At 37.5% G+C, this 576716-nt stretch overlaps 2 protein-coding genes and 1 pseudogene across 2 annotated transcripts; 1 reads left to right on the top strand and 2 right to left on the bottom strand.

The window, feature by feature from the left end:
* The first annotated feature begins 1181 nt into the window (after nt 1-1181).
* Nucleotides 1182-28227, top strand: LOC113897547 (peptidyl-prolyl cis-trans isomerase FKBP2-like). Its single transcript, XM_027550321.1, has 4 exons — nt 1182-1331; nt 15513-15595; nt 15655-15762; nt 27740-28227. The coding sequence occupies exons 1-4, from the start codon at nt 1182-1184 to the stop codon at nt 28158-28160; spliced, it is 762 nt and encodes a 253-aa protein (XP_027406122.1). The 3' UTR covers nt 28161-28227.
* A 45245-nt stretch (nt 28228-73472) lies between these two features.
* GBE1 (1,4-alpha-glucan branching enzyme 1) lies at nt 73473-394928 on the bottom strand. Its single transcript, XM_027551221.1, has 16 exons — nt 394416-394928; nt 328528-328697; nt 285590-285705; nt 242498-242623; nt 241289-241424; nt 239100-239190; nt 234387-234596; nt 187586-187701; nt 183169-183296; nt 178810-178908; nt 171018-171128; nt 165344-165515; nt 115764-115948; nt 113999-114129; nt 83538-83655; nt 73473-75349 (listed from the first exon to the last, which is right to left on the bottom strand). The coding sequence occupies exons 1-16, from the start codon at nt 394565-394567 to the stop codon at nt 75293-75295; spliced, it is 2118 nt and encodes a 705-aa protein (XP_027407022.1). The 5' UTR covers nt 394568-394928; the 3' UTR covers nt 73473-75292.
* On the bottom strand, nt 198176-200371 carry LOC113898298 (annotated as a pseudogene).
* Nucleotides 394929-576716: the final 181788 nt, after the last annotated feature.

Raw genomic sequence — 576716 nt, forward strand, 5'->3', positions numbered from 1 at the left:
AGGAGAGAGCCCCTTTTGTCTACCAAAAGACTACCTTCTAATTGTAATCTAAAGCACTGGGCAACAAGCTATTTTAAAGAACCCAAACAGCTCATTTCCTCCTCCTGCTGGGTATACTTCTAACAAGTTGGCATTAGCACACACCTTCCTCTGAATGGACGGGAACAAAGAGAAAGAACAAACGGGATATAAAACAGAAAACAAAAATGCCCTAGGGTTGTTCTGAACTCCAGCAGCTCAGGCTAGGTGAATGGTTCTTCATCAGCACAGTGGGAACTTCCCAAGCAGGCAGGTCCCAGGCCCTAGAAAATACCTCTGATGTGGATCTCTAATCAAACTAAACAAAGAATTTTAAAGAGAGGATAAAAAAAAAAGGTGGCATATTTTTACGGGAAGAATATTATACTGCCTCACCTTCTCTGGAATAGGTACTCCGGCACTACATAACTGTCTGTAGTGTTCCCTCACAGCAAAACAAGGCTCAAATTATTTATGTTTTCATTGTGTCACATTACAGGAGGCTACAATGCAAAATAATCAACAAAAAGAAGCCTCAGGTGACACAGATGGTAGGACCAATTGTTTAAGGAAAGAAAAAAACCTGATCACAAGCTATGCATTAAAACTGCTTTGACAAATGAAATCATCATAAGAAGAAAATAGCACTTTGATTGAATAATAATTCTGAGTAAATGTCAACTTCCCCCATATCCATTTGGCATTAGAGATGGCTTCAGAATAAAATGAGAAGGACACCGTTTCTTGTTTCACATGAATAGAGATTAAGTAGTGTAAGATCTTTTGAGAAGTAAGGAGAATTCCCACAAGGTTTGGATGGGCTCAGACTTTAAAAAACAAGGGTACATGTGTGTGCAGCTTATAAACACACCATCAAATCCTTCACATATGCGTTGTTCTAAAGTGTTTAGTCTCTAAGATGTGTGAGAATACATAACAGAGAAAGGATGATACTAACCAAAGCTGAACTACATTTTCTTGCATTTTATTGTCTACATAGAAGTGTCAGTGTATATAAAAATAAGATACATAGAGCATTTAGATAACCTTTTATGAAATGTTTATGGTTGTGATCTCATGTTGAGAGTGTTATGAGTATAGCCTTAATATTTAAGATATCTCTGCAGCTGTTCGCTTTTTTTTTTTTTTTTTTGATGGCCCATATGGGGATGGAACCTGTGGCCTTTGGCATCCTGCAACTCCTGAGCGTATTGCCCATTATATTCAACAATGTTACAGATGACAGTGGGAGTATCAAATACAAATTTGAAATGTCACCCAGGATCCCTGTACACCCTTGGGTTCAAGTGGCGGTAAACCCGGCATTTCCAGCCACCTGCACTCGGGAAGGTCTTACCTCTGGGTTGGATACTGCCTTTGCACACCCAGTGTAGCCTCTCCATTCTTCTTTCTGTCTGCTTCCAGAGAGCTAAGCCAAAGATTTCTCTTTCGTGAGTCTTTTTAGGTTTTGCCGCCTGCCGTTCTCAGTCAGCCCCCTTTCTCATGCTATCCATAAGCTATTTTGGCATCTTGCTGTCTTCCCTCCCTTGTGCGTGACTTGCCTTGTGAAGCTCACTTACAGCTGTACACTTTCCATGCTGGTTGGCAGGCTGAGCTGTAGGATTTCATTTTTAGTGATTGTTGTGGTACTTGATGTCCCTTCTGATGTAAATAGAGCTCCACTGTTTCCAGGAAGGAGAAAAAAAAAATATAGCATTCTATGTAAAGCCTTGTGCGTAATGGTAGAAAGCTGAAAGGAGATTAATGAATTAATCCCACCCTGGATGTCTCCCCCAAGTGTACCCAGAGTGAAACTTTGGCACCCATGACCTGCTCTCTTGCCTCATTTTTCACCATGCTGAAAGGTGGTCTTGGAAAAGGGGATAATGCCAATAACCCCCCATGGATTGCCAAACCGTTTTAGTGCCCCAGACACAGGCTGGGTCTCTTTTCTCACCTATTGCTCTTAACAGTCATTTGTCAGAAAGCTTACAAGCCAGCAGCATGTACCGAAAGCTTTCATTTCTGCATCTCCAAGGACTATCCTTAGCTTTATAAATGGTCATCACAGGCATAAGTTGATATAGCTATTTTGGTCTCATTCCAAACAAAGATATTCTCCTAAGAATCTCTGTTGTGTGTAGCCAGCTGCATATTTCCAGCAGATTGTCGTGTGTGCAGAATGGTTTCTGAATGTTGTCAAGATGTCCATAATTTTTTGAGCTGAAGGAGCTTTCCCAGAGGTCAAATTTATATTTTGAAAACATAATCCTCATTTCTCATCTCCCTATGCAGTTCTTCAGAAAAAGACGACCATGAAGCCAAATCTACAAATGACTTATACTTCTACACCATCAGTAATGGGAAATGACTCTAACACAGCCCCTCAATTGTCATCCACAAGTCCATGTTCTCATGTACTAGCTTTGCATCATAATTCTACTCACATCCACTTCAGTTTAGAAGTACCTCAATTCCAGTCTGCTAATAATGGAAAATGTCTCTACAAAATTCTGAGAGAGATATCCAGACTATTCATGTAGTTTCTTATATTCCTCTCCTATCAAGAGAAAATTGTTTTTACGCAGGCAGAAGCCACCAGTAACTTGGGAACACCTCTTTAGCACTGCACAGTAGCTGATTGAATGCAGCTCATTCAGGGATTGTACCAGCGCTAGAGAGAGACGACAAGTTCCAACAATTACAGCATTTTGACTCTCTTCTTTACAGATGGTGTGACAGGCATCCTGCATCCTGAGACACATTACCAGTGCTTTATGGGGAGAATCCTTAAAGATATCTGAGGAGCCTCTTCTTATTTAGAAGAACTTGGCAAAGTCCAAGGACTTTATTTATCTGCCTGCCCCATCAAATTCTGGCAAAGCTGAATATTGTCCTTAGTACCTTCTTGAGTTTTCTGTATAACAGAAAACCTTATGCATAAAGGTAGGAGGCATTAAGGACACTGATAAATTATTACTCCCAAGGATTCCTTCTCCAAAGGCCCTCAGAGTGAAAAGTAACCCATACATTTGCTGTCACTTGATCCATAAGACACTCCATAGTACCAACAAATGGGAAGCCAAAAGTGGTGTATGAACCGCTAGGCAAAAGCCAGAAATGACACAAAGGTTCTGAAGTTAGTCCAGGCTACTTTAATAATCCTTGAAGGTCTATCCAGATAACACACCCTTGGGAACTGTTTTCTGAATAGCTTTAAAATTAAGTGAACTTGGGCATGAAGAGTCTCAACACGAATATTTGGGGGTTTTGTTATTAGCTTCCTTATGAATTGGCTTTATCTTCTAGGATCCTACTTTTCTACATTTTATTAGGATGTCTCATGTGAGTGTCTCAGAAAATCTGCCATTTCCCCTTTTATAGTTGCCTAAATGTGGCTTACAATTTAGAACTCTTCTTACCTCTGAATTCATAAGAGTCATGTTGTTAAGCAAAATGATAAAACATCAAAATTTTACAATTCTTCACAGAATCATAATCATGGCTAAAAGGAACACAGCATAACACTGATCAAGGGAAAGAACAATGAAAAAGTTCATTAGACAAGGTTATATTTGCACATAGGAACATCTCTTGACCACTTATTCCATGTGAGGCATAGTTCTTTACAAGCATTTTACATGTTGTTGCTGTTCAGTTGCTAAGTCATGTCCAACTTTTGTGACCCAATGAACTGCAGCACACCGGGCCTTCCAGTCCTTCACCATCTCCTAGAGTTTGCTCAAACTCCTGTCCCTTGAGTAGGTGATGCCACCTAATCATCTCATCCTTATCCAACCTTTTCTCCCTGACCTCAATCTTTCCTAGCATCAGGGACTTTTCCAGTGAGTCAGCAGTTTGCATCAGGTGGCCAAAGTAATGGAGCTTCAGCTTCAGCATCAGTGCTTCTAATGACTATTCAGGGTTGACTTCCTTTAGGACTGACTGCTTTGATCTCCTTGCTGTCCAAGGGACTCTCAAAAGTCTTACCCAGCACCGCAATTTGAAAAAGTCAGCTCTTTGGTGCTCAGCCTTCTTTGTGGTCCAACTCTCGCATCCATACATGACTACTGGAAAAACCATAGCTTTGACTTTATGGAACTCTCTGGGCAAAGTGATGTCTCTGCTTTTAAATATCATGTATTAATAACATGTACTACATGTTTAATACTCAAAACTTAGGCAGTATATACTATTATTTTCCACATTTTATAGATGAGAAAACTGAAGCATGACATGAATCAGTAATTTGATCAATGTAAAATTACTGGTAAGTGGCAAAGATGAAGTTAAAAGCCAAGCAGTCTGGCTTTGCAGCATGCTATTTTAACCATCAGTCCACACTGCCTACAGTCAACATTAATCATTGTTTTACTCTTATCAGGGCAACAGCTGGATTAAGATCATTAATGATCATGGATGTATCAGACCTGTATTGTGAAAATGCTGCATAACAAACCACTCAAAATTTCATTGACCATTTATTTACCATTCATTGGGATTCAGCTAATCCAGGCTAGGCTTTGCTGGGCTTGGCTGGGCTCATTCATTTTTCTGCGGAGTAGTTCTACTTCACATGCCTCTCCACTAGTCTCTGCTTGTATCTTGTTTATCAACATTCCATTGGCCCAATGCAGAGTTCAAGAGTCCAAGTGCAAGGGCCCTACCAAAAGTATATGGCAATGGATATGGACATAGGGAGAAGTAAAGAATTGGGTCATTGTGTCAGCCTAGTATAATTAGAAACAAGGAAAATAAATGGGGTTGGAAGTCAAATTTTACTATATTAATTCATTGCTTTATCCAGCCATTCAGTACACTCCCTTGATTTTCGTATACAAGCACTTTTCTTACATCTTAGTCATTTCAAGATAAAAATTCAGAATTGCTCCTTCAAAAAGACTTGTCATGTCATGGATGAGACAGACAATCAACAGTTCCAGCACATCATGGTACTGTCAAGAATGTTCTGAGAGCAAGGACTAGAGCTCCAAAGGAGGGTTGTATTCAGTCAGGAGAAAGGAGAAAGGGGAGGAGTGACTAAGATAATGTTCAGGCTAAAATTTAATGTGTAGGTAATTCAAATAATAGCAAATGTGCCTGCATTAATGCAGCAGGACATCAAGAGATGAAAATGGAAGTGAGATCATGAAGGAGCGTGCATGTCACCCTAAGTAGCCCAAATTTTATCCTGAAGGTGATAGAAGGCTATGAAAGATTTGAGGAAATGGTCAAACTTCATAAAAATGTACCTACAATGCCTGACAATTTTCTGATGGATAATTTATATTATCCATTGTAATGATATATAGGTGAAGTGTAAAAGTCACTCAGTTGTGTCCAACTCTTTGCGACCCCATGGACAACACAGTCCGTAAAATTTTCCAGTCCAGAATACTGGAGTGCGTAACATTTCTCTTCTCCAGGGGATCTTCCCAACCCAAGAATCAAACCCAGGTTTTCCACACTGCAGGCGGATTCTTTACCAGCTAGGCAAGTGGTATGATATCAGCTTTCCTGGTGACTCAGATGGTAAAGAATCTGCCTGCAATGTGGGAAATCCAGGTTTGATCCCTGGGTCAGGAAGATACCCTGGAGAAGGGAATAGCAACCCACTCTCGTATTCTTGTCTGGAGAATCCCATGGACAGAGGAGCCTGGGGAGACAGTCCATAGGGTCACAAAGAATTAGACACAACTGAGCAACCAAAACTTTAACTTCAAGTGGTATTATACAGAATTAATCCTTCTATAATGTTCCTTTATTTTGAAGTTCCCAAAGATGCTTTCATATTGGCTTTTCCACAGTGTGACCAGGCCTTCAGTGACTGGTTCACACCTAGTAAATATCAAAGAATCAATTTATTCATATGCTCTGAGAAATAAAACTTTTACACAAACTATAAATTTTACACAAAGTATTCAAGTCAGCAGGGTTGGCACATTGCCTCCCCAGGCCAAACTATGTGGTTATGCAATAAACATAACCAACGCCTGTTGTAATTATTTACTACGAAATATTATATTGACAAGGACCATAAAACAAAGAGAGGCAGACATGAGAGTCAGATTTCTTGGTGAGCATGGAATCAAAATAATGGGAGTTAGATGAATTGAATGTTTAATGGCAACAGGTGTGAATACCTGTTGGTCCATCTCACAATAGAGCTGGACTTTCAATTGAGATCAAAAATACTTGAGAGAGATCCCATGGCTCCAAATCTAAGGGCCAGCCTTGCCAGTGGGACATAAATAACTTGATGTCCAGCAACTAGGGTCCCCTCTTCCTTTCATGATCATTAACTTTTGCCCAAAGTCTTGGCTTCTTTTCCTGCATTTCTACAGTTGACTGATGCCCCTTCTGTGTGGCATCTTTTTTTCTTTAAATATGTTAATACTTCAATCAGAAGCCATCTGGTCTGTCATAAATCTGCTGATCTATAATCTAATATTGATTTTATCATTTATCTCCCAGAGAGTCAATTATTTCCTTCATTATCAACATTCCAAGTAGACTTCTTATTGTAGCCTCTTAATACTTAAAAAAAAAAAGGACACACTAGAATGTGTAGTTAATAATTATTATATAAACCCATGCAGTCAAGTTTATAAAAAAAAAAGACATTTTTAGTTATTTAATGATGTAGTTCCAGTGGCGAGTTTTGACCTGCAATAAAAGCATATGAGTTTCCTTAAGTTATTTAGATCAATATATTCATGGAAACATGTTTTTTATTCACTTGAAATTTTAACTTCAAGTAATGCATCTTTGTAATTATATAGTAAAGGGCAACAGATACCTCCAGGTAATCTTTGAAATAGAAGAAACAATTTGTTTGTTCTCTGATTTTCCATTCTCCTTCTTGTGCTCTTTGTTACCATGAGCAAAACATTTGAATGAAACAGAATTTTTGTTTATAGATGACTATCTTCTGTTAATGTTGAAAAGCCCTCCTGACTTCTAAATAATAGTTTGATTATATTATGTATATTTCTTTGACAAATGAGCGAGGAAAATGGAAATAAAGTAAGTGATCTCCAAATTTCTCACTGGTATCAGGCATTTGTGGCTTATCTCATATGTTGTTATGAGATAAGCAATTAAAATAAGGTATTGCATGCATCCATAATATACAAATCATGCAGGAAAGCCAGAAAAATATGTTTATACCTCTATAAAAATACTGTTGCTTATGTGTATATGCTTCTTTATATTTATTAATCTTTTACATATGATTTAGGAATTGGAGAATGGAGGATTACTACATTTATCAAAATGCTATTGTTTGCAGGTAGTAGAAAACACAACTCAGGGTTAATTAATAAAGGTGATTTACTGCTTTGGTAGCTGAAAAGTCTTTCAAGTAGTGCTTGAACCACAGCTCAAAAGGTATTACCCAGGACTTTTACTCTTTTTGCATGTTTCAACCCCTCTTTCAGGCATTTCCCTCATTCATTAGCGGCTTCTCTCCTTATACTACAAGATAAATGGCAGTGGTTTCCAAGCAATTATACTTCTGCATTCTTATCCAGCAGAGGAAAGCGTGTCTGCCACAATATCCAAATAAAGGCCCGGAAACTCCTTCTGATCAGACAAGTTAAACCACAAGCCCACTTTTGAACAAATCACCATGGCCATGGAGCCACCTCTGTACCCGGCAATAAAGTCAGCTTCCTGCACCACATGCCCTCCTGAGTTAAGGAGGAGAGGTGTATTAAAATCAAGGCAGTGCACCAAGAGAGAGGAAATAAACTTAGGAGTCACGATAAATAAACTTAGGAATCACGTAAATGACTTTACACTCTGGCTTTAACATCAAATGAAACACACTAAAAACTATTCCTGTTTGCAGTAAAATAAGTGGTCGATATGAACAAGGCACATAGAAAATAATTTAAATGAAGAAAAACAATCTACTATGAAAAGGATTAATGTGGATAAAGACAGAATTTCACTGAACAAGATGGGGATAACTGATATTTCCTTCCCCCACAACAGATCTGTAACCATTTCCATTTGTCTTTTAGATCTACCAAAGTACCAGTGCTGATCAAAAGCTGTTGTAAGCTGCTAAGTTCTGCTTCCCCTCTTCCATGTTCCAAGCAGCCACAAAACCCACCGTCCAGTGTTGCTTATTATCTTCTGTCACCATCCTTCTCCACACCAGTAAAATGATAAATAATAAAAAGTCAGGAGGAGCACTAACACACCCCAACAAGGAACATCTAGCTAACTGAATTCCAGGGTGCTGAGTTGATCCAGTGAGATTTGATCATTCAGAAATTAGAGAGAAACTATCACAAGCAAATTGAGACATACATTGCTACATTGCAATGCTCTGCCTATTAGGTGTTTTCTCTATATTTTACCTTGCTTTAAAATTGTTTTTATTGAGAGATTTAAACCTTAATTTTTTTTCTCAAAAAGCTACTAATTATCCATAGGTAGTGAGTTAACCAAAGTCTTTCCCATCTTCAGAGCTATTTAAACCTGCTCTATTTTTTCTATTTGCCAAAGAGCACCTATTCTGTTTCAAGTGGCACAGGACGCTTACTGGCTCCTGCAAAAGTAAATTCTTTTGCATGCAATCGAAAAGTAAGGCAAAGTGACGTGACAGGCTTCCCCTTTACCCCCTTTCAAGATGGATTACCGTTTTCCAGATACCATCAGCCCTTAACAGTGGGAAAACTCCAAGACGTCCACTGTTTTGTGCATTAAATAAAGTGTGCATTGGTAATGAACATTTTTCCAGTCAAGGTTGATGTTACACGGATTTAAGATGCAGAAGCTCAGCAATAAAGTGTATATATAACCAACAGTCTTGGAAAAAAATTGATTGAATGTGGGTTTAAAATCAAGTTTTACCCAATCATATGAGTGCTTTAATGAATTATTAGGTATTTTATTCCAACGCAAACTTGACTTCTATGCTAATCATCTGAGCAAAGGTGTATTTGTTTTAGATTAATACTTCTATGTAATAGAACTTAATTTACTTTCAAGAGCTCCTCACTTAATTATTTACAGCTTGTACATAATAAAGGGAAAAAACATATTGTGTGTTACTGTTAACTATTTAAACTAGCAGGATATTCTACTGCTTAATCGCAACATAAAAATCCTTACCCATAAGCATTTGTTATAATCACAGTTGGCTTCAGGAGAGTTATTGATATTAAAGAATATTTATTTACTTGATATATTAGATCAGTGTTCCCCAAACATTTTGGCACCAAGGACCGGTTTCATGGAAGAAAATTTCTGCCTGGATGGGGTGGGGGTGGGGATGTTTTCTGGATGATTCTCATCAGGAGTGTGCAACCTAGATCCCTCATATGCACAATTTAAAGCAGCATTCGCACTCCTATGAGTGAGTGTCTAGCACTGTTGCTGATCTGACAGGAGGTGGCACTCAGGTGGTAATGTGAGCAATGGGGAGTGGCTGTACACACAGATGAAGCTTCACTCACTCTCCCACCACTCGCCTCCTGATAGCTTAGTTCCCAATGGAACATGGACTGTTCTTGGAGGTTGGAGACCCCTGTACTAAATAAACATTTGAGATACAAGAAAATGCAATAAATGAAAACCGGTGCTTCATAGTATATTTTCATAATTCAAATGCTTTAATTTGCCCTCTGTTTCCTTCCTACTAAGGCTGGCTTCAATATTCCCAACTCAGAAAAGAAGATCAGACCCACAGCCTGATCTTTCTGACTTTACCCACTGATGATGCAGTGTCCCACATATCTCCCTACAGGACTGAGACACTCATTTCCAACTGCTGAGAGTCTAGACTGCTGGCAATTTTCAACTGAGTCTCTCTCTAAAATTTCGGGAAGCCAGATGTTCTCAGACTTTAAGTTGCATTAGAATCCATGGGAAAGCTTAGAGCACAGATATGCTCTAAGATGTCTGTGCACTCAGACTTCTGATTTAGTAAGGGGTCCAATATTCTACCTTTCTAACAAGCACCAGGATGAGACTAACTCTGCTGTTTTGAGAACCACCACCTTAGGCTGAAAAGAGGTGCCTCACCCAAGGTCACATCTCACTCTCTAGAAGCAGCCCAGATACATTGGGAGTGTATAGGATTCCTTGCTTCCAAGGGACAAAGCTAAAGGGTTACTTTAGTTTCAGACATGCTGGTGAATTTGGCCGAGGCATTTATCACTGCATAGTGTTTCAGTAATTTCGTCTGTCCAATCCTATGTTCATTTTCGTTCTAAAGCTATTGATCCTACGTGTACTATAAGACCCAAATTCATCCACTTAAAACTCCTATGAAACATATTAATGACTCTTCAGTTTCCCAAGAATGCAATCCAAGCTTGTGTCTATTTTTTGTATTCTTCCCAATTTTGGATTACTATGGGAAATAATCATCTATGGAAAGATTCCCTGGAGAAGGAAATGGTAACCCACTCCAGTATTCTTGCCAGGGAAATCCCATGACAGAGGAGGCTGGCAGGCTACAGTCCATGGGGTCACAAAAGAGTCAGACATGACTTAGGGACTAACAACTGGCTACTGAATGCTTACTGGATAACAAGTGTACAGATTCATAATGTCCTACCTTAAATCATCCCTCCACACTGCCTGATAGTACTAGAATGTGTGTAGGTAGTTTTTTCTCCCTGTTTCCACATTAACTATCTATTTTTCATTTTCTTCCCACCTCCCATTCCATCATTTCCTAGTATACTCTCAGATGGACTTTTCATAACCTTACCAAACTGCACAAGCCAGATGCCAAAGTTATCCTCCACACACCCTTTCTGTTATTCCCAATATCTCATCCAATATCAGGTCATGATGATTCTATCTATAAAATATTGCTCCAAGTGTCTGCTTCTCTCCAACTATCCATTTATGCCCCAGTGTAGACAAGTATAAATTCTCATTCTGAAAACATTAAACCCTTGCTGACTAGACTAGGATTTTGTTACCTCCAATCTGTTCTCTACCTTTGCAGTAATTCTAAAACAAAAAGTTGATTTCACTTTTCCCTTTAATGTGTTCTTTCTACATTTTCTACCACAAACATGCTGATGACCACCTCTCTTCATTCCACATATACACATAACCATCTCAGAATAAAGTTTGACTGTTAAAGTCAAGACTGTTCATGATCCAACCCCTGCTTATATCTCTTGCCTTATTCTGTATCCCTACATATAATAAAATATGCTCCAGTTATACTAAACAAGCCTTGCATAAGCCACTCATCTAGTAAAAGACCATCTTACCTGTCTCCTGAGAAACCTGTATGCAGGTCAAGAAGCAACAGTCTGAATCCTGTAGGGAACAACTGATTGGTTCAAGATTGAGAAAGGAGTAAGACAAGGCTGTCTGCTGTCACCCTGTTTGTTTAAACTATATGCTGAGCACATCGTGAGACATACTGAGCTGGATGAGTTAAAAGCTGGAATCAAGATAGGTGGGAAAACCATCAGTAACCTCAGATATGCAAGTGATACCAATCTAATGGCAGAAAGTGAAGAGGAACTAAAGAGCCTCTTGATGGAGGTGAAGGAGGAGAATGAAAGAGGCAGTTTAAAACTAAATATTAAAAAAAACTAAGATCATGGCAACCTGTCCCATTACTTCATGGCAAATAGAGGGGGCAAAAATGGAAGTAGTGACAGATTTTCTCTTCTTAGGCTCTAAAATCACTGGAGATGGTGACTGCAGCCATGAAATCAGAAGACGTTTGCTTGTTGGCAGGAAGGCTATGACAAACCGAGACAGTGTTGAAAAGCAGAGACATTACTCTGCCAACAAAGTTCTGTATAGTCTAGGTTACAGTCTTCCCAGTGTTAATGGACAGTTGTGAGAGCTGAACCATAAAGAAGGCAGAGCACTGAAGAATCGATGCCTTCGAACTACAGGGCTGGAGAAACTCCTGAGTGTCCCTTGGACAGCAAGGAGATCAAACCACTCAATCTTAAGGGAAATCAACCCTGAATACTCATTGGAAGGACCAATGCTGAAGCTGAAACTCCAATATATTGGTTATCTGATGCCAACAGCTGACTCATTAGAAAAGTCCCTGATGCTGGGAAAGATTGAGGGCAGAAGGAGAAAAGAGTATCAAAGGATAAGATGGCTGGATGGCATCACCGATGCAATGGATATGAACTTGGGCAAACTTTGGGAGATAGTGAGGGACAGAGAGGCCAGGCATGCTGCAGTCCTTGGGGTCACAAAGAGTTGGACATGACTGGGTGACTGAACGACAACAACAACAATCAGTAAAATGGATCTGAGCCCCCAGGGATAAGAACACACATACAAAAATTATGGCAACAAACTTTAAAGATTTCCAATCCTTTAAATATACCCTCAGATGCTTAGAAGTTGGTCATGAAATTCCAGGTTGAGCAGCAATGTTATTAATGCAACCCTCTAATACAAAAGCAAGAGAATTGTAGAATTTTAGGGTTGGAATGGACAGTAAACAAAAGCAAGTCCAACTCTCTTCAGTTCAGTTCAGTTGCTCAGTCGTGTCCGACTCTTTGCGACCCCATGAATTGCAGCACGCCAGGCCTCCCTGTCCGTCACCAACTCCTGGAGTTCACTTAAACTCACGTCCATCAAGTCGGTGATGCCATCCAGCCATCTCATCCTCTGTCGTCCCCTTCTCCTCCTGCCCCCAATCCCTCCCAGCATCAGAGTCTTTTCCAGTGAGTCAACTCTTCGCATGAGGTGGCCGAAGTACTGGAGTTTCAGCTTTAGCATCATTCCTTCCAAAGAACACCCAGGACTGATCTCCTTTAGGATGGACTGGTTGGATCTCCTTGCAGTCCAAGGGACTCTCAAGAGTCTTCTCCAACACCATAGTTCAAAAGCATCAATTCTTCGGCGCTCAGCTTTCTTCGCAGGCCAACTCTCACATCCATAAATGACCACTGGAAAAACCATAGCCTTTTTCCAAATAATGAAAATGATGCTAAGAGAATTTAAATCATGTCAAGTGGCTATTGAAGGAGGAGTCAGAATAAACTGAAAAGGAAGTGAGAAAAGTTGAAGAAAACCTATAAAATACCAAAGAAAATGTTTTATGAGGTTATGGGGTGTCACCATCAATTCTGAAATCCAGATAAACCTAATGTGTGCATGAGGGACAGGGGACAGACTGGAAGGTCAAATCCTGTACTGCTCTCTAAGACAGACATGGTCCTTTTCAGAAGGCCATATTGCCAGTGCCTCTTTGTTGAAGTCAATGGAGACTTAGAACCAGAAGATGTTCTTAAACCTTCATCCCCTTGAACATACTGGGTATAATTCTAATAGCTAATACCTCAGGAAGAAATGCATTTTATATTAACTGATATATGGACAGGAAGCAAATATACTTATGCACATAAGTAAATAATAATTTTTTTTCACAAGGCAAACTCTGAAGTTTTTTTTTATTTTATTTTATTTTAAATCATTAAGGGCTAACTGTGACCTGCTTGATTGTCATCACAGTCTGTTAATGGGTTGTAACCCACAGTTTGAAAAATAATGTGGCCATGGTTTCTTATTATTTAGTCTGAATTTGAGCTCTTCTTTATGTCCTCTTATCCATAGTAGCAATAATACTTCATAATATCCCTAGTATATTTTGCCTTCTTGGTAAATTGCATTTAATCTCCTGCAATCTTTATTAAGATTAAGCCATGCAGTAGGCATAAGAAGGATATGTATTTTAGTCAGCTCAGGCTGCTACAACAAAATACTACAGATCGGGTGGCTTAAACAACAGAAATTTATTTTCTCACAATTCTACAGGCTAGAAGTCTGAGATCAAGGTGCCAGCATGATCAGATGCTGGTGAGAGCTTTCTTGCTGACATTTAGACAGCCACTTTCTTGATGTGTCCCCTGACGGTAAAGAGAAATAAAGAAAGCTTCCTGGGTTTCTTCTTACAAAGACACTAATCCCACCATGAAAGCTCCACAATTATGGTCTCATCTAAACACAGTCACCTCTCAAAGGCTCATCTCCAAACACCATCCCAACCATACTGGAGATACACCTTCAACAGAGAATTTTGGGAGGACTTAATTCAATACAAAGATCAATGTAACACAAAGCTCTTTTTAAAAAAAAAATGTGTCTTCCCATTCTGGTGGAAAGGAAAACATGGGGAAAGTGAAATTGAATGGTGAGGAAAAAAAGTCCTATGTACCTTTGGAACCAAAACTTTAAACTGCTACAAACATCCATATTAATAGAGGAAGGCTTATTCTTTGTTTTAAACTTGTAAATTTTCAAATATCAAAAACCCTTTGGAGAAGCAACCTAACAACACAAGGTGATGATGGCATGACACAGGCAGAGAACAGATCATGGAATGGTAACCTCTTCATTCTCTGGGAAAAGTATGAAAGAAATCCAGAAGTTTTCCCATAACAGAGTGAGTGGTACATAGCCCAAAGTCAGAGAATTTTACATCATAACGTCAGAAATCTTTGCTAGGATTTCCTTAAGGATTAACTGAGGTGTGCATCCTGGGTAGGTAATGGCCAACCTCTCAGGAATTGTCTTGATCAGAAAGAGATGACACTAAGACACTTTGAGAAAGATACAAGGAATGAATCCAAGGCCTGAAACCAGGCAAGGTGATCTACGTCTTGACTGAAGATACTCAGAAGCCAACCAGACAAAAATAACATAACAGTATATACATGGTCCACATGCCTAAAACCAAACAGAGTAGGAGAGGCAGGATGGAGACAAAGAGTGCAAGTCTGGATATGGACCTCAGTGATACAGAGAAAAGCAGAAAGAAATGGCTGTTAAACTAGAACAGCATGTGATATATTTAATTGCTAAGTTTGTGACTTAAACTGTGACACTATTACACTTCACTTTTATGTTCTCTCTCCATTAACATATTCTGACTTGTCATTTTAACTTAAGAAAAGTATAAGGTTATTTCTAAAAATATAACACAGGTTATTATAAGAAGCTTGGGTCAAAAACAATGTTAATATTTTTGGAACCAAGTAGTTAACGCCTCACTATCATTTGCTTCAAAAAAAATGATAATAGATTGATTTATGCCACACATTAATATCAGGAGTGCCACACAAATTTGCACAAAGTTCTCATTTATAAAACTGGAGTTCTTTGTACCGCTTTACATTAAAAACTATTCTTAGGAGTCCTCCAAACTATATGAAAAGAAAAATGTAAAGCAAAGTTTCAACCCAAGGTGAATAGCACACCATTTCTGGCTAAATTTGTATCTGAGAATAGAATGAACTCCACTGGCCAGGGCACATCACTATACTGTAGCCACTGGTGCTAAATTTCGCTATTTCTGAGTGACCACTGACCTTTATTGTACGCTTGCTGTGTACTTACCACTGTGGTATGTAGGCACTGAAGACGCAAACTGAATAGGGCAGAATTCCAGTCCTATGAGCGCTGATCAGAGAAAAGTTAAGCAGTTACAAAATATTAATACTATCATCTGTGACATGGTTAATGTGTTACAGGAGCAGAGACCAGGTAGGAGGATCTTCTTGCTGTGCAATGGGGCTGTGTCAGGGAAACTTGTGAGGGACGGATTCACAGAGAGGTAACAACTGGACTGAACATGTCATGGGGGAAAATGTTTTGTTTTGTTTTTTTAAATAGCAGAAATAGAGACACCTACTTAGAGAATGGCTGTGTGGACACGGAGAAGGGGCTCGTGGTGGGGGATGATTCGGGAGCTTGGGATGGACGTATGCGCACTGCCCGTAGGTAAAACAGATAGCTAGTGGGAACCGTCTGTATACTGCAGGGAGCTCAGCTCAGTGCTCTGTGGTGACCTGGATGGGTGGGATGGGATGGAGTGTGGGAGAGAGGTTCAAGACAGAGGGGATATATGTTTACATTTGGCTGATTCAACTTGCTGTACAACAGAAAGTAATACATTGTAAACAACTACATCTCAATTAAAAATATCTTAAAATGATTTATTTTTAATATTAATAGACCCAAATGAATCTAGTAAAAATAGTAGAATGGAGTATGTTGGGGCCACAAAAAATTTGGAGATTAAACTTTGAGGGTTTACCTCATGATGTTATGGACTGGATTCTATGACAAATAAGCCATTTGAGGATAATTTTTAAAATACATGCAACAGTTACTTATTTTGAGGAGACTGCAAAATACATTTGTAAAACTGAATACCAGTGGTTCTAATATTAACAGAATGACTACTTGTGGCTAGGAATAAAATATCTAGCAACAACCTCATGTGCCAATTCAAATATTTTTGTACTTCAAAATATTTAGATGGATAAAGATGAAGTAACTTGAAAAACTCCTTGGTGATTAAAAAATGGCTTAAGTGGTGGTGATGAAATAAGATTATAAATGCATATTTTGATCCAAGTTAGGTCAACTTCACTTTCTCAAGAATTTTAAAAATTGGAACAGATTCCAATGGGCTTTGGGTGCTGAGCCATGCAAAACATGGCAAGTTAGAACTGAAACAGGCATGCTTGCCCACCAGCCTCGTTGGGCGAGCAGAAAGGCCAATTGCAGAAGAGTGGAGAACAGAGGGAAATGTATTTGAACCTGGTCTCTGAAGTCTCCTGCACTGGCAAGCAGGTTCTTTACCCCAGCACCACCTGGGAATCCTAATTAAAGGCCATGTGAACACAAACGGAGGAAGGAGGAAACAAGAGCAAGTTGTCATCTTGGTTTCTGGGTCGTCTGGATTGCTCTGCTTTGAGTGCTCTTCGTTTTAGTTCCATGCAAACCTGGCTGAATTTCTTATCCTAGGATTTCCTGAAACATGCCAATACTGTTACAGGTTTTGCCTAGATAATTATGAGTGTATTTTGTTATATCTAAGCCAATAATTAACATACTTGTGCCTTTCAAAAGACATGAAAAGGTAGCCTAAGACAAAGAAGAAAAGACAACAAGCTATTTAAAGCATAGTATACAACATCTCCATCACTTTTACCATTGACTCCACTGAATGAAAAGTAATAGAACATAAATAAATTCAGGTATTTCCTTTTTATTCCTCTGGGGTACATAGTAGAACTAAAATTATATGTAATTTTAGCTGAATGAGATGACTTCATAACTTTATCCATAATATTCAGTTTACAGAAGAAATGTATTCATTTTGCCATTTCCATCTTTATTGTTTTGTTAAGTAGATTAAACTAAAATGCTCACGGTGATCCTGGAATTTCATTTAGGATTATGATTCTTTCCATCTGGAAAGAAGGTTAAAAGAAGAGTGGTTGATTAGCTATTTATTTCCAAATACCCGAATATATTGAGAGTCTAATTGAATTTTTTAATTATCCAGATGTTGGGCATATGTAAACTTTAAAAATAGAAAAAGGAACTGCCGCTTAATAAGTCATAGGTTAGGGCAGCATTAGGAATAGAAAAAGCTTTAAAGAGATGAATGTGGCCTTAATGACATTAACTTTACATTTTCCTATTGAGTGACTACTCTCATCATCCTATTCTGTATTCAGTTACTTTGTAGAGACTCTCCTTACTACCGGCCCCCTCTAAATCTCTTTTCTTATTAACTCTTCAGAAATTCATTCACACAAAAAGGATTGATAGTTGCTCAGTGTAAGCCTTCCCAGGAGAACTGTCATTTTAAGCCTTTAATTAAGCAGAATAATCTTTTAGTACAGAATTTTAAAAAATGTAGTCAAAAGAAATGGGAGTATTTGAGGAACAAGAAAGTTTGATGCCTCTTATCATACCAGGTAGGTAACCACTCCCCCTCTCTCCTTAACAAATTGGGTTTTGTTTAGCAAAAAGTATTAAGCAGAAGTAATTATCACACTAATTCTGTCTTATCATTGTAACTGTTATCACTGCTATTCTCATTCATGAGTGATCTTTTTCTAACTTGAAAGTTTATATGTTCTCCCCAAAAGAGAAAAAGGAAAAAAAAAAGGAAAATTAGCTCAGTGAAGGGTTATATAGATGATATCGAGGAGACATGGCACCAATAGCAATTTTTATAAACATATATAAAATAAAACTATTATATAAACTATAACAAAAATAAAAGAGATAACATTCAATCTGATTTCCTGCCTGTTGATCTCTTACAAAGTTCCACAAAAATTTGCAATACAAGTCCTTAAAGCAAATAATGCTGGTAGAGTTCCTAGTTGGTCAATAGGTCACCTAACGACCATATCATATTTGTATAGCAATAGGGATGGACTCCATTTCATTATTAAGTCAAGCAAGGAGCCCACATCCCCTGAAACAAGACACCTCAAGTGGCAGATCATATCATTGGCCAATACACCAAGTAGCTGCAACCACAACTGGGCCCCTGATCACGACAGGGAAAAAGTTGGTGCTTCATAATCATACAATGAAAAAAACCCCACCTCTTAAGTCCTAAGGTCTGTCTCTCTCCTAGGTCTGATATCTGTTTCATCCTAAGTGCTATGGATTACATTAAACTCCACATCGGCAACACCTATTATTCTATGATTATTTTAAATAAGTAATTCTCCAGTAGAACAGGTATGTGGGAGGTCTGTCTGTTTGCCTTTGCTTTTATAAAAATATAAAATACAATATAGAGATTTAATAGATGGATATCTATATTGATTCATCAAGTACTTGCTCTTCACTCATCTTCCAACAAATAATTTTAAGGGACTGCTGTGCCAGACCCTGTGTTACAAACAATACATACACGGACTTGGGACCTAGGATGAAGTACAGGAATGGGCTTTAGAATTAGGATGACTGGGTTAGAATGCCCATGCTGCTAGTGACCAGCTATGTGACTTGAGCAAGCTACACATACTCTCTAAGCCACAATTTTTTGTTCCTTAAGATAGATACATTTGCAAGGTGGTCATGGGGATTAATGAAAACATACGGCTAGACCTAACATTGCTATAGTATTCCATCTTGGTCAATTTATTTATATCACTTTGCTTTTAAAAAAATCTGATAAACAGGCAATGTAAATAGATTCTTAATTTCAAAAGCTTAAATGATAAGGCAACAAAGTATAAGAATATTAGTGTGAAATTAAAAAGGAAAAGCTCTTTAGTAAAACACAGAGGGTGCCTTTTGTTGAAATAGTGTATTAGAGGGCATGGATGCATTAAAACGAAGAGAATATTTGTAAATAGCTTCTTCCAGAATTCACACTGATAATCATTAGTTGTTAGGCCATTTTTCAGTGGGAAATATATCAGTTCTCAGTGATTTAAAGAAAAAAAAAAGGGCTTCTCAAAAAGTCTCCTCACATACAATTTCATAGAACACATCTAAATAAGTCAGTAGTGTGGGTGGGTTGCTAAGGAATGCTGTAGCTTAAAGCACTTATGTTATAGCTTTGAAAACATGGGTCCATGTAGAAATGAAATTACAAAAATTAAATGGTCAAATCTATCCACAAGCCCATGTTTCAAAGATATTGTGTACCTGTACATTGTACAAGATCTTCTATTTGTAAACTGTGATCCCCAGGGGACTTCTGCTGGAGAGATGCCCATGATAGAGGTGAGAAGATGTTCACCACAGGGACAGGAATAGTCTTCCCCATACCTTCCTGTAGTTGCAGCTTGAAGATCCTGAAATTTAACACACAAACCAAACACTTCCAGTCCAGCATTCTGAATACAGTATTGCTCCAGGAGTGTTAAGTAAGAAATGCACTGAGCTGACTTATTCTGAAGGAATTTACTATCTAAAAGTATTCCCATTCCTATTTCTTCTTGAAGAATTTACTTCCCAAAAGGACTGTTGTTGTTCAGTCATTAAGTTGTGTCCAGCTCTTTGCGACCCCACAAACAGCAGCACACCAGACTTGCCTGTCCTTCACTATCTCCCTGAGTTTGCTCACGCTCATGTACATTGAGTCAGTGATGCCATCCAACCATCTCATCCTCTGTCATCCCCTTCTCATCCTGCCCTCAATCTTTCCCAGCATGAGGGTCCTTTCTGATGAGTTGGCTCTTCGCATCAGGTAGCCAAAGTATTGCAGCTTCAGCTTCAGCATGGACAAGCATAAAGGCAAATGTATTTTTTTTTTAATAAATTGCCCTGGTCAGCTGTTTTTGTAAGTCAAACTTACTCTTGAACCAGGATATTTCTAGCATCCAATGGGTATACAGTCAGAAGTTCCAATACAATTCAGTCTAATATTAAAAGTTCAGTATATATAGGTGCTCTGGGGAAAACTAATAATTTAAATAAAACTAATAATTTAAATAAATGGGACACATCATCCTCAACTAAGTCAACCTTCTGCATCAACAGGATGTGGGACCTGCAGATACCAAGGAATGATTTGCACTGTTTCATTTTACATAAGGGACTTGAGCAGCTGTGGATTTTGGTATCAAGTATGGGGTCCTGGAACCAATACCCTGTGAATACTGAGGGATGACTGCACCAAGTTTAAAAGCATCAATCAATCCCCAGCAACTGATGCTTTAAATGTATGATCCTTTCTCATCTCCCCTTGAATTCTATTTTGCAGATGAAGAAACTGATACACAATGACTCTTAATTACCCCAGGAAGCAGTGCCAGGAGGCCAGCATTCTAGTAGAGCTATATTTTCGATTCAATCTTAGGTGGAAATCAAAGGACAACTGATGAGATACATAAAATAATCTAATCACAAAATCTAATCACAGAGAAGAAAAGATTACCCAAACATTAGTCCATTACTAAGACAGAATACAGAAAAATAATCTAATAAGTAGCTTCTAAATCTGCTAGTGGAAAACAAAATAGAAATGAAGTAGTTGAAGTTCTCTATGAAGGTACATACATAGGCTGAATGTGTAAAGGGGTTATTATTATATTCATATACAAATTTTACCTTGAGACATTGTCATCTTTGCTGCTTCCTCACTTAAATGAAGATAGTTAAATTATTTAATTTCCCCTAAATTGAAATGAAGTTCATAGAAGGAATACATTTTTGAAATTAAAATCTACGATAAAGAAGAAATTTTATAGAGCTTCCATATATTTGCCATCATTTTAGATTACAAAACTGAATTGGCTGAAGACTTGGAAAAAATACACTCCAGGGAGCCACTCAGTATTGGTAAAAGAAACATACTCTGTTTAATGTTTGTTGTTGTCAATTTCGTCACTTGTTTCTAAAACACTATGATCAAGCTCTTGGAAATCTAGGCTCCTCGATTTCTTTCATGGATTCTATGGGACTACAGAATAATTTAAAGTTTTCATCTGAGTTAAGGATCTTTACTTCTGTAGTTCATCAACCTCATCTGTCACGTACATGTCACTGAAATGAGAAAAACCTTAGAAGGCAGGAAAAAATTAAAAACAAATTAATGTGGGAAGATGATATAAATCAAGTGGTGAAGCCAAGAGTGAATTATCAAAAGATCTTTCATCAGGAGTGAATACATTTTCCTTTCTCAAGAGGAACCCATTATGTGTTTTTGTTTGCACTATTATACATCAAGGGGCATATTAAAGAAATAGATTTATTAGGATTTAGAATGTGTTTTACTCTGATAGGAAAGAATAGCAGTCCTTCAAATTTAATTTGAAAAGGCTTAAACCATGAAAGTCTACATAGGCCTGGTAAGTAATGAATGCTATGAAAAACAAATACTATTTTTAACTTTTAAAACACATAACAAATCCTCTCCCATGAGAAAAAAAAAAATACCAAAACAATACCAAGTTAGAATAAGCATTATTTATTCTATCTAAAATCCTCAGAATTTATTCAGTCAACTATGACAGTTTGAGGTTTTTATGGCAAATCATGTTCTGTTTACTCAGAAGGAAAAGAAACAATTAAATCAAGGACTGCTCATGTTTTCTAAGCTTGTTTTTCTTCTGAGTTAAATTGATTGGCTTTACCAATCGGTTTTAAAAGACATCTATATAAAACAAGAGATTTCAATAAGGAGTTTGAGATTGCCAAGCAATTTGAGAGAACATCAAAGGTAGGCAGAAATTCAGAGATAAAGAAAAATTAGCTTTTCTATGGTTAACCTACCTATAACTTGCCCAATCATCACACTTGTTAATTAAAGAAACATAAATAGCCATATTGGAATCTGTGTATGTGTGTATGTAAGAGAGAGAGACAGACCCAAAGAGATTAGTAGTGAGAAGAAATATCAAAGCATTGAATTTGGCCTAAGAACAGATTGGAGGGAGTGACTATTGCAGTTGGAGAGGTGAACTATTATTGCAACACAGAGAATGCTCTGGACAAGAGATCTGCTACTGTCTCAACAGTTAAGCAGGAAAAGGCTTTTCTTTTCTAGGGAGAAGTCAACAAGGCTAGAGAGAACCAGGTATGGGAAAGTAGGATGAAGGATGACCTGATGAGACAACAGATCAAAGAGTGGTTTACTGTGAAGCCCCCTACTCTTGACAGGGGCTCTTTAGGAGAGTTAGGATTCTGGCTTAGGATGAAGGAGGTCAAAATTCAGGGACCTGGGGAAAGGAGAGAAAATTAAGTTTGAGTGTTCTGATTGATTAGCAGGAATAGGCAGTTCAGCAAATCACTTATGAGGCAAAGAATGGACATTTGGAGAGTCTATGTCTGACTTGTCATAGGTATATAAGGACACATCTGTGAGTTGTATCTAAATCATATGGGGTAGGGTGGCTTCTGCAGTATGCTGTTTGCTGGAACACAAGAGTAGGGGGATTTCTTTAACCTTTGCTATTTCCTAGGATCAAATGTATGTAAAGTGCATTTGTGCTCAGTCATGTCCAACTCTGTGACCCCAGGAACTGTAGCTCCTCTGTCCGTGGGATTATCCAGGCTACAATACTGGAGTAGTTTGCCATTTCCTACTCCAGGGGAATTTTCTCGACCCAGGGATAGAACCTGTGTCTCTTGTGTCTCCTGGATTGTCAGGTAGATTCTTTATCATTGTGCCATCTAAAGGGCCAGGGCAAAAGTCAACAGTCTTACTGTTTTAATGTGACTCCCAGCTCTGAGCCTTTCTTCTTCCTTTTGACCGAAAAAAAATGTCGTCCCTTATCCTCTCCTGCTACAAAGATCCTGGAAGAACCAGTTTGCTGTCTCACATGCTAGGGCAGGAGAGGGGAAGGAAGAATGATGTTGGAAAATCTTTAAAGAAGCTCTTGGACAATAACATGTGAGCTGAGGATGGCCTCCTAAAATGATCACGGTCCTTTCAACAAGATAAAAAGCACCTAGAAGGGACATGGTATTTCATCAAATCCCTTCAGTGACCTGGGAGAGTCTTGACTGGAGTGTGCAGTTTGTTACCAGAGCTCTGAGCATGGGAAGTACTATGTGTAGTCTCTGGGCAGATGCAGCCTGCAGAACTGCAGCATACAAGGAGTTAAGAGAGTTTAAAGCTTTCAATAAGTCATCAGGCACATATTGGCGACTGGGTCTAGCTTGAACAAGAACAAAAAGGTCACCTCTGACAGAAGATCTCATCAGGGTGAAAGTATAGACCAGTGACTTTATTATGCCCCAGAGGCTCAGAGTCAGGAGGTGTGTGAAATAAAGCAGGTGGAGATTTTTTTCCATCCTGGGAAATAGATGCTGCATAAACTTGAATAAAGTTCATAAACCTTTGAATTCCTGAGTCTTATTTTCTTAATCAAGAATACTACTTACCACTTTGATGACTTTTAAGTTTATCTCAAGAATTCATAGGCTGATAAGAGCTTGAGAAAAAAGTATTGTTTTTATACATATACAGTATGCATTGTTTTATACATTCTACCACTATTAAAAGCAATGAAATGCACCATAAATTATGTCATTAATTCCATAAGGCTGAAAGGAAATTAGTTCTGCTCATAAGTAACAAAATGCTGATAGTTCTTATTTGATTTCACCATTTTGGAGCATTTAGAACTTTTATCACTATTGTGATAAATTAAAAGTGGGAATGTAGTCTGTGTTTTCTCTAATTTTGGTAATAATGCCATTTCTGACAAACTTTGTCTCTGTCATCAAAGTAATATGATTTGCTTCTTAATTACATTTCTGGATGAAGGTAAAATAACAAAGAACCACACCAATGAATTCATCTCCTTTTAATATATCTTACAGTGAGCTTTAGTTAATGTTGAAGAGATGGAAAGAGGTGCAGGAAACCAGATTAGATTCTCCCTTTCTTTGACCTGTCCTAGTTTACAGAATGTTATTATTCTGCATTCCATATATTAAATATAATTACATTTTAGTGTCATCTCTATTTCTCACAATGTTGAAGTGTTCATTGTAGCTTACCAAAAAGCCTTAAATACGGGTGTATGAGAAGCCAAAATGAACAAAATGATTCCAATCCTGTTTTCTGTATCTCATTATCAAGGCTTTATTTAACCACTCTCCTAGAAGAGGGGCAGCTGCACTTAAATTATACCATCACCTAATGGAGACCACCTAGAGAGACTCCAAAAGTCGTTTGCACAATAATTTTTAGAGGCTTTTCATCACCCTTTATTCAGCAACATCCACAATACCTATCTTAGCATTTGGTGGATGATTCTGAATCTGAAGCACCGTTTTCTCTCCTAATCATCACACTCCATGGTTCACGTAAGCTCTGTCAGCCTCGTTTCTGTGGTCTCTGAAAGCAATCCCCTCTTTGTACTACTTCCAGCATAGATTCAAGCCACGAGTAACAGTGGCTAGAAAAAGCCCTTCTTCTTCCTCCTCACCCACAACAAGGAAGAACCAGCTGAGGACAATATTGTAGAGCAGGCTGACCTCAGCTGACACTCCAAAAACGTTTACTTAGCACTGCCCTAAATGTGAGTAGAAATAAAGGTAAATAAATACAGGGCCGAAGCCCTGCAGAATCTGGCAGGGTATTCATGCACCCGGGAAGATTCTGAGAAGTTTATTCACACTGAACTGTTATTAGCTGACAAGTGTTAGTTCCATCAGGTGCTATTGCATCAGGTTCCTTAGCAACCCGGTTCCTCCTTCCTTGGTTGGGTGGTAACAGCGGGAGAGGCTGGTGACTCGGGATTGTTGTGTGGGAACAGCTTCTCAGGGAATCTGTCAGAGAATTATAAAGTTGCTCAACAGAGGCTCCAGAGAACAGGCTGTCATCCTATTTCATCCTGGACCTTTTACAGAATGGGCTCCCTGAAATGTCCCTGAACAGATTCTCTGCCAAGCAAGAGGGCAAGTGTGCGGAGCTGACCTTGGAGCCAGAAGTCTCAAGAGACTCATTTTCTCATTAAGGATTTTATTCCCTTTAAAAGCACCATAATGTAGCTTGAAAAACTACTTTCCTTTAAGAGCTTGTCTCACAGCCTGATGTACTTTACGGGGTAATGGCCACAGAATTTAGGTTCAACTGGCAGTAATCCTAAAGGGCACCATATCAAGTGTTCAGAACATCAGGAATTTTAGGCTAGGAATAAAGTGGCCTCCTGAGTGAATTTCACATTTCACTGAGTGGATAGAGGAGATGTATACTGAAAAAAAAGGTTTTGGAAAGGAAAAAGTCTAGACAGACTTTTAATAGAAGATAACTGTATTTCTATCTATGGATAGATAGAAATATATATATAAATACATAGATATAAGATAAAACAATAGATAAGATAGGATATATAATCTATATAGATATTAAATATCTATATATAAAATACATAGATATATTTTTATTATCTATATGTCCTATAATACCATCTGTATGTATATATAAGTGTACATACATAATTTCTTGTATTCAATCTGTGGTTATTTAACAGTAAAAAATGAAAACCAGGGGCCAACCTACTTACAGAAAAATTCATAGAATATTCCTTTAGTTTGGTCTATAATCATAAAATAGTAACCTTTTTAAAAAATGAAAACTAAAGTCCAGACTATTTATAGAAATTTAGCTGAAAAAAATTCTGATGACCTCTTTTATCACTTATGCAGGTCACTGAATATGCTTAGGTTTAAATCTATGAGGACTGTCCTACAGGTTAAGACCTTGGCCAGTTAGCTTGGAACAAGGCTTCTTTCATCTGTGAACAGACCGATTCAATAAACTGTTGTTAGCAGTGAATGATGCCATATGTTCCTTTACCCTAGTCCCAAGGTGTCATTTATATAAGTAAGGAAGAAAACAGGAGCATGTGGTTTTCTATAGTTTGTATATTTTGTAATTTGTCATGAAATTTTTCACATACTTGCTACCATGTAATATCCAATAGAAGACAGAAGATGCCCACCTCTCAGTGGCTTAAATAGAAGACAAAGCGTTACAACTGGCTGTTGACATAGCCTGTCATCTCAAATATAAGAGTGAGATAGACCATCTCAGGAGCAGAGACCAGATGTGCTGGAGGAACTTGAGGAAGGATGAACCACTCTGTCTTGAAGAGGGCTAGAATGGGATTGCACTTCCCTCATAGCTCAGATGGTAAAGAATCTGCCTGCAATGCAGAAGGTCCAAATTCTATCCCTGGGTAGGGAAGATCAGCTGGAGAAGGGAGTGGCAACCCACTCCAGTATTCTTGCCTGGAGAAGCCCACAGACTGAGGAGCCTGGCAGGCTACGGTCCATGGGGTTGCAAAGAGGTGGACAGAATGGAGCAACTAACACTTACACTTTCTTTCATGATGGGATTAGCAGCCATTTCCAGTTCTGCCAGGAGCCATTACCACCTCAGGATTAGAATCTAATGTACCACATGGTGACTATAGTTGGTGACACTGTATTGTATAATTAAAACTTGCTAAGAAAGTAGAACTTAAACGTTTTCATAAAAAAGTAAATATGTGAGGTGATGAATATGCTAATTTGGTGGGAATATGCTAATTTAATACTTCTGTATACATATATCAAATCATCACATTGTATACTTTGTATATGTATTACAATTTTGTCAATTACACAACAAAAATTAAAAAAAATAAACCAATGAGGTCCATATCTGATTATTAAATTTATCTGGAGGAGAAAATTTTTTCAATTTTGTTAGAAAAAAATCTTTTGGCATCTCTCTCCTAAAGTTCCAAAGCGTTCACTCAATCTTTTTTAAAAAAAAAAAAGTATTAACTAATTAAACAGTCTGATGAAAAGGAAAGGGATCTGACCTCAATCAAGTAGCTCATTATGACATATGACAATAACGTGTCAGAATAAACAGCATGTGGTAGACACTCAATAAATGTTTTGACTGAGTAATAATATTAGTAATTGTAAAAAGTAGATAATGTCTGAGGAGCTTACTATGTACAAAGTGAAATTGTTAGTCACTCAGTCATGTCTGACTGTGACCCCATGGACTGTAGCCTGCCAAGCTTCTCTGTCCATGGGGATTCCTCAGGCAAGAATACTGGAGTGGGTAGCCATTTCCTTCTCCAGGGGATCTTCCTGATCAGGGACTGAACTCGGGTCTCCTGCATTGCAGGCAGATTCTTCACTATCTGAACCACTAGGGAAGTTCCTGTTATGTACTAAACACCAAGCTAAACACTATATTCAGGCAATTCCAGCTGAAACACATTTTTCACAACTCATTTGACAGCAATACCTGACCTAACTTAAAGTCATTTGATGGCAAAACTTCATCTGAACAACTATGTGACTATTTCTAGTCTTTTTTAATTCAATTTAGTGTGAGTATGTGTGTACTTTCCTGTAGAATAATTAATATGTTTGACTCTACTGCTCAAACTCTGTCATGGGGTATTATGTGATACATAGACTCTATTTAACCTTTCTTTAAAAAATAAAAATGGGGGGGCGTGGTGAGGAGAGAGAGCTGGGTCTTGACAGTACTGTCCATCTGCCTGAGTGCCCTGGTCATGGCCACAGGGGCTGAGGGCAAACGGAAGCTGCAGATTGGAGTCAAGAAATGGGTAGACCACTGTCCCATCAAATCGCAGAAAGGGGACGTCCTGCAGCTGCACTACACGGGGAAGCTAGAAGATGGAACAGAGTTTGACAGCAGCCTGCCCCAGAACCAGCCCTTTGTCTTCTCCTTGGGCACAGGCCAGGTCACCGAGGGCTGGGACCAGGGGCTGCTAGAGATGTGTGAGGGGGAAAAGCAGAAGCTGGTGATTCCATCAGAGCTAGGGTATGGAGAGCAGGGAGCTTCCCCAAAGATTCCAGGTGGTGCAACCTTGGTGTTCGAGGTGGAGCTGCTCAAAATCAAGCGACATTCAGAACTGTAGCCAAACTGGAGAGGGGTGGTGGAGAGGCCCCCATCAGGGACCAGACTGTCTAAAGAAAGAAAAAAAACCCTTAAACTTCCCCTCCCCCAAAAAAAAGAAAAAAAAGAAAAGAAAAATCTCTTAATTCTAGGGTACTTCCTGTCTTGTGGATTTTAGACAAGGGTTGTAGACACTAAGTCCTTCCAATAACATTTGACTGAGTGTTACTATTTCATCTATTCTATGATTGGGAAACCAAAGCACAGAGAGATTAAGTAGCTTTTCTAAGGTCACACAGCTGGTGATGACTGGAGTTAGGACCTGAATTTAGGCAGTTTGTCATCAAGACCTATGATATCTACCCACTGTTTTGTGCTACTTCTTATATGGATAATGACACATAATAGAGAATCAAGTTTCATGGTAGGATAATGGAATGCCTATGCATAACCTATAAGAAACTATTTTATAAACAAGCAGAAATGCTTTGTGTTTCATTTTGGACAACTAGTCTAATGCATTCACCAAGAGCTACAGGTACAAGAAGCAATATTGCATAGAAGAGGAACAGGACAAGGTCACTTTATCAGCAGCAGGTCCTGGGAAACCCAGGACATCAAAGAAGAAGCAATCATCAGAGGAAGATCTTAGGAATCTTTGTGTTAGATGTCTGGAAGAACCCCAAGGCAGCACCGGAAAACAGGGACCAAAGAAATCAGGAGAACTACACACCCACAGAGATCCAAGAGGTGATTGAAGATCTCTGCTTCCCTTTTTCATTGACCTGGATGTCCCACTGGGATTACAAGGGTCGCAACCAGTTTGCTTCTAGAAGCCCTTCCTCTTATTTCCCTCTGCCAAGTGAACAATCTGTGAAGGCCAGTGTAGTGGTTATACCAGGGGAAAAAGGGAAAGAAACAGCTTGCATGATGCTGATTATTCTTCTCAATAGAGTCTCTTGGGAAAATGATCTTCTAGTTGTTTTTTCATATTTAGAAATATACTTAATTTTAAAAAAAGGAGTAGAGAGATAGAAATTGATGTTTTCAACAACAAAGGGGAGGGAAAGGGGCCCTTTGTAAAACAATTGGCTACCATGAAAGGGGCCAGAAGGACTGCAAACAGATGCTGAGGGCAAGCAAGGAGGAGGTCGAAAAAACAGATGCTAATGGCCATAAGAGAAATGAGTTTTCCAGAGAGTTCTGTTACATTATGATGTGTTCTGGAGCTAGAAGGTGCTAAGGTGAAATAACTCTACAAATAAGGATAGGATAATTAAGTTTGCTGGTCTCTGAGCTAAATGCTGGCCAAGTAGAATGGATTGCTTAACGCACCATCTGGAGTGGGGTCCAATTTACCCAGGGACTCTCAGGCCTTGACTATGAAATTAGAAAGGTGAGTTTTTAATACTAAACAGAGATGTTTATTGAGGGCATGATGATTCATTTTCTAGCATGTTTTTATTAAGCAATAATATTTGAAGAAAACCCTTAAAGTATTCTGAGGACAGTGACTTATGGTTGTAGCTACATGGATTCACAGAAACATAAATCCATTTTGTCCAGAGATCAAAAGTGATGGTAAAACAAGTTTGTTTAACCCTGAGGTAATGCTGGAGTTAATGCACATGTAGACTTTGGGTAATTTGCATCAGAGACTAAAAAATTATTCAAAAAGATTTAAACTCTCCTCCCCTTTTATCCATATAATATGGCCCTTTGCCAAAGCACTTGGATGAGTATCTAACAGAAAGTTCTTACAAGGCTGACAAATCAACTAAATGGACCTTTTTAATCACTATAAAAATGAAGCATACTTGCAGAGATCAGAATGCCAATTTTTTATCTGAAATTTCTTTCAGAGAAATTACATTTTAAACTATTGAAAACCAGCCTAGAACTGCTTATAGCACAGCAATGCATTCATGCCACTATCAGTGGCCAGGAAATGCTACTGAAAAGTCAAAAAATACACATTGTGTTAAACCATACGTATCAGAAGTTTTGACATAAAATAACTTCAGTGTTTTAAAATAAATTTGGGGGGTTCATTTTACATTCAAGATCTCTTGAGTTACGTGGCAAGAAGAAACTGGGTGTCTTCATGTCCTGGGACAGAAGGTAAAGAGTAGAAGGAAAAATTATGAAATGAAATTTCTTTTAAAAATAATTACTGCAACATAGTCATCTAATTTAGGGCTTCCCTGGTGGCTCAGAGGGTAAAGCATCTGCCTGCAAAGCAGGAGACCTGGGTTCGATCCTTGGATCAGGAAGATCCTCTGGAGAAGGAAATGGCAACCCACTCCAGTACTCTTGCCTGGAAAATCCCGTGGACAGAAAAGCCTGGGAGACAGCAGTCCATGGGATCGCAAAGAGTCGGACATGACTGAGCAACTTCACTTTCACTTTCAGTCATCTAATTTAACTCTGGTATCATGAACTATAGAAATAGTCTCTTGTTTTTGTCTGTTCAGCCTGCATTTTCCCCCTTTTTTGTGGCAATTATGACTTCTATTTTTGCTTGCAAAGTAATTCAGGTAAGTCTGGCCTCATTTCACCCTGCTCTGAGGGATGATAAGTAGACACATCCAGTCAAACACGTTTACAATGAACAGCTCAAGGACAGTTATAAGATCCTAGTTGAGCGAGGGAGTTAAGCCCAAGACTCTTTCAGAAATCACTGGAAAGAGAAGCTAAGTTGATAAACCAAGAGCCACCAACTGCCTCTATATAGTGAAAGTTTGCCTGAGATTGAAACTAACACAGAAAATAAAAGAGTGAAGAGACAGCTAGAACTGATGGTGAGAGGGGTTGGGGAGAGGAGAAAGACCAAGACAGCAGTTATGACACTCTTCCTAAAGCTGACTCTCTTACTTCTGGATTTTTCTGTTATATAAACTAATATTTCCTATTTATTGTTATTTTAAGCAAGTTTATAATTAAGATCTATCACAAAGTTTAAAGATTCACATTTTCAGGAGTTGATACTTGCAGGAAACCAGAGATCAAATTGCCAACATCCATTGGATCATCCAAAAAGCAAGAGAGTTCCAGAAAAACATCTACTTTTGCTTTATTTACTACACCAAAGCCTTTGGCTATGTGAATCACAACAAACTGTGGAAAATTCTTAAAGAGTTGGGAATAGCAGACCACCTGACCTGTCCCCTGAGAAATCTGCATGCAGGTCAAGAAGCAACGGCTAGAACTGGACATGGAATAACAGACTGGTTCCAAATCAGGAAAGGAATATGGCAAGGTTGTATATTGTCATCCTGCTTACTTAACTTATATGCAGAATACATCATGAGAAATGTGGGCTGGATGAAGCACAAGTTGGAATCAAGAGATTGCCAGGAAAAATATCAATAACCTCAGATACACAGATGACACCACCCTTATGGCAGAAAGCGAAGAAGAACTAAAGAGCCTCTTGATGAAAGTGAAAGAGGAGAGTGAAAAAGTTGGCTTAAAGCTCAACATTCAGAAAACTAAGATCATGGCATCCGGTCCCATCACTTCATGGCAAATAGATGGGGAAACAATGGAAACAGTGACAGACTTTAATTTTTGGGGCTCCAAAATCACTGCAGATGGTGACTGCAGCCATGACATTATAAGACACTTGCTCCTTGAAAGAAAAGCTATGACCAACCTAGACAGCATATTAAAAAGCAGAGACATTACTTTGCCAACAAAGGTCCGTCTAGTCAAAGCTATGATTTTTCTAGTAGTCATGTATGGATGTGAGAGTTGGACTATAAGGAAAGCTGATCGCTGAAGAATAGATGGTTTTGAGCTGTGGTGGTGGTGAAGACCCTTGAGAGTACCTTGGACTGCAAGGAGATCCAACCAGTCATTCCTAAAGGAAATCAGTCCTGAATATTCATTGGAAGGACTGATACTGAAGCTGAAACTCCAATACTTTGGCCACCTGATGTGAAGAACTGAGTCATTAGAAAAGACTCCAATGCTGGGAAAGATTGAAGGCAGGAGGAGAAGGGGACAGCAGAGAATGAGATGGTTGGATGGCATCACTAACACAATGGATATTAGTTTGAATAGGCTCTGGGAGCTGGTGATGGAAATAAATCCTGGTGTGCTGCAGTCTATGGGGTCGCAAAGAGTCGGACCCGACTGAGCAACTGAACTGAACTGAACTCAAGTGGGTTAAAGTGTAAACTGAATAAATCAAAGTGGAATATGAAAAAGTTTGAAACTCTCTACCTCAGAAGATCTTTGATTTTACCTATTATGCAATAATGAAGTAAATGGTCAAATTATCTCTTGCTATATAGTTTAGAAGCCTGGTTATATGCCCAATGTAGCTGGAAGTTTAAGTTGTTGTTTTGTCATTGAGTCATGTCCAATATTTTTGTGACCTCTGGACTGTAGCCCACCAGGATCCTCAGTCCATGGGATTTTCCTGACAAGAATACTGGAGTGGGCTGCCATTTCCTCCTCCAGGGGATCTTCCTGACCCGGGATTGAAGTCACCATCTCCAAGTCTCCTGCATTGCAAGCAGATTCTTTTCCACTGAACTATCCAGGAAGCCCAACCTAACTACAGTTGGAATATTAGGTTACTAGATATGAAATGTCATGACAGCTAATTTTTTTTTCCTATGTCCTTAAAGAAAGATAAAGCATATAGCCAAAGGTGGCACACCAGAAAGCAGAAATAAGGGCAAAAATAGTGTTTCTTATTTGTTTGTTGGGTGCTATGAATCTACAGTAGTCAAAACAAGGATATGTTGGTAGGACTACAGGCAAATAGATTAGTGGAGGTGAAAAGAAAATGCAGAAAGAGACTGATTTTCCATAACACCCAGCCAAGCAATTTAATAGGGGAAATTCTTATCAGCAAGTGATCTGGAAAAAATGGAATAAAAGTATGAGAAAATATTAACTTTAATACTCATTATCTCATAATAATAAAAAAATTAATTTGAGATATTCACAGACCTAAAACATTAGTCCAAATCTATAACATTTCTAGAAATAAACATAGACAAATATTTCTGGGAATCTTGGATAAATTATGAGAAAGGCAAAATGAGCATTAACAAGAAAAAGTACAATACATTGGACTTTAAGTTAAAAACATCTGTTCATCAAAACACACCATAAGAAAATGAAAAGGCTGGAACAATACGCAACAGATGATTTGAGTCCAGGATATTTGAGCTCCTACAATTCAGTAACAGAAAAACAAAATATTAAACTAGTAAAATATTGAAAGATACTTCACAGAAGAACAAATTCAAGTGGAATAAGCACACAGAAAGAGCCTCGCTATCATCAGTCATCAGAAAAATGCAAACTTAAATTACAGTGAGACACCACATCAACATCAATTAGAAACGACTGAAGGAATTATCAGCCCAAATGTTAGCAAGGATGTAAAGCAGCTAGAACACTCATATTGCTGATGAGAGGGTAAAATAGTAGAACTACCTAGGAAATATGTTCGGCATTTCCTATAAAGCTAAACATTAAGTTACTTTGTCAAAGCAATTCCTTCTGTAGATATTTACCAAAAAGAAAACTTTAAAGTATTTTTATACACAAAAACTCATACATGAAGGTTTATAGCCATTTTAGTCAATTGCATCCCCAAACTGGAAACTGTTTAAGTGCTTCTCAGCAGGAATACATAAAAGAGTGTGTGGTTTGGTCATGTATTCAATAACAATAATAATATGAAAAGTAATCTGATACATGTGACACAATGAATGAATCTCTTAGAAACACTATGTTGAGCAAAGAAACCGAGGCACAAAGATTACATGTCATATTTCCATTTCTATGAAGGTCGGGAGCAGATTGTTGCTCTGAATCGCACCCATCATAGCACTTAGCTTAACCCCAGCCCTATTCCAAATAATATTGCTTGCATTCCAGGCTCAACTATATCCAAGGGCTTTCTTTTGTCTTACCAAATTAAAATATCTTCCTGCATCAAGTAACTTATTTTCCCAGATTGATATACTATTTTGATTAGGATTTTACAAGATGGGTAGCAATGAAGAGCCATCATTTTGTGCTGAGTAGACACAGTGGCAGCAGCCATAAATATTTACACTTTTATCATTTCTGACCCAGATAAACTAGCAGGAGAAGAAGACCATGAAAGTACTAACTTGTGATGGTAAAATCAGAGCAGTGGTTGCTTATGTGATGCATGCATGCATCCTTAGTCGCTCAGTCATGTCTAACTCTTTGCAACCCTGTGGGCTGTAGCCACCAAGTTCCTCTGTCCGTGGGATTCTCCAAGCAAGAATACCGGAGTGGGTTGCCATTTCCTACTCCCAGAAATGTTCCTGACCCACGGATGGAACGTGCTTCTCTTGTGTCTCCTGAATTGGCAGGCAGATTTTTTTACCACTGTGTCACCTGAGAACACATGTTTATGTTTCAAAATAAAGATATTTAATCTGAGATACTGTTGTTCAGTCCTAGTATTTTTGTTGTTCTTTGCTTAAGCTTAACTTCTGGCTAATTGTGTTGTTTTGTGGGGAAAAATAGAGTGAGTCTTCTTACATAGTCTTATAGTCTTCTTACAAACTGTATCTGTGCTTAACCAGCTCTGCATTTACTTATTTTTTGTAGACACAAAAATAAATAGATGAAAGACAGGTGGAGAGAGACATACATACATAGGTACATCAAAAAAAATAGATACAAATATATATTTATATAGAGCAATAAACATATATATTTCTTATGTATGAAATATTACTTGTAAAATTGAGATAATGTTACTTTATAGAGTGCTGTGAGGATTTATCGAAATGATTTATATAAAGAATAGTGCCTGTCAAATAATATGCTCAATAAACATTGTTTATTATTTTCAGAATAATATATAAAAATTGTTCTCTAATCCCTTAGCACAGTCAAAAATATGGATACATTCCAGTTATTTTAAAAGTTGAGAGCACAATATTGAGGTTTAAGAAATTTGATTTTTAACCTTGGCTTCTACCTTTGTGACTTTTACCAAAATGTTCTACTTCTAGGTGCCCAACTTTCTTCATCTATAAAATTAAAGATTTGTTACATTCTTTCTCTTTGAAGTCCACCTCAGCCTTATATTCAGACAAAAAGTTAAAGAGAAGCATCTTCTACAGTCAATCATCCCATAAACATGCACAGACAAGTTAAGCAAGCAGCAGCTGAAACTGTTACTTGTAACAAGTACTTAACTGAACATTTCCTATGAATATGAGTCTTTATGATGCACTGGGCTTAAGGCAATGGCACCCCACTCCAGTACTTTTGCCTGGAAAATCCCATGGATGGAGGAGCCTGGTAGGCTGCAGTCCATTGGGTCACTAGAGTCGGACACGACTGAGTGACTTCACTTTCACTTTTCACTTTCATGCACTGGAGAAGGAAATGGCAACCCACTCCAGTGTTCTTGCCTGGAGAATCCCAGGGACAGGGAAGTCTGGTGGGCTGCCATCTATGGGGTCGCACAGAGTCGGACATGACTGAAGCGACTTAGCAGCAGCAGCAGGGCTTAAGGCTGGAACCCAAAGGGATTTCTGCAAATTTGGGGACCATATCACAAATAAAATTCTGTATTTATTGAAAACCTATCCTTTCAGTTACAGCACTTTCTCTGTATAGCTGTAACACTTTCTTTGTATAGCTCTATCACCTATGACTTAGACAGTTAAAGGACTTAAATGCTAAATTCTAGAATGTGCTTTTCTCCCTTATGTCAGTTAGATCCAAGTTCATCGATGATCAACTACAGAAGCTGAAAAACCACTTTGGGAACACTGCCAGCTCCTGTTTCTAGGCTGATTTCTAACAGATGTCTTACCCTTGTTTGCTCCCCCTTTTTATTTCAGCTGCTATCCCTTTGCGCTTGCAAAAGGAATCTTCAGCCATTTTATACACCTGTAGGAAGCTACACAGCCCAGTATAAGAGGGCACATCTAGATTAAAATTGCCTTTTCCCCCTGACATACAAACACAAAGTACCTCATTGCAGCTTGCATGCTCTGTTCCAAAGTTGCTTGCAAGGGACCTGGCAATTTGATAGATTTAATACAAAGACATTCTGATCACAGAACCACTGGACTGACATTAAGGCATTAGGATGGATGAAAGCTGTCATCCTTAAACACTTCACAACCGACTGTGCAAAAATTTGACCTGGTATAAAGTGCAAAACATTCAGGAGTAAACCACATTTGCTCCCTTTGGAATAATACTATACCTGTAAGCAGGATTTAATTAGTACTGACATCAGATTCCCATTTTTAGGAATGTCTCATTAACATCATCAACTGTGGCCAAAAAGGTAAAAGAACATATGTTTATTTCATAAGGCAAATAATTTCATCTGGCAAACTCTGTATTCTCACACAGCTTCACAATAAGTACAAAGCTAAATAAAAATGGAAATTATTTTGCAAGCTCTCTTACAACTTAAAAAAAAATGAAAGAAAGATACCTTGGGACTTATTTTCGAGATATACAGATTCTTGAAATTCTTTATTCTTTTATCAGCTCTGTTGCTCAAGGGGAAATCTGTACAACAGGCATCATATGTCTTTAATAATGAAGCAAAGTACTGTAGCTCAAATCTTTCGAGCAGCTAAGAAACCCAATTGTGTGTAGGAAATGTGAGAAGAGTTTGTTTTACTAGAGCTATAAATTCAGCAGCATCCAAGGGTTAGGCTTATTTCAATTGAAGGCAGAAAGGCAAACTGACGATAACATTTTAAAGGATAATCCATATGGACTGAGTCTGAGGGAAATTTTCCACGAAGCAAATACCTTCCTTATAAACCAGAGAGCTCTAGAATCCTCCCCTTCCTTTTTGTGTTTAGAGGCTCAAACTCTGTAAGACTTCGCAAAACAGTTTCATCCTTCTTGAAAAAGGACAATTGAGACATTTATTTTAAGAGCTTCTGGTTTAATTTTTCTAAGTGAAATGTTTATGATCCTATTTACAAGTATGCATTTCTGGTTAAAAATCGCAAAATTGGAGTTAGCAAATTAAGATAGCAAAGATTTTGCTTGTAATGACACTGTTACACCAAACAGTACATTATGTGCTTTAGCTGATGGATGAACAATGACTAAAAGCTGCTATTAAGCAAAGTAGATACATTAAAGATAACGATAAAAATAATTGTATTTAAGGCATCAAGAAAACATTTTAGGTATCAGTTCCATATGGGTTTCCTGGTGCTTCAAACTGATGTCATAATAAATACTATCCATTGAGACTCAAGATAAACTCAATCCAAAGATGTCAATTCAAGGCACTGCAGATTTTTAAAAACACATTTAGTCAATAGTTCATTTTTCTTTCAAAAACCCATTCAGCTGAAAAATGTATAATTTTAGTGACAGGAAAGGAGCACATTTTCTTGGATGTTTTCATTTAGAAAACCCTGGCACTATGAAAACAGTACTGATAACAGACCAGCTCCATTCTTAGCTGAGACCAGCTAAGGAACACCACCGAAACTTCAGTGAATTGAAGGATCTTTTCATCTTGACTAATGAGCTTTTTAGCTGAAGACTCATCACAGATCTAACATCTACATGTCACTTGGCAACAAGCTTACTTCAGGGCAAAATTCAAATTAACTCAATATAAATATTGTTCAAAACAATCCCATTAATTTTAAGATATATAACAGAAAAATTCCTTCCACACACAAATGATCTCTTTATTCTGTAATTAGAAAATGGTGTGATAGTTTTTCCTGACTCTATCTTAGGTATTTGTACAGTCCAAACAAAAGAACTCAATGTTCTGTTCCAGAACTTGTTATGTTAGACAAATTTCTTAGTAAAAACTCTTGACTGCTTCTTCAAACACAGTTCTAAAAAGTGTGCCTATTTGACTTTTTAATCTAAAACAGGTTAGATGCAGAAAATCAGAAGGGGCCATGACTATATTGGCAGGCCATCAACAATCAGCAAGAAATGAAAGTTGACAGGCAGATGGAGAGGGACAAGTTAGAGGAACCGTAAAATACACAAAGTAATTATAAAAAGTAAACACATCAAACTGACCCAAGATTTTAAAAGGGAATGCATCTTGAAGCAAATATCTCTTCAAATAATTACTTGACTATACATGATAAAATTGATATGTACAATGACGGCCCAGAGTCACACAAGAAAACATTCAATCATATGCCCTGCTCCAATAAGACAGCATGTATTTAACACATCATACAAATATTTCCATAAAAACATTTAGCTTATTTTTTAAAAATTAAAGCATGAGCATTTCTAGGTAGACCCTTTGTGGAATATCTCATCCCAATGATGTCAGACCTCGGAAGCCTGACTATGCTCGTGTCAGAATATAGGAAACATAATATGACTGCCAGATGCTGACTGGTAAGGCACAACTTATCAACTAAATTACAACAAAAAGTTCAGGTAATACAATATAAACAAACTATATTTTAATTTTTAAATAACCTATTGGTATATAGACATGACTCAATGGACAAGAGTTTCAGCAAGCTCCAGGAGATGGTGAGGGACAAAGAAGCCTGGCGTGCTGCGGTACATGGGGTCTCAAAGAGTCAGACAGAACTGAGCGACTGAACAACAACAACAATTGCTATATACTCTTCATGATAATAACACTTACTGTCTCCAAAATATTTCTTCGAGTAGATATTTTAAATCTTATTCCCCACTTCTCTTTGGTTGACCATTTATATTGTTTGTAACAACACTGTAATGAAAGCTTCAGGTCTAGGGATGTTTTGGAATACAAATAATGAAAGAAAGGTCACAAATAACAAATCTAAACAAATCCAAATAACAAATCTACACATATTTGTGTAGATAGCTGAATACCCAGTGGCAAGACAAACTCCGGTTCTCTTAATACAGTGGCCCCGGTTTCATTCCAGCTGTGTCCTTCTCAGGATGTGGACTTGGCCATAAGACCAGCTTCCCTTATGGTTGCACAATGCCACTAGCAGCACCAGGCTTCACATATGGACACATCAAGATATCTGGCAGAGCAGAGAACAACTTTTCCCCCTGATTTCTCTCTCATAAAAACTCAGATGACTTCTTTCCTGTCATCCCAGAAAAACTCTCCAATTACCCCCTCGTGAATTCCTGAGGTTCATGGTGGTTCCTGAGCCCTGTGGCCGGCACAGGCCATGCACTGATTGACTTAGGCCTGGGTCACTAATCACTGTGGGATTTCCCTGAGACAATCAAGCACAGGCCTTGAGCTTGAAGTAGATCTCACTTTGACTGTGGAGGAGTCAACACCTGTCTGAAGTTTGGGTGACTATGAGGATGAGGGAAAAATGGAGTGCTAGGTGATAATAAACAGTGATTGTTACATTAAAATGGATGTTGTATGTATAAAAACTTTCTCTTTTATTTAGCTTCCTTCTTTAGTATACTTTGTCATACATACTACAAATATTTTCATTTCATAATTTAAAGTTCTTTAACTACAATGACTAAAACGCATTTGAATTTTTTCAAGCAAAGGAGGAAATATTATTTTTGCTGTTGTTACTGTTGTTCAGCCATTAAATTGTGTCCAATTCTTTGTGACCCTGTGGACTCCAATACACCAGGCTCCCCTGTCCTTCACTATCTCCTGGAGTTTGCTCAAATGTATGTTCATTGAGTAGGTGATGCTATCTAACCATCTCATCCTCTGTCACCCCCTTTTCCTTTTGCCTTCCATTTTTCCCAGCATCAGGGTCTTTCCCAATGATTTGGCTCTTCACATCAGGTGGTCAAAGTATTAGAGCTTCTGCTTCAGCATCAGTCTTTCCAATGAAAATTCATGGTTGATTTCCTTTAGGATTGACTGGTTTGATTTCCTTGCTGTCCAAGGGATTCTCAAGAGTCTTCTCCAGCATCACGGTTCAAAAGCATCAACTCTTCAGCACTCAGTACATATTTATTGTCTTGTCTTTCCAAGACAGTGCCATTCCCCAGGACTGGGGAAAGGGTTTTGAAGTGAGCAGGCTTATTTGTTGTTTACATTCTTGTACTTTCTTAGCAACAATGATGGGTGGAAGGATGAGCATCTGATCCAAGCACAGCCTATCCCAGCTCTCTGTACCCCTGTTCAATTGTGATTCACCCAGGGCATAGAGACATGGTCCAAGCCAGATTAGTCTACTTTCCAAATAGCTTTATAAGTAGGAATCGTGGGAGTTGGGAAGGGTTGTTGAAAACTGGTTTTGTTTCATCTTGAAAAACTATACCCAGAGCTGCTGGTGACTACAGTTGCAGCCTTGTGGAGAAAGCAGGTTTCTGAGATGCCAGGATACAAAGAACAGAAAGAAAAGGTGGAACAAAATGTCCCAAAGACATTGACAAAGGATCTCTCCTTGACCAAACTCTGCTTCAGCTACCCTGAACTTTCCCAACTAGGCCTTCAATCTTATAGACTTCCCTGTTCGTCTATATATTGTCCATATTAACAAGAATCCTGGTAAGCTGGCTTAGTTAGAATTTCTCATCCTCCGTTTCTGATTACAATTTGATAGCTCATTGGGTTCCACATCTTCCATCATCCCTCAGTTGATGCTGGATCACCCAGCCCTTCCTTCAGCAAGACTTCTGATAGGATGTATTAGGCAGAATCTCCCTTTACCACTGTTGCTTCCATGCAGTTTTCAATATAATGACCCACATCCTGCTCTTGGTTGCAAATTCCCACTTACCCAGGCTATATCTGGTGTGTGTGTGTGCATGCTAAGATGCTTCAGTCGTGTCTGACTCTTTGCAACCCCATGGATTGTAGGCCACCAGGCTCCCCTTTCCATGGAATTCTCCAGGAGAGAATACTGAAGTGGGTTGCCATGCCCTCCTCCAGGGGATCTTTCTGACTGAGGTATAGAACCTGCTTCTCTTATGTCACCTTCGTTGTCAGGAGGGTTTTTTATCACAAATAACACCTTGGAAGGCTGGCTCTTTCTGGAGTTGAGCCCAATCTCTCTCTCCCACTGCAAGACCCTAGAATCACAGTTCCTGTTTCTATCACAATGGCATCGCTTGCAAAACATCTTGTTTGCCATCATTTACAAGTGTCATTGAATATATATATTTTTTTTTTCTTTAACTGCATCCAACCACCTGGTTCTAGCTGTGTCCAGCAACATTCAGGCCCTTCCCAGGTATTGGGGTAGGAAGTTTCCAGAAAGTTTGTCCCCAGTAACTTCCGTAAGTATCTGCTGCTTATTATCAATTTGATTTCCCCAAATGTTATCCTACTTAGTCTATAATGCATTAATCATAAATCAGTTTGTATTTGCTATTTAATAAGTCATAGACTGGATATTTTCAAAATCGCCTATAGTCTCACAGAAAAATATCAGAAGTAGGAGGAAATCTATGGAAGAAATTCAGTCTTCAGAGTTCGGCAAGCCTAAATTCAAAACTGTGCTTTTCCTGTTCACTAACCACATAATTTTTGGACAGTTACCTGAGCTTTAGTCACTTCAGTTACAAAAATGGGCATATTAATGCCTAGCTAGTATCATATTAAAAAGCTAGCATCTAATAAATATCTTTTTTTACTGGAAGAAAAAGATGTCTTCTATTCTTATTTTAAATACAAATTGCTTGATCTAGGGAACTCATATAACCCACATCTCTGTACATCATTATTTTAATTTTTAACTAAGGAGTTCAAAAATCTCTTTAAAATCTAATTTTTAGAATCAATTTAGTATCTACAGATTCATAAATGTTGTTATATCTTAAATTAAATATGAATAATTTATATCTATGCAAAAAGAAGAGTCTTTTATACGGGAAAAGTATTAGTTAGGGAATAAATATATAGTAAGTATCGTCATGGAATTTCTAACTTCTTGACACTTTTCAATTACATTTTGAACCATTGATGAGGCTGACTTCTTTTGGCTGGAGTCATTAAGCTAAATGAAAGGTAACAAAACTGCATGAAACTTAAGTATTTCTGAGTAAGCCATTTCTAATGTTTATATTCTCTGCTTCCTTTGGTAACAATTGTTTCAATAAATGTATGTCTTGGGGAATTTAAGGGTAAATTTAGAACAATGAAAAATCTATCTGTGTGAAATCATTGGCTTTGTGAGGTTCCTAATTATATACTCAAAATATATACAATCATGTATATTTCAAGTGTTAATCAACTTTTTAGAGTAAAAGCATGAAGCTGCATGCCTTATCAGTATAAGCTATATTGATAGCTATTTCTTTGTAGACTTTTCCAAATTAATTTGCAAGCTATGTAGGAAATATTCATTAATATATATTCTTGAAGTTTGAATTATTTTTAAGGATTTAATGAATCATGTCAGCAAGTCAGTTTAATTCAAAGAGAATGCTTTATTGCTTAGCCTTAAATTTTAAATTTATATGTATGCTCACTTCAGGAAACACCTTAATTATTTAAAGCTTTCCTTAACATATGCAGATGTAAAACAATAGTTTTTTGAAGACGGAAATATTTTTACATCAGAAGAGATCAGAAAAAAATGGATAAGAGTAGAAACACTGCTGTTTTTCATTTCCTTACAAGCATTTGTCAGCTAAAGGTTACTTTTCAGGTCAAGAAAACTTGTATGCTAATCCCTTCTGATGAGAGATTCAAGGAACCATGTTGGGAGTTTGGTTTTCTTAAGTAAAAGAATATTGTAATTCTCAGAATGGCAGAAGCATGTGTAAATATGATGTTACATTTAAGATGCCTTCCTTATCTCTGAATTTTGGTTGGGTACAATGTTCAATTCACAAATATTAAATATACACACATGTAGAACTTAATGCTTATCGTTACTTTTTTCATTTACTTAAAATTTTGCTAAACAGCAAAGTTTTCAAGTCCTAAATTCCATTGTAATGCTTGCACCACAGCACATAATTTGGAAAATCTTGAGACATTTTTATTGTCTCAAGATTTAAAGGAAAATATATTGCATAAAACTAGAGATTCATGGGGCAGAAACTTAAGTAAAAGCTGTTAGAGAAAATGGCGGGGTGCGGGGAGTCAGAGAGTGAGGATTGGTTTACAGTAAAATAAGCAAATTGATTTTTCTTTCATTTAATCTGTGTTGTTCTCTGGAAAGAAACACACACTCGTGTATACACATGAGCAGGCACACACACAGGGTCCACTGTAATTAGAGAAACAACCATTCGTAGTTTCCCAGTTTTTTTTTTTTCCCCAGATAGTGGGAGAGATACCAAGAATAGAAAATATTCGTCTTTATTTTCTTCTCTACATGTATTCTTGGAAATATAAAGATTCCACTGTGGAATGGAAAGATGATGCCTGTTTCTTTTTTCTCATATACATCTTTTAATAACAGTAAATGAAGGTAACATTTAACAGTAAGTTCCATGGTGAGAGTCCCTTTACATTCAGAGATCTTCGAACTCAGAAACACCTCTGACTAAAATACATGATGCTAAGCATACAAATTAATGACCATTTATTTCCAAAGGTAGCTGCAGAAACCATTTTGGCAGAGTCAACAGGTTACAAAACACAGAAAATATTACAAAATGTCCCAAGACGTTAGCAAAGAGGCAGGGGCACAGAGCACCAAGAATCCACTTGGCAAAAATACTTTTCTGCAGCCGTTAAGGGGAGTCACAAAGACTGGTTCTACAGGGAGCCGCTGTGGGAGAGGCTGACAGGGAGGGGGCCTGCCCAGGGCCTGGCAAGCCCACCCTGGGAATGAGCAAGAATTGAGGCGGGGATGCAGGCAACGACAGAGGCAGTGCCAATCTCCCCCGGAAAAAAAAAAAAAGACAAGTCATACTATCTTATTCCCTCTACCAAGATAACACCAATCGAACGAAATGAAGCATTCTTTCAACTATAATACAAAACTGACATTGAAAAAAGTTTCCACAACAGCTTGGCTTGAAACAACTCTTGGGCTTCATCCCACGAGTAGCAAACCAGTGCACCAAAACGTCACGAGGTCAACAACAAAGGGCTTGCTCTGTACACAGAGGAGGAAGGCTCGCTCCCCCTCCTGGACTCTCCCCACCTCCAGAGTGCAGGGGAGGGTGCAGTGAGAATGCCCCTTCCCCTAGGACACCCTCCCTCTGTCTGCCCCCAATTTACAAAAACCAGCACTTGTCTAGCAGTGCCACACCTGCCCTCCCTTTCCTCTGGCCTACCTCCCATCTCCCCTTCAGATGATTCGGCGTCCATGTCTATAAATTTTAGGATGTCTTTCTGGCCGAGGGAAGGGGAGAAGAGGTCTTCCAGCAGCCCCACTGCACCAGAGGGAGGGCGAGCTGGAACCACCGTGCTGACAGCTCATTCTCTGTGCACAGCTGTGTCCGCTCCGCAAAAAAAGTATCAACAAGCACCAACTGCAAACCCTGACAGAGGCTGCCGTGGAAGGGATGATCTGAGAGCTGGCCTTGAGGTACCTGGTGGGAAAGAGCCCGGTCGCCCCACACATCCCAACCACCCTACAGGCAGCCTCTGGGAATGCTGAGAAGTCCCAGGAGAAAGAGAGAAGGATGACTTGGGGAGACTGAATCTGTGGCTTCCTCCCAAGCTGACAGCAAAACATACCATTGGACCTCCGGGAACAAGATGGGCCAGATCATCTCTTTTTTTTGTCTTTATATCTTTTCTTTAAATTTATTTTTAAGTGGAGGATAATTGCTTTACAATGTTGTGTCGGTTACCCTACAACAATGTGAATCAGCCATAAGTATATGTATATCCCCCCCTCTTAAGCCTCCCTTCCACCCCAACTCCATCCCAACCCTCTAGGTATTCACAGAGCACCCACCTGAACTCCCTGTGCTATATAGCAACTCGGCCAGATCAAGTTTGCTGTAGGGAACCGAATATGGGGTGGGGGTGAGATGGGAGACTACAAGCAGGCATGACCATCTCTGTTATCCTGAGTTGATGCCACAAGTCAGGAAGCTGAATACACTCTTCTTATTGGCCCGGATCCTTAGTCACGCCCATTTGGAGGGAGGGAACACTCCTTTCCCTATCCAAGGCTGTTCTAAAAGAAACCATCCATGTCTACACACACTCTCCCAGACGCACATGGAGCTTCTTGCACGCTGACAAATGGCATGTGGAAACCTGGCCAGGCTGGTTGGGGAAGCTCTGGCACAGACAGGAAAGCCCTGGAAGCCAGGACCCACTGCTGAGGGGGACACCCTCCAAGATAGGCAGCCATGAGTCTGGTCAGGTTACCTCTCCACATGGACCTGGCTCAAGGGAAGTCATGTACAGATCAGTTCAGACACCTGCTGCTCCCCAACACCTAAACACAGGCCATGCCTCCCCATGGAGCCTGTGCTTGGGCTCACAAGCTGTTCCTTCTCCCACACATTTCTGAGCCAACCTGGCCCCCAGAATCCCACATCTCCCCTTCACCACCCCCTTTCCCAGGACAGGTGCTTCTGTCTTGGGCTGGCCAAGCTGGGCACATGGCCTTTATTTAACCTCTTCCCTTCCAAGTGGCAGAAGAGTGCCAGACAGCATGGGGTGCTGAGCTGAGGTGAGGGCAAAAGCAACCTTTCAGATACACCAACACGAGAGAAGCTGGGCTGACTGGTCTCTGCGCCAGGCCATGGACACAGGGAGGAAGAGAACCCTCAGAGCGGCACTGGAACCGAGCCCTTGGGGTCAAGCATCTGTCCCACCCAGGCTGCCGGCCCCCAGCGGAGGGTGTTTTGGCTGGAGCAGGCCAGGTACCCAGGGGCTCCTTGCATAACCTCCTCCCACTGTTTCCTCTATTAAAGAGGCCTGGGGGCACTGAGGCCTCGCACACTTCCCCATCAGCCACACCTATACGCAGCCGGTGGGCAGGTGAGCCCAGCGACTCCGGAGGAGCAGTCTATTCCCAAGGGCAAACCACAAAGATGGCAGAAAATGAAGGTTAGGCTTCATGGGTTGTTCACGCAACCCCATGCCCTGGGGATGGATACCTCAACACCAGCAGCCTCTGCAGAAGGGCAGGTCCTGCCACAGTTGCTTCCCTGGGCCTTGCCATCCTCGGAGTGAACCTTCTCTACTCTGCTGCCTTCTGTAAGTCCACTGGCTAAAATCAGGACCATTGAGTCTCAATCTAGGTCCCATAGAAAGTGAAGTCACTCAGTTGTGTCCGACTCTTTGCAACACCATGGACTGTAGCCTACCAGGCTCCTCTGTCCATGAGATTTTCCAGGCAATAGTACTGGAGTGGATTGCCATTTCCTTCTCCAGGGGATCTTCCCGACCCAGGGATCGAACCCGGTCTCCCACATTGTAGACAGGCACTTTACCATCTGAGCCACCAGGGAAGTCCCATGGAGTAACACCTGAAATACTGAAGGGGCCCAGGGCGACTGTGTTGCCTGGAGCGGAAAGGGGAGGGAGGCCCATCAGAGGATGTCAGGGAACTAGCTTTGCTTTTTCTTTCTTTCTTTTTTCCATTTTTATCGGCAAAATCCAACACCCATTTAGGATTAAAAAAAAAAAAAAAGTCTCCAGAAAATGGGCATAGAGAGAACCTACTTCAATATGAAAGAAAGTGAAAGTGAGTCACTCTGTCCTGTCAGACTCTTTGTGACCCCATGGACTGTGTAGTGCACCAGGCTCCTCTGTCCATGGAATGCTACAGGCAAGAATACTGGAGTGGGTAGCCATTCCCTTCCCCAGGGGATTTGCCTGACCCAGGGATCAAACCCAAGTCTCCTGTTTTACAGGCATATTCTTTAACATCTGAACCACCAGGGAAGCCCTATTTCAACATAATAAAGGCCATATAGGACAAACCCACGTAAAACATGGTCTAGCTTTTCTGTTCTTGAGAAATCTGTCTTAGTAAGAACCTATAAGAGCATGGCTATTCTTATACTGTATCTCAAATAAGGAGGGTTGGTAGATTATGGCATAAACTCAGGATTGGAGTTTTACTTTGCAGTATCATGGGAGGTTTGCAAGGGAGTTAAGGTCATGTTGTTATATATTTCTGGTGAAAACAAAGGCAGCTGGTGATCATTGAGAAATTATTGGTATTAGGAATGCAGGTATGAAAGTGACTGAAAGAAAGACTGTGGTCATACAAAGGCTGGATTTCAAAATTTTAGAGAAGCAGCAGACCCTCATGTCAGATCTTAGAGTGTAGAGGCAGCAATGACTAAGGTATCGATGTTTTCACATTTTTCTAGAGTAATAGATAATTGGAAAATGACATCTATGGAATGGAAGGACAGAGTGTGGCATGAAGCTCAAAGAACAGGTTTCCCATAAGGATGAAAAAATCAGCACTGGGAAACTGCAGTGTTTTATGTCATAAATGAAAAACATTTGGTCCCTGTTGAACAGTCATGAAGGACATTCTGTAAAACATAATGGGTACACATTCCCTCGGCTGAGAGCAGCACCAGGTGAGGCCACTTTGCTGTTTGCTAGCCTCCTACACACTGGCTTGACATTGATACATTACCTTTTAGTGAATAAATTCATTGAACAGTCAAGGTGGCAGAGCTAAGTAAACACACTGAACGTTTTTATTACTCATTAGAGATATTTGGTCATTTGTAAGGTTGGCATATTGCTGACTGTGTTTTCACTTCCATTTTCTTCAGCTAAGTCCTAGCACTCAATTGTTTCTTCCTTAAAATGTCTTTTATATTTATACCTTCTCCTCCATTGCCTTTTTCTCTGCAGTAGTTCTGAGTTGGAAATCTCTATTTTTCTCTAACCCTTGCCTCTCTCTTTCAATCATCCTAATGCATCAATCTGATTAATCTTTGGAGAAGAATGATGTCAGTCTCTGATTCCACTGTTCAAGAACATGCACTGTATTGATTCTTCATTGGACACACTATTCAGTTGTGTTAAGTCCTCCGTAAATCTGTGTCTTCGGCCTTGTTCCCCACCATGCCCCACTAAAAATGGTCTATTGTCTTCTCACTGTTGCCCTCTTATGTGCTCTGACACATAATACTCACATTCACGCTTTTGTCTTCACTCGTGTCATTTCTTCTGCTTCACCTGACTGTGCTTTTTCCATCAATCAGTCTAAATTCTTCCCTGCATCGTGGCCAAATTATAATCCATTTTCAAAAAAAAAATCCTTTTAAATATTTCATCTTACCACAACTTCTCCCTTATCTCAGTTTTAAACATATAACCATTCTCTTGTTTGGTCTTTCCAAATAGACTTGACGCTCTTTGAGGGAAAACGTCGTATTATATATTTCTTGTGCACCTCCACAGTGCTCAGACACACAATATTGGAAATCTATAGTGAGTCACACACAGTTGTCCTTGTGCTCTCTGTGCACCATTAGAACACAGTATGTTTCCTGATGATTGCCTTGACATTTTAAAAAGAATGTCATCAAATGTTGACTACTGAGTATGCTATTTTTTACGTAGCTCAGTTCTTTTTCGCATCAGAATTTGCCCAAAGTACTGTCAAAAATACTGCTAGAATCAGCTTGTAATAAAGTCATCACTAAAATTATCAAGGCCAGAGCACAAATGGACTTTGATTATAGGTGGATGTTAACTTTCAAAGAGTAAGCTGTGACTATTCAATTCATAAGTCTCCATTAAAAGACTCTCCGTGACCTTAGCCTTAAGCCCCAAGAGAACCAGTTCAATTTGTACTTCATAACCTAGGAAGGCCAGATGCTAGGCTACGCAGTTTTGTGGCAGAAAGATATTTAGAAGCATCTGAAGGTCAATCATGAGGAAAAACTCAAGCTCAATAAAAGAAATAAAAAATGAATAATTTAAAGTGATGCATAACACACCATTTTGTTTCAGTTAATTCTATTTTCCAGCTCTTTACTGTAAGGCAGACCAAACTTAAAAAGTCTAATTCTTTTCATAACCCAGAAAACATTTTTATGAAGAAATAAGTGTGAAAGTGACTTAGGTTCAAAAGTAATGAAATTATTCCTATGCCTCAAATTTAAATTGTAGAAAATTCAGACAAACTAAATTTCTGCAATCAGGGGTGGGAAAGTCAGACAACAATATATTTGGGGATAGATGACAAGCCTGCATGTTATGTGGCTTTCTCCTGGTTGTTGCTACATTTTCCTCTGTTGTCTTTAGGAAGTTAGAGTTATCTGAGTAAACATTCTTGTCTTCTCACATGCAAAATATAATGGCTAAATCTTATCAGCCCTTCCATTTTGAAACACTGCATAATGAAAATTAGATTATCAACTCAGTATATGGAAGTTGGTGAGCTGTATTGCATGAGCCCTTTGTAGGCAAAATATCAAAGGGATAAATGTTACGTTTAGGTGAAAATTCTCTCTTCTATGACAGAAACTATTTGTTCACACAAAAATTAATTGCGCATATTCTCTGTGTCACTGTACTAAACACTGCATTGTAAATTTAAAAACAGAAAGCCATAGAATACAAGGAATTGAGCTTCAAGTTTGTATAATAATAGGGTTAGGGAGACAAAACACACATATATGAAATGTTCATAGCAATGAAATGTAACACCTAAAAAAGATGTCACTGGGAAAGATTAAAAGCTATAAGTTAAGAAAAAGGGGAAATCAGAGTCAAGAAATAAAGTTCATTACAACTGTAGTATTTGAAAGCCTACGCGCTAGATGCTTTTCTTAAATTGTCTCCTTTGGGGAAATTCAAAGTGAGTTCTGAACCGACAGACTTTGGATACAAAAGGAGGGATGGGAATCAAAAGCCTGAAGGTGGGCGGCTGAAACATGAGCAGGCCAGCAGGAGCAAGCAGAAGTTTGGAAATCAGGCAGATGGGGGACCAATCTGGGAGTGTACACAGAGATTTAAATACTCCCAACCCCTCAGTGCTGCGAAGTATTGTCCTCCAGCGACCCTTTCCCCAGCTCATCAGCCTTGCTGTTTAAAGACACCTTTTTGGATTACAGAAACATCTTAGAAGGAGGGCTGCTTCTGTGTGGCTTGATTCAGTACACAACCAGCAACTGTGATGTCAGAAGCACTTTTGAACCAAACTTTTGACTGAGTGTGAATTGTTGTGCTTCCCAGGGGTGAACTCAGGAGAAGTTTAGAGCCTGTACTTAAACAGATATGTTGCTTATTCATATGTAGATTCTTGTAGTAGCCATAGCTTATTTACACCAAGATCTCTCAGCAGGCTACATGGCTTTTCTTCTCCACTACCCACTCATAGTGCTGTGGACAGATTGCTTCATCTCCTAGGCCAAAAGTCAGATTGGTAAGCAGAGTCATTGAATTGAAAAAATGACTGTTATAACAACCTCAGCAGTTATACAGTCTTTTGATTGTGACTATATTTATATCTTTTTTGAGCATATCAAAGTTCTAGTCCTTGATTTTAACATTTAATTCTGATATGTTAAGGAAAACCCTTTGACCAATCTCCAGTTTAGGAGGTGATTCTATCTGTAAAAGAATTAATTTCTCTTTATGCACATTAGGTCAAAACAATGCCCATTAAGTTTCCCCTTTTGACCAAATATTTTCTTTTCCCAGGTGGTTCCAAAGCACTTGGTAGAACTGATGCGTGTATTCAGTTCAGTTCAGTTGTTCAGTTGTGTCCGACTCTCTGCGACCCCATGAATTGCAGCACGCCAGGCCCACACCCACACCAAACTCACCACATGAACAGATAGCGCTCATCCACAGTTCACTGTTTATGAAACACCATACCCCAGTGGAAACAATTATATAGAAGAAAAGATATTTGTAACCTGCTTCTTCCAGCTCATTCCCCCAAAGACACAGAACTATTAGGTTTTATTGCTTTAAAAAATGGGTGGGGGAGTGTGGTCAGAATCTCCCATTCACACGGTAAGGTTTTTAAAGCTGTGGGAAAATCTATGTTATAAAAGAAACACAAATGAATTATACTGAATAATGTCAGAAATAAATCCCATAGAAAAAAGCTTTCTGATAAAAAAAAAAGCCAGAGATCCAACAGTCTGACATAATTCTCTGAAAAAGAGATAAACACATGGAGGGCTTGAAGAGGCACCCTAGAGTTGTTTGAATATAATTATGTATTTGAATTTGAAGATAAACTATTTGACATTGGTGAACATTCACTGAACACCTGTAAAGACAATTCTTTTTTAAGAATTGCTTGCCATTCCTTAATAAACTTGAACTTCTCAATCATCCTGTCCTCTAACCTCTATATATTCATGTTTTTTTTCAACCTGGTTTTACTCTCCTCATTCAGACTTGCTTTTTATTTATTTATTTTCTATGCGTTCAGCTATTAACTGAGCACTTATTATGGGTGAGGACGGGTGGGTAACTGTTAAGTCATGTTCAACTCTTTGTGACCTCATGGACTGTAGCCTACCAGTCTCTTCTGCCCTGAGATTTTCCAGACAAGAATACTAGAGTGGGCTACCATTTTCTTCTCCAGTGGATCTTCCTGACCCAGGGATTGAACTGGGGTCTCCTGCATTGCCAGGAGGATTTTTACCCTTGAGCCACATGGGAAACCCCAGGCTTATTTTTTAGCAATGCTTATCTGACACTCAAAGAACACTTTCTTGCTTAATATTCTGCTATGTCACACCCAAAAAAGATGTCCTTTTCAGTATAGGGGACTGGAATGCAAAAGTAGGAATTCAAGAAATACCTGTATGCAAGACAGCAAAAGAGACACAGATATATAGAACGGTCTTATGGACTTTGTGGGAGAGGGTGAGGGTGGGATGATTTGGAGAATGGCATTGAAACATGTATGCAAAATGAATCTCCATTCCAGGTTCAATGCATGATACAGGAGGCTCAGGGCTGGTGCACTGGGATGACCCAGAGGGATGATATGGGGAGGGAGGTGGGAGGGGGGTTCAAGATGGGGAACACATGTACACCCGTGGTGGATTCATGTCAATGTATGGCAAAACCAATACAATACTGTAAAGTAATTAGCCTCCAATTAAAATAAATAAATTAAAAAAAAAAAGAAATACCTGGAGTAACAGGCAAATTTGGCCTTGGACTACAGAATGAAGCAGGGCAAGGGCTAATAGAGTTTTGCCAAGAGAATGCTTTGGTCATAGAAAGCACCCTCTTTTAACAATGTAAGAGAAGACACTACACGTGGACATCACCAGATGGTCAATACCAAAATCAGATTGACTATATTCTTTGCAGCCAAAGATGGAGAAGCTCTATACAGTCAACAAAAACAAGACCAGGAGCTGACTGTGGCTCAGATCGTGAATTCCTTACTGCCAAATTCAGATTTAAATTGAAGAAAGTGGGGGAAACCACTAGACCATTCAAGTATGACCCAAATCAAATCCCTTACAATTATACAGTGGAAGTGAGAAATAGATTCAAGGGATCAGATCTGATAGACAGAGTGCCTGAAGAACAATGGATGGGGATTCGTGACATTGTACAAGAGGCAGTATTCAAGACCATCCCCAAGAAAAAGAAATGCAAAAAGGCAAAATGGTTGTCTGAGGAGGCCTTAGAAATAGCTGTGAAAAGAAAAGATGCGAAAGGCAAGGGAGAAAAGGAAAGATATACTCATCTGAATGCAGAGTTCCAAAGAGTAGCATTACTTTACTAGCGTGTGAGATGAGTCCAGTTATGCAGTAGTTCAAGTATTCTTTGGACTGCCTTTCTTTGGGATTGGAATGAAAATTGACCTTTCCAGTCCTGTGGCCACTGCTGAGTTTTCCAGATTTGCCGGCATACTGAGTGCAGTACTTTCACAACATCATCTTTTAGGATTTGAAATACCTCAACTGGAATTGTATCACCTCCACTAGCTCTGTTCATAGTGATGCTTCCTAAGGCCTACTTGATTTTGTATTCCAGGATGTCTGGATCTAGGTGAGTGATCACACCGTTGTGATTATTTGGGTCGTGAAGATCTTTTTTGTATAGTTCGTCTGTGTATTCTTGCAACCTTTTCTTAACATCTTCTGCTTCTGTTAGGTCCATACTTTCTGTCCTTTGTTGTGCCCATCTTTGCACGAAATCTTCCCTTGGTATTTCTGATTCTCTTGAAGAGATCTCTAGTCTTTCTCATTCAATACAATAGTTTTCCTCTATTTCTTTGAATTGACAATTTGATAAGTAATGCTCAAAATTCTCCAAGCTAGGCTTCAACAGCATGAGAACCATGAACTTCCAGATGTTCAAGCTGGATTTAGAAAAGGCAGGGGAACCAAAGATCAAATTGCCAACATCCACCGGATCATAGAAACAGCAAGAGAGTTTCAGAAAACATTTCATTTCAGTTCAATTCAGTCACTCAGTCATGTCCGTCTCTTTGTGACCCCATGAATCACAGCACGCCAGGCTTCCTTGTCCATCACCAACTCCCAGAGTCCACCTAAACCCATGTCCATTGAGTCGGTGATGCCAGCCAACCATCATATCTTCTGTCATCCCCTTCTCTTCCTGCCCTCAATCTTTCCCAGCATCAGGGTTTTTTCCAATGAGTCAACTCTTCGCATCAGGTGGCCAAAGTATTGGAGTTTCAGCTTCAACATCAGTAATTCCAATGAACACCCAGGACTGATCTCCTTTAGGATGGACTGGTTGGATCTCCTTGCAGTCCAAGGGACTCTCAAGAGTCTTCTCCAACACCACAGTTCAAAAGCATCAATTCCTCTGTGCTCAGCTTTGTTTTTAGGGCAACTCTCACATCCATGCATGACCACTGGAAAAACCATAGCCTTGACCAGACAGACCTTTGTTGGCAAAGTAATGTCTTTGCTTTTTAATATACTGTCTAGGTTGGTCATAACTTTCCTTCCAAAGAGTAACTGTCTTTTAATTTCATGGTTGCAATCACCATCTGCAGTGATTTTGGAGCCCCAAAAAATGAAGTCAGCCACTGTTTCCACTGTTTCCCCATCTATTTGACATGAAGTGATGGGACCAGATGCCATGATCTTCATTTTCTGAATGTTGAGCTTTAAGCCAACTTTTTCAGTCTCCTCTTTCACTTTCATCAAGAGGCTCTTTAGTTCTTCATTTTCTCCCATAAGGGTGGTGTCATCTGCATATCTGAGGTTACTGATATTTTTCCCGGCAATCTTGATTCCAGCCTGTGCTTCCTCCAGCACAGCTTTTCTCATGATGTACTCTGCATGTAAGTTAAATAAGTAGGGTGATAATATACAGCCTTGATGTACTCCTTTTCCTATTTGAAACCAATCTGTTGTTCCACGTCCAGTTCTAACTGTTGCTTCCTGACCTGAATACAGATTTCTCAAGAGGCAGGTCAGGTGGTCTGGTATGCCCATTTCTTTCAGAATTTTCCACAGTTTATTGTGATCCACACAGTCAAAGGCTTTGGCATAGTCAATAAAGCAGAAATAGATGTTTTTCTGGAACTCTCTTGCTTTTTCCATGATCCAGTGGATGTTGGCAATTTGATCTCCGGTTCCTCTGCCTTTTCTAAAACCACTGAACATCTGGAAGTTCATGGTTCGCGTATTGCTGAAGCCTGGCTTGGAGATGGCACACAAGCATGGCCAGAGGAGCTACCCCATTGTCCGAGGTCAGGGGTGGTGGCCGGGAGGAGCCACCCCAAGCCCGAGGTCAGGGGTGGTGGCCAGGAGGAGCTACACCATGTCTGAAGTAAGGACCAGCGCCTACGCTTTGCTGGAGCAGCCATGAAGAGATACCCCACATCCAAGGTAAGAGAAAACAAGTATGAGGGTAGGCACTGAGAGAGGGCATCAGAGGGCAGACAGACTGAAACCACAATCGCAGACAACTAGCCAGTCTGATCACATGGACCACAGCCTTGTCTAACTCAATGAAACTAAGCCATGCCGTGTGGGGCCACCCAAGACAGAGGTTTATGGTGGAGAGGTCTGACAGAATGTGGTCCACTGGAAAAGGGAATGGCATACCACTTCAGTATTCTTGCCTTGAGAACCCCATGAACAGTATGAAAAGAAAACATCTTCTGTTTTACTGACTATGCCAAAGACTTTGACTATGTGGATCACAACAAACTGTGGAAAATTCTGAAAGAGATGGGAATCACAGACCACCTGACATGCCTCTTGAGAAACCTATATGCAGATTAGGAAGCAACAGTTAGAACTGGACATGGAACAACAGACTGGTTCCAAATAGGAAAAGGAGTACGTCAAGGCTGTATATTGGCACCCTGCTTATTTAACTTACATGCAGAGTACATCATGAGAAATGCTGGGCTGGATGAGGCACAAGCTGGAATCAATTTTGGCAGATAGAAATATCAATAACCTCAGATATACAGATGACACCACCCTTATGGCAGAAAGTGAAGAGGAACTAAAGAGCCTCTTGATGAAAGTGAAAGAGGAGAGTGAAAAAGTTGGCTTAAAACTCAACATTCAGAAAATGAAGATTGTGGCATCTGGTCCCATCACTTCATGGCAAATAGATGGAGAAACAATAGAAACAGTGACAGACTTTATTTTGGAGGCCCAAAATCACTGCAGATGGTGACTGCAGCCATGAAATTAAAAGATGCTTGCTCCTTAGAAGAAAAGCTGTGATCAATCTATACAGCATATTAAAAAGCAGAGACATGACCTTGCCAACAAAGGTCCATCTAATCAAAGCTATGGTTTTTCCAGTAGTCATGTTTGGATACGAAAGTTGGACTCTAAAGAAAGCTGAGTGCTGAAGAATTGATGTTTTTGAACTGTGTTGTTGGAGAAGACTCTTGAGAATCCCTTGAACTACAAGGAGATCCAACCAGTCCATCCTAAAGGAAGTTAGTCCTGAATATTCATTGGAAGGACTGATGCTAAAGCTGAAATTCCAATATTTTGGCCCCCTGATGCGAAGAACTGACTTATTTGATAAGACCCTGATGCTGAGAAAGATTGAAGGCAGGAGGAGAAGGGGATGGCAGAGGATGAGATGGTTGGATGACATCACCATCTCAATGGACAAGAGTTTGAGTAGGCTCCGGGAGTTAGCAATGGACAGGGAGGCCTGGGGTGCAGCAGTCCATGGGGTCATTAAGAGTCAGACACAACTGAGTGACTGAACCAAACTGAACTGAACTTTCCAATGTTACCAAAGCAGGTTCATTTGCCAGCCTCACAGGAGGCCAAATGCTGAGATGCAGAGGTTTGCAGCAGAGAAAGTGTTTCTTCCTGAGGCAGCCAAGCAAGGAGATCAGAGATCAATTCTCAGATCTGCCCCACCACAGGCAAGAAGTTTAGGATATTTATGGGACAGAGAAGTAGGGTGGTCCGAGACTTGAAGGAAGATGCCCGTGGAGGCAAGGAAAAGAAGTAGTCATCAGTGTTCTGAGCAGGCATATCTGAGTTACATGCTTCTTCATGGGATGTATGTTCGGAAAATTGTGGCCTTAGTATGATCTAGGGGTTTCCCTGGTGGCTCAGATAGTAAAGACTCCCACCTGCAATGTAGGAGACCTGGATCAATCCCTGTGTTGGGTATATCCCATGGAGAAGTGAATGGCTACCCATTTCAGTATCTTGCCTGGAAAATCCCATGGACAGAGAAGCCTGGTGGCCTACAGCCCATGGGGTCATGAAGAGTCAGACATGACTGAGTGACATTCAAAACTACTAAAAAATGTGATCTAAGGGTGAAGATTTTGACCCTCTGAAGTCAAAAGTTCAGCCATTGGATACTCATGCAAACCCAGTTGAATGATCAGTGGTCTCTAATGGTTTGAACTGAGCAAGACTAGCTCCAAAAAAACTACTTAAGCAACTGTTACTGTAGTGAGTCATACATCAGATTGTTATCTAAGTGGGCAGTTAAAGGAGTCCTGTGTTTTATTATCTAAGCTCTTTGATGTTTGAAGTGTATTTAGTTTGCAAGAAGAATTAAAGCAAACTTACTGAAGACAGCTTACAGGATATTATTTATTAATCAAGTTATCATTTAGGGGATCTAAGTGATGACTGCCCTTGGTCTCAATGAGGAAAGAGATTATGCTTTTTATGTCTAGATGTATTAACACGCTTTTCTTTCTTTCTTGAACAAACCTACATTTGCCAGTAATCAGCTGGCTATGGCTCACTCATCAAATCTTCCCAGTTTCCTTCTCCTGTTACTTCCCAGCATTTTGTTGAGTTTTTTCTTAAAGAATCACCATTGACAATCTAAATGGGAGATCATATCCTGGCTTTTCACTTACAGACTTGTCTTACTCCTCAGCAATTACCTAATTTTTGTCATTGTTGCTGTTACTTTTGTTCCAAAATCTTACTTCCTTTTGTCACATAACTTTGCATTTTCTGGATTCTTGTATGCCCCCCTTCTCTCTGTCATTCTTTTGTTTTGTGAACTTCCATACACTAAATATGTTGAGTTCTGGGGAAAGTCTGACTTCAGCAGTTTCAGCATCTAACTTTACTTATCACCTCGTTGTGGGTGGCATCAAATGTATATCTCTGGTTCCTAAATCTCCTGTGGCATAGATTGAAATTTTAACTACCTGCTAGACATTACCATGTGTATTAGCTTCAGCACCTAAAACATAAGAGGTTCAAAATCAATATCCTCATTTTCCCTCCAACTTCTCTATTGTTTCCATGTCACTTATTCATGTTACCACTTTTCCTCTTTAAATTTTTAAAGTTATCATCAATTTTCTATTTTTTTTTCAAAAATTCTTGCTTCCCACACCATCATAAGTCTCCAACTGGTCACCAAGCCAAACAGTCCTTCCTTTGCAAGATTCTAATATACAAGAATTTTAGTCACTATACTTTAGTTAAATAATAGCACATCCAAACAACGCAGTTCAAATACCACGATGTATTAACCAAGTAATTGCAAAAGGCATGCTTTTTTGACAGCTTTTCAATCTATAAAGAAAGAAAGAAAATAGAGAGAGAAATTGAAGTTGCTCAGTCGTGTTCGACTCTTTGAGACTCCTTGGACTGTAGCCTACTGGATTCCTCTGTCCATGTAATTTTCCAGGCAAGAGTACTGGAGTGGGTTGCCACTTCCTTCTCCAGGGTTCGATCTATAAATTGTTATGTAAATAATGGCTGTGATACATGCTCACTGGTCAATAATCTTCCAGAGTATATTAGGAAGGTGGTGTTAGTGGCAAAGAACCTGCCTACCAATGCAGGAGACATAAGAGCCTCGGGTTCAATGCCAGGGTCAGGAAAATCCCCTGGAGGAGGGCATGGCAACCTGCTCCAATATTCTTGCCTGAAGAATCCCCATGGACAGAGGAGCCTGGTCAGCTACAGCCCACGGGGTCACAAATTTGGACACAACTGAAGTGACTAAGGACATACACAGAGTATGTTAATGAGTGCTCAGTTTTTGCACAAATTTAATTGCATTGACTCCTTGTCTCCCATGATAAACCCATGTGCCATTGTTACAAAAATGGATAATTGGAAAAGGAAATTGGCCAACAAAGATGAAAGTGAGCAAAGAAATGATAAGTGATAAAGTTTCAAGGGAAATTGTAATCAAATGTAAATGACGTCTTAAAAACTATGACTGACTGTGGAGAATCTTGATACCTCAAGCATTCAAGAGACTCTAGATATTCAGCTACATAGTCACTACTTCACTGGAGATGAACTTATTGACATGAATGAGGAAATTGGTTGTGACAGAAAGGATACAGTTTTCCTAAAAGAAGTGATGCTGGCAAAAACTACATTAAAGGAATTCTCAGAGATATTTCATGGACCTGAAAGTTCAAACTATAAGATGTTGGAAGCTGAGCTAAACTTTTAGAAAGGAGTATACAATTCACTGAGGCATAGAAAAGATGTTTCCTTTCATATAGGAAGTTATATGACAAAAAGGCAAGCATTAGTCAAACTATTCTTGACATGTTTTCTACAAAGAAACCAAACACATTGTTTGCATTTAATTATTTTAAGTTACTGTGCACTAAATATTAGTTTTGCTACTGTTTAAATTTTCCTTTATGTTTTTAGTCTACAGTAAGAGATTTTAATGCTTTGACAAACATTTTTAAAGGTTGTGAAACAATCGTAATTTTCTTTTTGATTACTAAGTTTCTTTTCTGTGGTTTTGTTGCAGGAAGGCGGACCCCTTCCAGCGCCCGAAACTGGGCTTTTGTCTAACACTCGGAAATGAATTGTCCGAGGAGACACGTGTGCTGACAAAGCAAAAGATTTTATTGGAAAGGGCACCCGGGTGGGGCAGTAGGGTAAGGGAACCCAGGAGAACTGCTCTGCTGCGTGGCTCAAAGTCTCAGGTTTTATGGTGATGGGATTAGTTTCTGGGTGGTCTTTGGCCAGTTATTCTAATTCAGAGTCTTTCCTGGTGGCGCACGCATCGCTCAGCCAAGATGGATGCTAGCAAGAGGAATTCTGGGAAGTGGACGGACAGGCAGTGTCTCCTTTAGACCTTTTGCGAACTCTTCCGGTGGGTGGTGGCTTATTAGTTCCTTATTCCTTATCAGGATCTCCTGCCATAAAGCAACTCATGCAAATGGTTACTATGGTGCCTGGCCAGGGTGGGCGGTTTCAATCAGTGTGCTTCCCCTAACAGTTTCAGCTTTCACATTCATTTTTTATGATTCCTCATCATTGTGTAAAACAAGTACTAGGTGTATTATTGACTCAATTTCAGCATCTCCCATGTGTTCAGGATGCATTTTGAGTGTTCTTGCTTAGGACCTTCCTTCTTCTTGGAGGAAGACCATCAGCAGATGGCAGAGCAAAACTTTGCTAGTAGCTTCTAGGCATTCTCCTGAGAATTGTCCACTTTGGTGCCATTGGAACCTCTGATAATCAAGAACAGCTTTTAGCAGTATCTGGGAAGTATGGTCCTGAGAAATCACTAGCTTTGGTGTACAGAGAACTGAGTTTATTAGTGGTGGCTTTTGTAAGTCTTGTACTTCTGGATCTTCTGAAAGTCAGAAATAAGCTTCCTCACCTTTGCGTTACTGCCCATTCCATGTCCCTGATAGTAAATTACTTTGTAATATTTGCAGTGATGTCTGTTTTCCTGCTTACCTTTGACAGACACAATATTTAGCATCAGAAGAATTTCCTGTGTAAGAGCTATCCAAAGACGACTCTTTGCTTTGGTTATCTCACCTACTGAGATCTGAAGACAGTAGTGATTTTATCATTAGTGGAAAATGAGATGGTAGTCTATTAGGTATGGTGGAAAAGAATATAAGTCAGGATACAAGTGGAAAAAAGAAACCATTATGTGTATTTAAAACACAGGGACTTATGAGCAGGAATTTGGTTACACTGTTTATGAAAAAGGCTTAGAATGCATTTGGGGGTGATTGATACATCTCCTTACCTGTGTAGCTCTGTTGAAACTACCCTGGCTTTGGGCCAATCCTATCTCTGGAGTAGAAATTGCACTCGGCTTTACAACTGGTCTCCCAGCTGTTGACATTTATCCCCTACAAAGTACATTTTAGAGCATCTTCCTGAGTTACAGCTCTTATGTGCACCATAACATAATGGGGAAAATTGGTTAATGTTCTGTAGACTCGTGGTCAAGTCCTAACCTGCAGTGAGATCCTGGGCAAAACGCTCCTCAGAGTCAAAATTTTCCACCAAATACAATGAAAGAATTGGTGTAATTTGGAAGATTTCACATTTTGTTAGCTTTAGAATGTTTTTCAAAGAAGTGCTATGTGCAATTATAAACAGATAAAAATAGAGAGTGCTTTGAGTGAGGAATTGTGGTGCTGTGTAGACTTACCCAGTCATCTGCCTCAAATTCTTTGCCCCAGTCCCCTACCCACCAAGTAGTTCTCACGGGGATCCCCCACATAGCACATTATGAAAACCATTAAAGGAGTGGATTTTAGGGTCCATTAAGCTCTAAATATTATTATTTTTCTCCTACTTTGCAAATAATTCTTAACAATTATATAATCAGTACAATATAACCCAATCTTCCTAGCTTAAATATTGAAGGTTATGTATAAACTGGTTCTAACATCACTGCATTATCATTTGTCATTTCCCTCATAGAGCCTGACTCTGAACTACTAACTCATGTTGAATGAATTAATGTGTTCAGAGAACATTCAGTGTTAATTTCATACTTCTAATATAACACATGTGCCTTCTCTCTGTTTATATATGACTTCATTCACCTTCTTAATCTTATATATGCAAAGCCTAGTTCTTGATTTTTTTCATCAGTTAGACCACTTGGTTTCATTGATAAGTAAATCATTTAGGATTGGATTGGCTGCACTAACAGAAAATCTTAAGTATATTAGTAAATTTATAAGGACTTTTTTTTACATAAAATAAATTCAGAGTAAACACTGGCCATTGTTGTATGATTGATCCATAAACGTCGGGAATGTAGAACCTCGCATCTTTCTCACCTGCCATCAAGCTTGTACAGTTTCTCATAATCGAAGATGGAGGCTGACCTCTAGCCATTTTATTCACATGCCAACCGGCTAAAGGAGGAGGGGAAGTCTATTGTTAGTAAATGCCCTAATTTTCTATTTTCCCTTTTAAGAAGTCTTCCTGAGAGTTTTACCTAACTTCTTTCTTTGCTTGGAATTTAGTCACATAGATGGAAAAAATGATGTCTTTTGGCATCTGAATAATGGTTCTATTCTTGTAGAAGACAGAAGAATGGACACTGAGTAGGAAACTGGCACACTTTGCCACAACAAATCTATTTGCTCCTTTGAGACTACAGTCAGCATACTAAATTGTGAAATTCTATTACGTATTTATCTTTACATTTCTAGAACCTGGCACAGTATCTCAATACATGAATGAATAATAATGAATGAATAACAACCTTATCTTTTCTAAAACTGACACTTGGCTAGGCTTTTCTGAATATCAAGAAGGGGCCCACATCATACTTGTACTAGGAATGTGGAAAGTACTAGAAACAACAAGCCAGGGAGGACAGGGAGCATTTGTATTTGGGAATTCTCCTTCAAGAGAAGAAACGAAGTGAATATTACTGACCTTGTTTCTGTAACTGCCTGTCTATATATATAAAACCCAAGTTAAGTTTTTAGTCTTTTCCAATATTTAGTTTCCCTTAAATTTTTATACTACCTTCAGATTTCTGACATAACAAATCTTTATGATATACACTTATAAAGGAATATAAATATGCTAAAAGATGTAAGAATTTACTGTTTGGTCATACACAAAAATGTTTCACATATTACAGTGAGATTTAACATCCTGGTGTCACAATATTGGAAAGAAATCTTCATGACTCTAGAAAAATCCAAATTTTAGACTAATAAAATATCAAGGGAATCTCCTGTACTTCTTATTAGCTCTAAGTGGTTCCTCAGCAACCAATCACAAACTGTGGGAACACATAGCTATAGACTATGACATCCTGACAACCAAAGCTATAGTTTTAAATTTTACCTGCCTGAAATCAATCTATCTAATCTACGTAATCTATAATCTATCATTCTTACACCTTCTGCCTTACTCCAAAAATGATTCAGATACATTAAAAGTAAGGGATGTAAAAATAAAATTTAAATGTAAAAGGAAGAACAGTGAGAGCAAAGGAAGATTAGAATAACGGCAACAACAACCACAAACAGGTCAACCCAAGAATTGGGTAGTTGTATGAAATACACAACCCTAAATTATACTCATTTTCTAGAAGCTGGACTTTAATCTGGTTCTAAGATTTCTCATAACCTGGGGAAACTTATTCCAAAGAACTTTAAGGTTCGTATTTCATGTGTGCATGCTAAGTCGCTTCAGTGGTTTCCAATTCTTTGCGGCCCTGTGGACTGTAGCCCTCCAGGCTCCTTTATCCATGGGATTCTACAGACAAGAATACTGGAGTGGCTTGCCTTTTCCTCCTCCAGGGGATCTTCCGGACCCAGGGATCGAACCTGTGTCTCTTATGCCTCCTGCACTGGCAGACAGGTTTTTTTTTTTTTTTTTTTTTACCACTAGCGCCACCTGGGATGCAGTTAAACACCTGGCAGGAGAGTTCTGAACCTGGGGAATGTAAAATGCCCACTGACAGTTAAATTATGAGACTACAAAGTGATTTTAATGAAAATATTGACTCCTAGATAAGCTAACATTGAAGGAAAGTGAAATGAACACACACACACACACACACACACAGAGAATAGTTTGAAAGAGGAGTTATTAGTCATGGAAGCATGGACTGTAGCACACCAGACTCCTCTGTCCATGGGATTTTCCAGGCAAGAGTATTGGAGTGGGTTGCCATTTCCTCTTCCAGGGGATCTTCCCAACCCAGGGATTGAGCCTCCTGCATTGGCAGGCAGATTCTTTACCATCTGAGACACTAGGGAAGCCCATAGAAAAAGAAGAGCAATGTGTTTTCAAGTAAGTGTATACTGTGTTTAAGCATACATTATGGGTTTCTTTCCCCCCATGATGCATATCGATGTTCTTTGTGGATGAGAACTGAGTTAAATAATGTTAAATATGTTCTGGAAACACTAAATTAAACATTATTAGATCAATCTCCTTAATATCAGAAATCTCAGGGTCTTTAATATGTAATTTGCATTATGAGTCTGTGGGGGGAATAAAGCATGTAAGATTTCTCAAACTCAGTTGACAATTACAGCAATGTTCTGCTATGCTTTTATTGCAGTGTTTCACCTTCCTGCACAAAGAAAGATCCAGCCTCCCAGGCCACTAGGTCAGAACAGTGTGAATGAATTCTGGCTAAGAAAGCGAAACAGGAGGGGTATAAACCACTTCCAGCCTGGACTTATTCTTGTAATTCTGCAGCGTTCTCTTCTTGGATTGTGACTTTGGAGGTAACATATTCCGGTCGGCATAACTACAAGATGGAGAGGTGTCACCTGTTCTGCACAGAAATGTGAGCGAAAGGAAAATACTCTTGTTTCATCCACTCGTTAAGATTTTAGGGTTCACTTGTAATTTCAGTCTCACTTTGCGAAGCCTAAGGATTGTAGGCAAGTTCCTAATTTGGGGAGAACATTTACAAATATCATTTCTTAGCATGAAATGTTGTACAGAAGTAAATGGTTGAAAAATAAACACTGGAGTATCTGAATGAATGATTTTGCCATAGGATTACTGCAAGTTTACCAAAAACCCCTGAGTCTTGGTTTCCGAATGTTTTGTTTGCTTGCTTGGAGGCCACTACTCAAATAATTAAGTATACTATCTCCGAAAAAGTAATTCAGTGGGGACCAACAAGACATATGTTTTAGACATTCGCTTTCACGTACTCATGATTTTAGAGCTTTCCTTTGTCTGTTGGTCAGGGAAGGGGACAGGGAAAGGATGATTGGTCATCATTATTTCTGCCACTTTAGAAAATTGCGGTCAGGCTCTTAACCTGCAAAGCTCAGTGTCTTTTCAGTTTTCGTTTGTCTGCCTGGTACAATGAGTGTGATTTGTTGTAACACTGCATTTCTTCTGTAAAGGAGAGTTGTCTGTTCAGGCATCTCCTTTTACACAATTTTAAAAAATAGTAACTGAGGTCTACATTTTATTTGAACTCTACCAGTTTTTCTCGAATGCTTCTTTTCTGCTTCAGAATCCCATCTTGGACATACCATTCCATTTAGTTGTTGTGTCTCTTTAATCAACTCTGGGCTTTGACAATTTCTTAGACTTACCTTGTCTGGCGTTTCCTGGTCTGGGTAGGTATCTCTATGATGTTTACTCTCATAGGTAAACTTGGCTAGATGACAGCGCCCAGTTATTTCACTATATACTAACCTAATGTTGGGCTTCCCTGGTGGCTCAGTGGTAGAGAATCTGCCTGACAATGCAGGAGACACAGGTTCAGCCCCTGGGTCAGGAAGATCCCCTGGAGAAGTAAATGGCAACTCACTCCAGTATTCTTGACAGGGAAATCCTATGGACAGAGGAACCTGGTGGGATATGGTCCATGGGGTCATAAAAGAATCAGACATGACTGAGAGACTTAACAACAACCTAGGTGTTAGAGTGAAGGTATTTTGTAGATATGGTGGCTAACATCTCCAGATGGTCCTTGATTTAAGATGGTTCAACTTATAATTTTTTTTTTTTTGACTTTACAATGGTGTAAAAGGAATACACATTCAGTAGAAACTGTACTTCAAAATTTGAATTTGATTGTTTCCTGGGCTAGTGATAAATGGGAAGATACCCTCTCAGGATGCTGGACAGTGGCAGCAAGCTCAGTGCCCAGTCAGGAACATGATCAGGAGGGCAACCACTGACATAGTTAGAACCATTCTTTCACTTTAAATACAGAATTCAGTTGATTACTTGAGATAGTCCATACTTGATTATAAAACAGGTTTGGCGTTGGACAATTTTGCCCAACTGTAGTAATAGTAAGTGTTCTGAGCACTTTGAGGTAGGCTGGGCTAAGCTGTAATGTTAAGTTGGTTAGGTGTATTAAACACATTTCAACTTCCAATCTTTTTAACTTAAGATGGTTTTATTGGGATATAACTCTGTTGTAAGTAGAGCAAGATTATTATAATGGTTGATTTTACAGATTACTCTAGATAATGTGAGTGGGGCCTCACCTGATCAGTTGAAATCCTTAGGAGCAAAACCAGGTTTTCCAGAGAAGGAATTTTGCTTCAAGATGGTAATATAAACTCTTATCTGAGCTTCAAGTTTGCTAGCCAGATCTACAGATTTTGGATTTACTACTCCCCATAATCATGTGGGCCAATTCCTTAAAATAAATCTGTTTATATTTGCATTATATATATTATATAAAGAGATAAGCACACATATAAAATCTTATATATACAATGATTTATATGTATAATCTCTTGATATATGATCTCCAGATTATATGTATGTACACAATGCATATGTTTTATATATACACAAAGGATGTGTATATACAACTCTTGATTTGTGTGTGTATCTGTTATTTTATCATGGTTAGACTGGAGTTACAGGTCTGAGGATTGTATTTTTGCAATTCTCATCACTCTCAACATATCATATCAAGAGTGCACACTATCAGTATGACTTAACTGATGATGTAAGCCATGACCACCTGCTGAGGTAATTTCCCAGATTTTTCCATTGCAAAGTCCTTATTCCCTTTTACCTACTCTGCTCTTTAGAAGGTGGTCACAGAGTGCAGCCCACACTCAAGGGAAGGAATCGGGAGTAAAGAGAATTAAGTTCTCTACCTTCTTAAAAGGAAGTGTTTGTGAAAACCTTCAGCATTCTCTTGGACAGGAGATTTGTCTCTTCTTTGCATTTACTTATTTACTCAATCATTTATATCAGTAAGAACTCATGGATATTTATTTTATGCTTTATGCAGGGACACATTATTTTATTGCTCAGATTATTTCAGGTATGGCCTTTGGGTACCTTTCAGTTAACCCCTGTTTCCCTTTGACACACTCCATTCTTTTAATTTGGAGGCAACTCTCTACTCTCTAAACATACCAGAAGCTCTGGACTTACCTTGTATATTCCCTGCCCTAGTCCTAGAATCAGCCATTCCTCCAAGTAGTCCTGGTTCATTCTTTTGGAGAATAACACTAGAAACCAAGATCTATAAGCTGCATTCAAGCTCTTTTAAATTTTTGTTTCTATGTAACACATGACAAAAATAATTCCTGGAACTTGAAAACTATCTTGCCACAAAGATCAGTTCAGTTCAGTTCAGTTGCTCAGTCGTGTCCAACTCTTTGTGACCCCATGGACTGCAGCACGCCAGGCCTCCCTGTCCATCACCAACTCCCAGAGTTTACTCAAACTCATGTCCATTGAGTTGGTGATGCCATCCAACCATCTCATCCTCTGTCATCCCCTTCTCCTCCTGCCTTCAATCTTTCCAAGCATCAGGGTCTTTTCCAGTGAGTCAGTTCTTCACATCAGGTGGCGAAAATATTGGAGTTTCAGCTTCAGCATCAGTCCTTCCAATGAATATTCAGGACTGATTTCCTTTAGGATGGACTGGTTGGATCTCCTTGCAGTCCAAGGGACTCTCAAGAGTCTTCTCCAACAACATAGTTCAAAAACATCAATTCTTCAGCACTCAGCTTTCTTTATAGTCCAACTCTCACATCAATACATGACTACTGGAAAAACCATAGCTTTGACTAGACAGACCTTTGTTGGCAAAGTAATGTCTCTGCTTTTTAGTATGCTGTCTAGGTTGTTCATAGCTTTTCTTCCAAGGAGCAAGCGTCTTTTAATTTCATGGCTGCAGTCACCATCTGCAGTGATTTTGGAGCCCCCCAAAATAAAGTCTTTCACTGTTTCCATTGCTTCCCCATCTATTTGCCATGAAGTGATGGGACCAGATGCCATGATCTTAGTTTTTTGAATGTTGAGTTTTAAACCAACTTTTCACTCTCCTCTTTCCCTTTCATCAAGAGGCTCTTTAGTTCTTCTTTGCCTTCTGCCATAAGGGTGGTGTCATCTGCATATCTGAAGTTATTGATATTTCTCTCACAAAGATAAAAAAAATATTAAAAAACTATATGTCTTAGTTTGGCTTCAAATGCTATGCCCTCCCCCCACAGAAGACATTCAAATCTAACTAAAGACAAACAAACAAGGGAATTCCCTGGTGTTCGAATGGTTAGGACTCTGTACGTCCACTACTTGGGGCCTGGGTTCGATCCCTGGTTCAGGAACTAAGATCCCATAAGAAATGTGGCCAAAAAAAAAAAAAAGAAAGAAAGAAAGAAAGAAAAAGACAAACAAGCAATACAAATGAGACCGCCAATTTTTTACCCTTGATTCAGAGATCATCTATGATCCGTGGTGGAAGTCAGTAGAGTGAATTTAATGAGCATTAGCTTAGACCCAAACAAGGATAAAAATCATCATTTTTCAGAGTTCATGAGACTCAGTGATAATGTGTATGAAGTGTCAGCATAGGGCACAGCAACAAGAAAGCACTCAACACAATGAAGTTGTGAGCCAATGAAGTATGTCTTAAAAAAATACCCAGATAGGTAGATTTATCTAGATAGATATATCTGCTAGAATTAGTAAAATTAGGCATCCTATTGCTGTTTCTATATAGCTAAGTGATGCATACTTACCATAAGAAAGATTAAAGGGGATAGAGTGTGACTGTGTGTGTGTTGGGGGAGGGACCTCTATATCATATGATTGGTTTTAATCAATAGTTGACAACATGACTAGAGGGATCTGTGAAATGAAATTACATGCAGTGTTTTTCATTATTTATATTACTGGAGTGAATGGAAAATGACACTACAAACTCAGTTAAAAAGAATCCCTAGTGGCTATAAATAAAGAAGTAATAAAGATATTTCATTTCTGCCCTCCGCCCCCACCCCTTTCTAGAGGAAAAAGAAATGACTTACAGCCAAATAGGTTGAGGTGAGAAATTCTCTAAAGAGATCAAAACATATATTGCATTTCACTGTAAGATTTGCAAACTTCTTCAAATCCAAATAAAATCACCTGGTCAGATCGATGCTCTTAATATGACCAGAAAAATACTAAAATTGGGTATGAGTATCATACACAGAGATCAAGCGATTCATTAGCTCAAGATAAATTTAAGGATCAGTGAATGCTCTCGAGCTTTCAGCTTACTTACATATTATACAGGTATGTCTGTGCATATCCACACACCCATGGGTATGCTATAAATACATGTATGTCAGAAGAGTTTATTCATATACTTACAGCTGTTTCCTGTTATTAACTTAGACAAGTATGCACAAATAATTCAAACACTTACCTCATTTAATTTATATCATTTTGTGGCAAAGTAGTTTGGCATGATACCTACTTTGTTAGTTTTTTGCTTTGCATTGTCTTATTCTAAGTACCGGACAACTGTGGAAATTGCAGATAGATGGTTGATAACTTCCCCCTTTCTTCAAACAATTACTTTTAAATTGTGCAAATATTTACTGAATGAAGATGTATGTTTCTGATGACAGTACAGCCTTTCAGTCCAAAAAACTGATGGGCCAAACTGTTTTTTAATTATGAACTATCATTTGCAATTCTTTTTTAAAGGATTAATTTAATTGGAGGATAATTCTTTACAAATTGTGATGGTTTTTGCCATACAACAATATGAATCAACTATAGGTATGTATGTGTCCTCTCCATCCTAAACCCCCACCCACCTCCTTCCCCACCATATCCCTCCAGGTTGTCACAGAGCACCAGCTTTGGGTTCCCTGCATCGTACATCAAACTCCCTCTGGCTGTCTGTTTTACATATGGTAATGAACATGTTTCGGTGCTATTCTCCCAAATCATCCACCCTCTCCCTCTCCCAGTGAGTCCAAAAGTCTGTTCTTTACATCTGTGTCTCCTTTGCTGCCCTGCACATAGGATTGTAAGTACCATCATTCTAGATTCCATATATATGTGTTAATATACAGTATTTGTCTTTCTCTTCCTGACTTACTTCACTCTGTATAATAGGCTCTAGGTTCATCCACCTCATTAAAACTGACCCAAATGCATTCCTTTTTATAGTTGAGTAATATTTCATTATGTGTATGTAGTGCAGCTTCCTTACCCATTCATCTGCCAATGGACATCTAGGTTGCTTCCATGTCCTAGATATTGTAAATAGCGCTGCAGTGAACACTGGGGTACACGTGTCTTTTTCAATCCTGGTTTCCTCAGGGTATATGCCCAGTAGTGGGATTGCTAGGTTGTGTGATAGTTTTATTCCTAGTTTTTAAAGGAATTTCCATACTGTTCTCCATAGTGGTTATATCAGTTTGCATTCCTACAAATAGTATAAGAGGGATCCCTTTTCTCCACACTCTTGCCAGCATTCATTGTTTGTAGACTTTTTGATGATGGCTATTCTGACTGGTGTGAGATGATACCTCATTGTCTTTTTGATTTGCATTCCTATAATAATGAGCAATGTTGAGCACTTTTTCATGTGTTTCTTAGCCGTCTATATGTCTTTGGAGAAATGTCTCTTTAGGTCTTCTGCCCACTTTTTGATTGGGTTGTTCATTTTTCTGGTGTTGAGCTGCATAAGCTGCTTGTATAGATTGGAGATTAATTCTTTGTCAATTGTTTCCTTTGCTATTATTTTCTCCCATTCTGAGGGCTGTCTTTTCAACTTGCTTATGGTTTCCTTTGTTGTGCAAAAGCTTTTAAGTTTAATTAGGTCCCATTTATTTAGAGGGCTATCCAGGTGGCTCAGTGGTAAAGAATCCACCTGCCAATGCAGGAGATGCAGGATATATGGGTTTGATCCCTGGGTCAGGAAGATCCCCTGGAGTAGGTAATCACAACCCACTCCAATATTCTTGCCTGGAAAATCCCATGGACAGAGGAGCCTGGTGGGCTACAGTGTATGGGGGTTGCAAAGAGTCAGACATGACTGAGTGACTGAGTCCTACTTCCTGACGAGGTCCCATTTGTTTATTTTTGCTTTTATTTCTGTTACTTTGGGAGGTGGGTCATAGAAGATCTTGCCGTGATTTATCTCCGTGTTCTGCCTATGTTTTCCTCTAAGAGCTTTATAGTTTCTGGTCTTGCATTTAGGTCTGTGATCCATTTTGAATTTATCTTTGCATATGGTGTTAGGGAAAACTTTGGGAGATGGGGAACAGGGAGGCCTGGCGCGCTGCAGTCCATGGGGTCACAAAGAGTTGGACATGACTGAGTGTCTGAACAACAACATGGTGTTAGGAGGTGTTCTGATTTCATTCTTTTACATGTAGTTGCAATTCTTAAGCTTCCTCTGTCGTTTATTTGTCCTGCCAGCAGGGTATGCTGGGCTGTGAGCAGAAGGGGAAGAGGGAAATAAATAGAGACCTTGACACCTGGTTGCTGCGGCTCACTGGAGGCTGTGGCTGTTCCATTTTGTGCTCAGTGTATCCTGACCTACTGTTGCCAGTAAGAGGTCGCTAACTCATTCATTAAGCTGGCTTACCTAGGAGAAGAGTCTGAGCAGCTGACACACTAAGGGCAGTACCTTAACAGCACCAAAAGGAATTCACTGTGACCTCCTAGCGCCTGCAGAGAAAAAGCTAGAATAAGCAAATAAAAGCAGTTGCGGGGGAAGATTGATACTTTGGTCATCTGCAGGAGTGGAGGAAGTGCAAAATCACCCCGTGCCTGGAAGAATGTGGGTAACAGTGTAGAAGGCTTGAAGGACAGATAAGTGGCAGGGGACAGTAGCAGTGTGTTCCCGGTGACCAAAAAACCTGGAAAATGTCTTCAAATGTTGACTCACCATCCGTGCAGTTACTGATCAAACACTAGCTCTTTATAGAACCAATGATGATGTTTTTCCCCTCACTTTTACTTTAATTGTCTTAAGACCCTGGAAAAGTCACTGAGTACTTTCTACAATGAAGCACTAGGAATTAAGAGCTACACCTGGAACTCAGGTCTTCTGAACATTATATCACTTCTTTTAAAGCATTTTTCAGCTTTCTAGGTGAAACAGTCTGTGCAAGCATACATGAGGGTCAAAACCTCTCTCTGATCCAGCAGAAATGACAAGAAAAACTGTTAAGTAATAAGTAAACTTCTGAAATACTTGCCCTTTGGTATAAGTAGAACTATCACAGAATCCTCCTTTGCTCACATAAATAAACAGCACATTTTCTGCACAGTTTTTGCCAAGAGTTAAAATACAGATGTAATGTTTTAAATTATGGAGACAAAAACACTTATAACTACTGTAATCTTAAAGATTCCTCACACTACCAATTAAGAAATTCTGCCCTAAAGTACGAATGTTTCTCTGCAATTCTCTACAAATCACCACTACTAAGATAATAGAGCAGAAAATTAGTAGGGAGTTCATTTGATTTTTTTCCCCCTGAAGGCTGGCTTTAGTGGGAGCATTTATCTACATTTCAATTCTCACGCATTGTGAATGATAAATGAACTCTACTGCATAAAGGACATGACATTGCTGTGCCTTAGATTTCTATTTTCTTTCATCAGAATATCCCACCTAGCAAAATTCATAGCTCAGTGCTTGTCTCTCTATAAGGAATACGTAGATTAATGAAAACTCACCCCTCTAAAGAACCCTAGTTCAGGACATGAGTCAAAACAGGCAAAAAGAAATAGTCTGAGAGGTGTAAGGCCAGGCAGTCAGCTTCTTCCTTGTTTTGCTTTCTATCAGGCATGTCTGCTCTGCTTCATTCTAAACAGGAAGAGCAATAGGAAACCTATTTTATGATGCTTTCATCACCTGATTCAATGGCTGCAGGACCAGAGACAGTGAAGAGATATTTGCCCTGAAGCTGCAAGCAGAGCACCAGAGGAAAACACATTACCCTTCATCGCTTCCCCCAGATCTGTCTGCACTCTCTCCTGTATTATTTGAAGAATAGGTTCCTTATCCAGACAGCCTCCTGTATGATCCCGCATAGCAATGGCTATAACCCTGATGGGTGACAAATGTTGAATTGATATTGCTAAGGGGAGTCTGGAGTCAGAGGAAAAAATACATGCATTCTTTTACAGTTGCTATGAGAAAAGTCAATTTATTGTCATTGGTTATTTTTTGATCTTGAGGAACATGGTGGCTAAATCCCTCATCTTATGTTGGAGATGAATACATCAGCTAAGAACAGGGCAAAGTGAGAAACATCAAAGGTACAGAAAAGAAAATGTGAAATGAGTTGACCCTCAGAGTTCAAATGGTATAAAGGGAGAAACATTCTAGGAAAAATGTTTACAGTTCAAGTTTTGATTATTAAACACGATGACACTTTCTAGTATTAAACATCAAGTATTATTAGCATGATGAGTAAATTCTGTTTTTGATAATAAAGCAATTCCTAACACTTTCTTGCTAATATTAAAAAGTGATGGAAATAAGTCTGTAGTCATCTGTTTTCTAGAACATAAAAAATTTAAACAGCAAAAATACTTACCCTAAAAAAGTCAATGAAGCTAGATCACTCTCACTTTTGATGTTGGTAGCAAACACAACAGAGAAGAAAACATTATTATAGGGCAGACAGAATAAAATTTTGCATCTATCTGTTGTAATTATTGAAAATGTTTAACCAATAAAAAGAAAAAATATTCTCACCGGAAATGATGATGAGAATGTTACTGATATAAAAATGGAGATGTAAAGTGAAGTATACTGCAAATACTAAAATGTTCTGTAAAGGCTGTTTGCTATGACAGATAGAGGAAAAAACTCCAAACACATTCTATTTTGGACTCAATATTTTATTTATTTGCATATATTTTTATTTTCCACACCTAGCAATATCTATTTATCATCCTTCTTGTGGGGAAAAACTTGACAAAGGCAATTAACTTACATTATATCAGGTATAAATTTGAACTTTACACTGTGAATTCTAAAGACCATATTAGTAAGGTCAATCAACATAATGAAAATATAGCATATAACTGCACTGGTCTTTATGATTTTCCACAGAGGTCGAAGGGGGGAAAAAAAAAACAAGTTCTAGGTGTGAAGTAATTCCTTATCATTTTTTAAAGAGCTATGATAGAAAATTAGCATATATCTTTATACATAAGAAATGTAAAGAAAGGTAAGAAATTATAAGCTAGAACACAAAACATCAGGGTTGTACATTATGTTATTATCAGTAACAGGCATGGTACAGGATCGTGGCAGCACTAAGATGTTAATAACATATCTGAAAGGGGAAAAGCATTTACAGGAGGCTTTCGTTCAGTTGTTTTCTAGGGTGTATCACCATCAGCTGGCTTCGCTGTCAGGAAATCAAACTATTACTCTACTTTGAAATTAAAGCAAATTACACATGTCAGCCCTAGATTTAAGGTTTTACTCAAATGATAAAGAAGATGGTTAAGACACAGGTTTAGCTATAAAAGAAGTCTCTTTTGCTAATCTCTTCCATTACTAAACCAGTTTTTAAGAGAAAGACTTTCATGTACTCCTTATTAGTCACTATAATCAGGCTAAAAACAAAGCAGCAGTCAGTATTAACGTAAAGGAAAATATTAAATCTTTAAAAAGGTGACAAATACTTTATGTTTCATGCTGCTGCTGCTGCTAAGTCGCTTCAGTCGTGTCCGACTCTGTGCGACCCCATAGATAGCAGGCCACTAGGCTCCTCTTTCCCCGGGATTCTCCAGGCAAGAATACTGGAGTGGGTTGCCACTTCCTTCTCCAATGCATGAAAGTGAAAAGTGAAAGTGAAGTCGCTCAGTCGTGCCCGACTCCTAGCGACCCCATCATAATTTCTCAGTTACAAATGGATTACATATCAGTGATTACACATTTGTGGCCTGCTATTTCATATACCAAGGGGCAATTTCATGATGGAGTATCTCACTATTAACTGTTGAAGCAGTTAACTCAGCTTCTAAAAGTGTTCAGGTTTAGAGTTGGAGAGGAGCTTAGATATCTGAGTTGGTTGATATAATTTCAAGTTACAAAATAGTACCTAAAGAAAAAAAAAGTATTAACTCCCACACCTAGTCCATCATGCATATGTGCATAAGTGTGAGGAAGGTCTCAGAGCTGAGATAGGCATTTAAATTTCACTCTAAAAAAATTCCATAACATCACAGTAAAATAAACATTAGCAGAGACAACTGTGCAATATTTTTTTTTATTGGTTGAAAGTAAAAGATGTTTTCTGAAATGTTACAATTACCAAGTCAAGCCTTCAGAAATGAAGATACTAGCATCTACCAAGATATTAAATGAAATAGAGACAAGATAAAACTTATGCAAAATAAGGCATGGATGGGTTCATAAGCAACAACTTTTATATTTGACACAATTCTTTGTTTTATATATTACTATATGTTTATTACAGTATTTCTAAACACACTTTGAAAAAGGAAAGTAACAATCTCTAGTGTCTTGTAATTTAGACCAAGAGATAACCAGAACAAATAAAGTCACCAAATATTTGCCTTAGAAAAAAATACTGTATACATTCAACAGAAATAATCAAACATGGATACATGATTCAAATTTGAACTTAAAAGGATTAAATAATTGGGCTGTAAGGCAAAATTCTTTAAAGGCATGATATACAAGACTTAAAGGATCCTAGCTGTTCAGATGGCTGGACAATGTAGTCTAGGATTGCTAAAATTTCAAAAACATGTCCCCTTCTACTCTTTAAAGAATAAAGTTTGACATTCATTTTCATAAACCAATACTGAATTTCAGACATCGGACATTTCGTCTAGACAAATATATTTTGAAAAGCTTACACATTACAAGTTCTGGGACAGTGAGCGTGGGAAAACAAAGCACAGGTCTTCCTCTGCGGGAGCTGAAATCAGATCTCTTCAGTTGGGCAGGTCCACATTGCGAAGGATGAGGGCCACTCGGTTTGGAATGTACACCTATATCAACACAGTCGTGTCAGTGCATTTGAAAGAAACACTGGGCTTGATATCGTATCAAAGCGACTTGATATCATATCAAAGCATGGTATTACAGCTCCCTTTACAATTCTACTGGCTCTGAGGAGGCTCTATTCGACAGTTCTGGCATTAAGACGCCTTTAAAACGATCACCGCTAGAGGGCTCCATACGCTTTACAAAAACCGATGTTCCCCAGACACAAAGGACAGAAACCTCCTTGGCGGCTCTGGTTCCGAACTAGCAGGTGGTGAAGGCAGGCTGCCCTCCAGGTCACAACGTTAGTCTAGTCAGGTAAATAAAAGTAACATACTAAAGACTGGTCAAGTCAGGACACTTATTATCTTTCTGGTTTGTGTTTCTCCTGTCATTTTAGGAACAAAACCTTAACGGTAATAGTATAAGGTTATCTTATGTGTATTTTAATCCCTGCCCCAATTTAAATCAGTCAAGAGGCTTGCCACTGATTGAAGGTGCAATCCACTTCTTTGCATGCCCTGCAGAGTCCTGACTCAGCTCCTTCTTGCATATGTGCAACTCCCCTCTCAGATATGCTCTTCACTTATCCCTTCTCCCTTTACCAGCTCTGGCCACAGAGCCTTGCGGGTCCTTGAACACACCACATCCTTCCCCTCCTTCCTCGCGATCTTGGCCTCTGCCTGGTCCCCTGTTCAGAACACTCTTTCCTGGGCTAGTTCCTTATCTCTTAGATCTTGAAAAACCCCAACTCCATGGAGAGGTGTCCTTTGACAACTCTAGATCTGATAGTGTCTCCATTTCATTTTCTATCACAGCACCACTTTTCTTCTATCTGAACATTTAACACACTTTGTAATTTTTTTTTTCAAGTTTATGATCAACTCTTCCCACTAGACTATTAGGTTTACCAGGGTGGAGGCCATATGTCTTCATATTTCTAACTTTTAGTAGGTGCCAGTGATGACTAAATAAAAGAATGAATAAAGGAATAAGTAATTGTGGGATCAATATGTGTATATTTCACAAGATATTCTTTAATATATTTGCATCTAAAATAATTTTTATAAAACTGAGAAGTGATTTGAACTGCTTGATGCTTAACTGTGTGCTATTTTACACATAAGGGATTAATTACTATTAACAAAGCAGACAGTAAAAGTCATATTACATATTGCTGTCATCATTGTGAGAGTATCTCTCCATTTCTGAATTTGTGAATAAGGTACAATTTTCAGCTACTTTAACTGAAAACTTGACCAATGATTTAAAAGAAAAAAGAGAAAGACTTTTATAGTTTAGAACTAGAATGAAAGATGGGAAAAAAAACCAACAACACAGAGCTTTAGGGAAAAAAAATAAAGAACAGAACAGCTGATTTTCACTGACTGAGACCACTGTATGCCCAGTGTATCTCAAGTCAGCAAATGAACACAACATTTTCCCACAAGGTTGCTGTGATAAAGACATCTTACAACTGTTTTTAAAAAATCAGATACATCAATACAGTTAATTTTGAATATTAATGATTAAAGCAGTTTTTAAATGACAGAATTTTGAAAAATTTATATTATGAATGCAATAACTAGAGAACAGTTTTTCTAATCTTGAATTAAAAGTAACAGTGACTTAGCACTGTCATCTGAGAAAAATGTCACACAAGCTAACAGTTTACTGGGTTCCTCACTGTCTCAGACTGGTATGCAATCCAGTACTTAACGTCCAAAAGATAAATATTATATCCTTGTGTTCATTAAGTGTGGGGAACTGTGTATTTCAATGCCATAATCAGTTTCCCTACAATTTACACATTGTTTTTAATGTCATATAGCTTTTAAACCACATCATGATTTAATGGCTAATATCTCTTCCATTCAATATTTTCTTTTTGACAGTGATAGGTAAGCTGTTATAAGATTGGCTCAACAAAAGAAAGCTGGAGCTACCCATGAACAAAGGCAGGACTATACCCAGGGGTCCAGACAGATCAAGTGCAAACTATGGCCTATTCCCACAATGACGCTACAGTCTAAAGCAACACAGACCAAAGCCAGAGAGGAGAAATCAAAGAAACCAACAGTCAGATTCAGTCAATTCCAAGTCTTCTCAAAACAAGCATGAATCAAGAGAGAGCAGTTCTGGGACTTCCCTGGCATTTCAGTGGTTAAGACTCTGTGCTTCCAATGCATGGGGTGTAGGTTCCATCCCTGGTTGTGTAACTAAGATGCCACATGTCAGAGTCAAAAAATTTAAAAAAAGAGAGAGATACCTGTTCTGCCTTACTCCATCTGTTTAGTTTAGGGAGTCATAGTAACTAGGTGTAAGCAGTCAGTGGGACAGCGGGTTATAATCAGAATGGTTCTGAAGTGTTAAAACCGAACACTGATTTAAATATCTCAGTAGCATGGGAGACTGAAGAAAAGGATTTCAGTTCTGTTTACCTTAAAAGTATTTCTCTGGTATTCTTGACCCTATATGCAGATAAAGAGATTCTGATTGGCCCAAGTCTCCTGAGAAAGAAGCGGTAAAGCACTTGCCGGGCCTAGGACAAGGAGTGGCGGGCCCCTGCTCAGTGTGGCCAGGATAAACCTGGATGCTGCCTCAGTCTCGTTCTGCATCTTACCGTTTCGGTATCCACCCTGATTTTATTACCTCATACTGATTTAATTAATGAAATATGAATAACTATAAGCTGATAATTTAGAAGCAATCTTACTGTCTGTGATCTCTGGTATTTTAGCTAGCCCAAATTTAAGAGTAAAACAACGAGGGTGATGTAAGAATTCAAGGTTTGCAATGAATGCACTGCATTTCCTCTTTTGGCACTTAATTGTTCAAAAATGCGCTAAGAATTCTCTCTAAATGATGATGGCCATTTTATGTAAGGACCTTTATGATTACCAATTCCAGTCACACTTCGAGGCCGCTTAATACTATATGCTCAAAAACCATTGGTTGATAATTGTACAATATCATTAACAGGAATATTGTGTAATTATACTTTTTCACTGCAGTGTTAATTACCAGAATGTGTTCATGTTGCTTCAGAGCCCTTGCAGTATTGGCAATATGAAAAAATTTCCCCAAGCAAGAAATTTTTTTTTAACTATGGCTATTTATGAATTTTGGAGTTTTCTTCTTTATTAGAGTTCTGCATATATAAATCAATGTTCTTAGTAGTTAGGAAATGACTACCAATTATACTAAAAGACTTACGATAATTAGAGCTAATTCTTATGATGAGACAATTACAACATAAACAATTTGGGGCTCTATAATTTAGTGCTAAGTATTGGCTTCTGTAAATCTCAATTTACAATTTTAATTCTATAAATAGTTTTGATTCCGATAGCAAAAGAAATATGAACATATTTTAAGTAGATTTAAATATAACTGCTTATATTTAAATATGAATATCTCATATTTAAGCTTATGTATACAGACACCATTTAGTATACACATCACAGATAGTATATGCTGATAAACATATTCACCATGCCCGTTACTAGTCACTAAGCCATGAACATTTTGGAGCTAGGATCATACAGTAAGAACATATGAGACAGTGTAATGTAAAGTCATGAATTTTATTTTTTCTAGCTGTCTTTGTACTCTGTTCTTCACAAGGAATCAGAATGCCACCGCGTAATCTGGTTCATTTATTAAGAGAGTCAAAATGCATGCCATCTACGCAGTTATTTTGACTACATAATGACTTAATCACTACACCAACTATTACTATGGATTGAAAAAAAAAAAACCAACAGAAACTGATCATACAATGATCTACTATATTATGCCATCTAAGCAAAGTATTATGTTGTTCTTGGGTCAAAATTGATTTACAAATATTAATTACATGGTTTTTGAAAACAGGTTATCAAAAATTTAGAAACAGCAAACTTAAAAATAATTTTCAATAAAAATACTTAAAAGGCAAATTTTAAAATGTTCTTATAAATTGTAAAGTTAGCAGCTGTATAAATCATAGTGAAAACAGCATTTGTTGAAAAGGGCATTAGATCTTAACAATCTATATATATGTTTATCACAAATTATTTTGAAAAATAAAGATGACATAAAATAATTTTAATTTTCACATATATCCTTTAATTTATAAAATATTTTCTAAGGAAAAAACTTATTATAATTCATTATTTTGCATTAGGCTAAGAGAAAAGTGATCTAGTGAATATTTCTGTGTAGAAATACATATTTAGAAATATGAAAAAGAGAAAACTTTATGAATTAAAATTGATTTGTTTTAAAAAAAGCTAAACATTTTCATAATTCTTGGTAGAGCAAAAAACATTTCTCAACTTAATTTATATTTTCAATGCCTACAACTGAGGGGCAATAAAAAAGATACATCTATGTCAAACACCCTATTTAAACTAAAAATCTACCTTTGAATCACCAAATTTAGAATGGAAGTAAACAAATCTATTTCTTAAGATTAAGGAGATTTACTGGCAAAGTAATAGATGCTAAAAGTATTGCTTTATTCACATTTCACCATTAAGACTACTTAAGTTATTGTAAAGCAATCTAATTTATTTCAGGTTCAATCATCTCTGTGCTTTCATTTGTGCCATGGAGTCTGAATTTATGAATCAGAAAAGAAAAAGAAAGCGCCCTCGCCCCTCCTGGTTTACTGATGAAGTTATGGGTTAAACATAAGTTCCTATATCAGAAGCTAAAATGCAGAGAAATCATTATGCTAAAATGGAGTTTCCAAAAACTGCCAGTAAAGCAGAATGGAAAGGTTCTGCCTTATAGCTTCTTGGCATTTGTGAGATACTCCAACCTTAGCATATACATTTCAGCAGCAGTACACATGCAGTTCTCTGGTTTCACAGTTTTAACTGATGGAGCACATCAAGAAGATGCTGGGGTGGTACCTGCTGAAGCTGCAGCATGTATGGCTATTTTAAGATTCCTTTGAGTTCTGTTTGTTGCTATCTTTGAAAACAGATTTGACACTTATTCAGCAGATCCTTTGGATTACTGAGCTTGCAAATTAAGCTTTGGCAAATACAGTGTGCTAGTTGTGATGGACAGAAATTTCCTGGAAAAGTTACATTTTTGTCTCCCCTTCCCTCTTTATTCTAGGCATGTGGGAGGCAGAAGGCAGGTCAAAAGAGACCTAAAACCTGACTGGATCCCAGCACATTATCCATCAGTTCAATAAAGAGTTCTGTTATAATGAGACATTCTTATACTAGATGTATATTTGAATCTTCAAAAGATAACTCAGGTAAGAAGGAATTTGTTTTATTGGATTTTCTGGTCTACTGGGGCCCCCTTATTTTATAAAAAAGAATTATTACATTGCATTAATATAAATTATTCAAAAATCACAATACCATAATGAATACTATGACTATTTTATGTACCCACACCTTGCTTAAGAAATCATCCCTAACCACCAACCCCTTTTTTTTTTAAATTGTAGTGCAGTTAATTTTCCAGGTGCCTTATTTTTTACATTAAAACCCATGATCATTTCATTTGGAATCTAAAGATTTATTTAAAATGAGTTATTCCTAAAGCACCTGTAGTCATCAAAAACAAGATGCTGCTGCTGGGAAGATAGAACTAATATTTACCTCCTGACCCAGCGGGATCAGAATTCTATCACAGGTGGTAGTTAAGCTCTGCTCTATTTCTCATATGCTTGCACGGCTGTATCTCTCTACCTGTTATGGAGACTTATGTGACATTCTCCATTCCATCAGCTCATTTAGAACTGCACAGTCCATATTTGCAAGATCAATTTAATTAGTGCTTGAAAAGTAATCTGTCTGTGGCTGCCACTGGTTACTTGGCTTGTTGTAATTATGACAGAATATCTTTGCCCTTAAAAAATCAAAAGGATGTCAAGATATTTTCTGCCCAGCCTCAAAGATTGCAAGCCCTCGCCTAAGACGATAATTTCTCCAAAGTTGGGAGAATGTCCTCAAAGCATCTAGTGTCTTGGCACGCTTAGAATACCTAAATAAATATTGAACAGCCATGACAATAATAATTTAAAAATATATGTACAGCAGCATTTTGCAGTTTCCCCAAAACTTGGCTGTGTTAATGAATTTATACCTAAGAATCTCTTGCTGTAGGCAGGATACTATTATTAATCCTTAGGCAAACTCAGGCACAAAAAGGTCAAATTACTCAAGTTCTCATAGCTGGTATTCATAAGTGGCGGACTGGCGACTTAACCCCAAAGCCCCTGCCATGACATTTTGTGATCTTTTCCCTGTATTACCAGGCTTCCTTCACCAACATAAACCTCTTTGGCTACATGAACCTTTAGGAAAGTTAGCTATGTAACCTATTTGCTGGCTGAAATTTCAAATTCCTTTCAGTCTATATCAACTGGTTCAAGTTTGGCTTTATCACAGTTGGGTGCTGCTTCTCCATGACCCCTCCTTATGAGCTCGGTCACCTTCCCTAACCCCTCAGGGGCCTCTAACTCTTTAGTTATTTCAGAGCTTTAAAATCATTTTCTAATTCATTTCAGAAACTATTTTTATCAGTCTTATTTTACATGTCAAAACTGAATGTTCTGACAACCACAGCAAGCATTCTGTGAAGAAAGAAACTGCTAGCACCTGTGAGCCCTCCCTCTTGAAAATACATATAAATTTGTGTTTCCATCTAAAGCCACATCAACATCAGCATCAATACCACCACCCTACACACACACCGAGGGTAACACCTAGGTCTCCAAAGGCTATTGGCTTTGCTCAGAGCTGATCATCAACAATTTAATCTTATTCATCTCTGCTCTTTTATTTCATGCTGCTGTCTTTGACATATATAACAGCAGCTTACAAAGTAAGGTGCTGTCACCATCCTGGGAGGTGGGAATATAGTAGCAAAAGGGCGGAGCAAGGGGTATCATACAGATTCTCATGTTTGATATTTACCTAATTTTTTTAATGAAAGAATTAAACAGCAATGATAAAACTATACATTATGGGATACACCTTGGCCTTACATACATGAAACAAATCTTAATCCAAGTCCTCTCCTTGTGAAACAAGCAAAAAAAAAAAAACTGCGCTGAGACAGACAGGTAGAAGAGGGATAGGAAAGAAAGAGAGGGATACTTGACTAGTCACGGAAAGTGAAACATGTATAATACAGATGTGGACTTGGCCATAAATGAAGAATTTCTCCACCTATGCAGAATTTCTAAATTCTACAATTTTTTTTACTGAAATATAGTTTCAGGTATACGGCATGATTCAGATCTTTTTATACATTATACTCCATTCATAGTTCTAAAATATTGGCTATATTTTCTGTGCTGTACAATATATCTGTGCAGCTTATTTACTTCATAAATAGTATTTTGTACCTCTTAATCCCTAACTCTGTCCTGTTGCTACCCCTTCCTTATCCCCACTGGTAACCACTAGTTTATTCTTTATATCTGTGACTCGATTTCTGTTTTGTTATATTCACTTGTTTATTTTTTAGATTCCACATATAAGTGATCACAAATAATATCTGTCTTTCTCTGACTTCTTTCATTAAGCATAATACCCTCCAGATCCATCCATATTGTTGTAAATGGCAAAATTTTAGTCTACATTTTAAAAAGAAATTCAATTTAGTAGTTTAAAGCCGTATCCTGTCATTGTGTCAACCTCACAAAGTAAAATTTAGTTAATATAAAACAACACTCTCCTCAGTAATACAAAGAAACCAGAGAATTCTATAACTAGAGTGAATTCACAGTCTTTAATGACTACATGAAAGAAAAAAAAGGTATATACAGATTCTTTTAAGATGTTTAAAATGAAACTTTATTTGATAGTCCATAATACAGAAAGCTGCAAGAACAGAAGAAAAGCAAATTGTTGTAGAAAAGTTAGAAATATAATAGAAGGAAAGCTAAAACCTGGCTTCCTCTTATGTCTTGAGAAATAATTTTTAATCCTATTAATATTCAAATTTCCCCAACTGTCTGCTAAATATCCTTTACTATTTGTTTTTCCAAAACCCAGTGAGTCCAGCACCACATGTTGCATGTTTCCTTAGTGCGATCAATACCCCTTCCCTACTCCCTGCCTTGTTTCCATGTTGCTTACTTGCTGAAGAGTTGTTTTCTTGGACAAAAAGGCATCACTTTGAAAATACAGAATAAATTTAAATGAAATGAAAATACCTTAAAACCTTACTTACCAAAAGAGAACAGGGACAGTTATTATGTTCAAAAGGTTCAGAGAAGAATTCGGTATTGTGGTCCAGTCTCTTGTGTCCTCCGTATTCTGCTGCATCTGAATCGAGCACAATTTTGTACGTACAGCTCTTAAGGAATTACAACAGTTCAGGAGTTGAATGACACATTATATAATATGTCTGAGACAGGATTTAGTAGCAAGTATTCTGAACATTGTTAAATGATGATTTGTGCAATGTTCTCATTTCTTCTCTACTATTTCAGCTTCTCATGTTTGAAAGGGGCTCTGTAGGCTATCTAGTCCACACACCCACGGGACCTTTGTTATCCTTTTATCACAGCTTGGCACATGATCATCTATACCTATTAGTGAAGAATCTACTTTCTTCTTTCTGCAACCAACCAATTCCATTTTTTAGAAATTCTTCTCCATATTGAGCAGAATTTTGATTTTGTGAAAACTTTTTCCACCCAGAAAAGCCATAAAGAATAAGTTCAAAATACAGTAGCTTTCAAATATTTAATAGCTATGCTATCTCCATTGATCCTCTACATATATTACTAAATACTTGTTAAATAGAATCCGAGAACCTTCGATCATTTCTCACTTGATATGGCTGTTTCTCTTTTCCCGTCTCTGAATTCATTCTAGTTTGCTAGATCCTGGTTGACAAAGTGAGGAACACAGAAGTGAACTAAGGGTGCCCGTGTGTTCTGAAGACCAAGCACCCTTGGTTACAGACACATGCTTCTATTAATGCACAAGATCATGTACACATACTGTCCATTATGCCACAGAATTCATGCTGTAATCATGTTATCTGCTACAATTTAACACCCGATTTTTCACAATGAACTATTTGTATGGGGTTGCTAAGAGTCGGACACAACTGAGTGACTTCCCTTTCACTTTTCACTTTCATGCATTGGAGAAGGAAATGGCAACCCACTCCAGTGTTCTTGCCTGGAGAATCCCAGGGACGGGGGAGCCTGGTGGGCTGCCATCTATGGGGTCGCACAGAGTCGGACACGACTGAAGCGACTTAGCAGCAGCAGCAGCAGTATTGTATTTATTTAACTTATATGTGCTTATTTAACTTATATGCAGAGTACATTATAAGAAACGCTGGGCTGGATGAAGCATAAGCTGGAATCAAGACTGCCGGGAGATACATCAATAACCTCAGATATGCTGATGACACCACCCTTATGGCAGAAAGTAAAGCAGAACTAAAGAGCCTCTTGATGAAAGTGAAAGAGGAGAGTGAAAAATTGGCTTAAAGCTCAACATGCAGAAAACTAAGACCATGGCATCTGGTCCCATCACTTCATGGCAAATAGATGGGGAAACAGTGGCTGACTTTATTTTGGGGGGCTCTAAAATCACTGCAGATGGTGATTGCAGCCATGAAATTAAAAGACACTTGCTCCTTGGAAGAAAAGTTATGACCAACATAGAATATTAAAAAGCCGAGACATTACTTTGCCAACAAAAGTCCATCTAGTCAAGGCTATTGTTTTTCCAGTAGTCATGTATGGATGTGAGAGTTGGACTATAAAGAAAGCTGAGTGCTGGTTTAAAGAATTGATGCTTCTGAACTGTGGTGTTGGAGAAAACTCTTGAGAGTCCCTTGGACTGCAAGGAGATCCAACCAATCTATCCTAAAGGAAATCAGTTCTGAATGTTCATTGGAAGGACTGATGCTGAACTGAAATGCCAATACTTTGGCCCCCTATGCGAAGAGCTGACTCATTTGAAAAGACCCTGATGCTGGGAAAGATTGAAGGCAGGAGCAGAAGGGGACGGCAAAGGATGAGATGGTTGGATGGCATCACCAACTCAATGGACATGAGTTTGAGTAAACTCTGGGAGTTGGTGATGGACAGGGAGGTCTGGCGCACTGCAGTCCATGGGGTCGCAAAGAGTTGGACACAACTGAGCAACTAAACTGAACTGACTGAGTTGACTGAGTATTGTATTTATAACAAAAGAACAGCTATGGTTACTATGTTCAAATTTATATCAGAATGCCTAGAAATACTTGGTTAAAAAATCTACAAGTAAATATACATGGATACTTAGAAATTTAAGTTTCTTCTAGCTTAAGGAGGGAGACAGATGGGTGCCTAGGTGCTTTGCATTTTCCTGGTATTTAATCTCAGAAATGTTTGTATATTTTTATTACAGCAAAAGCTATCACATTTAAAGTACATGGGGATAAGAAGCTATGACTATCATTTTCATTCCTAGACCTTTGTTTAAGAGATGCAGATAGTTGCACCATAGGAATTTTGCTGGGAGTGGTGACTCCATTTCAGTCAATCCAGGTCAGTCTACTCGAATGCAAATCTAGACTAACAATCAGCATGTTAATGAGCTTAAAGCAGAGGGAAAGGGACAAAGACTGAGTTCAAAAGGTGACTACAGGGCCCAAGCACATTCCAAACATACTCACAGGATTTGAGCATGTGATTTATTTACTGGAGAAATAGGGACAGGATAGTGAGAACAAATCATTAGAGACATGGTAAATAAATGAAGCCCGGTGGTATGAAAGGAACTACTAAAAGAGAAGCTTAGCTTTTGTTCTTCATCCTAGTTCATTAAATACTTGCAAGAATCTTCAACAAGCATTAAATAAAAACAAAAAGAGTACAATACAGTTTAGAGAATGAAGACCTAGAATCCATTCTGAAACACCTTCAGAAATACATCCGTTCAGAAATACTTTCTCAATTATTAAGTTATTGGTTAACAACATAGATTATTGGTAGTAGTGACTGAAGAAAGGAAACATATCATGAAAAGCACTGATTCCCGACCTGTGGGTGGATGGTCACTGGCCATTGTGTTATCATAAGAGTCTCACAGAATAAGTAATTACCTTATTATAAGGGCTTGGGATTCTATATATACCTGTGTGAAGACTAAATAATGTGTTCTTATACCCATTTGGTACTATATTTCAAAGAATGTGCACTTTTTTGATTAATATGACATAGAGGCTTTTCAAAAGTCACAGAATTTATAGTAAGTTTTTTGCCTATATATTTTCTCAGTGAAAGATACTGAAAGAGCAATTGTTATATAAGGATCGATATATTTTTGACATTGAAAGGGATTATCACACTGAAAATGGTAAGAATCTACTCACTTAATGTATATAATTTATAGCTTTAAAGGAAAAGCCATAAAGTTTCAAAACATCAGTTTAGACCTATTTCTCTGATCTATAATTTAAAGCAAAAATTCTGCCATGGCTACTTTGGAATTACCCAGTCCTGTGTCTATATTACCCAGGGACTACAATAACTTCCTTTAGAAAACACAACCCTTAATTCCAGAAATTCCAACAATTCAAAACACTAGATTAAAAGTAATGATTGTGACAGAGCTTTATAATTGTAAATTACTATATTGTTTAAGAATCAGGAAACCCCATCTTTTACAAACACTGCTTAGAGTAAACATTTCTAAAACGGTTATCTGGGCATCTGGATTTTTGTTTTTCTCTTCTCATTCAGGCATTCCCTCACTCCCTCTTTCTCATGTACACGCAGACACACACACAGATTACACACATGACGTGGGACCCACATAGCATCAACACCCCTACAGAGCCCTGCCCTGTCTGCCACTAAAGAATATCCCTCTGAAAATATAACTCAGAACTAGTTTACCCTTAAACTGTCTTCTTCATAGGATTTCCAATTCCACAGTAGATAAATTTAGCAGGACATCTCAGCACCTCCACGTCTCTGTTATTCATAGCTGCCTCACTACATCTAGCAGAGTGCCTTCTCATTATGGCTTCTCAGTACATCTCTGAAACTGATATTCAGGATGACAATTCTGATTCATGAAGAAAGGCCAAATTACATGTCTTATATTTTATATTAGAGGAATGTAGAAGAAATTATTTTTCCCATTCACTTAATAAATACACACATGTAGGAGGCTCTGTGCAAGATATTAAAAAAATGACTAAGATGTAGTTTTAGTTTATGTGCAAGTCATAGCCTGTTAAGGGGAGATTAGAAACACATATGAATGTCCATAAATAAAGCAGAAGGCAATATTCAGTGAGAGGTACAGCCAAGGAGAGAAGGCAGGATTTACAGTTTATAAACAAAAAAGCTTTGAAGGATGGCTAGACTGTTCAGATTTATTTTATAATTATTAAGTGTGAGAATGCTTTGTGAGAAAGGTTATGCTAATCAAAAACAACCAACCAAAATTAACCTGAAGGTTGAGGGTAGAATAGAATGAATAAGGGAAACACTAAGTCAGAAAAACCTGCCAGGAATCTAAGAGTGGTGGTTAAACTTGGATAGTACAAAAGGAGAAACATATATAAACCAATGAGGTTTTTTTTGTATGTACAACTGATGGTACTCAAATGGGAATCTGATGCCCAATTTGAGGAAACACTTAGAAGGGGAAGAGTTGTGCCCAAAGGCACACAGTAAGTTTCATGGCAGAGCTGGGATGTAGACACAGGTCAAACATAGACTTAATTACCCTACTCTCCACAAGTGGGTGCCTGTTTTATGCCAAGAATCAGGCAGAGTGTTTTTGTTGGCAGTTTCTTTGTTTAATTCTAATTTTGAGATTCTAAGCATATAGAGGCTGGAATGAATGTGGCATGAATTAAAAAAAAATAAGAAAAAAGGATAAAGTGATATCCTAGTGTTTAATTAAGTTTAAAAGATTGGTGCTAAAGGACTGTAATTCTTAACGTTACTTAAGGAGTCTGAATATCAGGTTTGCATCTGTTCTAGATCAATTTCTTGCTCAGTTGGTTCATTTGATCTGTTGTTTGGGGAATACAGAATGTACTTTGCTCAATTTGGGAAAATAGAGCAGGGAAAGAATGATAAAAATTTTATGGAGATTTTTTAAAAAGGAGATCAAATAGATCCCTATCCATTTGGATATCATTTTAAAATATTTTGATTTCTTCTTATTTTAAATTCAAGAGCTTCCTAAGTATTTGATATATCTATCAACAGGTTGAAGTTGATAAGAAGTTTTAAACATTATTTTATAATCTATGTCCTTAAATTTGAACCAAGAAAGAGCCATGTTCTGAAGACATGTACTAATAAGATTAAAGAACAGTGAAGGCATGAAGACTCTTAAATTCAATGGCTCTTCAAATACTTCAAAAGCTGCTGTGTTTGCTCAGCCACTTGATAAAGTGTCTGTTCAAAGTATAAGGATTTTGATGTAAGAAGTACTATCATTTATACCATTCTGCACTAAACTCACTTCACTCCTGCTGATGAAACTAGGGAAATTTATTGTAAGGTACAAACCCTGAGGTTTCAGACTGAGTGACAATAAAAGAGGTTCTCTAGTGAGTAGATGACCATAAAGATGGCAAAGCTGGTAAGTCACCATATATCTTTAAATCTAAGACACCATCGATTTTAAGATGAATTATTTTATATAACTGCACTAAAAAGAAAAATATCACTACCATGCCAATCACTATAAGACATATCCCAGTTGATGACATGTTAAAAAATGTACACTTAGATCATATGAATTTGGCTGAGGAGCCAAGATGGCGGAGGAGTAGGACGGGGAGAACACTTTCTCCCCCACAAATTCATCAAAAGAGCATTTAAACGTCGAGTAAATTCCACAAAACAACTTCTGAATGCCGGCAGAGGACATCAGGCACCCAGAAAAGCAACCCAACTCTTCGAAAGGAGGTAGGAAAAAATATTAAAAACAAAAAAAAAAGAGACAAAAGAGGGAGGGACGGAGTTCCGTCCCGGGAAGGGAATCTTAAAAAGAGAGAAGTTTCCAAACATCAGGAAACCTTCTCACTGACGAATCTGTGCCGAGCTTTGGAAGCACAGAGGGCAACATAACAGGGAGAAAAATAAATAAACAATTTAAAACTCGCAGATTGCGAGCCCTACGGTAACTCCCCCAGCAGAGAAGCAGCGCAGACGCCTGCATCCGCCATTAGCAAACCGGGGCTGGGCAGGGAGGCGCGGCGTGGGCTGCATCGCTGAGAGTAAGAATCTGGCCTGAATACCCTGAGCGCTATCTGAGCGAAATAATTTGGGCTAGCAAACCAGACTGTGGGATACCTATCACGCGAAAAGCCAGCCCTAACCTAAGACCGCCAGGCCTGCGCACGGAACAAAGGACTGAACAGAGATAGCCGGCTGCAGACCTTCCCCCTCCGGTGACAGGCAGCCAGAGCCGGAAGGGGGCAATCGCAGCCCCAGAGAGACATTATCTATAAAACTGTAAGCAGGCTTCTTTGCTAACTAAAACTTCTTGGGGGTCTGGACGGTCAATATCTGCCTGAGAAGGTGCGCCGGTTTTACATCCAGATAACCGAGTGGCGGGGAGGCGATAAGTCGCAGCATTGGCGCTCGCCTGGGAAGAGCAAATTGGCGCTCGGACCTGGGAAGAGCACAAAACGCAGGCCCAACTGAGTCTGCGCCTCTGAGGTCTACCCGAGTGCCTGAACCTGAGCGGCTTGGACCTGGGAGGTGCATGCAGCCCAGGGCCAGCCTCGGATTGTTCCTGGCGGAACAACCTAGAGTCCGAGCAGTGTGGACAGGGAGGCTACACGCGCCGTGAGCAGGGGCAGACCCAGGGTGGCTGAGGCATTGCGAGCCCACGCCAGTGTTATTTCTTTGCAGCATCCCTCCCTCCCTCCCCACAGCGCGACTGAACAAGCCTAAAAAAAAAAAAAAAAAGTGTCCGCCACCGTGCCCTTTGAGTCAGGGCGGAAACCAGATACCGAAGAGACTAGCAAACAGAAGAAGATATAACAGAGGGAAACGCCTTGGAAGCTACAGGCAATAGATCAAAACCCTGTGGTTACTACGGACTACATAGGAAGGGGCCTATAGATCTTGAGAAATATAAATCTGACCAAGGAACTAGCCAAAAATGAACTGAACCCACAACACCCACAAAAAAAAAAAAAAAAAAAAAAAAGTCCTAGATATATTTTTTATTATTTTTACGATCATTCTTTCTTTTTTTTTTTAATTAAAAAAAAAAAAAATTTTAAGTCCTCTATTGTTCCTTTAATTTTCACTTTTATAACCTATTACTTTGCAAAAAAAAAAAAAAAAGACCCTATTTTTTTTCTTCTTCAGCAAACTTCATATATATATATTTTATAATTTTTTGACCTTGTTTTTTTGTTTGTTTGTTTTTGTTTTTTTCTTCTTTTCTTTAACATTGTATTTTTGAAATTCCAAACTCTACTCTAGATTTTTAATTTTCGCTTTTTGGTATATGTTATCAATTTTGTACCTATAGTTTTTTTTTATATATAATTTCGGTGACTTTTTTTTTTTTTTTTTCTTCTTCTCTGTTTCTTTCTCTTCTTCTTTTATATAACATTGTATATCTGAAATTCCAAACTTTACTCTAGATTTTTAATTTATGCTTTTTGGTATTTGATATCAATTTTGTACCTGTATTTTCCGTATAATTTTTGTGACATTGTTCGTATTTGTTTGTTTGTTTTCTCTCTTTATTTTTCTTCTTCTTTTTTTTTTTTTAACGTTGTATTTTTGAAATTCCAAACTCTACTCTAGATTTTTAATTTTTGCTTTCTGGTATTAGTTATCAATTTTGTACCTGTACTTTCTTTATAATTTTCGCGACCTTCTTTGTTTTTGTTTGTTCGTTTTTTCTCTCTTTCTTTTCCTTCTTCTTTTCTTTAACATCGTATTTTTGAAATTCCAAACTCTACTCTAGATTTTTAATTTTCGCTTTCTGGTATTAGTTATCAATTTTGTACCTGTACTTTCTTTATAATTTTCGCGACCTTCTTTGTTTTTGTTTGTTCGTTCTTTCTCTCTTTCTTTTCCTTCTTCTGTTCTTTAACATCGTATTTTTGAAATTCCAAAATCTACTCTAGATTTTTAATTTTTGCTTTTATGTATTTGTTACCAATTTTGTACCTTTAAGGACCCAATCTTCAGGACCCATTTTTCACTAGGGAGTGAGATTACTGGCTTGACTACTCTCTCTCCCTTTGGACCCTCCTTTTTCTCCACCAGGTCGCCTGTGTCTCCTCCCTAACCCCTCTCTACTCTACCCAACTCTGTGAATTTCTGTGTGTTCCAGACGGTGGAGAACACTTAGGGAACTGATTACTGGCTGGATCTGTCTCCCTCCTTTTCATTCCCCCCCTTTTTATCCTTCTGGCCACCTCTGTTACCTTCCTCCTTCTTCTCTTCTCTGTATAACCCCGTGAACATCTCTGAGTGGTCCAGTTGTGGAGTGCACATAAGGAAGTGACTACTGGCTAGCCCACTCTCTCCACTATTGATTCACCTCATCTCATTTGGGTCACCTCTAACTCCCTCCTCCCTCTTCTCTTCTCCATGTAACCCTGTGAACCTCTCTGAGTGACCCTCACTGTAGAGAAACTTATCATCTTTAATGTAGATGTTTTATCAATGGTGCTGTATAGAAGGAGAAGTTTTGAAACTACTGTAAAAAATAAGACCGATAATCGGAAGCAGGAGACTTAAGTCCAAACCCTGACTCCAGGGAACTCCTGACTCCAAGGAACATTCATTGACAGGAGCTCATCAAATGCCTCCATACCGACACTGAAACCAAGCACCACACAAGGGCCAATAAGTTCCAGGGCAAGACATACCAAGCAAATTCTCCAGCAACAAAGGAACACAGCCCTGAGCTTCAAGATACAGGCTGCCCAAAGTCACCCCAAAACTATAGACATCTCATAACTCATTACTGGACATTTCATTGCACTCCAGAGAGAAGAAATACAGCTCCACCCACCAGAACACCGACACAAGCTTCCCTAACCAGGAAACCTTGACAAGCCACCTGTACAAACTCACACACAGCGAGGAAACACCACAATAAAGAGAACTCCACAAACTGCCAGAATACAGAAAGGACACCCCAAACTCAGCAATTTAAACAAGATGAAGAGACAGAGGAATACTCAGCAGATAAAGGAACAGGATAAATGCCCACCAAACCAAACAAAAGAGGAAGAGATAGGGAATCTACCTGATAAAGAATTCCGAATAATGATAGTGAAATTGATCCAAAATCTTGAAACTAAAATGGAATCACAGATAAATAGCCTGGAGACAAGGATTGAGAAGATGCAAGAAAGGTTTAACAAGGACCTAGAAGAAATAAAAAAGAGTCAATATATAATGAATAATGCAATAAGTGAAATTAAAAACACTCTGGAGGCAACAAATAGTAGAATAACAGAGGCAGAAGACAGGATTAGTGAATTAGAAGATAGAATGGTAGAAATAAATGAATCAGAGAGGATAAAAGAAAAACGAATTAAAAGAAATGAGGACAATCTCAGAGACCTCCAGGACAATATTAAACGCTACAACATTCGAATCATAGGGGTTCCAGAAGAAGAAGACAAAAAGAAAGACCATGAGAAAATACTTGAGGAGATAATAGTGGAAAACTTCCCTAAAATGGGGAAGGAAATAATCACCCAAGTCCAAGAAACCCAGAGAGTACCAAACAGGATAAACCCAAGGAGAAACACCCCAAGACACATATTAATCAAATTAACAAAGATCAAACACAAAGAACAAATATTAAAAGCAGCAAGGGAAAAACAACAAATAACACACAAGGGAATTCCCATAAGGATAACAGCTGATCTTTCAATAGAAACTCTTCAAGCCAGGAGGGAATGGCAAGACATACTTAAAGTGATGAAAGAAAATAACCTACAGCCCAGATTATTGTACCCAGCAAGGATTTCATTCAAGTATGAAGGAGAAATCAAAAGCTTTTCAGACAAGCAAAAGCTGAGAGAATTCTGCACCACCAAACCAGCTCTCCAACAAATACTAAAGGATATTCTCTAGACAGGAAACACAAAAACGGTGTATAAACTCGAACCCAAAACAATAAAGTACATGGCAACGGGAACATACTTATCAGTAATTACCTTAAACGTAAATGGGTTGAATGCCCCAACCAAAAGACAAAGACTGGCTGAATGGATACAAAAACAAGACCCCTACATATGTTGTCTACAAGAGACCCACCTCAAAACAGGGGACACATACAGACTGAAAGTGAAGGGCTGGAAAAAGATTTTCCATGCAAATAGGGACCAAAAGAAAGCAGGAGTAGCAATACTCATATCAGATAAAATAGACTTTAAAACAAAGGCTGTGAAAAGAGACAAAGAAGGTCACTACATAATGATCAAAGGATCAATCCAAGAAGAAGATATAACAATTATAAATATATATGCACCCAACACGGGAGCACCACAGTACGTAAGACAAATGCTAACAAGTTTGAAAGGAGAAATTAACAATAACACAATAATAGTGGGAGACTTTAATACCCCACTTACACCTATGGATAGATCAACTAAACAGAAAATTAACAAGGAAACACAAACTTTAAACGATACAATAGACCAGTTAGACCTAATTGATATCTATAGGTCATTTCATCCCAAAACAATGAATTTCACCTTTTTCTCAAGCGCGCATGGAACCTTCTCCAGGATAGATCACATCCTGGGCCATAAAGCTAGCCTTGGTAAATTCAAAAAGATAGAAATCATTCCAAGCATTTTTTCTGACCACAATGCAGTAAGATTAGATCTCAATTACAGGAGAAAAACTATTAAAAATTCCAACATATGGAGGTTGAACAACACGCTGCTGAATAACCAACAAATCACAGAAGAAATCAAAAAAGAAATCAAAATTTGCATAGAAACGAATGAAAATGAAAACACAACAACCCAAAACCTGTGGGACACGGTAAAAGCAGTCCTAAGGGGAAAGTTCATAGCAATACAGGCACACCTCAAGAAACAAGAAAAAAGTCAAATAAATAACCTAACTCTACACCTAAAGCAACTAGAAAAGGAAGAAATGAAGAACCCCAGGGTTAGTAGAAGGAAAGAAATCTTAAAAATTAGAGCAGAAATAAATGCAAAAGAAACAAAAGAGACCATAGCAAAAATCAACAAAACCAAAAGCTGGTTCTTTGAAAGGATAAATAAAATTGACAAACCATTAGCCAGACTCATCAAGAAACAAAGGGAGAAAAATCAAATCAACAAAATTAGAAACGAAAATGGAGAGATCACAACAGACAACACAGAAATACAAAGGATCATAAGAGACTACTATCAACAATTATATGCCAATAAAATGGACAACGTGGAAGAAATGGACAAATTCTTAGAAAAGTACAACTTTCCAAAACTGGACCAGGAAGAAATAGAAAATCTTAACAGACCCATCACAAGCACGGAAATTGAAACTGTAATCAAAAATCTTCCAGCAAACAAAAGCCCCGGTCCAGACGGCTTCACAGCTGAATTCTACCAAAAATTTAGAGAAGAGCTAACACCTCTCCTGCTCAAACTCTTCCAGAAGATTGCAGAGGAAGGTAAACTTCCAAACTCATTCTATGAGGCCACCATCACCCTAATACCAAAACCTGACAAAGATCCCACAAAAAAAGAAAACTACAGGCCAATATCACTGATGAACATAGATGCAAAAATCCTTAACAAAATTCTAGCAATCAGAATCCAACAACACATTAAAAAGATCATACACCATGATCAAGTGGGCTTTATTCCAGGGATGCAAGGATTCTTCAATATCCGTAAATCAATCAATGTAATACACCACATTAACAAATTGAAAAATAAAAACCATATGATTATCTCAATAGATGCAGAGAAAGCCTTTGACAAAATTCAACATCCATTTATGATAAAAACTCTCCAGAAAGCAGGAATAGAAGGAACATACCTCAACATAATAAAAGCTATATATGACAAACCCACTGCAAACATTATCCTCAATGGTGAAAAATTGAAAGCATTTCCTCTAAAGTCAGGAACAAGACAAGGGTGCCCACTTTCACCATTACTATTCAACATAGTTTTGGAAGTTTTGGCCACAGCAATCAGAGCAGAAAAAGAAATAAAAGGAATCCAAATTGGAAAAGAAGAAGTAAAACTCTCACTATTTGCAGATGACATGATCCTCTACATAGAAAACCCTAAAGAGTCCACCAGAAAATTACTAGAAATAATCAATGACTACAGTAAAGTTGCAGGATATAAAATCAACACACAGAAATCCCTTGCATTCCTATACACTAATAATGAGAAAACAGAGAGAGAAATTAAGGAAACAATTCCATTCACCATTGCAACAGAAAGAATAAAATACTTAGGAATATATCTACCTAAAGAAACTAAAGACCTATATATAGAAAACTATAAAACACTGGTGAAAGAAATCAAAGAGGACACTAATAGATGGAGAAATATACCATGTTCATGGATTGGAAGAATCAATATAGTGAAAATGAGTATACTACCCAAAGCAATTTATAGATTCAATGCAATCCCTATCAAGCTACCAACAGTATTCTTCACAGAGCTAGAAAAAATAATTTCACAATTTGTATGGAAATACAAAAAACCTCGAATAGCCAAAGCGATCTTGAGAAAGAAGAATGGAACTGGAGGAATCAACCTACCTGACTTCAGGCTCTACTACAAAGCCACAGTTATCAAGACAGTATGGTACTGGCACAAAGACAGAAATATTGATCAATGGAATAAAATAGAAAGCCCAGAGATAAATCCACGCACATATGGACACCTTATCTTCGACAAAGGAGGCAAGAATATACAATGGATTAAAGACAATCTCTTTAACAAGTGGTGCTGGGAAATCTGGTCAACCACTTGTAAAAGAATGAAACTGGACCACTTTCTAACACCATACACAAAAATAAACTCAAAATGGATTAAAGATCTAAACGTAAGACCAGAAACTATAAAACTCCTAGAGGAGAACATAGGCAAAACACTCTCCGACATACATCACAGCAGGATCCTCTATGACCCACCTCCCAGAATATTGGAAATAAAAGCAAAAATAAACAAATGGGACCTAATTAACCTTAAAAGCTTCTGCACATCAAAGGAAACTATTAGCAAGGTGAAAAGACAGCCTTCAGAATGGGAGAAAATAATAGCAAATGAAGCAACCGACAAACAACTAATCTCAAAAATATACAAGCAACTCCTACAGCTCAACTCCAGAAAAATAAACGACCCAATCAAAAAATGGGCCAAAGAACTAAATAGACATTTCTCCAAAAAAGACATACAGATGGCTAACAAACACATGAAAAGATGCTCAACATCACTCATTATCAGAGAAATGCAAATCAAAACCACTATGAGGTACCATTTCACACCAGTCAGAATGGCTGCGATCCAAAAGTCTACAAATAATAAATGCTGGAGAGGGTGTGGAGAAAAGGGAACCCTCTTACACTGTTGGTGGGAATGCAAACTAGTCCAGCCACTATGGAGAACAGTGTGGAGATTCCTTAAAAAACTGGAAATAGAACTGCCTTATGATCCAGCAACCCCACTGCTGGGCATACACACTGAGGAAACCAGAAGGGAAAGAGACACGTGTACCCCAATGTTCATCGCAGCACTGTTTATAATAGCCAAGACATGGAAGCAACCTAGATGTCCATCAGCAGATGAATGGATAAGAAAGCTGTGGTACATATACACAATGGAGTATTACTCAGCCATTAAAAAGAATACATTTGAATCAGTTCTAATGAGGTGGATGAAACTGGAGCCTATTATACAGAGTGAAGTAAGCCAGAAGGAAAAACATAAATACAGTATTCTAACGCATATATATGGAATTTAGAAAGATGGTAACAATAACCCTGTGTATGAGACAGCAAAAGAGACACTGATGTATAGAACAGTCTTATGGACTCTGTGGGAGAGGGAGAGGGTGGGAAGATTTGGGAGAATGACATTGTAACATGTAAAATATCATGTAAGAAACGAGTTGCCAGTCCAGGTTCGATGCACGATACTGGATGCTTGGGGCTGGTGCACTGGGACAACCCAGAGGGATGGTATGGGGAGGGAGGAGGGAGGAGGGTTCAGGATGGGGAACACATGTATACCTGTGGTGGATTCATTTTGATGTTTGGCAAAACTAATACAATTATGTAAAGTTTAAAAATAAAATAAAATTAAAACCAAAAAAAAAAAAAAAAAAAAAGATCATATGAATTTGGTATGATATTTTCAGATATGACTCTTAATCAACCCACCCACAGTATTATGATTGCAATAACTTTTGGGAGTTAAGTGACCCTAGGAGAGAGAATGTATTATCAAAGGCAGAAAACATTAGGTACAAAATTCTAAGGAACTGTAAACAAACATCTGGCAATCTAAGAATAGGTGGTAGAAAATAAAAATAATTTCATGTTTTTAACAGTCTAAAGATAACTAGCCAGCACAAGACTTGCCTCAGTGTTCTAACATAATGTTCCTCCTTTTATGCTTCATAAATTGAATTTAATTTATTGCCAACCACAATTCACAAATCTTGTATAGCTTTTTGGCTGTATAGCATCTCAAATAGATCTGCCCCTCTATTTCATAAGTATACTTAAACTATACCTCATTTATTGTCCTGAACCATAGACCAGGTCATAAATGACAACCTTTAGTTTGCTCTCTCTGGTCTCCTTCCAAATACAGAAGTAGCAAAAACTAGTGCTGTGCTGCTGTATATTTTATGGATGTATATGTGTGTTAGAGTGAGGCAGGTGCGTGTGTGTGTCTGATTTAGGCATTTCTGTCTTTAGCTTTGTCAACTAGAATATATAGCGACTTAAAAATTCACCACTGGAAATAAGTTCTGATATTTTCATTATTTGTTTGAAACTATTTTATGGCTGTGGGCATTTATGAGTATATTACTTTCAATAGACAATATCCATTTAGCTTTTTTTCTCTACCTAACTTTAGTTTTAAAAAACTCCTACAATATTATAATATTGCTAAAATAAAAGAGGGTAATATAAAAATAAATAGGAAATTTACTATTGAATATAGTCAAAGTATATTTTAAATTATAATGAAAGGCAAATGGAGCTTCCCTTTAAGGGTACAATATGTTTTTTAAAGTTCTTATTAGTTTACATTAAAATTTTATTGTCTTTGCAAAAAGGATCAAATTCAATATAGCAGCTATATATGAATTCAAGTTTGTGAACACTATCTTCATTACAAGTTTAAATGACAACCACATGTTTTAATTAAATGCAAAACAAAAGTATATTTATAGTATAGTTTAGGATCTGCTTCTTTCATGAACAGGTTTCTGACTGTAGCCTAAAAAATAAACTCTAGTCCATGCAAATTTACTTCCTTAATTATACATTCTTAGAAACTGTACAATGCAGAATAGCAATAAAACAAACTCAAAGGAGGAGGGACTCAAATATAATCTACCACATTAATTAATGGATTGCTATGCTTTTTGAAATGCATTTGCACGCAAATTATTAGTTTATTCTTAGGCATGCTTAATGACACACATCAGTAACAGCAAATCAAATGATAATATAAAATATTGAGCACTACATATTTCTCTATGCAAATAAGAATATTATTCTAAATACTTTACAGGATTCTTTGACTAACCTAATTAGGAACTTTTCTTTGTCCTAGAAGATTATATAATTGAACTAAAAAATGTCATTTTTTTCTCAGTAACTCAAGAAAAGAAAATAACAAAAAAATATGCTTACACTTATAGACTAACTACCCTTTAAAACTGTTGCTCTTTGTCTGTGCCACTAACAATTACCCAAGGGTAGTGGTTTAGTTGCTACATCCTATCCAACTCTTGGGACCCCATGGATGGTAGCTCACCAGGTTACTCTGTCCATGGGGTTTCCCAGGCAAGAATACTGGAGTGGGTTGCCATTCCTTTCTCCAGGGAATCTTCCTGACCCAGGGATTGAAAGCTGGTCTCTTGCACTGCAAGCAGATTCTTTACCAACTGAGGTACCAAGGAAGCCCCAAGGATTATCCAAAGAACTTATAAATTCAATTATTTGATGAAGCAATATTAGCTCGTGAGAACTGCAAAAGAGAAAAACAACAGATTTTTATACATCTTTCAAACACATGCTTTCTCATCAAAATGAATTTTGATCATGCAGATGCAACATTTTTTACAAATATATTGTGGTTTTGAACTCAATTTTAACATAGGCTATAAAGAAACATCTTCACTCAAACTTATGTTAATACAGCCTTTAATTGAGTTCTATGCAATATATATAAAGGGAGAAGATCATTGGAAACTTCAAAATTCCTGAAAAATAATGAGAATTGCAAGCATAAGTAAGCATCATCTAAGCCATTTCATGCAGACAGATAAGAATAGGAGAAAGCTTCCTACAACAGTAAAATACAGTGGGTGCATGGCTTTGGGGCCCAACAATTACATTCTAGTCTGAGTTCTTAATTACCTACCATGTGTCTTCCAGCAAGTTACTGAATTTCCTTAAAGCTAAGTTTCTTATTGTTAAAATCGGGATAATATATCAACGGGTAACTGTGAGGATTCACAGAAACAGTGTACATCAAGTGCTTAACAGAGTCCCTAGAATTGGGAGAAGTGCCCAAGTTATTAATTACTCTTTATATTATTATTATTATTATTGGCCCTGGACCATTTAAACTGCTAGCTTAAGTGATCAAAACTAAAAGTATGTCAACTTATTCTCTTACTTTTTAATCCAACTTGGCCTTTTCTTTCTTTCTGACCTTTATTCCCCTTCCTTTCCCCCATGACTTTATTCTCACTAGAATCTAAACAATTTCCCTGTTATTTAAAAAGATTGAACAATGAAGCTTAACTGGACAGTACCTTGGCCTCTTTGAAGACTACACACTTAAAATTTTTATTTTATTCTTTTTATAATGATCCTCATGCTTTTGAGAAAGACTGAGAAGACTACTCTGAACATCCTAACTGAAAATTAAATACTTCCCTGGTGGCTCAGTTGATAAAGACCCTGCCTGCAATGCAGAAGACCTGGGTTTGATCCTGGGTTGGGAAGATCCCCTGGAGCAGGGCATGGCAACCTACTCCAGGATTCTTGCCTGGAGAATTGCACGGACACAGGAGCCCCCGTCCTGTGCAATCCCACAGTCCATGGGATTGCAAAGATTCAGACACGACTGAGCGACTAAGCACACAACACACCCTCTTGCAATTGCCCCAATTTTTCAACATATATTATCTACTTTTATCATCCTATAAATTTAATTATTATATTTTTTCTCTTTCTTTAATTTAAATAAATCTCTATAAGGGAGTTGTCCTTCCCTACACACCCCTCCTCCCTCTACCTAGGACCTGGATTAATACCTGGCATATTTACTGAGAGGATCTTCTTTGCATTATTTTCCTACTGCAGTGTCCTCCCTGGGTTTTGATCTATGCGTACTTTTGCTAAACTGTACGAAATAATTTAATACTTCTTCAGTCATAAAAAAACAACCTTGAGTTTCTTCCCTTGTTTTATCTGTACAGATCTGTACAACATAACTTCTAACACAATGCCACTTCATTATAAAGTTTTACTCAAGACATTTTAAAAGATTTCTCTTTAGAATAGTCACAACAGTTAAACAAATGCATGTCAGCTTGAAGCAATTAGTTCTCAAGTGAATAACTGATTGGTATGAGCCCTGGAGATAGACATTTTATCTAATTCTTAGTTGAAGTGGGTAAATGATTACATGTTCACTAAAGCTGACACATATTCAAAGACTTGTATTATCAACATTACTGGTGTGCTTTCTTTATACAGATGACTGAACTTAAGCATTGAACATCACAGTAACTTGTGAAAACCATATGCTGCTGCTGCTGCTGCTAAGTCGCTTCAGTCGTGTCCGACTCTGTGCGACCTCATAGACGGCAGCCCACCAGGCTCCCCCGTCCCTGGGATTCTTCAGGCAAGAACACTGGAGTGGGTTGCCATTTCCTTCTCCAATGCATGAAAGTGAAAAGTGAAAGTGAAGTCGTTCAGTCATGTCCGACTCTTAGTGACCCCATGGACTGCAGACTACCAGGCTTCTCTGTCCATGGGATTTTCCAGGCAAGAGTACTGGAGTGGGTGCCATTGCCTTCTCTGGTGAAAACCATATATATACACATATATAAGTACATTATATATATATTATATATATATATATATATAAAATTTGGCAAGGCCAGGATATGCACTTAGGTATAATATTTTCTATCACTCTACCACCATCTGCCAGTTAAAGTCTGCAAAGTAAATGAACATTAAAATACTTAACCATTTGAAAGCTGATTCATTTAGTGTTGGTAGTAGAAACATCCTTTTGATATATTTGAAGTCAGAACTTATTAGCATTAATGAATCATCAATATATTGGTGCACACCAATATTCTTGTGAGGGAAATCCCTTGGACAGAGGAGCCTGTTGAGCTACAGTCCATGGGATCATAAGACACGGACATGTCTTAGTGACTAAGAACCACCGCTACCATAGTCAATATATATGCTTCTTTGTATTTTAATTTTTAAGATCAAATAGAAAATCTAATACCTTAGGGCTAACTCGGTGCTTTAGAAAGGTAAATGAGAAGGGGCTGAGCTAGCTTCCCTTGAGAAAGTGTCAAGCAAAGCCTACTGGAGTTTGTGGATGTGTGTGTATGTGCCCAAACATGCATCATTATGCCCAGTCATTCCTGAGCACTTCTGGGCACACAGCCCATGCCTATCAAAATTTTCCCTAGGTTAAGCATTGTGAGAGGAAAGGTTCAAAGTAAACATTTCTCCATAGGCATCAAAAACATTGAGTGAAAGAGCTGTAAACTCACATTATGTGATTGTTAATATATGTGTTTCCCAGGGGTATAATAAATCTAGTATAGTACTTTACAAGCATCTATAAACCCATCATATTGGTTTAATCTTACTAGGCAGATGTGGAAGAGAATTACACATGGAAAGAGTAAGCTGCTGAGTTGTTTTTGCAAAGTGCATTTTTGTACAATTCAAAACAAAATCATCAAATGTTTTGGCTGTGATAGTTAAACATAAAGATAACTTACACAATTGAATGAGTAAAAACTCTGGCACATTTTGAATCAAATTCTATGTAGACTTAATTATTTATTTTTATAGTTATTTAACAAGTATTGCATTTTAAAGGTCAGTTTTCATTACAGTCCCAAAGAAGGGCAATGCCAAAGATTATTCAAACTACCACACAGTTGTACTCATTTAACATGCTAACAAGGTAATGCTCAAAAATCTGCAAGTGAAGCCTCAAGAGTATATGGACTGAGAACTTCAGATGTACAAGCTGAATTTAGAAACGGCAGAGGAATCAGAGGTCTAATTGCCAACATCCACTGGATGATAGAAAAAGCAAGAGGATTCAAAAAAAAAAAAATCTACTTCTGCTTCATTGACTATGGGAAAGTCTTTGACTATGTGAATCACAACAAACTGCAGAAAATTCTGAAAGAGAATTTTTTCTGAGAAATCTGTATGCAGGTCAAGAAACAACAGCTAGAACTGGACATCAAACAACGGACTGGTTCCAAATTGGGCAAGGAGTACATCAAGGCTGTATACTGTTACCCTGCTTATTTAACTTATATGCAGAGTACATCATGCAAAATGCAGGGCTGGATGAAGCACAAGCTGGAATCAAGATTGCTGGGAGAAATATCAGTAACCTCAGGTATGCAGATGATTCTACCCTTATGGCAGAAAGTGAAGAAGAACTAAAGAGCCTCTTGATGAAAGTGAAAGAGGAGAGTGAAAAAGCTGGCTTCAAACTCAACATCAAATAAATAGGATCATGGCATTTGGTCCCATCACTTCATGCAAATAGACTGGGAAACAATGGAAACAGTGATCGACTTTATTTTCTTGGGCTCCAAAATCACTGCAGATGGGGACTGTAGCCATGAAATTAAAAGACGCTTTATCTTTGGAAGAAAAGTTATGACAAAGCTAGACACTGCATTAAAAAGCAGACACAGTAAAGGTCTGTCTAGTCAAAGCTATGGCTTTTCCACTAGTCATGTATGGATGTGAGAGGTGGACCATAAAGAAGGCTGAGCACCAAAGAATTGATGCTTTTGAACTGCAGTGTTAGAGAAGACTCTTAGAATCCCACTGGAAAGCAAGGAGATCCAACCAGTCAATCCTAAAGGAAATCAATCAGTCCTGAATATTCGCTGGAAGGACTGATGCTGAAGCTCCAATACTTTGACCACCTGATGTGAACAGTGGACTCATTGGAGAAGACCCTAATGCTGGGAAATTTTGAAGTCAGGAAGAGAAGGGGGCAACAGAGGATGAGAGGTTGGATGGCCTCGTCAACTCAATGGACATGAGTTTGAACAAACTCTGGGAGATAGTGAAGGTCAGGGGAGCTTGGAATGCTGGAGTCCATGGGGTTGCAAAGAGTCAGACATGACTGAATGATTGAACAACAAAGTAATAAGAGCATATTTCTCAATGTTTACAAATATGAGACCCAGAAACATCTACTATCATATAAGTTACATGAGCTTTTGTGAGATAAAAATGTTAGGGTAAGAGAATAAACTTAAGAAAAGAATGTTTCAGAATCAGAAAAGAATGCTACCACCATAGAAACTAATTTTCCTTTTGTTTTCCTTAACTGGATAAAAAGGAAGAGGGTTAGAAGCAAAAGTAGCGGAGTGAAAATTGACTCTCCCTAAATTATAAAGAGGATTTCCTTCATGGTACAGTGGTAAAGACTGCCAGAAAATGCAGGAGACCCAAGACGTGGGTTTGATCCCTGGGTCAGGAAGATCTCCTGGAACAGGAAATGACAACCCACTCCAGTATTCTTGCCTGGGAGGAGCCCCGAGGGTGGGCTAAGTCCATAGGGTTGCAAAGAATCAGACATGACTGAAGTGACTAAGCACGCAAAAACAAAAATAATAAAGAGCTTATTAGAAAAATTAAAGTAATGGTTATAATTTTACAGACAGAAAATAATTTTGTTTCAATTAGTGTTCCTATAATAGACATTTATTGTCTGCCAATAAAAGGTAATGGGGCTTGTCTTGTAGCTCAGTGGTAAAGAATCTGCCTGCAATGCAGGAGATGCAGGTTCAATTCCTGGGTCAGGAAGATCCCCTGGAGAAGGAAATGGCAACCTATCCCAGTATTCTTGGCTGGGAAATCCCACAGACAGAGGATCCTGGTGGGCTACAGTCCACGGAGTCGCAGAGTTGGACATGTCTTAGCGACTCAACAACAATGAGAGGTAATATGACCATACTTAAGTTATACATTCATTAATTAAATGATTTTACTTGATAGCATCTAAAAAATGCTTTCCTTATTCAACAGTTCATAACATATAACTACCAAGAATATCAGTAAGTTTCACAGATAAATTTCACAAATAAAATAGGAATTAGGCATTTTTCCATTATTAGGGTAAGAAAGCACATTAATAGAACCAGAAATGATTCTTACATAGGGTTATAACTGAAACCACTGTTTCTGAGAACACACTGTTCATGGCTTTACTTTTTCCACTTTTATCTAGAAAAAGATAACTTTCTTTTGGCTATAGCATCCATATATCCTTAGGAGCCTTTAAATAGTTATAGGGAACCAGTAATTATATCATGGATTAATTTTAAGAAATCTTGTGGAATACTCACAGTACCATTTTCACATTTAAATGAAACACTGAGCCCTCAGTTTGACCCTGTGAGATTCTGAGTTAGAAAAGCTTAATAGAAAATGGTGAAAATAAAAAAATCTTACTTACAGAAGATCTAAGCAGCTTTCTCGTAGGCAGGAGATATTCAGTGGGGGGGAAAAAAAAAAGGCGGGGGGGGGGGTGCTAATTTCTACAGAGAGCCAGAAGTAAAAGGTAAATTAACATTCAGTATTAGAGATTTATTGTAGATAATGAATGCTCTATTTAAAAAATGTCATCAGATATAAAGGTGATAAATATAATTTTTTTTTTCAAAACAGAAGAGAACAATCTGTTCTGGACTGATTAAATAAAAGAGTATTTAAAAAGAAAGCCAAATATGAAACCTTTCAGGCCAATGTTCATTGTGGCTTTCCTTCCATTAGAGTTTGCAATGCTATTCCACAGGAAAGGAAAAAAAATTTACTAAATGAGATAGTAAGTGTAAAGTGCTTATAGCATGCAAAATGTAATAAGTTTGGAATAGATGGTAGATCTTATTATGAAAGTCTGTTCAGCAAGTATTCTGACAGCAGACTCCATAATTTTAAATTCTACAAAATTATGATATATGTTATTTATAATGTTTTATCAACTTTTTCCTTTCTACCATTTAATTAAATATCTGTTCTAAGGGGAAATCAATGAATTATAGAAATCTTTGTTTCTTAATTAACTTTAAACAACTTCAGGGGCTTTTCCACCTTGAGAGAGTCCTATCCTCCATCTATCCATCCATCCATCTGTCCATTCATCCATCTATTCATCATCCACTCATCTGCCCATCTCTCTCTTCATCATCATCTATTCATCTATCCATCCTTCCATCAACAATTTAGTTTTATGTTTACCTCATACATTCCAAGTAAAAATATAATTGCTAATATGTAGGTAAGAGAGACACTCAGTCTTACCAAGTATCTTGGAGTCAATTTCCATATAATAATACTTGAATATCCATTGGAAGGACTGATGCTGAAGCTGAAGCTCCAATATTTTGGTCACCTGATGCAGAGAACTGACTCATTGGAAAAGACCCTGATGCTGGGAAAGATTGAAGACAGGAGGAGAAGGGGACAACAGAGGATGAGACGGTTGGATGGCATCACCGACTCAACGGACATGAGTTTGAGCAAGCTCTGGGAGTTGGTGATGGACAGGGAAGCCTGGTGTGCTGCAGTCCATGGGATCACAAAGACTCAGACATGACAGAGCAACTGAACTGAATACCTCCTTTCACAAACTGGTAAAAATAATTATGCTAGGAATGAATGTTTTCCCCTCATTAGTGATACAACTGGCAGGGGAGAATGTACTGTTTTTATAGGATGATGCAGCAGTATTTCTGATTTCTTTATTCTCCAGAAGGACAAGAAACAGAGAAGAGAAATCTTGACTGAGCTATTGTTAGATGAATTTCTGGAACCAGAGGAGACCATCACTGAGCAATTGAGCTATAAACCAAAAACAGAAATGGTGTTGAATGTCTCAGAAGCGCTGAGACACTGAATAACACTCAGTTACTAAAAAAATCTAAAACATATGTGTGTAGTAAGGGCTCACTCATTATTCATTACTGCCTATAGTCTTATGAATATATATTAAGCCAATCTTTTTTTTTATTAAAGCCAATCTTGAAGTGTTACATCAGTTACAAAATATTTTTCTTACTTTATGATTCATCTCAAATTTCTGAGTAGAGAAATGAAGCTAAATCATAGACTCTTTATTGCCAGTGGAGGTGAGGGTACACATTTGTTATTATCATTAAATCTCAGGGATTTCTGGACAGGGTTTAACAATGAAAAATTACTGGAAGTACCTCTAGGTAATGTTTAGAAGTATCACTATCATCTTGAAACTAAAGGAGGAGAACCAAGGCCATGAGTATACATCCATAGTGAAGCTACTGAAAAAAAGAGGGACTTAAATATAGCACTGTTAGTAGGATTATCTGTCCCTGTTCACATAAAGAGCTTCATCACTATATGGCCACACAGAGTAAAAGCACACACTTTCTCTCTCCTCACATATGCAAATGTGTTCAAAGTCACTATGTAGATCTTCTATCAGAAGCACTTATATTTCTTAAAAAAATTTTTTTAATCAAAACTTGGTAAATGTGGAAAAGTATAATGTTTAAGCTCTACATTTTTAGTCCAGAAATTAACCTTTACATATCAAATCTGAATAGAATGTGGCCATCTAGCCAATCCTATATTAAGTCCTTTGTTTTTATTTGCTGCACAAAGCCCAGATTCTAATAAACACAGAATGTTATATAAGCATGCTTCAAAGGCTCCTGTAAACTAAGCAACTCACAGCCACATCTCTGCCTTCAGTGATCACACTTCAGTGAATCATCCAAGTGACCTTATTTGCTCATAAGAAACGCTGTGTACAGGTTGCAAATGTCAGTGTCTGAATTTATATTTTAAAAAGTACATCTTGCAGCAGTTTAATGAAAATAATGCAAAGATCTTGAGTCAGATCCAACTATTTACTCATCTGTTCCCTTAGTTTTAAATATTTTTGGCCTGGATTCACATAGTCTTCACAAGCCATACTTGATGATTACTCCTCTAAACATTGCAATATTCTAACAGTTTGAAAAGCCATTTGGAAAGGGGGCTGCTAGTACACTATTATTCCCACACCCACCTCAACAGCATGCTGACAAAAGATTTGAAAACATTTGATACTGCTGTTGTTTACACTCTTGGAGTGATAAGAATCTGTATATACCAAGACACACACTTTATAAATGATCTACGAGGGCTTAACACTTACGTGAATATTTCACAGTAAACTTAATTGACGTGATGCACCAGAAGAGTCCCACTTTGAACAAAGAATTATAGCATATTTATATTCTCTTCCATAATGAAGAGAAATCACAGTAATTGACCTGAGTCAATTATTTCATGTTTTATTCTTTAAAAATACTTTATTTTTTCTTTTGGATGATGATGATAGGGGTCATGGGGAAGAATTTGTAGAGGGTGATGGTGAGGTACTGAGGGAAGCTGACGAGAGAAAAGCTCATGCCATGAAATTGTGTATGATTCTCTCATGCTGCCTATTCTCCTAGAAATATAACAAAATCACTTTGAACATTACAGAAATAAATCAGCATTGCTCATGTCACTGTTACTGCCACCACTGGCCACATGTATGCACCCAAGAATGGACAGAAAGAGGAAGAACATGGGCTTTGTAACACCCTGCTCAACCTTCACCAGCTGTGTGCTGGAGGAAGTTAGATAGTTACATAAAGCCCTCATTTCCTGATTGGTCACATGAATCTAACACAACTTAACTTATAGGGCACCTAGAAATACTAAACTAGATTTTTTTTTTAATGCTAGCAAACAGAAGGACCTCAAAAGAGATCCCCTATACCCACACTTCCCCCTACATCCCTCAAAATGAGGCATCATCATTTATGTTACTCAAAATGGATTAGAGAGAGCAGTCTGTCCTTCGGGGTTTAGCAGTCTTCCTTTTGATTCAACACTGATTTGATAATGGTCTAATTGAAGAAATGTGACCATAGAAATAAAATACTGATTCTGATATTATAAAGGGAATTATGTTTCTTTCTAGGTGGCTCAAACGGTAAAGCATCTGCCTACAGTGCGGGAGACCTGGGTTCAATCCCTGGGTCGGGAAGATCTCCTGGAGAAGGAAATGGCAACCCACTCCAGTATTCTTGCCTGGAGAATCCCATGGATGGAGGAGCCTGGTGGGCTACAGTGCATGGGGTCGCAAAGAGTCGGACACAAATGAGTGACTTCACTTTCACTTTCTACCCAGCTAAACAATGTAAAATCATAAACCAATATCCTATATCATACAGCATCTTGTGTTCCTGACCATCACTGTGAATGTACCTCCTTAGCCAGTACATTGGGTCTCAGTTCTGTTTTACTCACGTTACTATCCACTGAACGGAAGAACACTGGTGACTATCACACTGAAGATTAGTGGATAGAAAGACAAATGGGAGACAGTGCACCGGCAAAGTGTTTTTACTGTTGTTATTTGTTGTTTGTTTTCTAGAATAATCCTGCATGTTCCTTTTGCAGAAACGACACTATGTCCTTTAGAAGTCACCATGAAGACTGGGTTCAAAACCTTAGTAATACAAAGCAGACACCCCTTCAACCTTCCAAATTTATCATCTTATTTTGAAGTGACAGCTGAAAGTACTCTTAAAGTGTTGCTTCTATTCTGCCTGGCATTGCCCCCAAAATAGCTCCCCTTACAACAGTTTCTTGGAAAGACAGTCAGCTCATATTCCACACAGATATGAGTGAAAGTTGATGTCTTGCTATTTGATATACAGGATACACTGGTTCAAAAAATGGAACTATTCAAGAATTCAAACATGCTACCTACTGCAGGTTTATATTTCATAGTGACAGAAGAAGTTCAAATGACTTCTTTAGAAACTTTAAATTCATTCTGGTACCAAATCCTGCTTTCCTGGGAATTAAAAATTTGATGAATTTCTTGACTTGATTAACACATCCAATCTTGCCTCTGTGGATCCTTCACAGAGGAAATCTGTATTCAATTCACACTGGCTGGGTAGTTGGAAATACCAATGGCATAGAATACTTTGGTAAAGTCAGAAACTGCAGCATAGAAATACCAATATTTTTGTACTTCCTATTCTAGAAATGATTCTATAATGCTGAACTACAATGGTGTTTAAAGGTATAAGGATAAAGTCAGAAAGATGAAAGACCAAAAAGAAATGAGACTTGTACAATGCTAAGGATAATAAAAAGGACTGTGTAAGCCAAGCAAGGAACAACAAGAAGCTGAAAGAAGAGATCTATCTACTGCTTAGGGAAGGCAGTACAATCCTATCACTAATATTCTAGTACTCTTTTATCTTGTCTATTAACAAGTGAGAGGTAAAAATCACGCTCAATATTAAATTTGGGATTTTAATTAAATTAGCTGAATAAATAAAGAGTAAGGGAGATATGTCATAATACAAGTACACAGAAAAGAAAACTAAAACTTTTTATATGAATGTGATGGTTGCCAGAAAAGCTGGTGTAACTTTAACTCCATTGACGAGAGAGAGCAGTCTCAAGACAAGAGGAGGTAATGGGGCACTCCATGCCATACTTGCCAGACCGTTATCTGGAATATTCTGCTGTTAGTTCCGGAAGCACAACGAAGAGGAAAGTGAACAATACTAGGTACATTTTGATAAGAGAGACATGATGCTAACAGGTCTGGAAAGCATCACAAGAATCTATTAAAGAAACCAGAGGTATTTTTGGTCTGGAAGAGGGAAGACCAGGGAGAGGTGGTATTGTGACGAACATCAAACAACTTTTTGATTTGAATAGCTGTCATGTAGAACAGGCATTGGCCCCAGAGTACAGATATAATACATTGACATGTAAGGCTACATTAAAAACAACAACAACAACAACAACAAACCTTGAATTGTTTATCTTGTGAAAGAGTGAGAGTCATAGGACTGGAAAGTGTCCTAATGACAGCTATGATTTGCAGAGGAATATATAGATGGGATTTCTGCACTGAACTGGGTCATCAGAGTACAAACCATCACAAAATCCAGAAGATTTTATAATTTCAAGCTAAGATTTAAGGCTGACAGTATTAATATGTAGCTAATTAGAAAGTATGGTTTCAGGTATGTTGAAAATGCTCTCCTGCTCTCTTTCCATCCCAAAAAAATACTCATTTTTAAAAAAATATTCTATTAGATATCTAGTTCATTAGGTCCAGCATACTGTTGAGTATTCAAGGAGACTGGTTATTAAAATGCAAATGTCCTCAGAGGAGGCAATAACATACGGGAATTAGTTACAGCTTGTTGACAGAAAGGGAGGAATGAGAAAGCCAGCCAGAGTAAAGAAGGCCCAAGTGGACACAGATCTGTAGGAGACAAAATCCTTGTAATAAAAGAAGCAACAATATTTTCAAGGTTCTCTTAGAGGTGCAACAGATGACTAAGGCTGCAACTGTGACTTCTATGAAGATATGGCCCAATTTTCCAAGATGTGTATATCACTACAACACATAATGTGTACATTTTCTGTGGTCACTAATATGAAGTGTTCAGTGTTTATTAAAATGGAAAACTTCTGTATAAAAGGTGTTTTAAGACATTTAAACAAATTGCTAAGTTTTGAAAGATTCAATTTGTGGCAAGGTGTACCAAAGCCAAACTAGACTTTCACATACAGTGTAACTTTGTATCACAAAATGAAATTAACTTTTGGGTGGGTTTTGTTTAATAAAATATACTATAATATTATACATATTTCATTTAATAATATTTGTTAAATCACACAGACTTCAGACAGGAGTTCAGTGTAGCTTAAGCCAAGTTTTTCTCCTAAACAACATCAGTGAAATTCCATTATTTCCATTTGTTAGTGATCCTAATGAAACTCCAAAAAAAAAAAAAAAACAAAAACCCTAAACTAGTTAAAAGGAATTAAAATCTTCTATTATGTGATCACAATCTATCTTTTCAGTTTAATCTCCAAGTACTTTTTGGGTCATCATTCTCCCAATTAATCTATTGTATTGTCCATTATCTAAGAATAGGCTATGATTTCGAACAGCAGGAATGGCCTTCCTCAATTTTTTTCTACCATTTTTATCCATTTCTCAAAGTCCAGGTTTTAAGGTCTTTTCTTAATCAATTAGTCTACAAATCATCTCTGTCTCCCTCTCTCTGTGATATAGGCTTAAAAATCTCATTAATCAATCAATTACTCAATCTCTGTTTCTCTTTCCACCCCCACCCTCACATTTATTTCTTTTTCTTTTACTTCCCCTCTGTTGTCCCATGGAACACTCCTGCCCCAGCCCCTGTACTGCATCATGCCTTACATCTTAGCTTGGGTTTACAAATCTCTTCTCTCCGACTTAGGGTCAAGGGCAGTGCTTAACTACCAAACATTGCAATAGATCCCAAGTGTTCTGTAAATGCATTTTGGTTTTATAATAATCAAAATTACAATTTGATTATATGCCATCATTAGACACAGCAGGATCTAGTCTAGGATTTAGTACTTGAGCCTTTTGTCACCGAGAAGGCTCATGTATGAGTTGCTACATGTCTAGCAGCTGTTTGTATTTCTTCAAGGAGATGGTAAGAACAGTTGCCTCCTGACCAGTACAGCTCTTCTTCAGGGCAGACAACCCCGTGACACTGATTTCCATGATCTGAGCAGTCTCTGTGTTAACTGGGGCAGCCTAATAGACTTCTCTCCTACATGCTCTGATGTCCTAGGGGATAGGGTGATTGGGGAGGGGTGGAGAGAAGACAGGGAACATCTTTCACCACCTGCAGCATCCCTGAGCAGCACCAGGTGGTGGCAGACGCCACAGGCTACTCACCGGACATCGTGGCCTTTTCCTCCTTACGGCCAGAGAAACATTCTATCTGGACGACCACTTCCCCAAGAAGGTTGCTTCCTGGAGACTCAGCGGGTAATTCCTGATTAAGCTACTCATGAGGAAAGCATTCTCCTCCCTAGACACTTCTCTGTGGATAAGTGAGTGAATTCTGGTCAATGGAATACAAAGGAAATTTGCTAAAGTGACTTAGTTCCTGAAAACCATACAAATCGATTTGCCTTTTGTTGTGTCTGAAGGGGACATTTGGAACCAAGGCTGTTGTCTTGCAACTCTATCAGGTGACACCCTTTGGACGCTGCTGGCACCCTGAGAGTTGGAAGTGGGAAGGCCAGTAGACCAGGGAACCTGATGATACTGTCACAGTGCTGGGGTCACCTGACCTCAGGGCTTCCATTGTTCGGCAAAATGCACTTTTCCTTATTGCCTGAGCCAGTTGAATAGGGGGGTTTCTCTTACTGTAGGCTAGAGACACCCTGGCTCGTAAGAGATCATGCTGGCATCAGGCATCTTCCTCCAGTGGCAGACATTAATCACTATCAGGGCTTCCGGGGAAGAACACATTCTTTCTCCTGCTTGTTTAAAAATCTGCGCTGGGTTGTCATTACTATATCCTGAATCTGTTGCTTTTTTTCCCATGGATTGGGTAAGTCCTAAACTCTTTCAAACACATGCATGCTTCATTTCGTAACAGGGATCACACTTCAAATGATTAATATTTGTCTTCTTCACTAGTTTAAAAGCCCGATGAAGGCCGTGACTATATCTGCCAGGAAAATTCCTGTGTTTCCAGCATTTCACACAGGGCTGACATGCAGGTGTTCAATAAATAGGTACTCATAAAACATCTGTGAAATGAATGAATGGATGAATAAATGAATGTAGATTCTCCCTGATATTTCCTTTGCTTACATCTCTCATGCACTGATTTCTTATCAATTCAGACCCCCCCAAAAAGTGAGCTATGTCTTGTATTTTAGAAGACAGGAAAAAGAAAAGAGAAGGAGGCCATCTTTACAACTACCATTTACTCATGCATTCCATGGAGAAGGGAAAGGAGATGACTCTCAGAGGCAACTTATAAAATATTTTCATAAAAAGAAACAACAATCACCTCCTATACTACACACTGAATTAAAATACTACTTAAGAGAATGTTCATAATCATACTTTTTAGAGCCAGAATGGAGTTCAGGATTACTTTAGTGTAACTGAACTGAGCAAAGATACATTAACTATTTCAAGTCCCTCAGTTTTCAGATGAAGAACCTGAGAGCTACTGTCACCAAGATCAGCATTAGTCTTTCTTACACTCTATGATGTAATAAAAATTGAATGACAGTCATGTTCACTGGCAACAAAAAGGATATTTTCCTGGCAATGTTGTTCCAACTCGGTAATCAGTATAGCTCTTGCTTGGATGAAAGTTGAAGATGAAAAGAAGACTAGCTCTCTCAAAAGCAATGATCTTATTGTCTTCATGCTTTTCACTCACATGGGCCTGCAAGAATTAACACATAGAATATATACAAATAATAGCCAGATGCTGCTATAAGTAAATTCTTTACAAAAAGTTGGTTTTTGTCTTTCTTAACAGCCTTGTTATTAAGCCAAAAATGAAAGTGCTAGCATGTTATACTTTTTGAACTTATTGAAATTTTGCCATATCAAAATTTTGCCATATCAAGGCCAACAGCAGTTTCAAACATTGCTTAAAGAGTACACAAATCTCACCAACCAATTGCCAACCTCAAACAAAACACAGACAGAGGATTAGGTTTTAAGTAAAAACACAGTGCCTGTGCTATACAGAAAGCACTTGTGTGTGTCTGTGTGAGCAAGTACATTAGAACTACTTATAAGTGAATTTTCTTTAAGACTTTTGTTTTAGTCTCTAGACTCATAAGTGAAGGCATATCAAATTATTTTTCAAAATATACTGTAATACTGTTATTATATCCAGATTTCTGAAGTTGAATTTTTCTTAAAAACTTTATAGTATTGCATGGTTTTGTCAGATTCAAAAGCAACCAAAAGGCCTTGACAATCTACATTTTTTTTTTTTTTTTTGGTCTAATGAAAGAGAGTTTCAAAAGCAATTACAACATCTACAAGCTCTCTTATTTTCTACATCACATTTTACAGTAGGCAGTGAGAAGCTTTTGCTTTTTCAGCCCTACCCTCTTCCAGCCCCAGCTCTGAGAGGACTTATTTCCATGCGTGTCAGCAGCACTACTCTTGGTAATTTAGAAATGTGAGCTAAGGCTCTAGAGTAAACAGCATGCCTTTTGGTATTCAACATTGTTCCTATTGAAAAGGAGCATCATTTTGCTCTCTCTTCTGGAAACAGCACTACTAACAAATGCGATTAGGGCATTCGTGTCATGTAGCCAATCTTCCTGAATGTATAAGTACCTTTGTTCAACCATTAAAAAAAAATCAGAGACACCAAAGTAAAAACACATCAACAGTAATTTCAAACGGCACCAGTAAAAAGCAAATGGATTATAAGTAACACATACTATATGCTAATTTTTGCAAAGGGGGAAAAAAAAAAAGCCTGTATAAAATTTTCACTTGTTAATTACATTTTCTAAAACTTATTGAAAAACTGAGACTTTAATTCCAGAGGAGAGTCAGCCTCATGAAAAATACAAAACAGCATGCAGGTATAATGGCATCTATTGAAATGACAAGTTAGAGACCAGTAAAGGAAGGAAAAATAAGAATAAAGAAATCTCCATGTTGTCAAAGTAGTCTCATTATGACAGCATAATTATTTATATAAAGAAAAAACAGTCAAAACAATTAAGATGTTTCCACAGCAATTTCCAAAATGGATTCCATGTGGAGCTTTTGTCATTAGTTTTAACCAATTGAAATAAAAATTACCAAATTTAAACAACAACGACAAGCTACCCAGGAAAGTAAGCAGGGAATTATGCTGAAGATTTTCGTTATCTATTGGGGAGATTTTGGTGACATGTTTTGACAACCTGAAGAATGTCACAGGGCACTGTGCGTGGAATAATAAAGTGCTCTTTAAGAGATCTGCATATAGATTTAGGTCAATTGCCATTCTAAGCATGTACAACACTGGTGACTAAAACATAACATTGAGAGTAAAGAGCTTACCTGTGGAGCTGAAAGCCAACCACATCTTTCTTCCAATTTATTCATATCCCTGTCAAAGTTATTTAGGAACTTATAGCGAAGAAGGTCATCATCAGTTAAATGAAACTGCCTTCGTGCATAATGGTAGCTCTCATTATTTCCTTTTCTTGGGAAGTCTAACCATTCAGGATGCCCAAATTCATTACCTGCATTTGAAAGCAAACATCAACATCATCTGGTTAATATTAGCACTTCTTATTAAGATATCTCAATAATTAAATGTTTAAAAGTCCTTGAAATCAGTTTAGGTTAATTTACTACAGCTATGCCCTGTGAAATACGCACAACCCTAGTTTAGAAACAGCATAGTCAAGCACACAATACTGCCAGCATTTGGACTCAAAAGCCCAGGTCCGGTTTTAGCCTGGCCACACATTCCTTTTTCCACATCTCATTTTTTTTTTTCTCATGTGCAAACTGGAAACAGTATCTCTGTCATCCTTATTTCATCTCTGAAATAATCTCTGAAATCTCTGAATCATTTTTGAAATCTCTTACTTCTATAATCTCTGAAATCTGGACCATGCTTTGCAATTTCCAAAGGTTGTATGTACATTATTTTTTGATCCTCCAAAGACTCCCTATTATATCCATTTCACAGATGAGAAATACAAAGCTCTTGACAGTTAAGGGATTTGCCCAACCTCACACAGATAGTAACTAGAAAAGCAACCATTAAAATCTAGTTCTTCTTATTAAAATCCAAAGTTCTTTCTACCTCATCCCATTAGGCAAGTATGTTTTATACTTCAGGTTTTAAACTTGGGGTGCTACAGAAACCCAAGGCATTAATTTTATTATTCATTTTCCCATTTATTTCTCAGATCTATGTGCCACCATAGACTTATATTTTAATTTAAATGTGGTATGTGTGTGGGTATGTGTGTGTGTGTGTGTGTGTGTGCATGTGTACACCTGGAACACCTTGTTGGGAACCCCTTTAATATTATTTCTCATTGTAATGATGAGAACCAGAGGCTCTAAAATTGAAATAAAACAATAACACATATACATTACACATTCTTCATTCTGAAAATCAAATTTAGATATTAGTAGCCTAATAGAGTGGCTCCTGCTGTTTTCCTCAAGTTAGAGTTTTATTTTATGGCTTCTTTTTTCCCCCTAAATATTAAACACTACTTTCCAAAAGTTGCTTATATTAGTTACTTTAATGCTGCAATTTTCTAAACCACAAATTTCTCCTCTGAGTTAGAAAGCACCATAGCTGACCCAAGTATGTCCTATTGTAATTGAAATAGTTGCTAAGTGAAATAAGTGACAGAATAAAGACAAATATCATAGGATCTAACTGAATTGTGGAGTCTAAAAAAGGTAACAACAACCAAGCAACTGGGAAAAACAAGGTCATGGATAAAAGGAACAAACCTGTAGTTGCCTGAGGGTAAGAGGTGGGCAAAATGGGTGGGGTGTCAAAGGATAGAAATTTCCAGTTATAAAATTAAAAAAAGAGAGATGTAATGCATAGAACAGTGACTATAGTTAATAATACTGCACTGCATATTTGAAAGCTAGGAGAGAGAATCTTCAGAGTTCTTATCAGAAGAAAAAAAGTTTTTGTAACTATGCATGGTGAAGGTGAAAGTGAAAGTCACTCAGTTGTGTCTGACTCTTTGTGACCCCACAGACTATACAGTTCATGGAATTCTCCAGGCCAGAATACTAGAGTAGGTAGCCGTTGATCTTCCTGACACAGGAATCAAACTGGGGTCACCTGCATTGCAGGAGGATTCTTTACCAGCTGAGCCACCAAGGGAAGCTATAGTGACGGACATTAACTGAACTTACTGTGATGATCATTTTACAATATATACAAATACTGAGTTGTGTTGTATATCTGAAACTAACATAATGTTATGTCAGTTATACTTCAATAAAAATAAAGGCAAAAATAAGCTAGTACATTAATATTCTAAAAAATAAAAACTAAAAAGTTATAATGTAATTCACTACGGCTTACTGTAGAGTTGCTTTAAATGGTGAACTCTGCTGAGAAACACTGCAGTTTACATTTAACTGTTCAGAACCATAGTCATCAAAATAAAAATAATATACAAATATGTTTGTAGCAGCTTCATAAAAATTAAACTGTCTGCAAAAATCTTCCTTAATTCTAATTCATTTCAGTTCAGTTCAGTTGCTCGGTTGTGTCTGACTCTTTGCAACCCATGGACTGCAGCACACCAGGCTTCCCTGTTCATCACCAATTCTGAGAGTTTACTAACTCTAATTTGTAAACTAATTAATTAGTAAACCAATTAATTCTAATAATTCAACCTAAATAGTATGTTTTATGATGCTGCCTGTGTGACAGAGGAAGGAATCATATTTCTAAATCTGCAGGCTTTATTTACTTTGGTTTAGTTGCTAAATCATGTCTGATGTTTGTGACCCCATGGACTGCAGACCGCCAGGCCCCTCTCTCAATGGGATCTTCCAGGCAAGAATACTGGAGTGGGTTGACATTTTCTTCTCCTGGGGATCTTCCTGACCTTGGGATCGAACCCTAGTCTCCTGCATTGCAGGCGGATTCTTTTCCAACTGAGCTACCAAGGTAGCCCTATTATTTACTTTATGGTGTCTTAAAATAGTAAAAGAACTTCCCTCTGCTGCACTTAGGAGTCCTGCCTGGATTTGGAGCCTGATTCACATCAGCCCATGCTGCACTCATGTCATAGCTGGTTCCATCATCCATTCAACCAGCAAAATGAGGCGCGTCCAGAACTGTGGTTGAAAGTGAAAGAACATGAAGTCACTCAGTCCTGTTGGACTCTTTGCGACCTCCTGGAGTGTAGTGTACCACGCTCCTCCATCCATGGGATTTTCCAGACAAGAGGACTGGAGTGTGTTGCCATTTCCTTCTCCAGAGGATCTTCCCAACCCAGGGGTCGAACCCAGGTCTCCCACATTGTAGGTAGACACTTTACTGTCTGAGCCACCAGGGAAGTAACCTGGTTAGGTACATTCACTTCTGATAATGAAGGTACTGCCAGTCTGGGGAAAATGATATGTCCCAAGTACTAGTGAGATTTCAACTAGTGAGGAATTTGGGAGAGACTAGAAATGCCATAGGATAGCTTGGATATAATAGCCTACAAACTGTATTGAGGCTCTCTATAGGCAAAATACTTTTACTTTGGTATGACCATGACTTTCTAAGTTGACTCTAATATTAATAAACAATTCCTTTAGCTTTCCTTGGGGGAGATAGTTATATCACTGCCACCAAGAAGCAACAACAAATGCTTAATGCTGGCTTATTAGGTTCCAGGCACTATTCTAAACATTACACATTCTTTCTATTTTCAACAACCCTGAAGTAGGTACTATTATGGTCTCAATTTTATAGGTAACTGAGGCACAGAGAGTTATTAAGTAGTGGGGCCCATGAGTTCAGAATGTCTGATTTTAGCACACTGACTCTTGGTTACCACTCTACTATATTGCTCAGAAGTGGATACCATGGGAAAACAATGCAAAAATTGACCAAACTCTCATACATGGACAGAAATTCCAAGAAAATGGAATGATGTGCACATAGTTGAAGTGAGAAGGTGAGATGTAGACAGGACTTTGGTTTAGCCATAAAATAGGCCTTGTAGTGAGAAGAGGTGAGACAGGAGGGATGAAGTTTAGATTAGGAGAAGTCTCATAATCTCCAGACCTTAAGCTACTTTTGAGTAAGGGGATGCAAAGCTCAGATGTGGTCTTTTATAAAATATCTCTGGTACCATGTGGAAAAGACAATGGATATTGTAAATAGTTGAACGGTACGAAAGCTAGCATGGAATTCAAAGAATAAGATAAGAGATGACCAGATACACTGGGAGTGGAAAAAGAATGGCATGTCTCAGGTGGAAAAAATAGGATTTTATGAGACGCTATTGCATGGGTTTTAATTCCAATAAGAATATTTATGATAAATATGAATTTACGCAGTTGAATCTCTCCAGTACTCAGTTTCCTCATCTGTAAAATAGCATAATAAGTTTCATACAAACTTTTTTAAGATTCAAATGAGGTAAGTAAGGCAGTTGGTACAAGGTCTGGCAGCTGAAGCTTTCAGTATTTGGCAGTTTTTATGTTACACACCCATTACCAATGCTGCTCAGGAAAGAATGACATAAAGAGCAATATGTGAGAGTTACTATAAACCTAAAATTTCTGGTTCCCCTCCTTCTGAGGAGGAAACTGACCAGCCCAACTCTTCAGTAGATATACAAGTAACCAGGATGAATTCAAGGCAGCTACTTGGCTATTCTTCACAAAGTTTCTTGGTACAATATTATCCTTTCCTTTAAAGTGTGGAAATTCAATGTTGATGCATTTATTCATATATGTAATAAAACAAACACGTTTCCCTAAGCCAAGTATCAACATTCTTTGAATTACCTATTTCAGATCTTAAAAAGCAGAATTGAATGTGAAAGTGGTTTTGCTACAAGACACTCAGATTGACGGGGCAAATCTAGTTGATAAGTCAAGAATCTCCTCTCTGCTCTCTTCCTTTATTATTCCTACTACATGTTCATCCTGAAACTGCTAACAAGCTCTCAGGTGTTATTTACAATTATAAACACACACACATGCTATATAATATATACATATATATGCAATACACTATGCATATACTATGCTATATAGTATATATTTTATAGTATATGATGGAATTACAGTTGAGCTATTTCAAATCCTAAAAGCTGATGCTGTGAAAATGCTGCTCTCCATATGTCAGCAAATTTGGAAAACTCAGCAGTGGCCACAGGACTGGAAAAGGTCAGTTTTCATCCCAATCCCAAAGAAAAGCAATGCCAAAGAATGCTCAAACTACCGCACAATTGCACTCATCTCACAGGCTAGTAAAGTAATGCTCAAAATTCTCCAAGCCAGGCTTCAGCAATACCTGAACCACGAACTTCCAGATGTTCAAGCTGGTTTTAGAAAAGGCAGAGGAACCAGAGATCAAATTGTCAACATCAGCTGGATCATCGAAAAAACAAGATAGTTCCAGAAAAACATCTATTTCTGCTTTATTGACTGCCAAAGCCTTTGACTGTGTGGATCACAATAAACTGTAGAAAATTCTGAAAGAGATGGGAATACCAGACCATCTGACCTGCCTCTTGAGAAACTTGCATGCAAGTCAGGGAGTAACAGTTAGAACTGGGCATGGAACAATAGACTGGTTCCAAATAGGAAAAGGAGTACATCAAGGCTGTATATTGTCACCCTGCTTATTTAACTTCTATGCAGAGTACATCATGAGAAACACTGGGCTGGATGAAGCACAAGCCGGAATCAAGATTTCCAGGAGAAATATCAATAACCTCAGATATGCAGATGACACCACCCTTATGGCAAAAAATGAGGAAGAACTAAAGAGCATCTTGATGAAAGTGAAAGAGGAGAGTAAAAAAGTTGGCTTAAAGCTCAACATTCAGAAAACTAAGGAATGGCATCTGGTCCCATCACTTCATGGCAAATAGATGGGGAAACAGTGGAAACAGTGTCAGACTTTATTTTTTGGGGTTCCAAAAATCACCGCAGATGGTGATTGCAGCCATGAAATTAAAAGACGCTTACTCCTTGGAAGGAAAGTTATGACCAACCTAGACAGCACATTAAAAAGCAGAGACATTACTTTGTCAACAAAGGTCCGTCTAGTCAAGGCTATGGTTTTTCCAGTAGTCATGTATGGATGTGAGTGTTGGATTATAAAGAAAGCTGAGAGCTGAAAAATTGATGCTTTTGAATTGTGGTGTTGGAGAAGACTCTTGAGAGTCCCTTGGACTGCAAGGAGATCCAACCAGTCCATCCTAAAGGAAATAAGTCCTGAATATTCATTGGAAGGACTGATGCTGAAGCTGAAATGCCAATACTTTGGCCACCTGATGCGAAGAGCTGACTCACTGGGAAGGACCCTGATGCTGGGAAAGACCCTTATGCTGGGAAAGATTGAGGGCAGGAAGAGAAGGGGATGACAGAGGATGAGATGTTTGGATGGCATCACCAACTCAATGGAGATGAGTCTGAGTAAACTCTGGGAGTTGGTGATGGACAGGGAGGCCTGGCGTGCTGCAGTCCATGGTATCGCAGAGAGTCAAACACAACTGAGCAACTGAACTGAACTGACTTTTGAATTGTGTATGTGTGCTCAGTCACTGAGTCGTATCCATATCTTTGTGACCCCATGGACTGTTGCCCCAAAAATTTTGCACCAAAATGACTGGAAACAGTATGAAACCATGTCATAATCTGATTAAAAGTTAAGAACCTGTTCCCCTAAAACAGACACACATACATACACATGAAGCCTCAAGGGTTAATGGACTCCATTCAAAAACTGATGCAATGTGAAATTACAGAATTATCATTTATTTGAACATTCCAGCAGGAAAATCTACAGCCTTATAATCTATAATATAAATAAGGATTGAAGAGTAGCATGATTAAAAGTAAATGAAGTAACAGATGCAAATTATTTAAAAGGGTACAAGACACAATATGCGACTCAATAAATCTTAGCTACATTTATAGTGCTATGTTTTCTTTTATTATTTTTATTATACAAGTAATATACTAAGTTATTTTTAAAATTCACAATTAAAAACACATACACACATCTAAAATCTTACCACGTAACCACTTGCTATGGTCTGAGTGTTAGTGTTCCCCCAGCCAAATTCATATGTTAGAAATTAATCCTCAATATGATGGTCATGGGACATTTGGAAGATATTTGGGTCATGAGGGTAGAGCCCTTATGGATGGGAACAGTGCTCTTAATAATAAAAGCTGCACTAAGCTTTCTTTCTCCTTCCACCACAAAAGGACATGGCCTATTAAAGGTCCCTCCCTCAACCATGCTGTCACTCTGATTGTAGATCCCCAGCCTCCAGCAACTGTGAGAAATAAATGTTTATTGTTTATAAGCTACCTGGTTTTTGGCATTTCATTATAGCAGCCCAAGCAAAATAATACCACTATTTCCCTCTTGGGAAATATTGTATTTATTTTCATTTATATCTGTAACAATAGCTACACGCATGCATGCTAAGTCACTTCAGTTGTGTCTGACTCTTTGTGATCCTATAGATTGTAGCCCGCGAGGCTCCTCTTCCCATGGGATTTTCCAGGCAAGAATACTGCAGTGGGTTGCCATGCCCTTATCCAGGGGATTTTCCCAACCCAGGTATGGAACCTGCATCTCATGTCTCCTGCATTGGCAGGCAGGTTCTTTACCACCAGCGCCACCTGGGAAACCCCCAAAACCTATATATCTGTACCCATATCTGTATCATACCTATACTAATATACATGGGCTTCCCAGACGGTTCTTAAACATTCATTTATCTTTTCAATAACATCTAAAGTTATTAACTATTGAGAAGAACATTGGAGAAGGCAATGGCACCCCACTCCAGCACTCTTGCCTGGAAAATCCCATGGACGGAGGACCCTGGAAGGCTGCGGTACATGAGGTCGCTAAGAGTCAGACATGACTGAGCGACTTCACTTTCATTTTCTACTTTCATGCATTGGAGAAGGAAATGGCAACCCACTCCAGTATTCTTGCCTGGAGAATCCCAGGGACGGGCGAGCCTGGTGGGCTGCTGTCTATGGGTCACACAGAGTTGGACATGACTGAAGTGACTTAGCAGCAAGAAGAACATTTATTACACAAGGGCAAATTAAGTACTTGGAAAATATTAGAAAGAGATGAAAGTGGTAACAATGTTTGGTATCATAATCCAATTTAGGATTTTGTATGTCACTACTTTAAAGCATATTCCAATAAGCTTACTTAATATGGAATATGAAATTAAACTTCTGAATTAGAAAAAAGAACTGTTAAAAAATATGACATGAAGAAGACCCTATTCTATTAGAGAATAATTCATTAATCTTTATTAGAGACTAATTTAGATTCTCTGAAAAATCACCTGGAGAGGCTTCTTTTTAAACTGAATGATAAGGAAAGTTGCACATAACAAAGAAATAGAAAAATTATATTAGTGATTGTAGACAAAACATTTTAGACTGGCTTTTGAATGTTGTCTCTGTTGTAAATGACCTGACAAGGGGCAAATTAAGTTTAATGTAGACAAACGCAACATTAAATTTCATATTTGGTTCAAAACTGTAAACATGAGCATAAAGTAAATGGAAGCAAATCACAGAAAGACTTTCAAAGTGACCTTGGAATAACAGTGAACCATTCTCAGACTGAACAGAGAAAAGTGGAAAATGCCTGTTAGTATTTTATACTAGCTCACAGCTCACAAACCTAACGAAGAAAAATACCATCATTAAAACAAGTTAAGAATGTTCTTCTCAGCTATGGTCTACAAATTACTTAGGAAATGTAGCAGCACTTGAGAGTACAGTGAAATATGGCCAGCCAAATAAGCTTATAAGTAAGCTCTGCTGTATATAAAGATGGATGGGAAATCTAAATTTATTCAGGTAATGGCAAAGAAGGTAATTGATTTGTTTTAGTACAGATAACTTGATGGAATAGAGAACACAGGATCAGAATCAGAATTTTAATTTAATCAAATTAAAAAATATGTGTATATATATTCCTAAATTATATATAAATATGTTATGTTTACATGCATACATAATATATATATATAGATTTCTCAATGAGAGCAACAGGCATTTATAAACTGGGATTCTTGCTTCCCTACTGATTCCTGATATTTTATGCAAAATGATGTATGTTCATCTGTGCATTTTTCTGAGGAGAGAAGGTTTTCTTCATCTCCTCCAGGCATCTGAGTCTTAAAAAGAGTAAGAACTACTCACTGTATTAGAATGTTAGGAACTAGAATAATGGAACACAAGTAAGGATTTCTAAGAAAAGAAAGTGCAGTCTCTCAATCGTGTCTGACTCTTTGTCTCCCCATGGACTGTAGCCCCCCAGGCTCCTTTCCGTCCATGAGATTTTCCAGGCAAGAATACTGGAGTGGGTTGCCATTTCCTTCTCCAGAGGATCTTCCTGACCCAGGGATAGAACCCGGGTCTCCCTCACTGCAGGCAGACTCTTTACTGTTGAGCCACCAGGGAAGCCCTGGTGGAAGGATTTCTAAGCTACATAAAAAAGGGAAAAAAAAAAAGTAGAAACCTAAATTGAGGAAGGCATTTTAAAAATCTTTGGCTGGGTTATTCAACAGATAAGAGGCTTAGAAAAGTCACATTGAAATGAACTCTAGTTCAGAGAGGCAACGAGTGTGACTTCAGAGAACAAAATTTCCAAGTCCAAAAATACGCGTTACAAGTAACCAGGCACTAACCATCAAAGCATGCTCTTTCTGCTCATTAAATTACGATTATGATCACTAATGTAATACATCGGATGGCACTTGTTTCAAAATGCATGGAGGATGGTAATTTTTTGAGCTGTCACTTGAGACATTTTGTAAGAAAAGTTACACTGCAGGCCATGATTCACTGCATTCAATATAGTAACTGAAGTGGGTGTTTTCAGAAACGAGAAGGCTGAAAGCGTTGGCTGAACACTTTAAAACAAACATGGGGAAGCCAGTGACTAACACTGCTATAGTTAATTAATGATTCTAGAAAATTCCACTAAGTTCTTTCTCTCCCTTTCCATTTCCTCTGTAAACAGCACCATTCATGTCTGGTTAATTTGAAAAACCTCTAAGCACAAAGTTCCTATTGGGATTTCTTTTCCTGTAATTAATTTTTTGCTGTTTGATGTAAAGGTCCAAACTATAAATTGACAAGAAGCCAGCTGGTACAGTGATGAAATTCAAGACAATGCAACTAATGAAAAAAGCCCCTGCTCTGTTAGCTGAACGTTTTGATTAGCCACTTTGTGTGTTTTGTTTCTCTAAACTGTAATGCATACTAATTTTACCTAGGAATTAATTAAAGTCTATCACAGCCTCCATGCTATGGATGTTATATAACTCTTTGTTGATACAAAGTTTATGTATATATGAGAATAAGGTGCAGTTTTAATGAGAATTAAAAAAAAAAAAAACACTTTTGCTCCTACTCCTCTTGATGGTACCAAAAACTAACTCTTTAAAGGAAGTATCTATTTTAAAATCAAATGCTTTGACCTTTCTCAAGGCCATCAAGTCACCAGGAGGTTGTTGTTCAGATGCTAAGTCGTGTCCAACTCTTTGTGACCCATGAACTGCAGTGTGACAGGTTTCCCTGTCCTTCACCATCTCCCTTAGGTTGGTCAAACTCATGTCCATTGAATCAGTGATGCCATCCAACCATCTCATCCTCTGCTGCCCCCTTCTCCTCTTGCCCTCAATCTTTCCCAGAATCAGGGCCTTTGCCAATGAGTCGGCTCTTCACATCAGGTGGCCAAAGTACTGGAGCCTCAGTTTCAGCATCAGTCTTTCCAGTGAATATTTCCTTTAGGACTGACTGGTTTGATCTCCTTGTTGTCCGAGGGACTCTTAAGAGTCTCCTGTGGCATCACAATTCAAAAGTACCAGAAGGTGGGGCACAGTATGTAATTCTTTTTCTATATTAGGGAGTGTGAGCTCCCTTTTCAGAAAAATAAAACTGCTATCCAGTCTTCCTCCCACCTTTGACACTGATCACCAAGGCTCCAGGAAGTGGCTACACCAGTCTCTTCTTCACTTTCCACAGCATGCACTAGACCTACAACAGGGACTTCTATTTGTTAAGGTTGGATGTTTCCCTTTACAGTTGGTGAAAGTCTAACATCGTCTAATTTGAACAGATACAGAATATAACTATCAGACCCAGCAGAGGAGATAGGGGTGGCACGCCAGCTGAGGCACCAGAACAAACTCAGCAGTGCCACTGGGATTTACCCTTAAAGTCTCTCACATCCTGCATCCATCCCCTTAAGATTTTAGGCAATTCTTTGCTGATATTAAGTATATTTATATGTACACATATATTATGTATACCGTTCCTTGATATGATCCAAAGGAAAATATTTTATAAAATCAAGGAAAACTTTAATGCCCATTCCTTTTCATTGTACCAAAGACTACTTTAAAGTCAAATGGTATGGTCTCTGGATTCTCTGGATCTTCCCTTGTACACACTCCTCATGCAAGTCAATGATTATATTCTGAGCCTCATGACTCCCTGTATTGGCCATATGCTCAACTGTAAAAGTAGATCATAATTTTCAAACTACTGAAGTGTATTCTGTGTATTAGATAACATGCACAGTGTACATCAGTATGTCCCTGTCCTCATAGAGCTTACAATCTAATAAGGAGGAAAGACAGAATTAAGCAGCTCTAAAAATACAATTTTCCTTAAAGAGGGGAAGTGGGTGATAAATGACTCATGGGATCATTAAGAGCTAAAATGACAAAAAACTCTTAGGGGAGGAAAGCAGAGAGTGACAGCAAATATCCTCCAGAGGCAAACTGCAAATGTCCTGAGCTGATAGCACAGCAGTTTAGGGAGGACAGGTCGGAAATGATACCAACGTCAGGGAAGGGGCAAGAGCCAGGCTTGGGAACTCAACTGTGGAATTTGAGAATTTCCCTTGCTATTCAAAACCAACCAAACAAAAATCTTTGCAGACTAGTTGCGTATAGTGTTTTTCAAAACCTACAGGGTAACTGATGTCATGGGAGTGGATGAAATTGCCTCGGGAGAATATGCAAGTAAGAGTGGCAGAAAACAGAGTATAATGGGACATGAGACACACTCATATGCCAGTTGGGGCAGAGGAACAGGACCCTGGAAAAGCCTGCAGAGGAAAAGCAAAGTGAGAGGAGGAAAACCGAGCTGGGTGGGAGACTAGAGACTGACCCCTGAGAGGAGTGCTTCCTAGAGGCAACTGCGGTAAACAGAAATAAGTCCTGGAAAGCTGAACTAAAACCTGAAGCCTGGGGACTTCACTGGTTCCAGTGGCTAAGACCCCATGATCCCAATGCAAGGCACCGGGGTTCGATCCCTGGTCAGGGAGCTGGATCTCACATGCTACAACTAAGACCCCACACGCTACAACTAAGACTGGCACAGCGAAATAAATACACATATATTAACATACACATGTAATGAATATACATATATATATATATACACACACACACCCATAACCCTGGGGCCCTATAATAGAGCGAGTAACAAGAGAGGACACTGATGAAAGGAAAGAGAGCGACGGCCATGACGTCTGAGGGTAAAACCAAAGAATCAAAAACTGTGGTGGTTTAGTCACTAGGTTGTGCCCGACTCTTGGCAACCCCATGGACTGAAGCCTGCCAGGCTCCTCTGTCCATGAGATTGTCCAGGCAAGAATGCTGGAGTGGGTTGCCATTTCCTTCTCCAAGGGACCTTCCCCACCCAGAGATTGAACCTGGGTCTCCTGCACTGTAGACAGATTCTTTACCAACTGAGTTACCAGGGAAACACTGTACCGTGAGAAATAAATGCTTTGGTTTTTGTTTCTCTTTGTCCTATGATTTTCTGACAGGTAGTATACTGAACTAAAGACCTGGGAGAGAACAGTTCCTGTTAGCTATATGCAAACTTCATATTCATAAATTTTAAATTCTAAAGCATTTTATGGTATATGTGTGCTGGTCCAGTTGGCAGGAGCGACTGGCTCAGGGTCAGGCACACCCATGTTTGCATACACACAGGTCATGCATGCTCAGCTTGGGGCCTGCACAGCCAGCACATGCCCTCCAGCATGTACACACCACACACACCACACTGTGTGTGTGTGCTCAGTCGGGTCTGACTTTTTGTGACACCACGCGTGGACTGTGTAGCCCTCCAGGCTCCTCTGTCCATGGGATTCTCTGGGCAAGAATACTGGAGTAGGTTACCATTTCCTCCTTCAGGGGATCCTCTCAACCCAGGGATCAAACCAGTGTCTCTTGTATCTCCTGAATTAGCAGGCAGATTCTTTACAAGTATGTCACCTGAGTATATATATTTTCTATGTTAAGAATTAAAACAAAAAAAAGATTAGTATACTGTTGCTGCTGCTGCTGCTGCTAAGTTGCTTCAGTAGGGTCCGACTCTGTGCGATCCCATAGACGGCAGCCCACCAGGCTTCCCCATCCCTGGGATTCTCCAGGCAAGAACACTGGAGTGGGTTGCCATTTCCTTCTCCAGCGTATGAAAGTGAAAAGTGAAAGTGAAGTTGCCCAGTCGTGTCCGACTCTAGCGACCCCATGGACTATATAGCCCACCAGGCTCCTCCGTCCATGGGACTTTCCAGGCAAACGTACTGGAGTGGGGTGCCATTGCCTTCTCCAGTATACTGTTAGGTTTCCTTAAAATTCCTATAACAAATTTACAAACTAGAATTTTGAACAAAAAACATGATAACATTCAGTCCTTCTTCCCCTAGATAAAGGGCATTGTGGCCTGAGTCAAACACTGCGTCTGCTCTCTCACTCCACCTAATAATACTCGTCTGCTCTCTCACTCCACCTAATAATACTGTCGTGACTATTGTCCGTGCTTGTGACCCTGTGACAGCTTCAAGGGACCAGAAACAGTGCTTCTGCTGGAGCTGCAATAGTGAGTCTGGTCAACACCCTCATTCTGCCCTGCTCTTCCCAAACTTCCCCCTGATTAATTGCATTTAAAAAATTCTTAAGGCAATAGCCAAATGAGTTCTGGGCACCTAGGAAAAACAATTTTCAACTTGAACTATGCTTGGTCCATGGCCAAACCAATAAATCCCTTTACTTATCTACATGATTAGAATTGCTTTGGGTGATAGTGAAAGTGAAAGTGAAGCCGCTCAGTCGTGTCTGACTCTCTGGGACCCCGTGGACTGTAGCCCACCAGGCTCCTCCGTCCATAGGATTCTCCAGGCAAGAATACTGGAGTGGGTTGCCATTTCCTTCTCCAGGGGATCTTCCTAACCCAGGGATCGAACCCAGGTCATCCACATTGCAGGCAGACGCTTTAACCTCTGAGCCACCAGGGAACCCATGGCCAAACCAATAAATCCCTTTACTTATCTACATGATTAGAATTGCTTTGGGTGATAAATTCCCATGGATAGGGGTGAAGTAAATGCTTACTGCAAGTGTTTTGGTAATATTGTCAAAATAAACCAAGAAAACAAACAAAAACTACTCATTCTTATGAACTATCAACATTCTTATGAACAAAATCAGATTAACTTTATATTACCTATAAGCCTGGTTGAATAAAAGTAGACATGTTTATAAACCAGTCATTTAAAAAGCTAAAGAATTAGCATTATTATATTGAAGGATAAGTATATATTCCTCAATGCCTTTATTTAAATCAAGAAAAAGAAAAAACACTTTAAATAAATGAAATGTAATCATAAAACTATATTCAAATAATAAAAGCAACAGTAATTACTTGAGAGGCCTCTATATACACAGACTCTGTGCCAGAATTTTAGCAGTTATTTCAAATAACAGTCACCAAAAAACCTGGTGGCTCAGATGGTCAAGAGTCCACTTACAGTGAAGGAGACCAGGTTCAAACCCTGGGCTGAGAAGATCCTTGGAGAAGGGAATGGAACCCACTCCAGTATTCTTGCCTGGAGAAATCCATGGACAGAGGAGTCTGGAGGGCTGCAGTCCATGGGGTCACAAATCTTTGAACAGGACTGAGCCAGTAACACTTTCACTTTTATGGGAGGGGACATTATTCCTATTTTCAGATAATAGATCAGGGAGGTAATATAACTAAGGATATAAGGCATAAAGTATCAAGATTAGTATTCAAGCTTTTATCATCTATATTCTTCCATTGTATCTGGCATTAGATACTTAATTTGGATAACACTAGTTGGAAACCTATTATGAAAGTATAGGCATTAGGGAAGATAATGAAAGAGCTATAAAAAGAGGTAAAGGTATATATTTCCCACTCCACTCTCAAGTGTACATATAAATTATACCTGTTACTGACTTGTGTGCATTGTGTATTCTGTTACTCCTGCTGTTACTATTCCAAGTGGTAGCCATTTCATCTCCATGAGGCCTTTTTTAAACTCCTGTAGGAAGGCTTTGGTGGTTGTGCTTCCATTGTTACTTAGATATAAATTTTTCCCTTGTTAAAACAATTACTTATATAGTGTAAAATGTTATTTTGTTTTTGCTTGCCTCCATTAGACTGGGGAATAGATGGGGAAACAGTGGAAACAGTGTCAGACTTTATTTTTCTGGGCTCCAAAATCACTGCAGATGGTGACTGCAGCCATGAAATTAAAAGACGCTCACTCCTTGGAAGGAAAGTTATGACCAACCTAGTAGCATATTCAAAAGCAGAGACATTACTTTGCCAACAAAGGTTCGTCTAGTCAAGGCTATGGTTTTTTCTGTGGTCATGTATGGATGTGAGAGTTGGACTGTGAAGAAAGCTGAGTGCCGAAGAATTGATGCTTTTGAACTGTGGTGTTGGAGAAGACTCTTGAGAGTCCCTTGGACTGCAAGGAGATCCAACCAGTCCATTCTGAAGGAGATCAGCCCTGGGATTTCTTTGGAGGGAATGATGCTGAAGCTGAAACTCCAGTACTTTGGCCACCTCATGCGAAGAGTTGACTCATTGGAAAAGACTCTGATGCTGGGAGGGATTGGGGGCAGGAGGAGAAGGGGACGACAGAGGATGAGATGGCTGGATGGCATCACTGACTCGATGGACGTGAGTCTGAGTGAACTCCGGGAGTTGGTGATGGATAGGGAGGCCTGGCGTGCTGAGATTCATGGGGTCGCAAAGAGTCGGACACGACTGAGCGACTGATCTGATCTGATCTGATCTGATTAGACTGGGGGTAGATATCCTATACCCTAGTGATCCGATAGTTTTATTAACCATATTGCCTAATCTAATAACATGTACAGAGTACACATTCAAGGATTTATTAAGCCCATCTTGAAAGGAAAAAGTGAAGGAAATCTGATTCTCTTTGTAGGCTATATACTGCTTATGGAAAGTTCTATTTTACTTTTTGATTATACAGTTCACAGCACAGGGACTCAGATAAAGAACATTTATAACAATTTTTTTAACTAATTGCAAAATTGGTCTTTATAAGTCCATAAGAAAAACAGATAAAAGTGCTTGGGTTGGAAAGGGGACATATAAAGAAGAGCACAGCCACATTACCAGGGAGGGGAAGATCTATGTACATCAGAAGAGAACCTCTCTATTTCTCACAGGCCTCTTCTGGTGTTTTCCTCTGAATGTCATGCCAACAGGAGGTAAGATTTCAAATAGTTCATGTTGCTCTCTATACTTTGATTTAAATTTCATCTTTGTGGGACAATTTTGTTTTAAAATAAACAATAAAAGTATAATTAAACCAGGGATAAGAAAATGAACCACATAAATGAGACTGAATTGAGAATAATTGTTATGCAAGCACCATTTCTTAAGAACTAGATATTACTTTCTTAAGACAATTGATAGCAACAGGAATGGATTTTTTCCATTCATTACAAAACCATTTGCATGCTACATGAAGCAGAGGAATTACAATACTCTTTGAGGGGAAGTGGAGTGGGAATAAGGAAGAAATGGTGGGAAAGGGGGGTTCTTTAATAAAAACCTAATTGAATTCAGAATTTTCACAAGTAGTTACAAATGTCCTTTGTAACAGCAAAAATGATTTTGCTGACAGCCATGTAAAAACTGTAAAAGTTTTGCGTGTGAACAAGGTACCCACTGAAAGACTTCACACCTTTTTAGGTGGTAGAAAACAAGCCAGGAAAATAGGGACACAGAACAGACAATATGTTGGCTAATTATAAAACTGACTGTACACGTGGTTTTGTGGCTATTCTAACTTCAGGTTTAGACGCACAAGTTTAGTAGTGGAGTCAGACTGTATTATTTTCCCCTAAAATTTGCCTATAATTTAGGATATGTTGCCACTAAGTCAGGATCAGTTTCTCGTGGTCACATCAAACATATATAGGAATAGGGATTAACACACTTCCCTAATGAATTATTAAGAGCTAAGCAGACACATTTAGAAAGGAAGCACAGAACCACAGGAAATAAGCCGGAAAGAAACTGTTCATTTATATTCTGTATACTCTATAACTGACATCCGTTTCACTCAACCTTGGTATCATTCCCAGGCTAGATGAGTATTTCTGTAAGAATCTAAGGCTCTTTCAAGGCCCAGCCTGGATGCAGTTTTTCTGAAGTTCAATCTCCCATAGCCTTTCTTCTGTAGGCAGCAACTCTAACTCCCTGGTAGGGAGACTTAACTACCTACTTATAACTTAATCAAAGAACCAGTATCAGTTTGCCGCTGGACAATGCTTCCAGCCCTCCCAGTTCCTGCCAACAGCTAGTTATCCTTCTCTGCTTCCCTGCTGTCAGCTCTTGCTTCCTCTCAGGCCACTGGAGGCAAAGAAATGAGGGGGAAAAAAAGTTCCCTAGCACCACGGTGGCTTGTGGGAAACACTGTGAACTTTTTCCCCCAGCAGGAAGAAAGGTTCTCAGTACTTGTACTTGCTTGCTTCACATGTCTCCCTTTGCTCTGAATAAAACAGGCTGTGAATTTTAAAAATGTAATGGCAAGTTTATGAATTGCCCAATAAACTGACTTTGAAGGCAATTAAACAGGAGGGTTCAAAAACACACAAACAATCTTCATGTCTGTAACATGAATATGTATGGCTGAGCCCTTTGCTGTCCACCTGAAACCATCACAACATTGTTAACTGGCTGTACTCCAATATAAAGTAAAACGTTTAAGAAAAATTAAAAAATAGAAAATGAAGGCAACAAAAAATAATATTTAAAAAGTAAAGAATCAGCCTGCCAATGGAGGAGATGTGGGTTTGTTCCCTGGTTTGGGAAGATCCCCTGGAGAAGGAAATGGCAACCCACTCCAGTATTCTTGCCTGGGAAATCCCATGGACAGAGAAGCCTGGCGAGCTACAGTCCATGAGGTTGCAAAAGAATCAGACACAACTTAGTGACTAAACAACAACAGAGGGAAACAATATGAAAGATGCTATTATAACAGAACACATAGCTTAATCTGAAGTGAATAGTGTCTTAAATAATATAAAGAAAACTATTCAGAAGTAAATGCTATAGCTTGCCTAAATAGTAAAGAAATATTCAAAAGCCTCTAATTACACTAAAAATATATTAAAATAAACATCCAGAATTGTGGTTCAACAGTCCTTCACAAATTGGTACACAAATATATATAAATACTATCTCAAAGTTGTTCCCAAACTTCTTGAAATTTTACATAGAAACACTGTATCTTTTCAAGGGGGAGAAAGAAACTTTTAACATTCCAAGTGACAGATGTCAAGACTCAAGAAATACCTAAATATTCATAACTTAGCAGGCATTCTAAACAACCATCCAGGAATATATACATATTTGCTTTAATGTTATTCCTGGGACCCATTTAAAGGAAACTATATAGGAACCCTGGAAGCACAGAGTGAAAATACACTAAGAGGTAAACTCCACTAACTGACTTACATAACTCACATTCAATTGCAGTTTTATGTTTTAAATAAGTTTTGAATATAATAGAATCCAGTATTCACTAAATAATTTCTCTTATAAAAATTAGAAAATAAAATTATGTGTATACAGTGAGTAAAACATGGGATATAGATACAAAAGACATGCATTTTAGGACTGTCGCCATATATAACCTCAAATTGTGTAACTTTCCCTTATTTGCAATATAATTAAAGCTTACAATTATTAAACACACTGCATGCAAGGTATTATTCCAAAGACTTAATACCACGAAATATTTTAATTCTTACAAATGCCCATTAAAATAGGTATCGTTATAATCCTGTTTTAAGATGATGAAGGTGAAATACCAAAAAATTAAGTAATGTGACACAGGTTATACAGCTAGGAAGTAAAGGAGTCAGGATCAGAATGTGGGCAGGCTATCTACAAAACTGAATTCATAACCATTGTGTTATACAGTTTCAAAATGAAAATTATAGAAAGAATACTGATTTTGCAGGTTGGCTGCACTAAGTGACATTATGCATGCAAAAAATGCTTTAAACACTTTAAAAGTTTAAAGAAATGCAATATGAATAGAAAAATTATGTAGGAGGGTACACAGGAAAAAGGACGTGAAGAGTGAGGATGCTGTGACTTGGCTACTGCCTGTATGTTACAGACAAGCGAAGGGAAGGGCAACTGAAATGACTCAAGAGTTCACCCACTGGTTACTAAGGATAGCTGATGACACGGAAAGGCATCACAATGTGTGGGGAGGATGATTCCAGTTGTGGATTCAGGGACTTTGAGGATCCAGGAAGACACCATGTAGAGATCTCAGGCAGGTAGTTTTCAAACTTATGTTTGTAGTTTAGAACAAAAGGTCTGATTCTGTAATATAGTTTGGGGGATTATCTGCATTAAAGAGACGGACAAAGTCTAAAAGCAGATGAGCTTTCTGAGAAAGAGCAGGGAAAAAAAAATTAAAGAGACCCAGGACAACCCCTGAGGAAGTATACACATTGCAAAGAGAAACAGGTGAAAAGGAGACTGTGAAGGAGACGGGGTCATGGTTGATAGAAACAGCAAGGCAGGGAAGGAAGACACGAGGGATGTCCAAGGAAGGGGTGGCTGCAAAGACCTGCAGGTCAACGATGGTCTTAGAAATCAAGTATTTGGGAGTTTCCTCAGATTGACTTCTTCGTTATTATATAATTATCAAAATAATTACAACAAATGTGTATAAAAATCATGGTGAGAAGAACTGGTTCTGGTCCAATGTTTACTACTGCTGATGTTGTATGTTTAGCCACACTAAAAAAAGGAGATATCTATTGTTTTATTTAAGTTCAGCTTAAAAACAAAAACAATTTAGGTGTAACTAAAGTATACCATCAAGTTGCAGGGGAAATACTGGTTGGCATAATGTATCTCGTGTTAAGGGTCAAAAAATGACAAATATTCTGCTAATCATTAAAATTAACAAAAATTTTATCAGTAAGTCATAATAATTATATTTGTCTTTTCAAGTTAATCTTGTTAAGATAAAACAAATATGAAAATGTTTCTGACTCATAAGGAAACGTGTTTTGTGTACCAATTGTTAGTTACGAGATAGAAACTGATTTTAGGAAACAAAACTATTAATACAAATGGATTTCAATATAAAAATACTTGTGTGTATAATGATTATATTATTTTCTTATCCATGAGAGTAATTTTCATAATATGGAAATAACAGTATCAAGATATTAGAACTTTTCCACAATTTAAACATGTGACTTTAAAGAAAACTGGTTAAGTATGAACAGATACCCTTGTCCTTCACTAAAAAAAATGATGGGGTCTTTAGGAAGAAAAAGTATAATGTAGAAGTTTCAGCTCTTTATCTAAAGCTGTCTGACGTTTGATGTTACATTTGCTCAGGCAACTCTTGCCCTCATTTAGTTGGGGGCAGCATATATTGACAGGGGAAAAAGACAAAAGCGAAGAATAACAAAACAATTAAGTTGGGAGTAGGCTGGCAGTCATCGAAAACTTTTTTTTCATTTTCAAAAATATTTAAAACTTAAATCTATTCTTTCTTAGCTAGTTGAGGAATCTTTTCCAAGAGAATAAGAACTCTCATCAATATCACTATTAGGAAGAATATGAGGCCAATGTCTTTGTTTCATTTTTCAAAAAGAACATTCAGTTACATGGGAATGGTGGAGCCAGGACAAAAAATTTTTGTTGTCTACTCTAAAAGTAGAATCTATGCATCAAACTAGAAAATTGAAACAACTATCCATGCAAAGATGGGCTCGATAAAGGACAGAAATGGTATGGACCTAAAAGAAGCAGAAGATATTAAGAAAAGGTGGCAAGAATACACAGAAGAACTATACAAAATAGATCTTCACAACCAAGATAATCACGGTGGTGTAATCACTCAGCTAGAGCCAGACATCCTGGATTATGAAGTCAAGTGGGCCTTAGAAAGCATCACTACGAACAAAGCTAGTGGAGGTGATGGAATTCCAGTTGAGCTATTTCAAATCCTGCAAGATGATGCTGTGAATGTGCTGCACTCAATATGCTAGCAAATTTGGAAAACTCCACAGTGGCCACAGGACTGGAAAACGTCAGTTTTCATTCCAATCTCAAATAAAGGCAATGCCAAAGAATGCTCAAACTACTGCACAATTGCACTCATCTGACACGCTAGTAAAGTAATGCTCAAAATTCTCCAAGCCCGGCTTCAGCAATACGTGAACTGTGATCTTCCAGATGTTCAAGCTGGTTTTACAAAAGGTAGAGGAGGCAGAGATCAAATTGCCAACATCTGCTGGATCACGGAAAAAGCAAGAGAGTTCCAGAAAAACATCTATTTCTGCTTTACTGACTATGCCAAAGCCTTTGACTGTGTGGATCACAATAAACTGTGGAAAATTCTGAAAGAGATGGGAATACCAGACCACCTGACCTGCCTCTTGAGAAACCTATATGCAGGTCAGGAAGTAACAGTTAGTACTGGACATGGAACAACAGACTGGTTCCAAATAGGAAAAGGAGTATGTCAAGGCTGTATATTGTCACCCTGCTTATTTAACTTATATGCAGAGTACATCATGAGAAATGCTGGCCTGCAAGAAGCACAAGCTGGAATCAAGATTGCTGGGAGAAATATCAATAACCTCAGATATGCAGATGACACCACCCTTATGGCAGAAAGTGAAGAGGAACTCAAAAGCCTCTTGATGAAAGTGAAAGAGGAGAGTGAAAAAGTTGGCTTAAAGCTCAACATTCAGAAAACTAAGATCATGGCATCTGGTCCCATCACTTCATGGGAAATAGATGGGGAAACAGTGGAAACAGTGTCAGATTTTATTTTTGGGGGCTCCAAAATCGCTGCAGATGGTGACTTCAGCCATGAATTTAACAGACGCTTACTCCTTGGAAGGAAAGTTATGTCCAACCTAGATAGCATATTCAAAAGCAGAGACGTTACTTTGCCAACAAAGGTCTGTCTAATCAAGGCTATGGCTTTTCCAGTGGTCATGTATGGATGTGAGAGTTGGACTGTAGAAAGCTGAGCGCTAAAGAATGATGCTTTTGAACTGTGGTGTTGGAGAAGACTCAAGTCCCTTGGACTGCAAGTAGATCCAACCAGTCCATTCTAAAGGAGATCAGTCCTGGGTGTTCTTTGGAAGGACTGATGCTGAAGCTGAAACTCCAGTACTTTGGCCACCTCATGCGAAGAGTTGACTCACTGGAAAAGACTCTGATGCCAGGAGGGATTGAGGGCAGGAGGAGAAGGGGATGACAGAGGATGAGATGGCTGGATGGTAATACCGACTCAATGGACATGAGTTTGGGTGAACTGCGGGAGTTGGTGATGGTCAGGGAGGCCTGGTGTACTACAATCCATGGGGTCACAAAGAGTCGGACATGACTGAGTGCCTGAACTGAACTGATCTTTGAGATACTGCTGCTGCTAAGTTGCTTCAGTTGTGTCCGACTCTGTGAGACCACAGAGAAGGCAGCCCACCAGGCTCCCCTATCCCTGGGATTCTCCAGGCAAGAACACTGGAGTGGGTTGCCATTTCCTTCTCCAATGCATGAAAGTGAAAAGTGAAAGTGAAGTTGCTCAGTTGTGTCTGACTCTTAGCGACCCCAAGGACTGCAGCCCACCAGGCTCCTCCATCCATGGGATTTGCCAGGCAAGAGTACTGGAGTGGGGTGCCATGGCCTTGAGATACTACTTTGAGATAAATAGAATCTAGAGGGCAATATTTGAATAGAAGGCCTAGAGTTACAATGAATAATGCCGTGTTTTTCAAACTTTTCATTATTGCCCCGCAACCGACTACACACATACAGACACACACACACAACCTTTTTAAGACTGTTTTTTTTTTTTTTTCCCCCCAATGGCTTCCACCTCATGAAATTTAAATAGTGCAGATCGACTACATACTTGTTTACATATGCTATGATGCTCTAGAGGGCAAAAACAAATTATCTAAGTTTTTCTTGCCTACCCTTAATGATCAAATTTTACTCCCATTGGGATGACAGCACCCTCTTGAGAATGCATGAATAAGGTGTGTTTGTGAAACCAGAAGACAGGCATGCTGTTGAAAATAAGGGCATGCATACTTCTCGATGTATCAAAGCCACATGTTGTATGAAAGGTAGTCAAGGAATTGTTTGATAATGCATCTTCCAAGAGCAGTCCCTGGGGTGGTAAAGAGTCAGACATGACTGAGAGACTGAACTGAAGAGTATATAAAAAGGACATGCCTGGCCCATGCCCCCTGGATTTTATTCCTATAGAGATCATTTTAGGAGCTATTAGAAAAGTCTGCTCTAAAACTCAGAGAAGGCAATGGCATCCCACTCCAGTACTCTTGCCTGGAAAATCCCATGGAAGGAGAAGCCTGGTAGGCTGCAGTCCATGATGTCGCTAAGAGTCAGACGCGACTGAGCGACTTCACTTTCACTTTTCACTTTCATGCATTGGAGAAGGAGATGGTAACCTACTCTTCTTGCCTGGAGAATCCCAGGGACGGAGGAGCCTGGTGGGCTGCCATCTATGGGGCTGCACAGAGTCGGACATGACTGAAGTGACTTAGCAGCAGCAGCAGCTCTAAAACTACAGGAATTGACTAACAAATATCATAACTGTAGCTTTCCAACTTTGCAAGCAAAAGAACATGTTTGACCATTTTTATTTATTCTGCTAATATTTCTTTGGCCTCTCTTATAGGAGAGCCTATATACACGCAGAATTTAAGTCTCCTAATTAAAAGAGAGAGAGTCCTATTAGTTCACATAGCTTTCAGAAGACCTTGCTTTAATAAATAAAATGCCTTTTAAAAAGTCAATAAATGGATTTTTCAAACTGTACTGGGGTTATAAATGTTTATTTGCTCAACATGTAATAATTAAGTTCTTCTGTCATAGGACTGTTTTAAAGTCTATAGCTAAGCATAAAATAAGCTGATCTTAAAAATTATTTTAAGTGCAGAGCATTTTTACGTTACAATAAAGAAAAAGAAAATATAAAATGTGTGATGAATTGTTAACCACATACTATAATTGATATTTTAATAAAACTATAGATAATATATTGGAATAATCCGAAATATCTGAATGTCTTCTTATTCGTGGAAAGGTGTTACTAAGGCTGGCTAGGGTAGAGGGAATGTAAACTATGAAAATAACTCATGTAATGACTTCATAAGTTTACTTACCTACCTTATCAATTTGTTATCAAGTATATGCTAAAGCTGAAACTCCAGTACTTTGGCCACCTCATGCGAAGAGTTGACTCATTGGAAAAGACTCTGATGCTGGGAGGGATTGGGGGCAGGAGGAGAAGGGGACGACAGAGGATGAGATGGTTGGATGGCATCACTGACTCAATGGACATGAGTCTGAGTGAACTCCAGGAGTTGGTGACGGACAGGGAGGCCTGGCGTGCTGCAATTCATGGGGTCGCAAAGAGTCAGACACGACTGAGCAACTGAACTGAACTGATAACATGAAGCTTTCACTTATGACCTATATATAATCATAATGTACATAAGATTAAAGTGTTGAAAAGGTACTGATTATATAGATTTTCAAACTTTTATTTTTCTCATTTTTTCATCCCTAAAGGTCATCTCAACACATCTCAGAACCGTTGAGTTATGGTGGGTTTGTGTTGGTGCACCTCAAACACCTGTAATTAGTTTTCTTTATTAAAGGTAATTAAGTTCATAAGGGTCAGTTAGACAATTAGATGTAGAAACAAAGATGGAAAGCTACTTCTGGATTACTTCTCCCGAGCTATAAGATCCCTCCATAAAAACTGAAAGTTGACATTTTTAAATTTTAATAGAATAAGCTTTTTAGTTAATTTTTCAATACATTTCCTAAATATCAATATGTTTTTAAAAGACAAATAATTATTGGATGGTAGGCTTTCTATAATATAGTTATGAACTATGGGCTTTAAAAGTTATGCTATCAATCTTTTAAACTTAGAATTTATGCTTCTATAGGTAAAACTTACTTTAAGGAGCTTAACTATATGAAAATGTTTCCATGAAAGATAAATCAGGTGGTAATTCTTTGCTGTATTACAGAGTTCTTTAAAATAACACAATTTTCAATTGCATCTCAAATTATTCATTTTATGAATGCTAAATTAAAGAAAAATTTTCCAAATGATAGTTACTTCATAATGTGAGTTTTACTTATACTACTTTATGTTTTTAAAACTGCTTAAATCAAGTACCTGGAACATTTATGAATTATGAAATAAAATGCAGAGGTTGATTTGAACTTGCACATTCAAAAAAACATATTTCTTATATGACCTACATAGAACAAAACTTTCAAGTACTACTGCTTGATTACTTTGGATTTACATATGCAGCAAAGATAATTTACCTAAATAATATAATGATATTTTTATCCTTATATTACATAACTTAGGTGGAATTAGCAATTAAATTTCTCTTTCATTAAGGTATTAATCAGAGGGATCCTAGAATTTATATGGCTCTGGAAAAAGGCAGTTTTATTTTCTGCACAAACTTTCGAAAAGTCTTTCTTTTTAAATGAAGTAAATGATTTTGAACCCATCCACACAGGATACATCCAATTTATTGATTGATGTGAATAATGCAGAAAGAATAGAGACCTACAATTTTAAACCAATTGTAAAGAACTCCAGTGGCAGAAGATCCTGCAGTGCTATATTTAGTGTGAGGTGACTGCCCCCTCAAATCTCTCTCTCACATTTTCAGTCCAGTAACGTATCTAACCTATGGATCTGGCAATGTCAATCTCCTGTAAAACCCTCAGTAGCGTTCTCTGACCTGGCCTGTCTCTCAATCATTCACATTCTAAGTTAATACGTCCTTCATTCTATTTCACCTTGTAACCTTTCATAGTCACCATTCCAGTGAGGAACAGTCAGAAAGAATCAAGACAGAGAAGAAAGGAGGCCCTTTAAACTGAACTCCCTTTCTGTAGTACACCCTCCCTTATGGTCCACCTCATCCTCCCCCAAGGATCAGTTCAGTGTCCTTCCTTGGGGTACTCACACTGCCCAATGCACATCCTGAAGGTGACAAATATCACCCAACACACCTACGACTACCTGGCTTTGTCAGTCTGCTCCCTGGACAGTGGGTTCCATGAGCTAATGCCTACATCTTCTCTTTGTTAAGTCAGGTGCTAGGCTGGTGCCTGACCTAGCAGTAGGTGCTGAATCCCTGTAGAATGAAGGAAGCATCAGATCAGATCAGATCAGATCAGTCACTCAGTAGTGTCTGACTCTGCGACCCCATGAATCGCAGCACGCCAGGCCTCCCTGTCCAACACCAACTCCCGCAGTTCACCGAGACTCACATCCATCGAGTTAGGAAGCGTAGGGGACTAACAAATCATTTGTAAAGCTGCCTTGAAATTCAAGCATGAGTTACTTTCTCCCTTGATTTGTTACACAGATTGTTACACAATATGAAATTTGCTTTGTTATTTTCCTCTTTGGCTTATCTCCTCTAGAGGAACATCTATAGTTAAGAGATTTACTGCACCAACGTCACTGACAATCTTAGCATACATGTCTAGTAAAATAATAGAGTTGGCCCTCCATATCCCAGGATATGGAAACACAGATACAGAAGACAGACTGTACTACGTGATTTTACACAAGGGTCTTGAACGTCCTCATATTTTGCTATCCTGGGAACAAAATTCTAGTCCCCTTCATGAGAAACAAGGGCTGACTATACTGAATCATATGAAGTAGTGCATTTTGGAGGCAGACAGAGCTGGGCTCAAATTCTGGGTCTCGTATTGATCTGAACAAGCCATCTAACCTTTATTTTTCTCATGTGTGAAATGAAGGTAATCATTCCTACCTCTCAGGGTTACAAATCAGGTTTAAATGTGATATTATACATAGAGCATTTATAGTACTGCCTGCTCAGAGTAAATATTCAAGACATTGGAGCTATGTTTAGACTAGCATGTTCAAAGACTGTCAAATTAAGATAAGTTATCCAAATAGTATGCATGTCCCAATTCCTCAAGGAATAAATACTCCCAAAGAAAAACCCATGTCTCTTCAATGAAAAGGAAGAAGAAAAAAATTGTATTTCCCAAGGTATTTATTCTCTCTGCTACTAACTGAGATTAGTGTGTATATATCACCATCCTGCTTTGTTTGGGAGGGTGAGCTGGGGTGGAGAGTGAAAACTCAGATAAAGATCTAAAGTTTTAGAGGGTAAGAAATTCACCTTCTAAATCCTATTTCCTGTTGGCAAGCTGCTCAGGAGAAACTCTGCCAGAGCCGATTATCTGTGTTTAGAGAAGTCATCATCACATCCCAAGAAATGACGGCCATACACATAGCTTACCAGCTCCAGTAATACATAATCTATCACCTTTTGTTATGACCAACCTAGATAGCATATTCAAAAGCAGAGACATTACTTTGCCAACAAAGGTCCGTCTAGTTAAGGCTATGGTTTTTCTAGTGGTCATGTATGGATGTGAGAGTTGGACTGTGAAGAAAGCTGAGTGCTGAAGAATTGATGCTTTTGAAGTGTGGTATTAGAGAAGACTCTTGAGAGTCCCTTGGACTGCAAGGAGATCCAACCAGTCCATTCTAAAGGAGATCAGCCCTGGGATTTCTTTGGAAGGAATGATGCAAAGCTGAAACTCCAGTACTTTGGCCACCTCATGCGAAGAGTTGACTCATTGGAAAAGACTCTGATGCTGGGAGGGATTGGGGGCAGGAGGAGAAGGGGACGACAGAGGATGAGATGGCTGGATGGCATCACTGACTCAATGGACGTGAGTCTGAGTGAACTCCGGGAGTTGGTGATGGATAGGGAGGCGTGCTGCGATTCATGGGGTCGCAAAGAGTCGGACACGACTGAGCGACTGAACTGAATTGATCACCTTTTGCATCGTATGGTTATAAGGATCTTTAAAGCCTGCTTAAATAATACTGGAAGAGTCAGCTATTGAGGTGTTTTAGCAAAAATAAACTCTCTGATCAATCCTTTTTGGAAGGAAGATCTCGGGCTTCTTGGTAACCTCTACAAGCCTACGAAAAGTTCTAAAAGGCTGTGAGCCAAATAACAAGATTTACTATACAGTAAAACTGGAGAGAAGAGAATTAGTGAAGGGGAGAAATGATTCAAGAGCCTAATACTACAGCAGAAAAATTGTGAAGTGTAAAGAAAATTCTTACCATGGGACCAGTGGGGAGAGTGGGATACTTATTCATTTACTGGTATCTCATTTAGGAAAATTCCACCAATAAGATGAGGTTATCACCCGGGTTGGCATTTGGGATTGGATCTGGCAGAGGCCAGGTTAAAGATTTAACTCTAAATTAGGAATTCAGAGGCTAGGTATGATGACCATTATGTATTAATTTATCTTTACTCACATGTCCTAGGATAACACTCTGTTTTTCCCTCCTTAGGAAGATGAGTAATTTGGCATAGGATCCTGGACCTAGCTGACTCCCTGAATTTAGGGGATTGTTCTATGGGACACTGATGATAATTAAGTGAGGTTCTGGAGTGCCTTTAAAATGCTGCTGCTGCTGCTAAGTCGCTTCAGTTGTCTCCGACTCTGTGGGACCCCATAGATGGCAGCCCACCAGGCTCCTCTGTCCCTGGGATTGTCCAGGCAAGAATACTGGAGTGTGTTGCCATTTCCTTCTCCAGTACATGCATGCATGCTAAGTCGCTTCAGTCGTGTCTGACTCTGTGTGACCCTATGGACAGCAGCCCACCAGGCTCCTCTGTCCATGGGATTCTCCAGGCAAGAGTACTGGAGTGGGATGCCATTTCCTTCTCCATTTAAAATGCTAGGTAACAATAAATAAGGTTTGAAGAAATTCCTTTGTTTCTAAATAATGTTAAATTACACTGTTCATTCTGGAACCTCAACCATCGACAACTCAACAGTGGAGCTAGAGAAGTTTATATACTAAACTTCCAGCCCAGAGCTATGTGGATAGTGAGTCCATTCAAATGGGCTTCACTGGAGGCACAGCGGTAAAGAATCTGCTTAAAATGCAAGAGACCCTGGTTCTATCCCTAGATTGGGAAGATCCCCTGGAGAAGGAAATGGCAACCCACCCCAGTATTCGTGCCTGGGAAATCCCATAGACAGAGGAGCCTGGCGGGCTCCATGGGGTCATAGTCAGACATGACTTACTAACTCAACAACAATACATACATACACACACATGCATACACACAGTATATATATACAGTGTGTGTTTGTGTGTGTATGTGTTTGTATGTGTAGTAACCGAAGAGCAAAGGATTAAGGTATTAACTTTAGCAAAAAACTGTACTCTCCTCACTGGGACTTATTTTAAGATTCAGGCCCATTTTATATTTTTTGTTACATTAGGAAATCTGGTATGCAGGCCACAAGTTGAACTTCCTATTTGTGATTGTCTCAGCTTGAGGCGATAGAAATGAAAAGAAAGACAAGTGTCTCCTATGCATGGGAATTTTCTTTTTTTAAAAGATATGATTATATACCTTCTCCAGGAGAAAAATCAGTGCCCTAGATGGTAGGTTTTAGCTTAAAATTCATAACACATGAGGAATAATATTCCATAAGTTAACATGTCCTGCATATAAAGACAATTTTATTTTCCCAACAAGTCTCTCTAATGAAATAAACATTTGAACCAATCAGTTCAGTCAGCACAGTTCAGTCATTTAGTCGTGTCTGACGCTGTGATCCCATAGACTGCAGCACACCAGGCTTCCCTGTCCATCACCAACTCCTGGAGCTTGCTCAAACTCATTTCCATCATGTCCATGATGCCATCCAACCATCTCATCCTCTGTCGTCCCCTTCTCTTCCTGCCCTCAGTCTTTCCCAGCATCACGGTATTTCCCAATGAGTCAGTTTTTTGAAATCAGGTGGCCAAGGTATTGGAGCTTCAGCTTCAGCATCAGTCCTTCCAATGAATATTCAGGACTGATTTCCTTAAGGATTGACTGGTTTGATCTCCTTGCAGTCCAAGGGACTCTCAAGAGTCTTCTCCAACAAAACAGTTCAAAAGCATCAATTCTTCAGTGCTCAGTTTTGTTTATGGTTCAACTCTCACAACCATACATGACTACTGGAAAAACCATTGCTTTGACTAGATGAACCTTTGACAGCAAAGTAATGTCTCTGCTTTTTAATACGCGGTCTAGGTTGGTCATAACTTTTCTTCCAAGGAGCAAGTGTCTTTTAATTTCATGGCTGCAGTCACCATCTACAGTGATTTAGGAACCCAAGAAAATAAAGTCTCTCACTGTTTTCATTGTTTTCCCATCTATGTGCCATGAAGTGATGGAACTGGATGCCAGGATCTTAGTTTTTTGAATGCTGAGTTTGAAGCCAGCTTTTTCACTGTCGTCTTTCACTTTCACCAAGAGGCTCTTTAGTTCCTAAGGGTGGTATCATCTGCATATCTGAGGTTATTTATATTTCTCCAGGCAATCTTGATTCCAGCTTGTGCTTCATCCAGCCCAGCATTCCACATGATGTACTCTGCACAGAAGTTAAATAAGCAGGATGACAATATACAGCCTTGATGAACTCCTTTCCCAATTTGGAACTAGACCATTTTTCCGGATCTAACTTTTGCTTCTTGACCTGCATACAGATTTCTCAAGAGGCAGGTCAGGTGGTCTGGTACTGCCATCTCTTTAAGAATTTTCCACAGTTACTTGTGATCCACACAGTCAAAGGCTTTAGTGTAGCCAATGAAGCAGATGTTTTTCTGGAATTCTCTTGCTTTTTCTATGATCCAACAGATGTTGGCAATTTGATCTTGGTTCCTCTGCCTTTTCTAAATTTACATTTTTTTCTATCTTTGGTATATTGCTCTATAACTGCATCAGAAAGTAGAGATATTATTACTATATATTTGAACCAATAGTAATAATTAATATCTCTACTTTCTGATGCAGTTTTAGAGCAATAAACCAAAGAGAAAAACATTACTGCTTCTGGTATGAAAGGCTTAGATGCAAATGACCACAGAGCAGCAGACCTTGCTTCCATGGATGAAGACTGGATGTAGGTCTCATCTTATTACTTTAACTCTTTCTTCAGAATTTTAGTAGGAGGTCAGTCTAGCTGAACAGTAGTTTAGGGAGAATCATTAAGACCACACCCAATAACACCACTGATAACCACACAGATCCCAAGGTAGAAAGGCAGGGATCATAAAGGTATCCTACCCTGAGACCAAAACTGAAAGAATTAAAGACATAGGAGTTCAATTGCTTATTTTCCTTCTCAACATGTAGATTACTGGTAGACCCTTTTTCTGTTTGTAAAGGGTGTGATCTATTCAACTTGTTAATGTGACTGGGCTAGAAAAAAATGTGGATAAGTTACATCAGAAACATTCTCCAATAGGTTACAGTGAAGCTTCTCTAAAGTGACTCTTTTTCCAGATTATGATCATCAGCAAGGACTAGAAGGTTCTTTTGGGCAGAAAGAACATTTCCTATATGGACCAGGGTATTTAAGTCATGTGGGGAGACTTAAATACCCTGTGAGTATTTAAGGGACCCAAGTGAGTCCCTTAGCTAGCCTCCACTGAACCCAGCACAGTCTGGATCTGTCTCTGACCCAACTTTCATTTTTATATGTTCCTCCAATCAGTAGATCATTATGTTACAACTCCACAAAATAAAATCACTTAGTGAGATTTTTTAAAAACCACTAATGCCACAGCCTCACAATCACTGATTCTAGTGTGAAAGTCTGATGAAGCTCAGGCTTGAGTATTTTCAAGCTCCCCAGGTAACTGTAAGCAGCACTTCCTTAACTCATAGCCCCATGTCATCCTCATAGAAAGTTGTCATTAAATGCCAGCCAAAATTGGTTATCAGTGTGCTGTGAATCAAGTCATGCCCATTACTTTTAAGTCTATGCCATTTAAAAATAGATTATATTTGTGTCCTTGAGCATTTTAACAGGGGTGCAAGCCATTTACAACTGCTCATATTGAGAATTTTGCAGTTTTTCACAGCTCAGTTTATAGACTTCTTCTAGCGATGTTACATTCAGCAAACTTGTTTCAACAAGCTAAGAGAAAATGCCAAAAATTAGCACTCCTACTGTTCAGTAGAGTGTATTTTGTCCTCTTATAACTGCTTCAATTTCAGCACTTAGCAGGAAGACATTTAAATTTTTATTGTATTCCTATCTATCAGAAAGAAAGAAGAATTTATAAGTTTGACACTAAACAATCACAGATGGAAGATCTGAAGTAGGATCACACATTTTACACTGAAGTATAATGTAGCTATCACTAAATGCAGACTGACACAAAATCCATCCAACTTTCCCTATGGCTTTAGGGAGAATGTAACATATTCATTAAAGAATGTCCCACAGAATTTCAAATGTCAAAATACAATATAATCATATTGAGAAAATCCTTCAAATTTAGTAATGGAAAATTTATAATACTTCTGAGAGAGAAAATTGCCAGTTTGTAATTATGCCTCATTCTCTGCAGGTACCACTCATTACAGAAACTAGAATAACAACATGGTAATGAGATTCCTAAACAAGAAAGTAATAAAAACATATGTACATGTTATCAGATGACCACACTATTAATAAAAAATCGTTACCTCCATGGTCATGACTTTAGTTGGCTTATAAATAGAGAAAATAATATAAGAAAAGTAGAAAAGCCTTCTCATTTAAATTTTATCTGTTGATAAAAATCTGTTTGCAAAAGCTTCTCAGTACCAACCAGGAAAACTCCAGGAGCAGCCCCATTCCTGTTTGCCATGTTTGCTATGGGAAGTCCAAGGCCAGCCTGCTGGCTCTTCATTGGCCCTTCACTGACAGCTGGACTCACCCCATAGCCCTGACCTGTCCTAACTTCCCTTCTTTTCTTTCTACATTCTTGTACTGCGCCCTCTATGATTTCTGTTATAGAATCAGAGAACTTTCTCTTGGAATTCTCTCTTTCCTTCTTATACTTAAGGAATCTTTCAGTTCAGTTCACTCAGTTGTGTTCGACTCTTTGTGACCCCATGAACCACAGCACGCCAGGCCTCCCTGTCCATCACCAACTGCTGGAGTTCACCCAAACCCATGTCCATCAAGTTGGTGATATACCATCCAACCATCTCATCCTCCGTTGTCCCCTTCTCCTACTGCCCTCAATCTTTCCCAGCATCAGGGTCTTTTCAAATGAGTCAGCTCTTTGTATCAGGTGGCCAAAGTATTGAAGTTTCAGCTTCAACATCAGTCCTTCCAATGAACACCCAGGACAGATCTCCTTTAGGATGGAACTGGTTGGATCTTCTTGTAGTCCAAGGGACTCTCAAGAGTCTTCTCCAACACCACAGTTCAAAAGCATCAATTCTTTAGTGCTCAGCTTTCTTTATAGTCCAACTCTCACATCCATACTAGAAAAACCATAGTCTTGACTAGATGGACCTTTGTTGGCAAAGTAATGTCTCTGCTTTTTAATAATCTGTCTACATTGATCATAACTTTCCTTCCAAGGAGTAAGCGTCTTTTAATTTCATGGCTGCAGTCACCATCTGCAGTGATTTTGGAGCCCAAAAAAATAAAGTCCGCCACTGTTTCCACTGTTTCCCCATCTATTTGCTATGAAGTGATGAGAGCGGATGCCATGATCTTCATTTTCTGAATGTTGAGCTTTAGGCCAGCTTTTTCACTCTCCTCTTTCAATTTCTTCAAGAGGCTCTTTAGTTCTTCTTCACTTTCTGCCATAAGGGTGGTGTCATCTGCATATCTGAGGTTATTGATATTTCTCCTGGCAATCTTGATACCAGCTTGTGCTTCCTCCAGCCCAGCGTTTTTCATGATGTACTCTGCATATAAGTTAAATAAGCAGGGTGACACTATACATCCTTGATGTACTCCTTTTCCTATTTGGAACCAGTCTATTGTTCCATGTCCAGTTCTAACTGTTGCTTCCTGACCTGGATACACGTTTCTCAAGAGGCAGGTCAGGTGGTCTGGTATTCCCATCTCTTTCAGAATTTTCCACAGTTAATTGTGATCCACACAGTCAAAGGCTTTGGCATAGTTATACCCATTTGAAGGAATCTTTAAAAATTTCCAAATCCTAGGCTATAGCCAAGACCAATTCAATATATAGTATTTTTTGAGACTCTCCAGGTCATTCCAGAGATCCACTGATTTATGGGTTCTGTATTATATCAGCTCTTTTCTAATGCTTTCAAAACTTTTCCCTGTTTTTGACATAACTGACAAAATTTCAACCCTTGGTCAACCATGGTTTTCTAGAAAAAAAGAAAAAAGTCACACAACCAAGAGGCTGATTTGATTTATAATCTTGATTACAAATATCAATGAGTAATAAGTATAAACCAGAAATCATACTACAGTTTGAAGATGTCTGTTTCATAGTTCTACTTTTTTCTCAAACTCTTTTTTTCTCATATTCTTTCCACTCTCAAAGACCTCACTGATAATATAAAAGCTATCAAGGAAAACTTCTTTGTCTTCACACAACTCTGCTTACAACCAACCTGTATTTTCACCTAGAAACTGACATGGAAACAATGAATTTAACTGAATGAATGAATAAATAAATGTGTGAACAAATCAATGAGTCCATTGATTCCAGATTACTTTTGACATTTCAGTTTTATGCATTAACAGCTGATGTGATGGGGAATATGTGTTTTATGATTACAATATGGTTTTTCAGTTTTCTAGACTACAATGCCATAATACAGTAGTGAAATATTGCTAGTTTTGTTGATTTAACTCTGCTAGTTCAGTATTTTTTAAATGAGAAATTTGAATCATTTATGTTTTGAGATATACCCTGAGAGTTATATGCAGCATTAAAATTTAAAATAGAATGAAGGTGTACTCATTAGAAAATGTTCTTCTATAACATAGAATCCCCAAGAGGAAAAAGAAAATGAAAACTGAGAAAGCAAAGCTTCTGTTGCAAGAAAGATTCTTATTTTAGTTCAAAGGCTTTCTGAAAGAGTGGAATATGAACATGACAGAACTGAAAGGGATTCAGATCATTCTGCATTTGAATCTCTATCTATACATGATGAAACCCAAGAACATGGAGTCAAATCAGAAGGGAAAACCAAAACTGCTTCCTTTGAAACAAAACTAGCAGCAAGCTCTTAATAATAAGATTACAGTCTTTACAAAAAAAAAAAAAGTTGTTTAAAAACATTTTCTTCATTGTTACATAAGAAATCTGGTTACATGAAAGTGAAAATATTTGGAGTTAGCTGTTCAATGTAACTTTCTCCTCACCATTGCCCAGTCTAGGACAGGATTACAAAGGGCTTTCTGAAGAGCCAGAAAATTATTTTTCACGGAAACCTACTTGGCACTAACTTAACGATGACAGTACTTTAATACATATCATTATTGAAATTCAAATATAAAAAATGATTAAATAATATTTGCATTATTTTGATATTACCCTTAACTCTTGAATAATAACTCAGTTTATCCACTAATAACTTACCCTCCATATCCATGATCTCTCCTTATCCATAAATTCAACCAACCACTTACTGTGCAGTACTATATTCAGAAAACTAAGATCATGGCATCTGGTCCCATCACTTCATGGGAAATAGATGGGGAAACAGTTTCAGACTTTATTTTTTGGGGCTCCAAAATCACTGCAGATGGTGACCGCAGCCATGAAATTAAAAGACACTTACTCCTTGGAAGGAAAGTTATGACCAACCAAGATAGTATATTCAAAAGCAGAGATATTACTTTGCCAACAAAGGTCTGTCTGGTCAAGGCTATGGTTTTCCAGTGGTCATGTATGGATGTGAGAGTTGGACTGTGAAGAAAGCTGAGTGCCAAAGAATTGATGCTTTTGAACTGTGGTGCTGGAGAAGACTCTTGAGAGTTCCTTGGACTGCAAGGAGATCCAACCAGTCCATTCTAAAGGAGATCAGTCTTGGGTGTTCCTTGGAAGGAATGATGTTAAAGCTGAAACTTGAATACTTTGGCCACCTCCTGCGAAGAGTTGACTCATTGGAAAAGACTCTGATGCTGGGAGGGATTGGGGGCAGGAGGAGAAGGGGATGACAGAGGAAGAGATGATTGGATGGCATCACCAACTCAATGGACATGAGTTTGAGTGAACTCCAGGAGTTGGTGATGGACAGGGAGGCCTGGAATGCTGTGATTCATGGGGTTGCAAAGAGTCGGACACGACTGAGTGACTGAACTGAACTGAACTGAACTGATAGTCCTAAATATTCGTATATAAGTGGACTCTTGCAGTCCAAACCTGCATTGTTCAAGGGTCAACCGTACCTGTAATTAATACTGCAGTATCAGTATTGGTGTTTTTTTCCCCTAGTACACAATTACTGGACACAGTAGGCCATTTGCATGCCTGGCCATACTTCTCTACAGCAATTCCTTAAAAGTCACATGACTGGGCCACGTGACTACTCCCTCTATCTCAATTGACTGGTTTAGAAAACTGTAGCACATTTAAGATAACTAGATAACCACCACACTTCTAAGATAACTAGAGAAGCACCAGAAAATGGGACAAAATATATCATTATCCTCATTTTCTTCTTTGAACTTCTTTAGCAGTTTATTTACAAACAAGTACTCATGATAGTGTGATCACTAACCTAGAGCCAGACATCCTGGAATGTGAAGTCAAGTGGGCCTTAGAAAGCATCACTACGAACAAAGCTAGTGGAGGTGATAGAATTCCAGTTGAGCTATTCCAAATCCCGAAAGATGATGCTGTGAAAGTGCTGCACTCGGTATGTCAGCAAATTTGGAAAACTCAGCAGTGGCCACAGGACTGGAAAACGTCAGTTTTCATTCCAATCCCAAAGAAAGGCAATGCCAAAGAATGCTCAAACTACCGCACACTTGCACTCATCTCACACGTTAGTACAGTAATGCTCAAAATTCTCCAAGCCAGGCTCCAGCAATATGTGAACTGTGAACTTCCTGACGTTCAAGCTGGCTTCAGAAAAGGCAGAGGAACGAGAGATAAAATTGCCAACATCCGCTGGATCATGGAAAAAGCAAGAGAGTTCCAGAAAAACATCTATTTCTGCTTTACTGACTATGCCAAAGTCTTTGACTGTGTGGATCATGATAAACTGTGGAAAATTCTGAAAGAGATTGAATACCAGACTACCTGATCTGCCTCTTGAGAAATCTGTATGCAGGTCAGGAAGCAACAGTTAGAACTGGACATGGAACAATAAACTGATTCCAAATAGGAAAAGGAGTACATCAAGGCTGTATATTGTCACCCTGTATATTTAACTTATATGCAGAATACATCATGAGAAACGCTGGACTGGAAGAAACACAAGCTGGAATCAAGACTGCCGGGAGAAATATCAATAACCTCAGATATGCAGATGCCACCACCCTTATGGCAGAAAGTGAAGATGAACTAAAGAGCCTCTTGATGAAAGTGAAAGTGGAGAGTGAAAAAGTTGGCTTAAAGCTCAACATTCAGAAAATGAAGATCACGGCATCTGGTCCCATCACTTCATGGGAAATAGATGGGGAAACAGTGGAAACAGTGTCAGACTTTCTTTTTTTGGGCTCCAAAATCACTGCAGATGGTGACCGCAGCCATGAAATTAAAAGATGCTTACTCCTTAGAAGGAAAGTTATGACCAACCTAGATAGCATATTGAAAAGCAGAGACATTACTTTGCCAACAAAGGTCTGCGTAGTCAAGGCTATGGTTTTTCCTGTGGTCATGTATGGATGTGAGATTTGGACTGTGAAGAAGGTTGAGCGCTGAAGAATTGATGCTTTTGAACTGTGGTGTTGGAGAAGACTCTTGAGAGTCCCTTGGACTGCAAGGACATCCAACCAGTCCATTCTGAAGGAGATCAGCCCTGGGATTTCTTTGGAAGGAATGATGCTAAAGCTGAAACTTCATTACTTTGGCCACCTCATGAAAAGAGTTGACTCACTGGAAAAGATTCTGATGCTGGGAGGGATTGGGGGCAGGAGGAGAAGGGGACGACAGAGGATGAGATGGCTGGATGGCATCACTGACTCAATGGACATGAGTCTCAGTGAACTCTGGGAGTTGGTAATGGACAGGGAGGCCTGGCGTTCTGTGATTCATGGGGTCTCAAAGAGTCGGACACGACTGAGTGACTGATCTGGTCTGGTCTGGTCTGGTGTAATAGGCATACCTAGGAGATATTGTGGGTTCAGTTCTAGACTACCTCAATAAGGTGAATATGGCAGTAAAGTGAGTGACACAAATTGTTTAGCTTCTCAGTGCTTACCAAAGTTAATTTACGCTATACTATAGCCTATACCAATAGCAATATTTCTAAATACAATGTATATATTCTAATTTAAAAAATACTGTATTGCTAAAAAATGTTTACCACCATTGGAACCTTCAGCAAGTTGTAGTAGTAACATCAAAGCAAATCAAATCCACAGTGAGATATCACCAAATACCTGTCAGAATAGCTATCATCAAAAAGCCTACAAATAACTAATGGTGGTGAAGATGTCAAGAAAAGAGAACCCCGATACACTGTGGGTATGCAAAACAGTACGGAGGGGCCTCAGAAAATTAAAACTAGAACTATCATACAATCCAGCATATATCCTGGGAATATATCTAAAGAAAATGAAAACACTAATTTGAAATGGTACATGCACCCTGATGTTCACAGCAGAATTATTTATAATAGCCAAGGTATGGAAACAACCTCAGTGTACATCAACAGATGAATGGATAAAGAAGATGTGATATAAAATATATATATATATATATATATATATATATATTTATAAGCACATACAGGCAAAATGGAATATTACTTAAACATAATGAAATTCTGCCACTCACAACAATGTGGATGGACCCAGAAGGGATTATGCCTAGTGAAATGTCAGAAAAAGAAAGATAAATATGCTATGTTATCACTTATGTATGGAACTGAAAAAATGAATCAACAAATGAATATAAAAAAACAGAAACAGACTCACAAATCCATGATTACCAGTGGGGAAACCGAGGGGTAGGAGCAAAATAAGGGTGGCAGATGAAAACTACTATGTATAAAACAAATAAGCTACACAGACATTGTACTGCACAGGGAAATACAGCCATTATGTTGTAAGAACTTTTAAAGGAAGAGAATATGTAAAAATCTTGAATCACTATGTTGTACACCCAAAACTAACCTTGTAAATCAATTATAGTTCAATTAATAAAAAAAGAGCACTGGTCACAGATTACCATAACAAACATAATAACAATGAAAATGTTTGAAATATTCCAATATTTACCAAAATGGGACAGATACAGGAAATGAGCAAATGCTCTTGGAAAAACAGTGTTCATAGACTTGCTCAGTGCAAGGTTGCCACAGATCTTCATTTTGTAAAAAACATAATATCTGTGCAGCACAATAAAATAAGGTATGACTGCAACATATATTTACTGAAATAACCTATGTGTAAAGCAGATGGTTTTCATTCTATATTTATTTTTAACCAAAAATTAAATATTAAATAACCACTGATTTTACAAATAGCATAGGTATATCCACATAGATTATCAATAACCACATCTTATTTTTCTAATCTGTCTCCTTTTAGTTATATTATAAATAGATTAAAAAAAAACATAAAGCTATTAAACCATCAATCAATACCAGGCCTTTCTTACTGAAGAGTTTTATGATGTTTTAAAGTGATTGAAAACCACATTTTTTCATTAAACTTGCCAGTCAATGAATGATCTCTAAATTGATTTCCTCGGGCTCCAGTTTCTTCACTGTATTTGAAGTTTAATATTCCCAACTGACTTTAATCTTACTCTGTTAAATCAGTCCTACTACTTCTTGGACTTTTCCTAAGTTTGTGGTATGGCTTTTTTGTGTCTTTTTACTCTTCTAAGTTTGTCTGGCTGATGCAGCTCATAAATTCTACCAAGAATGCAATTTGTTAATCCAATTTCCTATATATTCACATGACATTCTCTGCTTATCTCTATCACTGTAGTGAGTGAGTGTACTAGGGCAGACATACTGGTCTGCTTACTTGTCTGGACTCCTCTTGGGTTTTGAGACCCTGATGGCAAGAAGTCTTTTTCACCTAGGAATATCTACCACTTAACAATACTTGGCATATAGTACACACATATAAATGTCTGAAGCATGAAAGAATGTAATAAATTGTGTTAGAACACATTTTAGAATGTGTTATGAATATATGAAATATATAGTTTAAATTGATATACATCTCAAATTCACTAACGTTCTAAACAGAACTTGCCTTATATCAATCTGCTTTCTCTACGCCTTTCTCTCACACTGTTTCTGTCTGTCTCTGTGTCTCCTCTGTCTCTGTTTTGCTCACTTGCCTTACCCTTACTTCTGTGTGAAATAAATCTGAGCACAGGTTTGTAAGAAAAACATATTAAGTTTTATCTAATGCTCACACACACACTCGGAGAAGGTGATGGCACCCCACTCCAGTACTCTTGCCTGGAAAATCCCATGGATGGAGGAGCCTGGTGGGCTGCAGTCCATGGGGTTGCTGAGGGTTGGACACGACTGAGCGACTTCACTTTCACTTTTCACTTTTATGCATTGGAGAAGGAAATGGCAACCCGCTCCAGTGTTCTTGCCTGGAGAATCCCAGGGACGGGGGAGCCTGGTGGGCTGCCGTCTATGGGGTCGCACAGAGTCGGACATGACTGAAGTGACTCAGCAGCAGCAGCAGCAGCACACACACACTCATACATAGAAACCATATAATAAATGTTAACTGATTAACATCATATTGACTTATCCTAGAAATGAGAATCCAGGCAACCATCAAACCTCTTCATACATGAAAGCAAAGTAAGATGTTTTAGCAACAACATTCAAAAGACATCACCATGAATTAAAAACAAACAATATTAACTCTTAGTGAGACTGACTAAGAAACAGCTTAATTTCTATATAATTAACCACATAACTGTGGTTGTTCAGCTGCTAAGTCATGTCCGACTCGTTGCGACCCCATGGACTACAGCACGTCAAGCTCTTTTATCTTCCACTATCTCCTGGAGTTTGCTCAAATCCATATCTATGGAGTCTGTGATGCAATCTAACCATCTAATCCTCTGTTCCCCCATGTCCTCCTGTCCTCAATCATTTCCAGTATCAGAATCTTTTCCAAAGAACTGACCCTTTGCATCAGGTGGCCAAAGTACTGGAGCTTCAGCTTCAGCATCAGTCCTTTCAATGAATATACAGAGTTGATTTCCTCTAGCATTGACTGGTTTGATCTCCCTGAAGTCCGAGGGACTCTCAAGAGTCTTCTCCAGCAGCAGAGTTTGAAAGCATCAGTTCTTCGGGACTCAGACTTCTTTAAGGTCCAGCTTTCACATCCATACGTGACTACTGGACAAACCATGACTAGATGGCAAAGTGATGTCTCTGCTTTTTAATGTGCTGCCTAGGTTTGTCATAGTTTTCCTTTCAAGGAGCAAGCATCTTTTAATTTCATAGCTACAGTCACTATCTGCAGTGATTCTGGAGCCCAGGAAAATAAAATCTGTCACTGTTTCCACTTTTCCCCTTCTATTTGTCATGAAGTGATGGGACTAGATGCCACAATCTTAGTTTTTTTAATGCTGAGTTTCAAGACAGCTTTTTCACTCTTTTATTTCATCTTCATCAAGATGCTCTTTAGTTCCTCTTTATTTTCTGCCATAAGAGTGGTATTATCTGTATATCTGAAGTTGTTGATATTTCTCCCAGCAATCGTGATTCCAGCTTGTAATTCACCCAGCCCAGCATTTTGCATGATGTACTCTACATAGAAGTTTAATAAGCACGATGACAATATATAGCCTTGTGTACTCCTTTACCAATTTTGAACCAGTAAGTTGTTCTATGTCCAGTTCTAACTGTTGCTTCTTGACCCGCATACAGGTTTCCTAGGAGATAAGTAAGGTGGTCTCATACTCCCATCTCCTTAAGGATTTTTCATTTTGTTGTGATCCACACAGCTAAATGTTTTAGCATAGTCACTGAAGTAGAAGTTTTCCTTTAATTCCTTTGCTTTCTCTATGATCCACTGAACATTGGCAATTTGATCTCTGGTTCCTTTGCCTTTTATAAACCTAGCTTGTACATCTGGAAGCTCTCAGTTTATGTACTGCTGAAGCCTAGCTTGAAGGATTTTGACCTTAACCTTGCTAGTATGTGAAATAAGTGCAATTGTCAGGTAGAGTGAACATTCTTTGGTATTGTCCTTTGGGACTGTAATGAAAACTGACCGTTTCCAGTCTTGTGAACCACACAATACCACCTAGGAAATGTCATCTCATTTTTAACAAAGAATTACTAATTTTACTGATATTTTTAGAAGAAATGAATTAAATATTTTATGATGTATACCATCAGATGAGAGCCTAAAGAGGCACTCCTGGATGGAATTGGAATACCAGCATTAATAGAATAGCTAGTAATAATAAAAATAGTAATAGTAAATCTAATTTAGAGTTAAATTAAATCTAAATAAACATTAACTATGAGCTAAGTACCTGATAATATGCTAAGTCTTGCAAACGTTTTAAATCATTTTCACCCTGAAAACAATCTTCTGAGGTGGGCACTACTCCATTCCACTGCTGAGCAAACAAAGGCACAGGGTTATGATGCCCCTTACTCAGCTCACACAGCTAAGCCTGGGTTCCCATCCAGATCATTTTCTTAATCACAATGCTCTATCTTTTCCCAGAAACATATTTATTAACCGCATTTTGGTAGCTAACCTACATACTGATCTAATACTAATTTTGTTTCTAATTTTCTCAAATAGGAAATAGAAGAGAAAGACAATAAGCTCCTCTCATTTTCTAGTTGCACAACATTAGGTGAGTTGCTTTTCCTGTCCAAGTTGTAGCATTAGTAAAATGGGGCTTGGGATATCTACCTAGATATCTGAGTACTCCCTTAATTTTAACCTCAGGTTTCTTTGCAACTAAGACTGTATTAAAAAAAAAAAAAAAGAAAACTTTTATGAAGATTAATTTAGATGATGCATAGAAAATGTCTTAGACAATATAGCATGCTGTGTCTATATAAACTTACTTTTACTAATATTTATAATGACAACTCTTAGGATGCCAAAACATGCAAATAATTCAGCTATTTTTGGTCCCCATTTTATACTTGATTCCTTCATATGATGATATGTAGCTGTGAAAAGAAGGGAAGCAAAAAGCAATGGAGAAAAGGAAAGACATAAGCATCTGAATGCAGAGTTCTAAAGAATAGCAAGAAGAGATAAGAAAGCCTTCCTCAGTGATCAATGCAAAGAAATAGAGGAAAACAACAGAATGGGAAAGACTAGAGATCTCTTCAAGAAAATCAGAGATACCAAAGGAAAATTTCATGAAAAGATGGGCTCGATAAAGGACAGAAATTGTATGGACCTAATAGAAGCAGAAGATATTAAGAAGAGATGGCAAGAATACATGGAAGAACTGTACAAAAAAGATCTTCATGACCAAGATAATCACGATGGTGTGATCTCTCACCTAGAGCCAGACATCCTGGAATGTGAAGTCAAATGGGCCTTAGAAAGCATCACTATGAACAAAGCTAGTGGAGGTATGGAATTCCAGTTGAGCTATTCCAAATCCTGAAAGATGATGCTGTGAAAGTGCTGCAATCACTATGCCAGCAAATTTGGAAAACTCAGCAGTGGCCACAGGACTGGAAAAGGTCAGTTTTCATTCCAGTCCCAAAGAAAGGCAATGCCAAAGAATGCTCAAACCACTGCACAATTGCACTCATCTCACAGGCTAGTAAAGTAATGCTCAAAATTATCTAAGCCAGGCTTCAGCAATACCTGAACCGTGAACTTCCTGATGTTCAAGCTGGTTTTAGAAAAGGCAGAGGAACCAGAGATCAAATTGCCAACATCTGCTGGATCATCGAAAAAGCAAGAGAGTTCCAGAAAAACATCTATTTCTGTTTTATTGACTATGCCAAAGCCTTTGACTGTATGGATCACAATAAACTGGAAAATCCTGAAAGAGATGGGAATACCAGACCACCTGACCTGCCTCTTGAGAAGTTTATATGCAGGTTAGGAAGCAACAGTTAGAACTGGACATGGAACAACAGACTGGTTCCAAATAGGAAAAGGAGTACGTCAAGGCTGTACATTGTCACCCTGCTTATTCAACTTATATGCAGAGTACATCATGAGAAACGCTGGGCTGGAAGAAGCACAAGCTGGAATCAAGATTGCTGGGAGAAATATCAATAACCTCAGATATGCAGATGACACCACCCTTATGGCAGAAAGTAAAGAGGAACTAAAAAGCCTCTTGACGAAGGTGAAAGAGGAGAGTGAAAAAGTTGGCTTAAAACTTAACATTCAGAAAATGAAGATCATGGCATCTGGTCCCATCACTTCATGGCAAATAGATGGGGAAACAGTGGAAACAGTGTCAGACTTTATTTTTTGGGGCTCCAAAATCACTGCAGAGGGTGACTGCAGCCATGAAATTAAAAGATGCTTACTCCTTAGAAGGAAAGTTATGACCAACCTAGATAGCATATTGAAAAGCAGAGACATTACTTTGCCAACAAAGGTCCGCCTAGTCAAGGTTATGGTTTTTCCAGGGGTCATGTATGGATGTGAGAGTTGGACTGTGAAGAAAGCTGAACGCCAAAGAATTGATGCTTTTCAACTGTGGTGTTGGAGAAGACTCTGGCGAGTCCCTTGGACTGCAAGGAGATACAACCAGTCCATTCTGAAGGAGATCAGCCCTGGGATTTCTTTGGAAGGAATGATGCTAAAGCTGAAACTCCAGTACTTTGGCCACCTCATGCGAAGAGTTGACTCATTGGAAAAGACTCTGATGCTGGGAGGGATTGGGGGCAGGAGGAGAAGGGGACGACAGAGGATGAGATGGCTGGATGGCATCACCGACTTGATGGACGTGAGTCTGAGTGAATTCCGTGAGTTGGTGATGGACAGGGAGGCCTGGCCTTCTGCAATTCATGGGGTTGCAAAGAGTCGGACACAACTGAGTAACTGAACTGAACTGAACTGATGATGATATGATGGAATAACAGGAAATATAAACCTATCTATTCATAATTAAAATAACCTAGTAAGCCAAAAAAAAAGCAAGTATTCCCCTGCTTCAACCAGAGTGGATTTCTTTCTTTCCTTCTTTTTTTTTTTTTTAGGAAACAGAAAGAGATGACAGAGGACAAAACAGTTGGATGGTATCATTGACTTAGTGGACATGAGTTATGTAAGCTCTGGAGATGGTGAAGGACAGGGAAGCCTGGCATGCTGCAGGCCACAGGGTCACAAAGAGCTGGACATGACTGAGTGACTCAACAATACAACTTTACATTTATTGTGTTTTAGAGAGAGAGAAAGAATAAATGTTCTGCTTTTAAAAATCTTCAATTAATTTTTATTGGAATGTATTTGATTTATAGCATTATGTTAGTTTCAGTTATACAGCAAAGTGAATCACTTATACATACATTCACTGTTTTTTAGATTATTTACCCATATAGGCCATTATAGAATATCAAGTAGAGTTCCCTGTGCTATACAGTAGATTCTTATCAGTTTCAAGTTTTATATATAGTAGTGTATATATCGGAGAAGGCGATGGAACCGTACTCCAGTACTCTTGCCTGGAAAATCCCGTGGACTGAGGAGCCTGGTAGGCTGCAGTCCATGGGGTCGCTGAGAGTTGGACACGACTGAGTGACTTACCTTTCACTTTTCACTTTCATGCATTGGAGAAGGAAATGGCAACCCACTCTTCCAGTGGTCTTGCCTGGAGAATCCCAGGGATGGGGGAGCCTGGTGGGCTGCCGTCTATGGGGTCACACAGAGTGGGACACGACTGAAGTGACTTAGCAGCAGCAGCAGCAGCAGCGTGTATATGTCAATATCAATCTCCCAATTTATTCCCCATTCTTAGTTTGTATTTTACATATATGACTCTATTTCTTCTTTGTGAATCAGTTCATTTGTACTAGTTTTTTAGAATCTACAAATAAGAGATATATGATATTTGTGTTTCTCTATATTGACTTATTTCATCAGTATGGTAATCTCTAGGCCCACCTATGTTGCTGCAAATGCCATTATCAGAGTGAAAGAATTTTTTGAAACACAAAATTAGGAGTATATAAGATAAAAACAAACAAAATAAAGTAAATACACCAAACTGGTATCATTGTGAAAAGTTTACATTGATCTTAATGATTTTTGATAAGCAGAACATATATCTAAATGCCTGACAAATTTAGGTAAACATATTTAAATGAAAAAATACAAAAATGTGTTGTTGCTTACTTCTTTTAATTCATTCTCTCTCTACTAGAGTGAAATAAAAATAAAATTCCAGAAAACTAACAAGTTTTAGAATGCCTAAAACATGAGTAAACAACCAGATTGCTGCTCCTTGGTCTTAAATTTCTTTAACTGATCATTTAAAAACTTATTTCTTCCATGCCACTTGAAAAAAATAACTTTGCTTAAAACTACAAGTGGTGATTGCAACTAATGAACCACTGCTAAAAATATTACAAGGTAATTATATATACATATATACATATATATAAATATACAAAATATCTTTTTTCAGTAAAACATGAAAGCCTTGCGATGTGCTAGATCCTGTGCTAATTGCTACTAGTCTTAAGTGAATAAGACCCAATTTTCATTCCGTTTTAAATTTACCAAGGCAGTCACATATTTAATAATGTTTTAAATATAATTTTTTATGTGCCACAAAAGGTAAGTAATAGGGCAGTATAAAAATGTACAATAGGTAAAACTAGTGAAGTCTGAGGCTTTAGAAAAAGGCTTTCCTAAGGAAACAAGATTTGCAGATGAAGGATTTTGTCAGGTATAGCAGGGGGTGTTTGAGAACGATGAGTCCAAGAGGGGAGACCAGCAAAACATACAGAGCTCAGAGTGGAAGGAGGTTGGTGCATTCAATGAACTGAAAGAAAGTCTACTTGGCTGGAGCAAGGCCATCAGCGGGGAGACCCATGGGAGACCATTCATGCAAGGCCTACGGGTCAGCTGGAGGACACTGCAAGCATTAAAGCCAAGAGGCAGGAGAGTGCCATGATCAGAAAGTGGAAAAAACAATATTTAAAATCATGAGAGCTCACAGGAAAATACTAAATTTCATAAAACATCAATAATTAGAAACCATAAGGATATTAGAGATTACTGATTTCAAAGTTAGTAGAGAAATGCTAGATTTAGATAAGATATTGAGCCAGAAGGAAGTTTTAAAAAGTGTTCTGTTGGAGTTAAACATTATAAGCTATTTGAAGGACAAATGTAGGAAGAAAACTTCAATATATCTTTGAGTCCTATATCAAAAATAATCTCAAAATTATATTTGATACCACAAATATGGTCAATTTACAGACCTTATAAGAGAGACTGCTGGTAAGTCGCTGCAGTCGTGTCCGACTCTGTGCGACCCCATAGACGGCAGCCCACCAGGCTCCCCCGTCCCTGGAATTCTCCAGGCAAGAACACTGGAGTGGGTTGCCATTTCCTTCTCCAATGCATGAAAGGGAAAAGTGAAAGTGAAGTCGCTCAGTTATGTCTGACTCCTAGTGACCCCATGGACTGCAGCCCACCAGTACTCTCCAGGCAAGAGTACTGGAGTGGGTTGCCATTGCCTTCTCTGTATAAGAGACACACTAATAGATAATTATGTTTATTTAGTTGGGTTACTATTGAAAGTTCTATGAGAAGAGTTTCCAAAACAGAAAAGCAGTTCAGTCAGCCCTCAGTTAAATATATACAGTTAAAGTGATATTAATATAAACATTTCAAAGAATTTATGAAATTACTGGAGATTTGTTAAGATCTTAGCTGTCCATGATCCATTTTTACCTTCAGGGAAAATATTAATACCAAGACTCAAGAAATAGTTCTCATTATGAACTTTCTTCAGACATTTTTTATCTGAAAGTTATCAATATTCAATGAACTAGGGACATTCTCTGTTATCTGCAGATAGTTTTTTTTTACCCAGACGCTATGTTACATGCTATGGGCTAGAATTGTCTTCATCAAAGGACAGTCTCAGGAAAAAAACTCTATCAGGTACTACAAACCACTGACACTCTCAACTCTTCAGTACAGGCTTCTGAGCTGACAATGCTTACACAACTTCCAGACTAAAGCAGTAAACTACGTCTGGATCAATAGAATTCTCGGATGCAGTGGGCTTCAAGAATTAATGACAGGAACAATGGCATGAACTCAGAGGTCATCACTGATTTTGTTTCTCTACTAGGAAAGGCTGTACTTGTGAATGATGTTCACTGTGTCTGGGAGGACCAGCTGCCTTTAAGGAACTGAGGCTGATTTTCCTTATGAACACAATGCCTGCAAAGTCCACCCAGAAAGCCCAGGTGGGTGCCTGCAAGACAAAGTGCAATCTCAAGGTCACGAGGGTCACTTCCTGACAGGTTGAGAGGAGAAGGATGCACTGAAAGGTACAGGTTGTACAGGGAAAATCTGGTATGTGCTTTATTGGATTTAGCTTCCTAGTCTCAAGACAGCAAATGATAGAGACTTTTATAAGTCTGATCAGAAATTTTTTAAATAAAAACTTCCAGGTAGAAATGAATTAATCTGAAGTGATTCCTGGGTTGGGAAGAGCCCCTTGAGAAGGGAATGGCTACCCACTCTAATATTCTGGCCTGGAGAATTCCATGGACTGTATAGTCCATGGTGTCACAAAGAGTCAGACACAATTGAGTGACTTTCACTTTTCACTTTCTAAGGCTTTTATTATAGAAAATTAAGTCAGGCTGCCATTCCCCTATCTTTCCAGTTCTCTCTACCCTAAAAACTGGTAAAATTTCCTAAAACTCAAATGGTTTTGGTTGACCAAATAGAACAGAAAACAGTGCTGGTTGATTGTATATTTTATAATTCAAGATCCTTCAGACAGAAATGACTTTTGAATAGTCATGTTTCCTATTTTTTAAAAATAAGTATCTTTTTTGTCCATCACAATACCTTGGGCCTTGGTTTCCACATTTATAATACAAATGTACTGGTGTACAGTTACCTCAAAGAAGACCAATAATATTAGCTCAGTATGTTGTTATGACATGACAATTATATCCTTCTATGTTCAATGTGCAAACACTATGATAATGAAATAAATCAGAATGATTAAATTCAGAATAACAATTCTATGTTTAAAAAAATTTTCACCCCACTTATTGACAACAGTATTAAATAAGATACCAGCCATTAGGTTAATTTTGCATCATATATTAGTATAACAATAATCTTAAAGTAATTTAATTTTTACAGTTTACACATGACAGTGTTCTACAGAAATAAAATTATAATATTCTATTTTAAACCTGAACAGCTACAGCACAATATCCTACATGACTTGTGTCATATATAATATTGGTTAACATTTTAAACACAGATTGGATATAAGTTCAATTCATACTTACCCATGAAATTGAGATACCCCTCTCCACCGAGTGCGTGAGTAATGAGTCGAATCATCTTATGAAGCTGTATTCCACGATCAATAACGGGAGTAAATGGGGTCAGAACGCTCATGTTGGTATACATTTCAGCATCCATCAACCAAAATGCCAACGTCTTATCCCCAACAAGTGCCTAATAAAATAAAAGTCACTGATGTAAATGCAAAGAATAGATACTAGGGAGTTGTCATTTATGCTAGAGTAACATGTGATTTCACAAAAACAGTACAGGAGAAGTGTGTGAATTAGTATTAATTCCATGTATTTCCCAATAGTCACTATCTGGCACCCCACTCCAGTACTCTTGCCTGGAAAATCCCATGGACGGAGGAGCCTGATGGGCTGCAGTCCATGGGGTCGCTAAAAGTCTGACACGACTGAGTGACTTCACTTTCACTTCTCACTTTCATGCATTGGAGAAGGAAATGGCAGCCCACTCCAGTGTTCTTGCCTGGAGAATCCCAGGGACAGGGGAGCCTGGTGGGCTACCGTCTATGGGGTCGCACAGAGTCGGACACGACTGAAGTGACTTAGCAGCAGCAGCAGCATGCTGAAGGTAAGCTGGTGAAATACATGAGAAAGCTCATGTATCTATGTTTCTTTTATTTATAAAATAGCTTGGTGAAAAACTCATGATAAGCTACCTGAATATTTGCTAATACTAAACATGAGAAATTAGAATAACATGTGTTATAATGTTTAAAATACTAATAGCCTTTTTTAAGGATTTAAACAATGGATTTTTTAAAATTGAATGACAAGATTCCTTAAATTCTGTAATGCTTGAAAATTTTCATAAGTTTCACACACATGATTTCATACAATCCCATAATCTTAGATTAAACTATTAGAATACTAACAGAGTTTTTAAAAATGACTTGTATATCATGATTTTATTGCTTTAAAAGAGTGGAAGAGTTTCTTAGAAATCATTTATATGTATATGCACTTATGTACAGGAGAAGGCAATGGCACCCCACTCCAGTACTCTTGCCTGGAAAATCCCATGGACGGAGGAGCCTGGTAGGCTGCAGTCCATGGGGTTGCTAAGAGTCAGACGCGACTGAACGACTTCACTTTCACTTTCCACTTTCATGCATTGGAGAAGGAAATGGCAACCCACTCCAGTGTTCTTGCCTGGAGAATCCCAGGGACGGGGGAGCCTGGTGGGCTGCAGTCCATGGGGTCGCACAGAGTTGGACACGACTGAAGCGACTTAGTAGCAGTAGCAGGAGCAGCACTTATGTACATAAAACATGTACATAAATATATTACAATGGACCTTTTTTCCTTTTAGGAGCAAACTGACAACTTTTTCTTAAAATGTAGAACTTGCTTTCTTATTATATTTGAAATCTAATCTAGAACGAGTTTGTTTTATATGAAAATATAATAGTTGACAAATGGGGCAGGTAACTTGGAAACACCCTGAGCAGCAGAAAAGGTCTCTTAATTGGAATGGTTTATGGTTAAAAGTAGCTAACTAATGCCAAGGATTATTTATCGACAGGAAGAATATATAGAGAAACACAGAGCTTAAACCATAATCTCCTCACCCTATTACTGTACAATTATTTTCATTTTTAGAAAAAAATTTTTCTTTATAAACCTATTTTAAAGTTTAAACTATTTTCATATATTCATATTTGTAATTTTTATTAGGTTTAAAATTCAGTGTATGTTTGCTTTTAGGAAGAATTAGGTAACTTACATCTTTTTGTATATTCCTGACAATTTTTAATACAAGGTGGAATTACATGGATGTTTAAAGTATGAAATAAGTCTTCCATACTGTTTCTGTACATCTTGGAAGAAAAATTATGAAATTAATCTATCAGATTCATCTTTAATTTGTTTATTTTACTCATTTCTTTATTCTTTTATTCATTCATATAAAATAAACATAAATTGGGAACCCAAATGTGCTACAATTGGCTAGAAGCTTGCAATGTATTTTAATTTTCATGTTGTTATATACTTGACACACAAAAAAATGTGGAAAATTTTTTAAAGAGATGGTAATAACAGATCACCTGACCTGCCTCCTGAAAAATGTGTATGCAGACAAAGAAGCAACAGTTAGAACTGGACATGGAACAAAAGACTGGTTCCAAATTGGGAAAGGAGTACATGAAAGCTGTATATTGTCACCTTGCTTGTTTAACTTCTATGCAGAGTACATCATGAGAAACGCTGGACTGGAAGAAGCACAAACTGGGATCAAGATTGTTGGGAGAAATATTAAAACCTCAGGTATACAGGTGACACCACCCTTATGGCAGAAAGCGAAGAAGAACTAAAGAGCCTCTTGATGAAAGTGAAAGAGAAGAGTGAAAAAGCTGGCTTAAAACTCAACTATCAGGAAACTAAGATCATGGCATCCGGTCCTATCACTTCATGGCAAATAGACGGGGAAACAATGGAAACGACAAGAGACTTTATTTTTTGGGGCTCCAAAATCACTGCAGATGGTGACTGCAGCCATGAAATTAAAAGTCACTTTCCTTGAAAGGAAAGTTATGACCAACCTAGACAGCATATTAAAAAGCAGAGACATTACTTTGTCAACAAAGGTCCATCATCTAGTCAAAGCTATAGTTTTTCCATAGTCATGAATGGAAGTGATAGTTCAACATAAATGGAAAAGATAATTGGAAGACAGCTGAACACTGAAGAATTGATGCTTTTGGTTTTTTTTTTAAACTTTACATAATTGTATTAGTTTTGCCAAATATCAAAATGAATCCGCCACAGGTATACATGTGTTCCCCATCCTGAACCCTCCTCCCTCCTCCCTCCCCATACCATCCCTCTGGGTCGTCCCAGTGCTCTTGAACTGTGGTGTTGGAGAAGACTTTTGAGAGTCCCTTGGACTGCAAGGAGATCCAACCAGTAAATCCTAAAAGAAATCAGTTCTGAATATTCATTGGAAGGACTGATGCTGAAGCTGAAACTCCAAACTTTGGCTACCTGATGTGAAGAACTGACTCATTGGAAAATACCCTGATGCTGGGAGGGATTGGGGGCAGGAGGAGAAGGGGACGACAGAGAATGAGATGGTTGGATGGCATCAACGACTCAATGGACATGAGTTTGAGTAAGCTCCAGGAATTGGTGATGGACGGGGAAGCCTGTCTACTGCCATCCATGGAGTTGCAAACAGTCGGACATGACTGAGAGACTGAAATGAACTGAATATTCTTGACAAGGGATTTACTTATCCTTAAATTAATATTCAGTCAGTTCAGTTCAGTTCAGTTCAGTCGCACAGTCGTGTCCGACTCTTTGCGACGCCATGAACTGCAGCACGCCAGGCCTCCCTGTCCATCACAAACTCCTGGAGTTCACTCAGACTCACATCGTTCAAGTCAGTAATGCCATCCAGCCATCTCATCCTCTGTCGTCCCCTTCTCCTCCTGCCCCCAATCCCTCCCAGCATCAGAGTCTTTTCCAATGAGTCAACTCTTCGCATGAGGTGGCCAAAGTACTGGAGTTTCAGCTTCAGCATCATTCCCTCCAAAGAAATCCCAGGGCTGATCTCCTTTAGAATGGACTGGTTGGATCTCCTTGCAGTCCAAGGGACTCTCAAGAGTCTTCTCCAACACCACAGTTCAAAAGCATCAATTCTTCAGCGCTCAGCCTTCTTCACAGTCCAACTCTCACATCCATACATGACCACAGGAAAAATCATAGTATTCATTTCTTATTTTGTTACATTTTGGTTCTGTTTTTTTCATTGATATTTATTTGATTTGTTCCACAGCCAATTTAAAAGAAAGTACTGCCCCAATTAGGAAGATATAAAACTTCATATGTCTACTTCATGAATGAGTAAAGTTTCTATACAGGCCAACAGTACATGGTTTAGGCAGTGGGCTATTTTCTCAGTCTCAACTACTTAAATCTGCCATTAAGACTCAAAAACAGCCATAGACAATAGATAATTGAATGAGTATGCCTGTGTTCCAATTACCTTTATAAAAACAAGCAGCAGGCAGAATTTGGCTCATGGGCCTTGATAGCTGATCTCTGGTCTACTTATACTTTCTTAATAGTAAGAGGAGACATCTGAAAAACTAGTTTCCAACTTAAATTGTTAATTTCTGTTGAAATAACATAGGAACTTATTGTTTAATTTCAATTTTCTTAACTCATATACTGCAAATAATTTCAAAAGGTTTACTGTCTTTTTAAAGTATAAAGACTTCAATTTATATTGTTTATGGGGACAATCCACATGCTTTCAATAACTAAATGGCCTTCTCCATTTGAGTGACTACTAGGAGAAGTCATAGTACTAAGGCTGCAAATACAAATGGAAACAAATATTCTGCTTAAAATGTGATGAGAACATGAAGAATTGGGAAGCCACTTTTTCCCCTATACACCTGGATGAAAGCTTCAGGAAACACACATGAGTCAGAGCATTAGTTCTTTATAGTAGCTTCCCAGGTGAAGTATGCATTTGCATGTGTGTGGGGAAAGTATAAGATTGGGACAAGGCTGACCTATTTATGGGAGAAGGCAATGGCACCCCACTCCAGTACTTTTGCCTGGAAAATCCCATGGATGGAGGAGCCTGGTAGGGTGAAGTCCATGGGATCACTAAGAGTCGGACACAACTGAGCAACTTCACTTTCACTTTTCACTTTCATGCATTGGAGAAGGAAATGGCAACCCACTCCAGTGTTCTTGCCTGGAGAATCCCAGGGACGGGAGAGCCTGGTGGGCTGCCGTCTATGGGGTCACACAGAGTTGGACATGACTGAAGCAACTTAGCAGCAGCAGCAGACCTATTTATGAATGGGTGAAAGTTTTACAGTATTGAAGAACAGAACACTTGGAGGATTGAACCGAGAATAGACTTTGGCATGAGCCAAGATATGACAGGTTGTGTGTGAGAAACTTTAACCAAAAGATCTGGGTTAACAAAATTAGCTTTGCCCTTTGGAAAATATCTCAGGCTACATTATAGACGATGGACTAAAACAGAGGGACAGAGATCAAGGTGATCAATCAGCAAAAGATTTAGTGACTGAGGGGGGAAAATGATGAAAGCAAGTGAAAAGCCATAAAAGAAAATCTTTAGAAGGAAACATAAAATGGAAAGGAAATTAAAATTAACCTGGATTAGCACCAACATTCTTCTTGTGACAACAAAGGAAAACTTGTAAGATAGCACTTGCAACTGTCATTCACAGTCGTTTAATTACAGTTTGGCAGGGTAAAAGTAGTACTGCATTTTGAAGCTGAAATTTATGGATCTACAAAGTAATTTTTTTAATGTTTTTCTTTTTTAAAGGTTTTTTGATTTAAAATGTCTACTGAATTTGTTACAATACTGCTTCTGTTTTATGTTTGGGGCTTTTTGACTGTGAGATGCATGGGATCTTAGCTCCCTGACAAGGGATCGAACCTGGACCTTCTGCACTGGAAGGCAAACTCTTAACTACGGGACCACCATGGAAGTCCCTGAAACATTTTTCAAGTAAGAGTAGCTATCACATAAAACAGACATATAACACATTGCATTAATTGTATGAACTATAGAAATTTGTATTGAAATATGCTTATTTTAGATACGTTAACACATACAGGCACAGAGAGAGAATGGTTTACACACATACTTATTTACCTGATCATGGCTCTCTGCGTAGGCAATGCACTTTTCAAGGTAGCGTCGGTTTGTGAGTGTATACACTATATTCCCCATGTTCCAATCTTCATCTTTATATTCTTTCAGTAACTAAATGCAAGACAGGAAATAATTTCAATACATCATTACTATTCTTACTTTATAACCCAAACTTAGGGTATATATCATATCAATCCAAATTATGACACAGATACAAGCACACCTACAGAACAAAAATAGCTTTGTTGAACTTTTACTGAAATCACAGCTTTTGTACAGACTATCCAAATGACAGTGGTGTTGTGTGTGGGTGTGCATGTGCTCACTTTTGTGCAGATGATTTGATCACTGCACTGTAGGATTTTGGCAACTTTTTTCTTTTTCTGTAACAACTGCTACTTCTTGATTAATGACTACAGTAAAGTGTTGTGCAGTAGATCTTTCAATAACTTCCACAAGGTACAGATATACTTGCTACCATTTAGCTTGGAATGAAAAAAAAAAAGTTAGCAAGAAGAGTGTCTTGTTCCTTTCTTAAAATAAATGAAAACAACTATTATTTCAATGTATAAAAGCTGATTATCATGAAATAAATATCATCCTGAGGCAGGAGATAGATGGGCTCCAGGTTAGATATCTACAGCTGACCTTCTGTTTGCATTTCATGAGGCAGGAAGAAGTGGGCTTCCCACAGAATACCTATAACCAGCCTTCTGTTGGTGTTTTCTGAGATAAGAGATGGGTGGGCTCCAGTTAAGGCATTTACAATCAGCCTCCTGTTTGCCCTCCAAAATGGAAGTAACAACAGACACAGGGTAAATAGCCAGTCTTTGTCTCTTGGAAACACCTAAAGGTAAGAGTCATGGCATGGCCTCTTTACCTCACTGCTCTTCACCACACCCTTCTCTCTGAGTGTGCATTTCTGCTTTGCTTCCATCTTAACTAAATCAACCATTTCTCTGTGTGCTTTCCCACTTGTTGTTATGCTATGCCTCTAATAATAAACTTTGTACCTGCATTTACAGTTTCTGCCTCCGTGATAAATGCATTTTTCACTGAGGTCAAAGATCCAGGGAAAAATAGCTTCCAGCCTCTAGCCCTGGCTGGTCGGGTGGCTAGGATTCTTGATTCTCATCCAGGCTACCCAGGTTCAATTTCTGGGCAGGGAATTAAGATCTCGCTTCCCGCCACCATTCACTGCTGCCTCTCCGAGATAAGTCAACAGTGCGCACATTTTTGTCTCCACTTGGGTTGTTACTCAGTCTCCAGTGTGGCTTCTGTACCTCTCAAACCTCTTCAGTGCAAATGAACTTGTAGAAATTTCAGATTATGATTGCGTCCTAAGTCCTTTCTTAGGCAAACGCTTGCTGTACAAGAAAAGAATGCTGTCCCTACCCCTTTCCACGAAATGCTTTCCTCCTTAGGCTGCCATTGTGAAACTCTGCATTGTTTTGCTTTGTTTTGTTTTCTCACCACTCAGACATCCAGCAAAATCCCTTTCTCTGACTATCCTATGAAAGCTGCTGCTCCACAGAATTAACAGCCTAAAAAGAGACTATTCTTTCACTCAACACAATCTTTCTAAAGGGGGCTCATTTCTCTGTCCTGCACACTGACAGGCAGAATTCTAAAATGGTTCCTATGATTCCCACTCCCTCTGATTCACCTCTTTGTATAATCCTTTACCTGGAGGGTGGGAGGGAACTTTGAATACAACAGATGTCCTTTGAAGAAAGGGTGAGATAATAACAGAAATGTTTTAAATTGCTAAGTTTGTGGTAGTTGGTTATACAGCAATAGGAAATTAATGCAGATTTTGGTACACGAAATAGAGTTCCAGCCTGTTTGTATCTTCCTTTGCTTTTTTTTTTTTTTAATTTTGCTCAATGGAATTCAGAGGTGCTTAGCCATCCCCCTTTGGAGAAGGCAATGGCAACCCACTCTAGTACTCTTGCCTGGAAAATCCCATGGGCGGAGCAGCCTGGTAGGCTGCAGTCCATGGTGTCCCAAGAGTCAGACACGACTGAGCGACTTCACTTTCACTTTCCACTTTCATGCATTGGAGAAGGAAATGGCAACCCACTCCAGTGTTCTTGCCTGGAGAATCCCAGGGACGGGGGAGCCTGGTGGGCTGCCATCTATGGGGTCGCACAGAGTAGACACGACGTAGCAGCAGCAGCAGCAGCAGCAGCAGCTGCCGCCATCCCCCGTAACTGCAGTGTGAATCATCGGGCACCAGAGGGCAGACTGTATTAGGCAGAATAATGACCGCCCACAGGTGTTCACGGGAGAAGGCAATGGCACCCCACTCCAGTACTCTTGCCTGGAAAATCCCATGGATGGAGGAGCCTGATAGGCTGCAGTCTATGGGGTTGCTAAGAGTTGGACCTGACTGAGTGACTTCACCTTCACTTTTCACTTTCATGCACTGGAGAAGAAAATGGCAGGGACGGGGGAGCCTGGTGGGCTGCCGTCTCTGGGGTCACACAGAATCCGACATGACTGAAGCGACTTAGCAGCAGCAGCAGCAGCACAGGTGTTCACATCCTAATACCCAGAGTCTGTGAATATGTCACCTTACATGGCAAGAAGGACTTCAGAGATCTGCTGAAGTTAAGGACATTGAGAGGGGGAGATTATCCTGGATCACCTGGATGTTGCTGCTACTGCTAAATCATGTCAGTCATGTCTGACTCTGTGGGACCTCATAGACAGCAACCCATCAGGCTCCTCTGTCTCTGGGATTTTCCAGGCAAGAATACTGGAGTGGGTTGCCATTTCCCTCTCCAATGCATGCATGCATGCATGCTAAGTCGCTTCAGTCTTTGTGTCCGACTCTGTGCAACTCCATGGACAGCAGCCCACTAGGCTCCCCTGTCCACAGGATTCTCCAGGCAAGAATACTGGAGTGGGTTGCCATTTCCCTTCTCTGGATTACCTGGATGGGCCCAATATAATTACAGGGATCTTTCTTAAAAGGTGCTTGGGTTGTCAGAGTAAGACAGAGATTTGAAGATGCTACCCTGCTGGCTTTGAAGATAGGGGAAGGTCTCATGAACCAAGGAATACAGGTGGGTTTTAGAAGATAGAAAAGTCAAAGAAATAGAACCTCCAGAAGGAATGCAGCCTTACCAAGCCTTGATTTTTAGTCTAGGAAGATCATTTCAGATTTGTGAACGTATGACAGTAGATTTGTATTATTTTAAGACACTTTGTATTATTTAGATTCAGTGTAGTATTTGTATATGTCTATTCACAATCCATAAACCTATACAAATATGCCCAGTTAAGTTTGACTGCTGTGTTAAAAGAATTCAATGGAAGCAGGTTAGACTTTTCAACAAATCATGTGGGAAGTGTTAGACATCTTTAGACAAAAAAAAAAAATTTTAGACACTGATTGCACAAAAAGTAACTCAAAGGGACTATGGACTTAAACATAAAATTATAAATGTTTAATAGAAAATATAGGAGAATCAAAGAATTCTCAGACTTGTCACCAAAAGAGATCTCTAAAAGGGGGGAAAAAAAAAAGATAAACTGGCCTTCATTAAATTTAAAGAAAACAAAGAACTTTAGCTCTGTGGAAGTCCACATGTAGAGGATGAAAACACAAGCAAAGACTGGTATAAATATATTTGTCAACCACATACCACCCCACAAAAGGGTTGAATCTAAACTATATAAAGAACTCTCAAAACTCCACAGTAAATGAATGATCCAATTAGAAAATGGTCAAAAGACATGAACAGACATTTCACTGAAGAAGATATAAAGATGGCAATAAGCACAAGAAAACAAGTTCTTCATCACACGCCATTAAGAAAATGCAAACTAAACCCACAGCGAGATATTTCTGCACACCTGATAGAATGACTAATATGAAAAATAGCAGCAATAACAAATGCACTGTTCAAGAACGTACAGAAACTGGATCTCTCCAAAATTGCTTGTGGTAATACAAAATGGTACAACTACTCAGAAAAATAGTTTGAAAGCCTCTGACTGTGCGGATCACAATAAACTGTGGAGAATTCTTCAAGAGATGGGAATACCAGACCACCTGACCTGCCTCGTGATATATCTGCATGCAGGTCAAACAGCAACAGTTAGAGCCAGACATGGAACAACAGACTGGTTCCAAATTGGGAAAGGAGTAAGTATGTCAAGGCTGTATATTGTCACCCATATGCAAAGTATTTAACTCATATGCAAAGTACATCATACGAAATGCCAGGCTGGGTGAAGCACAAGCTGGAATCAAGATTGCTGGGAGAAATATCAACAATCTCAGATATACAGATGATACCACTTTAATGGCAGAAAGCAAAGAGGAGCTAAAGAGCCTCTTGATGAAAGTGAAAGAGGAGAGTGAAAAAGCTGGCTTAAAACTCAATATTCAGAAAACTATGATCACGACATCTGGTTCCACCACCTCATGGCAAATATTTGAGGAAAAAGTGGGAACAGTGACAGAGTTTATTATCTTCGGCTCCAAAGTCACTGCTGAAAGTACTGCAGCTATGAAATTAAAAGATGCATGCTTCTTGGAAGAAAAGCTATGACAAACCTAGACAGCATATAAAAAAGCAAAGATACCACTTTGCAGACAAAGTATGGTTAAAGGTATGGTTTTTCCAGTGGTCATTTACTTATATGAGAGTTGGAGGATAGAGAAGGCTGAGTGCTGAAGAACTGATACTTTTGAAATGTGGTGCTGGGGAAGACTCTTGAGAGTCCCTTGGACAGCAAGGAGGTCAAGCCAGTCAGTCCTATAGGAAATCAACCCTGAATATTCATTGGAATGACTGATACTGAAACTGAAGCTCCAATACTCAGGCCACCTGATGCAAAGTGCTGACTCACTGGAAAAGACCCTGATGTTGGGAAAGATTGAAGGAGAGGAGAAGAGGTGATGAAGGAAGGATGAGATGGTTGGAAGGCATCACCGACTCAATGGACATGAGTTTGAGCAAACTCCGGGAGATAGTGAAGGACAGGGAAGCCTTGGCATGTTGCAGTCCATGGGGTTGCAGTTGGACACGACTTAGTGACTGAACAACAATAACAACAACATCCAACCAGTATAAAACCCAGTACTTTTGGACGTTTACCATAGAGTAATGAAAATTTATGTTCATACAAAAATCTGTACACAAATGTTTATAGCAGCTCTCTTTATAGCAGCCAAAACCTAGAAACAGTCGAGATATCTTTTACTGGAAAAATAGTTAAACAAACTGTGATACAACCATGCCATGAGACAGCATTCAACAAAAAGAAAGGGAAACAGTGAAGTAGCATCACAGATGTAGAAAACAAACTTATGGCTCCCAGCGGGTAAAGAGGGGGAAGGATAAATTGGGAGACTGGGATTGACATATACATACTATTATGTATAAAATAGGGCTTCCCAAATGGCTCAGTGGATAAAGAATCCATGTGCAATGCAGGAGACGCAGGAGACATGGGTTCGATCCCTGATTCAGGAAGATTCCCAGAGGATCCCACTCCAGTATTCTTGCCTGGAGAATCTCATGCACAGAGGAGGCTGGCAGGCTACATACAGTCCATAGGGTTGCAAAGAGTCAGACATCACTGAAATGACTAAGCACATTTATATATAATAGATCATTCATAAGGACATACTATATAGCACAGGAAATTCTACTCAAAAATCTGTAATGGCCTATATGTTTAACTGATTTACTTTGCTCTATACCTAAAACTAACATTACATTGTTAATCAACTATACTCCAATAAAAATTTAAAAAAAAATCTTGCAAAGAAATATACTACTGATACAGCCAACAACCCACATGAAATCCCCAGAGAATTTGACTAAGTGAAAAATGATAAGCCCAAAAGGTTGCATACTATATTATTCCATTTATATAACATTTTTAAAATGAAAAAATTATAGAAATGGAGATCAGATTAGTTGTGGCCAAAGGTTCAGGAGTGATTTGGGAAAGAAAGGAGTAGGTGTGGCTCTAAAGGCAACATTTGGGAAACTCGTGGTAATGTTCCATATCTTGATTATGTCCATGTCACTATCCTGATTGTGATATTATACTATAGCTTTGCAAAATGTTATGGTGGTAGTTTAATAGCTAAGTTGTGTCTGACACTTGCAAACCCATGGATTGTATCCTGTCAGGCTCCTCTGTCCATGGGGTTATCCCAGCAAGAATACTGGAATAGGTTGCCACTTCCTTCTCCAGGGGGTCTTCCTGACCAAGGGATTGAACCTGTATCTCTGGTGTCTTCTGTGATGGCAGACAAATTCTTTACCAATTTACCACCTGCTTAACTCCACAGAAATCTAAACGGAGAACAATACATTTTTTTCCTTCCATTTGTATAATGTACTGCCTAGTACAGTATCTTGAGTATACAAAGTACTGAAGTGTTTAGTAAGTCAAATATTAAAAAAAAGAAGAAAAGAAAACTGCCATTATTACTCAGAGGAGGAAATAGCCTGCTCTGAGCTATGATTGATTGAAATAATTATAGGTTGATGTACACCTTTAAATATCCTTGAATCTGCTGAAAGCCTGATGAAGGCTTTTCAGTAGGATGTTAAAAAAGCAAGATTTGGCACTTGCAAGGGGGAAAACACCTTTGTGGAAGATTAGAAATCGTAAAAATGGTGGGCAGACAAAGAGCCTAAACCAAGGTAAGAAACTTGAAGATCACAACATTCTTTTTTTTTAATAACAAATACAAAGAAACTTTCCCAGCTAGTAAAGTCTCTTTGGTTTCTAACTCTGATCAGATTTGTAGAACACTTATTTTTTTGACCTGACAATAATTAAGAAATTGATAGATGGAAAAGCAGAAGTTGTGCTGGTAGAGTTTTAATGTCACAGTTGTGCACTGCCCAAATTGCCTGTGGACACAGAAGAGACATGAGGTGATTACAATAACCACTTCCTTCAGAATAGGCTTCATGGTTTTTCTATTCAAAGTTAAGCTCTTCTGCCACTGTGATATCATGGCACCAGTTCATGTCTGTACTAAAGGGCTTTATCAGAGAGCAATGATTATTTGATACATATCTGACTTCTTATAAATACTCAGCCTGTGACTCAGACTTTGCCACTCAAGAGTGTTTTATATCAAATCTAAGTCTTATTTTAGGTTATCTAAAAATAATCTTATCTAAAGATCACTTATGGCTATAACAACTTTGGTCGTTTAGACAAAAATAAATGAAACAAAATATAATCCAAGCTACTTAAATTGTTATTAAATTTAATAAAAGTATATTAGAAATTATATGCAAGGTGTCATATACAATTATTCATTCCTAGTACCAGACACATGGTAAGGACTTTTAAATACCCAATGAAGGAATGGATAAATCCACATCTGTTGAGTAAAAAACCATACTAAGAAATAAGTACTGGGAATTAAGGAGTGACTCCTACATTAATTGATGATTTGCAGGCAGAAATGGATGCTTTGATGAAGTTTAATGTGTTTTAAATATAGAACGCCAGAGTTTCATATAATTGCACTGATAATGCAAAATTCCATTTACATAGCTAACATTATATCAATCATATCTTCCCCATGCCTGCATAATGCAAGTGTGAATACTTTAAATTAGAACTTTTAGAAGTTTGAGAGGAATCTTATTAAATGGCACAAGAATCAACACACTAATGAGAGAATTTAATACTTCAGTTAAAATATCACAACTAAGAAATAAATCAAAGAAATAATAAATACACCAACATAATACATAGTATCCACAGGGAAAAAAATATTTACATTAAACCTTACCTGGATCCATTTATCTGGAATTGCCATAGCCAATCGATAGTCAAAACCACCCCCTCCCTGGGAAATTGGAGAACATAGAGCTGGCATTCCGGATACATCCTAAAATAAAGAGCATCAGCATTATCACTTCATATTGATCAAATTTTTACCAAATATTCTTGTGACAGTAAATCCAGGCCAATAAATACAAATAATAAATGGGGGTATATACTCTTGGAGTATTTTGGTAGCATAATTGTAAAAGTAGATAGCATTGTGATAGCATATCTCATTTCCCAATAAGATTTTGTGTCGTGCTTTTCATTGCAGGACAACTTTTTATCTCTTTTCCTTAGTTGCACATAGAGAACACAAATTAGTAAAAGTGTTACTGCTGAAACACAGTTTCTCACACTAATTTTTGAATACGTATTAGCTACTGCTTTCATCAATCATAAAAATACATGTGCTGTATATCTGTTATTCTTCTGTGTATACAGCAGTGGCAGAGAATGTATTTTGTGAGCACTTAGCTTCTGATGAAATGGAGCAAAGCAGTAAGATGGCTTTCACGAGAGTCAGTTACACTTGGAAAGGGTCATTGAGGTTATCTAGTGGATCCTCTTCATTTAAAAGATACAGAAATCGAGGCTTATTGAGGTGAAGGGCTTGCTAAAGACATGTTTCTCAAGGATAGAGCTGGGACTCAGACATCCAACCTTTTGACAGGGTCTTCTTACAGTCATGCTACCACTAGACTATCGGTAATCAAATAAACGTATGGTCAAACAGATAAGTAAAAAGAAAATGATGAAAGGACCCAGATGCAAGAAAATATATTAGTGTAACAATGGTGGTAAAATATGGTATAAGTACTAGCAATTCTAACTCCACAATATCTTTCAAATAAATTATTTTCTTTTGCCTTATTTCTATAGACACTATCTTATTTAAGCCACCTAACTACTTACTCTGACCACTATGTTTCCACACATAAGTGGAACTCCCATCTCCAGCCTCTCTTTACACTAACTGCTGCTGAAGGGTCTGCTCCTATCATTGCCTGTGAATAGCTTGCAAGAGTCAACAATAGAAAACTTAAATTCTTCAGTTTAGGATACAATTCAATGACTATACTGTAAGCACTGACAATATAATTTTTTATTTGATTATCTGCTTCCTCACTAACTGTTAGAATTTAAGACACCTGGGGTAGGACTTTTGTTGTTGTTGTTGCTCACTGACATATGCCAAGAATCTAGAATAGTAGAAGAGCACTTGGCACAAAGCAGGAACTCAATAACTATTGACTGAGTGGATTCATGAAGGTGCTGCCAAGGCTTTGATGGTAAATAAGACATAATACTTGACCTGCAGGATTCAAGAACTAGAACCTAAATAAACATGTGTGCACACAAACACACACAATCATGAAATGACAGTGTTATGGAGTCGTCATAATTGTTAACAGAAGTACACAGCAAGTGTGGGGGAAAAAAACCTACATCTCTCCATCATTATTTCTACTGTTTCATTTCAAATATTCAATATATCATCCCCTTTGAAATAATCACTCTTCCCTGTGCTTCTGACAGCTTTTCTGTGTGTGTCATTACCCAAATTCTCCCTTGGATCATTATCCTTACTTCCTACGAAAGACTATCACACACTCTGAGCTCTCTGAGACTTAATTGCTTCTTCCACAATACCATCTTCAAACACTTCCCACAGAAAAGCTATAGAAAAACAAACATATGACCTCTCTGGATTTCCAAAATAACGTGTTCATGGTTTACTAATGGAAGAGAGGTACAACAAGAGATAGTACATGGTGGAATATAGCCATAAGAAAATATTCATCAATAATATCTTATTCTACATACTTTTTATAAGTTTATAAAAGTGGAAAAAGATGAATCAAAAAAGTGAAAAAGGATGAATGGTTAACATAAATCATTTTGGTATTCAGTTCAACTCCTTATTAACGCTGGCTACATATGTGTTAAGTATCAGGCACCTGTGTTAGACACTGGAAATACATATACAGTAGCTTCCTGGAAAAGTTTTTAGAAGACCCAGAGTTTTCATGAGACAAGTAATAAGATGGCATTAAGGATCAAGATAATTTTTTCTCAAGGAAACATTAAGGTGCTTTCTATATTTGGTCTATAGGTAGTTTTAGAAAATAGCTTATAAGAAATAGAATCTGCTAAGAAAAATATCTGGAGACCAATAAGTCTTAACTCCTAAATCTGACTCCTAGAAGGCTGCCCCATTAATGCATATGAGGTATTTGTAGCTCCTATTTGAAAGTGGAGGGTTAAGAACTACTCTTTTAAAATCTTAAAAGAAGAAAATGAGAAAATGTAATGGTCATGAAAATAAATATACTTAAATATAAAGAAGTTGATAACAAAAGGATATTCAAGTGGTCATATATGCTTCCAATGAAGTTAAAATAGCTTTAATTCTTCAATCTAAAGATCACTTATGACTATTCCAGAGGGGGAGAAAGCTTCAGTCATCAAAAAATATTTTTCATTAAAACAGCAAATATAACCACGTATAAAGGTAGACATATTCCAGAAAAAAGCCTTCAATTTTAATAACTATCATTATAACTAAATTCAATATACAGGACTGTATATAACATTGCATTACTTATTCGTTACACCACATTCCCCTCTTAAAAAAAAAAGTTCATGAGGATCAATTCCACTTCTTGAATAGACTCCCACTAGACAGAAAAGTGATGTATTGAAATTGAAGTAGTTTTCAATTTAAGTAGAATAAATTGAAGACACATCTTGTTTTAAAAAAATCTAAAGCCAAGTAATACAAAGTAGGCTAAAGTCTCAAAGTTTCATTGGTAGAAACACGAATAATCAGACAAAAGCTCCCTAGATGATGAAACTATTTTACTTGAAATGAACGGAAAGATCAATGTAACAATTTTCAGTTTCATGTATTAAATAATTGCTTCTTTTTCTTCAGTACCTGCTTTTGATGTGCACTGTCATTAATTGTTTATAGTAATTTGTCATCCATAATGTCTCTGCTTCAAATTGCCATAAATATAATTAACTTTTATAAATAGCTAAATAACTTTTTTATGTTTGACAGATAAAAAGTAAAATATATAAAGTATAAAATAAAAGTTTAAGATTTCTTCTGAAGTACATTAAAAATATTCAGCACAAAAAGTATTAGCACAAACATTGGAAAGACTTATAAGTTATGACTAAATACAGGTAAGATGAGACTGTGAAACAATACAGGATATCAAGATGACATTGTAATTGTGGACTTTTAAAAAAATTTTATATGAAAATTTACTCCAGGAATTTAGGATTCATTGCTCTATCCTAGAAGATATTTAGAAGGCAAAAGGCCTAGAGTAGCTGTTCTCAATCCAGAGATAAACAAGGAAATCATATCAGTAGTTTGAGATTTTGAGTTTTGAGAAATGATGCAAGAAGAAAGACTATACAAATAATAAATACTACTATACAAATATTAAATAAATATACAAATAATAAGACTATACAAATAATAAATAATAAGAGACCATCACGACTACATCTCATTTCAATGAACTAAATGCCAACATGAAAATACTTCTTAACTCTGACTCTTTCAAAGATAGTCTTACTATTTTTATATGCCAACCTCTATATTTTGTATAGAACAGTTTTAACATGAAATTCAATTTTAATAATAATTCCTAGTTAGAGGACTCAAAACCAGAGGGATTTTAGTACTAAATCTAAATTAGCATAAGCATTTAACAAACTTCTTAATTTATCAAATTTATCACCAAGAGGGGAATTGTCAATTATGCATATACCGAATTATATCATTACAGTGCAGCTTTGGGACAGTTAATCATGAACCTTCAGTAATCATGAATAACTAGTGAACATTTGGCAATCCGAGAGCAATAACGTAAACAAGAAAGGTAATCGCATCAGAACAAGAGAGGTTTCAGAGATGCTCACAGGCAGTGAACCATGCCATCTCTGATGATTAAGCCAGGAAAAAAAAAAATTAAATAGACAGACACATATTAATATTCAATTCTTTTTCTGTGCTGAAGGTCTCATAGCAAAAGGACTTGTCCACTGATTAGGATATTTTACTTTGTAACGACTGGCATTTTCTTTTTTAACAATGGAATAATGACAAGTAATTAGGGAACATTATCTCATAATAGGAAAACAGTGAATTCTGAATAATGTGCCACACAGACAAGGTAGCTGCACTATAGTCAGGGTATAATTTCACTTATGCAATCATTGACAACATAGAGATTATTCAAATATTGTATGTCAACAAAATGTTCTATCTTAAAGGGGGTCAGGGGGTAGAGATCATTATTACCTCAGCTATTGTTATAGAATCTGGATACAGTGTGTGAACCAAATGATTTGCCAACATGATGTAAGTCAAAGCATCTTCATCTACTTGTAGTCCAAAATACTCATGGTAATCACCTGAAAAATTCTCACCTGGAAAACAGAAAATCAATATGGATGCATTATGTTAGTATGCAAGTCTTAACTCTGTACAAATGCCACCCCCCACAATTAGTTGGTTTATATCAGTTTTGTTATCAGAGCAAAGTGTAATGGACCTTGATACCATATAATGCTGCTGCTGCTAAGTCGCGTCAGTCGTGTCCAACTCTGCGACCCCATAGACGGCAGCCCACCAGGCTCCCCCGTCCCTGGGATTCTGCAGGCAAGAACACTGGAGTGGGTTGCCATTTCCTTCTCCAATGCATGAAAGTGAAAAGTGAAAGGTAAGTCGCTCAGTCGTGTCTGACTCTTAGCGACCCCAGTGGACTGTAGCCTACCAGGCTCCTCCATCCATGGGATTTCCCAGGCAAGAGTACTGGAGTGGGGTGTCATTGCCTTCTCCCCATATAATGCTATTAGTAACTATATGATCTAACTTAAAAAGTACCAGATAACTACATTCAAAGTTCAGATAATCCTGCAATTCAACTTTTGTTTTACAAAAGCAAACAAAATCTCTGTGATTTAAAATTTTAAGTTAATTTGAACTGAATTGTCCAGCACAAAATAAAATACCAGAGATTTATAAATTTTAATTTTTAGATAACTTTTTTGGTCACACTGAGATCTTAATATTAGATAGCTCGTATTTGATCCCTCTGAAGGCAAGCAAATAGGAAAACCATCATAAAATTGAGACAAAATATTTACATTATTTTAAATATGGCTAGAATTTATGGAGTATGGATTTCCTATGATGACAAAAACAGTTTAATATCCCTCAACTTCTTTCTACCTCTTGCCCCATCTCCTGATTTTGATTGCTTATAGTATATTTCACTTAATGGTATTATACTATTAACTTTCTATTCTTTCAGCTGTTTACTATTATTTTTAATTAAGTCTACTTAGTGCTGAATGCCTGCCTTTTTCCCTGCTGATTTCTTATATATAAGTTCTTTTATTTTAACTCCTTTTTTTCAGTTTGCTCGATTCTATCATTGAAGGATATTTTTAAGTGGACTCTTCAATTTCTTTCAAATGTATCTTACAATGGCAATTCAAATATCCAATTCTCAAATGACAGTTTCTATCCTTAAGAATTTTGCAGATACTGCTGTGGCAATGGAATAGTATGAGCTCAGCCTTTTTTTTTTTTTTCATTTATGCAGGTAAATTACTTTTTCTTCAAGATTATTACTGGATGAAGTTTTCTTTATCACAAAATTTTATAAATTAAACACTCTGTGTCTATGTTAATAGTGTCATCTCAGATTTCTTCTGCTATATTATATAATTTTTTGCAGTTTCAATTTTTATTTTCATCTTCATCTCAAAGTTGGGAAACACGCTAAATAATTCAATGTTTTTCTTTCCATTTTTTGAGCTCTCTGACCATAAGAAGCATATACCATATCCATAGATTTCAGCTCATTTTCCCAACTCCACAATTCTTTGGAAAACACCTAGCTCTCAGCAGAGGAAGGTTCTGAAGGGGCAGGCATGTAGGTGCTTTAATCTAGGAAAAGATCTTTCTTGAATTTTATCATGATTGCCTTTTTCATCTCCAAAGTCAGCTTCTTTCCACAGTGGAAGGTATCACTGATATCTGTCATGTTTTATAGATTCAACTTGCTCCCTAGAAATGTTTCATGGGGAGGAGAGTAGGTAGCACCATGAATAAGAGCAGATAACAGCAGATTTTGACTGTAGCAGCTTTTCTTGGCAGTTACATTTTGATTTCTAAAGTCTCTATCATGGATTGATTGTTGTCTGCAAATTGTTGTTATTGTTTAGTCACTAAGTCATGTCTGACTCTTTGTGACCCCATGGACTGGTGCCTGCCAACTCCTCAGTCCATGGGATTTCCCAGGCAAGAGTAGGTTGCCATTTCCTTTTCCAGGGGATATTCCCAATCCATGGATTGAATCCAAGTCTCTTGTTTGGCAGGCTGATTCTTTACCCTGAGCCACCTGGGAAGCCCCCGGGTGAATATAGACACATATTTTTATTTAAAACACATGTCCCTGTTTTTCTGAGGTTTTAGCCAAACAGACAAGGCCTACCGCACTTCAGAAGGTTGTAAAAAATATTTGAGTAGATCTTATAAACACAATGTATTTCCTACAACAAAGTTTTAATGCAGAAGAAATTAAAATGAGATATCTACACAAGCATTATTTTTATACCACCCAAGAGTCTTTCTGAAGGCAGTTTACAGAGTTAAGTGAGATAATAGTTAAATAACTATTTTCATATACTTATGCTATATACTTTCATATACTTGTACTAATTAACATTTTCATATACACACTTTGAGTCACTTTGTTCTGATATAAAGAGGATTTTTAAAAGATCTAATTAAACTTTTGATTTTGAGATAACTGTAGATTGTTTGTGTGTACTTGCTCAGCACATTGACTCTGCAAACACATGGACTGTAGCCCGCCAGGCTCCTCTGTCTGTGGGATGCTCCAGGTAAGAATACTGGAGTGGGTTGCTATTTTCTCCTCCAGGGGATCTTCCCAATACAGAGATGGAACTTGTATTGGCAGGTTATTCAAGCCACCTGGGAAGCCACAGTTATATGAAATAACATACAGTGCTCCAAAATCACTGCAGATGGTGACTGCAGCCCTGAAATTAAAAGATGCTTATTCCTTGGAAGGAAAGTTATGACCAACCTAGATAGCATATGCAAAAGCAGAGACATTATTTTGCCAACAAAGGTCCGTCTAGTCAAGGCTATGGTTTTTCCAGTGGTCATGTATGGATGTGAGAGCTGGACTGTGAAGAAAGCTGAGCTCCAAGGAATTGATGCTTTTGAACTTGGTGTTGGAGAAGACTCTTGAGAGTCCCTTGGACTGCAAGGAGATCCAACCAGTCCATCCCAAAGGAGACCAGTCCTGGGTGTTCATTGGAAGGAATGATGCTGAGGCTGAAACTCCAATACTTTGGCCACCTCATGCGAAGAGTTGACTCATTGTAAAAGAATCTGATGCTGGGAGGGATTGGGGGCAGGAGGAGAAGGGGGACGACAGAGGATGAGATGGCTGGATGTCATCACCAACTCGACACACATGAGTTTGAGTGAACTCCAGGAGTTGGTGATGGACAGGGAGGCCTGGTGTGCTGCGATTCATGAGGTCGCAAAGAGTTGGACACGACTGAGCTATTGAACTGAACTGAACTGAACTGATCCTATGTAGACTTTACTTGTTTTCCCAATATTTGAAACGCCATGGTGTAATGGCATTTTCAATGGGAACATATGAAAATCCATGGTGTAATATCCCAGCCAAGGTACTGGCATTATATAGTCAGGATATAAAATTACATCACAGGTAGCTCACCTGATATCCTTTTATAATGAGATCTACCTTCCTCCTGCCTTTTCACCATGGTCCTTAACCCTTGAAGACGACCGACTTACTCTATTTATTTTGTCACTACAAGCATGATACATAAAAGTAATCATATTATATATGTGTCCTCTTTTGAAATAAGTTTTTTTACCTGTCAGTATAATCCTCTGAAAATTAATCCAAATTGTTATATGTATCCATATTGTTATTGTTTATTGCTAAGTAGAATTTCATGCTATGGATATACCACATTTTTTAACCATTAATCTATTAAAGCATGCCTGGCTTGTTTCCAGGTATTAGTTATGAATAAGGTTGCTAAATATTTGGTCATTAAAAAAACAATATTTTTTCTACATGTTATCTATTGAAGGATTAGGATTCTATGATTCTACTTCTTTGTACAACTTTTAAACTGAAGGTCTCTAATCCATAGTTTTGATTACAAATTAATTTACAATTTAATTTTAACTGAGCACATTTATATTTAAAATGTATACATTTATCTTCAATGTTTAATATGCAAATGAACCCATACATTAACAAATGTTCTCATTTATTAATTTGTTATTTATTTTTCATTACAATTGCTGTCATTTTCACAGCCTGAGACTGGTATAATTATATCCTTAAAAAAATTTTTTTTAAAGAATGCCACATATTAAGGATAGCATATTAAGTAGAAATATTTCAAAGAAAATCATTACCCTTTATTTATTATAAAAAGTATTTATACCTGACTTCCTGCCAAAAAGGGATCAGAAGTGATTAGAGACATAAAAGAACTAATAAAAATCAAACCAACAATAATGGTCATTGTAGCAATGTAACTGAATCCTAAGCCTGGTTATAATCTTCCAGTACAAATATAAAATAAAATCCTTAGTTACGTCTGGAATGTATCAGTTTACCTACCTATTCCATGGTGATGATAGAGCATTGATGTAACACCGTCAAAACGAAATCCATCAAAGCCATACTCTTCCAACCACCATCTTATGTTTGACAGAAGAAATCTTAAAACTTCCCAGCTAAAAAAACAGATAAATACAATTTAGGCATAATGTATAGAGCATTTTCCTTGTTATACATCCTTTGCTAAGAATAATAATTAAAATCAAAATTACTATCTTAGGAGTCATGATGTTCAAAGAAATATACCATATAAACACCAGAAAACTAACATTTACCTCATGTGTTTGATGAAATTCATTCTAAAAGGAAAATCTGTTAAATTTCTTTAACTAAAAAAATCACTCAACGTCTCAGAAAAACTAAGAAACAATGGACCAGTCCGGTCCAAAGTGCAGGAACACTGTCTTGCTCAGTGTTCCATCCTCAGCAAGTGACCACTACATAGTAATGGTTACCTCCAAAAATCTATTACTTATTTCTGAATTTTCATCAAGATTTTTCATGTAAAATAACCACAGTTACATATATTCTTCTTTTAGAAAACATAATTTCATTATCAGTAGAAAACTACCTTCAACCTTCAGTGTTTGCTTAAAATGTTTCCTTATTCTACAGTTTCAAACAGATACAGTTTAGAATAAAAATTAAAAGAAAAAAAGACTCCTGAAATCAACCTTATGATAAGCACTACTACACTTACTAGACCTGCTTTCTGAGGGTAAAAGAGAGAGACCTAAATTACTAGAGAATAGATGTTTAATAAAGTAAAAAGTTCTACAAGTTAAAGAGTCTTATACCCATAAAAACAGAAAGAAAAACAAAGAACAGTTATAACTCAATTAAAAACGCCACATGAAATAAGTCTATTTCGGACAATTGAAAAGAGGGCATCATCAATTAGTATTTTTTTTTTTAGTCATATAGTTATGGTTGAGTTCTCTATCTCATTATAACTATGGTTTTAAGACTTTAATACCTCATTTAGCTTAATGACAAAGCAGTAAGAGTGTACACAATTCCTTAACCCACTTGAAATTTATGTATTTTTTTTTAACCTTCCATATATTAAAAAGCAATCTGACCTAAGTGGAGATTAAGTCATCACAATCAACTCCAGAATTGTAAATCTAAACTCTGCAGTAAAATGAGTATTTCTGGTAATTAACTGCTTTAGATAAGTTACTTTGAATTTTGAAAACTTACTCAAAGTTAAAAGAGGAAAAAAAAAAACATAACAGAAATCCAAACAATCCAATTAGTATAAAAAGAGGCCAGGAGATTCCAGATTGTTTGGCCAAGCCATGGGGAAGGTAAAACGAATATTCATTTAAGGCTTAAAAAAACAATTTCTGTTTAACAAAAAGAAATGAACAGATCAAAACTGCTCTATTTTACATAGAAATTTCTAATATCTATATTTTTTACTTTTTAATTAATAACCTTTTCTTTCAGAGCAGTTTTGGGAGTGAAAGTCACTCAGTTGTGTCCAACTCTTTGTGACTCCATTGACTATACAGCCCATGGAATTCTCCAGGCCAGAATACTGGAGTGGATAGCCTTTCCCTTCACCAGGGGATCTTCCTAACCCAGGGATTGAACCCATGTCTCTCACATTGCAGATGGATTCTTTACAGGTTGAACTACAAGGGAGCAGTTTTGAGTTCACTGCAAAAATTGAAAGGAAGTATACATCTATACTTTTTTAACAAGTGTGCTCCATGAGAATTTCAGAAAAAAAGTCTTGAATAAATGTGCATACTGACAACTCATTCTTAACAATGTTTTGAAAAGGACAGACTTTCCTAATTTGTCCATTTGATTAGTAATGTATATTTTACTTCTGAAAGGTAAACTGAAAGTTACTTTTAGCTCAAAATACCTCAGAGTAGGAACAAAATCTGTTTAAATAGGAAATCTCTTGGGCAGATTTATGAAGATATGAATATGTAAAGCAGAGATCACAAACTGTCCCTGGGCCTGATCTGACATGCACTACTGTTTTGTTTATCTTGCAGAGGATAGGAACCCCTGAACAACAGAGGTTTGAACTGCATAGGTCTACTTATATTTTTTAATAAATACAGAGTCATCCCTCTATAATCTCAGATTTTGCATCCTTAGCTAAAGAGGGATCATTGTATTCCTTGTACTATGCCATATGCCGTATAATTAAAACTACGGTTTTTCTAGTAGTCATGTATGGATGTGAGACTTGAACCATAAAAAGGCTGAGTGCTGAAGAACTGATGCTTTTGAACTGAGGTGATAGAGAAGACTGCAAGGAGATCAAACCAGTCAATCGTAAAAGAAATCAATTTTGAATATTCATTGGAAGGACTGACGCTGAGGTTGAAACTCCAATATTTTGGCCACCTGATGTGAAGAACTGACTTACTGGAAAAGACCCTGATGCTGGGAAAGATTGAGGGCAGGAGGAGAAGGGGATGACAAAGGATGAGATGGTTGGATGGCATCACCAATTCAATGGATGTAAGTTTGAGCAAGCTCCAGAAGATAGTGAAGTACAGGGAAATCTGGCATGCTGCAGTGCATGGGGTGGGAAAAACTTGGACACGACTGAGCAACTGAACAACAATAACGCCATTTTATATAAGGGACTTGAGCATTGGTGGATTTTGCTATATGCTGGGGCTCCTGGAATCAATCCCCTGAAGGTCTTGAGGGACAACTGTGCTATAAATTTTTCAGTTTGAATTTCTTTCTTTTTTTTTTTTTTTAGTTTACAGCTTTTATTTTTTTCATAAAATATGCAATTACTTTTTTTGACTCATATTGTATGCATTTATTTTATTTTTTTATTCTTTTTTTTAACTTTACAATAATTTCTAAAGATGGCATATGTACTTTGGGGATCCTTTCAGTCTTATCACACCACATTCTCATATCAAACTTAATGATTCATTTACATCAATCCAGCTTGGACTGGTGGACATGTTCTATCAACTTCTAACATAAATGTCATGGACAAAATGTTTCCAAGGTAGACACACTGAAATGGGAAAATAGTGTCCTAATATCTACAAAGATAAAAGAAGTAAAAAAGTCAATGATATTACAATTCAAAGTACAAAACAAGATGATGTCAATTTAATAATTTAAAAAAGTTCCTGCCCAATATCACATAGTTGATTAAAGGCAGAGTTACCAAATATCCTATTGAATCCTATTACCACAATATTTAATCTACCCTCTTCCTGTCCCAACGGTGTTATGATGTTGTTGTTTAGTCACTAACTCATGTCTGATTCTTTGCAACTCCATGGACTGCAGCATGCCAAGTTTCCATGTCCTTTACTGTCTCCCGAGTTTATTTAAATTCATGTTGATTGAATTGGTGATGCGATCTAACCATCTCATCCTCTGCTGCCCCCTTCTTCTGCCTTCAATCTTTCCCAGCATCAGGGTCTTTTCCAATCAGGAATCCATCTCCCTGACCATGGATCAAACTCATGCCCTCTGCATTGGGAACTCAGAGTCCAAGCCACTGAACCACCAGGGAAGTCCCAAAAGGAGTTATAAAACTGCATTTAACATACTTGGCTGTAACAATGTGAGTAGACAGATTCTTGGTATGAATAAACAGAAAAAGAATTTCCTGTGGTATTAAGAAATAATAATGAAAATGGAACATCTAATTGAAAAGTTCAAATGAGTTTAAAAAATACTAACCTCTATTTCTCTAAAAAGGCTTCCTGGATGGCCCAGTGGTAAAGAATCTGCCTTCCAATGCAGGAGATGCAGGAGACATGGGTTCAATCCCTGGGTCAGTAAGATCCCTTGGAGGAGGAAATGGCAACCCACTCCTGTATTCTTGCCTGGAAAATCCCAAGGACAGAGGAGCCTGGCGGGCTACCGGTCCACGGGGTCACAAAGAGTTGGACATGACTGAGCACACAGCATAATGAAACATTGCTCTAAAATGTTCTTGTTCAGGTGCTAAGCCATGTCTGACTCTTTCTGACCCAATGGACTGTAGCCATCAGGCTCCTCTGTCCATGGTATTTTCCAGGCAAGAAAACTAGAGCAGGTTGCCATTTCCTATTCCAGGGGATCTCCCAGACCCGATTCAGGGATTGAATCTGTGTCTCTTGAGTCTCCTGCATTGGCAGGTGGGTTCATTACCACTAATGTCACCTGGGAAGCCCAGATAACCAGAACTATGCTGCTGCTGCTGCTAAGTCGCTTCAGTCGTGTCCGACTCTGTGCGACCCCATGGACTGCAGCCTACCAGGCTTCTCCGTCCATGGGATTCTCCAGGCAAGAACACTGGAGTGCGTTGCCATTTCCTCCTCCAATGCATGAAAGTGAAAAGTGAAAGTGAAGTCGCTCAGTCGTGTCTGACTCTTAGCGACCCCATGGACTTCAGCCTACCAGGCTCCTCCATCCATGGGGTTTTCCCGGCAACAGTACTGGAGTGGGGTGCCATTGCCTTCTCCCAACCAGAACTATATACCTGAGTAAATGCATGAACATGATCCAGAAATCAAAGTTGAAAAAGAGCAGGTTATAGAGAGGTAACAGTATCACTGCAACAAAGATGTAGCTTTCTTTTTCGTTTTTCTTACACTATGTAAACTTCCAACTTAAGGTTGACAATGTATTTAATTATTATAAAAATATATCTATTCCAGGTCACTGAAGTTAAATTACAAGAGGACAGCCAGGCTGGGAGTCTTCCAGACAAATCTCCAGATTTCGTGATTCATTGGGAAGATCTACGGGACTTAGCACATAGGCATGCTCATGGCTATGATTTATACATACAGTGAAAGGATAAAAAGCATAATGGGCAAAGAGAAAGGTGTATGGGGCAAAGTTCAGAGGAGTCTAGATGTAAGCTTCCAAGAGTCCTTGTCTCCTGATGGAATCACACTTAATTCCTCTAACAACAAACTGTCACAACACTTGTGAAATGCTGTCTACCAGGGAAGCTCATTAGAGCTCAGTTCTCAGCAATTTTAAAGGGGGCTAGTGAAATCTTATATATATGTTAAAAACCTAAATATAAAGGACGTCCAATGTGAGGTACTCCTGTTTTGCACCCTACCTTCCAAAAGTTACATGAATGATGAACTTATTAAGCTTATACATGAATGAAATAGTTCACTGAATCTAAGATCTGCCTTTTAAATAGAACACCAGAACAACTTTAAGGAATATATATTAGTGAAAATATAAATTTCTGAAAGACGTCTATTACTATTTCTACTATCATAAATTTCAAATGCAGCACCCATAAATTGCATTTTCCTTCTTTGAGGGGGTTGAGAAGAAGAGCCCATGATGTATTCCAAATTATGACTGAATTACAAATATTACTCAATGAGCTCTTCAGTAATAAATGAACTGAATCATCTCAATTGAATGGTTTGCCTTGAGTCAAAGTAGGAAAATGTCTGGCAAAGGGTACAATAAAAAAGGCAATTTACTTTTTCTACTTCAAAATGTCATCAGACAGCCTGTAACACAGTTGATATATCCAGTTGATTAGAGTCCCATAAAAATTTAAAGCAGAATTTAAGAACACTGTTTTACTTGGTATGTTATAGCAGACAAGGTAGGACTTTGATTTTAAGATTATTCCATTGACACAAAGCCTTTAAAGTCTATTCATAGAAACCACAAAATAGCCTAGTTGCCAAACAATTGGAGGAGTTAGATGTTAAAATTTAGAAGGGTATGCTGACAAATACATACTGAGAAGCCAGCTTGAATGTATTTGAGAAGTAACCTATTTTAGTTCTATCTTAAATCAGTTAGCATATAAATTAGAAACAAACACTATATCATCTATACTACCTAAGATCAATTGATTGGCTTACTCACGTATTTTATGAAGCAAAAAAAAAAAGAAAACCAAAATTTCAAAAAATGAAATGCAGCTGACTTTCGTGTAAATTATAAACCACTAAAACTGTTTAAATCACAGGTGTCTGATATAGAAACTGAATATATCAATGGATAATATATATATTTACAGATTTCTGGCAATCAAAATAATCAGGATTCTAATTGGTGTGGATGTCTGAAATATTCAACCTGTAATCAAGTAATGGGAATTTATTAAGACAATTTTGTCACATACAGATAATTCTAATATTAAGATTTTTAGGAAATATCCCTAAAATCAAAACTGTTGATTGTCTCACATCTTGCAAATGAACTTTATAATGAAATAAAACATAGTCAAATTTTCTTGGCAAGCAAGTATAATCAGTCGTAACAACATTTATTAGATGTAGTTACATTTTCTAATTCAAAACCATTTGTGGACTGTTGTATTTATTTCTGGTCCTGAGTAACTTCTAGGATTTTCAAAATCAGCAACTTATTCCACTAGATGTTACTAATTGTACTAGTATTGTATAGTAACAAGTAAGAGACATTGTTAAGTTTGGCCAAATATTAAAAAAATGAAGAAAAATTATATATTCCTCTTAGCTATTACACAGTCTTTGAAGCTGAATTGCTATTTAAAAAGTACATCATAAAATCATGAAGCAAAAGTTACATGTTTTGATCTGGGTATTTCAACTGAGGCTGCAGACTGACCTTGAACAAAGAAAGTACTTTCCGGTTGTTGTTGTTTTTAATTCTTTTATAGAAAAGGTATGGCATGTCAAATAGAAGGACAGAGTCTTAAATCATAATGAAAATAACACTTTCTTAAAGGAAGATATTCTAAAACGTCACCACTGAAAGTGGGTAATATCTTACTATCTACACTATTTAAAATTTTTTTTAAAACTTAATGTCACTATAATTTTAATTAAATTAGCCAATAAAGGGAAAATGCTTTTTACTTTGTCAACAAATTATACTGTCAGTCAACTGGAATTTATTGAGAAATTTTTTTAAAGATGAAAAAGTACAAAAAGTGATTATTCATATCTAATACAATATAATAATATCTATTCAATATAATAAAATGAATCTGGGTCTTTAGAAACAGAATTATATTATAGCTACTGTATATATTACTTTTAAATAACATTAGGTAGCAAAAAGCACATGACTCTAATGAGATAAAAATATTAACTACTAAAAGTCTGTAATAATATAAATTTCAAAACATTGGTTTTTATTATAAAATATGGTTTTGAAGTTTTCTTTCCAATATTACATTTTTTATTTCAACTTATATAACTTTCTTTTATTTAAATTAATATACAGTTTAATCATATTATATCCACTGAGCCCTGGTTATCTAAATTCATTATTACAATAAAACAGTTTCTGTCCCTTAAGGCCTAAATTGCACTTAGCTTATTAAATACTGAATTAAAATTAACTCCATTTATATTATCTATAAGTCTAATCAGGTATTCTCTAGGAAATAAGTAGGAATGGATAGCATATTTTACTTTTATATGCTAAATGATTCCAATTATACTTTTACTAAAAAAAAAAAAATTCAACTTGAGGAATTTTCAAGTCTCCTTTTTCTCTAAATTTATATTCTTAACAAGCTTGGTTGCCTGCTCAAGTAAGATGAGAAAAAGGTACACTTTACAGGAAGTGTGTATGTACATGCTTGGGGCTGGGAAGCAGAATGGTAAGGGACCTTCAGTGAAAGTAAAAGTTTTTCAGTCTGACACAGGAAAACAAATAAATCTAAAGTAACTAACAATCCTCTATGATAATGATTACAATATGATTAAGAAATTAATAAATTTTCATATTACTTATTTTTACATTGATTTATATTTCTCTGCCTTCTCACAAAAATTGCAAAGGTGATTTTTCAAAGCATTAGAGCAGATAAAATATACTATTAACATTTGGAGAAAATTTAGAAACATCTTTATCAAAGTGGAGGGCCCCCCAAAGTTGAGCAGCTCAAGGTCCAGAAAGCAGAAAGCCAAGTTAAATCATTTCCTATAATGAAACATAAGGGAGGTCTTACATGAAATTTTTACATATTTCATCTGAACAATCACTGCTCTTTTACACAACAAATCACTATAGGTTATCTAGGTTAGCTAAGGACATATACAGATAGGTATATGTCATTGATAGATATACATATACAGATAGGTATATGTCATTATAGGTATACAAATACACATCCATCTTTTTCAAACAAGATTAAAAATTCCACCTTATATATAAAATGAAGATAATTACTGCTTCAGATCAAAGCTGGCAGTGACTTAAACATAGATAGATATACATTACTGACAAATATTAAACTACAATTGATAATTAGCTTTTAAAAACTTATTTTAATGGTAAAAGTTTGGAAACACTATTCACCTATCAGTATTTCTCCTTCTTTAGTTTTTCCCTTCTGACTGATTTCTCATAGATTAACTGTAATTATAATAGTTCTATTGTAGACAAAAAATTCGTGATTTGATAATTTTCCATCATCTTATTAAAATTTGTAATTAGATATGTAATGTTTATTTACTTATATTTAGCCAGCTTCATTTCAAAAGACTGACTTGAGGCAAATTAAAGATAGGTACATATAAACAGCATCAGAAGTAAAGGAGAAGAATACAAGCTACGGAGAACAAAGGTCTGTAGATAAACAAATATAAAGCATCTGGGAATTAATTTTCTTTCCTAAATAATTTCCAAAATAATTATGATTTTATAGACTCTACTGACTCTAAGACAATTTTCCTTGATTATTTCCCTTAAGCAACAAATATTTTAAGATAATATTCAGGAGAAGTATTCTTTTAGTCTATATAAAGTTATAGATATTTACAATACTAAAAAAGTTGCAGTGCAGCAGTGCACAACGACCACCAAGTAGACAAGCACTCCGGGCAGATGATGTGCTGGGAAATACCAGTTGCATGGGGACAGATAAAGCAGAAGGAAAAGAACAGCACCTACGAATAGTTCTTCAGGAAACTGTGTGTACATGCCTCTGTGAGTGTGTGTTCTGAAGGTGGGAAATTGAAGACAACTTCATGGGAAGCTGCTATTGAATCATATTTTAATTTCAACTACATCTCCTTCAGCAGTTTTCAAATTTGTACTAATCTTGCTAATTAATACATAGTTCTCTAATGTCTATTTGTACACATTCCTACAAACAAAGGGAGTTAGAATTTAGTGTTTTGGCTAGACTAGAACAGAAAATATGGGTGTTACATAGAAAAGAGAAAGAAATTCAAATTCACTGAGTGTTGACTGATTTCTAGTCCTCACATATTACATAGTCTCACTTGCCAAGGCTGTAATATCAAGTGTGTGTTACATGGTTGGAGAATCTGAGATTTTCAAAAGTTAAATAAAATGTTCAAGGTCACTCAACTAATAAATACAGGTGGAACTCAACTTTCTGAGTCCAAAATCTCAACTCTTAAGTATACTATGATAGCATGACTATGTGTGAATTACTTTTTGTTTTTGGCAATTTCCTTGGGTCAACAATTTTTTAAAACCACATACTCATAGCACCAACATGTGGTCATGTCAGCTGTATGAGCTTAGGCAAGGCACATAACTTCTCCAGGCCTCAGTTTTCTCAGCTGCAAAATGGAAGATAATTTCAGCACACTCCTGAAAGGCGGTTAAATAAGATAATGTGTCTAATGTGATTAGCAGTGTTTGAGATACAGCAGGATAGATTAAGGAGAGCACCTACTAGATGATAAGAGATTTTAAATGTATTTGTTTACATATACATTAAATATAAATTGAAATAAACCAATATGTTCTAATACTTATAATATCTTTTCATACTGAAAATAAATTTTCAAAAGATGAGCATGTGTCAGCTAATATAATAAAATAAGCCTTTTTTCTAGTGGACTCAGCAAGTGAGTTGTTACACACTCTTTAGCAGATTCTCACTTCCATGGTCATCATCCTAAGCCTTATTTTTTAATTCTGCATTTACTTTTTTCTGGAATAGTGTAGTGCATTCAACAAATATTTCTTGTTTATCTGCTTTGTGTCAGGCTCAGTGCGCTGGTGATACAGTCATGAATGGAAAGCATACAATACTCATTGCATGGAGTTTTGTGTCTAATGGGAGAGACAGACATTTTACAAATAACACAAATGCATTTAATTACAACAGTGACTGATAACACAGAAAAAAGTATGGTAGTATTACACTGCAATGAGAAAGGATCTGTTAATACAGTATGGAAAAGGAAGCGAAGCTCCTGAAAAAAATTACATTGAAGGTGGAGGTCTACAGGATAAACTGGACGATATATCATCCAAACTTACTGGAGATCACCTTAAACTTAGTTCAGAAGAGCTGCCAATCACTTCTGACAGGCACAGCAAGAATATATTATATACTATCAGTTCTGAAGTGTAACTTTTAATATGGGCCTCCTTTCAACATCAATTCTAATACAGTCCATACAATCACATTTTGTGGAATGCTATCTAAAATATTAGTCATCAAATAAACAGGTGAGAGCCAAGAAAAAATCAGAGAGAAACAGTTTTATGTGGGAATTTTGTGAATGAACTCTTAATACTATTTATTTGTTTGAGTCATATTTCTCCAGAATTTTCTCTTCTATTTATTTATTTAACTTGGTCAATAAATTTATTATTGTTTTTATCCAAAAAAATCTTCATAGAAAATTATGCTTTGGTTTATCAGCTCCAGTGGCCCATTCCTGAGCTCTGTGTAGGCTTACCTTCTTCTAAGCTACTCCATCTTTTTTCTGGACATTTGACACTCTGAGATGACTCTACTTCTTCTTTTTTTTTTTTTAATTTTATTTTATTTTTAAACTTTACATAATTGTATTAGTTTTGCAAACTACTTCTTCTTTTAACCTTCTTTCTTGGGCTTCTTCTTATGAGGAGATGTTTCTCTGCTACAGCATCATAAGCTTTCTTAGGTATCTCCTCAGTCATATCTAGAGTCACATTGTTCTTTATGTACTGAGAGCATTATTTCTTGTAAGCATCTTCATCTTCTTCAATCAGGTAACATGTATAATCTGCAACTTCCCAAACTATGATGTGCTTCTAGTGTCCTTCTACAAAGGATTCCTTGCTTTCTGAGTCATAATCAGAGGGATAGACAAGTCTTCATCCACAACTCCCTTCAGGACCCCAAAACCTTTACTTTAAGTAGTAGTTCTGGCAGCCCTGCATCCAAATAGCAGGTGAAGGCACCAGGTTGACCACCAATGGTCTCCATGTCGTACCCACCTTCAGTCACCCCCACTTGTCCTTCACAGATCTTGTCCACACCAAACCTAGTGAGAGTCTGAGGGTCAGCAGGTGGCTAGTCGAACAGGTCACAGGATAATTTTCCAGGGCAGCCTTCACACCATATTTTGGAAGTTGATGAGCATAAGCCACACAAACTAACCTATCTCCTTCTACATTGAAGAAGCAGTCTGACAAATGGTATCTCTTTTGGTTATGTGAACTATCACCCTGTATTTGACTGTGTTGTACTTGTTTTTATCCTGGATTTCCAAGCATTTCTGAGCATAGTAATCAGCTTTACCCTCTCATCTTTCTCCAAATTTCGCTTGGTGTCTCTTGAAATAGGCCTTATTCCTGATACCTTTAACAAACCCCATCCTGCAGAACAGAGTGCCCACTGCTAGCCTGCAGACTCAACACCTCCGGGGGTAGGAGTGGGGGCAGGCATAGAAAGATGGCTGAAGCCTGTGCTCAGGCACAGTAAGTAGCCAGAAACTTCCTCTTTAAAAAGAATACCTTTGGGATAATTTTCTTTCTGGCAAGTTACACTTCTGGGAAATTCCCACTCATGGTACAGTCTATTTCTCAATGAAGTCTCACACTTTTCTTGAATCCTGCCCCAACTACTGCCCCGTTTCAACTGAGACTCTTCTCTTTCCTCTGTCCCTTGCTCTCTCTGGCTCTTTAATCCCTGAACTAGCTCTCCATAGGATTTCTTCTTCTCTTTACCTTCCTTTTTCTTTTTTAACCCCTTTTCCTCTCTCCCTTTTCTCTTTCCTTTTCCTCTCTTCCTTTTAAATCATCATTGATAAGGCAAAAGTGAAAGCCTATCAAACTAAACTAGCTATTGACTGAAACCATTAAATAAATAAATTCAATAATTTTGAAAAATGAAGAAAGCAAGTGCCTTGGTTTGATGCATTTTATGAGAAAATTAAGTCAGAATTCACTTAATGCACATCAAGAAGGCATTTTTAACACACACACACATAAGCAGCAAAGAATTAGGGGTCAAGAAAACCATTATAGCCAATTTTGCCAAAATCAATTTAAGCACATAACCTTTCTAAACCTCAGAGTGACAATTTTTGACAAGAAGGTACTAGATTATTTTTTCTCCTTCTAATTTCAAATTTAATAAACTTTTTATTAAAGTGAAAGACTAATTCAAGATTAAAAGTTTTCTGAGTTTCAGGACACAAAGCAAATAATTTGAATCTTTTTACTAAATGCTAACATAGACCAGACCAAAAGGTTTATTACATCAAATAATGTGTTTTAGGCAATAACAGAATTCTAGATGATAGGAGAAAATAAACACACATACTAAGAAACACAACCATTCAGCACCTCCCAAAAACAAATATAAGAATTGTCCATTCCTCTTCTATCCCCAAACTCTACATATTACTCAAGTCTTACCATAAGCTTCACAAAATCTCCCTGACAATTCTTTAATTAGCATGAAAGACACCAGGGGATAAACCAGTTCATGTAACCAGTCTTCCCAACACAACCATAATGTTATCACATAAGACATTATCACATAAATGTCTATGTGATAGAAATCATGTACTATACCTTTTTAAAAAAATTAATTTTAAATAAATTGACCTGAACTGAATTAATAATGTGTATAGAAAGCTAAGAAACTCATATAAAATTCAACATCAACTCTGAAACAGTAAAAAAAAAAGAAACCAATATACATCACTTAAGAAATTGTTTTCAGAGTAATTGAAACAGGAAATGGAAATTAAGAAAAAAAACTCTTAACTACATTGGAATAAATGCAACTTAAAGTTTATAGTATCAATACTTTAGATACCTACAAGTGTGGCTATATAATTAGTATGGTGTAGGCTTCTAGAAAGATATTTTCATAAGGAAAACTAAACAAGAAATTATTTGGAATGCTCAAATAAGATTATCCTCTTCTTTTTTCCCCTACAGTTTACAATCCCTGTTTAGGGGCCTTTTACAACATGTTTACCACTATGAAAAGTCAAATCATTAAACTCTTCACTAATCATATTTCCTTATTAATGCATAAATTTGTGTAAGTTTTAACACACATGGTCATTCATCCGAACATATACCCCAATTAAAAAAATAATAATATATTCAGCCTCTAGTGAGAACAAATTCAGATTGGTCTGCATGTATAGCCTACATTGAAATAAGAATGCTTATGATTAAATATTGAAAATTTCCCCAAACGTTATATAAATCTCTGGTGACGACAGCAAAAGAAAGAAAGCACAAAAACATCAGTATCCTTAAGGAACCATCAGCTTCTTTTTGTTTGCTCCAGTTATAAATTTTGCATCTGTGCATTGCTGCCTAGATTTTCAAAGGGTTCTGCAATAATTAATTTAACAGTCTACCCATGGTGCTGTAATATAGCCAAGAACTTTTACATTTATATAATTTATAATATCCATATGAAGGACAGATTGAGATCCAGGTTGAGATGGGACTTATTTAAAAATAAGGGCTGGGTCACTCTGACTGGGCAGGATTTTGACCTGAATGGGGGATAAAAATCCAATCTACGGTCTTAGTTACAAGGTCTGATATGATCAAGCACCAGTCTATTACTGTGATTAGCTGCCTTCCACTGAGTACAAGCTATAGTGGCCTTCTTTCTGTTCCTTAAGCACAACCAAGCTCAACTTAGCCCTAAGATCTTCACATCTCTGCTTGGAATTCTCTGTCCGAGTTGGACCCAAGCTCAAATATCAAGCAGATTTTAATCAAATATGACCTCTGAGAGAATTTTTCTATCCACCTAGGGAATATATATATATATATATATATAACTATGTCTTAAGCAAAGAATGTTATAATCGTGTTCATCTATGACTAGCTATATTAGCTCCTAAAGTCCCTTGGATCTAAGTCTGCTACTTTTACTAAAATTGGTTTTTGTTGGTGAAAATCACCGATTTGGATACTTGTTGAATATCAGCAGGTTACAGCTCATAAGATCACCAATGGTTTTGGGTTGGTGGTTAACTCACCCTTGTCAAACTACTCTCTCCAGTAAGAGAGAATCTGCAACCTAAACACTATGGTCTGCTTGTGCATTACACACAGATTAGGGGCTATGCCACATTGAAAACAAACAACAAAAAAAAAGCAGACAAAGAAAACAAACCTTTGCTCAATATGAAAGTAAGGAGAGGCACTATCTAGTTGAATCCACTGTGCTTCCCTTGAAAATTGCTCTTGAGATTTTATTTAAAAATATAAATTCTACCTGTTATTCTTTGATTAAATTACGCATTTGAGGAAAAGCTACTTATTTGGGCATCTTCTTTCTTTAGAAAATCACTCTCAAACTACACTTTCAATACATTTTTCAACCTGCACTGAAGGCCAAAGAGTAGGTTTGTGACATCTGCTTTTTCGTTGGCATGTATACTGTCATTGTGAACAGGTCCAACTACAAGACTCAATAACCCCGCAAACAGCAAACAACATGAGATAACTGTCAGAATCATGATAAATCTGCTAACTCCTGAAGATGATGTCATGTCTCCTTTGGCTGCTGTCAGTCTGCCTTCGGGGGAGACAGGGAAAGAACAGAATACTACCCTTCAATGGGAATCTATAATAAGTCACATGCTTTATCCATATAATCCTATTTAACCTTTTCTTTGCATTCACATTAAGGGTTATCATCCTCCACAGATTAAGAAACAGAAACAAGAGATTTTATGTGATTTACCAAAATCACCTGGACAGATAAGTGAAGGACTGGAGCACTTGTACAGATCTGCCTGATGTTCCCCCATCCAAAATGGCCAAAATCTTTAAAGTCAGGCAAACTTTATCCATAGACACAGCAACTATACTAATGATTATAGCTCATATATTTCCTTGCCTCCCAAATTATCTTCTAATTTTTGTTGCCTACATTTTTTGTTTTGTTTTTGTTTTTTGCTTTCTCTTATTATCATCCATATTATTAGCATTTTAGTGTAGCTCATGAAATTTTGGCTGTATCACAGGAAGTTCACAGAGGAGCAATGTGCCACTCCACTTGTCATTTTAAGTTGCCATTTTCAGAGTCCATTTGGTCATGGATGTTTCTTTTAATAATTACCATGACAATGTATTTCATTGTTGATATTATTGATTGCTAATGGCCAAACCTACTTTGAAAATAATAATATTAGAATTTTTAATGCAGATGTTAGATACTGTAAATATATAAATTGCTCACAACAGACCACAAATAGTGTAAATTTGGCAATCTGACTTGTCACTAACATAAAAATGCTATTCAAATTCATTCACAGCCAGTTACATGAAGGATAAAGGAGGGAAAAAAAGGAGAGGGAAAGGATATAAAATTTAATAAAGATGAAAATGTGAGCAGAGAATGAAACAGGCATATAAACAAGCAGAAAGATCCATAAAAACAAAGCTATACACAAAAATGAGTATTACTCTGAAGTATAAATTTGTATCCTAATTTGCTGATTTTTTCCAACTGTTATGACATCCCATGTTATGTCTGGCCCATTGGTTCAAACTGACCTTCGTTTCACTACAGCTATAGCAGTACCAAGTGAGCAAGCATGTCTGTACACAATGCTTCCACATCTGTCCATCACCATCCAAGAATATAATTCCTTTACCTTTGATAAAGCAAGCTAATCAAAGAATAAGTTCAGAGATCCTTTGTTTCATAGACACTTGCTAGTCTTTGGCAACAGCTGACTTTATGAAAAGTGTGTCTCTTTTAAAGATGAAAGAGAGGACTATCCAGTTGAAGACAATTGCATTTTGTGAATATTTGTCATGTTTACAGATAAAAGGCCTACATTTGTTTCGTATAATTCATAAACACTTCATAAGGAAAGGCCTCTTTGAAGGCTTATGATCATATTACAAGGCAGATATGATTTTGATTAATCGAGATTGCCTATGTATTTCCACTGTAGCCTTTAAGAGACAAAAGTTTGGAAGTGGCCCAACGCCCTCTAAACGTCATCACAATGGCTGGCTGAAGGAAAATACAACAGCTCTTCGAAGCTCCAGTGTTTGTTGGTAACACCTGTGATGGCAGGTGGCTCTTCATGAAAAGCAAAGCACCACTTTCCTCTTCAGTGGAGACCGAGATGTTCCACAGCAGGTCAGCTGACCAGGGTGCTTCCAGTTCAGTTTTATACTTCTGAAGAACTGGATTGTGAGCACTAACAAGTTCCCAATTTAGCCTGTTAGAAATTTAAAGAATGGTCTGCTTTCCCTCCCTTAACATACATTTTCCTTCACTAAGTATAGCAGGAGATGTAATCTAGTGACCTTTCAGAATCCAATTTAAATTTAAATGATAGATTTTAAGATTTTTCAACTAGACATGTATTGAGGTTTGAAAAAATACTAATCTTCCCAATATACTCCAGGGAGAAGAAACGAGGTAAAACAAACCAAAAAAATGAAAAAGAAGTATCACTGAAAGAGTGATTTTTTTCCCCCCATTACCTGGTACACACATTATTTACACGGTGAGAGATAGAACAGAACCAAATCTTAATATGCTCAAGGTATTTTACAACAATTGCACTTTTCAGGTATAAAATGAATAGAAAATAGCATGGATACATTGCAGGCCTATACCAGGCAATGAGTAGGAAATTTATGACTAAAATTTAATATGATATAGTCAGAACTCATCTGGTATATTAAATTTAGAATTCCAAATCTAAGAGGGATATAGACAAATTTAAGTTTGCTAATAAATAAGAATTCAAAACCACGTAATGCAATAGGAAAAACAATTGGGGAGAAAATGGAAATACACATTCTGCAAATAGAAAGAGCCCCAGGGTATTATACTCAAAGGCACACCATAGAGAAAAGTGATTGGATCTGTTTTGTGAGTGTCCATGGGTTATAAATTGATACATAGATTTTTAATTCAATGTAACAACAAATTTCCTAATGGAGAAACCTATTCAAATATGGAATAGGCTACCTCATGAGATTGCTTTCACAGTACTGAAGACATCTAAGAGGAAGCAGAAACAGAGATGCTGAAGAAAAGATTGAAGATTAAACTCTGTTACTGAGGTCTCTTGAAAGACTTGAGTCTATGAATTTTCCAGTAAAGAATTGCCTACAATAGGAGAGATTGACAAAGAGAGCATCTCAGAGTAAAATAAATACCAACATACAATAAGTAACATCATCTAGTAGCAGAAGTAACTGTAACAAAAACATAGTTTATAAATGCTTCTTTGATGATGTGTTAGGCAATTCCCAAGTATAAACAAGGTGACAAGTTTGAATTGTGAAAACCAAGATGTTACTGATGAAATTTCTAGAAAAATAATGTATTGAGAAAAGAACAATGATCTGCATTACGCAAACATTTTCACAGATCTTAATAAAATGTGTTCACCAGTACTAATCCAGCACTGATGGGAAGAAAGAAATATTAGTTGGTAAATCCAAATTCTCCACTTATTACAGGTTGTAGTAGCACCAATCAGGCAGAAATGGTCCATAAGATGCTTACTGGACCGAGACTGCATATTGTCTAGGACCAAGCAATGTTTACAGTGTTAATTTCATGCTCACTTTAAAAATCCTTAAAATTACTTACTTGAATTCAAAAACACTTTAGAATAAAACAAAGGTGACTTTCCTACTGAACACAAGGGTCCTGACTAACTTTTAAGGCATATGCTCCATCTAATATTATTAGATCATTTTTTTAAATATGAGGTTAGTGTGAGTGTCATCCCTATACTCAGTCTAAGCTATGGAAGGGGATTGTAAACTCTAAAGTTGAGGATTAGTTCAAGTCACGGTGATTTTAGTGGGCACTGATGTTTTAAGACTGCAAAAGCAGCAGATGTCCTGATCTGACTATTTAAACAAAAATTACTTTAAAAAATTATTTGAAAAATTATACCTATGTCAATCCACTTTTTAAAATGAAGACTACTTTCAAATACCCAGGAGAGGTAATAATAAATAGTTATTAACATTTTCATGTACTTTCCTTGAGCTAATGTGTTTCTTATGTAAAGAGGTTTCTAAAAAGATTTAATTAAACTTCTGATTTTGAGATAATTGGAGATTATCATGCAGCTACATAAAATAACAGGGAGAGATCCTGTGCAGACTTCACCAGTTTCCCCAAATGTTAATATCTGAAAAGCTATGGTACAAAATCCTAGCCAAGCTGTGGCACTGATACACTCAAGATACAAAATTACATCACAGGCGGCTCTTCTGATAGCCTTTTACATTCACATTGCAAAAGAAACACCTTAACTAATGTTCTCTTAGAAATCTCTGAACTTGTACATGCTGCTGCTAAGTCACTTCAGTTGTGTCCGACTCTGTGCGACCCCATAGAAAGCAGCCCACCAGGCTCAGCCATCCTTGGGATTCTCCAGGCAAGAACACTGGAGTGGGTTGCCATTTCCAAAACATGACACTTCAATTTATATAAAAATAATGAGAATGTATCTATAATGTTTCCATATAAATTTACAAAAAACATGGTGGTTTTATGGTCTTCTCCTATGTCTGTCCATGTTGAAATCAGCATTAAAAAAAAAAATGATGTATATATTTATAATAATTACAGGTTATCATACTAATTAAGTAATACTAATTAATTAATTAATGCACTGGTCATAACAAACACCCTCTTCCAACAACACAAGAGAAGACTCTTTACATGGACATCACCAGATGGTCAACACCAAAATCAGATTGATTATATTCTTTGCAGCCAAAGATGGAGAAGCTCTATACAGTCAGCGAAAACAAGACCAGGAGCTGACTGTGGCTCAGACCATGAACTCTTATTACCAAATTCAGACTTAAACTGAAGAAAGTAGGGAAAACCACTAGATCATTCAGCTATGACCCAAATCAAATCCGTTATGATTATACAGTGGAAGTGAGAAATAGATTTAAGGGCCTAGATCTGATAGATAGAGTGCCTGATGAACTATGGAATGAGGTTCGTGACATTGTACAGGAGACAGGGATCAAGACCATCCCCATGGAAAAGAAATGCAAAAAAGCAAAATGGCTGTCTGGGGAGGCTTTACAAATAGCTGTGAAAAGAAGAGAAGCAAAAAGCAAAGGAGAAAAGGAAAGATATAAATATCTGAATGCAGAGTTCCACAGAATAGCAAGAAGAGATAAGAAAGCCTTCTTTAGCGATCAATGCAAAAAGATAGAGGAAAACAAAAGAATGGAAAAGACTAGGGATCTCTTCAAGAAAATCAGAGATACAAAAGGAACATTTCATGCAAAGATGAGCTTGATAAAGGACAGAAATGGTATGGACCTAACAGAAGCAGAGATATTAAGAAGAGATGGCAAGAATACACAGAAGAACTGTACAAAAAAGATCTTCACGACTTAGATAATCACGATGGTGTGATCACTCACCTAGAGCCAGACATCCTGGAATGTGAAGTCAAGTGGGCCTTAGAAAGCATCACTATGAACAAAGCTAGTGGAGGTGATGGAATTCCAGTTGAGCTATTTCAAATCCTGCAAGATGATGCTGTGAAAGTGCTGCACTCAATATGCCAGCAAATTTGCAAAACTCAGCAGTGGCCACAGGACTGGAAAAGGGCAGTTTTCAATCCAATCTTGAAGAAAGGCAATGTCAAAGAATGCTCAAACTACCGCACAATTGCACTCATCTCACAGGCTAGTAAAGTAATGCTCAAAATTCTCCAAGCCAGGTTTCAGCAATATGTGAACCATGAACTTCCTGATGTTCAAGCTGGTTTTAGAAAAGGCAGAGGAACCAGAGATCAAATTGCCAACATCCGCTGGATCATAGAAAAAGCAAGAGAGTTCCAAAAAAACATCTATTTCTGCTTTATTGACTATGCCAAAGCCTTTGACTGTGTGGATCACAATAAACTGTGGAAAATTCTGAAAGAGATGGGAATACCAGACTACCTGATCTGCCTCTTGAGAAATTTGTATGCAGGTAAGGCAGCAACAGTTAGAACTGCACACGGAACAACAGACTGGTTCCAAATAGGAAAAGGAGTTCGTCAAGGCTGTATATTGTCACCCTGTTTATTTAACTTATATGCAGAGTACATCATGAGAAACGCTGGACTGGAAGAAACGCAAGCTGGAATCAAGATTGCCGGGAGAAATATCAATAACCTCAGATATGCAGATGATACCACCCTTATGGCAGAAAGTGAAGAGGAATTCAAAAGCCTCTTGATGAAACTGAAAATGGAGAGTGAAAAAGTTGGCTTAAAGCTCAACATTCAGAAAACGAAGATCATGGCATCCGGTCCCATCACTTCACGGGAAATAGATGGGGAAACAGGGTCAGACTTTATTTTTCTGGGCTCCAAAATCACTACAGATGGTGACTGCAGCCATGAAATTAAAAGACGCTTACTCCTTGGAAGGAAAGTTATGACCAACCTAGACAGCATATTCAAAAGCAGAGACATTACTTTGCCAACAAAGGTCCGTCTAGTCAAGGCTATGGTTTTTCCTGTGGTCATGTATGGATGTGAGAGTTGGACCGTGAAGAAAGCTGAGTGCCGAAGAATTGATGCTTTTGAACTGTGGTGTTGGAGAAGACTCTTGAGAGTCCCTTGGACTGCAAGGACATCCAACCAGTCCATTCTGAAGGAGATCAGCCCTGGGATTTCTTTGGAAGGAAAGATGCAAAGCTGAAACTCCAGTACTTTGGCGACCTCATGAGAAGTGTTGACTCATTGGAAAAGACTCTGATGCTGGGAGGGATTGGGGGCAGGAGGAGAAGGGGACAACAGAGGATGAGATGGCTGGATGGCATCACTGACTTGATGGATGTGAGTCTGAGTGAACTCTGGGAGTTGGTGATGGACAGGGAGGCCTGGCGTGCTGTGATTCATGGGGTCGCAAAGAGTCAGACACGACTGAGCGACTGATCTGATCTGATCTGATACTAATTAAATAAAAGTGATAATTAGATTGCTTATTACTGTATTTAAGTACATATACCATATTCTTATATTTACATAAAATTATTTATAAATAAAATATTCATAGCAGTTAATTATATGCCATGATAGATATATGACAGAGGATAGGATGGCAGATTGGAACTTATAAGTTATTTAACACAACAAACATTTCATTGGGGTGGGTAAGATAAGTATATGATAAAATTGTGACTTTATGTGGAATGGAGAAAAATTATAAAGTAAATAACTATTTATATAATTGTTTGAAAATTATCCTCTATGTTAGAGACTTTCACATTTAAAAATTCTTTAGGGAGTTAATTAAAATAGAAAAAGTCATCACCACAAATATATGATCAAGAGATTTAATTTTTGGCTTTGCATATTTATTTTGACATTTTTAACTGCATTTTAAAATATGAGGAAACAAAATATCATTTCATATTTAAAGCAAAGAGTTCATTTTTTTTTCAGTAGGTCTCTTAGAGTAAAATCTTTCATCATAAGTAAAATGGTATAGTATTAAAATGTCATCACCATTAAGATATTTACAAATTTATGAAATGAAGTATCTCCATACTTATGAAGAACTTGACTTTATAAGTCAGAGAGTATATAAGAAAATAGATCATGATTTGTTATTAAAAATATTGCTTTAACAAATTACTTGGGGGCACAAATAAAATTACAGCTGAATGAAATGAAAGTGTTAGTCACTCAGATGTGTCTGACTCTTTGCCACCCCGGGGACTGTTGCCTACCAGCCTCCTCTGTCCATGGGATTCTCCAGGTAAGAATACTGGAGTGGACTGTCAGTCCCTTCTCCAGGGCATCTTCCTGATCCTGGAAATGAACCTGCATCTCCTGCATTGCAGGCAGATTCTTTACAATCTGAGCCACCAGGGAAGCCCCTGAATTATATAAAGCATATGAATTAAAAAGGCTTTACTATATGGTAGTGTGAAAAAATAAAACTATTTCTGAAACAGAAATAATTTTTAATATCAAAAGCCAAAAGCAGAACATCCTGCATGAAAATATCTCATGAAATGTACAGAATAGTCTCCCAGGATATATATATATATATATACACATATATATATATATATATACACTTTTATTTTAGGTACAATACTTAGATGATAAGCATTAATTGAAGGACAAACATATGCTGTTGGAGTACAGTCAAAAGGCAAGTCACTGATGTGACATGTTGTCTAGTAGGAAAGAATAATATGGTGATTTTTTCAATGTTATACACACACACAAACACACACACACACAAACACACACACATACATTATTAGATCTATGTAAATGCAGTATTTAAGTAAGAAGGTTAAGTCCAGATTAAGTCTATTGGAATGAGGCAGGCAAGAGGATATTTAAAGGGACAGGGGTTAGAGGGTGTGGAGAAAAGGGAACCCTCTTACACTGTTGGTGGGAATGCAACTAGTACAGCCACTATGGAGACCAGTGTGGACATTCCTTAAAAAACTGGAAATAGAACTGCCTTATGACCCAGCAATCCCACTGCTGGGCATACACACTGAGGAAACCAGAAGGGAAAGAGACACGTGTACCCCAATGTTCATCGCAGCACTGTTTATAATAGCCAGGACATGGAAGCAACCTAGATGTCCATCAGCAGATGAATGGATAAGAAAGCTGTGGTACATATATACACAATGGAGTATTACTCAGCCATTAAAAAGAATACATTTGAATCAGTTCTAATGAGGTGGATGAAACTGGAGCCTATTATACAGAGTGAAGTAAGCCAGAAAGAAAAACACCAATACAGTATACTAATGCATATATATGGAATTTAGAAAGATGGTAACAATAACCCTGTATGCGAGATAGCAAAAGAGACACTGATGTATAGAACAGTCTTTTGGACTCTGTGGGAGAGGGAGAGGGTGGGAAGATTTGGGAGAATGGCATTGAAACATGTATAATATCATATATGAAACGAGTCACCAGTCCAGGTCTGATGCACGATACTGGATGCTTGGGGCTGGCGCACTGGGACAACCCAGAGGGATGGTACAGGGAGGGAGGAGGGAGGAGGGTTCAGGATGGGGAACACGTATATACCTGTGGTGGATTCATGTTGATATATGGCAAAACCAATACAATATTGTAAAGTTAAAAAATAAAATTAAATTAAAAAATAAAGGGACAGGAGTGAGGATAGAGACTATAGAGCTTTTATAAAGGTTTCCAACAAGAGGAAATAGATATTTGGTCATGAAATATAAGATAGAGTATAAAGCAAAGTAGAGCACGGAAGGCATTCCAAAGGAGAAGGGATGGCGTGGATAAAGACACAGAGTCTTGGTACCTGAGAGAAATTGCACTGTTGAATTTAAAGAAGTAGAAAGTGATCAGATAAGGACTTCCTGGTGACTCAGTGGCAAAGAATCTGACTGTTAATACAGAAGACACCAGTTAGATCCCTGGGTAGGGAAGATCCCCTGGAGAAGGAAATGGCAACCCATTCCAGTATTCTTAAATCCCATGGACAGAGGAGCCTGGCAGGCTACAGTCCACAGGGTTGGAAAGAGTCAGACATGACTTAGCTACTGAGCATGCATGCACAAAGTGATCAGACACTTAATCTCTGAATTTGCCAAGGACTTGAAATTTATCCTTAAGACATATTATTTAAAAATGTGATTCTTATACCCATAGGGCTTCAGTGAAGATGCCTCAGTGCCAAGTGGACAGGAATCATGGGGCTGCTAGCGGCAGCTGGAAAAACACTAGCTTGGTGCCTCAAGACACAGAAATAAATAACCTACTGTGACTATTGCCTACTGATCTCAGAGTCTGTGTGCTTCCTCCTAGGACTGGCTAAGGATATACAATAAAGAAGTGCAGTCACACCCCTGTTTCAATTAGACTTTTAAATAACGCCATCTATTTAAATATGCATGTTTCTGAAAATTTAGCATTAGATCCTTTTGAATATCAAAAAAATTGTAATTGAATGTATCCATGCACCCATGGTTTCTGTCCTGGGGACAATAGCATACAAGGAGTTAGGCTTCTCTTCTGACTACTTCACCTATCATCCCCAAAGCAAGTGTGCACACACACACTTTTACAACCACCAGACTTTTTCTTAGACAGCTGCAAACTGAACAGTACCTTTGTGCTGCCTACTGCTAATTGCCATTCTAATCGCCTAGTGCACAATGGCAGTTTTTTGTGCTCAAGATTATCCAGACAATCAAGGAAACCCACCTTCAGTCAGTAGATTACAAACAGTAAAGACAATATCAAAGAAATATTTGGGACCATATTTGAGATGGCATAACTGACTTGTGAAATCCTGTTTTATGTTTTTGGTTCTGATATGTCTATCTCATATGAACAAGAAAGTATCAATCTATGACATAATCTATAAGGGGGAGGCAGTTTCAAGCGTCAGAAACTCTACAATAGATGCTAGATCTCCATTTACAGATTAGCATTCATCTGTTTAGAAAACAACTGTCATAGGCTATAGTTTATCACAGAATGATTTACACTTGTCAGTCACACACAACATCTGCATTTGAGAAAGTTTATTACTCCAGCAATACTGTGAAGAATATATTTGGTGATGAGTTGAGTATATTTGAATCAATTATCTCTCAAGCTTACTTGGCTTATAATTAATTATACCTCCTGCTGTGACTTTATTATTTAACAGATTTGCTGTGGAAAACTGTAATTCTTTAAACTTATTCTTTTTTTGTTCTCAACTTTTTGGAAATGTTAACTATATGAAAACTCAAGGAAAATGGAGGGAAAAAAACTGTCTTTCAAGCATTTACCAATTGCCCCCCTCTAGCCTTTAAAACAGCTTCCAGTGGAATTCAAAGGAAGACTTGTAGTCCTAGCAGAATTCCAGCCTTATTCAAAGCCAATTTTCTTCTTGGTTCACTGGCAGGTGGGTCCTCAAAATCACTAAAAAATCCCATAGTATTCCCATAATGATGAAACAACTCTCTCACTCTCTCAGATAGCATTTCTATGTCTCCTTTCAGCTGGAATTTCCAACACCTCTCTCTCAACTTTTCATCTTCAGCTGACTGTTAAGTGTTAGTCACTCAGTCGTGTCCTATTCTTTGTGACCCCATCGACTGTAGCCCACCAGGCTCCTCTGTCCATGGGATTTTCCAGGCAAGAATACAGGAATGAGTAGCCATTTCCTTCTTCAAGGGATCTTCTTGACCCAGGGATCGAACCCGGTTCTCCTGAACTGCAGGCAGATTCTTAACCATCTGAACCACCACAGAAATCCTTAGCTGACTGCCTTGACTTTAAAAATAAATGAAAAAACAGAAGCAATTATAGAACATCATCAACACCCAATCAAATCTACCACTCCCTCTGCTTAAAACTCATATACTCCATCTCCTTATTATATCAGATTAACTATCCCTACACTTCTCCAAGACCAATCCTCTATTCATACTCCAAATCCCTTCTCTTCCCATATCAAAGATTTGTACCTACAGTTATCCATACTGACTCAGCAATTTTCCATTCTCTACTGGTACAACCATATCAGCTGAAATATCTCCTACCTTAAAAGAAACTTTTTTGACTTATAGTTCTCTATTTCAGCTACCAATATACTTTTCTATTCCCCTTTAGAGAGTATCCCCTCATAAAAATTATCTGCACTTGCTGCCTTTTCTTTCTCACTTTACATTCATTTTTAACCCATCAAAAATAGAATTTCAACCAACCATTCCCATAAAACCCTTTTTTTAGTCCAAACAAATGACCTCCGGTCCTAACCAATGTTTAATTCTCAATCTTCATTTAACTTAAGCCCAGCAGCTGCAGCTGGCATGGTTGAGCCCTCCCAGCCTGTCCTCCTTTTTCACCTACAGATCCTTCTTCCTGATGTCATCACATAAGAGTAACTTAGGGCTCAGCAGCCAGACTATATCTCTCCTCATCATCACTTTTCAGGTAAACTGATTAAATCTCATAGCTTGAAATATCTTCTATAAACAGATTACTTCTGATTTTAATTTGCTAGCCCTAATGCCTCCACTGAATTCCAGGTTCAGATATTTGACTGGCTACTCAATATCTTAATTTATATGTCAAATAGTAAATAGTGAAAGTCGCTCAGTCATGCCCACCTCTTTGCGACCCCATGGACTGGGGCCTGCCAGGCTTCTCTGTCTGTGGAATTCTCCAGGTAAGAATACTGGAGTGGGTAGCCATTCCCTTCTCCAGGAAATCTTCCCAACATAGGGATCAAACCCAGGGCAGGTGGATTCATCAGCAGAGAATAAACTGAATAAAACCAAAGCAAATCCAAACTCCTTCAAGGACCTACAAGGCTTTACATGATCTAACAACCACCAAAATCTCGGGGTTTTCCTAAAAATATCCCTCGCCTACCATTCTGCATCTCTCTTGCCTACCTTTGAACACACCAAGCCCATTCCCCCACATGGACTTCACAATGCATTCTCCTCTCTGTTCACTCACCCCCCAGGGCTTCATATTGTACTTTACTTCATTCAAGTCTCTGTTTAAGTACTACCTCTTCAGAAATGGTTATCTTGACCACATTAAAAAAACAACTACAGTCAACATAACATTGAACACTTCTGCTGCTGCTAAGTCGCCTCAGTCGTGTCCAACTCTGTGCGACCCCATAGAAGGCAGCTCACTAGGCTCCTCTGTCCCTGGGATTCTCCAGGCAAGAATACTGGAGTGTGTTGCCATTTCCTTCTCCAATGCATGAAAGTGAAAAGTGAAAGTGAAGTCACTCAGTCGTGCCCGACTCCTAGCGACCCCATGGACTGGAGCCTACTAGGATCCTCCATCCATGGGATTTTCCAGGCAAGAGTACTGGAGTGGGGTGCCATCGCCTTCTCCCTTGAACACTTCTAGCTGACTTTATTCTTCCTCATGGTACTTGCTACTATTTGGGAATTTTATTTTGTATTGTTTTCCTTCCCTATAGAGAGGGCTCAGAGAGTTGGGGTCTTTTCTGTTTTTTTTTTTTTTTTTCTGCTTCCTTTCCAGGGTTGAGGAATATTGTGTACATAATAAGTACTCAAAAAATATTGTTAATTAATTTAGCTAATTCAGCACCTATGTGTGCCAGACTTATTTTTAATACATGATTCTAAGCAGATTACTTTATCATCAACATATGTGTACACAGCCCCCTACTCCTAACATTCATTTTTAAAAAGCATGGACATTTAGTGTTTATTTTATACACTATATTAGTCAATTTTAGTTGTGCTGTGATTATGAACTGTAGTTAAGAGCAAAAAATCAAGACATTCAATAGTCTATGACTAACTTGTTTAAAATTTTGGATTTTAGATGTCTGTACACACATGTATACAAACATGTACATAATAAGAAAACCCAAGACAAACATCTAGTGTACACTGATATAAACTAGTTAACATCTACAGACCAATATAATTCATAAACACATCCAACACAAGAATCAGATTTCTACTTTCTGCAGGATGTTAATAAATCCTTCACGAAGAGTGGATAAAAGGACCAAGCCTCCCTGTGACTTATTCCCAGTTTCTCTGAATTTCCTAGCTTTATGCTCAAATGACTGCAAAGGTTTACATTTCTTAAGGCAAACTTCTAGCTACAACCAGTTTTTTTTTTTTCTAAATACTGAAATAATCAGCACAGCAGGGAAATAAGCCAATCATTGGGAAGCAAAAAAGGAGAGAAAACCAAAGCTCTGCCCCCAGCAGACACAGACCCAGATCTTCCCCAGCCTCAGAACTTTAATCCCTCTTGTATTGAAAAAAAAAAAATGAGTGGAGAAAAGAGAAGGGAAGGGGAGGGGAAAAAGAAAGATTGCAAACAAACAAACAAATGTTTCTCTCCTGCCTCAATGAGAAACATTCTTAGGTCTTCACCATCTGTATTCACAGATGACTATCTAACTTAGACAACAGAGTATTTGGTTCTGAGTGGGGTTCTTAACTTTTGTATTGCCTATGTGTTAATATTTTATACCTGGTATGCCTGTGGCAAGTGGAGTCTATATAATAAGACTTTTAAAAAAAACATAGAGATAACTTTCTCTTAGCTCTTTGCAGAAAGTGATTAGCAAGAATTAAAAAAAAATTAAATCCATGACTTTTTAAATTTTTGGCTATCCTCTTTTAAATATAACAGAGTGCAAACTGCCAAATGTACAGCTGAGACCTATGAGAGAGACAGACAGATAAAGAGACGGATGGAAAGAGAGAGGACAAAGAAAAGAAGTCAGAGAAGAATAAAGGCAGCCAGTCAAATCTTTGATACGCTGATGATGGAAGAATGATACTAACGTTTTGTTTAAGTCAGTGTGAATCCTGAAGGAGGTTGTATTATTGCTTACTGTTTGAGAAAATAATGGTTAAAAAAAAGTTTCATTTCTCTAAAATATACACTATATAAATGTACTATTAATATATGTTGATGGGGGTTTGAGAATGATAAGAGATAAAAATGAAATATTTAAATAAACAATTAAAATGATAACACGCCCTACTCGACAAAGAGAAACCCACAGCTTGGAAGGAGTCATGATGCTGCTGCCAAGTCTCTTGTCGTGTCCGACTCTGTGCGACCCCAGAGACGGCAGCCCACCAGGCTCCCCCGTCCCTGGGATTCTCCAGGCAAGAACACTGGAGTGGGTTGCCACTTCCTTCTCCAATGCATGAAAGTGAAAAGTGAAAGTGGAGTCGCTCAGTCATGTCTGACTGTTCGCGACCCCATGGACTGCAGCCCACCAGGCTCCTCCGTCCATGGGATTTTCCAGGCAAGAGTGGGGTGCCATTGCCTTCTCTGAAGGAGTCATGCCTTGGATGCCAAAGAAAAAGCTATCCTAGTTCCATCCCCTAACTACCACGAGTTGCTGTCACTATCCTTTATCTCCTTTATCCCTCAAGACTAGAAAGTGTTTGACATACTTAGACACAAATTTGTTGAATGGATAAGCAAATGAATTAATACATTTATGTTTTTCTAAGGGTCTCAGAGTATAATTTGAGCATAAAGGGTCTTAAATTCTAAGGGATTAGTGAATATTTTTATTTTCTATTAAGAACACAAACTGCAAATAGGATTCATTACAAAAATGTAAAACCATCATTAACAATGATTATAATATAGAATTTGCAAAGGCACACTCAACAAAATATCTCCTAAAGATGAAATCAAAGGAAAAATAGGTAAGTCATCACTGTTTTAAAATATAAAATGCACATTTATGTGCAAATCTACCTACAGATTATGATAAATAAGTGAAGAATGAAGAGAGGAAGCCTTGAGCAAGGGGACACTCAAGAGAACTGATTTTAGACTGCTGCAGTTAAGAAGGGGCTTTTACACTGTGAACTGAAAAATAAATAGGAGCTGGCCAAACAAAGTGAATACTCCAGATGGAGGGAAAAGTGTACACAGAGGCCCCAAAGTGAGAAAAGCACCAGAGTGGCGAGAGATTAATGAACGAGAGGAAGAGTAAGTGAGGATGAGACTAGAGCCAGGTCCTTCAAAAATCTCGTAAGGCATGCTACGGTTTTGGGTTTGTTTTTCTTTTAAGTCTCTTGTAAGTGCACTGAAGTGCTTCAAGGTCAAAGAAATTTGAGAAATGAAGTACTATTGTGTAGCACTTACTTGAAGGTTCAAAATGCACATTAGCTAATTAAAGATTCCAAGCATTTCAACTAAAAAGAAATGTGTTGAGCTTGATTTAATTCGGGGTTTTCCAAATTTACTGGAGCACCACACATTCTTCATGTGATACACATTGTTATCCTCCTGAACCTTCCTCCCTGGTGGATCATTTCCTGAAGTAGTCACCTGGAACAATCTGTTGTGACAAACCTGAACGCCAATGTTACTTCATGAACAAAGTGAAATAACATTTCCTGTATCTGGGAATAAAAGGACATAAAATATTCAAAAAGTATTACTTCGTAGAGATAATTGGTTTCATTTTTACTCAGTTAAACAATTATTTGATAGTCTATTTTCTGGCAGGCTCTGCACTACTGTGCTAAGCAATGAGGTTACAAGGTGCACAAGACCTATGCCCTAATTTGAAACCCTTAGAAAAACATAAATGTATTAATTCACTTCCTTATTCATTCAACAAATTTGTGTCTAAGTCAAGCACTCTTCTAGTCTTGAGGGATAAAGGAGAACCAAGACAAGGGTATCTTTGCTTTGCTGCAGCTCATATTCTTGCTTGGTGTGAAAGTGAAAAGAGAAAGTGAAAGTTGCTCATTCGTGTCCAACTCTTTGTGACCCCATGGACTATACAGTCCATGGAATTTTCAGGCTAGAACACTGGAGTGGGTAGCCATTCCCTTCTTCAGGGGATCTTCCCAACCCAGGGATCGAACGCAGGTCTCCCACATTGCAGGCAGATTCTTTACCAGCTGAGCCACCAGAGAAACCCAAGAATACTGAAGTGGGTAGCCTGTCCCTTCTCCAGCAAATCTTCCCGACCCATGAATTGAACCAGGATCTCCTGCATTGCAGGCGGATTCTTTACCAGCCGAGCTAAAAAGTAAACTAAATAACACAATCCAAAAACTAGTATAGTAAACTACATATTAACATGAAAGAGAGCAGAGAGTGGAGGTAGATAATCAAATAAGAGCATTTAACACAGGACAGCAGGTAGGAAAGAGAAACTGGTTTTGAGAAATAATTTGCAAGGAATATAAAGAGAAACTGCAGTGGTTAGACGGATATATGTTCAGGTTTATATGATACATAAATTTGAGATCAACATAGACGCTGATGTGGAACAAGCCATGGAACAAGCCATAAGATAATAATAATTAATTCTTATTATGTGCCAGGAACTGTTCTAAGAACTTTACATATTTTTAATACTTCAAATCTCTCAGGAGTTCTATGAAGTAGGCTCTTTAATCATCATTTTAGAGATGGATGTGGGTACTAGAATATTTGAAATTATGTGTGTGGCTGGCATTATATTTCTTTTGAACAATGTTGTTCTTTATGCTTCTCAGAAGGACTATTGGGTTTCTATGTTGCACACTTATTTTGTGCATCCTTCACATATAATTCCCCATTTTTCCCCTACTGACCCCACTGGCCAGCAGCCTGGCAGCACAGCAGTCTCCAGGACCAAGCGGTCAGCAAGGAGAGCAGCACTGAGGCTTCTCTCGCCACCTCTAGGACCTGAACGTGCTCGTCCCTTCATTTTATCACTAAGCTCTCCAAATTATCTTCTTTTCCAGGAAATCTTAGATACTTCAATTCTGGAGAGGGCTGGAAAAAGAGAGATGGGCTATTTCTGGTAATCTTTCAGATAAAACCACACAAGCGAGTCAATGAGCCATGGCAGAAACCAGGAGAAAAAGCTTCATGTCAAGCAAAGCCCAGGCCAGATTAGTTTAAGGCAACACTTCTTAGAGGGAAAACATCAGGGCAGATGCTAGTCCAGACTGGGCTCCAAACAACAAACACTAAGGCCTGATACCCTTACCCATAGTCACTGTCACAACATCAATGGTCACGCAGAATAGAAAGAGATAGGAGACGCAGAGAACTAAGTAGGCCCTCTCCTGCCTGAGCTGATCTAGGCAGTGTTACAGCAAACAGCTTAGCCATTAACCCGAGAAAGTGTCACCTGAATCCATTATTGGGGAAAGCTGATTTAGAATTAACATCCTGAGACTAAAATACTGTCTTCCCGTCACAACAAAGCACCATAAAATATTCTAAGAAACAGATGTAATGGTCCCAGATTTAGAATGCGAAAGAGTCAGGGTAGTCAATTCAATAACTGTTGAATAAAATGCCTTCGGCACCTCAAACTCCTAAAAATAATAAGTAGAGGGACTCTGCTTATTCTGCATTGAGGGAGACAAAGTAGTCCACATAAAACAAATCTTCGCAGAAACTCTCCTTAAGATAAAGAGTTAACAGAAAACTTTAACTTAATCTCCAACATTTAAAAATTTAACATTTTAACAAAAATACTTTGAAATAATGTTTTACTTTTTCCTGGTGCCTAAAAAGACACTTTTGAATATGACTTAAAGTTTCTTTTGTTTTTTTTTAATGACTCATGTTCATTATGATCAATTATTATACTCCACTGCAGTCTAATGATGCCCAGAGGGACAATTACAGACAGTGGAACTGTTTGCTGCCGCACCTGAGTGCCCTTGCATAGCTGTGCTCACAGTGCTGGTTTCTGACTTTGATGGGCTTTCTATCGCTACCAATGCTCTTGGCCGTGATTTCTCAATACTGTTAGATTTTGATCACCACTGGTCATTTCCACAAATGTTCCTAATTTGGAGTTTCTACCAAGCAAACATTTTCATGTGTTTTTAAAGAATAGTGAGACCACGACAAAAATTTACAGCAATAATGACATGCACTGGGCTCACCAAAAAAATATTGCAATTACTTGCCTTCAAGCCTCTAAATATGCTTCAGAGGAATAGGTTGGCTAGTTAATCTGCCCACAAGAAGACTATAACAGTGCTGTGGCAATGATGGTGACAGAGGCGATTATCACAACTATAAACCAGACACAGGGAAAAGTGAGAGGCTCATTGTTGTTCAGTTGCTCAGTCATATCTGATGCGTTGCAACCCAATGAACTGCAGCACGTCAGGCTTCCCTGTCCTTTACCATATCCTGAAGTCAGTGAGACCATCGAACCATCTCATCCTCTGTTATCTCCTTCTCCTCCTGCCTTCTATCTTTCCCAGCATCAGAGTCTTTTCTAACAAGTCGGCTCTTCGCATTAGGTGGCCAAAGTATTGGAGCTTCAGCTTTAGCATCAGTCCTTCCAATGAATATTCAGGACTGATTTCCTTTAGGATAGACTGGTTTGATCTCCTTGCAGTCTAAGGGACTCTCAAGAGTCTTCATCAGCACCACAGTTTAAAAGTATCAATTCTTCAGTGCACAGCCTTCTTTATGGTCCAATACTCATATCCATACATGACTACTGGAAAATGACAACTTTCACTATACAGACCTTTGTCGGCAAAGTAATATCTCTGCTTCTTAACATGCTGTCTAGGTTTGTCATAGCTTTTCTTCCAAGGGGCAAGTGTCTTTTAATTTCATGGCTGCAGTCACCATCTGCAGTGATTTTGGAGCCCAAGAAAATAAAGTCTGTCACTGTTTCCATTGTTTCCCAATCTATCTGCCATGAAACAATGGGACCAGATGCCATATTCTTAGCTTTTTGAATACTGAGTTTTAAGCCAGCTTTTTCAATCTCCTCTTTCAACTTCATCAAGAGGCTCTTTAGTTCCCTTTTGCTCTCTGCCATAAGGGTGGTGTCATCTGCATCCCTAAGGTTACTGATATTTCTCCTGGCAATCCTAACTCCAGCTTGTGCTTCATCAGCCCAATGTTTCTCATGATGTACTCTGCATATAAATTAAATAATTAGGGTGACAATATACAGCCTTGACATACTCCTTTCCTAATTTGGAACCAATCCATTGTTCCATGTCCGGTTCTAACTGTTGCTTCTTGATCTGCATACAAGTTTCTCAGGGGGCAGGTAAGGTGGTCTGGTATTTCTATCTCTTGAAGATTTTTCCACAGCTGGTTGTGATCCACACAGTCAAAGGCTTTAACATAGTCAATGAAGGAGAAGTAGATGTTTTTCTGGAATTCTCTTGCTTTTTTTACGAGCCAGTGGATGTTGGCAATTTGATCTTTAGTTCCTCTTCCTTTTCTAAATCCAGTTTGTACATCTGGAAGTTCTTGGTTTGCGTACTGTTGAATTCTAGCTTGGAAGGACTTTGAGCTTTACTTTGCTAGCCTGTGAAATGAGTGCAATTTTGTGGTAGTTTGAATTTTCTTTAGGATTGCTTTTCTTTGGGATTGGAATGAAAACAGACCTTTTCCAGTCCTGTGGCCACTGCTGAGTTTTCCAAATTTGCTGGCATATTGAGTGCAGCACTTTAAAAGCATCATCTTTTAGGATTTGAAATAGTTCAGGTGAAATGCCATCACTTCCACTAGGTTTGTTCATAGTGACTCTTCCTAAGGCCCACTTGACTTCACTCCAGGACGTCTGGCTCTAGGTGAGTGATCACCACCATGGTTATCCAGGTCAATAAGATCTTTTTTGTATAATTCTTCTATGTATTCTTACCACCTCTTCTTAATATCTTCTGCTAGGTCCATACCATTTCTGTCTTTTATTGTGCCCATCTTTGTATGAAATGGGCTTCCCTTATGGCTCAGTTGGTAAAGAATCCGCCTGTAATGCGGGAGGCCTGGGTTTAATCCCTGGGTTGGGAAGAGCCCCTGGAGCAGGGAAAGGCTATCCACTCCAGTATTCTGGCCTGGAGAATTCCATAGACTGTATAGTTGATGGGGTCACAAAGAGTGGACAGGACTGAGTGACTTTCACTTTCACTTTTTGCAAGAAATATTACCTTGGTATCACTAATTTTCTTGAAGAAATCTCTAGTCTTTCCCATTCTATTGTTTTCTTCTATTTCTTTGCATTGATCACTTAGGAAGGCTTTTTTATTTCTCTTTGCTATTCTTTGGAACTCTGCATTCAGATGGGTATGTCTTTCCTTTTCTCCTTTGCCTTTCACTTCTCTTTTTTCTCAGCTATTTGTTAAGGCCTCCTCAGACAACCACTTTGCTTTTTTGCATTTCTTTTTCTTGAGGATGGTCTGTCCTCTAGCATTTAGTCTGTCACTAAATCTTTACAGTCACACAAAGGAGATACAACTAAAATCTTATTTTATAGATAAGAAAATTAAACTTAGAAATGTTAACTAACCTGGTTTTGGTTACATGCTAAGTGGTGGAAATAGTATTTGAACCCAGCAGACCTCTACCCATTCTGTATAATTCCTCCAAAAGTCAATAACTACATTTATATATTTTTAAAGAAATTACTTAAAACCTAGATGCAATTAAAATAAAAAAGCTACCGAATCTTAACTCTGTCCATTTCTTCAGTGAATGTTAATTTTGATTCATTTAACTTGATCTTAAAAGGCACTTATTTTATTGATTCATTGGCTACTTAAAATGAAAGAGATGCTAACATAATTCTGCTGAGTGACAGTATCACACAAGTTTAGGTCGATAAAATTATGACTGCTAATGCAAAGAAAGTTGAATTACGATGTTGTGTTCAAACTGTGATGTCTTATTATCATATCTGACTCAGTATCTAATTTACTACTTAATTTTAGAGGTTTTATAGAATCTGAAACTCTCTCAACCTAAGGCCCATCTCAGAGTCCACAGATAGCCCTGGTGGCCCAGAGATTGTTATCAATCCCAAACTTTTGTTCGCTTAGTCTGCACAATAACTTCAAAAATATAAAGTAATTGCAGACAAGAAATTAGCCTCTAATTAAAATAAATTTAAATTTAAAAAATAAAAAGGAAATTCACATCTAAAATTCATTCCCATTTTGTGAAATGAAAAAAAAAATGGGAATGTTTCATATAAAATGTGGGCTTCTGACTATACTCAAAGAACTGGAAGATGTGGCTTCACGGGTCACGTTCTCACATGGTAATCATTATCAGGAGCTTGGAACGGCAGCTCCTTCAGACAGGACCTATTTGTTCCGGGTTGCCAAGACTGCCACCTGCTCTGCTTCCCTCAGCAGTGACTGAGGTATGGCTGGTTTGTGACTTGAGACCTGCTTTCACCTTTAGTAAACATCTGAAAGTACAACTCTAAACTCTTCATAATATTCTACATATAGTACTTCATGCATTTCCAATGATGTTATTTTATATAGTTTAAACAACTACTCTGTGGCACATAAATATTATTATTATTATTATGAGCTCTTCATATATGAAACTCAGATTCAAGTGTTAAACAGCCTGCTTTGAGATCAGAGAGATAAAGGTCATTTAATTCTAAAATCACTGATGTCAAATCTTTTATATCTATACTATAATTAGTATTTATTATTAACATCATCATTGTGGCTGGAAGTATCATTGACAGCTTTCTTCAGTGAACAGAGTTCTAAAGAGTAGGTGTGCTGTGCTGTGCTCAGTCGTGTCTGCCTCTTTGCGACCCCATGGACGTAGCCTGCCAGGCTCCTCCGTTAATGGGGATTCTCCAAGCAAGAATACTGGAGTGGGTTGTCATTTCCTCCTCCAGGGGATCTTCCTGACCCAGGAATTGAACCCAGGTCTCCCACATTGCAGGCAGATTCTTTACTGTCTGAGCCACCAGGGAAGTCCAAAGAATAGGTAACCCTACCAAACTGATACTCTGCAGTGTCACTTTCATGGTAAGAAAATTTGATGTTGAAAAGTTTAAGAGACAGATAGTGCTTTACTTAAATTGTAATCTATAGGAAACAATAAATTATTAACTTTACTTCCACATTTAATATATAACAAATAAATCACTAAATTCAAAAAATTAACAAGTTATTACTATCTTTTTCAAATGCAAAATGGTGGTAAGTGAAACAGAGAAAAATGAGGCAGGGACAGAAGATGGGAAATGGCAAAAGATGGGAGGAGACACTGTATATCAGGTGGTTAGAGAAGAAAGTTCAATAAGGTACGCAAGGCACCTAATGCCTTTAAATTGAATGACCCTTCATAAAGGCTACCACTCTAATCATCATGCACTTCCCTGCTGGCTCAGTTGTAAAGATCCACCTGCACTGCAGGAGACCCAGGTATGATCCCTGGGTTGGGAAGATCCCCTGGAGAAGGAAATGGCTACCCACTCCAGTACTCTTGCCTGGGAAATCTCACAGATGAAGGAGCCAGGCTGACCACAGTCTGTCTATAGAGTTGTAAAGAGTCAGATGCTACTGAGCACACATACACATACACTAACAGGTAGAGGGTTTTTTTAGCGGTAATAAAATTTTTCTAGAATTGATTATGGTCATGGTTGCACAGCTCTGTGGCTAGACTCAAGGCACTGGAACTGCACACTTTAAGTAGGTTCATGGTATGTGGACTCTAGTATTCTTGCCTGGAGAATTCCATGGACAGAGGAGACTGGCAGACTACAGTTCATGGGGTCACAAAGAGTCAGACATGACTGAATGACTAACACTTTCTTTTCACTTTCATAATCTTCATGATCATCATCGCTTACAGAGACCAGGTGACCCATTAGAGAGTTAGTTGGCCTCATTTGCCATCTCTACACAATGCTAAGAATAGGCATATCTCTTAGAAAAGTTGGCTGTTACGCCGTTTTGTTTCCAAAAGAATTAACAGAAAATGTCAACTATAAGTTCTCTTGAGTTTTACTAATTCTTGTGGCAGAGAGAAGTTTGAAATGCTACTCGAGAAAAGGTCTAATCTTGGGGAGATATTTTAAGCTGGAAAGAGACAATGAAAGAAATCCTGATGCTGATGGCTTGTCTTACTAACAGTGAAAGAAAAAGAAGATAGAGTGAAGACCAAATAGAGAAATCTCACCATCACAAAATGTGGATGGGAAATTCAGAAGTTAGAGAAAAATACATCTGATCACTGATCCAAATGAATGGCAGTAGGGGAGACCCTCAAAAAATAAATAATTTTTATGTTGCTGATAAATATGTGTCCTTCCAAAATTTTAAGAGATATCTATACTTTCTGAAAATAACCGGCTTGCTATAACATGGGTTATTTATCAGCAGCATTACACTAAGGAAATCATTCAGCTAGGAAACCATGAAATACCTCTTCATAAGTTCAAAACTGCTAGTCCATAACCTGGAAAAGAGACATGCTTAAACAAGTTGTTTTGGTACACACAGATAAAAACAGAAAAATTGATTTTTTTTTTTTCACATTGCACCTGATTGTTTAAAAAGGTCATAAGAAAAAAAAATAAATAAAAAGGTCATAAGAAAAACCGAGATATTATCATTGACTTGAGAAAATTCCCAGACTTAAATGAACAACCATTGAATAGGGACTTTCAGACCATTTTCACAAGCATGTACCCATACCTGAAGTTTAAAAAGCTGCTTCTAGAGGCATGCTCGATATTTTCAAATTTAAGGTAAATTACCAAGAACAGTCCTATGTTAGAGTGAGTTTGCATTTAAGAAGGTCAGTGTTATGAGTAAGACCTAAATACTCAAGATATTTTCAGGATATCCCTGTGTACTTAAATTTTAGACTTGTGGGAATAAATGAGGCAGATAATACCAAGCACAAAGTTTATACAAAGACTGTAAATCCTTACTCCAGTGCTGTGCTCTGCATCAATAGAAACCTTTCTGCAAAGCTGAATAATCTCATAAACCCTGTGAGAGAAGTTATATTTCTACCATTCAAACTCAAATCCAGACAGATTAGATTGATATAGCAACTTTCTTAATCTCTTGTACAAAAGAGAATTAGTCTGTCTGCATTTTGAATCTGACTCTACCTTCTTTGAAATAGTACATTTAACCAGTTTCCTTAATCAAGGTGAAATAAGGAAGAGTTACTAAAAAGAAGAGAAAAATACTATAAAAGAAGAAAACAGAATTTTTATGAGACATCCAGCATTATTAAAAATAATTCTGTGAAATTTTAATATTCTTAATGATAGGCTGCATAAGTTACTGTTTACTTTTAATTGCCTGATTACCTTTGGAATAGCTAGCTGTTTGCTAAATTGATGTCCAAAATTGTCTTTAAATCATCTGTGATTTGCTTTTTATATTGAACAGGACAGGTATTTGTCTAAAACAATATTGTACTACTTCAATTTTAAAAAATACTAAATGTTCTGAAACCTATCCTAAGAAATTAAACTTATACTTTCTTTAAGGGTTTTGTGCTAAATATTAATAAAATATATGAAAACTATTGTCTCCTTAAAGATAGGACATAGGGTATATACTTACGAACTCTATTTTAAAAAATCACTCAATAAATTTATGCATAAATTGATCAGAAAAAAGTTTATTTTGCTTAAAAAAAAACTTTGATGTTAACCTTAATTTACCTAAGCAATTTACAAAAACGTGTAAACTTTTTTGACTGTATGCTTTATCAGTAGTAACTTTTTAGCACACTCCTCCATGTACGTATTTACTTTTCAGCATAAATATATGCCACGTTAGTAATGTGCTAATAAATACACAAAAAGAAACTAATTTTAAAATAAAGATAAAATAGTCAATATCTGGTTAAACTTAAAACCACTTTGATATGTGATTTTAATGCTTATCCTGGCTATAATAGCTCTCTAAAATAGATATATCTATGTGATATTACATAGATATAAATGAAAGAAAATCAATGGCTATCTTTATTAAATTATAAAACTTATTTCTTCCAACTCATTCCACTATCTACCATCTTTCATGAAATATGAGTTATATATCTCATTTTCCCTGAAGTTAGTCAAGTGGTTTTGCCAATTAACCACAAGGTGATTCATTTATATTTATAATTATAACCAATGGGTTTAAGATAAACTAAAATTGGGACAATTTTAGAAGCTTGGCAAAAAATGCTCTGAGATACATGTGTATGCACATCAAACTTTCTTTATGACTGAAATTATGTGTGGTAATAAAAGCACAAAGATGGAAATTTTTTCTTGCTATTTTGCCCCAAATGATTTCCCCATAGCTAAACTTTCTTTGAAAGCAGCTATTTCAAATTAGTTGTTAAAATGTCACCTATACCCTGAAGGGAGTTATTTTTTATATTTGTTTATTCCCTAACTTCTGATAAGCATATGTGCAGAAATTTCAAGCATATATATCAATGTATCCTATATGAAGCTAAAACTTTTTCATATACCTGTTTTTAACAGCAGTTGAACACATTTACCTTCTTCATGCTGTTTTTCTGTGTTACTGTGGCCACTTTTTTTTTTTTTGTGGCCACTTTTATTACTAAAAAAAGAGCAATCATTTCACTTGATGGTCTGTGGCTTTTTGTTCTTTGCTTTTCAAAAAAAAATCACAGAATAGTATATGACTTTAAAGTTTTCTTTAAAAAAAAATTAGAGATTTGCATTCATGTCCTGGATGCATAGCTTTTAAATATCCTGCTAGTCATCATGATGTCATATACTCATTAATTAATATATCAAAGTACAGAGTACAAAGCAAAGTCACTCAGTCGTGTCCGACTCTTTGCGATCCCACAAACTGTAGCCTACCAGGCTCCTCCGTCCATGGAATTTTCCAGGCAAGAGTACTGGAATGGGTTGCCATTCATTTCCTTCTCCAAGGGATCTTCCCAACCCAGGGATTGAACCTGGGTCACCCACATTGCAGGCAGACTCTTTACTGTCTGAGCTACCAGGGAAGACTAATTAATATATCAATGCAAAGTAATTCTTAAATTAAGATTTATCATTAATAACTGATTTAGTCATGATGTAATATAAAAATGGGCTTCCCTGGTGGCTCAGCGGTAAAGAATATGCCTATCATGCAAAAGATGCATCCAGGAGATGCAGGTTCGATCCCTGGGTCAGGAAGATCCCCTGGAGAAGGAAATGGCAACCCATTCCACTATTCTTCCATGGGAAATCCTGGGTCAGAAAGATCCCCTGGAGAAGGAAATGGCAACCCATTCCACTATTCTTGCATGGGAAATCCTATAGACAGAGTAGCCTGGCAAGCTACAGTCCATGGGGTTGCAAAAGAGTTGGACATAATAAATGCAATTCACTATGTTAACAAATTAAAAAAGAAACACCACATAAGATATCACAGAATATTTAAGATCCAAATATCCACTCTCGGCAGAGATGGTCCCCACAAATTTCCTTCCACATTCTAACTTGTGGAAAGGACCTAGAAAGAAGTAAAAGACCAAATAATACTATAGTGTCTATACTAAAGGCTATTTTATTCTATGTAGTTAGGACCCTAAAAGATCAAACTAGATTCACTTTTATTTCTGAAAGGAACTTTAATAACTCAAGATAAGAGTAGAGCGTCTTCCTGCCTAATAGTTGTCACATTACAAACTCATGCTGACAGAAATATGATTACATTACTTTTGTACCTAAATGTAAGGTTCTAGGGGAAAAAAAAAAAAGAGCATTAGCTCTACTATGCTATCTCCTTTGAGATTCATATCTTATCTTTGAAGGAAATACTCAAGAAAGAAACTATTTTCATCTAGTGCTTTCGTAAAGGTTAAGATATAATAATTGTTTAAGCTCCACAAATGTGCAGTTGTCTTCGAAATTTTATCAAGTGCATTTACATAGTGCCAGACACATATGCAAAAAATAGAATTTAAAACTGAAACCATTAAATGATATCCATTATTTCTCATTCCAGAAACTTCTGAAACTTATAGGGGACAGATTTATCAAGAAGTTCTCTTTACCAACTAAAGAAAGAACAAGCCAGTCTCTGTTATGAACTGTCATTAGCAATTTAGCAGAGCTAGAAGGCAGTTCAGCCGAGTAGACAGAAAATTAAAACATGGGCAGCTCCTGATTGGAAATTTATTCATAGCAGGTAATGAAATAGCACAGTCAGGATCTCTGGTATTACTCAGAGTGAGAGATTTAATTCTGGTAACTCTGATGATGGCACTTGAATCAGAAATTATAAGTGGTGACAGGTTGTGACATATAGACAGGATGAAATGAGCATCAGCAACATATCTCTGTAGAAACTGATTCGACATAAGATCAACTTTTCCAAACAGTAAATATGATAATTTCAAAAATTATTCCAATTTCTCAAAAATTATTCCAAGTTTTCAAAAAAGAGGCTTATTAGGATCATAGGTTAACCATTAACCCTTTTTATATCTACTTTTTAATGGAGTATAATATTTATCAACACATTGATATATGGAGTATATTATCTCCATATACTCACAGATAAGGGGTGAAAAATGCCCTGTCTTTTAAAACATGAAGTATAAATATAATTGCTGATTTCATCTGGATAATAAACAAACTAAAAATTATAAACAAGTCGCTATCCTAAGTATATAGTAATAGCAAAAGTTTGCGTTTTCCTGTGATCATATGGATGAAACATGTAGCTCAGCTGGTAAAGAATCTGCCTGCAATGCAGGAGACCCTGGTTTGATTCATGGGTCAGGAAGATACTCTGGAAAAGGGATAGGCTACCCACTCCAATATTCTTGGGCTTCTGTCATGGCTCAGTGGGTAAAGAGTCCACCTGCAATACAAGAGACCTGGGTTTGAACTCTGGGTTGGGAAGATCCCCTGGAGAAGGGAATGGCTACCCACTCCAGTATTCTGGCCTGGACAATTCCATGGACTGTATAGTCCATGGTGTCACAGAGAGTTGGACATGACTGAGCGACTTTCCCTTCCCTACATTCATGAAAAGAATACTCATTAAGTACAGCCACATACAAACAATGTTATTTGCATTTATAAATAATAATCATTAATATTCTGGATTTCCTATGCCTTTTTATATTTTCTAATTAACAAAAATGACATTATTACTTTTATATTGATTGTATTTTTTTTGAAAATTAACTATTTCAGACAAACTCTCTACATATAGCTGAGAAAAACAATAATATTTTCACATAGACAGTTATTTTAATATATCTCTTTTGAATTTGTGAAATGGCATATTTACTGTGTATGGATAAAATGTGTTAGATGTGGAAATTTGTGAAATTTTACCATAAAATTCTGATACTTCTAACAGTGAAATGAAAGGATACACTCCCCCAAATCTGTAACTGTTTGGACAATAACTTGCAGCAGAAATGATGCTGTGTCTGCTTCCAGACCTAGACCATAACAAGGAAAAGAGGAGAGATGTCACACTGACCTATGCCCCAACTGCAGATCTAAAAGTAAAATAATCAACTGCCCTTATCTGGAGTCACTGCACTGTGGGCAGGCTTGTTAAGCAGAAGTAAACAACCAAAAGAGCAAAGGACTTTAATCATGAATGCTGATTATTAAAACAGTTTTCACATGACACCAAAACAATGTTATATTACATATGCTATAACTAATGAGATGGGGCTTCCCTGGTGGCGTGGACAATAAAGAATCTGACTGCAATGCAGGGGACCAGGGTTTGAACCCTGAGGTGGGAAGATCCCCTGGAGAAGGGAATGGCAACCCACTCCAGTATCCTTGCCTGCAGAATTCCCTGGACAGAGGAGCCTGGCGGGCTACAGTCCATTGGTTTGCAAGACTCCAACATGACTGAGTGACTAACACTTTCCAACTAGTCAGAATAGAAGGAAGAGAATGTAAAACTATACAAGAGACATAAGAGATGTGGGTTTGATCTCTGGGTCAGGAAGATACCCTGTAGGAGAGCATGGAAACCTACTCCAATATTCTTGCCTGGAGAATCCAAAGGACGGAGCAGCCTGGCGGGCTATAGTCCATAGGGTCACAAAGAGTCGAACATGACTGAAGCAACTTAGCATGCATGCATTGAGAAAATAATTCAAAGATAAGAATCCTGGAATCTTTAGCATGTTATAAATTGACAAACCTAAATATTACATCATGAGAAATGCTGGGCTGGAAGAAGCACAAGCTGGAATTAAGATTGCCGGGAGAAATATCAACCACCTCAGATATGCAGATGACACCACCCTTATGGCAGAAAGTGAAGAGGAACTAAAAAGCCTCTTAATGATAGTGAAAGTGGAGAGTGAAAAAGTTGGCTTAAAGCTCAACATTCAGAAAACGAAGATCATGGCATCTGGTCCCATCACTTCATGGCAAATAGATGGGGAAACAGTGGCAGACTTTATTTTGGGGGGCTCCAAAATCACTGCAGATGGTGACTACAGCCATGAAATTAAAAGACGCTTACTTCTTGGAAGGAAAGTTATGACCAACCTACATAGCATATTCAAAAGCAGAGACTTACTTTGCCAACAAAGGTCCGTCTAGTCAAGGTTATGGTTTTTCCTGTGGTCATGTATGGATGTGAGAGTTGGACTGTGAAGAAGGCTGAGCGCCGAAGAATTAATGCTTTTGAACTGTGGTGTTGGAGAAGACTCTTGAGAGTCCCTTGGGCTGCAAGGAGATCCAACCAGTCCATTCTGAAGGAGATCAGCCCCGGGATTTCTTTGGAAGGAATGATGCTAAAGCTGAAACTCCAGTACTTTGGCCACCTCATGCGAAGAGTTGACTCACTGGAAAAGACTCTGATGCTGGGAGGGATTGGGGGCAGGAGGAGGACGGGACGACAGAGGATGAGATGGCTGGATGGCATCACTAACTCGATGGACGTGAGTCTAAGTGAACTCCGGGAGTTGGTGATGGACAGGGAGGCCTGGCATGCTGCGATTCATGGGATCCCAAAGAGTTGGACACGACTGAGCGACTGAACTGAACTGAAATATTATAGAATTATTTGTGTGAATTTGTATTTAGCTTTTTAAAAATTTGGCTTTGTAGGATTTATCTATGTTGTTTAATGATGTTGTAACTAAAAGCATAAATCTATATAGAAAATACTAATACTATAAAAATTAGAGGATTTAACATTTGAAATAAACAAAATATTTGAATTATAGAAATATATTTTGAATGGAACTATATTTACAAAAGTCTAAGCCTACATGACGTAACAAAACCAAAAAAAAAATCATAAGAAAAAAAATAACAAACTAAAATCATATATTATATTTACCAAAAGTAAGCACTTGATAAAGATAATAGTTAATTCAATGAAGAAGAAAATAAGTATTAAATTAAGGTTTAAATATGTCTTAATTTCAATACCAGAAAAGTTTTAAAGACAGTTATGTATAATTCCTTTTCCTTAAAAAACCGGATAACTTTAAATGGACTTTGAGAGCTCAAGATACAGAAAAAATACAGTATAATACATATTTTAATAAAATAAAGTATCATTACATAGAAATCCACCTACTGAATGTATTTCTTTTCAAGATTCAGTTCCACACCAAAATTGTTTCAAAACATAAAAACTTAAAAATTTAGTGTACTTCTCTGATAAGACACAGTTCTACAGGATAGAGTCAACACTTATTCATCCAAATATGAAACGGAAAGCTTCATTAGTTGTATTTCTCGTTCACATTCTACTTTTAAAATATTTACTCAATAATGAAATTAAGAGTTGTATCATAGAATTAACATAGGTTCAGTCCTTTTTTTACTTATTATAAATCTGTAATATAAAAAACAATGTTCAATAAGATGACACAAATACAATTCCCTTTACAGAGGGAATTGTATTAGTCCCAAAACTCTGCCTCCTTTTATAATGAAAAACCTGAGATCTAGAATGATTAATTTGTACCAGAGTGAAACTAGGCCTGGAACCCTGCCACCTGCTTCTGCCACTTGTGTCTTTTCTCATATATTATGCTTCTTCATCTGACATGAGTGATTCCTATACGGCTACAAAATACAAAATAACGCCTGGTATTAAGAGTGAAGCAAAACAACTTCTTCCTTGTAAAGTCATCTAATTTATGTTCAAAAATTAGAATTTTTCATTTTATCCAAGTATTTGCTGAAGCAGTTTTCTACCCTTTTGGTTTTCCATATGTGTGGTTATTTATTTGTGGTGTAACATCCAACAGAAAATTCATTAAATTCTTTCAGAAATATTATTTAAAAGTTAGTTATACATTACTTGACACCCTGCCACTTTTAATATACCTGAAAACATATTTTCATTATATTTTCACTTATGATAAAAGATGGATACAAATTGATAGTATTTCTAAGTTTAAAAACTTTTACCATATTTTGGAATTTAGATTTAATCACTCAAAAACCCTTCTAATTAGATGGCAAGTCAGAGATATGTTTTAATCTTAAGAAACTGAGCACTAAGCCTTAGTTTATTATCTGAAAGATGGTCATAACAATAGTACTTACTACATATAAGTAGAGTTGTTGTGCATAATAAATAAAATATGTAGCTGCTGCTGCTGCTAAGTCGCTTCAGTGGTGTCCGACTCTGCGCGACCCCATAGATGGCAGCCCACCAGGCTCTGCCATCCCTGGGATTCTCCAGGCAAGAACACTGGAGTGGGTTGCCATTTCCTTCTCCAATGCATGAAAGTGAAAAGTGAAAGTGAAGTCGCTCAATCGTGTCCACCTCTGAGCAACCCCATAGACGGGAGCCCACCAGGCTCCTCTGTCCACGGGATTTTCCAGGCAAGAGTACTGGAGTGGCTAATATATCTAAAACACCTGGCACCATACCTGACGTATTACATACTACTGTTAGTTGTTCATAGAGTTTAACTGCTATTAAAAACATGATACTATTAAGATCCTGCTGCAATCAAAAACATCAGTAATATTTAGATGGCAAAACATAAAGTATTTTTAGTAGTCTACTTAAAACAATGTGTATTTTTCAATTAAAAGGCAATTTTCTATGTTTAATTCAAACTGATACAGTGTTCTTTAGATAATAAAGAAAATTCACATTAAACTTTTAAGTGGCAATATAACCAATATATGTTAAATAGCATGTGATTTGTAAAACTGAAAGTTAGTGCAACTTACCACTAATACATGTGCTAATCAAAACAAGGTAGATTCAGTGTATGATAAACATTTCTCATAAAATGTTTTTAAAAGTTAAGAAACTAAATACCAGTGACAGAGTACACATACAATGAATTTGGTAAAACTCCTTGAATTATTTTTCGAACAAATAAGACATTTCCATATTATATGTACATACCTGGCGTAGGCAAATAACCGACTATCCCATAGAAGATGAGTCCCTCTAGGTCCATAATGAAAGTAACAGGATTCAGTCCCGTCAAACATATTTAGTCCATCTTCTGAATTTTTTGAGGCATGGCTGTGTACCACATCTAAGAGCACTGTAATACCCATGGAATGGGCTGTATCAACCAGTTCTTTCAGCTCTTCAGGAGTTCCATAACGGCTGAAGGTAAAAGAGACAGTAAAAACAAGATCACATCATATTTAAAGGAAACAACCAATTCTTTATTGACAATCACTTGTTTTACCAGAACAGTACTAGATACTTCAAATATGCAAATGTAGTATGATATATTAGACACAGGTCAAAGTTGCTTAATATTTCCTATCAGGCATTTTTATAAGCATTTAATAAAAAATAATCTGACTAATAACTGTAAATTTATAACCCAATAAAAATTCACATTTTGAGTAGGCAGATAGTAAAATTCCCCTTTTCCATACTCAGAGCTTCTGATTTCCATTGCCAAGGCTAATTGGTTTAAGAGGCATGGTCATTCCTGTCTATATACCTGGCCATCCCTTTGTGTATGCATGGTTGGGGTTGTGGAGTTCTTAGAATATTTCTTTGAATATCCTTAGTGGCTTAATTGAGGCCATCTCTCCTGCACTTACTTATTCCCAGACTGGAACACCCCAAGTACCAGTGGACCCTGTCACCACCCAAGTAGGAAAGATGGGCAGTTCACATGTACATGGATTTGTGTTAAAAATGGTTTTCCAGTCTGTGAAATAGGAAACAAAACTCACTACCTAGAGGAAGGCTTTTTTGAACCTTTGTAAAGTCTCAGTATTGCAGTCAATCATAGCATCAGGGCTTCCCTGATGGTTCAGCTGGTAAAGAATCCGCCTGCAGTGCAGGAGACCCCGGTTCAATTCCTGGGTTGGGAAGATTCACTGGAGAAGGGAGAGGCTACCCACTCCAGTACTCTGGCCTAGAGACTTCCATGGACTGTATAGCCCATGGGGTCACAAAGAGTCAGACAAAACTGAGCAACTTTCACTTCACATCATAGTATCAACTTTTGCCTTTTAAATAAGTAATCATGCTTGTGATGAATTGATTTCTGTCTCTCTTCATCATGACCTACTGCACTATCTAATTTTGTTCTTTCCAAAAGCTTTAGGGGCTTGCAAGATGGCACTAGTGGTAAAGAACCAACATGCCAATGCTGGAGACATAAGAGATGTGGGTTTTAACTTTGGGTCGGGAAGATCCCTTGGAGGAGGAAATGGCTACCCACTCCAGTATTCTTGCCTGGAGAATCCCATGGACAGAGTAGCCTGGTGGGCTACAGTCCATGGGGTTGCAAAGAGTTGGACACAACTGAAGTGACTTAACACATACAAAAGCTTTAGATTTATGACACTCTACCCATTACTCTTCTTATCCTAGCTACCTGGCCTCTTTTGCCACTCACTGAAAAGCATGTTCAATGAATGCTGCTAAGTCTCTTCAGTCGTGTCTGACTCTGTGCGACCGCAGAGACGGCAGCCCACCAGGCTCCCCCATCCCTGGGATTCTCCAGGCAAGAACACCGCAGTGGGTTGCCATTTCCTTCTCCAATGCATGAAAGTGAAAAGTGAAAGTAAAGTTGCTCAGTTGTGTCCGACTCTAGCGACCCCATGGACTGCAGCCCACCAGGCTTCTCCATCCACGGGATTTTCCAGGCAAGAGTACTGGAGTGGGGTGCCATTGCCTTCTCCGTGTTCAATGAATAAACATCCCTAAAGTTTTATTCATTCATTCATTCATTCAACAAATACTTATTAAGCAGTCTACTGTGTGCCATTAATTTTTCTATGCTCTGTGATTTACCAGTGAACAAAATAAACATCACTGGCCTTATGGGATTTGTTTTCTAGTTAGGTGATAGGAAATAAATAAGCAAAATATGTGGAATATCAGATAGCAGTGACTGCTCAAAAGAAAAATGAAGCCAGGCCACTAGTGGGAAGGGAAGGTTTGCTATTTTAAATAAGGTCATCAGTGAAAGTTTTATGACACAGGCAATATTGATCGAAGATAAGAAAGAAGTAGGGAACAAGGCGTGCAAATATCTAAAGGAAGAGTGTTCAGAAATAAACAGGCATTGGAGACAGAAATGAGCATCTGAAGAAGAGCAAACACACTAGTGTGGCTGGAGTGTAATGATCAATCCAGATAACATGAGGCCTTATGAATCAATGTATGACATTTGGCTTTTATTTCAAAAGAGAGCTGAAAATTGTTAGAGAGTTTTGAGTGACATGAAAGTGACATGATCTGATTTTCATCTTAAACAGATGATGTTGGGTACTTTGAAGAAAGTAGTCCATGTGTGGAGGAGAAAGCCAGGAAAGGGAGAAAAGAAAATACAGAGTGACCCATTACAGAGCTAATGAAATGACTCAGGTAAGAAGTGGCAACTTGGACAGAGTGGTAGCAGTGGGAACAGGAGAAGCAGAAAGATTTGAATATATTTTGAAGTTACAGGTGGCTAGTTTTCTGATAGAGTGTAGTGCAGACCATACAGGGAAAAGTCAAGTATAATGTAGTTGGCTTAAGTAACTGAAAGACAGAAATGTCATTTATTGAATTAAGGAAAATAACAGGAGAAGAAGGTTAGAAGATAAGAACAGAAATATAGTCCGGAACAGGTTAAGTATGAGATACATATTAGATATTCCAACCTCAAATAGACACTGTTTGAAGTTCACAACAGAGGTGAGGACTGGGGAGTTCAATTTGGCAGTTGGCATATAAAGTGTATTTAAGCCATAAGAATGAATGAGTCTTAATGAGACCCTAAAGATACTTCATTTAAATACAGAAGGGAATGGAACCAAGGGCTGCACACTAGGAGGGCCCATCTTTAGTGGTCAGAAAGGACAAAGGAAATAAAGAAGAAGCAACAAAAGATGTGAGAAAAACCAAAGGAAAGTTTAATATTCTGAAAGCCAAGAAAAGAAAAAAAGTTGAAAGAAGGTGTGAGTAATCAATTGTGCCAAATGCTGCTGACAGGTCAAGTAAGCTAAGAACTGATGATTGACTTAATATGTGGAGGCCATCAGTACCTTAGATAAGAGCAATTTCAGCAAAGAGGTGGAGTGCCTACTTGGAATGAGCTCAAGAAAGAAGAGAAGTGGAGGAATTAGAGACAATAAGGACAGATAACTCGTTCAAGGAGAAATCCTATAAAGAGAAACAAGTAAAGGGATCAGTATCTTTTCTCTATGTCTGGAATGCTGTCTATGTACTCCCACTTCACCTTTCCCCCCTAGATAAGCCCCCCTTTTTAAGATTGAAAACTGTTTATCTCTTAATCATGTTTTAAATCTCAGTGGCAACACCAGTTTAGATCTAATCTACAGTGGTCAAACCACTGGTTCTATGCTATCAGAACAATTTCCCATCTTCTCAGATTTTATTACAAGTGGAAATCATAATATATATATATGATTACTAGATTTTTGTCCAAGATCATGGCATCTGGTCCCATCACTTCATGGCAAACAGATGGGGAAAAAATGGAAACAGTGACAGACCTTATTTTCTTGGGCTCTAAAATCACTGCAGATAGTGACTGCAGCCATGAAATTAAAAGACACTTGCTCCTTGGAAGAAAAGCTGTGATAAACCTAGACAGTGTATTAAAAAGCAGAGATATCACTTTGCTCACAAGGACTATACTCAAAGCTATGGCTTTTCCAGTAGTCATGGACAGATGTGAGAGTTGGACCATAAAGAAGGAAGAGTGCTGAAGAATTTATGCTTTTGAACTGTGGTGCTCAAGGAGATTCTTGAGAGTCCCTTGCAGAGTAAGATCAAACTAGTTAATCCTAAAGGAAATCAGTCCTGAATATTCATTGGAAGGACTAATGCTATAGCTCTAATACTTCAGCCACCTGATGTGAAAAGTTGACTCACTGGAAAAGACCCTTTGCTGGGAAAGATTGAAGGAGAAGGAAAAGGGGACCACAGAGGATGAGATGGTTGGATGGCATTCCTGAATCAATGGACATGAGTTTGAGCAAACTCCGGAGATGGTAAAGGACAGGAAAGCCTGGTGTGCTATAGTCCATGGGTTAACAAAGACTCGGACACTACTTAGCAACTGAACAACAACAGCTGGATTGATGTTTACATGCCACCACACTGTAAGCTCCCTGAGGCAAAGTTGGACTTGAGCAACCTGTGGTCATTCAGATCAGTACCTCTCCAACTGCACAGGACCCTCTGATGTTTTTCTGCTCAGAGTCATATTCCTTGGATTTCAACCTAGGAAGGACAGTTCTATGGGCAGTACAAATCCCACCAAGGGCCTTCTCAGTTATCTTCCTCCATAAGTGAGTCTCTTTCTAGAAAAGGGTATGAGCTCTAGCAAGGGGCTTCACTAAGTCAGTATTTTCTGACTAAAGCTTAGCCTCCAAACATGACAATTTCAGCAAGCTAACTGAATTTTCTGTACCAGAAATCATTTCATGAAAAGCAATCTTAAAACAGGCTAGTCTCTAAGGTTTGATGAGAGAAGAATCTATGATCTTAAAAGAAAATGCTCAGATTTTATTAACTCTGTTAACCTTAAAGTAGGTCATAAGATACCATATGAAATACAGAAATTCATTCCATTTTTAAAATTTTTTTGTTCACATAAGAAAATGGATATCATGTCCTTCATTTTACCTTGAAGCTGCAAAGAAGCTTGTGATTTGGTAACCAAAACTGGCATAGTAAGCATGTTCCATGATCGCCATCAACTGAATGCAATTATATCCTGTATAAGCAAAGGTCAAATAGAGATTAAAAGCCACATATTAAAAAAAGTAATAAAAAATATATAAACATAGCCCCCTGTTTAAAAGGCATTAAGTTTCACACACAATCTAATGTCTGGTCATTTTAAAAAGTTCTACTACTTTAACATCTTTTTTTGTCTGACCTTCTAACACAAAATTGGACAGTTAGTTCTTGAGGGTTATAGTCTAGCTATTTGAAATGTCTTTATTTTAACAAGTAATAAATGATATGCAAATATACTCTTAATTTGGCTTTAGAATATTAAAGATGACAATCTGCATATGCTAAACTTCAGTTGCACTTGTAATATTCATTTCGAAGATTATGAAAGCCAAATAAAAGTAACTGATTGCATGCCATGTATATTATTTCACCTTTTTCTTTATATTTCTCTTATTTCTAGCCTAAGTTATACCATCAAATCAATTTTTCTAAAAGGTGGCTTTTATGAAGCCAGCATTAATGCTTCCACTTTCCACTTCCATTTTCCATTTTTAGGTGTTTCTAGCACCTAAAAAATTACTCACAGTCATCCATGTGTAAACCTGTGTGCACACACACACAAGTACACACACATACATAGAAAATATTCCTATTCTGTTCTCAAAATCTAATTCATTTTAGTATAATTTCTTGTGCACATATTTTAGTACATAATTAACACTGGAACAAGTATAAATTCACATTCAGAAGTAGGGATTCATAAGTTTAAAGGACAACATAAACTCCATGATTCAGAATCTGTTGAAATGTTATTACCTTTGGCTTTGCTGTTAAAAAAGAAACAAAATTTACTCTCTCAGTTTAAATATGTGTGTAAACTATTGCTCAATAATATGTCAAGTATAATACTTAATAACAAAATATAGAGTGTGTTTTTTATTTCTCCATTATGTAATAAGTATTAATCTTATGAGCAAATATCAACTTGTATATTTTATTATTCATTTTATGTCATTAACCATTCCTAAACTTATTTAACAAACTCCAGGAGATGGTAAAGGACAGGGAAGTCTGGCATGCTGTAGTCCATAGGGTCACAAAGAGTTGGACATGACTTAGTGACTGAACAACAACAAAATTATTTATGGCGAGAGTCCTGGACTATGAAATTTAAGCACAAAGAAAAAGAAAATGTCTGTTCTGCTGAAAGTTCTGTAAGATATAGGTCATAAACAATTTATTACAGTATGAGATGAGAGAACATCTCAAACATAACAACCTTAATATAATATCTATTAAATATAATTCACATTAACTTCTCCATACATTTAATTAATTATGCTTTCTGGAACCTGACCTCACCATCTCAGGTAATCAAAATGCCTATATAAATGAAACCTTCATCATGAGAGACTTTCCTCTAGCCAAAATGTGGACTGCCTATTAGAAACAGACTAATTAAATGTAGTTTATCTTTCTGCCTAGCTACTGGAGCAGGTGCTAACATGCTGTGAAATGATGAGAAAAAAACCTATAAAAAGAAGATAACAGAGCATTCCCAATCAATAATCTGACACTATACTATTCACTCTCTTGTTTGTTCCCATGAGACAGGGTCTGTCATTAGACTACAATATACAAACATCTAGAACAATGTGTCTCACACAGAAAGATGCGCCATAAATATCTGGCAGATAAGTCATACTACAGAAGCCATATCTACAGTGACTCTGAAACAAAATGAGTTCCAGTTACTTACCAATGTAAGATCTTTTCCCTAACAGACTAATCCGAACAGGCTATAATCAATGACCACTTAAATTGATAAAAAATTCTCTTCTGCAGAAAAGTAATTATGCTTATGTATTTATCTACAATTTTGGAAGCCATCAATTCACATTACTTAAAATTGAAATTGGAATAATATCTTGAATTCTTATGTTCTATCTTTATTCCATTTCTCTTTTCTATGCTATCACTATTACAAGGCAATTTGAGAAGCCTAAAATAAAATGCATTTCTATTACATATTTAATCTCTTAACACAAAAAAGACACTTGTAATTAGCTTTTCTAATAAGAGAACAGACTCATTAAAATTTTATCTGAATAAAAATCACAGTTATTACTTACCAAGGTCTTTGATTCTTGGTAGTACATTGCATGTAAAATGTTTATAAGAAGCTATTTTTCCTTCATAGGAAGAAATTCCCACGTGAGATTCATAAATTCGTAGACCTTTTGGCTTCTTTGGTTTGGAATGTTTAAACTACAGAATATTAAAATTACATATAGAATTAGACCAAAAATGCAGATATGACAATAACCGATTAAGCATATTAAATGAAATGATGAATTAACTCAAACACTTTGAAACTACTTTCACATACGAAAGGCACTGTCTACCTCCATTAAATTTTCTTTTGGGAAAAAAAAAATCCTTGTTAGGATCATGGTAATAGACCTATTTTAAAAGAGAAGTCATGCAATGACTTATGGCTTATCACTGAGTGAAGATATATTTTGAACCTAAGCCTTAGAGAAAACATAAGAACTGTGAAATGCATATATAATGATTAAATGCAAAGCATTTATCAACAAGCTTCAATAACTTAAAGGACAGAAAATTGAGCTCAAAGATACTTATAACTCTTGTCAGTAAGACAGCCTTAAAAAATTACTTCAATTAATGTGAAACAGATCGCCAGCCCAGGTTTGATGGATGAGACAGAGCGCTCGGGCCAGTGCACTGGGATGACCCTGAAGGATGGGATGAGGAGGGAGGTGGGGGTGGTGTTCAGGATGGGAACACATGTATACCCATGGCTGATTCATGTCAATGTATGGCAAAAACCAATACAATATTGTAAAGTAATTAGCCTCCAATTAAAATAAATTAATTATTATTTTTTTAATTACTTCAATTAATACATTCATGAAAAAACATACATTCACGAGACATCTTCATTGTTCCTAAGGACCCTGATTCTGCTTCAGACCCAAACAGTGAGAAATATTACACCACTGGAGTCTTTGATTAATTGAAATTTTATTTAAAATGTTTAAAAATCAGTATTCCTTATCAGGTAGTACACAGAGATTTACTGTTCTGCCCTACCCCTATTTCGGAAACACACGCTTAAATAAAAACTCACTTCTACATTTTATTGGCTACAGATGATGGGCTCTGATCTATGTATAGCAAACAGGTGCACTATGATGTAAACTATTAAATCGATGGTGAAAAGAGAAGTTGAACATGACTATAAAAGTTATAAAAGTAAAAGTTAATTTTCCTAGGAATATTGGGCAAGCATTTATTTAAAGATGTGTTGTTCTCACTTTATACGAGTATTCTGGATCCCACTGTATCCAATCATAGTTCACATTACTGCCTTCACGAGTCACATACTTCGCCCATGGTGAAATACGGTACAAGATTTCTCCACTTTTACTCCTGATAACAAGCTAAAAAGAGAACAAGATGTTATTGCCTTAAAATACTTCCAAAACTTTAAGCTAATGCATGACAGCCTATGAATACTGTGGCAAGGAAGGAATGGAGGAATGAGCTTAAGAATCTACACTGCCATCCAGATGTGTGACCTTAAGGATGTTAAAATTCTATGAACCCTGCTCTCCTCATCTGCCGTGGTATATGATCCTTAAAGTCATTTCCAGCTTGAATATTTTATGATTCTCTGGCAATTTCCATCATTGCCAACCAACCATTATAGTAGTTAATTAAAGTAAGCATAGAGTAGATAGCAAAAAGACATGAATATTATTGCAAGCTACTGTGAATAAATCAATCAACAGAAGGAACGAATCTTACTATGTTAAAAAAAAAAGGTGATGAGTTATATCACTATCTCTTCCTTTTTCTTTTCATAGCAATTAATGATAACATTTTCAAGAGGCTAAATGAGAAAAATGGGTTTTGATTAATAACTGCATTATGTAGACAAACACTACCTTTCAAATATTTTTTACTTTTTACTTCTTGTACACCTTATTCCAAGTATGCTTTACCATATGAAACCAAACATTTTCCTTTTTAACCATTTATTTCTATATTTGCCAATAGTATCACTAATGCTGTCAGTACAAAAAATAACAATAAAAATGCAAAGGCAATTTTTACAGAATCCACCAGTTTAGACTTAGTACTGAATATAGGACTTTGAATTTATCAGCATGGTTAGACAGCGAAGTGAGCTACATGAACAGAGTTTCCGAGTGACTAGAATATAGTTTTTTAAAGTTTTCTTTTTAAATTAATTAAGCCTTCCAAAAGCAGGCAGCGTGTAACAAAAAATGTTCAGATCAGGAACTAATCTAAACGCTGAGTGACCAGCACACCCTAAGCATTGAGCAAAAACATATTCCTCAGTCTCCTTTAATTGAGAAAAGCTCAAGTATGCATAATTACTGGTAATTAAATATTTGTAGAATGCTTTATAGTTTAGAAAGGACTTTCACAGTCATACCTCACTTGATTCCAGTGAGTCTTTATAACCCAAATATTAAGTGAGATTAAATGAGCAGCCAGAGTCCCAAAGTTACCAAGTGGTAGAACTAAAAGCTGAGCAGAGCTTCTGACACTCACTTCCTTTTGCTTAACAGGCTTTCATGGCACTTCCCTCAGACACAGAAAAAGAATAAATCATGATTTAAGATGGAGGGGACAGGTGAGCGGTAAAAAGACATGTCTAACTTACATGAGTTCAATTTTATCTCTTTAGTTATGCCTCCCACTTATTAAAGCCTATCACAGCTAAGTACTGCTATTATTCAAATAATTATCTCAAAAACATAAATGAATAAGATCAACAGTGTAAAGGAGTATTTTATCTTCCAAAATGTGTTCCTTAAGTCATGTACATTTCTAGTATAATACACACAGTGTTATATGTGAGAAAAGGCATTTTGCTCACTCATCAATCCAGGACAGGCTATGGGAAATGAAATACCAAAAATTGGTTTTCCATGAATAGCACCCTGCCTGATCCATCTACCTATCTTTTCTCTTTTTTGCAAATGACTCTACAATTCCCCCAAAGGTTGATCATGAATCAATTATTATTTTTCAAGGTATCTGCTGGCAGAGAGAATATTTAAAACTTCAAGCAAAGAACATATAAAATTTCCTTATACTGAATATAATTTCCACATTCTTCAGAAAATTACTTATCTTACAGTACACATGAATGTCTTTGGAGGCTACTGAGTAATAGAAGCTGGAAGGAAGATTCCTTCTATGGGTCTTCCTCACTCCTACATATTTTGCTGGATATACTAACTATATAAGGTCCTATTGACTAGAGAGGCCATTTCTCAGAAAATGGTTTGTGGCATGCAACCCTGAGGAATGAGATAATGTTTTCCATGAACACAATGGACAGGCTTCCTTAAGCCTTCTATAACAGAAGGTAAATACTCCTCAGCTATGAGGCAAACTAACTGTGTGCATAGCATCAATATAGACCACACGGCATCATCCCTATAAGACTTGGAAGACAAGGGGAACTACTGCAAACGAGGGGAACTAGTGCAAGTCTCTGATTCAGGGGTCCTGTGTTTTCTACCAGAATCCATGAAACAGTACCAGGTTAACTTATCAGCTTGAAGGTACAACAAAATAAAATCCTATACCTAACAATGGATTATTTACTCATTCTTGAATGACTTTAATATTTTTGTTACCAAAAGTTCTATTTCTTCATTTCTATTAGTGTTTTATATTAGACATTCCTATTCATCAATTTTTATAATGTTGATGGTTGACGTGGAAACTTTTAATTATCCAATTCTTTCCTTTTTTTTTTTTAGCAATACAAGTAGACCCTGGATCTCTGAATGATATGTAAAACAATGCTTCCCACCAAATCTGGATCATTTTACTGTAATCATTACAGAGAAGGGAAATAAAGTTCTCGATTCTTTAGACTCTTGAATTGAAGGGATTTCTGCTACAGAAGTTTAGGTTTTCCTAAGAAATATACTCGCTGAGAGTAGCCACCTCTCTTTGCCTTTGATTTGTTATTTCTAAATTGTTATAATAACCAACTAAGTGTATTATGAAAGTGAAAGTCGCTCAGTCCTGTTCAACTCTTTGCAACCCCATGGACTATACAGTCCATTGAATTCTCCAAGCCAGAATACTGGAGTGGGTAGCGTTTCTCTTCTCTAGGGGATCTTCCCAACCCAGGAATGGAACCGGGGTCTCCCGCATTGCAGGCAGATTCTTTACCAGCTGAGCCACAAGGGAAGCCCAAGAGTCTTACAGTAAATCTAAATAACTCAAACTTGAGAGACAATCCAGTGGGTGAAAAATATGGTTTTTCTGGACTAAACTCTGCTCCCAAAATCTTTTCGGAGGGAGAAAGGGGAGAGATGAGAACACTTCCTGAATTTGTGCTTGCTTGAGTTCAGATTCAGATAAAAGATTTTTTAAATGAAATAAGACTTTATATCATTAATTTACAACTTCAAAATAGCACATGTTATATGGAAAATTGAAAAGAAAGAGCTAGCTTGACTGATTTTTCAACAATAAAGTCTAACACTTGATGGACAGAAGCGTTTACTCAGTACTGCTGCTGCTGCTGCTAAGTTGCTTCAGTCGTGTCCGAATCTGTGCGACTCCATAGACAGCAGCCCACCAGGCTCCCCCGTCCCTGGGATTCTCCAGGCAAGAACACTGGAGTGGGCTGCCATTTCCTTCTCCAATGCATGAGACTGCAGCCTACCAGGCTCCTCCATCCATGGGATTTTCCAGGCAAGAGTACTGGAGTGGGGTGCCATCGCTTTCTCTGTTACTCAGTACTAGCAAACTGAAAATCTTATTCACTACTAATATGAGTATAAAACAGCACAGATATTCTAAACAGCAATTTGACAAAATGACTCTAAAATTTTTTAAAAAGTAATTCTCAATGACTCAGCAGTTCTAATTATAGAAGTTTGCCCTGTGAAAATAATCAGAGAAGTGCCAAAAGAACTATATTGTTACCTATTAATCTTAGTATTATATTTATTAGCAAAAAGAGAATGTTTGAATAGTGTATGCTTGTTAAAATTTATAAATTATATTGAAGGTTACAAGAAAATTATTTCAATTTATACAGAAGAATGCATGAAAAGTGAAAAGTGAAACCACTCAGTCATGTCCTACCCTTTGCGACCCCATGGACTGTAGCCTACAGTCCTACCAGGAGTCCACCAGGAGTCCAGGAATCCTACCAGGCTCCTCCACCTTTGGGATTTTCCAGACAAGAGTACTGGAGTGGGTTGCCATTTCCTTCTCCAGGGGATCTTCTCAACCCAGAGATAGAACCCAGGTCTCCCGCATTGCAGGCAGATGCTTTTACTATCTGAGCCACCAGCAAGTATCTTCCTAATGTGAATACTTACAAACCCAGAGACTAAAAACTATTTAAGAAACAGAAAAAATACTGAGATGGTTGCCTATGGATAGATAAATTAATAATAGCTTTTATTTTCCAGTTGTATATTTCTTTATTGCTATCAATTTATTTCCTTGTAGAGCTTCTATAACCAGAAGAAAAGTATTTTGATAAGGATTGCCAATAGGTTAATTATATAATTGTGAACACATTTGTGGACTTGTGCTCAAGTTGCACATATGCGTGTGTATAAGTGTTAAAAACAAAAGTTTAAAAATTATATTAATATCACCACATATCACTCTAAAAAAATCAAATTACTTTAAAAGAATATACTAAAGAAAATAATATGATGAAGGTTGCAGGGGAAATCGATAATTTATATAATTATAATATTTTGTAACTTAGTAAACATGACATTAGACTCCATTTTCAACGAGTCAAATTATTTCATTGACTTATGGGAGGTTAACATCAAAAAACATTATGAAATTAAGGAGTGAATAAAATAAACTTCTACCTGAGAAAAACTCAGAATGACTTAATGAAGTATATGAAGTCAAGTTTTATTTACAAACTGATATTTAAAACTTGAATATAAAATATAAGAAATAGTTTGGTAAAATAGGGAAGAAGTAAAAATAATTATGTCTCTGTGTATATTCATTCAATCCAGGAATATCTTTTGAAATGCTTCTTGTCAAAAGATATTGTTCCTTTGAACTGGAAAATCAGTGAGATAAGATGCTTCTCAGGTGGCCAACAATTTATATGAAAACAGAAGATGTGTTCAACCGATTAGATGTGTTAGTATATTCTGTAAACTGGTATTGCATGTAACTCTCAGTTTCATGACTGAATGTAGCAAATCAAGAGAAAAGGCACAGATATTGAGAAATATAATTCAATTTGCCCAGGCTATATTAGCAAAATCACAACTACATTCTATGAAGAAAATCTTTTCTTTAAAAAAAAAGCAGGTGAAAAGAAAGATATTAATAAAGATAACTATTTAATAGAGTACAGGTCAAAGTTAAAAGAAGCAAAGTAACTTCTACTTTCTGAAGCAACAAATTCTTTTAAATAACCTCATTATATAATATCTAAAGTAATTGATATTATATGTAATATATAAATATATAAGCATATAATACAAAAATGCATAATTGATAACATATGCATATTTCAAAAAACAAGAGGTACAATCATACGAACATGCAAGGCTAAGTATCAGTATTATATTGTGCGTTTTTAAAATAAAAAAATATATATATGTACATAGAAAGATAAATATATAAAGGAAGGACATATAATAATTTAAAGTAACTTTTAGAACAGAGTGGGGAAAAAATAAAAAAGAGCATTAAAAAAGGAATTGTTATTGTTGTTTAGTTGCTAAGTCATGTCTGATTCTTTGTGACCCGATGGACTGTAGGTCATCATTGCTGAGCTTCAGAATTGATGAGAGCCTTCCAAAAAAATGAATTTGTAATACGCAGCTTTGGCTGCTAGACTACTCCCATGTAATTATTTCCAGAGGTTGAACAAAAAAGTCACTCTTTACATGATACAAATAAAATTTAATGTAAGAAGAAGCTAACGGGCTATTTTTTTTACCCAATTCTTGATATATTTGTTTCATTTAACTGAGATTAGACTATTTAAATAAATAATCAGTTGACAATAATAATAATATTTCATTCTACGATTTCTAATCAGGAATATCAGAAACACTATCTAATATTAAAAGGCTACTTATTTTATTGTGACTTGAGTTTATATTTCAACTAATGAGAAAAGAAAGCTAAGACACTGATAAAAGTATCAAGGCAGTTTTCTAATAACATAATAATAATAATTAGTATTTTTTAGAAAATTATAATTTTCTAATAATAATAAGGTCCTCAAATATAAATGTACTATGTGAATAAACTTTTATAAAATGACATATAATACACTGTTGAAAATATATAGATTAGAATTATATATCAGCTAAAATTGGCATTATCATTATTTAGATATTGAGCCTGATATGGTTACCAATAAAATTACTTTGTAATTTGACATTTTAAACATTTCCTTTTAATTTTTCTGGATATTACAGTTCATATACTTTAGAGATGTCCATCTCTGTTTCACAGCTAACAATAATTTTCAATTAAACAAATTTAAACAAGCTGTACGCATATAAAATTATCATAAAAAACTGTCACACCCTATGATGTCCTTAACATCTACAATGCTCAGAGATTCAGGGAGGTAGAAAAGAGATTAAATGATTAGACTGAGTCTCTTAAGTTCTTAAGTTAAGCAATACTGGACATTATACAAAATAGAAGAAAAGGCAATATTCTTGCTAGCAGCTTGACAAAGAAAAGACAGAAATCAGTTGACTTTCAAAAGCAGTAATCTACTGATGAATTTTCACTGGCTCCCATTATTTACACTTTAGTTCAGTCACACAGTCATGTCTGACTCTTTGTGACCCATGGACTACAGCACGCCAAGCCTCCCTGTCCATCACCAACTCCCACAGTTCACCCAAACTAATGTCCATTGAGTCGGTGATGCCATCCAACCATCACACCTTCTGAGGTCCCCTTCTCCTCGTGCCCTCAATTTTTCCTAGCATCAGGGTCTTTTCAAATGAGTCAGCTCTTCGCATCAGGTGGCCAAAGTACTGGAGTTTCAGCTTCAACATCAGTCCCTCCAATAAACACTCAGGACTGATCTCCATCCATTTAGGATGGACTGGTTGGATCTCCTTGCAGTCCAAGGGACTCTCAAGAGTCTTCTCCAACCCTACAGTTTAAAAGCATCAATTCTTCGGCGCTCAGCTTTCTTCATAGCCCAACTCTCACATTCATACATGACCACTGGAAAAACCATAGCCTTGACTAGACGGACCTTTGTTGGCAAAGTAATGTCTCTGCTTTTGAATATGCTATCTAGGTTGGTCATAACTTGCCTTCCAAGGAGTAAGCATCTTTTAATTTCATAGCTGCAGTCACCATCTGCAGTGATTTTGCAGCACCCCAAAATAAAGTCTGACACTGTTTCCACTGTTTCCCCATCTATTTCCCATGAAGTGATGGGACCAGATGCCATGATCTTCGTTTTCTGAATGTTGAGTTTTAAGCCAACTTTTTCACTCTCCTCTTTCACTTTCATCAAGAGGCTCTTTAGTTCTTCTTCACTTTCTGCCATAAGATTAGTGTCATCTGCATATCTGAGGTTATTGATATTTCTCCCAGCAATCTTGATTCCAGCTTATGCTTCATCCAGCCCAGCGTTTCTCATGATGTACTCTGCATATAAGTTAAATAAGCAGGGTGACAATATACAGCCTTGACAAACTCCTTTTCCTATTTGGAACCAGTCTGTTGTTCCATGTCCAGTTCTAACTGTTGCTTCCTGACCTGCATATAGATTTCTCAAGAGACAGGTCAGGTAGCCTGGGATTCCCATCTTCTGAAGAATTTTCCACAGTTTATTGTGATCCATACAGTCAAAGGCTTAGGCATAGAAAATAAAGCAGAAATATATGTTTTTCTGGAACTTCTTGCTTTTTCAATGATCCAACAGATTTTGGCAATTTGATCTCTGGTTCCTCTGCCTTTTCTAAATCTAGCTTCAACATCTGGAAGTTCATGGTTCATGTACTGCTGAAGCCTGGCGTGGAGAATTTTGAGCATTACTTTACTAGTGTGTGAGATGAGTGCAATTGTGCAGTTTGAGCATTCTTTGGCATTGCCATTCTTTGGGATTGGAATGAAAACTGACCTTTTCCAGTCCTGTGGCCACTGCTGAGTTTTCCAAATTTGCTGGCATATTGAGTGCAGCACTTTCACAGCATCATCTTTCAGGATTTGAAATAGCTCAACTGGAATTCCATCACCTCCACTAGCTTTGTTCGTAGTGATGCTTCCTAAGGCCCACTTGACTTCACATTCCAGGATGTCTGGCTCTAGGTCAGTGATCACACCATTGTGATTTTCTGGGTCATGAAGATCTTTTTTGTATAGTTCTTCTGTGTATTCTTGCCAACTTTTCTTAATATCTTCTGCTTCCGCTAGGTCCCTAGCATTTCTGTCCTTTATTCAGCCCAGCTTTTTATGAAATGTTCCCTTGGTATCTCTAATTTTCTTGAAGAGATCTCTAGTCTTTCCCATTCTATTGTTCCCCTCTATTTCTTTGCATTGATCTCTGAGGAAGACTTTCTTTTCTCTCCTTGCTATTCTTTGGAATTCTGCAGTCAAATGGGAATATCTTTCCTTTTCTCCTTTGCTTTTCACCTACCTTCTTTTCACAGCTATTTGTAAAACCTCAGACAGCCATTTTGCTTTTTTGCATTTCTTTTTCTTGAGGATTGTCTTGATTCCTGTCTCCTGTACAATGTCACGAACCTCCGTCCATAGTTCATCAGGTACTCTATCAGATCTAGTCTCTTAAATCTATTTCTCATTTCCACTGTACAGTCATAAGGGATTTTATTTAGGTCATACCTGAATGGCCTAGTGGCTTTCCCTACTTTCTTCAATTTCAGTCTGAATTTGGCAATAAGTAGTTCATGATCTGAGCTACAGTCAGCTCCCAGTCTTCTGTTTGCTGACGGTATAGAGCTTCTCCATCTTTGGCTGCAAAGAATATAATCAGTCTGATTTTGGTGTCGGCCATCTGGTGATGGAGTCTTCTCTTGTTTTGTGGAAGAGGGTGTTTGCTATGATCAGTGCATTCTCTTGGCAAAACTCTATTGGCCTTTGCTCTGCTTCATTCTGTACTCCAAGGTCAAATGTGCCTGTTACTCCAGGTGTTTCTTGACTTCCTACTTTTGCATTTCAGTCCCCTAAGCTTTGAATAAAATTTACTTTAAAACACACCATCACAAGTCAGGTTTTTTTTTTTTTTTTCCCATTTTTAATAAGAAATAAGAAAATTTTCAAGGTTAAGTCTTGTAACTATAGCTTGAGTAGGAACAGTTAAAGGATTTCTCTAATGAAAATGAAGGCACTAAAAAAAAAAAAAACCTTACAAGAAAAGGTTAAGCACACTAGCTACGAAAAAATAAATTTATAATATGACAAAAATGAACATTAGATCAAATTGTATCAAATTGTTGCATAAAGGTTACCTATGCACAGAATAGAGACTATTTTTGACTATACCTTATAGCTACTTTGCTCCTGACTTAACAGCAATTGTAGGATTACAGAGATTAAAACATTCTCTTCTGTAATACTTACACCTGAGAGAGAAGAAACTGCAGAATATTGCCCAAAAGAAATAAATGAAGATCAGTAACTGTTTCTCCTAAAAACAGGTCCTTATTTAGAATGATTTAGAGAGACATATGCTCCTGTATCCATAAAAAGGAGTATTACTCCCATAGGTTTCCATCCCAGTTCCCCAGCCTTCTAGCCTAGTTAAAAATTATTACAACAATAATATATTTTTGTGTTACTGCCTTTTGCCTGAGGCAAATCTTTAAAGAAACAAACAACTAAGTAGAACTGATAAAGTGTTGGCTTCATTTCAGGTCCATTACATGAACAAAAACCTTATAAAGTAACATCACTACAAAAAGACAAAATCCAAAGGGATTATGCAAGATTTAGGAAGCCAGCATTGAAAATATCCCTGAGCAAGTGAGTATAACTACTCTTAAGAGAAAAGAATAGGAACAAAGCTGCAATGTTGTAATCAGGTAAAGACTGATTAGGTGACTTAGACTAGAAAACAAACGAATTACACATGATATAAAAATATAGGATTTAAACTTCTAAGATATTGGGCGATCAATATAGTAATAAAAGAAAAAAAAAGCCATGAAAAGGGGAAAAAAATCAGTAAGTTTTCATTACTGAAAAAGGTGTGCTTTAAAGAGACTCACCCATGGGCAGTGAAGGCTAGAATTCTATTAAGTAAACACAGGTATAATCTGGTATAACTCCAACAAAAAATATTAAGAAGTAGTTTTAGAAGTGCTAGATGGGAGAGGTATTATCATAGGATGAGTCAAATCTCACTTTAAAATACTTCATTAAGTATAATTATAAAAATCTATATGGTGATAAGTTGAATCATTTAAAAAAAAAGAACATGATTCTTAAACAATCACTCTAAGTGCTACTGTAATGAAGTAAAATATAAAGTGTAGGGGTTGGGGGAGAATTCATTTACCACCTTAACAGAAATTTAGAAAAACTCCAGAAACTAAAGATAAAATATGTAATTCTAAAAATCATAAGATCTTTTGAGAAAACACATATACTTAAATATACATTGAGACAATCTCCAAGAATGTAACTAATGACTGTTAAATAAAGAAAACAGTTAATAATGAAAAGAATTCAGAGTACCATTTAAATATTCTTTGTAAATTAAGGCTTAATAATACGGGGTAAAACACTCTCACTCTTTCCTTCTGCAAAAGTCACATATTTTGTCAAGTGCAGGTTCTATCGAGGAAAAGCCAAAACAGGTATGTATGAATTACAAAATACACAGTACACCCATCTAATGAGCAAGCAATTAAACAGACAACATAATGAGAAACAGATAATGAGCACATGTGAAATACAAAACTCGAAATATGCATTTGGATAATTTCTTATCAACTGATAGCGACAATGGGAAAAAGTAGTGAAAAATAATATGAGTCTCCACAATGCAGTCCCCAACTGAAGTGTATTTAAATTATTAAACATAGATAGTCCCACCTTATGTAGATAGCGAAGGCACAGAACAGCAAATGAACTTTGATCTCCAAGTGTGACAAGCTCTCCGGAGAAGCAGGGAAACTCAATAAAGCACACAGAATGCCCACCTGACTTCTGCATGAGGCTCAGACAATAATGGGCTGAACTGCAGTGACTTATGGTTCACTGTTTTCAAATATATAAATATATACTTCATAAAATAAATATTATATGTATAAGATACGCAATCTTATACATATAAATATTTATTTTACTCAAAGGCTACCCTGGTAGCTCAGCTGAGTAAAGAATCCACCTGAAATGCAGGAGACCTGGGTTCAATCCCTGAGTTGGGAAGATCCTCTGGAGAAGGGCATGGCAACCCACTCCAGTATTCTGGCCTGGAGAATCCCCATGGACAAAGGGGCCTGGTGGGCTACAGACCACAGAGTCGCAGAGTCAGACATGACTGAGCGACTATAAGCATAGGATACACACACAAAAAAAATTTTTTTTTTTTTCAATCAGGAGCATACTGAGTCACTTGGGGAAATTCATGGCTTACTGGCATATTTGAAAGATGTTAAAGATGAACAGAATGAAGAGTAAAAAAAAAACTTTACATTGAAGAAGATTAAAAATTAATGTTGATATTTAACATACACTTATCTGTGCCACTCAATAAAAGAATTCAGCCTAAATGCAAATATTCAAATCATAAAAAGATTATATAGTATGTACATTACCATGCAAAAAAGGTCCTGTAGGTATTATTATTTGAATTCACTATTATTACTTGGCCAAAGTGCAAATACTTCTATTAACTATAACTAAAAATAACACCCACCTAAACAGTAACAAAATGTGATTTTCTTGTTTCCTAACACATCAATAAAAGATCAAATACTGCAAATACTAAACAAAAGCTCTAAAAAATTAATGCCTATATAATTTTAAAAAAGCACAAAATACTTTTATTAAAAATGATACTCCTAAAGAAAAATGAAGTGTTCAAATTCCCAGATTTTATAATCATATTTAACATCTACTACGCCCATATTGAAGGACAAAAGAATTAAAGACTGTAAAATAAATATAAGATATTTCACAGTACATGGATACTTCTAGAATCAATGTTCACACAAAGGGAGCAATCAGGGAACATGTATTTATGGACAGTTTGATTTTTCTAGATACCTGTGATTCACTTCCATAAGCACTAAAAAAGAAAAAGAGAACGTTTTATAGTTATCTTTCCAACATGTATTATGCATTCCCTTGTGGCCTTAACAGAGGGAATTAAACATTTGTGGAAATTGATTTGTATATGCTGAACTGTGACATGTTTAGAATATGAACATGTTCCCTGAATTCAGTAAAGAGAGTATTAGACTTTTATATGTGTCTTTGAAAGCAGTTTGCAACCTTGGATGAATAGTGAGAACCACCTGAGGAACATTTAAAAACAAAGATGCTAGAGTCCTAATTCTATCCATTATCACTACCCTAACCTGTCACCCTTGATTCTGATTCTGTGGCTGCAATCTAGTATCTTAGGAGATAAAAGCTAGACCTGAGAAAGCAAAAGACTAAGGAGCCACAGGGGCCAGTGTTACAATTATAAAAGGATAGATTTTTACTTTTAAAAAGTTATCACCCAAGAAAGAAAACCAACATTAAAGTTATAAGGAACCTATTTTCTAAACCTTGATAATAATAAACACCTTTGCAGATGACAAAACATATTTTGCAATACAATTTGTCTCAAACTATTTTGAACTTTTATTTCTTATTCAATAATAAATTATAATTTGTTTTCATTCTTCGTAGTCTAATCTCCCTAATTATTCTCCATCATTTTGTAAACTTTCAATCATGAAAGGCAACCATGCTAGCTCAAAATTTATTCATTTGTGGTCCTGAGTACACCCATGAATATTCACTGATTTATTTATCAAAAAATTTCCACTGCACTTAAGAGGACCTCATAAAAGAGTATGGAGAATCTATTCAAGTTTTGATCTTATCCTATAGCTTAGCCATCATTTAAAATATCTCACAATTTCTATACTATGTATCACATAAATCATATTGCAAAATGATATTTATCATGGTTGCTTTAAATGCCATTACTAAAACTGGATGATTGTCTTTTCAATACTTTTCAATGGGATTCTTAGGAATCACATTTATAGTCTTTATTTAAAAGTTGTAGATGATATTGGCTCTTCAGTCAGTCAAATCACTTTCTGGCATTTCCCCCTATTAGAGAAAGGATGGAAAGCTTACAGTCACATTTTTCACAATCCCTTGCAGCTACGTCTCTGCATCTAGTAGACACACCCAAGCAAGATCTGGAAGAAAGAAACTAATACTTCAGTTAAATCATGTGGACATCAATCATTTTGCCTAAGAACCCTGAATGATACTTAATCTAATACAATTCTAATAAATCTACATAGGCATGAGCAGCAGAAAACTCAAAGACAACTGCTGCTGCTGCTGCTGAGTCGCTTCAGTCGTGTCCGACTCTGTGCGACCCCATAGACAGCAGCCCACCAGGCTCCCCCGTCCCTGGGATTCCCCAGGCAAGAACACTGGAGTGGGTTGCCATTTCCTTCTCCAATGCATGAAAGTGAAAAGTGAAAGTGAAGTCGCCCAGTCATGTCCAGCTCTTCGCGATCCCATGGACTGCAGCCCATCAGGCTCCTCTGTCCATGGGATTTTCCAAGCAAGAGTACTGGAGTGGGGTGCCATCGCCTTCTCCGCAAAGACAACTGACATGCCACAATTAAGTAGCTCATAGACTCAATTTCCATTTGTATCCCTCTATATACAATTACATATACATTCAGAATCAGCTTTTTCATGAGAAATAATCACACAAAAAGTGTTTGAGTGGGGAAAATTCTTTTCATCCTGCATTCGGTTTTAAACTAAATTTAAAATTTAAATTTTATAAGCAGGGTGTTATGATTATCATGCAAAAGGAAGCAGATGTTGGCAATACACAGTAGTCCTCAGAAGAAACAAAGAAAATGTTGGGGGCAAGGGGAGAATACTTTGAGCCTAAACTGGGATTTGAAAAAAGTACGCTTATCATGCAAAATAAGAAAAAGATAGTTTGACCTAAAATAGGGCAAGAGTTTAAAAGAATACATCAAATTTGGATTATGAGATATAGAGTCAAAGTAAGTTTGAAAAAAGCAGTGGAAAAGCAGGCTCATATAAGAAAAAGTTGGAGGTAGAACCTGGAAAGTGGAGACCTAAAGAATTGGAGAAGAATGGACCAGATTTCAAGATTAGATGGGTGAAAATAGAAAACTCCCAAGATAAGTCTAGAGTAACAGCGCTAGAAGACAACCAGTCTAAGAAAAAGTGAAAGTGTTATTCACTCAGGTGTGTCCAACTATGCAACCCCATGGACCACAGCTTGCCAGGCTCCTCTATCCATGGAATTCTCTGGGCAAGAATACTGGAGTGGGTAGCCATTTCTTTCTCCAGGGGACCTTCCTTAACCAGGGATTGAGCCTGGGTCTCCCACACTACAGGCAGATTCTTTACTATTTGAGCCACCAGGGAAGCCATAGGTATGCCCAAACCTGGGCTTAAAATGACAAAAAAAAAAAGCGTTGAAATGAAAAAGAAAGCACCTACAGGGTTAATTCTTCAGATGTTAGAATTACTTTTGATAGAATAATTTTAAAATGAGTTCATGTCTCAGTAATAAACAGAAAGGATTGATGCTCAGCTGAGAAACAACTATTTATGACACAGTGTATGGTTACACTAAGAAAAGACCATGCTTATAGAATAGCTTATAACTGCTTTAATCATCAACCAAATACTTAAAGACACTGGCGTGTACACACTGCTATATTTAAAACAGATAACCACCATATATCTACTGTACAGCACAGGGAACTGTACTCAATACTCTGTAACAACCTAAATGGGAAAAGAATTTAAGAATAGATACAAGTATATGTATAATTGAATCCCTTTGCTGTATATCTGAAACTAGCACAACATTGCTAATCAACTATACTTCAATATAAAATTTAAAAAAAATGTAAGTATCCACAGTAAGATTTACAGGTGAGGTATACTTTCATGTCTAACTTGCAGATTTATTTGAAAGAATGATGAAAATATTTGCATGAACAGAGGTGTGCAAAAATCACCCACTAATTAGCAGTACAAGTCATCCTGGATTATTACTTCATTATTATCATCGCTTCAAACCTCTCAACAGGACTGTAAATGTGACTTCTTAAGTTAATAAAATAGAATTAATTGGTCATCATAAACTAACAATATTTAGCATAATAATGGACTAAATCCAGTTTAATATAAATATACATGTCAATGACATTGTTACTTCCAAAGACAACAAACAAAAGCCATTACTGGTATATTATTCAATTTGCACTATTTCATTGAATTCTGACTTTATATATGAAATAAAGCCTGAGAGTTTTTCCCTTAAATTCAGAGGCAGTTCACAACCATGTTTCGTAATAGTAATAAATATACATATATGCACATATATATATTGTTGTATGAACTCCATTTAGATTCTGCAGACTGAAGTAGTATTTTCAAACTTTTAGGGAAACTGATTAAATAATTACATTTTGAAAGTAATTTATGAAAATTAAGCAAACAAATGAAAACTACCAAACCAATGTTAGTCATGAGACTTTTTAAATAAGAGCCTATTTTTGACTCTTGAAAACTTTCTTTTATATAACATTTATGTAGTCATCTTGGGATATGGTAATGATTAATTGAAAATCTTTAAATCTGAAGTAGTTCTTCATTGTCTGTAGGCAGCACTGCAAAATAAAATCTAAGACCACATCTAGCAAGATACTCAACACAACTGAACAATTTACACAGGTAAATTCAAAGCACTTTTAAGGCTCAGCTGCAAATAGCAAAGAGGGTAAAAAACACAAATGCTATCCTAGACAATGGTAGTGAAGGTAGAACTCTGATCTTAATACCTCAAGAAAACACAAAATTGTTATAAAACTACTTTAGTTAGAAAAAGAAACAGATTTGTGTGATATACATTTCATATTACTAAGATTTTATTTTTTATAATAGTATGCCAAAGTAGAATGCTTAAATATCAGTTTCCAGCTTATATATTTATATAGCACTCTCTTCATATGTGTATGGAGTTTATTTAAGTAAGCAAAATAGTAATGTACCTTTTGAAATTTGCATGATATAGAGTGAGGGGAAAAAAGAAAACTAAGAACGAGCAGGCATAAAATAATCACATTTTTATGTGTGTGTGTTTTTTTAAGCATAAAAATACAGAAAGGCAGAAAGATAAGGAGAAAGACAGTCAATAAATGCCTAGAAACAGATCAGGAAGAATACTCAAAAACTAAAACAGTGAATGGTAGGAGGAAGAGTCAGGCTGATAATTTTGAGAAGAGCTACTTCGCTGTTTTCTGTCTACATTCCTTAATTGTTTTTAAGTCTTGTTTTTGTTTTTTTTTAATGGTATTATAAATCATGTTTAATAATTACAAAAAAGCAAAAATGACCTTTCTTAAAATAAAAATGAAAGCATTGAAATTCTCAAAACAAGGTTTCCCTAGGTTGAAACTCCTATCATATGCCCTGTACTAAGTACCCAATGCTCAACAAACATATGACTATATGGATGAAAAGTGAAAGCAAAGGGGAAAAAAAGTTTAATGTTTTTTATCAATGTTCCAAAATTCCAAAGGAAAATCACTCCAAAGAAAAATACTCATTTTTATACCTATGTGTTCAGGAAATTACATAAACTGAAAATCTGTAAAGAATCAATCTTAATCAAAATGCCATGCCTTGGCTTTCCAAAAGAGGGAGATAAAACTCCACTGCCACAAATGTATTAACTGGATACATGAGTGATATATTCAAACACAACTCACCAAGTTACTGAAATAAAATAATTTTAAGAAAAAAATTTAAATTATGTGTTTATTTTAGCCTTATGACTTTAATTGCCTAAAGAGCATAGTAAAATCTATGAAAAATATCATGATCCACATAATAAAGTGGAAACTGTTCCAACTCTTTTATGGAGCTCTCAATTGGAGAATAAAAATATGACAGAAGTCTCGCGGTGGTTAAATTTTAAAAAAAAAACATAGATTCACAGATGTTATGGTTACTGAAAACTATGGCCCTGATTATTATATGAAAATAAGATTTAGTATTATTCTGAAAAACTAGAGACAGAATGCTATCCATTTTCTTCAGGGATTATTAAAAATATGAATATTAAATGCTGTACCTAAGGGTTTCCTACTGAAAACAATGCTTACAAAACTGACTTTATAAATTAAATCAGATCTTTAAAAATGCATTGCATCTTTTGGGGAAAAAAAGAATATAATCTAGTTTCTAAATTGAGAAAAAGTAACCAACGAATTAAAAGGCTCAAAACAAAAGAAATCTTTTTGCTATATTACAACTAAAGAAAAAACACCAATGAGGAAAGAAGAGATAGCATCAAATCCAAAATACGATCAACTTTATAATAGCAATGGTATCACTTTCTGGACAAGTATTTCTAAAAATAATGCAGAACTGTTGTAGGTTAAACATATACACATAAACATTTAAATATAAAATGCAAGCAAGCAAAAACACTTGAAAACAGGGCACCTATTTATTCAAGATGCTATTTACCATATGTATTTATTTTATCCACTTTCTATGTAATTACAGTTAAAAATAAGATGGTTTGTTTTTTTTGATCAGCATGTGGCCAAATCACCACATTTCCACACATTTAAAATCAAGTTTGAGTTAGTTGATTAATTCCAGTTCTCCCAACTTCAACATAAGTCAGTATATCACAGAGGATAAAATAGAAGATAAACATATTAGTTTGATTATTGTTTCAGTCACTTATGAGATCAAACAAGATACTTAATCTAGTCAACATCCACTTTCTTCAGCTAAAACTGGGAATAATGGTAGTATCTATACCTCATAAATAGCAACCCACTCTAGTATTCTTGCCTGGGAAATCCTATGGACAGAGAAGCCTGGAGGCCAAGTTGGACAGGACTCAGCGAGTAAGCAAAAAACATACATCATAGGACTGACTGTTAAGCAAGAGTTAAAACAGAGCAACATATTCAGCAAATAAAATGCTTAATATAGTACCTTTAATATGATGAACACTCAAAATAATATTTTTAAATTCAAACTGAAATGCTCTAACAACTTAAACTCATTAAAGGACAATATTATCTCTGGACAATATTATCAATATTATTATCTCTGGAAGATGTCAGAGTCATAAAAAAATACTACAAAAAATGCTAATGTTTTCCTATTTACACCTTAAGCAAGTACAGATCATTTATTTTGAAATGAGGATTAATGAGCTGGTATTTTGTAAGCTCAGACCTTGCTAACTTGAAGAAAGGCATGACCTGGGGAAAAAACTATAACTTCCTTAAAATTCAGCTTTCCTAAATGAAGCAAGCACTTTGGACAAGGATGATCTAGAAAATTCCTTCTTGTTTGCAAATTTGAGGATGCTCATCCTGAAGAGAAAACAACACTATGTGTATAGGTACATACATATACATATGGACAAATATAGACAGAGAACAGGATAATATAGTACCAAAAAATATGTATATGTAAGTTCTGAGGCTGTATGAAAACTGATATTTAATCATAATGTTATTTCAATAAGGAAGGAACTTCTAAGCCATTCTAAAGAAAGAAATGGATTCGTAAAAGCAGAATACAGAAAATGGGCCATTCGAGGAAGTGAATGGAATCAAGGAGAATCCCAAAGTGGAAAAAAACAAATTCAGTTTAAGAACAAAACCTGATTCTAGAGGATCACACAAATCTCCAAATAAAAAACTGGCACACTGACCAGAAGAACGTTTAAAACAACAAAAATTATTCAATTAATGAAGAAAGTAGGAGCTTAGGATTGGGTTAACAGATTTTTTAAAAAGGTGCCAAGTATAAGATAAAAATAATGATTTACATAATTCACAAAGTCATTATTTGTGACAGGTAAAATATAAATGTGTTGAACAAATAAACTGAGGAACCAAGATATAAAATCAGTGAACTGATTATTAATGGTTATACTATAACCCAAAGTGCCTCACCCCTGGCCCAGTGTTATTTCTATGAGGCCAGTAATTCCAAACCTATCACCCACCAAATCATCAGGAGCTATTTAAAAGCACAGAGCCCTATTCCTCTGTGATGGTGATACAAAGTCATCTTTGAAAATTACTGTCTTTTGTGGTGAAAATGCCACAGGAGTAATTTAGACAAAAGACAGTATTGGCCAGAACTACCAATGAAAAGAATACTATTCAAGAAATCCTACAGAGGTAGATTGACCTAAATTTCTCAACTGCAAGTGAAGGTAAGAGAAAGACAAAAGTAAAAGAACCTTAAGTTTACAGGAGACCAGAGAATGGCATACCCTTTGAGAGTGGTAAATAAGCTGGAAGGCTACACTGGTTTACAAATGAGAATTCTTCATATTAAATGTTACTTGTAGGGACTTCCTGGTGGCTAGCATTTCTGCAGTGTGGCTAAGGCTCCACACTCCCAATGCCTGGGGCCTGGGTTCAATATCTGGTCAGGAAACTCGATCCCACATGCCAGGACTAAAAGATCCCTCATGCCACATAAAGATGGAAGATTCTAAAACAAAGACTCAGCATGACCAAATAAATACATAAAAATATTTTTTAAAATATGAATTGTACACTCAGATCTTGTCAGATATTGAGGTTCACACATATGGCTGAAAGATATATGTACTTTTCTGCAATATGTTCAGAAATTTTTTTCTGTTAAAATTAAGCAACTTAAAAACTACATATGATATCTGAGTCAATATACATGAATTTATTTAATAATTATATGTAGGACTACCTTCCCTCATATCTCAAGCCTGCAAGAACATAGGCACTATTGAAATGCAGAGGAAAAAATTAAGCTATATTGATTTCAACATTTTATTCTTCTAGGGGAAAAAAAAAAAAATCTTATTTTAAACTAATTAGGCCAGTAAAAGAGAACTGTCTACTAAGTCTAAACAACAAATGTCCCTTTTTCAAAAATATCTGTTACTTTCAATGTTTAGTCTAATTTAAACTATTATCCTTGAAGTAAGTCTAGTAAATAGAAGCCCTCTCTTCATAAATTAATAAAGATCATTTATAAACAATATAAAACACTTTGTCTAAGAAAAACAGTATTTGCTTGGTAGTATACAATTTATGTGTATGACTTACTCTTTCAGTTCAGTTCAGTTCAGTCACTCAGTCGTGTCTGACTCTTTGCAACACCATGAATCACAGCACGCCAGGCCTCCATGTCTATCTCCAACTCCCGGAGTTCACTCAAAGTCATGTCCATCAAGTCGGTGATGCCATCCAGCCATCTCATCCTCTATCGTCTCCTTTTCCTCCTGCCCCCAATCCCTCCCAGCATTAGAGTCTTTTCCAATGAGTCACCTCTTGCCATGAGGTGGCCGAAGTATTGGACTTTCAGCTTCAGCATCAGTCCTTCCAATGAACACCCAGGATTGATCACCATCTCCAGTAGGATGGACTGGTTGGATCTCCTTGCAGTCCAAGGGACTCTCAAGAGTCTTCTCCAACACCACAGTTCAAAAGCATCAATTCTTCGGCGCTCAGCTTTCTTCACAGTTCAACTCTCACATCCATACATGATTATTGGAAAAACCATAGACTTGACTAGACAGACCTTTGTTGGCAAAGTAATGTCTCTGCTTTTGAATATGCTATCTAGGTTGGTCCTAACTTTCGTTCCAAGGAGTAACAGTCTTTTAATTTCATGGCTGCAGTCACCATCTGCAGTGATTTTGGAGCCCCCCCAAAAAAAGTCTGACACTGTTTTCATGGTTTCCCCATCTATTTCCCGTGAAGTGATGGGACCAGATGCCATGATCTTTGTTTTCTGAATGTTGAGCTTTAAGCCAACTTTTTCACTCTCCTCTTTCACCTTCGTCAAGAGGCTTTTTAGTTCCTCTTCACTTTCTGCCATAAGGGTGGTGTCATCTGCATATCTGAGGTTATTGATATTTCTCCTGGCAATCTTGATGCCAGCTTGTGTGTCTTCCAGTCCAGCGTTTCTCATGATGTACTCTGCATATAAGTTTAATAAGCAGGGTGACAGTATACAGCCTTGACGAACTCCTTTTCCTATTTGGAACCAGTCTATTGTTCCATGTCCAGTTCTAACTGTTGCTTCCTGGCCTGCATATAGGTTTCTCAAGAGGCAGGTCAGGTGGTCTGGTATTCCCATCTCTTTCAGAATTTTCCACGGTTTATTGCAATCCACACAGTCAAAGGCTTTGGCATAGTCAATAAAGCAGAAATAGATGTTTTTCTGGAACCCTCTTGCTTTTTCGATGATCCAGCAGATGTTGGCAATTTGATCTCTGGTTGTCTGCCTTTTCTAAAACCAGCTTGAACATCTGGAAGTTAATGGTTCACGTATTGCTGAACCCTGGCTTGGAGAATTTTGAGCATTACTTTACTAGCATGTGAGATGAGTGCAATTGTGTGGTAGTTTGAGCATTCTTTGGCATTGCCTTTTTTGGGGATTGGAATGAAAACTGACCTTTTCCAGTCCTGTGGCCACTGCTGAGTTTTCCAAATTTACTGGCATAATGAGTGCAGCACTTTCACAGCATCATCTTCCAGGATTTGAAATAGTTCTACTGGAATTCCATCACCTCCACTAGCTTTGTTCGTAGTGATGCTTTCCAAGGCCCACTTGACTTCACACTCCAGGATGTCTGGCTCTAGGTCAGTGATCACACCATTGTGATTATCTTTGTCATGAAGATCTTTTTTGTACAGTTCTTCTGTGTATTTCTGCCACCTCTTCTTAATATCTTCTGCTTCTGTTAGGTCCCTACCATTTCTGTCCTTTATCGAGCCCATCTTTGCATGAAATGTTTCCTTGGTATCTCTAATTTTCTTGAAGAGATCTCTAGTCTTTCCTGTTCTGTTGTTTTCCTCTATTTCTTTGCACTGATGGCTGAGGAAGGCTTTCTTATCTCTTCTTGCTATTCTTAGGAACTCTGCATTCAGATGCTTATATCTGTCCTTTTCTCCTTTGCTTTTTGCTTCTCTTCTTTTCACAGCTATTTGTAAGGCCTCCTCAGACAGCCATTTTGCTTTTTTGCATTTCTTTTCCATGGGGATGGTTTAATAAGGCTATAAATGTATTTAATTTATCTATCTTTTTGCAAAGGCATCTCTCTTTTAGAATATATTCCTATTACCCATTAGCCTAAGGAATTTGTTTTATCTGTATACTGCTGATAAATTATTATAAATTAAAATAATATGTTTTAGGTAAATTTCAGTGTACCATATTTGAGGAATTACATGAAACACAAAATAACTATACTACATGTCAAGTCTATATATGGGTAATAAGAATCAGGAGTTACAAGCAGAAACAGGCAAATCTGTTTTTTGACTTATTAGCGGTCACTTGAAAAGACTATGGAAGTTGTCTTCACCAAAATATGACAGACTTACTTGGTTATTGGATGGACAAAATCATGTATATAGTATGAGAGCCCCTGGAGAAGGAAATGGCAAGCCATTGCAGTATTCTTACCTGGAAGGATGAAGGAGCCCCGTGGGCTGCACCCCATGGGGTCACAAAGAGTCATACAGGACTGAGCAATAAACGCACACACAGTATCTAAGTTCACTCCAGTGCTCACAGTTTAATACATTTTCTATGATATGCGTCTTTCACATTGATTAGATGTTATTGATTATTCACAGCCAGCACTGTATTTGATTAGTCTCAAAACAACTAGCTTTTCTTATTTCCAATAGTTCCTTTCTTCATTAAAGATTCTCCATCCATCTTCACTGTGGTACTTTCATTTTGGTGTACAATCTCCTTGATCTCTCCCATAACATTTTATTAAGATTTCTTTTAAAGTTGTACAGAGATTTTATATATAGTTCCAAGATTCTTAAAATGTAAACTTTGAGTTAAGAAAATGAATGCTCAAAAGCACAAAAAATTCTTTACATAATTAAGTGTTGGGCAAAGTACACAGTTTCTATACACACTCTGGTGAATTTTCAGACATTGGTGGAATAATTCCATAAACACACCAGCTGAATCTCAGGAAACAGAGCATTTTGTAGGGAGGGAAATGCTGATTTATAGACTTATCAGATACTGACTGCCTTATTATGCCAATTTATAAAATATTTAATCTGTGCTCACAAAGTCTACAAAGATGTGAGAACTAAAGGCAAAAAATCATGGTTTCTACGCACATGCATGGAAAAGAAAATAGTTCAGCTTACAGAATATTAACTAACTTACCAGGCAGTGTTGTGAGGGTTTTTACCCTCCCAACAATTCAAGGGGACAAATATGATTATTATTCCCAGTTTAGAAGCTACTGAGGTAAGAGAATGATTAGCCAAAGGTCACACTGTTAGCAGGTGATGGAAACAGCAAGTGAATACAGGCAGTGCTGCTGGAGTCCATGCTTGTATCTATTATGTTACTACCACCACTCAAGAGAACATGGAGTTACGTATCCTCAGGGATGTAGGCAGTATTGATAGCATCATAATGTCAAAGGCATCTAGTAGGCAGAGTGCACAGGAGTAGTGTCACATGGTATCAAGCACATATTAGATACTGAGGTGAGACATGGCACTGCACTGAATAATGTTACTGGGCAGTACCGGCGAAGGGGATGATTTGTACTATCAGGTGTATTATGAGAAAACAAAAACTTAAAATATGGACCATGAGAGAATAAGAGCCATCACTAAGTTTATTATTTGTTGTGAATACGAAAAATTAGAAACTTGAAATCTACTTGGGTACTCTTTCTTTGCAATTTTTTGAAATCTATTAGAATTTTTTTTTTTAATAGAGTGGGGGATACTCAAAAGACTCAGCAATTAACTTGCTCAAAGCCATAAATGGCATGTACATATACATTTATACATTTCAAAGTCTTTTTTTCCCCACTCATTATACAAAATAATTTTTCATGATACCCAGATAACAAGTTAGTAGATGAACTCTAAAATTAGTCAACACTAACATAGTTATTCCAACTTCACCTCCAATGCCTTGCACCTAAAAAAATTGTTGTAGCAGGACTCTTAGAACTGATTTTATATAAAGTGACAACCTAAATCCATATATCCTAATCTTATATTGAGATAGAAGTGCTAAAAAAGGTCTCCATGACTTTAGGGAACTCTGCAATGCATGATGGTATAAGTTTTACTGATTAGGATTATTTGATGTGAGGAAGTAAAATAACACATGTTGGGTAGTGAGAAAAAAAAAAAGGCATTCAATAGAAAGTTTTCTTGGCCTGAGTTTATTTTCTTGCTCAACAAAATAAAATATAAAATCTTAAGCAAGTACCCCTTTATTGCACCTGGCCCATATTTTAACTTGTTAGAATTAAAACAGCTATATACAACTCTTCAAAATAAAACCAGCATGTTCTTCCAAGGGATTCCCCTCAATATCTACAAATTAAAACAACAACAACAAAAGAAGCAAAATGATGAAAGAAAAGAAAAAGAAATAAGACTTATAATAGGACACAATTCTGCTTTTTAAAGCATTATCAACTAATGGTATGTGCCAAGCAACTACAGATTCCTTCGAACTGTTCCCAAAGCACGGTCCCTGAACCAGCAACTTTGGCATCATCTGAGAACTCTAAAACTTCAAAATTTCAAGCTCATCCCACACCTATTGGATCAGACACCCCAGGGTGTGTCTTTTAACAAGGCTGGCAGATGTTTCTGAAATGAGCTGCAAGTTCGAGAGGATGAGATGGTTTGATAACATCACAGATTTCATGGATATGAATTAGAAAACTCCAGGAGATAGTGAAGGACAGAGGTGCCTGGCAGGCTGCTGTTCACAGAGTCGCAAAGAGTGGGAAATGACTTCGTGACTGAAGGAAGTTTGAGAACCGGTGCTTCAAGATACGACTACACAGGGTTTTACGGAGGATTTAGGACTTCCCTGGAGAAGGAAATAGCAACCCACTCCAGTATGCTTGCCTAGAGAACCCCATGGACAAAGGAGCCTGGTGGGCTGCTGTCCACTGTCCATAGGGTCGCACAGAGTCGGACACGACTGAGCGACTTTCACTTTCACTTTAAGGATAAAGGAAAAATTTACAGCATGATCACTTCGGTGGATAGCTGCATGCTCAGTCAGATTCTTTGCAACCTCATGGACTGTAACCAGCCATTCTCCTCTACCCATGGGATTTTCCAGGCAAGAATACCAAAGCAGGTTGCCATTTCCTTCCTCCACGGGATCTTCCAATCCAGAGATGGAACCTATGTTTCCTGCATTGACAGGCAGATTCTGTACCTGCTGAGCCACTGGATCATGCAACTTAGTGAAACCAAGTTGGGAGAAGGGCAAGACCCTAGAGCAGAGGAGGTGGAGGAACTGAGAGGCCAAGGCCAGCAAGCTGATGGGTCTCCAACAGGATACAAAAATCACCAAAAATATTTTTGTTTAAAATACTCTCAAGGATATAACTGAAACATTTTAAGGTGCTTCTGTCCTCCCCAAAGTTAATGATTTGACCCTAAAATATCTTTTAGAAAAGATGGATTTGAGAACTTAATTATTTTAATAAGATTCCATTTATTAATGGTTGTGCTTAAAAATGTTTGACCAACTTGCTGGTTTTAAAAAGCAGTCTTCTTCCTAAAGCTCTTCTAATACTGTGTATAATATCTTGAAAATCACTTTATTATTACCACTTTACCCATAAATGCTGGTTCACACCCTTTTCTTCTTATCTGATGTTCCTGTAGAACTTAATTTTTTTTAAGTGTGAAGATTTAAGTAGGAATATTCAAAATCCTCAATACCAATACAAAAAATAAATGATCAGAGTCAATACCTATTTAGCTTTCTTAAGAAGGAAAGGGAAATGATTCTTCTTGAACCCTAACTTAAATGTAGGTATTTCAACTATCCTATGAATTCTCTGTTATAGAGGCAGTCAGTTTACATTCTCAATTATGCTATTCAAAAAAACCAGGTTAGAGCCTAGTTGCTGTCAGTTGCAGATTCTTCTCAGTAATGCTTTTAAATCCCACACTGCTATATTTACCTGCAGTGTGTTCATTACAATCCTAGTCTTATTTTATGCAGAAACTGTTTTCAAACTAAAAATAGCATAAAAGTGCGACTGGCATTTCATGATAATTTGGACATCTTTCAGAAAGTTGCAAAATTTTAAGCCTCACATAATATCTAATAAATTCCAGATTGCTTTAGGATTTTACTTTCATTTTATTTGTTTAATGTTGGTGTTTGCAATGATCTGAAGCATACTGTTAGGACTGCACAAGATTAATACTACTAGCTATATCCTGAGTGTATATTATTAACATTATCAGCCATACTCTCTGTATTTTCTTTTTTATTAAGAACACCACACTTTTTTCTAAGCTATAATAAATAAACTCATAAAAGTTTTAAAACAATGGGTTTCTATAGCATACCAAATGAAATAAGGATACATTACTTACAGTTGACTATGAAATATTAAAAAATGAAAGTTTCTAGCACAAAGTTAGTTCTTCTATTTCCTTAAAGGGTTTCTTTTAACCGGTTATAGCAGTAAATGCTAACTGTGTTTCAAAATCAACCCTCTATTTTTCATTTAAATAAGATAGAACCTGCTGAATTTTAGCTTAACAAATGGCCCTGAACCACATTTTCCAACATTCTTTGCAGTTAGAACAGCCAGTGTTAACAAAGATCTGGCCAAAAGGATGTGTACAGAAAAGATGTGTTCACGTCCTTAAAAGAGAAAGCCTTGATTTTGTTTTCCTCTTTCTGCAGAAAACACAGAGAGACGGAAGGAGAAAAAGGAGAGAAAAGGAAAAACACAGGAGAAAAGGAAGAAATCAACAATTTTTTTTTTTTCCTTTTACTTATCTCTGAAGTGTTGTTAACTGTACAGATAACACACTTAGGAGACAGAAGACCAATGAGATGTAAGGAACCTGGTCTGGACATACACATGGAGAAGAAGTAGCCTATCCACAGAGCACCTACTGTCCTAGACTTTTACTTCAAGGAGAAGCAGTCATCTGTATTTATTAAGACACTGTTACTTTGGCCTTTGACAAAGCAAACCATACAATCTTTTACCTAATAAGATGATGGAGAAAGAAGCAACCTTAATGCAACAAACATGCAAAGTCAATCAAGTGTGGTCCTAAGCCAGCAAAACACATTATAATCCACATATAAGGAATAGCATGGTGGAGACCCAGCACCAACCTCACCAGGCTCACTTTACACTCATTTTGTTTTTTTAACCACATTCGTTCCTGACTTCTCCATCCATCCTCAGTCTAGCAATGCCGGCTTTATAAACAATGGGATTTCTTTCATCCTCTATCCTCAGCATTTCTTGTGGATACTTTAGTCTGTTACTTCTCTGCTACTGCTGCCACTGCCGCTGCTGCTGCTAAGTCACTTCAGTCGTGTCCGACTCTGTGCGACCCCATAGCCAGCAGCCCACCAGGCTCCCCCGTCCCTGGGATTCTCCAGGCAAGAACACTGGAGTGGGTTGTCATTTCCTTCTCCAATGCATGAAAGTGAAGTCTGAAAGTGAAGTCGCTCTGTTGTGTCTGACTCTTCGTGACCCCAAGGACCGCAGCCTACCAGGCTCCTCCGCCCATGGGATTTTCCAGGCAAGAGTACTGGAGTGGGGTGCCAGTTACTTCTCTAATTCTATAATAACACTGATGTCCTTCCAGGTACAACATATGGTCTCACCTAGCCAGTAGAACCTCACTTTATAAACCCTGCCCCTTCCTTCATCAGCTCCCAAAATGACAGGTCTGGCCAGAGAGGTAAAACATGGATGTATTCCCACAGTAGGTACAGGGTCTAATCTAGATGTAAAAAGAAAATCCACCTTGCCTTGCAACATTCTGGCTTACACAGCTATAAATCTAACAACATACATACACACATACAAACATACATACATATAGACTAACAACACCATGAGATTAAACTGTATCAATCTGTGCACAGCTTCCCGTGAGGATTCTCCCTCCCTCACACTGATGTCAGGATGTCATCTACTAGTAGTTATGACTTCATAAAATACTTTAACTGAAATATATATACATATATAAAATATGTGTATGCATGTGTGTATAAATGCATTAGTATAAATGCATTATATATACATATAAAATGTATAGCATATGTTCTATTGAATATGCCTAACAATGTTGAATTGTTTTCTGTGTGCTCCTCAATGTATTACTGTCATAGCCACTTGCTCATAAGAAAATATGTATTCTAAAAACACATTAGGATTCAAAAAGGTTTATTGTTTTAGCCAAAGGCTATGCTTAGTAATATTTTTAAACATAGGTATCAAGAAGTCACAGGAATTGTAATTAAACTAATATATTATAGCAACAAAACACAATGTTAAGAACACAGCCTCTAGAGCCAGGCTTCCTGGGTTTGAATCCCAACTCTGTCTGCTCTCAGGTAGCTATGTGACTTTCAGCACATTGGCATCTCACTGCACTTCAGTTCCTCATCTGAGAAAACAGGGATGATGGGCTGTTATGAGGACTAAATAAATTAATATGAATAATATGAAACTAGTAACTGACATATAATAAGGCCATCTGCTAAACAAAAGAATGAAAGGAAGCCTTTTATTAGGAACAAAGTGAAAATGTTACCCGCTCAGTCATGTCCAACTCTTGGCAACCCTATAGACTGTAGCCCACCAGGCTCCACTATCCATGGGATTCTCCAGGCAAGAATACTGGAGTGGGTTGCCAGGCCCTTCTCCAGGGCTTCTTCCCAACCCAGGAATGGAACCCAGGTCTCCCACATTGCAGGCAGATTCTTTACCATCTGAGGCACCAGGGAAGCCCTATTAGGAACAAGCCAGACTATATTTATAGGCTAGTTTAGGCTATAAATTCTGGATAGTCAATCACTGCATATTTAAATTATAATTATTTTATGTACTGCATTTTTAAAAGAAAGAAAACAGGAGAAAAGGAAGAAATCAACGGGTTTGCGGCTTTCTTTTTTCCTTGTGCTTATCTCTGAAGGTGACCTTTTTGGGAAAACGTATGTTATTTGTTCTCTGAGCTGTGTATGATTAGTTTCTTCATCATACACAGACAAATTAGGAAGGCTGCTGTGGTGATCAGAAATCATCCGTTAAACAAAGTCAAAATTAATGATAAAATTGAGTTCCCTTTGTGTTTGATTTTCATCTATCTGCACTCAATTATAAACGAGCTATCAAAGAAAGCTACCCATTAGCTCTTAATTCATAGTGACTTCAGAAGGCAATCCCCATACTGCCATTGATATCTCACCAACAACCTCCTATTCTCTGCAGGGCTTTTAGCTGAAAATGAAAAGGGAAAACAAAACTACATCATCCACGGGGCTCATGATCCTGAGCCCTACTGTGAAAAACTCAGAAATCAGGCTTAACATACTCAAGCTATAATAAGTTTTTACCTATATATTTAAAAGAGACAATTGAACTATTTTTGTTTTCTTTCCACCATAATTGTGCCTTAAGTAAAATAGATATAATAGCAACAGTGCATCCCAGTTTTCTATTTCATTGTGTCAAAAGTAAATAGTCTTCAAAGTTAGAGAAAGTTTTCCATGAGGAAAATGTCTAAAACAGAGATGATATGTGCTTTATCTAGAGAGAAATAATATCGGTTTAATTATTTGGGGTAAGAGTGACATCATCGTATAGTTGGACTTTTCCGTCTTCATTGTACTCACCTAATTACCTAAACATTCTGACCTCTGCCATATCACATACTAAATCCATTCTGTAACCTTCTAACTAACTGGTTCTGAACTATAAGGGAAAAGAACTAGGAATTGTTCATTTATGCATATGTGATTTAAAGAAATATTAAAACAAATTTGGATCCTGATTTGAAATAATTACCTGTCCTTATTCACAGATTTACATACATTTAATTTATATTCTTCTTAGTTCAAAAAAACAGCTTACAGTTTTTAAAATATAATATATTTTAAAATAAAATGAGAAGAAAAAATCAGCAGTTACAATGGAAATGGTCAGAAGGAGAGAAGGGCTGGAGGGCAAGGAGATGAGATAATGATGTAGGACTCTGGAGCTGGATGATTATTGCAAGTGTACAAGTCACTTAATTTTAAGTCTTTGACAGACAAGAGAAAGGGGGGGACCATGAGATAAAAATAAGCATTTCAAATCTTTCAGAGAAAGGCAAACTTTTCTCTAATATTAAGCTCTTTAAACAGTGACTCACAGGAATCTTTGCTTGAAAAGTAACACAGAAAATGCTAATGACTCATTAAAACAAACTGATTTCCAGACCAATATTTGCTTATTTGGGTTATTTTGTTTGTTTTAGCCCTATTATCAATAGGATTTCTCCTATAAATAAGCAATTCTATTGGCTGAGGTGACTGAACACAAAGAAAATGCAGTAGTTATTAAAACACACTTTATAAATTTCTTTCACTTTCTGTATAAAATGTATATGCAAAAATATTTCCAACAGTGGCAAATATATAATGATCCCTAAGCTTTTTCAACCATGCAGTCAATAAACATTTATTGATAGCATCTATAAAGCAGTTATTACTAGGTTCCAGAGACACAATGATGACCAAGATGCTGAACTTGTCCTCAAAAAGATCACAGTCTGGAAGCATGTATCACCACAGTGAGTATGGTGGAAACAGGCTCTGAGATGCTTGTGGAAGAAGGAATATTTGGTAAGTAGAAAGTGGAGCTTGGGATTATGAAAAACTTAACCAAAAATAAATTGTATATAAACTCTATACCAAAGACTTGGGTGGGGAGAGGTTACCGGGTTACTAAAACAGAGGAAAGCCATTCCATGTAAAAGAGATGCTGTCTTTGCATTTGCTGAGACACAATCAAGACAGCGTTTAAGCAAAAGCAAGTAATTCAGTATAGACAGTGTACTTTATTTTTGTGGACTGAATGTTTTGTCCTCCTCTAGTTTTATATGTTGAAAGCCAGTGCCCCAGTGTGATTGTATGAGGAGGTGGGTCCTTTGGCAGGTAATTAGCATTAAATGAGATCAAGAGGGTGGAGCTATCAGGAGTGGAATTAATGCCATTATTAGCATCACTAGAGAGTTTGCTCCCTCTTTCTGCTCTCCACCATGTGAAGAGACATTACCAATGAGAAGCTGGCAGACTGTAACCCAGAAAAGAGCTCTCACTAGAATTCTACAAGGTTGGCATCCTTACCTCATACTTTCAGTCTCTAGAACTGGGAGAAATACATTTCTGTTGTTTAGAAGGCACCTAAGCTATGGTACTTTATTATGACAGCCCAAACAGACCGAGACAAGGATAAGACAAATTTGGAGAGGAAACCAAAATCCAGAGCAAGGAAGGCTTTGTATGGAAGGCTAAGAAGTATGGAATACATCCTAGAGGCCACTGTTATTCAATTCTAGAAAATAGAGAAATCATTATTTAGATATAATGATACATGGGAGCCCAACTATAAAACAGAAAAGGAATCTCTTTATTTCATGTGAGTGCTGGGGAATCTGAAACCTGACCTGATCAGCTTCTTATCACACAGTTTGAAAATCCTGTCCAACTCTTTGTGACACCATGTACTTGTAGCCCACCAGGCTCCTCTATCCATAGGATTTCCCAGGAAAGAATACTGGAGTGGGTTGCTACTTCCTTCTCCAAGGGATCTTCCCGACCCAGGGATTGAGCCTGGGTCTCCTGCATTACAAGGAGCTACTAGGGAAGTGTTCAAAACTTCTGAGCTACTAGGGAAGTCTTGAAAACCCTGGCTATGGTCTGAGCTACTAGGGAAGTCTTGAAAACCCTGGCTACAACCAAATCAAGAGTGAAGAGAGTTTATCATAAAGGCTTTCAAACAGAAGGATAGTATGAACAGATTTCAAATTTTAGAATGATGACTTTAGATATAATATGAAAGTGAAGGGGAAAAGAGGAAACAAAGGAGAAGATCATTTATGAGGAAAAGACCATTTCAAGAAAAGAGTAACAAATGAAATCTTATATTAGCAGAGACAATAGTGAAATTTTTAGAACATAAAGGATAAAGAGGAAATCCAAATGGCTGACAGGAGAAAAGGCTGATTACACACAAAGGAATAAAAATAAAATTATTAGCATTTTATCAGCAACACTGGATATAAGACAAAACTGGATATACATAATAAATAAGCTTTAATCATAGACAAATACATAAGATCTCAAGTCATCACTAAAAGAATCTCTACAGGATGATAAGTATGAAAAAAAAGTACGTTAACAAGTAAGCTGAAAAAACAATGACTTATGACAAGTGTGAGTTGGCAGGTGGTACATAGCAAAAGAATGTATTTTATACATGACATAACTAGAAATGATCACTCAGGAACTACAGAAGATAGAGATTCTCTCACAGGCCATGACACAGTAGAATTCACCTGTAAATCTATATGAAATACTAATGGGAATATGCAGTTCAAATGATTCATAATGGTAAATGAAATTTATATGCTTCATTCATAGAATTACGTTTAAATTATCATCATCCGGCTATTGGTACTGTTTTATTTTATATTAATAAAACAGAGTAGGAATGGACAGAAAACAAAAAAGTGGAACTGAGAGTACAGAAAGAGCAATTGTACATGATAGTAAAGTTCTTTCTAGGAATCTTTATGACATAAAAGAAGAAGAGAGAATATTCAGGGTTCACAAACAGTGACTAATTTTTGTTAATTGCTAATGAGATTACTTTAGCATTTTTATATGCTCCAGAAGAGAGAGTATAAACAATTGTGAGGGGGAAAAATGAGATCATTAAGGGTCAAAAAACACCACAAGTTAAAGAATAAACTGTTCATTATTAAAAATCATTGTTTTTTTAAAAAAGTAAGAAATGCAGGATTTAAGAAAAAGCAAAAAAGAATCTCTGTCAAAATTCTGCAACTGTATTGCCATGCACGCTTTGAGAATAAAATTTCCTAAAATAGATTCACTATTTCATTTAGTTTCCTTATATATCTTACATCTTTGTAAGTCAATATAAGTCAAACTTACTACTGTTTTCCATGTAGAATTGGTTAATTCCTACACAATCTTGCTTAATTGTATATTCTTTTATTCTCTAATTGACCCTTGACAACTTATTCATAGTCGTTAATCTAATCCACTAACTCTTTCAAGACCAAGCTTAGAATGCATCTCTTCCCATAATCATTCCCTAACTATTCAGTCTGTAAATTTAATTCTCCATCTTTCCAGTCTCCTAAAAATCTCTCTCTAATCCCTTGGGTCCCTTCTCAGCTACATTAATATTTAGCCAAAAATGAAGGGAACTAACAAGTTTTTTAAAAAGTAAAAGACACGTATTCTATTTACTTATTCTTACTTTTCTGTTATAAACTTCTTTAAAAAAAAAATAAGCTTCTTCCTCTACTCCTTTAACAGTCACAAAATGCTCAAGCAACTCATTTGTTTATGGTAAGCTTTGTCCAAGCGGACAATAAATTCAATATGCAGGCATTTTGTCTTTTATTTCTTCACATACATTCAGGGAAGAAAGTGCAATATATTAAGTGCAGAAAATTTTTTTAAAAAGCTAAATATATGCTGCTACTGCTAAGTCACTTCAGCCGTGTCCGACTCTGTGTGACCCCGTAGATGGCAACCCACCAGGCTCCCCCGTCCCTGGGATTCTCCAGGCAAGAACACTGGAGTGGGTTTCCATTTCCTTCTCCAATGCAGGAAAGTGAAAAGTGAAAGTGAAGTCGCTAAGTTGTGTCTGACTCTTAGCGACCCCATGGATTGCAGCCTACCAGGCTCCTCCGTCCATGGGATTTTCCAGGCAAGAGTACTGGAGTGGGGTGCCATTGCCTTCTCTGAAATATGTGCTAAGATATTAAGAAAGAAAAAGAATAAAATTTGATAAATTAATGTGCAGCAAGCTCAAAACAGAGGGAAACACCCCCACTTTTTACCTCGCCCATCCTCTAGGCAAACAGAGTTATGCTAAATATTGATTAAAAGACTGCTTTGGAAACATACACATTTATTTTGTGTTTCCTACCAACATTCTGAGGAGCTTTAAAAAGAGAAAAGAAAAATGAATCAATTAAAAAGCCTTTATTCTCACCTACAGAGGAAGACCATTTCCTAGTATGTTATTTAGGTTCATTATCATTCAAGTTGTATTTCACAAACACAAAGAAATATAAGTTCTGTAGTATGGGAAAGTGCATCTAATTCTAATTACACGTTCTCCCAAAATTAGATGTTTCAGGGTCTTAAAGGTTGATTAAGTTAAATCAGGTAACAAAGAGTAAAGGACTTTTGTGGGTCATGGAGAAGAAAATCTTTATCATATAAAATAACATGTAAAGACATCACAAGCAGGAAATAATCAGTCTCACCAAAATTTTATATCATGGCATATGATAAGAATATAATATTCAATTGAGGCCCCAGAATTATAAAACATTCTTCTATTCAGGAAATGTACTTTTTTCTTCTTTCAATCAAATAAGGGTGTTTGAGAAGTCTGGATTAAAAATAACAAACTTAGCAAACTTCTGTTAAAATAAATAATAGCAAACAATATAAAAAGTAAAATTAACTGAGAAAGACAGAAAAGGAGACAACAAGAGAACAGAAATCTCAACAAATTTTTGGAACTTAGTAATTGGAGAGGTAAGAAAATAAGTAGACAGGAAAAAATTAAAATCTGCTTTACAGAGGAAGAACCTGAAGAGAGCTAGTCAAGCTGCTTCACAGGAGCCCTAGGACTTCTCATGTGGAGGCTTCTGGTCCTATGGGAGAGGTAAGATTCAATGTTAAACAGAAGGACTGTAGACTCTTAAACATAGCCTCTCCCTTACCGTACAAAAAAATGTGCATCCCTCCAAAATGCCACCTCTCACCCCTCAAATGGGAGATGAGAGGTTCACTATGAAAAATACCAATTCACTGGAAAAGACCTTGATGCTGGGAAAGATTGAGGGCATGAGGAGAAGTGGACAACAGAGCATGAGATGATTGAATGGCATCACTAAATCAATGAGGATAAGCTGGTACAAACTCTGGGAGATAGTGAAGGACAAATCCGAGCATGCCACAGTCCATGGGGTGGCAAAGAGTCAGACACAACTCATCAACTGAACAACAAAGGCAGGCTTCAATTCCAGAAACGATAGCACAGCAGATGGCAGAGGTGAATCAGATGGGTGAGAATAGGGGGATTCAGTGTCTTACTGAAAGTTGGGACCTTTATCCACTTTCTCTGTCCGTTATGTATGGATGCCAGTTCAGTTAAGTTCAGTTCAGTCACTCAGTTGTGTCCGACTCTTTGCGACATCATGGACTGCAACACTCCAGGCTTCCCTGTCCATCACGAACTCCCATAGCTTACTCAAACTCATGTCCCTTGAGGCAGTGATGCCATCCAACCATCTCATCCTCTGTCATCCCCTTCTCCTCCTGCCTTCAATCCTTCCCAGAATCAGGGTCTTTTTGAATGAGTCAGTTCTTCGCATCAGGTGGACAAGGTACTGGAGTTTCATCTTCAACATCAGTCCTTGCAATGAATATTCAGGACTGATCTCCTTTAGGATGGACTGGTTGGCTCTCCTTGCTATCCAAGGGACTCTCAAGAGTCTTCTCCAACACCACAATTCAAAAGCATCAATTCTTTGGGACTCAGCTTTCTTTATAGTCCAACTCTCACATCTATACATGACTACTGGAAAAACCATAGCTTTGACTAGATGGACTTTGTTGGCAAAGTAATGTCTCTGCTTTTTAATATGCTGTCCAGGTTGGTCATAACTTTCCTTCCAAGGAGCAAGTGTCTTTTAATTTCATGGTTGCATTCACCATTTGCAGTGATTTTGGAGCCCAAAAAATAAAGTCTGTCACTGTTTCCATTCCTCCATCAATACCCCTTCCACCCACCCCTTATAAGCGACTGGAAAATTCACCTCTGGAAAAAATAAATGACCTCAGAGTAAAATTTTCACTCCTTGCCATCAATATAAAGTCTGTCTCACTTTCTGGCTACCCAGCTGTGAAGATCACCAGGAACAAAGCTTACCAGGAACAGAATTTTCAATTGTCTTTTCCTAATAACTCTTTCTGAAACACAGTTCTGTAACTAGGCATTTTAAGACAGCCTGCAACACAAAAGATAAGAGGCTAAAAAAACATAGAAAAAGAAACAGTGAGGGGGTAGGGGAACAAGAAGGAAATTGGGAGAAAAAAATAAAAGAAAACATCTATAACCTTTTCAAAGAAGATAAAAGTATCTCTGAACATTTAACAATGACAGAATCTACGTATAAGTGGAGAAAACAAGCATGTTATTAGAAATGCTTATAATATGATTACTAAAATAATGCAGTTGGGGGAATTCCCTGGTGGTCCAGTGGTTAGGACTCCAAGCTTTCAATGCTGAGAGCCCAGGTTTGATCCCTGGTTGGGGAACTAAGATCCCACAAGCCTCATGGTGTGGCAATAATAATAATTATAATAATGCAGTTGGAAGACACTTTTTCAAAGTAGAACAGAAAGTAAAAATGACAGGAGACTTGACAAAAAGATAAGAAAATCTAGGTGATTCAGGATCCAAATACTGAAATTTCCTGAAACAGTGAACAAAAAATCTGGAGAGAAGGAAATAGACAAAAGACACAAGAAAATATTCCAGAGGTAAAGGATAAAGTGTGTGTGTGTGTGTGTCCATGTCTGTGTGTGTGTGTCTATGTGTGTTAGTCACTCAGTTGTGTCCAAGTCTTTATGACCTCATGGACTATAGCCTGCCAGGCTTGTCTATCCATGGAATTTTCCATGCAAGAATATTGTAGGAGGCTGCCATTCCCTTCTCCAGGAGATCTTCCCAACCCAGGGATCAAACCTGGGTCTCCTACATTACAGGCACATTCTTTACAATTTGAGCCACCAGGGAAGCCCAAAGGATAGAGTGCTATGAGATTAATCTTAGGCAAATATTTAGATACTAACTTTTCAACATGCCATATCACTGCCCAGTGACATCCTTCTACCTAGCAATCCCATTTTAGCTATCAATAATTAGTTTCACTTTACATAATTGATCTGATCTCTTATTCTCTAAAACCCAAACTTTCCACAAACTATCTATTAATACCTCCTTTTTATTCTCATGGAAGGTCACTTTAATACTCAGCACCCTGAAAAATGGAAATGATAGTTCCACACAATAAAGCAAAAGCAAACATGGTATAAAATAATTTGTTGGGCTTTCCTGGTGGCTCAGTGGTGAACAATCCACCTGCCAAGGCAGGAGACATAGGTTCAATCCCTGACCCAGGATGATTCCACATACCACGGAGCAACTAAGGCCATGCACCACAATACTGAGCCTGTGCTCTAGAGCCCATGCTCCACAACTAGAGAAGCCACCACATAGAAAAGCCCACTTGCTGCAACCAGAGAAAAGCCCGCGTAGCATCCAAGACCCAGCAAAGCCAAAAATGAATAAATAAACAACACTATGTTAAAAGCTGTTAAATAATTTGTTAAACACGAGATAAGGCTCAAGTTCTACTTCCTTTGTATCACTTTTTTTCCTTTTTCTCTCTGTCAACCCTTAGCCTGACCAGCAGTGTAGCACAAGGATTAGGACCATGGACTTCGTTATTAGATAAGTCTTAATTCAAGTCAAGGCAATATCATCTGCTTAACCTCTCTAAATTTCAGTGTACTCATTCATGAAATGAATATGTACAGTATTTCACTTCACAGTGTTACAATTAGAACCAAATTAAATATGGATGTAAAATAATTTCTAATTTCATGTGTCTCATCTTAGAAAATTGCAATGTGGGTATTAGGTTCCATGACCCTTTTCCACCAATCAATTGTATAAAATCTAAATATAATTCAGAAAGCAGTATGATCTGCTCTGAACTGAATTGTGCCCCCTCCAACTTCATATGTTGAAGTCCTAACCCCAGTGTGATGGTCTCTGGAGACAGGACATTTGAGAGATAATCAGGTTTAAATGAAGTAATGAGGATGGGGGCCTGATGACAGGATTAGTGCCATATGAAGACAGGGGAAGAAGGCACCTGTTTGTAAGCAAGGAAAAGAACCCTTACCAGAACTCAACCATGCTGACTAATCTCAAACTTCCAGCCTCCAAAACATGAGAAATTAAATTCCTGTTGTTTAAGCTGCCCAGAGTATGGTATTTTGTTGTTGTAGCTCTAGAAGACTAATACATGAGCCTTTGAAAAGGTTAAAGATCTGGTATCAAGAAACCTCTACTCTAGTCCATTTTGTTCCTGATTTGGCAAGGGAAAAGTTAAAGTACAGAAAAATCCTTAACATTTTTTTTTAATTTTATTTTATTTTTAAACTTTACAATATTGTATTGGTTTTGTCAAATATCGAAATGAATCCACCACAGGTATACATGTGTTCCCCATCCTGAACCCTCCTCCCTCCTCCCTCCCCATACCATCCCTCTGGGTCGTCCCAGTGCACCAGCCCCAAGCATCCAGTATCGTGCATCGAACCTGGACTGGAGACTCGTTTCATACATGATAGTATACATGTTTCAATGCCATTCTCCCAAATCTTCCCACCCTCTCCCTCTCCCACAGAGTCCATAAGACTGTTCTATACATCAGTGCTGAACATTTAAAAGGAGACAATACTAATTGCCATTGCTAGTTATATGGGTATTAATAGAAATGATTTTTTAAAAAGAAGGAAATGGCAATCAGAAGAAGGGAATTCTTTAGTTTGCCCCCAACCCACCTTTCGAGTTTACTGTCCTGACCTCTTGCTTTTCCAGATCATTGACTCCTGAGCTACATCTTAGCAGTCAGTTCAATCCACTTCTCACCAGCTCTCTGCCCCAGGAGGCTAACCCATGTGTACCATAGTCCCTAGAAATCTGGCTTCTTATTGGGTGGGCCAATGTTGAGCCACAGGAAGAGGTCAGAGAAAGGAAGGAGTGTGGGAGATGAGAGAATTTGTCTCCTTTTTCTTCTGGCTCCTTTCCTGCAAGGTTACCATGAATTAACTGTGTCTCTCAGCAAAACTTAGTATTCCTCTCAAGATGGCTGATTCTGTATCCCTTTGGGTTCTAGGAACCGATCCCTGTTCCGTATGGCCTAGGCAAGGTAACAATTTGAGTTTTGCTAACTTCCCTCACCCAACCCTGCTCTTAACTCTAGAGTGGATCCCTTGTGTGTTGAACTTTGAAAACAGCATTTGGGGCGGGGGATGGGGTGGGGGAACTGTTTAAACTGTCTTATTTTCCATTTGCCATTTACTTCCTGTTGAAACTTCAATCGATACACATACTTTTATTCACACAGTACGCCCAGGTTAAAATACACCCTTTCCCTCTGTCTGTCTGGTCAACTTCTAAATATGTTACCAAGTAGGCTTGAATGTCAGTGCCCTTCTGTTATTTCTCCTGTTACCATCACAGGAAAAATAAACTGTTCTTAGTATTTCGCTTCAATAGCACCTGATTTTTAAAGCACACACAAACACACACCCTATGTATATATAACAATTCGACTAGAGCATCTCATGTCAAGGATAGTACCTGACACAGCATCTCAATAATTATGTAAATTCCTACAAGACAACTTACAAAGTTGTATTAATCTACTTTTATTAAAGGTATATATTTTAAAATAATAAACAAAAAATACCTTCACATAAATTAGTTTGGCTATGTGTCCAGAAGAAAAAATATTAAACACACAAGTATGTCTCATTATCCCTCAGGAACATAGTCTTCTATGCTTTTCTTATATGTTTATAGTCTTGAAAGTTTAATTCACCTTAGTATATTACTTTATTTTTTTTTTTAGTAAATGTATTTAAAAACATGAAACGGAGATATTTACATGACAATGTAAGTAATGAGGCATCTTCTTCCAAATTGTTCAGTTGAAAAGACCAGGGTTTTCCAAGGAAAACAAAGTTATTATTTCAATGGTAGGTAATATTCTTTTTTGAGAATGGTTATCAGATTATCCATAAGAGAAACATCCACAAGTGAGTTATAAAGGTCAATTCCTTGTGGACTGAAATAAAATTTCAAGTTCAATTTAAAACAAGATTTTTAATTACCAAGGTAAACTACCTAGGGACAATTTCAGACTGCAAGGCCAAAAACCTTATGTTAGTTGATTTTTTTATAGAAAATTTAACCCTACTCCCTGAAAGAAAAGCTGATACATCATTTCCCATAAGTGAAAAACTAATTATATCACCATATTGACATTATAATAGCATCTAAATGCTTCCTGAAAATTTGAAACATCTAAACACTATAAGTGATACTTTGGGCCTAAATTTCCAGTAAATTAATCCTCATTGAAATCCTTAGCAAATAATAATTAAGAAAGATTACACAACAGTTGACTTGATATTTTCTGAATGTTTATCTACTGTTATATATAAATTTTTCAAGCAAGTAAAAAGGGAAAAGATGCTTTTTAAAATTTGTTTCTTTGATTATTTCATTTCATCCAGGTCAAATAAATTTATGAAAGAAAGCAAAGTATAGTACATAGATAGTATCAAAAGCACCTTTATCCATTTGGACTGGTATAACAAAACACCAGAGACTGAGTGGCTTACAAAGAGCAGAAATTGATTTCTCACAGTTTGGAAGCTGGAAGTTCAAGGTCAGCTGCCAGCATGGTCTGGGGAGGGCCTTCCTCCAGGTTGCAGACTTCTGGTTATATCTTCATATGGTGAAAAGGGCTAGAGACCCCTCTGGAGGTGTAAGTTCACTAATTCTATTTAAAGAGCTATACTCTCATGACTCACACACCTCTCAAAGCCCTAGTACCATCAGATACTAGTGCCATCATATCAGGAATTAGCATTTTCACATATAATTTGTGAGGAGGACACAAAACATTCAGACTACAGGATAAAGTATGAAAAGTCCTGGAGTTGGCTGGGAGAAGCGAATTTCTTTCATTATTACTGTACATATTAATAACCATTCATTCCTAGTAATCATTTTTCCGAGGTATAAAAACAACATATGACCATGTTGGTTATCCATTTTAAATACTGCAGGGAGTTTGGGATGCACATGTACACACTGTTATATTTAAAATGACTAACCAACAAGGTTCTACGGCACAGCACATGGAACTCTGTTCAGTGTTTGTGGCAGCCAAGGTGGCAGGTGAGTTTGGGAGAAAACGGATGTGTATGGCTAAGCCCTTTGCCACCCACCTGAAACTATCACAATACTGTTAATTGGCTACACTCCAATACAAAATTGAAAGTTCAAAAAACCCCACAATGTATGAAAATTAATTCATTCATTGTATGTAATAAAATGGAAACAGACTCAGAGATATAGAGAACAAACTAGTAGTCACAAATAAAGAAGAGGGAGGAGGGTGGGAGAAGAGAGAGTATGGGATTAAGAGATGCAAACTGCTACTTATAAAACAGAAAAGCAACTAGGATAAATTGTATAGCACAGGGAAATATAGCCATTGTTTTGTAATAACTTTACATTGAATATAATCTATAAAAATATTGAATCACTATTTTATCCCCTTGAAACTCATACAATATTGTAAATCAACTATACTTCAGTTTTTAAAACTACAAAAAAAAAATAAATAATTCATTCACCATTTAATGCAAAGAGTAGGTAACATGTCAGAGCTCATAAAATCTAAGAACAGAAAAAAAATATCTGCAGCACTTCAAAAAATTGTAAAATTCAGTTCTTAAAAACAAAACGTAACAAATGGCCAAAAGACCCAAAACAACAATGAAACCAGTGGTATAATGGTCACCTTGCTTCACAGTTTCCTAAAGTCAGGCCTTACAAACCATAGGAAAATCAAGCCCTTTGGTTTATTCCTTCAAAGACTGGGCATACAAATGGCTTTAACATTCAGTAAATATTTTTGAGTGCCCACCCTGTGCCAGGCACTCTTCTAAGCACTGAGAATACACAGTATTAGCAAACAGAAGAGCAAAGGGCCTTGCTCTTGTGATGCTTATACTGACTTGGAAAAGGGATTATATATATTAAATTTAAATCCCTCTTATTGTATACTGTAACTACTTTTTTCTCCTTTTCACTTCAGATTAAGAAGAACTCTGGTTGCCATTCCATATTAAAACGTCTCTATTCCAGACAATATGCCTTCCTGGGAATTACACTATGTGTGGCAATATTTCAGTATTTTCAGGTATACTTATAATTTCAATATTTATAAGAAAGAAAAATCTATAAAACAAACATACAATGCATTTCTAATTTTAACTCTGGTTAATACTGTTAAATGACAAATGCCAATAAAAATATAAGTCAGTTACAGGATTTAGTGATAAATGCGATGAATGCTGTTATATGTCCATGGATGGGAAAGAAAGGGACATGGAAACATTATATATTTATTTAAGCAATGGGCTAAAATCAAGCAAATGTTAAAGGATTTAGATAGCCTTTTACATAATCAAATCTGTAATCTGTAGTCCAGATTGGGAACCCACCCTTGAGGAGACTAGAGAGGCCACTGTGTAGGCTCTGTACACCCTGAATGCAGAGCTACATAGTCAGCCAAAGAGAGGACAGATAGAGGACAGGCAGGTCCCAGGCTAATTCAAGGGGCTTAACAGAGGAGAAGAGGGCAAACCAGAGCCCTGAAATCAAAGAGCAGAAAAAGACCAAGAACAATCATATCCCCAAAAGGCGTGGGTCTCCAACACAGTATCACCTCATTCATGTGGCTCATCACAAAATCAATTATGTCAAGTGTGTCTTCACAGGTAAAAATTCTCTGCTCGGCTGATTTGAAGACAGGTTTCATTTTTTTTAAATCAAACTTTCTGTTTCCCAGGCTGAACTTTTGTAATTATTCAGTCATTCTTCTAAAAGATTTCCAAAGTCGTTAACAAATAGTAAGTTCATTATCTTACCAACCAAACAGTTCCCGTCTAACATATTTTAATTTGCTGATGACTTCTCTTAAATTTTCCTCTATTTAAAAATTTACACTGTTTCTCCTATAATTATCAGGCATCTGTTTACATTCTAACATTTTAAATCAAACTCTGCAAATAGGACAAAAAGAAAATAGTAAGTTCAAATGACAACATGAGGGAGGAAATACCTTTAGTTTGGATCCATGAGGTACTAAGACAGATCTATTTTGCTTTGGTGGGATATACAGCTCCCATTTTCCATAATCCAGTTTTTTATATGGGTATGAAAATGGGTTCCAATCATCTGAAATACAATAAGGAAGGTCAGTTAAAAAATAATATTCAATAAATTTCAATCAAAGTATAATATACTGCCTACTTATACAGAATCAAATTCCCTAAAAAACATTGCTTCCTAAGGTGCTAAACAAAAGACTAATCATTTAGAAAAAGCAAGTTACACTTGTGCTGAGTCACTTCAGTCGTGTCCGACACTGCAATGCTATGGACTATAGCCCACCAGTTACTTTCTCCATGAGATTTCCGAGGCAAGGATACTCGAGTGGGATCCAATTTCCTTCTCCAGGGGATCTTCATGAACCAGGAATGGAACCCACATCTCTTATGTCTCCTGCATTGGCAGGTGGGTTCTTTACCACTAGTGCCACCTAGGAAGCCCTTTGCCTTTTGTATCTGAAAGTTAAAATTACAACACATTTTCCATTGTACTTTCAGTTTTACTTGACCAATAAATAGGATGGGCCCCTTTTCAAGAAACACCATCAACAAAAGGAGATAATAAGAAAAAATAGAAATGCATTCTAAGCAATTAGCTAAGATACATGTCATGGTAGAAAAAAAATGATGAAAAATTATTAAAATCTTATTAACTAAATCCACAAGTGTGTGGTGTGTCAGAACTCAGTTAAAATCTAAAGAAATGCCTCAAACAAGAAAGGTAGAAGGCTATAAACTATAAGAGGCAAAAGAGAGGTGGACTGAAGATGCTGAAAGAAAGCCAAAATGAACAAAAGACCATAAACACATGGAAATTTAACATGTGATAGAGGGGGCACTATAAATCAATGAGTAAAGGACATACTGCCTAATAAGTGGTACTGAAATAATTGGTTATCTTTATGAGAAAAAAAAAACAAATTTCACCTTAATAATGTACTGAAGAATGAAGAATCCATTAAATATAATGCTTAAATACAATAGATAAAACTGTAAAATTTTTAGAAGAAAACACAGAAAAATATGTTTATAATATTGAGTTTGTAAGTGTTTTTAAACAAGACACAGAAGCACGCACACTCAATACACACAAAAAACCTTAAGAAAAAGTCTAATAAAGTTGGCTACAAAAATTACACACTAATCTTCATACATAGATAAATAGAATGACAAATTATCAGCTGGGAAACTACATTTCTAATGAGTATTATCAAGAAACAGCATCCAAAATATATGAAGATCTATGAATCAATAGGAAAAAGAAAACAAACCAATATAAAAATCAAGAGATATTCAGGGGAGGACATATGAGTGACCAATAAACATACAATGATGCTCAAGCTCACTCATAATTAAGAATATGCAGCAAAAATATGAAAAGAAAAATGAGAATGTCAAACATCAAATTCTAGTGTGATTTCCACCGAATAGAGGAAAGAGAACATAGGAAGTTTTAATAGTATCTGCAATGTTTTATTTTTTAGGGTAGGTGGTGTATACTGAGATGCTTATCACATTTTCCCCTATTTGTTTATGCCTGAAATATTTCACTGTTTTAAAAAAACATAAGCAACCCTGTGATGCCATCCACTGTAGTGCTACGACATTATATTCTCAATTGAGGAGATAAGAAAAACAACAGGAAACTTGTTTTATTCCATGATTTCTTCTTTTACACACCAACACTTTCACCACATGTGCCTGAAGGTTCTTCACTCTCTGCCAATCTGAGTGTTACAGGTAGAGTGGGGGGAAGAAACAACATTTAAACAGATGCTTCTAAACATTTTCCACTCCCCCTCAGAAGACAATCTGAAAATATCTAAAGGCGGTTTATCTTCAGGAACAGTTCAATAAGCTCTGTGCTATTATATTCTCCTGCCCCTGAAACATCAAATACATATTTCATCTGTTTATAATGTGACATTCCTTTAACACAGTAAAGACTTTTGGGCTTAATTGGGGCAGGGAGCTTGAAATATGAATATCTACGTAGTGCAGTGCTTTATACATTTACTGAATTTCTTTTTAAGCTAATCACTTAAGACAGTTAATGAACTTAAGACATGGAGCAGATCTTTTCCTGGTTAGTTAGATTTGAAAATAAAGGGTACAGTTCATTACTTCATTCATTCATTCATTAAATACGTATTGAGTGTTTAATCTAGGCCCTGCTCAAAGCCAAACTGAAAATTAGTGTTCAGAATGACAGTTGTATTTCATCCAGAAAAGGTTAAACTGAGTAACAGCACACCAAAATGAGTAGTAAAATACATAATATAGGATCCTCTAAAAATTCAACTATAAATAAGATTGTTACTTTGAAAGTGAAGCTTTAAATATATGGGAAATTTTCATACGCAGATTTATTTAAAAGCTTTACTCAATAATGCAAAAATAAATGTGGTTTTGAATATTTGTTTTTGAATATCAGTTCAAATAGTTCTTTAGCTTGCAGTCACTTGAGTTTTAAAGATCTATTTAAATGGATAATGTTTTAATACTTGTATAAAGAAAACGATATTTACTGAATCACATTTTCCTTTCATAGTGTCTCAATTTCCTAACATACATGTTGATTATTTCTAACCCTACACTGTAAAAAAAAATGCTTTTTCTATCATTTTCAGAGCTTATTAGTACATCTCTTCTTCATGGAAATTCAGGTGTTAACTTCTACTACAGGTACATTTTTCCTGACAAACCCCAAACTTCAGTGAAAAATCTGGATTATCTTCACATTTGCTCCAAAAGAAAACCCATCTACCAACCATCATAAGCAACACAGAATATACTAAAGGTTTCATAAGGGAGAGGGAGGGGAAGGTTTGCAAAGGGCATCCATGCATCAAACAACTTCAGGTTTTGCATTGGACAGTTGTCTCCCACATAAATACTTCTTCAGCCACACCATCAGTCTTTTATCTCCTTGATTCCTTCTCCAATCACTGTTCAGCCCTGAATTTCCTTTCTATTTCTCTTTTATTAAATGCAATTGCTTCTTTCCATTTGAAAAATGGACACCAATCAAACTAACCACTTCTACTTCTCTTCTAATAAAATCAGTTTATCCCTAAAATGATTTTCTAAAAAAAGCTTATAAGTGGAACTTTTCTCTACATGATATAGATATCTAAGGTCCAGGAACATAGAAGTCAGAAAAATCATTAGATTTGGATCTGTTCTCATAAACTCAACACTAAACCCTTAGATAAGAAAGAAGGAACTACTACCATTAAGGTATATTTAGGTATGACTGTGGGAACTAATTGTGGAAGTACACAATTAAAAATAGGTAAATAAACATTAAAAATCCAATGACTGGTGTAAAAATATTAAGTAAAATTGAATGTTTTGTTTTTAAATGAAATTTGCTTTAGAAAAACACAGGTGGCAAGATAATGAGTTCAAGGATACATTTTGGGGAAATTTATGTCTTATGAAATATCATGAGAGTTTATTCCTGAAAATAACTGAAAGTAATATGATAATGATAAATAAAGTTAAAGTAATATAAGTGGTTTAAGTAATATAAATAATGATCATTCTAAGGCATATTAGATATATCTAAAGTACATACTTTTAGAACAAGATTATTCATTTTTCATTTTAATCCTCTATGAGTTTATATCCTGAATCCACAAGATAGAATTACTTTTAATTAAGACAATGCTGATAGTCTATGTCTCTATGTAGGCCTCAGGATAGGACCAAAAACAACCCATTACCACCTGTGACAATTATTTGCTTCTCAATGAAGCACAAAACTACATATTGAGAGTTCTGTAATTCAGTGGTTCTCAAGCTTTAGTTCGTATCAGAATCACTTGTTAAATCAGATTGGACTGTTTAAAACAGACTGCTACTCCCCACCTTCAGAGTTTTTTGATTGAATATATATGAAGTGTGGCCTAGTAATCTGCATGTCTAACAAGTTCGTGGGTGATGCTGACGCTGCTGGCTGAGGGTGCGTGTGCGCGCAAGCTCAGCTGCTTCAGTTGTATCTGACTCTTTGCAAACCCATGGACTGTAGACCGCCAGGCTCAGGGACCACACTGAAAAACAACTTCATGGTTCAGTTAATGACTTCAGGTGTTCTCTGCTCACAGCTTTGTAACTGATTTTCTAGATTTAATCAGATTTATAGATTACCAAATAATTTTATAAATCAGTAGCTCAAGGAAATTCTGAAATAGAAATTATCATTAATAATACTTCAAAGCAAGTATTACACAAAATTTAGAATTCGGGATTGACTAACATTCAGAAAACTAAGATCATGGCATCTGGTCCCATCACTTCATGGCAAATAGATGGGAAAACAGTGGAAACAGTGGCAGACTTTATTTTTTGGGGCTCCCAAATCACTGCAGAACGTGATTGCAGCCATGAAATTAAAAAACACTTACTCCTTGGAAGAAAAGTTATGACCAACCTAGATAGCATATTGAAAAGCAGAGACATTACTTTGCCAACAAAGGTCCGTCTAGTCAAGGCTATGGTTTTTCCAGCAGTCATGTATGGATATGAGAGTTGGACTATGAAGAAAGCTGAGTGCCGAAGAATTGATGCTTTTGAACTGTGCCCTTGGAGAAGATTCTTGAGAGTCCCGTGGACTGCAAGGAGATCCAACCAGTCCATCCTAAAGGAGATCAGTCCTAGGTGTTCATTGGAAGGACTGATGCTAAAGCTGAAACTCCAGTACTTTGGCCACCTCATGTGAAGAGTTGACTCATTGGAAAAGATCCTGATGCTGGGAGGGACTGGGAGCAGGAGGAGAAGGAGATGACAGAGGATGAGATGGCTGGATGGCATCACTGACTCGATGGACATGAGTTTGAATGAACTCTGGGAGTTGGTGATGGACAGGGAGGCCTGGCATGCTGTGATTCATGGGGTCGCAAAGAGTCAGACACAATTGAGAGACTGAATTGAACTGAACTGAACATTAAAATCCAGAAGGATTACCAGTGAGATGAAGATTATAGAACAGACCTGGGACATTAAGGAATCTGAACGTGTTCACATCAGGCAATAAAATTTACAATTTAAACATGAAAAGATAACATATATGAAGATAACACATATACTGTTATAAGGGTCTACAGATAATGTTTCCTAAAATATTCTCACTGAGATTGCATGGTTAAAAGGTATGGGTGATTTTGATCAGAAAATAAATAAAAAACTTGAAGTCCTCTACCTAGAAAATTAATATTAACATTTTTAAGTATTAACACATCAAGTCACCTTCCTTTCTATGAGCCATTTCCTGCCATAAGCTAGACACTGCTAGGTTTAAGGATTCAGAACCCCTAAAGCAATGGGTACTGCTTCCCTGGTGGCTCAGACAGTAAACCATCTGCTTACAATGCAGGAGACCCGGGTTGGATCCCTGGGTTTGGAAGATTCCCTAGAGAGGGAAATGGCAACCCACTCCAGTATTCTTGCCTGGAAAATCCCATGGATGGAGGAGCCTGGTAGACCACAGTCCACGGGGCCGCAAAAATATGTGGGGCTTTCCTGGTGGCTCAGACAGTAAAGAAACTGCCTGCAATTCGGGAGACCCAGGTTCGATCCCTGGGTCAGGAAGATCTCCCTGGAGAAGGGAATGCTACCCACTCCAGTATTCTTGCTGGGAGAATTCCACGGACAGAGGACCCTGGCGAGCTACAGTCCATGGGGTCACAAAGAATCGATATGACTGAGAAACAAACACTTTGACTTTCACTTTCAGAGAAATATGTATATATTATTCTAGTTTTTGGTATTTTGAGAAAATGTTTCCCGCTTGCATAAATTATTTTATTAAAACATGTTCTAAGACTTTCACTGATTATCAACTTTGAATAACTTGACACATCTTAAAAGCAAACATTTAAGTAAGTATTGTATTACTAACAGGCTGAAATTCATCACCATATTTTACCATGCAAAAGATTCTATTTGTCCATAGACTCAAAACCAGCAGACAAATTTAAATCGAGATATGGAAAAGAAACGACATGATACACAGTTTAATATGAACTGCAAACACACATTCGGCACAAGCAATCAAACATTAACTAAGGTCACTGCATCAGCCACACAAACTCTATATTTATCTCAAGCCCAACAACCTTTCTTTTTCTAATGTAATAATCCTCACATAAAATTCTTAAATGTCAGCCTTCTTCAAATATTCCCAAACACTTCAACTCACAGTAAACTATTTCTGTTCATCAGCACTTAGTCACCTCATTTCTGAAGAGTTTTCGAGTTTAATATATATCTTCCTTATGGGCTTTACTTATGGACCAGAGGGTAAAAAATCTGCCTGCAATGGGGGAGAACTGAGTTTGACCCCTAGGTTGGGAAGATCCCCTGGAGGAGGGGATGGCTGGCAACCCACTCCAGTAATCTTGCCTGGAGAATCCCCCTGGAAAGAGGAGCCTGGTAGGCTACAGTCCATGGGGTCGCAGAGAGTCAGACACAACAGAGCAACTAAGCACATTCATGGTTGAAATGGCCCCAACTTACTGTGTAGAGCCTTTGATGCAAATTCCAATGAGCTAAAGAACATGATTCACACTTGGGCCAACCCCTGCTGTAAGCAGACCTCACTAAGTGAAGTAAGGTCCCCAATGGATGCAGCAGATATTATATCAGATCTAATGTAAGGCCAGTATCAGCCTGTATGACAGATATTGGTAACTTCCAACCTAAGTGGATATCCCTCACATCATAAGTTATTAAATATTTGGAATATCACCTCCTTAAAGCAGGTAAACAGCCTTCCTCATTATACAATGTTGTTTAATTGTTTCGAGCTTCAAGCTTCATCTCATGTAGAATTTACATAGACTTGTAATGCAAAGTTGGCTTGTCATAATAGAAGTTATAGGACTTCCCTCATGTCAAGGCAGTATCTAGTCTGTTTCCAAGAAGTCATAAGATTCACAACTGGAACTTGCCATGGCATTGCCCTTACCCAGAATTACAGAAGGACCACATAATTTTGGGGGGTGGATAATAGCTATCCTGACATACAACTCTGTGCTATTTAATCTCCTTCTCTTTCCCTCTCTCCAGATCATTCTTCCCCTCAGTTGTGAATCTGAAAATCACCAAATTTCTGCTGGCAGCTAGCACCCTGGAAATAACCTTAAGATCTCCAGCATTTACTTATTAGGGGAATCTGCTCTTTACATACATTAGTTTAGGACAGCTGTTTTAGGATTATGTTTTCAAGAACATAATCTAGAATATGTCAAATACCACTAATTTCAGAAACAAGGAGGCCCTAATATCTAGTTATTTTAAAGAAGAACAGTGCTCAGTCCTATGATATGTAGCTTTCTGGAAATTAGGGAACGGATTCAATTATCTAGAATTTCACTTACTACACGGTTCTTAAAGGTACACATAGAAGAAAAGGTCTCCAAGATCAAAAAAAAAAAAATAGTATGGCAAAAGTGAGTTTTAAATATAACTATCTGTCTTTTTTATAGGAATGGTATTTATGTTACGATACATTTACGAAAGAAAGGAGGTGATAAATGAATATACAGAGACCCTCTATATCATATTTAACCAAACAAGAATTGAAAATATTAGAAGACACATTCCAGAAAGTTCCAAAAAGCAAAACTTGACTTTACCATGCCCTGTCAAATATTTACATAGCATTTACAGGGTATTAGGTATTGTAAGTAATCTAGAGATGATTTAAAGAACACAGGAGGATTACATAAGCTATAGGCAAATGTGCTGTGCTTAGTCACTCAGTCATGTCTGACTCTTTGTGACCCCATGGACTATAGACCACCAGGCGCCTCTGTCCGTGGGGATTCTCCAGGCAAGAATACTGGAGTGGAATGCCATGCCCTTCTCCAGGGGATCTTCCCAACCCAGGGATCGAACCAAAGTCTCCCGCATGGCAGGTGGATTCTTCACTGTCTGAGCCACCAGGGAAGCTCAATATTTGTATAATATAGTATATGCAAATACTACACCATTTTATAAGGGAATTGAGCATTCTTAGATTTTGGTATGTGCAGGTGGCAGAGGCCCCAGAACCAATCCACCAAGGACAAAAGGATGACTGTATGTAGTCACAATTTCACACAGCATGAAAATCTATGAATAGAAATGGTCAAGTATATGAAGAGGGAAAACACAGATTAGTTTGATAGGATTGTAACTTGCTTTATTTTGACTATCAGACCAGGAAAACAATTCATAAAATTAGAAAATTTAATAAAGCAAAAGCAGGGAATAAGAAAAAAAAAAAGTCTCTTAAAATGGAAACAAATGGAAGCTATGCGATGGAATTCGGACGTAGGGTCTTTGGGAGGTAGTCAGGTTATAAGGGTAGAATCTTCATGAATGGAATTAGTATCTATATAAAAGAAATTCCCCCCTTCCCAAAAAAAGAAATCCCAGAAATATCACTCCTCTCTTCTACCCGATGAGGATTCCTCAAAGGAAGGACTGCAGCCTATGAATCAGGAAGAGAACCCTCAACAGACACTGAATCTGCCAGGACCTTGATCTTGGACTTCACAGACTCCAGATCACTGAGAAAGAACTTTGTTTTGTATATATATATAAACCACCCAGCCTGTAGTATTTTGTTATAACAGCCTGAACAGACCAAGACAAAGCTCATCTCTGCTTTTCCATATATGAGGAAATTTCCATAACAAAAATGTAAAAACATATGTTATGAGGTCTCCATGAACAAGTATTTGACCAAATCTCTTTCCTTGCTATGCACTGTAAAAAATGATCTTATCAACCAAAGAATCTAAGATTTTAGTTTATTTATTGTTATAAACACAAATTAACAAACTGCTTTCTGGATAAGCAGTTCCAGTTCATACTCTCACCAACAGCATATGAGAAGTCAACTATCCATATCCTCAACAGCACCGGGGATTATCATTTTTAATAACAAGGCATGCCTGCCTTGCTCAACCAGGATTCACTAAGAGACTTAAGATCGAATGCCCTACGGATCCACTGTATGCAATAAATTAACTTCTCTTCAACACATCTTAGAATAGTATTTGTTATGTACTACACTTGAGAGAAAATAGGCATTCAAATAATTTTCTGTGTTCTGTGGATCAGATTCAGAACTAGCATAAGAAAAGTTGCCTCTCCTTATTGTCCTAGTGGTAACAGATGGCTTTGATAACCAGTGTTTTCATTTCTTTTCAAAACAGGTTACCATTATAAGGTCTTATATTCTCTTTAGTCCTATTTTTATTTGGGAGAAATTGAGTCATGGATATTATATTTTCTTTTAAACATTTCATTTAGTTCTCAGTTCAATTTAGTCGCTCAGTGGTGTCCAACTCTTTGCAATCCCATGGACTGTATCATGCCACACTTCCCTGTCCATCACCAACTCCCGGAGCTTTCTCAAACTCTTGTCCATCAAGTCGGTGATGCCATCCAACCATCTTATCCTCTGTCATCCCCTTCTCCTCCTGCCTTCAATTTTTCCCAGCATCAGAGTCTTTTCCAATGAGCCAGTTCTTCGCATCAGGTGGCCAAAGTATTGGAACTTCAGCTTCAGCTTTCTTTTATACAGATACTAAGTCCTGCTGAAGTCCTTCCAATGATAGGACTTCCAATGATATGAAGTGCTTCCAATGGATATTGGGTTGATTTCCTTTAGGATTGACTGGTTGGATCCCCTTACAGTCCAAGGGACTCTCAAGAGGCTTCTCCAATGCCACAGTTCAAAAACATCAACTCTTCAGTGCTCAGCTTTCTTTATGGTCCAGCTGTCACATCCATACATGACTACTGATACATGGATTAGTTCTGATTTTATTGAAATATAGTAATGTGGTATTCTTTATAGTCTAATAAAATGGTAATCAATTCAGTTACTTATTTACTGTACTGTGTTCAATTGCTCAGCCTTGTTGAACTCCTTATGATCCTATAGACTGTAGCCCGCCAGGCTTCTCTGTTCATGGGATTCTTCAGGCAAAAATACTGGAGTGGGTTGCCATCTCCTCCAGGGGATCTTCCAGACCCAGGGATCGAACTGGTATCTCCCATGTCTCCTGCATTGGCAGGAGGATTCTAAACCACTGAGCCACCTGGGAAGCCCCGATTATTTATTTACCAACCTATTTATTTTTAATAGACCATTCAGTTACCTCAAAATAGATATTTGGAAGAACTCCAGCATAGAAACTATACAAAACATGTAAAAGCAAAGCTGTTTTGCTTGAAGTTCTCCTACCTAGCTAGACCTCTCTTCACATCTTTTTCTCTCTCTGAGAGCTTATCACTCAGAACTCAATTCTAAAATGTGTGCCAACGTATGATCTATCTTTGCAGATCTTCCACAGACCCTTAAAATATGCCTTTTCTTTTCAAATTCTCCATTTAATTTTAGTTTATTTCATCCATTACAAGTTAAGAATACATTATATCATGACAATTGGATCTGAAAATGTATTCAGCTTCTAACAACTCTTACCATCTATGCTTGACCAAAAGGAAATATTATTTGGGATCTAAAGATAAAGGAATTTATTCATGTTGTGACTTATATTATTGATCTTTATGCCATTTTACCAGGTTTGTTTTTGGTCTGAATTTGACTCCTTTTATTTTATAAACTTTCAGTGACAGTAAAGCAGAGAGAAATGAATGGTTAAAACTGAGAAATACAGTATTTGCTTAGAAAGAATGCAAAATGGAACAAAATAGGAAGTGGAAAGAATGGCAGAGAGGTACTAATGCAATATGGTCAATCATCAGAGAAAGTCCTTCTATGTGCCAAGAAGGGATCTCAATTATGTTTTAACTGGCTAGTACACAACTGTATCCCTCCATGTCAACCAAAATCTGGAGTTTAGTTGGAGGCTCACTCATCAGCACTTACTCCAGTTCATAGTATATCACTATCGATTGCAAATTTAATCTATTTATGACTTCCCCAGAAGCCACAAATTGATTTGACTTTAGGAACTCTTTTCTGCATCCTAAAACACAATCTTTCATCTTAGGTTGTTCTTCTTGAACCAGTCTCTGGTGTGAGGGCACAAGAGAGGCCGATAGGCACCAGGAAATCAATTACATAAGTTTCCCTGCTAATCCTATAGCCACTTATGAAACTATTTCAATGAAAGTAAAATATTTTCTAATATGGCTAGCAATGTAACAGAAATAAACCCATGTGTTGAAGATCAATTGATTTTCAACAAGAGTGACCAAGACCATTCAGTGGGGAAAATCGTCTTTGTAAGAAATAGAGCTAGGACAACTAGGTCTCCACACACAAAAAGACATATTTGGACTCCTATTTTAAAAGATACACAGAACTAACTCAAATGGATCACGTAATTAAATGTAAGAGCTAAAACTAGAAAACTCTTAAAAGAAAACACAGGGATAAATCCGGGGGACCTCAGTTCTCTAACACAGTACCAGAACTATCAGTGACAAAAGAAAAATACCTGATAAATGGGACTCCTTCAAAATTAAAAAGTTTGTGTGTCCAAGGGCACCACCAAAAAAGTGAAAAGAGGGATTTCCCTGGTGGTCCAGAGGTGAGACTCCGTGTACCCAGTGCAGGGGAGAAGAGGTTCTATCCCTGGTTGGGGATCTAAGGCTGAGGAAATAAGATCCTGCATACCATGGGGTGAAGCCAGAAAGAAAAAAGAAAGTGAAAAGACAATTCACAGAATGAGAGAAAATGTTTGCCAGTCATACATCTGATAGGGGACCTAAGTTAGAATATACAAGAAACATTTATAGCTCAGTGTCCTGGTGGCTCAGATGGTAACGAATCTGCCCACAAATGCAGAAGACTCTGGTTTAATCCCTGGGTCAGGAAGATCCCCTGGAGAAGGAAATGGCAACCCACTCCAGTATTCTTGCCTGGAGAATCCCATGGATAAAGGAGCCTGTAGGGTTACAGTCCATGGGATCACAAAGAGTCATACATGACTGAGTGACTAACACACACACTAAAAAGACAACACAATTTTTTAAATGTGCAAATGATCTGAATAGACATTTCTATAAGAAAGATGTAGAAATGGCTAATAAGTACATTAAAAAGGTGCTCAACTTTATTGGTCATTAGGAAAAAGCAAATTAGTAACATAAGATACTATTTTATTCACACTATGATGGCAATAGCCAAAAGAGATGGATAATTATTGCCAAGGATGTGGAGAAAGTGGAAACCTCATGGGAATGTGGGAATGTAAAACAGTGCTGACACCTTGGACAATAGTCTGGGTGTCCCCCAAAACAACAGAGCTGCCGTTTTGACCCAGCAATCCCACTCCTTGTTATAAACACAAACCATATGTCCACACAATAACTTGTGTATGAATGTTCACAGCAGCATTACCCATTATAGTCAAAAAGTGAAAACAACACAAATGTCCATCAATAAAAAAACAGATAAACAAAATGTTGCATATCCACATAATGGAATATTATTTTGCCACAAAAAGGAATGAAGTACTAATACACACTATTACATGGAAGCTTGAAAACATTATGCTAAGTGAAAAACACCAGTCACAAAAGACTACATATTATCTGATTCCATTTATATGTTAAATTCAGGATAAGAAAATTTATAAAGACAGAGAAGGTGGTTGCTTAAGCCTGAAAAAAGGATGGGGAGATTCTGAGATAGTAGCTAAATGGTACAGGCTTCCCTTTGAGATAATGACAATATTCTAAAACTCACTGTGGTTATGGTGTACAGCTGTTTCAAAATACTAAAAACCATGAAATTGTACACTTTAAATAGGTTAGTTGTGTGATATGTGAATTGTATGTCAATAAAGCTGTTAAAAAATAAAAGTATTTTAAAGGTCAGGTAGCCTTTATCTGTTCATTTCTATTGAGCTTTTGAGTTAGACAAAAATCAGGTTCCATCGGAGATATTGTAAAGGGACAGATCACAAAGGGAGACATATATAAAAATTTAATACTGAAAAGATATCTTGGTCAATAAGTAGACTCAAGAGTCTAGGTGGATAGTTGAAAACTTCTTTGAAGAGAAAATAATTAATTGCTTCAAGGCTTTGAAAAAGTAGAATAACTTGACCATATTAGAAGCTGGGGTTGGGGGGGTGGGGGGTAAGCTTTTAAGCAAATAAAAATTTATATCTTCTTCTCCTGGGGCCCAGACTATTAGTAGTTTTATGACTGATTATCAATCAAACTGCTGCTGCTAATGTAAGAATTTACCTTGGAGTCTGAAAGAGTCCTGTAAGGAAGAGAAATCTAAACCTATCATACAATCTACTCCCTTAAGAAGGAAAAAAAAAAAAAAAAAAGGTAGGGGGGGTTTGGTCTGAGCAGAGGCTGATTCAAAACTAATGATATAGGAAGAAAGAGTTTTATTATGATAGAAGTAATTCAAGTAATTAAAGTAACAAAAAATAGGATGACTGTGTCGCTGATGGCAGAAGCAGTAGTTATGGATTGTCCTGTGAGGAAAAAGAGCTTTGATTTTTTCTTGTTAAAGCTTATTCTTGATTTTGCTCTTTATTTTTATCTTTTCAATGATTTTAGCTCATTCTGAGGTTTTCAAACCTTCTCTCTCTTCAGGTTCTTCACTCTCAGCATTCAAATACTGTTTAGTGAGGTATTTGCTAATTCTGAAATAACCTTCAAAGACAATGAAGAAAACCCCTCTTTTGGTCCAAGTCCTCCTTTGGTTCTCCTGTATACTGACAGCCCAATTTCCTGACCCCTATCTCTACTTCCTTATATCTTTTCATCCCCTAAAACTGTTCTGAAATACTTTGGCAGATGTCAACAGCAATCTCCAACACTCTAATCCCAACCGTTCTTTTCAGACTTCAACTTCCATGAGCTTTCAGTGGCATTTGAAACTCTTGGTCACTCCATTTTTGGCGTCAGTGATCCCCATCTCAGTTATTTCCCTTAAGCCACACAGTGAAGATGGGGAGGAAAAACAGGGAATGTACTTGAAAGCTATATCAGAGTTAAGACTGAGAAGAAATGTGGCTTTTGGTTATTTAGGGGTGAAAGACAGTGGTTAACTTGGGTGTTAACTGAAAAGGGGAATACAAAAGTGGGAGAGAATTTCTGTTGCAGTAGTTCAGGCGCTAAGTTGTGTCCAACTCTTTGTGAACCCATGGACTGTAGTACTTCAGGCTCCTCTGTCATCCACCATCTCCTGAAGTTTGCTCAAATTCGTGTCCACTGAGTCAGTGATGCTATCTAACTATCTCATCAACTTGCCTACTTCTTTTCCTTTCATTCTTTCCCATCATAAGGTCTTTTCCAAAATGAGTCGGCTCTTTGCACCAGGTAGCCAAAGTATTGGAGCTTTAGCTTCAGGATCAGTTCTTCCAATGAATATTTAGGGTTGATTTCCTTTAAGATTGACCTGTTTGATCTCCCTGCAGTCCAAAGAATTTTCAAGAGTCTTCTCCAGAACCCACAATTTGAAAGTATCAATTCTTCAGCGCTCAGCCTTCTTTATAGACCACATCTCACATCCATTGGGCTTCCCTCACAGCTCAGTCAGTAAAGAATCTACCCATACTGCAGGAGACCCAGGTTCAATTCCTGGGTCAGGAAGTTCCCCTGGAGAAGAAAATGGAAACCTATTCCAGTATTCTTGCCTAGAGAATCCCATGGACAGAGGAGCCTGGCAGGGTCCATGGGGTCACAAGAGTTGGACACAACTTAGTGACTAAACCACCGCCTCACATTCATACGTGAGTACTGGAAAAACCATAGCTTTGACTTATGGACCTTTGTCAGTGATGTCTCTGCTTTTTAATATGATATCTAGGTTTGCCATGGCTTTCGTTCCAAGGAACAAGCATCTTTTAATTTCATGGTTGCAATCACCATTGGCAGTGATTATGAGTCCATGAAAAGAAAACCTGACATTGCTTCTACTTTTTCCCCTTCTATTTGCCATGAAGTGACATGTCCTTCATGTGACATGCCAGGATCTTAGTTTTTTGAATGCTGACTTTCAAGCCAGCTTCTTCAGACTCGTCTTTCACCATCATCAAGAGGCTCTTTAGTTCCTCTTCATTTTCTGCCATTAGAGTGGTGTCATCTGCATATCTGAGATTATAGATATTTCTACAATATTTCCAGTTTGTGAGTCATTCAGCCTGGCATTTTGCATGATATTCTCTGCATAGGCAAATCTAGACAGCACATTAGAAAGTAGAGACATTACTTTGCTGACAAAACTATGATTTTTCCAAAGTATGGATAGTCAAAGCTATAGTTTTTCCAGTAGTCATGTATGGATGTGAGAGTTGGACCATAAAGAAGGCTGAGCGTGGAAGAACTGATGCTTTCAAACTGTGGTTCCAGAGAAGACTTTTGAGAGTCACTTGGACAGCAAGCAGTCAATCCTAAAGGAAATCAACCCTGAATATTCATTGGAAGGACTGATTCTGAAGCTGAAGCTCCAATACTTTGGCCACCTGATGCAAACAGCCCATTCACTGGAAAAGACCCTGATGCTGGGAAAGATTGATAGCAGGAGAAGTGGGCAACAGAGGATGAGGTGGTTGGATGGTCTCACCAACTCAATGGACTTGAATTTGAGCAAACTCCAGGAGACAGTGAAGGACAGGGAAACCCGGCATGCTGCAGTCCATGAGGTAGCAAAAAGTCAAACACAACTAAGTGACTGAAAAACAACTCTGCATAGAAGTTAAATAAGCAGTCATATTTTGACAATATAAAGCCTCGTACTCCTTTTCCAATTTTGACCCAGTCCATTGTTCCATGTCCAATTCTAACTGTTGCTTCTAGACCTGCATACAGGTTTTTCAGGATACAGAAGAGAATCACACCGTCTATTACTGCAGAAAGGTCAAGTAAGAAAAGTAGGGGAGGGATGTTTAATGGGGAAAAACATGTTCATGAGTATATTATTACTTACATTATTATTATTTCTATTACTAATCTACCACCTTTCTTTCTTACGACAAAAGAGAAGTATCTTCTCTGTACAATAAAAACAAAAAAATATAAATAAAAAGACACTAAAAGCACATATAAATCCAACCTCCTTTACTTTAACACCTTAAAGTTTTTCATTTTGTTTACTACTTCAGTATTTATAGACCTATTCATTTCCATAATGTCAATTGTATACAGAAATATGCGTTAATGTGCTTAGTCACTCAGTCATGTCTGACTCTGCAACCCCATGGACTGTAGCCCACCAGGCTCCTCTGTCCATGTGGATTCTCCGGGCAAGAATACTGGAGTAAATTGTCATTCCCCTCTCCAGGGGATCTTCCTAATCCAGGGATCGAACCAGTTTCTCTTGCGCCTAACCCTCACTGGCAGGTGGGATCTTTACCACTAACGTCACCATAATGTCAATTCTATACACAAATATGCATTAATACATATATACAAATTTTTTACCTTACAGTTTTGTATCCTTTTCTACATGCTACATGATCAACATTACCCCTGTCAGTACATACTCATTTACCAAGTAGTTCCCCAGCATGGTTGCTTTTAAAAGCTAGGAATCAACAGACTCCACCCCACATCCTTGAATGAGACCCAGGTATAGAGCTGTACTTTCATAAAGTTTCCTAATTTTGTGCTATGCACACACAGGTTTGGTAACCAATCATTTACAATATCATTCCAGAAACTGGATAGAGAATTAAGACAGGGATCTTCTTTAGTTTTCAATTTATTTAAGGAAGTAAAGGGTTGAGCAACTTCATATGCAGAGAAAAAGGAAATCGCAAAAAGAAAGGCTGACAGGAGAGACATTAATAGACAGATTTACTATTTTGAGGAAGAAAAGAGAAAGGATTCAACATATAGATTCATGACATCAACTTCCACTACTAACTTTTCAAAGTATGTGGGAAGGATGAAGATAGCTGCAGAGATCTTTTTAGCGAAATGGTTTGGATGCTGCAATTTTCCTTTCTGCTGTCTTCTATTTTCTTTGAAAAGTAAAAGCAAGTATTATACTAATGGGAAATGAGGAGGCAGTGAAATGAAGGATTCTGCAAGGAGTGGTGAATCTGAAGTATTATAGATACTGTGGAGGATGTAAGAAAGAGCTGACTGGGCATGTGCAAGGGACTGCTGTAGAGTGTTAACGGCCTTGAACCAAAAAAGCAGCAGTTCATATGGCTGCGTGATTTTCCTCATGGTGGCTAAAAGCTGTGCAGGAGCACAGAAATTAGACAATTTGATGTGAGCAACACTGCAGATTTATAAGGTGAGTGCCGCAGAAGGTCAAGGTTCAAGGGAGAGAAAACATCCAGGAAGAGATTGGTTGGAGAGCTTTCAAAAGGGATCTAAAAGAGACATCAATGACACAGACATGTCAGAAAGTATCATGGATTTAGATGTCATATTCAGTCTGGAATAATGGGTATCATAGAGTCTAGAACAGGGAAATGCTGCTACAGCAATCTTTGTACCATTTACACAATAAATTTTCATAATGCTTTATAAAATTTCCCCTGTCTCTCATCAGCAGCCTCATCTACTACCAAAAAAACTTTTTTTTTAATCTTGATTCCTACCTTATATCTCTCCTAAGCACATCAAGACCTCTAAAAAATAGAGTCACCCTGGCAGATTCATAAATACATGACTAAGAGATAAATGTTTACTGTTTTTACACACTGAGCTGGGAATAGTATGTTACACAGCGTTATAAATGCTATGCTGACTTTGTGCACCAAGTAAGAGTCAGGACTACCCCTCTGAACTTCCCACAAATAGCCTAAACCTGTACCTATTGTTACCTGCATCTATTACTATTAACCTGTTTTCACTTATTATATGTGTCTATATTTATTGACTATGCCAAAGCCTTTGACTGTGTGGATCACAATAAACTGTGGAAAATTATGCAAGAGATGGGAATCCCAGACCACCTGATCTGCCTCTTGAGAAATCTGTATGCAGGTCAGGAAGCAACAGTTAGAACTGGACATAGAACAACAGACTGGTTCCAAATAGGAAAAGGAGTTCGTCAAGGCTGTATATTGTCACCCTGTTTATTTAACTTATATGCAGAGTACATCATGAGAAATGCTGGACTGGAAGACACACAAGCTGGAATCAAGATTGTCAGGAGAAATATCAATAACCTCAGATATGCAGATGACACCACACTTATGGCAGAAAGTGAGGAGGAACTAAAAAGCCTCTTGACGAAGGTGAAAGAGGAGAGTGAAAAAGTTGGCTTAAAGCTCAACATTCAGAAAACGAAGATCATGGCATCTGGTCCCATAACTTCATGGGAAATAGATGGGGAAAGAGTGGAAACAGTGTCAGACTTCATTTTTTGGGGCTCCAAAATCACTGCAGATGGTGACTGCAGCCATGAAATTAAAAGACACTTACTCCTTGGAAGGAAAGTTATGACCAACCTAGATAGCATATTCAAAAGCAGAGACATTACTTTGCCAACAAAGGTTCGTCTAGTCAATGCTATGGTTTTTCCTGTGGTCATGTATGGATGTGAGAGTTGGACTGTGAAGAAGGCTGAGCACCGAAGAATTGATGCTTTTGAACTGTGGTGTTGGAGAAGACTCTTGAGAGTCCCTTGGACTGCAAGGAGATCCAACCAGTCCATTCTGAAGGAGATCAGCCCTGGGATTTCTTTGGAAGGAATGATGCTGAAGCTGAAACTCCAGTACTTTGGCCACCTCATGTGAAGAGTTGAGTCATTGAAAAAGACTTTGATGCTGGGAGGGACTGGGGGCAAGAGGAGAAGGGGACAACAGAGGATTAGATGGCTGGATGGCATCACTGACTCGATGGACGTGAGTCTGGGTGAACTCTGGGAGTTGGTGATGGACAGGGAGGCCTGGCGTGCTGCGATTCATGGGGTCGCAAAGAGTCGGACATGACTGAGCGACTGATCTGATCTGATCTGATATGATATTGATATCCATATTTTTGACTACAAGGTATCTGAAGGTAGAGATCAAATATTCTTCATCCTTGTATGCCAATAACCAGTGTAGTACTCCTAAATAAGTACTCAGCTAGTTTTTCCTGGAAGAATAAATTTTTAAGCTTTTATGCCAAATCAAGATCACAAGATTAACTGGCAACTGGAACTTAGCAAAGAACAAAATTAGCCAAAGAAGATTTTATTTTTACTTTTCCAAAGGAACATAAATAGTATTCTTTAGTAAGACTTCATTATACACTAAGATGATAAAGAATTATCTCTACATTTAGCAAATAATGTAAATAATTAAAAAGCACAAAAAACTAGGTAATTCCATTTTATTATTCTTTCCAATTAATATGGGTCACTAACTAAATAGCTATAAAGAAAAATTATAGTAATTAAAAGAAATTAATGTATTACCTTCTCTTTTAAGATAGATTTTGATTTTTTTCTTTATGTACTAAACTCCAAAAGTATTATATAGTTTATATAATATTTAGATACGTTTCAAGAGGTCACTTTTTAAGTGGTGATATTTAATTATGTTAGATTAATTAACCCACTCCAGTGTTTTTGCCTGGGAAATCCCAGGGACAGGGGAGCCTCATGGGCTGACGTCTATGGGGTCACACAGAGTCAGACACGACTGAAGTAACTTAGCAGCAGATTAATTATATATTACATATAAAGTGAAAAGTTTACAAAATTATAGTGTTAAAAAGTGTTGAAGTTCCCTGGTGTCCAGTGACTAGGACTTGGAGTTTTCACTGCCAGGGACCAGGTTCAATCACTGGTTGGGGTTCAATCACACATATATATATGTGTGTGTGTGTGTGTGTGTTATAATAATATATAAATTATATGTAATTAATCTCAGTTCAGTTCAGTTCAGTCACTCAGTCGTGTCTGACTCTTTGCAACCCCATAGACTGCAGTACACCAGGCTTCCCTGTCCATCACCAACTGCCGAAGTTTACTCAAACTCATGTCCATTGAGTCGGTGATACCATCCAACCATCTCATCCTCTGTCATCCCCTTCTCCCGCCTTCAATCATTCCCAGCATCAGGGTCTTCTCTAATGTATATAGTTAAATATCACCAATAAAAAAGTGATCTTCTAAAATGTTCAATAGACTATTAATCTAAAGATTCACAAAATGAATAATCATCCATATATAAACAAAAATATCATCTAAAATAGACCTCTATATGTTATTTCTACATTTATAACACATAGAAGTCATAATTCATTAGACTATGCTCCTTCTTTTCTGAAATCCAAAATCCAAGAAAATTGAATCACTTTTAAATGAACCAATGTGTTTATTAGCTCTGTGGGGTGTAAGAAAACTTCAATTGCTACTCTATGTCATGCTGATACAGGCATAAACTCTCAGGTTAAACTTCTCTCTTTGTAGTACAAGTTTCAATTTGGATTTTAAAAAGCTTGAGGCCATCAATTTTCACATCTTTCTCCACTCCCATTTCAGAAATCTGAGACCCAATTTCAGGAAAATACTGACAAGTTATATGAAGGTTTAACATGTTCAAGAATAAATCTGACTGCCATTAAGGCAATTCCACAATAAAATAAAGAACATTTAAGTCATTTACTATTGTCAGGTTTTCTAGCTTCTGACATAATAGCTATTTATCTAAATTCAAACAAAGGAATAATCATGCTTTTCTTAACTATTGCACTGATCAGATTCAAAAACTCTAAAATTTAAAACAAACTTATTAAAATGTTTCTGTCCCTTTTAACCACCTCTAACAGAGCCTTGCAAGGAGCCCTCTCATTCTAAATACTCTCCCCCATCACTGGGGGACTAGGCCATATACTTTTTGAACACACAAAGCGCCTTCCATTGCCTCTTGACAACTGACCATCTGCCCACTACCCAAACCCTTTAAATCTATACTTTGAAGACAAGAACCATCTACTTTTTCTGTGGCTGCCCCAGTGTCCACTAAGTGCTGGGAGGAGATCTTAACTATCATAGGGACTGCTGCGCTACTTAAGACTATGCAGAGTCAAGCTCTTTGATAACAGGCAGCCACTAGACACCAATCAAGGTCACAGCGACATCCCTTCAGTGCATACTTTCTCTCTAAATTCCTCTTATTAAGGTTCCCAGAGAAACGCATGAACTAGATCTCAGATGAAGCACTATCAATCAAATACGACAATAAAAGCTAACACAGAAAGAGAAACCAAAAAGTAATAAGGTAAGATATACCTCCAGCTTTAGTACTGGATCAAACACACAGCACAAAATCAATAGTGTGCATTAAACAAACAGTTACCAGAATTACTCATAATTTTATAGTTAGATGTAATATACATTTTTAAACTACAATCATGCTATGGTTCATCATAACGTATGTAACCATTTGATAATTATTCATCATCTTTGTTACCATTACTTATCATAACAGAATGAATATCTCTTAAGAGTAGCATAATCAGGAGTCACATTTTTAAATGATGACCTTATTTTCATAAAGGAGAAGGCAATGGCACCCCACTCCAGTACTCTTGCCTGGCAAATCCCATGGAAGGAGGAGCCTGGTAGGCTGCAGTCCACGGGGTCACTAGGAGTGGGACACAACTGAGCGACTTCACTTTCACTTTTCACTTTCATGCATTGGAGAAGGAAATGGCAACCCACTCCAGTGTTCTTGCCTGGAGAATCCCAGGGACGGGGGAGCCTGGTGGGCTGCTGTCTCTGGGGTCGCACAGAGTCGGACATGACTGAAGCAACTTAGCAGCAGCAGCAGCATTTTCAAAAAAAGGTTAAAATATCTATGATTTTCTTTATCTTTCTTTTCCTATACTAGACATTACAATCATTGTTTGTAAGCATGATTAAGTCCCACTAAAATAACTTAACTGATGACCTAAAATTGTACACTCAAAAAGTCTGGTTTTCCTTCAATACCTATCTCAATAGATTATACACATGAGTTCTCTTTCAAGTTGAGCCACTTCTTTTAATTTTCTTGTCTCACGACTCAAAGGTAAAGAATGAACACCATTTTATCACTTATATATCCATTATATAACTCACACACATATGTGTATATATGTACATATATAATGTTACATACACACAGTCAACACTGAGGCCTTATAGTTTACATACAAAATTATCTCAAAAGTATAAATCACCTTCTAGAGACATAAACTGACTTCAGATGTACATCATGGCAACTGCATGTAATTTAAGGGTATGAAATTAGGATGCTACTGGTAAGCAGACCAGTAATAGAATAATATGTGTAGGTATACTTGTAGCTAAAACTTTCAATTCCCATTTACTAGATATGTGACTTTTGGCAGGTTATATAACTTCTTGAATTTCAATTTCCATATCTATAAAATATAGAAACAACCCTCCGTTAAGGGTCATTTTCTAGCACTGCAAAGAGAATCTGCAGACGGAATTCACTTTCCTTGGAGCTCATGGTCTCGACCTACCTCCAGCTCCGTGCTTAGAGGACAGAGGACAGAATGCCTTGAATGCAATCACATTTCTGGTACAGGTTACCAAGTGTCAGTTCCCCAGTCTAAGTCTCAATTTGCTCATCTGGAAATGAGGATAGTAATAGAATCCATCTCGTCAAGCTATTGGGAAGATTTACTGAAATAGTCTCTTTCAAACACTTATTGCATAGTCCATTGTTCATCACATTTTAGATATTATAGATAGATATAATACTGTAGATATTAGAGAGATATAATACTGTAGATGTCAATTTCTTCCTTGAAATCCTCCCTTCTTTAGGTCTTATGATAGGACACTTTTCCAAAATCAGGAAAGGTGTACAACAAGGCTGTATATTGTCACCCTGATTATTCAACTTACATGCAAAGTACATCGTGCAAAATGTCGGGCTGGATGAAACTCAAGATGGAATCACGATTGCCAGGAGAAATATCAACAACCTCTGATGTGCAGATGACATCACTCTAATGGCAGAAAGCGAAGAAGAACTAAAGAGCCTCTTGATGAGGGTGAAAGAGGAGAGTGAAAAAGCTTACTTAAAGCTCAACATTCAAAAAACGAAGATCACGGCATCCAGTCCCATCACTTCATGGCAAATAGATGGGGAAAAAGTAGAAGAAGTGACAGATTTTATTTTTGGGGGATCCAAAATCACTACAGTGACTGCAGCCATGAAATTAAAAGATGCTTGGTCCTTGAAATGAAAGCTATGACAAACCTAGACAGAATATTAAAAAACAGAGAAATTACTTTGCTGACAAGGGTCTGGATAGTCAAAGCTATAGTTTTTCCAATAGGCATGTACAGATGTGAGAGGCAAACCACAAAGAGGGCTGAGCACTGAAGAACTGATGCCTTCAAATAGTGGTGCTGGAGAAGACTCTTGAGAGTCCTTTGAACAGCAAGGAGATCAAACCAGTCCATCCTAAATGAAATCAACCCCGATCATTCATTAGAAGGACTGATGTTCAAGCTCCAATACTTTGCTCACCTGATGCGAAGAGTCAATTCCCTGGAAAAGACCCTGATGCTGGGAAAGATTGAGGACAAGAAGAAAAGGGGGCAACAGGGGATGAGATGGTTGGATGGCATCACTGACTCAATGAACGTGTTTGAGCAAACTCCGGGAGAGAGTGAAGGACAGGGAAGTCTGGCGTGAGGACGTCCATGGGGTCGCAAAGAGTCAAGCATGACTTAATGACTGAAAAACAGTAAAACCCATTTTTCTAATGTTATTTCTTCTTTCATGCCTTCACCACCTCTTCTTTATCATGTCTCACCCCCTGAAATGTAGGATTTTCAATAGTTTTATCTTTAACCCTCTACCAATATTGTTCCAGTGACTTTGTAAACAAAATACTGAATCATTTGGTGAAGAAATGAATCCAAATTCCATAAAAAGGAATATTTTATCTAGAGAAACTTAAGAGTAGGCTTTCTTAAGTACAGTCTACTAATTCTAAAAAAACTTGCCATGCTTCTGTTTTGGAACAATATCACCATCAGTGAGCCTAGCAAGAGAGTCCACACCTTCAAAATATAATCCAGCAAAGATAAGTTTTGACAAATTAGAAAAAAAGTTCATATTTTCTATTGAAGCCTTTAAAAATGATGGACAAAAGCTAAAAATGAGTTAGTGAAGAAATATTTATTATAAAAATACTAGATGCCAGGCGCCACACTAAGAGCTCTCATTTTTACACAATTTCATCTGCACTTACTTGCTTTATGGCACTGTATGTAGCAGGCTCTCCCTATATGGCTGATATTGAAGGAGTAAACCAATATAAAGTCTGAAAAAGTAAAAGTGAAAGTCTCACAGTCATGTCCGACTCTGGGCAATCCCATGAACTACAGCCTGACTGGCTCCTTTGTCCATGGAATTCTCCAGGAAAGAGTACTGGAGTGGGTTGCCATTTCCTTTTCCAGGGGATCTTCCTGACCCAGGGATGGAAACCGGGTCTCCTGCATTGCAGGCAGATTCTTTACCAACTGAGTCACTAGGGGAGCCCTAGTGCAAGTATCGGAGAAGGCAATGGCACCCCACTCCAGTACTCTTGTCTGGAAAATCCCATGGATGGAGGAGCCTGGTGGTCTGCAGTCCATGGGGTCGCTAAGAGTCGGACATGACTGAAGTGACTTAGCGGCGGCAGCAGCAGCAGTGCAAGTATAGATGAGGATAATCCATTTGCTTGCAACAGTGGATTCTTATTTTCGGTATGCCTAACATGACCATGTTTTTTTCACTAAACCTCTGAGAGTGAATGAATCTTGATCTTCATTGAGAAAAGATTAACACTTCTACAAGCTGTAATTACCTTCTGGGTAATGATGGTATATTTATGGAGATTTTAGTTTGTGATTACCTCACCCTGTGGAGAGGAGGAAAAAAAAGAACAAATAGGGACCATTTTCTATAGCAAGCTTTCCTTTAAAAAGGAAATGAAAGTTGTAGTGACTAGATTTACCTTTACTTTGATTATAACATGAACGATTAATCTGAGATACTTTCCAGAGATACTTTTATGCTAGTCAGCATGACCTAGCCATTAAAAAAAGAAAAGTCATAATTGCCAAGAGGGATAAAGCTATAAAGTACTTAAGGTTATATTACCACTCAAGGAGTAGCTCTTAGGACAAAATAAACCAGTGGAAGATAAAACGCCTCTTCTAACTTAGTAAACCTTAGAGAAAAAGGATCAGCTATTGTTGAATGACAGACAGGAGACACAGGCTGATGCAGCAACTGGTATCAACTCTGTCCCTGGGCTCTACTCATCTGGGTTTTCTCAAGCAGGAGAAACTTCATAGCCCAAAACACAGCCCCAAACCTCAGCATTTGCCTAGAAAAAAGGACCCCTATGTCTTAAAACTAGAAAATGCAGTTTTCTCTATTTAACCTCGAGCCAATTCTGCAGTAGAGCTTGCAAGTCTAGCTAACACGTGTACTGTATTTTTTTTTCTTTTAATTTATGCTTGCTTTTCTACTTTGACAACTTCATTCTTCATATGCTTAACTTCTAGAAAAGTAGTGCCCATCAGACAGAATTATACTGAATAAATGAGATAACAACCCACTACATGATGATACTGAGACACTAGGAAACACAGTTTCTAAGGATTGAGAAGCTTTGTGACGAGATGTTAGAAAAGTTCAGGAGGCAGAACCTACTTTTGTTCTCAGATTTTAGTTTGGTTTGATAGCTTGCTTACTTTTTCCACTGGGAGAAAAGTAAACCATACTCGGATCCAATATACCAAGTTATTAAATTCTTTCAGAAACTTTCTTTATATGTTCGCTGTAATAGTTCAATTAAAATGTACCTTTTTGGGGCTAAACTTTATAAAGAATCCCTATTAAAGGCAAGCCTTGAATACAAGTTAAATACAAACTAACTATAAATTTAATTTAAGATTTTAAACCTATTTCTAACTTAAAGAAAGGTTAAAGCAATCTACTTTTAATTAAATATATCTATGGCAACTTAATTCCAAATCTTAAGGTTCTGCAACCCAATTTCTCATGATAAGAATATTACTAAAACTCATCTGCATTGAATGACAATCTTCCATTCCTCTCGGCTCTCTGAATCCATTATCTCTCTCATGGGAATGAATGCTTTGCTATGACTGATGATGAATAAGATATATAGGACAAATGATGCACTTTTTCATTTAAAAGACTAAAAAGGAAATTCACTTTAGTCTCCTTTCTGCCTAGTTTCATTAAAATCTAAATACAGCTATTCTAAGGGATTTTTTTCCTAGCTCAGTTCAGTTTGACAAAAAAGTGCTCATGTATCATTTAAATCAATTACAGATTCTCTATAAATATACCTCAGAAGTTTCATTTTGACACTTTTTGGTTTAAAAATAAACCACAAAATGTCACCAAATAAGCAATCAGAAAATACTTTTCAAAAAAGTACTGTGAAAAAGTATATTGGTTATAATTATCACTAAATTATATTCTAAGAGTTGTTTCAACTTTAGATAGTATTTAAGAAAATATCTCTATATAATTCCTTTATTTTGTAAAATATCTTTATATTTTATAAATATATCTTTATTTTCTACCTAAAAAAGCATACAGGAATGGCCACAATACTTAGAAGAACATCAGATCTACAGTTTAATTACTACATGAGCTTAGGCAATCACAGTCAGTTAAGAGAAGACCATCCATTTCCCTTGCTAGATGAGAATTACTGCCCTTCTTTAATAATTTCCATGACTTAACACAGCATCTGGCACATAGAAAGTGTTCAATAAGTACTGCTACCTAAGCAGGAGGGCTGAAAGAGAAGTTCTTGAATTTAAACTGCAGATTTTCACGTGCTCTGCCAACATGAAGGCCTCTAACAGATATTGGAAGCAAACCTACTTTCTAAAAAAAATCACCATATGCCAATGCACCAACAGTATATTTAGTGAATTCGTACATTATTAGGGAAATAATACAGCTTTAACAGAGTAAACACCTTACTTTAAGACTATATTCTATTACTCAGGGGGGAATAAAAGAAAAACTTTTACTTTACTAGAGTTTAGATGTATTGGTAATCACACACATTGTTTTATGATATTTCAGCAACCTCTGATAAATTGCAACAAAGTTAATTTCTTGCTTTAAATAAAGTTCCATCATCTTGTCCCTAAACATCCAGACCCTTCTGTAAATCTGAAACTCTTCCACTTTTTAATATTAGGTACTAGCCTTGCTTAGAATTAATACGATCAAAAATATATCCAAGGAAAAGGACTGGAGGGACAAAATGAAGAAGAGGGAAAGAAGGAGGGAGGGAAAAAATGAAGGGGAGGGAGCAAGGAAAGAACAAACAGTGTACCAAAAATGTTTTCTTCTTCTTCAAATAAAAATGTATATAATACACTGATGTGCAATTTAAGGAAGTTTGGCGTCACTCAGAAGAAAACAGAATGAAAAAAAAATGCCTCTAGTGCTTTGGGTATCTCTAAATCATGTGAAGAGAAACCTGATAGCTGTTCTGGTTATTCCTCGTTTCTCTGCTAGCTCCACCTTAAAATCCTTCTGAGTTTCTCAGACCTGCTCTTTGAGACCCTGGAGGTTGACTTCAGTAGACAGCAATCCAGGACTCCTCTGCCCTTCAGCTTTAGGCTGGTACTGGCCAACGGCAGATGCTGATATATGAGAAATCATGAGATATTAGCATCCACGTCTATCCCTGCCTTTTTCTAGCCACAGAATCTGAACCTGGGCACCTCTTTGAAAGCTTCAGCTCTACCTATGCTACAGCAACCATTCCCTCCTCTCCCATACCTACACACAAAGGTAGAAGCAAGAGCTTATAATCCTGATTGTTCCCTTAACTCTCATCAGCCTTCTATAAAGAGGCCTTCATAAAACTATCTTCAGTGAGACCCCTGGGTGTGCATCTGTATCCTGTTGCTCCCTGACTAATACAAAGGTAAAAGTCTTGTAACTCTCAAGAAAAACTCTTCAACAGAATCAAGTCTGCAAATCACTACCACCTAATGATGACACTCATATTAACTGGAGCTAAGCACACTGAGCAATCAACTGAAAATAAAGAAAGCAACTTAGACCTGGGGTTAAAAACAAACAAGCAAACAAATTCCTACGAAGTACTCAGAATTGTCAATCTGCACATGGTTCATTCACCTTCGGTCCTGATGGAGCTCTCTTCTCACTTACTTTCCATTTAATGGGATGAACATTTTCGTCCCATAAAGCAATACATCAGCCTGGCCTGTTTCATCAATTGGCAAGTATATCATAAACATTTATCACTATAAAGATATAATTCACTTACATTTTAATGACCAATTTTTTATTTAAAATGGTTACTCAAATAAGGACAGTCTTTTTAGAAAATCTTCCAAAATTGTCATTATTATTTTTACAAAAACATTGTAAGCACCAAGTATTTAGTGATGCTTCTATAGGTTAATTTAAAAAGTTAAAAGCTAATGAATGGTTCTTCAGTTCAGTCAGTTCAGTCGCTCAGTCGTGTCTGACTCTTTGCGACCCCATGAATCGCAGCACGCCAGGCCTCCCTGTCCATCACCAACTCCCGGAGTTCACTCAAACTCACGTCTATTGAGTCCGTGATGCCATCCAGCCATCTCATCCTCTGTCGTCCCCTTTTCCTCCTGCCCCCAATCCCTCCCAGCATCAGAGTCTTTTCCAATGAGTCAACTCTTCACATGAGGTGGCCAAAGTACTGGAGTTTCAGCTTTAGCATCATTCCTTCCAAAGAACACCCAGGACTGATCTCCTTTAGAATGGACTGGTTGGATCTCCTTGCAGTCCATAGGACTCTCAAGAGTCTTCTCCAACACCACAGTTCAAAAGCGTCAATTCTTCGGCACTCAGCTTTCTTCACAGTCCACCATAATAAATGTTGTTCATTGCAGAGCCAACTAGAAAACTAGGACTGTTCACAGTTCAATAACATGACCCTGGACCATTAGTCCAAACAGGCTGCCATAACAAAATATCACCAACTGGATGGTTTAAACAACAGACATCTATTTCTCACAGTTTTGGAGGCTTGGAAGTCCAGGATCAAGGTGCCAGAAGATCTGATTCCTGGTGAAGACCCTCTTCCTGGCTTACAGACTGTCATTGTGTCCTCATGTGATAGCATGATCTCTCTTCCTCTTTTTTAGGGATATTAATCCCATCACAGGGTTTTCATGACCTCTTCTAAGCCTAATTACTTCCTGAAGACCTCATCTCTAGATACACGGGGTGGAGGGGTGGGTAGCACTTCAACATATCCATTGGAGGTGGGGGTAGGACATAAACATTCAGTCTTTACCAGCCACCTAAAGGAAACGCTTTCCAGTATCATGTGTAAACTGAGCCCTACTTTTTTCTTCTACAGAAAACCTTTATTCATGTCCAAAACTCTAAGGTCCCATTTTGCCATTTTCCTTCCAGAAAACTCCTCCCAGGAAATTTCTTCATGGGACTTCTCTTTCCACTCTCTTCTTAGTTGCTCTCTATGGCCGTTCCACATTTTGCACTTTACTCTCTCCTGAGATTGACCAACTGATGGGCATGCCACATATTCCTCTTGCTTGGCTGGCATCCATACATGACCTCCTTAGGAAGAATGCTTTGGATGCATTCAAAAAGAATGAATTACCATGCTCCTGCATTCTTAAATATCTGAAAATATCTGTCTAGACATCTGACTGATAAATTGGACAGGGAGTAGGAATCAAATTTCCTTCACCCAATAAATCTGAAATAATCATTTCATTGTTCTCTACCCTCCCCTGTAAACTGATGAGCCTGCCTGATTCTTTACAGGAAGAATGTGTTCTTGTTTCCTTTCAAAAGATTCTCTTAAAAAAAAGATGGGGTTGCTGCTTTGGGTGCACCATATCTACTACATGCAAGGAAAAGACAGGATGGTTGTGACTACCCCCAACAAGAAAGAGTGGGAAAGCTGAAAAGCAAGGATAAATGATACAATAGCAACCACTAGCTTATAAATGATAAAAGTCTCCAAAATAGCGAAGGTGATATATCATCCACATTAAACTCTACCCCAAGAAACTGTAATACAAAAGGTGTGTTATTCACCCTGAAATTTTATTTTACGAACACCCCCCACAAACTACTCGACTTTAAGTGACACATATACCACACACTGGAGGGGAAAATATCATGATGAAGAAGGAACTGTTCTTCAACAGAGGGAACATCAAAAAGGCTGTTTAAATTAAAACATAACTAATTTGTTACACGGAGAAGGCAATGGAACCCCACTCCAGTACTCTTGCCTGGAAAATCCCATGGATGGAGGAGCCTGGTAGGCTCCAGTCCATGGGGTCACTAAGAGTCGGACACGACTGAGTGTCTTCACTTTCACTTTTCACTTTCATGCATTGGAGGAGGAAATGGCAACCCACTCCAGTGTTCTTGCCTGGAGAATCCCAGGGACGGTGGAGCCTGATGGGCTGCCGTCTATGGGGTCGCACAGAGTCGGACACGACTGAAGCGACTTAGCAGAAGTAGCAGCAGCAATTTGTTACAATGCAGGTCAAGAATATAAAAATATCTCTCACTGCTGAGTTTTTGAGAATTCTGAGTAATTTAAATTTTATACTACATACTTCTCTATCATAAAAAGCCACAAAAATTCACAAAGTTGTTAAAATTACCTCCAAAAAAAATTACTCAAAATACTTTAACAGATGCAGGGCCACTGAGCTAAACCATTACAGTGATGCTTTAGAATATCTAAATCACAACATGAAGGGTATTTTCTTCACTTGTGTAACTCAGTAGGCCTAACAGAAGGGAGATACTATTCCAGCATTGGGGACCCAGAATGGAAATCACAATCCTTATTTCAAGAAGAGGGACTTAGTACAGGGAATTGGTTACATAGTTCAGTTCAGTTCTGTTCAGTCACTCAGTTGTTTCCGACTCTTTGCGACCCTGTGGACTGCCACACGCCAGGACTCCCTGTCCATCATGAACTCCCAGAGTTTACTCAAATTAAGGTCCACTGAGTCTGTGATGCCATCCAACCATCTCATCCTCTGTCGTCCAGTTCTCCTCCCATCTTCAATTTTTCCCAGCATCGGAGTATTTTCAAATGAGTCAGTTCTTCACATCAGGTGGCCAAAGTAGTGGAGTTTCAGCTTCAGCATCATCCTTCCAAAGACTATTCAGGATTGATTTCCTTTAGGATGGACTGGTTGGATCTCCTTGATGTCCAAAGGACTCACAAAAGTCTTCTTCAACACCATAGTTCAAAAGCATCAATTTTTCATTGCTCACCTTTCTTTATAGTCCAATTCTCACATTCATACATGACTACTGGAAAAACCATTTAAAAAAAAGCTATCTTTGACTAGATGGACCTTCTGTTGGCAAAGTAATGTCTCTCCTTTTTAATAAGCTGTCTAGGTTAGACATAACATTTCTTCCAAATCTTTTAATTTTCTGGCTGCAATCACCATCTGCAGTGATTTTAGAGCCAAAAAAATAAATAAATAAAGTCTGACACTGTTTCCACTGTTTCTCTATCTATTTCCTATGAAGTGATGGGACCAGATGCTATGATCTTAGTTTTCTGAATGTTGAGCTTTAACCCAACTTTTTCATTCTCTTCTTTCCCTTCTCTTCACTTTCTGCCATAAGTGTGGTGTCATCTGCATATCTGAGGTTATCAATATTTCTCCCAGCAATCTTGATTCCAGCTTTTGCTTCACTCAGCTTAGCATTTCTCATGATATGCTCTGCATATAAGTTATGTAAGCAGGTTGACAATATACAGCCTTGACATACTCCTTTCCGTATTTGGAACCAGTCTGTTGTTCCATGTCCAATTCTAAGTGTTGCTTCTTGACCTGCATATAGATTTCTCAGGAGGCAGGTCAGGTATTCTGGTATTCCCATCTCTTTCAGAATTTTCCACAGTTTATTGTGATCCAAACAGTCAAAGGCTTTGACATAGTCAATAAAGCAGAAGTAGATGTTTTTCTGGAACTTTCTTGCTTTTTCAGTGATCCAACGGGTGTTGGCAATTTGATCTCTGGTTCCTCTGCCTTTTCTAAATCCAGCTTGAACATCTGGAATTTCACGGTTCACATACTGTTGAAGTCTGGCTTGGAGAATTTTGAGCATTACTTTGCTAGTGTGTGAGGTAAGTGCAATTGTGCGGTAGTTTGAGCATTATTTGGCATTGCTTTTTTTGGGACTGGAGTGAAAACTGAACTTTTCCAGTCCTGTGACCACTGCTGAGTTTTCCAAATTTGCTGGCATATTGAGTACAGCACTTTCACAGCATCATCTTTCAGGATTTGAAATAGCTCAACTGGAATTCCATCACCTCCACTAGCTTTGTTCGTAGTGATGCTTCCTAAGGCCCACTTGACTTCACATTCCAGGATGTCTGGCTCTAGCTGAGTGATCACACTATCATGGTTATCTGGGTCATGAAGATCTTTTTTGCATAGTTCTTCTGTGTATTCTTGTCACCTCTTCTTAATATCTTCTGCTTCTATTAGGTCCTTACCATTTCTGTCCTTTATTGTACCCATCTTTGTGTGAAATTTTCCCTTGATATCTCTAATTTTCTTGAAGAAATCTCTAGTCTTTCCCATTCTATTGTTTTCCTCTATTTCCTTGCACTGATCACTGAGGAAGGCTGTCTTATCTCTCCTTGTTATTCTTTGGAACTCCGCATTCAAATGGGTATATCTTTCCTTTTCTCCTATAACCTATGGTTACACAGGTCATAGTGAAAAAAGAATTCAAGTGGAGGACAATTATGTAATTATTGTCCTCCACTTGATTAGCAATAATAGGAATCTGGTAATTTCCCTAAGGAAGAGGAAGAATTTACTGGAATCCAGAAGCCAGGGCCATCTAGCATAAGCTGGAAACAAGGCAAGCTTTCCCAGCATGAACTGAGCTCATTGAAAGATAAGCAACAAGAACAAAAACACACCTGCCCCAGGAGACAAGGTCAGCCACACTTTAGACAGAGGGTGTGTGAGGGAAGAAGGGAAAGTTCCCTGGCTTCTCCCTCAACCTGCCCTCATGTTTCGCCTCCGACTAAACCAATTCAACAGAAGCAGAGTTCATGGGAGTTGGGGAAATGTGATGCAGAGTAGAAAAGGGCAGGTGCAAGGATCTTCGGGCAAACAAACAAATGACTAGCGCAGCCAAATAGCTGAACTGGTAAGAATATTGGCTTACCAAAGCAACCCAGATCACTGAAAGCACATAAAAATGTGTACATAAATGGCTCAGTGATAAAGAATCTGCCTACAATGCAAAAGCTGCAAGAGACACAGGTTTAAGCCTTGGGTAGTTCAAGCCTTGGTAGCAATCCACTACAGTATTCTTGCCTGGAGAATCCCATGGACAGAGGAGCCTTGTGCGCTATGGTCCATAGAGGTGCAAAGAGTCAGACAAGACCGAAGCAACTTAGCACACACATGTGCAAATGTTCATAAAAGTGTTATTCACAATAACAGCTTTTATTCACAACAGTTAAAAAGTAGAAACAACCCAAATGTCCATCTGTTCAGGAATGGATAAACAAGATGCGGTATATTTACACAGAGAATGTTATCCAGCCATAAAATGGAATGAAGAACTGACTGCTACATTCTACAAAATGAATGATCCTTGAAAACAGTGTAATAAAAAGTGAAAGAAGCCAGAAACACAAGGCACCATGCTGTATGATTCCATTTATAATGAAATGCCCAGAATAGGCAAATCCATAGATTTAGGGAAAATAGATGAGTGGTTACCAAAAACAGAGGGAGAGAAGAATTGGGACTAAATGCTAACACCTATGAGGTTTCTGTTGGGAGTGATGGAAATGTTCTGAAATTAGCAGCAGTGGTTGCACAACACAGTGACTGTGACGATACTATAAACTACAATTTGAAGTGTACAATTTGAAATGGTAAATGTTATGTGAATTAGATGTCAGCTTTTAAAATGTTAAAATAAGAAAGAAAACAAGTAACTAAGAAGTGAGAGTATAATAATAAGCCTTCAAGATTTAGGTCAAAAGTCATTAGTCTCCATGGTTGCTCGGCAGTGGCTCTGCACCACAGTATCACTACTGAAGGTCACTGATACTTGCTGAGAAAATGTGCTATGATTTTCAGGTTCCTAATCTCTAAATAATACATTTGAGGTCCTTCTGCTACTGATTTAGAAGCAAAACTAAGACAGCTAAGTCATTTTTTCAGGAACCCATCATAAGAGGTGGGTCTCTGACAGTCAAAATTAAAATGAATACTTCCACAGTTTCACATGAGGAATTGCACAGCTCCAAAGAAGCAAAAATTTCCTTTCTTTTTTTTCAATCTCTATTCAAGCTTAAAAATCCTTCCAATTTTTTTTAATAACACAATGACAGGGATTGACAATGTAAAGAGTACAACCCAGTATGAGGGAATGAGGGAAAGGATGTGAGGAGAGAGCTACAGATTTCCAAGTCTGGCAATAAAATGGACAAAGCCTCAAGGCTAATCAGTGAATTCCAGCAGACCTGCTTGGGACCACTGTCTGGATAAGCAAAACAAACAGTGCCATAAACCTTTTACAGATTTACTACATTTCCGTTAACTCCCCTACAATACAAAATGATATTCAGTTGTGTTATCTGTGGCATAAGAAAGAAAATCACAACAAATTAAATTGCAGTTGCTTTAAACGTCTATCTTAAGTGACAGCTGCTTCTTAGTGTAATACAATTTGAACTTAAAATGAATAGTTTAGGTGTGATCAAGATACAGAGAATGTTGAAATATGTTATAATCATTCACACTTGGGGCTAGATTTAACTATTTTAAAATAGAACTTCTCTAAGAAAACCTCTAACTTGATAAAAGAATAAGATGAATAATGTTCCTTCTTTGTATAAGTAAATGGTGAGCTTAATAAAGTCACTTTAATGGACAAAATTATGAAAATGTCAAAAGAAAAGTGCTGAAAAACAACCATAAACAGAATAATTTTATAGACATTAAGAATGAGTGAAAAACCAAAACTGAAACGTAACAAAAAGTACTGTATTATCCAAACAGCATATATTTTTAACACGATAGTTACAAAAAAGCAACATGAGGCTAGAAAATTATTATTTATGTCACATAGTTCAAAATCTACCTTCTAGCATTAACAGCATCCCCCAAAATTCCAGAAAGTAAAGATGCTTCCCTTTAAAAATAATCCCATTAAGCATTATCACAAAACTCTTTAATCCTGCACAACAACCAGGGCCAGAAGTTGGTTCATATATTGAAAATATTGGTTAAATCAGAGAATGATTATATATACTGTAAAAAATTACACATACATAGCACAAATCATACATATTAAAATGTTTTAAAAGACAAATATAAATATTCACTCCCCTTCTGATATAAATTATAGCTATTTCTTTAAGTTTAGGTCCTTTGATTAGGATTTTGTATCATATGAACCTATACTTACAATGCAATGCTTATAATTTTTAATTTCCTTTGGATTAAAACAGAATGAAAGCTAAAAGGTACATGCAATATAATTGGCATATGAAATCATCAGATTTATATCATTTTTTGCAATTCACTGTGCATGCTTAATTCACAGTAACTTTCTAACTTGTCCTTACTGAGATTTTTCCCAGTACTTGATAATTTTCTTTACTGTCACACTCACAGTTCATCACTTTACATAATATTATATTACAGAATTCTAATGAAAAGAATAGGCATTCACAGGATTTGAGGCAGATGGGAAACTGGCTCATTATAAGCACACAAAGCAACTGGCAAGAGCAGAAGTACACACATGAAGTAGATCCTTAGTCTACTCCCCATGCACGCTCAGCATCCTATGGGAAACAGGCAGTATCACTTACAGTGAGCGTGTCAAGCAGAAATAAAGTCTAAGAAGTAGATAATGATTAAGTAAATCTCCACTGTACATCTATTCCATTGAAAATGTACAATTCATCAGTGAACACAGATAAAAGCGATGGGAGACTCAATATCAGACTAGCGAGCTAGAGAACATTCTGACAACTTTCTACAAAAATGCCTATTAGCTAATTAGTTATTTAAGTTCACATACATCAAAGAGTTTATTTTTCAGCATTGGTGCTGATTTAGTTAACAGTTCTAAAGCCTTCTACCTCTGCCTTGTAACTTGCCACTCAGTCACCAAAATAAACAGTATTGAGTTCCCCAGACTACTTTGGAAATTCACTTTCTAGAAACTTGTTGTGTGAGTGCTCAGTCATTCTGTCATGTTCAACTCTTTGCAACCCTGTGGACTGTAGCCCAACAGGCTCCTCTGTCCATGGGATTTTCCAGGCAAGACTACTGGAGTGGGTTGCCATTTCCTTCTCCAGGGGATCTTCCAGACCCAGGGCTTGAACCCACATCTCTTGTGTCTCCTGCATTGGCAGGCAGATTCTTTACCACTGTACCACCTGGGAAGCCTTCTAGAAACATCACCATTTCCAATAAGCCAAACTGAAGGAAGCTAACTAACAAAAATGCATTCAGAGAGGACCCATGGGGAGTGGAAAATGTCTACACTGCAAAAGACTCTTTGAAGTTCCATCTGAATCCTAAGGTCAGTAGACATTTCAAAGAAAACGTCTTAACAATCTCTGTTGGAGCATTACCCTACCTGGCACCCTCTGCTCCTACAGGAAAGACTCTAAGATATCAAAAACTCTGGCAGATTAACACTTTATATTTTGAAAATGTGTTATTTGCCAGGGGGGTCATTTATGTTATTATTCCTTATTTTTTATAAGTCTCCACAAAATCAAATTCTGCTTCCAGGATCACTGATATAAGGCTTAGCCAAATTATTTGGTTAATGAAATGGAAGTGAGACCACATTAGCCACTTTTGAACTGAAGCTTTTAGAGCCATGACAGGTTCCCTCCACTGCTCTTTTTCTCTGTCACCAGATTGGCACATCTCACACAGGGGCTGCTCCATCACCCTGGATGCTGGAAAGAATGTGACACTTGGGACAGAGCCATAGCTGACAATTGCAGCCAACATGAGCAAGAAATAGACTGTGTTACTGTAGGCAATTAAAATGGTGGCGTTTTTTTGTAACAAGCCATACCACAGAGAAAGTGAACACAACCACCACAGATTTAGCTGAAGAAAGAGAATACAAAGGAGGTTGACATCAGAACTCTACCTTCCAACCAGAAAGGACTTCTAAACCAAAAAAAATAATAATCACTATTTTTCAGATCAACGTTTTTCAAACTATTAATATCTATGATGATAGGCCAGTTACCTTTCCTTTTTCAAATTTCCAATCTATTCCAGACCAATATATAAAGTATTAAAAATGAATTATTAGAAAATTGAAAGAAGACTTTCAAAATTTAAGCCCCAGTATTTGTATTATCATTATTAGATTCAACAGAAATAAAATTCATCTGTCAAACTGCTATTAGGTTTCTAAATGTGTACTCCCAATTTCTGAGAATATATTACTGTAAACCAATTACAGGACACAGAACCACACTGCTCCACAGAGCACACTTTGAGGAGCACTGTTTCAGAGCATGTGAAATTAAGAAATATAAATGCTTTTGTGATGATATAAACTTCTTGGTACTTGTATAAGTGGAAATTAAATTGTAGACAAATTTTGCCCAGAAAATAAGTAAAAATTTTCTTTATTATCTTTCCCACTCTGCAAAAATATCTGTGGTTCTTTTTTTCTATAGGCATAAAAATCAGGTATTTTTTTTTCTTTCCCTTTTCTTTTTCAGTCTATCAATGATAGACATTTAGGTTATTTGAAAAGTGCCTAGCTCCAAGACTTAGTAATTTTAAATGAAATGTTTTCAGTTATAGCGAATAGGAACCCAATTATTTTATATTGACATATGTAGTTTACTGCCTTTCTCTCTACTTATTATTATCTAGCTACTGGAAAGCAGCTAGTTTTCTTCAATTATTTAGCAACCTGCAATAAACATGATTTAGTTCTAAAATCCCAAGTATATTTTAAATCACATTTAATTTTCTAAAGAATGAATCTTTCCTTTATTAAAGATAATTCAAAGTTTCAGAAACTCATCTCAAGCCATTAAAGTAGCTTCTGTCTGGCTCAGAAATACTTTTTGGGTGGTAAGATTCCAATCTTGATGAATGTCATTATATATACACTGTCCTGGGTGGCTGCAGCAGCTGCTAGCTGCTTAAAAAGCTAGTTAAAAGAAAAAAAAAAAAAAAAGACTAAAAGGAAAAGAAATGATTGTTTCATTTTCTCTCAAATGAAGAAAAATATGTGTAATATATTTAAAGTGAAGGTGCTTTCCAAGTCTTAAAAATGTGGATGGCAAAAGCCAGAGCTACTTCAGTTTGGGCAACACTGAGACTATATCAATTGATTTTTGCAAGACCTTTTAAAATTAATAGCATTTTTTAAATAAGAAAAAGAAAGAACTTTTCAAATTAGAGTAATTTTTCCATTAAGATTTCTGTAGCACTAAATGATGTATAAAATGTCTTCACATTTGCAATCTAGTTAGTATCTACAGCAACCCAGTTAGAGAAATAAGAGGAATATCATCACCTTTATCCCTACTAAGCCAGATGAAGAGCCAAGTTTCGAGAGCTCTACTTGGGTTCAAACTCAAAATGCCATTCTTTTTTTTTTTTCCTCTACACACCAACTCCTGGTAATTCTTTCTTAAAGACCATTTATATTTTACAACAGTAAACATTTGTACCTAAAATATTTTCAGGTCAGTTGGCAAAAAAATATGCTAGAAAAACATAAATTTACCAGCAGTTCTATGAGTACAGAAAAGGACAGTGCAATTTCTACAATGATTAGAAGACGAGAGAGACATCACAATATGCTAACATAATTTGACTACTGGTATAATTTCTTATAATACAGAATTAAAGTCGACAGTCTTTAATTTTCATTTCATCTGAAAAATTATCAGTAGTAGATGGTTAATGATTTTAAAAATTGATTCAAGATTTCCTTTTACTATTTTCCTGTTACTGTAAATATAAGTAACAGTCAATTTATGCCTTCACAGAAATGAGGTTTTTATATTGGTTTTTGAAGGTATGTTTTACATTATCTTTGGAAGTATAGGTAAGAGGTAGGTACAAAAGCAGTGTTTTAAATTATATATGTATACACTTTCATGATAAAAACATAAGTAAAATTATGTTACTTTTTACATCACTGCTGCTGCTGAAAAAAATAGGTTTATTTTAGGTGATATTTTAAGTATATACATAAAAGTTAAGCTTACTGTTACATTAGATGACAAAGTAAGGAAACAAATTCTTAAAAATGATCATGTTATAGTTCAAAGTTATTTCCACAGAATCTTTTGTTTACTGCTGTTTCAATTTAGCTGATAAATATGAAGTTATATGAATACAGTTAAATGCTTTTAAAAACATTTTAATGTCATTACCTAAACACCTAGAATAATTTTAATTAATCTTCATTTGCATTTCCTAATTTTAAAAAATCAACTGTAATGTTTTTAGCTAGTTAACACAAATTGTATTTCCACTTCAGTTTAGTACGTTTATACATTGGAAGACTTACTATAAAATCAAACACATTTTTGATGCTGAGAAAAACCTTAACAAAGAAAAATAACTTTCTTCTTACTCAACTCTTTGACACATGAAAAAATAGATTTTTACGTAAATAAGGGAAAAATAAAATAGAGAATTCCTTAATTGTGTTTTTTAAAAAGACATGTTTAGTTCAGTAATGTATATTTTCAGCTATGCTGTCAGTATCATCAAAATTCTGTATTATACAAAAGTCATATTAAATTTATACTCAGGTGTAACATTCTCTCCCAAAGACATACTATTTTTAAATGCATTATTAATCTAGAATTTTGGCCCTACTGTCAACTTGAAAGTTGCTTTTATTTATTTTTAAGCCAAAGCTCTTCAGTGAGAAAAGTTCAAGATCCCACATATAAGGAGATCCTGAGAGGCTGCACAGATTCTTTACTGTCTGAGCCACCAGGGAAGCACCTCAGGATCTCCTTATATTTGAGATCTTGAACCCAGGGTTTGATTCCTGGGTCAGGAAGGTCCCCTGGAGAAGATGCTAGATATTGGAGCTACCCACTCCATAATCCTTGCCTGGAGAATTCCATGGACAGAGGTTATAGTCCATGGGAATGCAAAGAGTTGGGCATGACTGAGCAATTAAAACTTTTACTTTCTGAGACCATATGCATGACCAAAAAAAAAAAACCTTCATCTAGATAAGTAGATATATTAGACATTTAAATTTTCCCAACATACTGCTTGTTAATTATTTTAACAGTTAACTATATTCTATCATACTTCCTATCTTCTATCACAGTTTCATTTATATTAGACATTCCTATCTCTCAGGTAAAAATAAAGGTCCACAGATTAAATCTGATATTCTTCCTACCCTTAGAAACTAAATAAATACTGCCTGATTGAAAATAATTGACAAAGTATTGTTTCAAGTACAAGGAGAGATTTTAAATTATGTGACATGTCTTCACAAAGAATAGAATTTTCAAAAATCAAATTAGATTTTTAAAAGTTAATCTACTTTACACTAAAATAGGAACTAGATAATTTTTAGTGTTCTCTTTACAAAAGACTATATAAATTATTATACTTTTAATATTTAAGCATTCAAACTCCTTAAAAATTTTAAATACAATTTCCAAACATACACATGGCTCAACTGGATTTACAATGCACAACTATATAGCTACCAAATATAGTTTCATATAGTTTCCCATATTTCTGTATCTCTAAAATCTGTTTAGTGGATTCAATCATAAATATGTTACCAAATGCAAGTACCAAGTTTTAACTGAGAGTCTTATAGTACTTTTTTTCTTGGTATATGTACATAAATGTACATAAAATCTAACAAACATTCTCAAGCAATACCTCTCAATAAATGGCAGTAAAAAAAAACTAATAAAATATAATGTCCAAAAGCACCTTGATTAGAGGTTGATGCAAAACAAATCTATTAACAAAAAGCTAGTGGTCAACACAGTCACTCAGAGAAGATGGGGAAATAGTCATGTTTATATACAAGAAAAAATTATAACAATGTTAACAATTTAAGTGAAAAGACTTATAGCTTCAAAATATATTTCATAATAATCACCTGGCCATGTTAATCTGAATCAGCAGATCACATGATCTTTCTTAAAACATTCCCTAAAGTTTTCACTAACTTCTCTAGAAACACAGGAAGCTTATGTCATCTAATTTTGGGAACGACATAAAGAATAACTTACAGTCCTTTGACCTGTTCTTTTCAATAATAGAGCCACTAAACAAAGGTGGCTACTGAGTGCTTAAAATGAACTCAGTGTAACTGAGAAAATAAATTTAAAGTTTTATTTAATTTTAATTACTTTATTAAATGTAAAATTTAAAACTACCACTCAGTTGAGTTGCTAGAACTTTTAACAATGTTTGGAAAAATTTGGGTATGCACTTTAAACTGCAAATTGCATTAAGTCTAAATATAGATCAAGTATTTCCAATGAAAAAATACCCACCAGATTTAGAAGAAGCAATACAAAAGAATGAAAATATCTCACTAACAAATTTTACATTGGTTACATGTTAAAATATATTTTGATATACAGGATTAAATTAAAAAAAACCTATCATTATTAAAATTCGCTCCATTTTTCTCCTTTATTTTTTTAATATTACCATGAAAAATTTTAAATTATATAAATGATGCTCATTATATTTCTATTGGGCAGTGCTGCCTTAGACTATATACATAAAATCAAAAAATTTTTTAAAGTTAGGTTACTTAAGGTATTATTTGCACACAGTAAAACTCACCCTTTTATACGTTTACTTCTATAAATTCTGGCAAATGTATACAATCACGAAACCAACACAATCACAACATAAAATGTTTCCATTACCCCAAAAAATGTCCCCTGTTTCTTATCAACTTGTCAACTCACGCCTCCTACCCCCAAACCCTGACAATTCAGTTTTCTGTCCCTATAGTTTTAATCTTTCCACAACAGGATAGCATATAGACCTCTGAGTCCAGGAAAATCAAAGTTTAAAGACCATACTATACCATGGTGCTAGAGGATTATTATTATTTGATATTTCCTTTCCTTGTATTATGAACATTTTGCCAAGGCTTAGTTTTCCAGTTATTCCTTTTTCAAAACTGAGTTTCTTTCCCTGTCACTATTACAGTAATTTATTTATACTTATAGAATAAAACTGAGAAGATTATATATTAGTTATGTACTTACAAGGCTTCTACTAAACTGTAAGCTAGAAGCCTGACTTGTAGAACTACTACACTTAATTGTCTAGTGAAATTAACAGTGCAGATAATAAGGCTGAGAAGATATGTCCCACTGTTATTAAAAAAAGAAAGGAAAGGGAAAAAACAAAGAATTGACTGATGAAGAAGTTAACCCTCTAATTTAGATGTTTACATTTACTGAGGTCTCAAAAAAAGATTAGAGGATGCAAGAACTATGATGCCAAATAACCAGGAGCAAATGGTAGTAGAGACTGAACCTAAACCAAATTTTTACCTAAATTGGTATTGGTTTTGTCAGAGCTTGCTAACAAGGTTGAATAAATTGGGAGTACTCTGCCTAACACAATTTTTCTCACAAACTCTGTTATTTCTGGTACATGATTATATAGAATATAAAGTTTTAAAAAATACATGTATCACATCAAATCAGAAATACTTTTAGCACATAAAGGCAAAGACTCAAGAAACTCAACGGGCTCTATCTGAAAAGTAGAATATTTGTAATCGATAATATTCATAAAAGTTAAATATATAACATCTATGTTTTAAGTAAATAAATGAAATGCTACAACTGACTTTAATGGTTCTAAAATACTTACTGAAGTCTCCAGTAAGAAAAACTCCTTCAGCTCCTGGGGCCCATTCTTTGCAGTATAAACCACCATCAGCGCATCTGTGGACGCCAAATGATTCATAACCTCTGGAAAACCTATCAATACCACCTTCATTCTCTCCAATGTCGGTCAAAGTCTGGTTAAACCGCTTATACCTTTGAAAAAGTGCAAAAGAAAGGAAATTGTAAAATCAAATAATCTTCCAGAAAAGCTGCTGTAATTAAATATCTGTTTTACTCTCATTCAGGGAAAAAAAAAAAAAAAGATATCATTAAAGAGGAATGATGTGAATAATTTCATTTATTGCTAGAAGTTACCTGGTAAGATATCATTCTTACATCAAACACACTGAACTAATCCAACAAACTTTTTTTTGTAATTTCAAGCATTATGGTATAAAAGAAAACATGATAGTTACGTTATTCCATGAATATTTTAAAATCAGCATTATAGCAACTTCTATGTCAAGACAGTATAATGAAGGAGCATTCCTACATCTATAACTTCTAAAACACTGAAAGAAAATACAGTTAAAAACCAGCAATAAAAATAAAATTACCCTACAGCAGGTCTTGCATACTTTTCCTGTTAAAGGGCAGATAGGAAATATTTTAGTCTTTGCTAGCCATCTGGTTTCTGTCACAATTACTCAACTGTGTCTCTGAAGCATGAAATTGGCCACAGACAATATGTAAATGAATGGGTGTGGCTGTGTTCCAATAACACTTTATTTACAAAAACAGGTGGCAGGGCCAAATTTGGCCTATGGGTTATAGTTTGCCTAGTCTTGCCCTACAGCAACTAACCATGGAAAGAACATTCATCACCTCAAACTATGAAAGCCAGCGGCCATGAGAAGAAACTAAAGATTCCTTTCCAAGCAGGATCAAGAATAATACATGGCTGCTCTTGACCCTCTCCCAGACCTCCAGCGCCCACAGTTAGGACTGGTACACCAAAAATATATTATTACTTGCACTTATTACCCCAAGTCTGGGGAGAAGCAAAGTAGAACAAAACTGGCAAAACTAGAGAAGTGAAGCATGTGGCAGGTATTCTCTGTCAGAAGTGAAAGTTCCAGAACTGTGCAATGAATTGACCAATGCCCATAAACTTCCCTGTGCTTCCCCACACCCTGAGGGGTAATCAATAAAAGTCCCAGAAAGATAGTCATGAATCCAAATAGAGGTATAAAAGAAATACACAAAATATCAGAAGCTAACTAATGAAAAACACCTCAACTGAGGTGAACAGAAAATTAATCTTTACACAAATGTTTCACCCTGTTGTTGCTTAGTTGCTAAGTCAGGTCTGACTCTTTTGCGCCCCATAGACTGTTGGCACCCACTCCAGTACTCTTGCCTGGCAAATCCCATGGACAGAGGAGCCTAGTAGGCTGCAGTCCATGGGGTCGCTAAAAGTCGGACACGACTGAACAACTTCCCTTTCAACTTTTCACTTTCATGCATTGGAGAAGGAAATGGCAACCCACTCCAGTGTTCTTGCCTGGAGAATCCCAGGGACGGAGGAGCCTGGTGGGTTGCTGTCTATGGGGTCACACAGAGTCAGACACGACTGAAGTGACTTAGCAGCAGCAGCAGACTGTAGCTCGGAGAAGGCAATGGCACCCCACTCCAGTACTCTTGCCTGGCAAATCCCATGGACGGAGGAACCTGGTGGGCTGCAGTCCATGGGGTCACGAAGAGTCGGACACGACTGAGCAACTTCAGTGAAAGTGAACTTCACTTTTCCTTTCATGCATTGGAGAAGGAAATGGCAATCCACTCCATTGTTCTTGCCTGGAGAATCCCAGGGACAGGGGAGCCTGGGGTCACACAGAGTCGAACACGACTGAAATGACTTAGCAGCAGACTGTAGCTTGCCAGGCTCCTCTGTCCAAGGAATTTCCCAGGTAAGAATACAGGTGTTGGTTGCCATTTCCTTCTCCAGGGGATCTTCCCAACCAAGGGATTGAATCTGCATCTCCTGCAGGCGGATTCTTTACCACTGAGCCACCAGGGAAGCCCATTTCACACTGTACTTCAACATAAATAAAAATTAATTCAATCATAATAAAAGCTGAGAGATTATATTAATATGATAGAATAATAGGATGAGAAGTAAAAGGAAACGTCAGACCCAAGGAAATAAAAAGAGTAACAAAATATATCATTAGAAAAATAATAAATTAGAATTGGCAAGGAACTAAGTGTACATGCAACAACAACAACAACAACAACAAATTAGGTAAATGAACAATTGGAACTTGATATGATTAGAAAAAAAGACAAAGAGGACTTCCCTGGTGGTATAGAGGATCGGAATCTGCCTGCCCATGCAGGGAACATGAGTTTGATCCCTAGTCACATTTCAAGAAAGAAATGTGAAAGAGAAAGAAAGCAATGGCTTACCTATTCAGATATTGGAATCTAAGTTTAAAAATTGGACCTCTAAAATAAAAATAACTTCAAAAGGTCAAAGTTATAAATATTAAATTAAAAATAAACAAAATCAGGAGTTCACAGTAAAAGAAATACAAATGGCCATAAAACACATTGAAAAGACACTCAAATTCAATCCTAGATTTCAAAGTTCCATTTTCCACTTAAAGACCAGTAAGATGTGATAGTCTGTGCAGACAGAGTACAGGTGCAGGAAAAAGACATTTCCAAATACTCTTTAACAAAATATAAATTAGATAACTATTTGGCATTAGCTAGCTATGAAAATTTCTAAATCACAGTCTTCAACCAAGTAATTCCATTTCTAGAAATTTACCCCTTGAATATATCACACAAGGAAGTAAAAACATCTACATGTACAGTGTAATGTACAGGTAATCATTATGGCATTATTTAAAATACCAAACCATAGAAAACACCTACCTGTTCAACAAGAGAGGCTGGTCAAATTAACTGTGGAACACACAAACAACAAATTACATGAGATTCATTATGAAGAATGAGGTAGAATGAAATGTACTGATATGAAAAGATGTCCCAAGATAGATGGCTTAGGGAAAGAAGTTGCAAAGCAGTTTTCCACAAAACATCTCTTTGTATAAAGAAATATTCATACAGCTACAGATGGCAATGTAGATGGTATTTTCACAGGGCCCCTTTCCCTGCACCAGGGGTTGGATTCCAGTGGGCTGGGGCGAGCAGGGGGCTTAAGTTCCTAGCCCCACCACGCTCTCACATTTACTTCAAAGACAGGAAGAGGTACAGCACAGAATCTGATCAGTGGAGTGCAAAGCCTATGGGTATGGTAGGTGTGAGTGGAGTATTTCAAATATGACCCCCTTTTGTATTGTCTATATATACCCAACACATACAATACACATGCCCGCCTGTGAGTGCACATCCCCATGGTTTTATGAAAATGCAAATTATATTTACTCTATTACTTGAAACAAATTAACTTTTAATGAAATGATGTAACTCCAGTATCACTGGCAGTCTTTACTCCAGAGGACGCAAACTGAATTACTGACAGGAGCCAGGCAGGTAGCATAAATATGAAGAACTGCTCTCGCATAAGAAACACAAAGAACAGCATGATGATAAAAGAGTAACCAATGAGGCTAGCTTCAGAGTATGGAAAACAAGTAGAAAGGAGCTCAGTTGAGATGGGGAGGACAAAACCCAGGGAAAATGGACAGCATCTGTTTAAAAGCTCTAGCCTATTGTTACGAAAGATTTGCCACATCAAGTAATTATTCAAGAATGAAAAATATTCCAGATTTTTCTATGAATCCTCCCTAATTTAACATCAGCAACTATTTCAAAATACTTTAAATACTGATCTAGGCAAAAGAAAAGGCAGCAGAAGAAAACCTCAGTCTATAGCTCTAATAAGAGATTTGTATGCAAACTCTCTCATACTCTAAATTCTATGAGAAAATGATTTTTACCTCTTAAAGATACCATTCGGCTATAACTCTCAATGCGTGGAAACTCTAATCCATATGAGATGCATAAATAACAACATTTAATGATCAAATGGTATAAAACAATCAACAAAATAAATCTGGATAGAAGTAACAAAACTAGAAGAGAAAAAATAAGTAAATCTGGACTTAGGGTAAAAAAAAAATACATACACATATATTATCATAAAACAAGAAAAATTACTGATTCTTTTTTTAAAAAGCTATCAACTTTTGGAGGGCAAATAAATGTGGCAATAATTTTATTGTCAATGTGGTTATAATATCTTTAAAACACAATTTTAGATTTATTTAAAGTTTAAAAAATAATCCTTCTTAAGACATTTCAAAAGATATATACAAATGTGCCATTTACTGAAAATTGAACAGAAATAGGATTATAGCATGATATTACTTTAACTAAATATCTTGACGTCCTCAAGGTCAGCCCTAAAGCTTCTGATACAGAAATACACATTCCACTTTGAAATCACTGTGGCTCAAAAAAGAAAACGCCTGAGGATATAGCAAGCTCATCATGCCTGTGCCCTCTCCTACTACAGTCGTCTCTCTTAATATTTTGCTATGAATTTATAGGATATTTAAAAACTGGGTCAAATTCTTGGTAACCAAGAACATAAAATGAGTTAGTATTGTAACTAGCATTTTGTACAGATATAAAAATATTATAAGATTTAATATCTTCATTGATGTTTTTAATCCTCTTTGCAGAAAGAAAGAAATAGACGCACAGATAAATATGAAAGTTGCTCAAGGTCAAGAAGGTAATAAGCAACAGAGATGAGGTATTATTTATCACAAAAGGTATTTTTAAAAAATCAGGAGACGTAATCTCAAATTAAAAGTCACATTTCCTCTTAAAGAAAGCCCCATAACTTTAATTCATAAAGTTATTAATCTTATAATTAAGAGGATCTGATAAGGCTCTAGAAATAAACAGTGTAGGTTCAAATTCTAACTCTGTTACATAGTATATGTAACCTTGAACAAATTACTTAACCTCCCTTTTCCTGAATTTCTTCCCCTGTTAAGTAGGGGAAATCTGATAGTTTATAAGGAATCAAAGAAATGACACCAGGAGTCATCCCCACAGTAACCAGCATATGCTCAATAATTTTCAACTGTAGCTTTTCACCACCTCAGTGAGAAGCACTGCTGTATTATACTTTTTAATTTATAATATCTTAAATTACACCACTTATTTAGATTTAAATATGCATGCTAATTATTAGTAAACATTAAGGACTGTTTCTCCTTAAATTTCCAAAGCATTTAAGAATATTTATATTTTCCTGCTATGAAAAGTTATAAATATAGGCATACTAACACATAACACACACTAGGTACTCCAGATTAATCTGAATGTATAGATTATAAAAAGTTTGGAAGAAAACTAAGTAAATTGGATAGCCTAGGGGAAAAAAAGTTACTTTAGGAAGTAGTTAATGCTTAGTTTGGAAAAAAAAAAAAAAAAGAAACCAGCTAAAAACCTTTGCTCTTTTGTAAGACATTTCATCTTAGATCCATACTGAAGTTCTAATTTCAGGCAAGGTTGTGAACACTGGAGATATGTCAGAGGAGATGGATCATACCTTATCTGGAAACACCTAAGATGTAGAATTCTTTCTCAAGTGCTTCTGAGTGGGTCTGAAACACAATGAACCCATGGGGGAAGTTCCTTCCATGCTAGCTTAATTCTTTTCAAGATTTTATATAGTCATCTGTTTCCTAAAGGAGATTTGGAATAGAGGCAAGAAAAAGCACAGAAGTAAAAGCTCAACAGGAATTTTTAATAAACTAAAAAAGGGGGAAATAAGGTTAAAGGAGAGGGGAACTGAATGTTTTTTTGGAACAAAAAAAAAAATTGCTTTTTAAATCACCCTTTCAAAAGACTTCAAGGTGACTGGCAGAAATTTTCTTCTTCAAGCACAAAGTACCTGAAATATATAGACTTCTCTATATATTAAATCTGTCAAGTGAAAAGTAGGCATTTGAGACTTTAAAGTGAATAATTTCTGTCCCTCAATCAAGGATAAGTATTCAACAACAATAACAAAAAAAAACCCACAACATATTTCAGTTTAGTTCAGTTCATTTCAGTTCAGTTCATTCGGTCATTTGTGTCCGACTCTTTGCGACTCCATGAACCTCAGCACGCCAAGCCTCCCTGTCCATCACCAATCCCGGAGTTCACTCAAACTCATGTGTATCGAGTCGGTGATGCCATCCAGCCATCTCATCCTCTGTCGTCCCCTTCTCCTCCTGCCCCCAATCCCTACCAGCATCACGGTCTTTTCCAATGAGTCAACTCTTCGCATGAGGTGGCCAAAGTACTGGAGTTTCAGCTTTAGCATCATTCTTTCCAAAGAACGCCCAGGGCTGATCTCCTTTAGAATGGACTGGTTGGATCTCCTTGCAGTCCAAGGGACTCTCAAGAGTCTTCTCCAACACCACAGTTCAAAAGCATCAATTCTTTGGCGCTCAGCTTTCTTCACAGTCCAACTCTCACATCCATACATGACCACTGGAAAAACCATAGCCTTGACTAGACAGACCTTTGTTGGCAAAGTAATCTAGGTTGGTCCTAACTTTCCTTCCAAGGAGTAAGCGTCTTTTAATTTCATGGCTGCAGTCACCATCTGCAGTGATTTTGGAGCCCAAAAAAATAAAGTCTGACACTGTTTTCACTGTTTCCCCATCCATTTCCCATGAAGTGATGGGACCGGATGCCATGATCTTCGTTTTCTGAATGTTGAGCTTTAAGCCAACCTTTTCACTCTCCTCTTTCACTTTCATCAAGAGGCTTTTTAGTTCTTCTTCACTGTCTGCCATAAGGGTGGTGTCATCTGCATATCTGAGGTTATTGATATTTCTCCCGGGAATGTTGATTCCAGCTTGTGCTTCTTCCAGCCCAGCATTTCTCATGATGTATTCTGCATATAAGTTAAATAAGCAGGGTGACAATATACAGCCTTGACGTACACCTTTTCCTATTTGGAACCAGTCTGTTGTTGCATGTCCAGTTCTGACTGTTGCTTCCTGACCTGCATATAGGTTTCTCAAGAGGCAGATCAGGTGGTCTGGTATTCCCATCTCTTTCAGAATTTTCCATAGTTATTGTGATCCACACAGTCAAAGGCTTTGGCATAGTCAATAAAGCAGACATAGATGTATTACAGGGTAAAAATATTTATTGTATGCCAATAATTGAAGAACCTCTCTTTCATAAGTTTATCAGTCCAAGAGAAGACTGTTCAGCTCAGGACAGGAAAGGGGTGAGATAAGCAAATGCTAACAGAAGAATAAATATAACAATAGAAAAACTAATGGGATAAGGCAAGATTTAAAAAGGCTCTAAAAAGTGGCTGGCATTTGTGCTATATCTTAAAGGATGCGTAGTATTCTTTAGCAATTAAGGGACAAGACAGAGAAGAGCTTTACATGTGTACAAATTAAGGCAGTCTTTGTGGGCACGAGGACTAGCTTTATGTAGCTGGATAGGAGGAGGCGTAGAAATGTAGAGTTAAATCAAGATGGAAAAGATGACTTTCAGTTATATAATAAATTAAATGAAAAATAAAAACCTTTAAGACTTTAAAGAGGAGATAACTGATACTATCAGAGACAGTCTTTAAAGGGAGCAGTTTGAAGGATGAATTTTAGTAGTCAGAATAATATTAACAAAGTCTTTATTAAACAGACTGAACATTAAAATACCAGAGTCTGTGAACTCTCTTGTTATACTGGTCAATGAAAATAATTTTAAAAGTGACAGTATAGTAGACATGGTTTCTTATTTTTGAATGCTTTCCTTATATTTAAATGTTTATATGTACTAATCAATAAATAAATGTATAAATTTTCAAAATTTCACCTAAAATTTTAGTGACACTTCCAATCTGTAATTTAGCATACACTCCAATCTTAATCTATCAGGAAACAGTAAAAATGGGACCATTTAAATAAAAGTGACAAATGAGAAGGGGTAAACTCATCCATTTATTCCACAAATATTACTAAGCATCTACTATACACCCAATGCTATGCGAGTCACTGAGAACAGAGATGAAAGAAAAAGCCCATGCCTTCAAGACATTCTTTGTTAAGTGTGGGAAATGGTAGAGAGAAAACCAAGGACTGAGAAAGCATTCTGTAAGATGAAGATTTATATTCAGAAGATAGAAGCAGCTAGGCAATAAATACCACAAAGACAGGAAAAATTATCTGTTTCGCACACAGATATACCTGCTGCTGCTGCTGCTGCTGCTAAGTCGCTTCAGTTGTGTCCGACTCTGTGCGACCCCATAGACAGCAGCTCACCAGGCTCCCCCGCCCCTGGGATTCTCCAGGCAAGAATACTGGAGTGGGTTGCCATTTCCTTCTCCAATGCATGAAAGTGAAAAGTGAAAGTGAAGTCGTTCAGTCCTGTCCGACTCTTGGCGACCCCATGGACTGTAGCCTACCAGGCTCCTCCATCCATGGGATTTTCCAGGCAAGAGTACTGGAGTGGGTTGCCATTGACCTAGTCATTTAAAATACTAGCACATATTAAGTACTTAGCAAATAAATATTTAATGAGTACCTACTACTTCCCAGACTGTGGTTAGGGAAGGTGATAGGATAGTTAAATTTAGATTTAAAATTAGGATTATTACATCTGAATTTGCCAAAAAAAGTCCGTATAGTCAAAGCTATGGTTTTTCCTGTAGTCATGTATGGATGTGAGAGTTGGACCATAAAGAAAGCTGAGTGAGCACCAAGGAATTGATGCTTTTGAACTGTGGTGTTGGAGAAGACTCTTGAGAGTCCCTTGGACTGCAAGGAAATCAAACCAGTCAATCCTAAAGGAAATCAGTCCTGAATATTCATTGGATGGACTGATGCTGATGCTGAAGCTCCAACCCTTTGGCCACCTGATAGGAAAAGTCAACTCATTAGAAAAGACCCTGGAGCTGGGAAAGACTGAAGGCAGGAGGAAAAGGGGATGACAGAGGACAAGATGGTTGGATGGTATCGCCAACTCAATGGACTTGAGTTTGAGCAAGCTCTGGGAGATGGTAATGGACAATGAAGCCTGGCATGCTGCAGTCCATGGGGTTGCAAAGAGTTGGACATGACTGAGTGACTGAACAATAGCATCTGACCTTGAATTCCAATCCTACCTCCTACCAGCTATAACTAAGACTCAACATCTCTATCTAAATAAGAATAACAGAACACATTTAATAAGAACCAAATGATAATGAAATGAGATAATATACCTAAAAAGCTTAGTATAACACCTTTCACAAAACATGATGAATAAGCACACTGTTAGAACAATAAGACTGTTGGATTTGAGAGCAGCATAGAAAATCAATAGCCTCTTCAAATATAAGAAAGATATAATCCATCATAACTGTACAAGACTCATTTACTATGAGGCATATATCCTTCATAAAGTAACCAAAATTGAAAAAGGCACATGTATGACAATGTTCTATGCAGCTCTATTTACAATAGCCAGGACATGGAAGCAACCTAGATGTCCATCAACAGATGAACAGATAAAGAAGCTGTGAGATATATACACACACACACACACACACACACACACACACACACACACAACGGATTATTACTCAGCCATAAAAAAGAATTCATTTGAGTCTGTCGTAATGAGGTGGAGAAACATAGAGCCAATTATACAGAGTGAAGTAAGTTAGAAAGAGAAAAACAAATATCATATCATATACTATAATATTCCATATATGCATATATATAGATTCTAGAAAGATGGTACTGATAAACCTATTTACAGAGCAGCACTGGAGACACAGACATAGAGAACAGATTTATGGACAAGACTGGGTGGGCAGGAAGGAAAGGGTGGGGTGTATGGAGAGGGTAACATGGAAACATATATTACCAAATGTAAAATAAAATGGGAATTTTCTCTATGACTCAGGGAATCCAAACGGGCCTAGGTAACAACTTAGAGAGGTGGGATGGGGACAGAAGTGGGAGGGATGTCCAGGCGGGAAAGAACAAGGGCAAACCTATGGCTGATTCATGGTGATGTTTGGTAGAAACCAACACCATGCTGTAAAGCCATTATCCTTGAAATGAAAATGAATAAATTAATTTTTTTAAAAAAGAAGGCAGCTGAGTGCCGTAGAATTAATGCTTCTGAATTGTGGTGCTGAAGAAGACTCTTGAGAGTCCCTTGGACAGCAAGGAGATCAAACCAGTTAATTTTAAGGAAATCAACCCTGTAGGACTGGGTTGGACTGGAAGGACTGATGCTGTAGCTGAAGCTGCAATACTTTGGTCACCTGATGTGAAAAGTTGATTCATTGGAAAAGACCCTGATGCTGGGAAAGACTGAAGGCAGGAGGAGAAGGGGGCGTCAGAGGGTGATATGGTTGGATAGCATGGATATGATGGATATGATGGTGATATGGTTGGATAGCACAATGGATATGACTGTGAGCAAACTCCAGGAGATAGTGAAGGACAGGAAGCCTGGTGTGCTGCAGTTAATGGGGTCCCAAAGAATCAGACATGACTTAGTGACTGAACAACAACAACATGTGTTCCCTCAGTTCCACTTTGGTCCAGGCTTTGTACACTCATTTGACTGGCCCTGTGAAAGTGTGGCTTGCAAGGAGCTCCTAAAAGAAGCCAGATACTATTAGGTTGGTGCAAAAGTGACTGGGTTTCAGACTGTGAATTTTAAATCTTTATAACTAGGCTCAAACACATCTTTATTAATTAAAATAGGAATCATTCCAATCAACACATTTTTTCCAACAAAAAATAAGTTTGCTTACTCCTATAGCATAAAAGTATGTGATTCAGGATTTGACAAATTCTTGGAAAGCATTTTCTGCCTCCTGGGTTTTGGAAATGATTTCCCTGCAAAAAGTTGTCGAGATGTTTGAAGAAGTGGTAGTCAGTTGGTGAGAGGTTAGGTGAATATGGTAGATGAGACAAAACTTTGTAACCCAATTCTTTCAACTTATAAAGCATTGGTTGTGTGATGTGTGGTTGGTTGTTGTCACAGAAAAGAACTGGGCCCTTTCTGTCGAATAAAGCTGGCTGAAGGTATTGCAGTTTTTGGTGCATCTCATCCATTTGCTGAGCATACTTCTCAGATGCAATGGTTTCACCAGGATTCAGAAAACTGTAGTGGATTAGACTGGCAGCAGACCACCAAAAAGTGACCATGGTCTTTTTTTGGTGCAAGTTTGGCTTTGCAAAATGCTTAGATGATAAAGAATCTGCCTGCAATGCAGGAGACCTGCATTTGATCCCCGGTTCAGAAGATCCCCTGAAGAAGGGAATGGCAACCCATCCAGTATTCTTGCCTGGAGAATTCCATGGACAGAGGAGCCTGGTAGACTGAAGTCCATGGAGTTACAAAGAACTGGACATGACTGAGCATCTAACACATTTTAGTGCTTCTCAGTCCAGCCACTGAGCTGGTCATCACCAGTTGTCATATAAAATCCACTTTTTGTTGCATGTCACAATCCAACTGAGGAATGATTCACTGTTGTTGCACAGAATAAGAGAAGACAACACTTAAAAATGATGATTTTTTTTGATTGCCTCAGTTCATGAGGCAATCCACTTATCGAGTTTTTTCACCTTTCCAATTTGCTTCAAATGCCAAATGACCATAGAATAATTGATATTGAGTTCTTGGCCAACTTCTCATGTAGTTGTAAGAGGATCAGCTTCAATGATGGCTCTCAACTGGTCATTGTTCAACTTTCCATGGCCAGCCACTACAATCCTCATCTTCAAAGCAATCATCGCCTTTGCAAAACTTCTTGAACCACCACTGCATTGTATGTTCATTAACCGTTCCTGGGCCAAATGCATTGTTGATGTTCGGAGTTGTCTCCGCTGCTTTATGACCCATTTTTAACTCGAATAAGAAAATTATTTAAATTTACTTTTCATCTTACATAATTTCCTTAGTCTAAAATAGATAGAAAGTAAACTACGAGTAATAAGTCATTAGCAAAACACTTAAAGTGAGAAATGCACATTAAAATGATGTATAACATAACCACATTTATTAAGAATTAGTACTCCATTATCAAATGGCTAATTTCAACAATGTAAAAATCACAGTCACATTTGCACCAATCTAACATAACATGCAGATGACACTACCCTTATGGCAGAAAGTGAAGACGAACTCAAAAGCCTCTTTGCAAAAGTGAAAGAGGAGAGTGAAAAAGTTGGCTTAAAGCTCAACATTCAGAAAACGAAGATCATGGCATCTGGTCCCATCACTTCATGGCAAATAGATGGGGAAACAGTGGAAACAGTGTCAGATTTTATTTTGGGGGGCTCCAAAATCACTGCAGATGGTGATGGTAGCCATGAAATTAAAAGATGCTTACTCCTTGGAAGGAAAGTTATGATCAACCTAGATAGCATATTCAAAAGCAGAGACATTACTTTGCCTACAAAGGTCCGTCTAGTCAAGGCTATGGTTTTTCCAGTGGTCATGTATGGATGTGAGAGTTGGACTGTGAAGAAAGCTGAGCGCCGAAGAATTGATGCTTTTGAACTGTGGTGTTGGAGAAGACTCTTGAGAGTCCCTTGGACTGCAAGGAGATCCAACCAGTCCATCCTAAAGGAGATCAGTCCTGGGTGTTAACCGGAAACTGAAACTCCAGTACTTTGGCCACCTCATGCGAAGAGGTGACTCACTGGAAAAGACCCTGATGTTGGTAGGGATTGGGGGCAGGAGGAGAAGGGGACGACAGAGGATGAAATGGCTGGATGGCATCACCGCCTCGATGGACATGAATTTGAGTAAACTCCATGAGTTGGTGTTGGACAGGGAGGCCTGGCGTGCTGCAATTCATGGGGTCGCAAAGAGTTGGACATGACTGAGCGACTGAACTGAACTGAACTGAATATAACATGAAAGTGTGGAGAAATAAAGGCCAAACTTTTAAAAGGATAAACTTTGACCAATAAGAGAAAATGGGAAATAATCCTCATGTAAATCTCTCACCCTTGCTTCTGTAGGTCCTGTGTGAGTAAACAACCAGCTTTATAAAGAAATACATTATCTCACATAAGACACTGATTGATTGACTTGGATATTATATCACGTTGCAGTGTATGAATCTACAAAAAGTCAAAAGAAAATCAGGGTATGTGATAACCCAGTCAAGACACCAACTGCTCCCAAAATGAAAGGAAGACAATTCACTTCCATCATCTCATTTCTATTCAAACTGATAGTAAAATGCATGAACATGATTTTTAACTCAAGCAGTTTTTCTTACTTTTATAAACCTTACCAATGCCTATGCTCTACGATTTGGGCTTAGATGTTAATGAAATGAGTTCTTTAACATATAGAACTAATCTAAGACTAACTGGTATGGGTCATGTATTATGATTCAGGCATGTTGACACACTATAGAAAGGAATGAATTTAGAAATAAAAAGTTAGGTTTTATTGCTACCCTCATTAGCAAACTGACCTTAGATTTTTCCCTTAAATGATCTCAGAGTTTCAGCCTGCCCATTTATAAAACAGAAAGATAATACCATTGATATGAGAACTACTACTGTGATTATATAAAACTAGCCAAACAAAAATTATTTTATGGTATGCCTCATCTTCCCTTTTTTAAATAAGAAATTAAGGTATTTCTAAGTAGAAAAAAATAAAACATTGAAAAAATTAGAACAGTTACATCATTCTAATTACGTGTTGTGCTTAGTCCCTCAGTCGTGTCTGATCTTTGTGACACCATAGACTGTACCCACCAGGCTCCTCTGTCCATGGGGGTATTCCAGGCAAGAATACTGGAGTGGGTTGCCATGCCCTCCTCCAGGGGATATACCCAACCCAGGGATCAAACCCAAGTTTCCTATATTGCAGGCGGATTCTTTACCATCTGAGCCACCAGGGAAGCTCCATGCTAATTATAATATAATAAGAAAATATAAATGTTAATTCAGTTACAAGCAAACAGTAAGCATGTTACTAATTTTTAACCTTTTAAATAAAATTTTATTCATCTTTCACCATCTCTAAAACACAATCAAATGCACTAAGAACAATCTGATAAATATATCCTCAGAGCATATGTAAGAGCAAATAGTTGATTTCTTATTTTCTGATGTTACAGAATAAAAGCTATTTAAATAACTATTTTGTTCTTACTTGGCCAAAAGTTAAATGCAATTTGGCTATTTTGTATCTCAAATTAATTATACATATATATATATATATATATATATATATATATATATATATATAAATTAAGATTATATAAAAATCATTAAATCTATCTTTTTTGGAAAGAGGAGGACAAGGCCAATCCAAACTGTTAACTTTTAAAAGTGAGTGTTGCTACCATTTAAAATTGTGTCCTGAAAGTAAATAATGCCTGTTATTTATTAAATGTTCTTTCCTAATTCTGGTACTGGGCCACAGAGGTGAAGGGGTGGAAGGAGGTCACCACTGACATCCTTCCAAATCTAAATCCCATAGAACCCAAACCATGAAATGTTCATATTCAATTAATGAAAAGCTAGAAATAGTTTACTTGGTGGTATTAGAAAGCTTTACAATACTCTCTATTTTAATAAAAGTAAGTTTTTTTAGAATTCAATGTTTAGAATTATGGAAATGACATTTAATGACCCAACATAAAGAACCTACTATATAGCCATTAATATAAACATATTTTGACTTAACAGATTAATTAATTAGAATAAATTAACAAAATGTAGCTAGAAATTAATTTTAATCACCATGTCTTGTCTCTTGGCTGCAAACAAATTAATAATATATTGCCCTTGCAGTTTACCAAGGTATGATTAATGGTCAGTATTAAAATTTCTGGGGTCTTCTGGCAATGTGAAAACCTGACTGCCAAACTAGAAAAGAAAAAGTCCTCTGAATGTAATAAATCAGAATTACTGAAGGGAAGCCCTGTGAGATGGCCCATCTGGTCAGGCCTGGAAGTGTCAAGCATTGTCCCAAACACTTTAAGCAGCCAGCCTCTTTATCAGCCACCCTCTTTCCAGTCACGCTCCTGTTCACGTCTTTGCTACATGCTCTGCTGATTACCTTGGAAAAGGGCAATGCTGTAACTGTTCAACTGACCTTTCAGTTTATTTTCTCTTGTGTAATATGAAACATGAAACAGTCTTAGTCTACTGATTTTTAGGAAGAATACTAACTTACTGTTTCAACAGCTCTTGGCTCAAATAATACTCTGTTCTGTGGTCAGGTTTCTCTGCTGGGAAAAATTACATGGCAAAGACCAACGGTTTGGGCTACAGAGATAGGGGCTTGAGGTCTTCAATGATGCAGACCACAATCTGCACAACAACTGCACACAAGCACACAACTCCTGAGTGTGTGCGGCCAGCCAACCTGAGGAGATGCAAGTCCAACCTTTTAAATTACCAAGACAAACTTGTTCTTAATATGATTCACTGCATCAATAAATAGATTAAAAGCAATGATGGTTATGTCTTTTGTCTTTTAATATGAATGTCACTGTTACTCAAATACTGTCAAAAATTCTATACTCCCCCAAATAGAGAAGGAGGTTAAGGAATCAAAAGATACAAGATCAAGACAGACTCTAAGGTACTAGGTACATGAACTTCAGGAGGATAACCACCCAAGGCTTTAGCTTCAACTTCTGTAAAATGAAGAAGCTGAATTGAAAGGTACCGTCCCCTTATAGCTCAGTTGGTAAAGAATCCACCTGCAATTCAGGAGACCCTGGTTCAATTCCCGGGTCAGGAAGATCCACTGGAGAAGGGATAGCTACCCACTCCAGTATTCTTGGGATTCCCTTGTAGTTCAGCTGGTAAAGAATCCACCCAGTTTGATCCCTGGGTTGGGAAGATCCCCTGGAGAAGGGAAAGGCTACCCACTCCAGTATTCTGGCCTGGAGAATTCCATGGACTGTATATAGCCCATGGGGTCACAAAGAGTCGGACATAAATGAGCAACTTTCACTTTCACTTTTCACTTTCATCCAGGTATAAGGACCTGTAATAGCTCTTTACCTGTAATGGTAAAGAATCTGCCTACAATGCAGGAGACTTGGGTTCAATCTCTGGGTCAGCAAGATCCCCTGGGAAAGGAATGACTACCCACTCCAGTATTCTTGCCTGGAAAATCCCATGGACAGAGGAGCCTGGTGGGATGCAGTCCATGGGGTCACAAAGAGTTGGACATGATTGAGCGAATAACACACACACAATCCATTCTCTAAGTTTCGTTGATATGAAGTTGAGTCCTAATTCCTCCAACCAAGAAAGGAAAAATGGCACACTAATACAAAGGTTATTTTGGACATCTACATACACAGAGCATGTATATTTTACCATGCACAAGTAAAATAATTTTAAATGTATCATTTATCCTAAAATAAAATGCAGCCTATAAAGCATCTATGAAACATAAAATGCAAAGCAAATAGTCTATCAACTGAAAAAATTACAATAAATTATAAACATCACAATTCATAAATAATAATGAATGAACTAACACCTCATAGAATACTTACTATGCTCCAAGCATTGTTAAAGATTAACTTATTTAAGCCTTCACAATAACTCAGTATGGAGGGCTACAGTCCATGGAGTGGCAAAGTCAGACACGACTGAGAGACTGAGCGCACACACACACACACACACACATTATCATTCTCATGATACAGATGAAAAAACAAGAGGTTAAACTATTGGGTTGGCCACAAAGTTCATTTGGGTTTTTCCATTAGCTGTTTTGGGAAAACCCAAATGAACTTTTGACCAATGCAGTATTTTGACTGCTGTTGCTGCTGCTAAATTGCTTCAGTCGTGTCCGACTCTGTGTGACCCCACAGACGGCAGCCCACCAGGCTCCCCCGTCCCTGGGATTCTCCAGGCAAGAACACTGGAGTGGGTTGCTATTTCCTTCTCCAGTGCGTGAAAGTGAAATCATTTAGTCATGTCCGACTCCTAGCGACCCCATGGACTGCAGCCTACCAGGCTCCTCCATCTATGGGATTTTCCGGGCAAGAGTACTGGAGTGGGGTGCCATTGCCTTCTCCCAGTATTTTGACTAAGGGTACACAACTATTAAGAGGATGAAGCTGGAATATAAATCCAAGGCTTTGCTTCCAGAGTTTTATCTGTCCTTAAAACATTACTCATAATAACACCCAATAAATTTTACATGTAACAGTTTCTCAATTGATTTGGATTTCTATACTAAATTTAAATTATTTGTCACTTGGTATTTGTTAAATAATTTTCAAATACTAAATAGCTGATGAAAAAAATCTTTTGTTGTATGTTAGAGTGATAAAAATGCTCAAAGAGTCATCAGAAAACTCACTTAAAAATTAAAACTTGTCATATTTACATTAAATAAATCTATAAAGCATTTTTTTTTCTGTATTACTTTGTAAAGTCTAACAAAAGGCAGAAATTGCATTTGTACTGATTCTAATTACCCAGTGAATTTTACAGGTGTACCTGTCACAATGAACTTGAATTAACTGAGATGAAGTAAAATATGCAAACAAGAACTGTTTATAGGTCTTGACATATAGTTTCAAAATGGATGATTTTTATATCATTACCAGATAAAAACTAATGAACACTAATTTTTTTCATCTAAAAATTACCAAAGATAAGAAAGCTTATATATGGGTACTTGGCAAACCAACAAACCCAATCACACATTTGAATTTATTAAAATATAGCCAGATGGCCATGCACTTTATCCCCATAAATGTTTTTATATTAGAAACAGGATAAATGAATCAATTTTCACGTTGACAATGGCACAGTACACACTATACTAATATATCAAAGAATCTAAGGAGATATATATATACCTCCAACAAAAAAACTTCACATCCTTTGGACTAAATAGCCATGAAATATCAAAGGTCTATCAAACACTCTGACAAGTTTTTTGCCTTTACTGAGGGAGACAAAGGTTTCAAAATTCTGTCAGCTACAAAACCAAAAGACCAAAGAGCTTTCATAGCGACTCCTAACATATTGGCAAGATCTCTTTTAAGTTATAAAAATACAAGTTTCATATCTATATCCATCTATCTATCCATCTACTTGTGTGTCAACACAAGCGTGTTGCGTGCACGCACACACACACACACACAGATGGCTTTTTTACATCCAATGACCTAACACAGACCAGCCATAATAGGTCTAAAACCCAGAACAGCTGGACAAGTAGAGTAGTCTGCTAGATTGTCTGCATATCTCAGTTTAATATTTTTCCCAATTACACATTTTATTTTTTTAAATATTTACCCAAATTGAGATTAAGTATTTAAATGCTATTGACCAACAATACTTATAGGTTTTTGTAATGAAGTATGGATATAAAACATTTTTAAATTTCATTTACCATATTATCAAGAATATCTGCCCCAAATTAAACTACTATAACAAAGACCATAATGTGATAAGCAGATTTGAAGCAAAACCTCAAAGTTAAATTCCATTCAGGTACAGTTAAATCTGTTTACTAATAATGCCACCCCCAGATGCTTAATTTAGTGAACTATTAAACATCAGTAAAATGGACACTTTAAATTCATCTAGAACTCTTACTGCTTATGGGTCGCAGTTTTCCAATTCAGGGTTCCCAAAATGTTCTGGCCAGATCACACGTGTTAGTCGCTCAGTCACATTTGATTCTTTGCAACCCCATGAACTATAGCCCACCAGGCTCCTCTGTCCATGGGATTTAAAACAGGAATACTGGAATGGGTAGCCATTTCTTTCTCCAGGGCATCTTCTAGACCTAGGGATTTAACCCCAGGTCTCCTGCATTGCAGGCAGCTTCTTTACCATCTAAGCCACTAGGGAAGTACTACTGATAACTGAAGTCTATTCATAATCAAAAACTACTGGAATTGAGAACTCATATAGGCTCCTCATTACCCATAGGCCAACCTTCCTTCACAAAGAGTTTTGGTCAAAGTTTCCCAGTGGCATATTCATACAGTTTTATAAATTTCTCCACTGAGATTTTCACCCACCAGATTAGAGATGCCATAAAGACAAGGATCATCCTTTAATTTCACATCCTCAACATCGAGTACAGCATTCATTAAGAAAAATGGACTGAGCAAATGTTTTACCATGAAGCATCTGCTGCTGCTGCTGCTGCTAAGTTGCTTCAGTTGTGTCCGACTCTGTCGGACTGCATCCTACCAGGCTTCTCCGCCTCTGGGATTCTCCAGGCAAGAACACTGGAGTGGGTTGCCATTTCCTTCTCCAATGCATGAAAGTGAAAGTGAAGTTGCTCAGTCGTGTCCAACTCTTAGCGACCCCATGGACTGCAGCCTACCAGGCTCCTCCATCCATGGGATTTTCCAGGCAAGAGTACTGGAGTGCGGTGCCATTGCCTTCTCCCTATGATAGTACAAAATGTCAACAACCTGGGGTGATTTCAATAATAATTGCGACCCATTACAGAGCAATCACTATGTACTTAGCATTATGCTAAGTGTTCTACAAATAATATCTCATTTAATTCTCATATTTCTATGATTTACAAATTCTATAGTTATTAAAAAAAGAGGAATCCAAGGATCAGAGACCTTATGTAACTTCACCAAAATCACTCAGCAAGTTACTGGAAGAACCAGAATTTTTAGAGATCTAATTCTATGTTAAGTTATCTTAAAAAAAATTATCAACATAATAACTTATAACAATGGTTAACCTATTGCCTGTACATTCAACTCAATTTCAAGTCTCCTCTAAGAACTCCCAAATTTCATGAAAATATTTTACTGTAAGGATTACTATTCATGCAGACTACCTCTGAATTTTGAGCATTGCCTTGCATATCACAGGTATAAATTCAATGAATATGCATGCTATACCATCCATGAAATATTAAGAAGTGTTAAATCTATATTCATTGACATAAAAATGCTCATTATACATTGTTAAGTGAAAAAGAATCAAGTTTAAAATATGTTTTGCTGATTAATTATGAACGTACACTAAAGTACAAAAGAGTAGCTCAAAGATTATACAACAAAAAATATTACCCATGATCTCAAAATAAAGAGGTTGTAAATGACTTTTCTGAATTTTAGCTTTACTTTTTTTTAACTATAAACATGCAAATATAACAGATATGAAGTAAACTATGAAAGAATCTATAATTGGTATTTTAAAGTTTATTGTTTAAAAAATAGTTTAAAAGTTCGAAGATAGAGCATATGTAATCCAACTGTCTACTTTCACAAAAGTTTGAAAAAATATTTGTTGGAAAGCAAGTGAAAGAGAGACAGGAGGACAACCAAGTAATGGAAACTTACATCTCGTTAGCTCTTCTACTCAAATCACTATAGTGGTGGTAGTTGCTAAACTGTGCCTGACTCTCGCGACCCCATGGACTAGAGCCCGCCAGGCTCCTCTGTCCATGGAATTCTCTAGGCAAGAATACCGGATTGGTTGTCATTTCCTTCTCCAGGAGATCTTCCTGACCCAGGGATTGAACCCGGGGTCTCCTGCACTGCACGCAGATTCTTTACTGACTGAACCATCAGGGAAGCCCACTCAAACCACTATAATAGAAGGCATAACTCTCTTGACTCAACAGTTTAATCTGCTACCACTGATAGCTCTGCTGAAATGAATGCCTGATGCTCTTACACACCTTGAAGCTGATTCCCCCAAACACATTTTTCCCACCCTCTTTAATCCATTTATTAACCCATTTAAAAAATGTTTATGCTCTCTCTATACATAATGATCTTACACATACTCACATATTTTAAATATTCAACACCTAATCAGGTACCTAACAATGACAAGCATTCCTGAATAAAATATCCCTTGAACTAAAGAGAAAAAGAATAACATTCTGTGCCTGTCTCCAAGAAAATCCCTGTTTGGTAGGGCTCCCTAGCATTATTTGCTTGCAGCATCGTTTCTTCAGATATAAAATCTATCACAATCTTCCTCAGACTTCCATCCTCATTCTCAAAGTGACACATCTGGAAACTGACACACATCCTCAGTGTTAAATAAATGTAAGTGTTTAAAATGAAGACTGCAATATCAGAAATGCTGTATTTAAATAAAAGCCACCATCTGCAAGACAAAAGAATAAATCATTCAATTTTTCACCTTATATATATTTTTTTCTTAAAAAACAGTGCAATACATCTTAAATTGCTTCACTGCCTGTTGCAGAGAGTCCCAGTGATAGATCTATTTTATTATTGTTTGCTTCAACACGTATTTCCCTCCTTTCTTCTGACTTCTAGCAACATTCTCAAAGCCATGCTTACAAACAATAAATACTAAAGCAGCGGCACTGAAGCATGACATACTCATTCTCTTCGAAGACTGGTTACCACCACAGCACAAAAGTCCAGCTCTGCACCCTCATGAGTAACATTATTTCTATTTAAAAGCTCCCAGAGGAGACAGAAGCAGCCATGTAATTATGTATCTGCAGCCACTCAATCTGCCCTGCTTCCTGCTCATAGACAGTGTGCAGGACTATGGAAAACATTAGTCATTCGGTCTCACAAATCTACTCCAAAATCAAAGCTGGGGCTTTGGTTGTGTGTTTTCTTGTTTTGCTTTCTTTGTTTTATTTCTCATCCTGGGAAAACACTAGGTTTCAAATTCCCTCCCTTTAACTTGCTACGAGAATGAACACCTAAACAATAATTGTACCCCATCAAGAACTGGGCAGCTCAACAACTGCTGAGAAAAGTATGTTTGACATTTTTCTCCACAAGACTCCATTCTCAGTTCCTGTACCGGTTCAGTGAACACGGCTATAATTGAGAGAAGTCCAAATGCCAGGAAAGAGTCATCCTACAGGAAAAATATATATAACATATTTTATGCAACTCATTTTAAGTGAAACTAGTTTTTCCATATTCATATTAAAAATAGTATTTGGCGGCATTTTCTTATTAACATTCTAAATTTAAAAAATGAGAACGCTTTCAAGTATGATAATAAGTAAATTATGATACTGTTCACTAATTATTTCCTACTGTTCTGTGGTATCAAGACATAATTTAAAATTATAATCTTTTACCAAAATCTCCCACTCTCCAAGATATTTTTTTCAGTCAATAAAAAGAATCAAAGATTTTTCAGGACAGAGATCATTTCTCCTGTTCAAGGGTGGAAAAAATGCTAAAGCCTCAACCAATTATAAAATAAAGTATTTCAAAGTTAAATTCTATGTCCAGTTTCCACATAGTCCCAAAACCCTTTTTTAGTACTAACCCCACAGGCTAGCAAACAGTAATTTTAAAGATTTCATAGGAATATATGAAAATAGGTGTCTTCCACTGAAAACAGTTCATTCATTAGAAGCAAAAATTAATTTTTTGAGAATAAAAAATATAAAACTAAAATTGAAAAAAAAAAAAGTAAAATAGCCCTTCATATCCAAATACTCTAAAATCAAATATTAATACTAACTTTAGGTATTTGAGTTACATAAAGTCTCTAAAGTCAATAAATGCATTTTAACTTTAATTTCCAAAAAGTATTTCTGTAAAGATTATTCCTCTTATATCTAACACAGTCAGACTAAAATCAAGAGTTTTGAGATATTGGCTGAAATGCAGGTTACTGGACCTAATTTCTAGTAATAAGTGAAGTGAAAGTCACTCAGTCGTGTTCGACTCTTTGTCACCCCATGAACTATACATTTCTTGGAATTGTCCAGGCCAGAATACTGGAGTAGGTAGCCTTTCCCTTCTGCAGGGGAATCTTCCCAACCCAGGGATCGAACAGAAGTCTCCCACATTGCAAGTGGATTCTTTACCAACTGAGCCATCAGACCCACAGAAAGCCATATAAAATTTTTTTCACATCACTATTATGCACATCAAACTGCCTTAAATGTCTACTGATGTGTATATTGCTTTTTAAATAAAGTTACTTGAACTCATAATCAAGATATTTTTGCCTTTTTAAAAGGATGAAATGACCATATCAAGAATTCAATTTTGTTTCAATTTTTTGAAAATTTAAATATATTTATTTTTCATAAAATCATATTTATATCAGGATAATATCATGTAACAATACATCTATCTCCCTTCAGAATATTTTTGTATTAAAAGTGACCTCAGGATTCTCTGAGACACATCAGCATTGAGAAAACACTTCAGAAATGTCCTTCTCTAAAGGAGGCCTTCAGTTTCTTTTTAAGAACAATGATATGTTCATTTCAGGACATGAAGAGGCAGAGATGGCTCAAAGAGTTATATATAGAAGTTGCTAAGCAACCTTGGGGCTTTACATGAGTTATGTTTCAAGCTTGTACCAACAAGAGGTATTATTCCAAGCATCCCAGCAGTATTCCCCAGAGCTGATGATGCTCACTTAGTTTTGGGCACCAAAGTGCTGTTGTGCAGCTAGGATACTTGGCTATGCCTTGATAACTTCAGTGAGAGGTGGCAAGGGAGATGAAGGGGTATCAGTGGGGGGTTTCTGGTCCAGAAATGATGCCCATGGTGATATTCAAACCAACCAAATTATTAAACTGAAGCACTTCAATGGGAAGGATACTTGGTATTCTTCAGCAAAAACATAAAAACACAAACTCTGCTTAATTCCTGAGCAAAATGCCCTTCAAATCGGAATTCTGCAAATGTCACATGTCTCTTCCTTTGGTGCAATATGTGTAACATCTAAAGGAAACCTACAGATCTTATAGTTATTTGAGAACAAATGAAAGTCAGAGATTAGTAATCTATTACAAAAAACAGAAAAAAAATCATTAATTATGTAGTGAGTGTTAGAAAATCTTTAAACTAATAGATGGGAATTTGACCAAGGAATTCCCATAACGATAAACTACTTTTTATAATGTGTTATCAATCCATACATGTCAATTTTCTACACTTAAATGTTTAGCTGTAAATAATTTTTTAATCACCTGACATTGAATAATCACTGCATAATGTAAAGCCAAGTATCTCCAATTTAGTTCTTCATTTGATGAGAAACTTTAACAGTTTTTAAGTTAAAGTACAAAACAGAATATGAATGTCAATATAAAATGAGACTCCTAGCAAAAATGGGGGGGGGGGGGCAGGGAAGCAGGCAGTATATTTTTAAGCTTCTTTTGGAAGATAAATTCATGCTGAATAAATTGAAGTGACATTTGGTTTCTCATAAATTCCAGCCTGTCCTGATGGCCTCCAAAGTAACAGATTCTTAAATGTATCCTTTTTCACTAAAACTGACACCTAGCCAAGAATTGTCAAAGCATAAGATTATTTTTAAAGATGCTTACAGAATAAACAATCATATTAACTAGTCATACAGAATTATCAATTAACTTCCCGGTTAACACAAAGTTAACTTAGTAGTTAATAAAAATTAGTTTCCTGGCAGTATCTATTTTATTTGTGTATTAGCTGTTAGATCACAAACATTATAATACATTGCAAATGAGCCAAATGATACAATATTACAAAGGGGGAAAAGGAATGCTATCAAATATACTGAATTTAAAATGTCTCACTAAGGCAAGAATCTGTCTCATATAAAATATAGAAGCAACGACATCAGTAATCCTGAAGACAGTTAAATACATTCAAAGTAATTCAAACTTTGGGAAAAATATAAAATTTAATATTTTATAAAGTAAAAACTCTATAGGTAGGGGTGAGGAAGAACTATAACAATGCAAAGAAACTGACTTATTCCAACTAATACATTCATATACTTTCTAATTACCTTGGCCACAGACCTACCTCAACATAGACAGTTCACAGGAAAAGTACAAATTTATCTCCTCCAATTTTTCCTCTAAATAGCAGAAACAGGCAGGTATTAAAAGAAACTAAAAGTAGTAAATCTGGCTAGCAGTGAATTCCCCAGTCTCAAGCCAACACCTTTAGGTTAGCCAGACATTGCAATAGAATCTATAATAGAAATACATCCTAATTAATTCTTAATCATCAAAAAAAAAAAATTAAAAAGAAGGGAGGGAGGAAAGGAAAGAGGAAGGAAGGAAACTAATACTCCAAAGAAAAATGAACAATATGAAAAACCAATATTATGAAATAAATTTTAAAACAAATCACTACTCGTGCCCTTGCCAGGTTCCTTTGTCTATGGGATTCTCCAGGCAAGAATACTGGAGTGAGTTGTCATGCCCTCCTCCAGGGGATCTTCCTGATCCAGGGACAAACCAGGTCTTCTTATCTCTCTTGTATTGGCAGGCAGGTTCTTTACCACTAGCGCCACCTGGGAAGCCCATACAAAATGATATACAATAACAAAGTGAAAGTGAAAGTGGCTCAGTCCTGTCCGACTCTTTGTGACCCCTTGGACTATACAGTCCATGGAATTCTCCAGGCCAAAATACTGGAGTGAGTAGCCTTTCCCTTCTCCAGGGGATCTTCCCAACCCAGGGATTGAACCCAGGTCTCCCACACTGCGGGCAGATTCTTTACCAGCTGAGCCACAAGGGAAACCCAAGAATACTGGAGTGGGTAGCCTATCCCTTCTCCAGCGGAACTTCCCGACCCAGGAATCAAACCAGGGTCTCCTGCATTGCAGGCAGATTCTTTACCAACTGAGCTATAAGGTAATCCCTGTATAATAACAAAAGAAATGATTATATGTTTATAATTTAAAATGTGAGGAAACTCTTTAAAGTGTTCAAAATATGAAGAATATTCTCTACTTTTTTCCTCCAAATTCACCATCCAACTTCTTCCACCTTATCTTCAAGAAGCTGATATACATGGGCAGTATGAAAAGGAATCCATGTCCGTCTCTGCAGACAACTCCTCTCCAACTGAAATGCAGCTCCAACTTACTATTAGGTCTAGTAGAAACTGGGATTCCCTGGTGGCTCAGATGGTAAAGAATCTGCCTGCAATGCAAGAGATGCAGGTTTGAGCCCTGAGTCGGGAAAATCCCCTGGAGAAGGGAATGGCAACTTCAGTATTCTTGCCTGGAGAGTCCCATGGACAGAGGAGCCTGGTGGGCTACAGTCCAGGAGGTGGCAAAGAGTCAAATACAGCTGAGCTACTGACACAAGTAGCAGAAATTAACCACCTGCCCATTAACATCAAGTGACAAGAGATTTGAACTGCCCATGTTGAAATGGATGTTATCTGATTCACCACATCTTTAAAATGGACATGCAGAATGATATTCCATTACAAAATGGAAGTGGTAATATAATACATAAGACCAAACCCAAGCAGGTTCTGAAAGCAAAAGTAAACTAAACTGTATAAATTAGTGATTCAGACCACCAAGACACTTGCTTCTACTATATAAGGGCCTCTCTAAATCTACACATTTGGCTTCAAGGGGAGCTTTTGATGGCCAAGAAACAGATGAAAAAGCATAAGCCTGCATAATGGATGCATCTGCACAGCATGCTTCATAGCTAGGAGCATACTACAACTCTACTCAGTGGTAACCTCCTTAGTGAGCGAGACTGGGTTGCACAATACACCTGGTTTTCCACTTTGACTGGAATAAGAAGTAACTGGAAGTACAGTTCGACACTGAATTAATGGGCTACCAACTACATGGTCTGGCCAGCAACATATAAACTTGGAAACAGAAATTTAAAAATCAGTGACAGAGGTATGTTGATGGACTTCTAAGAATAAATACAAGAGTATGTTGCTATCCTGCCCCACGTAAATACCCCATCAGAGAACACGCACAAAGGGGCAGGCTCTTAAACTAAAGTGAACAAGTTGACCTATTCAGTGGATGTCAGTCACTCATTTTCCTCAGTGAATACAGTTCTTCCTCATGTACCAAGTTGAGAGGGTAGCAGGAATGGATGCTCTACATGGATTCAACAACACAGTATTCCTGTCACCCAAGCTAATCTGGCTACAACCTATGCTGAGTTTGCTGCCAGCCAAGAGCAAGCTGGCTCCATAAAACCCTACAATGTTACCATTCTCTGGGCTGAACAACTAACTACTTGGTAGCAGGGTTGACTACACTGAACCTCTCACATCAAAGAGGTGCAGCATATTCTAGGTATAGATGTCTTTGATGTTTCCACCAGTATCACCATTCATGAACTAACACTTTATCAATCGCCATGTTGGATGACACAACCCTGCCTCTTTCCAGAGGGCATATTATACAGATAATGAGGTTCAGTTCAGTTCAGTCACTCAGTTGTATATGACTCTCTGCCACCCCATGGACTGCAGAAAGCCAAGCCTTCCTGTCCGTCACCAATTCCCACAGTTTACTCAAACTCATGTCCACTGAGTCAGTGATGCCATCCAACCATCTCATTCTCTGTCATACCCTTCTCCTCCCACATTTAATCTTTCCTAGCATCAGGGTCTTTTCAAATTAGTCAGTTTTTCGCATCAAGTGGCCAAAGTATTAGAGTTTCAGCTTTAGCATCAGGCCTTCCAATGAATATTCAGAACTGATTTCCTTTAGGATGGACTCATTGGATCGCCTTCCTGTCAAAAAAACTCTCAAGAGTCTTCTCCAACACAACAGTTCAAAAGCATCAATTCTTCAACAATCAGCTTTCTTTATAGTCCAACTCTCACATCCATACATGACTACTGCAAAAACCATAGTTTTGACTAGACAGACCTTTGTTGACAAACTAATGTCTCTGCTTTTTAATAAGCTGTCTAGGTTGGTCATAACTTTCCTTCCAAGGAGCAAGCATCTTTTAATTTCATGGCTGCAGTCACCATCTGCAGTGATTTCCAAGCCCAAGAAAATAAAGTCTGTCACTGTTTCCACTATTTCCCCATCTATTTTCCACAAAGCAATGGGACCAGATGCCATGATCTTAGTTTTCTGAATGTTGAGTTTTAAGCCAATTTTTTCACTCTCCTCTTTCACTTTCATCAAGGTTCAATTCAGTTCAGTCGCTCAGTCGTGTCCAGCGCTTTGCGACCCCATGAATCGCAGCACGCCAGGCCTCCCTGTCCATCACCGACTCACGGAGATTATTCAAACTCATGTCCAAGAGTCGGTGATGCCATGCAGCCATCTTATCCTCTGTCGTCCCCTTCTCCTACAGCACCCAATCCCTCCCAGCTTCAGGGTCTTTTCCAATGAGTCAACTCTTCACATGAGGTGGCCAAATTACTGGAGTTTCAGGCTCAGCATCAGCCTTCCAATGAACATCCAGGACTGGTCTCCTTTAGAATGGACTGGTTGGATCTCCTTGCAGTCCAAGGGACTCTCAAGAGTCTTCTCCAACACCACAGTTCAAAAGCATCAATTCTTCAGCGCTCAGCTTTCTTCACAGTCCAACTCTCACATCCATCATACCACTGGAAAAACCATAGCCTTGACTAGACAGACCTTTGTTGGCAAAGTAATGTCTCTGCTTTGGAATATACCATCTAGGTTGGTCATAACTTTCCTTCCAAGGAGTAAGCGTCTTTTAATTTTATGGCTGCAGTCACCATCTGTGGTTATTTTGGAGTCCAAAAAAATAAAGTCTGACACACTTTCCACTGTTTCCCCACCTATTTCCCATGAAGTGATGGGACCAGATGCCATGATCTTCGTATTCTGAATGATGAGATTTAAGCCAACTTTTTCACTCTCCACTTTCACTTTCATCAAGAGGCTTTTTAGTTCCTCTTCACTTTCTGCCATAACAGTGGTGTCATCTGCATATCTGAGGTTATTGATATTTCTCCTGGCAATCTTGATTCCAGCTTGTGCTTCTTCCACCCCAGCATTTCTCATGATGTACTCTGCATAGAAGTTAAATAAGCAAGGTGACAATATACAGCCTTGACGTACTCCTTTTCCTATTTGGAACTAGTCTGTTGTTCCATGTCCAGTTCTAACTGTTGCTTCCTGAACTGCATACAGGTTTCCCAAGAGGCAGGTCAGGTGGTCTGGAATTCCCATCTCTTTCAGAATTTTCCAGTTGATTGTGATCCACAGAGTCAAAGGCTTTGGCATAGTCAATAAAGCAGAAATAGATGTTTTCTGGAACTCTCTTGCTTTTTCCATGATCTAGCAGATGTTGGCAATTTGATCTCTGGTTCCTCTGCCTTTTCTAAAACCAGCTTGAACATCAGGAAGTTCATGGTTCACATATTGCTGAAGCCTGGCTTGGAGAATTTTGAGCATTACTTTACTAGCATGTGAGATGAGTGCAATTGTGTGGTAGTTTGAGCTTACAAATAGCTGTGAAAAGAAGAGAGGCAAAAAGCAAATGAGAAATGAAAAGATATAAGCCTCTGAATGCAGAGTTCCAAAGCATAGCAAGGAGAGATAAGAAAGCCTTCCTCAGCAATCAATGCAAAGAAATAGAGGAAAACAACAGAATGGGAAAGACAAAAGATCTCTTCAAGAAAATTAGAGATACCAAGGGAACTCTTCATACAAAGATGGGCTCAAAAAAAGACAGAAATGGGACGGACCTAACAGAAGTAGAAGATATTAAGAAGAGGTGGCAAGAATACACAGAAGAACTGTACAAAAAAGATCTTCATAACCCAGATAATCACGATGGTGTGATCACTCACCTAGAGCCAGATATCCTGGAATGTGAAGTCAAGTGAGCTTCAGGAACCATCACTATGAACAAAGCTAGTGGAGGTGATGGAATTCCAGTTAAGCTATCTCAAATCCTGAAAGATGATGCTGTAAAAGTGCTGCACTCAATATGCCAGCATATTTGGAAAACTCAGCAGTGGCCACAGGGCTGGAAAAGGTCAGTTTTCAATCCAATCTTGAAGAAAGGCAATGTCAAAGAATGCTCAAACTACCACACAATTGCACTCATCTCATCAAGGTTACACTTAGGCAATGCACTGGTATTACTAGATGTTTTATCATCCCAAACATCTTTTTCAGCCCTTTAAAATATGGTAGAATGGCCTGCTGAAGGCTGTTATGACGAAATTTGTTAGGCAACAGCCTAAGAGTTTCAGCTACTGTACTTTGTAAACAATTCACCTGACAATGCAGGAGACACAGGAAGCAAAGTTTCAATCCCTGGGTCGGGAAGATCCCCTGGAGAAGGAAATGGCAACCCGCTCCAGTTTTCTTGCCTGGAGAATCCCATGGACAGAGGAGCTTGGCAGGCTACAGTCCAGGGGTTGTGGAAAGTTTGGACATGACTGAGCACACACAATGAAATACAGTATAGGCTGTAAATCAACAGCCAAGATATAGTGTTATCTCCCCCATAGACAGAATACAGCTATAGGAAACAAATGGAGAAGGTGAGCATAGCCCCTCTCACTACCATATCTGACAAGGAACAGGGAGAATTTTGCTTCACACTGGAATTTTAGGCTCAGTATATCTAAAGGTTCCAGTTCCCAAGGAGAAAATTCTTCCACCAAGAACCATGGTTATATTTTCAACTAATTGAAAGCTAGCAACTCTTCATCCACCTTGTGTTCTTCATGCTACAGAGCCACGGGAAAAGGAGGAGGAAACTGAGATACAGTTTCACAATGGAGGCCAAGGAGTATTCTGGAAAGCCTTACAGTCCCAGCAAGGAACAGTCCAATAAGAACAAAACCACCAAGGACTCAGATCCTATAAAAATGAACCTCGTAAATGTTCCCATAAAGGTTCTTCTTGCAAATACCTCCATCCAGCCAAGGTGGAGGGTAAGGGGTAGGAGAAGGAGGCATCTATGATTATAACGGAACCTGTAGCACCTATGTTTTGTATCACTTAATCATATATTTTCTTTCCTTTTTCCTCTGTGTTATCTTATATGAAGAATATTAGTGGTAATCAGGGCTTTCCTGGTGGCTCAGATAGTAAAGAATCTGCCTGTAATCTTAGAGACCGAGAATTAATGTTTTATATTTCAATGAGGATATGACCAGTTTGATATCACCTGATGATAAAACAGCTAATGGGACTCTGTGCACTGCCTGTGTTGGAATCATAAACTTTTTACCTTAAAAAGGCATAAAAGTATAGGCACAGAGGGAAAAAGGGCAGATTGTGCCAGACATCTTTCAACTGTCCCTGCAGGCCCATTCTCCATCATTCTGCACACTGTTCTCTGCCTCAAGAATATGAGCTGTATGGACTGTATCAACAGACTTCTGTTGTCTAGTGGGTCCGGCCACTGGAGAGATCCAGAAAGACAACACAGAGAGGAAGGCAAGTCGGGATATTTATTCTCCAGGCTTCTTCCTTGCAATTCAGTTGTCCCTGTCCCTGGACCAAAAACCAGTGACCGTCTCAAAACAGATGACTTTACATGATATTCTCCTTTCTGATTATATTAACTATCCCTTTCCATTATTCCTTCTGGGCTACAGATGGTAGTAACTAAGAAGCTAAGCCCTGGTCACTCCATTATCCACTGTGGTTTCCCTACTATTGTATCTTTATAAATAAATCATCATTAAGATGATATTATTTTGATTGCCATCTGTTTCCTGTGGCAGACCTGACAGATACAATAAGTCTAAAAACTTATCTTTATCCCCAAATAAACTTCTATTTCCAAATTAGTCTATAGGAAATAATAGGAAAAACAATAACAAACAAAAAAAAAACCTTTCAGATATACTGTTCATAACACCATGAAGAAACTGTCTGCTTTATCTCTTCATTGCTGCAGCCTAGCATCTAATACAATATCTGACATATAGTAAGCATTAAAACACTGTTGTTAAATCAATGAATATACATGAAGACTATGAGAATTGCAGTGAGCCATGCCAATAAGTAAAATGAAATAGAAAGCCTGCTATTAATCAAGATAACTCTCACTACTGAACACGACATTAGACTACAACATAGCACCTTTTATGTTAGCAGAACATACACAGCAAGCCCATTTCCATTCAAAGTAACTAAAATCCCAGATTCAACTATATTAAAAACATATTCCAAATAAATATGGCCATTGTTCCTACCATCTATGAAATTTAGACATTTAAATCTGCAAGCTATAAATATTGACATCCAAGTTCTAGTACTGTTCCTATAACTAGATGATAGCCACAGCCCAGGTCACTTAAGTTCTTCCCTCGTTTATGACAAAAACCTCAGAGACATCCTTAATTCCTCTCTTTTTCTCATATCCAATCCATCAGGAGGTCCTTTTGACTTAGTTTTTATAGTAAATCCAAAATCCAATCACTCCATTGCCACAATACTGGTCAAACCACTATCATCTTTCACCTGGATTATGCAAGAGCCATAACTCTTCTTGTTTATGTCTTTGCTCCTACAATCTTGTACAATACAGCCACTCAGAATAATGGTGATGGTTAATTTTATAAGTCAACTTGAATGAACCATGAGGTATCCAAATATCTGCCTAATGAGGTATCTAAATTTCTGGGTGTGTCTGTGAGAATGCTTTCAGATTAGCATTTGAACCAGTAGACTAAGTAAAACAGATTGCCCTCTGCAATGTGAGGAGGCATCATTCAATCTTTTGAGAGCTTCAACAGAACAAAAAGGTAGAGGAAGATGGAATTCACTCTCGCTGTCTGACTATGGAGCTAGGACATCGATCTTCTGCCTTTGGATTAAGATTCATAACATCTGTACTCCTGGTTCTCAGGCCTCTGGAATTGGACTAGAACTTACATTATCTGTTTTCCTGGTTCTTAGAGCTTTGTACTTGGTGTAAGCGACCTATAGTCACTAAGCCATGTCCAACTCTTAGCAACTCCATGGACTGTATTCTGCCAGGCTCCTCTGTCCATGGGATTTTCCAAGCAAGAATACTGGAGTGGGTTGCCATTTCCTTCTCCAGGAAGTCTTCCTGACCCAGGGATCGAACCTGCAGCTCCTTCATTGTGGGTACTTGTTTGTACTTGGACTAGAACTAAAACGCCAGCTTTCCTAGGCCTCCAGCTTCAGAGAGCAGATCAGGGGACTTCTCAGCCTCTATAATCATATAAGCAATATCCTCATAACAAATCTTCACGTGTGTGTGTTTGTGAATGTTTGTGTATATTGATCTGTTTCTCTATAGAACCCTGAGAAATACAGTAATCATTTTAAATTGTAAGTAAGATCATATAATTTCTCTGCTTAAAACTCTCCAGTGGCTCCTCATCTTACTCCCAGTAAACGCCAACCAGCCTTTACAGTAATTCACAAGCACTTGTATATTCATTCTGAGCCTTCACTTTTTTCTGTCATTTCTTACTGTTCTGTCGCTAACTCATTATTCCAAACAGACTGTTCTATTTCCATTTTCCTGAATATTCCAGACAAATCCCTGCCTAAGGGCTTTTGCAATGACCATTTTCTCCATCTAGAAAGCTCTTCCACAGATATCTGCATAACTAATTCCCATTCAGGTCTATGCACAAATGCCAGATTCTCTCAATAGTTCTGACTTTGAAAAAACCTATTTAAAACCACCCCTTCATTCCAATGGCCCTTGTACTTCTCTGTTTTCTTTTTGTCATAGCATTTATCATCCCATATGTATTAGATTTATCATGTATTACTTGCCTCCTGCTGTAAGAAAATAAGCTCCTTAAAGTTATATATTTTAGTCTGTTTTGTTCAGGCTTAGATATCAAATCCTTACAGCACCTGACAGATTGCTCTCTCTTAGTCGCTATGCCCTTTTGTGACCCCCATGGACTTAGCTCACCAGGCTCCTCTCTCCATGGGATTCTTCAGGCAAGAATACTGGAGTGGGTTGCCATTTCCTACTCCAGGGGGTCTTCCCAACCCAGGAATTGAACTAGCATCTCCTGGATTGGCAGGTGGATTCTTTACTATTGAGCCACCAGGGAAGCCCACATGACAAAAAGTGGACTCTAAATAAATTGCCGAAATGAATTCTATTTCTCTACTTGAACAAAGGGTAAGAGTTGGACAAATTTGCCTCTTTTACCTATAGAATTATTTATTTTATGCTGTTATTTGTTGGTTTACTAAACATAAAGAAGATTTTGCTTGTTTAAGAGTATTAGGTATAATCTAGTATAATACATTTAAGGATAGGAATATCCAGATTTATTTCTAAAGTTTTCTAAACTAACTTTAACACTCACTTTAACATATAAGTCATTAAACCATAGAGTTGTATTTTTAAACAGCACAGTAATTTTTACATATGGATGTGTATATGTATAAAATAAGTACACTAAATTCCATAGTCTTTTTTCTAGTTGACAACAAAAAATAACCAGTATTTAAAGACAAAGTCAAGTCAAAAGGCTACAGAAATCTGTGTTTCAGAGGTCTGCAACTGTGTCAGTTGTTCAAAGTGAATTTTAGTTTTCAAATTAATATGGAATTCTTTGTTTTCATTTAACTAAATACCATTCATTTGGAAAAAGAAAAAAAAAAAGCCCTACAGACTCAGAATTGTTGAACCAATATTTGAATACTATATGTAGATAAGTTTTGCAGAAATACTAGATTAAAGCAGAGTTCACCATCTAATTTCTGGCACATGTGGGTCTCACCAAGGCATCTAGACTACTTGAAACAAGTAGTCTCCTCACTCTTCAGATACAAAAAGCCTGATGGCCTTAGTATGCTGGCCTAGTATGATGTCCTATGGACATTCAAATGATTAAGTTCTGTATCCTCTAGATATTCAAATGATTAGTTCATAGATACAGAACCAATACTAGACATATGGAGATTTATTAAAGGAATTGAGTTACACAGTTACAGAGACTGAGAATTCCCAAGATCTACAGTCAGCAAGCTGGAGACCCAAGAGAGACAATGATTTAGTTTCAGCTTGAACCTGAAGGCCTGAGAATCAAGAGAGCTGGTAGTATAAGTTTCAGTCCAAGTCCAAGTCTGAAAGGCAGGAAAAATCAACATCCCAGCTCTAATACCATTAGGCAGAGAGAGGGAATTATCCCTACTCCACTTCTTTTTGTTCTGTTCAGGCCTCCCATGGACTGGATTAGACCCACCCACATTAGAGATGGCAATCTGCTTTACTCACTCTACTAATTCAAATGTTTTTGTTGTTGTTCAGTCTACTTAGTCTTGAGGACCCCATGGACTAATCTCATTCAAAAATACCCTCAGAGAGACATCAAGAGCAAAAATGTTAATCCAAATATAAGGGCACCCCACGGCCTAGTCAAGTGGATACATAAAATTAACAAGGTCCCTACGAAACCTATTATGACAGAGATCAAGAAAACGATCATTGCCCTTGCTCTAAACAGACAAAGGTGTTCAGCCCTTTTGTGACTTGAAAGCCATCTGCCCTCTGATTGTCCTAATTGGTAAAGGAAAAAAAAAAAGCCAGATCAGTTGCTGCATACAAGTTGCCAAAGACTGTATTGATACTACATTTTAGCAAGCTAAGCAACTAAATGATTAGATTTTCTTAGTCTATATTTATTCTCCAAGATCCATCTATCAAACCAGCAAACCAAAAAGGAAATGTTATAGGAATCTCCACTGCTGATCCCTTCAAGTCTTTGAAAGTGGCCCTGCTCATGACAATGTTTCCAGGGATGCAGCACTTCTTACAGTTTTTGTTAGTGACAGGCAGTTTCAGAGGCTTCTACTTAGTCCTTCCTAAATAGTCCTCATTCCACAAAAAAGTCGACGTGAAAACTGGCCCATTCCCATGTCTATTGACACTGAAGCCTCAGGAAGCTGGAAAGCACACACAAGATTAGGCTGACAAGCCATTGGACCCACACTGATGAAGAGTAAGTGACCTCCATAAGTCTCAACTCTGACTGATGGGCCACTGTGGCATTTACATCCCCAAGATAAATTCAGAACCTGTTTTTATTAATTCTCAAAATCTGGGCTTTTTCCTGGTAAACACCAATTGCCTTTGGAAAAGCCTTGAAAGATTTAAAGTATATATCGTGGTAGCATTTTTATGTCCCTTCTCAAGGGAAATCAGCCTCTCCTTTAATCAGGAGAAGTTGTTCTCCCTGTTTCAGTAATACCAGTCAAGTTTCTAATCAACATACCTAGAATTCCCCCAGTTATATGGACTAGGTAAAAATTCAGTAATCAGTCAATGGATCACAGTCCTAAAGACATGGTGATCAATTAACACACACCACAAAACCCTGTATTGCAAAATACTGACTGCTATTCCACTCGTGATGCCTATTATTGAAACCAGGCAGGACCCTGGGGAACCCTGGACAAGAAAGCCTTTCTTTGTCCCCTGTTTCATGTTTGTAGGGAATAGCCTTCAGCCTCCATGACCTTGCCAGAGTTTCAACAGGCAGGTCCAAACAGTTGCTAATTAGGGAAGGGAGAAGAGGCAAAGGGAGGAGCAGCAGGGTCCTTGTTCTATCTCAAGGAAGTGAAAGTGAAGTCGCTAAGTCGTATCCAACTCTCTGCGACCCCAGGGACTGTAGCCTATCAGGCTCCTCTGTCCGTGGAATTTTCCAGGCAAGAGTACTGGAGTGGGTTGCCATATCCTTCTCTATCTGTCTCAAGGGACACACACAATATTGTCAAGCTCATTTACAAAACTAAAACCCACAACAAATGAAAGATGTTAGCATTCTTCACTCCAGAGGTCATAGTTTGTTAACCTCCAGAAGCTCATCAGGAGACTGACCACCTGAGGCCAAATTAAAGAAGTGCATGCCCCCCACACAACCTAATCCTTATCAGCCACTCTTTCCTTGAACCTTTGCTATAAAACTCCACACCAAATCCTCCTAGGTTTGGGACACAGTTTTTTCTAACCAAGAGTTGTGTCCCCCTTGGCCTAAAAAAGCAATAAAGTTATTCACCCAAAACTCTGTCTCCAAGATTCCATTCAGCACTGGTGCACAGAGGCTGAGTTTTCAGCATCAATATGACAACTGACAACTACAAATTGGCGCATTTGCCATCTATCTTCCTCCTCAGAGATTGAATCCTGTGCTGCTGTAGCTGCTGACCTTCATCATGCCCTGAAGGGCATTCAGGGGAGAGAATGAGGCACTCTGTGCTCCAGGAAAACTGGTGGAACAGGTCTCAGATAGATATTTTCAGGAACGGATTTCATGATCCCAATCCTTGCATCTCCTCATATCTACTAAAGCACTAAATCCCTTCATAGTGACATCAGCTCCTCCTGACTTACAGAAAACCTTTTGTAAGATAAGGGCTTGACTGAATGAACTCCCCTTTCACCAAAATCACATATACTGACCTTTCCCCACTACCTCTTCGGAGCAGTTTCTCAAAGCTATCTGACGTGCAGTCTCTGAGCTTCAGTCTTCATTTTGCCCCAACAAAATTTAATTTGCAACTCTCATGCTATGCATCCTTTTTAGCCAACACAATTATAGCTACTTTACCAATGAGCCTAAGCACTGCCAAAGCATTTTGCTACCACTCCAGAATCCTATAATCCTCACTAAAATCAATGAAGCTAGTTCAATGACAGTATATCCCAATGACATTTCCCAGCCTAAACCTACCAAAGGTCTGTTCACCTCATCAATACACTTCTTAATTTTTAATCAAAGGTGTGCTATCTCAGAGCAGAGTAACAAGGTGAATGACAAAACTGTCCATGATAAATCTATTCTTCCTATGCCTTCTTCCTTCTCCACAGCCTAAAAATGTTCAGGCATCTCAACTTCATTAAAAGTACCCCACTGTTGAGTCCAAGTTCTAGTCAAATAATCAAGTGAACTATTAGAGCCATTTCCAGAAGCTCCAACTAATATATCAAATCCATATTCTTAAGAACACTTATATCAATAAATTTGGTTCCATCTGAATTAACTATATTCGTATCAGTATGTTCCATCTTCCTCAGTCTACTTTTCTTGGAATTCAGCCCAGTATATTACTTCCAGGCTGCTGACACAAATTAGCTTGCTTAGCTGATATGCCCATCAACCCTGTGAAAAGTCTGGATATGAAAGACTAGGCTCAGTTATGGGCCTGAAGAAATCAAAAGAAACAAAAGTAAATCTGGAAGAGAATAATATTCCTTTCACTAAAAAACTTACAAATGATCTCCATGCCTCTGGTTTATTTGTATTCATTTTCATACTTGGCAGTCTCTTGAATCAGTGCTTTTCTTTTCCATTTATACAACTACCACCCCATTCTAAGATACCGTAATCACTTACCGGAGTGCTGAAATTACCTCCTAACACTCTGAAAATGTAGTTGTTACATACCATTCAGCCAAGGAAACTGTAACAAAAACATGAAGACATCGAAGATTATGAAAAGATTTACTTTCTTAGAAAAACAATTCTTGCAGATATATGGAAAATAGAAGGAGGTAGAGTATAGAAGCAAGAAGGCCAGTTCCAAATTGGATCAGACATTGATAGTGGCTTAAACTAGAATACTGGCACCAGAGATGTAAAGTAACTGTAACATTCAATAGTACATATTTTAGTGAGACGGGACATAGGAAAGAAAGGATACAAGGATGGATGATAGCAGATTTCTACTGAATATATATGTAGTGTCATTGACCTGAAAGAAAGAGATGGCAATTTCCAAGTGTAAATTTAAAGGTCAGAAAAGAGACTAGGATATAGATACAAATTTTGAAATTAATCTATTGTTGTTCTTGCTGTGGAGTCACTAAGTCATGTCTGACTCTTTGCTACCCCATGAACTGCAGCTTACTAAACTCCCCTGTCCTTCAGTATTTCCTGGCATTTGCTCAAATTCATGTCCATTAAGTCAGAGATGCTATCTAGCCATCTCATCCTCTGCCACCCTCTTCTCCTTTTGCCTCCACTCTTTCCCAGAATTGGGGTCTTTTCCAATGAATCAGTTCATCGCATCAGGTGGCCAAAGTACTGGAGTTTCAGCTTCAGCATCAGGCCTTCCAATTAACCCTCAGGGCTGATTTCTTTTAGGATGGACTGGTTGGATCTCCTTGCAGACCAAGGGACTTCAAGAGTCTTCTCCACACCACAGTTCAAAAGCATCAATTCTTTGGCGCTCAGCTTTCTGTATAGAACAACTCACACATCCACACATGACTACTGAAAAAACCATAGCTATGACTAGATGGACATATGTTTGCAAATTAATGTCTCTGCTTTTTAATAAGCTGTCTAGGTTGGTCATAACTTTTCTTCTAAGGAGCAAGTATCTTTTAATTTCATGGCTGCAGTCACTATCTGCAGTGATTTTAGAGCCCAAAAAAATAAAGTCTCTTACTTTCCACTGTTCCCCCATCTATTTGCCATGAAATGATGGGACCAAATGCCATGATCTTCGTTTTCTGAATGTTGAGCTTTAAGCCAACTTTTTCACTCTCCTCTTTCACTTTCATCAAGAGGCTCTTTAGTTCTTCTTTGCTTTCTGCCATAAGGGTGGTATCATCTGGATATCCGAAGTTAATTGATATTTCTCCCAGCAATCTTGATTCTAGCTTGTGCTTCATCCAGTCCAGCATTTCTCATGATGTACTCTGCATATAAGTTAAATAAGCAAGGTGACAATATACTGCCTTGATGTACTCCTTTCCCAATTTGGAACCAGTCTGTTGTTCCGTGTCCAGTTCTAATCATTGCTTCTTGACCCGCATACAGATTTCTCAGGAAGCAGGTCAGGTAGTCTGGTATTCCCATCTCTTGAATAATTTTCCACAGTTTGTTATGGTCCACACAGTCAAAGGCTTTGGCATAGTCAATAAAGCAGAAATATATGTTTTTCTGGAACTCTCTTGTTTTTTTCCATGATCCAACTGATGATCTCTGGTTCCTCTGCCTTTTCTAAAACCAGCTTGAACATCTGGAAGTTCATGGTTCACTTATTGCTGAAGCCTGGCTTGGAAAATTTTGAGCATTACTTTACCAGCGTGTGAGATGAGTGCAATTGTGTGGTAGTTTAAGCATTCTTTGGCATTGCCTTTCTTTGGGATTTGAATGAAAACTGACCTTTTCCAATCCTGTGACCACTGCTGAGGATGTCAAATTTGCTAGCAGATTGAGTGCAGCACTTTCACAGCATCATCTTTTAGGATTTGACATAGCTCCACTGAAGTTCCATCACCTCCATTAGCTTTGTTCGTAGTGATGCTTCTTAAGGTCCACTTGACTTTGCATTCCAGGATGTCTGGCTCTAGGTGAGTGATCACACCATCGTAGTTATCTGGGTCATGAAGATCTTTTTTGCATAGTTCTTCTGTGTATTCTTGCCACCTCTTCTTAATGTCTTCTGCTTCTGTTAGGTCCATACCATTTCTGTCCTTTACAGTGCCCATCTTTGCATGAAATATTCCCTTGGTATCTCTAATTTTCTTGAAGAGATCTCTTGTCTTTCCCATTCTGTTGTTTTCCTCTACTTCTTTGCATTGATCACTGAGGAAGGCTTTCTTATCTCTCCTTACTATTCTTTGGAACTCTGAATTCGAATGGGTATATCTTCCCCTTTCTCCTTTGCCTTTTGCTTCTCTTCTTTTCACAGCTATTTGGAAGGTCTCCTCAGATAACCATTTTACCTTTTTGTGGGGATGGTCTTGATCCCTGCTTCCTGTACAGTGTCAGGAATCTCTGTCCATAGTTCTTCAGGCACTCTGTTTATCAGATCTAATCCCTTGAATCTATTTTTCACTTCCACTGTATAATCATAAGAGAGTTGATTTAGGTCATACCTGAATGGTCTAGTGGTTTTCCCTACTTTCTTCAATTTAAGTTTGAATTTGGCCATAAGGACTTCATGATCTGAGCCACAGTCAGCTCCTGGTCTTGTTTCTGCTGACTATAGAGCTTCTCCATCTTTGGCTGCAAAGAATATAATCAATCTGATTTCAGTATTGACCATCTGGTGATGTCCATGTGTAGAGTCTTCTCTTGTGTTGTTGGAAGAGAGTGTTTGCTATGACCATTGCGTTCTCTTGACAAAACTCTATTAGCCTTTGCCCTGCTTCATTCTGTACTCCAAGGCCAAATTTGCCTGTTACCCCAGGTGTTTCTTGACTTCATACTTTTGCATTCCAGTCCCCTATAATGAAAAGGACATCTTTTTTGGCTGTTAGTTCTAGAAGATCTTGTAGGTCTTCATAGATTCATTCAACTTCAGCTTCTTCAGCATTACTGGTTGGGGCATAGACTTGGATTACTGTGATACTGAATGGTTTGCCCTGGAAACGAAGAGAGATCATTCTGCCGTTTTTGAGATTGCATCCAAGTACTGCATTTCAGACTCTTTATTGACTGTGATGGCTACTCCATTTCTTCTAAGGGATTCTTGCCTACAGTAGTAGATATAATAGTCATCTGAGTTAAATTCACCCATTCCAGACCATTTTAGCTTGCTGATTCCTAAAATGTCAGTGTTCACTCTTGTCATCTCCTGTTTGACCACTTTCTATTTGTCTTGACTCATGGACCGAACATTCCTGGTTTATATGCAATATTGCTCTTTAGAGCATCAGACTTTACTTCCATCACCAGTCACATCCACAACTGGGTGTTGTTTTTGCTTTGGCTCCGTCTCTTCATTCCTTCTGGAGTTATTTCTGCACTGATCTCTAGTAACATATTGGGCACCTACCGAGCTGGAGAGTTCATCTTTCAGTGTCCTATCTTTTTGCCTTTTCATACTGTTTACGGAGCGAGTATTCTCAAGGCAAGAATACTGAAGTGATTTGCTGTTCCATTCTCCAGTGGACCACATTTTGTCAGAACTCTCCACCATGACCCATCTATCTTGGGTGGCCCTATACAACATGGCTTATAGTTTGATTGAGTTAGACAAGGCTGTGGTCCATGTGATCAGAATGGTAAGTTTTCTGTGTCTGGTTTTCAGTCTCTCTGCCCTCTGATGGAGAAGAATAAGAGGCTTATGGAAGCTTCCTGATGGGAGAGACTGAGTAAGGGGGAAATTAGGTCTTGTTCTGATGGGCAGGGCCTGCTCAGTACATCTTTAATCCAATTTTCTGTTGAAGGGCGGGGCTGTGTTCCCTCCTGGTTATTTGAGACCAATCTATGGTGGATGTAATGAAGATAATGGTGACCGCCTTCAAAAGGCCCCACGCACTGCTACACTCAGTGCCCCCAACCCTGCAGCAGGCCCCCGCTGACTCACGCCTCTGCTGAGATGCCTGAACACTCACAGACAAGTCTGGCTCAGTCTCTTGTGGGGTCACTGTTCCTTTTTTCCTGGGTCCTGGTGCCCACAAGGTTCTGTTTGTGCCCTCTAACAGTCTGTTTCCCCAGTCCTGTGTACGTCCTGTGTAAGGACTATAATTTGGAAAGTACTAATTTAAAGCTTGGTAATAGATGAAATCACTTGAGGATAAAAACCTAGAGAAAAATTCTAACTATAATTTTGTATGTGATACTTGCTCTCTCATTCTTTAGCATCATAAAAATTGTATAGCCAGGAATATAATGCCAAGATCGCTTTATCATACATAACTCCTTATTACCATCAATAATATTTACTGACACTTATTTCTTGCCAAGCAGTCTTCATACAGATTATCTCATTTCAAAATTACAATAAAGTTAGTATTATAATTCCTATATTAAAGATTTTGAAAATTGAGACTAGGGAAGCTCAATAACTTACCCATGTCACATAACTAATAAGTCAGGAAGTTGAAATTTGTATATAGGTCAACTAACCCAAGCCTCAGCTTTTAATTACTGCAAATCATGCATACATTGTCAGCCTATCAATTAACCAGTTTATACGTCTTAAGCAAAATACTTCACGTATTCTGTGTATATGCCCTCCAAAGTTAGAAATTTATCTAAATATTCATTATCCAGTAACTTTTCAATACTAGCATTTATCACTGAATTACTCTTATTACCTCCAAGGAGGCAATAACTGCTGCTCAAGAATAAAAATTATAGGCACATCTCCTAAAATCAAACATTCTGGCTGGTAAATATTGAGTGAGCTAATGCCTGTTGCAGGAGAGGCTGAATGTAAGAATCTAACTTTCCTTAACAGAAAAATAAAGTGGTTTACTCTGTCCATCAACTTAGGCAACACAATAATCTGGTCACACAGATTCTGCGGCTGACTTGATGTTTACTGAGAATGTTTTCATTATCAGCTTGAGTCTTTTCCATGAGGCTTCTCAAACAGGTAAACCAATATTTCCTTGGCATGTCACCATTTGAGGACTAATTTATATATTCCACTTCTTTAGAAAAATATTTCTGCTGACTTTCTTATTTTTAACCATAAACATATACCTAAATATTATATAAATTAGGCATGGCTTTTGCTTCCTATTTTCCCTGTTATGTGTTCAGTCATGTCTGACTCTTTGCAACTCCATAGACTATAGCCTGCCAGGCTCTTCTGTCCAGCGGATTCTCCAGGTAAGAATACTGGAGTGGGGTTGCCATTTCCTCTTCCAGGAGATCTTTCTAACCCAGGGATCAAACCTGCATCTCCTGCATTGATGGGTGGCTTTTGCTTAAGTTTCTAAAATTTTTTTCTATAGCCCATAACAAGCAAGTAAGAATACAAATTATATTATAGTACTTTTATTTAACCCTATACTTTTCCATGTATTTGTCCAATTCACATCTGTATTTAATTTTAGCTTCAAGAAAATGAGATATGAAATAATATTAACAGTGGCTACTACTTATTTCAGTGTTTAGTATCTGACAGGCAACATGCTGAATGCCTTAAATACATCTTCCCACTAAGTTAATCCTTGGAACAACTCTGGCACATAGTATTTTTGCCTCATTTTCACATATGAAGAAACTATGGCTCCATGACATAAAAAAGTCTCAATGCAGAGCCAAATTTAAACCTACTCTTGCCCCCAAATCCATGTTCTTGTTTATTATGTGCACTTCCTCCCTTCTGTAAGATGCACACACTCCTTCTGTAATAATCACTTCTACCGAGCCACTTGCTAACATATATTTCCTTGCATTAATTTTCTCCAGGGGATTACAAGAAAATAATTTCTTTCTTCAGATGTGTGGACATGTAAGTAGTAGATCCTAGATGAACATTTAGTTGGCAAAACAAATGATTTTCTAATTGGAAGTCTAAATCATGATTTGGTTGCAGTGAATTCCTGATATGTTAATTCTGTTCCACAGACAAAAGAAAAGAAAAAAAAAAGCTCTGAGGGACATAAGGAATGTGCTTTGAAGCACAATACAACTTCTACTGAAACAATCACATGATCACTAGAATACCTGTTTATTTTAACATGGGATATTGTAGCACAATGTGAAGATTACTAGACAGAGTTAAGCACTTACAAAGAGAAATTCTACCATCTTAGATAAGCCACTCAAAGTAGCAACAGCACAGGCTCCTTAATTGTAAAGCAGAGACAAAGGCATAAAATCAAACATAGCTGAAAAATGTGCAAGAATTTGATTGGCAGTGATACAATTTTATGCATTACAAGCACTACAGTAAAAAAAAAAAAAAGAAGAAGAAGAAATTCTAATTCTTATAATAAACTAAAAGACTGATTTCATTGAGAACATAGGTAAATATGTTTTGGTAACTAATGTGAAAGAAAGAAAATAAAAGGAAGAAAGGAAGGAAGCAAAGAAGGAAAGGAGGAAGGGAAAGAAAGAAAGGAAGGAAAAGCCTGATAATCCTGGTATGGCGGAAGTAGCCAATACAGTCAACAACTTCAGGCATGCATTGGCCTTGCTACTCAAATTTTGATCTGGGAACTTGTTCAAAGGGCATATTCACAGGCCCCACCCCAGACCTACTGCATCTGCATTTTAACAAGATCCACAGAGGATACAGAGGCAGGGTTCTTGGCTATTTGTATTGTTAGAGAAAGAAAGCAAAACCTCACAACGACTTAAGCTTTCTCTTAAAATTGTCAATCCAGGCCTTATGATGTGGCTTTTGGCTAGTGACTGCAGCAATTTCTCTCAATTACAATTCTCTTCACCCACTCCAGTATTCTTGCCTGGTGAATCCCATGGACAGAGGAGCCTGGCAGGCTACAGTCCATGGGGTGGCAAGAGTCAGATATGACTTACTGACTAAACCACCACCACCACAATTCTCTTCTGCCTAGTATATTTGCAGTTCACCACTGAACAGCACAGTGGGGTTAGGGGTCCCCACCCTCCACACATAGGAAAGTCAGCATGTGACTTACAGCTGGCCCTCCCTATATGCAGTTTTGTTATATACAGGTTTCCTTTGTGATTTCAACAAACCTCCAATCATGTAGTAATATAGTATTTACTTGTGAAAGAGATCCACATGCAAGTGGACCAACGTAGCTCAAACCTGTGTTCAAGAGTCTGGCGTGGGAGCTACATCGCTTCAGTCATGTCCAACTCTTTGTAACCCCATGGACTGTAGCCCACCAGGCTCCCCTGTCCATGGGATTCTCCAGGCAAGAACACTAGAGTGGGTTGCCGTGCCCTTCTCCAGGGGATCTTCCTGACCCAGGGATCAAACCTGCATCTCTTATGTCTTACGCATTGGTAGGCAGGTTCTTTACCTCTAGGACCACCTGGAAGCCCCTCTTAAAGGGTCAACTGTAATTAAAAGTTAGGTGGTCTGCAACAAATGACCTGGTAGTCAATGAATTTGTTTTGTTTTTGTGAAGGGTTTTATGTTTTGTTTTGGCTTTTTAAGAACCAACATTTCTTATGAGTGGACATCAGTTAAAAAAAAAAAAAAAAATTTTCACTTCCATGACACAAGTATAAGTGTAAGTGAAGTCGCTCAGTCGTGTTCAACTCTTTGCGACCCCATGGACTGTAGCCTACCAGGCTCCTCTGTCCATGGAATTTTCCAGGCAATAGTACTGGAGTGGATTGCCATTTCCTTCTCCAGTGGATCTTCCCGACCCAGGGATCGAACCCGGGTCTCCCACATTGTAGACAGACGCTTTACCATCTGAGCCACCAGGGAAGTTCCACAGCTTACACCCTCCTAAATTCTCAATTGGCTGACCTTGGATCAGCCTGCAAACACCACCATTCACATATATGTACATATATATATATATATATATATATATATATATATTTTATAAAAATGGGCTTCCCAGGTAGCACTAATGGTAAAGAACCCACCTGCAAATGCAGAAGGCATAAGAGAAGTGGGTTCAATCCCTAAGTCAGGAAGATTCCCTGGAGAAGGGCATGGCAAACCACTTCATTATTCTTGCCTGTAGAGTCCCAAGGATACAGGAGCCTGGTGGGCTACAGTTCATAGGGACACAAAGAGTCGGACATGACTGAAGTAACTTAGCACAGACATACTACATAAGAGTATGCATGCTGTGTGCTAAGTCCCTTCAGTGGTGTCTGACTCTGTGTGACCCTATGGACGGTAACCCGCCAGGCTCCTCTGTCCATGGTATTCTCCAAGGCAAGAATGCTGGAGTGGATTGCCATACCCTTCTCTTAGGGATCTTCCCAGCCCAGGGATCAAACCCACTTCTCTTATGCCTCCTGCATTGGCAAGTGGGTTCTTTAACACTAGTGCCACCTGGGAAGCCCCACATATAAGAGTATAACACTAAGTTATTAGCACCTCTTCTTAATATCACTTGACTTCTAATTGGCTGACCAGCCAGAAGATCAATTAATGTCCAAAGAACAAAATGGAACCAGAGAAAGCAAACAGGAGGAAGGAAAACAGGATACTTGGCTCAGATAAAAACACTGTTACTGTGAAAACATAGTTAATATCTAATAAGTGTATTAGGATCTCTACTCTTCATGAATTCATTCACTCAGGAAACAAATACTTTCTTTTCTAACAGGCTCACTGGAGTGGGTTCCCATTCCCTGCTCCAAGGGATCTTCCTGACCCAGGGATTGAACCTGAGTCTCCCGCATTGCAGGCAAATTCTGTACCATCTGAACCACCAGGAAAACAATAGACTCACTACCATACACCAATTCTACTATATGGTGCTACACAGAAACATCACAAGGCAACATAAAGAAATCAAGTACAAATTATTTTCAGCCTTTCATTCTTTATAAGGATGTCTGCAGATTTCTGATGATGAGGCAAAGAGGAAGATGAAAAGAAATGCCTTAGAGTCTTGTCTAAAACATTATTAAAATGAATGCTTAATTGTTGGTATGACAACCACTTATATTTCTCCTGTCTGGAGTAAGCATTGAATTTATGGTTGATTCTTGTAAGAAAATCTGAAATGCAATGCGTGCACGCATGCTGAGTCACTCCAGTCGTATCCAACTCTGTGAGACCCTATGGACTGTAGCCCACCAGGCTCCTCTGTCCATGGGATTCTCCAGGCAAGAAAACTGGAGTGGGTTGCCATGCCCTCCTCCAGGGGATCTTCCCAACCCAGGGATCAAACCCATGTCTCTTAAGTCTCCTGCATTGGCAGGCGGGTTCTTGACTACTAGCACCACCTGGGAAGCCCCCTAAAATGCAGTAAATGCTCTTAATTTTTTTTCCTTCTCAGCTCTTACATGAAACTCACACACGTTATTTTTCTCCAAAAAAAGAAATCATTATAACTACTTCCAGTTGAGAAAAAAAAAAAAACAGTATAATGATTTCTTCCCATGCTACTCAATAAATGACTTATATATGTCTATAACCAGGCCTCTGCCTTAATTCCCAAGAACCCTGGAACATTCAATGGTTCAAGTCTTTCCAATTTGAAGATAACAAATTTGGGGAAACCTGTGCTATTTATATTTTACCTTTCCCACTACTTAAATTTAATGACACCCCCCCAAATCTACTACTTCCTAATTTTAATCATACAGTCCTCATCATTGAAAGTGAGTTCACTATTAAACGATCACAAGTCTGATGGCTTCATTGGGAAATCACAATGGACTTCTATTACATTGCCTAAAAGTGTTGGAAAAGACATCCACACACACACAATTTGTTTAAAATCTAAAAACTATTTTTTTTCTAAAAGAATCCATCACAAACAGAGCTAGAAAAAATCTTAGAGATCATTAAAGACAATGTTTGTGTGCCCCTCAAATTCACATGTTAAAACCCTAACCCCAATGTGATAGTATCAGGAGGTAGAGTTTTAGGGATGTGATTAGATCAAGACAGTGGAGCTCTCATGAATGGGATTACTGTCCTTATAAGAAGAGATTAAAAAGAGCTTGCTTCCTCTTTCCTTCTCTCACTGCCAGGTGAGGATACAAGGAGAAGACAGACAGCTCCAAACCAGCAAGAGTGACTTGATCTTGGCCTTTCCAGCCTCCAGAACTGTGAGAAATAAATTTCTCCTGTTTAAGCCACCCAATCTATAGTACTCTGTTATAGCAGTCCACATTGACCAAGGCAGCAATTTATCAGCCAAACCTGACTAGTCACTGAATAGAGGTCCAGGCCACTAATTATTCAGCCAATTATTCTCACACACAGACACATGCACACACACAAACACACACAAGAAAATGCTAAGAGACTGGGATTCAGAAAGTTAAAAAAAATAGAGCACAGAGTCAACAAAAGTCATACAGCAACCCAATATGGCTATTTATGGCTTATTCTCATCGTTACTAGGTCATAACTGAACCTTAATCAAACAGTAAAGTAAAATAAAACCACAATGGCAATAATAAATTGCAATTACCTAACAATATATCTATATGAAAACATCATTTTGATGTCATAAAATATTAAGTGCCTAAAATTTTAATACTATCATTGTATTTTCAGCCTGAACTTTCCATTAGTGCAAAATCGACTGCTAATAATGAATAATAGTAGCTTTACAAGTTTGAGAAATATTTTATTCAATAAAATGTTGGATTTTTTTTAAGCCTAAGAAAAAGTATTCAGACCTGGAATGAATCATGATGTGATCGAGCCTCGGTTGTATTTAAACGTGTAAATTCTGTTCTAAGCTTTTCCACTCCACTTGAGAAAGAGCAACGACAAGATTCCCAAATGCCAACACAGATGGAAGTTGAGAGGAACAGCAATGAAATTTAAAATGCAAACCATAACCCAAAAAAGAAGTATTCTTCCTTTCTCATTTTTAACACTATGCTGACTATCTCCCAAGAGAGGAAAATCCCCATTTTCTCTCATGTTTGTATACAGATATCAGCTCAGTGAATGGGAGAACTTTTATTTCAACTCAGACAAGGCATGATATAAAAGCCATTTTTATATACCCATAAATGCACACATATAATATACATGATGTGTACAAATGTATAATACATATTTATAGCATGGCCAGAGTTCTCATTTTATTTTAACCCTGAATCTCTCTATACATATAATTCCTAGAATGTCTTGAAAGCCTTCATCTTATTATAGATGTTTCAAAATCTATCTCAGTGCAAGCCATTATCAGCTAATGATAACAGAACAATGGCTTTCCCTTGCATGCCTCTGTTTACCAGACTTTCCCCTTTAAAACCTAAATCCCTCAAGAGAATTTCTTTATTACAGGATTCAGACCCAAAATAGCTTCTTCTCGGCTTAAAATGCTATCGTATCTCAAGCCGAAATCAAGCCTAATTCTTGATCATTTGGGAAGGCAATCCAGGAAATTTGTTTCATTCACTTTTAAGATACTACCTTAAAAAAAGAATGTGCTGCCTATTAAGTGAAACTGAATGTCTTTTATTTATCAGTATAACAGTCTCTTATTCTAGCATGAATACTGTTGGAGAAAATTTTGTGGATGACTTTAAAACTTCAAGTGGAAAGTTAGAATTCTATTTATTAAGAGAAGTCTGGCTTACAATCTAGAAAACTAAAACAGATCTGAAATAAAATTAAAAACCAGGTATGTTGCCTCTTTAGTAATAAAAATGAAATAATAATTATGTGAGCCACAGTAACATTGACAAATAGAAGGCACAGTTATCTCAGCATTTGCTATGCACTAAACACACACCAAAAAAGACATTCCCAGCAAATCTATATAGAATGTTACCAGTGAAGGTGAATGAAGCCAGCAAGGATAGAAATTATTAGTGGCCTGGCTGGAAAAGCATGTTGGGCCTGAGGCAAAAGAAGTTTTTTAAATAGCAGAGTGTTCTGAAATAGAAAGCATGTTAAACAGAATTGCCCGAGGACTGTTAGGAAATGAAAAATTACACTAACTGCATTGGGAACAGCAGCCTGATAAAAGCACAATGCACAATTACAATCTTCTTCACAAGTAGTATTAGACACGAGAAAGGTTAAGCTGTTATGTGGGAAAGGTTATGCCCACCACAGGCCACTACATGATAGAAGAATTACTTTCAAACATTTCTAGGGACCCTCCAACAACTATGGCAATAAATATTTCTATATTTCTAATATTACAGAACAAGCTGGACTAGACCCCCAGTCAATATCTATCTGCAAAGCACCCCTGGCATGCAAACCTCTACTCTAAGCTCCATGGAAAACACTAAAAGGCAATAATGCGTTCCCTCAACATATTCGTCTCTTCTTAAATTCAAAACACACAGCCAGCATCCCAGGGATGCTCAGTGAGTCAGCAAGTTCTGAGCAGCTACACCGTGGAAAACAGAAGTCTGAAGCTAGAAGGAAAACAGTATTCCACAGAAAGAATCTGACCGCTCATGAGGGCAGATACTTTCATAAACAAGAATGTTTTTAGCTACTATTACAAGGATCACTATTAAGTATGCAAAGTGAGTAGGTACAAAATGAGTTAAAAGTATGAAGGCTGAAGAAACTATCATCTAGAGGAAATGAAAGCAAGCTGTGAAGAAAAGTGCATAAAACCCAAAACATGTACGTGTTCATGCACACAAACACCACAATGTTGTCATTACTTTGAAAAGTGATCAAGGAGCAATCCTTCCAACCCTCTTCTCTTCTAAGCAGAGACCAACTCAGGAATAATGCAAGTCATAATGAGTCACTACACATAAGCAGGATTCTCAGGACAAGGAAATTAGGAACAGCTGTTACTTGGGCTGAGTCAAAGTGAGGCTGCATATCCCCAAAGGTCTAGGACTATTAGAGCACAGAGGAGCCACCTGATCTCAGTTACTTCATCAAGAAGTACCAGATTTACCTTGGCTGACCCAGGTTTTTGTTCTGTCTTGTGTGTGTGTGTGTGTGTGTGTGTGTGTGTGTGTGTGTGTGTGTTGTCTGTCATGGGACAGAAGTAATGCATATAACATGTGAAAATATGATACAAATAAGCAATCACATAAATGAAAAGGGCAAGGTGGACAAGCCATGCCAAATAATCTGGGGGAAATATGGCTAAACACCCTCAGGGTTTAGTATTGGCATATCTCCATGTTAACATTTAAGCCACCATCCATTTATCTTTTTTCAAGTATTAAAAAAAAAAAGTTACCAGTCAATAATTTCTGACTCCGAGTCTCAGGCTAAATCAAAATCTATCCGGGTCTACTTGTTTCTGCTACCATGAACACAGGGCTGATCGCATCTTTCTCCCTTCTTAATCTTCCCCTTCAGTGTCTTTATGGGTCATACCAACTCTTATCATAAAAAGCTCCTCTTTGAAATAAACAACCTAAGGCTGCATTCTATAATATGGCAGCCACTAGCCATATGTGGTTACTGAGCACTTGAAATATGGTTAGTCCCAATTGAGATGTGCTGTAAATGCAAAAAACACATCACATTCCAAAGACTTCATATGAAAAACAAATGTGAAATATTTCATCAGTAATTTGTTAATGCTGACACAGTATATTTTGAATACACTGGGTTAAATAGCATATATTATAAAAAATGATTTTATCTGTTTCTTTTTACCATTTTAATGTGGCTAATAAAAAATTTTAAATTAAATGTATGGTTCATATTATATTTCTATTGGATAGAGCTGATCTAGATGAGATACTTATGGTGGGGTCAGGCAGAGTCATTCAGTGTTCATCTGCATTTGTGCAACCTTCCTGACTGGGTGATACTCATCAAAATGTCCCTCTGACTTATTCAGAAATAGGTGTCCTTAACTTACTTAGGAACTGCCTTATTGCCTCCAAAAATAGTCCACCATCCCTTCCAAAAGGGGCTTATCTGGTACAAAGAAACATACCATTATGTTATCAAATATGATTTATAAACTATTTTAGAGGCTTCAGTTCTTACACAATGTAGCAATTCTTACACAAGCACATTCTGCAACTGAACCATTTTTACAAATAAACTTCCACTTAAAAGCAACAAAAATGGGTAAAGTCAAATTATAATTCATTATGCAGTCATCCTTCAGTATCCACACAGAACTGGTTCCAGGACCAATTCCCCCTACTCTCTACAGATACCTAAATCCACAGATGCTCAAGTCCTTTATATAAAATGGTGTAGCATGTAGTATTTGCATACAACCTATACACATCCTCCTACACACTTTAAGCCATTTCTAGACTACTTATAATACCTGCTGCTGCTAAGTCGCTTCAGTAGTGTCCGACTCTGTGCAACCCCATAGATGGCAGCCCACCAGGCTCCCCCATTCCTGGGATTCCCCAGGCAAGAACACTGGAGTGGGGTGCCATTTCCTTCTCCAATGCATGAAAGTGAAAAGTGAAAGTAAAGTCATTCAGTTGAGTCTGACTCTTAGCAACCCCATGGACTGCAGCCTACCAGGTTCCTCCATCCATGGGATTTTCCAAGCAAGATTACTGGAGTGGGGTGCCATTGCCTTCTCCACTTATAATACCTAATACAACGTAAGTATGTAAATAGTTGTAAACACAATGTAAATGCTATGTAAATGGTTGCCAGCACAAAGCAAATTCCAAGTTTTTCTTTTTGGAACTTTCTGGAATTTTTTTATTCCCAAATATTTTGAATCATGGTTGGTTGAATCCTCAGATGTGGAACCTGCAGACTCTGAGGACCAACTGTGTTTTAATTTAACATCTTAACTATCATATCCTTTGACTCTTTCCAAAAAATGAGTCCCTTAGACTTTGTCCACATTGAAGACTAAGTCCTCTCTTTATAAAGAAATAATTTCAAGTGCTTAAGGTAATTCAAGTGAATTTCTTTGTTCTATGTACTCCCCTTCCTTAACAGAACAGGACATGGTTTTATTTGTCTTACAATGCATTTTATGCACAAATATCTTCTATAATCATGTTTACTTATAATCTCTTCAATTAGAGCTCCCATCAAGTATGATGATGTGTGTGCTCAGTCATGTCCAACTCTGCAACCCCATGGACTGTAGCCCACTAGGCCCCTCTGTCCACGGGGATTCTCCAAGCAAGAACACTGGAGTGGGTTGTCATTTCCTCCTCCAGGGGATCTTCCCTACCCAGGGATCTAAACTGTGTCTTCTGCCACAACCCCTGTACTGCACATAGATAACTTTACATCTGAGCCACCAGAGAAGCCCCTCATCAAGTAGGAAGTGTATCTTTTATTTGTTCCACTATCATATAGAAAAACGTCTGGGACAAAGACGATAGCAAAAATTGGTTTGTTAAATAGAAAATTAAGCCAACAGCCTGTAACTCATATATCCATGTATACCCTGGAACAATATATGTGGAGAATAATTTTCTTTATGTGATCACTATATCTATCTTATCTTAAAGACCCCTATTCAGCGAAACTCATGATAAAAATGTAAGAAAAGTAACTTTGATACTAAAATAAAACCACTTTTACTGAAAATAAGTTAGAAAATCATTGTGACCATTGAAATAAAAATCTGATTAACAATACTAGCATGGATGCGTACATGCTAAAGTCACTTCAGTCTTGTTCAACTTTGTGCGACCCTATGGACTGCAGCCCTCCAGGCTCCTATATCCATGGGATTCTCCAGGCAAGAATACTGGAGTGGGTTGCCATGCCCTCCTCCAGGGGATCCTCCTGACCCAGGGATGGAACGCACGTCTCTTAAGTCTCCCGCATTGGTAGGTGGGTTCTTTACCACTAGAGCCACCTGGGAATCCCAAAACTAGTATATATGGATTGTTATTTTCAAAAACCTAGAATATTTGCTTAAAACTAATTTGGCCCATGACAAAACTCAGTTTTGAACTAAAGAACTAAACACACCTTGCATTGCTCCTCAAAATACCATCTGATTAACAGTAGCATCAGCACCATCTGTTCAGTTTAGTCACTCAGTCGTGTCTGACTCTTTGTGACCCCATGAACTGCAGCACTCCAGGCTTCCCTGTCCATCACCAACTCCTGGAACTTGCTCAAACTCATATCCATCAAGTCAGTGATGCCATTCAACCATCTCATCCTCTGTCATCCCCTTCTCCTTCTGCCTTCAATCTTTCCCAGCAAACAGGGTGTTTTCTAATGAGTCAGTTTTCTGCATCAGGTGGCCAAAGTATTGGAGCTTCAGTATCAGTCTTTCCAATTAATATTCAAGACTGATTTCCTTTAGGACTGACTGACTTGATCTCCTTGCAGTCCAAGGGACTCAAGAGTCTTCTCCAACACCACAGTTCAAAACCATCAATTGGAAGCTTCTTAAAAATGCAGAATCTCAGGCTCAACACACATAAAATGATGTTTACATATATTGTAATAAAAATTATTATCATGACAATGATGATGTCTATTTATTATCAACAGAGTTTTCAGAAATCTCTTTCAGATGTTTAGTGCCTCAGACCCATCATAGCTAGTAATCGTTGTAGAATGTACAAATTCTCAGAAGTTCCACTAAACTTTTTTGTTTAAAGTGGATAAATTTTTAGCTATCTTATTCATAAATTTTGCAAAATAATTTACTAACAAACAAGATGTTATGTTTCATCTCATAACGTCTAACCAGTTTGCTTGGAAATTGACATGCTCAGATTTATGATTATTAATAGCACAATGAATCCTGATAAATATCAAAATAAATATTAAGACTGAAATAAAACCAAAGGCTAATCTCAGTCAGATTAAAAAGCAACTAATCTTGGGAAATATTAATATTAGCATTACCTTTGTTAAAATTTAACAAATTCATTTCTACAAATGAGAGTATAACATAAAATTTTGGAAATTGACCTGTCATTGAAGTCAAGTAAACAGAAACATTGAATGAATAAAATATTATTTTTCAAAGTAATATTTTTAATAATACAGAACTGAAAAATATACAATACTGACAAATGAGTAGGTTCTAAGTAGAAGACATGAAATAAGAAAAACTTTGGAAATTAAAATTAAAATTACAAATCCTATCTGTATAGAGTAATATCTATATGTATTTGGAATATAAATCAATAGGATAATGCTATAACATGATAAAAAATATGCAAATTAAAAACTGTAAAAATTCTCAAGTAACTACTTGAGGATAAATTATTATTATCTTTCACAAATTATTTTTCTTCTGCTTCCTAAAGTTTGATGGGCTGCCATATGATAATAACCAAAAGTTAAAACAAGATCTTAGAAATAAGAAAACTGACAGGTTAATTAGTTCCCACTGCTTTTAATAATCTAGAATATACATAAAAATTGTCATCATTTATATATTTCAGTGAGACCTAACTAAAAGCTAATTTTTTTTGATCAGGTGGCTCCCCAGTATGTCTGTCAGAGTTTAAAGGTGAAAGTGATTCCTTAAAAAGGAATTTTTTTAAAAATCCCTTCAAACCTTAAGCAAAAATTAAACTCAAAATGGATCAAACGTAAAATGTAAAACAATAAAACTTCTAAGAGAAAACATCAGAGGAAATCTTCAGATCCTAGAGCTAGACAAAGAAATCTTACAGGTGACAACAAAAACACAACCCACACAACAAAACAAAATCAATAAACAGATTTCATCAAAATTTTAAACTTTTATTTGTGCAAGACACTGTTAAGAAGATGAAAAGGCAAAGTTACAGCCTAGGATAAAATATCTGCAAAACAAATATCTGACAGTGGAATTGTATCTAGAATATGTAAAGAAGTTTCAAAATTCAAAGATTAAAAAAAAAAAGACCAATCCAGTTAGCAAATGGACTAAAGATGGAAAGAGACATTTCACCAAAGAGGATACACAAATGGCAAATAACACTTTAAAAGACTTTCAACATAAATCGGCTATTATAAAAATGCAAATTAAAACTACACTGGCCTATCACTACAAACCTAATATAAGAGCTAACATTTTTAAAAGTGCATTACCAAATGCTGGGAAGGATGCAATGAACTAGTTCCCTCATACAGTTCTGGTGGGAATACAAAATGATACAGATACCATGATAAATAGCTTTGCAATTTCATACAAACGTAAACCTACATTTTCTATTGTTGTTCAGCTGCTAGGTTATATCCGACTCTACGTGACTCCATAGACTCTAGAAGAACCGTCAGGCTCCTCTATCCATGGAATTCTCCAGGCAAGAATACTGGAGTAGGTTGCCATTTCCTTCTCCATTTACCATAGGACCCAACAATTACACTCCTACATAGTTCTCCCAAAGAAATAACATCCAAATATAATATATATATCTTAGCTTTACTGCAATATTTTTAATAGCCAAAAACTGGAAATAATCCTAATGTCCTTCAACAGGTGAATGGATTAACTGTGGTAAACCCATTCAATCGAATACTATTCAGTGACAAAAAGGAACAAACTACTGATATATGCAATTTGAATGGATCTCAAAGGCACACTCTGAGTGAAAAAAAAGTCAACTTCAAAGATCATATATTCTATGATTTAATTAATATAACATTCAAAAAAATGGAAAATACTAGAGAGATATAAAACAGATTAGTAATTGCCAGAGTTTAGGGATGGAGGGAATGGGAGTAGTTTAACTATAATGAATGTAGAGTTCCTTTGTGGTGATGGAATGGTTCTGTATCTTCATTGTAATGCCAGTTGTATGAATGTATACGTGTAATAAAACTGCACAGAAGTATATGTAAAGACTGTTGAAAACTAAATAAGGTCTGCAGATTGTATCGATGTCAATTTCCTGGTTTTGAAACTGCAATACAGTTAAGCAACATATTACCACTGGGGCAAGCTTGGCTATTAGGACAGGAACCTTCTCTGCACTATTTTTGCAACTTCCTGTGGTCTGTAATTATTTTGACATAATTTTTAAATCCAGTCTAACACAATTCACACTGTATTTTTTACTGTCCTCTAACTCTAAAGTTACCTTAAACCTACCATAACCAACTTCAGTTTTGATAGCATTCTTATTTCTCTGTATTTCCTGCTTATGTGTTGTATTTCTGAGTAGAGGTTTCCTTAATACTACATGGATAGCACATAGTTTTCAATAAGGGCATTTTAGGGAAGTGAAGCAAAAAGGGACTCATTCACTTCACCCACTCCTATCACTAGCAAGCACAATTTACACAACTAAAAGAGCACTGACAACCAAAATGGTCCAGAAGATGAAAGACTCATACATGTAAACAAAAGCACAAATAAGTAAACAAAAATATCAGGGGTTATTAATGCTGAAAAGTAAGAACTAGAGGAGGAAAAAACTTGGAAATGACAAACATGAATTTGGTTGTGAATCTCTAGAATCCTGGAAAAATCACCAATCCTCTTGAGAAAAGACTGTAAAACAATGAAAAGGCAATGGTAACTCACACATTAGTTACTCCTGACCTCCAAAGAGCAGTATAAAATGATCATGGGTAACAGACTTATAACCTCTTAGGAAAAAAAAAAAAAAAAACTAATATGACTCCACATATATTAGTGATCTATTCTGATATCAAAGAGGAATCATTATGCTGTCTTCATTGTCTAAGACAAAAAAGGAGAATCCCATTCTTCCACAAATTGCTCATTATTGTCAGAGAAGAAACACTGAACATGCCTATGATGATAAAACCTATATGTATATGTTAAGTCTGTTGAGGTATGTTCTGAAGAACAAAGCATACGCATCTTAAGCTTTTAGAAGAATAGTGTGAAAGCCTATAAACTTGTATGTAGTTAGGTAACAAAAGACAATTCATAGTTTGAAGACTGACCATTAACTAACTTATCATCTTTAATTTAGTTCTTTTCTTCCTTCTAGTTCCACAAATACAATATTCTTCAAATAACTTAAAAATAAAGCAGATCATTTTTGAGTGAGCCCAAGAGAAATTGGAAAAATTATTAGTAATTGATAAACTCATTTCCTCTCAAAACATCCTCATATTTTTAAGAGTAAAACACCTATGAAATTTAAAAGAGAAGACAGCAGTGCTCCCCAAATCACTGGGCCAGGTCACACAGGTGAAACAAATAGGTTCATCTCAGACTAAAGCAAGCACAAAGGTCTGTACATGTTCCAGGAGAATAATTCGGAAAAATACAGATAGGGTAGAGCAAAGTGAAAGCCAAGCCCCAGAGGCTGGTGATTCTGAGGGATTTGGCTACAGACTTCTCTTCAAAGTGGAAATGCCTGGATTCTGCTCAGAAAGATTTGTACTCAGATATGATATTGGGGAACTATAGCACAATCTCACTGGGACATTTCATCTTTAGCCAGATATGGTCTCCTCACTGGAGCAAAGGAAAGAGCTGAGGGAAGTTGTGATAGATGAGGTCAAAGGCATTTCTCAGGAGAATATGTGTGCAATGGAAAGCCCATTGATTACGCAGGCTCACTTTCAGCTAAGGATGGCCAAGACATGGGACAGCTCTAGTCAATAATTTGCAAACTCAAAGAATGAGATGGAATTTACAGGTAAACTAACACATGCTTGGCTAAAATGGACATAGTGAGTTGGCTTGTATTCCTGCTAGGAAGATAGATATGGTCTCAAGATATGCCCAGCCATGTTCTAAGAGTAAAAATGAAAACCATTTGCTAAAGATAGTAGAGGCCAAAGATAAATGATGAATCAATGTTCAGGACCAAATCACTTACCTTCACTTTCTTTGTGAGAAATACAAACTTCTATGTCCATAAGTCACAGTTTGTGGGATTTTCTGTTCTTTGAGGGCATGTTTGATTCCTGTTACATATACCTAAATATGTAACTGATTTGATCATGTTCAATAATACTTGTATTATGCAGTTATTCATAAGTAAATACTATCTGTGACTAGTTGCTTATCATTTATGAAAATAAAAATAAATTACATTGATCATATTGAGTAGCATATGATTTTAGTAGTAAAAAAAAATATTTCTCACTTGCTAAATATTTAGAAAACTTCAAGTTACATATATAAGAAATATATATGCAAACTTGGTTTCTGATTATCGCATTCTGGATTATCACCTAGAGGATATACCCAGAAACCATCTAATGACAATTTATTCCTCAAGGGATCTACTAAAGCACACATGAATATTTCATTCCTTTGTTTTATGTATCTTATCACAAATTCAAACATACTGAAAATAACTGAAATCATCAGATAAAAAAAGAGAGGATAAAATAGACAAGGTAAGACATGAGATTTAAATTTTTTATTAATAGATCATAAGTTCAGACTCCCACTAGATAATTCTCTCATTTGCAAAATTTTAAACTGCTATTATATATTTTTCCTACTTATTTTCAAAGTTGTTTCTGCTATTAGTAAACTCGGTATGACCATTCCTCCAAGTGTCCAGAGTTCAGGAGGAAGAAATTCCCTGCAGCTGATTGATGCCCAAGAATATGAACACTGAGCAGTCACATGAACGAAGACAAAAAACAGAAAAGGAAGATCAAGAGAAGAGTGACTTTAGGTTTCCACAGTCGAGCATTTACCTCTCTCAATAAAAGGAGCTTTGTGCTCTTTACATCCCAGCACTCATCTTGCCTTCAGCTTGTAGTAAACTGGCAATTGGTTTAGGATTTTGTCTCCATGTTAGGGATCAAAGTTTAAACATATTCTTTTCTTCTCCATTAGATGATGATTAAAACTACCATCTCCTCACCTCATTCATACAATTGCACTGTTGGTAAAGAGAAGGCTTAGGGTAAAGATACTGTTAAGCAGCAAAGAGCTGTAGGGAATTTCTGGTCAGGAATTTCAGGATACAGGATTAAAGCTTATCTTTACATATATTCCTCGTCCTCAAGACACCCCTATGAGGTGAGAGCAATTCATATTTTTCTGAGAGAGAAACTAAGGTTCACAGAGGTCGGTTGACTAATTTGCCCTTGAGTGTGAAGCTATTTAGCATTCATGACAGGTAAAATTCAAACTTCATTTTGCTCTTGCACTTTGCAACATGGACACTCTACCATATGTTCATTTTTTTCCATATTACATGTGAAGAAACTAAATTTAGGATCTAAGTTATTATGATCTTTTAAACAATAGAAATCACTACATTAGGATAGTCACTATAACTTAATGCCAACTGCACAATAAATTAGTGAATGTAAATTGTATAACATATGTCTAAAGTGAATTTTTGCCTTCTTTCGATGTACTGGGCTCCTGTTACCCTAAACACAAAACAGAATAGGGCTGATTTTGGATTTTAAGATCAAAAAAATCTGGACTCAAAACAGTAGTGAGCCTCTACTGATAAGTGGACATCAATACAAAAAGAGAATCCACTCTTCAGTGAAATAATAAAGTCACTTTAGAATGAAAGGCACCTGATAGCAGCAGTTCTCTCCAATGAAAACACTCATGTTTTCCTTTAATATCTCTATACGCATAATTCAAGTTGAGCACATGCTTTCAAATACAAGCAGCATGATATACTTATCAATCTAAAACAATAGCACATTTCACAGGGTCTGTGTTATTATCTCGATGATTAACTGGGGTCAGCCTGGTGGGAGCCGAACTGAATCCTCTGAGAAGTTATCACTGAGTCGTTTCTCAAGAGATGGTGCAGCAGGCTTTAGTTTAGAACCTACACTACCCTAGTTTAGAACCTACACTAGACCAAATGCTCCATGGAGTCATTTTAAGGCACTTTGAAAATGAGAAGAGGTCAGAGCCTCTTGCCCATCACTATAAAGAATTCAGGAGTGACTCAAGAGTTAGTACAGATCTTAGCTGCAAAGAACAGAAGAGCAGGCCAGGTTCAACTGGTAATTTTTGGATTCTTTTTTGCCTTCTAGAATATGGACATATTCTAGAGTTATAGACTTTTTTCGAAGTCTACAACTTGGCTAGACACTGAGAAAAGTGCACCATTCAGCTACAATATAAAATTCCTGCACCGTGAGAATCAATTTTTGGTGTGGCTGCTGATATACAAACTCTAATCTACATTCTAATTCTGATTAGACACCAGTGTAAAAGCTATTTTCATTTTTAACAAAATAGGGATGTTCACTGTAATTGTGATACTTAACAGAGTTAGGCTCACAAAAACCTCTCTTCCCATTCTTGAGCATGCAATTTGACCTGAGGCTCTCTTCAAACTGAATATTTCTTCAGTGATTAAACCCATAGTCTCTGTGGATATGGAAATATCTAATTAATAACAAATTTCTTTATTTCTCCAGTTATTTTTAGCTTTTTACTTGAACATACATTCCTTTACCCTAGACACACAACTCCTGGTAACTCCTGGTAACTCCCTTCTTCTCTGTCCATCCATCCTAGCTAACCTTTTTAGCTTAAAGTGAGCTGACCTGAGACTTACTGGTGTAGAAAAGAGAAAAGCAAATGCAGAAGACATTAATCCGTTCATTCAACTACTATACTGTTTCCTATAGACCATTTACAGTCTGAGAATATAACAGCGAGCAAAGAATATGGACAATGTACCCACCCATAGGAGCAAATAATGTAGGGGGAGACACAACAGAGCAAAAACACAACTGGATTACAGTGGATGATCATCCTTACAATGCAGGTTTCCAAGGTGGTGGGTAAGAGGTGGGAAAAAGGTTTGAGGCTGAGAAGAGGTCAGGAAAGGCGTGTAATTCATCTCTAGCCTGTGTCGTCAAGCATGTACAGGCACTAACAAGACAGAAGCAAAGCATGCAGCAAGCAGAAGAAAGAAACTACTAGAGCCACAGCCAGACCCACAGCTAGACCAAAACATGGTCTGGTGTCCAGGACAGAACAAAGTTCCAGAAAACTTCAAATTGATATTCTTTAAACATTTGGTAACGATCTATTCAAGTTATTCTAGTGATATTTTGGTGCCCCTTATAGAATAGTCTGCAGACATCCCAGCTTCCTCTTTACATTGAGCCCCATTCTGATTAGATGGTACCCAGTGAGAAGGAGGGTACACAGATGATGAAAAAGTCAACAGGGACCAGATAATAGTCTTCTAGGTCATGAGAAAGAGACCACACTATACTTTAAGAGCCATGGAACTGTTGAGAAGATTTCAAAAGAGACAACAACTGTGAGCTGTTTTTATAAACCAGGTTAGAGATACTAGCAACTTGAGTATGAGCATAGCAGTAGGAATACAGTGCCACATATACTTGAAAGTAGCTAGGAGCTACTGTTGATTAGACTTGGAGACAAAAAGGAAAAGGAGAAAGGACTAATTAATACCATACATGGAGAAAAGGTATAAAAGGATGATCAGGCTTGGGATGAAAAACCCTAAGTTCAGTTTATACACTTTGAGTATTATACTTACAGTACATCAAAATGCAGACACTGACAGTAAGACCAGAAGACTAAGACCAGGGGAGATTTAGGGTGAAAACAGATGTGGGCAGCCTCTGTACACAGATGGAATTCTTGGGATGGATGAGAATGCCTAGGGAAAGTATGCATATAAAATAGAAATACATAAAGGAACCAAACGAAGAGCCCCGAGAATCTCTTATATTAATAATCTGAAAGAGGCTAAGGAGAAACCACTAGAGATAATGGGAAAAAAGCAAAAGCTACAGTATCATGGCGTCAAGGATCTAATAAGTGGTCCAAAATGTCCAATACTAGAGATAAAGAAATATGCGCTAAATTACCAAGAAGTCATTTTTTATGAACTTGTTGAAAGAGTTTTAGTAAAGAAAGATTAATTCCAGCTACAGCGAGTCATGAGAACAACTCATCACTGGGCCAAATCTCAGGTTCTTCACGTGTAAAACAGGAAAAACAAAAAAGCACCCACTCTTCCTACCTTGTAGTTCTGTTACAAGGATTCAGTACTATAATATATATAAAAGTTACTATATAAACTTTAAACAGAGGGTATATACAAGTATTACTGCAACTAGGTTGTTCATCCTGCTGTTCACAAATAGGTCTTCTGTTCCACCCACACGGTTGAGAAGTCACATTTGACTTACACTGGCCAATATATGAATCAGCTGAAGTAGCTGATTGCTAAGCAAAACCTGTAAGAAAACAGTGCATAGTTCAACATTTTCTCTGTTCCTTGCCACTGACACTTTAGAAACATGTTTCAAAATGAAGGCTTCATCAGCCTAGATCCTTGAATGACTGCCATGAGAAGAGCCCGACTCCTGCTGGCATGTAACACAGGGACAAGCAATTAGTGCTTGTTTTCAAGCACTAAGATGTTTGAATTATGATACAGCAACTAATTGCCATATAAATAACAGGGAAAAAAAAAAAGCAGAAGGCCAAAAAGAAAATCCTATCTTAGGAGGTAATCAATGAGACATCATACGGCCTATCACACAAAATAATGTCTAATTTTTATTTTATGGCAAAAAGTAATTCACTAATCATCACACTTGATTCAAAATTCTTATAGTTACAGAAAAGGTAAGAAAGAACAAATGTATATTGAGAAATTTCTAATGAAGACACAGTCGTTGGAGAAGAATAAGACAGTCCATCAGTGAGAAACTGCCTCCACCATCATTGTTATACTGGTGTTATTTGCACTCTAAATTTTCTCCACTGCTTAGTAAGCAAACTTTGCACCTATGTTTGGTTGTATATTTGTGTTAGGCCAAAGATACACTGCCTGAGTGGATGATTAGAAATGAACAGAAAATAAGAATAGTAACCAGAACCAAACTCTATGAAGGAGAAATTCTTTTATTCTTCAAATGCTAAAAGTTAAAGTTACTCCTGCCAAACACTAAATTACTATTTGATATGCCTAAATGGAACATGTGTGCTGGAAAATGGCAATTACTCAGAACCAAGGCCAGAAGTAGTATTCAGGTCAGAATGAGGCACAAGGACCCATTGGACAAGCTTTTTCATCAAGAACACTGGAATGCCCCCACGTCTTTATTCTGGCCTTTGTCCCTCTCATTAGTTCTGACAAACCATGAAAGCACATCAAAACTGCTTCAATCCCAATGGAGTTGAAGTGAAAGAACATTAAAGAAACACTTACCAAGGGATGTTTATCTACCTGTGACTTTTTTTTTTAAACAGAGAGGAAAAGAAACATAGACAAAACATTTCCATACCTCTTCTTTTAGAAATGTCTTATGTGTCATTTTACAAAGCATCCAAGAAAATTAGTGTCATTATTAATAAGAACATCAAAAAAAATCTGACCATCATCTCTTGCTCTAAAATTTTTTGACTATTTCTAAATCATATCTAATCTTAAACAATGATAATTACATACTCAATTTCTCTGAAAGCACTACTGCAAAAACTGAAGGCAATTCACAAGGTTGTTCCCCAAATGGCTTATATAAAGGCCCAACATCTGATTAACTGAGCAATAACTCAAGGTGACTCCTTTGAGGAGATCTCACGGCATTAGGTGGCGCTAGTGTTAAAGAGCCCGCCTGCCAGTGAAGGAGACATATGACACATGGGTTCCATCACTGGGTCAGGAATATCCCCTGGAGGAGGGCATGGCAACCCACCCCAGTATTGTTACCTGGAGAGTTCCATGGACAGAGAAGTGTAGCAGGCTACAGTCCATAGGGTCGCACAGAGTCAGACACTATTGAAGAGATTTAGCAGGCACCCGTGCATTAGGCTATACAAGCTCTGGAATAAAGTGTTGAATTCAACTGTGTCCCTTACTTTTTGTTTCTAAGAAAGTGAAACTGCTCTGTCCTGTCTGACTCTTTGTGATCTCACGGACTGTAGACTGCCAGGCTCCTTCATCAGTGGGCTTTTCCAGACAAGAATACTGGAGTTGGTTGCCATTTACTGCTCCAGGCGATCTTCCCAACCCAGGGATGGATCCTGGGTCTCCCACATTGCAGGCAGACTCCTTACCGTCTCAGCCTAAGGGACCCTTAATAAAGAGGTGCTGAATAAGTAACAATGCCAGGTCATCAACCTAAGACTTTCTTTTCCAAACACCAATCAATTGTGTTTCATTATCCCCAATGCTGCTTCTTGCTAGCAACTACTATTAAGTATTCTACTTGAAACTATGACTAGGTATACTCTGCTGCCAAGGTAGTTTTGAAGTGCCTCTGCTAAAAGGGCAGAAACCATTAAATCACAATGTGCTTATCTCACAAATATAACTACTATAACAACTATTTTAGTCTTAAAAATTATACCTTTTAAGTTGAGCTGACAACTTTAAGAGGAGATAAGCTAAAAGTATACTAAATCGGCATCTAGAAGTTTGGCTTTACTTGACGTTCTCCATCTTCAGGATGACAATGCCAAACACGGATTAAGAGGGTTAAAAAGGGGGGGGGGGGGGGGGGGAGGGGAGCAAGATGACCAAGATACATTTAATCATCTCTGAGAGGAGAAATATTAACAACGGGGCGGGGTGGGGGGAGTGGGGAAGCTGCCTGAAAGAATCCTATTGGATGTAAAGTCACAATATTGGCTATTAAATAAACGAGTAAGTTTTTAAAGCGCAGTTACACAGGCCGGGTGTTGTGCACACGCTAATTCACAGGACCACCCTGGTGCATGGAAGAATCATTAAACCTGCAGTGCCACGGCCTCCCTCTGCATCAGCACCTGAGGAAACGCGCAGGCTGGCAGCCAAAGCACACACCCAGTAGCACAAAATCGCCGATTCGAAGGGAGGAGACAGGGATGAGTAAAGTTTATTCAGCACTTCTGCTTCTAGGCGGGCGGTAAGAGTTGTCAACCCACAACTCCGGAAGCTGCTGAACCCAATTACTGAACTCAACCCTTAGCCCACGCTCAGAAGCTGCAACCCACCAAGTGTGGGGCGGGGCCGGCGGGGGTGGAGCCGACGAGGGGCGGGGCCCGCACGCCCAGGAGCAAAGGGGCGACGGGAGCCCAGAAGACCTGCTTCCTGGTTCAGAGGCGTGGCGGGTGGGGGGGTTCATGGGGGGGATGGGGGGAGAGCTCCAAGGTCGGGGGCGGTACCTGCGCTGGAAGTCCGGAGCGTAGGGCTTCAGGTACGGGTCTGTCTCTAGAAGGCGGGCTAGTTCGGGCACGTCCGCCAGAGCGGCGGCTAGCGCCTCCTCAGAGCATTCGGCCCCAGCCGCCTCAGCCGGGAGACCTGCCGGAGCCGCCATCTTCCGCCGCAGCCCGAGCAGCCGAGGCCCGAGAGGGTCGAGTGGAGCCGGAGCGGCCGCGGGAGCTTTAGCCGGGAAGAAAGCGGCGAGAGCGGAGCCAGAGGACGCCCGGGCGAGCCGAGGCGAACTGTGGAGGCCCAGGGCTCTTTATAGCCGCATGGGACGGCCCCCTGTCCCCCTTCCTCCCCCCGCCGGCGGGGAGGAGCGGGGCCGGAGTGATCCCCAGACGCACGTCCCGCGAAGGGAGGAGGCGCCCAGACAGGCCCCTCCGCCTACTCACGCGGCTCCCACCTGGAGGCCGTGGAGACCTGCCCTTTCCTCCCTCAGCGGCTCCGCCGGGGGTCCTGGCAGATCTTGACCCACCCTGACCTTATTCTTAGCTCCGCAGCAACTTAGCTCCCTCCCCCCCGCTCCCCCACCCCTCAGCTTTTCTTTTTTAAACAACTCTCACTGGCAGCATACCTTCCAGATGGATGTATGGGTTTTTGGAAGGAACTTTTCCTCTTGAGAGTTTTTTATTGTTAGCTGAGTGTTTCAGACAGTTCAAGAATTCACTGTGAGGGGAACAGTGAAATATCTGTTCTCTCCCAGAACAGTCAAGGGATAGAACAGTACCGTTGAAAAAAAATCTTCGTATCGCCTCTTCAGCAGTACTCTCCTCGGTTTTCTCTGTCTCGAGTTTAACCAAAAGGCAACATCCTGAAATCATCCCTGCTAAGTCACTTCAGTCGTGTCCGACTCTGTGTGACCCCATAGACGGCAGCCACCAGGCTCCCCCGTCCCTGGGATTCTCCAGGCAAGAACACTAGAGTGGGTTGCCATTTCCTTCTCCAGTGCATGAAAGTGAAAAGGGAAAGTGAAGTCGCTCGGTGGTGTCCGACTCTTAGCGACCCCCTGGACTGCAGCATACCAGGCTCCTCCATCCATGGGATTTTCCAGGCAAAGTGCTGGAGTAGGGTGCCATTGCCTTCTCCGGAAATCATCCCAGGGATACTCTAATGTTCTGGTGTTATTCTCAGGGTTACCAGCGATTGGGGATTGAAATTATGAAAGAACTTTTACCATGCCCAATACCTCAAGAAAGAAAGAAAGAAAGACCCTTTGTCTTTTTAATTACTGTAAACAAGCTTCAATAATTCAACTATTCTTAAGGAGACAAACAGTACAGGGAAGAGCATTAAATTGGGATTCAACTGGGCCACTTATTAAGGAAGTGATAAAGCAAGCAATCTCTTCCTCTTTGCTTAAGAATGGGGGCTAGTAGGTGATCTCCCCAACTTGGAACATACTTATGTTCTTTCATTCCCGTTAACTGGCTTTTAACTCCAAGATCTTTTTTTAAGACTACAGATTGTTCCCTAAAACAAGTGGACCCACCAACCCAGGAGTCTCCAAGCTAGTCTGTATCTAGAAACTTGGAGAGGCTTGGTGAGTATCTGTCCCAGTTAACACCGCGATGTGTGGCGAATCCAAGAGGCTATGGAGAAGGACATGATGATCGACCATGGACCTTCGATTTTAAAGCCTTCAAAACATTTTTTGTGAAAGGATTAATGATGACTTGATGAAAGATTATCTAATAACAGCCTCAAAGATAAATAGTGGAGGACGTGGAAAACCTTCAGAAAGACAACATTCAAACATTTATAAATTATAAAATAACACTTGAAACTCAGAAATGCAATACCCAGTAGATCCACAGACCTGTATTTCCAGTCCTAAACTTTTCTCAGAAATCCAGGTTCGTATTGCTACCTGCCTATTGAAATCGCTATTTATCTGCTTTAGAGTCCTAAACGAAGCATCTCCATAAGATACTAAGTCAGTCTTCTCATCCTTTTTGCTATCACTCATTCATGCAGCCTGTTTCTCTTCCTTTTCTCACCTCCAATCCATTCTGTAGTGTTTCCCAGGCTTTAATGTGCCTATTGTTAGGTAGTTAGAATAGGGAAAAGGAGTTCAGAATGGTGGTGGCTAAAAGACAAGGAAAGGAAAAGCAAGAGAAAATAGAACAAAGGAAGGTCCAAGGACCTGAGTGAGGCCCTCAGGTAGAACAACCAGCACTCCTAGCCAGCCCAGTTTACATAGGGCAGGCCCTGGGGTCAGGGTGACACATAAAAAGAGGAGGCAAAATTGGACCGATTGGACCAGGAGGCCTCTCTTCTCTTCCTGTCTTTTGGGGCGGCATGCCCTCACACCTCGAGGCTGTATTTTCCTTTGCTTTCTAAATAAAACTGAGCTGTAACATGTAACTGTAACAGTGGTCCAAGCTTCAAATTTTTGTTGTGACGAGACAGAACCCAGAAAATTACAAACTCCCCCTACACTATGAATCACCTAGGGATCCTGTTAAAAGTTCAGACTCTTGTTTCTGAGTGGTGCCTCAAATTTTGAAATTTTAGCAAGTTCCAGAGGTGATGCTGCCTCTGCAGGTTGGAAGCCCAGTTTGAATAGTAAGGCTCCATGCAAGGAATAAATCTTACAATCTAAATGACATGCTTGGTTTGTGAAAGTGACAGTCACTTAGTCATGTCCAACTCTGTGACCCCGTGGACGTAACAATCCAAGGAATTCTCCAGAACAGAATACTGGAGTGGGTAGTCTTACCCTTCTCCAGGGGAATCTTCTCAACCCAGGGGTCGAACCCAGGTCTCCCACATTGCAGCCGGATTCTTTACCAGCTAAGCCACAAGGGAAGCCCATACTTAGTTTACCTGAAGTTAAGTATAAACTCCTTGCTCTTCCTAATAAGACTTCATAATCTGATCCCTGATTACCTTTCAATCATTTACCATTCTCCAGCTTTACTAGTCTGAGATCACACTGACTTTCTTGAAACCCACCTAGCACTCTGTCTCTGAGATTTTGCCCTTTCCTATGTTAGGAATTTGCTTCCCATAGCTGTTTCCTTCTCAGGATTCACTGAGGTCTCACTATAAATGTCAGCTCATCTCTGAAAAGCCTCTAATTCCACTGTCTAAATATTTCAATATTTTCTCTCCTATAAACAGTTAAAATTTAGGTGTTTCTTTTTTATTTATTACTCTCCCCTTTTACAATGTAAACTCCAAGAGAGTAGGGGTATTTTCTACCTTGTTTACTACTGAACAAATATTTATTGAAATCCCATATGCCAGCCAGTTTCCTAGATACTAGTGATTAGTGATGGATGATACAACTCCCCACTGCCCATAAAGCTCATAGAATAGGTAAATCTATAGAGATAGCAAGCAGAGTATTGGTTTCAGAGGGCTGAAGGAAATAGAAAGTGACTACTAATGGGTAGGGTCTTCCCTGGTGGCCCAGTGGTAAAAAAAAATCCACCTGATTTGCAGGAGACACAGGTTCAATCCCTGGGTTTGGAAGAGCCCCTGGAGGAGGAAATGGTAACCTGCCCATTTCTCGCCAGGAAAATCCCATGGACAGAGGAGCCTGGCAGACCACAGTCTGTCCATGGTGTTGCAAAGAACCGGATGTGAGTGAGCATGTGCCTGCATATGCATGCACATGCACACATACACACACACACTAATGCATAGAGGGTTTCTTTTACGTGTAATAGAAATTTTCTAGAATTGATCATGGTCATGGTTGCATAGCTCTGTGGCTAGACTCAAAACTATTGGAATTGTACACTTTAAGTAGGTTCATGGTATGTGGCCCACTCCAGTACTTTTGCCTAGAAAATCCCATGGACGGAGTAGCCTGGTAAGCTGCAGTCCATGGGGTCACCAGAGTCGGACACGACTGAGCGACTTCACTTTCACTTTTCACTTTCATGCATTGGAGAAGGAAATGGCAACCCATTCCAGTGTTCTTGCCTGGAGAATTCCAGGGATGGGAAGCCTGGTTGGCTGCCATCTATGGGGTCGCACAGAGTCGGACACGACTGAAGCGACACAGCAGCAGCATGGTATGTGGATTATAGCTCAGTAAAGTTGTTTTTAAAATACCATAATAAAATTTTTAAAGTAGAAATAATATGAAATACATTCTTTAACATATATCCCCTATTGAAAATCACTAGGAGAAAAAGAAAACCAGATCTATAATCAAACTCCAGAGAGAAAAGTAAAAATAAGTAATTTCAAAGTAAAAACCACCAATGATGATAAAGGAGAATGTGATTTCTGAGAAGACAAACTTCAGAAAGAAGAAAATAATAGTAACCCTTTTATCTTTAATAATGTCATTGATGACCCAGGTTCCTTGGTTTTCATTTCCTCATACCAGTGGCAACAGCAACAGGTATGCAGATGACACCACCCTTATGGTAGAAAGCGAAGAAGAACTAAAGAGCCTCTTGAAGAAAGTGAAAGAGGAGAGTGAAAAAGTTGGCTTAAAACTCAACATTTAGAAAACTAAGTTCATGGCATCTGGTCCCATCATTTCATGGCAGATAGATGGTGAAACAGTGGAAACAGTGACAGACTATTTTCTTGAGCTCCAAAATCACTGCAGGTGGTGACTGCAGCCATGAAATACAAAGACGCTTGCTCCTTGGAAGTAAAGTTATGACCAACCTAGGCAGCATATTAAAAAGCAGAGACATTACTTTACCAACAAAGGTCCATCTAGTCAAAGCTATGGTTTTTCCAGTAGTCATGTATGGATGTGAGAGTTGAACTATAAAGAAAGCTGAGTAAAGAAGAACGGATACTTTTGAACCATGGTGTTGTAGAAGACTCTTGGAGTCCCTTGAACAGCGAGGAGATCCAACCAGTCCATCTTAGAGGAAATCAGTCCTTCATATTCATTTTGAAGGACTGATGTTGAAGCTGAAACTCCAATACTTTGGCCACCTGATGTGAAGAGCTGACTCATTAGAAAAGACCCTGATGCTGGGAAAGATTAAAGGCAGGAACAGAAAGGAACAACAGAGGATGAGATGGTTGGATGGCATCACTGACTCAATGGACATGAGTTTGAGTAAACTCTGGGTGTTAGCAATGGACAGGGAGGCCTGGCGTGCTTCAGTCCATGGGGTTGCAAAGAGTCAGACACGACTGAGCAACTGAACTGAACTGAACAACTCTAAATAACAATTCCTCATAAGGCCATATCTAAAGGAAAGAAAAATGTTTATACTGTGCATTTTTGCTGAGAAAAAACTTTCCTTCGTATCTCTTTAAGTGAAGTTGCTCAGTCATATCCGACTCTTTGCAACCCCATGGACTGTAGCCTATCAGGCTCCTCCGTCCATGGGATTTTCCAGGCAAGATTGCTGGAGTTTGGATTGCCATTTCCTTCTCCAGCAGATCTTCCTGAGCCAGGAATCGAACCCAGGTCTCCAGCATTGCAGGCAGACGCTTTACCATCTGAGCCACCAGGGAAGCCTATTATCTCTTTGGCTAGAGCTAAATCACATAACTACCCCTACACAACTGACATAGAGGAATGTGACCACCATGATTAGTTTAATTGGGATTCACTGCTTGAATTAATGGCAGCCCACTCCAGTATTCTTGCCTGGAAAATCCCGATGGCGGAGCCTGGTAGGCTACTGTCCATGTAGTTGCAAAGAGGTGGACACCACTGAGCAACTTCACTCCCCTTATTGCATTGCTGCCCAGCATCTGGATAAAATGATGTTTCATATGGAAAAAGAGGGATGGATAATCATTTATGCCATGTCTTCCTTTGCTATCCCTCCTAGATTCCTCTACCCATGAAATTTGCCAGTGTTATTAACTATCTTGTCTCCTTGTGATTGATTTTACTATACTCACAGGGCAAAACCTCAACCTAAGATCAATGAATATGCCTTCTCCATTCCTTCATCCAGACTGCTTCTGGGGAATACCAAAAAGAACAACAACAAAACCTCAATAACTATAGGAACAAAAACCTTCCTCATGCAAGGTAATCACAGTTTTACAAGACATGCACCATATAAGGTATGCCCAAGCAGACGAGCAAATGAGGGCATTTGACCCATGGAAAAAGGACTGTTTGCTTTGCACAAAGGTGCTTCTCTCTCCTCAAGCTATGAATCCTTAGAAGTGTGCCCACCAACAGAAAACACTTCTTTCTAAACCACAAAGGTGAGTGACAGCTCTGCCCTCAATTCTCTCCCTCTCCCTCGATCATAACATTCCTTTCTTCATTGCCAAGTTCTTCAGATACTATCTCATTTATTGTTTAACACACTGTGGGCTCATTTATGTTTGTACTACATTGAAACTCCATTTTCCAAAACACCCAAAACCACCTAGTTGTTAAACCCAATGGGTAGTTTTTAGTTCTTGTCCTATTTAATCTCTGAAGATTCGGAACTACTGGTCATTTTTTTCTCATCAATTGAGAAAGAAAAGGATAGAAAGTTGTGACAAAATTTGAGATAATAAACATGTTTAACCACTGTGAGATAAGAGCAAGAAAATAAGTCAAGGACAAGATAATTCCTGAATAACGATGGAAGCACAGTAGAGAGTGGACATCCAACACCTGAAATAGTGCCATGTGGCTCAACCACTAGTTTGTGTTTTTTTTTTTTTTTTTTTCATTTTGTTGTTTGTTGATAAGCTAGGTGTGTGAGCTCAAAAACTAAGTATTTGAATGAAAACTAAAATTGAAGGGTAAGTATAGCAGAAGGTTAGTAGGGCTGAGAAACTTGTGCTGGTGACCATGTCATACAAATGCTTAGCCATGTAATTCTGTTAGTAAGGGTGGCTAAAACAATAAAGGAATTAAAAGATCTTTGTTAGTGCTAGATATCGACTTAGCAAGGATAAGAGAAAGGGTTGACCAAAAGTTATTTGTGATTAGATAAGAGCAGTGACTGGATCCAGACTGCCTGAGTTCTGATCAGAGATCCTCCATATAAACCTTTGCGAATTTCCTTCTCATGCCTTCATTTTCTTTTTTCTTTTGATTTTATTGGATTATGGTTGATTTACAATGTTGTGTTAGTTTCAGGTGTACAGCAAAGTGATTCAGTTGTACATATAATAATTATTTTTAGATTCTTTTCTCATACAGGTTATCACGGAATATTGAACAGAGGTCCCTCTGCTATATAATAGGTCATTATTAGTTATCAATCTTAGATATAGTAGTGTGCGTATGTTCATCCCAAGCTCCTGATTTATCCCTCACTAGCACCACCCCTATATTTCCCCTTCCGTACTCATAAGTTTGTTTTCAACATCTGTAAGTCTGTTTCTATTTTGTAAATAAGATCATTTTTATCATTTTAAAAATTAGATTCCAGTATGAGTGATATCATGATATTTATCTTTCTCTGACTTACTTCACTTCTCTGTAGGTCCATCCCCTTATGCTTTCATTTTTTTAATTGCAAAGTGTAGGGAGGATTAAATAAATCAGTTCAATTAAGTCACTTGTTTGTGTCTGACTCTGTGATCCCATGGACCTCAGCACGCCAGACTTCCCTGTCCATCACCAATTCCTGGAGCTTACTAAAATTCATGTCCATAGAAGTCGGTGATGCCATCCAACCATCTTATCCCCTGTTGCCCCCTTCTGCTCCTGCCTTCAATCTTTCCCAGCATCAGGGTCTTTTCTAATGAGCCAGTTCTTCACATCAGGTGGCCAAAGTATTGCAGTCTCAGCTTCAACATCAGTCCTTCCAATGAATATTAAGGACTGATTTCCTTTAGGATGGACTGGTTGGATCTCCTTGCAGCCCAAGGAACTCTCAAGAGTCTTCTCCAACACCACAGTTCAAAAGCATCAATTCTTCAGCGCTCAGCTTTCTTCACAGTCCAACTCTCATATCCATACAACTGGAAACACCATAGCTTTGACTAAAAGAATTGTTCATTATTTAATGAGTTCTTAGGGTAGCATCTATCACATAGTAAGCACTATATGTGCTAGCTATAGTTATTACTATTATTATTAATGGATAATGAGCTTATTTTAGAAGGAAAAGTGTGGCTTTTCTATCCCTATATCCATTACACACATTCAAATTTCTCCTTATTAATATTTAACTTATTCATTGATTCTGTATATGGAATACTTAAACATGGAACAAACATAAAGGTGGTTAGTTTTATTTATTTTACAAATTAAATATTTGAATGCTTACTATTTTTAAGCTTTATAGTAAAGCATTATGATCATTTATGGATGTGAGAGTTGGACTGTAAAGAAAGCTGAGTGCTGAAGAATTGATGCTTTTGAACTGTGGTGTTGGAGAAGACTCTTGAGAGTCCCTTGGGCTGCAAGGAGATCCAACCAGTCCATCCTAAAGGAGATCAGTCCTGGGTGTTCATTGGAAGGACTGATGTTGAAGCTGAAACTCCAATACTTTGGCCACCTGATGAGAAGAGCTGACTCATTAGAAAAGACTCTGATGCTGGCAAAGACTGAGGGCAGGAGGAGAAGGGGGCAACAGAGGATGAGATGGATGGCATCACTGACTCAGTGGACATGGGTTTGGGTGGACTCTGGGAGTTGGTGATGGACAGGGAGGCCTGGTGTGCTATGGTTCATGGGGTCACAAAGAGTCAGACACAACTGAGTGACTGAACTGAACTGAAAGAATTTTATTATGATTCATTAATATATTCACAATATTAGACAATTCATACATGAAGGTTTAAACAATCACAGCTCAAATAATATACAGTTGTATTAATACTATATTTTAAAGTTCAATCAAATTTTAAAGTACTATTATTTATCTAACTTCCTCTTGCTCTTTCTCCTCCTACCCCTTAGTACCATAAGTATTATGTTCTTTGGAGTAATGGAAATTTAGTTAGACATATATCCCATGAAATTTCTCCATTAGAATGTTCTAAAACTCAGTAAGGCAAGGGTTACCTAATTCTATAAATTTACAAAAATATCATTGAAATTATACATTTCAATTATACATTTAAAACAGGTAAATTTTATGGTGTGTAAATTATACCTCATAAAAGTAGTTTAATAGTTTACCTTTCATAAGACTGTAACTAAGATTCTCCACTGAAAATGTAGATCTCATGACTGGCAAGTATTGGTATCCACTTATTCCTGGATTAAATTCAGCAGAGACAATGGCCAGCCAAAAATCCCCTCTACCACCTGCCAAGCCTCTCAGGGGACCCTGAAGGAAAAGAAGTACATTCTGTCTTCAGACTCATTCACCCTCTCACTTCTCTACTTAGATAAGCAAGTGGTGAATGTTCAATGTGATAGTAATTGTTACCACCTGGAAATCAGAGTGAGGCAAACAGCTTTTCCAGAGATGGCATTTAATCATTTTCAGATTGGAGAAGGCAATGGCAACCCCCTCCAGTACTCTTGCCTAGAAAATCCCATGGAGAGAGGAGCCTGGTGGGCTGCAGTCCATGAGGTCGCTAAGAGTCAGACACGACTGAGCAACTTCACTTTCACTTTTCACTTTCATGCATTGGAGAAGGAAATGGCAACCCACTCCAGTGTTCTTGCCCAGAGAATCCCAGGGACAGGGGAGCCTGGTGGGCTGCTGTCTATGGGGTCGCACAGAGTTGGACGTGGCTGAAGTGACTTAGCAGCAGCAGCAGCAGCATTTTTAGATGATAATCCTTTTCAATTACTTTTGTCCTAAACTGGGTGAGAACCAGTGATGTAAAGGTGAAATGCTCTAACTTCTGTGACAAAACCTCTGAGCATCTGGTCCTCTCCATTAGAATTTAAACAGACCTACCCAAGTAAAATGATGATTTTTATTCCTCTAAAAGTACAGGCATCTTTTATGTCTTTATGTTATCTCTAGTGATTATTTTATATCTGAATTTTTTAGTACTTCACAACTGTTTGTTATTTGAAAATTTTACAAACTTTCAGGTGCAAAATCTTATAAGAAAGAATCAATTAGCAGAGCTTCCTCTAATGGAGTTATTCTAAAGGATTACAGTGATTCTTCACAATAATAGCTGCTAATAATAATAACACAGTACTTTCTACAGACTAGGTAAACTATTTTATACTGCCTCTGAGAAGGGTGCTGATGAAGGATTTTTTTTTTTTTTTTGAAGACTTATAAATTAGACAAATAAAGTGTAAAGCAATGTACCTATCAAGTTTCCCTAAATGAAACTCAGGTCTCTGGCAAACTTTGCCAGTCCAGAACAAAGTAGAAAGAACAGAAAATGGGGCAGTGAGGTGGGGGAGAGGGTTTTATCATGGGAAATTTGTCACAAAGCCCGTGGATTAAAGGGCTCACCTGGTGGCTCAGTCTGTAAAGGATTTGTCTGCAATGCATGAGACCTGAGTTCGATCCCTGGGTCATGAAGATCCCCTGGAGAAGGAGATGGCAACCCACTCCAGTATTCCTGCCTGGATAAACCCATGGGCAGAGGAGCCTGGAGGGCTATAGTCCATAGAGTTGCAAAGATTCAGACACAACTGAAGTGACAGCACACATGCAAGCCATGAACTAAAGCTTCTTGCAATATGCTTTTAGGAAGATACCTCATAACCCCCATCACCTATTAAAATATCTTGAATGGTGGTCCCCCAAAAAGTCTATCCATGGTCTGTCCATGTCCTAATCCTTAAAACCTGTGAATGATACTTTATTTGGGGAAGGTCTCTGCAGATGTAATTAGATTCAGAATTTTGAGGTGAAATGATCATCCTGGATAATCAGGATGGGTCCTAAATCCAATAAGAGTGTCCTTTGAAGAGAACTGCTGAGGAGACAGTTACAGAGAAGTTGATGTGACTGTATCATTCAAGTGATTCAGCCACAAGTCAAGAAATGCCAACAGGCACTGTTCAGTGGAAAAGGCAAAGAACAGATTCTCCATAGAGCGTTCAGAGGAAATATGATCTTCCCAACACCTTGATTTCACTTCTGGCCTTCAGAATTGTATGAGAATACATTTCTCTTGTTTTAACCCACCTAGTTTGTGGTAATTTGTTTAGGCAGATTTGGATACTAATAGACCTATTCAGTCTTTTTAAAATGAATTCTCAATGATTGCAGATTGGAAGCCAAAAATCACATTGCTGAGGAATTGCTTTAAGGCATTAATTGGCTTATATACACATCAGATCAGATCAGTTGCTCAGTCCTGTCCGACTCTTTGCGACCCCATGAATCACAGCACGCCAGGCCTCCCTGTCCATCACCAACTTCCAGAGTTCACTCAGACTCATGTCCATCGAGTCAGTGATGCCATCCAGCCATCTCATCCTCTGTCATCCCCTTCTCCTCTTGCCCCCATTCCCTCACAGCATCAGTCTTTTCCAATGAGTCAACTCTTCGTATGAGGTGGCCAAAGTATTGGAGTTTCAGCTTTAGCATCATTCCTTCCAAACAAATCCCAGGGCTGATCTCCTTCAGAATGGACTGGTTGGATCTCCTTGCAATCCAAGGGACTCTCAAGAGTCTTCTCCAACACCACAGTTCAAAAGCATCAATTCTTCGGCACTCAGCCTTCTTCACAGTCCAACTCTCACATCCATACATGACCACAGGAAAAACTATAGCCTTGACTAGATGAACCTTTGTTGGCAAAGTAATGTCTCTGCTTTTGAATATGCTATCTAGGTTGGTCACAACTTTCCTTCCAAGGAGTAAGTGTCTTTTAATTTCATGGCTGCAGTCACCATCTGTAGTGATTTGGGAGCCCCCCAAAATAAAGTCTGACACTATTTCCACTGTTTACCCATCTATTTCCCATGAAGTGATGGGACCAGATGCCATGATCTTAGTTTTCTGAATGTTGAGCTTTAAGCCAACTTTTTCACTCTCCACTTTCACTTTCATCAAGAGACTTTTTAGTTCCTCTTCACTTTCTGCCATAAGGGTGGTGTCATCTGCATATGTGAGGTTATGGATATTTCTCCCGGCAATCTTGATTCCAGCTTGTGTTTCTTCCAGTGCAGTGCTTCTCATGATGTACTCTGCATATAAGTTAAATAAACAGGGTGACAATATACGGCCTTGACGTACTCCTTTTCCTATTTGGAACCAGTCTGTTGTTCCATGTCCAGTTCTAACTGTTGCTTCCTGACCTGCATAGATACTTCTAAAGAGGCAGGTCAGGTGGTCTGGTATTCCCATCTCTTTCAGAATTTTCCACAGTTTATTGTGATCCACACAGCCAAAGGCTTTGGCATAGTCAATAAAGCAGAAATAGATGCTTTTCTGGAACTTTCTTGTTTTTTCCATGATCCAGCGGATGTTGGCAATTTGATCTCTGGTTCCTCTGCCTTTTCTAAAACCAGCTTGAACATCAGGAAGTTCACGGTTCACATATTGCTGAAGCCTGGCTTGGAGAATTTTGAGCATTACTAGCATGTGAGATGAGTGCAATTGTGAGTTTGAACATTCTTTTTCATTGCCTTTTTTCAGGGGATTGGAATAAAACTGACCTTTTCCAGTCCTGTGGCCACTGCTGTGTTTTCCAAATGTGCTGGCATATTGAGTGCAGCACTTTCACAGCATCATCTTTCAGGATTAGGAATAGCTCAACTGGAATTCTATCACCCCCACTAGCTTTGTTCGTAGTGATGCTTTCTAAGGCCCACTTGACTTCACATTCCAGGATGTCTGGCTCTAGGTCAGTGATCACACCATCGTGATTATCTGGGTCATGAAGATCTTTTTTGTACATTTGTGTATTCCTGCCATCTCTTCTTAATATCTTCTGCTTCTGTTAGGTCCATACCATTTCTGTCCTTTATCGAGCTCATCTTTGCATGAAATGTTCCTTTGGTATCTCTGATTTTTTTGAAGAGATCCCTAGTCTTTCCCATTCTGTTGTTTTCCTCTATTTCTTTGCATTGATCGCTGAAGAAGGCTTTCTTATCTCTTCTTGCTATTCTTTGGAACTCTGCATTCAGATGTTTATATCCTTCCTTTTCTCCTTTGCTTTTCGCTTCTCTTCTTTTCACAGCTATTTGTAAGGCCTCCCCAGACAGCCATTTTGCTTTTTTGCATTTCTTTTCCATGGGGATGGTCTTGATCCCTGTCTCCTGTACAATGTCACGAACCTAATTCCATAGTTCATCAGGCACTCTATCTATCAGATCTAGGCCCTTAAATCTATTTCTCACTTTCACTGTATAATCATAAGGGATTTGATTTAGGTCATACCTGAATGGTCTAGTGGTTTTCCCTACTTTCTTCAATTTAAGTCTGAATTTGGCAATAAGGAGTTCATGGTCTGAGCCACAGTCAGCTCCTGGTCTTGTTTTTGCTGACTGTATAGCGCTTCTCCATCTTTGGCTGCAAAGAATATAATCAATCTAATTTCGGTGTTGACCATCTGGTGATGTCCATGTACAGAGTCTTCTCTTGTGTTGTTGGAAGAGGGTGTTTGTTATGACCAGTGCATTTTCTTGGCAAAACTGTATTAGTCTTTGCCCTACTTCATTTTGTATTCCAAGGCCAAATTTACCTGTTTCTCCAGGTGTTTCTTGACTTCCTACTTTTGCATTCCAGTCCCCTGTAATGAAAAGGAAATCTTTTTTGGGTGTTAGTTCTAAAAGGTCTTGTAGGTCTTCATAGGACTGTTCAACTTCAGCTTCTTCAGCGTTACTGGTTGGAGCATAGACTTGGATTACTGTGATATTGAATGGTTTGCCTTGGAAACGAACAGAGATCATTCTGTTGTTTTGGATGAGATTGCATCCAAGTACTGCATTTCAGACTCTTTTGTTGACCATGATGGCTACTCCATTTCTTCTGAGGGATTCCTGCCCATAGTAGTAGATATAATGGTCATCTGAGTTAAATTCACCCATTCCAGTCCATTTCAGTTCTCTGATTCCTAGAATGTCGACATTCACTCTTGCCATCTCTTGTTTGACCACTTCCAATTTGCCTTGATTCATGGACCTGACATTCCAGGTTCCTATGCAATATTGCTCTTTATAGCATCAGACCTTGCCTCTATCACCAGTCACATCCACAGCTTGGTATTCGTTTTGCTTTGGCTCCATCCCTTCATTCTTTCTGGAGTTATTTCTCCAGTGATCCCCAGTAGCATATTGGGCACCTACCTACCTGGGGAGTTTCTCTTTCAGTATCCTATCATTTTGCCTTTTCATACTGCTCATGGGGTTCTGAAGGCAAGAATACTGAAGTGGTTTGCCATTCCCTTCTCCAGTGGACCACATTGTCAGGCGGCTGCGACGGGCGTGCCAAGCACAGCCAAGAGGAGCCACCCCACGTCCGAGGTCAGGGGCAGAAGCTGGGAGGACCCCATGCCCGAAGGGCGGCCGCCAACAGGAGTTACCCCACGTCCGAGGTCAGGGGGGCGGCCGAGAGGAGATGCCCAGCGTCCGAGGTCAGGGGCGGCGACAAGAGGAGTTACCCCACGTGCGAGGTCAAGGGTGGTGGCCGGGAGGAGATACCCAGGCCCCAAGCCCGAGGCCAGGGGTGGCGGGCGGGAGGAGCAACCCCACGCCTGAGGCCAGGGGCCGTGGCCGGGAGGACCAACTCCATGTCCAAGCAGCCTTGGCTGCGCGGGTGCAGGAGGGCCTAGAGGAGCTATCCCACGTTGAAGGTCAGGAAGGGCGGCGGTGAGGAGATACCTCTCGTCCAAGGTAAGGAGCAATGGCTGCGCTTTGCTGGAGCAGCCATGAAGAGATACCCCACGCCCAAGGTAAGAGAAACCCAAGTAAGACGGTAGGTGTTGCAAGAGGGCATCAGAGGGCAAACACACTGAAACCATACTCACAGAAAATTAGTCAATCTAATCACACTAGGACCACAGCCTTGTCTAACTCAATGAAACTAAGCCATGCCCGTGGGGCAACCCAAGATGGGTGGGTCATGGTGGAGAGATCTGACAGAATGTGGTCCACTGGAGAAGGGAATGGCAAACCACTTCAGTATTCTTGCCTTGAGAACCCCATGAACAGTATATACACATACCACCTATTCAAAAAAGGGATTTGAGGTGGCTAATAAAAATACTTGTGGTAAATGAAACAACACTGCAAAAGCAAAAAACAAATCATAGATTAGAAAAAATTCTTGACATTTGAACTCAGACCTTAGTTCTTAGAAGTAGCAAAAGCAGAGAAAGAAAGATATTAGGTATTTATAATTCTATAAAGTTTGAATTGTTTTTTTCTAGTTCAGTTCAGTTCAATTCACTCACTCAGTCGTGTCCGACTCTTTGCGACCCTATGAATCGCAGCACACCAGGCCTCCCTGTACATCGCTAACTCCTGGCGTTCACTCAAACTCACGTCCGACGAGTCAAGTGATGCCATCCAGCCATCTCATCCTCTGTCATCCCCTTTTCCTCCTGTCCCCAGTCCCTCCCAGCATCAGAGTCTTTTCCAATGAATCAACTCTTTGCATGAGGTGGCCAAAGTACTGGAGTTTGAGCTTTAACATCATTCCTTCCAAAGAACACCCAGGGCTGATCTCCTTTAGAATGGACTGGTTGGATCTCCTTGCAGTCCAAGGGACTCTCAAGAGTCTTCTCCAACACCACAGTTCCAAAGCAATTCTTCGGCGCTCAGCTTTGTTTACAGTCCAACTCTCACATCCGTACATGACCACTGGAAAAACCATAGCCTTGACTAGACGGACCTTTGTTGGCAAAGTGATGTCTCTGCTTTTCAATATGCTAACTAGGTTGGTCACAACTTTCCTTCCAAGGAGTAACTGTCTTTTAATTTCATGGCTCCAGTCACCATCTGCAGTGATTTTGGAGCCCAAGAAAATAAAGCCTGACGCTGTTTCCACTGTTTCCCCATCTATTTGCCATGAAGTGATGGGACCAGATGCCATGATCTTCGTTTTCTGAATGTTGAGCTTTAAGCCAACTTTTTCACTCTCACTTTCAAAAAGAGGCTTTTAAGTTCTTCTTCACTTTCTGCCATAGGGTGGTGTCATCTGCATATCTGAGGTTATTGATATTTCTCCTGGCAATCTTGATTCCAGCTTGTGCTTCTTCCAGCCCAGCGTTTCTCATGATGTACTCTGCATATAAGTTAAATAAGCAGAGTGACAATATACGGCCTTGACATACTCCTTTTCCTATTTGGAGCCAGTCTGTTGTTCCATGTCCAGTTCTAACTGTTGCTTCCTGACCTGCATATAAGTTTCTCAAGAGGCAGGTCAGGTGGTCTGGTATTCCCATCTCTTTCAGAATTTTCCACAATTTATTGTGATCCACACAGCCAAAGGCTTTGGCATAGTCAATAAAGTAGAAATAGATGTTTTTCTGGAACTCTCTTGCTTTTTCGATGATCCAGATGGTTGGCAATTTGATCTCTGGTTCCTCTGCCTTTTCTAAAACCAGCTTGAACATCTGTAAGTTCACAGTTCATGTATTTCTGAAGCCTGGCTTGGAGAATTTTGAGCATTACTTTGCTAGCGTGTGAGATGAGTGCAATTGTGTGGTAGTTTGAGCATTCTTTGGCATTGCCCTTCTTTGGGATTGGAATGAAAACTGACCTTTTCCAGCCCTGTGGCTACTGCTGAGTTTTCCAAATTTTCTGGCATTTTACTAGTTAGAAATCTATAAATGATGGATATATTGATTATGTTACTCAATATATTTTGAATAATATACTTGGAATGCAATTTTAGATTAGCTACAAAGGCCTTTCCTGGGTAATTTTTCCCTATGGATAGTAGCATGATATTGCTGCAATGGACACAGACCTTAGTACAAGCTACCTGGGTTTAAATCTCAATAGCAAATTAATGTCCTTGTGCCTTAATTTCCATTTCTCTAAAGTGGGAAAGATAGTAATGTCTGCTTTCATATTGAAAGGACTAAATGGCTCAATCTATACATATAGTATTTAGAACATAGTTTATAATAATCATTCAATAAAGGCTAGCTTTTATATTTCCTCAAAGGCAAACAATAGCAAATTAGAGGGATGTGTTCCATATACAATACTTTGCAGTAATATGCTGCTGCTGCTAAGCCGCATTAGTCATGTGCGACTCTGTGCGACCCCATAGACGGCAGCCCACCAGGCTCCTCCGTCCCTGGGATTCTCTAGGCAAGAACACTGGAGTGGGTTGCCATTTCCTTCTCCAATGCATGAAAGTGAAAAGGGAAAGTGAAGTTCCTCAGTCATGTCCAACTCTTCGCGACCCCATGGACTGCAACCCACCAGGCTCCTCTGTCCATGGGATTCTCCAGGCAAGAGTACCAGAGTGGGTTGCCAGTGTCTTCTCCTAGTACAAAAGTAAGAAGGTGTTAATACCTGAAAATGGTGAGCATACTCTCAGGGAAAAAAATTGTTATTATGTCTGTGAAATCTGACCTGCATTCTGGTAGACAGTAACCAAAAATCAACGTGTTCCTTGAATCAATGTTATTAATAGTAAACAAATGTTTGTTACCAATCCACAAAGAAAAATACAGGAATTAAGAGAAAGTACTTAGATACTTCAATGTCAATTTGAGTAATTTTATATCTAAAAAATGTAATCATGAAATGTAGGCTTGTATTTGACATTTTAAGATTTTTATTTCTTTAAAAAAATGATTTTAATTTCATTTTATGAAGCCAGCAATCCATGACTGACTGAGGGGAAAAAACTTTTCCTTCATAATTTATAGTTTGATAAGCTTTGTGCTAGACAGAGCCAGAACTCTTCTTAGAAAATTCTTTATCTGTTCAAGTGTCGTGATGAGTACATGCTGTGGGCTTCCCTGGTGGTTCAGAGAGTAAAGAATATGCCTGCAAGGCAGGAGACCTCAAATTTTCATTTTTTTTTTTAATAAAGGAATTATACTGGCTTGGAACATTTTAGTAATACAATTAGAATTTATGTTTTATAAGTTCAAGGTCAAAGCTAAATTATTCAAGTAGGGCCTTGTTGTCAGAGATGCCGATCCATTAAAATTGTAGTGTAAGATGACCAGGCCAAGTTATAGAAAGACAAATTGTCAAGTGTGTGGAAGTTGGCTAGGATACTACCCAGGTACATATTCCTTAGATAGAAATGTCTTTGGAGTTGCATAGGTTGAGCCCACTGGCAATAAACAGGCAAAAGATGGCTCAAAATACTATAAAATGCCTGTTTATTGATACTAAAGCAAAATAATCTGGATGATTTAACTGTCAACCTAGTCATACCATATTCTGCTGTGGGACATGAACTTTTAACCTGGGAATAGTAATTTCTCATATTTTGGACTTTGAACATATTTGAATTCTAGTCTCAACCATAAGCCATATGACCTTGGGCAAGTCACTTTCAAAATCTCAGTTTCATCTTCTATAGTATAAATTAAAGAAAAGCATATCATTGGGAACATATGACACTACAGTATGATAATATCAAGACCATCACTGGAGGGGTACCAGCCCAAAGCAACTCAATTAATTTAGGAGAAGGAGGCAGAGTTGAGCTATTATGACTATATTTAATAAAAGTCACAGCAGGTAACTTTCCAAACTCTTCCTTTACCCCAGTAGAAAGGCTTTCTTGCCTCACCCAAAGGACAAAGAGCTCTGGTAATATTGGGGTAGGTGAGTTATAATTATGATATATTATAATATTTTAGAATACTGCTTTTTTGAAAGTGTATGACAATCATTTTCAAAATGAACCTTTGGAACTTTGCGTTTCTAAATTTCATTTAGCATATAATTAAGAGTTTTGTTTTTTTTTTTCCCCCTAAGAAAGTTCTCCTTAAAGATAAATTACTGGAGAAAAAGGAAGCTGACCTAAATTAACTTTGGAACACTGTTTTGACTGTATACTGTATGGCTAAAAAAATAATTACTATACACAAGCATTGTACTCTAGTTGTTAAATTTATTTTTTACAGGGGTATAGGCTAGGAATCCTGCAATTCTGCTAGGCTACTCTGCATGCCCCACAACTGAAAAAATGAATAAACAAATTGTGGATAATGGAAGCCAGGTTTCTGATTGACAGAGACTGAAGTTATAAATAAACAGTAGGGGGAAATCAGCATAAACCCTGTGGTGTTAGAGTCAGAGATAGAAATATGAACTCAGGTAAACACACACTCAGAAATACAATAAAATGTGTATACATTGGTTTCTATAATATTTATTTCTTAGCTCTGTCTGCTGAGAGGATAAGGAAGCAATGACATCCCAGTACAACAAGCATACCCAACATCGAGATTTTAGTTTCTAAACCCCAGTCCCCAATTTAAAAAACCAGGTCAGGGTTCTTTGAAGAAATGGCTGATTTAGGAAGTAGGAAGAGGAAATTCAAGATGAGCCTGGAGCATTTTATAGTTCAGAAAATTAAAACTTGTTTTTAAAAAAGAGTATGGGAGTGTATTAAAAAGACCACAGGAGCCTCAAATGATCCTCAAAAAGAGTCCTCAGATGGCCAAAGCAAGAGTCATTTGAGCAACAAATTAAATAAAGACTAGCCTTGGACATTTAGTAGCAGTGTTTATAACCCAAAAGAGCAAAGTGATTATCAATGAGTCCACCGAAATGCATGTAATTAATTTAACATTTAATATGTAAATGTGGGAGAAGGGGGGAAAAAAATCCTCTTTCAGAAAAATTCCAAATAATTTAGGTAGAGCCTCCCAACTCTAGGAAGTATAGCTTAATTCTATTCCACTGTATATGATCTGGATTTATTTACTTGCTTCCAAATAATAGAATATGGAAAGCAGAAAAGTAGGAACTTTATAGCGGAAAAAACTGTCAGAGTCCATCTTAATTAAGCAATCAAAGTTAATACCACCAGTGATGAGACATGTTAATCTGAGGTACCCCTTGATATGATTTGATAAGAAGCACACTTCAACTCTGAGAAACTCTTCTTCAAAAATCCATTGAGAATCCTATTCATGAGAAAATATCAGACAAAATCAGATTGAAAGATGCTCTACAAAATACTCTTAAAAATCATCCAGGTCCTGAAGAACCAGAAAAGACTGGGAAACTGTCACCAACTGAAGGATACATGATGACTAAAAGTGAAATGGGTCCTGGAATGGATTCTGGAATAAAAAAAAAAGATGAAATATTAATAAAATCTCAAGATTGGTTAATAGTTTTATACCTATGTTAATTTCTTAGAATTAATAAATGTCCTTATACAAGATGTTAGCATTAGAGGAAATTGGATAAAGATGCACAGAAATTCATTCTGACATCTTTACAAACTTTTTATAAATTAAAAATTATTCAAAAATAACTTTTTAAAATGTTTATAATGTTAATGAACTGAACTGATGAAAATTAAAAATATTGATTTTTTTAATTTTGGAAAGACATTCAGGTTTCAGAAACTATTTTTCTATGATTTTAATTTTTTCTTTTAGAAAAAAGAAAAAAAACCCTTGAAATATTTATTTCCCTCACTTTTTCCGAGTGGGTTTTTAGCATTTACATAAACCTTAATGCAAATGAAAATATATGCTAGTATTTTAGTAAATTCATAGTTAACCAAAAACTTCTGACTCTTCTAATGGAATTAAGTGTAACAGATTTTCTGAGCTTAACTCATTGAGTTTACACAGCTGCCATTTAAGTTATCTGGTGGCGTAGTGTTCTGAGAAATTTAAAGGAGCTGCTACAAGTACCTAATTAATCCTTACAAAGTTGAGATAATCTGATTCATTAAAAGAATGATGTGTGCCTGGCACTGAACTAGAAATTTTTAATTACCATTTTGTACTTTGCTGATAACTTGATCTTTGGTGAAAAAAAGTACCAAAGAGTTTAAAGCACAGAACTTCAAGAAATAGGAAAAAATTACAGATAAATGACCTAGATTTTAAGAACTTACTCTTCTTGTCTTTTGAGATAGTTTTCCCTGTAGTATTAGGTTTTTAAAGCAAGTTTAATAGCATTCTACTTGCCTTTCTAACTCGTTATTTTATTTTTGTAGCTAATACAGAATTTTCACATAGCATTGAGAAACTTCAGCTATTTAACATGTTGAAATTGCTTTTCAATCTGAGTCATTTCTTTCACTGTTTCCGTCTATTTTCATTCAAATGTTTCCATCTTTTCTAGAAATGTTTTCTATTTTTCATGATTTTCTTTTCTTTTAGCTTTTACTTTTCCTTTCATTAACAGTTGTAATGATGCCTTTAAAACTTAAAAAGACTCAATTTTCAAAGATAATGCAGTGAAACATAGGTTATTTAATGTTGGCATTAAAGGATTTTTTTTTTTTCACAAAAATTCTATCCTAATGTAAAATTAACAGTCTAGGTATAAACTGAGCAATAGCAAAGCTTTATAAAGAACTTTTTCAGAGATAATTAATCTTGCAGATATCCTTGCTTGCCCACATTTATGAACACTTCCTAAATTAACTATTACATGGGAATGTAACATTTTCTAGGCCATAAATAATTATCTCATAACTTATTTCATGAGAGAGTTTATCATTTCACCTGATTTACTATTCCACAGTTATATTGTACTTTTTATCTAAAAAAAAAATGCTTGACAGAGAAAGGATGAAACTTTTCCTTAGTAGAATGAGGTCAGAAAATCTAAGAATACCTCTAATATAAAATGATTATAGAGATGGAATTTGAGGTATGCTTTTCTATGAAGTCATCACTACTTATTAAATGACATATTCTCTAGCAGTGTCTAGGTTTGTTTTTTTCTTTTTCTTTTTTAGTGAACAATACTTGGAATAGAATTTCTTGCTCAGTAAAATCAATAGTTCTTAGAGTATGGGGAATGTAGTTTAAATTAAAAAGATATACATATGTATGTGTGAAAAAATTGGCTTAAAACTCAACATTCAGAAAACTAAGGTGATGGCATCCAGCCCCATCACTTCAAGGCAAATAGATGGGGAAACAATGGAAACAGTGACAGGCTTTATATTTGGGGGCTCCAAAATCACTGCAGATGGTGACTGCAGCCATGAAATTAAACTATGCTTGTTCCTTGGAAGAAAAACTACAACCAACCTAGACAGCATATTAAAAAGCAGAGACATTACTTTACCAACAAAGGTCCATCTAGTCAAAGCTATGGTTTTTCCAGTAGTCATGTATGGATGTGAGAGTTGGACTATAAAGAAAGTTGAGTGCTGAAGAATTGATGCTTTTGAATTGTGGTGTTGGAAAAGACTCCCGAGAGTCACTTGGACTGCAAGGAGATCCAACCAGTCCATTCTAAAGGAAATCAGTCTTTAATATTCATTGGAAGGATTGGTGTTGAAGCTGAATCACCAATACTTTGGCCACCTGATGGGAAGAACTGACTTATTTGAAAAGACCCTGATGCTGGGAAAGATTGAAGGCAGGAGCAGAAGGGGACAACAGAGGATGAGATGGTTGGATGGCATCACCGACATGATGGACATGAGTTTGAGTAGACTCTGGGAGTTGGTGCTGGACAGGGAAGCCTGGCATGCTGCAGTCCATGGGGTCGCAAAGAGTCAGACATGACTGAGTGACTGAACTGAACTTATATATGTGTAGTTAAGTTTTCTTTGAAACTATACTAGAGTTTCATAATCTTCCTGTCACCTGTCTCCATTGTTAAGATCAGCTGAGACTCCAGGTAAGATGGAGTAACAAGGATGGGATTTACTATCCTGCATGAAACAACGACAACAAAAATATCAAATAAAGGTGCTACACATCAGGCAACCAAAGAAAGTGATCCCTGAGAGACAGAAAACAAATAAGGTGAGCCTTGTAAATGTCCTAGGTTAGTGTCACCAGAGAATTTCCAAGCCACAGTTCAGGGAAGAGGAACACATGCAGAATCTGGCCTGGGGAAGTGGAAGCTGAGGTCCAGAGAGAACAAGCAGGCTAGAATTCACAGGACACAACCATAAAGGAGAGAAATGCACAGAGAAATAACCTAGAGTTATGAACATGGTCCCTGCTGAATATTCCACAGAGTACTGATCAGTTTTTTCATTTGAAGAAATGGCTAGAGGCTGTGAAATAACCATTCAAAAGAATTAAAGAGAACAGTGCTTAACATTCACACAGGGCCAAAAAATACTGGTTCCCATCAGTCAGACTAGAAAAACTCATAATTCATGTAGCATTGTGTAGAGTACTCAGGAAGGCCTTGTCTCAGTAATGGGGGTTAATTGGCTCTATGCTGCGTAATTTTCTGGATGCAGCTAACAACTCTTAAAAATAAGACCCTAAGGATCTGTTTCCAAGTCACTTAACTGCATGTATGAGGGAAGCTTAAGAATGTATATAGGAATAAGAAAACATCCTCTCGACAAGTAAAATTCCCAAGTTCTGGCATCCAATCAAAGATTTGCAGACATACAAAGCAACAAGAAGACATGATCCATATTGAGAATAATCAATCAATCAAAACTGACTTAAAACTGACACAGGTGTTAGAATTAACAGGCTCAAGGAGATAAACACAGTTATTATGCCTAGAATAGATATGTCTAAAAAGTTACATAGAAAAATTGAAGATATGAGAAAGACCCACATCAAACTTCTAGAGATAAAAAATGCATTGTCTAAAATGAAAATTTAAGGTATTGAAGAAATAGCAATAAAAATTATGTGAAATTTAAAACAGAAAAAATAATTTTAAAAAAGATTGCAAAGAACATCAGTGAGCTGTGGAACAACTTCAAGCAACCTTTTATGTATGTAACTAGATTGCTGAAGTAATGAAAAGAGGAGGAACAAACAAAATATTTGAAGAAATAGTGACCAAAATTTTCAGAATTTTATGAAAAGTAACTGCACATTCTAAGAAGCTAAATGAGCCTTAAGCACAAAAAAATGTGATGAAAACTACACCAACACCCTTTATAATGAAATTGCTTTAAACCAGTCATAAAAGGAAAAATCTTCAAAGCTGCCACAAGAAAAGAGACATATTGTGAACAAACAAAAATAAGGAAGACAGCATATTTCTCATTGGAAAAACTCAAAAAGTAGAGAAATATCTTTAAAGATGTGAAAGGAAGATTGACAACCTAGGGTTTAATATTCAGTGAACATGTTGTTCAAAAATGAAAGCAATAAAAGATAGTTCAGACATACAAAAGATGAAAGAATTCATTTTGAAAAGACCTACAATACAAGAAATTTAAAATTTGTCAGGCAGATGAAAAATGATGCCAGATGAAAATAATTCATCTAAAGAAATTAAGAGCATCAGAAAAAACAACTGTATGGGTAAAAATAAATTTTCTTATAGTTTAAATTTTATTCAAAAGATAATTGTTGAAACAAAATAATCACAATGTATTATGTGTTTTATAACATATGCAAGTAAAAGGAGTTAAAAATGGTATAAAAATTAAGAAGTAAAAGCAGAAGCCAACTATCTGCAACTCACATATCATGATATAAAATCACTTGACATAAAGTGATAAGTTAAAGATGTATTCAAAAACCTTAATATAATTAGCAAAATAACAAAGCAAGAAGGTATAATGAATAATCCAACAAGGAGATGAAATGGAATTGCTAAAAAGATACTCAGTTCAAAAGTGGGTGGAAAAAGAGGGAAGCTGAACAAAGAAAGGAAGGAGCAAGAAGAAAACAAATAGGAGATAATAAATAGACTTAAAACTAACCATACCACTAATCATATCAAATATAATAGGTTCACATATTTCAGTTAAAAAGAGATTGTCACATTGGATGAAACAAAAAGACCCAACTCAATTCTGCCTATAATAAATTCAATTTAAGTATAAATATACAAAAAAGATGCTACACAAAGAAGCTGAGGCAATCATCCTAATATCAAGCAAACTGGATTTCAAGGCAAATAATATCACCAAGGACAAAGAAGTTCGTTTCTTAATGATAAAGAGGTCTATTTATCAAGAGGATATCAGTTCAGTTCAGTTCAGTTGCTCAGTCGTGTCTGACTCTTTGCGACCCCATGAACCGCAGCACGCCAGGCCTCCCTGTCCATCACCAACTCCCAGAGTTCACTCAGACTCACGTCCATCAAGTCAGTGATGCCATCCAGCCATCTCATCCTCTGTCGTCCCCTTCTCCTCCTGCCCCCAATCCCTCCCAGCATCAGAGTCTTTTCCAATGAGTCAACTCTTCGCATGAGGTGGCCAAAGTACTGGAGTTTCAGCTTTAGCATCATTCCTTCCAAAGAAATCCCAGGGCTGATCTCCTTCAGAATGGACTGGTTGGATCTCCTTCAGAATGGACTGTTTGGATCTCCTTGCAGTCCAAGGGACTCTAAAGAGTCTTCTCCAACACCACAGTTCAAAAGCATCAATTCTTCGGCGCTCAGCCTTCTTCACAGTCCAACTCTCACATCCATACATGACCACTGGAAAACCATAGCCTTGACTAGACGAACCTTTGTTAGCAAAGTAATGTCTCTGCTTTTGAATATGCTATCTAGGTTGGTCATAACTTTCCTTCCAAGGAGTAAGTGTCTTTTATTTTCATGGCTGCAGTCACCATCTGCAGTGATTTTGGAGCCCCCCAAAATAAAGTCTGCCACTGTTTCCACTGTTTCCCCATCTATTTCCCATGAAGTGATGGGACCAGATGCCATGATCTTCGTTTTCTGAATGTTGAGCTTTAAGCCAACTTTTTCACTCTCCTCTTTCACTTTCACCAAGAGACTTTTTAGTTCCTCTTCACTGTCTGCCTTAAGGGTGGTGTCATCTGCATATCTGAGGTTATTGATATTTCTCCCGGCAATCTTGATTCCAGCTTGTGCTTTGGATATAATAATCCTAAATTTTTTTTGCATTTGAAAACAGATTTTCAAAACACAGAAAGCAAACACTGATAAAACTGCAAAAAGAAAGAGACATATCCACTACTAGAATTGGAAATTTCAAGCCTTCTCTCAATATATGATAGAATATAGACAGAAAAATCTATAACAATATAGCATATTTGAACATTATCAACACACTTAACTGAGAGAGCACTGCTATAGCACTCCATCTAACAACAGTAGAATGCACCTTAAGTGCACATGGAAAATTTACCATGATACACTGCATGTATATATAGGCATATAATATAAGTTTCAATAGCTTTAAGTGGATTAAGTTATAAAGAATATTCTCTTTGACCAATGAGCAAATTGAATGAGCAAACAGTAAGAGAACTATATCTGGAAAATCCCCAAATGGTTGATAGTAAATAACATATTTCTAAATAATTAGTTCAGTTGCTCAGTTGTGTCCAACTCTTTGAGACCCCACGGACTGCAGCACGCCAGGCCTCACTGCCCATCACCAACTCCTGGAGTTTACCAAAACTCATGTCCATTTAGTCAGTGATGCCATCTAACCATCTCATCCTCTGTCACCCCTTTCTCTTCCTGCCTTCAATCTTTCCCAGGATCAGGGTCTTTTCAATGAGTCAGCTCTTCACAGCAGGTGGCCAAAGTATTGGAGTTTCAGCTTCAACATCAGTTCTTCCAAAGAACACTCAGGATTGATTTGGGGATGGACTGGTTGGATCTCCTTGCAGTCCAAGGGACTCTTGAGAGTCTTCTAAATAATATATGGATTAAAAAAGAAATAAAAATGGAATTAGAAAATATTTTGGACTAAGTGGAAATAAGAACATAGTATGACAGAAATTTACTGGGTTGCCACTAAAGCAATAATTAGAGGAAAACAGTTAGCATTTAAAATCTGTATTAAAGAAAAAGAAAATTCTCTAATCAGTGACTTCAGCTTCTACCTTTAAAAAATTAGAAAAAGAAAAGCTAACTAAACCAAAGTAGGTAGAAGAAATTAAAAGATCATAAGAGAAGTCAATGAAATATAAAATGAAATTAATAGAGAAAACCAAAGAAGCCAAAAATGTAATTCATGGAAAAGATTGATAAAGTTGGTAATTTTTAGAAAATTCGCAAATTCATTGTACCAGTACATAAAAGATGGTATAGCATGAGCAAGTAAGGCATTTAAGGAATGCAAGGTTGCTTTAACATTTATAAAGTAATCAATGTAATTTATCATACTGAAAATCTAAGATGAAAAATCATGTGATTTTTCTCCATAAGCATAGAACTAGTATTTGACAAAATCCATCATCCATTACTGATAATAATTCTCAACAGAGCACAAAAAGGAAGGACCTTCATCAACCTGATAAATACTATCTATAAAAAAAATCCTTCAGCTACCATACTTAGTGATGAAAGACTAAATATTTTCCCTTTAAGATCAGCAATAACAAAATCATGTCCACTGTTATCACTTTTGTTCAATATTGTACTGAACGTTCTGAACAGTGTAATCAGGGAAGATAAATAAATAAAGGCATGCATGCATGCTAAGTCACTTCTGTTGTGCCCAACTCTTTTTGACCCTATGGTCTATAGCCTACCAGGCTCCTCTGTCCTTGGGATTCTCCAGCCAAGGATACTGGAGTAGGTTGCCATGCTCTCATCCATGGGATCTTCCAGATCCAGGGATCGAACCCACATCTCTTATGTCTCCTGCACTGCCAGGTGGGTTCTTTTCCACTAAACCTGTGTAGCCCAAATAAATAGAGCCCTTCCAAACTGGAAAGGAAGAGGAAGTGTCCTTATTAAACAATGTGATTTGTCTATATAGATAATTGAATGGAAACTTCAAAAAAGCTACTAGAACTAATAAATGAGTTTAGTGAAGTTAGAGAATACAGATCAAAACATATAATTAATTCTATTTCTAGACACTAGCAACTCATGAGAGAATTAAATCTTTCTAAATTGCAACTAAAATAGCATCAAAAAGTATGAATTACTTAGAGATCAATTTGGCAAAAGTTGTGCAAGGTCTATACACTGAAAACTACAAAACATGGGGTTAACAAATAATAGACCACTTAAATAAATGTAGAGACATACCATGTTCAATAATAGGAAGAATCAATATTGTTAAGATGTCAATTCTCTCCATATTAATCTATAGAATCAATGCAATCCCAATTAAAATCTCAGCAGACCTTTTTTTTTTTTTTTTCGGAAATTGAAAAATTAACCCTAAAAAAAATCATATGGAAATCCAAAGGAGTTGGGAGAATCAAAGCAAACTTTAAAAGAAGAAAAATCATGGAGGAATAATACTACCTGCTTTATCAGACTTATTACAATGTTATAGTTATAAAGATAAAGTAGTACTGGGGCCAAAAGAGAAATATAGACTATTGGAATAGAATTGACAGTCTAATAATGGACTCATACCCATGCCATCAACTCATTTTTGACAAAGTCCAAAGACAATTCAGTGAAGAAAGAATTGCCTTTCAATAAATGATACCTGAACAATTGGATTTCCATATGTAAAGGAAATGAACTTTGACATATACCTCTCACTGAATACAAAAATCATCAAGTAGGATCATAAAACTGTTAAACTTAAAACTATAAGGCTCATAGAATAAAACATAGGAGAAACTCTCCTGCCTTGGGTTAGGTAAATTTTTCATATCAAGGTTAGGGCCTCACCCACGGATAAACAACATACTGATAAATTTCACATAATACAAATAAAAATTTCTGTTCTTTGAAAGACACTCTTAAAAGAATTAAATGAGAAGACACTGGCTGGAAGAAAATATTTGCAAAGTACTTATCTGATAAAGGATTCTATCCAGAATGCATAAAGAACTTCCAAAACTCAGTTATAAGATAATTTGACCTCTGAGCCCACACTTTCTGCTTTCTTGGACAGTGAAAAACTGTGTAAACCAAGTACACCAACTAAACAGCAGTGATATGTTTATATTAGGAAACTAAGCGGCAACATCCAATTAAGGCATAAAGCATGCTGGAACCAGGAATTAACACTGAAAATGGTAGAGAAAAGTGATTCAGGATCAGACGGGACAGGTTAGATCTAGTTAGATTATGTAAATAGCTTTGACCAGTCTAGCAAGGCTGTTTAAGACACAGAGTCTACAGGTTGAAGCACATATTTTAGTGTGTGAGGAATGGTATCATTTGGTGGACAAAGAGATTTTCCACATATTGAGTCATATAGGAGTCAATCAGATATGACTCATGGCTGGTGGGGATCTGTGTGTTCATCATATAGCCCAAGCCTGGAGTGGAACTTACAATATGTAGCTCTATATGTGTGCATGCGAAATCATTTCATGATTTCATCATGTCTGACTCTTTGCAACCCTATGGTCTATCGCCCACTAGGCTCCTCTGTCTATGGGATTCTCCTGGCAAGAGTAATGGAGTACGTTGCCATGCCCTCCTCCAGGGGATCTTCCTGACCCAGGGATCGAACCCTTGTCTCTTTATGTCTACTGCACTGTCAGGTAGATTCTTTACCACTAGCACCTCCTGGGAAGCCCCCATATGTAGTTCTACTGGAGTAAAAAGGGTTTTGCTGAGAGAATTTCCTTTAAGGGTCTTATTCCTAAAGGAGACTAAAGTACTGTCTGGAGATTTGAAGACTTGAGACAAACCCTTCCTTAGACGGCAAATGAAGAAGAGTCTTTTGGAAAAAAGGGAGATAGAGGTGTTGAAAAGGGCAAAACAAAAAGAATATTTATTGATATAATAGACTTCATTAAAAGTTATAGAGGCATCAAGAAGGGGACATTAGGGATTGATGATGATTAGATATTTTCTCCCAGCAATCTTGATTCCAGCTTGTGTTTCTTCCAGTCCAGCGTTTCTCATAATGTACTGTGCATATAAGTTAAATAAACAGGGTGACAATATACAGCCTTGATGAACTCCTTTTCCTATTTGGAACCAGTCTGTTGTTCCATGTCCAGTTCTAACTGTTGCTTCCTGACCTGCATACAAATTTCTCAAGAGGCAGATCAGGTGGTCTGGTATTCCCATCTCTTTCAGAATTTTCCACAGTTTATTGTGATCCACACAGTCAAAGGCTTTGGCACAGTCAATAAAGCAGAAATAGATGTTTTCTGGAACTTTCTTGCTTTTTCCATGATCCAGCGGATGCTGGCAATCTGATCTCTGGTTCCTCTGCCTTTTCTAAAACCAGCTTGAACATCAGGAAGTTCATGGTTCACATATTGCTGAAGCCTGGCTTGGAGAATTTTGAGCATTACTTTACTAGCATGTGAGATGAGTGCAATTGTGTGGTAGTTTGAGCATTCTTTGGCATTGCCTTTCTTTGGGATTGGAATGAAAACTGACCTTTTCCAGTCCTGTGGCCACTGCTGAGTTTTCCAAATTTGTTGGCATATTGAGTGCAGCACTTTCACAGCATCATCTTTCAGGATTTGGAATAGCTCAACTGGAATTCCATTACCTCCACTAGCTTTGTTTGTAGTGATGCTTTCTAAGGCCCACTTGACTTCACATTCCAGGATGTCTGGTTCTAGGTCAGTGATCACACCATCGTGATTATCTGGGTCGTGAAGATCTTTTTTGTACAGTTCGAAAGTGAAAGTGGAGAGTGAAAAAGTTGGCTTAAAGCTCAACATTCAGAAAACGAAGATCATGGCATCCGGTCCCATCTCTTCATGGGAAATAGATGGGGAAACCGTGGAAACAGTGTCAGACTTTATTTTTCTGGGCTCCAAAATCACTACAGATGGTGACTGCAGCCATGAAATTAAAAGACGCTTACTCCTTGGAAGGAAAGTTAGGACCAACCTACATAGCATATTCAAAATCAGAGACATTACTTTGCCAACAAAGGTTCGTCTAGTCAAGGCTATAGTCATGTATGGATGTGAGAGTTGGACTGTGAAGAAGGCTGAGCACCATAGAATTGATGCTTTTGAACTGTGGTGTTGGAGAAGACTCTTGAGAGTCCCTTGGACTGCAAGGAGATCCAACCAGTCCATTGTGAAGGAGATCAGCCCTGGGATTTCTTTGGGAGGAATGATGCTAAAGTGAAACTCCAGTACTTTGGCCACCTCATGCGAAGAGTTGACTCATTGGAAAAGACTCTGATGCTGGGAGGGATTGGGGGCAAGAGGAGAAGGGGACGACAGAGGATGAGATGGCTGGATGGCATCACTGACTTGATGGATGTGAGTCTGAGTGAGCTCTGGGAGTTGGTGATGGACAGGGAGGCCTGGTGTGCTGCAATTCATGGGGTCGCAAAGAGTCGGACACAACTGAGTGACTGATCTGATATGATGATTAGATGATTGTGACTGTAAGAATGCAACACTGGTAGAGTTATGGGATAGGAATTAGATGTTATCGAGACAAACTAGACAAAGTTAATAGCAATTCAGAGGTAGCTGCTCAGTGTTTATGAGAACCAGAGTTCCAGAATCATATTGTTCACGTTTGAATACATATTTCATCCTTCAATAACACTGCAACTTTGGGCAAATTGTTTAATCCCCTTCTGCCCCAGTCAAATAAGGAGAATATAATAATAAATACACCATCAGATCAGATCAGATCAGTCGTTCAGTCATGTCCGACTCTTTGCGACCCCATGAATTGCAGCACTCCAGGCCTCCCTGTCCATCACCAACTCCCGGAGTTCACTCAGACTCACGTCCATCGAGTCAGTGATGCCATCCAGCCATCTCATCCTCTGTCGTCCCCTTCTCCTCCTGCCCCCAATCCCTCCCAGCATCAGAATCTTTTCCAATGAGTCACCTCTTTGCATGAGGTGGCCAAAGTACTGGAGTTTCAGCTTTAGCATCATTCCTTCCAAAGAAATCCCAGGGCTGATCTCCTTCAGAATGGACTGGTTGGATCTCCTTCAGAATGGACTGTTTGGATCTCCTTGCAGTCCAAGGGACTCTCAAGAGTCTTCTCCAATACCACAGTTCAAAAGCATCAATTCTTTGGCGCTCAGCCTTCTTCACAGTTTACAAAGATAAAGTAAAAACCTTGTCACATAGTAAAGAAAGTGAAGTTGCTCAGTCATGTCTGACTTTGCAACCCCATGGACTGTAACCTACCAGAGGAAACTGGTATGGGATTTTCCAGGCAAGAGTACTGGAGTGCGTTGCCATTTCCTTCTCCAGGAGATCTTCCCAACCCAAGGACTGAAGCTGGGTCTCCTGCATTGCAGGCACATACTTTACTGTCTGAGCCACCAGGGAAGCCACATAGTAAGTCAACGAAGTCACATAGTAAGTGTTCCACAAATAGTAGATATTTTTCAAATCATACGTTCACTTGAGAAGTTTGGCTATGAAATACAAAAGAAAACTAGCTATTTTCATCCTTTTTATGAAGAAAATGAAGGGCCGACATTTCTGTGATAATATAGAGTCTGAAATTATTTTTTATTGAGATTAGAAATGGATTTTTTGAGACTTGAATTCCATCCACTTTCTTTGCTTTCTGCCCTTGATTTCCGAATCAACAAAGATTCCCTAGTAGCCCCCTTTTGCAAGATTCTCCAGTGCTTCTCTAAGTTACTATTCCAGATGTGCCCAACCTATCCCGTTTCTTCTGCCACATGGATGCCACCTATTCTCCTAATTACAGACCGCTAAGATGAATTGAGGGCATGCAAACGAAGAGTTTGAGAAGGCTATTAGTGATAATAATTTTGAATATAAACTATAATAAGAATTATCCTAGAAGAGAATGCTTATTACATCATAATATTTGTTAAAAATACATTCTTAAGAAGAATATACCAAAACAATTATGTACATTCTTGTGATTACACTATTTTATGCCCCTCAATTTTCTTTACCTGCACCTTGATCCTCCACTCTAGCAACAGAGAGTAGAAAAGACACAATCATAAACATTCTCACAAATATTTACATAAACACAATAAAATCTGGTTAACTAAAACTCATCAAACAAACAAACCTGGGTTAGTTAATCAGTTAGTGTATTGGGTTCTGGCGAATTGTATTCTCTGCCTGCCTTTGGGTTCATTGGGATTCCTCTGTATCCTTGTAAGAAATTTGCTCTCTTTTTATTTACACTAGTTTAAGGTTAGTTTTTATTACTTGCTTTGAAAAAAACTCTTGAATATCACACATTCCAACATCTGGCTGTTTTCCATATGCTTGTAAACATGTTTCATATCTTTCCTTTAAGTGTCTAGCTTCTTAAATGACTTTATATTCTATAATCCCATTACCTCCCTTCTCAGTTATTCTTGGAGTCTTAACACAGCTGCCAGTGAGTACTATGTCAATAACTCCATTAAAACAATTCTAGTTTTTGTGTAGCTTGATTTTCAAGCAGCATTTGACGCTGTTGACCTTCACTCTAGAAATCGTTTTCTTTGGTTTCTTTAATAATGTTGTTGTTGTTTTAGATTTTCTTTCTACTGGATGTCTGTATCTTTCTTATCTCCTCTGTCACCTCTCTCTTTACTACTTGATCCCTAAACATCAGAGCTCCTCTGGAATTTCTTCCCAGTTTTGTTTTTCTTTCTCCTCTTCCCCCACCCCTCCAGAAATGGTATCATTATCTACCCAGTTGCTTGAGAGAAAATTGGCATTTATGCAGTCATGCTTGATGGCTTCTTTTTCTTCACTGAACATATAAATCTCAAACAGTTCACTTCAAAATTGCACTGTTTTATCCACGTTCCCCCAGCTTTCCTGTGGGCACCAACCACCCTTTTCTATTCCCAGAATTGTGATCCCATCTAGTCTACTCCAGTGGCTATTTCAGTGGTCTCTTGCATTCAGTCGATCCCTTCTTTGATATATTCTTCACTCTCAGCTAGAATATTAAAAAAGTAAAACATAAAGGCACAAAATGGGTTACTTCTTGCTTAAGACCCTTTAATGTATTTCAAAGTCTTTTAGAATAAAATCCAAGCTACTGAAATGGCTTATAGGGCCTCCCACAATGTGGATAGTTGCAACCTACCATCTGAATCTCATCTATGACATATTACAATCTTATATTTCATTCATAGTTTGTTTTAGTTGCAGTGAGGTACAGTTAACTCTCTGACCTCTGGGCCCTCAAAAAGACTAACTTTTCCCTGAGCTTGAAGTCCTACCCCATTTCCTACTTTCATGAAGTCATTATGCTCCCACCTTTGAGGTCTCAAATAAGATGTCATCTCCTTGACCCAGTACAGGTTGTCAAATGCCAGATTATATCCCATAACATCCTGCATATCTCTTTTATAATCCCTACTACACATGTGGCTCAGCTGTGGGAGACCTGGGTTCAGTCCCTGGGTTGGGAAGATCCTCTGGAGAAGGAAAAGGCTACCCACTCCACTATTCTGGTCAGGAGAATTCCTTGGACTGTATAGTCCATGGGGTCTCAAAGAGTCGGACATGACTGAGCAACTTTCACTTTCACTCATGAAATTACTTATTTAATGCCTATGCATGCACCCATTTTGTTAAGTTTCTTCACTCGTGTCTGATTCTTTGCTACACTATGGACTGTAGCTCTCCAGGCTCCTTTATCTATGGGGTTCTCCAAGCTAGAATACTGGAGTTGGTTGCCATGCCCTTCTCCAGGGGATCTTCCCCACCCAGGGATTGAACCCGTGTCTCCAGCATTGTGGGCAGATTCTTTACTATCTGAGCCACCAGGGAAGCCTAGATCAGGCTAGTCCCTGTCATTAATGGCTTCAAGTTCTAACTATACACTGTAAATAGATAGAAGATCCACCTTCCCCAAAATATCTTACCTAATAATGTGTCATAACTTCTCTTCCTTGCTATTTGTTCTAAAACTCACCCAACTCACTTAAAGTCCCCAATTATCAGATAAAGAATATTAATTGCTTTCCAAAAGGTCAGTGTTAAATGCATATTATTTTTTTTTTCCCTCTGGGCAGTCTCATTTCCCTTTCTTTGTCCAGCTCAAAGTATTATAAGATTTGCCAGTTGCTAAACTTCTGTCCCTGAGGATATAAGAGAAAGAACACGCAGATTTTAGTAGGAGGATAATAGAGGAGAATAATAGGGCACCTTCTAATCTTTATGTTTTGGGAAAGTAAGTAAGAAAATTAGCCATCAAGAAGAAGGATGACACTGAAGACTAACTTTTCCTCCCTCACAATTTTGTAGAACTTAGCCCAAATGCTCTTAAAACTGATATGCATTTTTAAATAATTCTTTTAATCTGGGATAACAAAGTGGCTTCTGGGTCCTGGACCCATGTGCCAACTCTCTCTGAGATCTGTTTCACTGGCCAACTGAAGGCAGAATAAATGAAATTAACTCTGCAGGAGTAAGTGATGCCAACTTCTATGACATAAATTGGAGAGAAACTAAGCACAGTGCCTTAAACTGCATCCTAAAATCAAAGCCAAATCAGCAAAATTGCTTGCACATAAAATTTAATTTGAGAAAAGAAGAGTGAAAGAATGCAGGTAGGTAAAATATGCTTGGTGTTTGATACTAGAAGTACAAGAGGAAAAGGAACATCAACATAATATGTTCACTACCTTTCATCAGTTCTGTGGTGTCCTTCTTCTCTACAGCTTTCATCTATGAAATGGGGCTTCATCTTACAATTGATGGTGTGTCAGATTTAAACGGAAATATGTTCTCTTTCCTGGTGGTGCATATAATGATGTGCCTTATAATCAATGGCTCATTGACTGGTTAAAATACAGTCTATTGGAATAGATGATGAAATACAGTAGGCTTTCTGTACTCACTGGTTCCACATCCACAGTCAGCCAACATCCCATCAATTTTTGATATTTGATCTGCAGTTAAATCCACAGATGCAGAATATACCATTTATGGTGTAGTACACCATTTTAGATAAGGGAATCCATCAATTTTGCTATTGGCGTGCAGGGGTGAGGAGGTGTAGTGGTCCTGGAACCAGTCCCTGGTGGATGTGGGGGAGCACTGTATCTGTGTGTAAATATGTACTGGTAGCATATGTTCATCGCCACAGTTTAAATTCAGGTCACAATTGACCATTTTTACATTTGGCAGAATTCCTGCATACCTTATAGCCTAAGAAAGAGAAGGAGAAGTATAAGTAATATCTATATTTGATGGAGAGTTATAAGGTGTCAAATCCTCCACAGCTAGCAACACCCCAGAAAAGGTCAATAAACTCTTCAGCAACTATTACCATTGAATGGATCAGTCAAGACTGTATTCTCAAGAAAGAAATCATTAGAGAAATAGATATAGAAATACGGAGGGTGAGGGGTGGAGGTGGAGAGAGACTGACACAGAAGCACATAATATACAGATATGTAAAAGCATCAATATAATTTTCTTCTATTTAAAGATGTCAAGAATAATTCTAAAGTTAGACAGCAGAACTTCAAAGGCTTTTGTGTTTTTTTCTTACTTAGAACTTGCTTTTTTAAAGTGTACATTGAATGATAACATAATTAGTTGAGTTGGAAAATGCCAAAATGAAAATGAAAAATATAGTACATGCAGCATATGAATGTCTTTGGAAATTCTTAGATACTTTTTTTTTTTTCTGTCAAGCAATGTATGTCATGGAATTGTACCTAAAGAAAGAAGACTATCAAACCGTGGCACAAAAGTAATCAAAATATTCTCAGTGTTGCTCAAGAATTACAGAGGAAGGAAGAATTCTGTGTTAAAATTTTTTAAAGAGAAAAAACTAATCCCTTAGAGTGCACACATACACACACACACACAAGAACTGATCACAAAGAAACTTCTATATTGCCTTCCCACAAATATTCCTTACAAGACAGTATGTTATTTTACAATCAAGTTTATTTTATCAATCAAGTTACTTCCACTAAGGTATGCTGTGACTGACAAAGGCTTATTTGTGGACTTTTATTTGTATATTTTTTTCTTTAAAAAAGTAGCAAGATTTAAAAACTCTTTGTTCTTGCATGTTGCAGAAAGCTCCAGAGTAAGTCAGAGGGACTGAGAGAAGTGGAAAAGAGTTTGTTTTTCTTCCCAGCCACATTACCTTAAGCACTGAGCATAAGCGTTCAAAAGAGACTCTTGTTAGGGCTGCAGGACATCAATAAGGGAGTGAAGGTGTCCACTGTCCATTGTTTCTATCACTCCATAATTGGTTCCAGTGCATGATACTCTCAAGGTGTGATCCTCTGCCTCATGGTATCTGTGGTTGGTGATTGCTTTGCAGACCTTGATTCTCAGACCTTGGATCTATTGCTTGCCTGCAGTTTGTTTGCCTTTTTCTAATTCTTTTTGAAAAGAGTTGGATCACTCTGCAGGGACACCACTTCACGAAAGAGATAGCAGTATCCAATTTTGCAGAGTTTTTTTTAACTCAAATTTTCTGGTTATCAGGGTGAGTTGCTCCTCACAGATGCATTTCCCAGAATGTTATAATGAGAAATAAGAGGAGAGAGAATTTTTTTCTCATTGCCTTCTTTACTTCTAAGTAGCCTTTCCTGAAAGTGGAGCCTTAACTTTTATTTATTACCGTGGTTGACTCATCAAACCAGTCAGTCCTAAAGGAAATCAGTCCTGAATATTCACTGGAAGGACTTACATTGAAGCTGAAACTCCAATACTTTGGCCACCGGATGTGAAGAACTGAGTCATTGGAAAAGACCCTGATGCTGGGAAAGATTGAAGTCAGGAACAGAAAGGAACAATAGGATGAGATGGTTGGATGGCATCACCAACTCAATGGACATGAGTTTTAGCAAGCTCCGGGAATTGGTGATGGACAGGGAAATCTGGCATGCTGCAAGAGTCAGACACAACTGAGCGACTGAACTGAACTGATTGATTTTAACCAGTGAAACGAAGTTTAGTAAAATTAGGAATTAACACATTCTTTTTAATTAGTAGTTGCCAAGTCATACAAGGGTGTTAGTTTGTCTTTTCATTTTTCAAATTAAAAAAGTCATTGGTAATAACTTGGTAAATATATATATATGTATATGTATCTGCTGTTGTTAATATTCAGTTGCTAAGTCATGTCTGACTCTTTGTGATCCCATGGACTGTAGAATGCCAGGCTCCCTTGTCCTCCGCTATCCCTGGGAGTTTGCTCAAATTCATGCCCATTGATTTGGTGGTGCTATCTAACCATCTCATCCTTTGCCACTCTCTTCTCCTTTTTTCTTCAATCTTTATCCGATATTGTTCTTTACAGCAATGTACTATATTTTCACCACCAGACACATCCAAAACTGAGCACCATTTCTGCTTTGGCCCAGCCACTTCATTCTTCCTGGAGATATTTGTAATTGTGTTCTCCTCTTCCCCAGTAGCATATTGAACACCTTCTGACCTAGGGAGGTTCTCATCTTCCATGATCATATCTTTTTGCCTTTTCATACTGCACATAGGGTTCTCCCAGCAAGAAAATGGAGTGGTTTGGCATTCTCTCCTCCAGTGGACCACGTTTTATCAGAAACTCATATTGACCCATCCATCTTCTGAGGCTCTGCATGGCATGTCTCATAGCTTCATTGAGTTAAACAAGCCTCTTTGCCATGGCAATGCTCTGATCCGTGTATCAGTATCAGTTCAGTTGCTCAGTCCTGTCCGACTCTTTGTAAACCCATGGACCGCAGCATGTCAGGCCTCCCTGTCCATCACCAACTCCTGGAGTCCACCTAAACCCATGTCCATTGAGTCAGTGACGCCATACAACCATCTCATCCTCTGTTGTCCCCTTCTCCTCCTGCCCTCAATCTTTGCTATATGTGTATATATATATATATATATATATATATATATATATACACATTTTTTTTTCTCCTTTTCTCATCTTTGTCAATGAAATAACAACAAAGAAGTTCTGAATTCTTTTCAACAGGTTGTAATTTTAAACTTCAAATCTGTTAGCATCAACAAAGATATTAAACATTGTCATTAAATTTTGTTGCTTGATATTTGTATTCTAGCAAAAAATTTTGTAGGAAGGGTAAAAAACATATTTAATGTGCTTAATTTTTATTAGAAATAAACAAGGCCATATATACTCTCAGCTTTTTTGAAAAAATAATTTTAATGGCAATTATTAGTCAAGATTCTTACCTAATTCAGGAAAATTTCCTGTGACATCACTTTCACCTTGCAAGGCTAACCTAGTGGGGCTAAGTCTGCCTTCAGTAAACTTCTGGATCTTTTACTTGGCAGTTCTGGAACCCAAGCTAGTTTTTAAGTGTAGCACCACCTCCATGTTAGTGTCCTCGATCTATATGAGTTAATGCGTCATTGGGCCTATTTCTCAAACTGTATTTCTTCCATTTTTGGAAAGTAATGTTTTTGGCCAGCACGATATGATATAAACTAATGATAGGACTCTCCATCCTCTGTCTGTTGCATTTGTAACGCAGCTCTTAATTGGCAAAGTCTGCTGTTGACAATTGAAAACATAAACACGACGGATAGGCTAATGATACACACAAATCAATTAAATTGATTTGAGCCTGCAGTTTTGGCGCGTCATTTACTTTTGTAGACGTGTATCCTTAATCAGACAGTATAGGAGATTCCTTCAGTCCCAGAGAACTTTTTCTTTAATCACTGAACCTCAAATACACTTTTGCTTTACATTCCTTTTAATTGTCAGTGGTGATGCTTGAATTTAGAGTACTAACATTCACTTGTAATTTTCTCAGTAATTTTAAAGTGCTCTGTGGCTTTTGCTTTTGAAAAGACGAAAGAAATGTATTGGAGCTGTCACACATCTATCATACTCTGATACCCTACTCCCCCTCCAATCCACAGATCTTTTGTTAAATTCCACCATGCCTCTGTGGGAAATGTGAATAGTCATTGAAACTGATTCTATGCCAGGATTTGAAAGCTGATACACTGAAAAAGTACGCAGTGTATGTTAAATGAACACCAAACTCCCTGGCAATGAGAGGACTAATATGAGACTATGACACAGTTAAATTTAGAAATAGGATTAAAAATAGTCTCTGGGTTTTCATTTCAAGGTCATTCACAGACACAGTTCTCATAACCCTGTGGGATTCCATCCCAGTTAGAGTCCATTTCACGTGTGGAAGAGTCTTTTATCTTTTCAAACTACTATGGTTTTTGAAGAAATACAAGAAAGGAAACTAGTATTTATTAAGTATCTATAATATTCCTGAGAATATGCACAATTCTTTCCTTTATATCTGATGATGATGATGACAATGATGATGATCATATTAGACGATATTTCTTGGACCTACATGTGCCAAGTAATTTCCATTCCTGTTTATACTTTTTGCCTTCAAAAGTTTGTGAATTTTGCAAATGAAAAAATTGATATTTACAGAGGTTCAATAGTTTGTTGAAAATGGCTGCCACTTTCAACAAATGCAAAGTAAGATTTCGAACTCAGTTTCTTTTCTCTAAAGACCATATTCTAAAAAGAATGTCAATGCAAAAGTCTGGAATTCAGACTGTCTTAATGTTTTTCATCCATCAATTGCTATTAATAATAATAAAATCCACACCAGAGGATTGTGGTGAGATTACAATTAGTGAATACATATAAAGATTTTATAATAATTGTGCCTGGCACATAATGAGTAGACATTTAGAAAACATTAACACTTTTATTTAATAATAAAAATAATTATTAGTTTGTTATGTTCCAGAAGATAGTAATTATTATTTCTATATCTTATTTTATATTGTATTATAATACAAAACACTAAAAAAATCTATCTATCCATAAAGAGTCTCCTTTCATTCTGTCTTTCCAATACTTTCAAAAGACAGAGTTTGAAATTATTATGCAAAATATAATTTAATATTTCTGGGATCTAAGAACTATTTTGTAAAGTCAGCACATGAAAGATAAGGATATTTCAAACCATCATTTACTAAGTTCACTTCAGTCTCTCAGTCGCATCCGACTCTTTGTGACTCCATGGACTGCAGCACTCCAGGCTTCCCTGTCCATCACAACTCTGGAGCTTACTCAAACTCATGTCCATTGAGTCGGAGATGCCATCTAACCATCTCATCCTCTGTCGTCCCCTTCTCCTCCTGCCCTCTGTCATCCCCTTCTCCTCCTGCCCTCAATCTTTCCCAGCATTAGGCTCTTTTCTAATGAGCCAGTTCTTCACATCCAGTGGTCAAAGTATTGGAGTTTCAGCTTCAGCATCAGTCCTTCCAATGAATATACAGGACTGATTTCCTTTAGGATGAACTGGTTGGATCTCTTTGCAGTCCAAGGAACTCTCAAGAGTCTTCTCCAACACCACAGTTCAAAAGCATCAATTCTTCAGCGCTCAGCTTTCTTTACAGTCCAACTCTCTCACATCCATACATGACCACTGGAAAAACCATAGCTTTGACTAGATGGACCTTTACTGGCAAAATAATGTCTCTGCTTTACAATACGCTGTCTAGGTTTATCATAACTTTTCTTCCAAGGAGCAAGTGTCTTTTAATTTCATGGCTGCAGTCACCATCTGCAGTGATTTTGGAGCCCGAAAATATAAAGTCTCTGACTGTTTCCATTGTTTCTCCATCTATTTGCCATGCAGTGATTGGACTGGATGCCATGATCTTCGTTTTCTGAATGTTGAGTTTTAAACCAAATTTTTTGCTCTCCTCTTTCACTTTCATCGAGAGGCTCTTTAGTTCTTCGCTTTCTGCCATAGGGGTGGTATCATCTGCATATCTGAGGTTACTGATATTTCTCCCAGTAATCTTGCTTCCAAATTGTGCTTCATCTAGCCTAGCATTTCTTATGATGTATTCTGCACATAAGTTAACTAAGCAGGGTAAAAATATACAGCCTTGATGTATTCCTTTCCCGATTTGGAACCAGTCTGTTGTTCCATGTCCAGTTCTAACTATTGCTTCTTGAGCTGCATAGAGATTTCTCAGGAGGCAGATCAGGTGGTCTGGTATTCCCATCTCTTTCAGAATTTCCCACAGTTTGTTATGATCCACACAGTCAAAGGCTTTGGCGTAGTCAGTAAAGCAGAAGTAGATGGTTTTTTTTTTTTTGAACTCTCTTGCTTTTTCTATGATCCAACAGATACTAGCAATTTGATCTCTGGTTCCTCTGCCTTTTCTAAATCCAGCTTGAACATCTGGAAGTTCATGGTTAATGTTCTGTTAATGGCCTGGCTTGGAGAATTTTGAGCTTTACTAGCCTGTGAGATGAGTGCAATTGTGAGTTTGAACATTCTTTTGCATTGCCTTTTTTGGGGGGATTGGAATAAAACTGACCTTTTCCAGTCCTGTGGCCACTGCTGTTTTACAAATTTGCTGGCATATTGAGTGCAGCACTTTCACTGCATCATCTTTTAGGATTTGAAATAGCTCAACTGGAGTTCTATCACTTCCTCTGGCTTTGTTCATAATGATGTTTCCTAAGGCTCACTTGACTTCACCTACCAGGATGTCTGGCTCTGGGTGAGTGATGACACCATTCTGGTTATTCTGTGTCAGGAAGATCTTTTTTGTACAGTTCTTCTGTGTATTCTTGCCACCTCTTCTTAATATATTCTGCTTCTGTTAGGTCCATAACATTTCTGTCTTTTATTGTACCCATCTCTGTATGAAATATTCCCTTGGTATCTCTAATTTTCCTGAAGAGAGCTGTAGTCTTTCCCATTCTATTGTTTTCCTCTATTTCTTTGCATTCATCACTGAGGAAAGCTTTCTTATCTCTCCTTGCTATTCTTTGTAACTCTGCATTCAAATGGGTATATCTTTCCTTTTCTCCTTTGCCTTTTGCTTTTCTTCTTTTCATAGCTAAGGAAAGGCCTTAGCTATCCTCAATTGTTAGGCCTTCTCAGACAACCATTTTGCCTTTTTGCATTTCTGTTCTTGGGGATGGTCTTGATCATTGCCTACTGTACAATATTACTCCTTATTGCAAAATTCAGATTTAAATTGAAGAAGGTAGGAAAAACCACTAGACCATTCACGTACGACCTAAATCAAATCATTTACTAAAAGCTTTAATATTTGATCCATAACCATTACTTCAGTTTCAAAATGTTCATCATCCTAGGGAAACTTAGAAATTAAATATAAGGTACAGTGTGAAACTGTGTTGGTAGTTGTTCCCACCACACAGACAATGTTCAAAGGTTGAGACACTGCTATATGTTTTAAACATCCCGAATATCCTTTGCTTTCCTATCCTTAGTGGACTGGAACTTTTCCCCCTCTATCTGAGACTTCAGTCTGTTTCTCAATTTTTTAGTGATACATTATGTAGTGACAGTAGGTCAATAGGCATTTTAGCGGGACACCTGTCCTTAAAATGGCTAAGTTTTCAGCAAGGCCTTGATGGAACAACTTTTAAGGCTGAGATCATTCTCAGTTTAAGACAGTGACAACAGGATGTACTTGTTATTCCCGTCTCCAGAACTTTGTTTCCCAGTGAGGCAGATTGCTTGCCAAAAACTGACCACTCTTATTAAAGTTTTTTTGTAACTGACATTACTCAACAAAATAGGAGTTTTACCCAAGCTTAGAATTAGCAGAGGGCTTTGAAACACAGTGAAACCATAGAAAGAAATCCCAGCAGGAGTTGGCTCTTAAGAAGGTTTCTTTCACTCTATGAGGCCAAACAAAGTGACCTTTTAATATTACTTTTTAGTCATGGTTGTGTTTCAGAGAGGTCAACACTTAAATGAGTTATTCAGTCAATAATAGTTGCATTTAAAACAAGTTGGTGCTGAAAGTACAGTGTGGAAATCAGTTGCATTTCACCAACTATTTCTGATCTTTGGCTACCTGGTGGCATTTTCTTTCCTGATTTCCTCTTTGCTTGGCTTCCTCAGGTGAGTTCATGTGACTAGTCTGGCCAAAGGAGTCATGAAAACATAGGTCACTTCTGGGCCAAGGCATTTAATTGACAGAGTGAGACCTTCATGAACTGTCTTTCCTGTTGTCACAGTGATTGGCAGCATTCCAGACAGTGGTTGCAACATCCATCAGTCTTGTCTCTAAAAGACAGTGGAGAGGAAAACCCTCAAATGATACGTACTATACGTACAGAGTGAGCAAAACTATAAACATTTGTTTATTTTTTAAGATAATTTAGGGCTGACATATTTAGGATGGTTTATTACCACAGCATAACCAAACCTATCCTGAGGGATTCATACAATGAGAATTATTGATACAAACAACAATTTGTGGCCATTCAAAGAACACACTGGAAGAGGTAAGCTGGCATTTTTAGCAAGTTTCTTTCATAGTCTTTAACAACATAATTATACATATTGCAGCAGGCAAATTTGTTTCATAGGAAGTTAGATCCTAAAACTGAAGCTGTGATTTCTGGTCAGTATTTAATGACCATTGAAGCAAATACAACGAACTTTTGTAATATCTTAAACTTTATTTTAAATATACATGTGATTGTAGCTTATATATATATATATATATATATGCTTAAAGTGAAGGACTAGGGTAATTGTCTCATAAATCAGTTATTACTGATTGCAGTAATCAGTTATTACTGATTTATGTTCATTCAAAATAATATGACTTTAGATCATTTCTGATAGGCTGTGTTGTAAAAATGTGTTATATTCTCAAAATTAAAAACTGAAACAATGATTAGAGACAAATTTATCATCTATGCAGGATTCTGTTGCTCAGGGTCAACATGTAAAGGCTGCTCTCCTTGCTTTGATCAGAAGTAGTTCTCTCAAACTTCTTCATTTCCTATAATAAACCAATTGTGTATCATCATTCATCACGTATCTAAATCTTCATGAATTATTTTCTATTTTTACTTTATACTACTTCCAAGGTGGTTCAGTGGTAAAGAATCCACCTGCCAATGCAGAAGATGCAGGTTTTATCCCTGGGTCGAGATGATTCCCTGGGGAAGGGAATGTCATCCCACTCCAGTATTCTTGCCTGGGAAATCCCATGGACAGAGGAGCCTGGCAGGCACAGTCCATGGGATTGTAAAAGATTCAGGCATGACTTAGTGGCTAAATAACAACAGCAACAAAGGATAACAAATGGCATACGTTTAGAACACTTTGTGAAAAGCAACATTTAAAAAAGTTTGGTAATATCCTTTTCTAAATGTCATACAGAATTAAAGTTACTGGAAACATCACAGTGCAGCCTATTAAACTGCCCCTATTTTAAAATATTTCAATCTTATTTTCTCTTTATTTTTTCAGTTTTCCCAGGTATAACAACACCATTAATTTCAGTCCATTCTGTCACTCTTAATTCCCCATTATTTTCAGTATTCATTTTAGGTACTGATAACTTACAGTGAACAGTGTCAGATTCTTGATCTCTGAAGAAGATCAAGGGACCAGGGACCAGGGACCAGGCTTGATCACTCAAATGCTTTTGCATAGCAGAGTTTTGTTAGAGTATGAAAAAGTGAAATCACTCAGTCATGTCCCACTCTTTGAGACCCCATGGACTGTAACCTACCAGGCTGCTCCGTCCATGGGATTTTCCAGGCAAGAGTACTGGAGTGGGTTGCCATTTCCTTCTCCAGAGGATCTTCCCGACCAAGGTATCGAACCCAGGTCTCCTGCATTGTAGGCAGATGTTTTACCATCTAAGTCACCAGGGAAATCCTGGTGAAAATATGAAAAGAGACAGAGAAAGCTTCTGGCATAGACATCAGAACAGGGATGGAGACTGCCCCCCTCACTAGTGTTAGCAAGGGAGTTATATACTTTTTAAATTAGTTATTACAGTAAATCAAAAGAATGTCTCAACATTGTAAAGATCTTACTAGACCCATTCCCATAATTTACATTTTAAGATAATAGGATTAGTCAGAAGGTTTTCATGAAAGAGAAACTGTCCTCAAGCAGGATACTTTGTTGTTATATAATCACTAGTACAGAGTTTAAACTGAGTTGTTTGTTGTGTAATCATCAGTTACGGGCTTAAAGAGAAAAAACCATTTTATGTGACTAAGACTAAGGAATGTAGAGAGAGAGAGAAAAAAAAAAAAGTTTGTCCTTTCCTCCTCCTTGAGAACCCCAGACCTTTCCTTCTCCTTGAGAACCCCAGACTTGTTATCAACCTGCCTAGGAAATGACTCTCTCAGTACTTTGCCAACATTGTATGTATCACACATTCAAAAAGTAAACAGTGACCAAGTGTTAGAAACTGCAAGTTATAATGATTCATGGTTATGTTATGTTCAGAATAAAAATCTAGATTGTTAATTCTAAAATAACTCATATTTGTTAATCATACAGTTTTATAAGTCCTGTTGATTTAAACAGTATTTTCATAATAACCTAAACTAACTTTCCCTCAGAAAATATTTTATAAGTAATTTTTCTTTTTCATCCATGTAATAACATGCTATTTTTGTCTGCAAAATGGTATAAAATCAAATATCCTGTTTTAATGGATTTCAAAATTTACTGAAACTGATAGCAAGATACACACTATGAAATAAACCATCTTTTGTTTGTTAAAAAAATGAAATCCCTCCATCTTGGATAGCTCAAAATAAGATGTGATATTAATTTATTGAACAACTAAAATTTGAAGCCAGGTACTGAAATTTGGTTCTTTCATGGAAGGGTAAACAGTGATTTCTTTCAGAATATGGGTCTGACTTTGATTAAAATTCTTCTGTTACGCTGCACAGATGAAAGAACAAACTATTTTTGTTTTAAATGATAGCAGTGGATTCTGAAACTGAGCCCAGAAGATTAGATGCAGATTTCAAAGGATAGCACACATCTGTGCATTATTGCAGGTTCTTAAAGCTCCATACCACAAGGTCAGATGAAAATACCAATGACCATTTGCTGTTCATTCTTGTGTGACAAAACAGATTGGCAATAGCTAATATTTCTACAATTTGTCACTAGGCAAATTTAAAAGTATATGTGAACTTTATCACAAAATTATGTTGAAACATTGACTTATTTTTACTTTTGTCTGTTCATTAAAACACACACATACACATATCTACCCACCTTTATTATTGTTGAGTATACTTAAATAATCATTGTATATAAGAAGTGGTACCTATACTCAGAGTTTTGGAAAATTGAAGTAATATAGTCCAAAATTACATACAGCAGAAACTTTGTCATATGTTTTGAGTAGAATGAAGTATCTTTTGTTTACATAACATTTGCCAAATATAACTAAAAGAAACAACTTGGAAGGGTCCAAAGTAATCAGTCATGTATTACAACATTGTCATGGATAATCTACAAAATAGAGAAGTAGTCATTATCTACAAGTGGTCATTATTATAACTTTAATCCACCTATTTTGAAGTAATTTGAGGCATCATATAATAATAGTATAAGGACAGAAATATAAAACCACAAGTCTAAAATTAAAATGTAAAATTCAAATTGTAAAGATGAACATGGGGGAAATTAATCAGAAGGTTTTCAACTAAAGTTTTTAACAGAACGTTTTAAACAGCAGGTTATTAACTAACCTCCACTTAGTTCTATACCCAAATAAAAAGACTTGGATATCAATGGAAAGATTAACCAACTAGTATTTCTGTGTTTTCAGTTTAAAGAATCTGTGTGTATGCAATTTTTACTAATTTCCATGTTTTTTAGAAATTTTAGAAAACCAACCAATTAGATCCCAATTGTGTAAAGATGAAAGGGTAGCTAGTGCATTAACTGGAGAAGGAAATGGCAACCCACCCCAGAATTCTTGCCTAGAGAATCCTGTGGACAGAGGAGCCTGGCGGGCTGCTGTCCATAGGGTTGCACAGAGTACTACACGACTCAAAATGACTTAGCATGCATGCATGCATTGGAGAAGGAAATGGCAACCCACTCCAGTGTTCTTGCCTGGAGAATCCCAGGGACAGGGGAGCCTGGTGGGCTGCCGTCTATGGGGTTGCACAGAATAGAACACTACTGAAGTGACTTAGCAGCCCCAGCAGCAGTGCATTAAGGAATGAAGATAGAGGAAACTAGTAGTAGTTGGGCATAACATAACATAAAACTTAAGCTTCAAGCCTCTGAATGTATACAAACCCCTTCCATAACCCTGCACTTAATTCTGTATTCATGATTTTGAATTTTCTTTTCTTAATCAGGGCTACTAAGCCCTAGTGGCTCAGATGGTAAAGAACCTGCCTACCAGTGCAAGAGACATAAGAGATCTGGGTTCGATCCCTTAGTCAGAAAGATCCCTTGGAGAAGGAAATGGGAGCCAGCTCTAGTATTCTTGCCTAAATTCCAGGGACAGAGGAGCCCGGTGGGCTACAGTCCATGGGGTCACAAAGAGTCAGACACGACGACTCATGCATGCATGCATGCATGCAGGAGGTCCCATTATAGTTCCTGGTTCCTAGTTCCTTAACTGACAAGTTAAGGAAAAATTTAGTTGATCATACAATGCTCAGTGTTTAATAATAGGAAATTTGTCAGTTCATCAGGAATAATAAACATTTTTCCTAGTTGATATACTTTTCAGAAATTTATTGTTAAACACATTGAAAAGTATAGTATAAGTCTGTTGGCAATAATGTTAGAGTATGGCAATATATCACAGAAAAAATGCAATGTTATTCTACCTACAGTATTTATATAGGAAGCAAAGATATCCTATTAAAGCCTATTTCACATACTGTTCTTTTTTCAGAATGGCACAAAGGGGTCCTGGAGTCAAGTGTGCTGGGAAAGTTTGTTAAGGGATGGAGGATAGAGAAGAATAATAACAACCTCAAGGGGAGAAGAGAGAGAATAGACTAGAAAGATGAGCTAAAAGAACAAACACATCATGTACAGAGATGGTATTATCTAGCCACAGCAGAGTTGAAAGATGAACTATGTCATGGAACCAAAAAATTCAACAACTTGTTTAGAATTTTCTATTGTCATCATGCCAAAATGAGCACAATAAAATCAAAGCATTATTAGTAATGAAGAAATTGGGTTTTCAAGCCATTAAATGATAAGATGATATAAAGGCAATTGGTTATGAGAATGTTTAGCATTAGTAATGGATTGTCTATTTTGAAAATTGCTCTGTGAGTGTGTGCACTCAGTTGTACAGCCATGTATAATTCTTTGTGACTCCATATACTATAGCCTGCCAGTCTCCTCTGTCAATGGGATTTTCCAGGCAAAAATACCAGAGCAGATTGCTGTTTCCTCCTCCAAGGGATCTTCCCAACCCAGGAATTGAACCCGCGTCTCTTGCGTCTCTTGCATTGGCAGGCAAATTCTTTACCACTACATCAACTGAGAAGCTAAATTTAATCACAAAAGTCGTTGCAGCATTCCAGTATACCATATTAAAGAAAATAAAAGCTATTTCAAGCAGTATGGACATTATTTCCTACCAATAAGCATTCAAATCAGGATTTATCCATTACTATATTACTGACACATTGAGGATGACTGGCATAACCAGATACTCAGTAAATATTTTTAGTAAATTAAAAATTCACACAATAGACTTATGATACTCTAGAAATTTAGAGAATTGTAATTTTAAGAAGGCATACTATGGGTATAAATATACTTACTATACACAGTTATTATGAAAAAAGAGTTGTGCAATAAACTGTATATACATACTAAAATTCACAACTTTGCATTATAAACTTAGTGTATTACAAACTATTAGTTAATCACTGTAAGCATAAATTACACTCTGCAACCAATAATTTACTTAGGGAATTCTGGGGATGAAAGATCATTTCGATTATTTGTTGTTGTTCAGTCGCCTAATCGTGTCTGACTCTTTGTGACCCCATGAACTGCAGCGGGCCATGCTTCCCTGTCCTTCACTAGCTCTTGACATTTGCTCAAATTCATGTCCATTGAGTCAGTGATGCCATCCAACTATCTCATCCTCTGTTGCCCCTTCTCTTCCTGCCCTCAATCTTTTCCTGCATCAGGGTCTTTCCCAATGAGTTGGCTGTTTGCATCAGGTGGCCCAAGTATTGGAGCTTTAGCTTTAGCACCTTCCAATGAATATTCAGTGTTGGTTTCCACTAGGATTGACTGGTTTGATATACTTGTAGTCCAAGGGACTCTCAAGAGTCTTCTCCAGCACCACAATTCAAAACCATCAATTCTTCAGCACTTTCAGTGGTCCAACTCTCACATCCGTACATGGCTACTGGAAAAACCATAGCTTGGACTGTATCGACCTTTGTCAGCAAAGTGATGTCTCTGCTTTTTAATACACTGTCTAAGTTTGTCATAGCTTTTCTTTCAAGGAGCAAGGGTCTTTTAATTTCATGGGTACAATCACTGTCCACAGTGACTTTTTATGTTTTTTATTTTTTGTATCACCATAAAAATTGTTTAGGGAATTTTATAATCTGCATTCATTTTCTCATGAAGCAAATAGAAATAGAGTTATTCACTAGATTCTAGGAAGATACAAAATTTGGGACTTTTTTTATAGAATTGACAATTGAGGTATCTAATATTTAGGAGCTTTATCAAAATTTTAGTTTGGAGATGCTGAAGAAATCTTTCTTAATGATATTAACTTTATTTTTCTTTGTACCTGTGTACTGCTGAAGAATATCCTTGAAGGCTAAAAGAACTCAACGACAACAAAAGAACTAAAATTGCTTCCTCAGAAATATGTACAATAGGAAGAAATATAATTGCCCAGTCATACTCTTCTGGCAATAATTAGTGTTTAATATTTATTATATAGTGTTGTTTATTTAACTACTCCTTGACAGAGCCAGTTTCTTATCAATTATTCTCTTCTTGAACCTTTGACTCTGCCATACGCATTATGAGATAAATTAACTTAAGACTATTTAGATTGTTGTTGTTGTTTTTTTGTTTAGATTGTTTTAAATGAAACAATGCAGAAACTCAGAGACTTTTAGGATAATTATTTCCTTTTTAACTTTTTATATATTAAAGATTTACAATTCCATCTACCCTTTTTTCCCTTCAGGCTGGAGATAACCTCTAGATGATATGTCAAGAAAGAGAAAAAACAAAGGCATATTTCTCACTGGTATGTCCCCTTTACTGATTAAAACAATTAATATATCAATATGTGTTTGAGTGGTAAAAACACACTAATAAATTGCCACCTGAGTCAGCCATTTGAACCTTTGAATTTGGTTACATCATTACTGAATTTATAGTTTGCTAAAATGACTCCTATGTGAACACCAGTTGATTTACTATACATTTAATATATTATTATATAATTTTGAGTTATGGAGTATGATATGATCTACAAGTTATGTCAGTAGAGTGTACGATTCTTACCTAAGTAATAATTAAAACTTCGGAACATATTTTATGATGAAATTCTAATCTCCATTATTTTAAGAAATAATACAAATATTTAGAGATAATATGCAATAATAATAAAATTGGTGATATTTGACAAAAAATATTTCTAGTTTAAAACAGATAGAGATGCATCATCCTGCCCATTATTTTGCAGAAGGCAATGGTACCCCACTCCAGTACTCTTGCCTGGAAAATCCTATGAATGGAAGAGCCTGGAAGGCTGCAGTCCATGGGGTCGCTGAGGGTCGGACATGACTGAGTGACTTCACTTTCACTTTTCACTTTTATGCACTGGAGAAGGAAATGGCAACCCACTCCAGTGTTCTTGCCTGGAGAATCCCAGGGACGGGGGAGCCTGGTGGGCTGGTGTCTATGGGGTCGCACAGAGTCAGACACAACTGAAGTGACTTAGCAGCCCATTATTTGGGACAGTATTGTTTAAAAATCTTACAGGGCAGGATTGAGCTCTTAAAGAGAATTATCAGCCCAAGTAAAATACTACTTAGGTACAAGAAAAGGGCACAAAAATACCAGAGCAAGTACAGATAGGGCAGGTACCACACACATTAGAAATAATCTAGGGGCTAAAAGTAAGCACTTTCTTGAAGCAAATACAGAATTAATCAAAAGATTGACACCAAATTACAGGAAAGTTCTGGGCTAACAAATATAGAGGGCTAAGAAAAATAACATTTAATCTGAAAGGGTTAAACCTAGCCATGATTATCTTAGAAATTGAAATGGAAATGTTCCTTCCTGGCTGTAATGAATCAGCTTTAAAGTCTGAAGTTGTTCAGCACCAAGGACAAAGGCAATTCAATACAGACCCATAGCTTTTCTCATCCCACTTGTCTGAGATTCATATATAATCATATAGCTGGAAATGACTTTAGAAATCATCCATCTCAACTCCTTTACTTTATAGATAAAAGAAAAAAACTGAGGCACAGTTATTACTAACTTATCCAATCACCTTGTTAGAAAGGGGTGAAGTTCAGCTTAGAGTCTAAGTTTGCTTTTACCTGGTACAGTATTCCCTAGGTAGGCCATGCAAATATATAAAATCACATGCACAGAAGATTTGGGCTGTTTTTATATTAATAAGGCAATATTTGACTTTGGTGTTTGTATTTCAAAGGGTGTGTATGTGTGTGTGTGTAGAGATTAATAGTCTAGATGAACAAAAATACTTTTTTTTCTAAAAAAAATGGCCCAGATTTTTTCAGACTAAATGCACCCTTCCTAATTTTAGTATGTTTATTTGGAAATAGCCAGAAGGAAGTTGACCAAATTTAAAATATATTCTCAGATCTTTTTTTCCTATTTAGCAATATTTTTAAATTTTTATTTATTTATTTTAATTGGAGCATAATTACTTTACAGTATTGAATTGGGTTTTTGCCATATATCAGTATGAATCTGCTGTAGGTATATGTGTTCCCTCCATCCTGAACCCTCCTCCCATCTCCCTCCCAACTATATCCCTAAAGTTGTCACACAACACCAGCTTTGGGTGCCATGCTTCATTCATGGAATTCACACTGGTTATCTAATTTACATATTCTAATGTATATGTTTCAATGCTACTCTCTCAAATCGTCTCACCCTCTCCTTCTCCCACTGAGTTCAAAAGTCTGTTCTTTACGTCCATGTCTCCTTTGCTGCCCTATATGTAGGAGCATTGATACCATCTTTCTAGTTTATATATATATATGTGTGTGTTTTAAAATCTCACTTGCTATTTTAATCTTGTTATTCTTCAATTTTCCAGTCTAATATCTGAGAACTCATCTATATTTGTCATTTTTTATCTTGGTCTGTGCTTTTATATTGTTGTTAATTTCAAGTGAAAATTGTTTTGTAAATTCTTTTTTTTCTTCTTTTATTTGAAATTTTGGTAAAAAATAATTAGAATTTATAAAAAGTAAACTATTGTTGAGATATTATGAAAAAGCATCAATTAAGGGAAAAGTCGTTATTGTTAGAGAATATTTTGTCTACTTTTAGGCAGAGAGACTGGAGAAGGAAATGGCAACCCACTCCAGTATTCTTGCCTGGAGAATCCCAGGGATGGAGGAGCCTGGTGGGCTGCCGTCTATGGGGTCACACAGAGTCGGACATGACTGAAGTGAATTAGCAACAGCAGCAGCAGGCAGAGAGACTAAGAGGAACTAAAAAAGGCTAAGTTCAAGTAAAGGCTAAGATCCAGAGGCTTATCTGCTCTGTTAGTTGCTCAGTTGTGTTCAACTCTTTGCGACCCCACGGACTGTAGCCCCCCAGGCTCCTCTGTCCGTGGAATTTTTCAGGCAAGAGCACTGGAATGGGTTGCCATTCCCTTCTCTAGGTGATCTTCCCCATCTAGGGGTCAAAGCCAGGTCTCCTGCATTGCAGGCAGACTCTTCACCATCTGAGTCACCAGGGAAACCATATAATAGAACATATGGTCACTGAGATAATAAGCTAAATTAGAAATGGAAAGATGAATCTTAATTTGGGAACAATATTTTTTTTAGAAAAACAAAACCTTTTGAATAGGGAATATCACAACCTCCTGATATAGTGTAAAGATTATGAACTTTAGAGTCCAAATGCAAACACTGGCTTGACTCCGTCTACATAATGTTGAGAAAATTTCTTAGCCTCCTCTCAGTCCCAGTTTCTCTTTTTGAAAAATAAGAATATGCTTTTGGATAGCATTAAAACACACATGTAGACATATTCTTCCTCCCTGATGAAGACTTCTAAATTGCTTAGATGTAAACATCTGCTCTAGTCTCCATCTCTTCTCCTAGAGCCAGCTATCAATATTCAGTCCAATCCTTTAAAATCTTTGGCCTTGACCACATTTTCCATGAATTCTGGTGCAAGGTTCCAGAGTTTTGTAAAGATATAGGATCCGGAGTTCTCTTTCACCAACCTGCCTACCTTGAATTGTGATAAACTCCAAGAGCCAGGTGACTAGCTCTTATTTTAGACATAGTGTTCTCCAGCAAGGAATCTGGTAAGATCTTAGGGATTTTAGATCTAATCTTCGACTAAATGCTGTCTGAAAACTTCTGCCTGTTTCTCTTTGGATCTCAGATTATTTTATCCTTCAGGTTCTGCTACTTCATCCTACTTTGCTGTGGCAGTTTTGGAAGTGAGTTCGCTGTTGAAGTTTGCCTGGCTATTGACAAAGAAGCTTTCCTTCATTTTGCACTGGGTATGTTGTTGTTGTTTAGTCGCTAAGTTGTGTCTGAGTCTTTCACGACCCTATGGACTGTAGCTCCACAGGCTCCTCTGTCCATGGGATTTCCCAGGCAAGATTACTAGAATGGGTTGCTAGTTCCCTCTCCAGGGGATCTCCCTGACACAGGGATTGAACCCACGTCCCCTGCATTGGCAGACAGATGCTTTACCACTGAGCTACCGGGGAAGCCCTCTGCTCTGGGTATACAATTTTTAATTTGGACTAAGGCACCTAGATAGCATATTGAAAAGCAGAGACATTACTTTGCCAACAAAGGTCTGTCTAGTCAAGGCTATGGTTTTTCCAGTTGTCATGTATGGATGTGAGAGTTGGACCATGAAGAAACCTGAGCACCGAAGAATTGATGCTTTTGAACTGTGGTGTTGGAGAAGACTCTTGAGAGTCCCTTGGACTGCAAGGAGATCCAACCAGTCCATTGTGAAGGAGATCAGCCCGGGGATTTCTTTGGAAGGAATGATGCTAAAGCTGAAACTCCAGTACTTTGGCCACCTCATGCGAAGAGTTGACTCATTGGAAAAGACTCTGATGCTGGGAGGGATTGGGGGCAAGAGGAGAAGGGGACGACAGAGGATGAGATGGCTGGATGGCATCACTGACTTGATGGACGTGAGTCTGAGTGAACTCCTTGGGTTGGTGATGGACAGGGAGGCCTGGCGTGCTGCGGTTCATGGGGTCGCAAAGAGTCGGACAGGACTGAGTGACTGAACTGAACTGAACTGAACTGAAGCTGTTTCTACATGTCAAACTACCATACTTTAACCTAACCTAGAGTGAGGGGACTCCATGTGGAGGTCACAAAAATATTTTTTCAAAGATTATAGTAAATTTAAATAAATATTAAAAATTTAAAAATGCTCTCTTTTTCTTAATGTACAAGGTCTGGGGAAAAAAATCAAGCAAACAACTTTAATGAGGAGACAGAAGAAATTTATTTTCCATTTAGCTGTGTTTTTTTTACAATTTTGTTCAGATTTTAGCAGGACCAGTTGACCATTTAAACTCAGGTTTGTCTGTTAGTGAGAGGGTTGTTTTTGTTTTTTTTTTTTTGAGAGGGTAGTCTTTACAAGTGGGTGTTGTATGTAAAACAGTTAGACTTGAATTCATACTTCAACTTTAAAGTCTAAAAATTAATTTACAGTATATTTAATAACCTGGTCAGGGAGAACTTATGTATGCAAGCTCAATGGAGCTTGGCTTCCTGTCTTGTGATTCCATGTACACATGGAACACATTTCCATTTTTTCATTTCACTAGTAGTCTGTAATATAAAGATACATACTTTAGCAAGGAAACAACTTATTTTCTGAAACCTTTATTAGAAGCTAAGTCTTGAATTTGATCACTATCTTTACATCTAAGAAAAATATACAGTCCTACCACAACACTCACACAAATATACATTAAATACAAAGAAAATTATAAAAACGTCTACTATTTGAGTTTGGGGGGAAAAAAGCAGAAGGGAGCTATTTTAAAACCGTGTATTCTAGCACAAAAAAGAGGAAAAGCTATAATATTATTTTTTTGCTTCTGTGTACCTTGCTGTCATATCAGATGTTATCTTGAGACAACTTGTGACAAAAATCTGTATGATTTCCTTTGCTTGCAGATTGCATACCTACATAATCTCGTTAACATTTCCCTATGGGTCTCAATTTACTTCTTGAACATCAGAGCTGTAATTAATTGTTTTAAAAGAGTTTTTTTTCCCTCCCTCATATTCAGCCAAAATCTGCTTCCTGGAATCTCTACCCGTTGGTACTCCTGAAAGTCCCTGGGTTCTGGGAGTCAGTAAGACTAGGGTCACATTACATGATCTCGGCAATACATTCAACCTACCTGATAGGTTTGAACCTTAGTTTCCTTATCTGTAAAATGGGAATAGTGGTATATATGTTGTGCCTGAGCTTTCTACTTATCAATTTATTCTGCCTACTCCTTTGCTCCCATCCTCAAGAAGAATCTGGTATCATTGAAGAGACAAGATGGAAAAGGTTGAAACAATTAATCATCAATATGTCAGTTTGTAATTAAGCATCAAATCACTACTATATCTAAATATATATGTTGATTTGTGGCACACATTATAGTATGCATAGTGTAAGTTTAATTTAGAACTCAGTAGTTTTAAAAATTATTATAATAATTCCCCCCTATAATACTTACGTCCTCTGTTTCTTCTTTCTCTGTTTATGGCCATCTCTGTTAACTACTTTCTTATGTGCATATCAATCAATTTCCAAATCATATTGATTCTGTTCTTGTGGTGTTGCACATTTTATTCCATATATTTTTCCCACTTCCTGTTCTAGTCTGGCTCCTGATTAACTCCTACTTGCACTACCATATTTCACTCCAAGCTGGTCTATTTTGTCCAGTTATTTCCTTCTTTAGTTCATTCAACAGATTCCAGCTGGCTTAATCTTCTCAAGCAGAGTTCTGATCAAGAAATTGCCTTGTTTAAATACTCAGTTTCATTCTTCTTGGAAAATGAAGTTCAAGCACATTTTGGGGGAAAATTAAGATTGTCTGTGACAAAAAAAAAAAAAGATTGTCTGTGACCAAACTTCACCCTGACTTACTCCTGTCTTACTCCTCACTACCCTGCTTAACAAATCCTGCTGCTGCTAAGTCGCTTCAGTCGTGTCCGTCTCTGTGCGACCCCATAGACAGCAGCCCAGCAGGCTCCCTCATCCCCGGGATTCTCCAGGCAATAACACTGGAGTGGGTTGCCATTTCCTTCTCCAATGCATGAAAGTGAAAAGTGAAAGTGAAGTCGCTTAGTCGTGTCTGACTCTTAGCGACCCCATGGACTGCAGCCTACCAGGCTCCTCTGTTCATGGGATTTTCCAGGCAAGAGTACTGGAGTGGGGTGCCATTGCCTTCTCCCTAACAAACCCTAAGGCCTTGCAAATTTGATACTTGTTGCTTTCCTTTTGCAATTTCCAACCTTGTCTTTGAGTATTGCTTAACTTGAGTCTCCAATTGTCCTTCCCTATTTCCCTTTTCTAATTGTCCTTTCCCTCTTTAGAATTTTTACCATCTTTAAATGTTTACATCAGATACTACCTATATCTCTCTCTCTTATTTGTGCTTCTACAGTTCACTGTGACCATTTTTAAGCACTCATAATATTTTGCCCTGTTAACACAAATGTGTTTAATCTCAACTATAAGCTGCCTGAAAGCTGTCTTTCATCCAGCTCCTGAGCTAATAAAGATTTATTTTTTAATTTTATTTATTTATTATTTTTGTCTGTGCTAGGACTTCACTGCTGCACAGACTTTCCTCTAGTACTATGAGCAGCAGCTACTCTCTAGTTGTGGTGCGCAGGCTTCTCACTGCAGTGGCTTCTCTTGTCACAGAGCATAGGCTCTAGGGTGTGCCAGCTTCAGGAGCTGCACACGTGGGCTCAGTAGTTGCTGCTCCTGGGCTCTAGTGTACAGGCTCAATAGTTGTGGCTCATGGGCTTAGTGGCTCAGCAGTATGTGGGATCCTTCCAGATCAGGGCTGAACCCATGTCTCCTGCATTGGCAGGTGAATTCTTTGCTACTGAGCCACCAGGGAAGCCCTTAGCTAAAGTTTTTAACTTGTAGATACAGAATATTTCTTTTGAAGACTCAAGTTCATTGTGAGTTGGAACAGCAGAATTTGTTTCATCAAGGACAGTCTTTGAATTTGGGCAGAAGAAAATTTGAGTGAAGACATTTCATGACAGAAGTTTGTATAATAGAAGACAATTATTGAGTAAAGATTTGTGTTGAGGATACAGTTGGAAGTGTGTGTGTGTGACTGTGTGTGTATGTGTGTGTGTGCTCAGTTGCGTCAGACTCTGCAACCCCATGGACCATAGTCTATCAGGCTCCTTTGTCCATGGGATCTCCCAGACAAGAATACTGGAGTGATTGCCATTTTATCTTTCAGTGAATCTTCCTGACCCAGTGATTGAACCTGAATCTCTTGTGTCTTCTGCATTGGCAGGTAGATTCTTTATCACTGACCACATGGGAACCACCTACATGGAAGCACATGAGTGCTTGAGTGCTTCAGTCGTGTCCAACACTATGCAACTCTAGTGACTGTAGTCCCCCAAGACTCTTCTGTCCATGGGGATTCTCCAGGCAAGAATACTGGAGTGGATTGCCATGACCTCCTCCAGGGGATCTTCCCAACCCAGGGATTGAACCCATGTCCCTTATGTCTCCTGCATTGGCAGGCGAGTTCTTTACCACTAATACCACCTGGAAAGCTCCACAGTTGGAAGTACTTTCAAGAAACTATAAAGATGTCTCATTGCAGAGATCTCAAAAAAAAAAAAAAAAAAAAAATCCAGAGGAGTTTTAAAAGGTCTGAGAGGAAAAGTAGAAAGAACATTATGTGAGGAGGCAGGAGACTAGTCACAGTTTTACTTCTGAAAGTTATGAGATTTTTATAGGCCTCTGTTGCCATTGTGTGAAATTAACAGATAAGATTCAATGGTTTCTAATGTCTCCTAGCTTTAAAATTCTATGCCTATAAAGAAATAATGGGCTACTCTATGTTTTTGAGCAATTAGTGGCATATAAAAGCTGTACTTAGGAAGATAGGAAAAAGATCAAAGAAGATTAAGAAAGCTTTATAAATATAATATTTTACCCACTTTATTATTTTATATAAGTAAAAATAGTTAATAATTTGTGTTGGAATCTGTAGTTATAAAAAATGTTACAGGTTACTGTGTATATCCTCATATTGTCAGTTTATCGTTTACTATTTGGATGTTGAAAATCCATACTATAGAACCACAATAGTCTGGAGGGATAACAAATGTTATGCAGGCTCACACTCCAACCATCCCAGACAAATGAGGTTTTATCTTTGATTTTAAACACCTCAAGGCAAACGGTACAATCTTTTCCTAGTTCAAACACATCCAATTACCTCTAATGACCCTGTTACAGTTTATTGAGTGTCTGTGATCCAGGTGCTTTTGCTGAAGCCCAAAGTAAAATTTTACAGCCTTCTGTGAAAACTCCTGGACAAAATGAATAAAATTACTGAGAACTTTTTCCACAAAAGTAATTTTTAATCTGAATATTTATTGAGTGCCTACTATGTGAAGGGCTTCCCAGGTGGTGCAGTGGTAAAGCATCTGCCTGCCAGTGCAGGAGACGCAAGAGACGCGACTTCAATCCCTGGTGAGAAGATCCCCTGGAATGGGAAATGGCAACCCACTCCAGTGTTCTTGCCTGGAGAATTCCATGGACGGAGGAACCTGGTGGGCTGTAGTCAGTGGGGTCACAAAGAGCTGGACATGACTGAGCACGACAACGATAGTCTGCACTGTGTGAGAGAGAATGTGGTAGGCCCTACACAGAAGACAAAGATGTGTAAGGCAGTCTTTGATGTCGGGGAAATTACACTTTGCTAAGATACAACCTGATGCTGGGAAAGATTGAAGGCAGGAGGAGAAGGGGACGACAGAGGATGAGATGGCTGGATGGCATCACTGACTCAATGGACATGAGTTTGAGTAAGTTCCCGGGGTAGGTGATGGACAGGGAGGCCTGGCGTGCTGCAGTCCATGGGGTCGCAAAGAGCTGGACATGACTGAGCGACTGAACTGAACTGAACTGCATACACAACAAACATATGAAACAGACTGAACTTTTGAAGGGCTAACATATGGCAGTGTTAGTTGCTCAGTCTTGTCCAACTTCGTACAACTCCATGGACTGTAGCCCACCAGGCTCCTCTGTCCATGGGATCCTCCAGGCAAGAATACTGGAGTGGGTTACCATTTCCTTTTCCAGGGGATCTTCCCAACCCAAGGATCGAACTCGGGTCTCCTGCACTGCAGGCAGATTCTTTACCATCTGAGCCACCAGGGAAGCACATGGCAGGTATTCAATAAATGACTGTTGACAAACCAAATAAGGTAGAGGTCAGAATGCAGTATGTATCACCAGAGAGATACAAAAAGCAATGGGAACTCAATATCTTAGGGTTACTAGAGAAACTTTCTCAGGAAAGTTGTATTTTGGCCTTGAAATTAAGTTCCTAATATAAGCTAATGTTGGAAGGTTAGCAGGGTTTTGAATAATCGGAGAGAAAAACCCCAGAAAAAAAATTAAAAGGCAGGTTAGCCTAGAATAAAATTTGAAAACTGGCCTAATTTGGCTGTATTATAAGGTAATACTGGAGAATGAAGTTAGGATGGTAATCGACTAAAAAGGTCTTCCTTCTGTGGGTAACTTGGGAGTTATAAAATATTTGTAAAAAGGGAAGTACTAAGATCTTTTCTTTCTCTTTTAGGCACTACTTTTTGATATGCCTGTAGTGTTGTTGGTGTTGTTTTAAAATTTTATTTATTTTTAAATTGAAGGATAATTGCTTTACAGAGTTTTGTTGCTTTCTGCCAAACATGAACATGAGTCAGCCATAGGTATACATATGCCCCCTCCCTCTAGAACCCCGCTCCCAAATCCCTCCCCATCTCACTCCTGTAGGTTGTTATAAAACTCAAGGCCCAGTTTGAGTTCCCTGAGTCATATAGCAAATTACCATTAACCATCTATTTTACATATGGTAATATAAGTTTTCATGCTACTCTCTCCATACATCCCACTCTCTCCTCCCCCTACTCCCGCTATGTCCATAAGTCTGTTCTCAATGTCTATGTCTCCACTGCAGCCCCACAAATGATTTCATCAGTAACATCTTTCTAGATTTCATATATATGTATTGCTGCTGCTGCTAAGTCGCTTCAGTCGTGTCCGACTCTGTGCGACCCCATAGATGGCAGCCCACCAGACTTCCCTGTCCCTGGGATTCTCCAGGGAAAAACACTGGAGTGGGTATATACATATGCATATATATGTATATGATATTTGCTTTTTACTTTCTGACTTGCTTCACTCCGTGTAATAGGCCCTAGGTTCATCCACCTTGTTACAACTGATTCAGATGCATTCCTGTTTATGGCTAAATAACATTCTATTACCTTGGAAATGAACAGAGATCATTCTGTCATTTTTGAGACTGCATCCAAGTACTGCATTTTGGACTCTTTTGTTGACCATGATGGCTACTCCATTTATTCTAAGGGATTCCTGCCCATAGTAGTAGGTATAACTGTCACCTGAGTCAAATTCACCCATTCCAGTCCATTTTAGTTCGCTGATTCCTAGAATGTTGACGTTCACTCTTGCCATCTCCTGTTTGACCACTTCCAATTTGCCTTGATTCATGGACCTGACATTCCAGGTTCCTATGCAATATTGCTCTATACAGCATTGGACCTTGCTTCTATCACCAGTCACATCCACAACTGGGTATTGTTTTTGCTTTGGCTCCATCCCTTCATTCTTTCTGGAGTTATTTCCCCACTGATGTCCAGTAGTATATTGGGCACCTACCGACCTGGCAAGTTCCTCTTTCAGTATCCTATCATTTTGTTTTTTCATACTGTTCATGGGGTTCTCAAGGCAAGAATACTGAAGTCGCTTGCCATTCCCTTCTCCAGTGGACCACATTCTGTCAGACCTCTCGATCATGACCTGTTCATCTTGGGTGGCCCCACAGGGCATGGATTAGTTTCATTGAGTTAGACAAGGCTGTGGTTGTAGTGTGATTAGACTGACTAGTTTTCTGTGATTATGGTTTCAGTGTGTCTGCCCTCTGATGCCCTCTTGCAACACCTACCATCTTACTTGGGTTTCTGTTTCCTTGGACATGGGGTATCTCTTCCTGGCTTCTCCAGCAAAGCGCAGCCGCTGCTCCTTACCTTGGGTGAGGGGTATCTCCTCACCACCACCCCTCCTGACCTTGAATGTGGAGTAGCTCCTCTCGGCCCTCCTGTACCTGCTCAGCCACCACTCCAAAATCACTGCAGATGGTGATTGCAGCCATGAAATTAAAAGACGCTTACTCCTTGGAAGGAAAGTTATGACCAACCTAGATAGCATATTCAAAAGCAGAGACATTACTTTGCCAACAAAGGTCCATCTAGTCAAGGCTATGGTTTTCCTGTGGTCATGTATGGATGTGAGAGTTGGACTGTGAAGAAGGCTGAGCGCCGAAGAATTGATGCTTTTGAACTGTGGTGTTGGAGAAGACTCTTGAGAGTCCCATGGACTGCAAGGAGATCCAACCAGTCCATTATAAAGGAGATCAGCCCTGGGATTTCTTTGGAAGGACTGATGCTAAAGCTGAAACTCCAGTATTTTGGCCACCTCATGCGAAGAGTTGACTCATTGGAAAAGACTCTGATGCTGGGAGGGATTGGGGGCAGGAGGAGAAGGGGACGACAGAGGATGAGATGGCTGGATGGCATCACCAACTCGATGGATGTGAGTTTGAGTTAACTCCAGGAGTTGGTGATAGACAGGGAGGCCTGGCGTGCTGCAATTCATGGGGTTGCAAAGAGTCAGACACGACTGAGCAACTGAACTGAACTGAACTGAATAATCTATTGTATATGTGTACCACAGCTTCTTTATCTATTCATCTATCGATGGACACCTAGATTGTTTCCATGTTCTAGCTATTGTAAATAGTGCTGCAATGAATACTGGGGTACGTGTGTCTTTTTCAGTTTTGGTTTCCTCAGGGTATATACCTAGTATTGGGATTGCTGGGTCATATGGTGGTTTTATTCCTAGTTTTTAAAGGAATCTCCATACTGTCTCCCATAGTGGCTGTATCTATTTACTTTCCCACAATCACTGCAAGAGGGTTCTCTTTTCTCCATACCCTCCCTAGCATTGATTGTTTGTAGATTTTTTGATAATGACTATTCCTACTTGTATGAGGTAATATCTCACTGCAGTTTTGATTTGCATTTCTCTCATAATGAGTGATGTTAAGCATCTTTTCATGTAAATCTTTAGCCATTTGTATGTCTTCTTTGGAGAAATGTCTGTTTAGGTCTTTTTCCATTTTTTGATTGGGTTTTTTGTTTTTCTGGTATTAACTTGTATGAGCTGCTTGGATATTTTGGAAACTAATCTCTTGTCAGTTGTTTCATTTGCCATTATTTTATCCCATTCTGAGGCTTGTCTTTCCACCTTGCTTATAGATTCCTTTGCTGGGCAAAAGCTTTTAAGTTTAATTAGGTTTCATTTGTTTATTTTTGTTTTAATTTCCATTACTCTAGGAGGTGGGATATAGAGGATCTTGCTGTGATTTATGTCATGGAGTTTTCTGCCTATATTTTCCGCTAAGAGTTTTATAGTTTCTGGTCTTACATTTAGGTCTTTATTTCGTAAGCCCACAGCAAACATTATTCTCAATGGTGAAAAACTGAAAGCATTCCCTCTAAGATCAAGAACAGGACAAGAGTGCCCACTCCCACCACTATTATTCAGCATAGTTTTGGAAGTCCTAGCTACAACAATCAGAGAAGAAAAAAAAATAAATAAAAGGAATCCAGATCAGAAAATAAGAAGTAAAACTCTCAGTCTTTGCAGATGACATGATATTATACATAGAAGACCCTAAAGGTACTATCAGAAGATTCAGTTCAGTTCAGTCGCTCAGTCGTGTCCGACTCTTTGCAACCCCATGAATCGCAGCACGCCAGGCCTCCATGTCCATCACCAACTCCTGGAGTACACTCAAACTCATGTCCATCGAGTCGGTGATGCCATCCAGCCATCTCATCCTCTGTCGTCTCCTTCTCCTGCCCCCAATCTCTCCCAGCATCAGAGTCTTTTCCAATGAGTCAACTCTTTGCGTGAGATGGCCAAAGTACTGGAGTTTCAGCTTTAGCATCAGTCCTTCCAAAGAAATCCCAGGGCTGATCTCCTTTAGAATGGACTGGTTGGATCTCCTTGCAGTCCATGGGACTCTCAAGAGTCTTCTCCAACACCACAGTTCAAAAGCATCAATTCTTCAGTGCTCAGCCTTCTTCACAATCCAACTCTCACATCCATACATGACTACGGGAAAAACCATAGCCTTGACTAGATGGACCTTTGTTGGCAAAGTAATGTTTCTGCTTTTGAATATGCTATCTAGATTTGTCATAACTTTCCTTCCAAGGAGTAAGTGTATTTTAATTTCAATTACTAGAGCTAATCAGTGAATGTAGCAGAGTAACAGGATACAAAATCAATACACAAAAATCACTTGCATTCTTATATACTAACAATGAAAAATCAGAAAGAGAAATTAAGGAATCAATCCCATTCACCATTGCGACTAAAAGAATAAAAGATCTAGGAATAAACCTACCTAAGGAGACAAAAGAACTGTATACAGAAAACTATAAGACCCTAATGAAAGAAATCAAAGATGACATAAACAGGTGGAGAGATATTTCATGTTTGAAGAATCAATATTGTGAAAATGACTATACTATCAAATGCAATCTACAGATTCAATGTGATTTGTATCAAATTGCATTTTTCACAGAACTAGAACAAAAATTTCACAATTCATATGAAAGACCCTGACTAGCCAAAGCAATCTTGAAAAAGAATGGAGCTGAAGGAGTCAACATCCCTGACTTCAGAGTATACTACAAAGCTACAGTCATCAAGATAGTATGGTATTGGCACAAAAACAGAAATACAGACCAAGGAACAAGGTAGAAAGCCCAGAGATAAACCCAAGCCCCTATGGGTACCTTATTTTTGACAAAGTAGGCAAGAATATACAATGCGGCAAAGATAGGCTCTTCAATAAGTGTCCTGGAAAAACTGGATAGCTCCATATAAAAGAATGAAATTAGAACACTTCCTAACACTATATAGTGGTTTTTACATAGCACCTTCAATACTTGGGCTTCCTTGGTGGCTCAAATGTAAAAAATCTGCCTGCAGTGAGGAGAACCAGGTTCAACACCTGGATTGAGAAGATCCGGTGAAGAATGGAATGGTTCCACTCCAGTATTATTGCCTGGATAATTCCATGGACAAAGGAGCCTGGTGGGTTACAGTCCATGAAGTTGCAAACAGTCAAACATGACTGAGTGACTTACACTTTTTCAGTGCTTAGAAATGCATGTACTGAAAATATAAAACAAAAACAAAAAATCATGTATCAGCCTTTTTATTTTTCACACTCTGAGCAGCAGGGCTTCCTTGGTGGCTTAGAAAGTAAAGAATCCATCTACACTGCAGGAGAAATGGGTTTGATTCCTGAGTCAGGAAGATCTGCTGAAGGAGAAAATGGCAACCCACTCGAGTATTCTTGCCTGGGAAATCCCATATATAGAGGGATTTATGTAAGTATCATAAATTCACAGTATAAAAGTGTTTTCTTTAGCACATAACAAAAAATGCTGGATTTTTATTACTGAGTGCTTCTTGCCCTAAAATTATGCCAGAAAAAAATTATTTTTCTATTTCCAATCATCAAGAGGGAAAGGTATGTATTTCAGACAATGTCTTCATTCAATAACTTAATTTTTCAAGTGATACTGGATATTATATTCATTTGGTTCTGGAAGATATAATCTAAATGTACCTGTATGTTAACAATGCAATTACAATGCAATAACATGTTAATTAAACTTATGCAGAGTTCCAAAGAATAGTAAGGAGAGATAAGAAAGGCTTCCTCAGTGATCAATGAAAGAAATAGTGGAAAATAATAGAATAGGAAAGACTAGAGATCTCTTCAAGAAAATTGGAGATACCAAGGAAACATTTCATGCAAAGATGGGTTCAATAAAGGACAGAAATGGTATGGACCTAACAGAAGCAGAAGATATTTAGAAGAGGTGGCAAAAATATACAGAAGAACTACATAAAAAAGATTTCATGACTCAGGTAATCATGATGGTGTGATCACTCACCTAGAGCCAGACATCCTGGAATGTGAAGTCAAGTGGTTTTTAGGAAGTATCACTACAAACAAAGGTAGTGGAGGTGATGGAATTCTAGTTGAGCTAATTCAAATCCTAAAAGATGATGCTGTGACAGTGTTACACCCAATATGTCAGCAAATTTGGAAAACTCAGCAATGGCCACAGAACTGGAAAAGGTCAGTTTTCATTCCAAAGAAAGGCAATGCCAAAGAATGCTCAGACTACTGCACAGTTGCACTCATCTCACATGCTAGTAAAGTAATGCTCAAAATTCTCCAACCTAGGCTTCAGCAATACATGAACCATGAACTTCCAGATGCTCAAGCTGGTTTTATTTATTTATTTTGAAATATTCAGTAATTTTATTTTTATTTTATTTATTTTTTCTTTTTTTTTGTTTTATTTTTTAACTTTACAATATTGTATTGGTTTTGCCATATATCAAAATGAATCCACCACAGGTATACATGTGTTCCCCATCCTGAACCCTTCTCCCTCCTCCCTCTCCATACCATCCCTCTGGGTCGTCCCAGTGCACCAGCCCCAAGCATCCAGTATCATGCATCGAACCTGGACTGGCAACTCGTTTCATATATGATATTATACATGTTTCAATGCCATTCTCCCAAATCATCCCACCCTCTCCCTCTCCCACAGAGTCCATAAGACTGTTCTATACATCAGTGTCTCTTTTGCTGTCTCATATACAGGGTTATTGTTACTATCTTTCTAAATTCCATATATATGTGTTAGTATACTGTATTGGTGTTTTTCTTTCTGGCTTACTTCACTCTGTATAATAGGCTCCAGTTTCATCTACCTCATTAGAACTGATTCAAATGTGTTCTTTTTAATGGCTGAGTAATACTCCATTGTGTATATGTACCACAACTTTCTTATCCATTCATCTGCTGATGGACATCTAGGTTGCTTCCATGTCCTGGCTACTATAAACAGTGCTGCGATGAACATTGGGGTACACGTGTCTCTTTCCCTTCTGGTTTCCTCAGTGTGTATGCCCAGCAGTGGGATTGATGGATCATAAGGCAGTTCTATTTCCAGTTTTTTAAGGAATCTCCACACTCTTCTCCAGAGTGGCTGTACTAGTTTGCATTCCCACCAACAGTGTAAGAGGGTTCCCTTTTCTCCACACCCTCTCCAGCATTTATTGCTTGTAGACTTTTGGATCGCAGCCATTCTGACTGGCGTGAAATGGTACCTCATAGTGGTTTTGATTTGCATTTCTCTGATAATGAGTGATGTTGAGCATCTTTTCATGTGTTTGTTAGCCATTTGTATGCCTTCTTTGGAGAATTGTCTGTTTAGTTCTTTGGCCCAGTTTTTGACTGGATCATTTATTTTTCTGGAATTGAGCTGTAGGAGTTGCTTGTATATTTTTGAGATTAGTTGTTTGTCTGTTGCTTCATTTGCTATTATTTTCTCCCATTCTGAAGGCTGTCTCTAAAACCAGAGGAACCAGAGATCAAATTGCCAACATCTGCTGGATCATCAAAAAAACAAGAGAGTTCCAGAAAAATATCTATTTCTGCTTTATTGACTATGCCAAAGCCTTTGACTGTGTGGATTACAATAAACTGTGGAAAATTCTGAAAGAGATGGGAATAGCAGACCACCTGACCTGCCTGTTGAGAAATTTGTAGGCAGGTCAGGAAGCAACAGTTAGAACTGGACATGGAACAACAGACTGGTTCCAAATAGGGAGAGGAGTAATTCAAGGCTGTATATTGTCACCCTGCTTAGTTAACTTATATGCAGAATACATCATGAGAAATGCTGGGTTGGATGAAGCAGAAGCTGGAATCAAGATTGCTGGGAGAAATACCAATAACCTCAGATATGCAGATGATAGCACCCTTATGGCCGAAAGTGAAGAAGAACTAAAGAACCTTTTGATGAAAGTGAAAGAAGAGAGTGAAAAAGTTGGCTTAAAATTCAAAATTCAGAAAATTAAGATCATGGCAACCAGTCCTATCACTTCATGGCAAATAGATGGGGAAAGAGTGGAAACAGTGGAAACAGTGGCTGACTTTATTTTTGGGGGCTCCAAAATCACTGCAGATGGTGATTGCAGCCATGAAATTAAAAGACATTTACTCCTTGGAAAGAAAGTTATGACCAACCTAGACAGCATATTAAAAAGCAGAGACATTACTTTGCCAACAAAGGTCCATCTAGTCAAGGCTATGGTTTTTCTGGTAGTCATGTATGGATGTGAGAGTTGGACTATAAAGAAAGCTGAGTGCTGAAGAATTGATGCTTTGAACTCTTGAGCATCCCTTGGACTGGAAAGAGATCCAACCAGTCCATCCTATGGGAAATCAGTCCTGGGTGTTCATTGGATGGACTGATTTTGAAGCTGAAACTCCAGATTTTGGCCACCTGATGCAAAGAGATGACTTATTTGAAAAGACCCTGCTTTTGGGAAAGATTGAAGGCAGGAGGAGAAGTGGACGATGGAGGAGGAGAAGTGGACAATGGAGGATGAGATGGTTAGGTGGCATCAGTGACTCAATGGACATGAGTTTGAGTGAACTCTGGGAGTTAGTGATGGACAGGGAGGCCTGGTGTGCTGCGGTTCGTGGGGTCTCAAGGAGTCGGAAACGACTGTGCAACTGAACTGAATTGAAACTTACCTGTAAGTTAAAATTACATGTTAAATAAATTGACAAATTCCAGTTAAGTTTTCAACTTTAAATTCTAATTACAAGTGGATAATTTTACCTTACTGATCAAGAGTATTTTCCTCAAGTTATGCACATATATTTCCCAAATTTAAAGTCATGAACATCTATCATAAAATATGGATATATTATGGAAGATATTTATTCTCCCTACTATTGAATTATACACTCAAACCCTTTGCCGGGTAATATCTTATTATCTTCTACCAGGATAGGTGCGATAGATTTTCCCACCACGTTGCTGTTGGCCTTGCTTTAGCAAATGGGTTAGGAGCAGCCATAACATAAGAACTGGTTTTGAGTGTAGTGGTGTAATAAGCATCATCTCTTGAGATTCCACTGTGCACCATGAGAGATATATGCCCTGAGTAGTCTCTGGTCCCACAAGGATAAAGACAAATGGAGCAGAATTGAACTTGACCTTCTGGAAACCAATCCAGCCTAATCAATCTCTGGTGAGCCCAGCTGAGATATGTAGATCTATGGGCAACCCATCGTTTGATGTGTGAGAAGAGAATTGTTTGTATTTATAAGTCACTGACACTTTAGGGTTGCTTATTATTCAGCATAATTTTGGCTGTCATTGACTAATACATGTATTACTTTATAATATTTTGATAGTTATGTTTCCTAAATAATGAGAAGAAATAAATGGAGTGTTAAGACCATGAGTTTTATTATAATAAATTAAATGTTAATTAAATGTCTCAATATAAATATGTCTCAATAAAGGTAATAAAATTTTGGTAACTGAAAATATAGTTTTCTCTGGAAACCATTTTTTATCTCATGAGGCCCACAAGCAAGTTCAAACTGAAAGGTGATCAGGCTACACATTTTTTAGGAAAGCTGTAAATCATTTGAAAGTACTACTCTTCTAACATTTTATAAAGTTTCCCTTCTTATCTTAAAGCACAGCATTAAACAATTGCCTATTTCTTTAGAGGCTTCCCAGGTAACTCACTGTAAAGAATTCGCCTGTCAATTCCAGATATGCAAGAGACATGGGTTCAATGTCTGGGTTGGGAAGATCCCCTGGAGAAGGAAATGGCACTCAACTCCAGTATTCTTGCCTGGAAAATTCCATGGAGAGAGGAGCCTGGTGGGCTACAGTCCATGGGGTCGCAAACAGTCCAACACGACTGAACACACATGCATGTATACCTCTTTAGATCATTGATCAGCTGCACATTGTCATCTGTTTATAATTTAGTTGCTACAGACCATGATGCAGAGCATAGATTACCTACCAAATCAATGGACATGAGTCTGAGCAAGCTCAGGAAGATGGTTGAAGGACAGGGAAGCCTGGCATGCTGCAGTCCATAAAGTCACAAAGAGTTGGACATGCCTGAGTGACTGAATGATGACGAGTTCAGGAATTGGCTTAAAATAAGTGGCCAAAAGGTGATAATATACAAAAAAGTTTTGTAACCTTAAAACAATGTACAAAATGTTTGGTAGGAAAAAGTTCCAATGTCATATGAGGATATACTTATGAATCATAAATGCAGTTGAATAAATTCCTCAGTTTTAATGGATGGCCTGCATTATTCAAATAAGCTCATCTAAAATTTTTTAGCATGAATATATATATGAAAAAATATATAAAGTTGTATAATTATAGAGTGAATATTTCCATTTCAGATGTCAGAGACATCTTGTCAAAAGCCAAGAACTATGAGCAAGTGGATGAAAATACTTTGCTTCATAAACAAGTTGGCCTATTTTATTGGCCTACTTTTTTAGAAAGGCAATTTCCTTTTATTTATAGGAATTGTTGAACAATTAAAATATTATTTCATAATATGATGGGAAGAAATAGGGCTATTAGGACAATTCCCTTTCAATGGACTAAAACCATTTTTTACACATTTATCTATCAATACATAACAGACTCACCAAGTAGATGTTTTGTTATGCATCTCCAATTCAAATTTCTCAGTTTCAGGAAGAAAATATTTTGAAAATGATTTGTAGTAATGAAATTACTATAATTTATATTTGTAAATTAGTATACTCACTTAATAATTAAGCAATTAATTAGTAAATTGTTTAATTTACTAATTAAACAATTAGATAAGATTTCCACATTTGGTAGAATGTAGAACTGAGTTAATAAAAGCTGTATTTAGTTGGTTAATTCTTGAAAGGAAAAAGAAATAATTATAACTAGATACTTCACTTTTTAAAACATATATAGTTTTTTAAAAAGTATTTGAATATCATAGTTACTTTGTTGAGGTTTTTTTCAGGATCACAATGTTACCTCTATCCATCCTCCAATTAAGCATAGATATTTATTAATTTTGTAATTGGTTACACATGTTTTTAAAAAGTAACGCTTCCAGCATCTAAAACAACATAATTAGGGACAAGAAAGATAAGCTCAACTAATGAACATAGTGTTGAAAATAGAATTTTGAAAAATTCAGTGAACTCTTGCTTTGCATGTCAGTGAAAACCTTTTGTTATTTTCTGCCAGGTGTCTGGATAGACAGAAGCTTTCCCATGTTTGACAGAACTGTGCAAAGCCCAATTAGTTCTTCAGCTTTACAAACGTCTGTTCTTTCCTGAGAAGTAACTCCAAATAATTTCTAAGCAATCAGAAGTTATTCATGTTCTAAAAAGTTTAGGAATACCTCAGCTTAGTTTTATTTTTAAAGACAGACAGAGAATGTCACAAACACAAGCTTCAGACAGAATCTACAGTACATTAGGCCTGGCGCTTCACCCACATTAAAAAGATCAATAGCCAAGGTAATGGAAAGGAACTGAATGTACAAAAGGGAAAAGCAGACGAGAAATAAAATGTTAGAAATGTATGAATATGTGTCACATTTTAGATTGCGTGTAAATTTAGCATTTAACTTATATAGTACCTATATTATGCTGTATTATTTCAAGTATAACAGTCCCTCAAACTATGGTATAAACTCTTTGAAGCAGACTTTGTTTTTTACATGCTCTTTATATTTCTTAACTCAGAGCCAAGCCTAGTGCTGAAGTGCCAATAAATAATTGTTGATAAGTTGATAAAGATCATAATTCAAATTTGACAGGACACCGAAGTGTTATCATGTTCATTGCAAATAATATAGCTGTTAGGGATTAAAATTTAGATTATGTACAGTTTTTGGTTATCTCATCTTTTTTATTTCTAATTTTAAAATTGCATTAACTGCCAGTGACTGAAATTTCTATGACCGTTTTCACTGTAGTTTAAAAATATTTCATTCCCATTTAAAGTGTGTCGTTGTGTGCATTTAAGTGTATCCTTCTCTTTATTGTCTTTTCCTCTTCCTTTTGTTTTGTCCAAAAAGAAACGGTATGTTATATGTTCTTTAAGAATTGCTTTCTTCACTTTCAGGCATACACTAGGATCAGACAAAGTGAAAAGACTGTCTTTTTTTGACAATCCTTTTATTTTCACTTCCCAACTGAAGTTTGGGAGAACAAATTTTTGAAATTCAATAAATAATTATGGGAATCCATTCTTCACTCATCTTGAAGCCCCAAAAGAAGAGAGGTGAGTCAAAGAGAGCCATAATGGCACATGGTTTTCATGACTGCATGTTTCAAATTTAGGGGAGAGAAACATACAGAAGGTATATCCTCTCTCACACCCAGACCTGGTCAAAAGTTGCAAGCAGTGACACAGTTTTGGAAGAATTATCCTGTCTACTGTGGTCCACATGGTATTCTTAGGAAAATTTCTAGAAGACCCCTGACTTTTAGTTCTGTGTATTTAAGTGTTGTACCTTTATTTTAGACATGGGTAATATCAAGTCTTTCTGTAGCTCAGTGTATGTCAGATTACTTTCCTGGAGTTGAGTAGGTATTGGAACCCAGTTTTCCTCTCTTTGTGGCCTATGGTAGAAGTTGTAATACCTTTTTAAGACAAAGAGGATGGCTTAAGCTGTGCTTTGTAGTATGTGAATTATCTTTGCACAGTCTTGTGATAAGGAGTATGATCTTTACAGAGTAATGATCTATATTAAACAAAACACCTGAATCTATATTAAACAAAACATCTGAGAGTTTTACTGGAGAAGGGTATCTGGTGATTGTGTTGTTGGTTATATATGTGATTCTAATTCAAGGGGTATTGCTTTGAGAAAACTACTGCTAATAGTCCCCGGACAAAAATTTTCTGTGTCACTAATCATTGAAAAGCTGCCAAGAGTTCATTGTGTAGTAAGTGCTGTATTAACAACACTCTTGTTTAGATGTGAATTTCACATGGTTTAAATTTTGGCTCATTGGACATAGGTCAGTGAAAAGTGAGCATAGTTAGCACTAGGGAGCTTTCCATGCTTTATGTCTTTAAGCTCAATGAATCACTCTAACATTCAAACTGGCATTGCACTATTTATATTGTCTAATCAGGAATATAATTTCACAACATCGAGTTTGCAGCACAACCATAGCATTGCAATTTAGCACACATTTTGTTAATGTGCTTTGTATCCCATTAAAGTCTCATCTTTGTAGCCTGGTGCCATATGTTACTGGTCTAGAGTAAACCTCTCAAGCAAGAGAACATAAAGAGGAGTAAAATTACAGTGTGACATGCTATTGGTTACCTACCAATAACCAGTCATCGCTTCTCCTTCCTAATTAAACCCTCATTTTGTTCAAGTTTGGGAAAAAATGTGCTCGGAGAAGATGAGCCCCACTCCAGCCAAGTGTAGAAAACATGAAGCATATAGGCCATAATCTCAATCTCTTTCACCAGGATTTCATTTGGATTTAACTCAGTTTTGGCCAATAGGACCTGAAAGAAAGTCTATTGCAAGGCTTCTGGGAAAGGTTTCTTTTTGATGAAAGAACTATATATGAGGAGAAAAACACCTCAGTCCCCTCTGCTTTCCAGTCTTTGGATGTAGTTATGAGGATTTAATGTATGGAGTTGCTGCTGCCTAGGGACTGGGGATGAGGGAGATTGATGACATGTAGAGTATGGCAAAGCTGAAGGTTAGAAAGAGCTTAGGTACTTTAAGGCATTGTTAGGCTGCTGAGCCTGTTCTTAGATCTGCTTCTCTCTGGACTTCTTGCTGAATGTCATAATAAGTGTCCTTATTGTTTAAGCCCCACTTAGCAGTGTCTTCTATCACTTACAGACAAAAGCATTCCAACTGAGAAAAGAAGTTAGTTAAAAGAAGGTAGTTCATACCAGTGTGGTTGTTTCTTTCACAGGCAAAGGCAAGGCACAGAAAAGAAAGGACGTTACTGGTTTACTAATGAGCTTTTTGTACATCTGGTAGTTTAGAGCTTGAAATGCATTTCCCCCATAGAAAATGTTATAAATGGTGGCTGGGTTCCCAAGGTAAACCCATAAGGCCAATTTAATCCAATAATGCTACAAAATCTGTACAGTCAAGTAGAATTGAATCACCTTGAAAAACGATGTTTCCTTTGGGACAGAAATGAATTCAGGAACAAAAAATGAAAGTCAGAGATTCAGCTTGGCAAAACAGAAAATCATCACCCCAATATCAATAAAACTGAGGAATTTCCTCCCCTTATGGACTGGGCAGTAGGGGTAGTTATTAACCTATATCCCAAAAGGCAATGGTATAATACTTGTTGCCTGGGAGTCAGTCTCATAGAGGTCAAAGGTTAGAGAGTGATACAGAAGCTTGGAAGGGGGAGGGTTAAATGTTTTCTTTCCACTTTACCCCCTAGTTTCAGGAGTTTACCTGCCTGTTTCTATTTCTATATCACTATCCTACTGTTTCTAATAAATAATTTTTTCCTCTCTTTTCTCTGATGCAATCATAATTTGTGCCACCTTGAGGCAGAACCAACAACATGTAATAAATACCATGGCTTATCTGGTTTTGTTTATTCTGAACAATGAAAGATATTGGCCACTACTTAAGGTATCTGTATATAAAAATAGCTGTTGGAGGTATGTATATTTAACTTGAGATGAAGTGGCAAGACACTCCATTGATATTAAATTAATCTGTGCTTTGTTCTCACTACTAAAGTTGAAAGATGTAAGAAGTCTTATAGCTCACTTCTTCCTAAAACCCAAGAATGCTATCAAATTTTGAGTCCCCAGTTCTGAACTTCTTGTGTTGTGGAATTCTTGACCGCCTCTATGGACAGGGCCAAGTGTTGAAGTGGTGGTAAGGATCCCAAAAGGCAATTCCCACTTCCACTCTTCTCTGCGCTGGTTTGTTTTCTCTTTAAGCCTAAACTTGTGCAGGGAAAAGACAGACAAACTGAAGAGAAGAGAGACTTTTCATGAGTTTTCTCAGAAAACTAGGAAGTAAATGATGATGTGGGAAGTTTTTGTCGAATGACAGATATCTGAGGCCTGTTACCACCCTGAACACTTGAGATGTGTCAAGATCTCTGCTGGACTGATACTGGAGTATTTGGGGGTGGGGGGAGAGGTAAATTAATTCTTGTGATTGGCAATGCATGTATGATGCTCAATCATGTCCGAGTCTTTGTGATCCCATGGATTGTAGCCTATCAGGCTCCTCCATCCATGGGATTTTCTAGGCAAGAGTACTGGAGTGGGTTGCCATTTCTTTCTCCAGGGGATCTTCCCAACCCAGGGATCGAACCCAGGTCATCTGCGGGCACATACTTTACCGTCTGAGCCACCAGGGAAGCCCAACTACTTAAACCCTAACTACACCCTAAAGCTCTGAAATAATTACTTTATATGACTGGAAAAATTCTTTTTGGTGTTTCTTCTAGATTTGAATTCTAGCTTCTTACTATGTCACTAGCATCATCTCATACCACCACATTTCAATACTATAATCCTGAGAAGTCTGTACACAAATACAAACTAGATCAGGAAGATACTAGTCTTGCAAGGTTTTGCCATGGCTCACAAGACAGTCCTGCTTCTCAAAGCCAGATGAAAAGAGGGAATATCAGGAGAGTCCAATAAGTTCACTGCATTTTTATCACCATAGTGTTACTATCGAATGCTCTTTTTTTTCTAGTGAAGGTGCATTCGAGGGTTCAGGTCTTTACGCAAACTATATTGGTGCTCTGTATTTGAGCCCCAGGTTTATAGCTTTCTGTTACTCTTTCTAGAATCATAGACCAGGATACTTGTAGCCGTCCCTCCTTAAAAAATCCCACTGAGCCCAGGTCAATGCTATAGTCTATCTCTGCTGACTCCCAGTGAATTCCTCTTAGAGTCTCTGAAATGTCAGCAAATTTAGTCAAGCCTACTTCTCTTCACTGAACAGTTTTCCTTAATTTTGAAATCAGGAAAAAGTGGTTGAGATTTTGCCTCCTTCATTCACCAAGAGTTCCTTTTGCAAATTGGTGCACCCACTTCTGAGGCTCTGATTACCAAGAGTTAGGTGCAGCCCTGCTAAATCTAACAGAAGATTTGTTCAGTGAGGAATGACTTTATGTCTTACATTTGCATAACTGCACAGAGTAGAGAAGAATGGCTTTAAGATGACTTTTTTACCTCTTTCTAAACAGAGAAGCAGCTGGTACTCTGCTCCGTAAAACAAATTAAAGCCCTACCTCACCAGGCATTCTAGGCGTCCCATTTCACTGGTATTTTATTACACACGTCTTCAAAGCAGTCTTTAAGTACTGAGTCTTTATCAATTGAATACTATGGGAGGTTTTACTGTTATCTGTTATGCTCTGCCAAATGCTGGCTGGAACTGTGCGATTCTACAATTCTCTGTCATTCCATTCCCTGAAATCTTTGTCTGCTTTTCTAATGCATGTTGTGGCCATAGGCATAGGATTTTAAGGTCTCTTTGTTGGGAAAAGTCTAAACTGAAAGCAACTGCTCCACTAGGCAGAAATAAGGAGGCCATGGCGTTTCCTATGTAGCTTGTTAAATAGTAATTTCATGCATGTACTGTTTAACTTTTTCACACAGTCCCAAGATCATGTGTGTTACTCATATGCATGGGACTTTTGAAAATTTCTACAGCCTTTGATAGTGAATAAATACAAGGAAGTAGGAAGTGGAGGTTAGGTAAAAAAATTTTCCTGCTGTGCTATTTATACTTTGCTTTCTACTTATACCTCTTCCTGAAAACCCATTGAGATCCAAATTTTAAAACTATTTTTCTCTATTTGAGTCTATGGAAGATATGAACATTAATGATAATTTCTGAGTACTGAAGTGAGATGAATTTAAATTTCAGAACAATTTTGACTGATATCTTCTTAAATATTTTATTGCAGCAGTGTAAAAGATCTAAGACCTTGAGGTCTTAGATGATAGGGAAAAAATGATGGGAAAGAAAAAAAATGATAGGACAGTGGGATAAGTATCTGAATTTGGGAATTTACCCCTTTTCTGATAAGACTATTAGAACTTTCTAATGAGAGAGTGGGAAGGGTTGAATGAAAACAGTTATTAACTGTGTCTTCTTTGCAACCACTAACTCTTCCTATTGTTGGGTGAACTTGGGCATAGGAGACAGTAATAGGAAGTATAAGTTGAGTCGAGCAGAGAAGGAAATCAAGAGAAAATCTGAAACCCACAGCAGAGAAGAAAGGAGAGACTGAAATTTCCTGCAGGCACCGCTTTCCACAGGTGAGAGAGCTGTTATGATGCAGACATTTGTATATAAGGCATGCATGTGCGTGTGCACACACAGACACAGACACAGACACACACACACCAGAGACTGCCTGGGCATTATTTTGGCGGACACAGCTAATGTAACTTGTAATGATTAGGGTTTTTAGTTAAAGACGACGGAACTCTAGGTAAGGAAAGCAGAAAGTAATTTACTAAAAGATAAAGGTAGCTCCTAAATCACTGGGAATGCTGGAAAAAAAAAAAAGAGAGAGAGAGAGAGACTTAATGCTGAATGCTATGACAACTCCCCAAACCATACCATAGAAATGGAGTACCCAGACAGCTGTTGCCTCTTCTGTAATCAGGAATTTCCTGAATCAAAAAGCTGTTCTTATAACTACTTGCCCCTGAATAGTCAGCTCTGCCAGAAATGTTACCAGTAATAATGGCAGATCAGTAATATGGATCTTATCCTGCCTATTTTTCCATGTGACTAAGTTCCAAACTAAGAACTTATGCCAATATGACTGGATGGATGGGTAAACTTAATTCATATCTTGAAGCTTAGTTACAAGGGAACCTGGGAAATGTTTTCTTTTTTCTCATTCTGTCAGCATCTGCATGCTAGAAATTAGAACAAGTGTTGATCAAGACACTACTGTATTCTGCTACTCTACTGAACTTTAATAGCAAAGAATCCTTATTCAAAATGGAGGAATGGGTGGTGAAATTTAAGTAAAAAGACAACAACAGTACAAAACAAAGTAAGCTCCAAAGTGCCCTCCAGTATTCATATCCTTATGTATAACTCTCCCATATTTAATCATTGCTGGCCAGTAAGATCAAGAGAATATGGTGTGTTACTTCTGAAGCCATGTCATAAAGGCATTGAAGTTTTTGCTTTGATCTCTTGGACTGCCTGCTCTGCAGAAAATCAATCTCAATCTCCACATTGTAAGATACACAAAGAGTTCATTGAAGAAATCCATCTGGAGAGAAACCAACTTACCCATATCAACTTGCTAGCCATGTGGGTGAGCTGTCACGGAGGTGGATTAACAGCCTCAGTCAAGCCTTTGGATAACTGTAGCCCCAGCTGATATCTGAACTACAACTTCAAGATTCTGAGTGAAAACACCCAATCCAGCTTTCCCTGAAGTCCTGACAGAAATGGTGAGATACATAGATGATGGTAAAGCAATTGTGTTATTGATATTTTAAACTGCAGCATTTTGGGGGTGATTTGTCACCTAGCTAAAGATAAGTAATACAAGCATCTCACATGGTGAGCTCAGGAAAGCCTCTCTAATGAGATGGTATTTGATATAACTTGAATGAAAAGTAACTAGCTATTTGATACTTATGAAGTTAAGTGCTCCAGGCAGAAGCAACAGCAGGTAATTGCCCTAAGGTTGCAAACAACTTGGCTTTTCAAGGGACAGAGAAAGATGAGTCTGTGAAGAGCAGAGTGTGTGTGATTGGAGGAGGGTGAAATGGGAAGAGGTAAGTAAGAGTCAGGTTCTTTAAAATATTGTGGGTCATATTAAGGAATTTGGATTTTTTTCTAAGTACAATTGGAGTTATTAAATTTTAATTATGTTTGTTATGTGAGATAAGATTGGGAGATAAAAGAGTTGAGACTTCCTGCTATACTCAACCAGAAATTTTGCTGTGACAGAGGAACAGATAGAGGGTCAAGGGAGTTTTTATTTTTAAAAGTGAGTACAATTTAGCCTGCTTGTATGCTGATGGAAATGGTTTTGGAATGAGGGAGAAATTAATGGTGCAGGAGATCAAAAAGATAATTGCAGAACAATTACCTTTAAATAGACAAGAGGGATGAATAGGGATGACAACAAGAGAGGCTATTCCTCAGTGGGAGCAAAGACAGAAAACAGGCCAGTTACACAGGGACACTGGCAGTTAGGCTGGGGAATCTGTAAAAATGAGGTGATTTTGTCTGCTTGCATCTGTTTTCTCAGTAAAATGTTTGGTTTCATTATGAGTGTAAAGTGTGGAGGTAGGAAGTTTGAATAAAGATGAAATAGTTATTTGTGTTCAATGTCTGAATAAATGGAACACAGTTGGAATTTCTGTTTCTTTCCACTTTCAGGGAAAACAACAACAAAAACAAGAAAGAGTGAAACAAGTTGTTATATTTAGTCCAAAGGGTATGGCTGGTGGCAAGGGAGGATAAAAGGGAAAGAAGAGAGTGAGCTAAAAGAGAATCTGATCTTATTTCGTTCCCCCTACATTCTAAAATTTTAGATTTAAAGGAAAGCTTAGATGAGTGTGCTTAGACAAAGGCATACCCTTTGCAATGTACCCTTATCATTCTGTTCTTTTTTGTTTGGTTGTTCCGGGTATTTAGATTTATAAAATGGATTGATTATTTCTGTTTTTATCACTAGTAGAACCAACATGGTCATACCTGAAAAATTGAGATTTTTCACTCCAACAATAGGCATCAATGATAATCTGGTGAGATTTACTCATTTACTAAAATAGGCTAAATGGCCACTTTGTTTATTGCAGTGTTCTAGGTCTAGGCTATAGGAAACAACAGTGAACAAATAAGACAGATAAGCTCTCTGTCCCCCTTTATCTACCATGGAGATTATCCATATGCTACCATGCACCCTTGAATCCATTAAGCATTCTGTGCTTTGTTTTCTCATCTGTACAGTGAGAACAATGATAAAATACATCTCGTTCTTTTCTTAACATAATCACACGAACTTTTACACATCAAATGCTTAGTGAAGAGCCTGGCACATAATAAGTGTTATATAAATAGTTCTGATTAATTAATGTAAATGTATCTTCATCAAATAAATTGAAAGGGCTCAGGTTTCTCAAATGCATTTAAATCTTGGTTTAAACCAAACATAGTTCAGAAACTAAATGATCTGACATAACCCCCTCTCTACTCACACAATTGCATATGGACTTCAAAAGCAGATGTTTGTGTGTATATGTGTAAATATTTGCATATTTCACTGCTCCTGCAGAAATTATATGTTCACTAGAGAAATCAGATACTGGTTATGACATAATTTTTATTCAGATGAAGTTTATTTTCACATTACAACTTTAGAACTCTATTTTACAACTTAATACTAAAATTTGAATTAGTGCTGGAAATAAAAATGTCTGATCAAAATCAAACAACCCCCACAATTAACCATTGAATAATTTAACATATATATTGTTCTACAAAAGCAAATGGCATGAACATCAGGAAGTCACCCCATTAACACCATCCTTCCAAGTATAATAAATGCATCAATCATATTCATGCATTTACAATCCCCACCCATGATGAACAGGATAAGTTGTTTCCATTTAAGCCTGTACAGATCAATTATTTAGCTTTTTCCAGGTTTCTTTTAAACACAATTACCTTGAGGAAAAAAGATGAGTTTATGAAAGCTTCTAAGGAATTTATGCAAAAAAGAAAAAAAAAAAAAAACAGTGCCCAAGTTGCCTTTCATTTTTAGAGGGCTTATTTTTTCTCTATATTTAAAGACTGCATTATGCAGTCATTCATTCTGTAAATTAAACCTTTTGATTCCTACTAGCATTATGCAAAGCTAGCTTATTGTACCTATTTGCAAATACACTATATTAGTGAATGCTTTCTTTCTCTTTGCCCAAATTGCCAAAATGTGTCACAGCATACAAAGAACATCTTAAACGTTACCAAAATAGGAAGTTTTGTGTAAGCTATGATAAGCACAATATATGGTACAGTCAATCACTCCAGGTACCCAAAGAAATGTGGAGCCATGAGATGAAAAAAAAAAGTGAAAGCACTCTGAAGAAGTTAAAAGCACAAAGCACAATATATAAATATCATGGAAGCCACCTAGGGGCATTTACTCATCTACTGAACATGAAGGAAGTTTGATGAAACTAGGCTTTGGGGAATTTTTCCCAATCCCACACTTTTCTAGCTCCAAAAGTAACTGTCCACAGGTCATATCCCCCAGGTCCTATAAAGTGGGCAAGAGATTTGATGGGACAGATTTTCAGAAACAGAACAGAGGAAATTGGGTAAAGCTGAGTTGCTAGATATTCCAAACCACGTTGTCAGTATATTTTGAACTGTAACTGACATAACGCTTCCTTCTGTGTTCTCTTTATTCTAGTGAGTGAAGTGAAGTGAAGTGAAGTGAAGCTCAGTGAGTGAGTGAAGTGAAGTGAAGCTCAGTCGTGTCCGACTCTTTGTGACCCCATGGACGGTAGCCTACCAGGCTCCGCGATCCATGGGATTTTCCAGGCAAGAATTCTGGAGTGGGCTCCATTTCCTTCTCTAGGGGATCTTCCCAACCCAGGGATTGAACCAGGGTCTCCTGCATTGCAGACAGACTCTTTACCCTCTCAGCCACTAGGGAAGTTCCTCTTTATTCTAGTAATTGTATTTAAATAATTGTATTTATATGGGACAACACAAAATTCCAGCAGTAGGGCAGAACCTAAGGAGAAGAGATGGAATTTACATAGCTAAGATTTTCTATACCTACTATCTAGACTTTAACCACGATTTTACCAAATAAAAAATTTAAATTAAAAAAAAAAAAGGACTTGAAAAGGCCTTAATACTATTCATCCATAGGACGTGGAGGTTTGCAAGAGGCCAAGGAATTAGGGAGGAAAAGGAAAATGGAGCTATGTGTGGAAAAGAATACTTTTTCCTCTAAGAATTTAAGAAGGAAATTTAGGATTTAAATTGTGTTACCCATTCTAAAGCATTGTCCATCTGAAGGTGCACTGGTGAGAGTCAGTATTCTCTCAAATACACATACGGTATATAGACACAAAGTATCTATGAGAAGACACTTAAGGACCCTTATCTTAAACAGCTATTCTTAAAATAAAAATGCAATTCTAACTACATAACTACTTACCATAATATTTTTAAGTAGAATAAATTAGCTAATAAGAGAAAAAACAAGAGAGACTTAGAGTATTTATTCATGAAAAGTCAGAAACAATCTAATATTCAGTATCCGTATCTATATATATATCTAGGTATCTCAGTGGTAAAGAATCCACCTGCCAAAGCAGGAGACGCGGGTTCAATATATGGGTGGGGAATCCCCTGGAGAAGGACATGGCAATGCTCCAGTATTCTTGCAGAGATAATCTCATTTGCAGAGGAGCCTGGAAGGCTACAGTCCGTGGGGTTGCAGAGAGTCAGACATGACTTAGCAACTCAACAACAACTGCAAAATCTCTCTCTCTCTCTCTAATCTATCTCTCTATCTATATTCCTCCTGGGTGGTTTGTTTATTTGCTCTACAGTATTTACATTTCTCTAATTGTTTGGGATTTTCATAGCACTTTCCCTCGTTATCTCACCTCCTTTAACTCTCAGAGACACTGATGTGGTCTTCTTTTGAGAAGCGTGTGAGAGGGAAATACTTAAGCTCAGAGTATGAGATGTATATTACACTACAGAAAAGTGTGATAATAAAAATATAAATTTGTAAACAAATTACTGATGTGTTTAGGATCTTGAGAATTTTTTTATGAATTATGTGTATGTGTGTGATTTCAGTATATTTTAATGATGGTATTGTACATATTCAAATCTAATTGTCTTAAAAAAGTTGCTTTTGTCTACAGAGGAAAGAAAAAACATGTTGGGATGAAAACAGATACTGGGTAATTTTAGGTATTCCCACTCCAGTGCTCTTGCCTGGAAAATCCCATGGACAGAGGAGCCTGGAAGGCTGCAGTCCACAGGGTCACTGAGGGTCGGACACAACTGAGCGACTTCACTTTCACATTTGACTTTCATGCATTGGAGAAGGCAACCCACTCCAGTGTTATTGCCTGGAGAATCCCAGGGACGGGGGAGCCTGGTGGCTGCCGTCTATGGGGTCACACAGAGTCGGACACGACTGAAGTGTCTTAGCAGTAGCAGTAGGGTTCTACAAGTAAGCCTGGGGTTCTTATGTTAATATGCTTGTTCAATACTAACTTAAGGAACATGAACAAATAAATTCACGGCAAAAAAAAAAAAAGCTGCTTTCAATGAGGTCTATACAACTGATTGGTAGAATGCAAATAAAAGAGAAGATTTGAGTTTCTGGGGCCAAGTTGGCAGAGAGTTTGATCCCCATAGGTCTGGGGTATGGCCTTGCAAGTCCTCCATTTGCCAGCGTAACACCTCAACGGCCCCTGGCTGGTCTTTTTTGGTCTCAAGCAATATCTTTCTGTTTACCTTAGAGTACAGTGTACAGCACAGATATTACCATTTTAAGATAGGAAAACATTGCCCTAAGGAGCTATGATTTTCTAGGTCTGAGAATTGCTTTGCATTTCTTCCCATAAAGGAATAGTCTTTGATTATAGTCTTTGTCATTTCTGTGCCTATGTCTATCTCTACTTTTCTTTTCATCTACAATGATATATTCTACAAATATTTCTTGAGCACACACGATATGCCATACAGAGTACAAAATAATCAGAATCTAATTTTGTTGAATGCTATGCAGACAAGCAAAGTATAAAATTGGAAACATAATTTGCAACAAATAATAACTAGAAAGTTTGTCTGATTTGTACAATATTTCTGTTTGTTATGAAGTGAGTCTTTTGATTCATCTTTTTTTTAATTCCAAAATGCATCTGTTCTTTCTTTATTGTGCTATAAACTAGGTAAGTTTAATTTCTTTGCTCATCCTCTTCTAGATGTGAAACTTTATTTCTTGTTTGTGTTTATGAAACTGGAGAATAGGAACTGGATTATCTGTTACTTGGTATTATTGGTTTAAGAGATTCTCATCTTGTCATTTCTAAGGAAAGAGCTAAAATATCCTAGTATTTCTGTTTCTGAACATTTAAAAGCAATGAAGCAAGCTATTTCCCTTGAATGCTGTTATATATGACAAAGGAGCTAACTGCTTAATTCCAGGGGTCTGTTATTATTTGTAAACTGGTTCTTAAATAAGGATACTTGCAGATGCCTTTTGCTCCAGATGGTACCATTTAACTGCCTGTGTTACTCATGAGTGGTTTTCTGCTTTAGCATTAAACAAATACTTAACACAGCAATTCTGTTATCAGAATTCTCTCTTAAAATTGGAACAAGATCCTAAAGTGCTGCATGAAGTGGCAGCACAAGCAATTTCCTTCAGCATGGGACATATGGGTTAAAAATAAATGGAGCATGAAGGTACTGGTGGCGATGAGAAAGAACTGTAGCCAAGTGGAAAGAGAAAATTTCTGGACTTGGCCTGAAGATCGGAGTGTGAGTCTTTCCTCTGTTACTTATTAGTTTGGTGACCTTGATGGGTCCCAGAAAGGTATGGATGATGTCATCCCTTTCACAGGATTTGTTTGAAGACTAACTAAGACAGTATTGTCCAACACTATCTCTGATGAATGTTAATAGATGTTACCAGGAAAAAAAGAAAAGCTTCTAAGGTTGCATCCATTTAAGAAATGTCATGTGAAAACCAGGAAACATGTTTCTTCGGTGAAAGTTTCCTCAGTCTTTAAGATGCTAATATGTTTTGTGACTTTACAAAAAGATATAATGTGTCATTATACTTCCTAAACTTATTTTGTTCCCAGCCAGCATGCTTGTTGGAAATGTAGTCCATGGGACACATTTTGGAAAATGTTACTCTACTCTTGGAAATGCTTTTCAATTGTAAGCTGTTAAAAATTTAGATATTAACAGTAGATACTTATCTGGGACCTGTACGTTACTAATTTGTGTTCTGAAGATCTTTCCTATCTGATTCTAAAAATTAATCCATTATAAACAATATTTGAAAATAAATTAGAAAATGTGATACATTGTACATCAGATATTTAAACATAAACAAAAAGCAAAATAAGTAGAAAATATATTTGTGTCCACAAATTCAGAGACCACTAACTATACTTCTCAGCTTTATATTTAAAACATAACCACATAGATATTATTTTGCCTCTTTTGTGGAATTTTTACTAGAATTTTATTCATGAAGCTTAAGCTGAAGGTCTGTGAAAATTTTAATGTTTTTATGACATCTATTTTAGTAATACCTGAAAAATATAAGATTATTAGGGAAACAGCATAAGTATTGGATAAATCTTAATTGAAGTCACAAAAGCCACTAACTTACTCTGAGATGGCTACAATTTTTATACCCCTTCAGTTTCAGTTTTCTCATTTATAAAATGGTTATAGTTATACCAGCCTTTCAGAATATTTGGGACACTCAAAGAAGGAACTCATCAGGTGAAAGCTACTGACAGGCAACTATTACTTTTGAATGATAATAGAAAGTCATAGATTTGTCTTTTTAAAAGAAGATGTATGTAGGACTTGGAATTAGTATATGATCACAATCCTAGTTTTTAAAAATTAGAAACAGAAAGCTTTATTAAAACAACTCTGAATGATGACATAAACACAGAATAGATTTTCTTTAGTTTTTTCCCTTGAGAAGAGTAAACCTGTCTTTACCCTTCTTGCTATTTAACCTATCGGCATAACACAATATTTATTTTTTGTTTAAATAATTGTTTTACTTTTTGTGAAATAAAAATCTTCATTTTAACTGGCAACCGAAAAGAATAACTTGATGGACGTGAGTCTCAGTGAACTCCAGGAGTTGGTGATGGACAGGGAGGCCTGGCATGCTGCGATTCATGGGGTCGCAAAGAGTCGGACACAACTGAGCGACTGATCTGATCTGATCTGATTAAGCTTCACTACAACCAAAAATTAGGCTGATGTTTTAATTTCACTGTAAATACCATGTATGTTCTAGAGATAGTCTAGTAAAATTGTTGCCATTTTGAAGGATATAATTGATGGCCTTTAATGCAAGTGGCTACTTTTAAATTAAATTACCTGAATGTATTTTTATGGCCTTCTAAGACATGTAGCATTAAAATGCATCTTGTTTGTATTGAAGAAGGAACTTCCTGGTACTAAAATGGGATGAATTTCTGAGCTTACTGTGGAATCCCTTTTTTGCAGTTTATATAACAATCTGTGTTTTCATATGTCTTTGAAAATTTAAATGTGGTTGAATTTGAAGGTCAGAGACTCGACAAAGTAGCCTCCTCAATGTCCCTTTACATCTTATGACCTGTGGGTAGCTCCGCCTATTTAGCTAAAGTAAGTAAAGTGTTTATGAAAATGCCAAAACTCACATAAACTATACTGTGCCTATGCAAATGCATATATATAAGAGAAGAGATGGCATGTCATCCTGGAGGTCTCTGCCTCTCAAACTGGGGTCTGCCTAACCCTCGGGGTACAGAGTGTTATGCCAGGGTCTGTGTGAAGCTAGAGGGTGCACAGGGTCCACCTTTATGCCATATCCAATAATCTTAAAAATGTTAGAGAAAAACATTTTTAATTTTTATCTTTATTGTAATAAATATGGATATATAATAGAGTACAAATCACAATTTTTTTCACTGATTAAAAAAATTAGATATAAGTCCTCAAAATGATCTTGGACTTCTTTGGATTGTTCCTCCAGTACCTCCCCAGGGGCACTCATTCACTCTTCTTTGCTATACTTTGGTGGCAATGGTTGCACAGCTCTTAGGCAGATGAAAATGTATGGCCTAAAATACTGATTTCCGTACCCACATCCTTATCGCAGCCCGACTAACAATATATGTTTTTAATGCTAGTGATTAATTTATCTAGAGTCAATAGAAATTTGCTTTAAGGCTAGCAGATTAGAACTTGGTATTTTGTTTTAAGTTGTTAAAAGAGAGTGATAAGCTAGCCTCATGATGATATTTATACCTCATCTCTTTTATATATTTATATAATTTGACATATTAAAACATTATGAATATCTGATTGCAAGGTAAATGTCAAAATGTATCAAGAATGGAAAATTGTCCTTCGAACCTTTATATGTTATGCTATTTGTGGTTACCAGCCTATCACCCATAACTCCTCTTTACCTATTGTACCCAGATTCTTTTTGTGTGTGTGGACCTCTAAGTTGTTATCTCAAGCCTTTCAAAGCTGAATCTCTAAATGATACTAAAATATTCTGGAATTCACAAGGAAGTTTGAGATAAAGTACATGCATATTCAAATTACTCGAATGACACCTTTATTTTTAGTTAAATTTGATTTATGGATGCCTCTCAACTTTCTATCAAAACCTAGATAGAGCCATGTATTTCACCATTTTTTTTTTCCATTTGTGGCATCTATTTTAGACATCTCTGCAAATACATAAATCTGTATATACAGCTTCCCCTAGTTAGTGTCACATCTTTTTTTCTCCCCTTGAATATCCTGAACATTTAAGCCAGGGCCAGGGCCAGACTCTGAGAGGAGAGTGGGCACATTATTCTTCTTGGTTCTCCTGATTCTCTTTTCCCTGCTCTTTAGAAGACAGTATGAGGAAAATGAGGAAAAATATTTATTCTCCTAGCTTTCCATTTATACCTGTGGGAAACATCAGACCGATGGGATCTAAGCCAATCCTGATATTTCTAACTTTTTGCCAACAGTAAAAATATTAAAATTTATTCTCTCCAGTTCATTTTTAAGCAGCTCTGAGTCCAAGGAGCTCAGTAAGAAATTTGTCATGAATGAATTTTGGCATATTTATTTGAAATCATGTATCAAGAACCCATACAAACAAAAATCTGATAAATAACCATTTAAACCTTAAAGTTGGAAGGCATCATTTTCTGACCAGAGCAGTTCTGGATGGTTTCTGTAAAATCACTCTTTGAGGTCATTCAGCCTGTTCTTACACATTGTCAGTAAAAAGTAGCTCTTTGGATGCTTTCTATGAAAATTCATTGCTCAAAGAAGTCAATCACATTGGCAAATTTCACTGTTAAAAAGTCTAGTCTTAAAATGGATCATAAATCTGCCATTTTATATTTTTCATAAACCAGTCCTGGTGATGCCCTCAGGAATAAAATAGTAAATTCTTACTCTTCTCTATGGTGTTTCCTCAAATATTTGAAGGAATCATATCTTCCGTTAATCTAGTAGTTTGCAGATACTGGCTTATACCAGGTCACAAGAACTAATTTTAAGATTTTCAGAAAGTTTGCAAACTGATTGTTAAACTAACCATTATTAAAAATTAAATTATATAAATTAAGGTTAAAGAAACTATTTTAAAAAGATAATAAGTACAGCTTACCACTTCTTAATTATTTTACTATTATCTATGATTGAGGTTATTTACATCTATAAATGATCATCTGCCTCATCTCTGATCCAGCCTGAAAATTTTATACAGTCTTTGTCATCTTATAACCTCTCAAAAATTATCCCTATATAATTTTATGAACAACTCTGCTCTCAGTCACCTTGCTCCAGGTGCCCATTAGTTTCTATTAGTTTCCAGAACCTAACACAAATGCCCACTAAAGGAATTTCTATCAATTATTAAGACATTATTATTTTTTACAAGGCCTAAGAAACGTGATTTTTATTGTTTGTAAGCAGTGTTCAGGGATTATCTATGGGGGAAAAAAGGCCACAAATATGTTGCTCCGCCTACAACACAGGATTTTTTGTGAAGTTCTAATAATATAAATAATAAAACATCATAAAAAACACCATGAAAGTGAAAAGTGTGAAAGTGTTAGTCACTCAGTCATGTCCAACTTTTTGTGACCCCATGGATGGTAGCCTGCCAGGCTCCTCTGTCCATGGAATTCTCCAAGCAAGAATACTGGAGTGGGTTGTGTTGCTCTCCTCCAAGGGATCTTCCCAACTCAGGGGTCAAACCCAGGTCTCCTGCACTGTAGGCAGATTCTTTACTACCAAGCCATCAAGGGAGCCCTAAACAACAACAACAACAAAAACACCATAGTGTGTAACAAAAATATAAATAATTGTTAGATTTTATTAATAGCAAGAGTGTGAAGGTCACAGAAAGTAACATTTCCACTATATACATACCTCAATGATCATAACGATGGTTAAATATTAGTCTTAGTGCCTCATTTTAATAACAACATAGACAGATGAGAGTAAGTACTCAGAACATTGCCCAGGATGATAAGCAGCCTGGTTTTGAATTTGGTATTCTATTACAGGCTTAGCTTTCTAACTATGTTTTGGTTAAACAATTACTAATATTTGTTTGCATTCTCAGATGATTCACTAAAATTTTAATAGATTATCTCATAACTATATACAATATGCCTTGATAGCCAAGAGTAAGTTCAATAACAAGCCAACTTTCTACTAATTTCAAATATTCAGAGATTATACAAAAAAATTCCCCAAATTAGGTTAGTTTTCATCTTTATATGCTTAAGATAATCCTCCATGTTTCCAAGGAAAAAAGAAAACTCCAATTTTTATAAATGTGGAAGCCCAAAACTTTTGTAGCAGAATGGATGCACCAAAACTTATTATTTAATATGCCATCATACTTAATAAATACAACCAAATATAAATTTGGCTGTATACAGAAGGGATTGTGTGATGTGCAACAACCTAGAGTCAAATATCACAGAAAAATAAAGAGACAGAACCAGGGACAGAAATGACATGAAGAAGGCAGAGCCAAAGAGCTGGGAGTTAGGGGATGAGGTCACAAAGACAGACTAGGCTGAGAGTGGTGAAGATGTCAAAAATGTTATTAAAAGATGAGAGAACATACTTTTTATTCCACATGAGTCACTGTTAAAAACAGAGTAATTTGAAGCAATTATCTTTCATAAGGACAGTGTTGGGGTCTGTCTTAGAGAAGAGAAAAACTGAAGGCAACGTGGCCAGTAATGAGGATATCACAATTCAATAGCCAGATCAAATGTACAGTTTTGAGAAGGGACAGTGAGAACAATGCAGGTTTACTGTTGTTCAGTCTCTTAAGTACTGTCTGACTCTTTGTGACCCCCATGGACTATAGCATACCAGGGTCCTCTGCCCTCCACTATCTTCTGGAGTTTGCTTAAATCCATGTCCATTGAGTCAGTGATGCTATGTAACCATCACATCCTCTGCTGCCTCTTTCTCCTTTTGCCTTCAGTCTTTCCCAGCATCAGGATCTTTTTCAAAGTGTGGGCTCTTCACATCAGGTGGACAAAGTATTGGACCTTCAACTTCAGTAACATTCAGATTTGACAATCTACATAAAGATGGTAGTTAAAACTACAAAATATAAATAAACAAACATACAAACAAATAAAATCACTTAGAGGGTAAGTATAATGAAAATAATTGCCAACATCCATTGGATCATCAAAAAGCAAGAGAGTTCCAGAAAAACATCTACTTCTGCTTTATTGACTATGCCAAAGCCTTTGACTGTGTGGATCACAAAAAACTGTGGAAAATTCTTCAAGAGATGGGAATACTAGACCACTCTACCTGCCTCCTGAGAAACCTGTATGCAGGTCAAGAAGCAACAGTTAGAACTGGACACTGAACAACAGACTGGTTCCAAATGGGGAAAGGAGTACGTCAAGGCTGTTTTTGTCACCCTGCTTATTTAACTTGCATGCAGAGTACATCATGCAAAATGCTGGACTGGATGAAGTATATGGTGGAATCAAGATTTCCGGAAGAAATATTAATAACCTCAGATATGTAGATGACACCTTATGGCAGGACGCAAAGAACTAAAGAGCCTCTTGATGAAAGTGAAAGAGGAGTGGAAAAGTTGGCTTAAAACTCATCATTCAGAAAACTAAGATGATGGCATTCAGTCCCATCACTTCATGGGGAAACAATGAAAAGTGTCAGACTTTATTTTTTTGGGCTCCAAAATTACAGCAGATGGTGACTGCAGCCATGAAATTAAAAGATGTTTTCTCCTTGGAAGAAAAGTTATGACCAACCTAGATAGCATATTAAAAAACAGAGCATCACTGTGTCAACAAATATCCGTCTAGTCAAAGCTACGGTTTTTCTAGTAGTCATATATGGATATGAGAGTTGGACTATAAAGAAAGCTGAGTGATGAAGAATTGATGCTTTTGAACTGTTGGTGTTGGAGAAGACTCTTGAGAGTTCCTTGGACTACAAGGAGATTCAACCAATCCTATAGGAAATTAGTCCTGAGTATTCATTGGAAGGACTGATGCTGAAGCTGAAACTCCAATACTTTGGTCACTTGATGGGAAGAATTGATTCATTTGAAAAGACCCTGATGCTGGGCAAGATAGAAGGCAGGAGGAAAAGGGAATGATAGAGGGTGAGATGGCTGAATGGCATCAGTGAATCAATGTACATGAGTTTGAGCAAGTTCCGGGAGTTGGTGATGGACAAGGAGGCCTGACATGCTACTGTTCATGGGGTTGCAAAGAGTCAGACAGGACTGAGCGACTGAACTGAACTGAACCTTGGTCAGAATCTTAGGATGAAAAGAAAAAAAATTCTAGAAGAAAAGGGCCTACAGTGTTAAATGTCAAGAGTGAGAAGCCAAGTAGCATATATTTTTGAGTAGTATTCTATGTGTGTCTTCATTAATATGTCATATTATTTTAATTAATTGTTTGAGTTAATTCCTTTTTAAATTTACTTTAAAAACTATGTACAGTTGACCCTTGACCAATGCCATGGTTAGGGGCCATAATCCTCCCTGAAGTAAAAAATGTGAGTGTAGTTTATAGTTGGCCCTCCGTGTCCATGATTCTATCAATACAGGTTGTTCTGTATCTGCATCTCATCCAGGGTTTCAACCAGCTGTAGCTTGCGTGGTACTGTAGTATTTACTACTGAAGAAATCCACCTGTAAGTGGACCTGTGCAGTTCAAACTTGTATTGTTCAAGAGTCAACTATATTCCTACTATAAGCAGAGAAACCATAAATAGAAGGTAATTATGAAATAAAAAACTAATAATACCAAACAAGAGACTATATATCACTGAAATTGACTTTCAGATAATCCTGCACTACATTTTGGAAAACACAGGACTAGGAAAACACAGGACTAAGATGAAGACTTAAAGGAGTTGAGCTTAGATGAAGACAGATTGAGGAAACTACTGATAGTTTGGGAGCAGACTGGCTATACTGGCTTGTTCTTGAAGTGAACCGTAGGGTTGAGAATGGAGTGAGTGAATATGAGTCACAAGAAGTGAGCTTCCTGATACTATCAGCTGGAATTTGAATATTTTCATCAACACACCAACAAGTTACAAGGCAGTAACTTTCTCCTTTCAAATGTGTTGCAGAATTTTGCTTTCCATATAATTAAATCTCTTAATAATATAGTTTTCCATCAATATTGGGATATTTGTCTTCTTAAAGAGTATGTTTTTCTGAAGAAGAAATGAAAGTGTGTTCCAATAGAAGGCTAAACAAGTAAATCTATAGTGTAAAGCAATAGTTCTAGATTTGACATAACCATATTGAAAGAAATTGGCTTTAGTTTTTGAGGATGAAATTAGAGTGGAAGAATTTTTTTGCAAATCATCTTTTCTCTTTTTTAAAATCCAAGTTGACTTCTTTGGGGAAATAGCCTCTCCTTCTATGGCTCTTTGTAGAGTTGAAGGAAGAAGGGATCTTTTATGGCAAAAGGATATGCTGGAATGTGCGTGTCCATCCAAATGTTAAAAATTTGTTTAGATTTGCAAAGAAATTGTCTTCATACAATGAAAATCTCCCAGGAAGTCCAACTGCTTATTTATTTGTTCTTTCAAGCGAAACAAATCATCATTAAAAAGGTTCAGCTTCCAATTAAGACCTTTTTGAAGCTTAGAGGGACTTGCTTACAAAAGTTCAAATCCCTTAGAAAATGGCTCATTGCTGCCTCAGAGAAAGAGAAAAATAGCTGCTGATGAGATTCAAATCATTCTGTATCTTTTCTTTCATTAATTTTAAACATAATTCATAGACCATTATGCTCTGGAAATCAAAAGAATTATTCCTTATTGTAGCCCACCATTTTTCATCATTATACACACACAATGTCCAATTTCACCCCACTCATTCAAAATGGCGCTTAAAGCAAGCAGAAAAGATTAACTCCAATACTTACATTTGGCTTTAATTCATAGCTTTCTAAAGAGTTTTACTAGTCTAACTATGTATTTACACAATGAATATGATGAGTCATTTCTAAATGTAAACATACTAGTTTAAAAAATTGCTTAAATATGTATTTCTGCCTGAGCTTCTCTCAGGATATTCCTATGAGATTCACAGCAATAATGCCCTAATATTTATCATACCACTTCTTGGTATATTACAAATATTAATAATAAAAAATAATGAGTAATGGTGATAGGTAACTCTCAAAGTAATTAAAATATTTAATCCTTCATTTTTTTTTTTTTGGTGTTAATAATAGTGGTGGATTCTGATGATGATTTTAATGATATTAGCTAGATGCTGTTTAAAATTATCTAATGATAAAACAACTGGACAGATGTTTCAGAGAATAATAGTATTCGCTTTCTATAAAGAAAGACATAACTTAATACCTTGGCTTTTGTTCTTGGTTAGAGGGAACACATTTCATTACATCATCAGGGTTCCCTAGCTTTTAAGCAGTCTTCTGCCCATTAGAAAGCAGTCCCAGTCTTATTCTCTGTTGCTAGTGAGGGTACTGATGAGGACAACTTGGGGGCCAGTGTCAGTGTCATCCTGTATCTGGGGTTGGTTATATCTGCCCTGAAATGCCACCACCAGTTTCAATTTTGATCCAAAATGAAGTAGAAGAAAATTAGGACAGCAAGATTCATAGATATGAACACAGAAAGAAAGGAATCAGAGTATTAAAATTTATTCGCACTTCAGTCTCTATGTTACTGGGCTTCCCAGGTGGCTCAGTGGTAAAGAATTCGCCTGCCAATGCAGGAGACAAGGGTTTGATCCCTGGGTCAGGAAGATCCCCTGCAGAAGGAAATGGCAGCCCACTCCAATATTCTTGCCTGGGAAATCCCATGGAGAGAGGAGGCTGGTGGGCTACAGTCCATGGGGCCACAAGAGAGTGGGACACAACTTAGTGACTAAACAACAAACAACTCTATGTTATTAATAACACCTGTTTCTTTTATAGAGCCATCTGGTCTAAACATTGCTTCAAGCAAACTATTTTGTAAATGCTGCCTGCTTTATTTCTCTCTTGAGATATTTTCTTAGAAGTTCTATAGATACCTATTTAACTGATTTGACCTTGGAAGACTCCCCAACTCCTATTCTCTTTATCACCACTATTCCTTATTTATAACATTGGACACAGGCTAGCTTATTTCTAGGAAACAGACTTTGAAATACGGAATTCTATGGAGGAAGTTTGCTTAAAACTCAACATTCAAAAAATTAAGATCATGGCATATGGTTCCATCACTTCATGGCAAATAGATGGGGAAACAATGGAAACAGTGACAGACTTTATTTTCTTGGGATAAAAAATCACTGCAGATGGTGACTGCAGCCATGAAATTAAAAGGGACTTGCTCCTTGGAAGAAAAGCTATGACAAACTTAGACAGCATATTAAAAAGCAGAGAAATCACCTTGCTGACAAAGGTCTGTCTAGTCAAAGCTATGGTTTTTCCAGTAAATGTGAGAGATGGACCATAAAGAAGGCTGAGTGCTGAAGAACTGATACTTTTGAACTGTGGTGTTGGAGAAGACCTTGAGAGTCCCTTGGACTGCAAGGAGATCAAACCAGTCAATCCTAAAGGAAATCAACCCTGTTTATTCATTGGAAGGACTGATGCTGAAGCTGAAGCTCCAATACTTTGGCCTCCTGATGTGAAGAACTGACTCATTGGAAAAGACCCTGATGCTGGGCAAGATAGAAGGCAAGAGGAGAAGGGAACAACAGAGGATGAGATGGTTGGATGGCATCACTGACTCTATGGACATGAGTTTGAGCAAGCTCTGGGAGCTGGTGATGGACAGGGAGGCCTGGTATGCTGCAGTCCATGGGGTCACAAAGATTTGAACTCGACTAGTGACTGCACTGAACTGAACTGGTGAAAGAAGTTTACTGGAATGTTCTCCAGATAAATAATTACTGGAGAGTGAATGAAGCAAGATTAGGAAGAACCTGAACTGAGAAACAATCACAATGAAGGCCTCAGTGAGTCTCCTGGAAGCTCTGAAGCTGGTATATCCATTTAGACCTGTCTTCATGGAGGCAGAGGTGGAGCAACTAATGCCGTGGTTCAAAGCCTGAGGATTTAGTGTTTAGGATTCTACAGTCATCAAGGCAGACCTGGCATCAAATGTCAAACTTGGGTATGAATTATAGCTGAAAATATTTTTGCAGAAATATTTATATTAATGCTTCTACAACTTCAGGCCTCTGGCTCCTTATCAGGAGAGTGGGAGATTTCATAATTTAAAAAACCATTCATTGAGGGTATATGAACCAGATATATGATATAAATACCATCTCAATCATAAAAGCCAAGGATTATATTTTTTTTCTATTTTATAGTTGAGGGAACTGATCCTATGTGATAAAATGAACTGTAAAGGTTCATACAAGATGGCAAGCTTGCATGCAAGCCTATGTGTACCTGCTCAATGGTTGTACTGTTTCTTAGACTTTGGGGAAGGGATTTGGTTGGGAGGCAGGTGCAAACTAGAACTGATTTGATTGTGCAGGGAGAGTCAACAATCTAGGTAAAGGTTCAAATGATATGTTAGGGGTCTCCAGAGAAACAGAACCAACAGGAGGAAGGAAGCAAGAGAGAGAGAGAGAAAGAGAGAGAAAGCAATAATGGAGGCTGAAATTCCCATAGCGTGCAAGCTGGAGACCCAGGAAAGCCAGCTGTGTAATTTAGCATGAGTCTGAAGACCTGAAAACCAGGAAAGTCAATAGTGTAAATCCTAGTCTAAGGGCAGGAGAAGATGAGGTGAGATGCTCGAGGTCAAACAGCAAGGCAGGAAAAAAGCGATGAATTTCTCCTTCCTCTGCTTTTGTTCTATTCAGGCCCTCAATGGATTGGTGATGCTCACCCAATCAGGGGGCAGTCTACTGAGTCTACTGGATCAACTACTATTCTCACCTGGAAACACCCTCAGAGACACACCCAGAAATAATGTTTAATACGGGCAATGGATGGCCAGTCAAGTTGATTAAAATTAACTATAACAAATGTCAAAGTCATTTACACTTGGAAATATCCATTCTCTTACGTCTGTAGTTACTATGGTGAAAGAAAGCGTTAGTTGCTCAGTAGTGCCCTACTCTTTGTGACCCCATGAACTGGAGTCCACCGGACTCCTCTTCCCATGGAACTCTCCAGGCAAGAATACTGGAGTGGGAAGCCATTTCCTTCTCCAGGGAATCTTCCCAACCCAGGGATCTAACCTGAGGCTCCTGCATTGCAGGTATATTCTTTACCATCTGAACCACCAGGGAAGCCCCAGGTACTATGGTAATTGACGATAAACCCTAAAAGTTTAATGTGCTTTAAGAAGATTAAGATATTTTATAATATCAAGGATAATAATGCCAACTAAAAAGGATCAATTACCTAATATGTCCCAGTATTGTGTTTAATTACTTTAGATACATCATTTTATCACATGAATACCATTATTCTCTTGTTTTAGGTGAGAAATTTAGAGAAGTTAAATAATTTTCCCAAGGCCATATTAGTAGTAAGTGACAGGTCTGGAATTAAAACTCAGACTATCTTACTCTAAAATCTGAGCTCTGAGCCACTACTCTACATGGTTTCTCAGTGATCTTTCTGAAATGTAGAAATGTCAAGATGTAAAATTGCTCACATATTGGTTTATCATGAAAATGTCAGTCAGCTTCTTCTGGAGACACAATAGTTTTTGGAAGCAATGCTTACTCTTCCTTCCTGTGTGGGATGATTGTTGCTTGTCAACTTCCTTAGCTTGGGAATGTCATTTCTTAGAAACCTTTCCTATATCAGGTTATAGCTGGCCAAAAAGGATACTTGTTTGCAATTTGGGAGATGGAAGTGAAACAGCAGGCATTGTTCTGCACAACTTTTCACAGTTAGTTATGAGCACAGATAGTCACAACAGTGTCGGCACACTTCAGTTTGTCTTCTCTCTCTCTCAGTTTCCAGCTCTTCTTCCTGACTGTTGACCCTGCTGACCGATAGCAGCTTCAGTATCATCATCAGTTTCTTGCTTGTGTACTCGGAAAAGCAAGAGCTTTCCATAGACTTCGCCACTAGCTACCTTTTCACGGTCTTGTTTCAGCAGCTCCACGTGCCTGGCTTCTCAGATCAATCGGCAGATGATTCTTTTGATCTTGCAACTTTCCCTTTTGGATCTTCATGATCCCACTTTTCTCCACATTTGTATGAGGGCTACTTCCTGCATTAAGTTCCTTATCCCATGTCTGTAATTGTTCTCCTTCTCTTATTGAATGCTACAGAAATTAGTATCTGGGAGTAGATGATATCATAACAAAAACCCAGATCATAAGACTTGAAGGAGCAAGGAGTGAGACTTGAAAATATTTATTTAAAATTCACAATGTTTTAAAATAAATTTTATTAGAAAACATACCATGAAGTCAGACTAAAAAAGACAGATGGTTCAAACTGAAAAAGAGCCTATGGGCTCCAAATTTCTGCAGGAAGTAAGCAGGCTGAGAAAGCTTTTGAGATGAAAACAGGGGAAATTTTTTTATATCCCAAAGGGAGTTGTCAAGCGCCCAGGGAGCAAACCCAGCTGAGAACAATGGATTGTTTCATTGTCAGAGAGCAGAGTTGGGGATTAATCAAGAAATAGTCTCTGCTCCTGGTGAAATTGGGCAGCCTGAAAACATGCCCCAAGTGTATTGCATTTTATTCTTTTTTCTATTCCCCACTCCCCCCATCCTTTTCTCTCCTCTCCTTTCTTTTCTTTCTTTTCCATTCCTTTTCTTTTCTTTACCCTCCTCCCCTCCATTCCCCTTTCTTCCCTTCCTTTTATTAAATTCTTGTCCACACGTAATTTTTGGAATTGCTAAGAACTCATAACTATGATTCATTCTCTCCTTCTTGAACAGAAATGTCTGTTGTTGTTGTTTTGTCCCTATCTCACCACTGTGTGGATTATGCAACATCAAACTTGTATCTTTAAGTTCAAAATATTTTTAGGTTAAAAGAAGTTGTAGCTGATGAGCCTCATCCGTATCTTGGGCCTAATTTAAATGATGGGATCTTACACTTTGAGCCAGAGCCTGATGCCATGATTGAATAAAACTTTAGGGTCTTATTTGGAGATGAGAGCATTTTTCACATGGGAAAAATGTGAATTTTGGCAGGAAGCAATTTCTCCCAAGCCTAGACATGCTATTCCTCTCATCAAGAAATAGAGAGCATTCCAAGATGTGGGCTAACCTTGTGACTGCCTTAAGAATGCAGAAGGAATGATGCTGTTCCAGTTTAGGACCCAACCCTTCATAGGCCTGGCATCTTCTATGTGGAGTTCTTGAAGCCCCAAACTACTACATAAGACATTCGTTTACTCTGATGAAGAGAGAAGGTCAGTATTCCCCAACCATTCTGGTTAGACAGCAGCTATGGGCATGGAGTTATGTTGGAGATTCCACCCCAGCAATGCCCCTGACAAAATGCAGCTTCATGAATAATCATAGGCAGATGGAACCTAAAAACAACCTGGTTAACCCCAGTCAATCCACAGAACTGTGAGAAATAATAAACTGTTACTGTTTTAGGCCACTAACTTTTGAGGTAGTTTGTTAAGCAGAAACTGGTAACTGAAAGAGTTACAAATAAATGAATTAAAGAAAAAAGGAGTAAATGAAAGATTAGAACCAAAACCTCTGTAAATGGAAGTAGATTATATTACCTAGGATATCGCTGGGTGTATCATCACAAAAAATGTTACCCTTTTCTTCCACCTAGTACCTTTTGTGAAGCTTTACACTTATGATTGCCTGTGGGCACCAAATTCTTATGAAAATGTTCTATATTTCTGTGTTTGTTAAGATAAATGTGAGCAAGGAAAAAAAAAAGTGTTGTCTAGCCTCCAAAAGTTTAGATCAGAATAGCTTTCTCCTTTTCTCTTTTCAGGGCAATATCATGCTTATTACTTAAAAAAAAAAAAAAAAAAAAGAATGAAAAGAAAGAAAGAAAAAAAACCTTTTGTGTTGTTGTTCAGTTGCTAAGTTGTGTCTGACTCTGTGATCCCATGGATTGCGGCATGTCAGGCTTCCTTGTCCTTTACTATCTCCTGGTGAAGGACATGAGTTTGCTCAAACTCATGTCCATTTGAGGTAGAAATTGCTAGGCAATCAGTGTAAGGCTCTGAGACCTTGTTTTCAATAAATATCTTGCTCCATTTACCTAAAACTATAGCCTTTGTCCCAAATTCTTGGAATGTGTCCTTGGTCTGATAAATTATCAGCTCTCAGACGCAGGGAAGGGCAATAATTAACTTCTGTTCCATATGACTGAGGGAAAAACTATAGGTGACCATTAATCTTTAGCCTATACATCTGGTCCATTGTAAAATGGCCAGGGGGAGCTTGAAAAAGGGTGGCGACTTAATCCAAGGATCAAGAGAAGCCATGAAGATGTTAAGTTAAACATTTTGAACTTAAAACTGGTGAAAAATGGCGTATTTTAAGGACAGGAGCCAGCCAAAAACATACCTATTAATGTTGGTAAGGATATAAACTGCTGTAAGTTCTACCTTTGGGGGACTTTTACCCCCTCTCAGTGTCTATGCTGAGAGCTTTGTACTTTCTTTCTCTTTAATAAATCCTGTTCCATTGCTACTGTGAGTGTTTGCATGAGTGTGAAGTTCATTCTTCATCTCCATGAACAAAACTCGGATTCCTGTTTCACATTGAGTCGGTGATGCTATCCAACCATCTCATCCTCTGTTGTCCCCTTCTCCCCCTGCCTTCAGTCTTATTTCTACCAAATACTGAAGTTATTTATTTATTTATTTTTTTTTAATGAGATGGGGTATCCTAAAGCAATGAGGAAAAGACATGGGAAGTAAAACATAAGTTATGGAAGAAAATGGTTCTAAGAAAACAGCTAAAACAAATCTAAAGGATTTAATACTGTAAACTATGAAAATGTCATTAAAGGACTTCATAGCAACAGGTTGTGAATAAACTGAATAAAAAGCATGGAATAGACACAAAGTGATGGAGAAAGTTTATTTCAAAACAGAAGATCAGCTATAGCTTGGCTGAGGATTTTGCATTTGTAATCGGTTTCATGGTGTACTAGAGTATGTAAATGACAGAAATAAGGAAATTAGAGGGAAATAGATAGAGTTTATAGATACCAGTAAAAAAGCAATAATGAGGAATGATTTAACAAAATTCAAAGGTTTAAGATCACTTGAAAGCCTGAAACAGCAGATGGTAAATATAGTTCAATTCAGGCAAACATTAAAAAAAAAAAAAAGTTGCATAGCAATAGAGAACTACAAAAGAAGTCTATGGAAACACATTTCAATGGACTAATCACACAGTACACCAATCAGAAAATATTCGAAAACTTTTAACTGTCAGCTTAGTGCAAAGAAATAGTCTTCTAAGATTCAGGCCAGAAGAAAAAAGTGCTTTAGGTTTTCAGTCTTAACTGTCTGGAAGTGGGAATGAGAAAAAAAAAATATTTAGAAGTGAGAAAATATAAAGATACTTTAGGGGAAAAAAAGGTACTTTAGGAAACATGAGATTCTTAGCCACAAACTTCAGGGGATTTAATTTTCTCCATAGAAATAAAAAAGCATTTCAGGAGGCATGCTAACTTATTTAATAGGGTACATTTTAGTACGGTATGTAAGAAAGTGTCTAGAAATAATCAAGAGGACTTTTTTCCAAGTGGAAATGGACGTGGTAGTCTGTAAACTACCGGTTGTTTACCCTGATAGTTTAAGTGACAGAGGAGTATTCCTATACATTTGTATGGCCAAATTGGCTGGAACATTTCAAGACATCTGTTTCTATGTGGTTTCTGTATTTAGACAGGCCTTTCTTATAGAGGAAGCTTAAGTGGAACTATGAAGCCTTCACTCCCTTCCTGTTAATAGCAAAAATTTCTCTTCAGATTGTTGCCCCAGTTTCACAATTTTCTCAGGAACAGCTGAATTAGTCCCTCTATAGCAATTTCAGTATGTTTGAAAATCACTATTTTTTTTTCTTATTACCCAGAACAATTATTTTGTGACAAAATGAAGCAGTTCATACTTTTTCTTTACAGAAAAATTTGCACTGACAGACGTGCTAGTTATGTGTTTCTGATTTAACCTGTGATGTCACAGTGTACTTGCATGCGGTGGTTTTGGACTGAACTCAAAATTACCGTATGGGGAATATGTAGAACAAGACACGGAGGGCGAAGGTAAGTAAAGACATGTCTCAGGAATGAAAGATTTTAAGCTAGAAAAACTTTAAGTGGGTGTCTATAGGGATATGTCTCAGATATTAAAAAATACAATTCACTGAAATACGTTACAGATGTTTAAAATGGCCTCATGTTTCAGAGATGAAAGCTGATGGTCTCCAGAGAACTCTAAACTGATTCTCCTTTTATAAAAAAATTTCTTTTGGAGAGAATTTAATTGCCACTTGAGGTATTTTCCGGAGAAGCCAATTGGCAACCCACTCCAGTACTCTTGCCTGGAAAATCCCATGGACAGAGGACCCTGGTAGGCTGTAATCCATGGGGTCACGAAGAGTCGGACACGACTGAGCGACTTCACTTTCACTTTTCACTTTCATGCATTGGAGAAGGAAATGGCAACCCACTCCAGGGTTCTTGCCTGGAGAATCCCAGGGACGGGGAAGCCTGGTGGGCTGCCATCTATGGGGTTGCACAGAGTTGGACATGACTGAAGTGACTTAGCAGCAGCAGCAGCAGGAGGTATTTTCAAGTTAAACAGATAAGAGGTTGACTTTTTAAACTTCAAAATGAACTTCATTGCTATAACTGACTATATTTTCCAATATGAAGAATTGTAAGTTTTCACAATGAAATCATAAACTTTTAGTGAACATTGACTCTCTGCTTTATGTCTCATCCATCTGCCACAGAGGCATATTCTAGGTGCCATGCTGATAACAGTTAGCATTCATACCATGTGCAGTTTTAAATTTATTACTCATAAGAAAAACTGAAACAATATAGATATGTTTTAAAACTTATTCTTGTTTAATCAAAAATAAAGGTGGTCAATAACAAGTAATCTAATTTTAGATGTTTCAACAAGATATATTTGGATTGCAAGATAGAGATTATTTACTTAATAAAAAAAAAAAAGTTAAGCTTAAACCTTCTTGCTGAATTTCTCCTTCCTTCAATTGGCATGTTGGCACAGGTAACCTTGCTTTCCCCATTAAAAAGACTGTGACCATGACTTCACTAAAGGCAGGATTTCTGTCATTTATTTATTTATTTTTTTATCCTCTGTGCCCAGAACAGCCTTTGCAGATGGCATGCCAGCAAATATTTGTAGAAGAAATACATACATTGTAATTTAGTACTTACTGATAATGTCAACAAATTAAAGATAAATAACCAAAAAATGAAATTCCACTAAAAATTGTATATATATTTTACTTTGTGAGAGCAAAGAAAGAGTCACAAAGTCAGAAGATTCTAGGCAGCTATATTTTTTAAAAGAGTCACTGAGTTGGTAGAGTAGCAGAAAGATATATTTAGAAGTAGACTTAAAATATGACAGTTCATGACATGGTATTTATTAAGGAACACACTTCACATATGGGAATTGACTTTTTGCCCTATTATAACTTGCCTTGCACCTTCTTTATATAGAACAAACAAAAATCCTTTTTTACATGACATTGTGGCAAGGTTTCTCAATTTGGTTCTATGATGTAGTATAAAAAAAGGCTTTTAGTAGTTTCCTAATGCATAAGTAACCATTTCAATATTGATATGAGCTAAATGTAAACTTGGCATCAACAGTGCATTATATTTCTGAAAGCTTATTCTTTATTTTTATTGTTGTTGTTCCTTATTTGATCATACCCTTTGCAGCCATCCATTACTTTCTTCATGGACAACGATCCTTGTGCTCTCTTTGCCTAATTGTAGAAATCCCTGGAGAAGGAAATGGTAACCCACTTCAGTATTATCTGGAGAATCCCACGGTCAGAGGAGCCTGGCAGGCTACAGTCCATAGGGTCACAGAGTCAGACACAACTGAAGTTACTTAGCACACACGCATGCACACAGAAATGTCTTGCTGCCCAACAAAATATTTTTTCCTGTTCTTCCAAAGTAAGTTTGTTGCTGGGCAGGTGTCTGCCCAGCTAAAGACCATATATCTCAGACTCCTTTATAGCTAGATATGGTCCTACATTTTCACTAATGCAATGTAGCCAGAAGTAAAAGTGACACTTATAGCTATGGGTCTTAAAATACTGGACATGTGAATTCTTTATACTTTCCCTTTCCAATGAGCTTGGTCTTCTGAGATTAACCTATGGCTATAAAGATAAGAATGACAATTTAAGTGGTGGTGGAATCACAATGTAAGGAACTATTTCTCTGATGACTTTGTAGGGCACTGTTGCCTGGTCGTTTGGACCACTTACTTGGATCTGCTATGTAAGACAAATTTAGATTTGTATTTTTAAACCTCTAACTTTTGGAGGATTTTTGTTACACAGATTATTTGCAATGGTTGAAATTTACCCTAGTCCAGAATGAAAGTGAACTGCTGCTGCTGCGTCACTTCAGTCGTGTCCGACTTTGTGTGACCCCATAGACGGCAGCCCACCAGGCTCCCCTGTCCCTGGGATTCTCCAGGCAAGAACACCGGAGTGGGGAAAGTGAGCTATATATAGCTTATTATTTTAGATGCTGGCATTTCACTTTTGAAATAAAATTGATATATCTAGTTTTACCTTCTTGTAGGCACATCAAATTAAAGGTGATATGTTCACCTTTATCTTCACTTGGTTTGGTAGTAGAGGCTATATGAATCAGGTATGCAGATTTCATAATTGCTGGCCAAGGGGGATTATCTTCCAAAGTGAATTCGAACCAGGACTCTTGTTTTGCATAAGAGATTATTCCATGTTTTATATTACTTTTTAAAAATTGAAATATAGGTGACTTACAATATTGTGTTCATTTCAGGGGTGTAGCATAGTGGTTTGGTTTTTGTTTTGGAAATTATATTCTATTATAGTATATTGCAAGGTATTTGGTACAATTCCCTGTAGTAGTAGTTAGTCACTCAATTGTGCCTGACTCTTTGGACTGCAAGGAGATTCAACCAGTCCATCCTAAAGGAGATCAGTCCTGGGTATTCATTGGAGGGAATGATGTTGAGGCTGAAACGCCAGTACTTTGGCCACCTGATGTGAAGAGCTGACTCATTTAAAAAGACCCTGATTCTGGGGAAGATTGAAGGCAGGAGGGGAAGGGGATGACAGAGGATGAGATGGTTGGATGGTATCACCGACTCGATGGACATGGGTTTGGGTGGACTCCGGGAGTTGGTGATGGACAGGGAGGCCTGGGTCCTGTGGTTCATGGGGTCGCAAAGAGTCAGACATGGCTGAGCAAATGAACTGAACTGAACTGAGCTTTGTGACCCCACAGACTATAGCCTGCCAGGCTCCTCTGTCCATGGGATTGTCCAGGCAAGAATACTGGAGTGGGTTGCCATTTCCTCCTCCAGGGAATATCTTCCTGACCCAGAGATCAAACCTGGATCTCCCACATTGCAGGCAGATTCCTTAGCACCTGAGTCACCAAGGAAACCAACAATTCCCTGTGCTATACAATAAATCTTTGTTCCTCATCTATTTTATATATAATATTAATCGTTTGTATCTGTTACCCCATGCTCCTGATTTGTCCTTCTCCCCTTCCCTGTATCATCTGGTAACCATAAGTTTGTTTTCTATGTCTGTGGGTCTGTTTCTATTTTGTATATAGAGTCATTTGTATTATTTTTCAGATTCCACATTTTAATACTATTTTTATGCAAAATTCAGGTGCTGTTTAGTATAATTTTGTGTGGTTTGACAGGTACCATTAAGATGTAATTGTCTTTAATAAAACTCATTAACTGTTGTGTCTTTGCTTTTAATTGAGCAAAGGGCTAGAACGGTTGAATAATAAAAAGTTGAAGAGATCTAATCTTTGGTTGAATAATCTAATAAACATAAATATAATTAGATAATATAGGAAGTAACAGAAAATGGAAGAAAATCTGATGTTCCTCTTGATTGATTCATATTAAGAATTGTTGAAAAAATACTAGAAATATATAAAACATTTTTCTATAAAAACTTCAAAAAATCTGAAGCTTAGTACTTCTGAGCATAAACCTATTAAAATATCACAAGAAATGTAATCAGTATCTTGTAGAAACTAGCAAGGACAATTTCACTGCTGAGTAGAATATCTATGACCTGGAAAACAATTTAAGGACTTTAAAAACTTGACTCTGAACAGTTCTTTTAATAAGTTCAGGTAAATTGGAAATCAAATATACAATATGGTTCTTACTTTACCTCTATATCCTGTCTGCAATGCATGAAAAATCAAAATGATATTTGCAATAATACAACATAAACCAATCTGTGAAATTTAATGTCCCAAAGAAGACTCAGCATGCCTGAAGAAGAGTACAATGAAGAAAAAGTTATTAAAATTATGAACTTTATGACCGTTAAGTTATTTATGTTATATATATTTGCTGCATCTTTTTATAAACCTTTAAAACCTTTAAGCAATCTAAGAAAATAATTTTCTGGGAAATGACTGAGATAACCAGAGATAAGAAATTAAAATGAATTATTTGGCAGCCACTGTATAGTAACATTAGATTCAATTCTACTGTTGAAATTGCTTCTGTATTGTATGCAGTTAGAAAACACTTTCTCAAGTGATCAACATCATTTACAAAAATGTAGTTATGGATAATATACATAGTTAGAAATCATCATGGACTTCCTTTAAGAATCAATCCAAGGAGAAGTATTCAGACAAATAGATACCTTTTAGTAAGTCAAGTTCCTGCTGTGAACTTCAAGGCAATCATGAGAGATAAACATAAAGCATCCAGGCATAATACAAAATAAATAAGTCCTATAAAACTGGAAATTTGCAGAGTTCTAAATCTTCAGGAATCCACAGGATGTCCACAAAAGCATTTAGAGGGCAAGATTTTCAAAGCTAACATAAAATTTGACTCATTATCTTTTTGTAATTTAGTATTTCTTCTTAAAAGAATTCTAAATAGAGGGTGCCTAGAATAGCTGAATTAATCTAAACTTCTTTTCCATCAAAAGTTCATTACAAGCGCCCTTGGCTCTGTTCTCATCTCCTTCATCCCTGCACATCTCTCCTGCATGACTTCAAAGAGAACTCTTCACACAGGAGATAGGATAGGGAGGCAAGAGAATGCGAACAGGGCCACCTCTGTTAAAAGAGAGGCTTAATTAAGTACATATTTGAAGAGTGCATTTGACATGAAAAAGCAGTAAGAAAATTCAGTACTATTAACACTGAGCTAGAAGTGCTTGGTCCTGGGAACAAAGTCTTATAGAGATTAAGAAAAAAGTTTATATTCTCCTCCTTCAGGCAAGCAGTTTTCAATGGGGTTCTTTATTGATCTGTCATTCTAAGAGAGTCTGTAAATCTAGCATCTGCATATTGATTGTTGGTTTGTACAGAGAAAGAAGAGTCAGAGAGCAAGACATACATCTTCCTGAAATCTGAATGAAACTGCAGCATGTGTGCTTTAAATGTGCACTCATTTCTTTGCAAAAGGATTTGTAACACATGTGAAATGTGAAGGAAAACAGTTTGTCTTTATAATAAAAGGAGGATCTTTATTTTCATTTGGTACTCAATAGAAACTTAACTGGCATGTTTTATTATCAAAATGACCAATATGAATGTAGCAACATATGAAAATTGGAAGTGTCAACCGAGGCACCATGATTCCACAGGTTTAAAATTCTAAAGTGAAATGCCAGATCAAAATGCACTTAACCCAAGAAAAATAACTGGTTAGAAGGCTTTAGTAGGCTTCCCAGGTGGCTCAACGGTAAAGAATCCACCTGCCAATGCAGGAGCTGCAGGAGACATGTGTTCAATCCCTGGGTTGGGAAGATCCCCTGGAAAAGGAAATGGCAACCCATTCCAGTAATCTTTCCTGAGGATCCCATGGACAGAGGAGCCTGGTGGGCTGCAGTCTATAGGATTTCAAAGAGTCAGACATGACTTAGCACTAAACTATCACCACTGCCAGAAGGCTTCAGTACTCCAAATGAAAGGACTAAGAAAGAAAGTGAAGTATGGGAAGAATATCTGTGCTGAGATTTCTAATAACATTGCACTCTAAGTCCCATGACGCATCCCAGAGGTGTGGAGAGGGAGTCACCCCTTCACTACCTGGAACCTAGAAATGTAGTCTTCACTGGGAGCATTTGGAGAGCTTAGAATATGTTCCCATAATTCTGGGTACTCTGTCCTTCTGGCAAATGCCCTGACATTCTTCTGGGCAAGATCATCACCCTCTAAGGTGGCAGGGTCAAGAGAAAGAAGAGGGCTCATTTGTGAAATAACTGCATTTTTGTTAGTAGAAGGGCAAAAATTCATGAACTTTTCCTGTAGAAGAGGTGTTGATGAAAATAGTGAGAATGCCATCCTGAAGCCATTTTAAATTCTGTCCAGCAGGATGTCCAGGATAAACAACAGGATTCTAAAAGATAGTTTACATACTAGGAAGATTGTTTGAAGGATTGCAATGAGAGAGAAGCAGGCCTCTGAAGAAAAGGTGCTAAAGAGACGTTAACAAAGGAGTCTAGCCTCCAGAGAGTCCTCAAAAGCTTTAAACATCTGCCAGGTCAAGTTCCTACAATGCTATTTTGTGATAGGGCCTGTCCAAGTAAGGACTTCCCTTCCTCCACTTCCTTTAATTTAGGAGTGATATTTACAGGAACAGATGAGTAAAAGAGAAGATGAGTGAGATAGGGAGATCCATTCCTTGTACCCTCTACACTTGAAACCCAAGTACAGCCAGCCCCTGTAATAGGGGAGAAGACAGCAGGGTAAATCAGAATTTTGATTATTGGGGACCAAACACTGCAATTTCTGAAACAAGACTGTGTTTGTGATGTGAACTGATTATAGAATTCAATTATCTAAAACTGACAAATGGGCCATTGGATCTTCAAATGTTTCATCTAATATATTGCTAATAGAAAAGAAAAAACTGGGACACAAAATTAGTTTTGTTTTCAGTTTGCCACATATGATGTGCTTATTAAATAGCAGCCATAGGCCTAAAATAAAAAAATTTCAAAGAAACTACAGCTAAGAAGAAACTGATTAAAAATGGGACATATCTGCTGTTTTGCTATTTTGCTGTTTTGTCAAATTAATCACCATTTGACACAACCTTATTATTCTTTAAAGTTAAAATGCAAGTTTAAACTCAAATGGAGACTAGCTGAATAAAATATTCACCAAGACTTTCTGCCTTATCTTAAAAGATACTAAGCCAAAAACTCACCTTTGTATAATTATACCTAGAAGGCCAATTATTCAATGTCATACTAATAATTTAAAGACAGATCATAATGTCAATATAGTAACTATAAATTTTCTTCAGTTTGTTAGAAACATAAACATATATGTATTAGACAAACATATAATGTGGGGACCTGGCAGTTGTACTCTAAGGGCTCAAGTAGAAAATAAACATTGTGTAGAAGGTTGACTAGATGGCCCACTTAAAGGCTTTCAGTCTGTTCATTTGAGCCTTCAATAAGAATGAGACATCTGTTCATGGCAATCTAAATAGGTATTAGCTCAGTCATGTTTTGGTTGTGAACTAAATAAACGGAAATTTCTCAGCTCTGATCTATCAAAGATTGACTTTAAAAAATTTTCTTGAATGGATTTAATTTATTAAAATCAATTTAAGCAATAGCACTTTGATTCTATTAATTATCTGCCTCACCAGTAGAAAACTGAATTTCTATCCTCTGCTTTACAGAGCAAAGCCTGGGACAAAAGATGATGCTATTACAAAGTAGTGAGGAGACAGATGAGGCTTGAGCTGCAAAGAATACTTTCAAAAAGTGGTTCTGAGCAATCTTCAGTTAGTAAAGTCTGTACAAATAGTTATTTATGAAACTTGTATTATTTTCTTTCTGAAGAAGTTATTTTAAGGATTGATCTAGAGCTGAGAAAAATGACTGACAGATGGATCAGTTTTGACTCTGTCAGTTTCTATTCACACTGTCTAGATCAGACCTTCATCTTTCAACTGGATTTTGACAATGCCACATTTTCCCCTTATGCCCCTTACTTCATTGTTGCTCTCCTCTCATGGATTATGTTGATAGATTACTTTTTAATAAAAAGCTGTTAACATTTCCCCTTTGTTTAAAATAAATTGTTCATCTCCCATTTCCTAAAGGAGTATTTCTCAATGGATTTTTTTAGCCTCAGCACAAAAGATATATGGCATTCATAGGAGGGACAAACAAGCTTGGGCATAGTTAGCTTCAATCTCATTAGCTATTTGCTCTGTTTTCTTCTTTTTTTGCTACTCGCTCAAAAAGTCATATTGAAATGCAAGGGACTGAAAGGGATTGTAGAAGGATAAACTTCTTTTATTAAATAGAATGATTTTTAACCTCAGTTCATTGCTATTATTAACCAGTTACTGACACGATAATGTATCAAAACCCTACAATTAAAAATCTATTGAACTGTAGGATAAATCCAAACTGCTCAATTTGGTATCCATAGCTTGAGCAAATATTTTCTGCTTCTGCCTCAGTCATAGCTGTCTCAGACAGGGAAATGATACAAGTTACACTGATGGGGAGCATTTTCCAGGATGGGGGAACATATAAGGACAGGAGAGGCTAGAGAAAAACAGACTTTATGAACTTCATGGTTTACCTGACACTAGTCTTGGATCCATGAATTTTCCCATGCAATTTTAGGACTATCTTAACAGGCACTGTTATATTATTAGCAGTCAGGTCTTTAGTTTACAATTTGGATGAAATAATAGAAGTTAAATTACATATCTAGGACATAATAAATCACTAAACTTCTTAGTTAATCTGGAGATTAGAGCTTCATAATTAAAATTTCATAATCCTACATTTTTTATAAACATTATGTGAACTTTTAGAATGGCAGAAAGCCACAATCAAATAGCTACATTGTCATTATTAATGTTACATTTGATTACCTTATATATTTTTATTAAAAATCCTATACCTTTGAGATTTACAAAAATAAGATTAATTATTGCATCTGTAGGTAGGGTAATTCGTCAGATCAGATAGTTGGTGAATTACTGTCTCTAAAATCATTTATTTTTTATCATTCTGTTCTAATTGAATGAGTGGAATTTTCCATTTTAGCAAAATATTTGACTCTGCTAAGGATACAGTGAAACTAGAAGATCCTGTATACAAACTTCTAAGTTATAATTTCAAAAAGTTCACATCCTTAACTTTCATATACATCTTTTTGATACAAATTTTCCATTCTAGATTTAATTTTCTTTCTAAGATCTTATTTGACAATTATATGTCTCCTTGGGTTTATATTTTTATGATTTTCTATCTTCATAACTAAATTATGGTTTCTTTAGAGAAAGGATTATGTATTCTGTCTCTGTGTTCTAAATAGGTAGCAGAGTGCTTTGGAGAAACAAAAGCAAATATAGTTTAGTTGCAACCAAGTATGAGAGGAAAATCTACAGGATTTTTAAAATAACTCAACATCATTGTTGCATAATGAGAATTCTTATTTTAATTTTCCTGTTTCATCTTTCCATTTCTACATTCGTAAGTATTATTAACTTATTTATTTATTCATTCATTCACTCATTAATTCACACATTCCGCTCAATTTTGCTGATGACTGAGTGAACCCCGGGAGTTGGTGATGGACAGGGAGGCCTGGCGTGCTGCGATTCATGGGGTCGCAAAGAGTCAGATACGACTGAGCGACTGAACTGAACTAACTGAAGAAAGTCTATGTGTTCTAGGGACTTACGAGCCAATTGGAAAAAATAAATATATGTATACAAGTATATTCTACAGGTAATTAAGATGAAGAAAGGTTTCTAGGTTTAGTGAAAAAATAATGGAGGAGAGTATAATAATTACATTGTAAATTACACTAAACTGGAGTCTCAGGCTTCTAACATCTATTTTGCATGATTACTATAGAGATAAGACATCTTATTTCAAGGTACTTCTCATAATCACAGTTTACGAAAGTCTTGGATGGTGTACAACATAGACCTATCAAAGGATGTGTTTAGATCTTTTCTTGTGGCTTCCTTCAGCCTATATATAATTCTGTCACAGGCTTTGAATCATTTTGATCTTTATTATTTGTTTAAACATTCTAACTTAACTAAACTAGTACTTTCTAAAGCCAGTGTATTTTTTTTTAATTTTGTATTGGGGTACAGCTTATTAACAATATTGTGGTAGTTTTAGGTGAACAGCAAAGGGACTCAGCCATACATGTATCCATTCTCCCCCAAATCACACCTTCCCCTTGCAGGTTGGCACATAATATTGAGCATAGTTGTATGTACTATACAATAGATCTTTGTTGGTTATCTATTTTAAATATAGCAGTGTGTACATGACCTTCCCAAAGTCCCTTACTATCCTTCCCCTGGCAACCATAAGTTCATTTTCTAAGTCTGTGAGTCTCTTTCTGTTTTGTAAGTAAGCTCATTTGTATCATTTCTTTTTAGATTCCCCATATAAGAGATATCATTTATTTCTCCTTCTCTGACTTACTTCATTCAGTATGACACTCTCTAGGTCCATCCATATTGTTGCAGGCATGTCTGCGGGCTAAGTCGCTTCTGTTGTGTTTGGCTCTGTGCGACGCTATGGACTATAGCCCACCAGGCTCCTCTGTCCATGGGATTTTCCAGGCAAGAATACTGGAGTGAATTGTCTTTTCCTCCTTCCGGGGATCTTCTTGACCCAGGGATCAAACCTGAGGCTCCTGCATTGGCAGGTGAATTCTTTACCACTGAGCCACCCAGGAAGCCCATAAATATACATACATACACAAAAATATATGTGTGCATATGTATATTTGTGTGTATATACATATTTGTGTGTGTGTGTGTGTGTGTATATGTGTGCAATTATTGCTACCTGGAAAGCCCCATAATAAGGCAGAATTATTATTACTATCTTAATGTGAGGGAGAAAATTGATAAGCAAAATTTAATCTGTGCTACTGAATTTTTAAAATATCCTAATACAGCTACTTGTAAGATATATCAAGAACTAATACATCTGTTTTGTATATTAAGAAACTGATGCTGAGAGAGATTATTATTGGGACAAGGTCAGGTGTAAAGCCAGGATAGGCACATAGGGTTACTGATTCCTAAATCAATATCCGTCCATCTTACTACAGTAGTAAATGCACGAACACAGGAAACAGGAATAATTACACCTATTTGTTCCTTTCACCCAAGGTTTTCCACATGCCTTGATAATTGCATCCACTATCAGAGAAAAGAAAACATGCCTTCAGGATTTTGTCTAATTCATTTGCAGCCAGTTACTGAGCCCAAAATACAACCCTTCCTTCATTTTGATCAAGAGATTATATTGGCTACGTAATCTATTAATATCTAGAAAAACTGTGAGTTAAATTTATGCTTCAAAGGATTAAAAGCATTATTTCTGTTTTGAGACTGTATTAAAAAAAAAAGACTCTGTATGTAGAAGGTTCATTCAGCACACTCTTCTAACATACTTTTAGATCTGTCTTAAAATAGAAGTCTGCCTAGCTTCTCTGGATCTCTTATAAATTGCTAATGTCAATGCTAAGAATATTATTTAGTTGGCATTTTCAAAAAGCAGTACAGTTTAAAAGTTAGAGATTATTACACAAGATCTCATTTGAATTAATACAATATTGATGTTTAAGTGCTTATATTTTCCATCATCATATTAGCATTGGCGGGCCATGTTTGTAAAAGATGCTTCACATATTATAGCCATTCTTTAATTTAGTTCTTTAGAGTAGGTGATGATTGCAATCAAGCATTTTTAGGCAGTATTTCTGTCAATAATTGTATATAATAAGGCTAAGTAGTAATGGATCCAATTAGAAATAACAATCATAACTCTAAGATTATGGAAAAAGGTTTACATACTTGAAAGTTTGGATTAAACATTTTTTGAAACGTGTATTTAAATAAATTAAAAATCTTGCCCTTTGAGTCTTTTACTCAAATTCTCTGTCATATCTATTAATAGCTTCATTCAATTATTGCTTTCTTGTTATATAGGGACTTTGGGACAGCAGACTTAAGACAGATTTTTCTTTTTCAGAAATTATCATTAATGATCAAACACTTGATTAGACCACCAAGTAGTCTAAGTTGGCTACAGTGGTAAAAATAATGAGATTGTTATTTTTTGGTTCAAGTATTGACACTACTTCATTGTCTAAACTGTTAAACTAAAATACTCTTTGGGAGTCTCCTGTTGGTAATTTGGGATTTACTGCTTGATCTTAAACACCTGATAACTTTCAGAGTTGATGGCTCCTATTTTTTTAATTATTTTTTTAATCAAGAACAACACAAGTTCCACCTCGCAGTATTTTTCTACTGTGAGCACATTTGGCATATCAACTAAAAATACAATTTTGAGTACCTTAAATATAATAAGAGGATTGTGTTAATTATGAGAACACAAAAATAAACATCATATACCATGTTGTCAAGGAATTTATCAGTTAGAATACAGAACTATTGTTTAAAAAAGGTTGTGGAAAAAAATTACAGATATCCTATAGGAGAACAGGAATATATTTAAAAAAAATACTGGCTATTAGATTGAGAGTCAGTATACTGTATTGGTTTTGAATATTGCCCCTTTATCCAATATGCATCAGTTTAAATTTCAGCTCAACCAGGTAGGAGTTGAGTGGCTTTGGACAAGTTGCTTGAACTTTCTATCAGGTATTCATTGTAGGTCTTCATAGTGATATAACTAATAATAATAATAGTGCATATGTACTTCAAATTGCTGTCAGAATTAAATAAATTAATATATGTAATAGTGCCTGGCACATAGAAATGCTGCATAAGTTATTATTAGTTATAGTGTTATATTGAAGGATAAATAAGATAATAATGTATATGAAGTACTTAGCTGAGTGCCTGTTTCATAGTAGCCGGTTGAAAATGTTCTTTTATTTTCATAATTATCATATTGGCTTGATTCCTATTCTATATTTTGGAGAAAGTAAAATCAAACCAAACAACAACAAAAAAATGCACGAGCTCAGGACTAATGTATCCATACAACTGCACATCTAATGAAAGAGAAAGCATGTTATGCTGTGATTTGTTTAAGGGATAGGTTTTGAAAGTTATCTGGAAAAGGAAATAGTCTAGGATATTAATACTTGAAGGCCACCCTGGTGGTTCAGATTGTAAAGAACCCACCTGCCAATGCAGGAGCTATGAGGAACACAGTTTCAATCCCTGGGTCAAGAAGATCCCCTGGAGTAGGAAATAGCAACCCACTTCATATTCTTGCCTGGAGAATTCCATGGACAGAGGAGCTTGGTGTCCTGCAGTCCATGGGGTCACAAAGAGTCATATGTGACTGAAGCGACTTAGTGTGCATGCACACATCAATATTGAATAAATCATAGAATGAGATACACGAAACAAGAATGAATGAAAAACGTACTTGGTATCATTTCCATGTTCTGACTGTGAAAAAGGCCGAATTTCAGCATTAAACCCCATTCAGTTGCCACAAGCTGTCAAAATAACTGTATTTCTTGCCACCAAATGGCATGAAAGCTATTATGGTAGAATGAGTACAAATACATACATACATATATATATATATATATAATATATATTTGCTAGAACTTTCTCTTTCTAGCAAAGTAGCAAACAAAAATAAACAAGTGAGACTGCCTCTATTTGTGCCTTCACAAAGGACATCAGAGATACATTCCTGTTAATTCGCCAGTCTGGCTCGCACAGAAGTAAACTAATTTTAGAGAATGACAGTGGATTATTGTGAACACATCCACTGCAATTCTAATTTCAGTTGCTCCTCTAGATGTGTTTTTTTGTTGAGCAAATCAGTAAGATATCTGGCAACTGGTATGCAGCTGTGGGCTTGGTGGATGCCTTATTCTCTGTACTTAATGGTAAAGACTACCAGAAGTGGTTTAATTTTATCTAGAAGATCCTGCATTGGAGAAGGAAATGGCAACCCACTCCAGTGTTCTTGCCTGGAGAATCCCAGGGACGGGGGAGCCTGGTGGGCTGCCGTCTATGGGGTTGCACAGAGTAAGACACGACTAAAGTGACTTAGCAGCAGCAGCAGAAGAGATGGTAGAGAATCTGCCTGCAATGCAGGAGACCTGGGTTTGATCCCTGGGTTGGGAAGATCCCCTGGAGAAGGACATGGCAACCCATTCCAGTATTCTTGCCTGGAGAATTCCATGGACAGAGAAGCCTGGTGTGCTGCAGTCCATGGGGTCCCAAAGAGTCGGACATGACTCAAACTTTCACTTTCCTTTTCAGAAGAGATAGCAGTACTCTTATACTTTCTAATTTCAGGGCTGTGCCAACTTTCCAGGTTTTCTGTCATAAATTAATCTTTAGGAATTTTGTTTGTCCTGCTATTTCTTACACCGTCAAGCTGGCCTACTACTTTTTTGATATCATATTTATAGGATTTGCTGAGCCTGCTAATAAATAATCTATATACATTTGCTAATAAATATAAATATTTATGTAGCAAAATAAATATTTGCTATATAAATCTATATAAATTTGCTAATAAATAATCTATATATATAGTAAGTCACATGCATGCCAGAGGGTGGAAAATAAACCCATTGGAAATTTAGGGGGTGGAAACTCAGTTGTCACGGAAGTACTTCACATCACAGTGGCAAGGGGAGAAGTGGAGACACTTTGCAACAAAGGCATTTGGTCTAGACTTCAAAGAATGGATGGGAATTTTATAGTTAGAGCTAGACAAAGGAGGACATTATAAGTGGAGAGAAAAAGATGGGGGAAACATGGAAGTTAGAAAGTGGAGCAATACAAAAGCTGAATTGGAAATGGAGAATAGTAACTGAGAAAGCAGTGTAATTGGAAATGAAGCTGGAAAGACAAGTTTGGGGCTTGAATCTCCAAGATAAAAGTTTTGAAGCTTATTTTTGATGATAAGGTTTGTATTTGAACTAGAGGAAATGTTTCAGTAGTTCTATTCATCTACAAGAGGATGCAGGGACCAATGAGAGGGGTGATTGTAACTCAGATACTCATATCTTTTTTTCCTTCCTTCCAGTCCTCTAACCTCAGGAGTCTGATAGGTTGACCTCAAGGTAAGAGCTGTATCTTTAATTGAGCACTTGAAAAACATGATGGATTTCTTCACCTAGACTTTAAAAATCTTAGGAAAAAAGAGAGACAAATTTCAATGTCACATTTACATGAATAGTAATACCTACAGCCATGGAGGTTGCTTTGCCTTTTAGTTTTTAGCTCTCTGAATAACCAATCCCCAAACGCCTCCCTGGTGGCTCAGTCAAGAATTTGCCTGCAATGCAGGAGACCTGAGTTCAATCCATGGGTTGGAAAGATCCCTTGGAGAAAGGGAACAGCAATCAACTCCAGTATTCTTGCCTGGAAAATCACATGGACAGAGGAGCCCGGCAGGCTACAATCCATGGGGTTGCAAAGAATCGGACATGACTGAATGACTTTCACCTCACTTAGTAGGAGAACAGGTTGCAAATTATCAATTGGATATCCATTACAGAAATGGTTTGAAAAAAGTTCTGAAAAAGGAAATTATTGACATTTGCACTTTATAAAGGAATTTTTAAATTATTGAGCTAAATAGGAAGACATCACTGGTCTACTCTCAGAACTATTCACAGTTTAATAGACGTCTTATGATTGCAACAGCGGGAATAGTAGTAGTAGCAGCATTGCTGACAGTAGTAGTAATACTATACTTCATATTTATTAATATTATGAACTTACATGTCAGGAACATTTTTATTAATCCAGCTGCAACTCTATGAAGTAGATGCTAATTACCACTCCTGTTTTAGAAATTAGGAATCTGTGACATAGAAATATCACTGATCTGATCAAGGACACAAAACCCTAAAGTGTTATATCAGGCAATCCAACCTATGTCACCTCAGAATCTGCGCTTTTAATTACCGTACAGTTGGAGAATACTTTTTTTTTATCACTGATAAAATTTAAACAAGTTCTGGGCATAATTTCTGGAAACAGATTACAATAGTTTGTTTGTGTTTGGTTTTAATAGTTGAAAACAATTCACCTATATTTAAATATGTGATCTTTGCCGTGGTAGAATGTTTCTGTAACTCCAGTGATAATGAATAGTAAAGATAAATATGAAGTAGTATCATTCTCCCTCTCCCTTTTTTTTTTCATCAGTCACAACAGTTACTAGTATTTTTTTTTCTTAAAAAGTAAACTTTATTGAAGCATAATTTCCTTACAGTTGTTGTTGTTGTTCAGTCACTGTCGTGTCCAACTCTTTGCGACCCCATGAACTGCAGCATGCCAGACCTCCCTCTCCTTCACTATCTCCCAGAGTTTGCTCACACTTATGTCCATGTAGTTGGTGAATCCATCCAACCATCTCATCCTCTATCACGCCCTTCTCTTCCTGTCCTCAGTCTTTCCCAGCATCAGGGTCCTTTCCAAAGAGTCAGCTCTTTTCATCAGGTGGCCAAAGTATTGGAGCTTCAGCATCAGTCCTTCCAATGAATAGTCAGTTTGATTTCCTTTAAGATTGACTGGTTTGATCTACTTGTAGTCCAAGGGACTCTTAAGAGTCTTCTCCAAATTCACAATTTGAAAGCATCAATTCTTTGGCGCTCAGCCCTCTTTATGGTCCAACTGTCACATTTATACATGACTACTGGAAAAACCATAGCTTTGACTATATGGACCTTTGTTGGCAAAGTGATGTTTCTGCTTTTTAATATGCGGTTTAGTTTTTTAATAGCTTTATCTTCCAAGGAGTAACTATCTTTTAATTTCATGGTTTCAGTCACCATCTCCAGTGATTTTGGAGCCCAAGAAAAGAAAATCTGTCACGGCTTCTACTTTCCCCCCATCTATTTGCCTTGAATTAATGGGGCCAGATGCCATAATCTTAATTTTTTGAATGTTGAGTTTAAGTCAACTTTTTCACTTTCCTCTTTCACGCTCATCAAAAAGTTCTTTAATTCCTCTTTACTTTTTGCCATTAGAATGGTATCATCTACATATCTGAGGTTGTTGATATTTCTCCTAGCCATCTTGTTTCCGCCTTGTGAGTCTTCCAGCCTGGCATTTCATATGCTGTGCTCTGTGTATATGTTAAATAAGCAGAGTGACAATATATAGCCTTGATTCACTCCTTTCCCAATTTTGAACCTATCCATTGTTCCATGGCTGTTGCTTCTTGTCCTCCATGCAGGTTTCTCAGGAGACAAGTAAGATGGTCTGGTATGTCCATCTCTTTAAGAACTTTCCAGTTTTGGTGATCCACACAGTTAAAGGCTTTAGTGTAGTCATTGAATCAGTGTTAGTCGCTCAGTTGTGTCTGATTCTTTGCAATCTGCCAGGCTCCCCTCTCCATGGGATTCTCCAGATAAGAATACTGGAGTTAGGTAATAACTGTTTCCTGACCTAGGAATTGAACCCAGGTCTCCTGCATTGCAGGCAGATTCTTTACCATCTGAGCCAAAAAGAAGTAGATCCTTTTTTTTGTTTTTTTTTTTGAATTCTGCTGTTTTTCTATGATCCAACTGACATTGGCAATTTGATCTCTAGTTCTTCTGCCTTGTCTAGATCCAGCTTGTATATCTGGAAGTTCTTAATTCACCTACTGTTGAAGGCTTGCTTGAAGGATTTTGAGCATTACCTTGCTAGCATGTAATGAGCACAATTGTGTGGTAGTTTGAAGAATTTTTGGCATTGCCTTTCTTTGGGATTGGAGTGAAAACTGACCTTTTCCAGTCCTATAGCCACTGCTGAGTTTTCCAAATTTGCTGGCATATTGAGTGCAGCACCTTAACAAATTTACCAATTTTAAGTGTCTATATTGAAAAATACATGTAGCCATATATCATATATGAAATATTTTTGCTGTCTCAAAAATTTAACTTTTGCCCCTTAGCACTCAATCATCTTTTTAATCTCTCACCTATGACAAGCACTGTTATACTTTTCTCTATAATTTTTCCATTTCTAGAATTTCATATAAATGGAATTATACAGTATGTAGTTTTTATGTCTGACTTCTTTCAATTAACAAGATGCTTTAAATACTTATCTGTGTGGCTCTATACATCAGTACTTTGTTTCTTTTTATTGCTGAATAGTACCATAAAAATATACAATACTTGATTTACACACTCACAAGTAACTGGACCTTTGGGTTTTTCCAATATTTGGCTACACTGAATAAAGTTACTTAGGAATTTTGAGTACAAATTTAATCCTTTTAAAGTTTATGACTTATTTTGAAAAGCATAGTTACTTTAAAATTTCACCGTTATTCTAAAGTCGTGAGTTTTGGATGATTTACTTTCAGTGTTGCCTCTTTTGGATTACACTAAGGACTTCAGATTCGTGTGTTTTGCTTCATGGCCGATTATGTTAACGCTTCTTTGTTCTCTATACTTTAATTCATGCTGATACTACTGTATTTATTACAGGCATATGATCATTGTGTTTATTCAAGTATTTAAACCTCATTTGTAAATCTTGTTTTTAGTTGTATCATATAAGACAGCCAGAGCTGGGGCTAGATAATCTCTCTAGATCCTAATGACGATAATTCAAATCTTGTTTAATAGATGTATAAGCTTTGCCTAAAGGCCAATGGTCCTGTGCCAGAGAGAGGAAGGACCAATTAGTAAGTGAATGACTTATCCTTCTGTTTGTAATTGAATTCCACGATCTAATTTTGTTTAAACAAAGCCTTATGTCTTAATCATGAACATAGTGTATTAAAGTGATGGCTGATCTTTGTCTCCTCCTGTGAATTGTAAGGTGTAAGACTCTAATATATTTAGAAACCCAGGTACAGTTTCATTTATTGTTCACCATAATGGCTAATAATCGACATAACCTTTTAAATAAGCAATTCACTTTTGGAATTAAAGCACATACAGGAGAAGGATTTTTAAGTTGTTCTCCTCTGAAGATACAAACTTTTTGGTCATCTATGATTTGTAGGCACAATATCCATCGTGTTCTGATTCTTGTGTATCTTACTATATTCTTTTTACCTTTCTCAAAAAGAACATTTTTAAAAGATAAAATTAATAATCATTCTCATTAAAAAAAAAAACAATAAAACATAGGGAAAATACTCTGGGCTTTATTACTGAGAAAATCTTTACCAGACTTATGCTTTTATTAAAACACAACACTTTTGTGATAAAGATTTTCTGTTTCAGTGCAATCACATTTCTTAGCATTTGTCTCTAGGTAGACGTATTTGATGGAGAAAGCGATGGCACCCCACTCCAGTACTCTTGCCTGGAAAATCCCATGGACTGAGGAGCCTGGTAGGCTGCAGTCCACAGGGTCGCGAAGAGTCTGACACGACTGAGCGACTTCACTTTCATTTTTCACTTTGATTCATTGGAGAAGGAAATGGCAACCCACTCCAGTGTTCTTGCCTGGAGAATTCCAGGGACGGGGGAGCCTGATGGGCTGCCATGTATGGGGTCGCACAGAGTCGGACACGACTGAAGCGACTTAGCAGCAGCAGACGTATTTGATATTTTTAAGCTAAAAAAATAGCACATTCTGTATATCATATTAATTATTAAATTATAAAAATTTTAGCTGCACTTTTACATTAGAAACAACATATATTACAGAAATTTGAGGTCATCTTTAAAATTCAAGAGGCTTTTCAGAATGGTAAAATGAATAAAAACTTTAAAGGAAATGTTTTTATTCTAAGCAATCACAGTACGGAATGAAATAGTTAAGGATTACATATTTTGAAAATTGAAAAACAGAAAATATTGCTCTTTTAGTGTGACATTGACATTGGTATCAACCTACAAAGTGTGTCACATGTTGATTTTTTTCTTCTTTTTTTTAATTAAAAAATCCAGAATTTTATAACATTCAAAACAGGTTACTTCATCTCTAAATCTTTTGCTTATCATGGCTGGGCAAGAGATAAATCATTTTCCTCATTGAGACAAAATGTGAGTTGGTATTATAAAGTAAAAACAAGGCAGTCTGAGAGTGAGGAAGGTGTTTTAGTTACACAAGTCTTACCAGAAAACATTTAAATTGATAAGAAGAACTGTACTTAAGTCGCAAGTTCATGAAAAACCGCATTCTGATTTCCATGGACATTTTGTGGTTTCTAGGAAAATTTTTTAAAGCATATAACATACATAGCTTGGCTTTTTAAAGAATAAAGAACAGGACTTTTTTTTTTTTTTTTTTTTGGCAAAGGGCTGCATAGAATAAATAATTTTGGAATTTGAATGGGAAGTTTGCTAGCACCTATGAGGTTTTCCATATCATGGTCCCTGACTTGCCTCAACTATTAATTTTTTGTTTGCTTCCCCTTATACCCACCAACACTCTGTGAATCAAATGACTGCCTTTCCATATATTAAGGTTGTTCAGCATGTCTTTTTTGAATTGCTGTTACAGGTCTAAGGTATTGGAGGTAGGTTTGAAGAAGGCAGTGGAGGGTAACAGGAAAATGGGAGAAAACGAGAGGCTGTGTGGGAGGAATGCTGCTATTAGAGTTCCCAGGTATCAATTTGTGTTGTATCCTATGAGCAACTGTGGACAATACATTTCTTCTCTTTAAAGATCCACTTCATCAACAGCCTCCAGGAGAGGCCTGACAAAAATGCTTGAGATGCTCGCCTCATGGGTTCATATGAGATTTGTACCAGATAATGTGTGATGTTGCTACTGCTGCTGCTAAGTTGCTTCAGTCATGTCTGACTCTGTGCGACCCCATAGACAGCAGCCCACCAGGCTCCCCCATCCCTGGGATTCTCCAGGCAAGAACACTGGAGTGGGTTGCCATTTCCTTCTCCAATGCATGAAATTGAAAAGTGAAAGTGAAGCCAAAAGCTCAGTCGTGTCCGACTCCTAGTGACCCCATGGACTGCAGCCCACTAGGCCCCTCCATCCATGGGATTTTCCAGGCAAGAGTACTGGTGGTGCCTTGTAATTTCGGATGCACTGTTTAGGTATAAGTAGGTGTCTGAAAACTAATGCTGCAAAATTTGAAATTACTAATAAATATTCCAAGATATTTAGTGGCTTCCCAACAGCATAAACAGTCACAAGAGAAACGTCTTCCAGAATCCAAAGTACTGTTTGTAAACCTCAGTATTACCCAAACACCAACTATTTTCCTGAATAACAAGAGTTGACTGGAGCATGAAGAAAGCTGCCTTATCCCCTTGAGTCCTATAAGAAACTGTTTCAGTGTTATTGATTCTTTCATTAACTGATTGCACATTTCTACATTTTCTTTTCATAAAGAATATGTGAGAAGAAAGCAACCTGGATTCAAATTTGTGCTTTCTTGTATAATTTTTATTTAGCAGATAATGTCAACTGTGGGCAAGCCTGGATCCAAGTGTTGTGGGGCACGAAGCTTAATCAGTTTGAAGGACCCTCTTTGAGGGAGAGAGTACAAAATTAAAAACACAAAATTAGTTATGAAAATGAAATTTTATTTATGATGAGAGAGTAAATTAAAATGAATCAGGTCCCTTTCTTCTCACATCTTTTTAGGGTCTTTACTGGATGTGCTTACCTAGAAATGCTTCATGATTGCAGCTTGAGTTCTCTTTATCACCTGGACCTTTATAATCCTAGCAACTCCCAGCATCACAGGGGTCTGTGTAAGGGAGGGACCTCCCACATATTTCTCAGCCTGACTATGGAGAAAGTCTATTTAACTGTTTTTGTTCTGATCTCTTCACTGGGGCAACCCATGCCACTCTTTAAAAAAGCACAAGAAGATGCTCTTGTTTTTTCAATCAACTCCCCCTCCAGTGTAACTGCTAAGTAATATTAGGCAATGGTCCTCAAAGAGTTCCTCTTGTAAGTAGTTTCTTGGGTCTAGGAATTTAAATAAAACTTATGAGCTAGGCCTGGAGGCTACTTTGAGTAATCACCTTTTTCCTAACTCAGAGTGATTTTTATTAATTTTTATTTTATTTTCCTCCTGCCCTCTCTCTCAACACTGGCCATCCTCCATTTTTTTGAGTATCTTTGATTTTGCTACATAGAGCAAGGATTCTGATACTTAGCTGCATACTATATGGGAGCTTTCAAAACTATGTAAGTGGGGTTATACTTCCAAGCATTATTATTTAATTATTATTTAAAAGTCTGGGCTGAATTTATTATGCAGGCAAAGTTGAGAACCATTATCTAAGATCCTAATTGTCAGTAATTTTTCAGAGCCACCACATTTTTTTTTTAAAGAGAACAGAAATGGCTATTGATTCAGAGATGAATATGCACACAAGACTCTGCTAATCTGCATACTTTTTGCTGAAAAACGTAAAAGCTGCTAGGTTATTTCTATATAGTTGAAGATGGTGTCTTATTGAATGATTGTTAAAGCCAGTTTGGATATTATACATATTCTCTTAACCACTGAAAACAGGCAGGATTTAAAGGTTAATTTTGATATGGTCTCTAAATTTACTAACTTTCCCAATTTTATTCAAACTATATGGCTGCATTTATCAAACTAGAAGTCTTTGTGTTTAAGACTTCCTTAGAATATTATCGAGAGTCTGTGGCAGATCATAGATGAATGCGGAACAGGGTAAACTTGGAAGTGAGGGCTGGCAGCTGTGCTGTAAAGTTGAATGGCTAGAGGATGGGAAAGTTGGTGTGTGGTGCTGAGCCCAAAGTGCAAGGTAAACATGAAGCCCAGTTGGAAGGTGGAAGCTGGGTTTTGAGGTCTATGTTAGAAATGAGCGTACTGAGTTGCTGTTTAGTCTCTAAGTCATGCCCGACTCTTCTGCAACCCCATGAACTGTGTAGCCCACTAGGCTCCTCTGTCTGTGGGATTTCCTAGGCAAGAATATTGGAGTGGGTTGCTATTTCCTTCTCCAGAGCATCTTCATGACCGAAGGACTGAACTCGTGTCTCCCGCCTGTGTATCCTGCATTTCAAGAGGATTCTTTACCACTGAGCCATCCTACCTTCTGGCATAAACTCGGGGTTCAGTTATGGGACCAAGCTAAAGAGAGGTCTTGGTAGGTGTTCCCAACAGTCCTAGAAGAAATGAAGTATGATGCTGAACCCAATATTTTTATCAGACTTCTTGATGTGAGTGGATGCATAGGGCAAATTCCTCTTTAGCGTGAGGCAGGGTTCTATAGCGAAGGGAATATCCTTTTCTAAGTCATTGATCAGTTTAGGATGTTTGGCCAGAATTTAGAGTAAATGAAATTGAATAGAATTGGTAAAAAATGCTGTAGGGTAATTGTTGCTTCAATAGATGAACTTAATCACAGTCTGTATGTGATACACTGCTAATTTAGTATAATTAAGATAGGAGAGACATATAACACAGGGAATTCTGATAATGTTTGGTACTTTAAGTTTTAGAATATCTCAGCTAAGAGTTGGTGTAAGGTAGGGGGAGAAGGCAATGGCACCCCACTCCAGTACTCTTGCCTGGAAAATCCCATGGATGGAGGAGCCTGGTGGGCTGCAGTCCATGGGGTCACACAGACTCGGACATGACTGAGCGACTTCTTTCACTTTCCACTTTCATGCATTGGAGAAGGAAATGGCAACCCACTCCAGTGTTCTTGCCTGGAGAATCCCATGGACGGAGAAGCCTGGTGGGTTGCAGTCCATGGGATCACACAGAGTCGGACACAACTGAAGTGACTTAGCAGCAGGAGTAGCAGCAGTGGAAGGCTGGTACATTATTTCAAGTGTCTCTCATCTGAAGGATGAGAAGGTGAAGGTGAAGGAGAAAATGGGAGAAGTATAGTATCATAAAACTTTCACATGAAAAGTACTGTGAATGTAGGAAATGAAAATGGGATGTTTTGGAAAAGAATACAGTGCATCTTGGTGAGGAAAATCATTTTTTCTATTTTTAAATATCAGAAGAAATGATATCTGGCTGTGACAGCAGAAGGAATGATGTGAGCCATTCATGCATGCATGTGCCCTCAGATGGGTCTGACTCTTTGTGACCCCATGGACTGTTGCCCACCAAGCTCCTCTGTCCATGGGATTTTCCAGGCAAGAATATTGGACCAGGTTTCCATTTCCTTCTCCAGAATTGAACCCACATCTCTTATGTCTCCTGCATTGGCAGGTGGGTTCTATACCTGAACCACTAGGGCTTTATGGAAGGAAAAGTATTCTAGAAATTCCACATTCCCAAGAGGAAAAGAAATAATATGTAGCAACTTGATCAAATCGGCAAAAATAAGCAACAGTGATGTAAAATAAATGATAAACATGAACTAAAATTAAAAAGTAAAAATATATAAATCATTATATAATGAAGGTAACATTTGTTAAAAATTTTAACAAATCACTTAAACAAATTCAACTCTTCTATAGAAAGAAAAATTGAGGAAATACTAAAAAAGTCTTCCCAAATCCCAATTAAAAATAGTTTATGAGAATAATTGAAACAAAGTAATAAATTATAACAATGTAAAATTTATATCTTATGGTGTGTCATGTCAGTAAAATTGAAAGCCACTGTTTTAGGAGGTTGTACAATTCTAACCTGAGAGTTGTACATTTGTTTGGTTGATTGATTGATTCATTTATTCTTTCATTTGCTCAACATATATTTATTAAATTCTTAACATCGTTCAAGTATATAGGGGAAAGTGTTTAAGTTACAAGCATAAGAAAGACATCATTCCTGATTTCATGGAGCTTGCATTCTATTGGGGGAAATAAATAATGAACAAGTTCAGCAAGCCCCCAATAATTTCATGTTATAACCTAGGTTATGTGGAAAAGAATCAGTATGCTCAAGCTTGCATTCTATTGGGGGAAATAAATAATGAACAAGTTCAGCAAGCCCCCAATAATTTCATGTTATAATCTAGGTTATGTGGAAAAGAATCAGTATGCTCACTATAGAATAACAGGAGGTGACATATTGTGGAAGGTGTGATCAGGGAAGATGACTGTGAGAAAGTGACATTTAATTCAGTTCACTTCAACTTCTGTTTGGTACACGGTTTAGAATTTTTACATCTGATTTTTATAATCTGTTTCCTATTTCTCAGTCACAAACCTTTTAATAAAATTTATAAAGAGTTATTTAACTTCCCTCTATAAAATGAGGGTCTAATTTTTACCCACTTATGGGCTTATCCACTTAATTATAATATTTGAAATCAAATCACATTTATTTTATTTGCCTTTAAGCTTAAAAATACATCTGAAAATAGATGGAAAGAAAAGAACTTCTAAGAAAATTTCTCAAAACCAGTCTTCTAAAAATAACATCAAAAAAACCAAGTAATTAGCTAAATAGGCTTCATATTCAAAGAGAAATTACCAATTAACCTCCCCTTGGCCCCCTATCAGGAAAGACAACGAGAGAGTTGAAAAGTGAGGAATTCCTACAGAGGGAGGATCTGAGCCATTCTGAGGGATGCCCTTGCTGGAGGCGATACTTACTTGAAAGAAAATCCCAGTCACTGATTCCACTTAAGTATCAAAACCTCTTAAGGGCTGAAAGGGAGAGCTCTGTTTGCTGAGAGGAAAACAAACAATCAAGAGGAGGGGGTTGGTTGACAAAGTCTGCCCAGAGTCAGATCTATTTTCTGTCAGTGGGTTTAGGTTTGGCACTAGATATAACCAAGAAGATTATGTTTTATTTTGAGCTCAACACTGGTGAGATGTAATATGCAAACATTTCCTAAGCTCTATAACCTTAATTTGTTGATAAGAAGAGGATATACACTTTGTGTTGAATCGGAAGCCATTCTGAATTTGATTACTATATGCCGTGCTTACTGCTTCTTAGTGGCTTACGCTATCCTTATGTCACCTACAGAAATGGCACTTTTAAAGAAAAATCCTTTTCATGAAGATGAAAAGTAGAAAGCAAAGAGCTGAGTGTTCACTTGTCATCATTCCTATAACACTGTATTACCCTCCCCCCATTTTCATATTTAATGAAGAGGTTTAAAACTGTTTACTTATAAATGCTTTTCTCTAGATTATGATCTCTTTGAGGGATTTTGTTTATCTATGTAATATCAATGCCTAACAATGTCTGACCTACTTAGAAAATGTTCAGTTTAAAAGAAAATTGGGAATGTTTATGCACCTTATGGGGCTTCCCCCACCTGCCAATGCAGGAGATGCAAGAGACACAGGTTCGATACATGGGCAGATTCGACCCCTGGGTCAAGAAAATCTTCTGGAGTAAATGACAAGCCACTCCAGTTTTGTTGCCTGATCGGCTACAGTCCATGGAGTTGCAAAGATGCACAAGCACACATTCACCTTATATAAAATGTGTAAATCCACTACAACTTGGGCTTTTGCCTCCATTTCTCTGACATGACTACTTGTCAGGGACTCCAGTGACCCGGGATGCCAAGTCCAGTGATCAACACTCTATAGATCAGTAGCGTTCGATGCCATCCACTACTTCCTCCTCCTGAAAACATTTCTTGGCCTCTAGGACAACATAAACCTTTATTCTTCTTCCTTTCTCAACTGTTGGAGTGACTCAGGGCTCAGTCCTTTTTCCATCACCGCTCTCTAGATGATCTCATCTAGCATCCTACAAAGAGACATCCACATTTACATATATTCCTTGGGACCTGCTCCTTGAACACCATCTCATTTAGCCAATAGCTTTTACTTTGTAACCTAACTGCCATCTTTGTTTAATCGATCCAACTTCAAAGCCTGATTTTTCTCCCTTAAACCTGTTTTTCTGCAAGTCTTTCCCATTTTAATAAATGGCAGTTCCATCTTTCCAGGTGCTCAGGCCCCAAATCTTGGAGTCGTCCTTTACTCCTTGCCCTATAAACCACATGTTTAATTTAGGAGAAAATTCTGTTGTCTCCAGCTTCAACATATATTCAAAAGTTGAGCACTTAAAAAAAAAATCAATTTCATTACTACTGTCTAAACCAGTGTAACCTCTTGTTTGGATTATTGATAAGACTTCCTAACTGACCTCCCAGCTTCCCTGCTTGACTTCCTGTAAACTATTCTCCGTACAATGGTAAGCATGATTCTGTTAACGATGTTCAGATCACATCGTCTTTCTGACTGAGTTCTCCCATGTCAGACTAAAAGCCAACATGGTTAAAATTGCTTCTAGAAGGCTCTGCAATCTGAAACTGAACCTTCTCTCTCACTTTATTACACTGTTTTTTACTACACCTCCTCTTGTTCAATAAAAGCTGGTCTCATTGCCAAACTTGCTTCTCCTTTAGGCCAAACATGCTCTTTGCTTTACTTGGAATGTTCTCCAGCTCCAAAAGCCTCGTGGCTTGTTCTGCATTTCTTTCTGATCTTAACTCAAGTGTTAATTTATCAGTGAGAACTTCCTTGAAAATCCTGTAGGGAAAAAAAAAAAAAAATTAGCAATCATGCCTTCTTTCTTGTTCTCCCTATCTTTATTTTTTTTCTCAGTATAGTACTTACTATAGTCTGTAAATTTTACATATTTTAGATATAAATCATCTGTATTCCTCTGCTAAAGTTTAAGCTCTATGGGAGAAAGAATTTTCTTTTTGTCTGTTTTCTTAATTTTTCTCCCTTCAACACACAGACTGGAAGAATATTTGGCATATAGCAGGCATTTGATGAATGATGCTTAAATGACTTAGTTTATTTAGGGTTTGGAACATTTTACTTATTTAAATACCTGAAAAACTTGGTTCTGTCTGCCAGCATGATATGTAGGGGCTTTCCAGATGGTGCTAATGGTAAAGAACCCACCTGTCAATGCAGGAGTTATAAGAGAACTTGGTTTGGTCCTTGGATTGGAAGATCCCCTTGAGGAGGGCATGGCAACCCACTCCAGCATTCTTGCCTGGAGAATCCCACGGATAGAGGAGCCTGACAGGCTATAGTCAAGAGGGTCACAAAGAGTCCAACACAACTGAAACGACTTAGCACGCACGCAGGCATTCTATGTAATTCCAGCCTAGAGAATTGTCAATCCACTATTTAATGAGGAAAAGGACAATTACTATCATTAGCTAAGATGCTGGAAACCCAGGAGTGATGAAGAAAAATGAGTCAGAATTTAGACAACTCTTTGTACTTATAGTGTGGCAGAGGCTAGCATAACTAGCTTAAGCAGACCCAGGGGGCTGGCATTGACTCTCTGGACACAGATTCCAATGAGTGCAATATTCCAAGTTTTAATTCCCAGAGCTGTTGATACTAGTGGTCGATGTGGGGAGGTAGAACACTAGTCAAGAGAGGGACTCTATGTTTTGGGCAGGGGGAGGTGTAGAATTTAGTGTCCTGTAAGGTTTTAACTGCCTTACCAGTGACTCCATCTTTGCAGCCAAAGATGGAGAAGCTCTATACAGTCAGCAAAAACAAGACTGGGAGCTGACTGGCTCAGATTGTTAACTCCTTATTGCCAAATTCAGATTGAAATTGAAGAAAGTGGAGAAAACCACTAGACCATTCAGGTATAACCTAAATCAAATCTCTTATGACAATACAGTGGGTGTGAGAAATAGATTTTAGGGACTAGATCTGATAGAGTGCCTGACGAACTATGGACGAAGGTTCGTGACATTGTACAGGAGACAGGTATCAAGACCATCCTCAAGAAAAAGAAATGCAAAAAAGCAAAATGGCTATCTGAGGAGGCCTTACAAATAGCCGTGAAAAGAAGGGAAGCGAAACAAAGGAGAAAAGGAAAGATATGTCCATTTGAATGCAGAGTTCCAGAGAATAGCAAGGAGAGATAAGAAAGCCTTCTTCAGCGACCAATGCAAAGAAATAGAGGAAAACAATAGAATGGGAAAGACTAGAGATCTCTTCAAGAAAATTAGAGATACCAAGGGAATATTTCATGCAAAGATGGGCTCAATAAAGGACAGAAATGGTAGGGACCTAACAGGAGCAGAAGACATTAGGAAGAGGTGACAAGAATACACAGAAGAACTGTACAAAAAAGGTCTTCATGACCCAGATAATCATGATGGTGTGATCACTGACCTAGAACCAGACATCCTGGAATGTGAAGTCAAGTGGGCCTTAGAAAACATCACTACGAACAAAGCTAGTGGAGGTGATGGAATTCCAGTTGAGCTCTTTCAAATCCTGAAAGATGATGGTGTGAAAATGCTGCACTCAATATGCCAGCAAATTTGGAAAACTCAGCAGTGGCCACAGGACTGGAAAAGGTCAGTTTCCATTCCAATCCCAAAGAAAGACAGTGCCAAAAAATGCTCAAACTACCGCACAATTGCACTCATCTCACACACTAGCTAAGTAATGCTCAAAATTCTTCAAGCCAGGCTTCAGCAATACATGAACCATGAACTTCCAGATATTCAAGCTGGTTTTAGAAAAGGCAGAGGAACCAGAGATCAAATTGCCAACATTCTCTGGATCATGGAAAAGCAAGAGAGTTCCAGAAAAACATCTATTTCTGCTTTATTGACTATGCCAAAGCCTTTGACTGTGTGGATCACAATAAACTGTGGAAAATTGTTCAAGAGATGGGAAAACCAGACCACCTGACCTGCCTTTTGAGAAACCTGTATGCAGGTCAGGAAGCAACAGTGAGAACTGGACATGGAACAACAGACTGGTTCCAAATAGGAAAAGGAGTACTTCAAGGCTATACATTGTCACCCTGCTTATTTAACTTATATGCAGACTGCATCATGAGAAATGCTGGGCTGGAGGAAGCACAAGCTGGAATCAGGATTACTCTGCATAGATGTTCTAAAAGCAGGGTAACAATATACAGCTTACTATATACAGCTTTCCCAATTTTGAGCCAGTCCACTTCTCCATGTCTGTTTCTAATTATTGCTTCTTGACTAGCATCCAGGTTTCTCAGGAGATAGGTGAGTTGGTCTGGTACTCCCATCTCTTAAGAATTTTTCAATTTTGCTATTATCTATACAGTCAAAGGGCTTCCCTGGTGGCTCAGAGGTTAAAGCATCTGCCTGCAATGCCGGAGACCGGGGTTCGATTCCTGGGTCGGGAAGATCCCTGGAGAAGGAAATGGTAACCCACTCCAGTATTCTTGCCTGGAGAATCCCGTGGACAGATAAGCGTGGTAGGCTACAGTCCATGGGGTCGCAAAGAGTTGGACATGACTGAATGACTTCACTTCACTATACAGTCAAAGGCTTTAGCATAGTCAATGAAGCAGAAGTATATGTTTTTCTGGAATTTCCTCCCTTTCTCCATGACCCAAAAGGTGTTTGCAATTTGTTCCCTGGTTCCTTCCATTCCCCTGCCTCCTCAAAGCCAAACTGGATATGGGTACATCTGAAAGTTCCTGGTTGACATACTACTAAACCTTGCTTGAAGAATTTTGAGCATAACCTTGCTAGAATGCTAAATGGTAGTTTGAACATTCTTTGGCATTGCTCTTCTTTGGGATTGGAATGAAAATTGGTCTTTTTCAGTCCTGTGACTGCTGCTGAGTTTTCCAAATTTGCTGGTGTATTGAGCACAGCACTTTCACAGCGTCATCTTTTAGGATTTGAAATAGCTCAACTGGAATTCCATCACCTCCACTTTGTTGTTTGTAGTAATGCTTCCTAAAGCCTACTTGACTTCAGACTCCAGGATGTCTGGCTCTAGGTGAGTGATCACACCATTGTGGTTTTCTGGGTCATTAAGACCTTTTTTGTGTAGTTCTTCTGTGTAGTCTTGCCACCTCTGATTAATCTCTTCTGCTTCTGTTAGCTTCTTGAAGTTTCTGTCCTTTATTTCACCCATCCTTGCTTGAAATGTTCGCTTGATATCTCCAATTTTCTTTCTTTTTTTTTTTTTATTTTTAAACTTTATATAATTGTATTAGTTTTGCCAAACATCAAAATGAATCCACCACAGGTATACATGTCTCCAATTTTCTTGAAGAGATCTTGAGTCTTTCCCATTTCATTTTGTTTTCCTTTATTTCTTTGCATTATTCATTTAAGAAAGCCTTCTTATCTCTCGTTGCTATTCTCCAGAACTCTGCATTCAGTTGAGTATATTTTTCCTTTTCTCCAAGCAAGAATATTGGAGCTCTCCAGGGCTTTCCAGGCAAGAATACTGGAATGGTTTGCCATTTCCTCCTCCAGTGGACCACATTTTGTCAAAATTTCACTTTGACCTTTCCATCTTGACTGGCCCTGCACCATCATTCATAGCTTCACTGAGTTACACAAGTCCCTTTGCCACAAGGTTGTGATCCACGAATAGGAGATGTCCATTAGAATCTCCTAAATAAAAACAGCTTATGTCTATAAGCTATAAAAAATAGCTTATATGTCTGGTATGGTGTCCAAGTATGGGTATTTGTTCTTGTTTTGGTAATCTTCTGCAGGTGATTCAAAGTATAGTTGGTATTGAGAACAATTGTTCTACAATGGTGTGTGTGTGTGCATGTGTCCGTGTGTAAGAGGGATTTCAGGAGAATTTAGTGTACTGTAATGCTTTTAATGTGTAGTCCAGGATCAACAGCATCAATTTCATCTGAGAACTTGTTAGAAATGCAAAAGCTTTGAATTAGAGACTTTAGGGGTGGGCCTCATCAATATGCATTTTAACAAGACTTCCAAAGCATGCTAAAACGTAAGAACTTTTGGTTAAGGACTGTAGACCTTGGATTTGAGCTCAAGAAGACCTAATCTGTAACTAGCTTTCAACATTTAATAGCTAGGCCCAGTAAATCAAATACCTGAAAATTTCTAGGTCTCAATTTTCCCAGATATAAAAAATGGCAGTGCTGTTTGCTGCTCTGACAAATAATGGGAAACTTTATGTAAACCACCTGGCACAGACCTAACGTTCAGTAAATAGTAGCTTATACTAAGGAGTAAGTATTTCAGAAAGAGTAATGAGTCAGAAACCAACCCTGTAAGTGGAAGCCTAAATGAATCCATCTTTAAAGATCTAGGGAAGACAGTTATGAGAATATATAGTAGGTACTCAGGAGTTGCATGAGTTCTTATATCTTAGACAATTATCAAAAGCTAATATTCCAAATTGGACAAAAATATTTAACCTCCTGAATCCTTAAATAGTTATTTTTCTGAATGGAATTGGAAATACCTCTTATGCATGCTGTTGGATATGTAGTGGTTATATAATGGTCACTAACATTTTCTACTTTTTCTTTTGGTTACATAAATGTATTGCTGACTTAGGCTTTTATTTTCACCTGTTTAAATATTATTTAAATGTTCAGCTAATAGATTTGTTCATGCAAAGAACTGATAATAAATGGGTTAGATTTGGACCTTGGACTTAAATACACATCTGTTTTGAGCCAAGCTTCATTTCTTTTCTGTTTATTCTCCGTTAGAGATCCAGAGTCAAAAAGCAAGAGCTTGTGTCCACCAGGAAGAATTCATATGCTGAGAGAATGTAAGGATTCCTGAGATCTTAAATTATATCCATTCGTTTATTCCTGGAATCTTTCTTTTCTAGTTCAGTGACCAAAAACCTTTGTGTGTCTGTGTGTGTGTGTGTGTGTGTGTGTGTGAGTGTGACATCCTTAAGAGGTTGCTGAACGTACTCCTCCCTAACTTCCTTTAGAATAATTGTGTGTTTTACATATAGTAATTGTAAAAAGCAGTAATGCCAGTAAATGGCCCTATAGTCTATTCTATTTAGCATTTCCACTGAAATTGTCATAAGCTTGAAGAAGGTGAGCTATTGTAGAAGGGTATTAAACACAGCCTTGTGTCCTTTGCTCCAGAAGATACTGCAAGTACATTAAATAAAATCCTGGAAATGTTTGAAAACTTCTGAGAAAAAATGGGAACTAAAACTTATTTGAAGGTGGATAGGTAGAAGGAAAAACAATTCAGCAAGAGGGGACTATTGATTACAGAGGATTTTCTTGAAAATATGAGTGCAGGAGACATTTCAAATTCATACTTACATATACACACAAAGGTCCTAAAGAAGCATGTCATAGTGCTGGAGGGGGAAAAAAAACCCAACAATTCAACTGTTGACCTAAATATTCAGTTTTTGGTTTACTAGTTCCCATGCATGTAGGACAAATGATTGATCTCTCAGAGTCATGTATGTTTACATATGACTCTAGTAAGTGTTCTGGTGGGATGTATAATTTTAAGTACAGAGTCTAGTATATAGTCATGACATTTAAGTTGAAAAATAACAATCATTGGATCAAAAGCTATACTGTCATATAGAATTTTTTTGAATTAGGGTTCTGGATCAATCCCATTATAATTCTTTTACTTACTTAGTTTTGAAATGGAAAGATAACATGGACAGGTATGCATCTGGATGACCAAAAATGGGAAGAGTCTCAATTTATGCCTGTAAGCAATTTTCAATGATATATTACTTTATATGTGAAATTTATAATATCATGGATTCAAAAATCTGTACTCTAAATGAGGCAGTTAAATATTCATGCAAGTGCTTGTACCTTTCTTCTGAAAAATTCTGGTCACTAATTTTCTCTTTTATTTGTGTTAAAATGAAATATTTATATTGTAATTTACTTCTACTATGGTTAACCTTAACTTGTCAATACATTACCTCAAGATTTGTAAGACTATTTACTCTACTAATTAAAAAGTGAGGTTACCATAGTAACTAGTATATCCTGAATACTCTGCTTATGTAACCTGTAAGATTCAGAATATTTTTCATCTGAATTGCTCTATGAGCTACGCTGATTTCAAATGCTCTCTTGCACTTTGGACTATAAAGGAAAATGCTTTCTTTATTCATTAAACACATTTGAGTATTTTTAGACAATTTGTTTATATTATAGACCAAGTGTCTCTGGTGTTTGGGACATTTTAAAGGTGAAAATAATTTGAAAGCATTTTCAAAGAAAACCTTGGAAATGGCAAAATAGTAGTGAGGGAGTGTTAATTTAAGTAACAGTGAAGTTAGAGTTTCAATTTCAGGAAATGTTTTAAAGTGAAAAGGATCAGTCATTTGATGAATATGTTATTCTGAGGAATTTTACAAGAGAGATCACATCTTGTTATCGGGAACTATCTGATTAACTCAAAACATGTAATGAAAAGGAAGGCAGCACACTTCCATTTCTATCTTTCCCCTAATATTTCTCAACTTACTTAGGTTTTTCTTCAGATCTTAGCTGAGATGTCATATTTTCTGGGAATGTTGCTTTCACTCCCCAAGACTATGTTAAGGCTCCTCCTACATGTTCACATAACACATGTTGAAGACAGTTTTATGACCAATTGCAATGGATGGTCCACTTGTCCATCATCTACTTGCTGAAGTGTCCTGGAGAAAAAGACCAGGGTCTTGCTAATGGCTATGGGCTCAAAAAGCCTCTTAGTAATTGGCTTAGGAACTAAGAAAGAATTAGGCCCAAATAACTGCGGTGTATTCAGGGCTGTTTCTTCTTAGGTATAATGCAAAATCTTCTACTTCTAATCTGGGGCATTTTTATTTTATACCTACTGCAAGGAAGAGGGAAAAGAGGCTATAGGAAAAGTTATTTCTTGGCATTTAGCAATTAGTTGATTAACATGCAAATTTTATTCAAAGTAATATAAAATATGCATTTATTATTTTTGGTTCATCAGATTGGGTTATTTTTGATTTTAATAAGATGCAACAATAATTAAGCAATTTGAAATATAAAATTTAATACTAAACTAGTTTCTCAGTGGCGATGATTGCCAGGCTGCACATGAGGTTCCAGGGACATGCTCAGTTACAAGGTCCAACAGACAGCAGGCAATAGATGGGACCTGAAAACCAGCCCATGTTGGCGAGGATGAGAGGACTGTAGAATTCCAAAGAGGGTTTTGAAAGCAAGACCCAAACTAGGGGAAAGAGGGATTTGGACTAGATTCTATGCACGTGTGTGTTATGTGCCTGGGTGCATGTTGTATATGGTCTTGGATTAAGGGTTAATGTGTTTTGGGATCTAATTGGAAGTGAATGTGAGTAGCTGGACATGTGCATAAATGCTGTTGAGTTTGTGCATCCATACATAAATGAATGCTGCTCTCCCTGGTAGATGCTTTATGACTTCCAAAAGATAAGTCTCCTAAATTCTTGAAATTAATAGAACTTGACTGTTTAAGAATTTAAGAAATTCTCATATGGGTTTTCTTGTCTTTATTATTCTGCTAAGCCAGCAGAGGGAAGTCACACATTACTTTTTGGTGGGCTTTAGGACCATTTCTTCAGACTTTTTCTTAAAAAGGTCTATCTTCTTGCTAAAAAAAAGTAAATAATTTAAGATAGGGTGCTTATAGTTATAATTGTCATAGGCCCACTAAGTATCAATCCTTAAAAAACAGCCTTAAACTTTAAGTTTCTTATTTTTTCTAATGGAAAAAAGATAAAACACCCCAATATTCCTTGTAAAAGTTATTGCCTTGTTGTTGACACTTATAATGCTTCCAAATTGCTAGTTCCACTTGTGATATAAGAAACATAATGAAGAATTTAAATGACAATGTAAAAACTAAAGGAATATCTTTGGGCCAGTTTTTAATGCTAAAGGTAAATCATTTTAATATTTGCTACTGTATTCTTCATACCCTTTTTTACAGTTAAAAATGTCTGAGGAAGAAGGGAAATATTTTAAATTTCAAGATAGAGACAAGAATAGCTCTTTGTCGACACAAAACATAATATGGGGACTGTGTAGCTATTGTCTCTGAGAACATAAGAGCTGATTGCATCATATTGTGTGTATTCTGTAGGAAAAACACTGTAATGCTTACATGGCTAGTAGTGGGATGATCGAAGTCAATATATTGTGCAGTTTTGAGTGACATGGAAGGATAACACCATTATTCTTTGTATTTCAGTCTCTGTACTAAGTTAATCATGTTCACTGTTCCATCATCAATTGTCATTCACTCATTTTGTAATATGTGAGCATCTGCATTTAATGTTATTGTATCATTTCTGTTTACTACAGCTGTCTGCAATAGACTCAAATGACAATTTTGCAGCTACAAAAAGGTCACAAAAATAAACATTCAAAATAGAAACATCTTACTTTGCAACAAGTGTACAATCTGAGTGAGATATCTAAAGTTATGAAAATTGAAGTGAATTTATCACATTATATATAAACTCATCTGTTTGTTAAGTTACTATACATTTTAAAAAAGTAAATCACTAGGTAGCATTTATCTTTGAAATCACAAATTTTCACTCATTATGATTCTTCCATATTGCTAATTATATAAAATATAAATGTTTAAAGAAATTACAGAGAGAAAGAATAGAAAATAATGCTCACATACTTAACAAATATGCGAAAATACAAAAAGATAAGTATGAAATAAGACTCAAATCAAGAAAGAGAATGTATTTAAAATGGTATATATGAGAAAAACAAAGAGATATAATTTGTATATTTTGAAGACTTTTAATTATTTCACACACACACACAGACACACACCTGATTAAGTGCTTAATTTTTTCCAAGAGGGAAAAATTGCAGTGGGAGAGCAAGCAGAAGGAAAAGGTGACAAGATAGCTTTACTTTCAAATCTGTGTCTGTCATCACCAGAACTTCTTTAAAAATGTTAAAGCAAGAGTGTATCTAGTGCCTAGCTCTCAGAAGAATACTCTTAAGTGCTACTGAACTGAAATCACACATGGTTTATGGAATAGGAATTCAAAATTATTTTCTTTCATTGATAGAAATATTCTGAATTATGAGCCTTTCCGTTCACTCACTCCTGGCATTACAATTTTAGCCATTCTATTCTGGAAGGAGTGGGTTTTCTCCTAAAGGTCTATGAATTTTAAAGCTGTGAGAACACAGCAGTTAGATGTTATCTAGTGCAAACCGGGTCTAGATTGGTTTTGTTCATAGACTATAGATACTGCAAAAGTATCAATAATCTTTATATAGTGGCAAAAAGATATACAGGGTAAATGGCAATTAAAATTTATGTAACTTTTAAGTTTAAATGTAATCATAGAAAATCACCCCATTTTTATCTCTGCTGATTGGAGGTCAAAATTGATATTACAATTAACATGATATGATATATGGTAGATTCAAATGCAAGGACTATTTATTACCCAAGACTTACTTCAGTTTCCTTTGATGCCATTTGATGTTGTTATTTGTATTATCTTTGTGTTAACATGCCTCTTGGTAATTTACAAACACTTATATAGTCTTACTGGAGAAGGCAATGGCACCCCACTCCAGTACTCTTGCCTGGAAAATCCCATAGACGGAGGAGCCTGGTGGGCTGCAGTCCATGGGGTCACGAAGAGTCGGACACGACTGAGCGACTTCACTTTCACTTTTCACTTTCGTGCATTAGAGAAGGAAATGGCAACCCACTCCAGTGTTCTTGCCTGGAGAATCCCAGGGACAGGGGAACCTGGTGGGCTGCCATCCACTGGGTCGCACAGAGTTGGACACGACTGAAGTGACTTAGCAGCAGCAGCAGCAGCAGCATATACTCTTACAAAAAAGAATGCTAGGGCTCTGGCTTAAAATGCTCACTTACATTTAATATGGGGCTCCCCTGGTGGCTCTGATGGTAAAGAATCCACCTGCAATGCAGGAGACCTGGGTTTGATCCCCAGGTCAAGAAGATTCCCTGAAGAAAGAAGAGACAACCCACCCCAGTATTCTTGCATGGAGAATTCCATGGAGAGAGGCTCCTGGTCGGCTATTGTCCATGGGGTTGCAAAGACTTGGACACACATTTAATACTCTAGAAATTTACATGTTGGGACTAAATGGCCTGAAGTTCAAGTATGTAAAATAAAATGGAAATAATGCAACCTACTGAAATCATATTGTGCCAATATTCAGTCAGGGCACAGAGGAAAGACAAAACAGGTTTTGAAACCCATCAAATTAATCACAGCCTAAGCTGGGAAATAGAGAGGCAAAGATTGCTACTCATCAGGTCATGCTGCGACAATGAAGGAAACAGATCTGATCATTTGATTATGGGCTTATAGGTTCAGAATTGTGGGAACACTTTCCAAGTAACTAAGTTCTGATAATGTGTGGATATTTCTGCAGGTTGGAAGCATAAATGAATCTCTCTTATAACTCATAGTTTGTTTCAAGGCAAGGGCCTCAAACAGAACCAAAACTGTGCAAGTCTCAGATCAAGCAACAGTTTTTGATACACAGAAAATAATACAGAAGGAGCTAATAGTGTGAAATTGAAAAACAGAATATCAGTGTAGAAGTTCTTAAGGTATATGAGTCAGGATCCTATAAATACAATTGCAGGCTTCTGACTTTCATTTTAGTTTCACGCTGACCACTTAAAAACTTTTTTGGGTCCAATATTTACCCAGTTCTACTTCAGAAAGATAATTTGAGTTTCTGGAATGCTGGCCGAGGAAAGATGAAGAAGACGATAAGGCCAGCACTGTTCTCCTGTCAGCTCCTGTTTTCTCCTTGAGTTCAATAGTGCCATCTCCAGAAATTTCTTAATGACATGACATGTTTGTTGATAATGGGTATTTACCTGTGTGATGAAGTAATGGCAGGTAATACTGGCCTCTAAGAATTTTCCTCTGTTCCCTCACTTAGGAAAAGGAGATGTTAATATCTTCTTCCTATGGTTGCTGTAAAGATAATTAAGTGATATATGTAGACTGCTTACAGGAACACCTGACAGGTGAGTTGGCTAACAACTATTTCTATAGCCCACAAGATTCTCTTCACTAACTATTTAAAATCTTAATCATTTGGAAGTGGATGATGTCTTCAAACTTAGGTGATATCAAATACATTTTCATACTTTCTGCCCTAAAAATATAATAGAAAATAAGTTACTGCTAAGGAAATATTGGTAGTTCATAAAATTTTCAAATCTTCAAAGTCTGTGTATTTTGGGACACCAAATTATATAAGCCAATACAAGTACTTGTTCTGTATTTTAATGAGTGAAACTGATATCATAACTTCTTAATGTAGTGTATTTTCATGGCTCCTGTCACTGTGAATACTGTGTTCAAAGAAATACATTTAAAAAGAAATGGATATGTGAATGCTTTTGGTCCCCACTCTCTTCTAGCCATGACAGACGAAGTGAGGGATGAAAGAAGAGCTCATTATTTTGAAGAAATGACACCTTAAATTAAAATGGCAGTGCTCTCTTCCTTTCTTATAAATTCCTTTTATAGTAAAAGCTAAATACCTCTTATGGGTTGAATTTTGTCCCCTCCAAATTTATATGTTGAAGTCCTAACTCCTAGTACCACAGAATGTGACCTTATTTAGAAATATGATCATTGGAGATATAATTAGTATGATGTTACACTGAGTCAAATGAGTCCCCATCCAATATGAACAAGGTTCTTATTAAAAGGAGGTTTGAACACAGACATGCATACAGGGAAAACACCATATGAATATGAAGGCAGAGACTGGGGTGATGCTTCTAAAAACCAAGGATGCCAAAGATTGCTTAAAAAAAACCCCACCAGATGCCTGGAGAGACATATGTAACAGATTGTCCCTCATAGCCACCTTGCTCTCAGATTTTCAGACTCTAGAACTATGAGACAATAAATTCCACTGTTTAAGCCACCTGGTTTGTGGTAGTTTGTTACAGTAGCTCCAGTCGACTTATACAAACCATACTATTTACTGAAATACAAGTTCTGGGGAATTGTGTATAAATCTGTATTAGGCTTCTATTGCTCAGAAATAAATTGCCACAATTTGGGCCTTCTTGGTGGCTTAGTTGGTGAAGAATCCACCTGCAAGGGGGGAGACCTGGGTTCAATCCCCGTCTGGGAAGATCCCCTGGAGGAAGGCATGACAACCCACTCCAGTATTCTTGCCTGGAGAATCTCGTGGACAGAGGAGCCTGGCAGTCCATGGGGTCACAAAGAGTTGGACATGACTGAACTAAACACAGCACAGTAACTTAAAACTATGCAAATTTGCTATCTGAGAGTGTATGTGATCAAGGGTCTAGGCACAGGTGGGTGAAGCCTCTTCATATGTTCTCACAAGGCTGCAATCAAGGTATCAGCCAGGCTATGTTCTCATCTGAAGGCTTAACTAGGGAACAATCTAATGCCAAGCTCACTGAAGTTGTTTACAGAAATATTTTCCTTGTGCCTGTATGACTGAAGTCTTTTTTTTTTTTTGGCTAGTTGTTGTATGTGGGCTATTCTCAGTCCCTAAAGTCTGTCTTATGCTCCTTGCTAGGTGCTGTCCTCCACAATCAATTCACAACAAGACTGTTATTGTTCAGTGCTTGCAGGAGAATCTCTTTCAGGTCAGTCTACGAAGACAGAGTCTTCTATAATTTAAGGTAATCATGGGAGTGAGAGTTGAACCATAAAGAAGGCTGAGTGCCTAAGAATTGACGCTTTTGAACTATGGTGCTGGAGAAGATTCTTGAGAGTCTCTTGGACAGCAAGGAGATCAAATCAGTCAAATTCTAAAGGAAATCAACCCTAAATATTCATTAGAAGGATGGATACTGAAGCTAAAGCTCCAGTACTTTGGCCACCTGATGTGAAGAGTTGACTTATTGGAAAAGATGCTGTCCCAACTTGCTGGGACAAATTGAGGGCAAGAGGTGAAGGGGGTGACAGAGGATCGGATGTTTAAATGGCATCAGTGACTCAGTGGACATGAGTTTGAGGAAACTCAAGGAGATAGTGATGGACAGAGAAGCCTGTTATGCTGCAATTCGCTGGGTTGCAAAGAGTCGGACAGGACTTAGTGACTGAACAACAATTCGTGGAAGTAACGTTCCCTTGCCTTTCCAAATTCTATTGGTTAGATACATTCACAGTTTTGACCTACTCTCAAGGGGAGTTAATTGCCCAAGGATAGAACTAATTGGGGGTTACCCTAGGGCAAGTTGACCACAATAGCAAAAAGCATCTCTCTCTCTTTTTTTCTTCTAGTAATGAGAAAGCATGATCAGCATTGATAAGCGTGCACACACACACATACACACACTCAACTAGGGAAGCAGATCAGCTGTTCAATTAGAAAATAATTATAGCATTACAGAGCCTGTAACTCTGTAACAATCAAGTTCTGAAGACAGAGATATAATGTTGTATTTACCTGTAGAAGATTAAGTAGTACAAACACTGCCATTCTTCAAAAGTCCTTTGGTTTAAAATTTTTTTCAAGCTATGATTGAATTTATTACCACATCTTATACACAAAAAAGATACATTTAAACACTCTATAGTACACCTGAATTAAAGTAAAATGCTTATAATTATATGGGAAAGAAACATGAAGATATTTTTAAATTATATGAATGAAAAGAAAGACATATTAATTAACCAGAATAATTGATAAACATTTAATTTACTAATTCTTTCAATGAGAGATATAACTAAATATGGCTAAGAAAATATCAAAGACACTAATATTATAGATAAATTTGGGAAATTTTTATTAAATACAATTGAGTAGTTTTTTCAATTACTGGATTTATTTATTCTGAAAAATATTAGGTACTGTGATCCAGTTATAAACATATACTAGAACTGAAATTATATTTTAGTTAACACTGTATTTTTCCAGGTACACATTCAATAGATAAAAGGAAAAATAATTCAAAGTTTAACTCCAAGGTATATGCGAGCTGATTCTATGATAAGGTGGTGGACTATGTCCTCCCACTTTTGTATCTTTATATTTGCAAAGCTCTTTTGAAGTTATATACTGCCTATTTTGATTATTAAATAGACATTCTGCAGAGTTAAAATTAAAACAGACATATCATATAAGGTCAGTCAGCAAGGATTGCTTTCTAAATTTTATGTCCCCAGACAGCCATCAGGCAGCCAGCAGAAAAATGCATTTTGAAGCCATGGAGTCTTCAGTTTTTATCTTGTGACATTACATTGAGATTCGGCAGATGGAAGCCCAGCAGCAGACATGCAAAGTGGATGCCAAATGAGGCACATATACGTAGCAGAATGGTGCCCTACCCAGGTGGTCATCTTCCCCTTTCCAGAACCTTTAACATGGCTCACTCCAAACTTGACTATGCTGTAGCGATCCTGACACGTTCTTCAGTCACTGGTGAATGTCAGTGGGCTCTTGGCTCTCTGCATAAGGAACTTTAGCACACTCTCTGCTCTGTACATATGTCCAAGTTGGCAGCCAGTTGGCATGGCTGCTGATGTGTCTCTATCTGTCAGATCTCCTCATCACTTTGGGATGGAGATAGACAATACAAGTATGTCAACAAGAATATTACCATTGGCTGCAGAAAAATATGGAGGGAAATAAAAATTAGGAGATATTTTGGAAGAGACCTGGCAAATTATCTTTGTCATCCAAACCAAGTATCTTCTTATCTTATGGAATATAGGGACAATCCAATTAAAATATGAAAAATTTTAGGACAATTTGAGCCAAGAATTTGAATAGTCTTCAACAGTTAATGAACAAACCACACTTTGTGCACTTGAGCCAAAGCGAGTATAGCTCAAGCTTATGGAGGGACTAGAATGTTTTTTTGAATGCCATATCAGGCAGGGTATTTTTTTTTTTAAAGCTCAATATCCAATATTTTTAATTGATTAAAATTACAATAATAGATTATTACATGAAACAGAATCATGTAGATGTTCTAAATATTTTCAAACATTTTTAGGATTATGTGTACATTTCAACATTGATATGCACATAAGTCTACACTTCCTATTTGCCCTACCTAAAGCCCAGCTAATGGAAGACACCTAAGTCATTTTGCTTTAAATTTATCAGGTAACTTTGACAGAATTGCTTGAACCAGTTCCATTTAAAATTAACTTCTCCATAATCTTTTCATTTCAGTGATGTTATCTTTAATTTCTATACTCATTCATCCCATTCATTCATATGAACAAATATTTACTGAACTTATTATCACCTGTCCAACCCTTTAAGTAGTTCCTCTGACTAAGTTCCCTAGTTAATTTCATAAAATCACTAGCCACTCACTTACTCGTTCACTTGAGACAAATACTTGAGAATCATTCTTGATTTTTTCCTTTCACTGACCTCTCACATGCAATCAAGTTCTTATTCTTCTTAATTCTGTTTCCTAAATATCACAGATTAGTCATTCTATTTCAAATGCCAGCAGCAGTATTCTTTCCTTATGTATTCAAGTGACCATGAATAGGACTGTATAATCTAGACTTTGGGAAATATACCAATCTTAACCTGTTTTATGATTGTAAGAATGCATTTTCACAAAGGAGATAAATATTATAACTTTTAACTGTCTTAGGGAGATTTATTATGGAATAGTAAGAATAGGAAAGGGCTTCCCTGGTGGCTCAGACGGTAAAGCGTCTGCCTGCAATGAGGGAGACCCAGGTTCAATTCCTGGGTTGGGAAGAGCCCCTGGAGAAGAAAATGGCAGTCCACTCCAGAACTCTTGCCTGGAAAATCCCATGGACAGAGGAGCCTGATAGGCTACAGTCCATGGGGTCGCAAAGAGTCAGACATGACTGAACGACTTCACTTCACTTCAAGAATAGGAAAGAGGTATTCATGTGGCTCAATGGAAAAGAATCTGCCTGCCCAACAGGAGACTTGGGTTCGATCCCTGGGTTAGGGAGATCCCCTGGAGAAGGAGATGGCAATGCACTGCAATATTCTTGCCTGGAAAATCCCATGGACAGAGGAGCCTGGCAGGTTAGAGTCCATAGGGTTGCACAGAGTCAGACATGACTGAATGACTAAACAACAGCAACACAGAACAGGAACTGAGACAATTGTCTAAGGAAAGAGTGTTTCCTTTTGAATCAGAGTGGTCGTGGCGGACAATTTCATCTCCTTTTTAGATGTGGAAAAGTTGTCAAACGGTTCTTTCCTGAAGTAAACTTATCCTATTAAAATGATACCTCTAAGTTAGGAATGGAAACCTTGACCTTGATTTTTCTATCGTCGTCTTGACAGCATAGCAAAAGCAGAAGAGAGTAGCCTTAATCCAGGGCAACATCTCTGATCTATTGTAGGTCGAGGGGAATTATCTTAGTGCCAGACTGATGGGTGAGGGAAAAAAAATGTGAATTTAGGTGATTCTAGGGCACAAAAAAGGATGGAGAACTTGAAGGAAGATGTACTTCATGTTTACCTAGGCAAGTAGTGACTGTGAATCCTGACCTCAGTCATCATTGGTTGAGTCCTCTGTGTGTGCTAAGTCGCTTCAGTCATGTCTGACTCTGTGCAACCCTGTGGACTGTAGCCTGCCAGGCTTCTCTGTCCATGGAATTCTCCAGGCAAGAATCCTGGGGTGGGTTGCCATACCCATGTCTCTTATGTCTCCTACATTGGCAGGCAGGTTCTTTACCACTAATACCACCTGGGACACCCTGAGTCTTCTGAAATTGCAGTATAATTCTGTGGTTATAAACATGAGATCTGCTGATAGATTCTATGGGTATGAATTAGGATACCCTTGATCTTGAATTAGAATACTCTTGATAGCAAATAATTTAACTTCTCTAGGTCTCAGTTTGCTCAAAAGTGAGGAGGAAAAAATAATGATAATATTCATCTTGTGATGATATGAAAGTGAAAGTCGCTCAGTCCTGTCTGACTCTTTTGTGACACCATGGACTGTACAATCCATGGAATTCTCCAGGCCATTCCCTTCTCCAGGGGATCTTCCCAACCTAAGGATTGAATCCAGGTCTCCCGCTTTGCAGGCAGATTCTTTGTCACCAGGGAAGCCCTGAAAGTGGAAGTCTCTCAGTTGTGCCCGACTTTTTGCTACCCCATGGACTATTCAGTCCACGAAATTCTCTAGGCCAGAATACTGGAGTGGGTAGCCTTTCCCTTCTCCAGAGGATCTTCCCAACCCAGGGATCGAACCTAGGTCTGCTGCATTGCAGGCGAATTCTTTACCAGCTGAGCCATAGGGAAGCCCAAGAATACTGGAATAGGTAGCCTATCCCTTTTCCAGTGGATCTTCCTGACCCAGGAATTGAACCAGGGTCTCCTGCATTGCAGGTGAATTCCTTACCAGCTGAGCTACCAGGGGAGACCTGATGGTGCAGTGAGGTTTCCAGGAATTGAACCAGGGTCTCCTGCATTGCAGGTGAATTCCTTACCAGCTGAGCTACCAGGGGAGACCTGATGGTGCAGTGAGGTTTAATTGAGATAACACATATGAACATTTAGAAAACTATTTGCTCCAGTGATAAGTAGATGGAAGAGATATGTTAGCTATGACTATATTTCAAACAAAGTAACTGAAAGTGCAACTTGTGCTGACTTAGCTTCCTCATTTCACTTGCCTCCAGACTGCCCTCTCTGAACCATCCTCCAATATAGCTAGCAGAATTGCCAGAATGTGTTATTTAAAACTAGAATCGATTATTTCATTCCTCAAGTTAGCTTCTATGGAATGTAAAGAAGGTGACCATGTGATTTATCATCTAAGCTTAAGAATGGTAAGTTTGCCTTATTAATAATTACTCTGGGACAACAGGCACAACTCACGCAAACAGGGATTTTTGGTTACCATGGTTATAAAATCTTTCTGTGGTCTGGCTTCCAACCTCACCAGTTAATTTCTTAGTTCTTGTCCTGACTGCAGCCACCCAGATTCACCAGCAGTTCCTAAACTATCATGTTTCTCTGTGCCTTTGAATGTAGCCATTACAACTCTCACTCTCTTCATTCTTTCACTGAATTTATATCTGTCACTTTAAGCCATTGCTGAGTTCTTAAAATCTCTCTGGATTCATGAATTCTGACTCATTTGTGTGTCTATGTGTATGTCATATGACACCAGCTTATCTTTATCATTTTAATGATAAAAATAATGATATAGTTGCTAACTATATAATGTATTTTATTCCAGGCACACTGATCCCAGAATAGGTGCTTAAATATGCTTTTTCTAAACAATCCTGCAATGTGTGTATATATATGTGTATACACACACATATATATTTTCTGAATTTTTATGCTAAAAAAAAAATGAAGTCCAGGGAAGTTAAGTGACTTCCTGGGGTCCTCATAGCTAATAAGCAGCAGAGGCAATGTTTAAGTTCAGATTGATCTATATTTAAGCCCATCTTTTCACCAAATTGCCCTCTCATCAAAACTATTGCAAAGACTTATAATGAACATTTGCCTTGTCTTCCCACCTACATTATCGATTTCTTGAAGGGTAATGCTATTCCTTATTCATTGTTTTCTTTTAAACTCCCTATACCTTGTCCAGTGTTTGGCACATGAGCATGAGCAGGAAGCACTTAACAAATGTTTGATAGGTGAGTTGACTATTTCAACGACTTAGTGAACAATAACCAGTTCCTATCAGTTCAAAGACATCCTTCCCGAGTTTTCTGCCTTCAGACACATTCCTTTTTGCGGAGGGAGGGAACTCTAGTTCTCATGTATTGGTCAACCATCTAATGAGGTCCTGTGAGCCTCAAACCAGCACTGGATTAAAACATTTGCAAAAAAATCAAGGCAAATTTACATATACAGCAAGGGACAAAGTCTTCATAGGAGGTTGCTGGATCAGGAAAACAAGACATTTGCTACATAATACACAAGGAGTTTTATGTACGGATTGCCTCTATTGTTTTGTTTCAAAATTAATCAGAAATATATTTTTTCACCAACTTGACTTAATCATTAAGAAGATGGCAATTGTGGTAAGAATAGGATGAGGAAGAATGAGAGGTAATTTAGGAGCATAAGGTTACTGTGGAGGAGGCCAGGTCTTAATGGGATTTTAAAGCAGGGGACTTTGGATAGCTAGATGACAGTATGGCAAGATTGACGGTGTGGTGGCACAGGGAGCCTGGTGAATGAGGAAGGCAGAATCAGCCCATGAAAGAGAAGCAGTGGCACAGAAAAAACTTTAGTAAGTAGCACCATAGGTAACCCTCACTGTTCAGTTTTGTTTTGGACTAGTTCTTACCTCCTGTGAAAACCCAGGTGCAAAATGAGCCTGCCATTGGACTCATATTCCTGTCACCTTCAGGGTGACTGCTTCAGACACAGATGGGACACCTCACAAATGTGAATCATTGCATGATAGAAAGAAAACTGCAAGGGTACTTTATAACATGAGCAGCTGTACATGAGCACAGCTTGGAAGGGCCTGTGTGAATCGGTCACCTTCAGTGTTTGGGGTATAAAATATTGAACTCTTACTGTATCTCAACATAACACAGAAACCCTCTCAGTTTTTATTTCTACTTTGGTTTTAGTTATATATCAAAAAAGACACACAAAAATGAATGAGATACAGTTCAACACTGAGAACATCCCAGTTTGGAGGCTCAGAGGTGGCCTCCGTAAATGATGCATCAAAAGCGTGCGTGCTCAGTCACTTCAGTCATGTCTGACTCTTTGCAACCCCATGGACTTTAGCCTTGTAAGCTCCTCTGTCCATGAGATTCTCCAGGCAAGAATCCTGGAGTGAGTTGCCCTGTCCTCCTCCAGGTAATCTTAACCCAGGGATTGAACCTGCATCTCCAGCATTGCAGGTAGGTCCTTTACTCACTGAGCCACCTGGGAAGCCCTCAATGGCTCAAACTAAAAACTGAATTCTATTCTCAACTTTGCCATTATTGGCCTTGTAACCATGAGTAAATCTCTTGGGCTTCTTATGTCTCTAGTTCTTTATGTTTTACTTGAGGACAAGTGCAGAATAATTCCTAAGGTACTTTGCAGCTTTACAAATTTGTATTATTTTTGACAAAGCTAAAAGTGCTAAAAGAATGGAATGAAATTTTGGAGTCAGTCAAATCTGAGTTAAAATCATCAAACCACCACTGAGTGACCTTGAGAAAGCAATGGAGCCGCTCTACAGCATATTTTTCATCCGTAAAATGGGAATATTATTGCTGTCCTTGCAGGCTTGCAGTGGCTACAAGATTGAATGTAAAGGTGGCAACATAAAGCTGGTGAACAAAAGGTACTGAAAAATGGGGGTTATTTTCATAGACCAAGGGAAATCTTATTTCCTGTGAGAGCCATGCCAAATGGGATGCTCAAGTTATTGTTTGCACTCCTCACCCGTGAAGGTGTCCATGAATTGAAATTAGCACTCTGTGTGTGTGTGTGTGTGTGTGTGTGTGTGTGTGTGTGTGAGTCTCATGGGATTCGAGTGTTGCTAAGGCAACCACTAACTTCCAAATCAGGGTAAATAGTTTCACAGAATGTACAGTTTCCTTTAACAAATTGGATTCTAGTGAAGGGCACACCTTTCCTTCTCCTGCTGCTCTGTGCCCAAGTCCGGGTTGTACACCTGCAGTTCTGTGTGTGGGGGGCCGCTTTCATCCTCTGCCAGCAACACTCTGAAGGTAACAGCCAGTAACGGAGATCCCTGAGGTCTGTCAGCTTTACCTAGTCTTTACCTTTTGTACTTTGTCAAGTTGGAGTCACATTTCTTGACTCACACAGTAGGGCACTGAAACAGCTGCTTGGCACATTCATGTAATAGACTTCTAAGCAAAGATGCCATGCGGTTTGCAGTCATCTCATTCTGCCTTCTCCTTCCCACCCTGCAACTATCCTTATTTCCCCTACTCACTCATATGAATTCCTGCCGAGAATGAACCTATTATTAAGCCAGCATTGCCTCTCCTGCTACATTCTTGTGTTAAATTAGTCCTCTTCATTGTTGCAAATAATAGGCGACCACTTATATATCAATGAAAATTCACTGCACTGCTGTGGGGTTATTTCAGTCCTCGATAAACCACACGTTTCTGCTATTGTTTATGATTTTAAGTGATTTGAAGTCAGTATTGCTTTATTTAAAATCTTTTCTTTTGGAAGTGGTGACCATTCTTCCTCCTGTTCTTAGCATATTTTCTCTTTGAATTCCTTGGAACAATGGCCACTTTAACAGTGGCATCTTTTTTGTGCTAATTCTTAGTATTGGCTTCTGCTTTTGAATATGCTAGTAGCAAGGCATGAATACAATGCTGACAATTCAAGGAAGCATGTTAATTAGCTTCCTTAAGCATATGGAGGAGAATTTAGGATTATTTATTCTTTTCTGATCAAGACTTGAAGTCAGAAAAATCCTCACTAGCTTTCTCACAGCTCTCCTATGAAAAAGCTTGGCCTTTCACCTTTGCTGAGGTTCTCCCTTACGCCAGGCACAGTGTTGGGTTTCTCATGCACACTGTCACCCTTAGAACTGGAAATAACTGCAAATTAGGGATTATCACGTGCATTTTACTTTTGTGAAAATTGATTAGCATTTTTAAAGATCTTACAGTAAAAAAAGTATTCAATCTGGAAATTTCATGTGTCTCTGCAATGTATTAAAATTACTGATAGAATCTACTAACCAAACATTTCTCCCTATGCTTGAAGGATTAAAAAAAAATTGCAAAGTATGTTGTATATAAAATAAACATGGATATATTTAGTTTAAAAATAATAAAATGAACACATTTGTACTCTCTATCCCCTTAAGGAAAAGAACCTACCATGCCTGTCCTGAGCCTATTGGCCCAGAGTCATAGCGCAGTATCTTAATTAGGAGAAATAGCCCTTATAGGCATCTTTACCCTAGTTCCCTTTCACCTGTGTTAGGTCAGTCTGAACTACAGCAGGAGATTTGGTTTCTCAGCTCTTCTATTACACATGTCAGTAATTTTTAAATTAAATTTTCTGTAACGCAAGTACTTAAAGTGATGTCAGTTATTAGATTCTCATTAATAGACCTCAAAAAATGAACTCTGCATTTTCCTCCTTGATCATACCTCTCCATCAACCTCAGAAGTAACCACTATCTTGATTTTTAATTGTAGCATTCTCCTGATTTTCTTTACTGGTTTTACCGCTTTTGTATCCTTAAACGTTATAATTTTTACTTTTGTCAGTTTTGCACTTTATGTAAATGGAATCACACAGTATGTTCTCGTATGACTTGCTTTTTTTCAACATTTTTGAGATTCATGAATATTATATGTGCAGCAGTTCATTAATTTTCTGTAAAGCATAATATTCTACTGTATGAAATAGCATAACATATCCTTTCTCTGTGATACACTTTTGTCTGTTTCCAGTTTTTACCTGTATGAACATGCTACCATGAACATTTTGATATGTGATTCCTGGTACATATGTGCAAGAGTTTCTCTAGTACATACGCCTGTGGATGAAACTGCAGGGCTATAGACCATATAAATGTTCAGGTTCACATGATAATTCCAAACTCTTTCCCAAAGTGATTGCACCAATTTATAATCCCACCAGTGAAAAAGTGTCCCAGTCATTCCAAATCCTGAACTGAAAGTCACCTGCTTTTCAAGTGTTTGAGAAATCAGAGGATCTATGAACTGAAAGCAGGCTTGAGAGATAGCTTCTTGCTAGAAGTTTTAACTGGAAAGATTGTGAAACCTGGATAGAGAGCCTGAACAGAGTGGATTGCTAGCAGTTGAGAAGAGATTATGCAGCACAACAATAAGAGTCGTTGCCATGTCAAGTGAGCAAAATTTGGATGTTTTCAGGGTGTGTGGCTATGTAGTGGGATGATATCTATCAAAATTTCTACAAAGAATATCCCCAAAAGAAAGATTCATCTTTGAACATACACCAAGATGAGAGCACCAATCCTGATTTCTGAAGTACCAGTAAACCAGTAAAATTAGACTTCCCTGCTCTTTTCCTGTCTCTCCTTCTTCCTCTTCCCAGGTCCAACAGAAACTGAGTGTTGGATAGTGGGAAAGACAAGAGGGGCACAAGATGGAGAAATAGTGAGAAAGTCAACCTCACTGTCTTAACGTTAGGTTCAGCATAAAGCATGCTAGTGCTGAGCCAGAGGACAGCTTCACATTTAAATTTCTGAGTTTTACTATTACATACACCAAATAACTTAATTACCCAAATGAAAATGTTTTGTGAATAAGACTGACAGGAGAACTTTTGAGAGTGATGAGAAAAACCATTGTGAAAAAAGCAGTTTGAATATAAATAGTTATTTCTTCTCTATCTGAAACATATATATATATATATAAGTTCAGTATATATATGTGTATATACACACATATATATATACATATATACAAGTTCAGTATAAACCCAGTGGGCTCAGTGTATACATGTGTGTGTGTGTGTGTGTGTGTGTGTGTGTGTGTGTATACCCAGTGGCACAAAGGAAATTGGAGAGGAGGCAATTATAGCAGACCCAGCAGTAAAAGTTTTGGAGGCTGAAAACCAGCAGGACAACGGGTAACAGGTAAAGCAGAAACAAGAAAGCTGAATCCTCCACAGTAGGAGGGCTGGCAGTCAATTCAATTTAATTAAAGAATTACAAAAAGGCTCAGGAGTTGGTTAGCACTAGAGACCTGTAGAAGTGGAGGTGAAGTTGGGTGAAGAAGAATCATTGGATTTCTGTTTAAAAACCATCAGAATCTCTAGGTTCCCTCCAGATTGTTTCATGCCCTTCCTCTCTTCCTCCACAGCCCTGTCTCCTATATTTCCAAATAATGTATTTTATATTCTCTTTTCTGACTTCTCCCATTTGGGCAGTATCTTTTTACTCCCCTACATATTTTTTCTATCCCTGGTAGTTTTACTGTCAGTCATTTGGATGATTAATGTATCATGTTTACATTATTTGATTAGGTAAATTGTATTTATTGCTAAGCCATATAGGATACTTATTTTTCCTGAATGCATTTTTGTTTTTCATGGCATTGATAAAGACTTTCCTTTTAAAACTTGATTGTCTTTATATGCCTTTAACCAGAGGAATAAAATGATGGGCCATATGGGTGTAAAATCAGAACACCCACATTCACAGGACTAAGGCTCTGGGGAAAAACTGAATTTGATGATAGAGCAAGAGAGTTCAGAATTGGAATTACCAGGCAAGTCATATTGATTAGGGAGGCAAGACGTCACTTTGGATCATTTAATCTAATGTACTATATTCTCTGCACTGTGTTATAACCTTAGAACATAAGCACATTCATTTTCAGTGCTGTCTAGGCTTCACCTATCATATTCTAGTGTTGTCAGAGGGACAAATAATCAAAATTATATCACAATGTATTTGAAGATGAGTATAGTGGTAGGGGTGATGGTAAATCAGGAAAAACTTCCCTAGGTCATAGACCTGATGATCCTTATAAGACAGATAGTAATTAACTAGATGGAATAATGGAAAGTGAAGTTTCAGACAAAAGAGTCAATATTTACAGAATTGCTAGGTATATATTTTAGAGGAAATATTTTCCAGTGCTATTGGGATAAATCTGGAGGGAGTTAGATCAGTGTGGAGCTAATGCAGTAGTCTAGGCAGAAAATGATGAGGGATTAAACTAACACGCTGCCCAGAAATCAAGGAACTGACTTGAGAGCTAGCATAACATTGGAATTAATAGGAGAGTGTTACTACCCAGAAGAGTGAGGGATGCAGTGCAGTCTTGGGTAGCATAGATGCTTTTGTTCGGAGTTACTAGATGGACAACCATGCCATTCACTGAGATATCCAACAGGAAGAAGATAGACTTGGGTGGAAGATGATGAGTTTTAGATCTATTGAGTATGTATTATTTGTGGAAGATATGTGTGAAGAGGATGATGAGGTAAGAAAACAATTTGAGATGTAAATTATGTTTTAATTCCTTTTCTTGGAATTAGTTGGTCATTCCCTAGCCTAGAAAGTTAGGGTATTCCACCTGTACTGCCACAAGAGAAGAGATGATCAATATAGAACAGATCAAAAGAGTTAATTCTTGGGTTTGATTTCCATAAGCTTAGGCTTTACCATAGAGAAAAGATTTTGAAAAAAAAATCTCATCATGAAAAATCATAAAAATTTTTATTTTTTGCAAATTTCTTCCTCTCTCTAGACTAAAGATGAATATTATGGTCTCCAGAAAGGGACATCCTTTAATCACCTCCAGACTCTGGAGATATGGCAAATTACAGTGTTTCCTTACAACAAGCAAGAGTAAGAGCAGAAGAAATTTTTTTCCTGGTATGTTAAGGCTGACTTGTCAGAGAGGACACCACAAATTTTCCCACAGTCTTGAGTAGTTTGGGATCAAGAGAATATTTCCAGTGAATCCTAGAATGGCTGGTACATGGCTGACAGTGAGCTGAACTTAGGTCAAAGGAGAGGGGGTTGAAGAGCTGATTTTTGTGGATTGCTGAGCCAAGTAGAAACTGGGGACAGAGACATCTCAGCAAATGACATTGTCGGTATATAAACAGATTGTCTTAAAACCCTACTGTATCCCCAGAATCTAAAAGCAAGGCCAGGGAGAAAGCAAATTTCTTCTTTAACTGATTGAAGTTAAGTTTTCATTATCAGGTAAAATGAGTTCTCATAAGAGAAATTAAGTTCAATTATTAAAAAATAAAGACAATTCATTTATTGAAGGTGGTGAATTTGTAGACTAGATTCCATACCTGCTATATACAGTAAACAACTGGATGTGCTCTTTTGGGATGCAATTGATAAAACTTATCTGGACGTATTGACTTGGAAGTTATCAATATATCTGTAGTAATTGAAGGTCTAGCAAGAATCAGATTACTTCAACAATGTGGAATAAGAGATAAAAATGTTAACAGCAAAAATGTCTGAAAAATACAAAGACTCAAATAGATGGAAGAAGATGGTCCCTTAAAGACTAAGTGAGGAAGTGTTTTTTGAGAAGTCTCCTTTTGAAAGTGTAGCCTAAGTCTGAAAGTCTAATGCTAATGACCTTGCATTTCGGTTCAAAAGGGCCGTTATCTAATGTGTCTAGGTTTCATGAGAAATACTATATGTTGCTAAAATGAAATGTCTTTCTTGCCTTTTATTGTTTACATAATTAAGTTAAGTGACTCCTGCAGTTCTCTGTTTTATATTAAGTTTGACTTCAGGTAGAAAGGGAAATTTGAATGTTGGTACACATGAACACTTCAATGAGGTTTTTTAAAATTTAAATCAGGGTTTACTACTCTCATCCCCACCCTACTTCCACAACAAGGAACAAACACACAGAAAATATAGACTTCAGATTGCACGTATTAGATTATAGGCAGCTATTGGGCTTCCCTGGTGGCTCAGAGGTTAAAGCATCTACCTGCAATGTGGGAGACCTGGGTTTGATCCCTGGGTCAGGAAGATTCCCTGGAGAAGGAACTGGCAACCCACTCCAGTATTCTTGCCTGGAGAATCCCATGGATGGAGGAGCCTGGTGGGCTACAGTCCACAGGGTCCCAAAGAGTCGGACACGACTGAGTGACTTCACTTTCACTTTCACTTTATGGGTCATCATAGACAGTTGTATTAGAGAGTGACCTAAAATAATAGAGCTTAGTATCTTGATAATTCTTGCATCTTTGTTAAAGTTTCAATTGTCTTCAAGTAACCCATAGTAATAAATTTCCTCTGGTGTGCATGCTGGTATTCTTGAGTACTTTAGAGATATAGACTCTTATTTAGGATGAAGCTGAAGAGCCTGCCAACGCTTCATGTGTCAGCCTTGGTAAAAACTGATGTTCATGTGTTTCTGTCAGTTGTCACCTGGGATGGATTTCAGTTGCCATTGTGAATATAAAAAGCTCACTATCCCATTACTAATTCCCATGAGTTATTTAGTCCTGTCTTTCTTTTTCTAAAGGTTAAACTCTTATCTTTCTGCTAAAAAGTTAGATAATTAACATTCTCACTTACAATGCTTCCATAACATCTGTAGATTATGCACCATTAATCAAGTTCCTCTGCAGGCATGATTGACTTTTGCAAAGAAACTTGGGGAATAAATCCTTTCTCTTTTGTAATAACTTTGTTGTTATTATGCTTAAAAAAGTCTCTTTCTGAGAAACTCAATTTAGAGTAACTGTCTCTAGCTACTTAAAATGGGTATTATAAAACCATATAACAGAAATAAGAGTAAATGATGTATTTTAGAATCTTTGAACACTGACATCTCTTTGTTTGCATTAAAAACTTTAGAATTTGTGATTTCTAAAGCATTGCATACTTATAAAAATCCTTTGTGTTGACATTTAAATTCTCCATTTTCAAATGACAGAAGCAAAAATTAAGGATATATACTGTATTAGCATTTTAACTTGAATTTAGAATTCACTTGTGTGGAAAAGACACATATAAAAACTCAGATTTTTACATTCTAGAATTTCTGTGCCTGAATTATTTGTCAAGAGCACCTGCGCAAGGAGAGTGCTGGACATTTATAGAAAATATGTCCTAGAAACGATTTGTTCATGGAAAAAATCTATTTTATATCTGTGATGTTTCCTTGACATTTTCTTTCTGCTGTGGGTTTCTTATAATGCCTCCTTGATCTGTCTGAGGAGATAGATTGTGGGAACTTTCGGGAAGCTTTAGAGATCTATTAAACATAGAAATAAAACCTCTTCTTTTCCATCATAAAAACCTATTTTCATTCACTTCCTTTTGTTCCCTTCTCCTTTCTTTTTCCTTCCCTAAAATGAGTGGTAGAAAATACCAAAGCACTTAAAAAAATTAATTAACATAAGAATTTTTTTGTTGGATAACAAAAAAATATACCTGAATTGGGTCAATAAAACTAAATACCAGTGTTCACTGCCAAATATATTAGTAAACTATCTTGGCCTAAATGGCTCTTTTTCTAAATTTTGAATATAAGAACAACTTTCACAGGAAAAAGATTGACAATTTTGACATAGAGGCATGTACTTTTTAAATATTAGTAGCGACCACAGAGATAATTTTTTAGGCAGAGGATCCAAAGTTGTAGAAGAAAGGAGTCATAATAAAAAGAAAACAGAGTAGTTACATTAGATTTTGATTAGATGTTCTGGTAACATTATAGAGTCTAGTATCTTCTAAAAATCGTCAACTAATCAAGATTTTTGTAAAAGACTAAGGTCTTAAAAAGGTGAGGGGAGGAGAGGGTGAGATATATGGAAAAGACAACATGGAAACTTATATTACCATATGTAAAATATATAGCCAACAGGAAGGGAACTTGCCCTATGGCTAAGAAACTCAAACAGGGGCTCTGTATCAACCTACAGGAGTGGGATGGGGAGGGGAGGTGGGAGGGAAGTTCAAAAGGGAGAGGATATATGTATACTTATGGCTGATTCAGGTTGAGGTTTGACAGAAAACAACAAAATTCTGTAAACAATTATCCTTCAATAAAAAATAAATTAAAAAAGAGGTGATACATAGAATAATTAGTCATCAGGTAATGTGGCTATTAAAAAAATTGCTTATGAAAATTATTATATTTAGTGTTCACTTAAAGCTTAGTCTCTAACCATTTAAAAATCTTTATAAATGAGCTTATATTAACCTCTGATTGTTCTTTTTCTGATGATCTTCTATTCATCCTTAAAGAGGCAAAGAAAATGTCTTCTCTGTGAAGGTTTTTGTACCCTTTATCAGAAACAATCCTTTTCCTTGCTATGAGCCTTTGCAATTTTGAGTAGAGCTTAGTCACTTTACATCTTACATTTTTGGTTTATGTGTTTTGTTTCTTCATGTTAAATGTGGTCTAATCCAGTGGAAACAGTGTCAGACTTTATTTTTTGGGGCTCCAAAATCACTGCAGATGGTGATTGCAGCCATGAAATTAAAAGACGCTTACTCCTTGGAAGGAAAGTTATGACCAACCTAGATAGCATATTGAAAAGCAGAGACATTACTTTGCCAACAAAGGTCTGTCTAGCCATAGCTTTGGTTTTCCCAGTGGTCATGTATGGGTGTGAGAGTTGGACTGTGAAGAAGGCTGAGCGCCGAAGAATTGATGCTTTTGAACTGTGGTGTTGGAGAAGACTCCTGAGAGTCCCTTGGACTGCAAGGAGATCCAACCAGTCCATTCTGAAGGAGATCAGCCCTGGGTTTTCTTTGGAAGGACTGACGCTAAAGCTGAAACTCCAGTACTTTGGCCACCTCATGCGAAGAGTTGACTCATTGGAAAAGACTCTGATGCTGGGAGAGATTGGGGGCAGGAGGAAAAGGGGACAACAGAGGATAAGATGGTTGGATGGCATCACCGACTCAATGGACGTGAGTTTGAGTGAACTCCGGGAGTTGGTGATGGACAGGGAGGCCTGGCGTGCTGTGATTCTTGGGGTCGCAAAGAGTCGGACATGACTGAGCGACTGAACTCAACTGAACTGAACTGAAGCAGGGGAAAGGGCCATATTTCAGCCATCATGTTCCCAAAAATGAGCTCAGTGCCTGACACTAGCAGTCATAGTTTAAAAAACATTTGTAAAGGTATAACATTTTTTATATTCTTAGCATTAGGAACAAGAAGGCTAAAATCTTGAAATTAGAAAATGCTTACTTCTTTCTTTAGCTTCAAAGCGTCTCCATGATTTGTTATTGCTTCTTAATGGAAGACTAAATTAGGAGTAAAAATGGCTAAGAACAGAGAATTAAGTTGCAGATTGATTGTTGCTGTTGAGTTGCCAAGTTGGGTCCGACCCTTTTGTGACCACATGGACTGTAGCCCACCAGGCTTTCTGTCCATGGGATTTTCCAGGCAAGAATATTGGAGTGGGTTGCCATTTCTTTCTCCAGGGGATCTTCCCAGCCCAGGGATCGAATCCATGTCTCTGCACATGTCTCCTGCATTGCAGGTGGATTCTTTACCACTGAGCCACCAAGGATAAAATTGTACAATTCAAATAATATGAGGAGAAAATTTGTGATATAAACATTTTGCAGACTTGCACTTAAATGAAAGATCATTTAGAATAAATGAGGGGAACAGTCATCAGAAATTAAATGTTTGGAAAATGAGAATGTATTTCTTTATTTATTTCACTTGACCTTTAGCATAAAACAAACATAATGACGTCAGCAGTTATTGAGGCTATCAAGGATACATTTGTACCCATGTCATTGAGTACCCTTAAAGGTGTGCTGTATCAAGAATTCAGCAGATAGACACAGGTAATTCTATTTACATGTTTGTTCTCATTACTTTGAATTTTAAATATATGTGTTCCTTTTATTCTTAAGTAAACTGAGAGCAAATTTGACCAAAGAGATGGAAATTGTATTTCTATGGAGACTTTTAGTGTAAGCACACACAACTTCTCTAGGCTCTCTCTTTCTCTCTCACTATGTATATGTTCTCATTTGAACAAGAATTTCACTAGTATATTTTTCCACTACTATATCCCCAGTAATTCAAACAGTGGCTGACACACTGGTTTTGAGTAGGAACTAAATAAATATTTGTGGATGATGGCACATTTCTGTATTACCAGGGTGGATTATACATAGAAATAGAAGACATGGTCCTTGTTTAGCAGCTGATGATATCTAGAGGACTAGGTCACCCTAATACACATTAGTTAAACTAAACATTGTTTCTGCTAAAATTAGAAATATCCTCATTCTCTTCTCAGTCTAGTATTTAATAAAGAAAAACTAACCACAAAACTCTGTAAGACTGTGTTGTCTATCCCCAAAGTCCAGAGGCCAAATTGATATGAACATTGGCCTATTTCCTATAATGAATCAGTTTGAACATTAATTGTAACATAAAAAAACATATTTTCTAAAAGATGTAATTATAAATATTCTTGACAAATAAGAAATCAAGTGTTTAATGAGCTGCCCGTGTAGCTTCCATGGCAAAAAGAATGCTTAGCTTTAACAGCAATATATAAGATTTATGGATATCCAATTACCGTAACATTTTAGAGTTGAAAATTTTAGTTTTATTTGTTTGAAAACTGTCTCTCCTACATGGAGGGCAAGTGGACACTGAAGAAAAAGGCAAACTACTCCAGATTGGTAGGTGGCAATTTTAATAAGCAGGGGAACTTAGAAGACTTCTAAGATAAGAAGATTTCTGCACCCACTCTCTAGAATCTTAAGAGCCTTAACTGAGTACAGTCACAAACACAGTCCAGATGGTCTCAACAACACCTTGCTCTCTCAAGGCTCTGTCCTTGGAATAGATCCTAGTGTGTGAAAGGTAGGTAGAGTGTACCTTCCAAGGACAGGAGATGAGGCAAAGTTCAACTCATTGGTTAATCAGTGGTCACATTCTCTTGATTACCTTCTCTAAGTTTAGAAAGTCATTATTTCTGGGACCTTACTTTTTTATTTTTAATATTTATTTATTTTGAATTAGATAATAATTGCTTTACAATACTGTGTTGGTTTCTGCCATACATCAACATGAATCAGTCATAGGGATACGTTTGTCCCCTCCCTTTTGAACTTCTCTCCCACCTCCCATCCCATCTCTAGGTAGTCACAGCAAACTGGGTTTGGTCTCCCTGTGTCGTACAGCAGAACTTTATATTTTTAAATCAGAGAGTGAGATGTAGAGCTTTTAGGACTAAACAAGGACATATCATGGGACAGTGAGTTCTTAGATGAGAATCTATGATTCCTAGCTCCCCATTTAATGCTTGTTTTAGTATACCCTTGTTGCTTATTGTACCGAATAATTTAAAGAAATCTCTATCTATCCAAATGTTAAATTAATTTATCAATTATTATAAGGTAGAATGAAACGTTTTAATCTAAGTAACGGTCATTCATGCAAATCAGAGCAGGAAGCCATGTTTTTCTTAATTGACAGAAAAACCAGATCCTCTGTATAATTCATATGTTATGAAGGGCTCCATCATGTGAAAATTTTGAGAACTTCAATGTAGATGATCCGAGATTTCATGAGCCCTTAGCATTATGACAGACCACGATTTTCCTTGAGTTGTCCTAATTTCTCTGACTCTTTAACTGAAATTTTGTTTGTCCATTTAAAAAATTTTAATGGTAATCTATTTCTGACCAGAGAGTTTTTCACAATCTCTGTTTCTGAAGGTTATTTTATGCTACCTTTCACTGACTGGAAGACTATGTTTGGGAGACTTCTATGAAATGTTATCTTTGGAAGTTGTATAGAATGCTTTAAAGCACTCCAGTGTTTGAAAAATGGTATATGACTCAGAAAATAATTAAAATAATGATGATGATGATGACAGAGAAAATTTGAGGGGGAAAGTATTTCAAACTGAATCTTTGAATTAGTCTTTCAACATTTCAAGATATCAACCAGAAAGGCAGACCATGGAACATATACAAATTAATATCTTGGTCAGGTGGAGAAGTTTAAAAAATCCTGTAATAGAACTGAAAGTGTAGTTATTGATTTCTGAGCAGATAGGATTGCTAAAGGCTGAATTGCTTCTATGATTAAATCACAAGCTTCAGCTCTGGCATCAGTGTTTCCTTCAGTCAAAATCACAGAGGATATCTGCAGATCCCTAGAGCTGTTTCTCTGAGTAAACTAGTAAAACATAAATATTTCCCTGAGGGGTTTTGATCCAGTGCTAGATTAGCTGCTTGAAGTTGATCATTTCAGTTTTTCTTAGAGAGATCTATAGAAGCTAGTTACCTACTTGACTTGCCGTCTGTATCTGAGAATTAAAACGGATAACAGTTGAAGCCTCTGCATTTACTTAGTGCACTGCAGGCAAGATGGAAATGCAGGTTCCTAATGTTCAGCCTTTTATGTTTCTACCTTCTGGGTTAGATATTATTGCTTTGAGTGCTTGAAAATATTGTATTCTAGAAAGGGAAGTTAAGTATTTGAGTTCAGAATTAATCACCAACTACTCTTTAGTCTCATGAGTAAAATAAACCACCATTAAAAAAAAACTCTTATGAAACAAATTACACTTAACACCTAATTTAAAACCCCAAACATAACTTGCAATAATAAAATGATTGAGCAGAGGGAGTGGGGTGGAAGAGCAGATAAGATTTTAATCAAATAAGCTTATTAGATGATCTAAACTTGGTTATATGCAATCCCAATCATTGTCTTCAACCATGTTTTAGTGATTATCCTTTTATTCTGACCCATAAATAACATCTAGGGAGATCCCAAGATTTCCTCATCATTTTCTGTTATTAAAAAGTGCAGTCTAGTCTTATCCAATTTAAAACTTGAATTTCATCATTGTCTCTTCTCCCAGTGATGGCCAAGCAGCATTGCATTTCCAGGACTTCACCCTTCTACTGTTCACTGTGAATTTGATTACACTATTGATAGTGGTGGGAGGAGGCATTGCATAAACAGGCAATAATCTTTTAAACTCACTGGTACATATTTATGGACATAAGAATGGTCAGATGTGGATGCACTCTGCCTGGCAGACATCAAATGCTGCTCTTCCAGACACAAATGCGAGTCTTTGGGAGCCCTGAGGTGCTGCTTTCCATCTCACAATCCCAGAGGTGGGAGATTCACTGGCTCTGATTCTTTTATTCACCTTTTCTTTCTTCTCTCCACCGTCAAAAGTTCCAGCTCTTTTCTCAGTCTCTCTGCTCTTTGTAGTCAGCCTTTACTGGGGACCAGGAATGTGACTCAAACCTTGGCGCCTTCTCTAATGTCTGCTTAACTCACAGAAGTCTGCTACATTCTCACCCGCTCAGACCATGGAAATGCAGACTGCTCCATTGTTCCTGTCTTTTCACATGGTCTTTTCTGGACAATTTCCTTTTTGCCTGTTCATGTAGGCCCCTGAAGATTAGTAAATTCATGGCGTAGCCTGACTTTCATTCAGGAAATGCGATGCCACGCTCCCTTCCTGCAAAAGTTACTCCTAACTTGGCTTTTAGGTGGGGTAAACATATATTACATTGTCCAAACCAGGTCATTTTTGAGAATACAAGAGGTTAGAGACATAAACTACGAATTTCCTATGCATTCTAGAGTTGTATTAACTGGAAAATGAAGAATATTCTGTTGGTAGGGCTCCCCCTTGTGAGTCGAGTAAACCACAGTGCTCTCTTCCTGGGATAAAGTCTCAAAACTAGAGTGATTCTCCTCTCTTTTTCCCATTAGAATTTTCTTTATTTGGGGGAAAGGAATAGCACAATGGAAGTTAATGGTGTGGGTAGCAAAGTAGGTTTGGCTACAATCAATATGTCTGGGCCCCAGTTATTTGTGATTCAGTTTAGAATATTAGCTTTCAGTCCTTCTATCAGTTACAGGGTAAGAGGAAAACAAGCTATTCAATTTCAACTTAAATACAGAAATTTATTTAAAAGATCAAATATTTCAGGAATCATGATTTTCAGATAGGTAACTCATGTAATTCATTTTCAACTAAACATGTGGTAAAGGGTGTGGTTTTCCAGAAAAAAAAAATTAATACTCCAAAGACTATTGCCTTAATGGCTTTTACTCTACAAATATGTCATCTATCTCCCATATCATGGATTTCTCCCTCTTTACAAGGCAGTTCTTCTCAACCTATATATATACTATAATACATTATCTTTCCCTTTACCAAAAACTCAGTCTGTTTTGACTCCACCTTCTATGCTTGTGACTATATAATTTCTCTGTTCCATTTCATTTCATAATTTCTCAAAATAAATGTCTAGATATGTTTCCAAACTTAATTTTTTTTAACCTCCCAAGCTTTCTTCCATCTTTTATACTCAGTTACTCTTGTCATAGTTACCAGTGGCTAAATCCAGTGTTCACTTCTATTTCTGATCATGACCTCAGCATAATTCTATAATGTTGGCCTTCCCTTTTTAATATATTCCTCTATGGTCTTTCCAGTAGTCATGTACAAATGTGAGAGTTGGACCATAAAGAACGTAGAGCACGAAAGCTTTGATACTTTCAAACTGTGGTGTTGGAGAAGTCTCCTGTGAGTTCCCTGGACTACAAATAGGAAAAGGAGTACATCAAGGCTGTATATTGTCATCCTGCTTATTCAGAGTACATAATGAGAAACGTTGGGCTGGATGAAGCACAAGCTGGAATTAAGATTGCCAGGAGAAATATCCATAACCTCAGATATGCGGGTGACACCACCCTTATGGCCGGAAGTGAAGAAGAACTAAAGAGCCTTGTGGTAAGGGTGAAAGGGGAGAGTGAAAAAGTTGGCTTAAAGCTCAACGTTCAGAAAACAAAGATCATGGCATCCAGTCTCATCACTTCATGGCAAATAGATGGGGAAACAGTGGAAACAGTGGCAGACTTTATTTTGGGGGGCTCCAAAATCACTGCAAATAGTGACTGCAGCCATGAAATTAAAAGACACCTACTCCTTGGAAGGAAAGTTATGACCAACCTATATAGCATATTAAAAAGCAGAGACATTACTTTGCCAACAAAGGTCCGTCTAGTCAAGGCTATGGTTTTTCCAATGGTCATGTATGGATGTGAGAGTTGGAGTATAAGGAAAGCTGAGCACCGAAGAATTGATGCTTTTAAACTGTGGTGTTAGAGAAGACTCTTGAGAGTCCCTTGGACTGCAGGGAGATCCAACCAGTCCATCCTAAAGGAAATCAGTCCTGAATATTGATTGGAAGGACTGATGTTGAAGCTGAAACTCCAATACTTTGGCTACCTGATGCTAAGAGCTGACTCATTTGCAAAGACCCTGATGCTGGGAAAGATTGAAGGTGGGTGGAGAAGGGGATGACAGAGGATGAGATGGTTGGATGGCATCACCGACGCAATGGACATGAGTTTGAGTAAACTCTGGGAGTTGGTGATGGACAGGGAGGCCTGGTGTGCTACAATCCACAGAGTCGCAAAAAGTCAGACATGACTGAATGACTGAACTGAACTGGACTAAGAAGAGATCAAATCAGTGAACCCTAAAGGAAATCAACCCTGAATACTCATTGGAAGGACTGGTGCTATAGCTGAAGCTTCAATACTTTGGCCAACTGATGCAAATAGCCACCTCCTTGGGAAAGACCCTGATACTGGAAGATTGAGGGCAAGAAGAGAAGGGGGTAACAGAGGATGAGATGGTTGGATGGCATCGCCGGTTCAGTGGACATGAACTTGGGCAAACTGGGAGATAGTGAAGGACAGGGAAGCCTGTCTTGATGCAGTCCATGGAGTTGCAGAGTCAGACAGGACCTGGTGACTAAACAAGAGCAACAAAGTATACAAGCTAGTAGTCCTTCAGATATTGGAAAGTTTTTTTTAGCATATCATATCACATTTTGTTTGTACCTCTAACTTAATCTTTACCACATTCTACCTTGAATTGCAATCACATAATTACTCATGTATTAAGGATCTTCTTTAATAAGGCAATATTCTGCTAAGCACCGTGAGGCAGTAGAAACACATTTATACACATGCATTTTTCTCTCTTCCACTAGGGGGTGATATCCTTGAAAGAAGTATCTTAATAATTATTAGTATCTTCTATAACACATAGCAGTGCTTTGTTCAAAGTAATTCAGAGATTAGGTAGAATTACAGAGGATGAGGAAACTATTTTCACAAAATTTGCAAGGCTATTACTGAAGTGCATAATACACTGACCTTTCTCTCAAAATGATCAGATCAAATGACTCCTATAGTCTAATCATAGACCTCGACATTTTAACCAGGAATAGAGATTACTGTGGCTTTTTCATCATGGCTTGTTGGGTGTAATCAAGTTGCTGGGTCATTATTTCTGATCAATCAGAATTATCACCTCCTCTGACCTACAGGTGAGGGTTAGTTTCTTTAAAAGAAGTGCTCATAATTTTTTAGTGTGTTTTATCTCTTTTTTCTTTGTCTGGTATGATATTTTCCAGACTGTGGGTGCTTAACAAATGTTAAATGATAATTCTTTATTGACCTGACTGGGTTTGGGGAGCTTTCAGAATTTTCAAGGAAGCATTTTAAATGTTTTGTGATCTTTAGGATTTTAAAATAGAATTATGATGACCTTTCCAAAGCAAAGCAGAAACCTGCTCCAATCTGAAGGCCAAGCAGTTAAAACTGATATGATTGGTCTCTTTTGGCTCATTAATTGTATCTAAGTGGATACAGAGAGGTGAAGCTTTTGTTAAATAATTGACAGACTGTTAATTCCAATTTGTAATATGATCTGGGCATGGTATAATAATAAAGCACAAAATGATCTCCATGGCCTAAAGTGGAGAGGAGAGTCAAATAAATGCTGTCTAATAACTCAGGTTCTCCCCATATCCTGTGAGAGTGTTGATGCCAATTATGATGTATATAAGCTTCTGGAGGAGGGCATGGCAAATCACTCCAGTATTTTTGCCTGGAGAATCCCACGGACAGAGGAGCCTGGCGGCTACAGTCCATGGGATCACAAAGAGTCAGACATGACTGAAGAGACTTAGTTCTCATCTAAGCTTCTGGTGGTTTCATCACTGCCACGACCACAGGAAAATGGCCTTCCAAGTAGCTGTATACCACTCGCATTTCCAATTGCTCCTGGAAAAGGGGATCAAAAATTAAGTTGTTTGACAATTCTGGAGATCAGAAACCAAAAATGGGTCTTAATGTACTAAAATCAAACTATCAGTAGAGTCTCTTCTGGAGGCTGTAAGGAAGAGACCATTTCCTTGCTTTTTCCAGTTTCTAGAGGCTGGCTACATTCTTTGGCTCATGATCCCATTCCTCTATCTTCAAAGTCAGCAGCATAGCATCTCTGAATCTTTCTCCTGTTTTGACATTTCTGTTTCCCTCTAGCTAGGACTCTTACAATTACACTAGGCCCACCTGGATATTCCAGGATAATCTTCCCCTCTCAAGGGCCTCAATTTACATCTGCAAATACAAAGGTCCTTTTGGCACACAAGGTAATAATTCACAGGTTTTGAGGATTAGGATGTAGATATCTTTGAGGGAACCAATATTTTGCTTACCACATGCTAAAAGTAAAATTTTAAATTATTTTAAACTATAATTTTATTTTGTGATAATATTTTCAAGGTATAAAAGACCAGAATATTATTTTGATATCAAAAACAATAAAATTAAAAATTGAGCAAATACTGTAATTTGTGTGGTAGAAAAACTGGGTGTTTGACTGACTGGGTTTTAATCATGGTAGTGCTAGGTATCGGAGAAGGCAATGGCACCCCATTCCAGTACTCTTGCCTGGAAAATCCCATGGATGGAGGAGCCTGGTGGGCTGCAGTCCATGGGGTCACACAGAGTCGGACACGACTGAGAGACTTCACTTCCACTTTTCACTTTCATGCATTGGAGAAGGAAATGGCAACCCACTCCAGTGTTCTTGCCTGGAGAATCCCAGGGACGGGGCAGCCTGGTGGGCTTCCGTCTATGGGGTCGCACAGAGTCGGACATGACTGAAGCGACTTAGCAGCAGCAGCAGTGCTAGGTATTACTGAAGATTTTCTTATTTTCAATTTCATTACTTACACAATGAGCTTAAAATGCTATCCCATGAGATGCTTTGGAAAGCCAGTGTGGTGGTGTTTTTTTTGTATCAACATCTAGCATGATCATTTCTTGAATTCAAGTTCATTAACTACCTACTCAGGGAGAGCTTAGTCAGTATACTGTTTGATAAGTACTTGGGTTGATCATTAAATGCAGCTCAGGATAGCATTTAGAATGTCCTTGATGTGGCCCTAGGAAAAAGGATGCACAGATGTTCTACTGTGTGGCAACTCTATCTACTAGAATAAGACAGACAAGGGAAAAATAATATTCCACTTGACTAATTCCACTACTTGTTGGAAGGTTCAGTCTTCAGAGTTTTCATCAGAAAGAAGCGCAAAGGTAAATGCTTAATATCAGAGAGTACTAGGTCTGTGATCTCACTGGTTGGTGACTGGACATTAATAAAATTAATGTCTTCAATTAAATAGACTTGTTGAAAAATAGAACCAGTGAGAGCCAAAAGATGTTTTAGTCAGTTAATTAATAGACTATTGTTATATCCAGTTGGAGAAGGAAATGGCAGCCCACTTCAGCATTCTTGCCTGGAGAATTCCAGGGACAGAGGAGCCTACTAGGCTGCCGTCTAAAAGAAAATGGATGAAAATTGACTTCAACATGATAAAATATTATTAGTCTTAACCTTAAGACAGATTGGAAAGTACTTGCTGTTAAAAATTCTTTTACACCTAATTTTTCTCCTCTTGATTTTGCTATGGAAATAAATGGATTCCATGTCCTCTGCATTCTATTGGAGTTTATCTGAAAATCCTGACCTAATACTATAATTTTATTATCATTTGATATAAAGTTATCAGAATTTATTTGGAAATACGTACCCTTAGTTGGCTGTCTTAAATTTCCTTTAAATCTAGAAGTTTATTATTTTCATATTGTAGCTGATGGAGATAAAATATATTACAATCAGAGAAACTATATATGTCTTATTTCTAATTTTAATAACGCATACAATTATGTTTTTGGAGACTTGATTTAGTGCTCCTTGAAAAGGTTAGTATTAAATGAAAGTTTGATTTTGTTACCCCATTGGTTATATAAAATCACAAATTTTTTTAACGTTGAAGACATTCGTGTAAAATGTGTCATCAAATAGCTAATAAGGTATAAAAAAATCATTAGCCTTTCTTCAGAAAGATATCTAAGCTGATGAACTATAACATTTTGAGTTCTTCTGAGTGTCACTTGGAGTTCTGGGGGATGTCGCTTTTTTGAATTCAGAAATCATACGTTGAATATCTTGATATACTTGAGTAAGCGGGAAATGAGCACTGCTTTTCAACTGACTCATAGATGTGATCCTAAGCAGGAGGGCAAGGATGAAGAGGGTAAGAATGAATAATAAATGTATTTGAAAATGAGATTTAACATGTAGAGAGTACCAAAAATTTTCCAGTATTTTAAAGAATCAGTTTCTTTTTTTACTTTACCATGCTTCTTAAAGAATAGACTATGTGACTGATAGATTATGTCATCGTTATTCTATCCTGCAATAAATATAAAGTCTTTAGAAATATTTCTTATTGTAATAATATGCCCAAATGGCTGTTCATTTTACAGATTCCATGTAGGAAACCATATTTTTCTCTAAGACTTTCTTCCAGTAATATTTGTGGTTAATACATTTAAAATTTTTTTGTAGGAATTTGCTTTGCTAACTTGACATTGGGGTTATTTCCATTGCAAACAAGTGAAAATGGAATCAGAAGTATATTTTCTGGGGTGAAACATTTCCTCACAACTTCAGTTTCTTTTTTAGGCTTAAATTTTGCTTTCATTTTTTTCTTTAAGGATTCTGAAGAATTCCAGCCTCCCTACTGTTGCTTCTTACATAGATTCATGTTGAATATGTATTTCCCAGCATCAAGAGATGCTGATTCAGTGTAGTTGGTGACAGGTGTCTCAATGACAAAGGCAGGAAGCCTTTAAAATCTTCAGTTTGGGAGTGTCAGGATGGGTATGACATAGGCCCATGCTGACAATCTGAAATGAAGGCTCTTGGCATAATTGCTTTTCATTCAAAAGTTAAGAAATGCAGCTGCGTCCTCTTCACCTCCAATTCTTGCAATCTCTATGCATGGAATGGAGAATTGCCTCCTTCATTTCTGAATTTCCATTCCTTCCTTCTTTAAAGGAAAGAAGATCAATGAACTTAGTGCTATTCTGGTTCTTACTAAACTTAGCCTGGCCAAAATAATCCATTTAGCTGGAAAATAAATCTAATATAAAAAGAAAGAGTCTGTGTTCTTATTTATAAAGGACCAAATATCTCTTTTCTCTTCAGTGACAGGGGCACACAGGCACTGCAGCACAACCCCAGGCAAAATAGAGAAAGAAAGGAGAAAGCACTGCCTTTTTCCAGAAGTGACTCGCAATATTTATTCACATGACAGGATGGATGAATTATCTGAAGATTTATAGGAATCTGTTAACTCTTGTACATGCGTTTTAGGTTAATTGCATTTTATGAGTATGTTAATCTATGAATTGTTCTTAGCTGTGCGTGGCAAACTGTGTGGATAAACACACATATGTTAATCAGTTTCGGGAAATAAACCTGACTTAAGAAAACAATAGTCTGCAATGGGTTAATAGACAAGGTATAATTAACATAATTCTGTATTTCTGCTCATGGGTTAATTACTTATAGGTTTTCTGCCTGAATTTAACTATACATATATACGATTCTTCATAATTTGAAAAGGAAGCTTTCGTTATGATGATTTCCCATGCAGCAGTTTGAATTGTTGAATAAAGACTCTTCATAAATGAACATCGTTATAACCTTAGGGCTTCCGGATAATTTGAATTGGTTTTTACAATCCACAGTCAGGTAGTAAAAAAGGAGTCACTTATGGCCACAGGAAAGCCTTGACAATTGTCAGCTTACCGTACATCCAGTGCACTATCTGAATTTGATCGCTGTCAAGAACAAATCATAGGTAAATGGATACCAGTTCTGATAATGAAGCAGACTAAAATGGCTCAAGACCTTCTTACTAAATTTAAGGAAGGCAGCATCAGAGCCAAATAGTTATTGCCCAACCAACATTTTTCTTTATGATTACACTGTAGTAAGACCTCAGAGAGACAGGCAGGTGTAGGAATGTGTTGAAGCTAGCACTGAGGTTAGCATACAAATATGTATAAAAGCAAAAAGTATCCTCATTTGGGCATTTTTAGAGTCAAACATAGGATAATAAGAGATATGTAGCTTTTTAAGTCACCATTATCATTAACTACCCGTGGGTGGGTTCAAATTGCTATTAATAGCTTCTACTGAAAGAAAAGCTCTTGTCTTTTGAGCAGCACATTATGTTTTGTGTTATATGAAGCAAATACCAGTGTAATTCTTGAATGTTATTTTCAGGTCTTTCCTTTCTTTTCTCTCTCTCTCCTTTCCTCTTTGCTGCTATTTCATTTTTTCTTTTATTTGTGACTGGCAGACAGGATATCTTAAGTACTAAGGCCTGTAACTATAAAAAAAAACAAACCCTGTAGATGGGACTTTTAAAATATTTAAGTAGCATACATGGATTTTGATTTGGTAGGAGCAGAAAAATAACCCTGTGCTTCTATGATTGTGAACTAAAAAGACCCTTGAAAAGGCTCTTGAAGATTTAATATAAGCTCTCCTCTTGGCAAATATATTATCCTATTTAAAGATAGTGAAACTCTCAAATCTTTTTCATTAAAATGTTACAATATCATTCAAGATGAATGAAGCCTAGGTTGCTTAGTTTAGTCAGTCAGTCAAACTTCTGCATATTTCAGAGGGCAAATCTTCAGGTTCTCCTTTTCCCCTGTGTTTTCTGCATACTCTTCAAAATGTGGATTCTGTGGGACTATGACATTTGAGGAATGCTTTTGTACCCTCTGTTTTCTCCCTGTACCAGCTGCAGAGTGATTAGTGAATCATTTTAGGACATTACATACTAATTGCTAAAATGATTAAAGCTCTTTCCTCTCCTATATTCAATCCCTTAACCCATCATTTTCCACTTTCACAATTTAAAGGCAGATTATCCAAATTTTGATTCACTAACATGCTCATTTAGCTGGATTTCAAATTTCGTTTTTGAGACATTTACATCAGTTTTCCCTAATCGCTTGCAATTGAAAAGGCAAACTGGCATTCTTGGCCAAAGGATGGAAAGAGAGGATAAGGCAAAGGAGGAAGGAAGGCAGGGGAGGAAAAGAGGGAGATTTGCTTATTCTGGGTTTCTTTGGGGAGTAAATTGTCCATCTCACCAAGAAAATCACCAAAACCTAAACATGGGAAGACATTGCTGGCTGTCTCCTCCACCAAGGATAAACTTCATAGCATCCATACACTAAGTAACATTACAGAAAGGCAGACGAGACAGGACAGTTATGTATTTTTAAAAACCTATTTGAGAGTCTCTATCTCTTTCTCTCTCTCTCTTTTTTTTTTGTTGCAAGCAGTCCTTTTTGCACAAAACATTCTCAGAATCTGAATATCAGTGTGTGTGTACTACCCTGATAATATCATATTCATCTCTAGAGATAAGAAAATGCTACTCCATTCTTGAGAGCAAAGAGAAAATTCTGACTGATAAAATGGTCAAACAGGGCTTGATAACAATTTATTTCTGACCTTTTAATGCCTTCTGTTCTTAATGATTTTCTGTCATTTCTGTCTAGTCCAGACTTGAAACTCAGTCTCAGAGGTGCTTAGCTTTATGTTGCCACTTAACTTTCAACTTCCATTTTCAGCTCAGAAAGGTAAATCAGTAATTGTCACTCTGGCTTCTCAAAGTTTGTCAGGCACCCGAGTGGGATTATGACATAGATCTTAAGGGTGTTTCATATGACTTTGACTGTAGTTTTGATGTAATCATGGAATGTCTTAGGACTTTAGGAACTTAATTATCCTATTAGCTTCACCTCTTCCTTTGCTTGGGTTTTTGGTTCACTGCTTGGGTTCTTTCTGTCCCCTGATCTGTTGAGAAATAATTAAAGGGAAAAAAAAAAAAGTTCAGGGGCATCTTCAGTGAGACATTTTCTTGGCTGAGAGTCATCTCTTTCTCAGTGCCCTCCTATTCTTTTGACTTTTCCTTTTCTTTTTTATTTCTAAGGCAGTGGCATACTCATTTTTCTCCTTTGGCCCTTGTGGAGCAATTGCAGAGCTTGAGGAACCACCCTCTGAAAGGTTAGTGTGTTGCCCTTTGTTTCAAAGTATTTTGAGTCTGCTTTTTACTTTATCAATTGAAACTTAGGGAGACAGTGAAGGCAATGGCACCCCACTCCAGTACTCTTGCCTGGAAAATCCCATGGACGGAGGAGCCTGGTGGGCTGCAGTCCATGGGGTCGCGAAGAGTCGGACATGACTGAGCGACTTCACTTTCCCTTTTCACTTTCATGCATTGGAGAAGGAAATGGCAACCCACTCCAGTGTTCTTGCCTGGAGAATCCCAGGGACAGAGGAGCCTGGTGGGCTGCTGTCTATGGGGTCGCACAGAGTCGGACACGACTGAAGTGACTTAGCAGCAGACATACCTAGAGATCTTCTTTAGACGAGGAGAGAAATGGGGAGGGGTCTCAAAGACACGGTCAATGGAGAATTTCTGTCTTGAGAAGATGAAAACTTGCATCTCCAATATTTTTATCCAGGTAGATTTGTCTACAGATCTGTGGCTGAAGATTGCTATGTGTGTGTATTAGTCAAAACTTCTTCACTTACAAGTGAAAGAAACTGAACTCAAGCTGGATGAAACCAGGACTTTTCTTTAAGGATTACTGGACTCAGGAACCCTAGTCAATAGCTGATTGTCTTTGCAGTCTCCTTCCACCTCTGCCTCTTTTTTCCTATCTTGCTTACCTTTGTGTCTTTCCAGGTGTTGTCCTTACTCTCTCCTGCCAAAGATTAGCTCTCTCTCTGTAATTGCAAGGGTGGCTCCTGGCAGCCCTGGTCTAAAAGAAAAGAAAAGCTTTTCTTCCAGCATTTATAGAATGTCTTCGGGGGAAGTTTTCTCAATTGATTCTAAAAGACTTTCATGACTACCTCTTGACTTGGTCTTTGTGGATAGGGATTGGAAGCTGGGATCAAATACTCATCTCTGCTGACATGCAGTGGCCCAAACCTGTGATTGCTTGTCCAGCTGTACTGGATGGGGCAAGGGCAGCTCAGCAACGGAACGTTGGTGCTGCTACCAGAATTAGGGTTATAAGAAGGCATGTTGGGAAAGCCATATAGTTGTTTGTTGTCCAGTTGCTCATTCGTGTCCAACTCTGCAACCCATAGACTGGAGCACGCCAGTCTGCCCTGTCCTTTGCCATCTCCTGGAGCTTGTTCAAACTCATGTCCATGAGCCGGTGATGCCATCCAAACATCTCGACCTCTGTCGTTCCCTTCTCCTCCTGCCCTCAATCTTTGGGAAAGCCATAGTTACTAAAATATAGATCTCTGTATGTTAATACTTATATAGCAAATGAAACAATCAATATACCAGAAGAGACATTTTATTTTTTTCTTTTAAAGTCTTTTCACACTGAGAACATATGATGTTATCTGACTGTTTTCCTTTAAGGTGTACTATTTGGTGTTTATATCCTGTGGCACAGGTATGGAAAAATTGAACTAGTTTTTATCATCTTCACCCAAATACACAAAACATTTATCTAATACCTACTATAGATAGAAGAAATGATATCAGGTGCTACTGTTTACTTTTTTATCATAAATAATAAGAGCACTTTTAATTTTCATAGTGGTATTTTGTCTTTTGTCTTAAGAATTCTCAAACAAATGTATTTATTCTGTTTTAAAAAATAAAGCAAGAAGGGGTTGTGTGTTTATGATTATTCATACTAAGCTTTACTGTGTTTTTAAACAGTGGTTATAACAAATGCATTTCTTATTTACAAAGTGTGTGTGTGTGTATGTATATATATATGGCTTCCTAGGTGGCATAGTGGTAAAGAATCCACCTGCCAATGCAGGAGATGCAAGAAATAAGGATTCCATCTCTAGGTTGGGAAGATTCCTGGAGAAGGAAATAGCAGTCCACTCCAGTATTCTTGTCTGGAAAATTCCATGGGCAGAGGAGCCTAGTAGGCTACGGTCCATAGGACTGAAAAGAATTGGACATGAGAGAGCAACTGAGAACACACATATGGTATATGTACTTCGGTACATATAGTATAAATAAATGTATATTTAAGGTTCATATTATGGATAATGGAAAGTACCTTAAGATCACTGTCTTGAGGAGTTGTCCATGTGTCTTATTTCTAGACCTCATCGATAGATTGTTAACACGTAGATCAATAAGCAATTATTGTTCTTTGTGAGATGCTGAGAGTAGATTTGGAGAGTTTACAGGTTAAGAGGCATACTTTACAAGGGGCTGTCAAATGTCAAACTAACAAGTAAAATGTATTATCTATTGACCAGTCTCTATCTATCTATATTTATCTATCATCTATATCTCTGAGTCCAGAAAGATCTGTGTATATCTATTGACCAAAGTCATATAAAAGATATTTGAATTTTTTTCCCTTTCTACAGATTTCCACAGAGAGCAGAGCTGATATTACTGGCTCTGTGCCTCATAGTGAGTTATAGTTATAATGGGGACAGCAGGCTTCTATAACTCTGTTTAATAGAAAGTAGGGTACCAGCAGAGATTTTCTAACTCTGCATTTAAAATCCCCCCCAATAGCTATTATTACTTCTTAAAACCATTTGAGCATTAGCACCAAATCAAGTGGAATAGTTTCATCTAAATAATTTAAGAGGCTGACTGATGTTCTCATATTGGCCATAATAAATAATATTATTAATTTCAAGAGAGAGAAGAGAATCAGAATATTGTGATTTTGGTTTTCTTTCAATTGAAAAGTATTTTGAAAAGGATTAAAGGAGCAGATTTTCCTCCTCCAGGTTTGACTCCCCGCATATCCCACCTCTGGTCCTTTCATAGAAACTCCACCCATTGTGTTTGGCCCCGTGTACCTGCTCCTGCAGGGCGGCATCCTGTGGTGGGAAGTTTTATTCTTCTGTGCAACAAGCTTATTGATCAGCAGGGTTTGCTTACTCAAGTGTGAGGACATTCTGAGTCTTTCCCTTGGGTTTTCATTTCCTTCCTGAGAAAACTCTTATGAAGAATTTTTTCACCCCTCTTATTGTGCTTCCAATCTTTCATTTGATATTATGCACACACACACAAAATCTTAAGGCTTATCTGCAAGGGAAAAACTCTCCACTTAAAGTGGCTATTCTTCTTTGTTTACACTATCTGTATTTTCTCTGTGCTTCATGAGATCATCATCGTAACTATCTTAAGAGTAAAAATTGAGTTTTTTTCCCCTGTGCTATCAATGAACATTTAAATACCACTGTTTCTCAAAATTCTGATCATAAAGATTATTTGAAAATACAGATTTCCAGTTTGTTCCTTGAAATTTGAATTTAGTAAGTCTAGGATGATGCTTGGAATTACTATTTTAAGTAATGTCTTAAAGGTGGTTTAAGTTTGTGCTGTGCCATGTTAAGTCACTTCAGTCATGTCTGATTCTTTGCGACCCTATGGACTATAGCCTGCCAGGCTCCTCTGTCCATGGGATTCTCCAGGCAAGAATACTGGAGTGGGTTGCCATGCCCCATTCCAGGCGATCTTCCTGACCCAAGGATTGAACCCAGTCTCTTATGTCTCCTGCATTGGCAGGTGGGTTCTTTAATACTAGCACCATCTTGAGTTTCAGTTCAGTTCAGTCACTCAGTCGTGTCCAACTCTTTGTGACCCCATGAATTGGAGCACACCAGGCCTCCCTGTCCATCACCAACTCCCGGAGTTCACCCAAACTCTTGTCCTTTGAGTCAGTGATGCCATCCAGCCATCTCATCCTCTGTCATCCCCTTCTCCTCCTGCCACCGATCCCTCCCAGCATCAGGGTCTTTTCCAATGAGTCAACTCTTCGCATGAGGTGGCCAAAGTACTGGAGTTTCAGCTTTCGCATCAGTCCTTCCAAAGGAATCCCAGGGCTGATCTCCTTTAGAATGGACTGGTTGGATCTCCTTGCAGTCCAAGGGACTCTCAAGAGTCTTCTCCAACACCACAGTTCAAAAGCATCAGTTCTTCGGTGCTCAGCCTTCTTCACAGTCCAACTCTCGCATCCATACATGACCATTGGAAAAACCATAGCCTTGACTAGACAGACCTTTGTTGGCAAAGTAATGTCTCTGCTTTTGAATATGCTATCTAGGTTGGTCATAACTTTCCTTTCAAGGAGTAAGCATCTTTTAATTTCATGGCTGCAGTCACCATCTGCAGTGATTTTGGAGCCCCCAAAAAATAAACTCTGACACTGTTTTCACTGTTTCCCCATCTATTTCCCATGAAATGATGGGACCGGATGCCATGATCTTCGTTTTCTGAATGTTGAGCTTTAAGCCAACTTTTTCAGTCTCCTCTTTCACTTTCATCAAGAGGCTTTTTAGTTCATCTTCACTTTCTGCCATAAGGGTGGTGTCATCTGCATATCTGAGGTTATTGGTATTTCTTCCCGCAATCTTGATTTCAGCTTGTGTTTCTTCCAGCCCAGCGTTTCTCATGATGTACTCTGCATATAAGTTAAATAAGCAGGGTGACAATATACAGCCTTGACGAACTCCTTTTCCTATTTGGAACCAGTCTGTTGTTCCATGTCCAGTTCTAACTGATGCTTCCAGACCTGCATATAGGTTTCTCAAGAGTGGTCTGGTATTCCCATCTCTTTCAGAACTTTCCAGTTTATTGTGATCCACACAGTCAAAGTTTAGGAAGTATTAAATCATCGTCCATGTGTGTGTGCTAAGTTGTTCCATCATATCTGACTTTTTGCAACCCTATAGACTGTAGCTCGCCAGGCTGTTGCTGGCCAAAATCTTGACCTTCCCTGCCTACTGAAGCTGAATAAAAAATATGGAGACAGAGTTTGGAGGTAACAGAAAGGTGGCTTTAAGTCTCAGCTGATGGACAGGGTAACAGTGTAGGCTTATGCCTTAAGAACTGTGCCCCTGCTTCATGAGGAATCTAGGGGCTAATATAAGCTCAGAGCTTGTCGTTAGGAGTCAGCGATGAGAACAAAGATATTAGGATCCTGATTTCTTCTCCTTTGCATTGTTTCAAAGACAGTCACAGGCTGCCGTCAGTAACCCAATAATTGAGTCTGACAGTTTGGTGGCTCTGTGATCTTCTTTCTGATATGTAAAAAGAAGAACTATAAGGGGAAGAGTGTTGTAAGGGAAAACACCAGATGCAGGATGTATTATAGAGTCAACGGAAAACAGGTGCGAAGTGTAGGTCCTGCAGAGTTAGTGGGAAGATAAACAAACTCAATTACACAATTGTGAAGCGTTTGTCTCTCAGTCGTGTCCGACTCTGTGACGCATGGACTGTAGCCCACCAGGCTCCTCTGTCCATGGAATTCGCCAGGCAAGAATACTGGAGTGGTTAGCATTCTCTTCTCCAGGGAGTCTTCCTGACCCAAGGATCGAACCTGGGTCTCCTATATTGCAGGTGGATTCTTTACTGTCTAGCCACCCAGGTTAGGAGCAATTAAAGTAAAAAACAAACAAACAAACAAACTAGGAATGTCCAGACCTGCTCACTTTTCTCTTTATCTTCTTTGTTCTTAGGAAAGGAAAGAAAAAAAACTCATTCCCCACCCCCTTTTTTCCCTCTTCACTGCAACAAGACTCTTCTGTCCATGGATCCTCCAAGCAAGAATACTGGAGTGGGTTGCCATGCCCTTCTCCAGGGGATCTTCCCAACCTAGGGATCGAACCCGCATCTCTTACGTCTCCTGCATTGGCAGGTGGGTTCTTTACCACTAGTGCCACCTGGGAAGCATATCTCCTATACTTAGAAAAATTAATGACAGTTACATCACTTGACATTCCAAAATGAATATTAGCACTTGTTATTCATATTCCTTTCTAGTAGTTTCAGGCCTCAGATTTCATGAAACTGCTCTTGTCATTTCTATTGAATTCTTTCATGGTAGAACTGACATTGTCTGTAGTCAGCTATGGTCTTCATGCAGTGAAAATTAGGTGTTTGGTTATTTGTGATGGCCTAGAAGAAAAGAGGAAAACTCTAACTAAAAGAGCAACTGCTACCATAGTCAGATCTAGCACTAAGGATGAGCACCAACCAGAAAATAACATGCTTGATAAATGTGTAATGAAAAATTTACTTGCAGAGGAAACAAGGCTGCGAATGGCTGGGAGCCAAGAACATCTGTGTTCCTGGTATCCCAAATGTGTAGAAGGAGCAGATGTAACTGAATCTATAACAGAAACCCTGGCACTATTCCTAATAATGTGGAGGAGAGCTCTGGATGTGCACAGAAGGCTTTCTAAAGCCCAGAGAAAACAAAAACAAAAATACTGGGGAACTCCCAAATAATATTATTAGGTATCTTGAGAAGAGATATTATTAAAGCAGGTCAAGATAAAAAAGACATCTTATTTATATAAGAGAAAGAAAATTTACTTATTGTATGCAACCAATAAGACACCTCAGGGAATGTATTGTGTCTAGATGTAGCAATACAATTCTGTTTAAGCATACACATGAGAGGGAAAATATAGTACTTTTTAAACACTTGCTTCTTATGTTTCCTATAAAACAATAAGCTCATTCAAGGCCAACATATTATCTTTGCTTTACTAAGTAGTTCTTCATACTTTTCATGAACTCAGCCAGTTGTACAGAGGTACCTGTGTTGCTGTTCAGTTGCTAAGCTGTCTGATTCTCTGTGACCACATGGACTGGAGCACGTCAGGCTTGCCTGTCCTTCACTATCTCCTGGAGTTTGCACAAGTTCATGTCCATTGAGTCGGTGATGCTATCTAACCATCTCATTTTCTACCTATAAAATAGAATAAAATGTAAAATGAAGATCAGGAAAAGCCAGATGATAGAAGCTGCCATTTTGTTTATTAGATGATACCAAGGAAATTTGTTTTAAAGTTCTTATTAGAGTATATGGGTAGGCCACAATAGTTGGCATAATTTTAATATTACGTACATGATTAGGGTAGACACACAACACCCTTCCCTTGGCTACCTTCTGGCTAGCTAGGTTTGGCCTTGTGACACAGTTCTCATTAGTGAAATGTAAGTGGAATTCTGTTTTGTTAGTTTTGCTTTCCTGATAAAAATAAATAGACTAGACTGGCATGACCCATGGCTCTTCCTTCTTCCTACCTGTAATGAGGATGTGATAATGGAGGTGCAATAGGCATATTGTGATTTTGAGGTGACAACCTTAAGGAGGAAAGCAGATGATCTAAATATGACAGAGAAGAAGGATCTATTGGAGTCCATGATGTCCCAAGGAATCTACTGGAGCTATTTGATTATATGAGGAAAAAGCCTAGTTTGTTTAACGTATACTGTGATTAGAACTTCTAACACTATTTTAAATAGTAGTGGTAAGAGTGAGCATCCTTGCTTGCTATCTGATCTTAGAGGGAAAGTTTTTAAACTTTAACCATTTGAGTATATTAGCTATGGGTATGTCATTTATAACCTCCATTATGTCAAGGTTATATTCCCTTTATTTCCAGTATATTAAAGGTTTTTGTAATGAATGGATGTTGTGAAATGTTTTTTTCTATGTCTTTCAAGATGACTATATGACTTCTTATCTTTCATCTTATTAATGTGGTGTGTTACATTTATTGATTTGTTTTTGTTGAACCATTCTTGCACCCCAGGGATAAATTCCATTTGATCATAGTATATGATTCTTATAATGCACTGCTGAATCTGGTTTGCTAGTATTTTGTTGTAAATTTTTGCATCTATATTCATCAAAATATTGGCTTGTAAGTTTCTTTTCTTATAATGTTTTTATCTAACTTTGATATCAGAGTAATATGATCTCATGACATAAGTTTGAAAATATTCCCCCCTTTTTTTTGGAAGAGATTGAAGAGGATTGGAACTAATTCTTCAATAAATGTTTGGTAGAAATTTCCATCAAAACCATTAGGTCCTGGTGAGATTTTTTGCTTGGAGGGTTTTGGATACGAATTCAGTCTACTTGCTAAGTTGTTATAGATCTTTTCAGATTTTCTATTTCTTATGATTTAGTCTTGGTAGGTTGTATGCTTCTAGAAGTTTTCCATATTCTTCCATCTTATCAGGTTGGCATGTAATTATTTATAGTAGTCTCTTATGACACTTTGTATTTCTGTGGTATCATGTTAATGTTGCTTCTTTCATTTTTGATATTATTTGAGTCTTCTCTCTTTTTTCTTAATCTAGCTAAAGATTTATCACTTTTCAAAAAGCAAGCTCTGTTTCATTGATTTTTTCTCTTGTTTTTTATGGTCTCTCATTTATTTGCACTCTGATCTTTGTTATTTCCTTCCTTCTGCTATCTTTGGCCTTAATTTGTTCTTTTTTTTAATAGTTTTTTGAGGTGTAAATTTAGGTTATTATTTATGATCTTTTTTTCTTAATATGAATATGAATATGAATATGAAAGTCACTCAGTCGTGTCTGACTCCTTGAGACCCCATGAGCTATACAGTCCATGGAATTCTCCAGGCCAGAATACTGGAGTGGGTAGCCTTTCCCCTCTCCAGGGAATCTTCCCAACCCAGGGATCGAACCCAGGTCTCCCGCATTCCAGGCAGATTCTTTACCAGCTGAGCCACCAGGGAATCCCTTCTTTTTCTTAATGTAGGTATTTATTTCTCTTTTAAAACTGATTTTCCAGTATTCTATAAGTTTTGGTATGCCTTGTTTCCATTTTCAGTTGTTCCAAGATATTTTTTTATTTCCGTTTTGAATTCTTCTTGACATACTGGTTGTTCAGAAGTGTATTGTTTAATCTCCACACATTTGTTAATTTTCCAGTTTTCTTTCTGTTATTGATTTCTAGTTTCATGCTGTTGTTTTTGGAAAAGACAGTTGGTACAAATTTAATCTTCTTACATTTACTAAGGCTATTTTTGTGATATAACATATGATCTATCCTGGAGAACATTTCATGTGTATTGAGAAGAATATATATTTTGCAGCTGTTGAGTGAAATGTTTTTCACATGTCTGTCAGGTACATTTTGTCTAAGGTGCAGTTCTTATCCAGTGTTTCCTTGTTGATTTATTATCTATATGATTTATCGGATATTGTTCTCTCCTACTTTTACAGTTTTGTTTTCTATTTCTCTCTTTAGATCTGTTAATATTTCCTTAATATATTTAAGTACCCTAATGTTGGGTGCATATATATTTACAATTGTTATATTTTTGATGAATTGATCCTTTATCATTATATAACAATTTTCTTTGCCTCTACTTAACCATATTTAAAGTCTATTTGTCTGATATAAGTATAGCTAACCCTGCTCTCTTATAGTTTTAAATTGCACAGAATACATTTCATTTTCTGTCTCTTTTCTTGAGCCTATGAGTGCCCTTAAAGTGAATCCCTTGTAGGCAGCAAAGAGTCTGATTCTATTTCTTAATCTATTTAGCTACTCTATGCTCTTTGATTGTATCGGATAAGGCGATGGCAACCCACTCCAGTACTCTTGCCTGGAAAATCCCATGGATGGAGGAGCCTGGTAGGCTGCAGTCCATGGGTTCATGAAGAGTCGGCCATGACTGAGCGACTTCACTTTCAGTTTTCACTTTCATGCATTGGAGAAGGAAATGGCAACCCATTCCAGTGTTCTTGCCTGGAGAATCCCAGGGACAGGGGA

The sequence above is a fragment of the Bos indicus x Bos taurus genome, chromosome 1 (assembly GCF_003369695.1).
Source record: "Bos indicus x Bos taurus breed Angus x Brahman F1 hybrid chromosome 1, Bos_hybrid_MaternalHap_v2.0, whole genome shotgun sequence".
NCBI classification, from domain to species: domain Eukaryota; kingdom Metazoa; phylum Chordata; class Mammalia; order Artiodactyla; family Bovidae; genus Bos; species Bos indicus x Bos taurus.

What these genes read in the sequence shown, in the direction of transcription:
- LOC113897547 (XM_027550321.1), top strand. Translation starts at nt 1,182, where the DNA reads ATGGGGATGGAACCTGTGGCCTTTGGCATCCTGCAACTCCTGAGCGTA. An exon ending in AGGGACGGATTCACAGAGAG is followed by an intron (nt 15,596 to 15,654) that starts GTAACAACTGGA and finishes TTTTTTAAATAG; the next exon opens with CAGAAATAGAGACACCTACT. An exon ending in CGTATGCGCACTGCCCGTAG is followed by an intron (nt 15,763 to 27,739) that starts GTAAAACAGATA and finishes GGGCGTGGTGAG; the next exon opens with GAGAGAGAGCTGGGTCTTGA.
- GBE1 (XM_027551221.1), bottom strand. Translation starts at nt 394,567, where the DNA reads ATGGCGGCTCCGGCAGGTCTCCCGGCTGAGGCGGCTGGGGCCGAATGC. An exon ending in ACGCAGAGAGCCATGATCAG is followed by an intron (nt 165,516 to 171,017) that starts GTAAATAAGTAT and finishes TTATTTTATTAG; the next exon opens with GCACTTGTTGGGGATAAGAC. An exon ending in ACTGTCCCTGTTCTCTTTTG is followed by an intron (nt 75,350 to 83,537) that starts GTAAGTAAGGTT and finishes GTGTTGATATAG; the next exon opens with GTGTACATTCCAAACCGAGT.